At 41.4% G+C, this 576,716-nt stretch overlaps 14 protein-coding genes across 31 annotated transcripts in view; 9 read left to right on the top strand and 5 right to left on the bottom strand.

Moving 5' to 3' along the window:
• AMDHD1 (amidohydrolase domain containing 1) overlaps positions 1-4,944 on the bottom strand; it is a 12,230-nt gene extending 7,286 nt beyond the window's left edge. Inside the window, exons 1-4 of one of the 2 annotated variants that reach the window (XM_035126874.2) lie at positions 4,689-4,944; positions 4,070-4,176; positions 2,584-2,648; positions 1,164-1,441 (exon numbers count right to left, since the gene is read on the bottom strand). In XM_035126874.2, the coding sequence (XP_034982765.2) occupies positions 1,164-1,441; positions 2,584-2,648; positions 4,070-4,176; positions 4,689-4,825 (587 nt within the window). In that variant the 5' untranslated portion in view covers positions 4,826-4,944. Of the gene's footprint in view, positions 1-1,163; positions 1,442-2,583; positions 2,649-4,069; positions 4,660-4,688 lie in introns of those variants that run through there. The other variant, XM_035126875.2, reaches the window with a different exon arrangement.
• The window catches only part of CCDC38 (coiled-coil domain containing 38), a 24,265-nt gene extending 1,187 nt beyond the window's left edge, over positions 1-23,078 (top strand). The window contains exons 1-16 of one of the 6 annotated variants that reach the window (XM_035126872.2): positions 3,241-3,379; positions 7,360-7,426; positions 8,845-8,927; positions 10,316-10,484; positions 11,184-11,251; positions 11,680-11,843; positions 13,049-13,129; positions 13,850-14,064; positions 14,975-15,088; positions 16,739-16,826; positions 17,534-17,609; positions 18,175-18,326; positions 20,035-20,170; positions 21,639-21,853; positions 22,555-22,648; positions 22,880-23,078. In XM_035126872.2, the coding sequence (XP_034982763.2) occupies positions 7,381-7,426; positions 8,845-8,927; positions 10,316-10,484; positions 11,184-11,251; positions 11,680-11,843; positions 13,049-13,129; positions 13,850-14,064; positions 14,975-15,088; positions 16,739-16,826; positions 17,534-17,609; positions 18,175-18,326; positions 20,035-20,170; positions 21,639-21,853; positions 22,555-22,648; positions 22,880-22,987 (1,809 nt within the window). In that variant the 5' untranslated portion in view covers positions 3,241-3,379; positions 7,360-7,380 and the 3' untranslated portion in view covers positions 22,988-23,078. Of the gene's footprint in view, positions 1-3,240; positions 3,380-4,089; positions 4,222-6,017; positions 6,166-7,359; positions 7,427-8,844; positions 8,928-10,315; positions 10,485-10,839; positions 11,252-11,679; positions 11,844-13,048; positions 13,130-13,849; positions 14,065-14,974; positions 15,089-16,738; positions 16,827-17,533; positions 17,610-18,174; positions 18,327-20,022; positions 20,171-21,638; positions 21,854-22,554; positions 22,649-22,879 lie in introns of those variants that run through there. The other 5 variants (XM_035126865.2, XM_035126867.2, XM_035126869.2 and 2 more) reach the window with 5 other exon arrangements.
• A 66-nt stretch (positions 23,079-23,144) lies between these two features.
• Positions 23,145-28,847, bottom strand: SNRPF (small nuclear ribonucleoprotein polypeptide F). Its single transcript, XM_035126877.2, has 4 exons — positions 28,718-28,847; positions 28,289-28,414; positions 25,159-25,223; positions 23,145-23,389 (listed from the first exon to the last, which is right to left on the bottom strand). Exons 1-4 carry the CDS (start codon positions 28,718-28,720, stop codon positions 23,323-23,325), a joined length of 261 nt encoding a protein of 86 aa, XP_034982768.1. The 5' UTR covers positions 28,721-28,847; the 3' UTR covers positions 23,145-23,322.
• Positions 28,848-53,808: 24,961 nt separating this feature from the next.
• Positions 53,809-94,627, top strand: NTN4 (netrin 4). Of its 2 annotated transcripts, none has more exons than XM_035128088.2 (10): positions 53,809-54,229; positions 60,463-60,992; positions 75,860-76,138; positions 81,823-81,949; positions 82,574-82,762; positions 86,501-86,714; positions 87,873-87,985; positions 89,218-89,286; positions 90,475-90,645; positions 92,638-94,627. In XM_035128088.2, exons 1-10 carry the CDS (start codon positions 54,019-54,021, stop codon positions 92,769-92,771), a joined length of 2,037 nt encoding a protein of 678 aa, XP_034983979.2. In that variant the 5' UTR covers positions 53,809-54,018; the 3' UTR covers positions 92,772-94,627. The 2 variants fall into 2 exon arrangements, with proteins under 2 accessions (XP_034983979.2, XP_034983977.2); XM_035128086.2 differs by having other exon boundaries at positions 87,870-87,985.
• A 28,559-nt stretch (positions 94,628-123,186) lies between these two features.
• USP44 (ubiquitin specific peptidase 44) lies at positions 123,187-138,816 on the top strand. The gene is made up of 6 exons (XM_035127069.2): positions 123,187-123,310; positions 127,785-129,284; positions 132,063-132,261; positions 133,066-133,174; positions 134,276-134,481; positions 134,994-138,816. The coding sequence occupies exons 2-6, from the start codon at positions 127,860-127,862 to the stop codon at positions 135,191-135,193; spliced, it is 2,139 nt and encodes a 712-aa protein (XP_034982960.1). The 5' UTR covers positions 123,187-123,310; positions 127,785-127,859; the 3' UTR covers positions 135,194-138,816.
• Positions 138,817-139,545: 729 nt separating this feature from the next.
• On the bottom strand, positions 139,546-152,362 carry METAP2 (methionyl aminopeptidase 2). Its single transcript, XM_035127070.2, has 11 exons — positions 151,992-152,362; positions 150,955-151,056; positions 148,156-148,221; positions 147,128-147,230; positions 144,619-144,780; positions 143,980-144,161; positions 143,804-143,898; positions 143,607-143,703; positions 143,062-143,165; positions 141,461-141,576; positions 139,546-140,232 (listed from the first exon to the last, which is right to left on the bottom strand). Exons 1-11 carry the CDS (start codon positions 152,152-152,154, stop codon positions 139,980-139,982), a joined length of 1,443 nt encoding a protein of 480 aa, XP_034982961.1. The 5' UTR covers positions 152,155-152,362; the 3' UTR covers positions 139,546-139,979.
• A 2,844-nt stretch (positions 152,363-155,206) lies between these two features.
• On the top strand, positions 155,207-198,259 carry LOC118090829 (uncharacterized). 2 transcript variants are annotated; one of them, XM_060279707.1, is made up of 19 exons: positions 155,207-155,340; positions 159,045-159,111; positions 159,197-159,297; positions 159,798-160,363; positions 161,426-161,506; positions 162,174-162,273; positions 164,691-164,921; positions 167,163-167,312; positions 169,416-169,536; positions 171,192-171,323; positions 172,178-172,279; positions 173,518-173,653; positions 174,880-175,090; positions 176,286-176,384; positions 178,527-178,812; positions 179,839-179,955; positions 182,715-182,857; positions 195,654-195,746; positions 196,183-198,259. In XM_060279707.1, the coding sequence occupies exons 2-19, from the start codon at positions 159,067-159,069 to the stop codon at positions 196,259-196,261; spliced, it is 2,793 nt and encodes a 930-aa protein (XP_060135690.1). In that variant the 5' UTR covers positions 155,207-155,340; positions 159,045-159,066; the 3' UTR covers positions 196,262-198,259. The 2 variants fall into 2 exon arrangements, with proteins under 2 accessions (XP_060135690.1, XP_034982969.1); XM_035127078.2 differs by having other exon boundaries at positions 172,178-172,318.
• On the bottom strand, positions 197,111-233,088 carry VEZT (vezatin, adherens junctions transmembrane protein). Of its 2 annotated transcripts, none has more exons than XM_035127081.2 (12): positions 232,879-233,088; positions 221,520-221,654; positions 216,672-216,761; positions 212,363-212,538; positions 210,917-211,192; positions 208,007-208,144; positions 206,670-206,817; positions 205,239-205,570; positions 203,375-203,568; positions 202,725-202,825; positions 199,703-199,910; positions 197,111-198,790 (listed from the first exon to the last, which is right to left on the bottom strand). In XM_035127081.2, exons 1-12 carry the CDS (start codon positions 232,912-232,914, stop codon positions 198,222-198,224), a joined length of 2,403 nt encoding a protein of 800 aa, XP_034982972.1. In that variant the 5' UTR covers positions 232,915-233,088; the 3' UTR covers positions 197,111-198,221. The 2 variants fall into 2 exon arrangements, with proteins under 2 accessions (XP_034982972.1, XP_034982971.1); XM_035127080.2 differs by having other exon boundaries at positions 208,007-208,156; positions 232,879-233,087.
• A 97-nt stretch (positions 233,089-233,185) lies between these two features.
• FGD6 (FYVE, RhoGEF and PH domain containing 6) lies at positions 233,186-290,006 on the top strand. The gene is made up of 21 exons (XM_035128371.2): positions 233,186-233,472; positions 243,903-246,321; positions 253,923-254,079; positions 255,633-255,700; positions 255,799-255,829; positions 259,347-259,498; positions 260,549-260,705; positions 263,257-263,344; positions 267,116-267,166; positions 271,320-271,378; positions 272,221-272,292; positions 273,732-273,800; positions 274,930-275,013; positions 276,104-276,183; positions 276,817-276,919; positions 278,095-278,241; positions 279,054-279,156; positions 280,209-280,339; positions 283,498-283,626; positions 284,065-284,213; positions 284,780-290,006. The coding sequence occupies exons 1-21, from the start codon at positions 233,460-233,462 to the stop codon at positions 284,814-284,816; spliced, it is 4,299 nt and encodes a 1,432-aa protein (XP_034984262.1). The 5' UTR covers positions 233,186-233,459; the 3' UTR covers positions 284,817-290,006.
• A 1,514-nt stretch (positions 290,007-291,520) lies between these two features.
• On the top strand, positions 291,521-316,379 carry NR2C1 (nuclear receptor subfamily 2 group C member 1). Of its 5 annotated transcripts, none has more exons than XM_035128367.2 (16): positions 291,521-292,012; positions 296,875-296,930; positions 298,995-299,070; positions 299,896-300,003; positions 301,128-301,358; positions 302,388-302,469; positions 302,847-303,026; positions 305,366-305,531; positions 305,614-305,704; positions 306,893-307,077; positions 308,552-308,717; positions 309,417-309,538; positions 310,266-310,405; positions 310,674-310,811; positions 311,871-311,976; positions 312,535-316,379. In XM_035128367.2, exons 3-16 carry the CDS (start codon positions 299,017-299,019, stop codon positions 312,707-312,709), a joined length of 1,944 nt encoding a protein of 647 aa, XP_034984258.2. In that variant the 5' UTR covers positions 291,521-292,012; positions 296,875-296,930; positions 298,995-299,016; the 3' UTR covers positions 312,710-316,379. The 5 variants fall into 5 exon arrangements, with proteins under 5 accessions (XP_034984258.2, XP_034984261.2, XP_034984260.2 ...); XM_035128370.2 differs by having other exon boundaries at positions 291,523-292,012; positions 305,384-305,531; XM_035128369.2 differs by lacking the exon at positions 291,521-292,012 and adding an exon at positions 292,081-292,368.
• Positions 316,380-317,833: 1,454 nt separating this feature from the next.
• On the top strand, positions 317,834-325,958 carry NDUFA12 (NADH:ubiquinone oxidoreductase subunit A12). Its single transcript, XM_035128365.2, has 4 exons — positions 317,834-317,988; positions 319,888-319,970; positions 321,630-321,717; positions 325,685-325,958. The coding sequence occupies exons 1-4, from the start codon at positions 317,900-317,902 to the stop codon at positions 325,863-325,865; spliced, it is 441 nt and encodes a 146-aa protein (XP_034984256.1). The 5' UTR covers positions 317,834-317,899; the 3' UTR covers positions 325,866-325,958.
• A 12,703-nt stretch (positions 325,959-338,661) lies between these two features.
• Positions 338,662-427,541, top strand: TMCC3 (transmembrane and coiled-coil domain family 3). 4 transcript variants are annotated; one of them, XM_060279706.1, is made up of 4 exons: positions 338,662-339,117; positions 421,315-422,225; positions 422,878-423,013; positions 424,419-427,541. In XM_060279706.1, the coding sequence occupies exons 1-4, from the start codon at positions 338,908-338,910 to the stop codon at positions 424,719-424,721; spliced, it is 1,560 nt and encodes a 519-aa protein (XP_060135689.1). In that variant the 5' UTR covers positions 338,662-338,907; the 3' UTR covers positions 424,722-427,541. The 4 variants fall into 4 exon arrangements, with proteins under 4 accessions (XP_060135689.1, XP_060135688.1, XP_034982741.2 ...); XM_060279705.1 differs by having other exon boundaries at positions 338,665-339,117; positions 421,315-422,231; XM_035126850.2 differs by lacking the exon at positions 338,662-339,117 and adding an exon at positions 359,197-359,593 and having other exon boundaries at positions 421,315-422,231.
• Positions 427,542-430,534: 2,993 nt separating this feature from the next.
• CEP83 (centrosomal protein 83) lies at positions 430,535-481,619 on the top strand. 2 transcript variants are annotated; one of them, XM_060279703.1, is made up of 18 exons: positions 430,535-434,698; positions 436,775-437,033; positions 439,632-439,782; positions 440,991-441,083; positions 442,968-443,099; positions 443,845-444,096; positions 446,506-446,637; positions 453,640-453,754; positions 460,993-461,137; positions 461,551-461,700; positions 463,098-463,173; positions 464,178-464,335; positions 465,462-465,591; positions 466,688-466,791; positions 467,159-467,336; positions 467,926-469,418; positions 470,144-470,924; positions 477,955-481,619. In XM_060279703.1, exons 2-16 carry the CDS (start codon positions 436,885-436,887, stop codon positions 468,115-468,117), a joined length of 2,157 nt encoding a protein of 718 aa, XP_060135686.1. In that variant the 5' UTR covers positions 430,535-434,698; positions 436,775-436,884; the 3' UTR covers positions 468,118-469,418; positions 470,144-470,924; positions 477,955-481,619. The 2 variants fall into 2 exon arrangements, with proteins under 2 accessions (XP_060135686.1, XP_060135687.1); XM_060279704.1 differs by lacking the exons at positions 430,535-434,698; positions 477,955-481,619 and adding an exon at positions 434,748-434,815 and having other exon boundaries at positions 470,144-470,275.
• Positions 471,567-535,315, bottom strand: PLXNC1 (plexin C1). The gene is made up of 31 exons (XM_060279702.1): positions 533,850-535,315; positions 522,651-522,779; positions 519,953-520,087; positions 517,418-517,518; positions 515,310-515,424; positions 513,756-513,903; positions 511,786-511,861; positions 509,006-509,093; positions 508,831-508,893; positions 504,253-504,389; positions 503,550-503,729; positions 501,767-501,854; positions 499,234-499,434; positions 498,944-499,135; positions 497,461-497,560; positions 496,935-497,036; positions 490,078-490,181; positions 489,340-489,387; positions 487,623-487,747; positions 485,710-485,908; positions 484,854-485,000; positions 483,594-483,771; positions 482,874-482,977; positions 480,001-480,052; positions 478,718-478,761; positions 478,510-478,617; positions 477,900-478,063; positions 477,513-477,660; positions 475,755-475,895; positions 472,967-473,041; positions 471,567-471,701 (listed from the first exon to the last, which is right to left on the bottom strand). Exons 1-31 carry the CDS (start codon positions 534,840-534,842, stop codon positions 471,567-471,569), a joined length of 4,620 nt encoding a protein of 1,539 aa, XP_060135685.1. The 5' UTR covers positions 534,843-535,315.
• Between the last annotated feature and the right edge of the window lie 41,401 nt (positions 535,316-576,716).

Raw genomic sequence — 576,716 nt, 5'->3', positions numbered from 1 at the left:
CCTCTGCACTGGACCTCAGTGTCCGGGTAGAACAATGGGGGTGGAGACGCTCCTTCAGGTATACTGGACCGAGGCCATTTAATGCACTATTATTATGCTAAGAAAATGATGCAGGATACAACCACATAAAACACCAGTCTGGAGGTGGAGCAGACTCTGGCCCTTTTTGGATAACTTAGTTGTTTAAAGGGCCATCCCTCTGGCCTGAAATTTGGGGCTACTTTCTGGTGGACTCCCTACATGGCTGGGCTTGTGAGCCACCCTGGGAGGCATTTGGTTCCTCACATTCAGCAGAAGCTGCCCCTAAGGGTCCAGGCTTTGACTTCACAGGCCCTGATGCCATGGAAGGTTGTTCCACAGGTTCCTGCCTGCCAGATTCTACTTCCGAGATCTCACAATCTCCAGCAGCAGGCTGAGAGCCCTGAACCTGGTCTGGCCCCTCAGCAGAAAGCACTACTGCAGGTCTCCCCAAACTCGGCCCTCCAGATGTTTTGGGACTACAATTCCCATCATCCCTGACCACTGGTCCTGTTAACTAGGGATGATGGGAATTGTAGTCCCAAAAAATCTGGAGGGCCAAGTTTGGGGATACTACAGGCTCTGTGTCTGGTCACTGCTGGGCTCCAGGATCATGACAAGAGCCAATGCACTTGTATATCTGCTTCCTTCTCTTGTGAGTGTATGAGAGCTCTGCCACTTCCACAACTGTGAGAAATAGCTGGACTGGGGCAAGGATTTATTTCCCTCTTAACCAATATATTTCTCTTTTAAGTCAAATGATTCAGGATTCCCTTTTTATGTTCTGGCTGATTTTGAAAGAGGTTAGGGTAACATTCCAAACGCAAGTGGTGCCTTAAACTTCCTCTCGCTGTGTTCTCCTCCGTCACATCTGAATTAAATAATAATAATTCTTCTCCCTCGGATGCTTTACAGGAAATGTCAGGCACACCTCAGGCTTTCCACTCTCCCTCAGTCTTCATTGTGCTTGAATACTCTCTTGGGGCACTTCCACACATCACTCTAATAGTAGATGGCAAACAGAAACACTGCAAGAATTAGGTATGTTCTGTTTCGCAGAAGAGCTGTTCAATGCGTGACCCAATTAATCTTCGATTGTGTTCTAGCACAGCACTTAAAATGACAAGACAGAATAGGTACGTTACTTAGGAACAGAATGAGCTCCGCAGTAAGTAGAGGAAATGCCTATGTCCAACTCCCTCCGAGCCCGTTCAATCACTCTCAGCATCTTAACTTCCGTTTCCAGGTTTAACCCATATCCACTTTTGCATTCGACCAAAGTGGAGCCTGCTCTGAGCATGCGTAGCAGCCGGTGTCTGAAGCTGCTGAAGAGCTCATCTTCTAAGGCATTCCGAGTGTGCTCCACGGTGAAATGTATCCCTCCTCCTGCTTCATGAATATCCATATAGGAAGCTCCTGCCAACTTTAAAACAAAGTTATCTGTTAAACATGCGTTAATGGGCAAACTATACCCCTCATGCAATGAAATCCCAGTAGTCCAATAGCTCTCCAAAAGCACCCTGGTAGGGGAAGGATCACAGCTCAGTGGCAGAACACTTGCTTTGAATGCAGAAGTTTCCAGGTTCCCTAGCATCTCCCGGTAGAGACAGCCCTTTCTGAAACCATCAAGAACAAATGATGGTCACATTAGACACTAATGAGCTAAATGAGCCAATGATCTGGTTCTACGTAAGGCACATTCCTTCCTATGTTCTTATTAGAGATCGATTTGCATCAGAGAAGGGGCTGGAATGAAGGTATTTGTACTTTTCACAGAAGAAGAGACTTTACGGAAAGTTTAATCTACAGTAAAAGAAGGTAAAAGGAAAAGGTAAAGAGACCCCTGATAGTTAAGTCCAGTCGCGAACAACTGGGGTTGCGGCACTCATCTTGCTTTACTGGTTGAGGGAGCCGGCGTTTGTCCGCAGACAGCTTCCGGGTCATGTGTCCAGCATGACTAAGCCGCTTCTGGCAAAACCAGAGCAGCGCACAGAAACGCCGTTTACCTTCCCGCTTGGAGCGGTACCTATTTACTGGTATCTACTTGCACTTTGACGTGCTTTTGAACTGCTAGGTTGGCAGGAGCTGGGACCGAGCAACGGGAGCTCACCCCATTGCGGGGGGTTCGAACTGCCGACCTTTTGATTGGCAAGCCCTAGGTAAAGGTAAAGGGACCCCTGACCATTAGGTCCAGTCATGACCGACTCTGGGGTTGCGCGCTCATCTCGCATTATTGGCCGAGGGAGCCAGCGTACAGCTTCCAGGTCATGTGGCCAGCATGACAAAGCTGCTTCTGGCGAACCAGAGCAGCACATGGAAATGCTGTTTACCTTCCCGCTGTAGCGGTTCCTATTTATCTACTTGCATTTTGACGTGCTTTCGAACTGCTAGGTTGGCAGGAGCTGGGACCAAGCAACGGGAGCTCACCCCGTCACAGGGATTCGAACCGCTGACCTTCTGATCAGCAAGCCCTAGGCTCAGTGGTTTAACCCACAGCGCCACCTGGGTCCCCTAGTCCTAGGTAGACGCAGGTAAAAGAAAACCTTTCCAATTATGTAAGTTTACCTTCATCACAAACTCATGAACTCTGTCACCAGCCCATACAGGATGTGTGTGTGCATCTACCAGACCTGTTGTTGTTTTTTTAAAAAACAAATGCAAATCAAAAACAAAGACAGCAAACTGCACAATCTCAGACATATCCACTAGGAAACAAAATCAGGAAACATTAGCAGTTAATAGTTTTATCTGTGTGCCCTTGGAGGAACATTATCAAAAAGCATGATCCTTCAGCAATAGAATACGTCCTGGGAGACCAGGGTTCAAATTCCCAGTCAGACATAAAGCTCACTGGGCCGTTCACCATCCCTCTGGCTATCATACATCACAGAGTTGTTGTGATGATGAAAAGAAGAAGGGGAGAACCATGTATGCCATTTTCTGCTTTGCTGGCTGCTTCATCGTATTGGGCTGGCCACCGAGAGACCCAGACCTAGGCAAGATGAAACCTGAAATCAGATTCAGCAGGACTCTTCACAAACTCTTTCTCTCGGGATTTCCTGGAATTTTGACTGGAATGCTTCCAGATGGGAGCTTGGTCTTTTATTTTATGTCATTGACCCTGTGCCTTCAAAAGCTGCCTGAAATACAAACATTGAGCAACAGACATTTTCTCCACCCCTCACTTCCACCAGGGGAAGGGGGGGGGGGAAGCGCATCAGATGCTTAATTTCTGCGTGCTGTACTGCTGTTAACACGCACCAAAGCAGGACCAGGATCTGCTAAACTGCACCTTTCCTGCAAGAAACTCAGCAAAGCGTATGAAGCCCCTTCCCCTTTATCTTCACATCAACCCTGTGAGGTAGGTTAGGCTGGGAGAGACTGTGAGGCAGCAACTGAAAGATTTGTGGCTGTAATTGCAAAAAAGCGCCCCAAAACTTAATTGTTTGAGGGGAGGTGTTCCCCTAAAAATCTCAATAACTTTTACCCCCCCCCCCAGCTCACTTTTCACTTGGGGGATTATGGCAACCCTATGTAATAGGCACTAACTTGCACTGACTTTTTGATAAGATATGGTGACTGACAACCTTATTTCTAAACTGAGCTTTGTTTAAACTTCAGTGGCTAGTTGTACTGATTCAGCATACCCATTACTAGCAAATTATGTGGGGCTGTCCCATTGCCCATGCTAGATCAAACAGCACTTTGGACGGCAGTAGGGTCATAGATGTAAGTGTCTCAAAATCCAGGCTAATGGCTATGTACACACACCATATGTTTAAAGCACACACCTCCCACAAAGAATCATGGGAAGAATAGTTTACCACACACAGAGCTATAGTACACAGTCAATACTTATTTTCTTCAGAAGCTCCCCAGCTCCTTGTCCTCACTTGTGTGCTAAGGTAGCCCAAAGGGGGAGCCATCACATTTTATTCCAAAGAAAAAACATTCAGAGGATGTTTGACTATCTGAAGCTGACAATCTCTGCCTATGTAAATATTGCATCTTTCTGCTTGGTGTGCTGAACTCTGAAATATTAGACACCAACCTGGTAAGATGCATTTTCCTGAACAATCAATGACTTTTTCAAAAGATGCTCCTGAAAATTGCTTGCGAATGGCTCTTGAGTCGCCCGCAGCCTGTATACAACCGTCTCTGAAAATAAACCGACCAAAACGCTTACCATTACTTTCAAAGCAGGTGAGACAGAGTAACTTTTTATACCCCGATCTAAAACTTCTTTTCTGAAGCAAATGTGCTTAAAACTTAAAGCAATGTCTTCTTCAGTAAGTTATTTACTTACTTATTTACTTACATCTTTGTTGGATTCTTCAGTGTAGACAGGAAATTAAAATTCATTAACTGTCACATTGTTACTGGTCCAAAGTAACTACCTACTTAGTTCATCGGCTATAAGAAAGTTAATCTTTTTTTTTATTTCAAGAGCATACGTTTTGGTCAGCTGGTGACTGTCAGAAGAGAGACAGAAAATAATTTTGTTTTGTTTTTTTCTGTAAAAACTTCATTTATTTTCCTGTTGTTAGAGAAAGTCAGTACAAAAACAAACTACTGTAACAAAAACCTTCCCATTGGAGAGAGATTCTGCTGGACAGACTCCCCCTCCCCCAGCAAGCAACACACACCCCTCCCGGGAGATATTAACTTACTTGCCAATCACCACGCTGCCGTTTTCCAACACGGCCAGATGTTGCATGCCAGCTTCCAGGAGGTATTTCTCACCTTTGGTGCAGACAAGCACCAGCTGTTGGGCGCCTTCAAGCAGGAGCTTGTACTCACCAGCCATGTTGCTCTTTCCAGACAGGTACGAAAGAGCTTGGAAAGTCTGGGACTGGCCCAGACAGCCTCAACAGGGCAGGGAGAATGAATGCTCACGAGTTTTCCAGGGCAAGGTCTTTCTCTTTCCTGCTGGAAAGTTGGCAGTTTTCACCCGCAACAAGCAAACACACACACACACACACACGGGGTGGGGTGGGGGCTTGGACTGTACAGAATTCAAAATGAGGTGGTGCAGTCCTGAGGGGGGTTATACAGAATGGACCCTAACTATTTCAATTTGCAGGTAGGGGAATCTCATTTTTAATAATGCTCCCCAATAGTCCAAATGATGCTTTGGACTACAACTCCCATCAACTGCAGCCAGAATGGCAAATGACCAAGGATGATGACGCAACTATCAAAAAGATCCCAGCGGCGGCCGAGCATCAGTTGGGGGAGGTTGCAATAAGGCTCAGCTAGTGGGTCACATGTCAAGGTGTGAAGCGCGATTGACAAATTTGCATTGGGCAGTAAAACTAGGCTTGCCATTTTTCAGGAAAAGCTTAAAAACACTAATTTTGGGCTAGGGCTTTTTTGGGGGGGCAATGTGAGAGTAGATGGCAATTACTTTACCGCACAATAACATTCTGCACATGCTCAGAGGCACTTTTCATTATGTCCTGTTTTAGATGTAGCATCTAAAACAGACCCTGGGGACTGAGCTTTGGCTCCCGTTAAGCCTTCATAAGATTTAAAAAAACACAATTTTGGTGGTTTCCTTAAAAAAATAAAAAAGCCTTCATAAGATTTCTTTTAAAAAACAATTTTGGTGGTTTCCTTAAAAAATAAATCTCAACCCTTTTGAGGGTGTCAGGAAATATGGCAACCCTAAGTAAAACGGCAGTGCTATGCATGTTCGGGTGGAACATAGCTGCCAAGTTATCCCTTTTTTAAAGGGATTTTCCCTTATGCTGAATAGGCTTCCTCGCGAGAAAAGGGAAAACTTGGCAGCTATGGGGTGGAAGGAAGGAAGGAAGTTAGGAAGGAAGGAAGGAAGGAAGGAGGCAAATGTGGAATTCCTCACTCAAACATGTGCACAAGGTCGGTGCATTGGAGGAGGAAGCCACCTCTGCTTTCCTCCGAGCGGTGTTTGGGATACGGCAAGCTCCTTGCAAGCAGGCAAGGCGCGCGCGGACCCGTGCGGCGGTGGGAGGAGCTGCGCCGGCGCCGAGCGGCGTTTGCTTCCCGCCTCGCGCTCCTGGGGAGCCTCTTCTTCCCAACCGCCTTCACAGTCGGGGAGGCGCCGTTGTGCGGTGGCGCCTCTCGCATGTCTTTAGCTACCTCCTCCGACTGCCCGAGCGCTCTCCGGTAAGGAGGAAGTCAAACTTCTCGAAGAAAGGGCAGGGGTTGCATTTGGGAAGGAAGGTTTGGGAGGCAGCCGCTGTGCGGTGCATTGGTTCCTCTCTTCGCCCAGTTTTTGCAAACAGCAACAACCACCCCACACAGAAATAATAAAAAAATAAACAACAGGTACTACCAGCTTACCTGGAAGAAGTCATTTTCTCCTCCGGAAACCTGTAGACCTCATCTCAGAAGTGGAAACTAGCTCATAGCTGCCAAGTTTTCCCTTTTCTCGCGAGGAAGCCTATTCAGCATAAGGGAATTTCCCTTTAAAAAAAGGGAGAACTTGGCAGCTATGAACTAGCTGTGCATCACATCTAGCGCTCTGCACATGCATCAAGGCAGCTTCGCCTGTATTACATTCTGCGGATTGATTGCGGAATTTTATTCAGTGTACCCAAAATATTATAACTCTTTGAACCTGTTGCCCATAACCTTCTTCCAATCTAGCTATGAATAATAGGTTGAGAGAGATTTCAAAGAAGAGATGAAGGGTTGTACTGGTACGTGTATGATTTCCTCAGAGCAACCCCACTGAAATAAGTGGACTTAAGGCCATTGGTTTTAATGGGTCTGTTCTGACTAAAATGGGATATCATCCAAGGAAAACAGTGTACAGTAGGAGACATAGGTGTGAGCCCAAAGCTTGCTTTTTTATTTTCTCTCATAACGGAAGAAAAAGGTTATATCAGCAGAGTCTCATACTTGCACCCGATGAGTCTATTGTCATCTAGACGCATGTCTATGGCCTCCCATCCTGCCTCATTCAAAACAAAGCTAAGGAAATGTGACATTGGAAGTGGAGGGGGGGACATTGTCCAGCTTCCCCATTTATTTGTGGTGTAGTCGCTTCTCCCCCACCCCCATGGTAGTTTAGCATTACCTTGAAGGCAATAAATATTCGTTATAATACACAGGGAGATAAATGTAAAAATGTTTTATTGATCTAACTTCTCTGTCTAGCAAGCCTCACATTCATGCAATATATCTAAATTTATATGCTGTGTCTCTTGGTTTCATTCAATTACGTACTGCTGAATTTTGTCAGATTAAACAGTCATTTGCCTTTGTTCATGCTGTTGTTTATCCCTGTATTGAATTTTCAAACAGCTAAAAAGCAAATGTGATTTTAAACTTTCTTGCAATTATGTTTCTTTCTAGATCTCGGGAGGGTGTTAAAGTATGGAGATGGCTTCAACACAGTGTTTGGGATCAACAGTTAATATTGGTAATTGAAAATATCAAATAGCTTCAGAAACTGTAGGGGGCTCCAGAAAATCAACATCTGGAACAGGGGGGAAACAGTGGATTCTGTAATGGGCTCTGCGTGGTATCTGGGCATGCATTGGACCCAACTCTAATGAGGTATCCAGATGTAGTGGTGATGATCTTTATAATGCAAGCGATGGCAGACCAAGAAGTTCAGGATGGCCCTACCCATGCTTGGTGCATCTAGGACAGGCATCCCCAAACTGTGGCCCTCCAGATGTTTTGGCCTACAACTCCCATGATCCCTAGCTAACAGGACCAGTGGTCAGGGATGATGGGAATTGTAGTCCAAAACATCTGGAGGGCCGAAGTTTGGGGATGCCTGATCTAGGAGTTCCCATAAATAGGATGACCTTGGATACTTCTGCATTATACAAGAGTGAAGTGGCAACCTTCCGGCTGCAGGATTGCACTTTCCAGAATGTAGTGATGTTAGGAACCTCCAGGTTGGCAGTGACAGCCCCACAGGAGCACATGCACCTTCTAGGGGTAATGCTGCCAATCCAGAACTCCCTCCCCCCCCCATCTGACTATCACCACATCCCTATTCCTGGTCCAACTAGTGCAGCACCATCACTAGAAGAGCATCACTACCACTTTGTCCCTCGACATGCATCACTGCTACTGCGGGCAGTGGTTTGTGTTTCTTTTCTGCGGCTGCGTATAAGACGACCTGGCGTATAAGACGATCCCCAACTTTTGAGAAGATTTTCCTGGGTTTAAAAAGTAGTCTTATACACAGGAAAATTCAGTAAATTAAGCTCACAGAAGTTACTACCCCGCACACCTTTTTTTACTAACCTGCCAAAAGCCTAGTACACTGTGCTAGCTTCTATGCTGGCCACAGCAGAAAAAGCGTGGAAAGGCAGGCTAAGAAAAATATTTGCCTTCTTCCAAGGCAAGGAGGAAGACTGGGGTCTGTTCCTTCTCTGCCAGCCTGATGTGCTTCTTTGCTGGTTGTGGAGGAAGAGACTTTCCTTTCTCTGCCGGGAACATGGAAAACAAGCAGGTTGGCAGAAGAGAAGAGTCATCTGCTCATTGACTTTACTACTTGGAATTCCAGGCACTCACTGGCATGGAATTCCTAGATGCCTTTGACGGCTAGTATGGTACTTAAATATAAAGCAGCCATAAACTTCAGCACAAAGTGCTCCCAGAACAGATAATACATATCATTTTATGCTTTTTTCTTTCTTTTAAAGGGATGTGGGAAACTCACTGAAGTGATGAATGAAAATCAAAAACCATTCTCATTCCTGCTGGACAACTCTTTACCTTGAGTTGAGATGATCATGGGGGGGCAGGGAGTTGAATGCTAATATTCCTAAGTGGTATTAGAAAACAAACAGTATTTTCTTTCATATTTCATGTGGCAAGATGGCAAACCAAAGAGCCCTTTCAAAGCCATGGATGCGGAAATATATCTTTTTAGAGATATTGAGTGCACAGAAAAAGAAAAGGTATGTATTTCCAATTGTCAAATATATAATTGACTATAGTTGCCATTCTAATTGTTTTCATTAGTTGTTTATTTTTATTTTTCAAATTTCCATTAAATGAAAAATCAAGCATAAGTGAAAACATCACAGGAAACAGAAATATCAGAGCAGAGACACAAAAGTGGGCCAAAGGTATCAGTATACCTTCCAGACTTTTAGTATAATAGAAATTATAACAAGTCTAAAACATTTTTTAAAATTAACATGGATATCCCTTATTTTCCAAGGGTTTGTGAAGCTCTGCACAGATTCTTATTTTATTGTATCATCCACAGCCATTTATAGGCCGGGAGAGCAGTTTGATTTTATTGTTGTCATAGATAATGCAGAACACAACCAAACAGAAATTTACTTTTTTTGACCTCTAGAGGCTCTTAGTCTATAAGTCACTTTTTCTGGTAGGATCCCCATACTTTCATGTATTATTTATTATTTAAAACGTTTATTATTTATTATTTAAAACGTTAAGTTGGAAAAGTGGGGCAGAATGGTAGTTTTGTGTAGAGATATAGTACATACTTCTCCCAATACAGTGGTACCTTGGTTTAAGAACAGCTTAGTTTATGAACAACTTGAATTAAGAACGCTGCAAACCCGGAAGTAGGTGTTTTGGTTTGTGAACTTTGCCTTTGGAAGCAGAACATGTTCCGCTTCCTGTTGAGTGTAAATTGAGTCCCTCGCTGCTATGGGAAAGCACGCCTTGGTTTAAGAATGCTTTGGTTTAAGAACGGACTTCCGGAACGGATTAAGTTCGTAAACCAAGGTACCACTGTAATTCATATAATGGCAACAGTTGTAAAACAGTGTTATGAGACAAGCTCCTCTAAGCATGTAAATCTGTTAATTGGATGTGTATGGGTGGCTAATTTTTTATTTTGTTTTTTTGCATGAGGCTCACTCTTTTGGGTGAAATGCACCCACTCATGTGTACATGCATTCACTCAGAGTCCACACACACACATACACACACCCCTTAGCATCCTCAAAAATTGTTCAGAAGCTGCAACTTTGAGGGCTTGGAAGAAGAAAACATATTAAATCAAATTTTGACCTGTTGCATTGGCTGCCATTTAGCTTCTAGCATCATTCAAAGTTCACATTTGTTTGGATTTGCATAACTTAAGAGCCTTTTCAGTCAGCGAAATGATTTGTGGAGAAAAGTTCACACCCACCCACCCAGCACAGTGACTTTGATCCATTTTTTCCTCCCCCATGCCTGCTTTTATACATCACTCAGTAGATCCAATCATGGGTCTTGGGTGTCTCATCTAGTTCAGTTAAGTGTGAAGTTTAAATGAGAGAAGAGATTACATTTCTCAAAAGCTAGATAACATGGATTTCAATTACAGGTTAGAGCAGTTCAACACGATCTGAAGGTGCATGAAAAGAGCACATTTTCATCAAGAGCTAGGTGTCGAAAGGCTCTCAAAAAGCTGGAAGAAGCCATTGAAAGAGAAACAAAACAAGAAATAGAGAGAGAGACTTCTGCTCTGGACTGGACTCTTGCTTTTGCAAAGTGTGAGTAAAATGAGTTACAAAAATATAAATCTGAGTTTACCTGATCTTGTATTTACCAAGAATTTTCAACTATTCATATGTAGGATCTTGTGATTAACTGGTTTATAGATTAATTTATATACTACAGGACCTGTAGTACAGATCATAATTTAAGATATATATTTAAATTCAAAAGAAGGTCCACAACATGTGATAATATAGTACTGTATGTGTATTGTCCTTTTTTCTTTTATTCCATTATTAAATGATGTTTCAGTGACACATGTAAGTCCTCATGCCAAATCATGTTTGTGGCAACTGTGGTTTAGAACCCAAACCATCTGACAAATCACGTTTTGTCTGCTTTCATTTTCAGCACTTTTGTTTCTGGATTCCTGCACCTTAGAGCCAGAGCAGCAGCTATAGTTTGTCAATTCAAATATCATGGCAAACCTCTTTCTGATTCTAGTTTGCTGACTCATCAGAAACCATGGGTCATTGATTCAGGTATCACACCAAATCATAGCTTCGTTAAGCATGGTTTGGCATTGGGTCGAAATTGAGGTAGTATGCAGATCTAGCAAATCCAAGATATCCACATGTCTGGAGGGATGGTTATACTTCAAATATTGTTTATAATTGAGTACGCATTAAGTTTATTTAAACCTACAAATTGCAGAGGTTTGAAGATGGAATCTAACAATTCTAACTGTCTTAAAGGTATTCAGAGTGATAAGCAGTCTATAACAGATTACATCAGTGAACAGAAAGAGTTGTTTCTACTGGAGGTAACCATTTTGTTTCTTGTAGTTGGTGCACAATATTTACCATTTAGTGTCCTGACTAATTATATTGGTTAGTAAATAAGCCTGAGTATTCCAGTCTGACCCCATGCACAATTAACAGCATAATAAAGGGAAGACAGAAAAAAGTTTATGACTAAAAACCCAAGGATTCCATAAACCCCAATTTACCTTTAAGTTAATGAGAATATGGTTTCTCTGTAGCATGCACTCGCTGTCTGATAGGACTATTAAGTTTATTGCTGTTAGGATGAGAATGCTTGGTTGAAAAGCCTTCAGGATAGTAACCTGGAAGAGTTGCAACCAGGCCTTGCATAGCCCTTTTTGCTATTGGAATGGCATTTAGCTTTGCAAGGCGCTTGAATACGAAGATCCTTTTGTGCTTAACTTTTTGCAATGTTTCCCCTTCCCAGTATGCGGTTAAAACTAAACAACGCACCATATCCAAGCTGGAGGAAATGGTATCAGAGGAAGAGAGGAGGGCCAAACTCGCCGAAACAAAATTAGAAGAAGATGCAGTTGCATTTGATGAGTTTCTCAAAGAAAACGACAGACGTTCTGTTGAGGCTCTTAAAATGTTAGACACTTTGTTGCAATTTCTATTGTTAATAACAAGCTAGATCATGGGTAGGCAAACTAAGGCCCGGGTGCCGGATCCAGCCCAATCGCCTTCTAAATCCAGTCCGCGGATGGTCCAGGAATCAGAATGTGTCCTTTTATTTAAAATGCATCTCTGGGTTATTTGTGGGGCCTGCCTGGTGTTTTTACATGAGTAGAATGTGTGCTTTTATTTAAAATGCATCTGGGTTATTTGTGGGGCATAGGAATTTGTTCATCCCCCCCCCCTCAAAATATAGTCTGGCCCCCCACAAGGTCTGAGGGACAGTGGACCGCCCCCCTGCTGAAAAGGTTTGCTGACCCCTGAGCTAGATGGTTTGATTGCAGGGCCTGCACACGGAGAATTCTCACAGGGCTTGGTAGTCCTGTTTGTGCCCTCCTACCTTCCCACGCAAATGTGCTGACTCAGGCTCCCTCAGTAGCCATTGCAAAGAATAGGAAGGCCATGTGGGCCCGCTGTAGCAGACATTCTTCAAGCATGATGTGACCCAGCAATTGTTTTCTTTTCTTGCTAGTATGCTCACAAGTAAGAAACCTGGGGACTTTACATCCAAAAATAAGCTTTCGACCACCCCCACATCATTCTACCCTGCCACTAGAAGATTGCCCCCATCAGATCCCAGCACCATGTCTTCTGAGCAGAGATTACTTTTTGCTGATGTAGTAACCATCTGTGTGCAGGAGGAGGGCAAGATGAATGGGTGTCAGCAGGGAGGGTGTTACAAGTTTTGGTGGGAGAGAGCAAGGCCTCTACCTCAAGCATGGGCAGAATCTGGCTTTGATGAGATGGGTTGGCGGGTTGGTGTTTGCTTCATTCTCTAATGTTATTTCCTCTAGATATGTATCTGTTGACTTTTAAGAGGTGGGGGATTTCTGGTTGATTCTTATGGCTGCAAGTTTCCATACCTACATTGAGAGGTTTTTTAATGTGCTGTGCAAGGAGTGACTGTCATTGGCAGAATAATTTGTCAGTCTGGAAATGTTCATTGGTTTTGTAATGCATTGATTACTAAGGTAACAGTTTGAAACTGGTTTTCAGAGTAATTGCAGATTTGTGCTACTTGTGGACAAAAGCAAACCAGACTGTTCACCTATTTTCTGGGGGTTTCTATTTTAAAATCTGCCTATATGCACCCAGAATTACAACATCTATATTATTTTTAGTGCAACTCAGGAAGCAAAAGCTAAAATGGAGGTGACAATGGAAGTGAAGTCAGCAATGAATGAGCTGTTCTCTCTTAAAAGGTGAGTTCTTTATTTCATATATTTAGCAAAGCATAACCTAGGTTGCTGCCAGGTTTTTTGGGGAGGTGGTTATGCAGCAATGAGTGTTCATCCTGATTTGCTTGCAGGGTGTTTATACATCTGTGCGTATGTCATTCACTTACTCAACACTTCTTAGTGCAGTTCCTAATTTGTTTTCAAACTACAAGAAGTCAGATAAGGGATAACTTCTATAGCAGTTTTCATACTACAGCTTGCATAAGTGGGATACTAGTTATGCATTTAGTTCTTTTTTTTAATTGCTCAAGGCTTGCACATAATATGCCAAAGCCCTTCTCTGAATGGAAAATACCTCTTGTAGGCAGGATAGCTATGGATCCAATACTTTCAAAATAATAGAATTCAAACACTAACACACAATATTATTGCACGCTGCACCCACTCCGCACACAAACAGGAGGTATATATATATATATATATATATATATATATATATATATATATACACACACACACACACACACACACACACACACACACACATTAGAGTTAGCATTACAGCTCAAAATGTTAAGATGAAATAAACCTTAATGTGACTCCCATAACTGATAAAAACTCTTGTTCATTTGCTTTTGCATTGTTTATTACCATGTCAGTTTATTTTCTTTATAACATTTGGCTGTTGTACTTCACTAAAATATGACTGCTTGCTTATAAACTATCATCCTTTAATGTCTGCAGTGAAATTGTAAACAGTGAAGATGAACTGAGACTGTCTTTATCGTACGAAGCTTTTTTGTTGAGTGTATCTCCTAAAGAGTGGCAAGACCAACAGATTATAAAAAAGAAGCTATTGAAAAAGGATAAAAGAGACATTTCAAAGTCTTTGATGTCTTTTCCTTCTCGTGAGAAAAGCAAGATGGTGTCTACTTCTTTAATATTACGCCAAAAAATAAGTATGTCATTTTAGTATTGTCCACTAGAAACTTATATTGCACTGCACCCCTGCATGTTAGAAGTAACTCAGTTTCCCCTTTTTTTCAATTCTCCCAGAGTGGAAACTGAGAAACAATGTCTAAGGATCAATGTTGTTCCCATATCTGCCCCATTGATGCATAAAATGCACACCAGTGAAGCAGTATTCCAGTTTGCTGGATGATGCAAACTAGACATTCCCAACTGATGGGATGACAATCCTTGTCAGCCTTCTGCCTTCTCTTCCACCTCAGGGTCTGACCGGTTCTGCCTAGAGTCAGTGATGGTTGGGTGTGACTGGTTTTTTTAGGAGCCTTGGTTTTTCTCATCTTTTACCTTGTGTTAGAAAGATTTTTTTTTAAAAAAAAACAACAACACAAAACTTTCAAGCCTTTGTTTTGTGTCTATTGTACTGTTTCCCTCCAACTTTTACCTCACAGTGGTATCTCCGCTGTCTGTGAACCTTCCTTCTTCATTCCTTTTCCTAGTGGGGATGGGAGTGGGTGAGTTGTTCCAAATAGTCAAGGGAAATTTTCCTTCCTTTCCCTCCTTGCCCACCCCTCACCATCAGTTTGGCTCTGGCATTCTAAGGATGAGGCCTTATTATACCAAGTTAGACCATTTGTTCTATCTAGTTCAGTAGTTTATTAAATGCGCTGGTAGTTGTAACTCTGTCAGAGCTTGCTAACAGCTGTCATCACCCTTAAGAAATTAAAGTTCCTGGGATTTTTTGAGGGAAGCCATGACGGTTAAACAGGTATCCATATGAGTGCTTTAAATGTATGGTGTGGGCGTGACCCACTCTGGTTTGGATTTAGCAAGCTGGTGTGCATAGATAGTCCATCAGTTACTTACTACCAAATATTTCTGTGCTGTTTGAACCATCTTTAGACAAATGGTCACATGTCAAAGGGCAACAATATCCCAAGAAAACGCTACCTTCACAATCAACGTCAGTAGTTTTTTCTGAAACTGATGCGAAGAAAGACCATCAGAAAAGCCAAGGTAAGGAGAGGTGCCAATGGGTAGAAGGGCTTTCTTGTAGGAATATCATCTTTGCCTGCACCAGATATTCCAGGCAGGACTGTATTATGAATGGAGCAAGGGCTGCGAGAGCCACAGTGGTGTGTAGTGGCTAGAGCACGGGTCGGCAACGTGCTGCCCACGAAGACCGTTTTACTGGCCTACGAGCCGCCCGCTCGGTGAGTCCCCCCCCCACAGCGTGGCACAGGGACTAGCCGAGCAGTGCTGGGAATTAAGTCTGCGCATGGGCAGATATCGGAAATCACGTCTGCACAGGTGCGATTTTCGGTGTCTGGGCATGGGCAGAAGCGATTTCCAGCATCACGCTGCACCAGTCCAGCCAATCTCCGTGGGAGTGATCCGGCCCATGGCCGGTAAACCTTTCCAACCCCAGGGCTAGAGCATTGAACCAGGTCCAAATCTCCACTCAGCCATGAAACACCCACTCCCCATCTGGGCTTCTGGACAGTGTCATCCTCCCAGATCCCCAGGGGTACCCTGAGGTATTGCACTTGATCAAAGGCAGTGATTCATCATCTCCTGGGAACAGACTAAGGATTCAACCAAATGCCTTATCCACCATTGCCAGGGCAGTTAGAAATGGGGGGGGGGGGCAATGGAGCTTTCCCCTCTGCTAACTTCTGTATGCGAAGTTTTGATTCCCCATTCCCACTTCTGAAGTTGGCATAATGTTATGCCAGTGTTGGGGATGAGATCAGTCTCTCCCCCCCCCCTACATTTTGGCCACTCTGCCAGTATGGAGTAGTACTGGTATATCTCTGACGTTCTGCTGGCATACAGTATCATGATTGGGAAAGACCTATTTGGGCTTGTGATGGAATACCAGAGCTTCTCTAAATCATCCCACCCCCTGCCATCAAAGTATATTGAGTATTGGATTGTGTCCCAGCTGTATATGATCTAAGAGCCTTAAATTGTGTGCTGTGAATCATACGCCTCCCATTGCCCATCTTTACAGCAAGAGTTTGGGGGAATACATTGCTCTTTCCACCAGGGAAGCTTCTGCTCTGTAATTCAAGTGTTGACTGGAACTTGCATAGAGAGTAGCCGAAGGAAGGCGATAAGGAATTTCAGTCACTCACATTATGGCAAATGGGATCAGGGACTCCCTCTTATCTAAGCAAAACTTGGGAAGTGATATAGAAGAAATGATAGGACGAAAGAAGTTAAGGCAGACAAAATACCCCCACGCCCTCACCTTTTTTTTTCATGGTAAATGCTAGTGGTAAGGATGCCTTTCTAGTTCTGAATACGGGCAACAGTTCATTTGGGCAAAGTTTATCAGGCACTAGCTGCACAATGAATACCGTACTTGTATGCACGATCCTGATGTCTTTAAGGCAGTGCCTCTCTTGTGCAGCTCCACACCCTGTCTTTAATATAAGGCAAGGGTGTCTAAGCTGTGGCCCTACAGATGTTGCTGGACTCCAGTTCAGATCAGCCCCACCCAGCGTGGTCAATAGGAACAATTAGGAATTGTAACCCAGCGAAATCAGGATGGCCACAGGATAGGCACTCCAATATTAATGAAAATAACGCAAGATATGTAATATAGTTCTTATAACCCTGTTGCTGAATAAAGGTAATAATACAGACTGTCAATTTTTGAAGGAGGCGACTACAGGTTTTTTAAGAGGGCATCAAGAGTATCGCTGGGCAAAAGATTCTCAATGGAAGGGAGGAAAAAATCGGTAGCAAGGTACGCTACGAAATTTAACTGCTTTTAAAAGTTCCCTCCGTTTTGGGTTGTAGATGCAACATAAAGAGCTTCTCTTCAATAAAGAGAAGCGCTAATCCCTTTGAGGCACATGGAAGCAGTTGTACAATTCCGCTCTCGGGCGCCAGTTCTCCCATCTATCATCCCCCTGGCTACTGGCATATGAACTAGAGCAGGGGTAGGCAACCTAAGGCCCGGGGGCCAGATGTGGCCCAATCGCCTTCTCAATCCAGCCCGCGGATGTCCGGGAATCAGCATGTTTTTACAGGAGTAGAATGTGTCCTTTTATTTAAAATGCATTTTTGGGTTATTTGTGTGGCCTGCCTGGTGTTTTTACATGAGTAGAATGTGTGCTTTTATTTAAAATGCATCTCTGGGTTATTTGTGGGGCATAGGAATTCGTTCATTTTTTCTCCCAAAATATAGTCCGGCCCACCACATGGTCTGAGGGACAGTGGACTGGCCCACGGCTGAAAAAGTTTGCTGACCCCTGAACTAGAGTGTCAGCGGGGACTGCTGGGGGTTGGAATCATAACATTATTGGGAGCACTGCACGTTGGTTAGCCTGGGCTTACAAAGAACAAGGCCTCGATTTTATTGAACACAACGTTCCTTCCACCACTGAGCACTGACTTGGCAAACTTCAATGTATGAACACAAATCTGAATTAATTTTTCCTTTTATAACAGCTGTTCAAGTGAAAAAAGTATCGCCTCTTCAGACGCCTCTTCAGATTTTTCGCTTGAAGATCTAGACAGTGACGAGGTGATGAATTAATCTTTGTTAAATACAACAGCATCCTATAAAAATGGAACCTTTTGTTGCTTTTCATTCAATTGTACAACATCTTCACAACCTCTGGACCAAAACTGCTAGGAGGTAGCCACTGGCTGCAAGCATGGCTGTAAGATTCCTACATGTATAGATTCCATCCATATGTTGAAATGTAAAGTCTTCATACCTAAGGGAACTTTCTGTGTAGATTTCAGTGTTCTTGGCCCTCTAGATCAAGAAGTAGCATATTTGTATTCATACCTGCAAGTATGCTGTGGACCTGTATAAGGGAATCTGGCTTCAAGGCAGTATTGAGATTAACGTGCAGCAGAAAAAGAACTTGTGAATTGGTCTTCACTTCACTAATAATTTTTAACATTTTTTTTTAAAAAAAAAATTAGTAGCAAGGCAAATGCAATCCGTCATATCTAATGCAGCAGTGTTAAAAATCCCCCCTCCCATTTTTAACAATTTTTATTTTATCAAGAACTGTTTGCAACTGCATTGATATGACTCATTTTTCAGCAACTCGATAGTATTCCTTCTCCTGCATTAGGAACCAGAGATATATTTCAAAGATCCGGATGAGTTGCTTCAGCTGTACAGGCATCTTGAGGAACAAAATCTATCACTGTTTCAAAATATTCAAGATCTCAGTGGAACACTAGAAGACGCACGGCAGAGAGAACACGCCATTGTTCAGGAAATGTAAGTTATTTAAAAGTGAAATGTTTTGGAATACGCTGCTTCTGTTCCTCCTCAGGTACAAAGTGGGTCCCTTTCCCTTCTACCCAACACAACTACTACATATTTGTTTAGTGAAACCAATGTGTTTGCCACTATATAGAAAACTAACATGACAAGAGGACAGAACTTTGTAAAAATAGAAGTAGAGTTAATGTGTAGCAGAAATCTCATCAATTCAGGAAATGCTTTGCTGGGCTCTGAAAGAGAGTGAAGTGGCTTTGATGGAATGAGATGGGAATGTTCTGTTCCCCATCACAATTGAAGACCATGGATTAGATTAGGCTTGAGGTTGGTAGCAGCTGAAGCACCATAGCAAGGCATAGACAAAACAATTTATCATGCTGAAAGCCAGAGCAGAAAAGCAGCACAGACGGGAATAAAAGAAAACCACCAAGTTATTTAGCAGTAGCCTTTACACCAATTCCTTAAAACGGAGATAACCAATATGGTACTCTTCAGATACAGTTGCACAGACCTGGACTTTGGCCATGCTTGCTGGGACTGATGGAAGTTATAGCCCTAAACATCTGTAGGGCACTAGGGTTAACTATGCCTTAAACAGAACACCCATGGCTTCTTAATGGACCACTGTTTGAACAGCCAATCAGCAGTTCTAGGAGACTTCTGCCTGGACTAGTTCCAGTGAAGCATACAATATTGGCATTTAGAAATTAGCCAGGCACCAGGTGTTTTTGCAATTGGTGTGGGTCCAATTGCGACCATGTGGGGATCTGGCAACTGGGGAAAGCAAAGTGTCCCTTAGAGAAAGATTGGAAATAATTTCCCTTGAAGCTTCTTGAATTTGCTTTATTCTGGATTGTTTTATTTGATGTTTTAGTCTTGCAAACTGCTTTGAGATCTGTTCTTTAAAATATAAAGCAGCATAGAAATGAAATGAATAATATTAGATTTTATTGCAAAAAAGGCACCTAGACATTTCATTGTGGTGACTGTAACCTACTAGGTTTATGGTGCCATTTGGTGATTATACTGTAATAAGATTTTATAGCTGAGTTTCTGACACTAAATATTGGTGGAACATAGTGCAATTGATATTGAAAATATCGTTATTGGAAATGGGGTTCTTTTTTCAGTGCCTAGGAGGTGAATACTTCTGGGGACTGTAGGTGTTCAAGATGAGGGATAGAACGTTTCAGCTTTCAGTTTCTGGTTGAAAGCATCTGAACAATTTCAATGCCATCATCAGTCTTTTTACATCTTTAATTTAAGATGTTTATGTTTCCATGCTAAACGTTTTCTCCAATATCAACATCATTTGCACAAGTATGCCCCTGTTGTTTTACAGGTATCTTCAATTTTTTTTAAAAGGAAAAACAATGGTTTTTCTAGTCAAGGAGTGATTTTTAATGAGCGCACTCCCCTTGAACCTATTCTGTTTATACAAGTATGCCACTTATAAGCGTTAACCATCTTGTAGGAGCACCTGCACAAGCTCTGAGAGATCTTTGCCCATCGTCACTGAACTATGATTCTCAGAATTTCCTGGGGAGACAGAAATCCTATTAAAGCTGTTAAAGTCTGTAGAATAAAAATGCTGCTTGCTTTGCCTAAAACAGCCAGAATATGAGAGTTGGGTTATTGCACAGAAAAACTAATCTACAAAATAGTTATGAATAGTGGTTACAACTTTTCACAGCCTTTTTTATAGGGAAAAAGGGATAAATGAGATAGTAAATCAGAAAAAAGCCCTTATAGCTGCTCGCATCAAAGAAGAACAGAAAAGTGCTGAACTGGAATTAAAAATCAAAGTGTTTTCTTCCGGAGACTATAATCCAACATCCATGGTAATTTTGTATGTGTATACAATCTTTATAACATAGAATAGCTCTCAGTTCTAAAAACCTTGACCACAGCGCCAGTGGTATTCTGTGCTTCTCCTTAATTTCAAACAGTCTACTTTGAGTAAAACTCAGTTTAATACTATCCCTAGTGACTTGGGTAGAAGTATCAGTTTGTCTATGTGATACCACATTACCTATGTGTAGCAGTATGAACCAGGGCCAGTACAGCTAGGTGATACAGTACCAGGGAGCCCAACACTGGCAACCTACCTGGTGCCCAAAAAGTGGACACAGAAGTAGCGGTGTAGGCATATACAGTGGTGTCTGGCAAGACAAATTTAATTCGTTCCAGGAGTCAATTAGTCCTACGAAAAATTCGTCTTGCGAGTCGCGGTTTCCCATAGGAATGCATTGAAACTTAATCAATGCGTTCCTATGGGCTCCGGGGGACTGGCGGCGGCGCTTGCTCTCTTGGCTCGGGGAAGGCTGTTGCCACCTGCCTGCCTGCCTGCCTTCCCCGAGCCAAGAGAGCAAGCGCCGCCACCGATGCCAGCTGTGTGCGAGGCGGCGGGGAGAGAAGCGGAGAGTAAGGATCCTTATTCTCCACTTCGCTGCCACGCTGCGGACACCGGGAGCATCGGACGGGGCTTTGGAGAAGGCGCAGTGCCTTCTCCGAAGCCCCGTCCATGCCGGCTGTGTGCGAGGCAGCAGGGGAGAGAAGCGGAGAATAAGGATCCTTCGCAAGACGAAGCGGCGGCCATAGAAAACCTCGTCTTGCAAGTACCTCGCGCAACACAAAACTTTTGTCTTGCGAGTTTTTCGTTGCGTGAGGCATTCGGCTTGCGAGGTACCACTGTACTGGAAACAGGAATGTGCATAGGCTCCATGTGATTCAGGGGTTCTCCTAGTTCTGAGTTGCACCATTAATAAGATATCTCAAGGCATATCAGGGACTCCTGAGCTGCTGTGCCCTTGGTTGTCCAAAAATAAGCAGGTTTAGTTTCTAACTGCAGCAAGTTATTTCCCCAGGGTACTCCAATGACAATGATTTGGAGGAGGGATCTACAAGAATTATGTCCCTACAGTATTGTAAAAACACTTTTTCTCCTGGAGAGCCTCCAAAAGCTCAAAAACGCATTGAACTATTAGGTTTATTTGTGCCTTTATTAGATTTAATCCTACTTGACATTCAACTGTGCATTGACTTAACATTGCAGTCCATGTGCCTTAATCTGCCAATTCTCTTATGGTTTTGCCTTATGTGCTGAATAAGTGCCATCACATTTTCAGGACTGTTTCACTTTTTAGAATTGTAGAATGAATTGACTATATTATATTTAGAAAATGGTTATATCTTTTATATTGCTTGCGAATTCATCTTATTGTAAAGTTTCAGTGTAGACTTTTTTTTGTTTAGTATAACCTAAACATTTGCTGTGGTTTACATAACATTCCTTTCTTAAATCTTAAGGATAAAACGCTGAATACACTTAAGAAAAAAATAACAGAGGTGTATAGGGCTTGCTGTGGAACGATTGAAGTAGCCAGCATGACCTCCTTTCAAATGCTGAAAGCAATAGAAATCAGAGTTTCAGAACTGTGTGAGATGTTGGAAATACTTCCACCGGAATACCTTGAGACGGTTGAAGTTATGGAGAAACTCCGAGCAAAACAAAGACGGCAGAGGTAACGTTAATGCCAGTGTTTAAAGAAGTATGCCAGTTATGTATTCCCATCACTTAATCACATCTGAGTTTGCAATACTGTCTTCTGGACCAAACTTTTGAGACAATAGTCACCAGTTTTTAGCCTATAGGCATTAGTGTTTCACAAAGAAGTGAAAAAGATTTCTGTTTAGATGGACACCCCCACCCTAGTATTATAAGTATTTTATAAATGACTATTAGTTGTCCCACCTTCTTAGGGCCAGACTAGACATAACATCATTCACATAATTTAGCAATCACCTAGGATCTGGGTAAATAGCAGACATGGAGGTGCCAATCCAGCCGAGGCCCCTGGGGCCTGCTATTTCCAGCAATACAGTTACCGCCAGTGTTTTCCTCTTAATTCAAATAGCAGACACTAGTGCAACAATTCAGAATAAGGTTTGAGCAGCAGGGAAAGGATTGAAGTGGATCAGCCACTTTTAATCAATTCACCAATTGCTCACAGTGCAAAGTGTTGCAACTAGTTTATCCCTTAGAAATTCTGTGCAAAAAACTGTCTCTAGCTCCCTCATTTTTGTTACCACAGTAATGCTGAATTTTACAAGCGTGGACACAATTCAAGGCTACATCACTGGAGGGAGAAGATGTCCACACTTCCCTCTCACAATATACTAAAGTCTTCTAATTCCTAAAATCTCTCTCTCTGATTCTTAAAAGGGTTCGTGAAGATAAATTGAAAGAATTGAAGAGAATCCAGGAAGAACGGCTGAAGCATGCTCTGGAAAGAGCAATTGCAGTACCAAAGACAAGGGTTAGTAGGAGTGCTTAAAAATAATAATCGGCTGCAATCCTAAACTTAGGCTGCAAATCCTACTGAACTCAGTAGTTCCCAATATTGAGTAAAAATGGTTAGGGACATACTGCAACATGGTGATAGTGTGCATGTTAAAAAGAATCCAGAATCTGTAGTATAGAAAAATGTTTACAAAGAAAAACTGTCATGCTGATTTAACAAAGTAGGTTTATATTTTCTGTATTTTAGGTGGGAAGAAAACTGGTTTTCCGCTCCCAGCCTCCAGAAGCTAAACAAAAAGGAGTACAAGTTGAAGATTTAACTACAAAAAGTGAAGATGATTACTTTTTCAGTTGAATTCTTCTTGTTTCATGACATTTCTTTTTGGAATAGCACTAGATCTTGATTCTAGCTCTGTTCAGCAGAGTTATAGTAGGTAAACTGTGACAGATGTTTGATCCAGTTTGCTTTTAAAATACATATTTGTTTGACTACAATATAATTATCCATGAAGAACTGTCAGAAATAGTATGTTTATTTTTCTTCCATAGTGGTAATTTTTATTCAATGACAATGTTTATTTTGTTGGCCATAAAAAATGTTACTTGATGAAACCTTTAAAAAGCCAACAAACAAAAGGGGACAACTAAATTTCTTAGCACAGTTAAAAAAAACACCCCCCCCAAAAATAGTTATTCTCTCATTTCTCCATCTTCTTCTTCTTCTTCCACACCCCTTATATAAAGGACATTATTGCACCTGCAAATCAAACAAAAGTTACTTAGTTTGGAAGATTGTTTCCTAAAGCTCTATTTCATATACCAAGTAATTCAGAAGTATTCTATGATTGCTGCTATGTTCAATTAATTAGTAATAAATAAAAATTTACCTTTGTTCATTGCATACATCTTGTTACAATTTTTTTCCAATTGCTGTCATTGGTGTAGGCTTAAATACTAAACTTTATAGGTTTACTATTACACAAATGCTTCTCTTTCAGTTGCATAAGAAAGAAATAATAAAGCAACTCTACATACAGGTAGCATTCAGTACAGTGGTACCTTGATTTTATGAACTTAATCTGTTCCGGAAGTCCGTTCTTAAACCAAGGCGTGCTTTCCCATAGCAGCGGGGGACTCAATTTACAAATGGAACACACTCAACAGGAAGTGAAACATGTTCTGCTTCCAAGGCAAAGTTCACAAACCGAAACACTTACTTCTGGGTTTGCAGTGTTCTTAATCCAAGTTGTTCATAATCTAAGCTGTTCTTAAAACAAGGTACCACAAAATCGCGCTTCGCGCATGTGCAAAACGGACACTTTGACAGCCAAAGGATTTGACTTACGAAGAGTGCCGCGGAACGGATCGCCTTCGTAAGTCGAGGTACCACTGTACTGTCTTTCTACTGACAGAAGTAATCCATTGGTACAGGGAACTGAGACAATTTTCAGTGCTCTCACCACCTCACCCATCACTATTACACTGTCAGTGAGACAGGAAAACCCCTGCAACATACTGAGAGGAGGTGCAGCAATCCGTATACCATATTTTTTCGTGTATTGGACGCCCCCACGTAGAGAATGCCCCTATTTTAGGGGACTCCAAAATAAGAAAATGGGGGGAAATTGCCCTGACTTGTTGAAATTTTGGGGGGAGGATTGCCCAGAGGCTAACAGCCATGTGCACATGTAACATGCTGCCTATCAGCTGTTCCCTCGCCGGCAATCACTGAGCCGGGGGGGGGGGGGAGGCGCAGAGGGAAGAGATATCTTTGATCGTCGTGGCCAGCTTGAGCGGCAGTGCCTTTCCTGCGGAGCACTCTTAGTTTCTTGCCTCCTCCCACTCTGCTGTGGGGGGAGGCTGCGTACAATCCGTTTTTTCTGCGCGGCGTCTTCACATGGCTCCATTTGTGCACGGGCAGCACAACATTACACAAGAGGAGTGCAAAGCGCGATGCTTCGCTAATGTGAAAGGCTTCAATCGCTGCGCTCCTGTGCAATGTTGCGCCGCCTGCGCACAAATGGAGCCGCATGGCAAAAACGGACTGACTACAGCCTCCCAGCTGTAGGGCGGGCAGAGTGGGAGGAGGCAAGCAGAATATGGAGGCCCCACAGCTTGCCACTGCCAGGATCTGTGACTGCTACAGCAAGTCCCGTATGTATTTATGTATGTATGTATTTGCTTGCTATATTTAATGGATAAGACAACCCACATTTTCAAACCTTAAAAATTGGGTAAAACCCCTCGTCTTATAGACGGAAAAATACGGTAATTGCTAAAAATTGCCCCTCCCGTCTTCCACTGAGATTCCTTCCATCACCAGAAAGATGGCACAGATTTCAGAGAACACCTGAAATAATTTCTTCTCACCAAAGTTATTCTGCTTCAAGTTGCATTTTAAGTAGTATAAATTTCTCATATCAATATTTTAATATTCTAATTAATGCATTTTAACATGCACACTGCATGTAAATACTTTTAACACACACACTGCATGTAAATACTTTTAATTCTAATGTTAGTTACCTTATCAGAACTTCACCAAGGTGTCCAGATAATGCACCATCAATATATTCTTCTGTATTTGCAAGCTTTAAAAAAATTGACACAATTTTGTAAGGAAAAGAAGCTACAAAGGATAGCATATGTTCCTATTCCAATAGAGATTTTCCAGAAGACTTTCTTACATCTAATATAAATTCAAACATTAAATATTTGCTTCCACTGGATCAGAATCCCTTCAGCAAACGAAAAAGCATGCCTTAATCCTACTCAGTGTTAATAGTTCTCTTTAGTCATGAGCAGGCGCCCCCAAACTGCGGCCCTCCAGATGTTTTGGCCTACAACTCCCATGATCTCTAGATAACAGGACTAGTGGTCAGGGATGATGGGAATAGTAGTCCAAAACATCTGGAGGGCCAAAGTTTGGGGATGCCTGGTCATGAGTATAGCACTGTTGATGTTTTTATAATTTTAGATTAAAACAAAAAGAAAAACATTTCACAAGTTGTTCAACAATAATTCTAACATTTCAAGCCTTGACTTCCCTCCCCTTCTTTCTGCGGTTCCTTAAAGTTATTTTCATCTTTCCCTGCATATCCTAAATTATCTTGTCTTAATTCTTTTTAAATATAGCACTGTTTTAGGACAGCCTCTTGTTTTCACATAAACTTTGCATACTGACAGCTATAGAATCCAAATAATTGAGGTATGCTTCTGGTTACTTGCAAATCCAGCACTATATTTTTAAATATTTAAAGCATTTTTATCCCACTCTTCAACCAAAAAAAGGCTATGAAAGTGACTTACAGATAACTTAAATGAGGCAATCTGTATGCTCAAGCTTACAATCTCAAAATATCAGCACAAAAAGAAAACCGATTTGGAAGGAGGGGGAGATTAATAGTTACAAGTTATTGTGATGACCAGCTGAGTTGGAAAAGCTCAAGGAGAAGCACCAAAAGTCTAAATCTAAATGTGCAGAAAGATGTACAGCCAACTGCTTGCCCAGACAGAAATCATCTACTGTATTGTAAATAGCTAGAACTACACAGAACAGTTTGAGATGCAATAAAGTATCCATTCAAAGTCCATATTTATTGCTGCAATTAACACATTAGGTCTTCCCTTTGTTCCTCTGTTATTTGGGCAGCCCAGTCCTGTGTGGTTGCAATGTTTATCCGAAAGTAATCCCTTCTGAATTCAATATGACTTACTTCTGCATAAAATACATAGAACTGGGATACTAATCTGCTTTCCCTAGTACCCAATCAATGTGGGAGGCCATTCCCTCTTTTGACCAAGCAGTTATATATAAAGGCACAGAAATGAGAGGGGTGAGCTGAAGAACAGGTAAAACAAAGCTTCTAAATAAAGACTAGAATAATGACTTCTATAGAGGAGGAGAGTAGAGGTTACAGCAGTGTTAAATAAAAACATCTTAAAGGTAAACCAATTAAAGTTGTATGAAAGGACACTTTTTAAAAATGGCCTGTCTGCTTTTCAGTGAAACCCAAATTTAATACAAACATGACAAATTTGTACAATTAAATTCTAAAAAATATCACACAATGATTTAAAGTCAAAGGCTATGGGGAAAGTGTGGTTGGCGTCAAATGTAATAGCTATGAAACAACATAGGGAAAATTAGTTTTGTCTGCTTTACTTCCTTGAAGATAAGGCAGCAATCTAGTTTAGAGTTATAGTTATGGGCAAAATGGTCAGAGTTTTTAAAAATAAGTCTCCTAATACTGCAAAATCCTTGCACATGCATAGAAAACCAGATTTCAGAATTTGTCCTCTTTCATATACAAAACTATGTAATGCAAAGTAGTAAGATCTGCATGATTAGAAATATCAGATTATACTCCTAGGTAGAATAAAGGCTTGTTTATTAAAGTTTCAAATCTACCTCACCTTACCATCGGAGCTTTTGTTGATCCAGCCTAATATTATCTACATTGAACAGCTGTTTTTTCCCCATTAACTTCTACCCAAGACCCTTTTCACTGAAGATGCCAGGAACTGAACCCGAGACTTTCTACATGCCTAACAGAAGCTGTATGGCTGAGCAGTGGTCCCACCCCATTAACGTTCTATCAAACAATTAAGCTGCAATCCTTATACACACTTACCTAGGACTAAGCCCCATTGAACTTCAGAGTAGGTATGCATAGTATTGCACTGTTGGTATGTACTCTTTATTCAGATAACCAGCCTGATAAAACCATCTTTATTTCAAACCAATCCACCCTGAGTTAGCAGCAGACAAGTGAATAAAAATTCCTTGCTGACAATGACAGTAGAAGAAAACAGTGAGAAGGCTGGAAAATGGGGGAAGCAGTACATAGTTTTGAGTTTGACGTGAAACTGTGTACAAGAAATTCTCTTTCCTTTTAAGTAGGAATTTACACCTGCATTTTATACTGCTGTTTCTTTGTTAAAGGAGAATATACTGAAAAATTATACTACCAGTGAGCTAGAATCGTCAGGATGCCAGACTAGCGCCCTGGGTTCAAATCACCACTCGGCCATGAAGCTCACTGGGTAACCTTGGACCAGACACTCTCAGGCTTCAGTTAGATATAGCATTTTGCACTGGGTGACATGAAGAATAACACTGAACATCATGACTTACAACACCAAAGTTGAAAGTTCCTTCAATGTCATCAATATGACAATTTGTGTTTCCCACTGTGTTCTGCATTTCAAGACCACATATTCTACAATGTTGGGTTGTGGTTCTTTTTTTAATACACAGGCATGGCACATCAGTGAGTGTTTTCTCCCTGCTGCACCAGCTACTAAATACTGTACCTAAAAATGTCCAAAGCATATGCCTAATGGCACAGGGGCTGCAAAATAGCCTCCCCAGAAAGAGGCACACTGTTGATGGGATTTTATGTGCACACACCAAGAAGCTGTTAAACCGTTTTCCTGTAAACTTTTTATGCTGTAGGGGGTATGCTTTATGTCCGATGCTGTGAGGAAAAATTCTTTTTTTTAGCTGCCTTTGCTGTGAATCGTCACCTTGAATTACATTACTACAAGTTTTCAACCGTGTTCTAAAATGCTCAAAGAGCATCTAATTTAAAACAACAGTGCACGTTAATTAAAAAGCGGTCGTGCAAGCTCCCCGCTAGCCAACCTTGCTTACCTGCATGTTCATGTAGCCATCGACGGAGACGAGGTAGCCTTTGTATTCCATCCCCCACTTCAGCTTCACCATCACTGGTTTCCCAGTCAGCCCGTTTAGGAAGGGCTTTGGATTGAGAGGCAGACTCTGCGCGGAACAGGAAAAGGAGCATCATCGCGGGGGGCTTGCGATGTACAACCTGCTCGCCCACGCCCCACCCTCAGAAGCGGGGAAATGCCAAGGGCGACATGGCGACTTCTGAATGCCAAGCATGTGCCCCGTCCCGACGACCCTTCCCCCCTCCCAAGGAACGACCCTCCTCTAGTTCTCCCTCGCCTCCCGCCCGCAGACTTGCCTGGAACTCGCGAGCCGCCAACTTCCCCCACGTCGCGGCTCAGCTCACGCGCGACAGAGACACGTACCCCCCCCCCAAAAAAAACCTTAACTCACCATAGCAACCAGTCCAACCTAAGGGCGGCTGCGGCAACAAAAAAAATTACTCGCGGGCAGCACGTGTGCCCGCCAAAGCTCTAAATAGAAAAAGCACGGAAGTGACGAAGAACACTTCCGCTTCCGCTAGTCTGCGAGAGGCTCTTCCTGCTTACATTAATGGCGGGTCATCCGCCTATTGCCGCCCAACGGCTCATGGGTATTCGTTCCTATCTCTATGGTCCCGACCCAAGGCGCCGATGGGAAAACAAACTGCTTTCTGATTGGGGAGTTTCCCAAGGGAAAGGCGGGGACTAGAGCCGACAAGCCGAGTAGGAGAGATAGAAATGAAAGAGTGATATAGGCTCTACCGATGCAGAGCAGCGTCGCTCTAGGCTTCTGATATCTTCAAGGTGGAAACTCTATAGTACTTTTCCTTGGAATTCAGAGTGGGAAACCGGCTCAGTTTAATGCAAGGTTAGATAGCGATGGTGGGTAATTTTCTGTCTCTGTGGTTCAGGGTCATTCCGGCAGGATGGCTCCTCCTTCCTCGTTGTTTGCAGGTGTCTGTTGTGCGGAAAACAGAGCCGGCTGTAGTGTAAACCTCCTTGCTGCGCCCTTCGATCATTATTTTCAGTGCTGTTTATAAGTTCCAAAGGTTGCAGTCCTTTGTGAGCGCTTATTAGGAAGTAAGGCCTATTGAACTCAGTTGGGCTTACTCTCGAGTAAACACGCACAGGGCAGAGGTGTGCTGGTATTCTATGGAATACTTGGAATGCTGTGTCGCTTCACCTCAAAAAGGATTTTGCAGAGTCGTGTGGAACCCTATTGGATCCATCACGCCCCCTCTGCAGAGGAGAAAACTAGATCAATTCATGGAGGAGGCGGCGGCTATTAATGGCTGCTAGCCATGATGGATATGCTCTGTCTCCACACTGGGAGGCAGCAATGCTTCTGAATACCAGTTGCTCCCCTCTAGGATGGGGGAAGTGCTCTTGTGCTTGGGTCCTGCTTCCCAGTTTCCCAGGGGCATTTGGTTGAACGCTGTGAAAACAGAATGCTAGACTAAATGGGCCACTGGCCTGATCCATCAGCCTATTCGATTGTTGCATGAGAGCCTGTGCGGGCAGAAGGAAGAAGCCAATGGCTCTAAAAGGGGTTGGGGTGAGAACTGCCTTCCAAGCGCAACAATCCAGGCAATCTGTAGTAGCGATGGAGACAAAGGCTGAATCATTCCCCTTTGACTGGGTTTGTTTCCTTAATATACTACCTATTCTTTAAGGCTTTCATTATTATTTTTATAACGTGACATTTAATTAGGAGACTGAAGCAAGCTGCTGCTATCCTAAACACACTTAACCAAAGAATAAATACACTGAGTTCAGGCAGACTTACTTCTGAGTAATGCTTAAGGTATCACTATTAATCATACAAAAAGCTTAATAAGATTAAGGGTTCCATAATTTAGGTATAAACATAGGTGTCTTTTACAGTAACAAAAAGTGTGTTTTTACAGCCTGCTGTCTTGTAAGATAACAGCCAGGTATGAGATGTAGCAATAATGGAAGCAAATTCATTTGAACCCTCAATCTGCAGGCTACACTTGATTTTGTTTTTAAAATGCCAAATTATTTTGGCACAAATTACATCCTACTAGATTTAGTTCAGTTGGTTATATAGCAGTCAGAACCATTTTTAAGAATATAATTGCCACTGGATAATTTTTAGATGTTTGAAAATTATTTTATTTCCCATCAGGAAAAAGGTTTACTGTATGAATTTTTGGTTTTTTTTTACCACTAGGTGGCAGGAACTGGTTTATATCAGAATGTTGTAGTGCACAGTAGACTTCTCCAGTGAGGAAGTGCTATAAAGCAAACTTCTCAGCTCACTTTTATTCATAAAGAACAAAATACCCTATGCTGAATTCCCTGGGTCCATTTAAAAAAAAGAAAGAAAATCAAGTAGAAACTGAAGGTTGTCTGATATTTGCTGCAGCACAGACTGAATACCAAATGGGGTGCCATGAAATTGGAAACAGTGGAGAGGAACAATCCTCATAACTGGGGCACTATGAGGACAGTGCATCTGAGGACAGGCATCAGAGTATATATGAGTAAATGAGCTAGGCCTCTGATTTCCAGAGTCCAGTACATGGAAGAACTGACATTAGATCCCTGGGACGGGGAATATAAAGGGCTTTCTTTCTAAGGAATACTGTAGCGGGACATCTTATAGTAGCTTCACTCATGGACGAGAAGACTACTATATTCTTTGACTTGTGTAAATGCAAGCTTCTGACATCATGTGAAGCTCATAAATGTTTCAAGTCAGCCTACAAGAGATAATTCTTTCTTTATGAGAGTTTATATACATTCCGCTCCTGAACTGTTATGACTGGATAAAACAAGGAAACTACCACTGTTGCAGCAGCATTACAAGGAGTTCTGCTGACATTGCTATTCAAGAGAAACCTGTGCAGTACAGAATCCTACTATGCTACTGTAACACCACAGAGAGGTCAGGACAGGACAGGAGCCAATGAAAAACATTTACACTACAGCCGGGGGGGGGGGGGGGCTTGGCTACATTGGAAGGAGTACGTGGTTTTCCCCAATAAATCATAGGGTGGGGGTGCTTCTCCCCTCTAATTAAGGACTTCTCTGGGTTAGATCAGTAGTTTTGATATCAGTTTTTAGTGGTCATATTTTGTCTGTCCTAATTAATTGTAAGTTTGTGTTTCAAATTACTCATCTGTTTAGACAAAAAAAGTTTTAAAGGTAAAATCTATCTTTGTCCTAGTGTCATTGTTAAAGGTGATTTCCCCCCGATTTCATAAAAATATTTTCTGTACTAGAAAGTTTGACTTTATGGCAGCATAGTGTGAAACTGAAGTCATATATCTATTTTCAGCATACCAAGTAAAACAAGCAGCTCCAGATTTATCACACAGAGAATCTGTCTGACTTGGTAACTGCAGTGTGAAGTGTACCAATATTATGATTTTATTTTATTTGTAACTGCAGCTCTTCAGTGAAGCTAGACACCCCAAGGGCAAAACTTGTTATTGTGTTTTGTGTGGATGGAAAAGCATAATTTGCATATGGTAATAACAAGCACACCAATTTATGCAGCCATCCTAAAGGGAGGCTCTTAAAATATGCAGCTCTTAAAACACTGTAGATGATGGCAAGAAAAGAAACCCTTGACTTTCTTAACATTCAGCTGTCCTCTTTGGTCCTGACCAAAAGAAGAAAAAATCATTGCCTTCTATGTAATTGTTTCTTTCATATTTTTATGACATTAATGAACTGGAATTGAAAGTATGTGCTTAGAGAAAACAAAGCCATTTGTATTAGGAGTAACATGTTGCTGTTGCACTGTCAGAAAAGAAGAAGAACATTGCCACTATCATAAAGGAATTTGGAAGCTCCACTTTCACATCAATGTTTTCTCAACCGAAACTCATTGCTGGCTTTGAATCACAGAAATTGCTCAAAAGTCAAGTTGCTGCCAAGGGAGATTAGAGGAATGGATGCAAAAATAGTATTATTTAGGGAAGCCTTTTTAGGGCCAAACAGGGCCAATCCATTGGTGAAATAATATTTTTAGGCTATTGCTACACAGACATACCCCAAATTCCCAGTGGTGAGAACTTCAGGGGTACAATGTGCATCCAGATGTCTTTTTTACAGAGAGCAAATAACTGCCCCCTGAGTCCCTATGCCTCTTTCAGTATGTTCACCCTTGCACCCAAACTGCAGTCTCAGTTCACACAGAAACAGCTGGATGACATCATCCCCCACAGGGAGGCGAAATGAGGACATGTCCCCTTCTAGAAGGAATCTGTGGCCATTTCCTTAAGTTAGGCAAGGGCCAGTGATTCTGCCAACAAAAGCGAATCTTCCAGGTAACACTTGTCCAACTTGTCTGTCCCACTCTAACAGCCATATGTGTGTGGTTGTTAGAGACCCACAGCTGCTAGAGTGGTTTAAACTAGTTGGACAAGTATACACACACACAACCAGGATTCAGATCACCCTCCAACCCATAACTATAGTTTTTTAGGCCAGGCTGTCCGGATTACAATGCACAATCTGCACTGGGAATCACTAGAATTTTATTTTATTTTTTTAAAGAATCAATGTTGGTTAGCAAAAATAAAACTTCATTTTTCATTATTCCATCTAAGCAGAACTGTGTGATGGGAACGGTAGAGATGGTTCATGGTTACAGCAGTGTGTCTGGTCTGAAATGCAGAGCAGGCCTCTGGTCAGCACTCGGAGATTGAAGGTGGCCCCTATTTCCCTCTTCGAGCTCAAAGCATTGGTCTTTGTAAAAGAAAAATACCCAACTCCCTCTAGTAAGAAACAGACATCCACAGCATACATTGAAAGCACTCTTATACCGCTATAACAATCATGACTTCCTCCTCTAGCACAAATCATGGGAACTGTAATTTGTTAAGAGAGTTGAGAGTCATTAGGAAGACCCCTCACGGAGCTACAATTCCCAGCACCCTGCAGTTCCCAGAATTCTTTGGGGGAAGATGCCATGGGCAACATTCACACCATACCTTGAAAGCACTATTATACCACTTTAAACAGCCATGGCTTTCCCCAATGCAGTCTGGGATCTGTATGTTGTTAAAGGTGCTGAGAGTTGTTGGAAGACTCCTATTCCCCTCATTGAGCTAGAATTCTCAGAGTTCTCTGTGAAGAGAGTTTGAGTTCTGGAGATGGATAAACACTATAGCACCGAGAGGTTTCTTTCCATTTTATGTGTTATTTATAGGTTGTTCAGCACAAATCAGTGCATATTTACTTAGAAGTGTCCTGCTTTTATTTGTTGGGCCTAGTCAGTACAGTGTGTTTTGGATTGAAGCATTAGACTACAGTGCTATTTTTTTCTTGGCAGCAGATAATGGTTCTAAAGAAAATAGGCACAATCATTTACATTCTTCTCCCCACCTCATTTAATAATATTTCAGAAACCTTTGGGGATTCTCCCATTAATATCTTTAAAGTAAAAAATAAGAATCGCAGTACAGAATGTGGCCTTCCACACAATTCCAGTTTCTATGCATTTAATTATACATGTTGATGCTACTTTTCCGCTTTTAACAAATGTGCAGCCGTATACAAATTAAATATATTTCTTGCTTCAACAGTAGCTCCACAGTTTTACTTCAATTAAACAATTGTACTGGAATAGAATGGACCAACCTGTTCTAAAGAATGAGTCAAATCTGTGATCACCCTGCCTAAAGAGAACACTGACATGCTACCGGTAATTGCCTTACTATCTTGCCATTATAGGTAGGCGATTGTTCACCAAAATCAATGGAAGTTTTGCCCTTGGCATTTTATACTGGCATAGTGGATTGATATAGAAGTACATCATGAAAGCTGGGACATAAGCCATGATCAGTACTGATCCAAATGACAAGAAAGGGAACATTGCTATGAAGATTAAAATAGCTTTCTTGGGTGTGACTTCCTCTCTGGCATTTAGAGTAATGGGCTGCTGCCATGCTATGTGCTGAAGCCTGGTCCAAGTGAGTCCTGCTTGCACATGCCTGGGTATCACATCCTCCAGAGGATTTAGTGTCGAAACTTGTCTCCTTTCATATTGTCAGCCTTACCTTCGCTTGCTGGGTTAAGCAGCCAGTACTGCTTTGGTTGGTTGCCTCTCAGGTCACTTTCAACCTCTCCAGTGACATGGGTTTAAGCACAGTCTATTTCATTCTATGCTGGGTGGACATGAGGCAATGTCTTCTGGATAACTTGAAATGAATCCACACCCAGAAACAGGGCATTGCCTATACCACCAGATTATAGGTGTTATTCAACACTAGTCCTACTCAGAGTAGACCCATTACGAAATTTGTTTATTTCAGTGGGTCTCCCCTAAGTAGAATTTAGCTGAAAACCTTCACTTAGTCCAGTGCTGCTCAGTCTGATCGGCAGTTGTTCAACTGGAGATGTCAGGGATCGACCCTGATGCCTTTCACATGCAATGCATGTTCTCTGTCCTTGAGCTACAGCCTCTGTGACTATTAGTAGGTTCACATGTCGGACAGTCCAGATCACTTTGGGCTGCTGCTCTTGGTGTGTTGTTTGATCCTAAGACGGGAGCACCTCAGATTTTATGACCATTGAGAGGCAATTCCAATGTTAGATTAAACATAAGCCTTGTGAGAGTCCTTCAAAGCAATAAAGTTCACCTGAGATAAGATAGAAGCCATGTATGGAAGAAAAGTTAAATGGTTCAAGGAAAAGAAAAGGCGGGGGGGGGAGTAGTTCTGGATCTATTCTGCTCCTTTATTACATCCGTATCCTACCTATTCTCCAAGAAGCAATGTATGTGTATATTTTAAACTCATAACAATTCTGAAGTTACATTACAGTTAGTTGCAGAAGGCCACCTACTGAGCTGAACAAGTATTTGAACTTTGCTTTCTCACACTGAATCAAGAAAAGATAATGTTAATAAGACACACAGAAGAGCAGCTGATTAGCAGGAAGCACCTGTTTGCTCATTGGGCAATATAAGACATTTTATTTCCCATCTCCTTGTTGTCCCCAAAATTATATCCTCTTAGGTTACAGCTCTCTTTTCCTCTTTCTTCACCTATGTGGAGCTGCTGACAATTTTAAACCGTTATTACTTGGATTCCTCTCTGGCCAGAATTAACCCATTTCTGTTCTCCATGTATTTTATCTGATACAAGTAACAATCTTCTCTGGTCCCAAACTTGATTAGATCAGCCACCTCCCAATTCCTGATGGATGGTAGTTGCTGTTTATTTCTATAGGGTCATTTAATATAATGGTCACCAAACAGGAGGGCAATACCTAAAGTAACAGGGAGAGTTGGGTCTGATTTATATACCACCTTCCCTTCCAGGAGTATGGCACAACATCTTAGCCCCACAACAAATCTGTGAGGCAGGTTAGGTAAAGACACCATTGGATTGCTGAGCAAAGGTTTGAACCTTTGTTACCCACATCCAAGTCCAGCACTCCATATACCACATTGACTCCCACAGAAGCACTTTGTAGGTCACCATATTGCCAGTAGTACAAAAAGTAGGGTAGCGATAAGGGGATAGGTGTTTAATTCATTGTTATGCACTATTAATTTCCTGCAGAACTCAGAAATATCAAATTGAAATAACCTGTTATGAAACCTCAGGGCCTATGAAATGTGCTGTTTCCTGGTAGACAGTATGAATCTAGAAGTTCCTTTAGATTCATGAACCTTCCCAGAAAACCTGAATCCAATTTTAAACAAGCCTGGGCCAAATTATTGGTATTTGCTGGTTTCATTCTAGGTTCATTTCAACACGGCACAGCTGCAGGGGGCGAAACTCGCAGAGCATGCAAACCATTACATGCCAAAATGAACACAGCTCCAAGTGTGTTATTTTTAAAAGTTTTTGCAAATAAATACTTTCAGAGTGTTTATGGGTTTCCAGTGTGCTAACTGCTTGGCTTTGTACCAGCTCTGAATTAGAAAAGCCAATGGATTTATTTGCTAAAGACTGTAAAGTGAAACTCAAGATTTTGCAAGCAGAGTCTAATTCTGTTTATATAATGCTTGTCTGATCTAGTAATAATAGCAGTATACACCTTACAGCTAATTCCAGATATACGGTACATAGGAACAGAAATTACTAACGTGTTTGCAATAAACATTACAAGCTTGCCATTTTCAATATAATTATCAAATTAAACTCACAAATTATGATGCTCCTATAATGTTTAATAAAACTAGACAGAGCTGAAGCATATAAAAGTAATTTAGTTATTGATTTATTTAATTTTATATCATGTTAGTAGATCAAATGTGGCTTAGAAAAATTTAAATGACAACTTTATACAACGAAAGAACAATGGATTTGGTAAGATCCCGAAAGAGGAGTCCTGCATTGCCAAAGGATTGGAAAGTAACAGGCCATGTAGGAAAGTATGGGCCAGATGGCTCTGGGAAGGGGCCCCTCCTCCAGTTCAGAGGACAAAAATAAATTTTGAAGCAGAGAGTTTAGGGTGGGCTTTTTTTGTAGTCTGAAAAATAGTGGCAGTCTGTTAAACTCAGGGACAGAGGGCCATGGTTGATTTCTGCTGGCATCCAAAATTGTGGCCGTGTGAGAAGCAAGAACCTCTTGGAGTGTTAACACTGCGAGCCCCTCCATCTTAGGCTCAGGTTGTGTATACATGCAAATAAACCATATATCATAAAGGCACCACCGTCTCCACTGTCCTTCATTTCCAAAAGGAAACACAGACCCTGGATAAGCACAAGTGAAACTCCTGGAATTTTACACCGCTTGGAGATTGGGATAGTGTACCGCAAAAAATTGCTCAATCATTAAAACTTCTAAGCAGTTTACATAAAGCAAGAAAAAATATTTATTAAAAATACCAGCAATCTTACTAATAATTTGTTTCACTGATTACAAATGCATGGCCATTTGTGCTAGGGGGAAGGCAAAAGGATATGTTATCGCAAAAAGTTGGGAAATCGAACACAAAAGGAATAAATCTATTTTGCTATGAGATTGGGGTAGGAAAAGAATGAGATCATATTCAAACACGTGTTCTGCAGCCTTACAGCTTAGTGAGGGATCCCATTTGTCATAATCAAAAGCAAATCTGCATAATTTGTGGCCCAAAAGCAGATCACCAGCCACATATAGTAGGCTATTATTGCTCTGGGACTGCAAAAGCATGGTCTATCCAGCATCTTACAGGCCACACAACGTGACTTTGGGGATCAAATTTTTTGCAGACCTGGTTGCAATACAATAGAATAGTAAGAGACCTACATATAATTCCCTCCATCAGAGGCCTACAGACAGAGAACTTGAGTATGTCCTGCCAAAAATGGGATGCGGCAGAGTCCAGAAGAGAGGATGGAGGAAGGCAGCTGCCTGCACTGAATATTTGGAAAGCAGAAGGTATAGTGTGGATCCCTGAACCCATCTGTCTGTGTTTCTATGGAGCCAGGGTTGATGGAGGTGGAGAGGGCCCCTTCGGTGGGCAGATTCCCAGGACCTCCCTTCCTAAACACCAGGTGGATTGCCTTGCTCTTTGAATCTATAATGCACATTCCAAGTGTCCCATTTATAAATGTGTCAATCAGGATAACTTTCTTGGCTCAGCCAAATGTAGACACTTTCACATGGAAATAATGCCACAGCCATAATGTGTTATTTGTGCTCAAACTGGATTACACAAGCAGGGCACACTGCCTGGCCTGATATTATTATATCAATAGGACATTCCTTTTCCTTCCAAAGCTTAAGATCTGTCAAGAAGCCTAACAACAGAGTTGCCAGCAGGCAGTCTGAGTGAAACTCTGATGGGTTTCATTGGAAAGGGCTGCAAATTGTGATTGGCCTGTTATACTAAAGTATCAGAGGAGCCACTCGGCCAAAAAAAACCAACGCTCACAATCCAAAACAACCCTCCTCAGCCTCGGAGATTTATTGTTCCATATGCCACTGTTTAAAAACAGCATCACATGGCTAGCCATTCACATCAGACTCCCTCTGAAAACAGTATAAAGGCTTCTGCTGATTTCAGTGAGCTGTCAATTAAAAATGTAAATGGTCTTTCCAATGGTCTCTTTGAAGAGCAGCTGTTTAGATTTCCATTTAAAGCTGACACTTGGCACCACTGCTTTCAAGGAGTCTATTAGCTGCTAGCAGAACAACTGCAATAGCCAGGGATGAACTTGCGCTAGTCTTGTGGATCCCTCCTGCATATGTGGTTTATAGTCCCAGAGGTCAGGGGGGAAATCCAGAAGGTACTGAGGGAAAGAAACAACACACATACTAATCTGCTGAAGCAACTTACTCACTGGGCATGACATCTGGCTTTAATCATGGGATCATGGGGATGGGAGAAAAGCACCCCTAAGCAGTATGCAGCAAATTCCCAATATTCTGGCATTTCTTCTTCAAGTCAGTCAATCACAGTGCAGCCCTGTGGCATGTTTACCTTGATATAACTATATCCCATTTCTTACCGCTGCATTCAAAACAGTTCACACACAAAATTAATTCATCTATAATACACTATTATCCATAAATAAAACATCCCTGCAAAAGAGCATTCAAAACACATTCATGATAAATATCTAATAATTCTACATAAAAATAAAGAATTGATCATTCTTTGCTGACAGGGAAAGCAAAGGCACCCTCTGGCCTACAATGTGATAGCTTTTACACTGCTGCAAAAAGAGGCGGGTCCAGTCCTTAGTCCCATTTGGTCAGGGCCGTCTTACCCATAGGCGCTAGGGGTGTGGGGCACCTGGGCACTGGGCTCTTAGGGGCCCCAGGCTGAGAGTCTGGGGCCCGAGAGTTGAGTCCGGGGAAGAGTCTGCCAGTCGGTCGGAGCGCCACGGCAGGCTCTTCTGCTGCGGGCGGCTCTGTGCCACGAGTTTGGGGGCAACCGAGCCAGTAAGACGCTGAGGCGGCCAGCCGGCTCTGCCCTCCTGCGCGCCTGGAACTGGGCAACCTGGGGGGGGGGCGCACCGGTTGGATTTTTGCACCCCTGTGCCGCATATGCTTAAGACAGCCCTGCATTTAGTGCTGCAGGAAGACGGTGAGACAACCACTGGTCTAAATGTTAAATGGCAAAACCTCTGTGGTGATGGCCATGGTTTCTTTCCTGTGTGTGCCATTTAATGAGAAGTAAGATTTATCCTGTAACTGAGTCTGTATACATTTTGTTGTTGTTGTTGTTTAGTCGTTTAGTCGTACAAAGATGTAATTTTTCTCAGTCTGGAACTGTTCATGCTCCTTTAAACATGCTGCTTTCAATCTGGATTGATTCTAGATCTTGCTGTCCACAAAGGTGGCATGGCTACTTGCTCCAAGTTTGAAACCTCCCTTTGATTAGGCCACCCACACATTTTCCTCCCTGCACATGCGCCAAGTGAATGAAGAAGGAAATGATGCTTGCAATCTTGGCGTACACTCAACCGCAATGTCATTGGGCAGGTGTGGATACACACACACACACACACACACACACACACACACACAGCTAATTGCTGGGACTGCCTACTTGTTTTCAAATAGACACACTGTGCGGTAATGCAGAATTGATCTGCAGTGAGCTTTTATTTTGGGAATAAAACCAGTTTCTCAAGAAGCACTTTTCAGGGGCAAAATATATGTGCGGATTTATTGATGATAAGCAAACTATTGCTATGATTAAGTATCCAGAAACACCCACACTTTTGTTTGTCACTTGGGTGATACAGAAAGAATGTTAGTAAACAAAGGACTCCACAACCTGCTTCCATTGTCTTTTGAAGCTTACATTATACTATGGCAATCCCAGGGTGAAGACAGTGGTCCTGACTGATGGCTCATTCACACAAATGCTGCAAGACCAGCTCCTGATTCAGCATGTCACTGCAAACCCATCATTTTTCCTCTCCCTCTCTGCAATAGCATGCTGAATGAAAAGAAAAATTAGTAGTTTGCACACAAAAAGTGGAAAGGTCTTTGTAACATAAAAATTAGTCAAATTTAAGGCTGTAGCGTGCATTTACGCTGCCTATTAACTTGTGTATATCAGATATACAGAATGTAAGTTGGGATTTATTTATATTTACGAAAGCATAGAAAAGGCATGTGCAGTTGGGGGGAAGGAATCAGTTTAATTAATAAAGTACACTTTCCCGTTGTGAACATTCTGGCATAATTGACCAAGTGAATATACCGGTATGAATTTCAATCTTGATTAAAGAATATGCAATGAATAGAAGGATCAACAGGTGTTATTTCCATCTATTTTTGCTATATTCAAGATGGGATTGAACAATGACAGAGTTTTCTAGCAGAATAAGCAAAGGATGAAATATTTTCATTTGTAGAAGTGCTAAGAACATCACACTTAAATACCCATTTAAGAATGGATGTTGTCTCTTAACTTAAAAGACGTAAAACAGTCTCTAAATTATGGGATTAACTGGAATGATCCTCTGAGCTGTTTGTTCCACAACTATCTACTGTGGGAATCCTTATCCATTCCGCCCCCCCCCCCAGCCATTTGGTTTCATACTATATGCAGGTATAGGATATTATGTTAAATGAACAGCAGTATATGTCTTTAAAAAATATTCTTTGACTCGAAGAAATAAGGCCCTAGTAAGGAAGAAAACTTAAGACTGTGTTGTTGTTGTTTTTTTTAATGAATCATCTGGAATTTAAATAGGCTTTGAAAGGATTGTAATCTCGATTGTAAGCAAAATCCTTAAAAACATTATTAAGAGATGAGATCATGAAACATCTGGAGTTATATGAACTCAATACAGAATTGTCATCAGGATTTCAAATGGGATAAATTTAGCCTGAGAAAACTAGTGGAATAGTTAGGGTCAAGGCTTGGCATTTTGGGGGAAAAACCACATTAGGCCTGCTTCAGGCAGATTAGCTCTCCATTTGTATATCATGCCTATCTAGAAAAACATGTGCACCATAACATAGAACAAACACACGTGTGTTTTGCATTTTTACATGCATGGGGGCCACCTCCCAGTTTCTCAAAGTAAGTTCAAATGACATTCACGTTTAGCTCGATCATTGTGCAGTCTAAAAAGAATCTTGAGTGGTAAAAAAGGGGGTGCAACTCAGTGATGGCTTGTTTTGCTGCCCACTATTGCGCTGTCCTTCTCTGCTTTCTGTTTTGGAACAAGTCATACGGCATGGGTCCAAGGACTCAGCAATCAAATCCCAGGGCTTTTTGCACTTTAAGTGCTGTGGGTCGTGTGACTAGGACATTGCAAAAAATGAGCATGCATGAGTGGCACCAGTTTCACAATAGGATTATTCTGGAAATGCTCAAATAGGACAGATGCATATTCCTGCATTACAGGGGGTTGGACTAAATGATCCTCAGGGTCCCTTTCAACTCTTTGATTCTATGAAAGATGAAGAAGCACTTAGAACTGCAGAAGAGAATGTTGCATAGACCAGTGCTAATAAGATTAAGCCAGGCATGGCAATGAGAACTTTTGTCCTCAGACATGCTTTACAGAACTGGGTTTGTGAGTGAGGGCAAAATATGGAATACAATCATAAGTATCTCTAAGTACTACCCCTTCTGCCCTCTGATTGACCTTCTAACTATCACTGTGGCACGATTCACAAGAGCTGACTTTGGAATACATGAAAACACAGTATAATTGTTACACATTCCTACGTAGCTAAATTTATTTGACTCTTGGATTCATGCCTTAGAGCACGAAGTAAAACATGTAATAATTGCTCTAAAAAGAACGGTTTGACATGCTTTAGTGTCTGCCTTGTTATTTAATTGTTTTGTATTCATTTGAGATAATTTCTTCCACACAGTCTTTTTAACAGTTTGATGAAAGAGGAAAAAACCCAAAGAGCAGGAAGGGGTAAAGAGGGTGAGTCAGAAAAAAGCATACACTATATGCAGGCAAATGGGAAAAGAAGTAGGGTTCAGTGAAAAATGGGGCAAATGCAACCAAAATGCACTGGAAGTAAACAGAGTTGGGGAACAAGATATAAAAAAGGCAGGGCTAATTATGAGAGAATGGCTGAATTAGAGACACAGAAAATGAAGTTAATTAGAACTAAGCATTCTACGCGGGTGGCGCTGTGGGTTAAACCACAGAGCCTAGGGCTTGCTGATCAGGTTGGCGGTTCGAATCCCCATGACGGAGTGAGCTCCTGTTGCTTGGTCCCTGCTCCTGCCAACCTAGCAGTTCGAAAGCACGTCAAAGTGCAAGTAGAAAAATAGGTACCACTCCGGCGGGAAGGTAAACAGTGTTTCTGTGTGCTGCTCTGGTTCATAAGAAGTGACTTAGTCATGCTGGCCACATGACCTGGAAGCTGTAAAGCGAGATGAGCGCCGCAACCCCAGAGTCATCCACGACTGGACCTAACGGTCAAGGGTCCCTTTACCTTTAAACATTTACTGTGAACTACCTTTAAACATTTACTGTGAACTAAAGAAATCAAAAAGCATGGGGCTGCACCAACTAACACCTTCTCTGATGTCATAGGTACTGACTAGCTGTTCCCCCCTGGCTATACAGCACAAATGCCTGCAGGGTGGGGGCTCTGCAACTGAGCTTACCTTCCCGTTGAAGTATTTTACTGTCACTGTAAATAAAGCTTAGGGAATGCAAATGTGCTGAATAGGAAGATTATACTTTTGACAACCTTTTTCTAATAACTAAGTTCAAGAAATGTGGAAATAAATTAACACATAAAAGAGAGTAATTGTCAGACAAATCCTGAAAGCTCCATAAATCACTGTTGTTGTACCCCACCCCACCCCACCCCAATACTGAAGAATCAAAACCAAATCACTCCAGGGTAACTGTTCCAGTTGCCCCCTAGGTTATATCGTACTGTATCCTTACCCCACTAGCAAAATTGGCAAAGAACCAAGTAAGCTGCAGCCATAAGTGACAGCAAAGGAATTCTTAGCATTCTTCGCTTAAAGTGTACATGCCAATATAAATTCTTTGTTTTGAGGAACAGCTTAAAATTACCAAATGACTATTTTGGTTAGCAAACTATAGGCATTGGGTAATGAATAACAGAAGGTTTCTGTTAGGAGCAACAGTAGTAACATATTGTCTGCACATTTTAACCTAAAATGGCAGTACCAACTTGACATATCCCCCCCCAAAAAAATGATACATGTTTTCAAGCAAAAGTCCCTAATACATGTACCTATTATGTACCTATTCCAGTTATCACAAAGATCAACAATTGTTCAAAAAAGTAGTCTTTAAGTATAGAATAATGCAGTGTTCCAGGCTTTATGTAAATTTATAATTTTAATCAGTGTTTCGTTTGAATCCCTGCATTTTGTTTTTATTTATTTAACAAAATGTATATTTTATAGTGAGGTTGCTAAGTGGTTTATAAGAAATATTAAAATTATCAGTAAAAGCATTTTAAAACAATTCAATTTAACAGTACTGTAAAAGAGATTCAAACATATCAATGGGTCTGGATAGGCTCGCCTAAACAAAAATGTTTTAACCAAGCGAAAAGAGTACAGCAAAGGCCTGATGTCACTAGCAGGGGTGCCAATTTGAATAAAATAGTGTGGGGGCCCAGGTAAGTCCCTCCCCGCATAACTGAACACATGACACAGTGCGCACACTCCATTTTAATGGGAATGCCCATCGACTTTGTGGGGGCCTGGCCCCCTCAAATATTTTATTGAGGGATGGGAGCCGAAGCCCCCACAGCCCCTAGGAGTTGGCTCCTAGGGTCACTAGGTAGGGAGTTCCAAGATGTATTTTCTGCCATATTAAAAGATCAATTTCTTACAACAGCAGAACAAGTATGTAGTACTCATAATTGTGCTAGTTCCACAGATAAAAGTGATTGAGTTGGCCAATATGCTGTAAGGCACATATATTTTTAAGAGAATTGTTTAAGACCTGTGAAAAATTACAACTTAACAATATATGCTACCTGAAATCCTAAATGTTTCATGATTCACAACTCCCTGAAGATAAGAAAATACATATCACTTTCTTTCAGGATGCAACTCTAAAAGAAAAAGACTGTTCTATGTAATCTTATGTACCTAGGATTAACCCTATAGGAGTCAGTTCCATTGAACTCAGGGACTTCCTTCCAAGTAAACATGCGTAGGATCAGGCTACAGAACACTTAGTTTCCAGCTGGAGGCCACCCGTGAAGGATGGCAGCATGACCTGCCCCATGGTGTGCCCCGCTCCCACAATGCATTGCATGTGCCCTGGCACTAGGTGCTTTTTGAGACGGGGCTGTCCACCTTCTCTCACTACTTTATCAGAGCTCACCATAGCCCTGGGATCATAGCTGTCAAGTTCTCCCTTTTTTAAAGGGAAATTCCCTTATGCTGAATAGGCTTACTCGTGAGAAAAGAGAAACTTGACAGCTATGCCTGGGATATGTAATTACTCCCCCTAATTAATGCTATCCTAAATTTTGTGTATCTCATTTAGCTTAGAACTTCAGTGTAAAGTTTTGTAAGTCAGTGAGAGCTATTTTATGTATGTTACGGTCTTCTGTAGGTACCAACGCCATTGTACTGCAGTATAGTAAGCCTGCAACTTACACACATTTAACCTGTGCACATTGGCTTGGCCAATGAATGAATGAATGAAAAGTGGGTGGAAAGGGGGCAGACATCCAGGAAAAAAGACTTTGGCCATTCCGTTCACCAATTGAACCCTATGTGTTCTGACACAATTTTGGCTTTAGGTGCAATCCCCAGAATGTAACCCCCACATAAGTTGCGGGCTTACTGTACAGCATTAGTAAGGTACAACGGATGTGAATGAGATATAGTATACAAAATCAGCATATAATAGTTGTTCACAAAGTTTGGAGCAGAAGCACAATGGATTTAGACCTAGAATTTAGCTTATACGGTTTTGTTTTTTATTCTAAACATAGGATCTGAATTTTGACTTGTTCACACTGCAAACTGACACTAGATGTCACTTTCTCTCACTAATGGATACTGATAAACATTCCTGTAGTTTTCAGTTAAGTTTATACTGTACTGTCATTTGCCTTCACTTGTTACTTAACCAGTTCATTTTGGTTCATAGAGACAGCTCACTGTGGCAATGACAAGATACTGTAGCTTTTGTAGTTTTAAGAACAATAGTCACTGAATCTGCTTTCCCTTCTCACACTAAAGAGGAAGAGATGTGGATATATTTCCTAGCAGGAACCTGTGAAAAGACATGATTGTTGAGTTCTTTGCTTTTCCTTAAATTCCCAAAAGGTCTTCCTGATTATTCTCTAACTCCACATCTTACTCCACTAGTGAATCTTGTTCATTTCTCAGGGATATATAGTTTGTGTTATAATAATCATAAACCTTTTTGATCATGATTAGCAGTTATTCCAATTATTTTAAGTACAGTTCGAAATATCATGTTGTTGGACAATGGCACTACTCTGAGTATGACTAAAGTTGTGCATCACCTAGTTTAATTTTTCTTAACAGGACCCTTTGCAGTCTGTAAAAGCAACAACAAAAGCATTGATGCAAAAGGCTTGGTAAATTTCAGAGGAATGAAGTAACCGAATATAACACCATTCATGGACACTTAAATGAGAGGCGAGTACTACATATGACAAGAATGGCCCCCCTCCTTTTAACCATTTAGCAGGAAGACATGGCCCAAGGTGACTGCCTCATCCCACCCACCACCCACCGTGTGGCTAAAAAGTATCCCATCCTTGTTGCCAGTGAAAAATATTATGAAGAGGCTGTACAGAGGACATATAACAACACTTTTCAAAATCTAAAATAGTTTATGGAGGGAACAAACCATGCAGCTGTTTGCTGCTTGTAATGTGGAACTGAAAACTAAACTGACTCTGAGGTTGCTAGTATGGAAAGCCAAGAGGGACCTTGTGGTGAGTTCATTCCAGGGTAATTTGGGATCAGCCCCTTTCTCCTGTCCCCAAACAGTACAAGTCTAGAAGTCTCAAGCTGTGTAATATTACCTTCCAGTCTGACTGCAATTCAAACTGATATGATAATAGACACCTATCACCTGACTATTATACTAATCATCTTTACTGAAGCTGAAAATCTGTCCAATTGCAATCAAATGTCAAGTAAGGCATTTAGGGTCAGGGTGTTTTTAAATTCCCCCCATTATTACTTCTGTTAGAGTAATTTTGTATTATTTTTGCACTAGAAAGCAAGGCGTCCATTGTATAGCAGAACACTTAGTATCAGATTGAGTTTCAAGTTCAGAGAGAAAAATAATCACGACATTGGCAGAAACAAACTAAAAACACATGACACTACTTCAAGTAGCCAAAAGAATCTGAATAACTGAACCCTGTGCAAAGACATCTTGTTAAACAATAACAAGAATGCTGCATACCTATACAAATACCAATATATAAAAAGTGATCTTTGATCAGACTTGTAGTTAAAAAATAAACCTTATTGTTCCCATTTTTCAAATTCTTCTCAAAAATATGCTTACAATTCAAATCAACTTAAATGGGAAAGCAAATAAAGTATCATAGCCAAACAGTTGCTTCTAAAATTAGGGCAGGACCTAAGCACCACCAATTTCAATGGCAGAGCAGCCAGCCAGGCAATCCTATTGTTCCTCCACCAACGCAATACAGGTGGAATATGGTGCAACCTAGGCTCCACTTACCTGAGAATAAGTACCATTGAGTTAAATAGGACTTGTGAGTACACATGATTAGGATTACAGTGTTAGTCAGGATCTCCTACACTCATCCACACAAAAGCTGATGAGAAAACAAACACAGAACAAAAAAACAGAACCAAGCAACCCTGCCAGCCAGATCTCCAGCATGGCAACATCACCAATCACAGAATGGCATGCCAATGATATCTGCACATCAGCCTGGCACAGAAGGAGTCAGTCTACACATGATGAAAGGGAAAAGCTCTAATAATATCCATAATATCAACCTACCTGACCCCATCCCAACCACATGCATACAGAAACGTTCTACCTGTTCTACCAAGCAGGAGCCACTGGGATACCACCACCACCACCAACAACAACAACACCAACCACCACCACCATTAAGCATGCAATGCCATAAGAACACACTGCCATGCCTGTTCTGTGACATGAAATTGTGGTGAAGTAGCAGTACATCTTGCCATCACCACATCCTTGGTTAGTCATCCAGCAGTACCTTTCTGTGTGGTTCAGGGCCCGCTTCAGCTAAGAGCCTTCAGAAGAATACTGTGACATGGTTTGCAATAACGAAACGAGTGTTATAGAATCATAAATATGGAGGACACCAAGTGGCCGGCCTGACCAATTTTCTACTGTGATGTGGGACCAGTTCTCATTCAGGATTCTGATCCTAATGAATCCCAATTGCAGTGTTGCACCATTCGCAAATGGGTGCAGTAAGGGGCCTACTGACAAAGTTGTTCCAAATGATTCAAGCAAGCAAGCAAGCAAGCAAGCTGAATTGTACACTTTGGGGAAGAAATATATATAACAAAAGTAATTATTCTTAACAAAATAAATAAAAGTATGCAGAACTCATGGGAAAGCACACCATGGGTCAGCATTACAGTGCCCTAGATTTATTAATTTTTTATATTGTATGGTTATGTCAGAAACCTCAAACCACCTGATTTGAAGACTTTAAAATGACATTCAACAAATGCTGTAAAATAACCAGAGGACCAACAAGATCTAGCATAAAGCAAAAAGAATATTGCTTGCTAAAAGTTTTGTTTCTGAATGATGCTACTCTGGGTATATAGAATACTTTCATTAAGGTAAATAAGGATCCATATTATTAATAAATGTTGGAAATATGCCAATATTCACCCAAGCCCTCTTATCATATAGGTTTCCATGAATTATCTTTTGGACTGATAAAATATAAGGGTTAGATCCTTAGATCTTACTGAGAACAACAGAAAAACTTCAAGCAACTTCAGTCATGAAGTGCATTTCTCTGTAAGCAGTAAATAAATAGTGGAGAAAATATAGCCTGATTTATGGAGATGATGCACTTTCTGACCCTAGTTTTATTCTCTTAAATGAAAGCTTTATTAATACATGCAGTAAAAGATAGTTCTAATTTAGGCAATGGAGAAGGGACCAGTGATTATGGCTAATCTGTCAAATTATACACTGATTCAAGGTCAGTTTAAAATACTTCTCATTCTTTCCTGAATTAGTCAGCCTGAAGAATGAAGCATGTTTCTGAGAAGGCAAATACACAAGCAGAGCATGTTATTAGTTATTTGCATGGAAACTTGTGTGGGAAAGTGGAAAATTGACCCTTGGAAAGCAAGGGAGTCGAAGGTGTGCTAGAGGAAGATAAGGAGATTGCAGAGAAGCTGAGTTAATTCTTTGCATCTGTCTTTACAGTGGAAAACGTAGAGCAGATTGCTATGTCTGAACTAACTTTTGTAATAAGGGAGTCCGGGGAACTGTAGCAAATAGTGGTGATGAAAGATGAAGTTCTAAGTCCAGCAGACAAAACAAAAACTGACAAATCTCCCACTCCAGATGGCATCCATCGAACAGAAATTGCTGATCTTCTCACAAAAATATATAACTTGTCCCTAAGAGCAGCCTCCACACCTGAGGACTGGAAAGTGGCCAGTGTAAAACCAATTTTAAGACAGGGATCCAGGAAATTACAGTCTGGTTAAATTAATGTCTGTTCTGGGAAAACTGGTAGAAAATATGACTAAAGATAAAATAACCAAGCATAGAGAAGAACAAGCCTTGGCTTCTGTAAGGTTAAGTCCTGTCTCACTAACCTCTTCAAGTCCTTTTTGAGGGTCTTAGCAAACATATAGAGGTGACCCTGTTGATATTGGCTAGGAGTGCCTATTTCCAGCTATGACTGGTTTGCTAGTAACAACCCTTTTTAGCCACAGGACTCTATACTCTGGTAACTTGACAATTAGATTATTGCAACCCTACCCTAGAAGACAACTCAGAAATTTCAACTGGTCCACAATGCAGTGGCCAGAACTCAAATAGCCCTCTTCTAAAACAGCTGTATTGGTTGCCAGTTTGTTTCTGGGCCCAATTCAAGGTGCTCATTTAAAGCCCTGAACAATATAGGCTCCAAATATCTGAAAGACTGCCTCATTCCCTAAAGACTCTCCCAGGTGTTAACATCAGCAGAGAGGGGCCCTCTTGGCAGTTCTACCTCCCTCAGAAGTGGTCTGGGAGAGGGAATTCTCTGTGGCAGCACCTAAGTTGTGGAATTAACTCTCCATAAAGGTGCATCTGTCTTCTTCACAATACAGTATAGCTTTTGCCAAATGCTGGAGATGCACCTCTTTAACCTGGCCTTTGACACCTGAAATGTGGCCTATCTCACTGTGTACCTTCTGGGCTACCCTACACCTGTGATTGTAATTGCTTTCAATTTTAAATTTTAAACTGTTGTAAGCTGCCCTGGGGTCTGTTGCTGAAAGGAAAGTAATAAAACAACAACAACAACAACACAGTAAAACTACTTTGCACCTTACACCTTGAAACAAGTGCTAGAGCTCAAAACTGAAACACAGAAAGGTGATGTGTGTATGCACACCAACTTTCATTTCTAGATCTTGATGTTCAAGCTAAATTTCACATTTGGATGTAAAATAAAAAAATTCCTTCAGTAGCACCTTAAAGACCAACTAAGTTTTTATTTTGGTATGAGCTTTCGTGTGCATGCACACTTCTTCAGATACAGTGAAATAAAAACTTAGTTGGTCTTTAAGGTGCTACTGAAGGAATTTTTTTATTTTACTTCGATCCAGACCAACACGGCTACCTACCTGTAACCAGGACATTTGGATGTGTTTTGCATATTCTGCAAGCCGCCTGAAAAGAGGCCTAGAGGTCAGTGTGAGATTCAAACTAGAAATGTATGATAGTGCTGTGAGCATTCATGCTGATTTTCATTCTGCTGTCTTCAAGTCAGATATCACATTGTTGGTATGTTTCACATTTTTGCTGCCTCCTGTGAAAATGGTTGTGGGTTGATGTGGTATTTGAACTTAGAATACAGTATGTTCTGAAGTTGTGCCCTAAACTTCATTCTAATGTTCAATGGAGTTATCATATTCCAAACATCTTGGCAAATCAGGGCCAGCCCAGGAACAAGGCATGGGCAGGGGATGAAAAGAAAGATTGACATCAAGATCTGCTGCTCTGTGTGAACAATTTCCCCAAACTGAGCTGTGAAACTGGCTATGGGGAAAATGAAACTGGCTATGAGAAAAATAATCCTGGCTTTGTGAAAAATGGTCTAGAGGGAATTTGCATGGCAGGGGAAGTGCCCTTCTATCTTATCAGTTCTTCCCTCCATATCCCTCCTTCATATTATCACATGAGTTTAAGATTCCATGTAATTTTGCCCTCTCAGTGATGAACCATAAAAGCCAAATGCATTTTGTTTTCTTCCCCCACCCTCTGAATAAGCCTGGATGCAGGGACTAGAGGAAAATCTCTTAACTGTGGAATGAAAATTTGTTAAATATATCATTTATTCATTTAACAATTTAAATCTTGCCATGCCTGTGCTCATCATATAAACCACTGAAAGAATGGTATTTTATGACCATTTTTTCAAGCACTCCAAATATTAGCAAAATTAACAGTTGTTGTATTATTTTAGACATATGCCCCTGCCCATTGTGCCTATTAAGAGCTGACTTCATTAGCATGGGCCACTTTTTATATTTTGTCACTATTAAAATGCCTTCCAAAACCTAATCACTACGATAAAAAGCAACCACAGTCATATGCCCATAGCTTCCAAGTTATCCCTTTTTAAAAAGGGATTTTCCCTTATGCTGAATAGGCTTCCTCGCGAGAAAAGGGAAAACTTGGCAGCTATGCATATGCCTCTATCTCCTGTGAGAGCTATGCCCTCTCATAATAGTATCATCCATATATTTATAATAATTTAGCATTAGTTCTATCTTGTTTGATTATATTAAATTAACTAGAAAAACAGCTAAGATTATCATTTCTGCATATCTTATTTTCATTGCTCACTTTCATAATAAGAGAAAGTGTTTTTGCTTCTATCATTTTCTCTAAACATCCAGGCATGTCAATATGTGTCTATGTCTAGACAGGAACTTTCTGCCACAGAACCACATATCTAATCTCCTCCTCTTTGCTAGCTACTGTTTTTGACAGTCTCAGCTATGAATGGTTGCCTGTCACAACCTTAAGAAGCCTAGTTCTATCTATCACATGACCTGAGCAAACTGATGTTCCTAATAACCTCAATTTCAGCCTAATGTCAAGGTGAATGGCAGTCATTTGAGAGCTTTTATTTTAGCACTGTACAGTATGCGTCACAAGGTGTGAGAAGTGACTACTAGTGACACTATCATTTGGATTTCAATGTAGTACTTTTCAAAAGTACCTAGCAGTTCGAAAGCACATCAAAGTGCAAGTAGATAAATAGGTACCGCTCCAGTGGGAAGGTAAACGGCGTTTCCGTGCGCTGCTCTGGTTTCTCCAGAAGCGGCTTAGTCATGCTGGCCACATGACCTGGAAGCTGTCTGTGGACAAATGCTGGCTCCCTCGGCCTATAGAGCATGATGAGCAACGTAACCCCAGAGTCGCCCGCGACTGGACCTAATGGTCAGGGGTCCCTTTACCTTTATCTTTAATTGTTTAGTGGTAGGATGACTGACCAAAACAACAAATGAAGGCAGTAGACACATGTACAGTGGTACCTCGGGTTAAGAACTTAATTCGTTCCGGAGGTCTGTTCTTAACCTGAAACTGTTCTTAAACTGAGGTACCACTTTAGCTAATGGGGCCTCCCACTGCTGCTGCACCACCACCGCATGATTTCTGTTCTCATCCTGAAGCAAAATTCTTAACCCAAGGTACTATTTTTGGGTTAGCGGAGTCTGTAACCTGAAGCGTGTGTAACCTGAGGTATCACTGTATACATTTCACTTTATGCACTTGCAGCAGGTATGTGGGTTTTGTGGGCTGACCAGCCTCATATAACCAACATACTTAAGTCTAATTAATACACGAAGGGGTTAAGGCCACATAGTAGTAAGCTGCCCTAATAGGCTTAGCTTCCTCACTTTGGAAGGAAGGTAATCAAACCTATTATACCTCAGTCTACCAGAGAAGCTCTGATGGTGAAGAAGTTTTTAACTGGTTGCTGCAGCTAAGACCACATGGCTCTTTCAAGCCATTCTTCTGTTTCTATACCAATCATTTAGGAACTTTCACCACTAAGCAAAGTTTTACTGCCTGTGTTTTCTGACTGCTGTATGGAAAAGCACATGAACCTGACATTTGGAGAGTTTGCAAGTAACCATTTTTAACTTCACAGACATGTGATATTGTTCTATGCTGGGAGAAGAGGGGAACTTTGGAAGTCACAATGGCATATTTTTAGGGTACTTGCCCCAACCCTGAATCTTCGCACCCAGGAATTCTTTTTATATGCCTATTTTTTCCCTTGTCACCAACAGGTTTCTCAGCAGGCGAAATAAATGTATTCTAGCAGTTGTTACAGGGTAGATACCTTGGTACATGTTGTGTATCTTCAAATTCTGTGATTTCAGATATCAGAGATGAGCACAGTGCTTTTTTCTAGAAAAAATTGTTGTTGTTGTTTAGTCGTTTAGTCGTGTCCGACTCTTTGTAACCCCATGGACCAGAGCACGCCGGGCACTCCTGTCTTCTAGAAAAATAGGTCTGGTAATAACCATGAAGTTGTTAGAGTAAGTGCCACACTTTTCATCAACAACAAAAAGAGGTGCACTGGTACTGAGTACCCCCGAGTACCCCTGTGGAAGCACTGGAGATGAGAGAAGAGACGCTGGGACTGAGGGGGTGAAGTGGCCAAAGATAACAGTTGTGGCAGTTAATTGGATGGTTTTGAAATACTCTTGTAGCAGGATTGGGTGGTGGTGGGGGAGATATAGAGAGAGGTATAGTGGAAGGAGATGGGTCAACAGATCAGAGGAGTTTGTCAGGTGGACCATCTCTGGAACATGGATGAGCGGTGTGGTTCTCTGGCGTGTAGTTGGTATTGTCAGTATCTATGGCAAGGGGAAGTGTTATCAGGGACAGAATTTGGAAAGGGAGAGGGTCAGTCACCCCGGCTGGGGGTGTGGGGGAGCTGAAGCGGGAAGAGAATGCGGCGGGGGGGGGGCTGGGAAGCAGCGAGGCGGGAGACGGCCAGATCCTTCTTCTCTGGAGCTGTCTCCGTCTGTCAGGCTGAGGCACCTTCGCGTGGCGCGATGGAGCAGCGGTAAAAAGTCAATGGTTTTGAGGAATGCTGCGAGATGGGATGGCTGGCGGCGGGGGGGGGGGGCGCCGCCACCGCCGCCAGGTTGTTGCTCCTTTTCCCTCCCAAAGACTGAGGGAGACGAGGGTGGCTTGCCAGCTAGAGAGGGAGGTTGAAGGGCGGCGAGGTGGGGGGCACGACGAAGGGGCGGGCTCTGTTCCCCACCGCCGCCGCCTCTCCCTCAGGGGGGTGGGGAGGGGAGCAGCCCGGCCCTTCCTTCTGCCGCTGCAGTACTATGACCCGCCGCCGCCGCCACTCCCCTCGCAGGGCTGTCATCGGGGACAAGGAGACAAGCCGGGAGCGGCGGGAGAGCAGGGCCGGCGCCTCTTCCGAATGCACCTGGCCGCAGCTCCCGGGCTTGGCGGAGGAGGCGGAGGCGAGCGGCGGCGTTGAAAGAGACTCGGCAGCCCGGCTCCTCGGCGACGCCAAGGCGCGCAAGAGATGCCCGCGGCAGGACTCGCAGCTCGGCTCGGCTCCAATGGTCCTCCGGCTGCAGCAGCAGCAGCAGCACCGCGGGCGCTTGTGGCGATGGAGCCTCGCCGCTGCCCTTAGGGGCCAGGAGATGCAACAAGGCGCAGCGCCGGGCAGCCTTCGACCCTGGACTCCATGCGCGTCTTGGCCCGGGAGCTCCGCCATGGGGAGCCCGCTCTGGCACCTGGTGTTGCTAGGCGCCTCTGCCCTGGCTGCAGGTTGGTCTCTCGCGTTGTGCGCGCGCGATCGCTCGCGTGCATGTGAGTCCCTTTCGCCCGCATCAATTTTCTCTTCTCCAGTTATTAGGATTAGCAGGCCTGCAGGTGGTAGAATAGGATTTTCTCTGAAGAGCTGATCCCGACGACAAAAGTTAACGTGCAAGTTAAAGCCTGGAGTTGCTTCTCTCTCCCCCTCTCCCTCTCTCTCTCACACTCTCTTCGCTCGCCTCGAACAAAGCTGCAGGGTTGGGACGCCTGTCAGTAACCCAAGAAGCGCCTCTTGTAGCCTGCTAGAGAGAAAAAGGGGCTCCTAGTCTTAACTCGGATCAGGAGCGCTTGTCTCCTCCCCTCCCCTTTTAAATGCCTCCAAGGTAAATGAGATAACATTCGCTTTTCAAACAGTTGATGGCTCTTCCGTGACTTCAGAAGAAAGTGTTAAAAAGTCAAGCGCGGGGCAAGAGAGGCTGAAAACCAGACTGGTTCATCCCACGAGCCAATTAACACATATTGCAAATACACACACCAAATCCCGAACATTTTCAGCACTTGGCTCAGAAAGCATCATCTTGAGAAATGGAAATTTAAAAACACAAAACATAGAGCTATCCTTAAAAGCAATTAGAGGCTTTGTATTTTTCCTTCCAGATTAGAAAAAAAATGTAAACTCTGGTGCAATGGGCATTTGTCTCATACATCTAACACAAGTCAGTACAAGCTATAATAAATAATAATTGGTATCTATTATAAACTATTTCCCATTTTGTTTGGTAAATCAGCTGCTCAAGGTAACCAACTGAATTATATGGACTTTTTTAAAAAAAGCTAAGAAGTTAATCTATTTAAAAAAACATAGGAATAGGGAATTTGCTTTTCTCAAAGAGCATGTACTAAATAAAATGTTTAAGTAACAACAGGGCAGTTGAAGGCGAATGTAGGTAGCATGGTTTGCGGATGTGAACCTGTTCCCTGATGGTCTTGTGAATAAAAATGGTCCTGAATTCAAAGCATCCATGGGCGTAGCTGGTGGGTGGTGGTGGTGGGGCAGCTGCGCCCCTAAATCAAGTAAATAAAAAAACAAACTAAGTAACCAATTCTTTTGCAGATAACTTGGTTCTGCTCCCCCTAAAATAAAGCCTGTCCCCCTCCAAATAAATCCTGGCTACACCCATGAAAGCATCTATGAACAACTTGTGCTTTTGCAAGTCACAAAAGTTAAATGCCACTGGCTTGCCCCTAGAAATCATGTGAATTGTTTCTTAACAGTTTCAAGAATGACACAAAGTTAAGAAAGCAACTTTTGTGCAGCCACATTGCTTTGATCTATTTCCCCCCTATCAGAACTAAACAGGACAAGGACCAGATAACATGCCGCAGAGGAAAACTATGCACCAGCACTTCCACCTGCAGTTTATTTTACTATCATTTATCGGCATCCTACTCTGAGGGTAAAGCTGAACACATACATTCTTTCTGAACTGATTGCTACTGTTGTTTATGTAATGTGAAAAAAAGAGCTTACAGATCCTACAAAGAGATAAACACCTGGACTGGACTGATCCTCACAAATGCCATCCCATGGTGTCTGCATCATTGTCCTTTGACAAAAAATGGCACATTCCCTAATGTGAATGGGCCTAGAGCAAGGAGAAGATGAGATAAAAAGCAGAAAGGTAACATTCATTCACACTTCTATGGCAGGAATGGGTGTTGATTGGCCTTAGGATAACCTAGCCTGGTGTTAAATAGGTGGGACTGCTTTTTTCACTTTTTGAAGTTTTGTGGGGGGGGGGTTTACTTAAAACTATTAACCACCAAATAATCTAGTTTCAGCTATTAATGGAGAAAGAGAGTTCACTTCCAGTGACCAAGAGGATAGGGATAGTGTGCATTACATGATATTTCTATTATGTAGTAAAACATTCATAGAAGCCAGTGATGAGGAGATATGCCTATTTCATAGGTGTTTCTTTAGCCTGAAATGCCTGATTATGCATATTATTAAAGTAACATTTACAGTCAAGTATTTTATTTTTGAATTTGTTATATTTTAATATGAGTGTCATACCATCAATTTGTAAAATGGATAATGAGAAATAAAGGAGGCAAGTATATTTTGGCTGAAAAATGCTGCAACAGGAAACATTTGATTTAGCTCTGAATGTTTTACAGGTGAGTCATGCCGTACCGTGTATGCTCTTGTCCATTACTACAGATTTTTGTTCAGTGGCATGTGTACTAACATAGGCTGGAAGGTAGTGTGCAGTTAACTATAAATATTAAGAGAAAGAGAGGCAAAGAGCACAGGACAGAAAATGCCTTTAATGGTCTCATGGCTGACAGTGTAAAAATACTTACTTTCCAATATCTAAGCTTATTTTCATTTTGCAAAGTTCTAGTGACAGTATAGTGTACTTTACAGAAAAACATCACACAACATGAACTGAAGTTATCTATGTCTTTAATATTTTTTCTCTTTACTACTTTTTACAAAACCAATTTACATTGTAAATTTCATAGAAAATACTGTTAAGTTAGTCTTAAATTGCCTCCACATGCAGTTTTCTCATTGACTCCTCTGCAGTGAAACCCACCACCAATTAGGAAACTAAAAAACAAACAGAAATAAATGGGAATATATTTAGACTTGGAAAATACTATATTTTCCTGATAGTATGAGAAGATGATTCAGCATTTTTGTAAGATTTCATTATGTATAATTAAAGCAGAGCTGTCAGACTAATCCAGCACATTTTCAAACTGTAATTTGCCACTTCAGGAGCTAGATATTTGGCTCAGAAAGTTAAGTTGTATCCCAGATGCACAGTGTATAGTACCTGTTCAGACTCATGAATATGCATTAGTGTTGTTATTTTTGTTGTTTTAAAAAACAATCTCAAAGCACTTTTCTCACACCAGTAGTAGAAGCATAATGGAGAAAATTGCTGCAGTAAACATTCACCAGGTAACTTGACTACGTACATTGCATAATGAGACTGAAAAATCTTAGCAGCCAGCATGTAAATCAAGCCAATCTATCTTGGCCTAGGTGATAAGACACATTATAATAATACTTGCTTCCTTACTTCTCAGGGGAGCTGTGCAGATTAGTTAATGTTTGTACAGCACTTTGAAAAGGTCTCAGTGTTACTATGTGACTTTTACAGTTGTATTTATTTACTTTTGTTGGCAGAAGTGTGCATTATACATTTGAGCTTACCCTGCAGCCTAAAAATACTTTTTTATTATCCTGATCCTAAACATATTTACTTAGAAGTCTCATATATTTCAAATTAGCTTACTGCATACTGCAAAGGACAAGAGTCACAAGGTGAAAGCAACACATGAAGAGGGGACTAGAGAGAAAAGAACTCTGCAAATGTACAAATAGAGGAAATAGTTGATCCATCATAACGTCACAAGGAAGGGAATCCAAAGAAAAAGAACGTAAAGGGGAAAGGGAGTAAGACAAAAAAAAAAGCTTAGGTTTGTAGATCAAAAGAATAAATTGAAAAGGAACATCTGAAGAAGAGGGAACCTGTGGGATGAAGCAAATATTGGTGACGGTATGTATTAAAAAAAGAAAAGCTGAAAGATATACCAGAGCAGTAGAATGTAAACATTTGTAAACCAAAAGAAGCTCTAAATGAGTATGTTGAAGAAAATGAAGGCAATGGAGAGGCAAAAGAATAAGAGTGATATGATCAAAATGAAAAGCAGAATAAACAAGCAGAGCAGCAGACTCAAGAATTGAGGCTGCAGATAGAAACAAGAAAGAAGGACATATCAAGAGAAGGAAAAGTAAGGAATTAACCATAGTATAGCCTAGAGAATAAGCAGGTGAAATTACAGTACAAGAACTTAGTAGTGATGTGAATAATGGAAAAAAAGCACAGAGCAAGTGTGGCTGCTGGTCTCCAAGCAATGTTTTTTATGGCTCTCAAAGATACCACTGGATTTTGCAACAACAACAAAAAGGTTTTTGTAAAAAGTAGGCACAACATGGCAGTGGGCGGAGTTCAGAACTGTAATGAGGATGCAAATCATATCTTCCCTGGTCATCAGATTGATAATTTGATGAGCGGAGATGGCGTGATAACCTCATCAATGGATCTGCTCAGATGGAGGCGGCAGCTTTGTGCCTTTATGAGTGTGCAAGCATAGGAGCCAACTCCTAGGGGCTGATGTCCCTTCAGCTCCCCCCCCCCAATATTTGAGGGTGCTGGAACCAGGGGCGGAGCTAGGGGGTGGTCCGCCCTGGGTTCCACTATGGGGGGGTGACAGTCGGCGCCCCACCCAGGGACTCCCAAGGCGAGCCCCTCCAGCCTCCCGGTAAAAAGCCCGCTCGGCACGGTGCGGCACGTTGCGCCCAGTGGACTATCTACCTGGAGCCTGGACGCTCCGTTTAGAAGTGGGGGCGCACGATTCCCCTCTATGTAGCATGCATGTGCAGTGGAATGCTGCGCATGCGTACAACGTAGAGGGGATTGCACCCCCCATGACTTCAAAACAGAGCCTAAATGGAGCGTCCAGGCTCCAGGCAGATAGCCCACTGGTGTGGCGGGCGTGCTGTGCCAGTGGGCTATCTACCTGGAGCCTGGACCCTCCATCTAGGCTCCATTTAGAAGTCACGGGGCGTGCGGTCCCCCTCTACGTAGCACGCATGCGTCGTTACGTAGCAGCGGTGCCCCCCCCCCAGGTGCATGGCAATTTGCCACCCCAGGTGTCACGGAGGCTCGCTACGCCGCTGGCTGGAACCCCCACAAGTTGATGAGCATTGCCATTCAAATGGTGTCCATGCGCCATGTCATGTGATTAATTATGCCCCCCCCCATATTTTGTTCAAGTTGGCACCCCTGTGTGCAAGTGTGGAGTGGCCAAACTCACTTCACATGTGGGTCCCAATCCACCACTGGCATGTGGGTCCAAGAAGGTTGGTCACCTCTATATATCTGTATACCCAAGAAGAAGGATTGATTACTTCACAGCCTAGCAATAGAGAAAAAGATGAACAGCAGGAGGCATGGAAGAAGCTTAATTCAAGAAAGTGAACTTCAGTGGGGAAAACAGTTTGAAAAATTGAGGGAAAATATATGGAGTAGGAAGATATGCATTAAAATTATAGTCAATATTAAACTGATGGAGAAGGGCTAAAAAGTGACAAGTATCAAGAGCTGAACCAAGATCAAAGGAGGAAATAAAAGAACCAGAAAGAGAACCTGAAAAAGAGTGCCTTGAGAAACAGGAATGAAACCAAGACAGAACATTAGCATGAAATCTTAAATGATATAAAGAACCAATAAAACAAGACTAATACATAGCATCAAAACAAAAAAACCAAATCTAAAAGAAGGGGCATAAAAGAAATACCCTGAGATTTAGCATTCAGTGAATACTAAATAATAGTTCTCCTTAGTTCTATCCCACCTTCTTTTGCACTGGGTCTTGCATGTTCCACCAGAACATATTCCCTGGGGCTGTGTCTCAGGATTTTATTCTGCTGCTACCTGCCCCTTTATAAGAAACTGTTCTACTTCTGGGTAAGATCCACCTGTGAATATATCCCTGAGGGAAGTATGTCTTTGGCTGAGGCCTCTTACACCTCCATGATTTTTAAACTATTCAGAGTCTGAGTGTTTGGTGTAGGGTAGCACCTTGCTCCCAGTATATTTACTCACTTTTGTGTTTTTCCTTAAATGATCCATGCTTATTCAGTTACAAAATAACACCGTGCATCTACCGTATGAGCCTCTTTTGAAGACAAACAACTGCCTAAGGCATGGAGTGTTAAGGTCCTAGAACTAAATAAGTTATTGAGGAGCAGGGGGAAGGTGGACAATTGTTCAATATTTCTGTTTACAAAGAGCCGCTAAATAGTTACACCGAATAGTTTGGTCCAAGGCCTTTGTAGACACTCAATAGCACATTATATAGCACCTTTCAAGTGTCCAAAGTGTTTCACATAAAATAGCTCAGTAATCCTTAAAGCAGTGCTGTCAAATAGGCCAGTATCATTATCCCTATAATACAGATACAAGGTGTGCCTTTGCGTTGTCCTGAGGCTCAGAATATAAAAGCTTGCCTAAGGTATTATATCCTTTGTGGGTCCAGTAAAATTTTAACTGTGCCTTCTTGTTTTATTGCAAAGTCAGAATTTTAATTATGTGTTAGGTACAGTTGGTTGATAATAATTTATGCTAACTTGGTTTTTAATTATTACACTTTTTCCTACATAGGACTGAGCAGTGTTGTTGAAGCTGGATCCCACTGTGAGAAAGCGTGCAATCCTCGAATGGGAAATTTAGGATATGGGCGTAAGTTGTGGACAGATACAAAGTGTGGGGACAACTCCACAGAGTTTTACTGTTCCTACAGTGAGAATGCAGACTTCATATGCAAGCAGCCTAAGTGTAGCAAATGCAACTCCAAGCATGCCCATCTGGCTCACTCACCTTCTGCCATGGTTGACTCACCCTTTCGGCTGCCATACACATGGTGGCAATCAGCACAGGGGGTGAACAGGGAGAAGATCCAACTGAACTTGGAAACTGAGTTTTATTTCACTCACTTAATCATGGTGTTCAAGTCACCAAGACCGGCAGCCATGGTCTTGGAGCGATCTCAGGATTTTGGGAAAACATGGAAACCTTACAAATATTTTTCCACTAACTGCTCAGCAGCCTTTGGGCTGGATGATGATGTAACCAAGAAAGGAGCAATTTGCACTTCTAGATACTCCAGTCACTTCCCTTGCACTGGAGGAGAGGTGAGTTAATTAAGATATAAAAAACTACAAACTAGATTTATTTTGACTCTAGACTTTAGTTTTTTCATGATATTTGCATGCCACACTAAACCAGTGGCCCTCCAGATGCAGTTGGACTACAATTTGTATCATCCCTGCCCATTGGCTATGTTGGCTGGGGCTGGTGGGAGTTGAAGTCCAACAACATCTTGAGAACCACAAGTTCCTTATCCCAGCACTAAATCATGATTTAGTTTCAGCATGATGCGCACAAACCACAATTATCGTTGGACTTGTACACTCCCCTTTCTTGTGCAGCTGAGAGGAGGAGTTTGGAAGCTTTCACTCCTGCATTTTAGTTAACCACAGCATTCTGTGCCATCCAAAGTGGGAACTGTGGTTAACCATTAACTATGGTTTATTTCCCAAGTCAGTTTCAGAAACCACAGTTTCTTCACACAGTGCATAGTTAAACTACCATGAGATGTAGTGATGGCCATGGATGGCTTGAAAAGATTAGACAAATTCATTGAGGATAAGGCTACTAACTAATGAACACTGTGTACAACTTCGAAGATCAGAGGCAGCATGTTTCTGGATATCAATTGCTGAGGAACATGAGCAAGGAAGTACAACTAAACTCATGTCCTGCATATGGCTTCCCATTGGCATCTGGTTGGCCACGGTAGGAAAAAAGTGCTGGCCTAGATGGGTCTTTGGCCTCATTAAGGAGGGTTATTTTTATGTTTCTAATGCTGTCTACAGTTACTGTTTCTTCTTTGTGCAAGAATGGGCCATAAGTGTTTGGACAGCAGTGGATATAGATACAGATGGAGTATACTCAGTATAGTGTTATGTTTTCCAGTATATTTTTGGGATTGTGGCCAACAGAAGCCACCCTTTCTGAGAATGCAGCCTGCCCCTTGTGAGGGGAATACAGGTCTCACCTGCTAAGTGAGGATAGAGTTATTACACAAATGTACTGTTTCCCATCATCACAAGGGATGAGAGTGGGAAGCACTATATGGCTATAGGTGTTCTGAGTGCTAGACACACACACATCTTTTTCCTTGGTGCCATGAATGGGGGTGTAAAGGAACTACTTCGAAGCATGTTCTCCCTTCCTGATGAGCCACCTCCATTGCTTACCTTTGTCCTTGCAGCCCCAGTTGCATGTGTGGAGTTGAGGATCCTCTGGGTGATGGCATCTGGTGGGTGTTGATACAGTATCTGTACAATGGTGAGAAGTCGGGAATTAGACATATTATTTGTTTATAAATTTAGTCAATTGATTGCTTCTCCTTGGTTGTTCATGTTCATTGTTTGTGCAACTTCGGTGCAAAGTGCTCCCTTTGTGTAAAAATGCCCATCATAAAAATCCCAACTTCGGTATTCCTAGTTATGTGCTCATGGATATAGGAGATGGAATCCCGACTTGTACAGCTTGTTATCAAAAATATTGCTCACTTGCTGGGTCCTCTAGAATAACTGGCTCCAGACTTTGTTGAAATCCTTTCCTCCATTGTGACTGTGGAGGAAGAGGGGAAAGCCATGGGCAGTCATCTGGGGATCTCTGTTTGGAGTGTTATGCCACTCTCCTTTGCTGCACACCATTATGCCATTGTTACATGGTTGGGACTGACCCCTGCTCTGAGGGAACATAGGATTCTGACTAATTTCCACTCTTCCGTGACCACAGGTGTCTGTTCTGCCACTTCAAACTTGTGCCAGAGCAAGGGTATTGCTATGGTGACATAGTGTTGTGATCTGCCAGCATGAGAAAGTTTAAGACTAACCTCATCCTGCCTTATGCATAAACCAGGCCACAAACTGTTACAGAAAGATGTTCATTTAAGATGTCAACATTGTTTCAAGTTTTCAGGAAGTGTTGAGTGCAGGGGGCTTGGAGATCACACAGATTACATATTAAAGCACTCTGCATTTTAACACTATTTGTATTTATTTGCAAAGTAGTACCAGAAGCTTTTTGGTGACCAGATGGCAGGACTGCAGATTTCGCAAACATCACATTTAATTTATTACAGCCAGCTACATTCAAGCAATTACTTGTAACTGCCAATAGTAACATGTACCTCACATTAAACAACACAAGAGGTTATTGAGCTGTTTTGAGTTATGGAGGACGTACTTCTACTCATAGTAGTACCTAATTTCAGACATCTGGAAACAGTCATTCATTCCAGTTTAAAATGCACAGTTATCACGAACTGTCCAGCTAAAATGGTCTCATGCACTGGTATACTGTGTTCATTCCATGTCTAGCAAAGTGTTGGCAATATATAAGCATTAAATCACAGTTTCAATAATAATAATAATGACGACAACAACAACAACAACAACAACAACAATGATAATAATAAATCTTTAACGAATAACTAAGGTTGGTTTTAGGCAGTAACAGCAAAGCATGTATTTATGCTGCATATAAATCCAAATGCAGGACCCCTCCCCTGGTTACAGTTATATGGGTGTACACCTGTACAAAGTTGTAAGGTTCAGCAACATAGGCCATTAGGTATAAAAGTAATAAGAAAGAGAATCATAGCTAGGATATAGAGTAGCTGTTTATTATTTTTGCAATAAGTTAAAGGGGATTAGGGACCAAAGCATTAAACACATCCCGCATTAAAAGTTTGAGTGCTATTAGACTCCAAGCAATACAAAAATTAGAACCTTCATCTTTCCCATCGGTCAAAGGAAAATTAATAGCTAAATACATTTTCCTCATTCTGAAACATAGATAAAAAGAGAGTATAATTATTTAATCAACTTTTGCAAGTTCTATGAAAGTAAAGTTTTTGTGTGTGGAACTGACTGGAATGCAGGATAAAGTTCCTTATTGGATAACTATATTTTGGGGAAGGTTGATTGCTTGAATCATGTTGCTGCTGACATGGAAATTCAGAAGGCTCCAAAATATTTAGCTTGCCAAAGTTGCAGAAACTTGTAACATTCAAAATTATACTACTGAGATGTACAACAGCTTGCCTATTTTGGCATTTTTGCACAAGTTGGTAAAGCAACCCTGAATTGACTGGATCACACCAAGCTCTAAGTTGGGGGATCCTTATAACACAGAGATACAGAGGTGCATTCATATAATGGAAATCTGAACTTGCTTCACAGTCTATTTTTGAGGCATAAAGTATTTCTTAACCCTCCTTTTGTTTCCTGTCACATCAGAGCAGCAGGAATGGAAAATGCAGACATAATCTGAATGAATTAAACTACAGTAGTCACAGAGGCAGAACCAGATCTTTTGAAGGTATCTCCTATATTCTTGTGAAGTCATGAAGTGACACGAAAGAATCACTTTTGATTGTAGATCCCAGTCCTGAAAGAACCATTTTCCTGCTTGTGCCATTAAAAAGTTGAGTGGCCACAGCTCAAGGGGAAGATTATCTGGTTTTATGTTTTAGGCGCAGCAAATGAAAAAAAGCCAAAACCAGCTTTTCGTTCATGGAAAGGGTAGTTCAGGGGTCGGCAAAGTTTTTGTGGCTTGGGCCGGTTCATGGTCCTGCAGATGCCACAGTGGGCTGGAGTGTGCATGCACACGTGCACACGCTATTTCCGTCGCTCCTTCTAGTGCAGAGGAGGTGTGCGCGGCTTCCCATTGGCTGCAGGAGCTTCCTGCAGCCAATGGGAAGCCGGCCAGTTTAGCGCAGCACATGGGAGCCAACGGAGGGGTCCCCGAGTGGGTGGCAGGGGTCCATGGGCCAGGTAAATGACTCCCATGGGCCGCTTGTAGCCCATGGGCCTTAGGATGCTGACCCTGGGGTAGACCGAGCAAGAAGGAAAATCAAGAAGGAAGCCATGTCATCTTTTCCTTTGATAGTTGCAAAAAAATAAATAAATAGTAATGCATATCATGCTCTCCTTAACAGTACAATCCTAAATGAGTCTACTTTGAAGTAGTCATATTGAGTCAATGAGGCATACTCCCATACATAAAGGACTGCAGACTAAAAGGGCAATCCTATCCATGTCTATCCAGAAATAAGTCCCATTAAGTTCATTGTGGCCCAGTGCTCATAAATAGGTGTAGGGATGTAGCCTTAGGCACTTAGGTGTATGTACCAGCTATTTCACTATATGTATAGAGATCATTGCTTCATAATAGCAATTAGGTTGTTTGAGTGCAAGCTTGTCAGAGACCACATTTCAACAAATTTATTTCATTCCCTCCAGCAATTTTCTTTTAAAGTCTTTTGTTCTTGAGAAATAGAGGAAGAGGCTTTTATTTGGGAGGGAAGACAAATTGAGTTAAGTTAAGCCTTAGTTGTGTTTAGACAAGACCCACTTACATAAATAGAAAATCGTAATCAGTTAAGTTCCATTGATTTCACTGGGTCTACTCTTAGCTTCACAAAATATGGATCCAACCTATTGTTTATTTATATAGTATCACCAGTGTGCATAATGCCTTCCAGAGTACAAATTCCTACCCCAAGGAGCTTGCAACCAAAAATTAAACACAGGAAGTGAAAGCAGTAGTGTCAGTTGCACATGCATATACTTAGCTACAGGCTGATGCTGCAGTCCTATACACAGAAATGTGGAATCTTTTTCTACCCAAGAGCTGCATTCCATCATGGAGAAGCTAATGGAGGCCATATGCCAGAGAGAGGTGTGACCAGATGCAAAAGTAGGCACATCTGACTCTTACCTTGCACAGCAGGCTAGATTTCAGGTATGCTAAATTTCAGCCATGCCATAGATATAAGAGACTTAAGTATCATGAGTCAAAACATCCTTAGTCACTATGCCACATGAGATCTCTCAAATAATTTTGTTCTCCACAGTGGCCTTCCTTCCATGGGAGTCCAGGATGGTGAACATAAAAATACAGTCCATACAATTTTTTTAAACATCTTTAAAACATCTAAAACCAAGCATACACAAAACAATGCCAGCTGCTGGAATTCCCATTGACATCCATGTGTCAAAAGCCAAGGGGAACTTTCAGTGCATGGGATAGACACACCTCCACTGGAAGTGAGTTCCACACCTTGGGAAGCACCAAAGAGAAGGCCCAGCCATGAGTCATTGCCCTGCAAACGATACCCATCAGTGGTCTTACTAACAGGGTTTCCTCTGCAAACCTCAAAGCATGGGTTGGCATGTATGTGGTGAAGATGCTATTGTTGCATGTCTAGATTCTCTGGAATGCATTTACACCTGTAGTGAACAGATCATAGTCTTTTATTTTATCGACTAATTTATAGACTCCCACTTTACTGAAAGGCAGCCAATTTCAGACTATGATAGCAACATACAAATCTATAATGTTGCCGAATAGTTTACAAAAAAAAAAAAAGGCAAGAGAATAATGCCACCAAACAAGAGAAACTCAGGTAGGCAGAATTAAAATATCCAGACTGACTGGGATTTCAGCCAATGCTCAAGACACTGGGAATAATAGGTTTACTCTCGTGGAAAGTGCCTTGGAATGTTTGATGGCTGCAATATGTTAAACTCTTGGCTCAACATCTCATCACAAACATGTTGCTTGGGAACAAGTTCAATGCTCAGGAAAAGTATGTGATGCTTGTTGACCTGCAAACTGAAATTCCTGCAACACCTCATCTAGTTCTGAAAGGGTCTTTAACCTGATGTTGTGTTGTTGTTTAGTCGTTTAGTCGTGTCCGACTCTTCGTGACCCCATGGACCTTAGCACGCCAGGCACTCCTGTCTTGCACTGCCTCCCGCAGTTTGGTCAAACTCATGTTCGTAGCTTCGAGAACACTGTCCAACCATCTTGTCCTCTGACGTCCCCTTCTCCTAGTGCCCTCAATCTTTCCCAACATCAGGGTCTTTTCCAAGGATTCTTCTCTTCTCATGAGGTGGCCAAAGTATTGGAGCCTCAGCTTCACGATCTGTCCTTCCAGGGAGCACTCAGGGCTGATTTCCTTAAGAATGGATAGGTTTGATCTTCTTGCAGTCCATGGGACTCTCAAGAGTCTCCTCCAGCACCACAATTCAAAAGCATCAATTCTTCGGCGATCAGCCTTCGTTATGGTCCAGCTCTCTGATTTATTGCATCTTGTACAACCTGATGTTGTACAAGATGCAATAAAGTTCTAAATAGACTTGCTGTTTTAGCCCTGGGGCACAGAGCTGTTAGGATCTCTGCCCTCGCTGTTGATGAAGTTCCAATTGCAAGTTTCTGGATATGATGCAGACCTTCGGACTGGAATAGTGAGATATTTGAGAACCAACAGCTGTTCCTGGGGCATGTTGGGATCTTTGAAAGCTTTCAGACAGGTCTGCAAAACCAATGCTTAACTAGTATGGGCAATATTGATGCAACTTGCTGAGTAAAGGAGGTTATTTGACCAATTTACCTGAATTAATCTATTGACACATGGGTCATTCACTTCTGCTGGCTATAGTACTGCATGCTTCTGGTATGTGTGCCTTTTTCAAGTCTATTTACCTAGGCTCAACCTGAAGGGTTCTTACGGTATATGCATTTCTACTTTCCTATGGTTCTATATAGGGCCCCTACTGTCCTGAAATATAGGGGTGTGACCCCTGGGTATGATGCATTGCTGTCAATTCGCATATGAAAATAGGGACATTTGTGCATTTGTAACATCCACATTCTCACACTGATAATTACTGGAACCACCTAAGAACACACAGCTCTACTTTACACACTGTTGGAAATCTATTATCCCACTTAAATGCCCATTTTATTCCTTTACTCTCCAATTGCCTGCGTAGCACTGACTTTTAAACCAGGGTGTGCTATTAAATCAGCTCCTAGAGTTTCTTCACAGAATGTTTAATGTTGTATTTCTGCAAATAAAAAACTCTTGGAACAGTTACTACCCCAAGAGGTTATGGGCCATGTAGGTGTATGGAAGAGAAGCAGTGATTATTTGATATCCAAGTACATGACTAAGTAGATTATGTACCCATTCTCAACTCAAACATTCATCAAAAATCCAAGGAAAGGGCAAAATCTGAAGAATCCCAATACAAAACTGTGCACATAAATGGGGTTATAAAAAGGCAACTCAACCCCCTCCACAGCAACATCTTCCTAAAAATGAAAAACCATAATAATAAAGTGACAGTATTTTACAAGCAACAGAAACAAGGAAATAGGGGATGTGCCTACCTAGAATACCTGAAATAAAAGCAGTACTGTACAAAAACATTTAAACACTGTATAAGTGAACTTCTAGGTTATGAAAGGTCTTGCTGAAAAAACTCAGCTTTTAAGGTGCCACATTTGTTACTTTTGTTGCTAGCTACATGTCCGTTTTGCCAGCTTCTGCTGCTGTGTGCTATGCTCAGAGGTGTGGGGGATATTCTGGGGAGTCAGCCAGTTTTTCTAATGACTTTGCCTCTGAACAAGAAAGCAAAGCAGCTCACTCGCTCTCCTGCTCATTCACTCTTCGGCTTAGTTTTGGGACGAAGTTCAAGCTTTGTTGGTCTGACATATATCAACAAGTAGTGAAGGCATGCCAAATCCAAGGACATAAATCTTTGGGGAAGGGGGAAACTTGCCTGAGGGGAGAGTATTTAAATATCATCTTTCTTGCTGATGGACCAAAAGGCTTCTCCATAGTTCAGGGTAGAGTGTGTTTACTGCTATTCCCATGGAGCACAATTTCTTTGAAAAGAAAGGCACATGATTAAAGTGCTATTTGAAATGAAGATTTTGCTTTTAAATGTGGGTACCTTGTCTCTATCTACAAAGATTTGTGGCAAGGAAACACTTAACTGTATTTCTATATGCATCAATTAAGCATAGTAAGCATATGGAGACACTTTAAAATGCTTTTTATCATAATTAAAATATGGATAACCCAGTTAAGCCCTCTGGCAAGCATAGTTCAGCAGGTGCAGATTCCCCGTCACTGTGGCTTCATGCCAGGAAAGTCTGCCCTTGTGAATTTCTGCCTGTCACACAGCTGTTGAAAGGCATAAAGCCTCTCTCAGTAAAATTTAGCAACGCTAGATGTATCAAAACTCCTCATTTTTGTGTGGTGAATAAGAGCCATGTAATCTTAATTATATAAGCATGAAGCATATAGTTTTAAGAATGTAAAAAAAACTACCATTGGTGTGGAGCAAGTGTCACTATAATGTAGTTCCAATGAAAATCTCACAGTGAAGCTGCTTTTAGGGCTAGGAGGGAAGTTTCCATTGATGTGAGAGCCAGACTAGATGATCCTGAACTGATGGCAAACATATTAGTGTACTGTCCCCTCACCAACCATCATAAAACCTGCAACACACCACCTGTGTGATTCGTGAGAAGACCATAATATCATTTGTTATGACAGAGGCTAAGGAGTTCCATTTGTTTTCCAGTGTGCTTTGACCATTTGCCCACTTTCTTTCCTTTTTTTCATTCTTAATACCATAAAAAAAAATTATATAATTTGGCTACCTCTTGGTTCAAGATATAGGGGTATAGGATTGAGGCTGATAGAGAGAAGCAGGCTGTTCTGGTATCTTGGAGAGACAGAGAGCTGGGGACAGGCTCCATTCCCTGAGAAAACTGAGCAGGGTCCGGGTGAGAAGAAAGCAGAGTTCAGTCACATCCACACACCGAGCTTCTATTAAAAGCAGCACAATTAGATTTCTAGCCCTGGTGATGGGACCAAATTATGGGTTCAGAACAAAGTCAAAGTGCCTGGGGGGAAAATCCATTTACCTCTCATAGTATTTGCTTTATAAACATTACTAGAATGGGAAATGCAGTGTCAGCAAGACACAAGTGGCAGCTGTCTCAATGGTCCTTTTGTCATATTGATTGACTGCCATCATGGATATAAAATACGTAATTTCAGAGATTTTTTTTAAATGCATCTTCTGATTTGAAAGAAATTATTCACTGATTGATGTGACTGACTAAAAAGTGATTACCGGTATTTCTCTGTAGAAATTAGATGGGTTGCGTGATTTCTTATTTCTGTAGTTTCTGACCTCGCACAAAGTGGGGGCTGAAGTGCACAATATGACTATACAAAGGCAGATGGAATACCGTTAACGCTTTTCACTACAAAGACATTTGTCACTCAGAAGCCACTTGATCTGATAGCCAGACAAAGATACTGTACAGTGGAAGAGGACAATAAGCAATAGTGGTCGACTTAAAGCTGTATACACTTCCTGTGTCTTGTTAATTATTTGCAGCTTCTGCCATGAAATATATTTGTTCTACAGGCAGACTATATGTAGGCTTGTATTTTCATTTCATTTAAGATTTGAGAGAAAATGTGCCAAGCAAGTCAGATAAATCTTTGATAGTTGCAACAAGAAAAGGTTAATTAAGATGGATGGATTTCAAGTATCTTATTACTAATCATTTTACTTACGTTAGCAGAAATGTTTAGGGTAGATTTGTGATAAGACCATACATTTCAAATTGGAAAGGCCAAAGGAAAAAAATATAAATTTTAGCTGAAGGCTATGTAAATGTTTGAGAGTTTTGTTTGGAAGAAGCAACTGCACCTTATTATTATTTATTGAATTTCTTGCCTGCTCTTTACCATGAGGTCCCAGGGTGGGTTATGATATAAAAATACAATGTTAAAATCAGCACAAACAATTTGCTGCGGGGATAGGATTCCACAGCTTATCACAGAGAATGCCCTGTCTTGGGCTGACACCTGCAGAACTTCTGAGGGTGGCAGAACCACCAAGAGGACCCTTCTGCCAATCCAAGAGGATCTGTCTTGAACAAAGTAGTATTTCCAAAATTTAGTCAATTTCTTTCCAGAAGAGACTCACCTGGCACCTTTTACATATTTTACTTACTTAGAAAAGGTGTTTCTAATAATAGTTCTGTCTGGCATTTGGGAGGTTGTGGACATAGCATGTTAACAACTGACAAAATATTTAATGATTTTAGGTTAATTTTATGCTGGCACCTCTGTAAAGCACCTTGCATATTGATGGCGCTATGCAAATAAACAACAACAGCAATAATAAATTGAATGTACCAAGTGCTAAAGTTCTTCAAATAGAGGGACTGGGGAACGACCTAACATGGGAAGCTGCTTCCTACTCAAGTCACAAATATGAAATAATTTATTAGTGATGGGGGGAATCTACTTTACACATGCTCAAAGACACCCTGTTCTTTACTGCTGCTTCTTATGACGGTGGGTTTGATATCAGTATGGAAAATATATAACATTCAGCCTACCTGGCAAATGGACAGTCATACCTGGGTTTGCTTCCCTTCTTTTATAGTTACTGTGATTTGTGATTTTAGTCAATACTTTGAACTTCTCTGTCTTTCATAAAGTGTAAATATAGCATGGAATCTGTAGTGTCATGCATGGATGGTATGTGTGTGTGTGTGTGTGTGTGTGTGTGTGTGTGTGTGTGTGTGTGTTTCTACGGGATACTTGGAGTGGGTGTAAACAAACCCTTGCTAGCTATAAATCATAGCTGTGACTGTGTTCTTTGATCTCTTTGTGGATTCAGCGTAAAAGTGTAGAATATTAGCTAGCAGATTAATATTCTGTGAAACTGCATTCATTTAAAAAAGAGATATTGAACATGGTAGTTGAGCTTTCTTACAGCTAGTAAAGTTGCTATTAACTTGTGATCATTTCTTAGACACAGAAAACCACAACTTCAATGGGGAAACCATCTCTTCCTCCTGAGATGCTGAGACATCACTGTTGCTACTCCTTAGTGAGGAAAATACTGTATATTGTGTATGTTCTCAGTGTTTATTATTATTTCACACTGAAAGCCTGGCAGGTAACAGACAAGGCAGGTAACAGACTTAACCAGAATATATAATGTAGGATTGTTCCCTTGTCCAGGAAATTTATATGGTACAATCTAGTCAACTTGGTCTAACTGGATAGTCAACATCTTGAAGAAGTGCCCAAGTTATGCTGGCATTGCTGAATTTCTAGAATAAGAAGTATTGTCACTTCAACAAACCAGGAAGTCTATCCTGGAACCTTTTCTGTTGTGTCCTAAGTACATGTATAAGAGTTGATTCTGTTTTACTCAGTATTGTGAGAAAAGAACTCTACACATGCTCATGGCCACCATAATTACTTACCATGTACAGTACAGTTGTCTTGACTACAAGTTCTCTGGCTAAAGGTTGCTGGCTTGATGAGCAGAATGTTTTAGGATTTCCTAGGCTTCTGCTTCTATAGACATGAAGGACAGTATCTAGTTGTGTAGGTGCTGGAAGAGAAAATTAGAATAATTTACTACACTAAGACTTAACAAAGTGTGAGTAGAAATATATTGTTCTAGGCCTGTTATTTGTGCGCAGAGTTATAGTGGCAGAACACCCTTTGAAGTAGAAGTGCATAGCTTTGATAGGTCCCACATTTATTCACTTAACGTGAGATGTATATTTTACTTTTAAACATTTAACCAGTCTGGTTCTTAATACATATAATATATTTTTATTGCTACCAGTTCAGTTTCTTGGAAAAAAGTTGAAAGCATCAGCCACTGTTGCAGCTTTTACATTATGGAAATTCTCCCCTTGGGCACATATGTTTTACCCCCTACCCAATCACAATTTCTACAAATCAATGCAATTGCCAGCTGCAGATTTCCAAAACAGTTACTGGGAGGGTGATTGCTTTTAACTTTTACATCCCACTATAAACAGAACTTAGTTGGCCCAATAAAATCTCCCACTTGAGCTTTTCATATAAGAATAATAAAGGTTAAAAGCTCATCACCATTGTGGGTACTTTCTATAGGAAAACTGTGCAATTAATGGGTAGAGTTGGGTGCAGAGAAAAGAGGAATGTGTGTGGTTGTGGCAAGTAGGTGGTCTTTAAAGTATGTGTACTGTGAACTTTTTGCCCAGTTTTTGCTGGATCGTTCAAAGCTCCAACTGAGGTCAGAAGTAAACTATATTCTTTATCCATGTACAAAATTGAAACAAAGCCAGGAAACTAGAGTGGAAATAAGAATGAAGCAGTGTACTAGACCACGGCATGCATATCCACATGAGCCACAGACAGATTTGGAAGAGATGGATGCCCTAGTCCTAGTGGGACTTCTACTCTAGATAATTGGTTCCCAGACTTTGAACTAAAAGGACTTTATTATTGTTGTGGTCCCTCCTTTTGTCCACATTGCCTGACCTGAGCATTCCTAACTCTATAATCAGTTGTACTGTATTGTCCTCAAAAACCAATAAGGAACAGCCAAGGGCTTCATGAACATACCTGTACATATTTTAGATTCTATGGACTAGATAGAATATAAAACTTACAATTCCAGCCAATTTGTTTTACTAGTTTACTTCATTCTGCATATTTTTAGGTTTGAAAAGTGCTAGTTATTATTCAGCAAGTGCTGTTTGGCCTTTAAAAGTAAATGCACTATTTGTGTCAAGCATGATATAGTATATAATCTGCAGACAGGTCAACATTTAAAAAATGCACTGGTATGTTCAAAATGAATTATTTCATTTCTCAACATTCTCTTCCTTGAAAATTTGATCAATACCAGAAATAACAATAAGAAATCTAAGATACCATTTTAGTTTATCTTTAATCAAAGGAAGCTAGGGTGCCACTTTTTATTGCACTTTTCTCAGCCTGAATTTTCCATCATCCACTGAAAAGGAAATGAATGTCTAGAACTTGGATTGCATCCAAGCATTTTTTTTCTTTCATATCTGAAGGCATCTCATGTTCACAAACTGCTAAAAAGTCATTGTGGTCAGGGCTGTACGGCACTTAAATTTGAATAAATAGAAGAGCCTACAGATGTACACATGTTGTGGCGCTGGGATTCTTTGAGTTTGTGTTCATACCTGCCTGATACAGCCTTATTCCTGGATAAGTTTAAAAGGTTTGGCATGTTATAGAAAGGGAAACAAAAGCCTTTTGAAATGTGTTACTAATTATTTAGATCCTCCATCAAAAACTCAACACTTTTACTCATGGTAAACACAGCTCGTGTGCTCTGTTCTCTCACTGCCTTTCCCAGCCGAACTTTCCCCGTTTCAGTTTTAATGGTCCTTTAAAGGGAGGTTATTATACTGATGCGGGTGGCACTGTGGGTTAAACCACAGAGCATAGGGCTTGCCAATCAGAAGGTCAGCGGGTCGAATCCCCGTGACGGGGTGAGCTCCCGTTGCTCTGTCCCAGCACCTGCCCACCTAGCAGTTCGAAAGCACGTCAAAGTGCAAGTAGATAAATAGGTACTGTTCCAGTGGGAAGGTAAATGGCATTTCCATGTGCTGCTCTGGTTCGCCAAAAGTGGCTTTGTCATGCTGGCCACATGACCTGGAAGCTGTACGCCGGCTCCCTCAGCCAATAACGCGAGATGAGCGCCGCAACACCAGAGTCGGTCACGGCTGGACCTAATGGTCAGGGGTCCCTTTACCTTTACCTATTATACTGACAATCAGTGGAACGTGTATCCAATTTCATATACGTACAGATGGATACTTGATGGACAGAATACCACATAGTTATGCATCCAATGAGGATTTTTTATTTTGCTTGTTTTCTAATGCCCTGCTCACAGGCACCAAAACATCCAGTTGCAGTTGTCTCTGCCCCATTGGCTGCTGCGACTTTTGGCATGCTGACAAGGTTCACAAAGCAGACTGCTTCCATTCATTTCAGAAATGTAAATGCTCTAAATTCTAAAACCTTTTCTGCTCCTTTATAACTCCTCCCCAGCCTCCCAATCTCTAAGTGAAGTCAGGAAGTTCTAGAAGGCAGAAAGATCTTGGCCAGGAGAGAAGCTTGGATAAAAAGTACAGTGGGTTTAGACATGATGGTCCTGGAATCAATACCACAAATCAGTGGCAGCCAGAAGACGCAAAAATGACAGTCCAGTGAGGTGGTGGAATCAAATACTCAAATAACTAATGCTTCACCCTTAATAAAAGGAAAGGCTTTTGGCAAAAGATTATCAAAGCTCTGTACAAGTCACATCTCCTACTTTAAAAAGAGAGTATAAATGATTTTGACTTCCCCCTGCCCCAAATACGTTGGCTGTGCATAATGAAAATGAGAAGCAAATATATTTGCTGAATGCCTTTTTGCCACTTTTCCCCTTTGCTAAATTACCTCTGTGATTGTCACTTTCAGAACTGCTTTGGAGTGACCTTTTTAATACGCATGACATGAGCATTAAACATTTCCATGTTTCAAAAGCAAGATGTGTTGCAAAGTTTAATACAGAGAATATCTATATCCCGTTGGATGTGACATCTCACTGAAGCTTCACTGCCAGGTGTCAAATGAACTAGTATAGTTGGAACAAATTTTAAGTAACTAAAACCACCTCAAGACTCATCTGCACTGTACTGCTTAGTAGAACATTAAAATGGGTGACTGATTTATCTTTTTTCTGATCTACAGCCCTATGGTTTTATAATATGCCCAAAGAACAAGAAAATAACAAAAGGCAAATGTGTCAATATTGCACAGTGGAGTCATCACTAAAGAAACGTTTGCTCTGTGATGAAATTATACTCCACAGCGTCATAGACAGGATAGCATACAGCTGGAGTATGATGACAGTTTACTCCTTGTTTCATTCACAGGTGTTTCCACAACAGCACTAGCAGCCTTTCCTTGGGGGTAATCAGGTTCTAAAATCTTCACATTGCCAATTCCAGAGGTCAAGTCATATATTTTTCAGTCAATTAAATTCCAGGAAACTTTCCAGAGCTTGATGTAGTTTCATAGAATTGTAAAGTTGGAAGGGACCCTGAGGGTCATCAAGTCTAACCCCCAGCAACGCCGAAATCTCAACTAAAGCATCCATAACAGATGGCCACTTGATAAGTGATGCCAGCAGCCTTATGTACCCATTTTTTAAGACTCCAATTGGCACATCTCTTTATTATTCACTTACTCTGTCTTGTATATTATTTCCAGGTTATATACCGAGCTCTGTCACCACCCAATTCTGCTGATGATCCTTACAGTCATGAAGCTCAGGCACAGTTGAAGATCACTAACCTTCGCGTGCAGCTGCTTAAGCAACAATCCTGCCCTTGCCATAGCAATGACATGAATGCAAAACCTCCAGAACTAACCTACTATGCAATCTATGATTTTATTGTAAAAGGAAGCTGCTTTTGTAATGGTCATGCAGATCACTGTGTGCCCATCAAAGGATTTAAGCCTGTTAAGGCAGCAGGAGTCTTCCATGTGGTAAGTTTATGTTGGGATAAACCTTGCACAAAGTCTCAAGTATAGAGATCAATGTTCCGAAAATAAGGTGAATTGTTGAGCTTGGTGTCAGTTGCATGGAGAATTAGTCTCCTGAAAGTCAGAAAGAGAACAGAGTACAGACAATATATTATGACTTTCCCATACCTAAGGAATACTGTATCTAGAAGTTACCTAAATTAGACAAAAGTCTAGGCTACTTTAAAACTGTGAATATTTACATGATTTAAATTATAATGTTGGTTCACAATGTGAAAATAAGCTAATAGTATGTATATTTTGGCAGTCCAACGCAGCTCTGATACAAGCTTGCTTCTATGTATTGTCTTTATATAACCTGATTAGTGCATGCGCTGTATACCACCCATCTCACAAGTTTCGATTTCACAGGGATGTAGAACCTGAAATAGACTTTGAAAAGAAGCAATAAGTTGCAGGATTCAGCAGAGGTGAGGGAGAAACTGATATATGAGCTGTTTTCAAGGACAAGGCCTACATTATACCTGTATTGGTGAAATGATTTGGCACCCAATCTGATCTATGTTGGAAAACACCTAATCTGAGATCTGTTTATTTCCCAATGTAAAAAACAAACATATTACAACATGTATGCAAATGCACAAATATGAATGCTTGCATATCTAACAAAAGGCGAAACCATTAGTTTTCATATGATGTTTCCTTGGTGGAAAGTTTTTTCCAACTAGCTACAGAGACAAGATGGCAATCCCCAAGATTGCTGTGTATGTAACATAAATTGTCCTGGTTTATATTTCTCTTATGTACTTGTTCTGCAAGAGTTGTAGCAGAATGTTAACAAAGAAGGATAAACAAAAACATAGTTTGGCAAGACTTAACAAGCTAGCAAATCAAATCAAAAGCAAGGTCAGTGCATTACAATTTAAAACTACTGTTAGTACAGTGAATGTAGCCTGCATAGTGCTCAAGTAATACTAGTAGAACAGAGGGAGAAAAAGTGTAATGGCAGTTGTGTGTTATTTACAAGATATAATGATAAAATATTTCCATTTAGGCACCCACATTGATCATTTTAGCTTTTTGGTATTGCTGACAGGTACCTTGCAAAATTACCTTACCCCATATATGCCTAGTCAACCATTTCAATCAGTGGAACTGGCTCTGCTACAGGTGTCCCACTTGTTCTGCACTTTTAGCGTGGCAGCACCTATGCTTTAAAACTCTGCCTACTGATATCAGGCACTGATATCACTGTGCTGTATTCTTTTTGGTGCCTGCTTAAATCATCTTTGTTTAGGCAAGCCTATCCAGACATGTAGACACATAGATATTGCATGTCCTTTGGGAATTTTTTGACCTTTTTTCATCAATAATTTTTATGTTTAATTTCATTTCATTTCATTTTATTGTAAACTGCTTAGAAGTGGGGGTTTTCCCCTACAATCAAGTGCTATAGAATGTTTTTTTAAAAATAAAATTAAATAGATTAAACAAACAAAATATATAAAAAATTGTAGAGTAGGGTCAAAATGAAAATATATGAACATTAGTCAACATATATTTTACTAAAATCCAAAGCCACCTTTATTTTATATACTCTCCTTGTGGTAATTTTTTTTACCCGCAGCAGCATTTTGCTATTTATTTTGTTGGGAAAAAGCTAATATAACGACTATAATTTAAAAACCATTTTCTAAAGACCAATCCCTCTTTTATCCTTTCGATATTGTCCCTTGTGTGAAGCTTTACATTGTCTCAGTAAAAAAAAACCATAATATCTACCATAATAAGGCTGCAATAGTAGTGTAGAACTCAAATCATTATGCAATATAAACAATACTAATCAAAAGGGAAGTTTCAGGGGAGGGAGACAGGTCTTCTAGTGTACAAGAGCTGTTGTTAGTTGCTTCTTTCTCTGTATAGTACATTCAGGAACATAAGTCATGAAGTATTTTCTAAAAACCCAGACAATTTGAAAAGAAGTAATTGAATATATTAATTGAGGAACAAAAAGGCAATGGGAAGGCAATGGGAGGAAACATGCCCTAGCAACTGTCTTCATGTGTGAAAATCAGTCACTAATTTATCTTACACACATCAACTTTTGTAACACTGTTTGCCTTGCACAGTATAATGAGCGACATTACCAGAGAGCTGTCAAGCTAAGAAAGAAAGCAGTCTGGAAGTGGAGTAAAATGGAAAGGGCTAATGACAGAATGAAAAATAGCACGAAAAAAGAACTCTAGTTAAATGAACTCACTTGTGTCAATTCACAAAACAGTGAAACATCCTGGGAAATGTGTTATTTAGCTATGCCTCATAAAGATTCAAAATGGTAATGCCATAGCTGCCAAGTTATCCCTTTTTTAAAGGGATTTTCCCTGATGCTGAATAGGCTTCTTCGCGAGAAAAGGGAAAACTTGGCAGCTATGGGTAATGCTTGAATAGTATGGGGGTAAATGGAAATCGCTGGAGAATGTTTACATTCTGGTTTAGTCGTCACAAATGCATCATGGCTGGCTGAAAATCATGCATGCATATGAACATTCTAGTGCAGAATTATATACTTCATGGTGGTGGTGGCGGCAGCAGCAGCAGCAGCAGCAGCAGCAGCTGTTTCTTATTGATTTAACTCCCCAAACTTCTTTAGATCTTTCTTATTCTCAAAAGCTGCTTTCTCATTTTTCGTACATGACTGTGCAATCCTATATATGTCTACTCAGAAGTCATTCTGACTAAGTTCAGTGAGGCTAACTTTCAGGGAAATGGGTACAGGATGGCAACCTCAGTGACAGAAATATGGAATATATATACTGATTATCAAATTGAGACATACGGGAGCCAGAAAGGATGTGTTTGGTGTGTTGTTTTTTTACATAGCCAATGCCATGTGAGTGACGAGTTGCTGGCCCGCTTTTTACAACTAACTTTCTTGTGCTTAAAAAAATACATTTCAATTACAAATACCTGATTTACATACATACCATCCATAAGTATTTTTTTTTTCACCACCCTCCCTGGACCTCCAGTTCATACTTCATATCATGCTGGCTGCCCATTCATGCAATTCTTACAACCTACTATTAGGTTTGAAGCACCATGTGGCAATTTCTGACTGGAGAAATATTTCGTTCCTTTTACAAACCTGGACTTTTAAATTTCTATGATGAAGCTATACGACACTGGTCTCTTTCCCAAATAGCTTGTAGTATTACATGCAGCAGCCCTCATTAGTTGGCCTGCTACTAATAGGCAGACTTATGCAGGCTGTGGTAGATATTTTTTTCCATGGAGCTCTAAGCAAACCTGGCACCTACTTTAAGCATACAGTCCTTTTTCTTTTCTTTTTTCTTTTGCCTGTTATGAAGTTAGATAACAATTTCCAGAAAATTCTTCCTGGGTGGTCACTTTCCCCACTCTTCCATTGCCAGGAATGGATTGTTTTATTCAACGTGAATAGTTTTTTTCCTCTGGTTCATTCTTCATCAGCTTGAATATTTAGGCCTGTACCTGGAGCTATAACACTAATAACATTTTATCCTTCTGCAACCTTCTCAATCAGAGACTGTTATATTCTGAGTAGGATGAAAAGCAACACCAGTTCCCTCTTGACATTCCTTGCTCATCACTAGCTTTTCTACAGTGCCCGTTTATGACTCAGTCCATATTTTTATTTAAGAGGAGCCAAAACACTCCAGTTGTGATAATAGAATCATACAGCTAAGAAGGATCAAACAACTATCCATCTACCACTCCTCAAGGACCCTTTTATATAATAAATCTCAAGCAGAAAGAGGGTGTTGGCAGAACAAATAGCTTCAAGGAACATATCCAATTCAGATGCTGCAGGGGAAGTCAGAAATTACTAGGATTATTGCCCAGTTTGACCTGGGGAAATTCCTTCTGGATGCTAAATATGGTGTGCCATGAGACCCAAAACATTCCACATTATAAAGATCTTCACACCGTCTCTCACCAGCAACTTTGTCTGGACAAACAAGCTCAAAGAGTCTTTAAAATGCCTTGTAAATATAATGGGAGCAAAGTCATTCAGAAGGGTATTCTGAGCAGCAGCCTATTTGTAACTGTGGCAAAAATCTCTCTTTCTCTCTCTTATGAACTTTTTATGCCTTTTAGCTACCAATACTTTCATGATAAGAGCTGAATTTTCTGGATGTCAAGTACAGATTAAGAAGTTCAGTGCAGAGCCACTTAGATGTTTATATTTTTGCTATGTATGCCATAAAAGGTAAAGGGACCCCTGACCATTAGGTCCAGTCATGACCGACTCTGGGGTTGCGGCGCTCATCTTGCATTATTGGCCGAGGCAGCCAGCGTACAGCTTCCAGGTCATGTGGCCAGCATGACAAAGCCGCTTCTGGTGAACCAGAGCAGCACACGGAAACGCTGTTTACCTTCCCGCTGTAGTGGTCCCTATTTATCTACTTGCACTTTGGCGTGCTTTCGAACTGCTAGGTTGGCAGGAGCTGGGACCGAGCAACAGGAGCTCACCCCGTCGCAGGGATTCGAACCGCCGACCTTCTGATCAGCAAACCCTAGGCTCTGTGGTTTAACCCACAGCGCCACCTGATAAGCTATCTTGCCTACACTGTTTACTCTCCCTGAGTCACCCACATTCCAATAGGAAAATCTAATGGGTTAATTTACCACAATGAAATAACTCATTGTAAATAAAATTGAGTAAAAAGATGTGGAAGAAATTCTCTAACATTAATCCAAATTTTAAATCCAATTTTTGACATCAAAATGAAGGTGCTCACACTAGTGTCTAATCAAGAGAGGCCTACAGTAATAACCGTAAGCAATGGCATTTTAGTACAGCACAATAGCAACATATATGTGAGGATTGTTTATTTGGAGGAGAATTCTAAAGCTGTCATAAAACACAAAGAGGATATAGCAAGGGGTTCAGTACAATTTATAAAATAAATAATGGTGATAGAAGTACAGGTTATCCAATAACTAGGGGAAAGCATAATAGGTGCATACTGCTATTACCATGATTAATGGTTAGCACGTTTATAGCACATTTCAAATATTCAGAGTGCTTCATATACATCATCTCCATAAAACTTACAGCAGCCCTGGAAGGCAAACAAGTATCCTTGCATTGTGAATGCAGAGCTAAGGCTGAGAGATAGTTGGCTCCCGAGGAGGAGACTATACCGGTAGCTGCTTTGCTGTTCCTCAAACCCTCCTTAATATTTCCTTACAGTATTTGCCTCTAAAACAACTTCTTACCAATCTTAATGAGTGTTGATTATGTACATGAATCCTTGGGATTTGTTGCATAAACCTACAAGCATACAGCCATGAAAACTGGGACCCTGTCTCTGCACAAGGATGCTGTGTGTCGGCTTGATGCAGTGGGTCTCCCTCCTCACTCCATGCATTCAGTGTACCATTTCAAATATTCTGAACAGGACCCCTATTCAGTGCAGGTGTTGTGCTATTGCTGCAATGCTGGAATAATTCCATGTGAGCAAGCAATCAAATTCAACTGAAAAGAACAATTGAGCAGTTAACAAAAACAGTTAGCAAGTAGTTAGCGGGCAGACACATTTCCAAATTACCAGTGATTTCATAATGCCATAGGTGCACCTGCATATTATTTCTAGAAATGCCACTACAGCCATAGTTGTCACAGTTTGTTTCCCCTTTGTTAGGTCCATGGAAGGTGCATGTGCAAACACAATACTGCAGGAACGCATTGTCAGCATTGTGCTTCTCTCTACAATGACCAGCCATGGCAAGCGGCAAATGGCAGAACAGGAACTCCAAATGAATGCAGATGTAAGTAACAAGTTAATGGCAGTGCTACTGGGGTATCAGGATATGCAGAAATGGCCCTGGGTAAACAAATTAGAAAGCCAAAACCAATGCCACTATCCACAACATTTTAAAACATTGGTAACACCTTAGTTTACAAAGATGTTCATTCATTTACCAAGAAGGTGGCATTTGTTTGGCCTCCTTCAATTTTCCAATTTTGAGCTATTCAATTTTTCTCGGGGCACCTAAATAAATTATATATACTAGACACTGAAACACTAAATATTTTAATGTTTTAATTTACAATACAGTAGATACAGAGACAACAACAATTATACTGGATTTGCGTATCTGTCATAGGATAATCTGATCTGGTCTTCAAAATATTTGATTTGATATTTTCTTATTCTACCAAAAACATCATTATGGAAGGCTTGTGGTAAGTTGTAGCAGATTCACTCTAAATAGGCACATTAGAGTAACTAAACACTGATAATTTGCAGATATTGGAAACATCTTCAGGCTGACTTATACATTTCATTTTATTATTAATCAGCTCTCATAATGTGTAAGGGTTTTTTCTGCATTTTTTTTAAAAAAGAGCATCCTTAATTTGTCTTTTTGCTTATCTTGGCTGTGTTTCAGCCTGTAAGTGCAATGGACATTCTGACTCTTGTCACTTTGACATGGACACATGGCTGGCATCAAGAAACCAAAGTGGTGGGGTCTGTGATAACTGTCAACACAATACAGAAGGGCAGCACTGCCAGCGTTGCAAACCAGGCTACTACCGAGACCTCAGAAGACCCTTTTCTGCCCCAGATGCCTGTAAATGTAAGCTAATATGAATTTCTCAATATGAATATTTAAATACTAGATCATTCTGTTGCTCATTCTTATGCCAAGGTAAAAAAAAAAGTTTAGCATCTTCACATTTGTAAATGAAGGAACTACAATCCTCAAATATTTCATTGTGCAGTATATCTAACTAATGCCAGTTTACCAGTCAAGGAGCTTGCTGTGGAGTTCCACCAGTTACCATTCATTACTATATGTAAAGTACTATATGTACTTTAGAATAATGGTGATGGAGCTAAATGTAACTGTGATAGAAACAGTCAAGCAAGCTTCCAATATATGGGGATTTTTAAAAATGCCTGTGATAAGCCAGTGGTTTCTGTTGGTTGGTTGGTTTTATTCATGTACACCTGATGGGGAGGGTATAAATATTATTATTATTAGGTGGATTCTTGTCCCTGACAGTGATTAAAGAAGCATATTAATGGAGTATTCTCTTCTACAAAGTAGATGTATAATAATTACTAATAATATGAACAGCGACGACAAAACTTCACCTTTTGCTTTTGTTATAAAGGGAGTTTTGGAAGGTCCAGCTTGTACTGTGGAAATGAGAAAATCTACACCTGTTAAAACTCCTTCTTCTACATTTTGACTAAAAAAGACCATGTTCAAGATGGCTAACAATTGCTGTAGATGTTGTTAGTTTATATTCTGCATTTTGACCTTAAAAAAACCAAAGTGCTCAAGACTGGTAACAACAATATCTATAACAATTGTTAGCCATCTTGAACACAGTATTTTTTTTAAGTCGAAATGTAAAGAAGTTTCAGCAGAATATAAAAGTAGAATATAAACTATTTTATCAAATAAATTGTCCATACTCCTAGTGTACCTTTGCCATTTGATGACTCCTATTTCTGGCATTCAGTGAAATGCCAGTTGTGGCAACTGTAGTTGTAGATGCAGTGTTCAAATCATGGCAGAAGATATAGCAGGAAATCCTAAGCTGACCTTAAGCAGGAGGCTACAAGGTACAGTGGACACTTGAGTGAATACCAGGACTTAGTTTGCTATAGTTTGCTATAGTTTGCTCCTATAAAATCTAGAGTTCCTTTTATTTCCCTTGACCCTGACTACCCTCCTAGGTTCCACACCTTCCTGAAGATTGGAGGTGCTTAAAAGGGTAGTCCCCTGGCCCAGAGATAAGATTTTTGCCAATGAACAGTAGTACAGAGGAGAGGAATAGCATTGTCTAATATCTTTTCCTTTAAGCTAAATATGTAGAAATACACGATTGGAATTCTTCCCCCATTAGATCCACTAACACCACAGTCTCATTTTACTGAGTAAAATGTTGCCTACAGAGAATATTTTATTTGGATCGACAGTGATGACATTCAAATCCTACATGGACTGTCAGAATCACATTGGGGGGGGGAGAGACTATTTCAGGCCAGAAAAGACTGTTTTTCAAGGAACACAAATCTTCCCAGGCAAGTACTCTCTGGAAGAATATGTTGAGTATACTGGCTGGCAGCAGTTTTCCTTGATTGCAGCAGCTGGCACAAAATGTTGCTGTGAATGTGATTATGGAAGTTGCCAAAGAATGTTGGAACTATTTCTGTGTTTCTTTTTAAAATGTGCTTGTGGGAGCAGGTGGGGGATTGTTTTGTTTTTGTTCTTGTATTTATTATGTATTTTGTGTTTTTATCTCATATTTGAATGCTGTGAACCACCCTGAGATCTACAGATGAAGGGTGGTATAAAATGAATGAATGAATGAATGAATACATACATACATACATACATACATACATACATACATACATACATACTAATATAATAACAATAACAACTTCCTTCCAGTCTCAGCTGCATCTCTAAAATACAGGAAATAATAGGGTTTTGGGGAGGACGAATAAGTTTTTTAAGCATTTTGCATACAATCCATAGAAATGGTAAAAGCTTTCCCCGTAACAGCAATAGATCCTTCAAGTTTTCTTTTCTGACTTCCTCTTCCTGATCAGCTTACTTTTTTCTTTTCTTTATTTGCAAAATCTATTGATACAAAGCAAATTCCTCTCAGCTGTTGCCTCTAAGCCATGATGAGTTTCATTCCTGGGCAGCCATCCCAGTTTCATCTTCAGCTGCTATCATTTGTGCAAAGTCCATAACAATGGAGTCAGAGTGATACATGATAGAGCCAACAGAGGAGACAGATATTTCCTGCGTGAAATTGTTCAGTCACAGCTTTTCACTTGCTGTGTAAAGTGTGAGGAGTGTTTTGGATAGCTCCAGCTGAACAGAAAGCTTGTGCTTTGAGGGGATCAAGCAGAGATTACAATCTCGACAGAAAAAGGCCTTGTGTCTTGCATAGTTTGTGTTGATAAACGACATGTCTGATAACCTTATTCATATATAGTAGTAGACAATGGAATTCTGCAGATATTGCCAGCTCACTCACTGAGGAGCAACGAAAATGGAAAAGCTCCAAGGTCAAAGCAAATGAAGGAGCTGTTAAACCACAAATCCTTAAACTACACTAAGCAAAGTGAACAATGTGTAATATTTGTTCAGGAGTGTGTATGTAAGAGATAAAGCAGGGCATGCTCTTATTTAACACGGTAACTGTAGCAATCTTCTTGAAGGTTACATAGATTCTCCCACCTTCTATTTTTAACAACCTGTATGAATTTTAAAGACACTGCTACAATGTCAGTGGGGGTGATAAAAAGGTTAATAACTGATTACAGTCATTAAATTTAAAACACTTGTATTCCATACATAGATGCTTGTAATACTTGGATCTTGTTATCCAAGACTGAACTGAAAGTTCTAGTAATCAGAGCTTATTTGCTGCATTCTAAGTTTTGAGGCTGTTGTACAAAAGCAGTTGAAATTTGTTTATGGTTGAGAACCATACTCCAGGGCCATGGTTATATTGAATTTCAGATTCAGTTTTAAGTCAATTTATCCAATAAGCAAGAGATCATGTGTTTTTAGCACACCTTACTGCAAGTATCTTGCAACTAAAAAGAGAGCTAAAAAGGTGAAATTTTCCATTCAACACTTTTAAGGAACGGTATAGTGATTGGTATGGGAAACAATACAGGGCATTTTCACATGTGAGACTTCAATATGTCTGCCATGTATCTGTAAAATCCACAGTGGTAAAAACTGTATGGCACTATAATAACGTACTGCAGGGAGAAACCATACATTTACATTGTTTGCAGGGCCAAACTACAAACAGCAGTGGCAGATTCATGTATTTATACCTGGATTTGTCCCAGCTGCACAGAGGAAGCAAGTGTCAGATGTAAAAGGAAATAGATTGCATAGGAAAGAGTACAGCAACATCTTCAGCCTGAAGATTTTTCCTGAAATGCTGTTGTTCCAGCCCATCTTACTACCAGTACTGGAGCTAAGCTGAGAAGAAAAATGTTATAGGAGGCTGCAAGTGTGAGGTTTTAGCACTGCCCACCTTTGAATTCCATTTGCTTCTTAAATTGGATCATTGGAACAAATCTGAGTTTAAATACATAGAACTGCCACTATCACATTTACTTTAACCATAAAGGGAACATAATTTCAGGGAGAAAGTGGGGGGGGGAGGGAGTTGTTGTCTATGGAGAGAGATGTTTTCCATATTTATTGAACCCTTGAATGTAAAATGAGAATAATACTAAGGCTGGGTGATACCTTTAGGATATACGTACAGTAATCTCTCCCCATATACATTCATCTCATATGTATGTTTCAATATTGCAGTGTGCTCCTGCCACCCTGTTGGATCAGCTGTGCTTCCCTTTAGCAATAGCACCTTCTGTGATCCCATCAATGGTGACTGTCCCTGCAAACCTGGAGTGGCTGGTCCTCAGTGCGACAGGTGCATGGTAGGATACTGGGGCTTTGGAGATTATGGCTGTCGAGCATGTGATTGTGCAGGAAGCTGTGACCCATTAAAGGGAGACTGCATCAATAAGTGAGTGGACAAACATATTGCTAACTATAAATGGCTAGATAACATAAGGACGGGGAGTTTATCTACAATAAATACATGTTTGAAATAGAAGTAATAAAAATGTTAGCGATGTAGAAAAACCTCTTGAGCAGAGATGGGGGACCTGTGACCCTTGACATGTTTTTGAATAAGAACTCCCATCATTCCTGACCCCTGGCCATGCTGGTTGGGGCTGATGGGAGTTGGAAGTACAGCAACATCTAGAAGGCTGCATGTTCCTCATCTCTGCTCTAGAACAGAATGTTGTTGTTTTATTGTAACACCTCACATGAACCACACATTATAGTTGGACTGAAAGGATTAAGTGCTAAACTAATCTGACTTGGGGGAGGGGGGTATGCATCAGAAATAAGAAACAATCACTTTTCTAACTCTTACTTTGAAGATATTGAGACACAGCACTTCCCACAAAAGAAAGAAAGAATTGGAACAAGAAAAATATATTGTAAAGGCATAGGCATGACTCAGCTAGTTGCTCATAATGCTAAGGTTGCAGATGATCCTCAGGGTCTCTTCCAACTCTGTTTCTATAGTTCTATCATTCCATATTCCCCCTCACATGACTAGTTTAGAGGGGGGGGGACAGAACTTCCCTTCCTGCAAGAAATTAGCTATGGGTAACTATATCATAATCCTAAAAACTCTACCAGGTACTGCTAGAAATCTCTTCCAAGCTCTGAACTTGTGTGAGATCTATAAATGAATTGCAAATAAGTAAGTCCCTTTTCTGAGAACAGAAAAAATAAAAATAAAATAGAAAAATTCCTTCTAGTAGCACCTTAGAGACCAACTACGGTAAGTTTGTCATTGGTGTGAGCATGCACATGAAAGCTCATACGAATGACAAACATAGTTGGTCTCTAAGGTGCTACTGGAATGAATTTTTCTCTTTTATTTTTGTTTTGTTTTGACGGCAGACCAACACGGCTACCTACCTGTAACTAAAACAGAAAAAATGTTTGAAGCATGGACAATTAGCACAATAAATATTTTCTTTTAATTTTGCTTGAATACTTAAGCTTTGTCAAGGTTTTTTTGTGTGGAGGGTTGTTTACAAATAAACTTGAATTTAACTGAGTTTGTAAGAAACATATCACAGTGTTCCTTTAATTTCAGCAGTGCAAACATAGATTGGTACCATGAAAACCCTGGCTTTTATTCTCCGTATAACAAAAGTGAGCCAGCATGGGGGTGGGAGGATGAACAAGGATACTCTGCCCTTCGACATTCAGGTAAGAATATGAACTTTTGGGTTTTTTACTGAAAGATAGGAGCATGGGCGTACCCAGGATCAAAACTAGGGGGGGGGCAAGGGGAGGGGCCAAGGCACGGAAGGGGAGGGGCCACAAAGTGGGCGGGAACGGTGAACTCGCGCTCCGCCGGGCTGTGCCCCTCCCTAGAAGCAGGGCTGGTGGGCGGAGGCGGAGCCCAGCGGAGCGGAGCGGAGCGCGAGTTCAGCGTTCCCGCCCGCCGCGCCACGCTCTCTGGTTCCCCGCCGCGCTTGGCCTTGCCATAGGGCGCGACAGGGAGCTGGAGGGAGGGCGCAGCGTGGCGGGCAGGAATGGCGAACTCGCGCTCCGCCGGGCTGTGCCCCTCCCTAGAAGCAGGGCTGGTGGGCGGAGGCGGAGCCCAGCCCAGCGGAGCGCGAGTTCGACGTTCCCGCCCACCGCGCCGCGCTCCCTGGTTCCCCGCCGCGCTTGGCCTTGCCTGAGGGCGCGCCGGGGAGCTGGAGGGAGGGTGCGGCGCGGCGAACTCGCGCTCCGCCGGGCTGTGCTCCGCCTCTGCCCACCAGCCCTGCTTCTAGAGTAGGGCAGCTGCCCTAACTTGCCCCGTGGTGGGTACGCCCTTGGATAGGAGTCTCTTTCAGGTGTTAAACATATATGCGGATTACTTTTCCCATGCTATCAGGACCCCTGGGTTCCTGATCACAAGGAGGGAGCCCTCTGTGTATAAAGCTTTTTTGTGGTGGGGGGCTCCTTCAGTTTTTATAATGAACATGTGGAGGTCAGATATGTGTGGTCTCATTCTTCCTATGTGTTCATATAACATTTGAAATGAACTATAGATCAAGTGGAATTATTTATTATAATTGGTTAGGTTCACTGTTTGAATAACAGGTATGTAATCTCAGCTGATATTTTCCATCAAGCTAAAAATAAACCATACTGTGTACACACACACACACACACACACACACACACACACACCACACTCTATAGATATAAATATATCCAGGATCCAGTGAGCAGCTACAAAAATTCTTATCCATTCAGTACTTAAAATGTTTAGTAACTTTAGAAAAGTGCTGCCCTTCAAAACTATATCTGATAACATGAGCAGTCCCATTCACTCCCTGTTTAGTAGCTGAATCTAGACATTCTGGTGAATACAATATGAAATCGTGGTAACTAAAATATTTCATCAAATAGTGCTTAAAGAGAGAGGTATTTTTCTGTTTCTGTAGGAAAATGTGAATGTAAGGACCAAGTTTTAAGAAATTCCAAGATCTTCTGTAGCATGAAATATACATATGGTGAGTTAAAAATCAAATATATTATTCAAATTGCCTAGTGCTGTCAACAGTTTCATTTATCAGTGTGAATTGTCAATAGAGCTACTATGATGGGGAGATATTGTGGTACTTATATTAGGAAAACTAGAGGTTCATTTAAGTGGTGCACTAGATATAGTAGGGATGGGAATCCCACCCCCTTCCAGATTTTGTTGGTTTCAACATCAGCTCCAACTAGCATGGCCAATGGTCAGAGACAATGGATACAGAAGACCAACAATATCTGGAGTGTCACGGTTTCTGACCCCTGAGTTATCGACTTTTTTTTTTTTAAAGCAAATCTGGAACATTGCTTGCTTGGTAATACAACTTGTTTTGTGTTGCAAATTTATTTCTATTGGACCTGCATGGCTGCATGCATATTTTGTCTGCTATGTACAATTTCTCCAACATTTTTTATCTTCTAATAAATGGTCCATTTGCCTAGAAAATGTGTCCTGGGAGAAAACCAGCATTTGATATGTAGACAAACCTCTTTTTCTATAAATTATCACCAATATAAAGTCCTTTTTGAGATGCCAATTAGACTACTGCCATAGTTCTCAAAGGGAGACTCTAACAGTTTAAATTCATCCATGCATGGCTTATGGGGGATGGGGGGGGGAGAGAGAAACTCCCAGGCACTTTTTAATCTGTAAATTTCTAAGAACCAAACTATGTAGCTCTAAATGGCTAGATTATTTTAAACTGATTACTTCTCTTTGCCAAAATACATGTATTTTAAGCCTATAATGGGAACAGGCAGCCGGGCTACAGGAAACCATTGCTGTATTTTGTAGTTTTGTGAAAAAGTTTAAAATGATAGCTTAGCAGCAGTTCCAAGTAATTCCAATGGGAAGAAGCAGCTGTGTATGTGCTCAGTATTTCCTAAAAAATCAGGTCACTGAGCATCTCCCTGCACCCTGTCTTTGGCAAAGGCTGAACAGGCTGGATCTGGCACAGTATATTTTCGACTAAACCAAGAGCTTTTCTGCTTGCATCAGATGAAATATATAGAAACATCTCTATATCACACTAGCAGTAGCGACAATTACACCCACCCTGCAAGTACAAAGAGGCTCAGTTTGCAGTGCACACATTGATGGTGCCCAAGATTAATCTATGTACCAATGTACTAGAATGAAAACAGAAGTTATATTCTTTATTCAGTGCTGAAGGCAAAGATTTTATCTGCTCATGATAAAGGCTCCCATGCTGAGGTCAATGTGAAGATCCAAAAAGTACTGAAATCTACAAAGCTTAAGATTTTACGAGGGAAGCGGATTCTGTACCCAGAATCATGGACTAACAGAGGCTGCACTTGCCCGGTACTTAATCCTGGTAGGTATTTATTATGAAAAGCAGGTCTTTATCATCATCATCATTTATTTATTTTTACTATTTATGTCCATCAGAATCACTCTTATAGTCAGGACATATGCAATAAATTATCTTCCACATTCTTATGGTAGAAAAAAAAAATATTACTTCAGAAAACTAAAATGACAATCACTGTTCTTACTAATTAAAGCAATTTAATGTGATGCTAGAGACAATCCTTTCAATTTTAGATTCACTTTGGACCTGTTATATCACCCACTAATCATTACCAAAGCCCTGCCACAGCGTTTGTCAATTTGAATCTTCTCTCATAACTGCACACATGCAGAATTCATTCACCAACATCTTGAAAAATAATGCAGCTAGGGTTACCCTGTCTCCAAAGAATGTAAGATATTCCCATCACACCTGCATTGGTTGTGCTTGCAAATCAATGAAGATACACTCAATATACACAATCACTATATTAAACTGAAATTTGTTTCTTGAGCCAGTTCTAGTCATGCATAAAAATATTTCTATATATGACTAGCTGTGCTTTCCCACCCACATTCTCAATGTATATCTAAACACACATCTCATTTAAAATAATAAAGTACAGATAGACATTCTGTATTTGAATGGGCCTTTGCATGCACATCCGAATTAGATCCAGAGTTTCTGTTTCAGTAAATTATTAGCTCAAAGATACCTGCTTCTCTGGTCAATTATTTGAAAACAATAGACTGTGGATTCCAAAGTACCTATTCTCCTTTGGAGGTATTAAAATAATAGAATCATAGAATTGCAGAGTTGGAAGGGGACATGAGGGTCATCTAGTCAATGCACTGCAGTGCAGGAATTGTTTGCCCATTATGAGGCTCAAACCCATGACCCTGAGATTAAGAGTCTCATGCTCTACTGACTGAGCTATGTGGGTAGATTTACCACATAATATTTAGATAGTGAAGTACTCTCACCATTTAAAAAAAAACCTCAAAAGTTACTAGGGGAAAAAACCTCATTTGCAATAATTTCTCAGATGAAATCATTTCAGAGCTTGTGATACTGTAGCTCTGTCATCTACCAAAAAAAGTAGTAAAGTTTCACAAACCAAATGCAATTAAGCACAAAAGAGAGCCAGACTCTCTTTTGTGCTTAATTATTTATGTACCTCGGGTTAAGAACTTAATTCCTTCTGGAGGTCCATTCTTAATCTGAAACTGTTCTTAATCTGAGGTACCACTTTAGCTAATGGGTCCTCCCGCTGCCGCAGCGCGATTTCCGTTCTTATCCTGGGGCAAAGTTCTTAAACCGAGGTACTATTTCTGGGTTAGCGGAGTCTGTAACCCAGGCATCCCCAAACTACGGCCCTCCAGATGTTTTGGACTACAATTCCCATCATTCCTGACCACTGGTCCTGTTAGTTAGGGATCATGGGAGTTGCAGGCCAAAACATCTGGAGGGCCGCAGTTTGGGGATGCCTGCTGTAACCTGAAGCGTCTGTAACCCGAAGTACCACTGTACTGCATAAGAGTGTTGATCTTAACACTGTGCAACTTTTAGCACAGAATGACTTTTGATGGAATGGAAGCATATGCTAACTTGTGAGAAAAGGAGGTGATTGCCCCCACAGTTACCCCACAACTTCTACTCTCTTAGAGAGGGTCCCCCCCCCCAACTCTCTGGAACAGTTTATCAGAGGGCTGCATTGAGAAGGTGGAATGTGAACAAAATCGCCTCCTGTCCTCTTACATTAAATATACTTCTGGATTAAAAAGATATGCATTATACACATACATATGCATGTGCGCGCACACACATGTACATGCATACATGCACAAAACATATATATGCACACAGACAAGTATTTTATTTTATTTTGTATTAAATTTATATATTGCCCTTCATCTGAAGTGGTTTACAGTATAAAAAGTAAATTCCCTTTATGATTGCATACTATCCAATATGAAGTACCAGTCCAATAAATATCTGACTATTTTGTTTTCAAAGGTTTGAAATATCTTGTGGCTGGATATGAAGATGTTCAAGCAGGCAGACTGATAGTCAATATGAAAAGTTTTGTTCAGCAGTGGAAACCAGCTCTGGGGAAAAATGTATTGGAAATTTTAAAAGATTGTAGCTGAAAGTGCCAAACGGGGCATTTGTTTATGCACAAAAATGCAAATGCTATAGAAAGAAGACTCTCAAAATGAAAACTGGAATGGAAAGGAATAGTGCCAAGTATGTGTGGAGGTATTTAAAGTCATAGCCTTTCACTTTGATTCTTAAACACTTTGGTCCCAATTGCAACACTTACCGGTATGTATAAACAGTGTTTGTGGGTGAAATCCTCACAAGAGAAGCAGAGCCCCCACCCACTCAATAGCTTCAGCTGATTGTATAGGGGGGAGTAGAGGTCTTGTAATAAGTGAGTCCAACAAAAGCCTGTGCATGCATAGCTGCACTCCTGCAGTTCTCCTACCCATATCCACCTTTCCACCAATCATCTGTTTGGTGGAGTAAAAGGGTCTCCGTGGGCAGAACTGCATTCACAGACCTTGTCTGTATTGGACCAACCTGCCTGGGAATAAGTATCATTTATTCAGCAGAATATGGCTTATGTCACAGCCCTTAAATTAAATCTTTATAGACAATACTGCTTTAGGGTCCAGCTGTACAAGTGTTTTGTTTACCCCCCCCCCAATTAAAGTATGTGGGACTGGCACCAACTGAGGAATCTGAAAATTGGAACCCCATTCTCATGTTCTTTGGGAAGATACCGGTAAATATACAGTACACTAGAAATGGACAAAAGACTACCAATTTAGAGAGAAGCAATGGAATGTGGGGTTTTTTTTATACTGGTATATTAAAACTAAGAGGAAGGTTTTGATTAAATGTCTACTGCAAATCTCTAGACGTATTCATGTATGGAAATAACACTAATATCAGTGGGGAAACGCCATTGGAAAACATATAAAGTCAGTAATATGTAATAACTAATTAGGGCATGCATTTAACCAACAGGACTCTGTGGGACATCCTTAAAAAGGAATTAATAAGATTTTCATTTGGGGCACTTAAAAAGATTCTGGGTAAAATTTTCTAGTCTGTTAAACCAAGGGGAATATGTTGCAACCCCCAAGTTGGACTCTGCTTTGTATTTGAGCCAGCACAGATGAAAGTAGAACCTCTTCTTTCATCAAAATTTTGGTTTTAAGAAAAGACTGGTTCCATAAAGTATAAATGGGAACACTTCTATTTTATGAGGTATTAAACACATGTAAGCATTTGATTGTATAAAGCACTTTATTGCCTGCCCCCTTTCAGTGTGAAAATTCTAATATTGTTGGGGAACAGAGGTGGCACAGGAAAATGAATATTGGAACAGAAGCACTCCACGACTATAAAGGATAAAAGGAATAGTTTTCATTCATTTATGCCAATCGCCACTCAGTTCAAGGATATATTTTTTTGCAATTAATATATTTCAGATGAAGTCTTAACTTCAGACTAATGGGCTAATTCTATAAATATCAGCTATGATGAGACTGTATATACCATCAAAAGAGAAAACAAGGGTTGGGGGGGAATGCTTTTTGAAATGTCATGGACTTGTTCATAATTCATGCTGGCTTTGGCCTTTGTTTTATAATATTTAAACTTGAGCAGCAAGTTTCTTTCTTTCTGTTTCTACATAGAACTTTCAAAATAGTGTAAATTTATGGAATATCAATGCCATATTCATCACTAGATTCTATACTTCTCTGGTAAACAGACACAAAATATATCCCATTTATATACATTAAAAAATAAAGGAAGAGCTACTATACCATTGAAATAACAACACCACTGATCCATGGTTCATAGGTATGTTTTCTCTTGTGGTCCTGTGGATTCACAAAAATGTTACTGTTTTGAAATTTTGTTTTTATATTTTATGTATATAATAAATACACTATGATTCCAAATAATTTTTCTTATGGATTCATATTTTCTAGAACCCTGTCCATAATATTATAATGAAATATAGAATATTTTTTCACAAGAAAAATGGGTTTCTTCTCACACGATATTCACCACCACCACGCCTTCTACACACACACATATACACCATTCACACATTTATTCCTATTGTGGAATCTGATCACTCAAGTGTCATGGACCTCCATTTGATGGTTCCTATAACATTATGAGGAACAGTGACACAGTTCCCCACCCCCCAATGTAGGTACTATTTAATGATAATGCTTGAAGCTTTTGTACTCCCCTGTTGTATCACTTTAGTACAAGGAATATCCAGCTAGCTCCACTGTGAACAACAAAAGCTGCGGAATCCTCTACAGCAATCCTTTGTGCTGTGGAGTTTTCATTTAGAGGCTGTACACTTTCCCTCTTCTCTAACGGTGCTGCAGATGAGGTCTGTTGATTTCTATTGACTCTGAGATAAAGTCTTGCCAGGGATGATTCACATGAATGTCTACATGCATTAGCAGTGTAATGATGGCACTACATTCTCAAAAGACCATGTAGTTCTGAGAAAAGGGATTTCCACATTTTTGTGTCTCTTAATTAAAGAAATATAATGAGCTCTCAATTTCACATGCCAAGAGCAGCTTCCCATAGCATAAATGACCCTGAGAAACCTCATTCACAGTACTGCAAGTATCCCTGAAGATCAGGAAGTAAGTAAAACGTGCGTTTCCACGACAAATAGAAACATACATCTAGCTTTCATTTGGAAAATGGTATGAGAACTCTCCTGAAGGCAACACCGTGAACTATGGAGAGAGAGACATTCCTTCCTCTATATTCAGTATAGCATCACTGTCATTGTCACTGCAATATTATAGACCATGGGTGGTATTCAGCTAAGTTTTACTCAGAGTAAACCCATTGACTTTCAATTAATTTCAGTGGGTCTACTTTGAGAACTTAGTTGAAAAACAACCCATACTGTACTTCATTCATGATCCAGCATGAGTCCAATTCCAGGGGCCAGGAAGGAAGAGGGGACAAATACTCCAATATCCAATTAGGTTTTTCTACACTCCCCCCCCAAAAAAAAACATCAGCAAATGAATCTTTCACCTGGCGGAGAATTCTTTTTGTTACTGATCTGGAATTTTAATACATCCAGTAGGGAACTAGTTCCACATTATGTCACTTATGGACAGTGCAGAAGAGAAATTGCCTGTGTGCAATGGAAAATTACACAAAGATGGTATTTTAGTATAATTACGTCCATGGGCTAAATCTTCAGGGATATGTATATGATGCAGAAAATTATTAGAACATCTGGTACTACCAAAGTATCTAAATAGGGAGCTAGCATTGGCATAAATAAACAAAGCAAATTTGGAACAAATATGCACTCTCTATTTTTAGATACGATTACTTGGTACCATATCAATAGTGTTTTTTTAAAAAAAACAACACTCAACTTTCCTTAGCAGCCACTTCCTAGCACACTGAAGAGATAGCTTACTGATAAGTCGCCAAAGTTGCTGGTCCCCAAGGTTTCTGTACTTTCTTGTTGATTTTTTTTCAATGACAGTGAGTTCCGAAATCTAACCTTGCACGAAGGTCAAAGCAGCTCGTAGCTCCTTTCCCACAGTTCAGTAAGAAAAATATTTGCACATGTCCCTCACTAATCTGAGGGAGGACAGGGCCACAGGGAGAAAAACAAGCAGGGAAAAAATATTTATGGAAATATTCTATATATGGAAAAACTTCAAGGCATGTTGAAATATTAACATAACCCATTGCCTAGAACAAAAGATTGGGCATAAAAATACCCTCTGGTAGGCCCTAATTTTGGAGTTAAGCAAGCTGGTATCCTTGAAGAAATATTAACTCTCCACCTGCTAACATCCTAAGCCTGGCAGCTGTATCTTCCCCACCTAAGCTGATATTAAAAGTTTTGTGCCAAGTCCTCAAAAGGCTTCTTTAATTCAAGCACACCATACCTGGCTGGTATTTCTTCCATTTATGTTTCTGCTTCCTTAAGAGCTGCCAGCTGTGGCAGCCTCAGGCCCACATAGGGGGTGTAGATGCTCACCCATCCCTTACTTAATGCTTTCCCTGCCATATTTCTTTTTTGTCATTTCCCATCTGTGAGTTGGAAAATGAAGTGACAAGGGTGGTGGTGGACCTCTGTGGATTTCCAGTGGCCATTGACTCACTTGTCCTATTTATTTAGTTTATTTATAGAGTGCAAAGACATAAATGGATGTTCACAACTTAAATTAATAGCTTACAATTTAATAGACAAGATAAAAAAATGTCAAGGAGAGAAGAAGAACATAAATAAATTCAGGTCCCCAGAGCCACTGCGTAAGTCAGAAGGACACAAGCCATATGATGTGGGGGGGGGGACACCTGCCCTGATGGAGGCAACTCACTTTCACCTTGATGCAGCCAGCTGGAATGGATACAGATGAAGACAGATCCATGAGAGGAAATAATACTGAATGAAAGTTGGTACAATTTAGGCTAATGGGGTGGGGCCTCTGCTCCCCTCCCTGTACTGACAATAAGGCCCTTACATGGATCTCAAAACCTGACCAACTGGAGACTGACTGCTGCTGGGCCCCCACAGCTCCATACTGGTACATATAGTCATTCATTAAGAGTGACAGCTTGGAAGTCACAGCTGCTTAGAAAAGAAGTGATCTATTTTTGTACAGAGGACAAAAATTATCCCATGAAATCCTTAGTACATTCTAATGACAAAGAATGAGAATATCCTGTAAGAAGTAGTCAACATCACATTTTCTTCATATTTTATGCAGACATGTAATAGAAGCTACAAGTGGTAACCTCACCACCCGCTTGTATGGAAGAAAATCACTTGTCGCAGTCAGTGGCGGAGCTTAATGCTCCAGCACCAGGGGCAGAGAGCAGGCGGGGGTTGGGCTGGGGCGCGTCCAGGGGGCATGGTGTGCCGCCCGCAGGGGCATGGCACGCTGCCCACAGGGGCATGGCACGGCGCCTGCGGAGGCGTGGCGCCCAGCGCGGGTAGGGCAGGCAGCTGCGATGGCACCCCACTGGGATTGCGCTGCCAGGGGCAGTGCACTCCCCCTGCACCCCTCCTCCTCCACCAGTAGTCTCAGTATACCCATTGGTACTCAAGAAAAAACACCAGGAAGGCATTTTTTTTGAAGTGAAGGATTTGTAAGAACTGATATGCACCTATATCTTTCTGTACACACACAAAAACAGTAACACACACACATTTTATAGATACTACCAGTCGCAAAAGGTGTGGTGGGGCCATGCTGGTCACCTGACCCACTTCCAGGAGCAAGGCAGTGCAACAGTTGGTGTGGTGCAAGCACTGGCAGGAGCACCAGATTGGCTCTGCCAGCATGATTGCACCACACTGGCCTCACTACCAACTTGTCCCATTGGTATGCAGTAGCAACTCAGCCAGAGAGAGGTCAAGTGAGTGACGCAGCCCCACCACACAATCTGCTAGTTGATATTACATGTGCAGGCCTTTAAACTCCAATTTAACTCACCGGCTAGGGAATCACGGTAAGACTCAATTGATAGTGGACTCTTACCTACGGTACATGTTTCCCATGTCCTACTTTGTGTCTTTCCTGTTCAAAAGAAAAGTTCTCTCCATTTGATCAAGTCAACAAATATTTGAATGTATTTTGCTTGTGCAGTTTGCCACCCTCCTACAGACAATAGATTCTGCTAGCACTAGCTGTGATTCGTACTCAGGTGGTTACTGGTTTTGAAACCAAACACTGACCTGAAGTTTACTTTTCACAAGAATACCTCTTGTGTAAATACCATGAAGGGACATTGAAAATAAAAAAAAAAAATTCTGCTCTGGGAAATGAACTAGATCACTCCTAGAAGGAGAACATTGGTGCCAAGGAAATTATTTCCCCAACTGTAAACAAAGAAACAATTGTCAAGAATAAATACAGTATCTAGAAAAAGACATTTGTGTAAATATATGCCTTTTGTCAGTAGGTTTCTTGCAGTTACAGGTATGTTGCTTTTCACTAAATTAGAATTACTTTACATGTTAGATGTTCCTTTGTGTCAATGGGGGGAAATATACAACATGACAGATCTAGTATTAGTTAGCACCAATTTTCCTTAATGTCACCTTAGACATTAGATGTAGACCCAGAGCTTATTATGTTTTAAGACTGGGATGTGAACTTTACTGTTCCAGAGTGCGAAGATGCATACTATAAAAATACAAAGCAACTTCTGCTAAAAATTCCTGATCAAATTCAGCACTTAAAATGGAGTGCATATGCCAAATGGAACTGTAGTTCTCTCTTACCTTTTACTTTCAAAATTAGAAATTTTCTTGAATTTCTGGCTGCTTCTGGCAGCACAACAACAATAAAGAGCACAACTTTCTATTATTTACATTTGGTAAGATGCTTAAAAGGGATGGGCTCTACATAGGAATTGAACTTAAGGCCAAGCAAAAATCTCAGCTAATTCACACATTCAACTGTGAGCACATTCAAGTTTCCTGAAGTATATGTCCTGCATACCTAATAGCACAGTTGCATGTTGCATGGGGAAGGGTCTGCAATTATGAGAACCAGCAAATGGGTGGCCTGGTTTCAATGCTCCTTCCTCAGATGCTGTCAGGCAAGGCAGCAGAATCCTGAGGCTACCTGTTTTCTTACTGCCTCCTCATCTGAATTTGCTCTTCAAGGCAACACCAAAACTCCCAGGTGAACACATCTGATAAACTATTCCATTGAGTATGTAGAGTCCAATACGCAAAAAATAAAATGGGGGAAGGGAATAGAAAATGCAGCATGACTTAGGCTTTATAAGCTCTCTCTGATAGCACAATCCTATGCATGTCTACTCAAAAGTAAGTCCTATTGAGCTCAATGGAACTACTGTAATTCCTTTAAAATAGGAATGCACCTGTAGTGGGTTGCTAGCTCTGTCAATTGGTAAGGTATCTCACAGACTTCAATGGCATTCACAGGAACACAGAATCTAGTTGAATCAGACACACAGGGCTGTACAGTATTCAGCAGCGGCTTTGCACTTGTTGAAGTGCACCCCCTTGGACGAGATAGGACATCAGATTTTTCACTGATGCCTCCTACCCAATGCAACATTTCCATGCCCCCAAAGCCCCAAAAACTTCTCCTAAGGGTTCATGAACCCTCTGGAACAGTGTGGTATATGGCAGTGTTTCCCAACCTTGTGCCTCCAGATGTTTTGGGACTACAACTCCCATCATCCCTAGCTAGCAAGACCAGTGGTCAGGAATGATGGGAATTGTAGTCCGAAAACAGCTGGAGGCACAAGGTTGGGAAACACTGGTATATGGCACAGACCCAAGAGGGCTACAACTAGTAGGGCAGGAATGGTACAAATGGGGTGCCTCACCTTGCACTAGCCACAGAAGTGCTTCCAGTTAGCACACATCCACCACTGGATGGAACCCGTACCTAATATTCAATATGCATATTTGCCACCTAGGAACTGGAAACATTTCCACAGCATCCCTGGAGCCAAACAAGTCCTGGTCTTGGGCCAAAACACCATTGTAACCCGATAGGATCCTAATAGTGAACATTCTGAGGGACTCTGGGGATAAATTTGCATCTCTGCACAAGGAGAATTTGGCTTCTTGTACTCAGGACTATATTTTCGTTCTGGGAGGCTAATTGTAATTTTCCACCTAGTGCTCTGCAGGAGGTATGGAACGTGTCCACAGTGCCTAGGTATTTGCATTTAAAGAATTAATAAAAATTCCTGGCTGGTCAAAAAGCTTCCATGAACATTATGACCTTGACATTTTTATCACCTCCTAGCTTGTTTTCTCTTTCATTGACCAAACACAAATCTCTTTCCCAAAGTATGCAAGTATCCCTTCTCCCCTAGAACTATGCAGTCTCCCTGCCACAGAGCTTCAGAAGGGAGAAACAAAAAATAATAAAACAAAGGCAAGAATTCAACTCTCCACCCGCCATGCTTGGACACCCATCATAATGACTGCTATTTAAAGGAGGACTTTTCTATGTTAGCAAATAGTTGATAAAAATGGTGAAACATTCTGATTATATTTTTTTAAAGGTCAGTCAATATACTGAGTCTTACTGTGTGTTATTTAAAACATAATAAAAATTCCTTCCAGCAGCGCCTTAAAGACCAACTAAGTTTTTTATTTTGGTATGAGCTTTCATGTGCATGCACACTTCTTCAGTTGGTTAGTTCAATATCTCCCTCTCACGCCTTTGCATAGTATTGGGGTAGATAACTACAGTTTAAAAATAAAAACCAAACAACACATCCATTAAAAACAAAATACAGTACTTAGTAAAATTAATGTTGCTTTAAAACTGTTGAATCTGAATGCTTTTCCTCAAGGAGGGAAGTTCTTCAGAGGAGAGATCTGGTTGTGGGGAAGCTACTGACAACAGCTCCCTGCATGCACTTGTGTTGGAATGGATGGTAGTCAAGAAAGTGTTCTTGATAAATAGTAACTGGTTGTGAATTGTTGAGACAAGGTGGGCTCTGGGGAATTTAGAATTGAAGTTGCCAAGTGTTTTTTAGACCAACGCTCACACCCTGAAAGACTTTAGGGAGGGAGCCAGTGCAGATGTTAGGGTAGTTTATTGTGCTGTCTGCAATCCACCTCAGCAAGGTTTGCTCTATGTGAATCTGTCATCAAAGGCAACCCAAAATACAGAATTATTTTCCACAACAGCACCCAGAATTGCCCTGCATGGAAGGCCATCTGTCATGGGTGCATTAGCTGAGATTCCTGGATTGCAAGGGGTTGGACTACATGACCCTTGGGTCCCTTCCACCTCTATGATTCTATTAAGTGCAATTGCCGTGGCAGGGCCAGTCAACTTTCTGGCACTGAGTACCTGGGTACTGGTATTTGTATCCTATACCTTTGAAAATAAACAAATCATTGCCAGATACTTTTAATGTCTCCAGTTCTTTCTTATCTTTCTTATCTGCCAGTCAAAAGGCTGGCCCAATATACATTGATTTTTGTAGAAAAGGTCAAGCTGCCCACCACCCCATCACAACTAGAAAAGATGTTTGGAATGACAATAGAACCTTGCTTCATCACTGGTAATGGGACAGTGTCCTCCACCACAACTGTGAGCAGCAGACTAGGGTGCAGGGCACATACAGCTCCGAGCATTACACACAGCTCTGTCCTCCCACTCCTCACCACCACTGCCCATCCTACAGCATTTACCATCTGAAGCACCCAACACATGTAGCTCAGTGGGAGAGCATCTGCTTCATAGGCAGGAGGTCCCTGGTTTGGTCTTGGCATCCCCACGTCAGACTAGGAACGTCCCCTGTCTGAAACCCATGATAACCACTGCCAGTCACTGTAGCAGACAGTATTGAACTAGACAGACCAATGACATAAGGCAGCCTCCTATGTGCAGTCTCTGTCTAATGCTCACAAATGGAGAGTGAAAAACAATACTGCAATCAGGGTCAGATTTAGGTTTGATGAGGCCCTAAGCTACTGAAGGTAATGGGGCCCTTTATATGTCCAGCTGTCCTTTGTCAACAACAAATTGTCACTTTTTTGTGTTGAGTATATGCTATATGGTAATTTATGGACCTAATAGGTATCTAAAGCCATTTGCACATAACTAATAGGAGCCTACACAACACAAAACACTGTTGCTGTATGTAGGTTTTATTTAATTTTTTTATCTTATATTTTGGAAATGTACATCCAGGTGTTTTTTCCTTTAATTTTTTGGGGGGCCCCCAAGAGAATGGGGCCCTAAGCTATAGCTAGTTTAGCTTTTACGTAAATCCGGCACTGACTGCAATACTGGAAAGGACAGCATAGAGACCCTGAATTATATCTGCTACCCCGGTGCACTTTTCCGTGCTTCTTTGCACAATCTGGACAATTCTATTTCCAGATGTCAAGGTTGTAGAAGTATGCAAGCGAGCTAACAATGAGGAAGCAGAGAAAGTGCATGTAAAACAAATCCCACATTCAATATTTTTCTGGACTATCATGACATCTGCAAGAAGCAAGGGCCAACATTCTCAAGATGCTATCAAACAAAATACAAATTTGACTAGTTCATTATACATATTTTTATATAGCCCTTAGATCTAAAACAAAAAAGGCACAACTGCCTAGCTCTGCTATAACAAACATTCTATAGATTCCTTAAGCAAATGGAGATGCCTAGTATACTGTAACTTGCAAAATATTTAATACATATTGAAAGCAATGCCCTGGGAAGGTAAATACATTCAACAGTGTCTGCAGCCATTACTGCTTCAGAAACATTCCATTTTCAGAGGAATGAAAAGAATGGGGTCAGAAGGGATTTAGTGTAATTTTAATTGGAAGCCGTTTAAACTGCATACTTATACTGCAATTGTGAGGTATAATGAGATAGTGGTGCTGCTTCTTTCTACGGCTTTATGTAATGATCTAATATAATTGAAGCAAACTTGTTTTAACAACTGATTTTATCAGTAGATTTAATGTCTATTTTATATTGTATAAAGAAGCTTTTAAAATTAAGCAGCATATACATTTTATTAAATTAAAGAAAAACAAACTATACTTTGTCCCATTTTGCTGTTGTAAAAAAAAGGCAAATAGTTTTTAATTTAAGCAGCACTACTTGTCTCCTTCACATACATCTCAGGGCCAAAATAGATGTGACACCATACACACAGCGAGTAATTATGTGAATGGGTAAATATCAGGCAAAAGGGCCCCAAATCCAGATTGGGATTTTGGCAAGGACTAGAGGACTTTAACTCGTTGTGTCCTATTATTGTCTCAAATATTAATCAACTGATATTTGCATTGGAAAGAAAGCTCCCATTGGTGCATGCCATTTGCATTGGAAAGAAAGCTTCCATTGGCAAATGCAAGTTTTCTTTCCAACGCAAATGGCAAGCGCAAGAGGCCATATTTATAGACTGGGGAAACATGGGGGGGTGTTATTCCCCTACACCCCCCATCAGGATCCTAATCTAGGCTTCCTGTTCACTTTTTAAGAAAACCATTCAAACATTGTGAATGAAAGGGTGTGTGCATATGATATATATGTATTTTGTGTGTGTGTACGGTAGGTGTGTGTGTGGCATGGTGAATATGTGTGGGAGCTCTCTTACTTTGGCCAAACATACATTTAGTATGTAGAACACAGTCCTTCAGTTGAAAGATTTCATCCCACCTCGATCTACAGTGTGCCTATATTTTATCCATATGACAGTTATAGGAAATATTAGCATAACAGAAAGTAAACATCGCAGGAGCTAATGTAAAGGGTCCTACTGTTACATTTTTAAGGCAACATTATCTCAAAAGAGGGTGAGGTAAACAAATTCTTTTTTAAAAAGTGGATCAAATGAACAACATCATTATTAACAGCTGTTAATAAGCAGACAATCCCACGTCTGGATTTGCCCTTCTGCAATATTAAATCCAGTATGTATCTACTTTTAGACTTGCTTAAAAAGTGCTCTGTGGTGATATAATATTTCCTTTTCTTCTCTCAGCCTCCTTGGTGCTCTTGCACTCAAGAAGAGTGGAAATGGTATCCCCTTGTAGCAGTCTTAAAATTCCCCGAGGAGGAACCTGAAATGGCTCCAAATGTGTTGAGCATTCAAAGAGAGATTTTTATTCAAAACATTTGCACAACCACCTCTGGGATTTCCCCCTTTTGTTTCCCTAATAATAAGGGACACTTGAGAGGCGGCTGGAGCATGCTTCTGGCAAGTGGACAGGGTTCCAAATGCTCATATCCAGTTCCTCAAAGTTAAATCGGTGGAAGTTGAGGAAAAAGAAGAATTAACTGAAGGAAGTTGTTCATCCATGAACTATAAATACATTAGGTAGATCCTTGTTCCCTCGATCGTTTTCTTGTATTGCGCACTATGCTCCTCGTACCTTTTTCCAAATCCAGAATTCTCAACCTGGTTTGAGGTTGTAATATTTTGTGCAATATTACACAAGATTACAAGAAAAAGCAATGTAATTTAAAATGCCCTTCGCAATAAATAGCAGTCCATTGTCAGCAGTCTATATGCTGCAAGGAAACTTCCTATAAGATGATAGCGCTAAGCAGACCTCATCTACGCCATATTAACAGAAGCTGAAAGAGTACTGTCTCAGATTTCAACACTGATTGAAGTCCTCTAGGTTAGAATGTCAAAATCAACAGTTTAAAATTCTCCCTGACAAATTCAACAAAGTAGGTGTCCAAAATGAACTATTATAACTACTGTATTAAAACCATGAACCTAACTCATACCTCAGCTTAATATGGATTGTGAACCCCTCGTGCCTCTTTTACTTCCTCTTTGTCCATGGGGTGTTATCTTCCCCCGATCTGGAGATTCCCTACATTTTGAATATCAGTATAGGAAAGCAACAGGGTAGGAGAGTACAGTACTGTAAACTATTCTTACTCAGCAATTCACGGCCTCCTTGCCCCAGGCCCTCCACTGTGGATGGTTCAAATCCACTTCCTCCCAAGCCTCCCTTTGTTCCTATTTGCTGGCATTGCTCAGTTGGTTGCGGAATGAGTGGTTTGTACAGAGGTAGACTTGGAGACAGGCATAGCAGGAAACACTGATGTGTGAAAAAAGGAAACACCCATCAGGTGTTTGAAAACATGCCCGGATACAGGCTGCTTGGGTATGGACTGCTAGGGGGGAAAGCTATTAGGGAAAATGTGGATTTTGTAAGCATGTACCTAGTTTCCTGGAAGCAAGCCCCACTGAACTCAATGGGATGGTTCACGTTTCATGTCAAGGCAAACTTCGGAGTAAACAAGTGTAGAATTACACTGTTAAATAAGCTACGGTACCTTCAGCTTCCTGGTAGATTGCGGAAGCATGAAATGTGAACCATCCCATTGAGTTCAGTGGGGCTTGCTTCCAGGAAACTTGCTTCCAGGAAACTTGGTAGATTGAGGAAGCAATCTACTACACTACAGTAATTCCATCCCCTCCTGCCAATTCAGTGTCAATCATTTTAATATTTGTATATTTTGTCAATAATAATACCCTGTTTCTCATATTTTAAGACATACCCATAAAATAAGCCATAGCAGGATTTTTAAGCATTCAAGGAATATAAGCCATACCCCGAAAATAAGACATAGTGATAGGCGCAGCAGCAATGCCGGCCGCGGCAGGAGGAGGAGGAAAAAATTAAGACATCCCTCGAAAATAAGCCATAGTGTGTTTTTTTGAGGAAAAAATAAATATAAGACATGTCTTATAATATGAGAAACACGGTAATAATAATGCCTTTATTGTCAATGCACAACCTGTGTACAATGAAATTAACCGAGCCTCCCCCCCCCACAAACACTCAATCTCATTGTACTTTGTGTGCTTGTCGCACAACACACCAACCCTGAAAGTCAGTTGCACTATATCAATAAGCTATACTACAAAATACAACCTGAAAAATTGGCCTAACTCTGCCCTCTCTACATGAAAATAACTATATATGCTTTACCATATAAGGTATGTGGTTGTTTGCTAAGGCTATAATTTTATTTTTTATGACAAGAACATTTTTGCCTTTCATGAAACACAAGTACACCACTAAGCTTTTGTCAGTGGATTCCACCTTACAGAAAATGAGCTGGTTCTAAATAATTAGTCCAGTTTATCTAGATAGAATATTAAAATGGTAGGTTCTGAAAATTCTTTTTACTCCTGTGGGAATGCTTCACAGATTATCCTCCCATTCTCTGGGATTTACGCTACTGAAGGGGAAAAAAGTCAAAGGATAAAAGCTCCGTCCATCTAATTATACCAATCAGGAAGCTTTATCACATCAGCTGCAAGACTTCATGTTGTATGTCTGGGAAAGACCCTGCTGTTGTTGGGACATAACAGAGAGTCTAGTTTTAACACACCCAGAAAATAGAGCTCTTTCAGCAAGTTATTTATAGAATTTGTGTCAAGCAACTTAAGCAGCAGTAAGTGATAGGGTAAAAATGTGAAGGCTGAGTTTAGTTGATTTAGCAAAGATCTTTAAATTAAGACTCCGCAAAAAATAATAAGGGCGCCTTTTCTTTATTTATCTATTCAACCACAGGGCAGAAAGGGCAAAGAAGCTTAAAAGGCCTATTCATGCGAACTGAACTGGTGCTTTGAGTCAACTATTTACACATTGTAAATGTATTTCGTTCACATTAACACAACATTCACGGAGTAAAATGCATGCAAATTAAGCATCTCTATCTATACAGAAAATAAATTTTAAAAAGGAAACTGATCTTAATGTTCACTTATTTGGTCAGGTAGAAGGGTTAAATGGCATTTTCAAAATGCAAATAGTAAGCTGAAACATCATTACTATCACTTAGTAGAATCTTTTTCTTCTTCAGTGCATTGTTATTTTAACTGAATATAGTAATTTATCTCCTGGGTGAAGTCAATGGTTGAGGTTTTTTTTTTTTTTAGTTCAACTAAATACTACATACCTCAAATACTACATAGAAATTCAAAAGCAGAAGAAAACTCCTCATACCTGAATCTATACAATTATTTTACCAAACATTTGCATCTGATGTTTTGGAAATCCTGCTTACCGTTTGGCAGAGTGATACAGATGACTTAGTGATGCAGGATGTGATGCAATTATATCACTTTGTGGGGGAAAGCGATTTGACTTAGTTCTCCCTAAGGTGATAAACCTGCGTATAAACTGCTTTAGATTTCACTTGGGGCTGAAATGATCAGCAGCGTCTTCATCTGGCTCCCTTAACCTGGTTCCCAAACCCTTAAAATAGAAAATCACGGTAGGTTTCAGGGAGAAAAGTTCTAGCTGAGAAAACAATTATATCAGAGAAAAGCATGGCTTAAAGCACAGTTAACACACATTATTTCTCATGGGTGCTGTAGTTAACCTCTCAGAGAGTTACAATTCTCAGCAACTCTTAGCAAACTGCAGTGCCCATAATTATTTAATGGAAAGAATGTGCTTTACAGAGTGTGCACTGTCTAAACATGGGACGCTTCTTTCATGAGGTAGCATTCTAGTCCTATCAGCCCCTACCTGAAGCCTAAAGCCGTACAGCCAAGAAACAGGATTTACCATGGAAGTGTACTGGGACAATTTAAAACTTGGAGTTAACTTAGTAGTTTTATGCCGCTCCTTTAGATGGCATGACTTCATCAAATGGTCTTCTGGAAGCGGCACTCCTTTTATGGTAAGGTGCATTACTTTACTTCACTTTCTTCAAATTGCCTTGCATGGAGGGGAACCCCTTGGGTGGTACTGTGAATTACTTCAGTGATCCCAAAAAGCAATAAGTTGGCCAAGCTGCATCCTAGGCGCCTCTCTGTTCATTCTGCTGATCGGATCTCCATGTCTTTAAATTTGGGGAAATGGCAGCTGGAGGAGACCTGATATTTATCAGGATGTGTATGTGTGCTTCCTTTACTCTATGGCTTTTTTTTTTTGCCTGTGACCCCCACCCTACTCCTTTACCAATGCTTCTATTTGGTTCCCCAAATGTGGGTCTCCAGCTGTTTTTGGACTACAATTCCCATCATTCTTGACCACTGGTTCTGCTAGTTAGGGATGATGGGAGTCACAGTCGAAAAACAGACCAAAGTTTGGGAAACCCTGTATTAGAGAAAAATTATAGGTATAGGCTTTGTAAACACAAGATTTCCACAAAGGAAGCAAGCAGCAGCTTCAGGAGGGTGATTCTCATTGGAGGAATGATATGAGTTGAATTGATCCTTCTCTCCCTCAGGGCTCCAGTTCTGTTCTGCTCGCTTCACTGCTGTTATTACTCAGAGATATGAGATCTGTGCACAAATCATTGTTGCCCAGCTCAGCCCTCAAAACGAAACTTAGAAATGCTATAATTTCAGAAAATATTGATTGTGTCTTTACAGAATCTTTAAGTGTCAAATCAATATACTTATTTTCATTAAAATAAGTCCACGTAATTCTTACAGAATTTTATAAATATACTTACCCAATGCAATTGTTGAATTCTTCTTTCGCCCTGATCCTCTATGAACCCAGATGGGCAAACATCTTGTACAGTACATAGTGCATCAAACATTTTCATTGTATGTTAGCTATGTTAATATATTATGTATGCCAAGTGACTGGAATTTCTCCTTCAAGTGTGATGTCTTAAGGATATTTACATTTCATATACAATTGCAAGTAACAGCTTGCTTTAGTGGCAGAACATCTATTTAATGAAGTTATTTGTAGCTGCACCGTAGTAAATAAGCTCAAAAGTAATTTCACGAAAAATTAAAAGAAAATTATCTGAAAACTCTCACTGGAATTATATGCATTCAGTTAAGAAAGGATGCTTTCAAGGAAATGGATTCTCATTATTATTATTTTATTAATATTTTTATGATGCTCTCTTCCAAAGGATAACTTATTTCAAACATGGTAACTTATTTATAGCAATTCCATGAGTGAAAGGCCCATCCTCTATTTCATAAAACCCAGTAAATGACAGCTCATGCAGCAAGCACTATAACATATAATAATATAAGCATAAACATGGGCAAATACCCCCACAGCAAGTGACAGCAAAGCACCAACTTTTATGATACATTTTAATTTTTTATTAGTACTATTATTTATTAAAATCCTAATGTCACATTTCTTAGCAATGACCCAAGGCAACATACATAAATATTAAAATATAAAAGAAATATACAAAATTTTAAACCAAACTATAAACAATGAAGCCATATAATGCTAAAAACAGGCAACCCATAAAAATTAACAAAAATCCCTCTCCTGGCCTACTCAGGTGTCCCTGCCCTACTTATTTCAACCATGAGTGGCATGTTACTGGGTGAACCTGACCTAGCATCTAGTCTACCCATTGAGCTGCACCAATTGAAACTCAAACAACAGAAATGGACAAGACAGCTTGACCAGCATGTAAAACACCTTAAATTACTCAAAAAATCTCTGTTGAATAACATAAAGTGAGGTGGAGAAAAATAACTTCTTTGCTGCTTTCATTGCCACTGTGTGGGCTCAAACATGGGGAAATATAGCATCCACCAGTTACATTCATCTGGAGTTTTTCTCTACAGTACAGTATTTGTGTTCAAGCCATCTCTACAGTCAAACCTCGGTTCCCAAATGCCTTCGTTTTGGAACATTTCAGCTCCCAAACGTGGAAAACCCAGTTCCAGTTTTCAAATGTTTTTTGGAAGCCGAACATTTGATGTGGTTTCCGCTTGAGTGCAGGAAGCTCCTGCAGCCAATCGGAAGCCACGCCTCAGTTGTCGTACATTTCGGAAGCTGAACGGGCTTCCAGTACGGATGATGTTTGACAACCGAGGTTTGACTGTACTATGTGAGAGGGCACTCAAGAGGGCCACAGTAGTGAGACTAAGGGCTATGGGGAGAGCTTTTCTGTCTTGCAGTGTAAGGAAGGAAACCCTTTTCTCCCAGCACAGCACAGAAACCAGATCCCTGCCCCTGTTTTTTTTAGAAAGGAACCATGGGCGTAGCCAGGGAGGTCGGGGGTGGGGGTGGGGAGCTGCCCTCCAAATCAAGTAAATACATAGAAATACTTAACTAACTGATCAATTGTGTCACAGATAACTCGGTTCTGCCCCCTAGCATAATGCCTGCCCCACCCTAAAATAAATCCTGACTACGCCCATGAAAACAGCACAATCTGCCTCCTCCTTCTGCAGCTTCCTGTCCAGTCTCCGAAGTGTTGTGTTGGCCAAGTTCCTCTCTCTCAGAACAGAAATGCAGGAGCAGCAAACTGATTGTCCAAAAGCACCCAGAATGAATATTGATTGGTCCAAGGACACTAATCAGAGTAAAGATGGGGGAATGTCTTGAAGTGTTTGCAGTGGATTGGTTGTGTGCATAGGTCTGAAGTGAACCCCTTTATGCAAATTGCAACCCTGATTTGCAGTTTCTAATGTCAAGGAAAGAAGGCAACTTAGAGGATGTGTGGGTCTTGTCACTGACTGAATATCATTGCTTATCATTGCTTGAAAAAAGCTGTCTCCCTAGCAATGTAGACTCCAAGCAGGAAAACAGGCAGAGTGTTAGTGATTGTAACATAAAAGAAGCAAAGGTCCTGGGATTAAGAGTGGACTGCTCTTGGTAGCTCACTATTCCTTTTGGCCTTTAATTCCAATCATCCCTGAATTACAGCTGCAAATTAAATATGCATCAAAAAGCACATTGGAAAGTGCATCAAAATATGCACTTCGTTTCCACGTTCTCAGTGGGGTGAATATTTGAATATGGAACCTTAAGAGTAAGGTAAAGGTAAAGGGACCCCTGACAGTTAGGTCCAGTCGTGGACGACTCTGGGGTTCCGGTGCTCATCTCGCTTTACTAGCCGAGGGAGCCAGTGTACAGCTTCCGGGTCATGTGGCCAGCATGACAAAAGCTGCACGGAAACACTTCCCGCCAGAGTGGTACCTATTTATCTACTTGCACTTTGACGTGCTTTCGAACTGCTAGGTTGGCAGGAGCAGGGACCAAGCAACGGACGCTCACCCTATTGCAGTGATTCGAACCGCCGTCCTTCTGATCAGCAAGCCCTAGGCTCAGTGGTTTAACCCACAGCGCCACCCAACCTTAAGAGTATCTCTCCATAAAGGCTGTGTTGCCCAGCAAGAAAGGAAATCCTTTTCTCCCAACACAGCACATGGTTAGGTTCATGCAATGACTGCTGGGAGGAGTGGTAAACCTGCATCAGCACAAACAGAGGCCTTCATCTGCCCCAGCTGCAACAAAACATGTGTGAACATTCCCCCTAATTGGTCTCTTACAGCCACAACAGGCGCTCTAACTCTACAACAGTTTGCCTTCACCCCTCAAGCCAAACACCTCCATTGTCTCCTGAGACAGATGGATACCAAACAACCTGTCTACCCTGTTTCTCATATTTTAAGACATACCCATAAAATAAGCCATAGCAGGATTTTTAAGCATTCAAGGAATATAAGCCATACCCCAAAAATAAGACATAGTGATAGGCGCAGCAGCAATGCTGGCCGCGGCAGGAGGAGGAGGAGGAAAAAAATAAGACATCCCTTGAAAATAAGTCATAGTGGGTTTTTTTGAGGAAAAAATAAATATAAGACGTGTCTTATAATATGAGAAACACGGTACCTTCTGACCCAAATAATCACATATAAATATTGTTGGAAAATACTACTAAAGTTGGAAAGGGTCAATTATGCTTTGATTTAAGCAATTCTGTCATGTGAGAACAAAATTCATCAAAACTATTTGTGTCTTAGACTTTTAAATTACAAAATCACCACAGTTCCATCGCTAAGTAATTCCAAAGGATAAGACCCAAACCCAAACTTCCTATAGACGTTTGACGATATTCTGTGCCAGACCCAGCTGCTTAAGCCAATCCCTAAACTCCATACACCAAAAGCACACTGAGCTTAAAACAAATGCTGCTTATTCTACATCAGGCTTTGGTAACAATGGCAGCATTGTTAAGCAAAGACACAACACTATTTTTTTTTCAGTGCAGAAGAAACTATCTCTCACCAACAACAGCTGCTTCTAGATGGAGTGACTCATATCCTGAGAACAGGGCACACCTCAGCTTCTCGCTCTGGAGTAAATTCTTATTCTAAGTACTGTACTCAGCAGTGTACGAAAATTGTCTCATTTTGCCGCTGTTCACTTCAGGAAACTGAGAGTGAAGAGCCTTAAGTTCTATTCACATATCACAGGGAGATGACTTTCATATTGCTGAGGGTGTGTGTGAATGGGACCTGCTATTTGCCAATATAACAATTAACTTCAACTCCTGCAAGAAAGAATAAGGCAAGCATACCTTTTCCACCCCTGTTCTGCCCTGTTCTGGGTCCAAAACAACCCACAGATTGGTAGTTGTGTGTCAATTGAACACACACAAAATGGTCACCACTTGTATGAGACTGGAATAAAAATGTGAAAAATATTTTTTGAACAATAGCTAAATAATGGAATAATGCAAATTACAATTTAATATTTTCAGAAAATCACTAGTACCAAAACAATGTGAATAACTATTGTATGTAAATCAGAGCATATCCATTGCTTTTGAACTGCAGCCTACGGTATTTTACTAATGTATTAACATGTGACTTAATTGTATTTTTTTATTGTGATTTTATTGTATGTTGATTTCTTAATGGCTTTGTGGAGGCCTTCTTGTTGAATGAATATTTATTTATTTTAAATAAATAAAATACATGTTTTTTATTTATTTTGTGAGAATGCAAGACCTATTTAATCATTTTATACCAAGGTCCCAATACATTAAAATAAGAAATATTTTCAATATAATTAATATTTCATATTCAAGAACTGCCTGCAAATATTAATCAACTTGATCCATCTACAGGCAGGGAAACATGGAAGCTGTTGTCCTGGAGTGCCATCTCGTGGCCAAATGGAAGTAAGTAAAATCTTCTTGTGGAAATGTTTAATGTAAACTGCATACAGTGAGGAGGTATTCTGTATTTAGTGGTGAGCTTCCTAGCAGTCCCTACTGGTTGTTGCGATTCCTACAAAGAATTCCGGACTAGGTAAACCTTCGCCTGATCCAACAATGCACTTTGGATGTTCTTAAGGAAGTGCTCATATTCAAATCACTGAATAAATTATTAATTATGACTGTACTGCCAAGCATATCTGAGAATACATGCACTTTTTCTTTGTAAATTTAAAATAATTCAGTGGATCATGGGAATGCTAGATAGATGATAGATAGATAGATAGATAGATAGATAGATAGATAGATAGATAGATAGATAGATAGATAAGTAGCCACTGTGGTGTAGCAGTTAGAGTGTTGGACCTGAGGGACCAAGGTTTATATCCCTACTCAACTATGAAGCTCACTTAAGCCAGTCACTCACTCTTAAGAAGGTTATTGTGAGGGAGAACTTTGCATGCCACCTTGTTCCCCTTGGAGGAATATAAATGCAATAAATAAATAAATAAATAAATAATCCAGACCCTGTGGTATGGAGACACCCAAATATGTCATCTTATACTGTACATTAAATGCATTTCATAGCTTTCCTCACAAGCCACAGCACTGACAGTATGATCATTCTGACCCGAGATGCATATCTGCAGTGCACGGCAATAAATGTCCAACTGTACCCTGATACTTCCTGGAAACCCTGAGAAGTCATAAGTACAGTGATAAATATTTGTCAAACACAGACCAGAAAGCTAAAGTGACACCTCTGATAAATCATCTGCACTCGGTGTCCCCATGCTACTGGGACAGGTTCAAGGTTCTTGTATCAATATAGAAACAGAAATATCAAGACTATTGCCTAGACCAGTGGTCCCCATTTAGTACTGTTTTTCAAAAGCCAAGCCACGGAACCCTTATTTTTAAATAAATAAATATCAACGGTAGTTTTTGTTATGTGAATGGTGCCAGGGACCCCCTGGATGGATTATTTCTGACATCAGGAGTGGCCCAAGACATTTTGTTGCCTGATGTGAAGGACAATATGGTATATTCCCCAACCTGTACCAAAAATGTAAGTAGACTGGTAGCTGAATATTACTTCAGCATTGGTGATGGAACAGAGTCCTCCACCGCACCCTCAGGCAGCAAGCTAGCATAGAGGCTGCAGGGCAGACCATGTAACACACATTTCTAGCCACTTTCTGCTAGAATTTGTTTTGTGAAGCAGCTGTCTCACTCTGCCCCATGAAACAGCCGGCCCTGTCTGATATACCAGGCTCTGGTAGCATAAGGCATTTTTTAAAGAGGACCAAAACACGTCCTTCGGCCAGGAACAGAATAACCATTTAATTTAGCCTATTATGTGCTCATCCTCATATCTATTAACGTCCCTGGTAACAGAGCAAAGGTGATTGCAGCAGCTATCAAACCTAACACTATACCTGAGTATTGTTACATCTAAAGAGGCTATGAAAATGAAATCTTGTTCTCCTTTCAAGAAATGTAAAGTATTGTAATAATTTGCCCAGTAGAAAAATAATAATCTTTCACAGCTGGGGAAAACCTAAATTCACCTTCCTATTCCAACATCTCCCAATTATGATTCCTGAGGGTGCATTAAAACAATGGCAATATTTGTTAGAGAAATTTACTGTTGGTGGTAACATAATAATAATAAATAGTGCTATTGTATAGATGCAGGGGGGGAAAGAGATCTGGTTTATTAAACTTAAGTCTATTCTGAGGTGTTTCATCTTAAACTATTAGTACACTAGAATTAGAAATTATAAGGACATCGCTTAACTCATGACACAATGGAGATTTCATCAAACAGACTCTCAATGAGCATACTGCCTCTGACTCCAAGGTCGTTTGGGTCATTTCAGTAGGGCACTTCAATGGGATTGGGGCAAAAAATTACATTGTGTTTATGGGATGCCATTGGCTTCATCGTGTCCTCTATGCAGAGGCGGCCCACCAATGACACAGGATGAGGCCAATGCCTAAGAGAAGTGCCACTGGGGAGGAAGAGGAAGCTGCTGCCCTGCTGCTCCTTTACACAGTGGGATAGCCATAGCTTCTCTTCCTCTTCCTCTTTGTTGAGGTGCTGCCTCTCTCTGGGCAGCTGGCCTAGGTGAATAGGCTTGCTGCTTTCATAGCCTATGTATGACAGCAGCAAGCCTATTCGCTGAGCGTCCAAAGAACAGCAGGCCTATAGGAGAAGCAAGCTACTGCCCTGGGGCTGCCCTTGCTTTACACAGCAACTACAAGGACCCTACCTTGTAAAGCAGCAGTGGAGCAGCAGCTTCCTCTTCCGCTTTGACCCCTTGCCCACCCATTCCCTCTGCCCCCCACCCACCCGTTCCTTGATTTTTGCCTTGGTTGCCTTCTCTACTTTGACTTCATATTTCAAATGTTGCTGGACTGCAATTTATTTACTGCATTTATATTGAATGTGGGGTACATGGGTGCTCCCCCTCATCATTTAATCCAAACAATTTTGTGAGGTAGGTTTAGGCAGAGAGAGGCAGAGAGAAAATGGCCCAAGGCCACCCAATGAACTCCATGGCTGAGTGGGGGTTTGAACTCTGGTCTCCCAGGCCCTAGTCTGCCACTCGTAACGACTACACCACACTGGCTTTTGAGTGTCATGTCATCTCTGACCATAGGCGATTCCAGCTGAGGGGTGGTAAGTGCTTGGTGCTGTACATGGAAATATTTATTATAACTGCTACCAGGTACTCAGTGCTGTAGAAATTCAAAATCAACATCATCATCATCATTGCTGGTGAGTGCTTGGTGCTGTACAAAAGTGGAAAATGTCCTAGTAAGATTGCATGTCGGGGAGAGTACATTTTGTGGTTTGCACAGTAACAAAACAAAACAAAAACACACACACGTTTAAAAGACCAAAGGTTGATAATTAACCAAAGACTTGCGAGAAGATATGTAATGAAAGTGCCAGGTGAGCCTCCCTGGGGAGAGCATTCCACAAATGGGGGGGGCACATAAAAAGCCTGTTCTTGTGCTGCCACCCTCTGGACCTCTCATGGAAAAGGGCTCAGATTATGATCTCAGGGTCTGGGTTGGTTCATGTGAGGAGAGATGGTCCTTGAGTTGTTTCAGACTTTTTTGGTCAAAACCAGCACTTTGAATTGGGCCTGGAAACTGATTGGCACCCAGACTTGGGCCAGGATTGGTGTAATACGCTCAAACTGTCTTGCCCCAGTGAGCAACCTGGCTGCTGAATTCTGAACTCACTGAAGTTTCCAAACTATTCAGCATGGATGTTGAAATTCCCCAAAACCAGCAGTCTAGGAGTCCTGAATACCTCAGAGACCAGCTCTGTCAGCTCAGGTTGGAAGACTGTTGGGCAGTGAAGTGGATGGTAAACCAGAAAAATTCCTAATCCAACACCAGGAACAAACACTCTAGATCCCCATTTAACTGGACACAGAGCCAAGAGAGAGAGATGGAATATAATTAGACCTTTCTGACCCTCAGGTCTGCCCTGATGTTGCCCTGAGTACCTTGGGAGGCACAGCTGAGTGAGACCAACTCTGCTCTGCTCTCCCACCTACGTCTCAGTGATACATACCAGATCAGCCTCCTCATCCACAATCATATCATTGATAAGGGAGGTTTTATTGAGAATTGCCATGGCATTCAACAGCAGCAACCACAGACGCAAGATCTGGCTGATAAGACAACCACAATTCCCCAGGTTGGAGGTGACACAGTGGTGTTACAGTGTTTTTGTTTCATCTTCAATCAATCCTCAATGTTTTTCTTCTCTTCAGGCTTCCGTTTTGTTCAGAGTCTCTCAAGGCACAGCCATTTAAGCTTTGTATATGTTGCCAAGATTACAATGGATAGCTGCCCACCCTTAGAGAAAAGTACCAGAATTCCCAGCTGTCACTTCCAACTGCAGCCAAACTACTAGCTCAATTACTGACTGATATTCTGGGAAGAAGTTCATGATGTGATTAATCTCTGCTATAGACACACTCAACCTTTATGGATCTATAGGCTGCTATATTTCTGTGAGGTCAGAATAGAATCACTGAGGTGGGTGGCTAACATTTAACAAATTCAGCTGATTCATGCAAGTGCACAGTTCTACATTCTACTCAGACATATGTGGGCCATCAGTATAATTTTTTTCCTTAGGAGCAGGGGGCGGGGGGGGGGACTCCTTAGAGTCCTTCGGAAAATGAACAAATAAAAAGTAAAAATAGCAATAGAATAACGTAAGTAAATAACAATAAAATAAGCAAATAAATATTTACTTCAACTATTTATATTCTGCCTAGCACTGTTGTCTAGAAGGAGTATACAATACGTTTACAAAAGATACACTAAAGATAAAATCCGTCAAATTATCTACAAAATAAGAAAACTTTATTTAAAGTGCCTGCTGAAAGGGGGGAGGGAGATGACCAAGCACTGAAGTTCAACAGGAAGGAGGCCTATATGCTTTCTGCCAGGAAGGATTTCCACAGAACTGGGCCCAAGCAATCTTCTTCTTCTTTGGCAGTCACTCATAGCTAAGTAAGATTGTCTTCCATAAACATGGTTTTAACAATGAATCTGTAAGTGACCATGGAGGCCAATTCTGGATCCACACATCCCTCCACAGTGGGGACATTAGTTTCCAGGCGGGAGTTGAACGGGGTACTACTAACAAATACTCCCCTGAAGACCTAAGTAATTGGGCAGTGATATAAGGAATCAGGTGGTCCTTAAGGTATCCTTGTAAATCAATGGAAGAACTCTGAATCTGGCCCAGCATCATATGGTCCAGTATAAGCTTTTAAGCACTGGAGTTATATCCTGGCAGTAGTATATCCTCAAAAAAAGTCCAGCAACAGCATTTTGCACCAGTTGAAGCTTTCAGAAGGGACCCCAGGGTAGCTCCACAGAAAGGTTGGTGTAATAGCTATAGCTGATGAAAGGAACTATAACCACTGAGGCTACCGCAACCATGATGGACTCAGGAGCACTATGACCCTGTTCTTTCAGATGGAATCTAACCCCATCCAGAACAGGCAACCGACCAATCTCTAAGACATGGTAAACCTACCTACAGTGTCTCTTTTCCCCCAGGATTCAAACTTAGTTTAGATGCCCTCATCCAAGTCACTATGACACCAAGACAATGGTCTAGATATCTGGTTTCCAGTTAGCTAAGTACTGCTGCCCCCCTGTTTTTCAAAAGCCAAGCCATGGATCCCCCTACTTTTGAAAAGTCGATATCTCTATGGTAGTTTTTGTTACATGAATGGTGCCACAGACTCCCTGGGGTCCGCAGACCACCAACTGGGAAACACTAGATCATAAGCAGTTGTTTCTGACTCACATGTTATGGAGAAACAGAACAGAATACTGCTGATATTTTGCCCAAATTACTAGTGACCACTCCTGTTGGCTTCATATAGAAGTAGAACAGCATTGAAGACAAGATCACTCATGGCAGCACAGCATGCAAGGAACATGGGGCAAAAAACGCTTCCCAGCACTATTCACCTATAGGTACAGTAGTAGCCACTGTTAAGAATGTGTCCCCAATATCAATTCAGACAGAACAGGTCGAGGAGGATACTATGATTATTTGTATTGAAAGCTGCTGAGAGACTGAGAAGCAGAAACAGAGTTGCCTTCCTTCTGCCCAACTCTCCATAATCTGTATTGTGGGAAGTGAGATAGGATGTGACTGCCTATTTAAGGGCAGCAGGCATAACGCCAAGAAACTAAGAAGTTGATCACAGCATTGCATTGGTCTTATCTTCACAGATTTAGCCATCTGTAATGACTTTGTAAACTTCAATGACTTTGCTGGAGCAACAATTACTACACCAAGTTCCGTTTGTATGTTTGACATTAAATTGCAATAAGGTAATTCCTTTGTTTTTAAATAAGCCCTCAAATCACATTATACATATCCAAAGAACAATGGAAAAATCCGATGGATGCATTCCTATTGCATTAGAATCTGTCTCTGGCCTACTCCCCAGGGTTATAATTAATTTAATTTATATGACAGACTACAACTCGAATACAATAAAATAGCATAATCATGAACTCACAGAAGAAATAGGAATATATTCAAGTTTAAGCAAATAGCGCTTTAAATGCATAAAATCTCTAGATGAGTTTTCTTGAGAAGTAAAACCTCTTTCCTAAAGTGTCAAGGCAAAATCTTGTTAATCTGCTTTTGCTATTAACAATAAGTACAGTAAAGATAAAAGTAAATTCTCAAAGGGGTTGTTGGCAAAGAAAATCCCAAGTAAAAGAGAAGTAGTAAAAGAACTAAGAAGCTAAGTGAGGAGGGGCAGCTCCATTCAAATCAGCATAAGAATGAGCTGTAACATTTCCTTTTATTCTTAGATAGAAGAGGCAGGAAGATCTCTGAAAAATAGGGCAGCAATTCAATTACAGTGCTTAGTGGGACTTCAGTAAGCAATCTGAAGCAGTTCAATCATGTTATAAAATTTGTAGAATACTCAGACAGTGTAAGCTCCAGGTCCACTTAAAAGTAAGCCTCAATGAATTAAATGGGATCTACTCCCAGGTAAGTGCATAGCAATTATAGATTACCCATTTACCAGGAAGTAAATCCAACTGAAATAATTTAAACTTATTTCTCCATAGCAGTGTTAGGGTTATGCTTCTGAGATACTAACTTGAAGTATTAAAATCAGTATTTATTTATTTATTGCTAATGAATTAAATAGGAAAGCTGCATTCTTATTATGCAAACCTACACATATCTACTCAGATGTTCAGTGGGGCTTACTCCCAAGTTCCTATTACAGTATTATTAATTTCATTTCTATACCATTTTTAATACTATCAGAGTGGTTTACAACACATTAAAACATAAAATAAAACAATCCAGAATAAAGCATTACTGAAAACAGTCAAGTATAAAGTATACATTCAAAACAACTTAATTAACAGGACTAAAATATTATCATAAGCTCAGACCATACCTGCTGCTGTTGCTGTCAATCCTGCCAATGGTGGTTCATGGCGGGCAGTGGCTGTGGAAGCTCAGGCTTGATGACTTGGGTCTGTACTAGCTGCATAGCTGCCAAGTTTTCCCTTTTCTCGCGAGGAAGCCTATTCAGCATAAGGGAATTTCCCTTAAAAAAAGGGATAACTTGGCAGCTATGACTAGCTGGAGGGAGTCAGTCAGGGCCCTGCCCTTCCAGCCCAGGTGGAAAAGGGCAGGGAGCAGGTCATCTAGCATGGATGCTTTCCTCGAGATTCCTGCATTGTAGGGGATTGGATTAGGTGACCCTAGGGAAACCCAGCCAGGGGTATGAATAATTTATTATTATTATTATTATTATTATTATTATTATTATTATTATTATTATTGGGATACCTTCCAACTCTAAAATCTGATGGCTCACAGCAAAGATGGTCTGTATAGGATTGCAGATTTGGTAATACAGTAATCTGTATTTTACATTTTTTTTATATTTGTTTTCTGCTTAAAACAGAAAACATGTTTACTCCCACGGAACAGTCCGGCACATGTCTTAAAACTATCCCAGAATAATTTCGAAGTGTATTATTTTACATTTATTTTTCACATTTTTATTGTAAGCCACCTTATAGGGCCTTTCCCTAAAGCAGCGTTTCTCAACCGCTGTTCCGCGGCACACCAGTGTGCCGCGAGACGCTGGCTGGTGTGCCGCGACGAGAAGGGCGATTTGCATTGTCACGTCGCTGACCCGCCGGAAAGGAAGCCGTACGGGTCATGACGCGAGGTGAGCGCCCACGTCGTGACCCGGCCGGCTTCCTTTCCGGCGGGTCAGCGTTGTATATTGGCGGCCGCCAGGCACGTGACAATGCAAATTGCCCTTCTCGTCGCCGCACGTCGCGGCAAATTACAGGCTGAGGTCGCGCCAGCTTCCCTTGGGGTTTTCTTCCTCCCGTGTAAATGTGTCCTAAGATGTGCCGAATCCCAATTATTTGAGAAGAAACGTCCCAATGGCCTCCGCGGAACCGGCTTGCACACGCAAATCCGATTTAAACTGCAATCCGGTTGCAGCCACTAGCCAGGTAGCAAGCCCCACTAAAACTCAGCGGCGCTTCCTTCTGAGTAGAAATGCCTAGCTTTGCGTCGCCAGGTTGAATGCCGATGCTTGCTTGGGCGGCGGGGACTGAGGCCCACCGAACTGAGCGCGAGGTTTACTTGCGAGTAAATGTTGGACTAGGGACGGATTGTAACGTTTGTGGGTTTCAAGCAGCTTGGGAACTTCGGCTGGGTGGTGGATGGGGCCCGTTTGGGCAAAAAGCAGGGGCTATAGACAAATTAAACTAAATATAGGGCGGCACAGAGTTGGTGTGCCGTGTGATTTTTTTTCATAGAACATAGTGTGCCGTGGCCCAAAAAAGGTTGAGAAACACTGCCCTAAAGTAAGGGGTGGACAATATAGGTAGCCGCATGAGGCTCTACATATGGTAGCCGCATGAGGCTCCTCATGAGGTGTGAAGACTGCTCCCTGCAAGGCTTTTTCACCTGGCTTGGGGGGCAGGCCCACACTCACCAGCCCTACTGAAGAGGCTCCTCATGAGACCGGAGGAACCTCACAACGTTGTCATATCGACCAATAACACAGATGATAATGCAACCTAAAACCGAAAGGGATATTGCTTTGAACCACATACCTTTTACCAGTGATTCTTTCCTCTGCTAGTACTCCTGCACACTCCAGACTAAGTCTGGCTTTGTTTGCAGCCTGTTTTGTCCTCAAAATATCTGCAATGTTATAGGGCTGTGTTCTCCAGCCCAAGCTGACTCAACTGCAGTAAAATTTCCTATAGCTTACTGTTCAGAATACAGCTATGTCTGTTAAAGGAAGAATTCTTCCCACTACATCCATGTGCATAAGCTCTATCATGTTGCTAATGGGAGAGCTTTGTTCTCTGGTGTGAAAGCATATGAAACAAGACAATGACCCTGTCTTCCTGCATGGCAGGAGATGCAGTGTTTTTAAAGACATGCTTCTTCACACCTTAACAGGGGGCAGGAGTGGATCTAAACTGCTGCATAAGTGGTTCTTTCTTCTACATATGTTTTACAGCAGACCTGGCATGCCCACAAATTTCCATTCAGGCGGCTCACTGTGCATCTGCATTAAAGATTCATATTGATTTCTAATTGTAGGTAAAATTCTTCTTTTATTTCTGATATTCGATGGCACTCAGTTTTAAAACAAGAATGTAAATAATCTCCCTCTGCAAAGGAGGATGGGTTAGTTAGGCCAAGTGGGGCTGTCCAGGAACAGCAGAGGAGGAGGGCTGACCATTATTACAGAAGCAATCGGCGCCTCTACCCGCTCGCTCTTCTCTTTGGGCAGCTTGGCGGAGAAGGATAGATGTCCGGAAAGAGCACATAAGCAAATGAAGAGCAAGATCCGCCCCCACTCCTGCTGTAGCGCCCAAAGAGTCTCAGCAAGACGAGGCTTCTCGGTTGCGGGAGCCTCCACACACTCGTCCGCCTTCTGTGTTTCTCTACGTGGTGCCCTAAGAGCGTCCAGTCGCTCCTCTTCTCTCCCTGTCTTGGCACGCTGAGAGGAAGAAGAGCAGGGACCCAATCCAAGGCCACCTTATGCATTGAGTCAGGCGGCAGCTCCGCGGTGCAGCAGACGCTTTTTTGGCAACAGGGTCCCCACTTCCAGCTGAGGCACCACCCGGCAGGGGCCCCTGGGAAAGACCCTTGTCTCAAACTCCGAAGAGCCGCTGCCAGTCAGTGACCACCATGCTGAGCTTGAATGGGCCAATGGTCTGAATTCGGTGTCAGGCAGCTTCCTATGTCCCACCTTGGGTCAATAGTAACCCCCAAAGAGCAGAGGCGGAGGCAGCACATGGCGAAGGGCTCTTATTATGGCAGGTCGAGAGAGAGAGAGAGACGCTCGAGCGGGGCTCCGCCGCTGCGAGAACCACGAGGCAAGCGCCGCCCGCGGGATCCCCGCTGCGTGTGCGAGCGAGCGAGCGAGCCGCTCGAGGGAGGCGCGGCGCTGACGCGGCCGAGGGGGCGGTTGCTTGTGACACTGAAAAGCTGGAGGCGCGAGGAGCACAAGATGGCGGCGGCTACTGCTGGCGGGCGCTGGCGCCGGGGACGACGGCTGCGCGAGGGGCTGAGCGGCTGAGCGGGAGCGCTCCGCAAGCGGAGGGACATGGCTCGAGCCGGTCCGGTGAGAGTTGGCGGGCTCTGAAGGCGGAGCGGGTGGGGTGAGGTGGAGTGGGGGGTTCCGGTCGGGGGCAGCCGGGGGATGCCAAGCGCTCCGAGAGCGAGGAAGCAGCCCGTTACTTCTTCCAAGTAGTGTCCTCCGCTGCTCTTCCCGTCACCCGGGAAGCCCCCGCTCCGGTGCTGGGTTTTTGGCGCCTCTTCGAAGGAGAAACTTCTCTCCCTCGGCTTCTTCGCCATCCCGTCGAGAGTCTCCTTACCTTATCCTGGGACGAAAAACAGGGGGTTCGGAGGCGCCCCTGAGAGTGTTGGGAGTCTCGGGGGCGCTGGTCGGGGGTCACTGGATTAGCTGCACCTTTTAAATAATTGCGAGTGGGCTGGTTTCCCGATGTGTATTCACGGCGCGCTCACAAATGTTTTATAGGTAACTTGCTCTTGTGGAGACGGTCCCCATGTTATCGGCCTCCATAGGTTAAAGCCGGTTCTGGATGACTAGACGTTTTCGTTTTGAGATGGTGGGATAGGAAGGAAGTGTGTTAAAAACTTTTTATGCTGTGGAAATGGACGTCTAGCTTTTACTTCTGCCTTGATTTATTATTATTTTTTTGAAAGGGAACAGATTTCTGCGGACCTGTTGAGATGTTTACTTTCAGGGGTGTAACTCTTATCTTTCGAAGGAAGCACTTGTTGTACCTGGAATAGGTTTGTGATGGTTTTTGAAAGTCGAGGTTAATACACTCAGTATGTTGTCACCTCCTCTGAATTAATAAGTCTCATCTTACTTACATCCACCCTTCCTTACATATTTCTTGTATTTTGGAAGTTGGCACCTGCAACCTCATTGATCTGGAATACTTCCTGTTGGTAATTGCTGACATAGATTAGATGAAACATAAATTTAAGATAGGAGAAACTTGTCTATTTTTGTCACTTAACTATCCTGATTGAGATTACAAAGGACTACTAAATATATCTTAAGTGATCTTGAGTATGCACCTGAAGGCTGTGTCTGTAAACACAATTTCTTGGAGAACATCCACTGATAGGTATATCACAAGTGAGTGTGTTAAAAAAGAAGAAAAGCTAGTGACCAGAATGAGTAGAGGAAACATTTTCTTAATAAATCTTATGATTTATAATATTCTTAGAATAAGCATCCACACTTGGCCCCACACTTGAACTCTTCTGTTGTGTTGAGTAATTGACAATAAGACATACCTTTTGAATCTCTGTTACTTAGGGTTTGTGTGCATCAAACTCATTGAAAAAGTATCAGAAGATAATGGGAGGGGGAAATCTATGAAACAATGTGAACTAGTAGATTTGCTAATAGGTCAGCATGGAGCTGCATTTAAATGTAAATTGGAGTGAAACAAAACTCTATGCAAAAAAGCCAGTCTATTATTTCCAGAATTTTGGGTTAACAGTGATTATGTAGAAAGGGGTACTGCATGTAGTATATTTTACACAAAAGTTTGTGACTTTTAATGATGGCAAGTGATTATAATGCTAAAGGGTAGAGATTTGTTAAGTTTTTATGTACTTAAATTACTTTGGTAGTGCATGAACTTTTTTACATGACAAGGTCATGAAGATCCAGGTTTCAGTGTACAGTCTTAACTTCACATATCTGGGTGTAAGCCACTTTGAATTTAGTTCTGAGTAGACATAGTTAGGATTGCAGCCAAATAAACACTTTTCATTGTAAGAAGTTAATGATTGTTATAAGATGTTAATTCCCTCCCAGACCCCCACCTTTTCCCGCCTATCTGGGAGTAAACCCCATTGAATTCAATACAACTTCTGACTAGGCATAGTTAGGATTGTGATGTTAGGCTGTAAAATCCTATACAACCAGGGGTCAGCAACCTTTTTCAGCCATGGTCCACCGTCCCCCAGACCATGTGGTGGGCCAGACTATATTTTTTGGGGGGGGGGGGGAAATGAACGAATTCCTATGCCCCACAAGTAACCCAAAGATGCATTTTAAATAAAAGCACACATTCTATGCATGTAAAAACATGCTGATTCCCGGACTGTCCATGGGCCGGATTGAGAAGGCGATTGGGCCGCATCCGGCCCACGGGCCTTAGGTTGCCTATCCCTGCTATACAAACTTAACTGGGAGTAAGTTCATTGAATTCACTGGGGCTTACTCCTAATGTATAGGACTGTACTGCTAAGATGCAATTTTAAAGTACTAGACCAGATTTGTCATGTATTGGTTATTCGCACTATAACCATTTAATTTCTACTACACAGCACTTAACAATTGTAACTTACTTTCTGTGCTTGACATCTGGACTGCACCAGTTTGGGAACTGTTCCTTTAAATAATGTGATGCTTAATGGTGAAAATAATTTATGAGCCATGTGTGTAAATACTGATTTATGATAGTAGGAGTTCATATTTTCTGACTTGCACTGAGTGCCTATTTGTGTTAGTAAGAAGTTAAGCTACTGCATTTGTATTTAACAATTTACTTCATATTAAAAATTCATGTTCTGTGATTATTTCATGATGTGTAGAGGCTAAAGAAGGAATGATTACCGGTACTGCTTACTTTTACATTTTGTCAGTGAGGTAGGACAGCAGGTAGAAGGATTGTATTTAAAGTGAAATGATATACCGTATATTGAGGCTATTTGCTCAGTTATTTCAAAATTGTATTTAAGACATGAGCCAGAAAACCTTGATGTTGTTTTTGTTTGTTACTATGTTATACATATTTGTGTTTTTATATTGCAAACTTCCCTATGATCCTCGGATGAATGGCAGTATAGAAATTGATTAAATAATAATAATTTTATCAACTCCGACTGTTGACGGGAGCTGCTGTTGTCCCTGGACCAGGATAGTTTGAGCACAGTAGGCCAAGCATTGGTAAAGTCATGGTTGAATTATTACAGTGTGCTTTATTTGAGGCTTTCCTTGTGCTTGATCTGGAAACTACAGTTAGTGCAGAATGCTGCAGCGCAATTGCTGACAGGAGTAAGATCCTGTCAACATATAATACTTCTGCTCACAGAACTCTCCTGGCTTCTGGCTTGTTTCAATTAGTATATAAAACCGTCAACTCTTTTACTTGAAGTATTGCCACTCCATATGTGCCCACTTGACCTCTTCAAGCTGTGGTACTGGCAGTTTTACAAGTGCCATATAATATTCATTCTGCACTTGTGAGGAAAAATATTTTAGTATATGTCAGCATCTATGCTCTGGAACTCAATGCCTATCAATATCAGGCTTCATTGCACTGTTTTTTTTAATGCCTGCTAAAAACCTCCTTATTTCAGAAAGCCTACCCAGACATGTCATTTAATTATGTTTATTGTTCTTAAGATTCTGTTGATTTTTACCAGCATTTTAAAGTCTTATGGTTATTATTGGTATTTTTATTATAAATATTTTATACTAATTATGTACACTGCTTAGCTAATAAAAAGTGTTTCTAAACTGAGTTTTAAAAATGCTATGTTTATAAACCTGTAAAAAGTAGATAGGAATAGGTGCAACGCTGAACAGAATGATATGTGCTAATGAAACAATGGAAGTATCCAGTACCTATAAAGTTTGACTGCTTGTCAGGCTAAAGTTTCACAATATTCCATATGTACAAGGGCACATGGGGCTTGTTTGTCATGGGATACAGATGTAGTGACAAGTTTAGGTGCTGTGCCCCATCCTAATATTTGTCAGTGGACCACCTTGAGCCATGATTTATTAAATAGATCTGTCTTAAACTGATGCTTCATGCTGATTAGGGCAAATTTTCAGGTAGACGGAAAAGGTTATGCCATACTGCAGAATTTATTCCTATGGGGAAAGATTTTGACATTTGGTGTAAGGAGGAAGATGATAAAGGTGTGTGCAGTTATGCATTAAATGAAGCAGGTGAATAGAAATACCGTAAGTTTTTTCCTCGCCCTTTCATAGTATTAGAACCCAGGATCATGCAGTGAAGCTGAGTGTTGGAAGTTACAGGACAAAAAAAGGAAGTATTTCACACAGTCCATAGTTAAGACATAGAATTCACTATCATAAGATGGATTGTAGGCTACCAACTTGGAAAGCATTAAATTGGAAAATTTTTAAATTTTGTTTTGACTCAGACCAGCACGGCTACCTACCTGTAACCAGCATTAAATTGGGGTTAGGCAAATTCATAGAATCATAGTTGGGAGGGACCCAAAGGGTCATCTAGTCCAACATCATGCCATGGAATGGAGGAAAACTGCCATCAATGGTTACAAGGAATGATTGCTTCTGTATCTAAGTTGGTATGCCTCTGAGGCCAGTTGTTGAGGAGCATGAGTGAGGAGAGTGCTGCTATGTTCATGTCCTGCTTTCAGGTTTGCTGGAGGCATTTGGTTGGCCACTGTGAGAACAGGGCGCTAGACTAGGTGGGTCTTTGATCTGATTCAGCAGATTCTCCTTATGTCCTACAAAAGCTGAAGCTAACTTTTGTTTCTGCTTGCAGGTCAAAATGCAAAGGCTGAGAAACTCTTTGGAAGATGAATTTCTGTAGCATTTCATCGACGTTATAGTATTGAGAATGGATAAGTGTAAACATGTAGGAAGACTTCGGCTTGCCCAAGACCATTCCATTGTAAATCCTCACAAGTGGCATTGCATGGTATGCAATACTACAGAATCTGTATGGGCCTGCCTCAGCTGCTCACATGTTGCTTGTGGAAGATACATTGAAGAACATGCACTAAAGCACTTTCAGGAAAGCAGTCATCCAGTGGCATTAGAAGTGAATGAGCTATATGTTTTCTGCTACCTTTGTGATGACTATGTTCTTAATGATAATGCAACTGGTGATTTAAAGCTGTTGCGAAGTACATTAAATGCAATCAAGAGTCAAAATTATGACTGTACTACTCGCAGTGGCAGGATTTTGCGATCGATGGGCACAAGTGATTATCTTTCCCATAATAGTGCTCAAGCCTTGCTTCGTAATCAAGACCGTATGTTCACAGCTCTATGGCACAGGAGGCATGCATTAATGGGCAAAGTTTTTAGATCTTGGTTTGAACTGACACCAAGTGGAAAAAGGGTTTTAGAAGAAGAGAAGCTAAGGGAAGAAGCAGAAGAAAGAAGGATCAATGCTAAGAAGAAAAGAGAAGAGAGAAAGCGCCAGTTGAAAGAAGAAATGGAAAAAATGCCTCCAAGAAAGAGCTTTCGCTTGCAAAATCAAAATAAGGAATCCTCAAAAATATCACTCTATGCACTAAAAATGTCACAGAATTTGGACTCTGCTGTAGAACTGAAAGTAACAGCTACCTCAGATGATGTAAAATTAAAAAAAATTAATGACTCTCCAGTTAAACGAAGGCCTACTGTGACTCCCGGTGTAACAGGATTACGAAACTTGGGGAATACATGTTATATGAACTCTGTTCTTCAGGTACTGAGTCATTTGCTCATATTTCGGGAATGTTTTTTAAAACTTGATTTGAACCAAACTCAAGAGTTGTTAGCAGCTGCAGCCAATGGCAAAACAAGATCATCTTCTAAGAATTCTCCATCTGCCGGCTCGATATTTCATGTGAACAAAAGTCAATTTAAGGACAAGGAGTCTTCTGCAAGGCGATCTAGTGTTTCATCAGGCTTAAGTGGTGGAGCATCAAATAGTAGAAATATGGAACTTATTCAGCCTAAGGAGCCAAGCTCAAAGTACATTTCTCTTTGTCATGAGCTGCATACATTGTTTCAAGTCATGTGGTCTGGCAAGTGGGCACTGGTATCTCCATTTGCCATGCTCCATTCTGTGTGGAGACTCATCCCAGCCTTTCGTGGTTATGCCCAACAAGATGCTCAGGAATTTCTCTGTGAACTTTTGGATAAAGTACAGCAAGAATTGGAGACAGCTCGTACAAAATGCCCAGCCCTCATCCCTACTTCTCAAAGGAAACTCATTAAACAGGTTTTGAATGTGGTCAATACAATTTTTCATGGACAGCTTTTAAGCCAGGTATGTTGTGTTGCATTCACAAAGCTCTGCAGTGATTTTAAATGCAGTCATACCGCGGGTTACAGACACTTCAGGTTGTGCATTTTCGGATTGCACGGCACGCCGAACCAGGAAGTACCGGAACGGGTTACTTCCGGGTTTCGGCGCATGCGCAGAAGTGCCAAATTGCGACCGGCATGTGCGCAGATGCAGCGCTGCAGGTTGTGAATGCAGGTTGCGAACGTGCCTCCCACACAGATCATATTTGCAACCCGAGCGTCCACTGTATTAATGCAAATTAATGGGTCAAAATGAAGACTCATTTTACTGTTATCAGTGGACGGGTGTAGTCTCTTTTAATAAATCTTTTAAATAAATATATTGCCTTCATGGGTTGTGTAGATTAAGTGTCAGAAAATAACTTTTTAAAGAGTGCACAAGAAAAGATAGAATATTGTCAGATTCAGAAAGATACTGATTGTAGGTAGTTACAGCTATTGGTTTATTTCAAGTTTGCAAGAAAACATTAAGTTGGAGGCTAGAGGTATGGCTGTTGGAAGGGAGTATCTGCATTACTCTTCCGGAGAGCATAATGATCATTCATGGCATGACCATATCAGAGTGCTACTAAACCAACATCTAAACCAGCTTTCCTTTCTATTTTAATTATTTTCTTTAAGTGCTGATAAAATTAAACAGCATAATCTACTACTCCAGGAGAAAAAAATAGAGTAATTATTAGCCTCTTATAAATCAGACATCTTTGTATTTGTAGTAAAAACATGCAACTTGCTGCAGGTTGTTGTGATTTGAGACCCATACTAAGATAATTGAAATCTGGAACATGGGGCTTTCAGGTCAAAGCTGACTTAAATTTCCATCACTGAATTGGGGTGTTTGTATAATGCATGCCAGTAGAATAAGTGTCTGCAGCTGTTATAACTTTTCTACTTCATACGCAGTAAAAAACTAATGATTTAAATTCACATGTATTTGATACTTTGCCGTATATGAAAAAGTACTCATCTAAAAGAGTTAATCTAATCAGCCTTTTGTCAAGCTTGATTTTTATCTTTAAGGAACTGAGAGTAGTAGCATTTCAAGCAATTTTCTGCACAATTCACTGATCTCAGAGCATTGCCACTGATTTTTCAGGGACTGCTGTGGTCTGTTAATTGCAACTATAATAACTTATCAGAATGCCCTCTGTAGTCTTGATGTGCAGATTCCTAAATGGCATTAAAATACTACCGGGACCTTGTAAGTCGTTACTGCATTTTGTGGTAGTTCATGTACAGAAGCCTGCACCCAGGAGAACCTTGCTTGAGTCACTAACATTTCCATCATCCCTGACCACTGGTCCTGTTAGCTAGGGATCTGGAGGGCCAGGTTTGGGGGTGTCTGCCCTATGGAGTTGAACTGCTTGGGTTTGGAAACTTCATCTGGGCCCCCAGTTTCACAGTCAGCATAATAATGCAATTGCAGTATTGTTCTGTCCCTAGATTTCAGCAGTTTGATTAATCATTGAGGGGTATTTTACTTCTTGTTCCATTCCTCTCATTTGCTCTACCTTGCATTTGCTACGAGCTACTGTACTTCAGACTTGTTTCCTAGAAACAAATACAGTGAAATATTTGCACCATACCCATGAATGTCCACTTAATTTTTACCTTCAAGATACATTGTTTCATAACCTGTATATAAAAAATTATATCTTTTGCCCCCCCCCCCTGGAAATACTAAAATGACTATCAATATTAAGGCTCTTTACTAATGAAGCACATTAAACTGGTATTATATAAAATATTTATTGATCGAATAATAACAGCATTAATTATAGTGGAAAATAACAAAGAGCATCATATACAGTGGTGCCTCGCTAGACAAATTTAATTTGTTCCACGGCTCTTTTCTTATAATGAAAAATTCGTCTAGCGAATCCCATAGGAATGCATTGAATTTTTTTTGAATTTTTTTTTGCCCATAGGAACGCATTAATTGAATTTCAATGCATTCCTATGGGAAACCGCGATTCACTAGACGAATTTTCCATAAAACGAATTCGTCTAGCGAAGCAACCTCCACTAGAAAAAACCTTTCGTTAAGCGGAGATTTCGTTAAGCAGGGCATTCATTAAGCGAGGCACCACTGTATCTGGCTTTGTTTGCAGTGCACTGAAGGCTTTTCAGAATTGGGGCCCTAGTTGAAAAGCATTTTTCAATTAACTATGGAGAAAGAAAAATCACTATAAACAGCTCTCAGGATGGGTCATGTAAACTGAAATGAAGGGTCAAATGGAAGGACATCAACTGTCACTGAGCTGTAATTTTACATTTTTTTTAAAAAAAATCTAATCAATTTTAAGATGATGATGAGGCTTTCAAGAGCAACAAAGCAGCTAAGGCCACAGTCCCAATCCCCTGAATCCCAGCGACAGGGCTTCATGCAGGCAGCACTGCACCCATAGCCTCAGTGTTTGCACTGGCCAAGACAGAAAGGGGGCAAATGCCACTTCATTGCGTCAGTTCCCACCCTGGATTGGGCCCGTTGCTGTTGCTTGACTGCAGCAGATCTCATGCTGGTCTAGCCCATCCCCAAAATGCCCTTCTCCATCAGTGGAACTAACCAGAGCTGGGCAGGGGGACCCCTCTCACTCTGTCCAGACCCCCTCCAGTGTGAAGGATTGGGGTTTTGGATTGCTCCACGCCTCCTCTACACACCTGCAATATGTATGCACATTCACTTACAAAAGAAGGGAGGGCAAGAAAGTCAAATTAAGTATTTTTTTTGTCTCGACAGGTAACGTGTCTTGCGTGTGATAATAAGTCTAATACTATAGAACCCTTCTGGGATCTGTCACTGGAATTTCCTGAACGATACCACTGCAATGGAAAGGAGACAACCTGTCAGCATCCATGCTTGTTGACGGAAATGTTGGCAAAGTTTACAGAAACTGAAGCATTGGAAGGAAAGATATATGCCTGTGATCAGTGCAACAGTGAGTAAAGGCAGCATGTACTCGGGCACCTGACTTTCATGTAACATGTGGCCTAGCTTTGGTTAAGGGCATAGATACTGCCAGTACATTTTTAAACATCACAATCAGAAAAATTACCTCTTATTTGTGCAAAACAAGATGTGAACAGTCCCTTGAGCTCACAGTATAAGGTCATATGATACATAAAGGTAATCTCAAGGAACGAAACTATCAATCACATTTGTAACTTTTTTTTAGTATTTATACCATGCGCTCATCTCAGGATTGCATCAGCACATTGTCAATACTTCACTGGAGCTCCTTGCGTTGTATACCAACATACCTGTGATAAGGGTTTTCTGGAATTTTTTGAACTGAATTGCATTGAAATCTGCTATTTAGAAAATTTTCATTTCATAAAATTTTCTGATGGCCTAATTTGGTTTGTTTTATTTGCTTATAGTAAACAAGGCTAGATATTCTGAAAATGCCATGCTTTCCTAATTATTTGCAATTGGTATTAATTCAAAAACTTATGATAGTTTTTTTTCTGCAGAAAATCTTCAGCCCCCACATCACTGATATAAAGTTGTATATTGAATGTTCTTTATGTTCAAGTAATGTTTCCACAATATATCTCCAAAATGGATTCCTGCTAAACTGACTGTACACACAGAAATTCTTCTAAACCAATGCTTAGTTGAGAAGCTCTAGACAGAGGCAACCTATGTTTGGCATGTATTATCCCAAGTGCATCGATTTATTTTTCCTACAACTTGCATCTATTGTGAATATGAGTGGAGGATTTTCTTTTTCTTGTCATAGCAAAACGAAGGAAGTTTTCTTCTAAGCCCATTATACTCACAGAAGCACAGAAGCAACTTATGGTATGCCGACTACCTCAAGTTCTGCGGTTACACCTTAAGCGGTTCAGGTACTGTAGAGAACTACCTTTGCTATCGTATTAAGGAAAATGGGCTGGCAACCTTCTCTCAAGGTTGTTTTTTAATAAAAAAAACCCTGTATATTTAGTCAGATTATAAAGAATGCTTCTTTCTTCAGATTACAATAAAAATGTGCGCTTCACCCAGATCCCAAGGGATATGATGCCTGTTATCGATAGTGGTTTGCATTAAAGGAATTTGATGAAGCTTCTGACAATGATTTGAACTGCTGTGAATATTGAGGTGTTCCTGAACATTTCAGGTGCTCAAGGAATGAAGTTATTAGTATCCAAATGTTAGCAGCCTGTCTTCTGTGAGGCAAAGTTGTTTGACATAAATTAAGACCTTGTATATGCCTCAGGGACAAGAAGCACCACTGTGAAGCAAATCTTAAAGTGGGAAGAGACCTCAGGAAGCAGTCTATAGGAAAGACAGATGCTTTGTAAATGGCAAAGCAGGGAATAATTCTATCAGATTTTCTTGTTACTTCTAGGGAATGATTGGGGAAGGCACAGCTGGTGAAATTCTCCCTTCTATGAAACTCTTAAATGGCCCTCGCAGAGTCTGTGGCTGTAAATCCCTAAGGAACCAGTGGCATTAGAGAAAAACATTTTATTTGTCAATTGGGTTTGAACAAACCAGTCAAATTTGTCACAGTGGGAGTGGTTGTGAGGGAACCAACTTCTGAACTAGACATAAGAAACCAATTTTTCAGATACTTGGCGGAGTGTCTTGCAAATGAGGACTTTAGTGGGCATTAAATGACAGGATTAAGAGAAACTTTCAACAAAAAGTGTTCCACAATGAAACTGTAAGTGTGTTGGACTCTCTCTCACTTGAGGTTCCCAAGTAGCGACTGGAAAGACTATTATTGTGGATGCTGCTAACTGTGAATTTCCTTTGCAGACGGTAGGACTTAGCCTACGAGGTGCCCTATAATTATGTTTCTGTAACTGCTTCCACACTGTAAGAGATACACATACTTCCAGGTTTTAGCCCACAAATAGAGATTTTTAACTTCTAGTTATGTTGAAGGTACCCGACAGAAAAAGAAATAGAAAATAACCTTTTTATACTTTTCATCACCCAAGATGGTCAGGACGTAATCATCGTGAGAAGATTGGTGTGCACGTCAGCTTTGATCAGACGCTCAGCATGGAGCCCTATTGCTGCAGAGAATCTCTCAAGTCCCTTGTTCCGGATTGCTTTATCTATGACCTGTCTGCTGTTGTGATGCATCACGGGAAAGGTTTTGGCTCAGGACACTACACTGCCTATTGCTACAATTCAGAAGGAGGTACAAATAAATTTGAATCTGAAATCCAATTTAAGCTTGCCTTTTAGATACAGTAGCTGCACTGCCCCAACAGAAGGGTTATATTCAACATAATGTTAAGGAGAAGGTTCCATCAGGGAAAGGATTTGTCTTTGTGCAATTGAATGCCCCCCGCCCCACCATATTCCTTCTAAATCTTTTCTGGGGTTTCTCACAATCCCATAAAGTAGTTTTTTGGGTGGTGCATGGGGCAGTGTCACATTGGGCTAGTGCTAATCATTTTGCTAGCACAAATATTTCATTCCCTAAACTCAATAGGCTTTTAAGCAGAGGAATCTTATAAAATTGTAATGAATGCTGCACGAAGAGGCCAGCCTGTCATATGGACAGTTCTGCATATATCCTTTTGGTGGGAGGAGTACCGCTATTTCTGTGTAAAATGTAATACTGTATTCTTATATTGCAATACATAAAATCCTTTGATCTGTTACAAGAACCAGTGCTGCAATACTTTTATTGCTCTTGTCTTCTAGGATTCTGGGTTCATTGCAATGATTCCAAGCTCAACATGTGCACTATGGAAGAAGTATGCAAGGCCCAGGCCTACATCTTGTTTTATACTCAACGAATTACTCAGGCAAATGGACACTGTAAAGTTTCAGCTCTTGACTCACCATCTGGAAAACAGCCAAATACTGAGGTTAATTGTTCCAATGCAGATAGTAACAGCTAATCCAAAGCCAATGTGTACAGTACAAGTCTTGAGAGTTGTCACTTGTACATGTGTTGAGATGAGTAAGTGCAGTATTGTACAATGTATCTTCATACCCTTTTGTACTAGCTGAAAACCTGTTTTGAGAATTTTTATTTAGTATAAATACTTTTTATTGATGGTAGTTAACTTCCAAAATTACTAGGATATCTGTATAGCTATTTTTTTAAAAGAAAATTGCCATTTGAATCGTTAAATCTTACCTCAAGCTGTTTTTCAGCATTTTTATATTTTGATATTTTGCTGTAGAAAACATAGATAAGGAATTTTTGGTGAACAATTCGTGTAATTTTGGAATTTTTTTTATAAAAAACGTGCATTTTATACCATGTTTCCTGAAGTACCAGTCATTGTAGGCACATGTCTTGCTTCCACAGAATTAAAAAAAATAAGATGGTATCAAATGTAGAACTTTGCTTTCCCCTCTGAACTGAAAAGTCCTGGAGAGAGCAAAATACAACTCTGTTTCCTACCTCCATTTGGTAAACCATACTCTATTATCTACTCGGTCACTAAGTCCTGGGGAGAAGCAACAAGATATTTATTCGGTGTATGCAACTGCTCAGTGCTAGGGGCAGAATAACTGGCAAATTATTACCCCTCTGAGTCAACTATCAATAAAGCACCCCAAATCTGATAGTTCCCTCACAAAATCTTGTGTTGCTCTATTTGTCTTTTATCTGTTTTTTTAGGACCATAGGCTGTGTAAGAAGTGAAGCTGAGTAAGTGAAACTTGGGAGTACTGTGGGCTGTGATTTGTTTTGTATAAGCAAAGCAAAAGGGTTTTATTTTATTGGTAAGAGCTTAATTTTTTTAACTGCCTGCTGCTCTGCTTGGGGGAAAAAATCCTCCTGAATTCTTCAGCACTTCCGAACCAGCATGAGGGATAGCCTTACATTGTGATGCCTGTTGGAGGACATCTGCCTCCAACAAAGAAAGTGCTGAGAAAGCGAACTGGTTAATGTGAAGCTCCTATTTTTTTTTAAAAAAAATGCTCAGATAGCTGAGTGGTTTCTTTGAGCAAGAGACACAAACCCTTCCTCTCCTGCCCTCTGGAAATAGATTTGAGTTTGGGGTGACTTGCCCTAGTGTGAATTATGGAGGGAAGGTATTGCTTATACAAAAAGCTCCTTCGTCTTCTATCCTTCCAACTCTGAAGGACACAGAGAACTGTATAAAGTTTCCCCGTAGAGAGGGAATGCAAGCACTCCACCACCCCAAGAGAAAGGGCTGGGAGGTGGGAACTGAATACAGTGAAGTTGTCTGTGCAGACGTTCTCAAATGCCACAGAAAAATGCATGTCTCACGCTCACATAAAAATAAGTATTAAGTCCCTAATTCACTTTCTTCTCAAAGTTATCTGGGGTGACAGAAAAAATAGTTTTGTATACTCTAGTTTAACAGGCACTCTCTCTGCATGAAGAACCCAAATAATGATGGTTAGAGCCCTTTTTTCAGGACCTCTTAACACAGCAGGTCCCCTGATTATTTGCACACAAGGCAGAAACTTGAGCATGGACACTTGTCTTAATTACTGTAATCTTACTAGTCCTAGAACTCCACCTTGAACTGAGAGCCACCCAACATAAGTGAGATACCTAGATAAAAACTACATATTTTATTAAACACAAAACTCATTGCCTATGAATATTTGATGTTAAATAGCAAAATGTCTTCATTTGCAGCCTGTTTTCTACTGCTCAGGCTAGAAGGGTACTATATTTTCTGTTCCTTTGTTGGCCATCAGTACAGCAAACAGTTAACCTCCCTACTACAAGAAAACCATACCATCTTAAAAGAACCCAATATCCCAACTTAAAAAAACACCACGAAAGAGAATTAAGCAGGGGTTGCTCTGGATGGCCCTTGTGGTCTCTTCCAACTCTATGATTCTATGAACTAGTTAAGTTCTAAGAGCTTGAACCAGTTTGTCAAAAGTCTTCCTCTGAGCACGTGAGGTGCCTATTGTGTCATTGTGGGTGCAGGTGTCTGAAACCTGATTATTGGGCATGCTGGCTGGGGTTGATGGGAGTTGGACCCCAACAAAGGTTACCCACCCCACAGTTACAGGACAAAACCCACCTGTAACCCCACAGTTATAGGACAAGACCAATCTGTAAATGAAACATATTTGTGCAAAGGAAGCAGGAGGGGCAAAGAGAACATATGTAGAGAAAGAAGCAGAGACCAAGAACTAAAGGAAAAAACAGGGAAGGTCCCAACAAAAGCAGAGGAAAAAGGGGTAAAGATGAGCAAGAAAAAAGGCAATTCTAAGCTATTTCAGACGAACATGAGTTTGACCAAACTGCGGGAGGCAGTGCAAGACAGGAGTGCCTGGCGTGCTATGGTCCATGGGGTCACGAAGAGTCGGACACGACTAAACGACTAAACAACAACAACAAGCTATTTCAGATTTAAAAAGAATCACTTACATTTTGAATGGCCTACTGTGGCAAGTCTGATCTAGCTCTATCTTGGCCTGTACCCTGAGAGATAGTTCAGTTAAGAGGGTTTTATTGTTCCTGCTGCAGTTTCAGTGCCTTTAAAAAGCTACATAAACAGAAATCCAGCAAAGTGAAGCTTCTCCTCCTCTGCAAGTGGCTTGGGGGAAAAAGGACTTCCCTACCCTATTCAGTTTAGAAAATGTATCTTTTTAAAACAGCCCATCAGAAAAGTAGCTATTTGTTTTTCATTTAAACTTCCACAGTCGATACCTAAGCAAAACACCATTCTTTAAAGAACAAAAGCACTCAAGTAACTCCATGCCAAAAATTATACATACTAAATATTTATACTTCTGTAGTATAATTGATTCTGCAATGCAGGGACCTCTCTGCTTCTCAAAAGGCATTTTAAAAGTATTGATAAGGAGTTTGTCTGTGCCTATGCGGCACAGAATCTGAAGCCTTCCAGATAGGCAATGAAACATGTCAGTCCAGAGAAGCTCAGGACACATCTTCCAATGAGCACGGGCACCAATTTTCTGCTCAGCTCCTTTGACTCCTACAAAATTAGCATTGTTCAAAACTTTATTCTCATTACTGACAACTAGATGGTTTTCTTCCCTTTTGGCTTTTTGCTTTTCCTACAAGCTGCTTTGCTGCTTCAGTTTTCTTCAAGAAGCTTGCAGCCTATAGGGGGTTGATGGGCTGGATCTAATATATGGTTATAGCCTTACATTTGCCCTTCTATTCTCCCTCAATGTACAGTACGTTAGCTTTTCCCAACATAAAGCTCAATCCATTAGATGTTCCTTTATACTCATCTAGTGACTACTGCATAGAGGCTACCTAAAAATAAAATGAAACAACCCTTAGGTAGCTTTCTGGATAAAATGAATGATTTTCTAAAACCACCTTTCGTTTATGCAATAATTTAATAAAAACTAAGTAATCTCATGGACAAGGTAAATAGTACTTGATGGCAGTGGGGTCCAACTCAATTGCAATTGGGCAATGCTAGGTCATAAAATAAACAGCACTGCAAACAGGACAAATCCCAGAGTCAATCTAACAACAGTTTATACAGATAATACCTTATTGAGCATGAACTGTGTTTTCTATACCTTAACTCCAAAGCACATCCTAACAGTTTGCAAAAACCTACTGCATGAATGGTCAATTAAGCATACGGGTAAGCACCACTTAAGTTTGACTTTTTCTGTTGCTTCGTACAGAAGAAATATGCAACCTGCTAAAACCTTTTCTAGACTCAAACTAGAATATCGAACAATTCTGTAGAAAATATGCGGGAGTCCTGTTATACTTTGATTAGCCTCAACCCTACTGCCACTTACTTGGGTACAGAAGAATAGCATCTAATGTATCAAACTTTTATTAGCAGAGATTTCAAATGAAACTAGTTTTAACAAGTGTAATGGGAAAATAATATAATCCAGTTTCTGAACACAATGAAGAATATCCAGAGTTCTGATAAATGGAATATTTGCATTGTCATTTAAATAAGTGTCATAACTGAAGTATCAAATAATGTTTAAGCTGGAAAAAAATGAGCAGAATAAGACCAACTTCAATTGCCCATTCATAGAAATAACCTATCAAGCTATGCAATATAGGTCAGTGTACCACAGCTGAGGGCTGATAACATTCCTGAAAGTTCGTAACTTCATGACCTAAAGCAAGGGAAGACTCATGCTATATAAGACAAAACTTCAGAAAAGTAGACCATGCCTTGTGTTGATATCCAGTGTAAGTAGAGAAAGAATACATCTACAGGATTTAATAAGGCAGGTTTCCCCTCCCCAGAGCACTGCTGCCTAGCACTTTTAACCCTTTAAAAAACCATATTTGGTGTTAGATCCATAAATCTGTCTTTATTTTTTACAAAATGGATTCCAGGAAGTTAAAAGGCAATACCAGAGACGACTTAGGCGCAGAAATCAGGTGTAGTCATTCAAAGCATTCAAGTAGGGAATATGGTAATATAAATATTCGAAAAGCCTTCTCTCAAAAATATTAAAACAATATGTATAACTCATTCCAAACTAAAAATTGAGCTTTATAGCATATTTTCCCCAAAGAAAAATAGAAGTAACCTGAAATACTCTAGAGGCCTCAAAAGCTGTTTTTCCTTTTGTTAGATACATGAGAGAGCTTGCCTTTGATTAAATTCCTCTTTCCGAACATGGAAAGTTATCACATGGGTCCACTGTTAAAACAGACTGCAAATTTATTCTGGCATAATGTGTTCCAACAGAGTACATAGGTGAGGTAATGGCCTTGAAGTTTTAATAGTCATCTCCTCTACTGACAACTTCTTTGCATGTTGGACGCAATAATATGGTATGCTCAAACTGTGCTGTATATGAGCCTTTAATATCACATAGGGGAGGGTATGGATCCACTATACCCAAGTCACACAGGTTCTTCAGAGCCATTAGATATTTACTTTCTCCCAGACGATCTAGCCATCTGCGGCAGAAGGCAAGAGTGCCAAAGTTTTCATTGATAACATTCAGCAAGTGTTTTGCTCTTGGAAGCCTAGAAGAAAGAGTGCACTGAATGAGCAGGAGGAAATGCTGATCAGACAGATACTGCACAATCCTATGCATGTTTACTCATGAGTAAGTTGTGCTGTGTTCAGTAAAGAAGCAGTAAAAATATACTTTAAAATTACATGATGCATAGCACTAGTAGCCAACAGGACACGGTAAACAAAAAGAAGTGTTCAGCATGCACTAGAATCGCATCGCTGCTGCATACCTTGTTTCTGGCGAGACCATTCCAGAGTGGTCTTTGCTTTCATGTAACAATGAACACATAAAGCTGTGGTGGCGCCTGAGGGTTGCATTTATTGTTGGCTAAGGAGCATGGAAGGGATTTTTCTTCCAATTGCAGCACTGGAAAAAGCCTCTCCAGCACTGCTATGGGAAGGAAAATAACCCCCTTGCTCCTACCAGCCTAGTGTTGCCCTTTCATTGGAACAGATCAAAACACTCCTGTTTCTGGAGTGATCCAGCCTGCTATCAATGACGGTATTCAAGAAGACAGAGCTGCCTTGTTGAGTGTTGTTATTCCTGTCGTAGGTAATTTGAGTCAGGAGGCTGATAGGCTATGTCAGGCATCCCCAAACTTCGGCTCTCCAGATGTTTTGGACTACAATTCCCATCTTCCCCAACCACTGGTCCTGCTAGCTAGGGATCATGGGAGTTGTAGGCCAAAACATCTGGGGGGCCACAATTTGGGGATGCCTGGGCTATGTCAAAGACCATGATGGGCTGGATCTAGCCCATGGGCCACTTAATTTACCACTGCTGACCCCAAGAATATGATTCAAGGTATTTAAGATGCTAGGCATTTTTTGAAATCGCTATGATTAAACCACAGTAATTTAAAGCTGCTGCTCATATTGGCTGTATTTGGATGTCATGCTAAACCATTCTTCCCAAATCAGGTGTTCCCCAGCTGTTCTTAGACTCTGATTATCCCTGACTACTGACAATGCTGGCTAGGGCTGATAGTTGTTAGTTCAAAAACATCTGGAAGACTTTCAGCAGTGGTCAGTTACTGTCCACTAACACACAAGTAAAGCAAGTAACTTTAAGGACAAGTAGCCCTAAAAGTTGTTGTTTTTTGTCTCATTTGTGCACCTATAGTGTATAAGCAGTCTACTTACCATTCTTTTCAAGTTGTGAATTAGCAACGATATTTCTTTCAATAGTACAGACAAAGTGACATCTTTACCCACTGTAATAAAAGCAGGGCTAACCTTATTGGCACATGTCCAACATCAAAGTTCTTCATATAATGAGAACATTCCATATCATCATGAACAACACCTTTTCCTGTGCTGCCAAAGGTTTCTATAGCATATACTTCTCCCTCCTAAAATTAAACAGACACACATACTAGATAAGCATACTGGAGTCCATGCTGAGAATTAATCCAAGAACTTTTTTGCATTTGAAAACATGGGTTCTGGCACAATATTATTTTGCTACAGGAGACTAACAGAGTTCCCCCTCTGGAATTTCTCAGAACTATAAATGTAGGACAACACATAATACCCCACAGAGCAGATGTACAGGCAGCATGCCCATGAAATACAATCAATCTACTCACTTCCTGTAAATCAAAGATTTTCAAATACTGTCAGGGTGATACTTCCTTACTTAGACACTGCCCAATCAAGTTTAATGAATAACTTAATCCCCTGTACTAGGAATAGCTGTTCTGGAGTTATATTTCATAGACTCAGACTAAAGTAGAGTACTTAGAATGCCACAAACAAGTGGGAGAATGGCATTCCAGTAAGCTTACTCCTAGTGGATAAGAATAGGGAAAGTGGGACATTTCCAGAATAAATTTCTAAGACTTCTGAACTATTTCTGGAGTGGCATGTATTAGAATAAGAAAGAACAGTTTGCAAGATCTTCTGACCAGTTGTGATAACTATCAGAGAGTGCATGAATCCTGCTGCCCTTTGTCATCTTAACTAAACAGCCAGATTTCCCAGTACATTTCCTTAGCACAGTTAAAGCCCTAAATGGCCTCGGTCCAGTATACCTGAAGGAGAGTCTCCACCCCCATTGTTCTGCCCGGACACTGAGGTCCAGTACCGAGGGCCTTCTGGCGGTTCCCTCGTTGCGAGAAGCCAAACTGCAGGGAACCAGGCAGAGGGCCTTCTTGGTAGTGGCGCCCACCCTGTGGAACACCCTCCCATCAGATGTCAAAGAGAAAAACAGCTACCAGATTTTTAGAAGACATCTGAAGGCAACCCTGTTTAGGGAGGCTTTTAATGTTTAATAGATTATTTTATTTCATTTTTCTGGAGGCCGCCCAGAGTGGCTGGGGAAACCCAGCCAGATGGGCGGGGTATAAATAATAAATTTATTATTATTATTCCACTTTTCCCAATTAGGTAGTTCAACTCCACATGTTTTTTTTTTAATTTTTTAATGATACCTTCTTTTGCTTCTAAATACAAATTTTAATTGTGGGGATAGGGCATTTTGAATTACTTGCAAGAAAATACATTCTTATTACATTAGGCATACCATTCATTCTTCATTTTAATAAAACTAATGCCAACTGTTAAGTATTACACACTTATTTACAACATTCTGTTGTGAGCAGTAGCCATATGCTTCCTGGGTTTCAAGTAATTTAGTACTACAGACAAAAAAACATCTAAGTTGAGGGGGGTGGGAACAGAATTTCAAACAAGGGCCAGATGAAACTGGAAGTTCAACTGCAAATATTAACAGCCTAATACTGTGCATATTCTTTAGTGGCAGTAAAGGCCAATTGAGCTCTATACTTCTGTGTACAGAGGGTAAGGGTGTAAGAGTGTAAGAGTTATTTGCTTACTTCCATTCTTGTTGCTTCTCCTCCTTTCACAATGGGAACAGTTTTGCCTGCATGTATCCTATATGGTCCAATAGAGTGTCCATTCAGATTGCGAATTGGTTTCACTGTAACATAAAATATGAAACACTATAAAATCAATACATGTAGGTAACTACTAAAGTTAACTTTTCTAGAATAAGCAATTTCTTAAAAAAAGAAACCTATTCTCAATTTTTGGAATCCGAAAGACAACATGAAATTCCCGAAAACACAATAAATTGCAAAAATCAAAACCTTTTGAGAAGTTTAATAGATCTCAAAATGTTTTACTTGTGAGCAACAACAGTAATCAAGTCATATCATAGAATCATAGTTGGAAGAGACCACAAGGGCCATCCAGTCCAACCCCCTGCCAAGCAGGAAACACCATCAAAGCATTCCTGACAGATGGCTGTCAAGCCTCTGCTTAAATATAAATGCAATGCCTCTATTTAGTATCCACACATGTTCTCTCTCTCTTAGCGTTGAATCAAAACTATCACATGTACTAGATAAGGGAAATTTACCTTGATATGTTTTGCCATCAATTTCAACTTCATACGATTCCATAACTTCTTGAATAGCCTCACCAACATCACAAAGGCGAACGTCTATTCCAGCGCACTATACACACACACAAGACAGGTTGAAATTGAAGATAAAAATTCCCTCTCACAAAGTAGGCAGGTAAGAGATAAAGTTACACTTCCCCTTGCGAGTATACCTTTATTCCAGTATTAGTTGCATCTTTTACAGCTTGTAACAGCCTGTCATATTTTCGATTGAATGTGACAGTAAAAGCACAATCAATGATACGACCTGAAATTAGATACAAATTAGATAAAAGAATCTGCATTCAACTAAATGATCTAACTGCAGAGTAAGCAAGAGAAAACTCACCACTAACATGTGTTCCAAAATCTATCTTGCAGATATCATCATACTGCAGTACAGTTGGATCTCCAGCGTTAGGGGTATAGTGGGCTGCACAGTTATTCAGAGAACATCCCGTGGGAAATGCCAGCCCAGCATTTAAGCCATTCTCTTTTATCAACTTCCGTGAACAGTCTTCTAGTTTTTCGCTAGGGAAGCAAAGGTCTTTATTACATGAACAGATTTGTTTTCCAGCAGCTTTATTTAGTTGCTACATTAAAAAAAATTTCAAGCGATTCCCTTCCTTCCCTTTGCTACGCATATTACTGGGAATGCTCTTAGAATATGAGATATTTGTTGCCCCAAGAATATAAGAACTGAGGAAGTGCTGTATCTCCAGCTGTATCATACTCGTTGAACAACTTTGCAGCAACATTCTGTTAGCTGCTTGTCCCCCAGCCTCATAGTCCATAGAAACAGTTGTGAAAAAACAAAAACAAAAAACCAATATATACAATCATCACCGACTGTCACCAGAACTGATGGAGAACTAAGCTGATATACGGGAGCCCCACACCTAATCTCTATGTCCAGCACATTCAATTAAACTTATGGAGATGAACCCTTGTATAGTCCTCCCTTGATCCTATGATCTTTTATTCTCACCAGATTTCTATCATTGTCATTCCAGGTTTGATCCAGCTCATAACGTATTTTCTCACTTGTCTGTGTGCTTCAGCAGCCTCTCTGAAATCATTCCAGATCTCTTCACTTGCTTGATCTAGTGCTTTCTTTTCATCACTTGTTGTTCTCCAAGCAGCAGTTCGCCTTTAATATTGGGATAAAAGGATAGTCAGACTGGCCATTTTAGCGTGTAATCCAAACTAGATGACACAGGTATACTCAACAGGATTACTACTTTAATATAGCCACTTCCACCTTGCAAGGAGGTGGTGTTGTGGGCAGTCACGTGCCCTCCTCGTGCACAGCAGGAATCCTGGCCGCGTCATCAGCCAGGCCAGCCGGCTGGCCAATCCAGGCGTGGCCTGCTACATTTAAGCAGCCGCGTGGCCGGGGTTTCCTCAACTGCTTCCAGCTGCTCCAGTTTTATTAAATGTACTTTAATATACACATTTTAGATTAACAGAGGTATGCTTCAAATTACATATACCATCACTCAAGTTATTAAACTCTAGCTAGCCCACTCTGACCAAGTTCCAGAGTAGTTCAAAATCAATGTTTGTTGCCAATTCTACTGCCATCACAAAACACCAAAACATGGCATGTGCTCTAACTAGCAAGAAAGAACCAGATGCCACTCAAACGAATGAGCAGAAGAGAGTCCTTAAAATGGGCTTGGGTATACAGTGCTTTGTTTTCTCCATTCAATCACCACCTATCCTCCATCGATGACCATCAGGAAACCACGTAACTGACCACCTAAAGCCATGTTACTCACAAGTAGACCAAGCAGTGTCTGTAAATAACTAGGTCAGCATAGGTATATTTGATCTACAGAGCTTTGATTTTCAGTATTTGTCCATTTGCCTTTTCCTCTTCCGTTCTCAATAAAGCTTTCTATTATTTGACTGCTGGGGTCTGAAGGGTGTTTATGCCAAACTTTAGGATTCGGGTAATCTCCTACATGCTTAACACTGAACGTATATATGCTACTAGGGCAAAAGTGTGGATTTCATAGGGAATGTGCTGAATTCCATGATGAGAGAGACAGATAGATGCCAGCCCCATTGTCCTGAGTAAACAGAATGATGTGACTGAAAGGCAGAGGTAGCATTGACTCAGAATTCTAGATTTTTATTATTTCCTGGAACACCACAGAATTCCCTCCCACTGGAGGCTGGCATCCAACTGTAGAACTGCAAAAACTGAGTGATGGTGGCAGCAATTACTGGATAGTTTAGAGGACACTGCTGGTCTACTTTGCAAGGCAGCTGTGCAGAGTGTAGGCAGGCTCTCCTAACCTTCCCCCTTTCATTACAGTATTTTTTTTAAAAAAAAATTATTGTTTAAACAAACAATTACACTAATAGACTAATACAATTAGAGTACCACTAAGCACTTATCCAGCAGCACATCTAATGGTGTTTGATTTATCCATTGTCTCTAGACAAACACGTACACATCCAACATTCAAACATATTACTTAATGAAACCTCTCCACTGAGAATATTGAGTGGTTGGTGTAACAAGGTCTTGATTTTGGTCATTAACATAAAGGGGTCCACATTTCTTGGAAGGTATCTCTATTTGTTATGCCTTTAATTGCCCTCTTGTGTCTAGTGAAACACTCATATGCTAATCATGCTGCAGTCAGTAAGAAGCCTACAAGTTATCTGAAGTGCAGGGTGGAGCCTAAGTCTATGTCCAAAGATAGTAGGGCTAAGGCAGGATTTGAAGAAAGGCCTGTAATTATGGATAAAGTAGAGAATTCTCCATTCCAAAAGTTTTTAACATGGGGACATTCCCACCAAACATGAATAAATGAATCAAGCTTTTCCATCACAGTATTAACCTACTGCAGGCTTTAAGGATTGCAGTGCAGTTCTCTACAGAATTAAATAGGACATTGTTTTGAACTATAAAATACACAGGTACATTGTCACTTTTGAGTGACAAGCATTATTATTATAGTTATTACTATTATTAATACCTCCCCTTTTTCCCTAATGGGACTCAAGGCAACTTACAGATTTTAAAAAAAGGAATTACTAAAAACTTAGAACAAGAGAATTAAAACTATATGTATACATTTAATAGCATATACATAAGCACATGCCTTGTTGATTATGCCTACGTTCAAGTACTATATAGTTAGCTGGCAAAGTCACTGCTCCATGCATATCCCATTCATACATAAAAGTAGTCCCAAGTCATTAAGCATATCTACATCATCCCAAGATCAACCGCCAACAAAATATGCAGTTACAATCATTTACAGAGATCTACAGGTAGGAATGCTCTAAAATTCACTTACTTCCAATTAACACCTTCAATGTAGTGGATAATAGGAAAGTGAATATAATAACCTAGCTCTTGGGGCAGAGACTTATGAACAACAGGCAATTAGGTGAGCCTACAAAATAATTTTTCAATGTGCCACGCTGTCCATGTTAATTTTTTAAAACAAGATACATTTTTAAAACAAGATACATACCCATCTTGTGTTGGTGGATACTCACACTCTTCACCTTTTGGAAATATTCCACTGGTAAACAAATCACATATTGGAATAGATGGAGGATCTGTCTGGACTTTAGCTGTTGGGTGAAATGCAGAATTTGAATCTCTTACGATGCAGTGCATAGTTCTATCATTTTCAATACAAAAGCATTAAAAAAAATTTTTTTTTACATTGTACAATTTTTTTTACATTGTATTTTTTTTTACATTGCCTCTTACTTGGGCTCACATCTAAAACTGAAAACATGCCAAGATACCCTTAAATAACATTGCCAGTTCTGAGTGCCTTTTACAGTTGCAGCACTGAGTCACTTTTAGCCAAAAAAACCCTGGGTTGTGCATAGCAATCAATTTCTTTAAGAATTCAAATATCTGCATACACTTCAAACACCACTGTTTACCAATATAGGTGTTTACCAATACAGCACCTATATTCTGATACATGTCCTTGGTGAATCACTGAAATCACTATCCTGTCTTAAAAATATACCGGTAAGACTGTAAAAGTGTGCACATATGTACTAGAGTGTTTCATGTGTCTGTTCCTCTCCCAGGTCTCTATAAAATATATACATGAGGATGGTTGGTGTTTTGAGATTTAATCTTTTTTCCAACTATACCTTATAGCTGTATACCAACACCACTTCACTCCATGTACCTGCTAAAATGAAGGGAAAGTAATCTTCCCCCAGCACTGGCGTGGGATAACACATTTCCCACTTGGCCTATAAAGAGCAGGCAAAGAGCCTTATCTTTCCTTCACAGCACTGAACACCACAGCTTTGCAATTGGGAGATAAAGCTGTGGAGGCTCACTTGCTACAACTTGCCAAGCTGGGTGCCGACTGCAGGTCAAAGGCTACCTACCCCTGCAGTAGACGATACCGAGCAAGATAGACAAATGTTCTTGCTATGTATAAGGTAGCGCTATGTGTAAGCTCCATAAACATGACATAAGCAGAAACGAAGTTTGCACGATACAACCATAGTAACAAACACCTACGTCCTTTCTTCTTTTTCTTCTTTTTCTTTTTCTTCCCTGCTGCACCATCACCTTCACCTTCACCATCTACAGAAGACAAACATTTACAAATAAACAATAACTACAGATAATAGCTCTACTACCTAAGATTATTATTCTATAGTTGAGAGAGGAAAAAATTGAGTTGAGGCTTGGCTAAAGAGCTAGAGCAAAGCTACATATTAGAGCAGCGCGATTAGACTCTCCCAAACTGCATGCAACTTCACACCTGCACAGGACATGAAGATTTCTAAGAACAAGCAGGGGTAACTCCTGCTGAACCTCTATTTGGTTTGCTACACTACACTACACTACACTAAAGGCTCAGCGCCTGGTAAAGACCAGCTGAACCTCAGTGCCTCAGCACAAGTGATCAAAGTGGAGCATAAAGAATCAGGTGGTACTTCAGGCCCAAATTGTTTATGATTTTGTGAGCACAAGAACATTGAAACTGGCAGTAGGAAATCGGTAACCAATGAAGGTTTCTCAGCAGCTATCCCTTATGCACACATTCACGCACACACAACCATAGCTAACATCATTCAGTGAAATGAGTGGTGATGACCTGAGTACACTCCAGGAGAGAGATAACTTGTATGAAAAGATAGGACCGCTGCCTGGAAATAACCCTTTGTTTCTGTAGTTCTATGGAGAGGAAAGGTAAGAGGCAGCATAAAGAGAAAGAGAGTACCCTTCAGGCAGCCAGTTAGCCAGATAGCCACTAGTTTCCAGTAACTGACCTATGCACACTTTTTCATTTACAATTCTGAATTTTAGAACAACTTAAGTTTTAAAATAAGAAACTATCACTTTGATAGTGATCTGGATGACACACATTATGTTTTACATTAAATTAATTTTATTTTACTAAAAAGATATAGTTAGGGCATTAAAGACTGTAAATACTTTTTTAATATAAAAAACCTAGAACCCATTTTAAAGCATAATTTCAGTCTGTCACAGCACATTCTGAAACAAAGACAGTCGTTCTTTAAATAGTCAATGCTTTTTAACACTGCTACTCGTTTTAATGAAAACTGCATTAGATTCCTCTTGCCCTTGCTTAATCCATTTACACTACATCAGAAAAAAAGTTCTGGCATGCAGTTCATTCATCTACCAGTTTGGAATACTTTCCAGTTCCCTATGCTAACCACTGCAGATTCTGGCAATATTCAGTCCTGTAGTGGCTGCTGTTCACTTATTACAGGCTTCTTCTGCGGTACTGCTGGTAGATTTGCCAATCAGCAAGCCAAACTGTTTAGACTGCCATGTCCTTGAAGAGTGCTGCAATATTTCCATCCTTTTGTCAGAGTCACAACCACTGTCTCTAATCAAGGCTATAATCCTAGGAGTTGAATGGAAACTTAATTCCAAGTATTAGCTTCCACCATGAACAATTGATTCCTAATGCAAAACACCAGGTAGCAATGAAGATTCTGTCTGAAAGGTTCTTAATTTGGTCCGAGACATATTTTTGCTATTAGGTTTAAAAAAGCTTTGCCTATTTATTTATATTACTAGATTGCTAACACACCTTTCCCCACAGGACAATCAAGATGCCATACATGCCCCCCCCTTCCATTTTACCATCACAAAAACCATGTAAAGTAGATTAGACTAGGAGTGTGTGGCTGACCAAGGTCACCCAGTGAGTTATGGATGAATAGGGATTTGAAGCCTATAGTTAATCACCATCATTTAACAGTCTCTTAACATTTAGGATCTCTTCTGAATTATATGAAGCTCAGGTCACTAGCAATCCAGTTAATTAAAACTTAAGCTATTAAATGGGTGGGTGTGGGGCGCCCCAGACATCTATTCCAACACCCAACAGGAATAACACATTAACGGTTGTTCTTGTTCAAAACCAATGAATGTGAACAGGTACTGTATTGTGTTGCAAAAGAACTTGAACTGAAATGTTTTGTCTATTTTTAGATAAATAAACTCACTGCAAACTCTCTAGGAGAAAATCATCAAAGTGTATTGAAAACATTGTTAGCTTAACCACCACGTCTTATATACAACCCCCAACTCTTGGTCCAGAAAAAGCCCATTCCATGTAAAATGGGGCTTCTGGCTGTCATTCATATTTCATTCCTATCTTCTCCATCATATGGCTTTTCAAAATGTAGATATAATACATGGACAACAGTAATAAAGCCTGTTTTCTGTGGTTTAAATGACTTATAATTTATAGAATAATCTAGGTAAAATTGTCACTTTAAGAATTAAGCTGCATTTTATTTCATTTCTTTTAATGAACAGAAAGACTGGCATTTTGTTTAGAACAAAAGCTCATCAGAAATGGCTTCATAAATTGAATTCAATATCTGTTACTTTCAAGCATTATTGTACCAATAAAATTAGCCAAAGATCTATCAATATTCTCTATTACCATTCCCAACAGGAATTTCAATATATAACACAGTCACTGTGTTGCAGTGGAAAGCCTATTGTACCTGAACAAAGGAGATCTAGGTTAAAGTCAGTGCTCAGCCATCCCTTGGGATAGATCCTATCTCTCATCTTGAATTACCCTGATAAGAGTTGCTACTTCCAAGGTTATAATTACTTAGTATAATATGATCTCTTTTTAAAATCAATGAACAAAACATTTGATAATAGCCTTTTAATACAGCAGCGCTTTCAACCATCTACATAAAACTGCTTCATGAAATATATTTCCCAACTCCAGTAATCCCTTAACTAAAGCAAGCTACAAATATTTTACATTAATATTTTACATATATCATGGACAGGGTAAATTATACTTGCCTTCATCATCATCATCTTTCTCCTTTTCCTCCAGTGCTTGTTTATCTAATTGTTTTGTCACCTCATCAAGTGTTGTCTCAGATTCTCTCTCGGTTTCTTGTCCTGTTTGCAAATAAGCAGGTAGTTTAAACAATAACGCAAAACCCAGCTAACAAAGATTTTCAAAATTGTGTGTCTCTACTTTCTAAATTATACAAAACTGTTTCTATATTTAGGTAAAAAATAATTTTCTTCCAAGCAATTCCATAAATTGAAACCTCTCTCCCGAAACCTTAGGACAGGTACCATGTGCTAATGAAAGCATGTAAATCCATCCCCACCCCCGCCTTACGCAACTGCAACAGTCTCTAAGCCTTAACACACACCCTCAGTCCTGTAAGGAAATCATGCAGTTACAATCGCCCTCCTTCTATACCATACGTGTGAGTGTCCGATGGCAAATGCATCATGCCGAATACCCTATCTCTCATTACATGTGAATTTCGTGCATGCTCCCACCATAGAAGTTATCTTCCGACTGTTATGTTGATTAACTCCCCCCGCCCTCACTCTCTTCCCCAGGCACCCCGACAGCTGCATACCAGCACTCTCTTGCTTCCCAAGAAAACCCCGGTAGCATGTCACCACCCCGACACAGAAAATCTCACACGCGAGATCGCCTTGCCAAACACGACCCACGCCCTAGTTTAACGATTTCCAATCTTATATACCGCGGTGGGCTAGGATGATAAAAGGCTTGACGGCCTAACACCCAGATCCTCCCTATCGCTTCCCCCTAAACCCCTCAGACTCTGGGAACATTTCCCCACCACGGCGACCCACACGGCCCCACGGAACGACGAGACCGTCACGTCGTCTTTCTTTCCCCTCAAAAGGGACTCGTCCTCCCACCGACCCACCCCGCTCCCTTCAACCCCGGACGTCTCAGGGGCCAATGAGGCTTCGCTCCCGCTCCTCCTCCTCCTCCTCCGACGAAGTTGTCCCCATGGCGGCCTCCCCCCCCCCCACGCCATCGCCTTGCCCGGCCCAGTTCCTACCCGCGGCGGCTCCTTTGCTCTTCTTCTTCTTCTTGCGCTTTTTCTTCGCTCCTTCTTCAGCGCCAGGCCCCGCCGCGCCTTCTCTCTCCTCGGGATCCAAGAGCACCTCCCCGTTCAGGTGCTTCTCCTCCTCGGGGCTGCCCCTTTCCTCCACAGCCGCCATGTTGCAGCGCCGCCGCCGCCGCCTCCTCTCCCACGACTAGCCGCCGCCGACAGAACCAGCGAGCGAGAGCAAGAGAGCGAGGGTGGGGGCGGCCGCTCCAGCCCCGGCTACTCTATGGCTCAGCCCTGGGGCACGTCGGGAAAGATGGAGGGCTAAGAATCCCGGCGGGGGGAGGGAGGAGGAGCAGGACGAGCAGCGAGCACGTGCGCTGTGGAAGAGCGAGAGAGTTGTTGTCTGTGAGGCTGTCCGTGGGAGGTGCAGTTTAGGTCATGCTGGGCCTCCTCTCTCCACACCACGTGTTTGTTGGGTCCGTCCCCCCCAAACCAATTTCCCTGAGTAGGTTGCAGCAAAACATAACGTAGAGAGCTTCATGGCACCTTAAAAGACTTAACCGTGCCAACCTATGCTGCTTGTCCATTCAGAAGGAAGCCCAGTTGAGTTCAGCGAGTGAGTCTTCCCTTTACCTAAAACTGTGGCGGGATTGCAACCCAACACATTTTATTCTGGCATAAATTCTCTCTGGACCAGAGCCCATTTCCACTCGACAAGGCTGGATTTGTCTGCTTATTTCACTAATCTAAAGTGCTAATTTTGAAAAAAGTTGCTTCAGAGACTTAACTCCTGTTCTATATAGTATGTATTCACAGGCCCAACATGCACCTGAAAAATAACCCTGAAAAGTACTATAAGCTATACTCAGCTAAATAGAGTAGGAGCATACCTACCTGACAAGATGTTAACCACAGATTGTTTTTGTTTTTTATTTTAGTATGTTGTCAGTTCTCTATTGTTTTTTATTGTAATTACCTCATTCAGCAAGGGATACCCACAAATGCACATCTGCACCTGACAGTGCTCATTCTGAGAGTCTTGTCATTTAATGAATGATAACTAACATCTGTTGGATGTGAATGGGGATGTGTCTGCTATTAGAGCTGGATCAGAGGAACTACTTAAGTTATGAAATAACTTACCATAATTTTAATAAAATTAAAACATCGCAGCCAAATGCCTATCAAGCTGTTCTCAAGCCAAACAAATGCTATATGCCCACCAATGTGTTTTCATGCCAGAAAAAAATTAATGCCCATAGTTAACCTGCCAGAAAAATAATTGTAGGAGGTGGCGGTGCAGAACGCATCCATGGCCAACTGGAGCAAAACAACTGCTGTGGTTGATGAGGGAGAGACAGATCTGGCCTCTTTCATTGATCAATATAAAACAATGCAGGGAAAGTAAGCAGGGCTTTCCTTTATTGTAAATCTTCCCAGTTAATTTAAATGTATTGGCCCCAAAACTGGAAGACAGGAAAAGGGGATTAACTAAGGACAGTTTTTGTTTAGTCGTTTAGTCGTGTCCGACTCTTCGTGACCCCATGGACCATAGCACGCCAGGCACTCCTGTCTTGCACTGCCTCCCGCAGTTTGGTCAAACTCATGTTCGTAGCTTCGAGAACACTGTCCAACCATCTTGTCCTCTGTCGTCCCCTTCTCCTAGTGCCCTCAATCTTTCCCAACATCAGGGTCTTTTCCAAGGATTCTTCTCTTCTCATGAGGTGGCCAAAGTATTGGAGCCTCAGCTTCAGGATCTGTCCTTCCAGGGAGCACTCAGGGCTGATTTCCTTAAGAATGGATAGGTTTGATCTTCTTGCAGTCCATGGGACTCTCAAGAGTCTCCTCCAGCACCATAATTCAAAAGCATCAATTCTTCGGCGATCAGCCTTCTTTACGGTCCAGCTCTCACTTCCATACATCACTACTGGGAAAACCATAGCTTTAACTATACGGACCTTTGTCGGCAAGGTGATGTCTCTGCTTTTTAAGATGCTGTCTAGGTTTGTCATTGCTTTTCTCCCAAGAAGCAGGTGTCTTTTAATTTCGTGACTGCTGTCACCATCTGCAGTGATCAAGGAGCCCAAGAAGGTAAAATCTCTCACTGCCTCCATTTCTTCCCCTTCTATTTGCCAGGAGGTGATGGGACCAGTGGCCATGATCTTGGTTTTTTTGATGTTGAGCTTCAGACCATATTTTGCGCTCTCCTCTTTCACCCTCATTAAAAGTTTCTTTAATTCCTCCTCGCTTTCTGCGAGGACAGTTATAGCAGCTTATGTTTATTAATGAGGGGGCAGAATAAAAAGCCCTTCCCTGTATCCCTGTATGGTACTATATGGAAGTGCTGCCTCCCCCTTTCCCCACTTAATAGCCTTGATTCAGAGTTTCAATTGAATATTGCAGTTTGGGGGCAATGTGTTTTTCTTTAAAAAGCAGTATTGAACAATTGAATCGAAATGGGTAGTAGTCTGTCCTAGAGCTGACTGCCACTTCAGCTACATTCACTTAATTTGAGACGGAAGGTTTCCCAGTGTTTCCATTTTATTAAGATTACAGTACTTAATAAACTTGGTTGACTTTAAAAGAGCATTGGACAAATTTATGGAGGATAACACTATTAATATCTATATGATGGCTCTATTCTCTCTCCACTGTTCCTCTGAATACCCTCAAAGGCGCACTTCTCCTTTGTCTCCCGAGACAGACGGATGTCAACAACCAGTTGCTGGGAATCACAAGTGGCAATCAAGTCCTGCTTGCGGACTTCTCATAGGCATCTGGTTGGTCGTTGAGGGAACAGGATGCTGGACTACATGGGCCTTTGGCCTGATGTAGCAGGATCTTAATAAGTTCTTACTACAGCTTGTTAAAAGGGAGACATTTAAAGCAGCCCCAAGGAATCCTGGGAATGTTAGCGTACCCTCACGGAGTTACATTTCCCAGCACTGTTAACAAACATGCTTTCATGTTTCTTTTTTAGGGTAGGACATAAAATGATGGTAACAAAGCACTGAAGCTAAGCAAAAACTTCATTTTCAATGAAATAATATCAGCCACCATCTGGAGCTGTTAAGCATCCTAATAACCATTTACTTATGCTGGTGCGCAAATGAGTAGCTTTAATAGTAGCTAGGTTGCTGCTTAAAGCTTAGAAGTGGTTGCAGAAAGGAAGTATGGTTCGGTATAATCCACACCATGTGGTAACTAAGCAACAGGGCTTTTCAACAGTGTGTTGACTGACTGCGACCACAGAGAGGAAACTTTTATTCTGTTCAGTTTGAAAGAGACAGCTTTTAACTGTTACATTTTACATTACTGACAAGCAAGATCTGCTCTCTGTGGGAAGACTTCTAAGGTATGTTATATCTTTTATTGACTATATACAAACAGAATCATACAAGGGAGGTTTGAAAAGAGAGAGTACAACAAAGACAGCAAGGGATTATCCATATCTGTATTAAGGAAGAGTTTTAACAGGGAATTATTTGTTTGTTCAGTTTATCAGAAAAGTCCATAAATACCTGTAAATTTATGGCATTAATGATAACCATAAAATACTGATGGAAGACTGCTGGGGACCTGAAAAAGGTAGTAAGGCACACTAACCACATTTGATAAATATAACCAACATGATCACATAAAATGTCCTGCAAAGGTATTTTTTTGAATTTAACGAAACTCTTTTTACATCGTGTCTGAAGATGAAAAGTTTAAGTCTGGCTTTATTGCTAGCTTTCGTAAACTAGAGCAATCAATAAATTATTGCTGATACCGGTATTATTATTTATTAAATTTTGATCCCAACATTTTCTCCCAAAAGAGTCCAGAGCAGCAAAACCAAAGTGGTAAAACAATGCAATTAAAAATAGAAACATTCAAAAACATCTAAAAGCATTAACACATATAAAATGTTTATTTATTAAAAATCCAAAATCTGCAGAAGGAAAGTACCTCCAATTGCATCAGCCAAAATGTCATGAAATACATTCCCCAGAACTCTTAATCAGCCAAGATGTTAAGTAAAATATAGGAGGATTGATGTTGAATGCATGAAGCCAATGAAAATATTCAGAAATGGGGAGAAAGCCATTTGCTTCCTTGTCCCGAGGTGCAAAGCCCTAGGTGCAACCTGAAACCTGCATAGCACATAGTATGGCTTAGTTCGATTAAGGCTGCAATCTTATACACCAGGAGTGGAGAAGCTTTTTTCAGCCTATGGGCTGCATCACCCATGGACGGTGCTGGATTTATGTATAAGCTAAACAAGCTATAGCTTAGGGCCCCACTCTCTTGGGGGGGGGGGCAAAAAAATTTAAAGGGAAAAAACCTGGATGTACATTTCCAAAATATAATATAAGTTTAACCATTACTTTGATAAAATACATATTTTGTTATGTGCAAATGGTTTTAGATACCTATTAGGTCCATAAATTACCATATAGCATATACTCAACACAAAAAACAGCAACAATTTGTTGTTGACAAAGGACAGTTGGACATATAAAGGGCCCCATTACCTTCAGTAGTTTAGGGCCTCATCAAACCTAAATCCGGCCCTGCTCACGGACAACATCTTTAACAAACTAAAGCTTCCAGGATTCCTCAGGGGAAGTCATGTGCTTTAAATGTGCCTTGGATGTGCTTTAAATGTATGGTGTGGACCTGCCATCTGCAGTACACCCCAACTTAAAGACTGTGACTAAATGCCGACTTTGTGGCTTCAGCTTCAAGCTACCTTTCTCTCCCTGCCCCCCCCCCCCCCATTTAACAATATCCAGCCTGGAAAATTCAACAACGTAATATCCAGCATGTTCACTACTACAAAATGTCACAAAGGAGTTGCATGACTATGGAGTTTACATTGTTTTTAATGCATCAATATACATTTATATACTTTTTGTTTTATTTTTGAAGATGTGTTTGTCAGTGAAAGGGGTTGAGTTTGTAACCATTGCAATGCATTTGCATTGCCAAATGATGGGCTAATTATTTAAAGTCTAAAAATTATTTCAACTTTATTGAAATGGCAATATACAGTAATTTTAGTCTCATTCTTAACACCATTGGTTTGGCTCCAGAACAGTCACATTTAAAGCAAATAATCTGTTCAGTATTAGGTACAATAATGATTATGGCTTTGAAGCAATGATACAGCTGTAAAAGGTGAACATATATTACTGACCTAGTATGAGACAGATAGCTTGTCAGCCTGAATTCAGAATTGTATGTATTACAGTACAGTATATGTTTGTATCAGTCTGTATAATAATATGCCCTTAATATTATTTTGATGTTATAGAATCAAAGCCAATATTAATTAATGTGAAAATATGTATTAACTAGTCAAGCTACAAATAAATGCACTGGATACATAAACAAATTTTATTCAGAGGGTAGGAAACAATTTAATGTTTATTTTGGTTTCAACTGCAGGCAGTCCTTGGCATAACACTAGAAATGGCAGTTGTGCCATTGTATCCTCGGATCAGTTTGTATTTCATTTGACGCAACAGATTTGCAATATTAGTTTTGTCTTAATGTCCATATTTGAAAGCTAGTTGTTCTACCACAACTGTTCCTTTCTAGAACTCACACTGAAAATCACCTACAGGTGGTGCCTAACACCAAGAAAACTAGCGCTAATACACCTAGAAACCTCACTAAAATGCTGGAGAGGGTGTACCAACAGGCAGATATTTCCACATGTGGTGGGAGTGCCCCAAAATCCAACTATTCTAGACAACAACCATACGAGAAATAAGCAAAATCACGAAGCAAGCATTAGAAATGACCCCAGAATTGGCCTTACTAAACATCTTCCAAGACAATAATGCCCAATTACACCACAAAGAACTCATAACTCACTTACTCTCAGCAACTAGAAGCACCATAACCAGACACTGGAAAGACCTGTCAGGAGTAAGCATGGACCAATGGTACCAAATAGTATGGGAAACAGCCTTACTAGAAAAACTAACCAATAAGCTGAAACTGACAGGGGGACAAATAGAATAAGACAACATCACCCCGGTATGGCTCCCTTTTATCACATACATAGCCCAACAAGACAATGACAAAACCCCACCAACAGCATACAAATCAATATGGCTAACCTGACCCAAAACACACACACACCCCACTCACACACGAAACAAAGACCACCAAAGCCAGCCACGAATGAACAACCATACCCTAGGCCAACCCCAACATCTCTCACCACCAAAGGAACACAAGCGAACAGCAGAGAACCTGCACAAGCGACGCTGACAACCCCCCCTCCACATATATTAAGTAAAATAGAAACATCATCACCCAACCCCAACCCCACCCATCTCTCCCCCATCTACCTCTTTTCCCCTTTCTTCCCAATGTCTCAACAAATGAAACTAATTTGTAAAAATGTTACGAGAGACATTGCATATATCTTTGTAAATCAAGAAAATCTTTAATAAAAAAACTGTTCCTTTCTTCACCTGGTTCAAATATGTTTCAGATCTCACTTCTGCAAGGAGTTCATAAAATTAATACCCCATTGCAAAGAAGTCAAACTATTTCCAAACTGTCTGTCTGTCTGTCTGTCTGTCTGTCTGTCTGTCTCTCTCTCTCTCTCTCTCTCTCTCTCTGTGTGTGTGTGTGTGTGTGTGTGTTACACACAAACACACTATACCACATTAAACCAATTCAGGTGGCATTCATTAGCTACAAGTCTCACTCCACTGATATGAATGCAGAATGCAAAATACTTCTCCCATGAGAGCTCTATGTGCACAGTTGTACACTTGAGAAGGCCTGCTACATTTTCAATTTCTGTTAGATACTACTTTAGGAACACCAAATCTTTCTTGATTATAGATTCAGGTAGGTAGCTGTGTTGGTCTGACGCAGTCAAAATAAATTAAAAAATTGTCCAGTAGCACCTTAGAGACCAACTAAGTTTGTTCTGGGTATAAGTGTTCGTGTGCTTTTTTTTATTTGTCTTGGTTATAGTTCATTAAAAATGCAACCATTTGTATTCTTGTGTCCCATTTTTCTTGGTATATTCATATTTTATCTTTGTAGGCACAAAATCCTACTGATAGAAATGGCTGAAACCCTGGAACAAGAACCCATATATTTCTTTGACCAGGTACTTCCCATCTCATATTTGATACGTTATTATTGCTCTCTCCAAATCTATTAAGGGTTTAATAAAATCCTATATTTTATTTTAGCTCAAAACCAAACGCAAGCGAAATATGAAAATAGAACCAGGAGAACACTTTGTTGATGTAAATTTAATCAGCACAGATCCAGATCCTCATGAAATTCACAGGTAATAGTGGTGACGTACTTAAATTGCAATAATTGATTGAACGCATTAATGAATTGATATATTAACTATATATTAAAATGTAGTATTTTCCCCATTTTTGTTGGTTGGAAAGTTCAAATGGGGAAACTGTTAAGGGAAGATTGCAACTTGAAAATTGTTCTGATGTTATTTTTTTAAAGGATGAATAGGATGTAAATGGGCACTGTTCCAGCAGGAAACAAGTATGTCTTCTGTACTTCCTACTTACCGTACCTAAGTCCTGCTGTTCTCATAAGAATTTAAGCCTGAAAATATATATAAGTGTGTCTGAAGATTCCTGTACATAGTTATGTCTTCTTCACACCTATAGTATTTGGTCTATATCAGGGTAGTCCAACATGCAACATTTGATACCCCTCTCCCAGCCCAGTGGCAGACCTACAGTTTTTGAGGCCCGCTTGGTATGAAAAGTCTGTATTCTGGAATTAAAGGCATAATATACATTTACTGTCCACATGCAGGAACTCTGGAGGCATGGATGAACACAGGGAAAGAAATGATGCTTTAGTGAAAGACAGTATAGCAAAGAAAGAACCAGTTTCTACTAAAACAGATGGTCCTTCTATATCTGTAAACATTTGTGAGAATCCTCTGGCTCGCCTCTCCCTAAGACCTTCATTTCCACCTACAGAAGAAGACCTACGGTCAACTTCACTGGAAGAACATAAATGCATGGCTGCTAGCATATTATGTGAGCTGGAAGAAATGTTGAAGCATTTTACCAAGTTTAAGTTTATTTTACCACAAGGGGTTTTAAATATATTGAGCTCCAGTTGGAAAGATCTCGTTGAAGGTGTCTGGCAAAATAAAAAATATTTGCAGGAATTAGCATACAAAAACTTTAAATCAAGGAGAAGACAAGCATCAGAGGAGTCCAACAGATTGCCACCTACATTTGAATGTACTGACTGTGAGACGGCTAAAAATGTAAAAAGGAAAAGCAGGAAAAGTGTGGATTTTCCCACGGGTGCAACAAAAGGAACGGATAATCCTGGAATTCTGTCAAACCGACTCAATGGAAGCAAGAGTAAGGAATTTTACTGGTTTTCTCTTAATACTTAATATATATGTAGTATATTGGACAAGCGGTTCAGCTTGTCCAATATACTACAGGTGGCAACAATATAGCAAGTGTTTCTTTGGTGCGCAACTGCCGACATGCGTTTTCAGCCCTGGAAGGAGGCGGGGAGGTCTTACACTCGCCCCACCCACATGCAGGATGCCTGGGGCAACTTTTACATATAAGAATAGGAGCAAACTGATTGGTTTTTATGCTAATACCAAAACTCAGGGTTTACTATGACTACTTTACTATACATTTAGCTCCCAGTAGATAAAGGTCCCTGATTAGCATAAACAGGAGTAGCTCTCAGTGGGACTAATTTCAAAGTAAATCTTCAGGCTGCAAGATATAGTTTGTCTTAATACATGGTTCTATGCAGTGCTTTTTGTGGGGTTAAAAATTAGGTGCTGGTGCACATAAATAAAAGTATTGTGAGTGCCGGTGCACATTGGCTGCTATGGGCAGCAAAAAGAATGGTACTCTATACCGGTGAGTATGACCACACAAAAAACCAGTTAACTATCACTCATTTAGAATGATATTTATTCTAGACACTTCTAGGCTAGCGAGAAAATGCCAGCTCTAAAATTTGCTATCTTCATCCCAGACCACAATCACAAGTAGAAGTAAGAGATCTCCTGCGATTAATTGAGGAAAGTTGCTGAAGAATACTAGAAAATGGCCTTGCAGCTGAAGTTAGAGAGGTACAAGCACTTGGGGGTGTGGGTGGAACTGAAAATAAACTAGGCAATTTTTCAAACCATTTATTACAGAAGCTTCTCTTTCCCATTTCAAGGTGAGTGAAAAAGTAATCACAGTATTCAGCCAGGAGAGGCAATCTGTACCCAGAGCACTTCATTCAATAATGAAAAAAGTTAACAGCACATAAGCACTTATTCTGGCCATTACCTAGCTCTTTGCAAGTTTGTAATTATAAAACAGCAAACAGTTCTTAATAAATGTGATTATGTGCGCTTATGCTGCTGAGGACTCATGATCAATATGTTTCTTTTCTCTCCTATTTAGCTGCAGTCCCTCAGCAATATAGCAGTGATTCGCCTTTTGCAATCAGTTTCTCACTGTCATCAAAACTATGCAAGGAACGAGGTATTATGTGTGCACTCTCTCTCTCTCTTCATTCAGGTTAATGTTTAGATTAATGAACTACAGTTGGAGGGGAGTTAGCTTGTTCATTTACTGTATAAGATATCTTACCTGCCCTTCACCATACAGTCCCAGGGTGGGTTACAACATTATAGTGATGCAGTTACAAGGGTGAGATGGGGATGACTCAAGTGAAACAGCTTTAAAAAGAGAGAAAACAAGACAGATTAAACAAAAGAGGTGGGTCTCACAACACAAAATATCTTAACTGTCCAAGGGCAGGGTAAAGAGGTCCATCTTTAGCGTACAACAAAGATTATGCTAGGTGCCCTCACCCTCTCCTAGGCTGCCATTCCCCTTTCTTCTAGCAGGACTACCAAGAGATACTTGAGGAAACTATTTTTATTTTATTTTGAGGTTAATTGGTTCTGATGGATGACTGTAATAGGGAATGAAAAAGAAAATATTAAAGGTGGCCTTTACTTCTAACAATAACTAATATTTGTGTTTGTGTTAACAAACCGGCTTTCTTAACTTTTAAATGTATATTTTTTAATTGATCAAAAATGTACTGATTTCTTGGAATTCGACAGGCACTTAAAATTTATTTATTTATTTGCAGCATTTCAGTTAACTAATTGTGAGTTTTTTTTTTCATTTCTTCATAAAGGTTGGGTTTTTCAACATTCTGACTGTGACTCTAAAGACCTAGAATGGAAAGCACCATATGTCTGGGCAGTGGAAAGATTACGAATGGCAAAGATCGAAATGTAATATTGAAAATGGGATTTTCTATTATGGCTTTAAAAATATATTCTTGTTAAACTGAAAATTTTCTATTTTATTACAGGCTAAAATAACCAGAGATGGTTTAAGATGTGTTAAATTGCTAGCAAGATGCTCAGAGAGGCCCATGGGAGAGTAGGCAGGGCCTCTGGTGTTTTCTAACTGGAAAGGGGTAGCATGGAGGCCCTGGCAGTATGAACCAATGGCCTGAGTGGGTGCTTCCAGTTGGGACCCATATATGACAGCTGTTGCAGTTTGTCATAATCAAAGCATCTTCTTTTTTAGCCACTGTGACTGCACAAATCACACGGTGTGAAAAGTCCTCATGTGAAAGTGTTGCTTCATGCAGTTTGTGCCCTCATGCAATCACTGTTGGGCCCAAGAGCAATCCTGTATGATCATGTGAAGCAGGGCTGGCCATACCATTAGGCACAGGAGGGCTTTTGCCTCGGGCAGGAGGTGTTGGGAATTTGTGCACCAAGTGGTCTTCCCTATGTTTCCTGCTTCCCTCAGGTGCAGCACAGTTTTGATATAAGAACCTACTGCCAGTCCTGGCAGGTTTTGGACGTAGAATAGCGGGGCAGCATCCTCTGCTCTTTTCCCTCAGAAAGTAAAATGTCTTGGGCTAGCCTTGATGTGGAACATAAAACCATGTTATAAAACCACATTACAGAAACTCATTTCCTATTGGGGGGGAATTAAATAATTGAATATTTGGTATTTGACAGGAGTGGGAAATGAAGATACCTTTTTCTTAGGGACAACAACCTCAGAATCATGATGTCTGGTAATTTTTAAAAACGTCCCCAATGTAGTGAGGACTGAATTAATCCTAGCAAGTATTTTTTGAAAAACTATATCATTTTCAGAAGTCTTTTACTTTCTTGGGCCCTGTGTTTCCCTATACAGTTCTAAGTGAATGACTCGATTAATCTTGATCAAATGACTATCTTCTGTTAGCTTTAACTGTTTTTACACTTGTATGTTCTATATTATTACTGGAAGATTTATTTTCATCTGAGATATAATTATATAGACAAAAACTATGCAAACCAATCCATCCCTGAGGAGGAGAGTATGTTTTCTTTTTCAGTGTTTATCACCCCTATTGGCACATAGACCTGGCGCTGAAATCCTGATCCCCATTTTGGAAGGTACAGCGCTGACTGCTGCCAGGTTTCTGTGCCAATGCTGTTGAACTTGACTTAGTGTTATTGAATGCTTATTCCTAGCCTGGTCAGCAAAAAGGTGTCCTGAGTGCTATCTTGTTGCAGAATTTAAGGTGTAAGGAATGTTGGCTTCCAGTCAAGGATTCTCCTTAGATTTCCTCTAATATTTAGAATTACAAGCTACCGGAATGCTTTCCTGCTTAATTCCCGCCATCAGTTAAAGGTTTGGATATCTGACACTGTCAAAGTCAGCAATGTGTAATATATAGACTATGAGAAAATTCACAGTGACATTGAAATAAAGCTGCTTGAAGACGCATAAATATGCTGCCTACCAATGGAAAGGACAGTCCAGTCCAGTAGCTCTTCTTTGAATAAAGTACACATAGTAGCTTATGCAAGCGCAGGCCAAAATGATATAACGCTCACTCTCCTTCAGCACCAACAGTGAAGAAAGCTAGCTGCTCTGTTGCATTTTCCCTGTTTAACTAGTACTGTAGCTCAGTAACTGCTAGGATACTTAAGAGCTGCAGGTGATGTCCAGGTTTCTGTGTAAAAGGGAGATGGGGCAACTATTGACTTAGAAGTAAAGGTAAAGGTAAAGGGACCCCTGACCATTAGGTCCAGTCGTGACCGACTCTGGGGTTGCGCGCTCATCTCGCATTATCGGCCGAGGGAGCCGGCGTATAGCTTCCAGGTCATGTGGCCAGCATGACAAAGTCGCTTCTGGCAAACCAGAGCAGCACATGGACTTACTGCTAAATCTGGACTGGGGTTGAGCCGTGGCACTGGTTGGTGTTCCTTTATTAATGTGCTTATTCAGAATAACAGGCAAATAATTGGTCAAGATCTTTTGAAAATAAAACCAAAAATGTAAAATGAGGGTGAAACGTAGTCTAGATTAGGATTTCTGTGTTCAGAATCTGTATTAGGACTCTACCGAGTTGCCTGAGCAATAGGCAAGTGAATTTAGACTTGCATCTTACATTCTAAACTGTTTTTCTTTCTAAATATAAAGGGTATTTTCAAAGCTCTTACAGGGTTTGGATTGAATTAAACTGCTTTTTACTTGGATGAATAGAAGACTGGTGCCTGGAATATGCTGTACTACATTGCTTATTGAGATCATATAGAAAGCTGAACTTTTTCAGCCTAAAAGCTAGCTATGTTGAAGACCTTATTTAAGAGAATTTCTTAGTAAATAATTGATCAAAAAAATATATCCCAAACAGAACTGAGCAACTGTCTAAGCTGAAAGAATCAGGATTTGACAAGCCTATTATTCTTCGTCATTATGGTGATATCAAGAAGGAAACCTTTCCCCAAAACATCAAAGGGCTGCCCAGTAAGAAAGTCTCTTCTGAGAGCCTGTATGAAAAACCACAGTTGCCAGTGATCAAACAAGCTGAGCCAGCCTTAAAAAAACTGCACTATGGATTGGTTGATGGATCATCCTTCATTTAATATCCTTTGAAAGTGTAACATAAAAGAGAATTCCATCTATCAGGAATGGGAGGAAACATTTCTACAACAAAGAAAAAGCATGGATTTAAAATTACTTAATTCACTTGGCAGGCAGGAAGCAAATTTGTTTAGGATTTCTGAGTAAACGTCTTTAAGGATTGAACTGTACAGTGGTACCTCGGTTTATGAACACAATTGGTTCCAGAAGTCTGTTCATAAACTGAAGCGTTCATAAACTGAAAGGAACTTTCCCATTGAAAGTAATGGAAAGTGAATTAATCCGTTCCAAATGGGTCCGCGGTGTTCGTAAACCGAAAATTCATAAACTGAGGTGTTCATAAACCGAGGTTCCACTATAAAAGGTTCTAGAATCTAGATCACTTTACAGGAGCAAGACATTTTGAAAAATCTGTTTCCAAATAATGGTGTGCGGTTTTATGCAGGTTAAGTCTGGAATCAAAAACGTGATTTTTGTGTGTGTGGACTTGCTTTAGAACTTTTTATCCAAACTGAAAAGAAGGAAAGTAGTGAGTCATGACCCAAGCATTTTCGTTCCTACTCACTTGAATGTCAAAATTTTAGATTACCTGCTGCTGATTTGAGAAAACAGAGAAGGACCCCTTATCACTTGAAGTTACTAAACCTCAAACTGTCTAAAGTTTTATATAGAAACAGGTCTTTGCATTTCTCTATCTATCTATCATCTATCTATCTATCTATCTATCTATCTATCTATCATCTAGCCATCTGAGCAGACAAACAGCTGCCAACAGTGGTGATGTGGAAAGTCATTCATGATAGCATCCACTTTAGCACAGATAGGTACACTGCTGCGTACCACACTGCTTATAATTTTGAAGTTTGTAGATGGGTACTTGGTAAATCCTCTGAATAAGCACCGATCAAGTTTGAGCTGCTGTCAAACGTACGGTAGACAAGAAATAGAATGAGTAATTTACAGTTGCATCGCACAAGCCATTCATGATTGTACATCCCAATACTGAATCCTCAGTGCAATTTTTAGTTCAATTCTACATGTATTATGAGTGAAAAAAACAGGCACTAATATTAGAGTTGTTTCAGTCATGACTGCATGTCATTGTTGCAGGCACCTTTTTTAGTAGTTCACTGGGTGTATCTGGTGCTATCCGTCATACATACCCATCTCCCCATAGCTCTTTGGCAAGCTTTATTTTAAAATTATTTTTATAGCATTTTAAAGGTTCTTCATTATACCATAAATAGTAATGGCTTGAATGAGGACAATAAACTGAAGCTGAGTCCCGTCAAGGTAGAGGTGCTTGTGGTTTGGTAGCTTCTAGATCTGGGAAACAGAAAGATGACTGTGGTTGGACCTCCCTAAAAGATCAGGTCCATAGCTTTGGTGGAGGGCGGGGGGAATATGCCTGTATTCCACTTCCATGGAGTATCTTTTTCCAAGCATGGCTGGTTTAGCTTTCCTGGACATGGCTAGCGTGGCCATGATTATCCATATTCTTGTAATCTCCTGTTTGGACTATTGTAATTTGCACTACACAAGCCTGTCCCTGAAGATGCCTCAGAGATTGCAATTGGTGCAAAATGCAGCAGTCAGAGTTTAGATGGTGCTTTCAAGCTTGGGACCTTTTTACGTTGGTCCTCAGAAATCTGTATTGGCTTTGTTGTTGGTCACTGAACCCAATTCAATCTCTCTCTCCTGGTAGTTTGATGATCTGCTGCACATCTACGGTAGATTTCTCCCCTTTACCAGCAATAGTTGGTGCTAAGATACATTTCTGAGCACAATTCAAAGTGTTGGTGCTGACCTTTAGAACCCTAAATGGCCTCGGCCCAGTATACCTGAAGGAGCATCTCCTCCCTCCATGTTCAGCTGGACACTGAGATCTAGCTCTGAGCATCTTCTGGCAGTTCTTTTACTGTGAGAAGTGAAGCTACAGGGAACCCAGTAGAGGGCCTTCTCGGCAGTTACCGGTACACCCTCCCTGTGAAACACCCTCCCATCAGATGTCAAGGAGATAAGTAACCATACAACTTTTAGAAGACACTTGAAAGCAGCCTGTATAGGGAAACTTTTTAATGTGTAGTGTTTTGTTGATGTTTTTATATATATTGGAAGCCCACCAGATGGACGGGGTATAAATAAAATTTATTATTATTATTATTATTATTAAAGTGCATTATAATTAGACACCTGGAAATGCTATATCCATCTCAGACAAATTCCTTGACTCTTCATTTACCTACCCCTCTGGACATGTTGCAGTCTGTCAGAGTTACTCTGATCTTCCTTGTGGTGGCTTGTACACCAATATATTTAATGACTGTCCCGATCGTGCGTTACTTGGAACATTTACTCCTTCTGGACATGGCAGCGTTTGCTTCTCTAACAGGTAAGAAGAGACGTTCGAGAGGGCTTCCTAACATCAAATGTTAACTGCAGCAGGCACTGTGAGACAGTCCTTTGGCGGTACCTGCTGTACTGAATGTGTTGTTGTTGTTTAGTCGTTTAGTCGTGTCCGACTCTTCGTGACCCCATGGACCATAGCACGCCAGGCACTCCTGTCTTCCACTGTCTCCCGCAGTTTGGTCAAACTCATGTTCGTAGCTTCGAGAACACTGTCCAACCATCTTGTCCTCTGACGTCCCCTTCTCCTAGTGCCCTCAATCTTTCCCAACATCAGGGTCTTTTCCAAGGATTCTTCTCTTCTCATGAGGTGGCCAAAGTATTGGAGCCTCAGCTTCACGATCTGTCCTTCCAGGGAGCACTCAGGGCTGATTTCCTTAAGAATGGATAGGTTTGATCTTCTTGCAGTCCATGGGACTCTCAAGAGTCTCCTCCAGCACCATAATTCAAAAGCATCAATTCTTCGGCGATCAGCCTTCTTTATGGTCCAGCTCTCACTTCCATACATCACTACTGGGAAAACCATAGCTTTAACTATACGGACCTTTGTCGGCAAGGTGATGTCTCTGCTTTTTAAGATGCTGTCTAGGTTTGTCATTGCTTTTCTCCCAAGAAGCAGGCGTCTTTTAATTTCGTGACTGCTGTCACCATCTGCAGTGATCAAGGAGCCCAAGAAGGTAAAATCTCTCACTGCCTCCATTTCTTCCCCTTCTATTTGCCAGGAGGTGATGGGACCAGTGGCCATGATCTTGGTTTTTTTGATGTTGAGCTTCAGACCATATTTTGCACTCTCCTCTTTCACCCTCATTAAAAGGTTCTTTAATTCCTCCTCGCTTTCTGCCATCAAGGTTGTGTCATCTGCATATCTGAGGTTGTTGATATTTCTTCCGGCAATCTTAATTCCGGCTTGGGATTCATCTAGTCCAGCCTTTCGCATGATGAATTCTGCATATAAGTTAAATAAGCAGGGAGACAATATACAACCTTGTCGTACTCCTTTCCCAATTTTGAACCACTCAGTTGTTCCATATCCAGTTCTAACTGTAGCTTCTTGTCCCACATAGAGATTTCTCAGGAGACAGATGAGGTGATCAGGCACTCCCATTTCTTTAAGAACTTGCCATAGTTTGCTGTGGTCGACACAGTCAAAGGCTTTTGCATAGTCAATGAAGCAGAAGTAGACGTTTTTCTGGAATGTACTGAATGTAGGGCATAATTAAAAGGCTCCCACATTGTTTCAAGCATGACTCACTCCCTCGCAAACTAAAAGTGTGCTTCAAAAGCTTCCATTCACTCCACCCAGAACAGCGTAGACATCTTAAGGTAGCAGCTGGCACTGCTGCGCAGTGACAGCCACTGATCCATCAAGTTGGGCCTGGTGACCTGCCATTGGTTGGCTCAAAACACTTGACACAGCAGGTGGAGGTGCCTTGCTGGTGCAGCACTTCTTATACCCTTTCTTTAAAATCTTGTTTAATTTACACGGTAGTTTAGAGCTCAAGGTAGGCCATGTACCAACTTGCTGTGTAGAATCAGAGCCTTGTAGAGTTCAAGTATCCTCTCAACTTGTGGTGAGTTAAAAGCATTCCATTGACACAAATTTTTTATATGGAATAGAATGGGAAGGGAGAGCAAAGTCTTTCACACCTAGTTTAACCCTATCAGCCTAGGCTGTGCAGCATGCCTCTACTGATTTGTGGATCATAGCCTTAGCAGATGAAAGTGTGGGTTTTTTGCCTTGGATAATACCACAATGGGATATAATATATATGATAGGTCATTGATTCCTGTAAAGTATGCCTAGAATAAGAACCAGTGTTAACATGGGGTTTTCCAGGCACCTTCATGTTTTGCAGTTAAAAAGCAATGGCTATGTTACGAAATAATTTTGTGACTCTCTTAAGGCTGGATTCTTCATTCACAGCCACTGTGCACACCTGTGTTGAATGCTATATGAAAATATAGACGAAGCAATAAATATGCAAATTACTATGTTAATTAAAAGCACCAAGATCAAAGTAGACAGCTTGAGTTACCCATTATGTTTTACTAAATGGCACCGTGAAAAACTGGCTTTTGGTTTCTGCAGCAGCAGCATAGCAATGATATTTAATCAGGAAGGAGGCATGGTGACTAATAAAGATGGAGAAATACTACGCCAGTGGAAATGGCCTGGGGAAGGGAAGCTTGATGACCCAGTTATTATGCAGGTAGCATTTATTCTTTTTTTTATTCAATTCTTTTTTCTAATACTGTACTGCTTTCCTTCTGGGGGATGCTGTTATTTACAGTGTTGTAAATTATTCAGCTAACAGAAGTAGCTAACTACCTAAGCTACCTCACAGTAAAATTAATGAGGAATGAAGTTTAATGAAGAAAATGGTACTTTGAATTAATTTTCTTCTTCCCAAGATTAAGCAGCACAAACACTACAATGAAGATTGAGCCATCATGGTACAAAACAGGATCATATTCATATATGAAATCCATATTTTTATAAATTACATGTGCTTTTGTATGAATGAGTTATTATAATATATTTATGTTTTTAAGTGTGTTGTAAGTTGCCTGGGACGCAGGTGGCGCTGTGGGTTAAACCACAGAGCCTAGGGCTTGCTGATCAGGTCAGCGGTTCGAATCCCTGTGACGGGGTGAGCTCCCGTTGCTCGGTCCCAGCTCCTGCCAACCTAGCAGTTTGAAAGCACATCAAAGTGCAAGTAGATAAATAGGTACCACTCCAAGCGGGAAGGTAAAAGGCATTTCCGTGTGCTGCTCTGGTTTGCCAGGAGCGGCTTTGTTATGCTGATCCATATGACCTGGAAACTGTACGCCAGCTCCCTTGGCCAATAACGCGAGATGAGCGCCACAACCCCAGAGTTGGTCACGACTGGACCTAATGATCAGGGATACCTTTACCTAAGTTGCCTGGAGATATCTGTGTAACAACTGACTTAAGAAGCCTAATAATAATAAAACAGAAGAGAAGTGGGAAACTGCATTACTTTAAAACTGAACTGCTTTGCTCCTGTCCCTTCCTTTCCCCCTAAGGTAACATGCTTAACCTAGCACTTCTTAAACTGTCAAGAGTAGAAAAGTCATGTTTGCACTCGACCTTTCCTTGCTATGATGTAAGATTTGAAGTAGAGATAAAATTTTACCCCTTTATCTAGCAACCCAACCCTATGCAATCCTGGCAACTAGCTATGCTCTGTACTTGCTACAACTACCCCAGCAACCTACATCTGGCAAGAAGTACAGAAGCCTAATTATATCTTGCAATTATATGTGCCCAATTATATCTTGCAGACACTGGGTTTGTTTTTTTTAAAAGGAGTGTGGTAGAAAACTTGCTCTGCATTTGAAAGGTCCAAAGTAGACTTGGATGAGAACCCTGTCTGAAATCCTAGATAGTCATTGCCAATCAGTATTGACAGTAATGAAGTAGATAGACCAGTGGTTTTGATGATACAGTAGTTGACAGATTCCTGCATTCCCACAACAGTATTTCTGGGAAAGCACCATAGCTCATTTGTATCACACCTGCTCTGCATGCAGAAGGCCCTAGGTTCAATCCCTGGCACCTTCAGGTAATATGCCTGGGGAATTCTCCTGTCTGAAACCCCAAAGCCAGTCAAAGCAGAATAGACAATTCTGAGCTGAATGGACCAAACTGCTTTGGGGGAGGAATGGAACATCAGGCGGGAAGGGAGGTGGGATGGAGTATCCTGGAGAGGTGCACTGGAACACCATAAACAAGAGCTCTCTGGTTAGTGACAGATTTCCCTTGTGGCTTCCTATCTTCATTTTGGCAAATCTCCTAGCTGAACAATACTGTGAAGTACACATCTCTTATGTCTTACTCTAGGTTAACAAGTGCATCACTGTGAAGGTTGCAGGACGCTTTGCTGTTGGATTGCTTTACAAGTGGCGACATGAAAGCGTGCGTTTGTCTTTGTCACCGGTGCGAGGTGTGGCTGGTCCACAGTTAGAAAATCTGGTATGGTGCAATAGCTCATGAGGCAAAAAATCCCACACAACATGCCAGTCAGGCTAGAGCCTATAGGGAGGTTGCAGGGAGATAATAGCTCTCCGTGGTTGGTTGTGGGAGAATTTGGTTGCGAGAAGATGTGCAAGAAATAAAATATTTGTTGCACAGTAGTTTCAAAAGGAATAACATAGAAGAGGGCCGTTTCCAGCATACTGTTTCCATGCAAATGGACTTCTCCATTCAGTTCAAAATCAGGATTAGCTTGATATTTAAATTTATGGGAATAATATTGGAAGCCCTACACAAATGTTAGAGTCATAGTGGATTGCGTGTATCCAGGCAAGTGCAATAGTGAGACAAATGAATATAGAGAAGACACTACCACATTATTTTCTCCTACATCAGGGATAGGGACTCCCAATTCCCACCATCCCATAATATAACAAAGACACCACAGTCTCCAGTGACCTACAGTTTAAGGAAACCAACCCTGAGGTATGTGCTGACAGCACCCCTGAAATCTCTCACTGCTCGGAGATTGGGGTGCACATAGCAGTATTTTAAGCAGCTACCGCATCACAGCCAGGAGCCAAACAGAAGTATATTGCTGTTTGGTTACAGGTAATCTGATGTCAGTCACACAGAATTTAGCTTCCGCTATTTTCTGATGGGGTTATGTGCTTCATGGCTGGTAGCAATTCAACAGCAGATGCAGTTGCCAAACAAAAGGTTCACCTGTTTCGTTGCTTGTCATGTAGCTATGGGAAATTATAGGACAAGAAGGAAAGAAAAATGGGTAGAAACTCAATGGATTGCACATAATTAAAGCAAGTTCTGTTGTTTGTTCTCTCTTGGTTTTCTAGAGCAAGATATTCACAGAAGTTAATCTACCATCTACATCAGTAAAAGGCTTTTCTAAAACACATGGCAAAACAGAAGAGACAAAAAAATCTCTTAAAAAAGAAGTAATCAGCTGTCAGAAACTCAATATTAAAATAAGTACGGTAAATGTAATTTTATTTTCACACTGCTACAGCTTACTTTTTTCTAACATTTCCTCTGCCTTTGCCCACCCACTAGGATACTGTAACAGCAGCATATTTTGCTACAATTTTTGTTATGCTGATTTAACAGCAGCGTATTTTGCTACAATTTATTTTGTTATGCTGATTTAACACCATAAAACTTGTATGCAAAATGCCCCTTCAGCTAATGTAGCTTTGATTCCTTATTTCACAATAACGTAAGAATATGTCTTGACCAACCCAATAGAAATGAAAGGCAGATGTACAATATTTGCAGCTGTTTACTGGAAGCTTGGGTGACACAAAAAGATTCCACATACCTGCAAATGCAGAAAGGAGACTGAATAAATATAAATAAGAGGGCGGGGAGATAACTGAGGATGGAAAGAAGGAGAAAGGGCAGAAGCAAAGGGGGCCACAAGACAGAAGAAGCAGGGGCCAAGAGAAAGGAAATACAAGTTGAAGCCAGCCAAGATTGTTGCCTACTGGTCTACTGGTCATGTCTATGACTTTGTACATATTCCTCCCATTTGATGGGTTGTACTTTGATGAACTGAAAGGAGAAGGGAAGGAAGCAAGGGTTTGAGGTGAAGGGACAAAGGAAAGAATGAAGCAGGCAGATTAGGAGATAACATGTGGGAAAAGCAGAAGCTGAGGTGGGATCAAGTGGAGGCAATAGAATAGAACAGAAATATAGGCCAAGAGAATGGAAAGTGGAACAAAGCAGCTGAGAACAAGGAAGAGAATACCAGCCACATAAAGGATCACATGTTGACTTTTTGTTATGTATTTTATATGTGACATCATATTTATACCCTGCCTTTCCTCCATGGAGATAAAGGCGGTGTACATAATTCTCCCCACCCCCTCACCATATTATCATTGAAACTCCTCTGTAAGGTAGGTTAGGATGATAGACAGTGACTCCCAGCAAGCTTCATGGCTAAGTAGAGATTGGAACCCTGGTCTCCCAGGTCTGACTAACCACTATGGCACACTGTTCAGTTTTAGGTTCCAGGTTCAGACTGCTTTGCTAGAACCTTTATTTAGTTTTTATCTTCTGGGAATGTTTGTACCAGCCATTCTATTGTTATCAGGTCCCTTATTACTTTTATTGCTTTTTCTTTGTTGTGCTGCTCAGAATTTGATCTGATTTCTGATTTTAAAAATTACCACAGGAGAGAATACCTAGAATTCCAGAAGGGGATCTAAGCCATGTCAAAGACTACAACCCTACCAGAGAATTAAAAGTGCTGAGATGTAAAATCAAGAATGTCCTAGAAGACTGGATGGAATATTACCGGATAGCCTTAGGTCAGTCTTTAATTTAGTAGCATAAGTATTGAAAGAGGATGCTAACACTTCTAAATTCAGAGGAATGATGAAATAAGTAATGACAGGGTTTATATTTTTGGCATTGGGTATTTAAATATATTTTAAAATTATAATCAGTATGTATAGACTAAACATTACAGTTCATCTGCATTTGTATCTGTTAATGTGATATTAACCTAACAGCTGCATCTGCTTTGCAAAAAGGGAATATGAAATCACTTAATGAAATTATATACTGCTTTATCTTGTTTTACATTTTTAATCTGAAAGGTACACTTTCCTATAACCATTGATTTCACATTTCATTAGTTTGTTTGCAGGGTATGCTTTGAGATTGGACTTTTGGTACTAATTATTTTCATTTATGTATACATGAAAATACATACATCACATAGTCATGTGTGATTGATTAAAAATAACCCCACATGATATATGTATACATGTGTGAACTAAGCCAGTATTCTGTGTGTGATTTCATTTCCCTTAGTTCCACAGCCTATTGTATTGACAGGAGAAACAGGAATACCGGTATTTCCTTATCCTACATCTCCAGGGCACTCACCATATATAGCAGAAGAACACTTTGTGTTCTTAGCTTGAGTTTGAGCTGATCATTTGTCATGCTGCCTAGGGCTAATGGGAATTGGATCCAACAACACCTGGAAGGCAAAAGGTTCACCCTCACTAGGCTAGAAGATAAGAACTGGGACAATTTCTCTACACCAGAGCAAAGAGGTGAAGCGCTGGTGGAAGCTTGAGCCTAGGGGAAGCAGAGAAGCAGAGTGCAATGTGGTCTATGAACATTGTCTTTCCTTTGGCCAGCGTTTTATTGGAAGCAGATGTCTTGCTTGATCAAAATGTGATGTTAATTTTCGTAGCTATTTTCAAAGTTCTTCCTTTTCACAGTACAGAAACACTAAGCGTTATAAATAATAAAAATTAACATTTGGTTGCAATTATTTCTTAAGTGTATAAAAAGGTATTTTATACTCTTAACTTCTTAAAACAATATTTCCTGGAAGTTGTATGAATGGGAAGGACTCCACTTGAAGGGAACATTTTGCTTTGCACTTTCAGTTCTTGTGATGTGCAGTTGTGCTCACACAGTTAACTAAATTCCACATGCATCTAAGTCAGCTGTCTTATATGTGAGCTTAAGGCCTTTTTTAAGTTTGTTGCCTTGGTGGTGTATTGTTGCATTTCAGAAATCAGCTCACCACACACACACAGAACCTCAGCCTTCCCTCGGATTGCTGGCAGACGGTGCAAAACACAACATGCGGGTGCTTTCCTTGGCTTCCATACAGAGCAGGGAAAAGAGAATGACAGGGAGACCCCTACACCAGGCAACCATCCTCCTTTCCAGTCTGTTCCGTCTTGTGGCCCCACTAAAGGTGTGTCACCTGGTTCTTACAGGTAAAAGCACAAGAAGTCAAATGCCTACCAACTCCCTTTGCAATGGAGAGTAAATACTTCACCATTCTGTGAATATATTTAGGAATTTGATGTAGCACTATGACGACCCTTTCTTCAGTGCAAGCGTTTCAGTTTGCCAGATGGAACGATTCCCCCCTCTCCTCTGCCTGCAAGCTGCCAAGCCAATTTGGCTGGGGGCAGGCAGGGACCAAGGAAAAGCCTCATTGCACTAGTGGATAAATTTCCCAATTTGCTCAGAATATTACTTTTCTTTTATTAAAGTTAATTTTAAAACTTTGTGCTGGGTAAAGGAAAATAAATTGAGAAAATATTCCAAAGGGGCAGATGTAAAATGTTGAAATACTGTATTAATTCTTTTTTGAAGCGATGAGTTTAGTTTCCAAATCCTCTTAAGATAAAAAGGTAAAGGGACCCCTGACCATTAGGTCCAGTCGTGACTGACTCGGGTTGCGACGCTCATCTTGCGTTATTGGCCAAGGGAGCCGTGTACAGCTTCCAGGTCATGTGGCCAGCATGACAAAGCCGCTTCTGGTGAACCAGAGCAGCACACGGAAACACTGTTTACCTTCCCGCTTGGAGCGGTACCTATTTATCTACTTGCACTCTGACATGCTTTCAAACTGCTAGGTTGGCAGGAGCTGGGACCAAGCAACGGGAGCTCACCCCATCGCGGGGATTCGAACCGCCGACCTTCTGATCGGCAAGCTCTAGGCTCTGTGGTTTAACCCACAGTGCCACCCGCGTCCCTTAATTAAGATAGGTGCATGCTAAAAATTGGGTCATGAATTAACCACAGCACACATAAGCTCAACTGATAAATCACCAGAGAGGAGTGGAACAACTTCCTTTATACTGGGATCTTATACTGCTCTGATTAAGTGTTTTAGGAATTCTAACGTGCTGAATATGCAGCGTGTACCTACTAAAACGATACTGCAGAGGTGCGGAATCTGTTGCACCCTGTATGCTGAATTACAGCTTCCATTATCTTTTAATATTGACCATGTTGGCTGGGGATGATGGGACTTGGAATTCAACAACACCTGGAAGGCCAGAGGTTCCCCACATATGCTGCATTGTATGAAACAGTCATTAGAAATGGGTTTACATTGCATATCAGCATAGATCCCTTAGAATTGCAGAAAAACTGTTGTGTGTTTATTTTCTCTTGCAGAGACTCTCATTTATTGAGCAGCATTTTCAGAACAAATAAACCACTCACAGCTCACCTTGATGTAAACAATGACACACTCCAAACCTCTCACAAAGCAAAGTAAGTAAAACTAAATACCATTTACTATGTTCTTTGAAGACTTACTAAGATTCTTTAAATGTCATTTATATTATTTGGAGCATATGTTTTAAGAATGACTCAAATATATATTCAGATGATTTTATAGTATTTTTACTTTGGAGAAGTAAGGAAAATATGACAATTAGATCAATTTAGAATAGCTTTGCATTATGTATATTATATATTTATTATTCTATTTATTATGTTATATTTTCCACTTTTCCTCCAAGGAGTTCAGGAGAGCATACATGGTTCTGTACCCTCCAACAATATTTCATCTTTGTAAAATAGACTAAAATTGATCTGCTTGCAATCCAGTGGCCTACATTTTACTATGTTTACTTGGATTCTGAAGTTGCAATCTCAACTAGGAATGTGAAGAAAGCAGCGCTTTTCCTCTGCAGCAAGCGACCAATATTTCCTTACATTTGTAATGTTATCACTGTAACAGTGCTAGATTCAGTTCTGGTAGTCTTGGAAGCAAGTTGTTCTTGTTTTTCCACAGAAATAAGCATTTGTGTCTTACACACTTCAGGACCTTACCACTATTTATTCAGCGTCTTACCCAATTTTTGTTCGAAGCTGTCTTCAGAACTTGTTCAGCCAGTTTATCCACACAAAGAACATCTGCTAGGAGTTTTCTTTATACAGTACTAGTTTGGCTAGTTCTTCTGCTCTGAAGGATCAGAAAGAGCATCAAAGTGCTGTCGACACAGTTATACCTTTAGAAAACCATGGATTTCAGCTAAAGTCAGGACTCCGGGTTTATTTGTACAACAATGCAAGGAGAAAAGAAGTGTGGGCAAGGTGATTGAGCGGGTGGTTGCTGAACTACAGGCACGCCTGGAGGATGTGGACCATTTAGGTCCCTTCCAGTCGGGATTTAGGCCTCATCATGGGACTGAAACTACATTGGTCGTGCTGGTTGATGATCTCTGGCGGGCCAGGGACTGAGGTGAAAGCTGTATCCTTGTCCTGCTGGATCTCTCAGCGGCCTTTGACACCACTGATCATGACATCCTTCCGGACTGTCTAGAGGAGTTGGGGGCTGGGGGCACTGTTATACAGTGGTTTCACTCCTCCCTCTTGGGCAATGTCCAGAAAGTGGTGATGGGGGATGAGTGTTCAGACCCTGGACTCTCAATTGTGGGGTGCCTCAGGGCTACGTCCTCTCCCCCATGCTTTTTAACATATGAAGCCACTGGGAGAGATCATCAGGAGGTTTGGGCTGGGTGTTCACCAGTATGCAAATGATACCCAGCTCTACCTCTCCTTCAAATCTGAACCAGTGAAGGCAGTGAAGCGCCTGGGGTGAGTGTCTGAAGGTGGTTGGAGGATGGATGGCAGCTAACAGATTGAGGTTGAATCCTGACAATACAGTAGTACTGTTTTGGGGGTACATGGGGTGGGAAGGTGTGGGGGGACTCCCTGCTCCTGAATGAGGTAACTGTGCCCCTGAAGGACCAGGTGCACAGCTTGGGAATCATTTTGGAGGTCTCCCTTTTGAGCACAGTGGTAGGATTTGTTTTTTAAATAACTAGCAAGGAGGTTAAGGTTAAAGGATATAAAAAATAGTAATAGACATCATTACAAAGCAAAAATACTAAAAAGGCAATTTACCAAGAAATTTGTTTATAGGTATGTGTGTTCACGAAGAGTCAGACACAACTAAACAACAACAACAACGTGTTCAAAGATGTGAGGATGAGAAGGAGACAGACAGAATGTATATACAGTACACACATACTTAAGTTGGCTTCAGTGTCATTCAGTGTCTTCAGGGACCCTTGAAAACTATAGGGATCTAGAGCAAAATATTGTAAGCCCCTTTGCAATGTTAATTAAATGAATAACTAAACAGAAGAGCTACAGTTAGCGACAAAATGTTGGATAGCCCTCAAGGAAATAGCTGATCCCAAAAGGCACATTAAAAGTTGTAGAGAAAAAGCATAATGATGACAAAAACAATGATATGATTTTGCAGCAGCCTTTTGAATTACCTGGGAAACAGAGAGACTTTGTTAGGTAGATCAAGTAAGTGTAAGCTGGTTAAAGTTTTGTTACTTCAGTTCATTCGCACTCCAACTTATGCTCCTTTTTACCACTGCTTTCTCATGACAGTGAAAAGGCATGTACTGCATCACACAGTGCCTGCCCTGTAGTCCTTCGAAGAATGATGCTGGGAGATGAAGTGAGGATATGCAGATGCAGCAACCATCAGATTCCATATGTTACAGACCTGGAATACGACCACATTATTAACAACCAGGTGTCTTCCTCAGAGCAGATCACTGTGGTCTGTGTGACTACTTCAGTGAGAGCGGCAGATTATGACCCCAGCACAGATAAGCACCTAGAGCAGCTCTATGAGAGAAAGAACAAGAACAGGAGTATGCCATGTACACAGGTAGGGCTCTCGGGTGTTGGTGTCTTAATCGCATCAGTGACCCAGTTCACCTGTTGACACTCAGCCAAGCTATGGCGAAGCATGAACACACAAAAATTGCAGGTGCCTCATTGTCCTGCTGGCATGCTAGCCAGAGCTAAATTGTGGGTGGCTTAGTCTTACGTCCAAACCTAAGTTTATGGTTTGTCTTGCTCCACACAAACCATGAGCTGTAACCAACATTTGTTCTTGGTTTGTTCCCCAGACAAACCATGAGCCCAAGTTTGGATGTAAAGCTAAGTGAAACCATGGTTTAGGTCCAGGTAGCATGGCATTAACAGGAAATGGGGAGGGATATTTTCCTGTGAGTACCCACCTGCTTGCTTGTTCACACTTAGCCATGGTATAACTTAGTATTGCATTTGAACTGGGCCGATGACTGATGTAAAAGCAAGATGATTTTGAATAACATCTTGGTGTGAAAAAATTGCTTCATTTTATATTTTTGACTTCTTACAAGTACAGAGAAATTGGGTTGTTGGCATAGGAGTTTAATGCCACGAAACCTCCATTTACATTATTTGTGGATTGGGGTACAAGCCTAGGGTTGTCATATGACCTCTTTTTCATGGGTATGTAAAATGAGTCGTCCTAGCGATCCATAGTTAAAAGTAGAAGTTGGCAAATGTGTCCTCTTTTTTGCTCTTCAAAATATGACAGCCCTAAGATGGGTGAGTTTTTTCTGAGCATGAATGCTGCTGCTGTTTCCCTAGTACACACTAGATCTAAATTAACAGTAGTACCCCCCCTTTTTTTTTGGTAAGGTGGGAGTACATCAGAGGGACATTCTGACAATTAGGCTTGTCCATCACTAAGTTAAATGTACTTGGGCCACTTGCCAGGGTGAGCAGTAAATAGCTGAATAATTCAATTCCTTTAATGCTGACTTGTTCAATGGGAACATTGTGCTCTGACATCTGGTAGAATAAGATTTATTATTGCTATTGTTGACCTAGTCTTATAATGATGCTGTCTTTGTTTTTGTAGGGTCACCTAGACTCTTTTCGCCTACTCAAATACGATATTGGGTCTGCAGATGAGTTTACAGGCCACTGTGGATCACTACTAGTGAAAAGGCATAATATTGCTCCTGGCATGTTTTTGGTAGGTTATAACCTTCCTGTCGCACATCCAGGTCCTTTCAACTCATACTGAGCAAATGGCTTCCAGATCCTATGGCTGGACTCTACTTCTTATGTTCTTCGTTCAAGACCAGGGGTCCCCAAACTTATCTTGCCGAGGGTTGGTGCCGCCAGCGCCAATCGTGCTGCAGGCCGGAGCGCGCCCATACGTGTGCACACACACGATTTCTGGCGCACTTCTGGGTTGCCAGAACACCGGAAATAGCTTGTGCACATGCGCATGGGCCTCCTCTGGCCCAGAAGTGCGTCAGAAATAACGCTTGCGCATGCGCACAGGCTATTTCTGATGCTCCAGCAACCCGGAAGTGGGAAGCCGTGCCACACCGTGCTGGTGAGAGCGAGCGGCGGCAGCAGCAGGCGGCAGGAGTTGCCGGGGGCCGCATAAATGAGCCTCATAGTCCTTAGTTTGGGGAAGCCTGTTCAAGACAGTCCATTCCCCATTTTGTAGCAAATGGCGATGTAGCACAAAGACATTGCTGACATCTTCCTCTTGTCCATTGGGATCAGTGCCATCACAACAATTGGAACATAAGGATGAATGGTTTCGTTCTGCAGAATAGTGAAAGATATGGCACTGATTGGAAAAAGACATAAAATTCCAGTTTCTCCCTCAAAGGGGTCTGGTAAGAACAACTGCTCATGTTTCTGATCTGAGAACTAAGGCAAATATCTCTCTATTCTCTCACTATTTTAAATAGATAGGTAAAGGGGGAGAGATGGAAGCACTATAGTGAATCAGCCTAAAATTTGTTCTCAGCAAATGATATGAACTCTAGGAAGGTGACTCCTCCACCTTATTTTCTGAATGTGGATTGTGGAACCTAACGGAAGCAAGAACGAAATAGCTGGCATGATCCCTTCCCAATGCAAGGGACATGTTTGAAATACTCTGAAGTGGCAGGACAAATACTTCCCAGGACTGAGAGTAAGGTTTATTCTTACTGGGGCAACTGGACGTCTTCTCCATGGTTACTAATGAGCACTTATTCCATTGGGCATTGTATGCCTGTATCCAGTAAGCAGTGTATACCTGCTCTCCCAGAAGCAAATAAATAAATGAGTGCATTGGACTCACCTGAAGGGTATTTTTACATGCTAGCATATTGTATTCCTCTCCAAGAAACAAGCAAGCAAGCAAAATATCTCTCTGCAGTCACCTCTAAGCAACTGTAACTTCTAAGTTTGTCCAGCAGAGGGCCCCTGTCCACCTACATCCTAGATTTGTTAATCTATAAAACGAGATTTCCCTTCCATTTTAATCTGTTGCAGCTACTTCCTATTTGCAAATTACTTCAGTTTCTGAACCACTACAGTTGACTCCTCAATTTCAACTCGGTGAGGAAGTAGGTCTCGTAAAATATATGGTTTTCCAGGGTTATTATGAATGTTTGTGCAAACTGGGGAGCACGAGTTAAAAAAAGGAAAAGTTATGTGAAAACAATTGTCACAATATAGCTTAGTCTTTACAAACTGACAAATACCAAGTGTTTTATAATAATCGATTGTTGTGAATAAAATATGTGTCATGAAAGAGCAGAAATATAGTGTCATCTGTCTTCTGGTTTGTGCACAGTCTTTTCAAATTTGACTTACCTGAATCAATTACCTTAACTGATGAAAGGCCTTTTGCACTTGATTGCTTTTTCCCAATCAACTGTCAAAGTAGGCCAATTGTTTCTCTTGGTGTTAGTTGAGAATATAGGAAGCTGCCTTTTACAGAGTCAGGCCACTGATCCACCTGGCTCAGTATTCCGGCAGGAGCTCTCCAGGTTTCCAGACAGGGGTCTGTCCCAACCGAACTGAAGATACCAGGGACTGGCCCTTGGGCTTTTTGCCTGCAAAATATGCACTCAGCCATTGAGCTATGACCATTCTTCTAGAATGCAGGGCTGCCTCTTTTTATGCAGGTAAAGAAACATTCTCCCCAAACTGTGCTACATTAGGATAAAAGAAATCCTTGAAACTATCCCATGGAAGTGATCAACCCAAACATTATTCAAGATACCTGTTTCAGTTTCCTCAACTTTTACATTTCAATTAAAACTCTCTCTAGAGGACAACATCAAAAGCTTTCAGGACTCCTTTGTTTGAGAGGGTTTCCATAAATGCAGACCCGAATCTGCCCAGGCTGCCCCGCATTTGACAATCCTGTGCATATCTACTCATAAGCAAGCCACATCACCTGTACTCAAGATAAATGGGTTACCAACCTGAAGCAGAAGGTGTCTCTTTTTGCAAGCTGGCTGAGAAACTTGTGTAGCCTAGAGCATGAAACATACAATTGGCTAAAAACAGCAAATCTTAATGAGCTGGATTACTGGCCTGCCACTAAACAAAATTAACTACCCCAGGAGCAAGATGGCAAATGCCCAGCTGAAAACAGTTGATCTAAAAAGGTTAACAATGTATTGCAGGTGACAAACTAAACATTAGCTCATGCTACAATACAGAAGAATGCCAGTGATGGAGGCATCTTAGCCAAGGTTTATGAAGGTGCCGGGTCTCTCCAGTGCTGAGTAAAGCTGTGATATTGTATTTAGTTCTGGGCAGTCAGTTCAGCAGGTGAGCAGGATGACTCATGATGGTGTGATATGGCCTGCTGATGAATTTAAAATTTGTAATGTGGCTCCAGACAAAACTGAGTCCCATTCTCCTGTATGTCTCCTCAAAGGCAGCTTTTGCATTCTACTTACAGGCTGATGTTTTATGTATTTTTGGCAGATGTACATTCAAGGAAAGCTGCTCTTTGCCAACTACATTTTCAATGGATACAGCAAATCAGTGAAAGATCTTCAAAAGCAGATTGCCCTGACAAGGAACAATTACAACAGGGGCTACCACTTACCCCCTGATTATAGATTGAGGTATTTTACTCTGTGTAGACATGCCTGTGATACATAGCTTTAAATGTGGTTTGTTGCAGCCCATCATAATAGATAATTTGGTAGATCATATGATGACACTTTCACAGAGTGGTGGAAGTTTGAAGTTGTTTCAGTTTCTTTCTGGTGTTAGGATTCAAAGTTTTAATTAATAGTTTAAAATCCACAGTAGTTTAATTGGTGTGTGTGTGTGGAGCTAAAATACAGCACACCAATTAAAATTTAAGGGCACACGGTTTTAAAGGCTACTTTAGTTTTAATGTGCCATGTAATATTCTTGAGATCTTCTATGTGCTGTCAGGTGAGATGCTCCTAGTCAGGCAAGCTAACCCCCGAAATCATTGCCAACAAAGGGGTAAAACAGGGTTGCATCTTAGCCCTGTATTTATTCAACTTTTTCTTAAACGATCTTGCACCTTGCTTGCACAGTGTGGATGGCCATTGCCTGAAGCTCAGCTCCATCCATGTTCCCATCTAACCTTGTCTATGGGGCTAAACCAGCAAATTATTTGAAGAATTGTTGTGACAAAGCAACACAGCAGAGAGAGGGGATGAGGAGGGCAGTATAGCTTTTAATGAGAGAAAGGAGAAATTCAGAAAGTTATATAAAAGTACAGTTTATATAAGTCAAGCATCAGAAGAATTAATAGAGAAGTTCAGAAACAAGAAATAATGTTTTATTACATAAAGTACTTATTCAAAAGTTACAATCTCCTATGTACATTCTTGTTAGTTTAGGAAACAGGTATGATTCCTTACACAAGAAAGAATGACAATCCAGCTGGTAGTGTTGCTCTTTCTCATGAAATACTTGCATTTGCCTGTATACACTTTGATAGAGTATCAAACAAATATTCAAAACAAAGGCAGCATAAATCTGGAAAGGGCTTCTTTAGCAAACAAGCTTATCAGCATCAAATTAAGCTAATATAAATGATTAGAAGAACTTGAAAAAACAGACCTTTAGTTCTAGGAAACTTACGGTATATCACATAATCAAGCAACTGTCAATCTCCGCACAATATACCGTATATTCCGGTGTATAAGACGACTGGGCGTTTAAGGCCCCCAACTTTTCCAGTTAAAATATAGAATTTGGGATATACTCGCCGTATAAGAAATATGACCAGGTGTATAAGACAACCCCCGACTTTTGAGAAGATTTTACTGGGTTAAAAAGTAGTCTTCTACGCAGGAATATACAGTAAATTCACCTCCTGAAAACAGTTTGCCTCAGTTGCAGCATCTCTTTTCTGCTTTCTGGCTGAAAAACCAAGTTCCCTATCTGTATAAATGAATTCCATTCCAAAGCAGCAGCAGTGAGGTAGAGATGGGACATCACCTCATATATTGATGAGAAATCTCTCAGCTGAATGTACAGGCTTAACCTTAAGGTAAATTCGCAGAGGGAATTGACTTTCCCACTGTGATCATAGGCTACTACAATGGCAAGGAGAGAGTCTGAGGCTATGTACAGACAACTTTTCAGAAACTTGATGGCATTTTAAAGCTGCCATTATTCTGCAGAAGAGTACATAGCCTGCAATACAGAGCTTAGGAGAAAAGCTACCAACTTGGCCTCTCCTCTGCACTAACCTGTGGTCCTCCAAATGTTGTTGGACTACAACTCCCATTATCGCCATGGTCAGCAATATCTGAGGCCACACAACTACCCCCGTTTTAAAGGCATGCAAAGGGTGACTGGGATTTATCCAGACTGAAGCCATCCTTTATAGACCTTTTTGTGTCCAGTATTCTCTTTCAGCATCCTCAAGTGCTGCCTGCTTCCCTCTACTGATTAATCTCATATGGTCTCTGGCTAGCAACTTTTTAATTTGGTGTGACAAAAAGCTCTCTCTGCAGAGGTTGTGTGTTGGATTGGTGCAGAGTCATTAAGATCTTATCTGAATCAGTAAAAGTTTCCCTCAGAGCTACTGCATGAGGAAAAATAATACCGGTACATACTGTGCCTTCAGTCAGCAGGTATAAAGACAGGACCGACCCACATTCATTAGTGAAGTGCCTGAACAGTGAGCCAGCACTGTGCATTGCATAACTAGCTGTTGCCAATATCATTTAGCAAGAAATTCATCTTCAGTAGAAAATCAAGTTATAAACAACAAACAATAGACAAAAACTGCAGTGCTGATGAAGCAGATATTTGCCCCTCTCACCTTCTATTTTACTGCAAACTGGAGAAGTATGTATTTGCACAATGAAGAGTAGGGTTTTAAAAAAACCATAGACAATGAGTTTTGGATTCTAGACAAGAAGGAACAAATCTAAGTATGAACCATGATATGTCAAGTAATGGTTGTTTAAGAGCCGTAAAAGACACCAAAGATATGGAACAACATTCAAGAGAAAGTAAAAACCTTTGGGTTGCTTATCTTAAAATACCCTTTCTGGGCTTCACAGCCACACTGAATATTGCAAATGATTCAGTGAAAGTGTGAATTTAATTCAACTAATTTGATATCAGAAACAAAGGGTGAGATTCACCTACCACATCTCCTCCCCCTACACCCCCCCCCATAACTGGCTCTGGGGTGAGGTGGGAGTACCCTCTAAACAGCACATGAGGGGAGGGGCTATTGTTCCATCTGGAAAACTGCAATGCTTGCACAGATGGAATATTTGTAATAGGATGTTTAATTTCACTCAGTGTTCTAATACTTGTTTTGGTTATAGTAAACTTTAAAGCAAAACATAAGCACTTATAAAGTGGTTTGCACTAGTTCAAAAGTAAAACAAAATGTCAGCTCTGCATGTGGTTACCCCCCCCCCCCGCCCCAATCTATAATTCAAGTATAATTGCATGTCAGGAGCCAGAGTCAGGCATAGGTCAGCAATAAAAATCACAATGTTAGTGAAGTTAACTCTTTATTCAAAGAAACCAAAACAGCCTCTCTTCCCAGTAGGTCTTGCCCCCATTGAGGCAGCTGCAAGGACTGAAGGTCCCTGCCTTCCTACCGCTCTCTAAGGCTCCTCCTCTCCAGGATCTTTCCCAAACAGTTACAAACTGCGTCTGAATACAACCGATCTCTGCTCTGCTCTTTTCATTTCTCTTGAGTTTTCTTGGAGACAGGGGGGTGGGGTGGGGGGAGTTGGTCACAGCAGGATGGGGAGACCCCCTAGGTTCTTCAGCAGCCTGTCTTAACTCTGCCTCTTGGCCAACCTCCTCTCCAGCCTCAGAGTCTGAACTGCTCTCTGCCAAAGCCTCTTCCTGCTCACCCTGTTACCTCTTCTGCTTCTGACACCTCCTCCTCCCAGCCTGTTCCCTCTTCCCACTCATTGTCATCCCACCACCAGTCCCCTGGCTCTGAGTCTTCTTCCCCTGGGGGTTCCCTTGGGAATTACCTAGCTGGTGCCGCCTCCCACCACTCCTCTGCATCCAGCCAGACCGTGACATCACACAAGCCTTCTCTTCAGTGCTGTTGTAAAGATTTCTGAGATAATGTAAGTGAAGTGCTTTGAGTACTTAGTTAAGTATTTCAAACACCTTTTTTATTTCCATTAATTTAAAGCAGGGGCAGGCAACCTAAGGCCCGTGTGCCAGATGCGGCCCAATCGCCTTCTCTATCCGGCCTGCAGACGGTCCAGGAATCAGCGTGTTTTTACATGAGTAGAATGTGTGCTTTTATTTAAAATGCATTTATTTGTGGGGCATAGGAATTTGTTCATTTCCCCCCCAAAAAATATAGTCCGGCCCACCACATGGTCTGAGGGATAGACCGGCCCATGGCTGAAAAAGGTTGCTGACCCCTGATTTAAAGTATGTCTGTTGGTGGACAAGACTAAAATATGAGAGAAGCTAAAATGGTCAGTAAAATAAATTAATGACCAGGGCCCAAAAGCAAACCTACATTTATCTAATCTATCTATCTATCTATCTATCTATCTATCTATCTATCTATCTATCTATCTATCATTGAATTCAGGACTGTTGTTAAAAGGGAAACCAGAAAGTACTAGGAAGACCTTACTGAACTGAGCAACATGCACATACGGGATTGCACTGTTAACTCAGAAATAAGTCCTACACTCTGGGGGTGACACCTAGGTAAGAGCATGTAAGATTTCAGTGTGAAGGATCTAAAATATATGCTTAAAAAAACTTGAAAGAATAGCACTTGAATTTTCTGAACTTAAAATTGTGAGAGTCCTTAACGAGAACAGAGAGGGAGACAGGAATCCAAATTAAAAAATAGGTGATCTGATCTACTCACCTATGGGTTTGTTATAAAATCATATTGGGGGGGTTGCAGGACACCATTATTAATGAACAGAGAGGGGTAACCACAGCTTGACAGCTACGGCTACCCAGAGTCCTTCGCACCACCATTTCGCCGCCACAGCTTGGCTCTCCTTCCCTCCAGAGACCCGCACCCCCTCCGCAGGGATTAACATATTCAAACACCTCCTAAAATCCAACATAAACTCTGCATTTCCCCTTCGCCTAAGGACAAGCATATGCAACCCTCGCCTAGACAATTATCACAGACAATTATCATAAACTCCACCAAGTAACGCAGCCCATTTTTATACAGCCTTACCATTTTATACAAACCTTATACAAACTTGCTATGAACTTTTACCTTCTCGTAATTATATGCTTGCTTCTTGTGATTATATGTCTGCTGGCCTTATGTGCCTTAAATGTGAGAAACCCCTCATATCCCTTGAAAGGCGTCCCTCCCTATATGCCTAAGAACCTAACCACAACCTCAGTATTACTCTTGATTAATTAGACTAGTGTTCCTCTGTATTAGAAAATAGGTTTGTTAGTATCTCTTTGTATTAGAAAATCACTGTTTTATATTTTAGAACTGTATACGTCAGGATGTATTAGAAATGTTTTCCATACTTATTTTCTGTGCAACCCTTCTCTGACCCCAAGCCCCCCTGAAACCTCCCCATCACCGTCCCATACCCAACGAAGGAAGACACGGACAATAGAAAGATTAGCTTGACAACTTTATTCAAATTAAACATGCCATAGTCCATCTTTCCGCGGCCTCAAGGAAAACACCTGCCAAAATTACCTCATGGAAATCGTCAGGAAATCGCTCCACTCCTGCGCCCATCTCGAAGGATTGCCCACCTGTCAAAACAAAGGGGAGTACCATCAACGACAGGAGAAGAGAGATTGACATCTCTCCATCTGAAAGGAAAAGTCATCTCCGCACCCAGCTAATCCGATCTCCCACCCACCGCCCTTGTCTCCCCCTCCCTCGCAGTCCAGAGATTTCCATGCAGGAACAGGAGGGTATATAGGGGGTTCTTACCATTTCCCGGGGTTCCTTCCTTCTTTCCAGAGGCAGGGACCCTACAGCTGTAGCTTTGCATTCTGCAATAAAGGGATCAGTTTGTTTTTCCTGACAGCATCGTGTGGTCTCTGTCATTTTCCCGGCGGAGCTGAACTTAGTGCAAATTTTGGAGCTTCCGACCCGCGTCTGCCCTTCTTAAAAGGCAACGCATTTTGGGGTACATTTTTCATAACAATATGGCGAGCCAGCCAGGAGACTCCGTTTAGCCGTACTCTTGGGGCGCCGTGGTTGGGGAGCCCAAGCGCACCCAGCCATTTGCAGGGGGGATCCCCTTCCCCGACTGTCCCTGGAGTTCTGGCCTAACTGGGATCCTTAGCGGGACCACACAGGGAAAACAAACAGGATCCAGACGGCCGTGGGGGTTGTTTTCCAAGATTTTCTTCTCCTGTTGTCGCGAGGTGATCAAGCTTCAGGAAAAGAAGGCAGCGCGCTGCGACGTGAGTATCAATAGGGAAATTGGCTTTTCGGGGTGGGAATTGTCACAGCAATCAAACTCCTATTTTTCATAGCCAAAAAGCCCAAAGCCCGTCGGAGTCTGCCCAGGCTGGAGGTTTTGCGGCTGCCCTTTTCCTCCCCAAGGCTTGTTGTCCGTCGGAGTTTTGCCCAGATAGCGAGCCTTGGCAACTCTTCCTTCTCTCGCTTAGCTATCCCGGGTGAAGACGCCCCTCTGCCATGGCGACCTTTTGTTAGGTATGACCCATGACCAGAGATTGCAAGTGCGCCCGTTCCCTTTTCCTACTTTGCATTCCTCAGGTCCGATCTGGCATTGCGTAGGCAAGCGTTCAGTAGGACCTGAGTCTAGAGAGCAAGAGGCAGGGAGATTGCTGTGGCACTATTAAATTGTGGGTGGGAATAGGAGTCCTCCTCGGAGTGTGTCCACTTTCCTAGAACGTTTTCCTAAGGAGACTTTCCAAACCCCATTTTCCCTTAGAGAGCCCTTTAGCAAACCTTCCCAAGCCCACTTTCCTATCGGAGTCGGTCCACTTTCCTATCGGAGTCTGTCCACTTTCCTTAGACGTGCCCCAGGTTCCCAAGGAGTCCCCAGAACCCCGAGAGACCCCACAGCCCCGTCGGAGACTGCCCAGGGCTAGAACTTGTGCAAGTGCCCCTTCGGAGACTGACCAGGGCAAAAATGGGTGCACCCCTGTCCAAAGAGACAACTCTGCAGGCTTCAGGGGAGAAATAAGCCCAAGGAGAGCTTACTTCCCGTCTGAACTCTGATAGACGCCTCCAATTGTATTTAAGAAATGTTTCAGGGTCTAAAAAAAAAACAAAAGAAAAAACCAAAACAAAATGCAAGCTTGCTTAAATAATTTTTATGTAAGGGCTTGATCAACCCAAAAACATGGCAAATATTAAAAAGAGTGGAAGTAGTGTGTAAAGGTTTGTTTTAAAGAGGCTGTAGAAGGCCATTTTTTCCTCTCCAAAAGTAAAAAGAGGGGCAGGATGAAGGAAAATAAAGAGTTGTAACTTTGAAAATGCTTGCTCAATGCTTTGAAAATATTTCGAAACTTGAAAATGTTCACTTCATAAACTCCAGCTATAAGTGGATAAGAGATGTACTCAATGTTTAGAAATGTTATGGGGTTGTGTATAAATTGGCCACAACATCCATAGACTGCCTTCTTAAGTGTGCATAGTTAAAACTGCCAACTTGTTTTAAATTTCTAGTATAAAGAAACAATGTTGAACCAATCAATCTTAAACATGATAAATATGAGAATGAGGTGTGCAAATGTTGTTATTGAGAGAGGCTACAAAGGGGAGTCTTTCTCCAAGTGACTAGAGGAATATTGACTAAAGGAAAATTGAACAGCTATTCCTATAAAGGCGATTTGTTTGTCAAAAGTAGAGCTTCCATAGCCAGGAATTGTCTATCTGAGTCTAGTTTTAACTTTGATTGTGTTGGACAGAAGGGTTCTTGTTGGGCTCCTGATATCAGTCTCTTAAGGAAAAAACTCATCTGCTAAAGGGTTCTGTATAGGGTTAGTATTCTCAGTCAAATCTTCTGAATCCTGAATCTTAGAGGGTTAGACTAAATGACCTCAGGGTCCCTTCTAACTTCCATTTTAGAGCTATGTGAAAGGCAATGTGTCTGATGTGGTGATGGGTTGAAATTCAGCCCAGCTCTGCTTTCTGGCAAGGAAAGATTATTGGTTTTCAGAGTTAGAACAAGAGTGTCCTTGGTTTTTAAGGAGTGATTATATAAGTTTTTACCATTTTGTCTATTAAGGTTTAAAGTTTAAGCACATATGAAAGTCTTGACCATTTTCCCTTGTAAATAAATGGCAGAAAATATCTTATGAATTGTGACCCTGTAGCCATTTTCCCATATATGAGGGGCAGGGAATTTTAGTCTGCCCATGGCTGAAGTTATTTAAAAAAAACACAAACATTTGCAATTTATGAATTCTGACTGGTCATTTACCCGTACATAAGGGGGCGGGTCATTGTTCCGCTAATGACTAGAGGGAAAGCACACTAATAATAATAATCCACATTTGTGAAATATTTTGAATAAAAGTCTGCACCCCAAAAACCCTGTAGATAAAGGGGGCAAATCTAGATTTCTTTTGCCTGGGGTATGAGATGTTTATATAGTACAGTAAACATGGCTAATTAGTGCCATGACTTCATTAAGTAGTTTAATTTAACCAAACTTTTATTGCAGCTTTCTGGTGAAAAAATTGCGTTGTCTGGATATTGAAGTTTTATATATTTAAGGTTTAAGATTTATAAGCCTGCTTCCTAAGCAGCAAGGAACAGGAAGTAAGAGGTGTCAGAAATATCTCAGGACACAAAAGCTATAGAAATGGATTTAAACTGACCAAAAATAATTTAATTTGACCACTTTTTGTTGCTGGTTTGGTGGAAGTGTAAATTGTTGGGTTTCTGTGTAAAATCTAACCTATTCACCCTTCCCTTCCTCTATTCAAATGGTAATTTAGCCAACACCAGCAACACTTTCAAGTGGTACAATGGATTTCTGAATCATGAACTTTGTACATGCACAGAGGCTATGCCAGCTTGAAGAGAAAAATAGAGAGAAAAAGGAGGTTAAAAACAAAACAAAACAAAAACAGCAACCAAATGCTGAAGGGCCTGTGCCATGCAGGGGAAAATTTGTTTAAATTTCCTTATGTGTCTTTGACTCCAGGGGGTCACTTGAGAAAACAAAAGGGTCAAGTGTTGGACCATCATTCCAAATCTAATATGCAAAATTCTTTCCAGAGGTAAATATCTCAGCACTCCCACTTTGAGTTCATCGCTTGAGTACTTTCATCGCTTGAGTACTTTTTGTTGTTGTTTGTTTCCCCTTTCAACAGGATACTGATTGTGATTTTAGTCAAGGGCTTAGAAAAAACTCCAGACTATGCAAACCAAGGGTCTGCTCCCCCTTTCCAATGGGTATTCAGGAAGCACCTTCAGATACTTATCTATTTGCATTTCACCCCAAGCATTAACTCCTGCATAACCTCCCCCCTTGCAAAGTTCCAACCTAACATGCAAAAATTATTCTCACAGCTTTCCCAGGAAGAACATTTCTAAAGGATATGTGAACCTTTAAGAAGACTAAACTCCAGTAACAAGTGTTTATTTTTTCCTTTCTCCCACAGCAAAAAAAAAAGGGGGGGGAGTGAAGTGATACAAACAGTAATTTCCTTTTTCCTCTTTTATTATTTCTCTTTGGCTTTGACGCTTCTCTTTAGCTTACAAATAATCTGCTTCCATTTATTAAATCAGTTTTTCCATTATGTCTATTAAATTAATCTAACCATACTTGTACAACTTTAGATTGCTACTCTTTATTTTCATTTGAGATGCTCATTATTAGAAATTGTGTGTTTTAGCATTTATTTATTTATTTTGGTTCCTCATATGTCAGTGTTTTGTTTTGTTATATTTTGGGGCATGTCCATCAGTCCATCACGTGGAATGCCAATATTAACCTGTATGGTCTTTATAATGTCTTCATATTATTTGATAATAATTTTTTTTTAATCTGAGATTTTTGTGTCAAGTCCTTCTTAAAAAAAAAAAAATTGTTGTTTGAGTGGTAATCTAAATATCATTTTGTTTTTATTTATGCATTTTTTCTATTTCTACTTTTTCTTCCTGTACATACGAATGTAGCATCTAAGTCATTCTTTCCTGTAAATAATAATAGTAATAATAATCCCTTTCAAACAGGATACGCGAACCTCAAAGAGAATTCAGAACCACACATGGAAAATGTTAATAACTTATCAATTGTGTCCTAATTAACAAAATTGTTGTCCTCCACAGCCAAACTAGGTGAAGTAAATTAAACAGACTGAGTAGACAATAACAGCAGTAATTAAATATGAATGATAATAATAATATTTAAATGAATAAAATGCTTAACTATGATCACATATTATTTGCAGCTTCCCAAGAAGAACTTTATAGAATATTTTCCCCTTTATTATTATTATTATTTAACTAATTATATCTTCAGGCCCCAACCCCCCTACAGGCCTATTTTCAAAAGGATGTTTTACAGGAAATCAAATGCTAATACCATCCCCTCACCACCTTACCAACCTGCCAATGCATCACAGTGGCCACAACAATTTATTCCCATAAAAGACTTGAGAAACTAAGTAATTGAATTATGAAGGGCATTTTATCTCTTAGCTATAATGTTTCAGCAAGGTTTAGAAGTGCTGTTAACTTCCTCCCAGTGACTCAAAGGCAGACAAGAAAAGCCCTTGTGCCCAAGGTTGGAAATACATGCAAAAGCAGCAAGAATTATCTCAAGTTCACCCAATTGCCTCAAGATATACAAATGGTGTAGACTTAACAATGTGAAGGTTTTATGCATTATGTGTTATTATGTAGGAATGCTGAAATGTGTCAAATGGGACGGACAAGGGGGGGGAATGAGTTACAAGGATATTTCTTTTTTTATTTTAGACTGTGCCCTCAAGACTGTGCAACTGATATATAATTATGTTTTATGTTACGTGATATTCTGCAGAAACCTTGACCTATGTCTGACAAGTATATGTTATTTCCACAAAAGGGGGGGGCATTTTTGTGTGTAATTGCTTTCATGTTTTATGTATAGTTAGTTATTGTATAGTGTAACATTCCTTATGCACCCAATGGTGGTATTATTCCTTATACGCCCAATGGAGGACTCGCCCAATGGAGGACTCATGTTTTCTAAAAGATCAGGCTATTGCATAGTCCATTGTTGAGATTTAGATCAATTTATGACCACATTTCCTTATCTCACCTGGCACTTTGTAGTGTGCCAGCCTTCTTTTTACCAAGAAGCAGTTTCAGGATTCATGAAACCAGCAGATACAAGAAGGTGTATATGCCTTGATTTACCTGGAATGATTCCTTATAGAATTAAATTGACCAATTTGGACATGTGCCCTTTTCAGAATGGTTTTTATGGGGCTGTATAAATTATAATTGGGTCAGTTCTAATTGGGCAAGTGAATCCAAGGTGCAAGTAGCTTTCTCCCTTTAAGAGTAACTGAGCAACTCCCTACTACAGTGCAAGACCAGAGCCTATAATAAAAAATCCCATAGAAAGCCCAAGGCAAAGGCATCTCTCTCATGACATGTCCAAACCTGTGGCAGCTATGGTGAGTGCCAGGTGACATGGTCGATATGAAAGCCCTAAGGGGATTCACCAGGGATTGTTGCTGCTGTGCCATGATGGAGGTGTGAGACCAGAGGAGAGCTAGCTTTGACACCTGACAACCCACAAAAAGGTAAAAACAAACAAACAAACTACACTTTCCAGTCAATATTGGTGGATCTTCTGGTAAATGTAAAGCATAGACCACTTGTTTTTCCCATAAGTGCTAGAATACTGCTGCATACAGTGAAATGGAGAATACGTCACTGTCGATTATATGAGGCAATGATTGGTTGTTACACAACAATATTGCCTCAGAGAGGGGACACTGTTATAAAATCATATTGGGGGGGTTGCAGGACACCATTATTAATGAACAGAGAGGGGTAACCACAGCTTGACAGCTACGGCTACCCAGAGTCCTTCGCACCACCATTTCGCCGCCACAGCTTGGCTCTCCTTCCCTCCAGAGACCCGCACCCCCTCCGCAGGGATTAACATATTCAAACACCTCCTAAAATCCAACATAAACTCTGCATTTCCCCTTCGCCTAAGGACAAGCATATGCAACCCTCGCCTAGACAATTATCACAGACAATTATCATAAACTCCACCAAGTAACGCAGCCCATTTTTATACAGCCTTACCATTTTATACAAACCTTATACAAACTTGCTATGAACTTTTACCTTCTCGTAATTATATGCTTGCTTCTTGTGATTATATGTCTGCTGGCCTTATGTGCCTTAAATGTGAGAAACCCCTCATATCCCTTGAAAGGCGTCCCTCCCTATATGCCTAAGAACCTAACCACAACCTCAGTATTACTCTTGATTAATTAGACTAGTGTTCCTCTGTATTAGAAAATAGGTTTGTTAGTATCTCTTTGTATTAGAAAATCACTGTTTTATATTTTAGAACTGTATACGTCAGGATGTATTAGAAATGTTTTCCATACTTATTTTCTGTGCAACCCTTCTCTGACCCCAAGCCCCCCTGAAACCTCCCCATCACCGTCCCATACCCAACGAAGGAAGACACGGACAATAGAAAGATTAGCTTGACAACTTTATTCAAATTAAACATGCCATAGTCCATCTTTCCGCGGCCTCAAGGAAAACACCTGCCAAAATTACCTCATGGAAATCGTCAGGAAATCGCTCCACTCCTGCGCCCATCTCGAAGGATTGCCCACCTGTCAAAACAAAGGGGAGTACCATCAACGACAGGAGAAGAGAGATTGACATCTCTCCATCTGAAAGGAAAAGTCATCTCCGCACCCAGCTAATCCGATCTCCCACCCACCGCCCTTGTCTCCCCCTCCCTCGCAGTCCAGAGATTTCCATGCAGGAACAGGAGGGTATATAGGGGGTTCTTACCATTTCCCGGGGTTCCTTCCTTCTTTCCAGAGGCAGGGACCCTACAGCTGTAGCTTTGCATTCTGCAATAAAGGGATCAGTTTGTTTTTCCTGACAGCATCGTGTGGTCTCTGTCATTTTCCCGGCGGAGCTGAACTTAGTGCAAATTTTGGAGCTTCCGACCCGCGTCTGCCCTTCTTAAAAGGCAACGCATTTTGGGGTACATTTTTCATAACAGGTTTAACTTATACAACTAGGTTTTTTTAATTATATGACTAGGTTTTAAGTGAAGAATGAATATGCAATGGAAACGTTGTTGGACTAAGCTTGTGATTAAGTCTAGGAAAAAAATTAAAGTCCACTGTGTTCTAATAACCTAAAATTATAAAATACATAGTAATAAAGTATACTGAAGTGTACCCTGATTTCTCTTATAACTGCAGTACTTTAATTTGCTTTTTGTATTCCAGCTCTCTTGAAAACAGCCTGCAGAGTTACCCTGAACATACTCAAGCAAGGATTTTACACGATATTTCTAGTTGTATTTGCTATGCCACTGACAGGTATGGAAAAATAATTATTTTGTCTTGAACTTCACATGCTCTGGTGAAAAAATTATCAGTTTCAGTTCATGTCCACCATGAGCACCTTGGGGTTTGGATGTTTTGTCTTTTTGAGGTAACACAAATCACAGGAATTATGGAAGAGTTCAAGCTAATGATTTGCAAAGGAATGTCTTACATGAGAATCTTAAATAATGGCCTTTTTTTTTAGGCTGTTGTTTTGCCCCCACTAGAAAGAAAATCTTAAGCCAAGGATAGAGTTCATAGTGTTTTAAGTGTTTGGGGCCTTCAGGGCCATTTCTTTAAAGTTCTCAGAAAATTCCAGTGTGCGTATATACACATGCCATCTGGGTCACAGACTGTGTTTGAACTCTTTTATATATTGTTGTTGAATATTTACACATTTTGCTTGGTACTTTATTTTGAAATATACCAGGAGACCAAGTACCCATGATTTTGTGCTATTCGGCTTATACAAAGGAGCCACCAGCACTCAGGAACATCTCAACAAATGAAGCCAGATCCAAACTCAAATTATTATTTCCCCCTGCAAAATCACCATGAGCTGCAGAGGATCATTGTACAGAAGAAGAAAAACCCAAGAATGGACATGAAGTGGGAGAGGAAGAATCTTGGAAAAAGATGTGTGAGATGGATGGAGGTTGTTTTTTGCTTTTTTTCTTAAAGTCTGAAATGAAAAATGGGACTTTTGGGAGGAAACTGAATGTACTGTATTTCTGGTTTTTTGGGGTGATGAGTGAAATATTTTGTTAAAAAAATATTATGTTAAAATATTATAGTAAATTCAGGCTGCTGTAACTTTACTAGTCCCCAGACTAAAAAGAAATCATATTTGTGATAATAGCATTTTTACTTTTATTTGACTCCACTATTGAACAAAGCAATGCACTTTGGCCCAGATTCCACTAAAGCATTGCACTGGTGGAAGTCAGCAGAAATCATGCTAGTACAATACGGCTTCCTCCACTCTCATCCCGTGTCCCCCAATAGTTCTGGAGGATCAGGAGACTCCCTCTGGAACAGGGCATTAGGGGGAGGAGAGGGTAGATTGTTCCATGAGGCAAGCAGAACTGCTTGCGCTAACAAAGTGACCGTGATACCATGATGTTGAATTCCTTGCTTTATACTTGATGTTGCAAACGTACTTGTAAAATTTGCAGAATACAGAGCATTCTTAGGCTTTTGACCCAATATGGGAATCTGCTAAGCATATTGCTGCTACAACATAATAGGAAGGCATACCCTCCATCATTTCACATTGTTCTGTGAACCGCCCTGAGACCTCCAGGGTAGAGGGCCGTATATAAATTAAAATAATAATAATAATAATAATAATAATAATAATAATAATAATTACAGTTATTGAGGCTATATTCCATGTGTGAAAGTCAACAGCTGCTGCCACTACCTTCCACAGTAGGGAAAATCAGGTGAAGCAGTTACTCTAATGGTGGTGGAAGTGCTGAAGTGAAAGACATGAAAACACTTGTAGATCAGACTGAACATGAAACCAATAGAAGGAGAATCTGAGTTACCTTTGGATGGAGCATTTTCAGAGAATGTGACCCAATGGAAAACAAAGTAGAAACTGAAATCAAAGGACACCAAGTCTCAGTTAGTCTCTGCTGCAGAAGTAAAGTTGTTTTTACACAAGGTAACAGATGGAAAGAAACAGGGGAGAAGACCTGATCAGAATCTGTTTAATTTCCCTTATCTGCAAAAAAAAAAGGGGGGGGTCACATGTGACAACTTGGGAGTGTTTGCAATATGGAAAAAATCACTGAAAAAACATGAAACAGTCAAAATATTCTCCACAGTCCAGAAGTTAAAATACACAAGATTGTGCTGGGTTTTTGTTTTGCTTTGTAACCCTTTGCTAATAACTTCTTATTATTTTAGGTTAGCATCCCAGGATACACTAGCTATGGCTTTCATTAAACAAAGCAGTCCACATCTTAGGCTGTGAGCCTGATGAACCAACAGTTCAACAAATATGCAGGTCATTAAGTGATCTAATACAGAAAGGACAGGACGCAAAGTAGGCAGGAAAACCCACACGGTGTTAGGTTCTTGTTAAAGAACCATTTCAAGTAGTTGCATAATTAAGGTCAACATTACAATCAGCAATTAGGAAATGACAATTAGACCATTTGCTTTTTCATTTTTGGGGAAAAATGCCCAATAATATAAATAAATAAAGATAAAATATTAAAAGAAATGCCATTCATTCGTGGTACCTATTAGAACCACACTATACACTTGGAGTCTAGTTGATATTTGCACATGGATATATTTCAAAAGACTAGTAAAGTCCAATTAAAGTCATGATTTTTAATGGTTATCTTCTCTTCAACATCCAATATTATCAATGCTGGATCTTTGCATGTGCTGCTGCTGTTAATCCCACTAGCCTTCCATTGTGTTCAAATAGGCAAGGCAAAGTTTAGGTGGGCTCTATGATTCTTCATTTTTGCAGTCATTTACTTCACCTTTGTGTTTTTCAAAAAAGTCTTCCTTTTCCTGTATCTCCTCCTCTTCTTCTTCCTCCTCCTCATCGCCAAATGTTTGCTCTTCCATGGTTGTAAATGTCAGTGACCTGGCGGCAACCTGTGCTGCGAGTCCTGATGTGAAATTCAAATCTGCTGATATATGAAGCTCAGCCAGTCTTTGTTTGATGGAGGACTGTAACACCTCTCTCTCAGGTGGCTGCGACACATCAACTCTGTCCACACCAGCTGACTCAGATTCTTCACCTTCTCCATTGCATTGGTAACATGTTCTTTTTTCAACTTCTGGTGAGTCACCATTTGCAGCAATGTCATTTTTGTTCTTACCAGATCCATCAAAGAGGTACTCCACCCTATCTTTCTCACCGTCAGTAGCTTGTGTTTTGAAGTCAGAGACTGCTTCTTCCAAGCTGTCATCTCTGCTGCACACCTGCATGCCTGATTCTGAATTCTCCGGCAATCCCAAAATATTTATGGATTCCTCTTGCTCTGTACCAGGCAAGGGTTTCATCGCAGCTTGAAAGAGGGGGAAATATGGAGTGAGTACTCAAAATAACTTCACTGTAAGTTTTAAAGAATGTACTGCTCTCATATGAAATTCATATTTACTACAGAGGATGGTGAACGCATAAGGTAACAGATGTCCTCTCAAACATTAAGAGGTATAGAATAACTATAAAACAAAATGGAAAATTAAAAAAACAACTAGTAATTTCATCACCCATACATTGGAGCTGTTACATCGCTTCCCACTGGTTGCTACTGAATAAATGCAAAACATGCTTTGCCCATGTTTGCTTCTGGATGCACCCAGAAGGGAATGTGGCCCTCATACTGATAAATTCCCCACCTCTGATCTAGAAGGAAAATCTGAAAGGATCCTTCAAGAGAACATATTATGAATACTCTTGACAATTCTATGAATCTAGAGCAGGCATAGGCAACCTTGGCTCTCCAGATGTTTTGGAATCACAACTCCCATGATCCCTGAGCACTGGCCCTGTTAGCTAGGGATCATGGGAGTTGTAGTTCCAAAACATCTGGAGAGCCAAGGTTTCCTATGCCTAGTCTAGAGAAACTCTCACCCAATGCATCAAGCCTATCCTTGGATGATAGACAAGATCTTGTGAAACAGCATCCCAGAGCCCACACACTGAATGGGCCTTGCTCAATAATCAAGTCAGAGAGCTTAGAGGCTCTTTCCATACCAAGAAAACCTAATGCAAATAGAGCTTTTAAGGTCTCTGCCTTGCATGCATTTGTGCAATTTCAATGAGCAGCCTTCAACTGCACAAGGTTGAAATAGCTCGTTAAATACATATAAGTTGTGATTGTAATGTATAGTACTTTAGGACCTTGGGAGATGAACCAATTCAGAAAAGAGTTGCATAGAGATTTCCTTAAATTAACAACAAAAGTAACACTTACCATGATCACTAAACAGGAGTTGCTTCCACTTTTGTCTTTCTGCCTCTGAAGCTTTAAATCCCAGCACAGATTTTAATTCCTGCAGCACTCTCTTGGATTCCTCTCTTTCGCGTTTTTGCCTCTCTCTGTCTTCCAGGGAAAAGTAATAAAAGTCATCTCTTTTATACTCGCTGTCTATATCTGCATCATCAACATATGCTTCAAGTTCCTGAGGAAAAAGTTAACAAACATCTTGTTGCATCTAAAAATTACTCAAAAACTGCAAGACAGTGATGGTTCTTAACCATTTATTTAAACTACAAGATTTGGATCCCAAGTATGATTTATAGGCCAAAGGGAATTCTGAAATAACTCTACCAATATTTAAAGGAATGTTAATTAAGGTCAGTTATGGTATTTCAGATTTATACAATTCAGACACACAAAGACTGTCAACAGATTCTCTAGGGTGGCTGAAATTTTTAGTTGACAATATTTAAAATGATGCTTCACCACTAGTATCATAGCCTTACATAGCCTAGTATCATAGCCTTACATCCAAGGCGTCACATGTTAAGAAAATGCCAAGGATGGAGAAATCAGTGGCCTGGCATTAGTTATTGGACTACAGCTCCCATCATTCCTTTTCACTGGTCATGCTGATAAAGGTTGATGTGAAGGCTATAGGTTTTTCATTCCTGCTATATACAGTACCTAGCACTAAACTCTTATCCTATATAACAGCAGCAGAAATTTTCTTTGCCAGCACAAACATTGTAGCAAATAAAGATAGCAAGTAACAAGATGCAACTGACAACCATTTTCATCATGTTCAAGCTTCTCTATGAGAAGCGAATTATTTACAAATTTTTAATATATATATTTATTAGGTTTTCCAGAATAAGTAAATACATAAGCAGAGGACTTTATCTGTTGAATAAAGTATGCTGATACAACTGCAGAACACTATTATACTTCCCTCAATCAGCAAATAAACATATACATATTGACACATTTTGTGAATTTTCAGTCAATTCTAACCAGTGGTTGACAAAAGTAATCCTTTCCAACATATCCTTCAGTTGTCTTTATATTATATCATTGTAAAAAGCATACAGTACAGTCCTCCAAGATGTATGGTATATTTATGTATGTATTATCTTGCTTCAGCTCACTGTACACTGAAGGCTCCCTTTACAGGCTGTTCTATGCTAGACTCTTTCTTGGACAATTTCTATGCTGTTCTATCCTAGAAATTTCTATGTCATTCTATACTAGAATAAATTTCAGGCTGCTGTATGCTAGAATCTTCGTAGGACAATTTCTCAAAGGACCTCAATCCTCCGGAAACACTTCACAGGAAAGTGAAGAAACAGAATCGAGAACATTTTTCAAATAGTTTTCTCAAAAATGCTTAGAATATGTCAACATAAAAAAGGTATTTACTTGCACTAGTTTTAAATGATGTGACATGTCATTTATTCTCCGTCTACTTATAACTTTAGCAGAGTGCTTTATTTATTTTGACAAAATTGGGAAATCTGGGGCTCCCGCTATCACTCTGTGGGTGGATACTGGACTTTCTTTTAGATCGCTCCCAGAGGGTTCGGTTGGGCCCTTATATGTCTAATATGCTTAGGACTAACACAGGAACACCACAAGGATATGTGCTTAGTCCGCTCCTTTATACTCTTTATACGTATGATTGTGTCGCTGCCCACCCTAGAAATAGGGTTGTCAAATTTGCAGATGACACAACCGTGATTGGGCTCATCTCTGATAAGGAGGGTGAAACGGACTATAGAGATGAGGTGGAGCGGCTGACAGAGTGTTGCAGAGTTAATAACTTGCTCATAAATACAAAGAAAACAAAGGCGCTTGTGGTGAACTTTAGGAGACAGAGGAACAAGGTCCAGCCACTTTTGATTGACGGAATTTGTGTGGAGAGGGCAACAACGTTTAGATTTCTAGGCATTGAGTTACAGGAGGATCTGTACTAGAGTATTAATACAAGGGGGCTTGTGAAGAAGGCGCAGCAGAGACTGTATTTTTTGAGAATTTTAAGGAAAAACCATCTTCCACAAAAGCTGCTGCTTGCCTTCTATCACTGTGCCATACAGAGTGTGCTCACGTATGGTTTATGTGTGTGGTACTTCTCAGGATAGAGCAGGGCTGTGCAGAATTATTAAAACAGCAGAGAGCATTATTGGCTGCTCACTCTCCACCTTAGAACAAATCTACACCACCAGGTGCCATAGAAAAGCACTAGACATATCAAGAGATCCAACGCACCCTAGTCACCATTTCTTTGAGCTCCTGCCATTGGGACGGAGATATAGAACAATGCAGGCAAGAACGAGCCGTCTCAGGAACAGTTTCTTCTCTAGAGCGATTTTGGCCTTAAATGGAAAGTCTGGACTTTGAAGTCATCTTATTTTACTTGTTATTTTGTATTATATTTACTGTTTTTAATTAGGTTTTGTAATTTTGGATTATGCGGAATGCTTTATCTGAGTGGATGTAGCAACCAAGTAATTTCGTTGTTCCCGCAAGGGGACAATGACAATAAAGATATCTTATCTTATCTTATTTTTAAATGGAAGTCTTTGCTTGAACCCTGAATTTGATCAACAATTCAATCCAATGTAGTCTACTCAAAAGCTTCGTTCGGAGCAGTGGGACTTATTCCAATATAGGACTGTAGCCCAAGTTAGGCATACTGTATTTTGTAGTTCTATTGATTGTATTATTTAAGAGGCAGTTAAATTAGACTGGGAGCTCTGCTATGTGGTACAATGCAAGTACTATAGCATCTATCAAAAATATCACTTATTCCACATAATTTCAAATCTATTCAGAAAGGCCTTACTTGACAGATTCTTAAGATAATATTTGATAAGCAGTATTATATACCACTTAGAAGTCTGTTTTGTTCTATTCTAGTAAATGGTATAGAAATTCTGTTAAATAAATAATGAAGAGTTTTTAAAAAATAAACCTATGGATTATCATTTCTAGGCTCTACAGACTATAATATTTGTACCTGTTCTTCAGGGATTGGGTCTTTATCCTCTATATGCACAGATGGTTGCAGCAAAGGTACCATGGTGCATTGCTTGTTCTCACATGATGGTTCAGGATTGCCTGGAGGTAGTAGAGAAGCAGCAGAGAAAGTAGGAGTCAGCAGAATTGGTTTTTTAAAATTATTTTTAATGTCATCCCATTTGAGTGTCATCCCATTGGGCTCTTGTCAGCCAATTTTCCCTGCCCTACCTAAATCTGCCCCAAAGGGGCAGGTAGACACTGTCCTAAGTTTTAAAAACAAACATAATAAACAACAACTTAAGGACATCAGTTGATATTATTTAGGAGTCATGAATCACAGCTGAAAGTACACAGTGGATCCCATGAATTTATGGCAAGCTCAGATCTACTGCTATGAACAATCAAGATAGTATCTCCTTCCAGATTTACGCCCAAAGTCTGAGTTCATGTAGCCCTTCACTTATGTAAATCAGAAAGGGATGTGCAATCCACATTATCCTTTTGATGCATTTTAAAAACCTACTTACAAACCCAGGCATTTTGCTATTGCAATACTGGAGTTACTATTTATTGCATATACGACTGCCTACTGAAGATTTTATTTTACTGTGATTGGAATTTCTCAATGCTTTTGTGAAGACAATTTACCTTTTTTCTCTGGATTTCTTCGAACCATTTTTTCCACCTGAGAAATGGCCTCTTCCCAGCAGCTGTTGCTTGCTTGCATGTGAGGTTGAACAAGTCTTAGTTTTGTTTCTACAACTTGGTAGGCCTCCAAAGTTAGTTCTTGGCTTTCCTTGGAACTAATAAACTTCTCAAGTTCATCCTCAAGAATTATTACTCTGGACAAAAAACAACAACAAACAATTTAATTAGGACCCAAATCAAATATTTTATGGACCTGCTGTGGGCAGTGAGTTGATGTGACTGCAGTTATAAGTCTCCAGATTTTATATCCTCCTTTTTTATTCTTACAGTCTATCAGTTTTACCTATGTAGGCAGAGCCCATATGTATGATATCAAGGTGCCAGAAGCAACGGGTCAAGGCTAAAAGGGTGAACTTAGTTTTAGACAAGTAATCCAAGCCTTTGAAACAGCAGTAAAAGACCACAACCACTGCACAGTGACTAGCAGCTATGTTCTAATGAAGGCTAGAGAGAAATCCATAAATTCATAAGAATAACTTCACTTGTGACATACACTTTGCATGTAGAAGGTCCTGTGTTCAATTCCCTACATCTCCATCTAAAAAGACATTCAGAAAGATCCTGGATCCTGAATCCTGGAATAAGTCCCACTAAACTCAGTGAGAATTAGTTCTATGTAGACATGCATAAGTTTACATTGTAAACCTTTGGGCAAGTGAATGGAGAGTTTATTAGGGAACTAGTAAACGTTTCTGCTTCAAACAGCATGTCTGAAGGATCAATATGAATAGAGGGACACATATCAGCAAAGAAGGTATTGTTTAGGGAAACACATCCATGTTTTCTTTTTTTAGTTTAACCCTAGCCTAAACAACAAGTAGGCATAGTACCAAAATGGAATCAGTTTTCTGTTCCCTCTCATTAAAAAATTATTAGTACAGTACAATCATTTCCTTTAGGGGTAATCTCAGTAAAACAAATAAGTCATTAATGTACACTTGCTCACAGAGTTAAGCCCACTGATTTTCATGAAACATATTAAAATAGATTGGCTTCAGCAAACATAAAACTCGTGTTAGGTTGTGGTCTCTTGCTTTTTGTATGTATTATTCAACAATCTGACTCCTCTGCAGTTCTCATATAGCCAGTGCCAAATATCAGCCCTGTAATAAACTCTCAATGTTGTTTTAATAGTATTGTATATAATTACATATACAGTTGTGTACAGCTAGTACAAGAAACACACCTCTTTACTGAACGTAACTTAGATTGTTTGATTAAATAAGAGCTAGAATAACAAGGCAAAGAAGTTACAGCAATATCTGCCTCCATAAATCTTATCAGTAGTTTCCGATTGCAACATTACATATTACCTTCTTGTCTTAAAAAAACAACTTGAACTACAACTGGAATTAAACTACAGGTACCAGTATCGGAACACAATGCATTCCCAGGCAATCGTTCATTAAGAGAGCAGTTGCATAACAAGCTGATGATTTCCATTATTTCCTATGGGAACATTTCTAATCCATGGGTTCTCCCTCCATGCTTTCTGCCCAAAACTGCTGCAGCCGATCAGCAAAAGCCAAACAAAGGAAAAACTGATTTGCCTGATCTCTCCTGCTCCCTGATCTCTCTCTCTCCCCCCCCCATGGTTTCTGCCCCAAAAGGCTTCAGCTAATCTGTAAAACGGAAACAAGTAAGGAAGAGGGCAAACTCTGGCTGTTCCAATATCTAAATCAGCTGTTTGTGTAGCAAGGTTTGGGTATACTTTTTGTGTTCAGATAACTGAGATTTCAGATAATAAGCATTCTGACAAGCGGACCTGTGTGTAGTGACAAATCACTCCCAAAGAACAACTTACTCATTAAGCAAGGCCTTCAGATGGAGTTGTAAACTGCGCACTGCTGTGTGGAGACGATTTAGTTCTCTTGACTTTTGTTCGGTTTTGACTGAACGTTCCAAACCAGATTGATGTTGTGTTTCAAAGTACCGATAAAATTCATAGCTCCGTTTAAGCTCTTCTAAACAGGCAGCATGTGCATGATGAAGACCCTGAGTCACATCAGTAAAGGTAGAAAGTGGCAAATGTTCTGGCCTAATCAGGGTCTTGATGGATGCATTGGAGGGGGACAGCAGAAGAATTAGCCGCCTGAAGAATTCAGAACTTTGTCCAACCCAAAGTTGAAATAAAACCTACAAATACAGAAGAGTTACTACAGTCCTAATTATTACAGAAGAAAACAATGACATTTTGTTTTTCCTGCTTTCCCATTCATTTTAAGCGATTCAACAATAATATGATTACCAAACCACAAACTTTTTTTTTTAACGTTTATAATGCACCGTTCATGAATATCAATATCAGGGCAGGGTACAAGAAAATATACATTGCACATAAACAACAAAACTAAAACAATATTTTAAAAAATACTACAAATAGAATTTAAGGTAGCTAAAAACAACTGGGTAGGCTACACAGTCACTCACTTAAAAACCTTTAGCCAACAAGTAGGCTTTAACTAGGTGCTAAAATGCCAAGTTGGCACCTGCAAGGGGAGGACATTCCACAAAGTGAGTGCCGCCACAGAGACCAGAAATGTTTTAAATAAACAACTTATTCAGTTATGTAAGAGCTACAGTCGTATCTTGGATCCCGAACGCCCTGGAACTCGGGTGTTTTGGCTCACGAACGGCGCAAACCCGGAAGTGATTGTTCCGGTTTGCAAACGTTCTTTGGAACTTGAACGTCCAACTGTGCTTCTGCGGCTTCCTGCGGCCAATCAAAAGCCGCAATTTTGTTTTTGAACCTTTTGGAAATCGAACGGACTTCCAGAACGGATTCCGTTTGACTTCCAAAGAATGACTGTATTTCTATTAAAACCTCCAACAAGAGAGACAGAGAGAGATTGGTTGTCTGACTCTTTTGATCCACCTCAATGGCCTGTAACTGCTGGAACTCATCCAGTGCCCTCTTTTTAAACAATTATATTAAAAAGTAGGAAAAAACAGATGTAAATCAGGGGTTTCCCAATGTTATATACTATAGCAATTTATTCTGAAAATTAAATATCCTTTCAAGAGTCTACAACTAACGCTTATGAAAGGTAACATACAAGTCCAGCCCAAAGATGTAAGTTAACTTAATATATTCCAGGCAGCTGAGTTGAACCTTGGATTGGGTGGTTTGTTTTTAAAAAAAGTTAGCTAACAGGCTCAGTCAGGTTTTCCTGTTTAATTGCTACAAGTGGAAAGTAGTTACAAAATAGGCCAATGTTAAACCTGGCTGGATTACCTTTAGTGCTGGCAGGCTGAAGCCATCTGTGAGATTGTGTGCTTCTTCCGCAGACACCTGCTCTTCACTGAGTCCAAGGCCCAATTCTTTGAAAGGCACCACACAGATGTAGTTTGTCACATTGTCGCTCTCAGAATTCAATGGGTAAGTTTAGTTAGTGTTAAGGCAGTTAAAGAAGCTTTTGTATGACATGCAACTTGGGCAAACATGAAGTAAAAAAGAGACCAGAAGCTTTTCAAAGAAGTTAAAGATTCTATAAAGTGCTCTTATGTATAGATAAGAAACAACTATTTCTCCACTTCTAACAAGCTTCAGAATAAAGACATATTCATTCACAAAAAACCTCAAGTGATTTGTTTTTTTTCTATTTAGCAACAAATCATAACTGTTAATAAAATTGAAACTGACAAGAGTCATCTCAAGTGTTTATCCATCTTTATTGAATGCAAAAATTTATCTACATTAAAAAGAATACTAATCAACACCACATATAGTATCATTAAAACAATGAGCTTTATGAAAAGTATAAATTATTCAAAGAGGGGCATTCCATTGCCCCACACTTCAACATATGGCTAAATAGTGCAGTCGGTTGGAACATGAGACTCTTAATCCCAGGGCTGTGGGTTTGCACGATATGTTGGGCAAAAGATTCCTGCATTACAGGGGGCTGAACTAGATTATCCTTGGGGTCTCTTCCAACGCTGCAATTCTGTGATCTCTACTCCAAAGACGGGAGGAGGAATTCCAGTTGAGCCATGTACATACCATTTTACCTCTGTACAGTAGGCTAGTTGACACACACACACACTCTCACACACTCCTCTCTTCTTTATCCAGGAAAGGAAGAAACATTATCAGAATGTTCAAGCCAGGCAAAAACATTCAAGGAGAGTGCAAAGTAGCACAAGGGAGGAATGTGGCCTGGTGAAAGTCATGAAAGCCAGACAGGGAGTCCTGGAAGACTACCTTTGGCTGCTGGGCCTGAGGGTCCCCATCCCAGGGTTAGAGTGCTGGACTGACACTAAGGAAACCAGATTCAAATCTCCACTCAGCCATGAAGTGGGTCAGTCCTTAACCTGTCTGACAGGGTTCTTGCAAGCATAAAGTGACGCATGTGCTGCATGGTAGGTTGAAAAAACTGTTATGAAGGAAACCAAACAATGGAGTTAGTGAATATTATGGATATTAAGGCCATGGACAAGAAACACAAGGTTGTGTTATGTTCTTTGAGACAAAATGAACAACACAAACATAAAAGGAGGTCCAGCAATCTTTTATTCTGCATTACATCTATTTAGCCTTTTCCAGTATGTCCTATTTCAAAAAAAGGATATTGTTTCAGCATATACAAGGTAGCAAGCCTTGACGCTCTGAAGTTGGCTCGAACTGACCGATAAACTGCTTTCCGAAGACCAATGAGATGCTGACAAGGATGCTGTCCGGCTTTATTATATGGCCAAGCAGCACTGACCCTGTCAAGCAAACTTGAAAAGTAAAATGTGATACAACTGTACAGATGTCCTAAGTAATTATAAAAATACAAAATAAATCAATATTATCATCTTACATGTTTTCATTTTATGTAATATACCTTCATGCATATTGAGAAATTGAATGATTATTTCATTATTATACAAATTAAAGAAGCCCACACATTGCTAGTAGCAATGTATAAAGTCATTTAAACTTTAATCCCCTGTCTTTCCCAGTCTTCAGAATCCTATAAGATCTGTAGGCACCAATTTCATCTATATATATAAAAAATGTAGGCATTGCATGCGCAGAGGTCACAGCCTTTCTCCGTAACCGCTGAACTGTAATGTAACAAATTTGGCCACAACGTTCCATGCCCATCAGTGAGGGATCTGGTATAATCCCCCCCCAAAAAATCAAACCTTTCATACCTAAAATAATGATTTAACACAAAAAAGTGGCGCCCAAATTAGACGTCACCAGCAGAAGATCTGAAGACTCCAGCAGCATCCAATAGAAAGGCAGATCACCCACTGCTGCCTCCAAAGCAGCACCACCAGATGACATCACAAAATTCCACAGCAACCAACTGAAAACAGGCCTTTTGCAGCAACAAGGCCCAACCAACTGAAAACAGGCCTTTTGCAGCAACAAGGCCCAACATTGCCAAGTGGAGGTAGGGGCCTGCCGGGGGGGGGGGAATGGGATGGTCGAATAGGGGGCAGGAATAGGTAATGGGTCAGAACAGGGTGGGGGAAGACACGGGGATGAAACCTGCCCTCTCCACAGTATCTCGCCTCGGCTTTGCAGACTAGGCTGAGTGGATTTAGGGGCCTGCCTGGGTGGGGGATGGGGGGCGAATAGGCCGCAGCATAGAATCAACTGAATATGGGCCTTTGGGTAGAATAAATGTTATTTATAATATAATAATAATTTATTATTTATACCCCGCCCATCTGGCCGGGTTCCCCCAGCCACTCTGGGCGGCTTCCAACAAAATATTAAAATACAGAAATCCATCAAACATTAAAAGCTTCCCTAAACAGGGCTGCCTTGAGATGCCTTCTAAAGGTCTGGTAATTGTTATTCTCTTTGACCTCTGGTGGGAGGGCATTCCACAGGGTGGGCGCCACTACCAAGAAGGCCCTCTGCCTGGTATTTCACATAACATGTGGGTAGGGGAGTCAGGGTTGGGACAGAGCAAAATTTTAGAGAACACGCGCATTGGGGGAATGATTGTGTGCAAAATGAACGGGTCACAGGGATAACCCGGGTAGGGGGGTTGGATGGAGGAGAGGAGGGAAATCACAGGGGTAAGTGGGGGGTTAGGGGGAGGAGAGGGGGGGAAATCACAGGGATAAGCCGGGGGTGGCGGAAAGAGGGGGCATAATAGGTCATGGATCAGGACAGAGTTGGGGGGATTCACAGGGATGAGGGAGGGGGGAATCACAGGGATAAGCCGGGAGGTGAGGTGAGGAGTGGGGGAATCACAGGGATGCGTCATGGGTCGGCACAGGGTAGGGGAAATCACACAAAAAACCCACAACAACGCGTGGCAGGGCCAGCTAATGTTTTTATAAAGAAATATACTTATGCCAGGCTTTCAGGCTGAAGAAGCTAAGTGACAAATGGCATGACCCACAAGTTTATTGTGGTCTTCCAAATGCTCAATAGTAAGCATGTGGCAGCTACCCATTGCAGCTGCTTCTGGCACACCATATCATTAAGAGGCTTCCTTGCTCCATACCCTGAAAAACTGCTCCTGCAGATCATGAGGCAATGGATGAAATGAGAGATTCAGAAATGGAAGTGTCTTTTGCTAATGCTCTCTCTGAACTGGATCCTAGCCACTAACTTTTTATTTTTTAAAAGCTGGATAACTAGACTATTTTCTTCACATGGTCCATCTGCAAAAATAAAATATAAGTATTTTGCCCAGACTGCAGCTAACACTTAGCTCTTTTGAAGTACCGTTTTAACTATAGTATTAACTATTCTTAATTGTATGCTACCTTGCCAAGAATAAGCTTGGATTGTCTTACCACATGCCTAAACATTCCACAAGATAATCTTTTGGGGGGGGGCAGTAAAGCTCAATTCAGACGAATTCTCTGCATTTGGAAACTTCGCTTACTGTAAGATGGCTACACTTTTAGTTTTACATGTAGCTGCTTGCATTTGCAAACCACACAGCAGATCTAGTATTAGAAGCACATGCTCTGTAAATAGAGATTAAAATGTTATATACACATGAGAATGTTTAAGCAACAAACTCTGGATAGTATTGCTGTTTCTTGTTCTTTATGAAGTATGTTAGAGAAAGAAGTAATCTTTGAAGCCAATAGACATCTAGAAGAATTTTGACTCTTATAACTCAGTGTAGCCATTAATCTAAAAGCAGAATAGGAAACAAATAATCTCCTAAACACATGATGTTAAATTATGTTGCATTTAAAGGTTCTGAAGTGTCATGGGGTGGAAGAGGGCTTTCCATAACCTGTATAATGTTCTATATGTTTAAAACATCTCTCTAAAACTATTCTTAAGCAAATTACATATCAAAACCCACTTCATTCCCATTCATGCCCTTGTTATCTCCTTCCACAAATCAGTTTGATTTTGGTACCAGTGACTCGAGCTTCATGACAAATATGTTGTGTGAATAAGTGAAACATCTTAGATTTATACATTTTAAAGGAAAAGTTTATTCACTCCTGGTTAAAGAGGGATGACTGAACCAATTAATAAAATAACCTAAAAATCAGACTCACAGAGTAAATCCTCTGGAAATGACTTCAGTTTCTTGAATGAGCCGTAGAGATTTTCTCACAAGGTTAGTGAAGGCTCGACAATTAGTCACCATATCTTCTAGCTGGAGTTGGCATTTTCTTAGAGACATTTGCAGCTTGGCTGTGTTCAGTGTGTCCAAACCTCGCAAGCACATGTAAACCAACAAGCCTACTCCCCACACCAATCCAAGAGATCCATTCCATGAAGAAGGAAGAATAATCAGCGTGCTGATGAAGGCAAATAATAATGAGATATCCCTGCAAAACAAAATAGCCAGTATAAGCCACATCTTGTTTTTTTGCAGCTTGCCCAGATTCTGGGCATGCCAGCTGTTGCCCACCTTTCATTTAATCTGACCATCACAGTCCAAAAGTGCACGCCTGGTTTCCTTTAAAGCAGAATATGAAAGACCTTTTCGTGGCATCATTTCAAATGGTTTGCTCATTATTTTTCTTAAAACCATATATGCTCAACAGCAAAGCTTCTCTCACTTGTTTTTGTCACATTTGCAGAATTGTTACAAAATTGTTGCAAAATACAAGTCTCTGCAGGGGCACTAAAACATTCAACATGAATAAGTCTAGTTCCTTTCTTGCACATTATAAACTGTGACAAATTTGCATTTTCTTATCAAATGCTACTTCTTGAAACATTGGTCATTACAATATTATTATGTGTGCAAGCCATGTAATCTAAAGAATGGACCAGAAGAACCAACAGAATTGCCTAAAATGAACCAGAGACATTATATATATATATATATATATATATATATATATATATATATATATATATATATATATATATATATATATTTTCTACATCCAGGCTTGTATAACGAGCCTCTCCCAAGACAATGATAAAAAAAGATTTTAATCAAATGATGCAAAATCCAAAGAAACCTGAATTTGTATGAAACGACACACTCTTTCCATTAGCCTCAAATAAACATATCGGGGAGGTGTATGTGGGGAGGGAGAGTATGTTAAAGTACCCCAGAACACAGACCCACAAAATAGAAAGCTCACTAAGAAAAATGGGCTTATCAATTGCCAGAGCATTAAAAATCAATACAAGAGATAGGGTAATAAACTGTTAAGAAGGGACTATCACATGCACACTTGTGGATAACCATCTTCAAAATTTCACACCTAATAAAATATGCTCCTGCTGTACACTGCCCAAATTAATGCAAAGCAAAGAATACACAAAGGTGAAGTCAGTTCTAAATCCATGGGATAGAAGGTTGAATAATAAGGACCAGAAAGAAAGAAAGAAAGAAAGAAAGAAAGAAAGAAAGAAAGAAAGAAAGAAAGAAAGAAAGAGAAAGAAAAACAATTCCTGTTCTCTAAGAGGTTATATATGTGAAGAGCAAGATACTTCCTCCAACAGAGCTTGTAATCTATGCAGATAGCTCAAGGCAATACCAAATATTAGGAGTTGCTAGGGAGCGTAGCGTTGGAAGATGTCCATGTTCCTGTTGCTTGGGCTGCCCTGCAGACAGGATACTGGGGTCAAGTAGCTCAATCAGTTCAACATCCTCCTGCAGCAGAACTTCCTGTTGCAGGATAGTGCAGAGAGCCTCCGAGCGAAAACCAACATCCTTAATTTGAGAAAAAACAGCACTTTCACATACACAAGCATTTGTCAAATAAAATATCCCGCCCCCCAATCACTATGCAATATATAACAAGGATGGCCAATTCCTACTTTAGGAGTCCGAACCACCACCTCCCCGGCAGATTTTTCTGCCTCCCCTAAGACCCCACTGATTTTGGTTACAGAGTGAGGCAAAAGGTAGGCAGGGGACAGGGTTCAACTAGACACAGAGCTGAGGTGGATAGAGCCCAGTGCCCCTGATAAGGAAGCAAGCCACCCCTCTGCAGTCATCCATTGATCATTTGATTGGACCTATGTGCATGCATCAGTTGAGGTGAAGGAAATTTGTGCCTGTGATAGCATGTGTCTATGAGATGGCCATATCCATCACTGGCTTGCAGCCCCTGGAAGATGTACCAAGAGGAATGTGGCCCTCAGGACAAAAAAGGGGCTGCCAATGCTGATGTAAAACATTATGTGGTTGCTGTTGTTATTGCTAATACAGATATAGCACCATAAGTCTGCATGGTTCTTTACTGAACAGAAGACAGATCCCTGCTATAAAGATCTTAACATTCAACATGGGAAAAGACAGAAGGAGAAGAGGAATGGAGGCAAGGCTAATGGGAAAGCAATATATGGTTGTTTCAGTTGCACATGCTTTGGCTTAGTTTCAGGTTGTGTCAGATTAACAACAACAGCATTTGTACCCTGCCCATCTGACTGGGATGCCCATTAGGGTATGGCAACTAAGGAGGATCATGCCAAAGACTTCTAAGTTCTATGGAAAGTCTCAATAATGGTCATGTGACTGCTTATTAGTGACTGCTTATTACTGCCAAGATCACTTCTGCTATATGAATAGTTTTCTGAAATGAACACATCCTATATAATAAAGTCCAAGTTGTCCCTGCGTCCAGTCCCTGTGTCCCATTTTCGCGCTAATGCGCATGTGTCCCGGGGACACAGGGATTGGACGCAGAGACTGGACCGTTTCCCTAACCGTTTCCCTGCGGCCGCCAACCGCCAATTTTTTTTTTGCCTCATGCGTGCGGTGGGTCGCGTTCCTCTTCCCGCCGAACTCACATGGACGTAGAGCGCGGCGGCCGCCTCCGCTTCCTGAGCGGGAGGCTGAGGGCGGAGGCGCCTCCGAAGAGCCTCTCTGGCGGCTGAACTGCCCGCAGGCCAGCCAGGAGCGCCGCCCTGAGCTTGCCAAGGGCGCCCATGCCGCTCCGCGCTGCTTTCAGGTCCTGGAGATCTCTTCCAGTGCCTGACGGGCGGAGGCGACGAGGAGTCCGCCCATAGCGACGGGGAGGGCAGGGGGCGGGAGAGGCTGGGCTCGACTGGAGCTTCTCTGGCCCACGTTGCTTTTCACACGAGCACGGTGGTCTGAGGGCGGGAGGGGAAAACCGGCTGCTTGCCTCCCTCGGCCCCCGGACAGCTCGGAAACCTTCCTCAGGCCTCATTCTGCCCCCTTTGGAGGCCGGCTGGGGAAATGCCTCGACGACGAGCGGGGCTCACGGCTTCCCCTCAGCCCCCTCTTCCCTTTGTCTCGCCTCCCTACCCCCTTTTCCCAGCGGCGGGAGCGGTGCTCGCTCCGGAACTCATTGTCGGGCAGCAACACCTCTGAGCATGTGCAGAGTGCCCACACTTTTCTAGCGCCCATTTTCTAAATGGGCTGAATGACACTAGTACAACCATAAATTGAGATGCTGTGAAATACAAAGCACATAGTAACAAAGCACAGTCAACAATAAGCCCTGAAGTTAGGTGGATTTGTACATTAAACTTTGCCGTGCAGGCGAACAACAATACAGGTCAGAAGCCACTAACAGAGACAGAACCTTTCAAAAGCAATTCTCAGATTAAAGGAGATCTAGAACTCTTGCTTAAAGCACTCTAAGGCTGAAAACAGTATTTTTAAATTACAAAGTTTGTGAACAAAATCACAAAACAAGATATTGACGGAGTAGGTAATTTTAACCAGGTTTTGGAAGAAAGAGGCGTGTGCTTCTACCAGGCTACAGAAATGATCAAGCAATCTCTATATATAAAAATGTAAAAAATGGTGAAAGTGTGGGCTCCACTTTTCTCCGTAACCGCTTGACCAATCATCCTGAAATTTGGACACAACGATCCATGCCAGTCCCCGAGTGTTTGCAGGGGGGGAAATCCCTCAAATCTTACACCTGCGCAGGTAGAAACCTGCTTTTCCACCAAGTAAAACAGCGCCCTCAAGTGGAATTCCTCCCACAGTACACCCCTCCCTTCCTGTGAAATCTACACCACACCCACAAACCAAATAATGACATCACCAACCAAGCAACTGAAACCACCAAGGGGCCATTACCAGACCACTAGGCCCTGCCAAGCTGCTAGGCCCCCACTAGGCCTGGGGGGGAGGGGGGAGTGCCCGGATCGCAGGCCGCAGCACGGCCTTTGTTTTATGTAGCCCCCTGCCAGGCTGCCAGGCCCCCACTAGGCCTCCCCCACCAAATAACCACAAGACAAAAATAAATACCATCCTTCAGAACGTCATGAGATAAACCGGTCATGGAGGGGGGGGGACACAAACAGAATAGATCATGGATCAGGACACGGTGGGGGCAGCCACAAGGATTAGCCACAACAACGCGCCACACCCACAAACCCCGCCTCCGCCATGAGATCCTGTAAAACAGGGGGACTCTGAGGCTCAGGGGGATCTGAAGGGGGGCTATTACCCTCCATTTGACAGAGTAACACACAGCAATGCTGCAGGTCGCAGCATGGCCTTTGTTTTATGTAGGCCCCTGCCAGGCCTCCAGGCCCCCAATAGGCCCGGGGGTGTGTGTGTGCCCGGATCACAGGACACAGCACGGCCTTTGTTTTATGTAGCCCACTGCCAGGCCCCCACTAGGCCCAGGGGGGGAATAACCCACAGCAACGCACGGCAAGGGGTTTTTACTTTAAAATTTAGCGGGCGTTGTGTCACATGTGAGGCTCCGGTGGCCATTTTAAGTAAGAGCACTAATGCCCCTTTTAACCTACGCTTTATACTATGACTGATTGCAAGCCCCTGTGTCTTTAAAAAACAACAACCATGCACTTTCCCTCCCCAGTTTAAGTCCTCGGATATTTGCAGTGGCCACCCCCCCCCATTTACAATCTCCTACCTTCCCCTTGCCATTTCCTGGGTTTTTAATGGAACCAAACAGCTCGGGTGCTTCGGAACTCGCCTTCTGTTGCTACGGGGCTGTGGGTCTTCGCTATTTGACCCCCCCCCCAGTCGGGATTATTAAAGTAGTTCTCTAGGTTCTCTGGGTCACCTACTCCAAAATTAGAAAATCCAAATAAAACACACACACACAACAACACCCAAATCATACAATACCCACCAAAATAAATGACAACCCCCAAAATAAAATTAAACAATAACTTCTCCTTCTCATGTTCTTATTTCAAATTTTTTAAATCTAAATATATAAAAATGTTCACGATGCGTGCACAGGGGCCAATGTATGGCGATACCCTGTTTCTCATATTTTAAGACATACCCATAAAATAAGCCATAGCAGGATTTTTAAGCATTCAACGAATATAAGCCATACCCTGAAAATAAGACATAGTGATAGGCGCAGCAGCAATGCCGGCCGCGGCAGGAGGAGGAGGAAAAAAATAAGACATCCCTTGAAAATAAGCCATAGTGTGTTTTTTTGAGGAAAAAATAAATATAAGACATGTCTTATAATATGAGAAACACGGTACAGGGGGGAGGGCACAACACTCCCTGGGGAAAACAGAGGGAAGGGTGTCCTACCGAAACACAGGGATGAACAAGGGGGTTGGAGGGAGGAGGGGTGGAATACGTCATGGATCGGGACAGGGTGGGGGGAATCACAGGGATGACCCACAGCAATGCGTGGCCGGGCCAGCTAGTAATTCATAAAACATCAGAACATATGCAAAGCTTGAGTTTTGATCCCCTCCTCTTTTACACAGATTTGAACATTAAACAATTTGCCATACTTTGCTATGTCATGTAGAGAACAAGCTGTGACCTATTGGTTTAGCAAAAAAAAAAAAGGTAGAAGAAATTTATTTATTTATTTGGGAATTAAATAAGGCTTGAGGGGAAATTGCAGAGTTGCAGCTTACCAACTGGTGAAGTAGTTCATCTTTTTTCTTATATGGTAAAAAAGAAAGCCAGCTTTTAAATTTCTCAGCTAAGTTTGATAGGACGTCTTTCTATAAAAAAAAAATCAACACAGTAGTACATAAATATAATAATTATCATAAAAACTGCCTTCATTTATTCCACTGGTCTAGTTACATGTGAAGATGATGTCTGTTAAGTAGCTTAAGCCTACAAATAACACAAGTCATTGCACCAAGAGTCAAATACACCAGCACACCAATGTTTATAATGTTCTGACCAAAATCACAATTACGAGTGCAAAGGACACTTTAGGCACCAAAAAAGGACAAGGAATAGAGAATATGATGGGGAACTGTTTCATGTTGAAATAACTGTGTACACAAATGTATTGAGGGCAGCAAAAACCATTTTTTAAAAAATGCATAAATTATTTGACACAATTGCTCCTTAGCAAGAGGCAAGCTATAAATGTGTGCTTTGGTAGATGCGTATTGAGAATCTCCAGCTTTCCTGCAAACATCATCACAATATTCATTACAACAAAAATCCTACACAATTCATTTAAACAAAAAACAAAAGATCTTTTGATATAAAAGTTTTCAAAAGTTGCCTAATGAAATGGCCTATTAAGGTTCTATTATCTAAGTATTTGTATATATGGTTAGGTACTTTTGGAAGAAGAGATTGGAATATTCACTTTGTTTTTTGGCCAAGTGAATTTTCATTAAAGAGGATTTTTGCTTTCATTGAGTATCACACTGTTCATTACTAAACACGGAATCATTTTAATCAGCAACACTTGAGATGAAAATGATTATTACAAAATATGATTTTTTTGTAATAAGCTATTTTTAGTATATGTAGTGTAGCCATCAGCAATACTAGAGGATGAAAAGGAAGTAGCCTGCTGAGTTTCCTGGTAAATATAGGAACTACTGTTCACTTCTAATTTTAGTGTTTCTAGGCCTCTAATTCATAGCTAAATATATATTTAGAATATGCGAAATATATATTTCATTTCTATCCATTATAAAAGAAAGGTCTAAAATGATGATTTTGAATTGCAAAATGTAGGAAATATAAAATCATAGAATCTTAGAGTTGGAAGGGACCCAAGTGTCATCTAGTCCAACCCCCTGCAATGCAGGAATCTCAGCTAAAGCATCCATGAAAGAGTAGTCATCCCACCTCTACTTAAACACCTCCAAGGAAGGAGAGTCCACCACCTCTTGTGGGAGTCTGTTCCACTGCCAAACAGCTCTTACTGTCAGAATTTTTTTTTTGAATGTTTAGTTGGAATCTCCTTTCTTGTAACTTGAAGCCATTGCCTTGAGTCCTACCCTCCAGAGCAGTAGAAAACAAGCATGCTCCCTCTTCCATGTGACAGCCCTTAAGATATTTGAAGATGCCTATCATATATTCTCTCAGTCTCCTCTTTTCCAGGCTAAACACACCCAGCTCCTTCAAGCGCTCCTTGTAAGGCTTAGTTTCCAGATGCTTGGTCATCTTGGTTGCCCTCCTCTATTTGAAAGGTTTCTCTCGGATTTAAAACCACAAGATACAATTCTGCCAAAAAATGGTGCCAGAACTGCAATTATCATCTATAGATGTGGGTGGTGTGATGGGTTTCTTCTTGTTGTTTTTATTATGTATTTTGCATTTTTATCTTGAATTTTTATGCTGTGAATTGCCCTGAGATCTACAGATGAAGGGTAATAATAATAATAATAATAATAGAAGTGGTTATATTGAACAGTGAAGTTTAAACCAAGCCATTTTCCACAATCACATGCAAATGAGGGCAGAAAATAAAGAATTCAAGTTCCTCAATTCCAGCAGAGGTCTCCAATTACAAAGGTGTTCTCTTTATGCAAGCACTAGGTATTTATATAAGCAAGACACAAGTTTCCAAAATACATGCCTGCAAGGTTCGGGAATTTGCAGGTGAGGACTGACAGAAGAAACAGTATACAACCTTCTGACTGCCAATTCTCCGTCCACATGACTCCCCCAGGTCATCTCCTCCTCACTTTCGCAGAGACAAACAAGACTTCTAGTCTCTGAGCCCAGCTGGGAAGGGGTGGGGAAACAGTTTAAAAACTGGCCATGATGCATTTGTAGGGTGAAATTAGATCTGGATGAAGAGTTGAACAACCCACCAAGGACTTCTGCATTAGCATATTGGAGGAAACATGGGACAGGGAACATAATGTATAGTTCTGCCCTTAGTAAAATGCTGACAATGAATCAGTGTTCTTCAGCAGATTTACTGCAGTGATAGAAAAATCTCAGAAGCAGAAGTAAAAGAACTAAAATAGACACTAAGAACAACTTTTATTTTTGGTCTCATTGTGGACTCATTATGTTGGACTCATTGACCTGGTTTGCAAGACATGTTAAACCACTGTTAAAGTAAATGATGGATTAATGCAGCCCTCCAGATCTTGCTGGACCACTTCCATCATCTCTGACCACTAAGTTTACTGGCTGGGGCTGATGGAAGTCCAGCAACACCTGGAGGGCCACAGGTTCCCTATCTCTGGCTTAGTGTGAAGGAGCTGCATGTCGATGCATGCTGTTGAAATTGCAAGTGCTTCAGCCTTAGTCCTGCTGCAGCTACACCTAGGAGGTTTGCTACGATTTACTGTTTGGGGGGGAAACAAACCACCAGCCTGACTTAGGACTTAATGGCAAACTATGGCTCATTTCCTACATAGCATGGCAGCAGCATGGGAGGAGCAAAGCACCTGCAATTTCATGCTGCTCAATCCCATTGAACTATTTTTAACAATTTTAATTATGGTTTATGTGAACGAGGCCATTGGCTATTAACAATTCTATTGCATCATGCCATGACCATAGCTGAGTAAAAACACCATGTTTTTCAGAATATGATCATCAAATTTTTCCAACTGGTTTTTCATATCCTTCCCCTTTGGGACAATAGAAAGGCCTCTGGCCTGCAGAGTCATAGCAAAGGGAGTCTGCAGAAAAGTCCCCTCTCCCATGATTCCATTTAGCATATAGATGGATAATGGCCATTGAAGGAACTCGCCATTACCAAGAAGAGAGACAGGCAGAAAAAACTGGGCCAAGCATGCTCTAGCTAGGTGCTAAAGATGAAGAGATGACATAAAAATGGATGCGTTTCCAGCATGTGACCAGTGCTATCCTTATACAAGTTCACTGTGCTTAGCATATATTGCTAGCAAACAATTCATTACACTGCATTTTTGAAACAAAATGAGCAGCAGCATGCAGGTGTTCTCTTCCCTAGCGGGGTTTATTGTCAAAGTACAGGAGGAACTGCTTGAAAAATGAACACCGATTGCACAGGAAGAACCTTGCACTAAGAAGATACCTGAATGCTCTGGATGGGGCAGCGCCTGCTAGCTCCATCTTTATGCAAATCGTCAATATGGAGGAGCAATGAGACACAGTGTGAGCTCAGCAGATGATATAGATGAATTGCAATATGCAGTTCCTCTCTTCCTGTACCCCAAGCCCCTACAAATGAGGCTCCAGCTGACATGGGAAAAAAACCCTAAACTTCAGGTTCCATTTTCCATTGATTTCACCACCACCACCACCACACACACATTTTTCCTTTCCCTTACAATGTCATGCAAGCTACTGGTTACTAGTTTTAGAAGTTCTGCCGATATTTTTATTTAACTTTAGCAATCTTAACTAAAGCTGCAATTGTACACACACATACCTAGAATTAAGTCCCATTGGACTCAAACTTACTTCTGAGCAGATATACATAGGGTTGCATTGTTTGGGAGTCAGGAAACTTAAGATCCTCTGAAATCTATGATATTTTAGACACTCAAAATAATCTTCATTAAAACACTCACTTCTGAGCAGTCTAGGGTGGATTCCAGGCTTTGATATACCACGTTAAGATTGGTGTGTTTTCTTCTGCACAAAAGCATGCATGACCATATGCATACTCTACATGCTACTGTGGAAGTGACTGGTCATTGGAAAATGAGTCCTAGCATGTTCCTTAATACCCCAGTTAATCAGGAAAAAAGATGCTTCTTTGCCTGCTATAGTGAAACTGGTCAGTGTTCAGCTTTCATTATTATAATTGGATTCTGAGCCAGATCAGAATGAGACATGTTTCTGGTGGGGGAAAGTACAAATTGAACAAATTCAACAGGATTTAGGAGATTTATTCAATTAAAAACCTGTAAAATTTGAGTGGTACACTTATTATATGAAGTCTAATGCAAACTAAAGAAAAGTGAAAATAATGATTTACCATGCTGGGTTAAAGTAAGTTCATCTTGCTTTTTTTGTCTTCAATATGCAGCAGACATTAAGCTATTAACTATAATCCACATGCATTATATCATCCCCCTCTCCTCTAGGCTGCATTATGTAAAAGAGCAGTGGGTTAAGGGGAAAAAATTGGCAACAGAACACAGTGAATGAATCTGGTCTGCTTTTAGGGAACTCAAACTATTTGTATTACAACATTAAATAAGTAGTTAGGACAAAAATAAAGTGATACCATGACTACAGAGTGGGGAGAGCGAGTGTAGGATCTTACTGCTGTATGTAAGGGGAGGCGGGGAGAAAACCCTGACCATTACCTGACTTCAGCTGCCCCTTAAAAACAACATCTGGACAACTTGCACAAGGGATCCAAAGGCAGGACTAGCTCTCCACAATAATAAACTGTTAATAATAAACAGTGCACAATAATGCACAGTATTCAGTACCACTGAAAAGCAGGCAAAGGATACACATTATGATGGGAATTCATTTTTAAATAGAGGCTGGGATTTTCATTTGAGAGATTATGTAGCAGTTGAATAGCCAAATTGAGTACTTACGGTCTGAATTGCAACTGTATCCATGTCTTTTTGCCCCTCTTCGAATGTACATTCTTCCGGTTTTTGTAGCAATGGTGAGCATACTTCAAAATCAGTATGTCCTACGTCCTGTAAGTACTGATAAAGTGGTGAATTCTAAAATAAAAAATTAAAGGTATAATTAATTGATTTGTTTATATGAAGTATTCTGAGTTCAACAAGCATTCATTATTTTTATTTATAGCCCACCCTTCACTGAATAGTCTCAGGGCAGATGTTAAAAATACCACAATTTAAACAATCAAGGTAACTACAAATTCTACTGAAATAAGACAATTAAACCACAAAACTAATCAATAACAAAATTAACAAAGGCATTCCAAAGATGTTTGGAAGGGTATGAGCTTTTGCCCAGTTGCTCCCACTTTAGTATTCTTGTTTTCCTCCAGCCAAAGTCCAACCAAACTTCTTCATGACATGAAAAAACTTAATTAACCTGTTCCGGACCAATTATAAACAGTCCATTCTACATTATAGTATGTTAAGGGATTTACTGCTAAGCTTCTAGCTGAGGAGTGATATCGTGGAATGTTCACAAACATTTAAACTACTCAAGGAATGAAGTTGTCAACAGAATACTGGTAGTCGAGTTTCTGCAAGGAAAGAGAAAAGTGTCACATAAGAGCTACTAAAGAGGAGTTATGGGAGGCAGTCTCATAACAAAAAAGGTGAATAGGAAGAAATCCTGGAAAACTGGACAGCTCAGAATCAGGTAAGTCTGACACTGGAGAAGGAGGTTGTTGAAAAAAGGGGTGGAAATAGGCTGAGGAACAGAAACTTTAGCAACAGTAGCTGGTGAAAACAGATGCCCAAGGAAAATACAAGAGGACAAGATAGGGCATAAACACTTTAAAGTGACTGGATGCTTTTAGGCAGGAAGAAGAAACGGGAGAGATGAACAGGCTGGGAACCTAGCCAAGAATCATGAGAGGTGAAGGAAGTGAGAGCAAACAATAGGCTGAAAAACCCAAGGGAAAAATAGGTGGTGAAGGCATAGAGCGCTTTAAGAGGCAACTTATGGGAACAGGAATGGGAGGGAGCAAAACTACACATATGGCTTCAGGACAGGAGATTTCATAGGTTCTGTGCAGTAAGAAACAAATAAGCAAAGGAGATGTGAGCACCGTTGGTCATCAGATCTAGGAGACAAAGGATTGTTAGGTTTAGAGAACAAGATGAGAGCTGAATTTAATATAAGAATTTGAACTAAATAGCCAATTATTTGGCTACAATATTCTAGTTAGAAATTAAAACAATGTTTATATTACCACCAAATAGTTGTGTTTCCAACTACTAAAATGAATCAGACAAATGCTGCTTAGTATTAGTAAGCTTTCACTTTACTATTGGTTACTGTAGTAAGCAAGTACGGTAGCTTAAGGTCCTAAGGGAACAGCAAAGGGCCCAACTCCTTTACATATAAGTACAACAGTAGGAGAAACAGCTAGGAGGAATCAACTGAACCCAATCTCCTCCCTGCTGAAGCTGTAGTTCAAAGCTCCAACAGCTGAAAGGTCAACTCCTCTAGCCATACCCTACAAGAATGGAAAAAGTCGTATACTATAGCAGTGGGAAACTGGTGGCCTTAAATGTGGTTGATCTACAAGCCCATTTCCCCTTACTATTGTGGCTGAAGGGAGCTGGAGTCAGCATCATCTGGAGGGACACAGGTTTCCCACTCCTAAGCTAAAAAGTTTCTTCTCAGCCACAGTTCCTCCACACACCCAGTGATTGCTTTTGAACTCAAGCAATGGCAATCTGGTAAGATGAAGTCTCCTCAAAATGAAATATTCTTCTCCTTTCCAGGCTGTGTCCTGATTGGAAGGAGGGGGGTTTCCCTCAGAAAGCGCCAATTGCTCAATATGATGAAGTACAACTTGAAGCTTTTATCTCTACAGCTCTCAGGTACATGCCTAGCATATATGTCTAAAGAACCCTGGAACTAGTCCCTATCTTTCTGCTGAACCTGCCTGTACATGGATAGTGTAGTGGTAAGTGAAGTATTAATAAATACATGCTGTAAAGCAGTGTTTCCCAACCAGTGTGCCTCCAGATGTTTTGGGACTACAACTCCCATCATTCCTGACCACTGGTCTTGCTAGTTAGGGATGATGGGAGTTGTAGTCCCAAAACATCTGGAGGCACACTGGTTGGGAAACACTGCTGTAAAGAATCTAATTAATAATAATGCATGCCCCAGACCCCTAGCAACTAGCTGGCTAATTTTACTTAAAAGATGTAAGGTATTTTTACTGAACTGGATACCACAAAGATTAAAAAAATTCAGGACAACAAATAGCAAACAGAGAAGTTTCTGAAAGATTTTAACTTATTGTTCAACCCTTGTCATACTATGCATAGCTACCATTGTTTACCTGTTTTAATGAGTGAAATTGAAACTAAGACACAAATTTGAGTAATCCTCCAATTCATTACAGTATTTCTAAAATCAAAACCACACCTCTGTAATTTCTGCTGATGCATTATAAAGGAAATGACTAAGACTTTCTCCATTAGTATCTCTCAGGTTTCCTCCCTCTCCCACCCTATGGTATCTCCTGTGGATCTAACCTTTTATTAACTCTTAACCACATTAACAATGGAACTTAAAAACCTCCTTTAGATTAACAGACAATAATATTCTTGCTTTAAACCACAGCAAATCTAGTATATAATGAACTAGAATAAAAACAACAGATAACACTCCCAACAACATTTTGAAACTTCTTTCTCTCTCAAATTTTATCCCTCACAACTACTAAATTTTATGCCTAAACAACTACTAAACTCTGCTAATGCCTAAAACAAAAGTCAGTCAAGTTTATTCTGAGGTGCAGTGATTAGAAGAATAAAAGACTTACAGGCAGTGCATTCCTTGTCTCCTGGAAAATATGATTCCACCTCTTTCTCAGATACACTTGCAGTGCATCGGAGAGAATTTCCTCCACCTCCCCATTTCTTTCTACTTGCCTCTCCAGGATGACTGGAGCAGAAAATGAGGAGCATCGGTCAGAAAAACTGCACCTGTGCTCTCACACAAGCGCATTTTCCTAGCATCATCAGAAGCAGCCAGAAGCAACTCACTAAGACTCTGCAATTTCTTCTGTTACTGTATGATAGGAGGAACCGACAATCAGTTGATGGATTTTAAAAGGCTTTTAGGAAGCTACTGCTTAAAAGAAATAATGCACATCAATATTATATAAAATCCCTTGCAAAGACTTGCCAAGCTACTGAATTTAAATGTCTTACTCATAGTCCCTTGGCTCATAATCATCTTGGCCTGCTTATCATCTTGCCAATTACTCATAAATTGCATCTTGAATGAGTACAAGACAGGGATTCTAGAAAGGTACATTATTTATAAATATAAAAACTATTTCCCCCTATGTAAAGGTTGTGCTCCTGCTCCCTTGATTCTCACATTTTTTCAAATGAAAACCTTCTGTCTTCCAAAATTGCCTCACAGCCAGACTCAATGCTATCAAATTAAAGACAAGGCTTTAAGATCATTTAATTTGATGGATTCCAATTTCTTTCTTGATTTTACTCCATATTTGATGACGTACAGTACATGATTCCTTTAGTATTCCAAGAGAATAGTCATTCTAATATTTATACTTTAACCTTTATATTTGTATTTTCATGTCTAATTGTACACACTGGTTTTAGTTTTGGTTACTGACATTCAGAAGGCTGATATCAAACTGGAACAAGTATTTGCAAAGAAAAGGGCAATTTGTAAAATAAATTGAAAAAATGTACGTATATGCTTCCTTTTGGTTAAGTCTATTTAGCCTACTAAAAAGATTTCTGAGCACTGATAGGATTATGTTTCACACTTTAACAGCATTAATCTTTCCCTTGTCCTATACTATTTCAGTTGTGTATGGTTTGATACAGCATAAGAGTGTATCACACGATTTTCATCCTGTTGTTATGAAAAATGTACCCCAAAATGCGTTGCCTTTTAAGAAGGACAGACGCGGGTCGGAAGCTCCAAAATTTGCACTAAGTTCAGCTCCGCCGGGAAAATGACAGAGACCACACGATGCTGTCAGGAAAAACAAACTGATCCCTTTATTGCAGAATGCAAAGCTACAGCTGTAGGGTCCCTGCCTCTGGAAAGAAGGAAGGAACCCCGGGAAATGGTGAAGTCCCCCTATATACCCTCCTGTTCATGCATGGAAATCTCTGGACTAGGAGGGAGGGGGAGACAAGGGCGACGGGTGGGAGATCGGATTAGCTGGGTGCGGAGATGACTTCTCCTTTCAGATGGAGAGATGTCAATCTCTCTTCTCCTGTCGTTGATGGTGCTCCCTGTTGTTTGGCAGGAAGGGCAATCAGTCGAGATGGGTGCAGAGGTGGGGCAGTTCCTGGCGATTTCCATGGGGTGGAAGTCCGCCCGGCAGGTGTTTTCCTCCAGGCCATGGAAGGGTGGGCTACGTTGAGGATGGCAATTTATTTGAATAAAGTTGTTCCAGCTAATCCCTCTATTGTCCGTGTGTCCTTGAATGGGTATAGGGTGGTAGTAGGGCAAGGTTCAGGTGGGTTGGGATCATACAGGGTTCATACAGAAAATATACCTGGAAAACATACCTAATGCAGGGATTTCTAATTAAAAGGTAGCAGTCCTGACATATACAGTTCTAAGATATAAAACAGCAATTCTAATACAGAGGCAGCGGATAGAGATTTCATGGTAAGAGAACATATAATAGGCTGTATTATTAACTTGAGTAGAAAAGTTTAACTTTGGATTTGGGCGGTTTCCCCCCCCCCTTCTTCTGGAAACATTGTTTTGTTCTGGGCGGAGGGGAGGTGGAGAGGGGAAATGTGTGAGTTTATGCTAACTGTTGTGCATATGCAGATCCTTAAGCCTTCCTTCAGGCAGGGTCGAGTCCTAGCTGGAGGGGTGGGGAGACAGGGAAGATGGCATTGAACAGGATTCTGGGTATTGCAGCTGTCAAATTCTGTCACCCCTCTCTGTTCATTAATAATGGTGTCCTGCAAACCCCCCCCCCATATGATTTTATAACACTGTGGATCTATGAAAATGGCTACTTTAACTTTACAACAATTAGTTTATAATAAAAATGTTTTATTGATCCAGTTAAGATAGAAAAGAGTTTACCTTATTGTATGTCATTCAGACATTTGCTAGCCACTATAATATGTCAAATAATTAAATTAAGTCTCAAAAATTTCCCTGTATTAAAAACAACAACTGCCAAGCTACTCAGAAATTCTGGACTAACCAGTTCACTCCAATTTTGACTACTACTACTACTACTACTACTACTACTACTACTAATTTATATGCTGCCCATCTGACTGAGTTGTCCCAACCACTCTGGGCAGCTTCCAACAAATGAAAGCATCAAACACAGTAAAACATCAAATACCTAAAACTTCAATTAAATGCCATTAGACCACAATAATTTTTTTTACAGGCAGTAGAAAAGATATGAAGGGGGGTTGGGGACGTGTCCAATTCCTTCAAAATCAAACTAAGGAGAAAGCAAGAGGCTTTCATTAAAACTTAAAATAGTTTTCATAGCAGGATAAGGAAAAGTTACAGCTAAGTTATTTAAACGGCTTTGTCCTCTAACTTTCATATCAAGCTTTAGTATTTCAGAGTAACTTAAATATTAGCTTTTTCTTAATGGAAGCTAACAGTTACTAAGTAAATGTGAAGGCATTTTAAATTATGTCATTAATATGATCAACAACAAAACACACACACACACACACACAGGAAAATGACTAGGTATCAAAGTTCACACAAAAGAAGTATAAGGATAATATAAAGTGTTTTGCCAACCATGTTTCGTTCTGGTGCCTCAAGCATCTCAGTTCCATACTGAATGCTCCCTATCTCCAACAAGTATACAATGAATAACATGAAGGAAAATACAACTGAATGTTCATCAACAGTGCTTCTAGTAACAGCACAGGCTTCATGAATAAATTACAAAAAAGATGTGGTTACAGTAAGGAAACCCTTTAAAGCTAATGAGAACATTTCATAAAAGAACTGCACCAGATCATTAAGACTGCCATTTTTTCATTCCACTTGCCAGTTTGCTTTTGCAATGGATAGATATGTATTTCAAACTTGAATATGAAACAGCATGAAGTCAACTGCTTGAGGCTACAATCGTGTGAATATATGGGAATAAGTCACATTTAAAACAGAATATTATTAGATATTGAATTCACTTCACAGTTTGTAATATTTTTTCAATAACTGCAGTTTGCACTTGCATTTCATCAATAGTTTGGGGGCCAGCATTTAGGATCTTACACCAAGGGCTCAATTCAGACATTACAGCCCATCTCCATGGGCTGGAGACTGGGAATATGCTACAAGCATATGCAACTTCTTTCCTCATACATGCCAATTTCATTCTCCACTTCCTGGTAACTATGGGTTGCTTCTACACTAGGAATTCAGTGTGAATCACCCTCTTGTTCATTCACATTTTACTGGGAGAAAAGGGAAGAGGTCTACATATTATCATCCACTTATAATTCTGTGATGGTTGTTTTTTTTTAGAGTTTTCCATTTTTCTTACACAGAAAGTCTGACTTTTTTGAGATAGTTGAAAAAGTATTTTGCTTCTTCGCCTTTTGGCGAAGATAAAGTGTGGGGTATGTGTGGAATATAACAATCTCCACAGGTGTAGCATTACACTTCTGTACATTTAAGAGTCATGGTTTTGGCAGTGACATATCAGAGCTGAATACATCACACATATTTACTATAACCTTTGCAGTTGGTACCATTTTCTAAACAATTTTTAATTGATATTTTAATTAGCACTAAAATGGTTCTCCAGGTATATATTTTTAAAATATTAGAAAATAGTGCTGAAATGAAAGAGTTTTATGGTGAAATTACAAAATAAAACTAATTTAAAAATCTAGGAAAAATCCCATTCTGGTTTCTTCTATTTTAGCATCTGCCATCACCCCCCAATTAATACTTCCAATCCAAAAACAAAACAAAACACATTAAAATATTTTGGTTTTTGGCATTGCATAACTAGCATTGGGCAACTGTGCTTAAATGAATAGGTGCTTCATGGTAATTAATTTATTTTTATGTATTTATTTTTTAAAGGATTGTTTGGTTTCAGTTTTCCAACTTGACATTCCTTGGACTTTCTACTTTTCCACCACAGGCAGTTATGTTATGCCCACTGGTGTAGTTGAAACAGAGGAATGACCATCCAGAAAAAAGCCCAAAACAATAGAACGTCAACAGCAATTCCACCAGTAGCAGTGATTTATTAGTGCAACAAACCACACATCTTGAAACTGCCACAGTTACACCTAATTAAATAGATACACATAAAACTTTCCAGAAAATCTGAAGCTAAACCAAATTATCTGGAAGGAAGCCTTATGGAAGTCAGCGAGACTTGCAAATTAATGGATCAGATATCTATATCTATATCTATCTAATATATATATATAAGGGTCTGGTTGCTTCTGTTTCAAGTGTATCTGAAGAAGTGTGCATGCACACGAAAGCTCATACCAAAATAAAAACTTAGTTGGTCTTTAAGGTGCTACTGAAGGAATTTTTTTATCTAATATATATAACATTTGGGTGTTACTCTCAATTTAAAGAGTGTTTTTAAAACTTTTGAAAACAAGCCTGCACCTCATTGAATTACATTAAAAGTTTTTTTTTTACTTCTGTGTTGTGCACAGTACATTAGGTCTTTCCCACAAACCACTATCAACCAATGTCTGGACTTAAAAAGCAACTTAGCAGCCTAGAACTGCTTGTAGTTTGCACTAGTACAGCATGAAAGTCAACTCTCTGCATCAGGTCATGCAACTTAATTGTGCAATGTATGCACGACTCCCAAAATAATAGAGGGAATAGGCATACCATAATACATGAGGGGCAAATAAATAAATTACATACATACTACAGCAAAGATAGAATATGAATTATTATTTTGCATTTAAATACTGGTATATTGTATAAAGATATCAAACACACTAATACAAAAGGATCATGTACTGAGAAAGGACAGCATAGAATAACAACTACCGTAGCTTGCATGGATACATGGGCATAGCCAAGGGGGGGGGTCAGGGGAGGCAGCTCCCCCCCCCCCCATCAAGTAAAGCAATAGAAATTCTTAACTAACTGACCAATCATGTTGGTTCTGCTCCCCACTAACAAAAATCCTGGCTACACTCATGCATGGATGCAAGTAAGAATGTAGCAGGAACCATCTTAGTGAGAACATAGGATTGGGCAGTAAGGTTCATTGCAAAACTTTCACCAATATGAATCAATAGTTGAAGGCAAGCCATGGTGGTTTCCCAAATGTTAAGTTCCACCCCCCTTCCATTATCCTCATCTAATATTCTTCTGGAAATGATTACACTTAGTAAACACTTTAATTTAATTATGACTGCAAAAAATGAACTAACTGAAAGAGAAGAAATTAACATGGCTTATTATAATAAGCATAATAGGACCGTTACCAGTATCTTTGAACATGTAAGAGAACGTCGTTTCAGGATTTTGTAGGGACTACTAGCTCCTGGACATCTGCCATTTGTCTGGGAAGGGGGTCAAGGAAGCAGTTTGATGGAACACAGTTAAAAGACAAAATAGTGAAGAGTTTTTGTAGATACTGTACCCTGTTTCTCCAAAAAATAAGACATAGCCATAAAATAAGCCATAGCAGGATTTTTAAGTATTCAAGGAATATAAGACATCCCCTGAAAATAAGCCATAGTGTGGTTTTTTTTAAGGAAAAATAAATAAGACGGTGTCTTATTTTCGGAGAAACACGGTAGCTAGCAAGAAAGAGGAAAACCTCAAGACCATTGGGTGAATGGATGTTTGGCTGATCCCCAAGCTCACCATGTATGTTTCTAAGTAAACAGTTTCTCAAGTTCATATTGGGCAATACCTTTATTGGGCCAACTAAAATATAGCAGAAAAACCCAAACAGCACAAAATTACACACACACACACACACACTTTTAGTGGTCTCCCCTTTTAAGGGAGATGTCCAATTCAAAGCCTACTCTATAAACTTCTTGTTCAGTGCAGCTTCAAGGGGTAATTACTATTTATCATTACAATTCAACCACAAGAATTTCTAATGGAAGAAACCTCATACACGAAAAACACATGCTACACTATACGCCTATGATGCTAAAGAAAGTGCTTTCTTTCATACATTTCAAGAGGCTGGATTCATTTTTTTTATTTACTAATCTAACCAATATTATTGAAATAGACAACAGCATTTGCATTGTGCCAGGTCTGCCACAAAAAGGGGAATTAGATCCTACGGGCGCTGTGGGTTAAACCACTGAGCCTAGGGCTTGCTGATCAGAAGGTCAGCGGTTCGAATCCCTGTGACGGGGTGAGCTCCCGTTGCTCGGTCCCAGCTCCTGCCAACCTAGCAGTTCGAAAGCACCTCAAAATGCAAGTAGATAAATAGGAACCGCTACAGCGGGAAGGTAAACGCCGTTTCTGTGTGCTGCTCTGGTTCGCCAGAAGTGGCTTTGTCATGCTGGCCACATGACCTGGAAGCTATACGCCGGCTCCCTCGGCCAATAATGTGAGATGAGCGCGCAACCCCAGAGTCGGTCACGACTGGACCTAATGGTCAGGGGTCCCTTTACCTTTACCTTTTTACCATAGAACGACTGTAAATATATAAATAAGTTGGCAGTGGTGGGGGAAACAAAGATTATTTACAGAAAGAGAGATGTATGATCTTTGGGTGGGGTGTTTTTTTCTTTCAAAAAAGCTCTTATACTTTAATACATTGTCTTTAATCAGAAAGAGTACATCTGCACTAGGAGTTTGTGTTAACAAATGGAGGGTCAGTGGTCAGAATTCACTCTGCTATGCCCTTTCCCTCACTGATAGTTCTTGCCTTTATTAAAGGTATCCTCTATTCCTTTGACTGGTAGAGGGGGTCACCACCCTGAATTATATTCTCAAATATTACTGGTGCTCTTTGGCAGGCCATCTTAATTGCCCCCCCCCAATTGCTGCAGAGGCTTTGAGATCCAGCAAGGTTAAGCCCCACAAGGTGGTGATATAACCATGTGAAGAGAACTAAAGGAAGTGCCTCCACTCTAAGTCACCACCCAATTCAATGCAAAAAACCAAGTCCAGAGTGTGTCCTGCAGCATGGGTAGGAGTCAGAAGTTACTTGGGACAGACTCAAAAGTTGGCATGGCAGACATGAAATCCTGATCCACTACTGACAGTGAAGCCTCAGCATGAATGCCAACCTTCCCTGCTAGTTCAGAAAAGGAGACGGTTGAGCATCAGGGTGGGCACTACTTCAGCAGAATCCCTATTCTGCCCTAGCCATCTATCTTCAGATATGTATACTTGAACCCAGTGGGCTGCTGAAGAGGATATCTGGTCAGGAAGATGCAATCAGGACAGACTCCTCCCCTAGATCTTGCCTGCTGCTGTACACAGGTTTAAGGTGCCAATTGGCCATTACGTTACTGTATATATCTGAGTTTCTAACATTGGCTGTACAGAGAAACCCGGTGGGGCAAAGCTGAGAGAAATTAACCCCACTCCCAGCTTCATCCAGCCAGGTCTCTGCAATAAAAACCAGGTCAACATGTGCATCTAGGATCAAGTGTCCTGGAGAGCTGTCATTTGAACCATTCCCCAGCTTGGCATTGATCAGCAGCATTTTCAACCCGGAGAGTGGGGTGGGGTGGGGTGAGTTGCCAAAACTAACCAGGCTATTTGAATAGGGGGCAACTATGGGGGCAACTAGCCCCCTGTTGTGGCGCCCCTTCCATATTGCCCACATCTGCCTCGGCAACTCTGAGGCTACTGAGCTTAAATGGCAAAGAGAACCACGGTTTGGGGGAAGAAGGTGCCTTTATCCTCCCACAAAAGCAGGTTTTAATCTTATGCACCCTCACCTGGGAGCAAGTGCCATTGAACTCTACTGGAACTGGCTCCAGTCTGGCAGGCACGGATGGGATCGTGGCGAGATGGCCAGCCCCTTTTGTCTGAGCCGCTGCCCTCACTAGGGCTTAATAAAGGCGACTCTTCCTCCCTCTCAGGGGGGCGGTTTCAAAGACCAGCACCCCCTCAGAACCTCCTGCCCCTCTGTGGCAGCCCCCGCTCCCAGCAGAAGGCCCCGCGAGATACCCCTATCCCCAACGTCCACGCACGGGGCCGCCCCACCCCGTTCCGCCGCCTGAGGCTCTGAAGGACCCGCGGCGCCGGCTCCTCCGCCTGCGGCCTCCGCAGAAACACCCCCCAGATAGGCCGCGCTATCGCTACCTCAAACACCACTTCGTCGTCAAAGTCCGGTGTCATCCTTCTCCGCCATCCGTGCTTCTACCCTCCAGGCACGATGGGAAACCGAGTCCGCCGAGCCCGGGCGGTATATAATCTCCCCGTACGGCCCAACAGCCGCCGTAAGAAAACTACAACTCCCAGCAGCCACCGCGAAGGACAGAGGGGGCGGGGTTGAGAAAGGCAGACCAGGTAGCGCTCCGCTGATTGGAAGCTTATCTTGGAACAGAGGCTTTTTTTTTTGGTTCTGCTTTTTAAGCCTGTACTGGCGGCTCTCGGCCTCTAGGGGGCTTTCGTGTTGTAGCTGTGGAAGAATCCTATACGGAGAGTCGGTCGCTGTTGGGGCTCGTTTCGGTGCTAGTCGCTCTCTCGCTCTCCTCGACGGGGATGTTCCGCGGGAGCCGGAGGAACGAGCCGCATTTTTCTGCAGCCGCCGAGACAGAGCAGAGGCCTGTTTTTCTCTCAGCAGACTCCAGAGGAGCTGCTATGGCTTAAAAACAACAACAAGGACGCCGGGTTAAGGGGCAGGCAAGCAGCGGCAGAGAGGCGCGTGGGAAGGAGGCACCATGAGTTCAGCCGGTGAGTTTCTCGACGGGATGAGCGAAGAAAAGTTGCGAAGTTTCTCTTCATCCGGCCGGGCATCACCTAAGCCAGCTGCGACCGGTCAAGGTGCAGGAAAGACAAGCGGAGAAACACACACACACAGTAGACACATCGGGGCTATTCAGCCAGACACGGCTGGATACAGACAATGCAAGGAAACTCCCCCCCCCCCGCCTCCACTCATTCTCTGCTTCCATTTAAAGGCTTGGTCGGGGTCGTCTTCTGGCAAACTTCCTCTAAGCTGGAAGTCGAGCTGTCCTTGTTCACAGCCCCCACCCCACCCCGCTGTCCCGTTGTCTTTCGTGTCATGTCCCTTCCCCCCTTAGCTGGAGTGGGAGAAGAGCACTTACTGGGAAGGTTTAATCTATACCTCTACTTGAGCCCCCCCCCGTTACTCCCAAGCCCCTCATCAGATTTTGGGGCTCCCCCCCCCTTCACGCAACAACGGAGTCCCTTCGGAGAGCTTTCCATTCCGAAATACTCGTCTTGAGGTTTGTACCCTGAGAGAAGTGCATGATCTGGTGCTCTTACTTTTTGGGATTATAACTGCTTTTCCGGTAGTGTCCTGTGAAGTCCGTCTTTGTTTTCTCGTGATTCTAACTACTGGAAGGAAATTAAAAAGAACCAGTTTCCTGCTTGGTATGGTTGGACTCTATCCTCCTCCTTATTTTGTGCCTGCAGAAACTCAAGGAAATGATTAATCTTCATTTTCTCTCCCACCCATCTCTCTTTTTTGGGTGGGTGGGTGTCTTTGTTAGAACCACGAGGTAATACCCAAAAGAGAAAGATATTCAGTAGAAAACTTATTTTTCCGAAGGACACTTACTGGTTTGATGGGGAAAGGAGGCGTCATCTTCTAATGCTTGTACTTTTCTACTCCTAGAAACTCTGCTAGGTGTAGTTGGCCATTTTGTGAGGTACACAGACAGGTCAGATGACTTTTATTGTGTTGAATGAGCATGTGGCAAACTTTCAAGTTAAATAGAACTCATAATAACCCATAACTTGTTGAGTGCATTTCTGATACTCTGTGTCGTCTTGTGGTTTTAAATTGATTCAGTTACTAACATTGTGGAGAAACGATCTGTATGGCTTCAGGCCTAGAGCTCCCACTTTATAAACAAATAGTCCTAGGAAGATAGTCTTTAGTAAACTTTCTTTCAGTTTTTGCTGTGGAACAAAAAAGTTGACCCTAGCTACCCCTTCATGATTCAGAAAACAAAGGCATATTTTATTTTATGCCATGACCCCAATTAAGGAAAACAAAGTCAGCTTTGTTTAAAATCATAAAACTGTGGGGAGCTCATGTTTGAATGGTTTGCAGTGCATGCATTGGTACTGTGTTTTAAAACTGGTAAATATGCAATGTATCTGTTTCTCCCTTACTCCACCCATTCCCTACTCTTGACACACCCCTTTTTCCTAGTGTAACTTGGGCTGTCTTAACTTGCACCGGCAGTAAGCAGGCCTTTCCTCAGTTGGAGTAGATAACTCCTAGATAAATAATTTACTTAAGATTCACCACATCCTAGCCGCTCCCAGTAGGAATGGGGGTAGGATTGCACCTGGGTTTAGGAGTGCATGATTACTCACTTAATTGTGTATAGGATTGCAGCCTTCAAGTGTAATCATATATAGGCTTACTTGGAAATAAATCTAATTGACCTCAATAGAGCTTGTGTCTGAGAAGCCATGTGTGCGCAAAGGCAACAGATAAACTCCAGGAATGACGTGGAAACAACTGCAGGGCTTGCAGCAGCCATGATACTCTGTATGACATGATACTCTGTATGACATGGAAAGTGACCAAGGTGTACAGGTGCTTGGTTTGTGAATCTTTCTTCAGATCCAGTGCTGAATTTTCATTGACCTATAATGGCTTGCTACTAGGTCTCTACAGCAGCGGAGCATACATGACTAGGTATTCTTATCTGTTGCCCTTTCCGTGACACACAGTTTTATTATCTGGGTGAGGTCTGGACTTTGTAGACTGTCATTGGGGTTTTCTAATGCACAGCAAAATTATTGTGTTTCAGGGGTAGAGTGAGCTGTAGGAAAGTAGAATTTTAAGCTTAAGTCTTTGGAGAATTGTCCTCTTGTGTGAAAATAAATCTTAAATACACATGTTTTACTATAACACTCAATATTTATAAGAGCATTATTTTGTTGCTTTATGTGGCATTACCAGAATTATTGATGCTAATTCCACTGATATTTATTTCCTTTTGAAGAGCATACTCCCATCTTAATCAAGATCATACAAGTTTAGTCACATATGTTAATCATGGAAGGCATTAATTAGGCTTTTATTTGAACTGATCAACATCACGGAAGGCATTAATTAGGCTTTTATTTGAACTGATCAACATCAGTGCTTGGCATTCCCTAACCATTTTTCACCTTTAAATGAGATGTTGTATTTCTGGGTATTTTTAAGGGAAGGGTGAGTACATTGTCTATGTTTTTGTTTGCCCATTCTCTAGGTTAATAGCTGCTTTATGCCTTCATGAGCAGCATAAATAAGAAAACTTCATTGAATGGAAAGCAGCAGATAAATCATCCTTATCACCTCCTTTCATGGAAGTATCAAAAAAACAGATATAAGGCAGAATGGATACTTAAGAAGAAGATGATGATGATGAAGAAGAGTTTGGATTTGATATCCTGCTTTATCACTACCTTAAGGAGTCTCAAAGCGGCTAACAATCTCCTTTCCCCTCCTCCCCCACAACAGACACCCTGTGAGGTGGGTGGGGCTAAGAGACTTCAGAGAAGTGTGACTAGCCCAAGGTCACCCAGCAGCTGCATGTGGAGGAGCGGAGACGCGAACCCGGCTCCCCAGATTACGAGTCTACTTCTCTTAACCACTACACCACACTGGCTTCCTTAATGGGAAGGATTCCATTAGTGATTGCGGTCTATGGTCAAATGTAGACATATCTCAGCTTGTCCCATAGTTGCTCCTCAGATGTCTGTGGAAGCATTTTGGAGTAGTGCCTTAAATCCATTAAGTCTCTGCACTACCTAGCTTTCTTTCCAAAATTATTTCTTTGCATAATTATTTTAATGAGAACATTTTTAGAGGCCCCTTAAAATCAAGTAATACAACAAGAGGCATTCGTGCACATGTGTCGTTGTTACCAGTTGGGAGGGAATTTGTGTGGAAACTGAGGTTTTCCCAATAGTTCTCCAATAAATATTGTAAATGCCAACAGGTTCCAAATTGAATTGAAGGGAGTTTCCTATTACTGTACCAGAAACAACTTGGGAATGAAAGGCAACAGTGTTGCCCGATTACAAAATTGCACTTAATGAAGTGGATGGTGAAATAAGTGCTCAGCAAAATGTATTGCACTCCACATTTTGTGGTAGTGTTACAAAGTTGGTAAAAACATCTCAATAACCTAGCACAGAAATGCTGGTGATATCTTTACCACAAAGAGAGAGGAATGGGCTCTCCATCCCTCACCTACATTAACTACCAGCCCAGCCCTTTCATTCCCCCTACACTCGTAACCATGGTGTGGCTGTTGCATCTGCACAAACAAATGTTAACCAGGATTTGCAGAGCTAAACTGGGTTACAGCTAACTAGATGTAACATTGCACCATGAATAACTGGCATTGCAAGAGAAGGAACATGTGAAACTGGGGCCTGCTCCTTAAAATTAAAACGAATTGATCCTCAGTGTTATGTTTCCATTGATCTGTTTTGGAAACCTTCTAAAGCCTGTCTATTGGAATCAGAGACAGAAGCTTTGGTAATGCTTGAGAGAAGGTTAAAAGGGTTCCACAGTGTAAAAAAGCCAGCTAATCCTTGCATGTACATGTTAACTCTGTAGGTACCTAAGACTTTGATAATTCTGAGTTACCAGCTTCTTTTCAGAGCAGTGTTAGGATGATGTGGACTATTGTTAGCTTTGGGTTTAGTTTAACAATGCATTTTCCAGGATTTGTGATGGTTGGTTTGGGGAGCTGCTCAAACAAGTTTTTTCCTTGCAACAGGATTTGTTTGCATTTTGGAGGTGGCAAAGAGTAGCTTTAACAGTGGAGTACTCTGAAAGAGCCAGTGGAGTTTTCCTAGCAGCTAGACCACTCTGGTAAATGTCTGCTCTTGAATGAGAGAATTTAAATCATGAAGAAGGTCATAAAATAGATCTCATAAGTAACATGCACATTATTGGCAAACACTCAGTAGGCTTTCATCTCCTGCATTTCCCCCACTTAATATGTCAAGAGTCCTAGAGTGTGTAGTGGACGTGGTTACATAGAAGCTAAATTTGGCTACATGACTGAATATTTGTTCAGGTACCTTTAGTGAAGGTTGAAGTCGAGGTATGAATTAATATAATCCCATTTATAAACTTGAGTTAGGATGGTTTAGGGTTGGAGCTAAGGTAGAATATTGAATGTTGGCAGGGCATCTTCCCACTATGTCAGCTTTGCAGCAGAACCAGTTGAACATTTTGTAACAGTGTGACAGTGTAGCTACCCCCCCTGCATATCTGATAGCTGACATAGCAAGTCTAGAAATTGGGCTTTGTGCTTGCTCAATTAATTTGCCAGATTTAGGGATTTGGGATGAGCACAATGACAAAAAATGTTGGAAGGCTTGTTTGTTTCTTTGGTTGATGAAAATGTATCAGGAGGAGGATGCACACACACCCCCAAAGCATATTCAGCAAATATCAGATTATTATGCATTTTTGCTGTGAAATATATGCTCATGTGGCCTTGTGTTCTGTGAGTGTAAATGTTCAGGTGCAGGTCCATAAAAAGTGGTGAAATCATTTTAAAAGCTACATCCATCTCTGATCTTGTGTATGTTTTCTTGTACCAGTAATTAACTCCCACTAAACTCAAGGGACTTACTCTCAAGTATGTGCGCATAGGATTGCAGCCTTAGGCACATTTGCAAGTGACGTCTACTGAACTTAATCTTCTATGTAAACATGCATAGGATTTGACTGTACATCTATTGTACTAAATTGAAGAGTCCACCAAGTAAACATCTTTATGATCAGGCTGGAAGTTGGAGACTATGCCTTGGAAGAAATATAGTTGTGGTGATGCAGTTGCAGAACAAAGTCCTAATTTTGAGCTCTTAATCTGAATGCACTAAACTGCAGTTTTTATTCTGTTTTCGAAAACCAGGAACTCTTAGTAGTACCACAGATGAGGGCAATACGCAACGAAAAGGAAGTCAACTAGATGAACTCTCTTTCAATGTTTTTATTTGAAATGCTAAAAAATTAGATTAGCAGGGTAAGGTGTCCTTTTGAACCTTTAAAAAGCCCACTATTTGTTCAGGTACAGCTGCACCATCCGGATTAAGGAAGTTGTTTGTTCATCTCTTCTGTATTCATTTTAAAGCTATTCTCAATTTTCCTGTTTTCCTTCATCATGGTTTAAAGCAAGTTAATGTTTTCCTTTTGGACTTGGGATGCATTTATGTCAGTTACAATCACAGTTTTAGAAAATATATCTTTCCCAATCCCATGTTTTGAAAGATTGCCTATCTTCCGGGATGTTGTGAGTCATTTCCTTTTGTGTTTATGTTGAACACTCGTGCACCTGAAGGAAGGAAAAAAATCACAGACACTGAGCAAACAGAATAGGTCAGGGGTCCCCAAACTACGGCCCCCGGGCCGGATGCGGCCCAATCGGCCTTCCAATCCGGCCCGCGACGACTCCCGCCGCCCGCTGCCGCCGCCCGCTCTCACGGCGCGCGGCGCAGCGACGATCTAAAAAATCGGCAAAAAATCGCCGAAAATCCTTTGTGCGCATGCGTATGGGCCTCTCCCGACCCGGAAGAGGTCATTTCTGGTGCACTTCCGGGTCGGGGGAGGCCCATACGCATGCGCACAAGCAATTTTTGGCGATTTTTTCCCCGCCCGTGTGCGTGTGCGCATGCGCACGGGCGCGCACTCCCCCGCCCTCCGGCCCGCTGCGCGCGCACTCCCCTGCCCTCCGGCCCACCGCGCGGTCGGCGCGGCGGGCACCGGCCCGCCGCGCAGAAAGTCTGGGGACCCCTGGAATAGGTGGAAAAGGTTTGCAGTGTAAGACTGAGAAGGTGGAACTGCTGTATTCACTTTTACACATTGCCTGGTACTCTTTAGATTCAAAACCATAACCTTTATAATGAGGGAATTTTTAAAAATATATATATGAGTTTAAGTAAGAAAAAAGTCAATGATAGGGAAAGGAGACAGAATATCTGTTTGGCATTGCATAACAAAAGAAAAGACATATAGTTGGTCTGAGAAGTGCAGAGGTTCAGGGCATGGCAGAAGGCCATTGAGACAGGCATTCATGAAATTCCTCTTTGTGTCCACGAAGAGCTGCTCTTATTCAGAAAACTTAGATTCTGCATTTGTGAGGAACGACTGGAAGAGAATTTGAATATCCTGTTTAAAGGAGACTGGAGCGCCTTGGTGAGCAGATGGGCTGTGCCTATTAAACCCAGCTGAGTATGATTCATGCTTCACATGTGTGGGAAATGCACCTCATGATATAAATAAAGGAAAAGGCAAGTTTCAACCTGACTTAAATTGAATTGTCTGAGACGGGTTGATTAACGTCTGAGGCTGCTGAAAAATTATGAAGGGGTTTTCTATGAAAAGGTGATGTTCTGTGATATCATAGGTGACTATTCCATTTAATTGCTACAAAACCAAGATGGGGAGATGCTTGGTTGCTGATAGCCACAAAGTGAACTTTTGTTTGAGGATAATGCTTGAGAAATTAATATCTGTCCAGAGTGCTACTTGAGACAACTTGAGGATGAAAGCTTTTGGTGTAGGGGGATTTTTTAGTCTTTGGATTGAAATAAACATAGTTATTTTAGAATAGGTAGAATAGGCATTAAGTTTTAAAGACCATAAATTAATAGATACATTATGATGAACCAATAGTACATTGATATATGGTGGCCACTGAAGTTCAACGCTATACACACAAGTGTAAGTGGATTTTTATACTGACTTGAGATGATGTTATCCGTATGAGCACAATGTGTAATTATCTTAGTGAGAGGGTTTCATTTTTATGTACAGCCATAAAGGGAAAGACACAGTTAGGATTTGAATCCGTAGTCTTTCTGGAACTAGTGTGCTGATGTGCCATCACTTGGTTTGGGTTGAAGGAAGGAGCTACAGGGGAACAAGTCCAGGAAGTTTCTGGGTGTAGAAGTTTCTGAGCTGAGCTTCCTCTTCTGCCCTGAGCATTGAGAAACATGTTCTTACAAGCTACACACATCTTCATATTGTTCCTTGTCTGCTTCTGTTCCCACCATAGCTGCCAAGTTATCCCTTTTTTAAAGGGATTTTCCCTTATGCTGAATAGGCTTCCTCACGAGAAAAGGGAAAACTTGGCAGCTATGGTTCCCACCCACCACCTCAGAGCTGTTCAGGAACAGGGGCAGAGGAAGGGGGTGGACTGCCCTGGGTGTCTTCACTGAGGGGGGGTGACATTTGGTGTGCCACCTGACCGCGACTCCCAAGCATAACCTGAGCTGTCGGGGGAAGGGGGGAGCTGCAGCGCTTTGCCGGCAGCATGCCCCCCTTCATTTTGACAGCTCGAGGGAGGCTTGGGGGTTGCGGCCGGGCTGCACATCAATTGTCCGCCATCGGCGCCTCGCTCTGCCCTCGGTTGCAGGGCGTGCTGCTCCGTGCACCCAAGCGGCTATCCTGCGCCTGGGAGGGCAATCTCCACCCCCCCCCCTGGGAGTGCATCCACCCTGGGCAGCGCACGCATATGCTCCGCAGTTGTTCAGGAGTGGGGGGGGCATAGGTTTATAGTGTATTTTATATGAATTGTTTTCCAGACTGCCATAGGCTGTGCAATTTATGTAGCTGTTCTATGACTGAAAAATAGTAGGACTGGAAGATGAATGTTCTCTCAAGAGATGGATGAGGGATCACCATGTCTGCACTTGTTTGCCCTGTACATTACAGAAATCACTGAGCATTAAGTTGGCAAGTTAGCTGAAAGAGCCTGCTGATGTTAAAAATACATTCTAAGTTTGGGGTGGTGGTGGTTGGTGATTGGTGATAAGCTTAAAATTAACAGATGAGTTGTGGATGACTTTGACATGGAGCAGGAGAAATATTTTAGGGATGAACTGGAATGGAGACATTCGTCATAAAAAGTACATTGTACAGGTCATACTGAATTTCTTGCATGCCAAAGGAGGAAACTTGTAACTTCTACAACTAATAGAGAGAAAGTAACTGCTAAAATTTGTGGGACGAAACTGTGGGGGTTGGAGGACTCACAACCTCTTAGAAATGATTGAAAATATATTAAAGTGATTCTAAATTGGCCTAAGTGTTGCAAGTGGAAGGGTACACACAATGGTCTTCCTCTTACAGTGGGTAAAGCTGTAGATTGTTTCCCCCCACAAAAGGCATGTGAGAATAGCTTGTAATAAAATAAATTGCTAGATTAAATGGTATGGGACTTTATTTATGCAGCGCCTACAGATAAGTTTATCACAGTGAATATAGAGACCGCAAATCCATTAATTAAAGATAAAATATATGGCAGGGTTAGTTGCTTAGATGTGGAAATAATTCAGACCACTGAGGGTGGATCACATCCAACAAAATTGTCTTCGAAGCTCAGACTTTTAGGAAAACATCTACCAGACTATATTTTGAAGCAATGTCATTGTTTGGATGACATAAATGAAACTTTAGTAAATCCACCCTTGTGTTTAGGACAAGGAACACTTCATGGCATTGCCTTTCATTGTCTGTGCTTGACCTTTTTATTAGACTCCTCAACAGAAAGTACTCAGAATGTTAATTAGAAATAAGCTAAAAGATTTTAGTCTGTATTTTGTCACCATCTGCTATAATTGAATATTTCCCTAATGAAACAGCAGTGCTTGCAGTTGCTGCTGAGAAAATAAGTGGTTGAAGCTTTTTGCTTTGCTTTGGAGACCACCTACTTTAAGACATCCCTCCCTACTGTCAGAGTATTCAGGGCAGATTCCAACATTAAAAAAATACCACAAAACTTCCAAAAATATAATACCTTGCATGGAGAACTTTACATCCATCACATTGCACATGAAGTCCCATCACACACATGCTGAACACATGGGTGATGGGGTGGGTACATGACCACTGGATGTAGTTGTGCCAGGGAGTAAGGTCTCCTTGACCCATGGAGTATGGCTGGCCTGAGATCACTTGTGAAACTGTCAGTGAATGGGATTTGAACCTGCTTATTCACAGTCCCAACTGGATGTTCTTGTCTGGCAGTATAGCTGCCAAATCTCCCGTTTTTCGTGGGAAACCCCCAGATTTTAATCCGTTTCCTGCTGTTCTCCCGAATGGAAAAAAATCCCGGAAATCCCCTGGATTTCCTACCTGCCAGAGGCTCCATTTTGGGTGCTGGCGCTGCCCGATTTCCAGTGCCCAGACATGGGTAGCGCGGCACCAGAAGTCGCTTCTACGCATGTCCGGACGTGTAGAAGCGACTTCCGGTGCTGTGCCGCTGCTGATCCCACATTTTTCAGCGGGAGACTTGGCAGCTATGCATTGTCTGGTGAGCTACAAATTATTCAAGTTGTGCATGGTAATTTATGACAGCCTTGTAATTGGCTTGGTCGCTCAGAGTGAGCAAAAAAATCTGTTAAGATGCCAGGTAGGAAAATTTAATTTGATTTATTGATTTTCATTAGATTGTCTTGTCCTTCTCTGGCTGCAGGCTCCTCACTTCCTTCTACATATGATGGCAGAAAAGAAGGAACCAGATGTGCTGACTAATGATGGCATCTGGATGTTCTGATAGTTTTTCTTTCTTTCAGGATACAGATGACTAATATACTTACGTGTAGGATAGCAGATAGATGAAAATGTTTATTGGCTAGTGGCTATAGTTTTGTGGAATTTTTGCAAAGTTGACTTAAGCATTTTGGGGAGAAATGAGTAAAAAGAGGTGCAGTCAAACTACAAAGTGTGATTGTAATGTGATATAAGATTTTTAAAAAATGTTTTCTGCAATTTATATTTTATATCTAATGCTTGGTATAAATTATTATTGTTACCATTGGTTGTCATGCTTTCATGGCTAGTGTGGAAAGCATTTAAAGGACATGGTAACCACAGTCTTCCTTCCCACTGCTATATAATTTGTTGATTATGAACAATCAGATAAATCAAATTCTTCAAGTTGTCTCATGCTTGAACCAGAATGTATATTACAAATTGTGATCGATGCTTTTTTGTTGTTGTTGTTTAGTCGTTCAGTTGTGTCCGACTCTTCATGACCCCAAATACCGGTAGCAGTAGTACAGTTGGCTTTTAAAAGTTTCACCCTATATTTATTTGATCAGTATTGTTAATTAGAATCAATTAGACCAACCTAATATTTCTTTTCTTTCTTCTCCCCTTCTAGAAATTAAGAAGCCACCAGTGGCCCCAAAACCAAAATTTGTGGTGGGACATAAAGTAGTGCCACCTCCTGTGGCACCTAAACCAGATGTTGTCCTTGCAGATGTTTTACAACCCACAAAGAAAACGAAACCAGCAATAGCACCAAAACCAAAGGTTCTCAAATGTTCGTCTGTTCCTGAGATTAAAACTGTGCCATCACCTTTAAGGAAAAATTCCAAAAGTTTAGAAGAATGCAAAATAGACTCTTCTGAGTACTTGGTTCATTTGAATTACAAAAATGGAGCCCCAAGAGAAAATGCTGCTTATATTATATCTGTGTGTTCATGCAGTTTTGAATGCATGCATAAATTTGGGAATGGGGAGAATACTTGCAAAAATCGAACCATTTTTGAACAGCTGGAAAACTTAGAGAACATTGATAGAGCTGAACAACCACCATCATCTCTGAAATCTAGAACAAGACTTGATAGCCATAATGGTAAAAGTATACATAAAAATAGGGTAATTTTAAAGGCTAATTTTTTAGATGAAAAGCTCAAAGACGTACTAACACAAAGTGTATCCCCCAATAACAGCTGTTTGAAGCAAACACCTTTGAACAAATTTGAAAAAGATAACATGAGTAGTTATAAAAGGGACATTGAAATTGAGTTTACAGACCTGGTTTCGCCATCATCCAGGTTTGAGGAAATGATGGGCAATTCAAGTGACCATGCAGAAATACCTAGGATCGAGTCTGAAATGTCAGAAAATCCTCTTTTGACTGAAAATATCAACAGTTCCTGTTGCTCACTTGACACAGCACCTTTGGAAAAAGTTGATATTAGTGATTTGCACACAGGCATCTCCACAAAAGGGACTGATGAATCTTTATCTTCATTAAGAGCAGGCTCTGCACCATCCCCTAAATCTGCCCCAGTTCCAAAACCAAGAAAACTGCGTGCTGCTCCATGTCTAATCCGGCAAGATGGCATAGATATCTCAGGAGAAGGAACAAAAGAACTACTTGCTTCAGACTGCAGTTCTGCTGGGCTTTCCGAGCGTGCTGTTAGAAAAACCACAAACATTAATGTTCTTTTTCAAAGCGTTTCCTACAACAACCAAGAACTTATACATGCATTTGATAAATCAGAGAGTCCTTCATGTGTTGCTGGAGAAATGATTCAGGAGGCAGAATCTGCTGAATCTGAAGAAATGATCCAACAAAATGTCTTGCCTGAGGTTCTACATGAAAGCCCTCACCACGTAGGAAATGTTGAGCAGTCTTTAGACCTTAACTCAGTAAATCCTGCTGACATACAAATGGAACATAACTGCACGTTGGCTGCTAATGACAAAAAACCTGGATTTATAAGGTGTAGTAATCTTTCCATGAGTTTGCCTAAGCAAGTGAAATTATCGTGCAACCAGCATATGCCTGCCTTTGAGAGCCTAGATGATTTTGCACAAGAGAAGGAACATAAAGGTGCTGAATATAAAGATGAAAGTTCACCAAGAGTTGTTCCTAAGAAGCCTCAAAGGCATATCATCCCTGCAGCTGGACTACTGAAAAAAGCCGCATCAGAGGAACTGATAGAGAAAAGTGCCTACCATACTAGTGAACAGAGAGATTTAGATCCTCCCTTGGAGCGACCTCGTATCAGGCATTTGTCAGCCAAAGAACAAAGCACATTGCAATCCTGTGATACTCCAAAGTTGTCATTGGAGAGACCTGTCTGGAAATTACCTCATCCCATTCTTCCATTTTCTGGCAATCCGGAAGCCTTAAAAAACACTAAGAATGCAAAAAACACTCAACTTGCAAGTGCTGTGACAAAACCTCGAGCCAAATCCTTGTCTTCTGTAGATATGGACAGAATACACAAGCCCCCAAAAGAGCCTCAAAAGAAATATTCACTAAAGAAATTCCTAAATATGAAGCTGTCTGTTTGCTTAATGAAAAGTGACTTCCAGAAATTTTTGAGCAAGGGTAGCCAATCGGCGGATAGTGGCACTGTTACTTTTTCCAATGATGAAGCGCATGGCAAAACTCGGAATGTAGCTAGTGCAACAAATGGAAGGAAAACTAAACCCTCAAAGGCACATTCTGCAGAAATAGGCAGCCTATCCTCACAAAAGGGAAAGCAGAGGTCCAGGGGTCAGGATGAATCAACAAATAGCCAGAGATCACAGTCCTTAGATGAACAGAGTTTCTTATCGCAAGGACATGTGACTTCTCTTACTCATGACTATGTACCAGAATATGAAAATGTGAGCCATTATGAAGAAATCCCAGAGTATGAAAATTTACCTTTTGTGCCAACTGATAAAAATCCACCTTTTGAGTGGCACAAGTCTAGCAGTGCTGAAGACCACGATGCTGATGTGTATGAGGTACAAGAACTGTATGATGCAACAAGGAGCTGTTCAGAGTTTAGCAGGTAGGATACTGGAGTTGGGAGCAAATCATACACATTTTGGTGTCCATCTACACAAACGGTTGGTTAAACTCTTTCTGCAGACTGTCACAATGCAATCCTGTGTGTGTCCTAGTGTTCCATCTGACACACTCCCGATTATATCCTCAAGGACTGGGAAGTCATATTTAATGAATTACGCTGGCCTTATCACTCCATATTTTTGCATCCATACATGATCAGTAGAGATGTTGAATAACTTGTCATTTTGGAAAGTGTTATTTCTTAAACCTTGACACATCTCTAGTTAGACACTTAATGTTGATTTAATGCTGACTTCTTGAGACAGTGACCAAATAATGTCTGTAACCTAATTCTTCATTATAGCCCAGTTTTGCAATCTTTTAATTCTCCCTAATATTTCCCCCATGTGATTATTAGGAGTGACTGAGAAGACAAAGCCTGTCTTTTATGCATAAACTGGATAAATGATTCTCCATGGAAATTGCCATCTCTTACTGCAACATTTTAATCAGTGTTATTTAAATCTTTACCTGAATCAAGTGGAAAGGCAGATATGGTTCCTTACATTAATTCCCCATATAGTAATGTTGTTCATCCCTGCCCTCTTACCTGCTGTGCAGAGGAGGCCTCCAGGTGCTTTTTCTCCTGTTGCAGCTGGATTTGTACACCTGGTGTATGTGTGCACAGGCATGTCCAAGGAAGAGTTGGACATAAATTGACTACAGGGAACCTTTTTAAAGCTATACAATATATGTCTTAAATTGTTTGTACCGTATACAGCCCAGGGACTGTTAGGCATATACATGAAGTTTTGAGTAATTTCCACAGGATAATTCTACCAATTCATATATTTCTCAAAGAGGAAGGAAGAGCTCACCCCAGTGCCCAGATCACCCCACCATAATGTGCATGTAAGGAATAAGCACCCTATTTTGTTTTGTTTTAAAATAGCACCACAAACTTTAGCAGAGTAAAACTTTTTATTAGAAGTATAAAGTTGCTCAAGTATTCTTAAAATGTACACCGTGAATAAACCTTTCAGCAAACTTTTTCCGCAGGGGTCAGTCCACTGTCCCTCAGACCTTGTGGAGGGCTGGACTATATTTTTTTTGGGGGGGGGAATCCCCCTTGACTCTCCCCTCCCTTCTCCACAGCACCAGATGAGCCCCGGTGGCTGCTTACCTGTGCCTTGTGAGCGGCAGGGGCTGGCGGTGGTGGCCGAGGGATGATGAGTGTCGTGAAAGGGCTGGCTCCGGAGAGGGGATGCTTAAAATGGTGCTCAGCCAACCGCGGCTCAACAAAGCGCAGCCTCCTTCCTCCTCTAGGCAGGGTGGGAAGAAATCAGGAGGAGGGAGGGAGGAGGCGCTGCTGCAGTGTGTGTGTGTGGGGGGGGAAATGGCGCAGCCGGAATGATCAGAATCCCCACACCAATCTATGTGATTTTTAGACCATCCGCAGGCAGGATCTAGAAGGCAGTTGGGCCGGATCTGACCCCCCGGGCCTTAGTTTGCTGACCCATGTCCTAGGATATTCATTTGAACCCTGTCACATTTCATATTGGACCACAAAATTTTAATATCAGTCAACAGCTTTCACCAGTAATTTGCTGTGCAAATAACACAAAAATAACAAAAAATATTACCTCTACCCCTTTTATAATTAGTAGCAGCATTCTTCTTAAACCATAAATTAGTTTGCTTTTTAAGCAGAACATCCTTTTATATAATTCTGTTCCAACGGCAGCTTCTCTCCTGGATTGAGTAGCAGCTTAGTGAGAGGAGGATTGCCAAACACCCCCCCCCCCTTGAAAAAGACATGATCTTCCTGTAAGAGCAATGTACTACGACACAATCACAGAAGACACTTGTAACTTAAAAGAGAAGCGGAAAGTTTAACAAAATCAGAATGGATGAAAGGCCTCTTTGTACAACTGGACAACAGCCTTTTCCTGTATGTTATTTTCAGCATCAGCTAGCTCAGGAAATACAAATTAGTATTGGATTCCGTCTGCCCCTCCCCCTTCATGGTGACATTCTAATCCCTGTTTTAGAACCCCTGATTCTTGTTATTGTTTATAGTAAATCAGATTGTAGAAAAGGATTTCCTATGCCTCTTGGATAAGGAAAGGATTCCACCCCCTTCAATACGGAAAGCCCATGGGAGGTCGTGTAATTTAACAGCAAGAGTAAACGGGTTCAAATGTTACCAGGCTGCCAAAAACTGGTGCAAGCCAGGAGCTTTCTAGATGAGCAGATAATCATATGGCAAAACTGTTTCAAGCTGCAGGTGGTGAACTGCAGCAATGACTCTTTCACTTTACTAAAAACCAAAACACAAAATTCCATGCACATGGAAAACAAGAGCTAGTCTTGTCTTCTCCTTAACATGCTAGTTTAATGTTTGTATAATTTGGAGTAGGGCTATTCTTATTATTAGTGCCATTTTTCTAAATACCTTCTTTATGGAATTGAGGGCCATTGTTAACTATGTTGGGGCCACGGTCCAGGTGTTTAACTAAACTGTACCCGTCATCAGATTGTGGCTCAGTAATTTTGAATATTAAGTTCCCAGGGAGATCAGAATGAGTTACAGCTGTATACTTAACTGGTAGGGATGGGTGCCAAGTAAGGTGCACATCAAAGCAGGAATAGCATGACACTAGTAGCACATAAAAAGACCCAAAGCAATGCCAATATACTGAAAGCTGACAAAAGCCCTGTGGTGTTCAGACCTGTTTCCCTTATTGCTTTTACAGCTTCCACTAATGTGAACAATGTGGTAACTTAGGAATTATTTAGACATGTCTGCACATGAGTTCTTTCTTTATTCTCTGTGTGCATAAAAATGTGGAGTGCTGATACTTATGCTTTGTTTGATAAGGAGCTAATAAAATATTAGGGCAGTGGGTTGCTATGACATTTTTCATGCTATGCACAGCCAATAGATTCTGTATAGCACTTCCATATTGTTTTTCTGGCTATTTGGATAGCTACAAGGGGATCAGAAAATATGCTAGCAGGAAATATAGGTCCATCATCATTCATACTGTGAATGTTGTCATATAACTATTGCATAGACAAATGAAGATGGTGTTAAGAAGAACTGGGATTAGATTATATGCACAACACATCAAACACACTCCAAACTATAGTTTTAAAGATCCTAGTTAGTAAACTGGCATTAAACCACACTTAGCTAGTTCCCAGTTATGTCTGAAAGACCTAACTAGACAAGGATTGAGGTGCTGGCCTGGGGTTCTTTGAGGGGCAGGGTATGAATTTAATAAATAAATAAATTATAAAGGAAGGAAAGGAGATTGTGGTCCCTGTGCTTATTTTCAGATGCTAAATTATGGTTTAGCTTGTTGGTGAAGGTAAATCTGAACTGGCCCAATACGTACCTGCATGTTTTGCTGCTTTCCTGTAGCAACTATCCATAATATTTATAAGTGGACACATTTTTAATCACAACCTACAGCATGACACCTAATTAACAGACCACATTTGTATTTTGTTTCTTCTCTCCTTAAAAGGGGTGTGTGTGTAAAATTAGGATGGCTTCACTTACAGTGGGTTGTGTTGGGGTTCAGTTGAGGATCACAAGCCGCCAGGAGATCCTTTATTGTTACAATAAAATTTTATAGAAGATTGAGTAGCACAGCCCAAGCTATTTTGAGAAGCCAGGTGAGATTTGAAAGGTACACACCCTGTAACAGTTGATGTTGCGATTTTGGAGCATGCTGGGTGCAACATGTTACTGCACACAATCTCTGCTACACTGCTGTTGATCAAGACTGCATTTTGTTTCATTGATGGGGCACCTTTTTCAGTTAAGTGACCACTAGGGTTGACTGTGCAGCCATGAAGATTTATTTATAGGAATCAGGTGTGGTATCTTGGTGTGCCTTTCTTTCGTACTGTTAAGTGTAGAAGTGTTGTTGTTTTTACTCTTGCTAAACTGCCTTAATATGTTTAGGAAGTCTTCATTTGTATTATGTGAACTTGACTATTCTTGTAATAATGTATGTGGACTTGCATGCATCTGAAGGTGGCACAAGGTAAAACTGTGTGCAATTGAAAGGCTTTTGACACACTTGAGAGAGTATCCAATTAAATGAGACTTCCAATGAGTATTTACTGTATACTGATAAACTAGCTGCTGGTTGTGCTGTTAAGCTGAAAATAAGTATCAACTCCCCAGAATTGAAGCATTAGATTTGATATTCCTGTGTGTAGATGTTGTTATTTATTTTCGAAATAAAAGGTGATATATAAATAACAACAAGAACCATTTTTGTACCATAAAATTATTTGTACACACACTCCCAACCATCCTTCCATCCAAGCAAGCAACATTTATCACAGTTCAGGAACACATTCCAGGCAGGTAAAAACACTCAAGGGGGGTGCAAAGCAGAACCAGTGGCCTGAGGAGAAATGCTGTGCTGGAGGAGGGTATAGTGTGTGCCTTGGGAGCCAGAAAGAGAAGGTCACCTTTGGTTCCAAGGCTGTGGTTCTCCACTTCTGGACTACTACTGTGACAGAAATGCCCTCTGTTATTCCCAGTAATCCTGCATCGTAATCATTGTAAAAAGAAATCTTCAGTTTTTGGGTTTAGCAAGATACCGTAAATATGCCAATGAGAGTGACCTTTCCAAAATGTCTGGTAGCAGTCTCATTTTCTGATGAAATTATGCTGAGAGTTGTAGTTGGAAATATTTTATTCTAAGTACATAAATGTGTTTTCCCGGGTTTGCTTTTTTTGATACCTGCTCTGAACTTAAAGTTAATAAGGCAGTGCAATATTCTTGCATTGTGATTGAGCTGATACTTTTCAAGAAGTGCAAATTCTCTAAGTTCAGCAAAAGAGACTCTAGCTGTGGGGTGTGTGTGTGTGTGTGTGTGTGTGTGTGTGTGTGGTGTATTTGAAAGGCAGCTGGCTCACATGATACAACAGGGCATTCTTACTCAAAGACTAGTGCAGTGATTTAATGGTGACTTGTTTCACATGACTGCTAATGCAGAAGTTTCTCTTCCAAAAAAAGCTTATATGCGGCAATCCTTGACATAGAAAATGTGGGAGATTAATATTTCAAAGGAAGTTGGCACATTGTACGTTTCATTCATTTTGTAAACTTATTCAGAGATAATGTGTAAAGTTGAAAATTTGATGACAAACTGGTAGGTCAGGGGTTCAAATAAAAAAAAGGAGTATTGGGCAGATGTTTAAAAGATATTCTATCAAATTAATAAGAAATCCAAGGGGAGAAGATAAACGTGGTTTCATGTGTACATTATTCTGTTGCTTTTAGGATTGCTGCACCTCTGTCACTTGCACAGTAATATTGTGGACAGATGTAAGCCATGAGTTTTTCTGCTAGGTCATTGTTCTCAGATAAGACTAAGGTGTTGGGTCCTCTCCCTGGGCAAGGCCCTTAGTGCCTTCTCACAGTGGCCAGGACTGTGCTGCTTCACACGTCATTGTGTCTTTATGTGGATCCTCAAGTAGTTTGTCCTGAGATCAAGATTTCAGAACTTGGTTGTTCCTATGATTGGGAATAACCTTTCCTGGAGGTCAGAATGGGGCTTAGCACCAGATGAGCCTCAGGGGTTTCCTTCCAACTCTATGATTCAAGTTTCTGCCTGGCCGAAATGTGTCCTTGAGCTAATAATAATACCTACTCCTGAACTTTGTTTTTTTCTTTTATAATTCACTAATAGCAGACTTGCAGGACCAGGCATCGGACTTCCCATGCCCCAACCTGTATAATGAGAGACCAAAGAGACTTGTTTTGGGTCAAAACAGGCCACAACTTTATTGAATACAGATGAAAGAGGTTTGGCTTGGGCATGGGGCAATCTAAATACTTCTGGCCCGCCGGCCGGAAGTGAAGTGTGGTCAATCCAGGTGGGGGTTCCTAAGATTTACATCCAATAGAGTGACCCCTGCAGGGCCTGGAGGAGTGCCTTTGGCCCTGGCCCCACCTGGGCATGTGGACATGGCCACTCCCCCCAGATCCCTTTAATGGGATACCCAGCATTTGGAGGGGCAGGCGGAGACTACAACCTCCCCTCCACCCAAAACAAAGGATTGCCCCAATGCCCAACCAGTTGTGATGATTGCTGTCAGGTAGTGCCAATTAGCCCGGTGGGCAAATTCCTACCCGGCCCCTTCGAAGGACAGCGACCACCATAGCCACAGCAATGTCATTGACTATCTGCTTAAACCGAGGGTGGGTGCCTGGAGAAAACATGGCCCAGGAAGAAACCGGCTGAGCCCAGGGTGCTGGGTGCTTAAATGAGTGAGGGGCAGATCCAAGGGAAGCCCACTACTAGCTCCATTGGCTCCACCCCCCACACAGCCCAAATCCCAGCCTGCATCCCCATTTGCCATAGCCGGGTGCAGGCATAGGATCTGATTCCTGATAGGCAGAGGGGGCTTATGTCCCCTCTGCCCATCAGGAAGGGCGCAGCCAGGTTGAACTCCCCCATCGGGGGCCCAGTGAAGCCTCCTCTGTCCCGCAATGCCACCACACACAAAAGGGTGAGCGGGCTTGCTGCACACTTTATACCACTTCATTCTTTGCCAATTATTTCTAGCCAATTCATTTTGAAGGCAAAAGTACCGTAGTTTGAAAGAACTGTGCTCCCTGCTCCTCCAAAATATTTGATAAATTTCTTACTAAGCAACATACTTAAAAAAAATAATTTGATTATATGCTAGCATTAGAGGAACAAGCACCTTCATGATGTCAGGGTGTCCTGCCTCTCTGAGTTGCTATAAGAAGATGGATGTATCTAATGAAAAGTGACAGCATCTTGGGTCCTAGCAGTATGGAGCCCCCAGATGTCACTTAAAAATTTATTGTGACAGGTGTCAGAATAATATTATAAAGCATTTTTGTTTGCAGACTTGAGCTGACTTCTATAATAACTAGTGTGTGTGTAAATTTATAATATACTTTATCAGTGCAATCCTATACATGCCTGCTCAGAGTGCCCTAGGGAGAGGGATTGATTGGTAAGCCACAATTTCTAAATTGTAGCTCAGTTATGGGGAATAGGGGTATCCTAATAACTCTCAACACTCTTAAAATATGGCTCCCATAATTCCTTGGAGGAAGGCATGACTGTATAAAGTGGTATCATATGTGTAGTGTGAATTTGGCCACAGTCTTCTAGCACCAGTGTGCATTGTTTTGTAAAAAAATATGTTCTTGAATCCATAAGAAACTAAATAAAGGAGGACGACAACTTTCATGGTTGTGTCACAGAAAATAAACGAAATCATGCATATAGAGAGATCCTGAGCTTGGTCCCAAACGTTGACAAAGATAGATTTTTGGCATCTGTCTGGGAAATTTTTAACGCATTCACCAGGATGTTTAGTTTGTAAGGGACTTGGAAGCCATTATAGTACTGTAACTGTGAAACAGTCTTAGTAGCAGACCTTAAGTGGATTGCTGGCTCATTTCTTTGGGTTATGCTAAAGAATTTAGGTTTGTATTAGCAATGAAGTAGCTTTATTTAATGAACAGTGACTATGCCTCAGCAAAAGCATTATAATACAGTGTTTTATATTGTAAAACAATTGTTTTATAGGTCCTCAGTAGAAGTACTTGATGGCTCTGATTTGGTGTTGGAAGATGAACATTCAGATGATGAGATGATACAGAGAGATGTTGATAGCTCTGATGACGATGATGACACAAATTCAGACTCTAGCAAAGGAGAGCCTGATACACAGGAAAATAAGCAGGTAGATATTGTGACTTGGAGCTTAGCTAACTTTCTAAACGGAGAGAATTTGGATCCTCTGTGAACAACTCCTGGAGTATAGGAGCAGAGCAACATTTTTCACCATTCTCCCCTTTCTCAATCACTGCCTCTCAACCAGTGCTCCCATCCTCCAGAGTAGATTTTTGAGGCATGGCGACCAAGGGAAAAACACTGCCATCAGGTGGGAGTGGCCTGTTAGTACTTCTATCAGTGGCACATTAATTAGGATCAAAGCAAATGTGTTCCTCTAGCATTCTAATGTTAATTTACTGCCTCCATTTCTGTACCACCTCTTAGTATAAATACAAGCAATTTGTTACTCATGACAGCACATAAAATGCACCATTTTCAGCACCAAAAGAGGGTGAGGTACAACGGGGAATCCCCACTTGCACACATTCTGGGGATGTGAGCAGCGGCCAGGAACAGAACGCTCGCGTAAGTGGTGGTTCCCCTGTATCCTCAGCTCAGAACAATAAGAAAAGTACAGTAGAAAGCAAACAATAATAACATTATAATAATTAAAGTTAAAACACTGAATGGAATTGGTTGGAGTAAAATCATCACAGTATTGACTGGGTAAAATAACACTTCCGTTAGAAGGATGATTTTTTTTTTGTCTCCATCCATCCCTGGGCCCAGTCCTGCCAGGTCTTCTGGTCCTCAACTTCCAAAGTTTATCCAAATTACTGCACTTGGCTGTTGCTGTTAGCAAAGCCTGTTGCCAGAACTTTGTGAGGCACAGATATAGTTTAAAATCTAATGATGTGCATGGAACATCCCTGGAAAGTCATGCTGGACAATTCCATCTTCATTGGAAAGCTTCTTGTGTTTCACAGGACATGTATTAGTATACATGGAACTTAAGACTTAATTGGCAAATATCATCTTCTTTCTCAAGCTTGCCTACCAAACATTGAATCTTGCAGTTGAGGATCAAATTTCCTTCCTTCCTTCCTTGACCATTGCAAAACATTCTGCAGCTGCAGAGAAAATTAAAAGCATGTATAAATTGTTAGCCAAACAAATATATATCTCTTGGCCTTTGCCAAGCTCTGATTAAAAAAAATAACTGTTTGAAAGTGAAGACAATCAACTTTTTTAAAACCAGAGGCTGTGTGTTCTCATTGGTAGACCATAATTGGAGAACTTTCAGTTTCCAGTTATGCCTCAATAACCTCATCCTGACTCAAATTTCTTTCAACAGATAAGAGGTGCCATTTTTAAGAGAGACTCCTAAGTAGGTAGTAGTGGCAGCAACTAGCAATTAACTGAACATTACCATTTTTATGGCACCTAAACATGAATTCACTCGTATCCTGAATACTTGAAAGCGGAGATGAGTGCCACACCCCATAGTCAAATTTGACTGGACTTAACTGTCCAGGGGTCCTTTACCTTTTTTACCTTGAATATAGAGTACAGAGCAATAGGCCAATAAAGTTGTAGCAGAAAAAAAACTAAGATTTAGGGCTGTTGCATTTTTTAAAAAATAGCATGTCTGCATTCTACAAAGTTTAATTTTATTTGCAGATTAAAGCAGCTGGGAAGAAAACAAAAGTTTATCATATTGCTAAAGAAATAATGAGCTCAGAGAAAGTGTAAGTATTGGTGTAAAATTTAATAAGTTATGCATGGAGGTATGTATGTTTTTCCTTTGTGGTTGAGATAATATTTACTGTTCTTGTTTTTGTATTAGGTTTGTAGATGTTCTGAAGCTTTTGCACATTGTAAGTACTGTATTTATTTCACTTCATAAGCATGTTTGCTACAAAGTTAATTATTTATGAAGTTATTTTCAGAAAATGTATTCAACTGAGTTTCTTAAATGTTCATTCTTTTTTTTAAAAAATAGCCTAATGAAACAGCAATTAAATATCAATGCCCAAACTCCTGGAATGCTTCCTAATGAATAGAAGGAATAGAATGTTTGGGGTGCGGTAATTTTTCTGTTGAAGTGCTGCAGAAAGTTTGAATGTTACAAATGTGCTTAGAACGTGTACTAGAATATTTCTAGGCCTGCAGATGGAAAGGTGGAAGGTCTAGCTGTCAGAAATTCTGGTGACTTCCCAGTTTGGTCAGAAATGCAGTAGAGCAGGAGAAGGGTGCTCTTTTGTTATTTGTTTTTGCTTCTGAACTTCGAAAGCTCTTGTTTGTGTGCACACAGGTGAACTTTTGCACACTAAAGAATAGTGTGCACCCAGGTTTAATTCGTTTTTGAGTTGCCAAGTAGTCTTTTGTGCTGGGAAAGAAAATAGCATACTCTTGCCAGCTCTGTGAACCACTGAGGGGGACAAGGGCAGACTCACCCTTTTAATGCCTTCAGATTTATTGCTTCCTGTTGCCATATGCCAGTGAACAAGGTTGTCACAGCCCTATCTTGCTGTCATTTTACTTGCATTGCCTTCTCTTAGAATGTGTAGGCTTGGTTGTATATACATTGAAGAACATCCAAACTGGAAGAAATACTGAAAAGTGATACTTGTAGTAGGGTGTGTTCGGGCTTAGCTAGGCATTAAAGGAAAATAGTTTTTCTACAGATTGTTTTCAAGTATTGCAAGGAGCCTGACTTACTAGGCAGCCAGGTTTGAACCTGACTGTTCAGGTTTTGCTGATTCTTGGGCAATCAAAGTTCAGAGGCTGAGGACTGCTTGCTAGGTCAGGGCTTTTTAAATTTCACAGTGAGTCTTCCATTAAGTAAAAAGAGCTGTTTGAATCTCTCCAGATGGAAAGCAAAGATCCCCATAGTCTGTTTTTTCTTATTAATTTTAGGAGTAATTGGGGATTGTGGAGTCTGGTGCAGCTTTTTTAATTGTCAGTAGGAGCAAAGTATAGTTTGATGATTCAGATGTAAATGAAAGCAACTGATTACAGCAGTGTGCAAAATGGAAGGAAGGAGCATAGGTGCATATGGATCTTTCATGACAATTGAGACTTTGACTTCACCGGGATCTCTCTTTGGTAAATGTGCTGGGTTTATAACCTCACTGCCCCAGTTAACAAAAAAGGATTTTAAGGTGATAGGATGTGTATATATGTGGATTACATGACATCAGGCATAATGAAATGCAATTTTTATATAGTAGTAAGTTTTTTTTTAATTAAAAAAAAGATGAAAGGCAGTATTCGATTACACCACTGCTCCAACATTTCTTGCAAGACGATGCAGAAGTTGTTGGGGGTTTTTTTTGCTTTAAATTGGCAGTATATGAAACTGAACTTTACTAGTCTGTAATTCAAGACTGCAGCACCTGCAACCCATTAAAATTTATTAGAGTAATTGAGCCCTTCCTGGGACTCACCTAGGAGCCACATAGGCATGTTAGAATCTGCATATAGAACCTGAAGTGACTAGGCAGTGGCTCCCGGAGATGGACAGATGTACTTTTTATGTTAAAGAATTAAGAGGGAAACGTCTTCAGTGCAAAGTATTGCACTGCTGCCTGTAACGAATTTTGCTTGGATACTTTGTAAGCAGCTGCTTGTAAAAGCTGAGAAAAATTCAGTGTGTGGCTTTCCTCAGCAAGGCAATGCAATGGTGGAGTAATCTGTTTCTGTTGATTTGCTGCCTGTCTTGCAGCTCTAAAAAGCACCAGACCTCTCTGTTAAGAAAGAAAGGCAGTAAGGTGCAGTATGTGCGTCAGAAATGTGGTGAATAATTTTCTTGTCTCTGGTACAGCACAAACAATCGAATTTTCTGCCTTGCCTGCTCCTGTTACAAGATAGTTTTACTCTATCCTTTTGTGGGAGAAATATCGCATTATGTGCCGCACTAGGCTCAAGAGTTTTGGATCACTGGACCTGCAGTTGCTCATGCAGAACGTTTTGCTTTTCCACATAGCATGAAGCATACATCTGTTCTTGTTTTCTTTTGTGGGTGGAATGTATCAGATCAATAGGGAGGAGAAGGAATAATTAGTTGCAAGTCTTAAGCCAAAAAGAGCTAGACCTCCAATTATTAGCCTTTGACTGTCCTGGATTCATGAATAAATGCATTCAAGATTGGGTCGCAACACAGGTCTGGGCTGTGCAAGTTAAGTGTGTACACATTCCCAGCATATTTTTCCTCTTATGTTTTAAAAAGTGTTCCCTTTTAAATGTTATGCATCTTGCTCTTTGCTTAAAGTTCTCTGGAGCTCCTGTGTTCCATCTGGGTTCGATTAGCTATAGTAATTCCTCAACTTATTTATCTGTGTGAAGGCAGTGTTTGAAGGTCACCCCCCCCCCCCCGGGATGTAAAAAGGCTAGTTAAGTTTTGTGTTGCCAGTTGGCTTACAACATACAAAAACACAGCATTTCCATATGAATGAGGCCATCTGTTTCCACTGAAATCTTGTGCAGCTGAGTCTCCAATACCAAACCATACCTCTGTTCCTTTCTGCTTCAAGTCCTCTAATCTTAAAAGAGATTGTAAGGAAAGGAAAGTGCTGACCAGTGTTCACCCACCCCCACACACGTTGCAAAACAGCTGTGCGTGCATTTACATAATTGCTTTGCCCTGTTTAGATTTGTACATTTCTCCTTATTACACTGTTTACATAAAGTATTGCTTGGCTGGCAAAGATGAACTGAACCCACTCAGTGGGTGGGTTAAGTATGTAAGGAGATGGCGTGTTTGATCTTCCCCTTACCCCACAAAATAAAAGACAGAGAAATTCAGAAAAGAGCACATTTTTGAGTATTTGGCTCCATATGCAGCCACTTCGAACTGTAATGTCTTCCGCTTCCCATAAAGTGTCCTGGGAGCTATAATTTAAGGAGTTCAGAGTTGTTAAGAGACAGCCATTCCCCTCAGACAGACACAATTGCCAGTGACTTAACAATCAATTCCACTTCCTGGGAAACTCTGGGAATTGTAGCTATTTGAGGAGAATAAGGGTCTCCTAAGAACTTTCAGCACCTTTGACAAAATGCAGTCAAACAGCTTTCCATTCTATTAGATCAGAAAGAGAAATGGATTGTGGCTAGGTATGGTATTTTCCAGGCAAATTTTCCCCAGAAGTTGTACCTATTTTCTCCAGTAAGCTTAAGCGTAGGATCAGATCAGCTGTGCCTGAACTTCCCTTCTTTTCCAAAGCACAGAAGTGAGAGTGTCTGACCTTGGGCTGCATATCTGGTCCTGGGGAATGTGGCTGAATGGGCCTTCTGCATGTATACAAGGGAAATAACATGACCTATATTACCGGTAGTTGCTTGGAGGCCAGTTTTTCAGAGGCTCTTTGTGTGCCTGTGTTTGTACTCTAACAGGATTTCCGGGATTCAGTAGCACATGCTTCCAGGCAACTTGGAAAGCCAGTCATTGAAGACAGGATCCTAAATCAGATCCTGTACTACCTACCTCAACTGTATGAGCTTAATCGGGACCTCTTGAGAGAACTTGAAGAGCGGCTGTCCCACTGGTAACTACACATTGAGAGCATAGATTCCTGCTTACTTATTGGGATTACTTATTTGAGATATTCAGGCTTCTAGTACTGTGTGCTGTTTTTATACCACAAAGTTGAATTACAAATATATTGATGCAGCTATTTTTGAACCGAGGTTTTCCCTGGATGTGTGTGTGTGTGTTTATGTACTCACATATATTAGTAGTTTGCAGCTAGATTGGCTATTGGGGTCAAAGGCACCAAGTTCCTTCCCCTCTTCATCTTTACTTTCTATGACCAAATCACTCCTGACTAAATGAGCCTTTCTAAAATGTCATTTGACCCTGCTTGGCTGTGTTTGCTATTTTTACCATAGGCTATTTGGGTGATTGGGGCTGAGCCAGGTCAGGACCATGACATGGGAGGAGGAAGGCTTTAACTATTTGTTCCACCATACTCCTGATCAAGCCTCCTGTTGCCATTTGGCTGCTAATTGCAGTGGGAGGATAGCATCCATTGGTACCAATGGGTGCTTTCCTCCCACTTTGAATAGCAGGCACCTCCCCCCTACATCTGGACCACGGCTGTGGCAGAAAGGTTTAAAGCTCCACCTATCCCAAATGTCTATATGTAAAAACTAATTAATTAATATTGCCAAGCAACATTGATAGCATCATGTCTTGTTAGGGGCTGAGTTCTGCTAGGCAGTGTAGCAAGGATGGAAAAGGAGATGGAAGAAAATCTGAATTTTTGCCATACCTTTTGTCCTTATGAAGCCAAGTCAGAAAAATATTGACCAGGCTTACAAGGGCCCCTCTTTTTACCTTGAAGGGTATATATGAAGAAGTGAGGCTTGTCCAATGGCCAGGTTTAGCTCAAAGGCTACCAGCTTGCCCCCCTTCTGATTTAGATGCTCGTTTCAATAGCAGTCCTTGCAAACACTTTCATTCTTAACACATGAAAGGGACTGAGCAGGGGGTCGCAGAGGAGGCCTGGGGGTGGGCACTGTTCTCCCAGGATATGTTCCCTCCATCATGCATTCTTCAGGTTTAAGTTCTAATTGTCCACGGTGTTAAATTCTAGGATTGACCACCAGCGAATTGCTGATATATTTGTGAAGAAAGGACCATACCTAAAGATGTATTCAACGTACATCAAAGAATTTGATAGGAATGTAGCTCTTCTAGATGAGCAATGCAAGAAGAACCCTGGGTTTGCTGCTGTTGTTCGAGACTTTGAGGTAATGGAGCCTTTTATCAATGGTGTCAGATGATACAGTCCATCTTTTGACTTTAGTTTTCTCTAAGGGCTGGTTTGCACAATGCCAGAATACAAAATGCACGCACGTGTCTCTTGTCAGATACAGTGTGCATATTTTTTTCACTTTTGGTCCCTTTTTAAAATGCGTGTGAGCAGAGATGCTACACATCCCCCATAGTAGCTTGGATCTTTTTTAAAGGATCAAGAAGCAAGCGATAAGAATAACATCTGGTAAGCAACACATGCACATCGTATTTGAGCATAATATGAAAGTGGAAATAGTAAACATTCTCTTTACGATTACTGTATAACCGAAGTTCTGCAGGGGAAGTACAGCAGAGCAACATAGCTGCCAAGTCTCCCGTATTCCCTGGGAAATCCCCGTTTTTCCAGCTGTTCCGAGCTGGAAAAATGGATTTTTTTGTTTTCCCCCAGGTTATTCTGCCACGGTGGCCATTTTGGAACTGGGCGGAGCATGCTCAGAAGCGACTTTTGATGCTGCTCTGCCCAGTTCCAAAATGGCTGCAGTGCGACTTCTGGCGTGGCGGCCATTTTGGAACTGGGCAAAGCAGCATCAAAAGTCACTTCTGAGCATGCTCCGCCCTGTTCCAAAATGGCGGCAGCACTACTTCCAGTCTGCTACTTCCAGCCGGTCCGTTATTTCTCCGACAGCAACTTGGCAGGTATGCAGAGCAAACGACTGGAAATTTAAAACACCCAATTCAGAATTCTAACTGAAACATTCATTCTTAAAAGCACTGATTCTTCAAAGATACAATATCATGAAAAGTGTCTTGGAATCTCTTTGTGATCAAAAGATTTTGTCTGCCATATTGTCGTTTACAAAATGTATCTAGTTCTGTTGACAGATTTATAAAACCTATACATTTAATATTTTCATTTTAAATAACCTTTTGTTAATTTTGGCATCACCATTGAAATTTTCTTCAATAAAGTGTATGCAACCCTTGTACACAAAATTGATTACTGTCTCATAGGCTTCCTCTGAAAACTGATGCAGTAAGAGTCTAATCCACCAATATGATATAGAATAGGCACCGTAGAAGATTGGCTGGAGTGTTTTGATTTCCTTGAAACAACTCATTTTTAATGAATTGGCAAAACCTGATATGGAAAGCAACAATCAAAACTAATATACCGTATATATTTTTTAAAGAAGTTTGGTGACCGTGGACTTACAGCTAGCAAGGAGGTTTGCATCAGATGCAATTTGGCAGCAGCATTCTTTGTTCTTTCATCTAGTGAAATGTATAACTGAGGTTAAGAAAATAAATGTAAGCAAGAAAGGAAGTAATATTTCCTCTATTAATGAGTCTCTCGTCAGCCCTGTACAAGTCTTCTGTCCACAATAAATGACTTTTTCAGGCCATTTGAACTGAATGGAATTTTAGAAGCCGGTCAAGTCTCTTGGCTGAGTCCCTTTCCATTTGAGATTCAGTTTTCTGCCAAAATGCAAATCCAAGGCTTCGTGCTGCCATGATTCCTTAATTATTGCTTGTTGAGTCTATACCATTTGTTGATCTGAGGACAAATTTAGATGGACGCATGGTGCCTCAGATTTGTTAAGTCAGAAAATCCTTATTTTCTATCACGCTTTGCAGCTGCCTGTCTGCTTTGTATGTGGCACTAAAGTAGACACAATTATACTTTGCTCACTTGGGGGTGAGGAGGAAATGATCAGAATGGTGAAGCTGTTGGTGTCATAGCATGCTGACATGTTGGCTAAATCCTACATCTATATAAATCTGAGCCAGCCTAAAGTCATCTTTAGATTGCTTGTAGGGTGAGCATTTGGGGCTTTTTAGTTTAGAGAAAAGGCAAATAAAAGGAGACACGATAGAAGTGTGTAAAAGTATGCATGGTATTGAGAAACTGAGTAGAGAAACATTTTTCTCCCTCATAATCAGGGCTCCAGATTAAGACCTTTGGAGACCCTAAGCACTTAAAAGATTTTGGTGCCCCCATATAGTTCTAATTCAAAATATTGTTTCATTTAATGGCTAATTCAGCCCTGCTCTTAATACTAGAACTCAGGGACATCTAATTAAACTTAAATGCTGGAAGATTCAGTACAGACAAAAGGAAATACTTATGTTGCCCCTTCCAACTCTACAATTCTATGATTCTGGGATTCACAAAGCACATCATGAAACCATGGAATTAACTCCCACAAGAGGCAGTGATGTCCACCAACTTGGATGGCTTTAAAAGAGAATTGGACAAATTCCTGGAGGATCAAGCTATCAGTGGCTACCAGATAACTATACTCTACCTCCACTGTATGCTTCTGAATACCAGTTGCTGGACTAGATGAGCCACTGGCTTCATCAGAACTTCTTTCTGCAAAGGCAAAGCCACAATTGAATAACAGCCCATTTAAAAAAAAGAAAGAGAAAAAAACAACCAATAGAGCTTGCAGACAGTAGCAAGAGTAAACTATTTGGTCTGGTTCAGGCAAGTTGTTTTAAAAGAATGTTAAGTTTCAAAATACTGGGTGTTTTCTTTTTCAGATGAGCTCCCGCTGTGCTAACTTGGCACTGAAGCACTATTTGCTCAAGCCAGTTCAGAGGATCCCCCAGTACAGGCTGCTTTTGACAGGTAAGAGCTAAAAGTCAATGCTCTACACTACAGGTAGCAAACCTCAACTTGCTAAGAATATTTTCACCTGAATTCAGATGCACGGAAAAATTGTACAGAGAAATTCTTCTGCAGTGAATAAAAATGCAAAGGAATAACACATCTGATTCTTTTTCGTCTTCTGCTGAATAAATGTTGATGATGATAAGCATCAGGGCTATGATGTTATGCTATGTTTCCACAGCTGTTCATTCTGGTTCTGCTGTTCAGGGTAGAACAGTATTGATTTCAAAAGGAAAAGGGAAGCTCTGAAAACTGATATAATATAAATATTTTTCTTATACCAAGTGCTGATCCATGCATATTCTTATTTTGGTCATGTTGTTATAGTTTTAGCTATAGTTAAAAAAATAAATCCATACTCTACTACTCCTTTGTAAAATTGACTTTCCTTTCCCCCCCTATTGCCATAAAGCAATAATAGAGCATGGTAGGACTTCTGTGTAAACATGCATATGATGACACTGTAACAGAATCCCTGCTCTTTGATGTTGAGAGTAGTCCAAGGATACTGCATAGTCCCACCTTCCCATCTAGGCTCCCTTCTGCTGTTTCCTTACCAGTGTGTGGGAACTTCAGCCATCTATGGACCTCTAACATGTCTCACTGGTAATGCCCTGAACATATAATCCCTTTACTATGAATCTACACAAAAAGTTGAAATTTCCTGGATTGATGGTCACTGTCATGCAGTTCCCAAAAATAAAAAAGTTCATGGGTTGTAGTACAGTACAGGCAACTCCTGTGTTTGAATCACAGGTGTTTGAATCACAACGCCACCGTACACATGAGCGTTGCCACGAACCCGGAAGTGGCATGAAAAGCAGCAAATATGGCCCTAAAAGAGCGTGAAAACAGCAAACATGTTCAAAAACAGTGTAGCAATCCCATGAACCTTTGCACCAACCTTTGAGGCATGTGGAGAGTTTGAGCAAGGAAGTTTGGAGGCAGTGATTGTGGTGGGGTTTCATGGACTTTCGGTTTTTTAAAGGGTTTCCAGAGTTTTAGAGGGTGTCTGCAGGCGCTTTCAATGGTGTTCCCAATATACACGATTTCACTAAAACACGAGGTGCCTCAGAATGTAACCCCCACGTAATTGAGGGGTTGCCTGTACTGTCAATGACTAATAGTCATGCAAGTAGTAGTGGACTAATTAAATCAGGGATCTGGAAACTTATGACGCTCTTGATGTTGTTGGATTAAAACTCCCATCAGCCCTACTCAGCATGGCTTAATGCCCAGGGATAATGGGAATTATGGCCCAGAGACTTCTGAAGGGCCACGGGTTCCCCATCCTTGATTTAAAAAGACAGGAAATGTATCTTCTAGTAAGAGAAAATGAAAGAAGCAGCATTGAAACAGCAAACTGTTGATCTCTTTTGCAAACTGTTGAAGAGGAGGGATGAGGTCTCTACACCAGGCTAAGTTTATGCTGCAATCTCCTCTTATTCTTTCAGTTCCTGCTTTGCTGCTCCCATGAAATTGTATTCATAATGAATAGTGAAAGAGCTGCTCTACTAGTAGTACTCCAATCTGTTGTTGGTCATAGGCAACATTTGGCTCTCTGAATCTGACGTCTTTTTATTTATTGCTTTATTCTGCCGGATTTTTGCAGAAATGTCAGGTTTTTGTAAAGATGCAGAGAACATGATTTATGCTGAGTTAGTGAATTTCACATTATTCAAACTTCCTCACTCTATTTTCTTTTTCTTGTGTAGTGTATGTACTTTGGGAAATCAGGAGCTGTAAATGTTGGGTTTGACATTGTTGCTCTTAGGCTTTGAGAAAGACCGTAGAACAAAATGAAGAAGAAAATAATTTCACAACCTGTCTTCTACAGTTCTTCTGAGCATCATTTCTGTTAAGTAGCTCTTCAGCTGAATCCTCAAATATATGACTCAATGAATAGTCAAGTGTGCTAATTACTCTGATATAGGAAAGGGATGTGCACACCAATTTGCAATACGGTACATAATATAGCTTGTTACATAAAATATACTTTCTCTAAAACACTTCTATACATATTGAGTTAGAGTCATTGCCCTCCCACAAAGGAAAGGACCCCTTTATTTATGAGATACAGGAGAAACACTCTCCGGAAGAAGCAGTTTTTGATGATTCCCAGTTTCCCTGCAGCTTATAGCACTATTTCCCATAGTCTTCTGGAGGGTCCACTAACCCTCTGGAACAGATTTTCTGGAGCACAGGAGACTACAAGTGAGAAGGAGAAATAAACAAACATCACCTTTTCACCCCCACTTCCTGCAGCTGGTAGCATAGATCTATTCCAGGCATCCCCAAACTTCAGCCCTCCAGATGTTTTGGACTACAATTCCCATCTTCCCCGCCCACTGGTCCTGTTAGCTAGGGATCATGGGAGTTGTAGGCCAAAACATCTGGAGGGCCGCAGTTTGGGGATGCCTGATCTAACCCATAAGCAGCATAATATACATAAAACCTTGGACTGCTCTGGGATGCCCTAGCTTAACTTAATTCCTGACTGACTGAATTCCAGGAGCAAAACACAGCAAAATGAGTAGGCCTTCCTCTGACTCAAGAGTGTAGTCATTTCTTTCCCTTCTGTTTATTCATATCCATTAGGCCTTCTTCACCTTTATCCTACAAACTATTATTATTTGTCGCATCCTTCTCTAGGGCTTGTCTGCATGCCAGAAAAATATCCGCTACTTTGATTTTCTCAGCTGCTGTATAAATAGTAAGATTTCTTTCACTGCTGCTTATGACTCTGCAAAAATGCTGCGTTTGCCTAGAAAGTAGTACTGTGTGGAATTTTGTCCCCCCATGTTGTCATTGTGGAAAAAAATCCAAGTCTGTAACGTAAACTTATAGTTGGTGCTTGAGGTTGAAGAAGAGCGGTGCTAATTACTGTACTGTAAACTCAGAAAACCACTGGGAAATAATAACCACTTCTGTGTGAGAGATCTGCATGAACACGCAGTCAGGAAGATCATCCAGACTGCTGCTGTTAATCATCCCCAACTGGCAGAGAAGTTATGGAAGGGGTGTGTGTGTGGCTAGAGTACAGCATGCTCACTCTCAGATGATGGTCTGAGGGCACAGGATGCAGCCACCTTGCAAAAAAAGCTAAGTTCAGTCCGACCCGGCTGCCCAATTCTTTCTTACCAAGATGCTTGCTGCCTTCTGGCTGGGAGAAGAGAGCAAGTGCCGTATTCATGCTGCCTTTATGTTTAAAAATTCATAAACCATATAACAAAAAATAGATTAGGGGGCACTTATACATATGCATTTTAAACCTACAAATTTAACATGAAACCTAAGCAACAATGCAATGGAACTAAGGGGAATAAAATTATTCAATCATCTCAAACACCGTAATTTAAAATGCCTGGCATATAAAAAGATTCTAACCTAGCACCAGAAATAATACAAAGTCGCTGCTCGGAATGCCTTCCTTGGGAGGGCATTTCAAAGTTGCAAGGAGCACCAGGGAGAAGATCCTCTCCTTAATATATGCATAAGGCACTTCTAGAAATGCCATGGACCAGTGCTTAAACCCTGTGCATTCAGAGTGCATTTCAGCTACATTAAACGTGTTTAATTCCCTTTGAAATCAGTGAGTGTGAGGACTCTTTGTAAATATGCAAACCTTTTCGGAGACATAATGATCTTATGGCTCAACTGGGCCACCTAGAGGTTCATTGTAATAACTTCATCCTGTTCTCTTCCTTAATAACATTTCTCTTTCCACAGATTATTTAAAGAACCTCTTAGAAGATTCTGCTGACTTCAGAGATACTCAGGGTAATTGCTTTTATAGTATTTAGTCCATAGTTTAATGAAAAGCATACATCTTCTTGAATTTATGGGCCCGGGGGGGTGTTGTTTCATTGGTGGCACAGCCACAAGGCTGGATCCAGACTTTCAGGTTTCTTGGGTTACACTTCTCTTGCAGTGGCCTGCATGTTTGCTCTTAGGGTTGGGGCGCATCCTCTGAACAACAGAAAAGGTGGCATAGGAAGCTCCCAGAGGGAGGGAATTGCCAGAGATCACCTTGCTTCACGTCCAGTCATGTTTGTTTGTTTGTTTGTTTGTTTGTTTAATTAATTAATTAATTATACCCTGCCCATCTGGCTGGGTTGCCCCAGCCACTCTGGGCGGCTTCCAACATGTATAAAAAGCATTTAAAAAACCCCTGATGTAAGCACCACTGGTTTAGGAATCCCTGAAGATCAGAAAAAACTTCTACAAGGCCAGTGCTAATGCTCTGTGTTATAGTTGTTGTTGTTTAGTCATTTAGTCGTGTCCGACTCTTCGTGACCCCATGGACGATAGCACACCAGGCACTCCTGTCTTGCACTGCCTCCCGCAGTTTGGTCAAACTCCTGTTCGTAGCTTCGAGAACACTGTCCAACCATCTCGTCCTCTGTCGTCCCCTTCTCCTAGTGCCCTCAATCTTTCCCAACATCAGGGTCTTTTCCAAGGATTCTTCTCTTCTCATGAGGTGGCCAAAGTATTGGAGCCTCAGCTTCACGATCTGTCCTTCCAGGGAGCACTCAGAGCTGATTTCCTTAAGAATGGATAGGTTTGATCTTCTAGCAGTCCATGGGACTCTCAAGAGTCTCCTCCAGCACCATAATTCAAAAGCATCAATTTTTCGGCGATCAGCCTTCTTTATGGTCCAGCTATGGGAAAACCATAGCTTTAACTATACGGACCTTTGTCGGCAAGGTGATGTCTCTGCTTTTTACGATGCTGTCTAGGTTTGTCTTTGCTTTTCTCCCAAGAAGCAGGCGTCTTTTAATTTCGTGACTGCTGTCACCATCTGCAGTGATCAAGGAGCCCAAGAAAGTAAAATCTCTCACTGCCTCCATTTCTTCCCCTTCTATTTGCCAGGAGCTGATGGGACCAGTGGCCATGATCTTGGTTTTTTTTGATATTGAGCTTCAGACCATATTTTGCGCTCTCCTCTTTCACCCTCATTAAAAGGTTCTTTAATTCCTCCTCGCTTTCTGCCATCAAGGTTGTGTCATCTGCATATCTGAGGTTGTTGATATTTCTTCCGGCAATCTTAATTCCGTCTTGGGATTCATCTAGTCCAGCCTTTCGCATGATGAATTCTGCATATAAGTTAAATAAGCAGGGAGACAATATACAACCTTGTCGTACTCCTTTCCCAATTTTGAACCAATCAGTTGTTCCATATCCAGTTCTAACTGTAGCTTCTTGTCCCACATAGAGATTTCTCAGGAGACAGATGAGGTGATCAGGCACTCCCATTGCTTTAAGAACTTGCCATAGTTTGCTGTGGTCGACACAGTCAAAGGCTTTTGCATCGTCAATGAAGCAGAAGTAGACGTTTTTCTGGAACTCTCTAGCTTTCTCCATAATCCAGCGCATGTTTGCTATTTGGTCTCTGGTTCCTCTGCCCTTTCGAAATCCAGCTTGCACTTCTTGGAGTTCTCGGTCCACATACTGCCTAAGCCTGCCTTGTAGAATTTTAAGCATAACCTTGCTAGCGTGTGAAATGAGCGCAATTGTGCGGTAGTTGGAGCATTCTTTGGCACTGCCCTTCTTTGGAATTGGGATGTAGACTGATCTTCTCCAATCCTCTGGCCATTGCTGAGTTTTCCAAACTTGCTGGCATATTGGGTGTAGCACCTTAACAGCATCATCTTTTAAAATTTTAAATAGTTCAGCTGGAATATCATCACTTCCACTGACCTTGTTATTAGCAGTGCTTTCTAAGGCCCATTTGACTTCACTCTCCAAGATGTCTGGCTCAAGGTCAGCAACCACACTACCTGGGGTGTACGAGACCTCCATATCTTTCTGGTATAATTCCTCTGTGTATTCCTGCCACCTCTTCTTGATGTCTTCTGCTTCTGTTAGGTCCTTACCACTTTTGTCCTTGATTATGGTAATCTTTGTACGAAATGTTCCTTTCATATCTCCAATTTTCTTGAACAGATCTCTGGTTTTCCCCATTCTATTGTTTTCCTCTATTTCTTTGCATTGCTCATTTAAGAAGACCCTCTTGTCTCTCCTTGCTGTTTTTTGGAAATCTGCATTCAGTTTCCTGTATCTTTCCCTATCTCCCTTGCATTTTGCTTGCCTCCTCTCCTCCGCTATTTGTAAGGCCTCGTTGGACAGCCATTTTGCTTTCTTGCATTTCCTTTTCCTTGGGATGGTTTTCGTTGCTGCCTCCTGTATAATGTTACGAGCCTCCATCCATAGTTCTTCAGGCACTCTGTCCACCAAATCTAAATCCTTAAACCTGTTCCTCACTTCCACTGTGTATTCATAAGGGATTTGATTCAGATTGTATCTTACTGGCCCAGTGGTTTTTCCTACTTTCTTCAGTTTAAGCTGGAATTTTGCTATAAGAAGCTGATGATTTGAACCACAGTCAACTCCAGGTCTTGTTTTTGCTGACTGTATAGAGCTTCTCCATCTTTGGCTGCAGAGAATATAATCAATCTGATTTCGATGCTGCCCATTTGGTGATATCCATGTGTAGAGTCGTCTCTTGTGTTGTTGGAAGAGAGTGTTTGTGATGACCAGCTTGTTCTCTTGACAGAACTCTGTTAGCCTTTGCCCTGCTTCATTTTGAACTCCAAGGCCAAACTTGCCAGTTGTTCCTTTTATCTCTTGATTCCCTACTTTAGCATTCCAATCCCCTGTAATGAGAAGAACATCCTTCTTTGGTGTCATTTCTAGAAGGTGTTGTAGGTCTTCATAGGATTGGTCAATTTCACTTTCTTCAGCACCGGTAGTTGGTGCATAAACTTGGATTACTGTGATGTTAAAAGGTCTGCCTTGGATTCGTATCGAGATCATTCTGTCATTTTTGAGATTGCATCCCATTACAGCTTTTGCCACTCTTTTGTTGACTATGAGGGCCACTCCATTTCTTCTACAGGATTCTTGCCCACAGTAGTAGATATGATAGTCACCCGAACTGAATTCGCCCATTGCCTTCCATTTTAGTTCACTGATGCCCAGGATGTCGATATTTATTCTTGTCATCTCATTTTTGACCACATCCAGCTTACCTCCATTCATGGTTCTTACATTCCAGGTTCCTATGCAATATTTTTCTTTACAGCATCGGACTTTCCTTTCGCTTCCAGGCATATCCGCAACTGAGCGTCCTTTCGGCTTTGGCCCAGCCGCTTCATCAGCTCTGAATCTACTTGTACTTGTCCTCCGCTCTTCCTCAGTAGCATGTTGGATGCCTTCCGACCTGAGGGGCTCATCTTCCAGCGTCATAACGCTGTTATAGTTATAGTTATAGTTATAGTGTTATAGTTGCTGGCTATCTTAAGGCTACAGAGGTTCCTGATACAAAAACTCTGAGGGATCAAGGGGTGTGAACTCTTCTGTGTCAGGGGGCAAAGGCCATATTATGTTTGACTGCAGACCTTCCTCAGGCCTAATGTAGCCTGATAGATTTTAGTTGCCTCTGTTGAGAATATAAGCTTCTTACTCCCACAGTTGGAAGGTTTAAAATCTCATGCATTCTTGCCTATTTTCCTGATGTTTGTTGATGCTGAGCTACTGTTTTAAGATTTATTCCACAGTGTCCTTGCCTTTTCAGGAATCGTTTTCAGATATAACAACTTTAGAAAACATACCCCAAAAATTACCTTCCCCCACCCTCCCTGTTGAGCACAGTGGTGTCATTTATTATTATACAGATGTTTCCAAATTAAATTAAGGTGTCTTGCCATGTCCCCATGAGTCATGAGAGGTTGATAATCATCTTTCTTTGTTAATGCATATGAAATAAATCGAAACCATATTGCATAAAAAATTTCTGATCTTGTATTTTTCCCTTGATCTTGAACTTTGTTGGTCAACTTTTCCATTAAGTTGTGAAATACAATGTCCTTTCCATTAATACTGGCTCACATACTGTAGTCAATGCTGAAATACATTTTGTTTTGTTTTCAAGATGCTCTTGCTGTTGTGATAGAAGTGGCTAACCATGCTAATGACATCATGAAACAGGGAGTAAGTATCTCAGTTGTGGAATAATGTTGGTGATAATAATTATGATTATAAATATTATTTATCTATTAATCTCTTCCCATGAGGCATCCTGAAGTAATTTATGATATAATATGAACATATATAAAAGCCACATATATAAGAAAAGTCGAAGGAATAACATATAATTTTAAGCATATATATATCATCCATTTAAAAGAATAGCCCATATGAAAAATCTGTTCAAATCCTATAAAGACAAAAATTGGGGTACAGACTTCCATTTTGAAGGCTTGATGAAATAACATTTTAATATGGTTTTCAGCAGCTTTGTGGGGTTTTGTCTGTCTGTATTTTGCCATTTTACTTTAGCTGTATACTAGAAAGCCCAACTTTGTGGATCTCAGTTTGAACCATGACACATTTGAGTTGCCTGGAAAGCTCATAGATCTCTAGATAAGAGATATGATTATACATGACTTTAAATGGGTCACTTGAAGCAACTTCATTCTCTTTACGAATGAGAAACAAGGGAGAGAACATTGAGCTTTTTACTATTACGGGCAGTGTGTGTTAAATTGTGGAGGCCTGTGTGTAGAGCTAACTCTACAGTTTTAAGCTCTAAGGCTTAAATCTCCTGTGCTCAGCTCCTTTAATTCAGCAAATATCCCTTTTCTGATTTGTGTGGGTTTTTCCCCATACTGGTACACACCATAGAATGTGGAAGTGTGTTTGACTTCAACACTTCTGGAGCCAATTAGAGTGAACAACTAATGTGGCTCCCTGGTGTTCGCAGAGGATTCTTCCGCCATGGAACTTTTCATCAGTTTGTTTACAAGAACTTTATTTATGCTTCCACCCTCTAGGACAACTTTCAGAAACTTATGCAAATACAGTACAGTTTAAACGGTCATCATGAGATTGTACAGCCAGGAAGGGTAAGTTCACCAACAAGCAAAAAGCAGGTTGCAAAAAGCAAACAAACCTTAGTGTGTGAAAACCACTTTTATGGCCCATTTATGGGTTTTAGCTCTAAAAGGGAAAAGGAAGCTCTGGGGTTCCTTTTTCTTTGTTTCATCAGCCACCTCCATCTGTGATAGTAACTATTGCTTCTGCAAAGGCAAAGGTGCTAATTCCTGTGATGGGAATAAGACAAACAAAGGCTGGTGCCACTACTGTAGCCCATTAGTCTAGTGTGTAGTGCACTGTGGGGGTCTGTTTAGAGCCTTAGACCAACTTGGCCCTCCAGCTGTTTTGGGACTACAATTCCTGTGATCCCTGACCACTGGTCCTGTTAGCTAGGGATGATGGGAGTTGTAGTCCCAAGCTGGAGGGCCAAGTTTGGCCATCACTGGCTTAGTCCAACCTTGCTCAACCTGGTGCTGTGCAGATATTTTGAACTACCAACTCCTATTGTGTTGGCTGACTGATGGGAATTATATTTCCATATGTCAGGAGGAAACTAGGCTGGAAAAGTCTAGCTTAGGCCAACCAACCAAATATTTGTCCATAAGAGCAAACTCCTAGGGGCTGAGGTCCCTTTGGCTCCCCCCCCCAAAAAAACACACATTGATGGGTATTGCCATACAAATGGTGTGGTGTGTGCATCAAGTCATGTAATCGATTAGGTGGGGTGGAACTTACCTTCTCCCCACCCCCAAATATTTTATTCAAGTTGGCACCCCTGTATTTGCCCATCCCACATTGCCATACTGCCTCTGGGCAGAACAAGTAGGTCCCATTCCCACTTGACTTGCAAAAGCAGCATCCTGGCCTTACAAACTACTTCTAGTACTAGGAGTAGCTGTTCCTCTCCTAGCAATCCCACCACCTCTCTTTTAGCAGTGCCCTTTCCTGTCTCTACAGTATTGCTCTGTTGTCTTATTGGGCTCTTGGCTAGTACAGGTGAAACTCGGAAAATTAGAATATAATCGAAAAGTGCATTTATTTCAGCAATGCAACTTATTATTATTATTATTATTATTTCTTTTAACTTTTACAAATGCTTTCTTTTGGAAATTCCACAGTAATAAAACAAATAGTTACAATAATACAAAAATAAACATCGCTATTACATTTCATTAATTACATTCCATTTATAATTGACCCGCCTAACGACAAATAATTACAGTTACAACAAATAAAGGCTTAACATATCTTGCTTTGCATGTCATGCATCTATCTCATATATTGGTTTCACCTTTTAAGTTGCATTACTGAAATAAACGCACTTTTCGACGATATTCTAATTTTCCAAGTTTCACCTGTATGTACTTAATACTATGTTTGAAAATGGAACTGCTCTTGCTCTCTCTCCTTGGGAGAGTTTTATACTCCTAGCAACTGACTACATTTATTTGCTTGCTTGAATGCCCAGGTCTTTTTGAAAGAAGGAACATTGATGAAACTGTCCAGGAAGGTTATGCAGCCGCGAATGTTTTTTTTGGTAAGATGCCATGGATGTTTTTACATACCTAATGCTAGAGTGATTTCATAATGGTACAGTCAGTCCCCACTGCAATTTCAAAATCTTAGCAACTCCAGTTAATGGTTTTGAATAATTTATATTTCAGTTTATGCTATCATTGTCTCCTTTTCACAGTGGTTTTGTGAATAAAGCATCTTTTCTCTCCTGCTGGGGTTTTTTTTAATGTAGATTTATTTTTGAAAAATGTTCTGCTCAAAGTCCAAGGTTCTTTTTCAGATGCATCAGGGTCTTTGATCAAATGCTATCAAGGCAACTATTTAGCATTTAGCTATACTTGCAATGTTTTATTTTAATCTATCCTAAATAATGTTATTAAAAAATGATTCTTTGCTTATCAAGGAAACAAGGACACACTGCAAAAGCAAGTTTTAATATTTAAATGGCCAGATCTGAATTTGATTAAGCTTCATGCATTCAACATCACTTGGGTGAACTTTGCAAGAAAAAATAATAATGGTTGTTGTTGTTAATATTAATGATGATGATAACTGGAAGCAGCAGGGTGATTTTAACTCCATAATCTTGACTGGTGCAAGTGAATTTTGGCCACAGCATGGCTTCTGCATGGAACTTAATGACCTCTGCATGGCCTCTGCATGGAACTTAATGAAATCCTTGTGCTGAGTAGCCTACACATGGGGACCTGAGGAGAAAAAGGTCACAGGATGTTCCTAACAGAGAGAACAAGCTTGGGTTGCCTTGCCTGGCTACAGAATATTGTTATGGGCCCAGCATAGCCTGGGGACACGGACAGCCTGTCCTGTTTCACCACCTAAGGTGGAAGGGGAATGGACCTTCCCTCAATCCCACCACTTTTGCCATCATCAAAATGCACCCACCCACCCACCCACTGAAACTCACTGAGAGGGGGACATTCTGCAAGGCCTTGCTGCTTGTCTTTTCTGCCCCAGGGGGAACAAAGAAGGAACAAAGAAGGAACAATGGGGGAACAAAGAAGATAGAAAGAGGGCAGAGATGGTCTTCTGCACCTTGCCCTGTGTTGGTGGAAGTTGTTATGTGAAACGTACAAAATTCCCTATACGTTACATGTAATTTCAGTTACATTTTAAAAATATTTATATTGCAGTTTAATGATACTCTGCTGTATACAACTCCCGTACAGTCTGGAATGTATAAACTCAACAACATGCTGTCACTGGCTGGAATGAAAGTGAGTAGATAAAATTTCTTCTGCAACATGTTTTTGTCACTCACAGCTTGAATGCCTGCCCAGACATTTAATGTGTGCTAAGACATACTATAATGCTGATAAAGAATACAGTCTTTCATTTACTGATAGCCTTTTGTGCTTCTAACATGCTTGTTATGTGCGTCTTTCCCTGCTTCACTAATAGTCCCGGGGTACATTCATAGATAAAACGATGTAACATCAAGTTGAAAATATGCAATCTCATAAAACTGTATTAGTTTGTGATCAAAACAATTTAAAACAGTATTCAGTTGAAGGAAGGTATCTTATCTTTGTACAATACAGTCCACCACAATCCCCCGTCCTTCCCCCAAAGCTGTGCCAACAAAAGACATACTGTGCAAGATCTGTCTTTGAGGAAAGAGCACTCCACAACCTGGGAAGGGGAGCACTGCAGAATAGGCCCCCCTCTCATGCTACTGCTCTCTGAGAGAAAAAATGGCCTGGTTTACATGTTACATTAAGTCAAGCCATGTCTTAGCATAGCACAGACTCCCAGGGAGGAGATCATGGCCACTTTGCCTCTCTGCTGTAATTTTGCTGCTGTGCCATGCTGAATTTAGCCATGGCTTGGCATGTTGTTTGAACGCAGGCTTGTGGTTGAAATCCCTCCAGACTAACCATGAGCAATAGCCAAGGATTGTTGTTGGTTTATGGTTACTCTGGAGAGACCAGAACTATGAGCCCAGATATGGATGACATGCTAAACCAAACTGAAGGACTGAGGAGGAGTGAATCTGCCACTATCTCTTCCCTGGGAGTTGGTACCTTCACTCTTAGGCAGGTTTCAGCTTACCGTGATGTGCGAACCAGGCCAAATATTTTCATCGTTCCAATATCTGGGTTTCCCAGATTAAAAGTTTTTTTTCTCTCCTGCAAATGTTACTCCTTTTGTGTGTGTGTTGAAATTGTCTTCTGCTTCTAATTTCTGAAACTACTGTACTGGTCTGTTATGCCTTTTTCCTTTGCTAAGCCTTTTGAGATGGCAGGTTGACAGAACATTTGTTTTTCTTGTTTTACAACTGGATTATTCATTCTTTTTCCTTCCTAGGTTAGAAAGCCAACCCATGAAGCTTACCAGAATGAACTGAACATAGAAAGTGTAGAGCGATCTTTCATTCTGTCAGCAAGGTATGCCTTGGGCACAACATTATGTGTATTTTGATAACAAAGTATTGCTTAGTGCTTCCTCCTCAATAATTATTGGCTAGTTAAATGTTGTGATAAAAGGACAAAGCTGCTTAGTTATGTTGGGTGTGAGAAAGTTGCTTTACAATCAGCTGCTAGACCATGTTCAATGTCTTGTTGTTAACATATAAAGCCCTAAACAACTTGGGACCTGGTTACCTGAAAGACCACCTGCCCTTAAAGAGATGTGTAAGATCACATAGATCAACTGGTAAAATTTTACTTTACAGCACCCTACAGAATGTCATAGGGTGGTGACCTGAAAAAGGGCATTTTCTGCTGTTTCCCTGTACTATGGAATGTCGTTCTCTCTGCCATACATGAAGTAGCAACCATCAAAACTTTTTGCCCAGGCTTTCCCTGTCCCAAGAGATTGGACCCTGCTTTATGTGTTTGAATCTCCTGTATTTTGTTTGATTCACTTTTATATGTTTCTCTGTTTATATTGCTGTTTTACTGGTTTTAGATTATGTTTTTGTTTTAATAATACATTACTTGGTTGTTAGACTGTAACACTAAGTGGTATAGAAATGCTTTTAAATAAACAAATTGTTGTATGTGTTTTACCCCCAACAGTTCTGCCACAGAAAGAGATGAATGGTTAGAAGCCATCTCCAGGTCAATCGAAGAATATACAAAGAAAAGAATCACTTTTAACCCCAGTAAAAGTATTGAAGAGGTATGTCCAAATTGTTCTGGTCCAGATTGTTGCTTGTACACACCGTATGGCATAGATGGTGATTTGGGTCCATAGACCTGTTACGCATGCCAAAGGCACAAGGGTTTAATGCCAGGAGAAAAGACCGGTTGTTTGTCCTGTGTTGATAACCGTTACATAGCTATTGTGTTACTGGTGAGTGATTTTTCAGTAGTACATTAGGGGAAACATCTTAACAGTAAGAACAGTTCAACTGTGGAATCAATTACCTAGTAGAGTGATCTTCTGTTGAAGGCCTTGTAGGCCATCAGAGTCCAACTTGATACTTGACCCAGGAAATCCAGAGCTAGGGCATAGCCAACAGATAACCTCCAGCATGAAGACCTCCAGTGAGGGAGAGACCATTACTCTACTAGGTACTTGGTCCCAGGTACTTCTTACTGTAAGAAGTTTTAAGAAAAATAATAGCAGGGGAGGGGAACCTCTGACCTGCAAGCCTAGTAAGGCCCAGCAAGGGTTGTGATTTGGCATGCAGGCCATTTTCTTCAAATTGCACTCACCTGTAATGTCAGGTGTGGGGCAGGTAAGGATGTAGCTACAAAAGAACAGTCAGGAGCTTAAAATGAGCTCCTGATTGTTCCTTTGCATGTGTGGCTCACTGATGGCTCCAGTCATCTGGATGGCACTGACTGTGAGCCCCATTGGGACCAACTGCATGAAGGAGTTCTCTGTTAGGAACTCCCTTGTGCAGCATAAAGGGCTTGCTGTCAGCAAAACCCACTTTGCCCATTTGCTGGTGTGATTTGGATTCAGCCTGCACCTGCAAATGGCCTTCCCCCCCCTCTGTTCTGCCTCGCTGGTAGGTTTCAGTTCCCCACCAGATGCTTGATAGTAAAGTAACAAATGCTGCTAAAACATGCTCCTCTTTGGGGAGTTTTCCTGCAGTTGAATCTCAAATATATGCAAGAGGCCCAAATGATCTCCTCCCCCTATGCCTCCCTGATGAAAGCTTTGTGTTCCCTTCCCTCCCCACACCCCCAAATTCACACTGACGTCTGCTAAAAACAATTCAGTTTAATTTCATCAACTGGTGAAGAGTTGTAATATGTACCGCACTAGTTAGAAAACTAGAACATTGTGGTGGTTGTTTCTTTAAATCTGTGATCATGTGAGATCTTCTTTCCTCTCTCCCTTAGGCAGACCCAGAAAAAGAGACCGAAGATAGTCCTATAGGGTCAAAGGCGCCAATCTGGATTCCTGATACTAGAGCTACCATGTGTATGATCTGTACTAGTGAGTTCACACTCACATGGAGAAGACACCATTGCAGAGCATGTGGGAAGGTGTGAAACATTTCACAGCCATATTGTAGCTATTAATCAAAATATTCTGTGGTTGGACTTGACTGCAGCCTGTTAAAGAAATGTTGCAGTTTTGATAAGATCACACTGCAGTGCATTCAATGAGCTGGGGCAACTTCCCTATGAATCAAGCCACAATTTTGGCTTGTAGGTCTAGCGGGGAAAGCAAGTAAGGGGGAGGGGGGGACGGGGACAGGGTAGAGATGTCCAAAATGATGTATTATGCGGGGAAAGTGGACACAGGAATGTTTTTCTCCCTCTTTCATAATACTAGAACCTGGATGAAGCTGAATGTTAGAACCTTCTAAAGAAGTGATATGTTAAAAGATTCAGGACAGAGGATATATATATATATATATATATATATATATATATATATATATATATATATATATATAAACTTTCTCCATACAATGCATGGGAATTTGCTTCCCCAAGATGTAATGGTGTTCAGAAACTTTGACGGCTTTAAAACAGGATTAGAAAGAAATCAAAGAGGATAAGTGCTATGACTGTCTGCTTGTCAGGATGGCTATATGTTGCTTCCTATATTGAAGATGGCATGCCTTTGAATACCAGCTGCTGGGGAGCCCGAGTGAGAATAGTGCTATTGTATAGGCATCTGCTTGACCACTGTGGATAAAGGGTGCTGGACTAGATGGGTCACTGGCCTGATCCAGCAGGACTCTAATAGGAAAGCTATCTGATTGTTTTGAACCACATATCTTAATCATATTAAAATGTAAACTAGAGATGTGTGGTGTGTGTACTTCATGTTTCTTTTCCTTTTCCAGATAATCTGCCAAGCTTGTTCATCAAATAAGCATGGGCTAGACTATATGAAACATCACTCTGCAAGAGTATGTGACTATTGCTTTAATGAGTTACAAAAACAGGGTAAGGTAAAAACTTTGTCTAAAGCTAAACCAGTTTTTCAATTTTTGATGCTTCTATTTTTGCTACAAACATGTTTTCAGGGCATGTGAACCCCCTAAATTGGAGCAGTCTTCATTTTAGCATGCCTTGTAGTGGCACAATTTTTTGAGGATTAAATAGAACAGAATCAAATTCCCAAAAGACAATAATAATGCAATATTGTTTTAGTTTTAAACAGTGTGGTTCTCCAGATGAAAATATACCGCTCAGATTAATATCCTTTCCTGCTTTACTCATGTTTTACATAACATGGATTAACTCGCATTGCATTTTACAGTTGATTTAATATGGATAGCAGTAAAAGCTTACATCTGTTATGCAGCAGTTTTGCAAGAGAATATTGTTTTAACCATCACCCCCAAATACTTGTCCACCATCCTGCTGTGTTCAGAAGGCAGGCTTATTCACTGAAAATGGGACCATAGGTTTAAGCACATTCAAAACTGCAATATAATTGCTCTCATATGTACAAACAGTGGCAGAGTTTCATGCTCTGGCACTGGGGGCGGAGAGCAGGTGTGGCTGGGCGTGTCCTGGGGACATAGTGCGCTGCCTGCAGGGGCGTGGCATGCACCTGCGGAGGCGTGGCACCCAGTGCGGGCGGGGGGGGCACACCTCTTCCTCTGCCAGTGTGTACAAATAGTATGTGAGAAACTAGAATGGTGGTGGCGCCCGCCCTGTGGAACACCCTCCCATCAGATGTCAAAGAGAAAAACAGCTACCAGATTTTTAGAAGACATCTGAAGGCAGCCCTGTTTAGGGAGGCTTTTAATGTTTAATAGATTATTTTATTTCATTTTTCTGTTGGAAGCCGCCCAGAGTGGCTGGGGAAACCCAGCCAGATGGGCGGGGTATAAATAATAAATAATAAATAATAATAATTATTATTATTAGAATGACAATCTCCAGGTGGGCAGATGGTGTGCACTTAAAACTTGCAATTCGTGAAGAAATTCACTCTAAATTGATGTTTCCATTTGTATGAAGTACAAAAGTAACTGTTTCCATTTCAGATAAGCTGAACACACCTCCTAAAAATGGTTCCCCAGTAAATCACAGAACTCCGTCTAGCACCTTATCCACAGTGTTGCACAGTATCCCATCTGGAAGAAAGCAGAAAAAGATCCCAGCTGCTCTTAAGGAAGTATGTGTTACATAGTCTTAAGTATTAAACTATCTGTTTTTATTAACGGCGTCATTGCTAATCTTTAGTAAACTGCTTTTAGAAGGGATATCTTTTCAAGTGTAGCATCTTATTTTTTTTTAGTATAGACTTATAATAGGACAGATAGTTGAAATATATTTATTCAGGTGTGGTTGAAGATTAATTAGCACTGTGCTGCTCCCTTGGTGCAACCGCTGCCACTATCAATCCTCCTTCTCTGCCCCAGATATTATACAGTATTGCCCTGTGTTACCTGTCTCCAATTCCTTCCATGGCTAGGGAATTTGAATTGTGGGAAGCATGGTGGAATGAAACTTTCCTCTTATTATGGGACCAAGTACATGACTAGTTCGATTCAAGCCAGGTACAAACCAGGGATCCCAACGCTAAACTTGAGTCCTTTCAGAGTTAAACTAAACTTTGCAAAAATCCTCCTGGGCACATAGACGGAAGAGATAACTATGTGAGGTCCTTTGGTTTAGTATGTAGAAACCTGACCATTATAATTCTTGTGCTTCTTGCAATTGGTGAAATACCAGTGATTTGCACACACATTTCTATTTTGGTCACCAGGTAAAAGAGTGGGAAGGGCTGTCCTCCTTAACTTCCTCACTACTTGCTTCAACATTCTTGGGCAAAGTACTTGTGCTCCAGTAGGCCACAGATGTTGTTGCAGGCTTCCATTTATACAGTTGTACCAATATTATACTGCACCACGTGGGAAGTGAATTGTTACAATGCAGCATTCCCAAAGTGAAAGAGAGAAATAGAGTCTTTTAGATGGAGGAGACTGCTCAGGAGACCCATAGGAGAGTTATAGAGAGTGATGACAGAGAGGGGGGGGGGCTTCTACAATGCTGGGTATGATTTTTGTGAATGTATGTTCATGTTCACTGTTCTAAATTTAAAAATGACTGGGTAATTATTCGTTAAGCATGCAAAAAGGAACATATATTTATGCATATGAATTGCTATCTTGGGGACTGTTGAATATTTACGGTGCTCACATTTAGTATGGTAGTAAGGTAAAGGGACCCCTGACCATTAGGTCCAGTCGTGACCGACTCTGGGGTTGTGGTGCTCATCTCGCATTATTGGCCGAGGGAGCCGGCGTACAGCTTCCAGGTCATGTGGCCAGCATGTCAAAGCCGCTTCTGGTGAACCAGAGCAGCACATGGAAACGCCATTTACCTTCCTGCTGTAGTGGTACCTGTTTATCTACTTGCACTTTGATGTGCTTTCGAACTGCTAGGTTGGCAGGAGCAGGCAGGGCCGTCTCAAGCATGTCGGGTGGTGCGGAGATCGCTCCGGCGCCCCCGCCCTGGTGGGCGGGCACAACACACAGCACAGCTTTGCCGCGCTGCGCTCCCCTGCAGGCCCGGCGCCCTGGCGCCCCACGCCACCCAGCCTACCCCTAGAGCCGGCCCTGGGAGCAGGGACCGAACAACGGGAGCTCACCCCGTCATGGGATTCGCACCGCCGACCTTCTGATCAGCAAGCCCTAGGCTCTGTGGTTTAACCCACAGCGCCACCCGCGTCCCTAGCATAGTAGTACTGTATGCTATTTCTTTGCATATACTGATACAGAGCATTCGTAGAATCTCAATTAGGCAACCTTTCCCCCCTTGTCTGCTTCCCATCATACAGCCTGAGGAATTTCATGAAACAAATTATTTATGTAGCTTGATTGTGTTCATATACCAGCTGTTGCTGTAGGAAACCTTTTAGCACCCTGGTGTTTGGAGTTACTTTAATTCTTGATGTATTCTCTCTGTGTATTGCACATGCACATTCCCCGGAAAAGATGTTACGATCAGTACCTTCAATATGCTGCCTTGATAGATTGTTGACGCACAAAAGTTCAGCGTGCAGTTTGGCCCATCTCTCTCTCTCTAGGGATGCTGTCTTACTGCCAAATAATTTTTCATGCTGAAGGCATCTCTTTCTGGAAAAGTGGTGAATTTATTTAAATACCTTTTAGCTTTATTACCCTTTATAGCTATGTCCTGTTGAAAATAGTCTTGGGTGCTTTCATCCGTACTGTTCACATTGAACTGTACTTAAAGCTGCAGTTAGGAATTTTAAAAGGTGTGTTTAAATCCTCTCTCTACAGTTTGCATTAAAATTACCATTATAGGGCAAAATGTAGGAAGATGCATCTAATGGAAAATATTAATTAGAACAATAACTTTCTTTTATAGCACTTTCTGTCAGGGAATATACCTGGCATGCATTGCAGTCACTTTCATTGTTCTGATTTGAGACTAACATGTCCCAACTACTCATTCTAATCTAACCCAGTCATCCTTGCCTTTTAATAGTCCCTGGAATCATCTCATGGTAGCCTTAGGTTACTAAAATTATTACTCATCTTTCTGAAGAGCAGTGAAAATGAAAAATTGAGACAATTTCATGGTTTGGAATCCCCCTTGGGACGTAACAGACACCTATTGTAGGAAAGCCACTCCCACATTTTGGAGAGAATATCTGTGGTCTGCATTGTGGGAGTAGAAGAATATCTGCAATATGTTTCACGTTGCTTCACCTTAGCATGTGCTCAGCACACATGCATACATATGGAACATACAGCATGCTCAGAGAACATTGTATACCACCTTCCATTTCAAAGAAATGTCTCCTCTTCTTCCAGCTCTTTCATTAACTAACTCCTGGTTTGTACTGAGATTCTAGATTATATTTATTGCCATATTTCAATGAGAAATGAGTTCAAGGTTGTATCCAATGCTAGCCCTGCTCAGACTAGGCCCAATGAAGTTGATTTACATGACTAAATTAGGTTCATTAATTTCAATAGATCTATTTTGAGTAGAACTTCAATTCTTCTTTGAAATGAGTGCCAAAAGGATTACTGTATAACCAGTCCTGGAAAACACAGCATGAGTTACCATTGCCTAGCAACTTACTGTGAGAGCTCAGGTTTTCTCAGCTGGAAATTGTGGCATATCCTTAGCCTCATGTATAATGTTGTGTTATTTCAGGCCTTTTTAGCAGGATTATAATAAAGATATTGATACCAACATTTCCGGTTAGATGAAGAATGTTGGTACTGTATAATCAAAACATTATCTGTTCAATCTTATGCACTCTTACGAGTACCATGTTTGTTCTAATTTCAGGTATCTGCAAATACAGAAGATTCTTCAATGAGTGGCTACTTATACAGATCAAAGGGCAGCAAAAAACCATGGAAACACCTGTGGTTTGTGATAAAAAATAAGGTGCTCTACACATATGCTGCTAGTGAGGTGAGAAATCGGATCCCACAAGTTAATGTAGAACATTGCATGGTTGAATGAGTGGGATGATGGGAATGGAGTCTAAAGGCCTGCTCAGACCTTTAGGGGGCTTTCAGGAAATCACGGACAATAGTGGCTGGTGTGATGGGGCAGAGCTGCCCTCCCAACACTGGTGACGCTATAGCTTGCTTGGGTGGAGGCAGAGTCGAGATTCTGTAGACACACTGGTCAGAGCACTGGATTGGTTCTGCTGCTGTATCCACTGCCTGCTCCTGCTCTCTGATTAAATAGACAAAATGAGATACAAATGGTGTTGAAATCCCATAGGGAAACCTTAATCCCATGGATCTGGTGCTGCCCTGATACTGCACGAAACACTTTTCTGAATGCTATTGACACCTTTGATTATTTTGCAAATGGTTACAGTAGTTTTCTTTGTAAAATTAGGATGTGGCTGCATTGGAGAGCCAACCTTTATTGGGATTTACAGTTGCTGAAGTCCAAGATGAACACTCGGAATCTAAACTTTTCCATTTGCTGCACAAGAATACTTTATTTTATATATTCAAAGCGGATGATCCCCATTCAACACAAAAGTAAGTGAGCATTTAAAAAAATAATGCTAATTAAAAAGTCTCATGATTATTTTCAAAGTTTTATTAGGGGATTTATAACTATACAGTTTTGTAGAAGTATATACTGTACAGGTATGATTGGCCTGTTAATTTCAGTCAGAAGAGGTTCCTCAAGTTCACTTACAAAGCCTCTGTCCTCCTTCTCACAAACTGCAGAAAATTAGGGAAAGGATTAAAATGTCCCGTCCTTGCACTAGGCTTTTGTAGAAAGAACAAGCAGAAACATGCTGCTTCTGCAAAGTGCAAAAGAATGGGAGCGAAAACTACATATTTCTCCCTATACATTGGATATCAGCAAGCTGTATGCTGGTTCGACTGCATACGCTCAAAATATACTTTCATTCTAATCTCATGGTCCTTTGCAGTTTTTATTCATGATTTTGAAAGCTGTTCAATAGTGTCTGGATATACCAGTACAGTACTTTATAAATATTGTGACAAATGGAGTTGAAAGTTTTCAATTATACAAGCTCTGAAAACCATTCTGTTTGCTCAAAATATATTAAATGCTTTTCCTTTTCAAACAGGTGGATAGAAGCTTTTCAAGAAGCCACAATATTGTAGCATGCTTGCTTTGTTACTTAAAGGAAAGAAAGTCCGATGACAAGGTCGATACTATGGTTCTGTTTATTGAAGAGTCATCAGATTTTACAAACATCAACCTAAGCAAAGCGGGATTGTTCACTGGCATAACATCTTTGTTCAGGAATAATAATTTTTAAAGAAATGTGTATACTTGTCTTTTTGTCATACAAAAAGTGTTATTTATTAAAAACTTTGTCACTGTTTTACTTAATGGTCAGAATCATTTCTGAGATTCACATTGAATTCCAAAGTGTCCTTGACCTTAGGGGATTTTGTTTGTTGAAAAGTTGTAGCAGGCGGTTGCTCCTTGGTTTGTCATGGGCACAATTTCAGGCTTCCTGTTCATTTTGCTTTTGGAAAGTTTAAGGAGCAAGGCCTTTCAGCAGGCTCTCAGGCCTCTCCTTATGCTTATTTTTTATCTGTGATAATTTGACTAAAATGCTGTCCAATCTTTCTCAGTGCAAGGTAGATTAATAGTTTCTGAGCCCTTTTTAAGTATACATATAGAAAGATTCATGAACATGTAAACACTTCCATATGTGCACTTGAACTAAATTACTTCCATTGATCATATACTGTTCTCGGCTGACTCCAGAATAGCATAATGAAACGATGAGTCTGTGTATTCAATTTCACTTCAAAGAGGACCTGTTAATATCCACTTGCAAAAGTCGCCTGTAAATTCCCCCTGCCCTTGTTTTTAAAAGAAAGCTGAAAGGATTATTATTCTAACTGCCCGTGTAACATTACACCACAGATGGTATCAAATCATAAATAGCGAAGTGATTTTAAAATTAATGTTCATAATCATTGTATTTTCCTGAAGCGTGAATCAGATCATTCAAGCAGGATAAAGTTTGTTTTCAGCATAATAACGTTTCCCTGATACACGATTCCCCACAGAAACAAAAGAAGGTCACATACATACTGTAGAATATGATAGCTAAGGGCTTAACAGGGGATTTTTAAATTTTCTGTACTATTTTAACACAAGCTGAAACTGGAATTCTAGTATCAAGAATGCACAATATTTTTGGGGAATAACATTGACAAGGGATGTCATTCTCGTTTTCAATCACAATTTGATCTGCTGGACACGTCAAAAATTCTTTCTATTGTATTTTTCTATTGTATTTTTCTATTAGCAAACTGTTACTTAAAATGAAAGCACTCAATTAGTAGTTGTATATTTATTTAATATTTTGAAAATGTGTGTATATAATAATTGAAACTAGTACTACTACAATGTAGGACAAGTCAGGGAAATAGTATTTAGAACGTTAGGAAGGTGGGTAATTATGCAGTTCTTGTATCTACGCTGAAAATATCCTGGTGAACATTTCAGAATAGGATACTTTGGTGTTCACCAAATTGCTTGTTCACATCATTGTTCTTAATTATTTTTACAATGTGGAAGAAGAAGAAAAATATCTGTTGAGTTTTTTGTTTGCTTCTAGTACAAGGGTGGTTGTATCAAAAGCATCACTAACAGAAAAATTGCCTTGCTGCCAAAGATGAGCATATGGTCCCAAAGATTTTGCTTTATCTTAGGGAATGTGCATTTTTAATTTTTGAATACATTGGCTGGCCTATGTGGGAGAAAAAAAGCAACTCATTTCATGTTAGTAGGTATCTGTTTTCAATGGGAAGATTCAAATCCCTTAGAACTGAGGAGCTATTCTGTATGGTTCAGCTTTCCCCAGGTGGTGCCTTTGAGCTGTTGGACTAGAGTCCATGATCCTTGGCCATGCAGGCTAAGACTAATGGAAATTGGAGTCTAGCAACATCTGGAGTGCACTGGTTGAAGAAGGCTGGTACACTCTGCTCCCGCCTCACAGTCCCACTTTGTCTTGGACCATGTACAGAGTGTGCTACACACAACATTTTTTACCCAACAGTGAACCCCAAGGTGATTGCGTAAGAGTTCTTAATAAGCAGGAAGAATGATAGCAAAATACCAATGAGCTTGCTAGTATAGTAGTTTTGCCTAAAGCAGAAGTGGGAAGCCACTTTCAGCTCAAGGGATGGAATCCCAAATTGGCCAACTTTCTGCAGGTCATATTGACCCACATGCCAATACCTGGCATATCACATCAGTTGATATGAAATATTGAAAGCACACTTTAAAGTAATATTCTTCAAACTTGGGCCCCCAGATGTTGTTGAACTACAATACCCATAACCTCTGACCATTGGCTAAGCTTGCTGGTGAGGATGGGAGTTGTAGTCCAACAGCACCAAGGTTGAATAATACTGCTCTAAAGCTTGTGTCCTCCCAGTTCCTCCTTCACAGCCATGCCTTCAATTTTGAGCCCTTTTTTCTGAAAAAGGCACTGTGTTCAAAAAGCACTGAAGTCAAGTGTGACTACAAAGGAAGAATTGGGAGCACACTCGGAGACTTGAGGCTGATATGAGTTGTAGCCCCAAAACAGCTGCTGGACAGCACTAGGTTGGCAGAGGCTGCTCCTGAGTATTTGAAAAGAAATGTAAGACGGCAAATAACACTACCATTATGAACCAAGTAACAAACACTGCAGTCACAATCTAGGCAGCCCTTTTAGGCTTGCGTGAGGGTGCTGGGCCTTTTCACTCTACCCCTGCTCTTGGTGCTGAATCTGGAAACATTTTGAAGCATAGTTCAGAGATGGCTTGGTCAGTAGAGCTGCCATTAGCAGGAAGGGAGAAATGAATCAAAAGATGTGCTGTGCACAATGATGTTGCAAGATGACCTCCTGGGTTCTGATTTATTTAATTACCGCTGCTGTGGTCTGGTTTAGAGGGAGTTGATATAGTTATAGTGATTTACTCCTTGTCAAGTAGATGCTGTAGAAAAGAGCAACCAATATTGTTTCCAATTAAGTGTCTGCAAAAAAGGAATGTGGTATGTTTATGTAATCCCTTAACAATTTAAGAAATACGCTTAACAGGCTTCAGTGATCTCAAGTGTAGAAGTGTCACAGAATGTAAGAGGCACTGACAGTTTTGTTTCAGCTACTGTTCTATATTTTTTCAAGTGCTCTTATAGATTGTACTGTCTGACAATAACGGTATGAACAGAACCTTTAATGTTGCAAATTAAAATAACTGAAAGTAATCAGAAATACGTAGTTATGTTTTTATCAAAATAAATTTGAAGTGTCTCCCCCGCCCAGTGGCAAATGAGTAAAAGCAGATTCTCCTGAATATAATAAACACTTTGTGTGTATTGATAAAATATTACTTACCTGCTTGCCCAAAATATTCTCTGCCACTGTTAGATTTACCTAATACAAAATTTGGATTTGACAGCCATATGGCTGACAACCTGTCTCTGCCCCCTGTGCACTTCTTTCCAAAGAAACCTAGCTTGGGTCCTGTAATGAGATGCCTGCAAATCAGTCACAGTTATGGAGTTTGTGTGTTTCAAAATAAAAGTGCTAGACGTTATACCTGGACATATTTCTGGGAGTTTCTACTGCACTGTCAGCCCCCCCCCCTCCCCGGGATGCTTGCTGCTGCTCTTTTTAGCAGCCATTCACTTAGAGGAGCCTTGTAAAATAAGTAATTTATAAATAAAATGTTGTAATTTTTGTTGCATATTGATTTTAAATACTGTACACTTGTCTTCATTATTTGTTTTGTAAGCCACCAAGGAAGTATTTATTGATGGGTGGCTATATAAATTTAATAAAGAAATAAACTAAGACCATACTAGTTACAAAATGTTTTATTAGTCTTCCAGGGCCAGGCAAAAGGGGGACAGAGTTTTGCATTTCTATGTTGGCCATGGAGGGGTTGTCCCTCTTTTGGCAACCCACTTGGTTGTTCAGTTGGACATACATAGAGGGACAAAGCAATCCATCCCTCCTCAATCAGCCTGACACTCACACACCTCAATGCAATTCCTTGTCTATCACTTAAATACAAGGCTACGCTACAGCGTATACCACTACATAGGGACACAGGTGGTGCTGTGGTCTAAACCACCATGTCTCTTGGGTTTGCTGATTGGAAGGTCTGCTGTTTGAATCCACAGGACAGGGTGAGCTTGCGTTGTTGTCCCAGCTTCTGCCAACCTAGCAGTTCAAAAGCATACCAGCACAAGTACCGTAGATAAATAGTTATCACTGCGTTGGGAAGCTAAATGGTGTTTCCGTGCAGTCTGGCACTTGTCACTGTGTCTCATTGCACCAGAAGTGGTTTAGTCATGCTGGCCACATGACCCAGAAAGCTGTCTGTGGACAAACGCTGGCTCCCTTGGCCTGAAACGGGATGGAGCCAAGTGACTTGTACTCAATTGGTTCACACTCAGGGCTTTTTCCCCCAGCTGGAACTCAGTGTGGGTGCCATTGACATTATAAGTGAACAAGGGAGGCATTCATGATGAGTTCCGGCACGTCTTTTCTAGAAAAATATCACTGTGCACACCTAGACAGACTACTGACTGAGACAAGTGACCTGCTCAAGTTCATAAGCAGGTCAACAGAGCTGGAGCCAGATGAATTTTTCAATTAAAACATGAATGACAATGGCCAAGTCTATCTTCTGAAGGAAAGGGGGCATTTTTTTTACTCCCAGATAACTGTGTACTGTACAAGATTGCAGTCTTGCTCACAATCACCTAAGCTTCCCAAAGCAGCAGCAGCACTGAAGCGGAGGAGGTGAAGGAATACATCTACATCAAAGGTAAACTGCACGCCCATCCTTGGCTCACCTGCTTCCCAAGCAACAGTACTACGGTACTTATTCACTCACATCTAGATCTCTGGAGGTCCCAAGCAGATTCAGTTTTTACAGTGACTCATTAAGGGGCAAGATACTGTTACAATAATTCTAAGGTCTCAAATATAAATTAAATGTTCATAAATGTACAAGGCAAAACACATACGTAAGTATACAAACCATGTGTCTGAAATGGTACAGGACAGCAATCCTGAAGCCATTTTGACACTCCCAATGACCTCAGATATTCCTCTGCAGAAAGGGAGGCAAATGAGGAAAGCCTTCTCATTGTCTTTTTGCTTGCAAATCCTGTCTTAAGGCCGCATTTGTGTATGAATAGGGTGAGCCTGTGACCTGGATTCAGGAACTAAAGTATTAGCCATCACAAAAGAATGGCCAGACTGCCCAGGTAATGAAATCAGTGACCATTATCAGGTATCTTGGCAAACAGGATTTCTGCTGTAAACCGCCTCCTTCTGTGATGTATGTATGATGTTTCAGGGGGGTGGTCTTGGGCTACAGGGTAGGCAATTTCAAAAGTATAAGGACTTGCGCACCATTGTTCAGGGTTCTCCTTCCTCCTGCGTGTGGTGAGTGGGGACCCTGTTGCAAGAATTTATTGCCGCTTTGCTTCTCAATATATTCTGGTTGGTCTCTATTACTTTCTCCTACTGATAGGGAACCTTAGGAGGACTCTACGTGCTCTGGAATACCCCATAAGGGGAAAGGAGCAGGTTTTTTTTTCTTATAACAGTACCCATGTCACAAGTGTGTATTTTTTCATTATATTGCACGTTAAAATGGTGTCGTATTTGTTTAGTTGCAACTTGCTTTGAGCAAGGTAACATAACAAGAATATCATCATATCTCTTGAAATTAGGCCTAAGTACATGTAATGGTAGGGACGCAGGTGGCACTGTGGGTCAAACCACAGAGCTTAGGGCTTGCCGATCAGGTCAGCGGTTTGAATCCCCGTGACGGGGTGAGCTCGTTGCTCTGTCTCAGCTCCTGCCAACCTAGCAGTTCGAAAGCACGTCAAAGTGCAAGGAGATAAATAGGTACTGCTCCAAGTGGGAAGGTAAACGGCGTTTCCATGTGCTGCTCTGGAGCGCCCCAACCCCAGAGTTGGTTACAACTGGACCTAATGGTCAGGGGTCCCTTTACCTTTACATGTAATGGTACTGAATGTCCCTGCTTACTCAATGACTTCTATCCTTATTGTGGCGCTGTAGAGGGGGCGGGTGGCGCTGTGGATTGAACCACAGAGCCTAGGGCTTGCCGACCCCACGATAGGGTGAGCTCCTGTTGTTCGGTCCCAGCTCCTGCCCACCTAGCAGTTTGAAAGCATGTCAAAGTGCAAGTAGATAAATAGGTACCGCTATAGCAGGAAGGTAAACGGTGGTCAGGGGTCCCTTTACCTTTATAGAACATTTTGTTTATAATAAATATGTTAATATTCTAAATATTTTTATTGTTTTTTGTCTGTGCACCCTTTTACAAGGGTGGCTGGCTTTTGGCCCTTCAGATGCTGTTGGACTACAACTCCCATCATTCCTGTCCGTTGGCCTTGCTGGCTGGGGCTGACTGGAGCTGGAGTCCAAAAGCAACAAATAATAATATTATAATAATAATTTATTATTTATACCCCACCCATCTGCCTGAGTCTCCCCAACCACTCTGGGCAGCTCCCAATTGATTATTAAAACAATACTGCTTTAAATATTAAAAGCTGCCTTCAGGTGTCTTTTAAAATTAGGATAGCTGCTTATTTCCTTGACATCTGATGGAAGGGCATTCCACAGGGCGGGTGCTCCTACGGAGAAGGCCCTCTGTCTGGTTCCCTGTAACCTCACTTCTAGCAATGAGGGAACCGCCAGAAGGCCCTCGGCGCTGGATCTGTGTCCGGGCTGAACGGTGGGGGTGGAGACGCTCCTTCAGGTATACAGTACAGGACTTGCGGGCCAGAGGTCCCTCATGATTGAATGGCCAACAGCCAGGGTTCTTGATGAGCTCCTGCTGCTTCTCCAATTAAGCAACCCGACCTGTCGCTTGCCAAAAAAAGACCTTCCGCGAGCATGCGCAGACAACTTCTAAGCTAACTCCGGTTACAGATTCGGAAGGGCTGTTCTAGCTGCCGACCCCGCCCGTCACAGCATTGCTTCAGGGTGTGTGTATGGGGGGGTTTCTTCTCTCCCTCTTCTCCTCCCCCCACTCTCTCCCCGCCGGCACGGTGACACTCGCCCCGCCTCCGCCATGGGCTCGCTTTGCGCAAGCGCAGCCGTGCTGATGCTGGTGGCGGCGGCAGCTGCGGCGGCGGCGGTTGGGGGAGGGGAAGGCAGAACGGCGTTACGCCACGCGAGAGACGGGGCTGGACCGAACGCGGGGAGCGGGGTCACGAACTCTGACCTCCCAGATCCGGACCCGCCACCGACAAATTAAACCCCAAGGAGCTGCTGCTGCGCCGCGGCTGTCAGGTATGACGCGGAGAGGGCAGGGGGGAGGAGAAGGAGGGGCTCCGGTGGCACTGCCCGAGGCCTTCCCGGTGCGCCTGGGCCTCGGCTGGCGCTGGCGCCTCAGGGAGCCTCCTCGTCGGCGCTTGCTCCGTGCCCGGCGGCGGCGGCGGGAGGGCGCCGTTCCCCATGTGGCGGCGGTAGCAGCAGCAGCAGCTCCTCCTGCTGCCGCCGCCGCCCCTCTGACCTTTCACCCACAGGAAAGGCTTGCGTCTCCCCTCCCCGGATCCTAGCCGCGCCCCGGGACCCGCTCCTCTCCGCAGGCCCAGGGCTCTGTTGCGCCGAGGCTGATGGAGCACGCAGCCCGGCCGCCGCGCGAGGTGGGAGCGGGTGGCGGCGGCGGAGGTGGAGGTGCTCAGTCTGGCCCCGCAGCAGCCATTTTGTGCGAGCGAGTGACAGCGGGCTGGGCCCTCATCGCGCTGCCCCGGTCGCTCCGGCAACAGCTCCCGCCCGCCTGCCTTCCTCCCTCTGGCCTGGCTCTGGTCCTTGGCTGGAACCTGAGGCCTTGTAGCCTCAAACGGCAGGTGAAGGCGGCGCGAGGAGCTTGGGCGTGTGACGTAGGAAGCAGCTGCCTTACCTCGAGTAGTCACACCCCAGGCCCTTTCTAGCTCTGTATTGTCTACACTGGCCGGCAGCGGCCTTCCAGGGTCTTCAGCGCAGGGGGCATTTCCTCCTTTTGAGATGCCGGGGCGTGGGGGTTGTACCAATGGACCTTGTGCACGCGAGGCAGATACCGCGGCACTTCCTCGTCTTTCACAGTATGCTGTACTAAAGTTACAGGTGGAAGAAACACACCTGGTTGAAGGATCCTCCATACAAAAGCGACGACAGAAGCTCCCGCACGTGGGTGTTCAGTGTTCGCTGGGCGGGGGGAGGCTCTGCCCTCGCCTCGTCTCTTGTGTGCCAGCTTTCAGTGTACTTTTCGCAGGGGAGTGTTCAAATATTTATAGCGCCTGTAGTCTAGAGTCGGGCTTACCACTTACAAAAATGCTGCTTATGAAAATACAGCCCAAGTGGTAGCCACTAGTCATCCTTTGTTCCATATTTTTGGATGATTAACCAATAATGGAAAGATAGATCATTATTTTCCTCCTTGCCCCTTTCCTATACATCTGTTTGTGTGTGCAATGGTGGCTCCTTTGAATAGGGAGTGATAGCTTTATTTGGCATCGGGTCATTCTGGTCTGTGCCCTTCAGTTATTATTTTCCTGTTTGACATACTGGAGATGCTTGTGGCCCTGGGTGCGGTATTTTTGGTACAGTGAAAAGGAAGGGCATACCTTTTGCCATGAGAGAAAATGACACTTAACCACTTTCCCTGTCTTTCAATTTACCCTTCTTAACGTGTCTGTCAGATGATGTGACTAAGTGGCTGGAAAACTGAATTTTATTTGTAACTTGTAATTAAAGATACTTAATATTGAACATATTCCTTTGATAGGAATCATGATCTAGATTAGAAGATGATAGCTGATTTGTTTCCCCCCCCCCAGTTGGAGACAGTATGCCCCTGAATGCCTGTTGAAATGCTCAGCCGGCTGTTTTGATGTGTACATATGTGTATAAGATCTAAAGTAAAATGTAATCAGAACTGAAATAATTTACAAGAGTTGTACCTTATAGATTGCTTCTGTATCCATGAGTTGCACATGCTTTATTTAAAATATTTTTAGGCTGTCAATCAAAGCAGATTCCAGTGGACATGAACAAAACTATTCATACCAGATACAAATACAGCATATCAACATTCATAATGGAAATGGCTTAATGGCAAAAAGAATCAGCAGTAAAACTTGCTTGTTATGTGAATCCTTTACATCCACCAAGTCTTTCAGCCAGTGACCTACTACTGCATGCTGTACTGTAAACCACTCATTGCTTGAAGCATAAAATTAAAAGTGTCTGGAAACAAAAATGATCTTAATTTTTCTCTACTTGTTAAGGCTTTGAATTTAATAGTTCAGTTATAAAATATATTGTATAAAATTGTAGCAGTACAGTAATCGAATGACTGTTACAGTTAAGCACTGCACTAGAATCATAGAATCATAAAGTTGGAAGGGACCACAAGGGCCATCCAGTCCAACCCCCTGCCAAGCAGGAAACACCATCAAAGCATTCTTGACATATGCCTGTCAAGCCTCTGCTTAAAGACCAAAGGAGGAGACTCCACCACACTCCTTGGGAGCAAATTCCACTGCCGAACAGCTCTTACTGTCAGGAAGTTCTTCCTAATGTTTAGGTGGAATCTTCTTTCGTGTAGTTTGAATCCATTGCTCTGTGTCCGCTTCTCTGGAGCAGCAGAAAACAATCTTTCTCCCTCCTCCATATGACATCCTTTTATATATTTGAACATGGCTATCATATCACCCCTTAACCTTCTCTTCTCCAGGCTAAACTACAGCAACTCAACCCAACTGAGTTTAAAACTTCTACTATTTTTAACTCATAATGTGGGGAAAATATATTAAGCTAGGGTTGCCATACGTCAAAATTTCCTGGACACACACAGTACTGCTTTCGGAAGCAGTGTCCGAGCAAGAAAATGTCTGGGAAAATCCGGAGATATGGTAACACATGACAACAACGTTTGGTGAAGTACTTGGCCAAAAGCCTTTTGTAAGTCTTAAGTACACAGTGTCAGTTGGATCACCTCTCTCAGTACTGTACACTTATCATTCATTCTCAAACATGATGAACCAATTTTAAGCAAGAGCAGCACTCCAAGATTACCGGTAGTTTCCCTATATTAATTGATGGTACATCTTCGCTTTCACTGTTGAGCTATTCAACCTATTGTTAGCATTAGATAAGTATTAGTTCAAGTTTCTTTATGCCACATTCTTGAAAGTACAGTAACTCATAACTAGAAACCAGCTGGACTGGAAATCTAATTATATTCTCAGTTTTCCCAATTTGAGTTTTTAGTTCTTGCCAATTTTTCAAAACATCTGCTTCTATAAACATTGTCATTAGACCTCACTTAAATAAGAGCACATCACCAGCCTGATAAATCAACATTAACATACTGCGTCAGAAGTTATTTGCATTCATGTTGTCTCTTAAGTTTGAGAGACAATTTCTGCATTGCAGGGAGTTGGACTAGATGATCCATGGGGTCCCAGTCCAACTCTTATCATTCTATCATTCAGTGTATCAAACTGATGTATTAACAACAATCACAACAACAAAGTGCAAACAAAAGTGTGTGGGTGTGTATGTGGGTGTATAGCTCTCTAACATCACAGCCTAGATGGAAAAAAGTACAAAGATACAGCACAGCTCCAAAGGAATAATAAAATATTAACCCACACAATGATTCCCTTTACACGTAATAAAGGTTTATAAAAAGTATTTTCCACCTGTGAGTTCCATTATTAATGAGAATAAAGGTTTTATATAGTGAGCAGTTTTTACAAGATGCACACACTGAAACAAAATCTGAGCTTGGTGAATTTTTAACATACTGTAGTACTAAGAAACAAAATATTTCCTCATATCTATTTCAACTACAGTATGTCTATCTTTTATTACTGTATATAAAACATTTGAAGACAGTCCCCACTCCCTGTATACTAAACAGGTATTTCACATGTACAAGAGTCTTCCTAGAAACCTAAGATAACTGATGAATTGAGATCCACTGTTGCTGGGTACAGTAAAAGCCAAGAGTTCAACAAATGTACAAAGAAAAGGAAATAAAATTTAGTACCTATGTTAATGAACATTAGCCAGCTGTGGCAACACAATACAGCTTCCAAGACTCCGCTTTCCCTTTACCTTCCAAGGCGTAAAGGGAGAAACTCAGTACAGATTTATAAACTGAAGAATCTAGCTTTTGCCAGCTAGATCAGTGATGGGCAACCTTTTGAGCTTGGTGTGTCAAAATTCGCCAAAAAAACATAATTTTGCGATATTTATAGTTTAAATAACAAAAATGTATAATTGTAATATATAACTGTATTTAATAAACCAAAAACTAATAATTTAACCAAACCAAACCAAAAACCCCTTATTTATCACAAAGGGCCCAGAGTTGGTGAGCTTTTTGGGGGGAGCTGCTGACCAAAGTTTTGGAGGTTTTTTGGGAGGGTGCAAAAGTTGCTTTGCTTTTTTGGGGGGATGCCCCAAAGCTGCCGCACTTTTTTGGGGGGAAAGAGAACAGAAATAAATGACGAATAATACCTTCGCTGGAACTAACACGCAGCACCGACATAGTCTGCCAAAGCGCCAAAAAAAAAGCACAGATTAAAAAACCAATCTCTGGCTACCAGCAACAATAACAACAAAAAAGGATCCGGGTTTTAACAGCAGAGACAAGCTCTAGCGGAGACGAGCTGTAGGAGGAGCGGGAGAACAAATGGGGGGGGGACAACAACAACAGTGTGAATGGGCCGATGGGGCGCATGCCAGCAGTGAGGGCTCAGCGTGTCACATCTGGCACGCGTGTCATAGGTTCGCCATCACTGAGCTAGATAATGTCTAGACTGCACCATTATGAACTTGATGGAACAGTGCACATCTCACAAATCTATTAGGTTTTCTTAAATATTTAGAGAGCTGTTGCTTGTACAGTTAAGCTCTTTATTTTCTGCAGATAAATGCCTTATAAGTTGATTCATTTATTTATGAAGTAATAATGCTATTGAATAGTTTTAAGTAATTGCTGATAAAATCTTAAATCATATAATTAAATGCTCTATAAATCTGTATAGATGGTACTTTAATAATTATTTGTGGAACATAAAATTATAAATTATTTTCATTCTGTAAACAATTCCATAAGATAGTTAAAACTAAAATGATCTCTTTTTATTTAATTATAGGAGTCTCTAGAAATTGATTATGTACACCAGAAGTGGCGTATAACATTGGTATATAGGTAAGCAGAATGCTAATTTGTACATATCTTTGATTCCATTTAAAATGCAAAACTATGAGTCATAAAGTGTAGGATTTGGTCCACTGTACATTTCATGTACTGTATTTTGGTTAATAAGGCAGTTGGTCAAGGGTCCACAAACCTAGTTGCCCCTTCCCTTTCTTGCTTATGCAGAAAAATTCCCCTCTTGTGAGTTCTCTGTAGAGAACAAGAGGTTTATCAGTGTAGCAGGCTGAGGATCAGTCCTGCTTCCTTCTTGAATTTTGACAGAGGTGAACATATTGCCACAGAAGACACATTTTGATTGTGTATTTACAAGTGCATGAAATGTGATCTATGAATGAATGGTGGGATATAAATGTAACTAATAAATAAAATAAGTAAAAAAAAATTAATGACAACTACAACACACATGTTTGCAAGTGCTCCAGCTTTCTAAAACATGAATTGATTACCCTTTTCACAGAGCGCTTGAAGATTATAGCAGTGAAGCAACAATTAAATATTAATTATACTGTAATTGTAATCTTGTGGCTTTCCTGCAAAAATAATTAGTCATAACCTTTGTCTCAGACAGTTATGATGATTATTTAAGAGAAGTCTGTAGAAAATGTGCAAAAAGGTTATCCAGAGGGAGATTTATGAAAATAAATTATAAGCGAAAATGTTTCACTTGTAATTGACAAAAAAATTGGCAGATGGTTTTCTGTTCAGCTGGAGAATGTTTGCACATGATCCTTCATGGATAAGGTCTCTAGTAAGCAACTAGTTTTAGTGTGTGTGTTTTGGAAGATATTTGGGGAGGTAGGAGAGAATGAAGGCACCTGGCCACAACTGCTGCTACTTCTGTGTACTTCTCTCACTTGCTGATTAAGTCAAATCTAGTGCCCCATTTGATTATGTTGAAAGCAACTAGGGGTATTTGTGGATCTGCATGGGAGAGTGTTTGCTTACTGATATTTTGATGATTGGTTTGTTTGTTCACTTTATGTAGCAATGACAGTGTCTCATCTGTGCAATTAGTCAATATGAAATATTTTGGATGAAGAGCAAGAGGGATGTTTTGTCAGAGGAACTATTTACCCTGCCAAAGGAAAGCAAACAAAAAGCACTTAAGATCTGGCATGTTATGAATGGTTTAAAATGTATGATGTCAGGAGAACCCAAGTGGCAGGACATAGTATTTATTTATATCTCATCTTTCTGACCATAGTATCCAAGACAGTTATTTGTTTTTCCATTGAGGTGGTTGTTAAATAAAGACAGTACTGTAAAAGTATTTTCTAGAATGAAAATATTTCTGTCTACAGTGGTACCTCGGGTTACAAACACCTCAGGTTACAAACTCTTCAGGTTACAGACTCCGCTAACCCGGAAGTAGAACCTCAGGTTAAGAACTTTATCTCAGGATGAGAACAGAAATCGCGTGCTGGCGGTGCGGCAGCAGTGGGAGGCCCCATTAGCCAAAGTGGTACCTCAGGTTAAGTATGGCTTCAGGTTAAGAATGGACCTCCGGAACTAAGTTTGTAACCAGAGGTACCACTGTACTCAAAACTGAGGTACCACTCACAAGTAACTATAGCAGAATTGTAAATAAGCCCATGTATGTTACTGACTTGCAGCTTATTCTTAAACTTATCTGCTGTTTCCCTGCTGGCCATGCAGGAGGTCCCCTCTTCAGCATCTAGCATGGAAATGCAGGCTTTGAGTCTTTTGACCTGCTAATTTAAAAAGTTCTCTTCTACCATGAAGGAATCTTGCTTTTCTCCACAGCTAGCGCAGAAACCAAACTTGCAGGGGAGGAAAAGAAGAAATAGTTTGTTGTCCACTAGCACACTCGCCTCATCAACATGGAATTCCTTGTTAAACATAAGACTTAGCTATAGACACATCACTAGCTTAGCAGTAGTGTGGTGTAATTTGCAAATAAGATTGCTGTGTATTTTAAGAGTTGACAAGCATTGCTGCTTTTCAGAGCACTGATGCTGATGTGCCATCAATAAAATCTTGACAACCATTGCTTGCTTTTTTCCTGGTTTTCTCTTAAAAACCTCTGTTTTACAGGAAACACTAGTGACTCAAGATCATGGCAACTATTGAGGAATTGGCCCATCAAATTATTGAGCAGCAGATAGGGGAGGTACATGTACATTTTTACACAAGCTCTATACTGAATCAAGTTGCTATATAAAAATGTCCTTAGTAATTGTCCATTGCTCTGTAATATATTGCTTTTTTTGATTTATGTTAAAGATGCTAAGTTGCATTCCAGAAAATTCTAGCTGATGGTGATTTTGTTTGATAATTCAGCTAAGTCTTACAGTTTGGAGAAATAACAGCTGTCCTCCTTTGGAGAAGGTCATGTTTACTTATTACAAAGAACTGCTTCCACTAGTTACTCCTGTGTCTGAATACCCACCTAGCTTGATTATCTACAGCAGATACATTCCAAGTGGCTTATAAGTAAGCCAGGTGTGTGTATGTAATGGTTATTCAGATACAGGAATCTCTTGGGGTCAGGTGCGAGTAACTAGGAATTGTGCTTAAAGTGGATCTTAAACAAGTAGCCAATTTTTAAGCACAGCTGTCAGTCAGTGATTCTGTTCTGTGGTTCAGGGAATACAAATGTGTAGAAGGATTGCTGTAGCACAGTCTTTAACTAACACTTATTGGAAAAATCCACTTCTGTGAAGCATATTATTTGATACTCAGCTATCAACATTGATTTCTGAATTAGCTTTTTGTGTGCTGCTGCAGTGAAAGAGCAATTTGCTGTGCCTGCCAAACTTTGCTCATGTAACAGGTAGGTAGCCGTGTTGGTCTGGCGTAGTCCAAACAAAATAAAAAAATAAAAAATAAAGAAATTCCTTCCAGTAGCACCTTAGAGACCAACTAAGTTTGTCATTGGTATGAACTTTCGTGTGCATGCACACTTGTAGTTAGTGTGCCTTGTTTTTTGTTCTAGATAGCACATTCCCAAGGATCTGTCACACAAACACTAATGGATGGGACGGCACAAAGAATTCAGATTGTTCCTGCTGATACAGGTCTCTCCTTACCCCAGCGCATACAGGTACAGCCGGTCTAAAATACTTAACTAGTTGAAAAATGTGTCCTGAGCACCATATAACAATAGATTTCTGAAACAATTGAACAATAAATGGAGACTCTGTGAAACTTACCCCATTGTGCAGTTCTCCCACAACCAAAGCGTGGTGTTATAAGCACTGGATTTAACCCAAATATGATGTTCCTCTGTGTGAGTGTGACCAATGTCATGCCCACCACCAGCATGTGATCCTTGGAGAGGTGGCAGGCCATAAATATGGCTCCTGAGCCAAAAGATATTGCCCTCCCATCCCTTTTTAGAACATTACATTGTTTTCCTAGAGAACCTTGGGAAGGAAACTGAAACCCTGAAACTTCAGGTCAAATCTGTGAAACCTGGCAACTCTTAAGTTTGGGGTTATATTGTGAATGCACACAATACATGCTTTAACACGCTTTACTAAATTAATCTTAATTTGTGCACTGCAGATTGGTTTTTCACCATTGTGGTATCCGTGTTCCCATAGTTCCTGGAAACAAAGGGTTATATATAATCAAGTCAAGCTCAGAGTTGACCTATTGAAATAAAAGGACTTGAGGTTCTTTTATTAACGTCTATTCCATGTGTGACTAATATCACTGAATATCACTCAAAATGTATGAATTTAGGAGAGATTATATTGTGATCTTCTACAACTGAGTGCTTTACAAATGAAAATGTATATTGTAAAAAGCTAAAGTGTCAGAATTCTCCTGCCATAGTGGACCTCATATCACAGGCTCCAATCCTGTGCATACTTACCTAGGAGTAACCCTCCTTGAAAACAGAGAATCGTTCTTCACAAATGTTATGTTAGAATGAATTAGGAAGAATTCAGCATCTAATTTCCAAGCTGGACGGTTGTGAAGTTTTTGTCTTTTTGCAAATTAAATGTGGATGTGCCTTACAGTATGGAGCACTCCTAATTCTTGAGTTATCATAACACTAGGTGAAGGAGCTAGGATGCTGATTCATGTAATATATGCTGCAGCTATTGAAAACAGTTAATATAGTTCCATTTTCTTTAATCACGCTTGACTACACCATAATTCTGCTAGACACAACTTTTAATCATAAGCTACCATAACTTGAAATAAATGTGTCACCAGATTGTCACAGATCAGCAGACGGGGCAGAAGATTCAGATTGTTACAGCACTTGATCAGACTGCAACAGGCAAGCAGTTCATATTAACAAATCATGATGGTTCTACCCCAAGCAAAGTGATCCTTGCAAGACAAGATGCCACTCCAGGAAAGGTTTTCCTAACAACTCCAGATGCTGCAGGAGTCAACCAACTGTTTTTTGCATCCCCAGATATATCTGCACAACATTTTCAGGTATGGTGTCTCATACTTGTACGACTTATCAAATTACTTTGAGACCTAGACTTTCCACTTCATGCTCATGCTAGTCCTGCTTTATAAGCTGCAGTGCAATATCCTGTATATCAGGCACGTCCAACAGGTAGATCGTGATCTACTGGTAGATCACTGGAAGTCTGTGGTAGATCACTGGTTCCCCCCAAAGAAGCTCAACAACATTGCCCCCCCAAAAGCTCAGCATTTTTGCCCTGCACCCCTTAAAATGGGCTTTTCTCCTCCCTAAACATAGCTCAACAACTTGAACCTCCCAAAAGGGGGTAGATCACTGGCAGTTTTTAACTTGTGAGTAGATCGCAGTGTCTTGGGAGTTGGCCACCCCTGCTGTATATGTTTTGTGGATTGATAGTCCTCTTATGCATAAGAAAGTAGCTTATTTGCTGTCTTGTAAACTAATAATATTGCAGGACATGTGTGCTTTCTTACTGGAAAAGGAAGCAATATTGAGAGGAAAATGTTTTAATTTTTTTAAGGTTCACAAAATGCTGGTTTATTGCTTTGAAAGGCAGCCAGTTTTATTTATTTATCATTATCTCACTCACTCTCCAAGCAGCTCAGATTGTCATCTGAGTGCCCAGCAATTTGGCACACTTTGTCCTTCTATAGAGTGACATGATTGGTCCTGTGTCTCATTAGTGCTGTGGTTCACTTTTTCCTACTTAGTATTAGATTCATTTAATGCAAGGGAGAGAAATTGGTGGCTTTCCACATGTTCAAATCAGACCTAGTTAGTATGGCCTGCCTGTAGCCCTACAAAGGCTATAGTCCAATGAATTTTGGAGGCCCACAGGTTCCCCATCTCTGGTTTAATTTTTTCCAATATATTTATTGCCAAAAGTATCTTCTGGATCTTGGCTATAGTTTAGTGTAAAAGTGCTATTTCATGTTCCTGCATTTCACAGGATCAGGCATTTAATTTATAGCTAATAATTTAAGCCAAGAAGTTGGAGGAATTGAGAAGTCATTTATTTGTTTGATTGTTTTCAGATTTTAACAGACAATTCTTCCATAGAACAGACCCTAAATAAAGTATTTGATCTCTGTGTTGTTTGTGGAGACAAGGCATCAGGTAAGTCACTATGTAGTTCTACTTTGCAAAAATTTAATTGGAATTTCCCCCTGTAACTACACTGTTTTTATGTGTTTCAAACAAGCCTTTTGTACTAGGACAGCAAGCATAGTTCTGATGTCTTACAAGTTCTTTTGAATATTAATAGGCCATCATTTGTTCAACACAACTAATTAAGTCTTTCCTAGTATAGTAATTCTTGTTTTTAGTATCTGATTTCATTATTAATTTTAATGTAGATAGCATATGTAAACTGAGAAGTTTCAATGGTTAAGCAGTACTGTATATAAAATTCTATTAAATGAATACAAATTTACGCAATTAAACAAAACTTAAGAATAATATTTCATAATTAATGCATTATATTATGTATTCAGGACGCCATTATGGAGCAGTGACATGTGAAGGATGCAAAGGATTCTTTAAAAGAAGCATACGAAAGAATTTAGTGTATTCGTGCCGTGGGACAAGAGACTGTGTGATTAACAAACATCACAGAAACAGATGTCAGTACTGTAGACTTCAGAGATGTATTGCATTTGGAATGAAACAAGATTGTAAGTATGAGTGTTTATAGGTTTATTGTGGGGAGGGTGATAATTGGAGGATTTAATTGCTGCTATTTGTTCTTACCCAGTCTTCACTCATTACATTCAAATTAGGAGTTGGGAATTAATTGAATTTTTAGTGGCAATATGCTACTGATGCTACGAAGACTTAAATGATAGGATTGTCACTTTTTGCTCTGAAGTCCTGTACATGAGTCTTCAAGTGTCAAGAGCATATTGGCCTTTCCCTAACATTTTTGCTTACAGTTGAAGATAAAAAGCCTTTCACTATTTCTGGAAGACACTCAGACTTGGGATTTGACAAGATCTTCCCCACCATCTCATAAAATGCTCTATATTGAAACATATTAAGCAGAGGCTTGACAGGCATATGTCAAGAATGCTTTGATGGTGTTTCCTGCTCGGCAGGGGGTTGGACTGGATGGCCCTTGTGGTCTCTTCCAACTCTACGATTCTATGATTCTATATTTCAATATACAGGCAACTCCCTGTTTATGCAGGGGTTATATTCTGGGTCATTGCAATGCTTGTGTAAGCTCATTTCGCCCCTGTCCCCTTCTGCTCCCACCCGCTTCTGGGGCCAAAAGCAGTGTGTGTGTCAGTGATCGCATGTGCTTTGGTCACATGCAAAACCGTTGTTTCCTGTATATTGTGGTTGGTCATATGAGGTGCAGTGGTTGTGCAGTTGAGAGAGACTTCTTTTGATTTTCAGTACTAAAATAAGACAAAATCAAAAGTAAAAATTTCTCAAAGCGGTGGTTTTCTAACTGCCTTCCATGTTCTTAAATGATCAGTAATTTTGAACAAGCCTCTGCAAAAGATAGTTTACTCACCAGTATCATTCCTCTGTCACCCAACCAGTGGGGTGATTGGGTAGTATTAAAATACAGATGGGGAATCCCTTTAGTTTTATGGACCAGATTCATATCAAGTTTGGCCTCACAGCCAAATTTGACAGTTGGGTGGGACTGTCCACTTACATGAAGTCATTATTAGCTCATGGGGCTTGTCCACACACCTATCAAAATCCCTTGTGCAGAGTTCCGAAGTGTCGTGACAGCCAGCCGATGTTCTATGCTAGCAAAAGGCATGTGCAGCCAAACTCAGCAGAATTTAACCTCCTCTCATTAGCTGTTGAGGGGACGCGGGTGGCGCTGTGGGTTAAACCACAGAGCCTAGGGCTTGCTGATCAGAAGGTCGGTGGTTCGAATCCCTGCTACGGGGTGAGCTCCCGTTGCTCGGTCCCAGCTCCTGCCAACCTAGCAGTTCGAAAGCATGTCAAAGTGCAAGTAGATAAATAGCTACAGCTCCGGCGGGAAGATAAACAGCGTTTCTGTGTGCTGCTCTGGTTCGCCAGAAGCGGCTTTGTCATGCTGGCCACATGACCTGGAAACTGTACGCTGGCTCCCTTGGCCAATAATGCGAGATGAGCGCACAACCCCAGAGTCGGTCACAACTGGACCTAATGGTCAGGGGTCCCTTTACCTTTACCTTAGCTGTTGGGGGTTGAATCTTGCTGTGTTGACTCACACGAACAGCCAAAGAAAGCCTATAAAAGAGTTATGTCAGTTGCTGGGCATGGTTTGGGGGGAATGACCTTGCGGTTAAATTGGATCTCCTGGCAGGCCAGATGTCCCCCATCCCTATGTTTTAGAGAGTGCATTCAGTTTATCTACGAAGACATGAGGCCCAACGGGCCAAGCTATACCCCACAGGGACTAAGTCCTTAATCTCAAACTCCTGCAAATTTAAACTGTTGATTGGCAACTGTGAATAGGATTTCCTTGAAGGTGGAAAATTTAAAAGCACCTGCTGGAGAGACACTTAAGCAAATAATAGTATTCCTGTCAAACGTACTGCTTTGTTCAAATGATGGTAAATGTATAAACAGGCATAGCCCTTCAATGTTTTTGAGTATCCATGAGTTAACAGACAACATTGCCAGTTCTAAGAGACTGGAAAGTATTTAGATATGAGCTGTGGGGTTATGAATTTCTGCCTGAAGCCCTTTTCTTCTCATGCATGAATTCCTTCCAGTGAACTTAACCATAGTTGTATCAAGCCTAAAGTAAACGTACTAGATTTTAGTTATGTTTAAAGGCTAGTGGAGTTAATACACAGGAGGGAAAGAACTGAAGGGATGGGAGGTTCTGTCCTTTGTCTTAAATCTCTGATCATAGTAAGGAGATTGCAATAAGTGTTTTCAGTGAACAGAAAACAAATTTGTTAGGATTAGTTTATTTAAACTACAAAGTTGACAATAGAAACTGAAAAGAAACTTGTTTTTAACAGCTAATTGTGTGTGAATTTTGGATTGTTACTGATAGCTCCACACCCTTTTGTAGCTGTTCAGTGTGAGAGGAAACCTGTTGAAGTATCACGGGAAAAGTCTTCAAATTGTGCAGCTTCTACAGAAAAGATTTATATCCGAAAAGATTTGCGGAGCCCACTTACAGCCACTCCAACTTTTGTAACAGACAGTGAAACAGCTAGGTATGCATATATGGCTCTAGATTAAATAGTTTTGTGGCAGTTTTTTTGGTCATAAGCAAACATTTTCGCCTTTTTATTTTAGATCAACAGGAATGTTGGAGTCCGGAATGTTTGTGAACATTCATCAGTCTGGTATAAAAAATGAGCCTGCAGTGTTGATGACTCAGGATAAGGTATATGATATAGTAACACATTAATGAAATAAACTTTAGTGGATTCACTTGTCCAAATATTTTGTAGTAATCACATTTGTTTGGCATGCTAAGGAATCAATGTTTCTTCTGTCCGTCCATCCCCCCTGCTGTGTGGTCCTGTTTTATAAAACAGCAACATTGAGGTATGCACAGGAAAATGTCTGCAGGTCCTTATGGCAGGGAGCAGGGCAGAGGCAGGAAGCAACCTCTCTTTCCTTGTGTCTCCCTTCCTTCCTTCTTTCTTCCTACCTGCCTTTATTCATTTAAGGATAGAGCTAGCAAATCAAATTGCTTCGAACTGTGTTCTTCTGAGCCCAATACAAACTTGGGGGGTCACTGTGCCATGGATGCTTCAGTTAAACATCTTCCTAACTAACACCCTCAACTCCAGCAAATGCTACTATCCACCCTTGAAGTGTACACCCTGAAATGACATCAACCATGTTTCATCTGCTTCTATAAGAAGCCTGCCAATCTTTCACCTCCACTCACCAGAGTTCACGAATGGGGTGGGGTAGTTGCTAAAATACAAAGTTTGGCTCAGTGAGATTGTCTATATTCGCCCCCAAAGACAAACAAGGGGGGGGTCGTTGTGAACTTAGGAGACAAACTTGACACTCTTCCATTGAACTTAAGATCTGGCAAGCACAGGGTTTTTTGCTGTCTTTTACTACCATGGTCATTGCCAGTTTGAATCTTCTTTCTACATTTTCTTAAAGACATACTGAAATCTTCTGTCAAATCCCTCCTTCAGCTGTCTTTCTTATCACTGGTATTCAATAACAAGAAAGAGGGATTTAAAAGTGGTGGCACCCTGGAATATCCTCAGTCAAGTGTTGCAATCTTTTTGGCACAAGGCAAAACTGTTGTTGTTTCCCCAGGCATTTTAATCTGCTGGAAGTTACTGCTTTACAGTATTACTCTTCTGCTACAGTCATTGATGATACACTTCCCTGAAGTTGGGGGAAGCTGTTTTAACATATATTAACCAATGTTATCTGAAAGTATTTATGAATAAGAGCTTGTCTTTTTAGTGATTACCAATTCTGCCACAGATATACTTGCAACTGAGATCTCTTATCTAATAATTTAGTATAGGTTCCACTGTAAGATTAATTGTTGTGGTAAAAAAAATTAACTCTTCACTTCCTCTCCCCTCCTTCTTAGGTTGAAACATGTCAAGGAGATTTAAGTACTTTAGCAAATGTGGTCACATCATTAGCAAGTCTAAACAAGTCCAAAGACATGCCTCAAAGTAGTCCTGAGCTGTCCATGATAGAAAGCTTAAGCAATGGAGACACATCATTGTCTGAACTTCAGCAAGATGAACATGCAAATACTGATATTACAAGGTAAAAGAATGGTTGCATATGAAAGTAGTAAATGGTCTGACAAAAAACATAGGAACAATAGTACGCACTTTAGCCTCCAATAGTACATTCCTGCGTATAAGACTACTTTTTAACCCAGGAAAATCTTCTCAAAAGTCAGGGGTCGTCTTATACGCTGGGTTGTATTTCTTATACAGTGAGTATATCCCAAACTCTATATTTTAACTGGAAACGTTGGGGGTTGTCTTATACGCCCAGTCGTTTTATATGCCGGAATATACGGGTAAGTGTAATAATAGCATAATGAACATGTTAAGTGATCAGCTATTTACAGGCATGTTCAGATGCTTTAATCAGCCTAAATGTATGGTGTCTAACACAAGAATCTGGTTCAGACCCACATATTGTTAGACAGAGATATGCAAAAGCTTTGTGCCCATGCATTAAGAGTTAAGAAGAGAGCAGAAAGAATTGCAGCAGATCCTTTACATCCCGGTCATCATCTGCTAGATTTACTCCCATCCGGACGTCGCTACAGGTCTTCATATACAAAATCGGCCAGGCACAGGAACAGTTTTTTCCCTTGTGCCATTAAATTGATAAATTTGTAGATGTGTAGCTGAAGGGGAGGTCAATTATGGGTGGGTTTCTTTGCTTATTTGTATTGTGAGTGGAACAGTGTGTGTATGTTTACATTGCAATGTAGCCGAAACAAATTCCAAGTATGTTGGAAAATGTACTTTGCCAATAATAAATTATTATTATTATTATTATTATTATTATTATTATTATTATTATTAATGTCCTCTCAGGATCCCTTCCCTCTTTTCTTGTTACACTGTGATTCCAGACTTACTGGATTAATTAACCATATTTTTCAATTACACCTGAATTGAGAAACTGTCGTTACCAGAACAAGCCAAGACTGTAAATCACTCTTTGAAATTGGTTTAAGATTCTGACTTGTTCTGATATGGTAACCATAGTTTCCGTGTCTTATGGCTTGGAAGAAATACTTCCAACTTCTTAAAATACAGTATTAATTTGTAATTATACAAATCGCTTTTTATAAAGCTGGCTGTGGAGAAATAGTGCTGGTTATATGCCACTGTTCTTATTTCTGCCAATGATGCCCCAGAAGGGACTGGTGCGATAGGAAAGAATGATTTTAATAATGTGAATTATCAGTATCCTGGTGGTGCCTGTTCACCCAGGCACCAACACTTTGTGATATCCCCACTTAAGAAAGCCAAAAGAAGCCACATCAAAAGCCATTCACTTAGTGGCCATGCCTTGGGAACCATACAAGTGTGCAGCATTACTCATGCTTCAGGACTGAAGACTCCTGGGAACCACAGGCATGTCAATACTGCCCTCATTCCTACTTTAATTTGGTTTAATGTGTGTTTTCTGGGCCTAAAATGGTTTTGTTTTGTTTTGTTTTGCTATCCTATCCAACTTGACTGCTCTTACGTTTTCCATATATTATTTATAGGGCATTTGATACTCTTGCAAAAGCACTAAATCCAGGAGAGAGCACCTCGTGTCAGAGTTCTGCAGAAAGTATGGAAGCCAGCGCACGTTTGGTTGGTGAAGAAGCCAGCATGAATATTGTTGAAATAGAAGGCCCACTTCTGAGTGATGCTCATGTAGCTTTCAGGGTACATAATATATTATTCATAACCCCAGGCTATTTAACTTTTGTAGAGACAAATTCAAACCTGTTAGGTGACCTTTTGAAAGAATAACATTTGAAGAACATATTTTGGTGGTCAGTTGACACTTGTTTCAGATAATATGAGATTGTCAACTACTCTGGTTGTGCAATATTGTTACATACAAGGGATAGAAGGCTCCTGGGGGAAGCATCTGTGTACAGAAACTCCTGTTTACTTGGAGAAAGAACTTTTTCATGTGTTTAGGGTGAGGAAGGTCAGCAAGAGAGCAGAGAGTTCAAGGAAAGGTTTCTGGGTGAAGCAAATACTTAGAGGAATAGGAATGTGTCTGAAGAGAAGCTCTTGGACATACTTGGGGTGAACGGGGCCATTGAGAGAAAAAATCCTGCCTGTTTTAACACTAGATTTGTTATGTTATCAATTCTATCAAAGATAAGCCTGCTTGTAGTTTATTTTCAAAAGGGCTGCACTGAAACATTTGCTGCTTTTACGTCTGAAAGTCATTCATTTATCTAGGGTAAATTGTAGAGCACATTGATGTATCATGAAGTTTTCCAGTCCTGCATTTTTAATATTATAATAAGCATTTTTCATTTTCTTTGAATTTTTCTGCTATATTACTATATTTGTATTCTTTGAGACACGACAAGTCATTAATTGTTTTAAACTATACTTTTGTGACAGCTCACCATGCCTTCCCCTATGCCTGAGTACCTGAATGTTCATTATATTTGTGAATCGGCTTCCAGGTTGCTCTTCTTATCTATGCACTGGGCACGTTCTATTCCTTCCTTCCAAGCTCTGGGGTGAGTATTGAAAAAAATCACTTAATGTAACCAAGGTTTCAAAACAGAATTCCTCTTGGCATGGATGTAAACTTCATTTTGCAAAAAGTTTGCCATTTTATCTTTAAAAATATTAGATGGAGTCCAGTTGGCATTCTTACACTCGTGGAAGGACTGTAAATTCACAGACACCTCTTCTAACTCAAGAGGTGGGGAGTTTTTGCTGACTCTCGGTGCCCCCTGAAAATCAGCTCCAGAGGGTTGGGAGACCTTGAGGAACAGAATGGAAGGTGGTGTGGCTTGATTCCTGTGTTGGTCAAATATTCAGTGCTCAAAGTCTTCAATACAAATATCACCAGGGTCATGAGTGGCAACGCAACTAAATAAATATTTATATGATTCAAAGCCCTGCCTATACATTTCATTCTTTTCTGTAGTTAGGAAACCTGAGTGTGATCAGAGTTTTCATGTCAGGTATGCCAGGAAATTCAGTTTCATAGTGAGAGAGGTCTTGTCTGCCTGTTGTTTGTGTTGAATATTGTGACTACGTGCACTATGGCCTGGTTCACACGTTACACTGAGCCAAACCATGGGTTTGCATGAATGTGGGCTTTTGGTGAGGAGCTTGCTGCTTTGCTGTGCTGAGCTAAGCTAAGCCAGTTTAGTTGTGTGACATGTGAACCAGGCTTGTATTGAACTGAACCAAACCAAACAGTTCCATTAATATAGTTCTACTTCTTTTCAATAGGCAGGATAACAGCATATCATTAGTGAAAGCCTGCTGGAATGAACTTTTTACACTTGGTCTTGCACAGTGTTCACAAGTAATGAACGTAGCAACTATATTAACGGCATTTGTTAATCACCTTCATAGTAGTTTACAACAAGGTAAGATACATTGTTACAAGTCTCAGAATTGGTATGGATGGGAACATTGACTTGCTTGGTCATTGATTGATCGCTACTGAAATAATTGCATTTGCTCATATTCATTTTGTGCCTTTTCCTTTACTTGTGGAAACAGCTCTAGCCTTCAAGGTGCTTTTACACCACTATCAACCCTCTCACAGAGGGTTAACAGATATAACTTAACAAATTCACATAACTAAGACAGTAAGAGCCCCTATTAAATTTGCAATGTTTTGTATTCACTTAGATAAACTGTCAGCAGATAGAGGAAAGCTAGTGATGGAGCATATCTTCAAACTGCAGGAGTTCTGTAACAGTATGGTGAAGCTTTGCCTTGATGGTTATGAATACGCTTATTTGAAAGCAATCGTCCTCTTCAGCCCTGGTATGTAAAACAAGAAACTAAAACCTTTGGCCTTGTTCATTCAGTCTCTTGCTGGGTTTACCAGCTTGCTCTTGGAGCAGATATGCTTAGCTACTTTACTTTGAATTGTACCATCTAAGTAGACCAGGCTGGGTTATTTGTGCTAAAGCTAAGTGCTTCTGGACTTTTTTGTTTGATTTCACGTTGGGTGTGATTTTTATGGCTATAGCTTAGCCCCTTTGGGGACATTTCATTTAGTGTCGCCGGTTAACATTTCTACATAAATCCACTGTGTGAGACTATCATAGTTTGGGTGGGGGCATGTCACAAGTATGCAGATGATACCTAGTTCTACATCTTATTAACTTAAGCACCCATGAACAACTATACCTGTTTTACATCAATGTCTGGAGTATGTGGATATGGTTAAACAAACTTAAATGAATCCCCCCCAAAATAGATAGGTTTCATGCTGTTAGGTAATTGTAGTGGTCTAGATGGCGTGGTTATCAGCCCATCTGTGGTCTGTGATGGTTGGGATGGCAATCAGCCCATCTCAACAGGTGTCTACTGCAAGCATCCACCTATACCATCTGAAAAGCTTGGGATATTCCCTTCAGCAGTAGTGCATGAGAGCATTCTCAATGAAAGAGAACTTTGTCTCTTCCTGTTTGAACAGAAGCATTTTTTGCTTAACTTACGATGGGTGGGTTTAATCTAATGTTCTAGCTTTTTTTTTTTGGATGGGCACAAGAAAAACAGGTGCTAAATAATATTTTATTATTGCAATAAAGTTGGTTGTTTATTTACAGCTTTTATTTATTTTTACCATTTTATACACTAATACAATCATAAAGACAATTCAGGAAAAGAGAAGAAACAAAATAGACCAAGTGCCCATTGTTTGATTCTAATAAAGTTGCTTTGCAGTTCATAGTTTCAGCTTTCAGCAGATACTGGGCAATTTAAGTAGCAAAATTTGTTTCCATTTTGGGTCGTAAGAGAATATCTGCCGTTATGTGTCCTTTGCTGCCTTTTATGTCTGATTTGCAGTCGATTTAACAACATACTTTATTTTAGATCACCCTGGCTTAGAAAACATTTTACAGATCGAAAAATTTCAAGAAAAAGCATATATGGAATTTCAGGATTATGTAACAAAAGTATATCCAGATGATACTTACAGGTATATATATACACACATATCTGATTTTTTAAATGTTTCCTTTCTGAGTTGTATTAATTCGGGAAACGTCTGGGAACTAGTTTTGTGTTTGAAGTGTGAGAATATATTTTCTTTAATGATAGGTTGTAATTTCTCTAGATAATGCTATTCCTTCATACTTTGCATGTATGAAATAAATACGTAGCTGTAAGCTTTCATTTCTAGTTAAAGTTCCATTATTGTGTTTGCTTCAAAGTGGCAGGTCCTGAAGTTGCAAACTTAACGAAAAGGGTTAGTTCATTCTTCTGGTTATACGTAGTCTGATTAAAATCAGTAGGGTTTCCTAGAAGTCAAGCCTGTTGTCTGGTTTTATAAGCCACTTCAGAGGCAAATGTTTAAAGGACAGAGCACTAGGCTCATTTTGGCAGGAGGGAACAAATGATGCCCTTCCATGAGTGCATGGATCAGCCCCATGTGCATATATTTCTTAACAAACCATATATTTTGCTTACTAATACAGCTGAAGATTGTTTTTTGAATGTAAAGTTGTGTTACCCTTTTGTCAAATATGTCTTCCAGGCTGTCTAGGCTGCTTCTCAGATTGCCTGCTCTGAGACTGATGAGTGCTGCTATAACGGAAGAACTGTTTTTCGCAGGACTAATTGGAAATGTTCAGATTGACAGCATCATACCATATATTCTAAGAATGGAGACTGCAGACTATAATTCTCAAATAATTGGTCATGCTGTATAAAAGTTAAAACCACGGATTCTATACCATGGCAATCATGGTAATTGTAAATGTACACTATCTCCAAGAGATAACAAGTTTTTCTGTGCAATTTTAACAAGAAAAATACAAGAAGGTGCAGCTTCCTCATTACCAACACATTCTGGAAACACAGTAGACTATCTTGACTGGTGCAGGATGATTTACCTTTTATCTGGTTTTCAAGAACTTTGTATATTGCTTTAGAATCTAATGAAAATCAAGAAGAGTAGTTCATCTTATTTTTGTAGTTTAGCTATACGTGGAACATGACTATAACGAATTCTAAAAAATGTAGAAAAACAAGCCTTTGATAATGGAAAAACTTCATCGAGGCATTTCTATGTGATACTTTAGAAACAAAAAATAAACATTCTTCCCAATGCTGTATTTTCAGTATCTTGTTTCTACAAATTCATTCTTGTCCGTTTGATGTAAGTCTGAAATCCTGAACAAGGCAACTTATTTCTGATGTGACTGAGGGTTGCATCCCATGTTAGTCATACTCGGAGTAGATCCGCTGAAATGAATGGACATGACTAACTTCAATTTATTAATTTCAGAGGGTATATTCTGAGTAGCCTAGGTGGATAGTAAACCCTGGACTACAAAGCTTTGGATATATTTCCAGTAGCTTTGGATGGAACTTAAAACATTTTTATTAGCCAACTAGAATTTATTTAAATTGAAAATTAATTACAGAAAAGCTGGAAAACTGGCTTGAAAGCCTTTTAGTGCCCCAAAGCAATGATTATATTTAGTTTAACTTGAGTCACAAATAGTTGTTATGTTCAGAGTTCTATCCGCTGCTAATATGATTTAGAAGTAAAAAAAATTCTAGATACCTTAAATGTATCAGATAAGTATTGTGTGTTATTTCCTGAGTCCTGTTATATTATTTACATATGCAAATCAGTTCACCAGTGCCAACTGGGTATTTTTAGTAATATTTGTGCTCGTACATCTAGCTAGGAAATTGGTTGATTATAAGCATTAAGGTGCACATGAGCATATGAGCCATCTCGCACAAACTTACCATTCATATTAGAATTGGATTTCCTTTAGCAATCCTGTCTTTTCCTGAAGGTTGAAACAAGTTTCAAGTTCTCATATTAAATTCAAATAAGACTAGAAAGAGTTCCTTAAATGTTCATAAGGAGAGAAATAAACCTTGATGGAAAGTATGTGTTACGGAATAGTATTCTGTTTTTCCTACCCTGTAGTGATCACAGAATCCTCATCATTGCAGATTTTGTGTTTTCATATTGTGTTTGCTACTGAGTATCTTCAGCCTTTGAAAACTTTTCCAGATGCACTTTGTGATTCATTAAAGGCTACTCCTTTTTTAATTACGGTATAGAATAGTTAATCTAGCATAAACACAAAATATTCATTTACTGTGTCAAGGATTGTCCGTGTAACTTTTTTTTTTTGTAAATCTTGTTTTCACCCTTATTTCATGTGTTATGTATTGATCATACTGAATAATTAGAGACAGCTGCCTCTTCTTGTCAAACTGTGGTATTTACCAACAAATGAAATGGGCCTTCTGTAATCTGGACAGCGTTATTTTTATCAAGGTTTAAAAAAAATGATTTAATAAAAAGAGGTACCTTTTTATATACTTCAGAATGAGTCAACCAACAATAATGTAGTGAACAGTTTAATTTCTCTCCTAAAAGATAAGCATGCTTATGCACTTGGGCACAGGCAGGCTTGTATCATACAGTTGTAATAAATGATGTATTCCTAGGTACATCTTGTAGTTAAACAATTCATTGTTTTAAGTCTGTACAGGTAAACTATATTACACATTTTCTGAATGCTTTGAATAAATTTGTTACAGCTAGTTCTTCTCCACTGTCACTGGAAATTGTTTCTGCATTTCATTCCACTTTTGTGTACATAATTTTTTGTGGTTCAGTTTTTGTGTATGCATCAGAATGTCCCAATTACTATATTGTTGCTATATAATAACTACTGTAAATGTCTTGAAACCTGAAGAAGTGTAAATTCTATTTTGGCTGTATTTTTAAAAATAAATTGTAACTTTTATCATAGAATGCTGTTATCTCTTTAATCTTCTTTTCAATTAAAGCTCACATGAACTAGGTTTTTTATGTACATAGATGCACTGTTATCTACTATCCTTATTTTTTTAACATTTTACAGCATTGTGATAGAGTGAATTAAGTATTATTTTGGCTCAGATGCATTCACTTTGCTATTTTTAGTTAAGCTTTCCAGCCATTGTGTATCACTGGTACTTTAATATCTGTGCTTTAATTAGTTTTTCTCTTGGTCCATGTATGTACAAAAATTCAGGAATTTATTTTTAAAATTTGAAAATTACTACTGCATGTTCAGTATAGCAGAATTGAGTAACTTTGTTTACTGTACCAACATACTTTGGTAGTACTAAAAAAATTGCAACAGATAAACCTTTTTTGTCAGGAGATATATCTGGCTTTCAAGAAGTTCAATTCAGATGATTAAAAGACTGCTAGATGAGGATGAGTAGATTGCAGAGGTGTTGCAACTTGTCTTCTAGTGAGCTATTGTCTCTTGCCTTGTAAAGACCTGTCATGTTCAAACCGTATGGGCTTCTCAGAAGCATCTGATGGGCCCCTGTGAGAAACAGGGTGCTCTTCCCTCAAACCACGGAAGCAGAGGATAGCCTTCAGCACGATGAATTTGTCTAATTCTCTTAATCCTCCCACAATAAGTTAGACACCATCCCTACTGAGTTTCAGATGGCTGGTCAAAACTCCCTTATTTTAGGGGGCCTTTGCACCCTGAATACTTCTCATGTTTTCCTTTCGTTTGTTTGTTAATTTGAGAATTTAAATTTTTGGGGTTTCAATTTCTAAAGGTTTAATTTATGTTTTTGCATTCTGAAGGAAATCAGCCCTGAGTGCTCACTGGAAGGACAGATCCTGAAGCTGAGGCTCCAATACTTTGGCCACCTCATGAGAAGACTCCTTGGAAAAGACCCTGATGTTGGGAAAGATGGAGGGCACTAGGAGAAGGGGACGACAGAGGGCAAGATGGTTGGATGCTGTTCTCGAGGCTACGAACATGGGTTTGGCCGGGCTGCAGGAGGTGGTGGAGGACAGGAGTGCCTGGCGTGCTATGGTCCATGGGGTCACGAAGAGTCAGACACGACTGAACAACTAAACAACAACAACAACAATTTATGTTTTAAAATTTCTGTGATGTCTATTTTATTGTTGTAAACTGCTTTGAAACCTAAATGGTGAAAAGTGGGATATAATTTTTAAAAATAAAGCAAGCCATCCAGGTTGGTCACCATCAATGCTTCCTGTGGGGAGTGCATTCCGTACTTTATGTGCTGGGCAAAGTACTTTATTTTATCAGTCCTGACTGTTCTATGTTGAATGTTAGTGAGTTCTTTACACACTCCTCTCATGTCACTTAAAGAGCAGGTCTTCCACCCTCCAATGACATGAGAGTCCCATGAATTTGTCTTAGGCTTCCTTGTACCCCTTCAGCATGTCTGTGTAGCATCTCCCCACCACCACTTGCAACAATCTCAACCCCTTTTCTCTTCTGTTAGGCCATCTGTTGACACTCTAACAGAAATAAAATGTTGAGTATCCTTAATGTAGGATGGATGTTCCATTGCATCTGTTGACACTGACATCAAAATACAGTGCCTCCCCCCAATCTTCTAAATCCTTGGTTCCCAATGTGGGGCACACACTCCACAGCGGGGCAATTTGATTTTTAAGGGTGGGCAATTTGAGAATGAGTTATTAACAGTTAATGACCTTTTAGTCTTCCTCCACGTGAATAGGAGTTCACTTTTTGAATAATATGAATTATATGTCACCGGGGGGATTAGGATTTTAGAGTTGCTTAGGTGGGGCATTTCCAAAAAATGTTAGGAACCAATGCTCTAAATAGTTATATTTGAACAGAAAGGCAAGGTTTAAATTCATTCGTGCCAGAAATTCATTCTTGGAAAGTGTGAACGCAGTCTATGTTGTTGAAGTTAACAGTATTTCATCCCCCCCCCTTTAAAGCTTTCTTGGTTTACGAAAGTATGTGCAATGTCTCTTTTTTTCAAGTTACACTTTCTACAGATCATTTTCATTTGTTGAGACATTAGTGTTACATTAAGAAGAAAGAGGGGAAAGAGGAGGGGGGCATGGAGAGTGGGGGTGGGGTCGGGTGGCAGTGCTTCTACTTAATGTACCTGTGGGGTTTTGTGGTTTTGAATACAGTCTGCAACCCAGCCGAACGCATGTTTCCTTAGAAGGGAGTTATTTGTGTGTCTCTGTGTATGTATGTATATATATATATATATATATATATATATATATATATATATATATATATATATATATATATATATATATATACTGTAAACACAGTGCTTTTTTCTTTAAAAAAATGTTTAGGGGTACTTTCATTATCCTACTCATATTGAAATACTGCCCCACAATGAGGCCAAACTTAGATTCACAAAATGTTTAGCGGTATGTGTCCCCCTGCGTCCCCCCACCCCCAGACAAAAAGCAGTCATACACACACACACACTTACCTGGGTGCAGGGCCGGATTTAGGTTTGATGAGGTCCTAAGCTACTGAAGGTAATGAGGCCCTTTATATTTCCAGCTGTCCTTTGTCAACAAAAAATGTCGCTTTTTTGTGTTGAATATATATGGTAATTTATGGACCTAAAGCCATTTGCACATAACAAAATATGTATTTTATCAAAGTTATTGCTGAACTGAAATACAATTAAAAAGAAGTATATTAACTTTGACCAAACTGCGGGAGGCAGTGCAAAACAGGAGTGCCTGGCGTGCTATGGTCCATGGGGTCACGAAGAGTCGGACACGACTAAACGACTAAACAACAACAAATATTAACAGTGAAATAATTATTAATAGTGATATTATTAATAGTGAATGATATTAATAGTGAAATAATTATTAAGCTGTAATGATTTTTTTTATATAAGAAACGGCCGCCTCCTTGCCACCTGCGGGGCCCCAGGGCAGGCCGCAGCCCGCCTCTCCCTTCGCTAGTTGCCTCCGCTTCCCTGGAACTGGAGTCGGAGGAGGAGGAGCCTCCTGCCGCGGCTGCGCAGACGCCGTCCTGCGGCTGAGGGAAGGAGGCGCCGGGCCGCTCTGGGCCTCCGGGAAGATGGCGGAGTACCTGCAGGTGATGAGGAGGGCGCTGCAGCAGCTCGGGGGTCACGGCGGCATTCGCGGGGCCGTGTTTCAGCTGCTGAGGTAAAGGATGGCTCGGCCCCTCCGCCGTGTTCGTCGGCTTGTGACGGCAGGCTGGGAGAGGAGCGGCTGCTTGCGCTCGAGGGTCACCTTGGTCATGGGCAGGAGGAGGTCGCTGTCTGGTTGGCGTGGAAATGGGTCTCCTCCGCTTCTCTAGACCTTCCCGGAACCCCAGAGACGAGCAGGCACCCAAGACTCCGTCGAGGGGATCAAGGTGGACCAGTTGGGGGACCTTTTCTGAAGCGGGGTCATTTCAAGGCTTGCGCCTCCCGGTCATTTCGGCAAAGGGAAAGGGTTGGAAAAAGCTTGTTATTTGCTAGATAACAAAGCGGACTTCCTTTCTCTGGGCTGTTTTGACATACGAGTTCATATGGTTGTCTTTAGTATTCCTAGCAGTAAGTCCTCCTGAACTCGGCAGAGCTGTTTTGTTTGTTTTTCCACTAAACCAATGAACTGGTCCTTGGTGTGGAAAATGCCCTGCATCCAGTTGGTGAACTTGTTTCCGTGGAAGGAAATTCTCTTGCTAGGCAGTTTTCAAGCCGAAAAGTTGGGGATACAGTACTGTATTTGTTTATCTTGCTCTGTTTCCCCCTTCCCTACCACCACTACGCTGTGAGGCAGAACATCTTAGCTCTCTCTTTCTATCATAGGCTTTAATTTTTAAATAAAGTTAAAAATCCAGGCAATTTTTTTAAAAAAACTGCATGCATAACAATACAGGAATAAAGGAACTGGCTGGTTATAATTTTAAGTCTATCGTGCTTGTGGGGACAGCAAGAGTGAAACAGCCAATGAAAAGTTCAATTATACAAGTTATTTATACATACATAGTCAGAAAAAGCTTGTAGGATTCCATACATAACTTTTTATAATTAGTTTTCTTAATTTTGAATATATTGGTACAAGGGTCTTACAGCATTCGCTTTCTCAGATTACAGTCTGTCAGGTGCATTTTATGAAGCGGACTGTAGTCCATGGGTGTAGCCAAGGAGGGGACAGCTGCCCCCCTAAATAAATAAAAATAAATAAAAATACATCGCTAACTGAGGTCCTCCGCCCCCCCCCCCAAAAAAACCAAAAATCCTGGCTAAGCCCATGCTGTAATTCATGAATGCTTATACCATAATACCGGTATATTTGTTCATTTTCAAGGTTCCACAAAATTCTTTGATTTTTTGCTGCAACAGATTAACACTGCTGCCTTTCTGGAAATTATAACACCATTTGCCTGAAAAGGTGATTAGTGATTGGGGCGAGCGGGGAAGCATGCATACAAGTCTTACATTCAGAGCTCTGCAAAGTTAGTAATAAAGCTTGAAAAGGGGTTTTAATGACTTTTGGTTGATCACACATAGAAACTCTTCCAGTGAGTGGGAACCTTAGATTATCAGGGTTTCCAATTGTGGGGAGCATTTCTAAGGGCATTCAAGTACACACACTTCAAAACCCTGATCTGAAGACCAGCCCAGGGACATTGGGTTTGGGTTTGCATGCATCCTCATGTCCCCATCCCGTTTTACTTATTCTGTACTCCTGGGGAATTTCTAACACTAGCCATATACAATTGTTCAAGAAGCACGTTATGCAATAATTCATGCTCATTAGGTGCAAAATGGCTGTCTTTTCAGTTTTAGTAATTAGAGTCGAAGCTGAGATTGCTTCTGGTCCCTTGACTTCTAGGACCACTGACAACCGAACAGAATTTCTAAAGTTACCTTCCACAAAGAGACCATTGGGCTATCTAGCTCAGTGTTACATCCCAACCCTACCTGGCAATGGCAAGGGTTGAATGTGTGATCTTCTGCATTCAAAGTGCTCCACCATGGAGCAACAACAGCTCCTCATATTTAAATTTGTTCAGTATCGGGTAATTTTACTACTTCTGTTTTTCGAAACCTGCAGGGTCAGTGACCTGAAGACTGGCGCACTAGTAGGTGTTGATAAATATGGAAACAAATACTATGAAGACAAAAGATATTTTTTTGGTAAGTGGATATACTTCAGTAATTTGAATTTAATCTTCTGAAAAAGCTAGGCTAATTTACACTTCTTCAGTGTGATTACAATTTAGTCAGCTCTAAGTAATTGTTGGTGTCAAGTAGGAGGATATAACAGTAAGAAGTCCTAGTGAGGTGTTGTCACAACAGGAACTTGGATTTATGTGCATGCTTGTAAATATAGCATCTTTTTGCACTGGTACACAGATGTGAAGAAACAGAGAAACCAGATGGTGTTCAGGGAGTAGTAGTGAGGTACCACTATCTTTGCAGTCTCATTACTTTGAATATTAAGATCCCTTTTCCAGTCTCAACACTTGGATTGCTAAAATTCACCCGAATTGCAGGGAAGAGAGGCTGCAGCACTATTGGGTTACATGGGCTAATATAGTATTTTGAGGGTTTTTGTTAAACACTACATTAATGGAAATTAATGTGCACTCTCCTACATCTGCTGCTTGTCTCTCTGAGGTCCCTTCATGTGTGACTTTTTTCCTTCACAAAAATAATTTTGATGTGGGAAATAACGCAGTAACTTGTTAGATGCAAATATATTAGTTACATTCAGACCATATACTCGTCACCTTTCTGGTCTACGTTTGTAGTAAACCACCATATGTTTCGCTTCATAAGACGCACTTTTTTCCTCCTAAAAAGTAAGAGGAAATTCTGTGCGTCTTATGGAGTGAATGCATGGTCCCTGGAGCCAGTTGCCCAGGGGCAAAAAGCAGATCGTGCTTTTTTCTTTTTTTTTAGAAAGAGCTAAAGGCTAACAAGAGGGAAAGAGAACCCCGCTCAGCAGCTGATTGCAAGAGATCGGGAGGGAGATAAGAGAAGCTAGCCACCCCCTTGCCCAGGCCTCCATTGTTGTGTTTCCCCAGCGACATGTGACTGGTTGATTAGATTATCTGTCTGGAAACTGTAGAAATGGCTCCCTTTCTTTTCCTTTCCTTTCCTAAAGAAGCTGCAGAACTGTGAGTTGAATTCCATAAAAACAGGATTTCCCCCCCTTTGCAAGGTACTGCACAACTTTGAGATGATGCTAAAAAAAATGGAGCTTTCCCCCTTTGCAAAAAAACTGCACAACTGTGAGCTGATCCCCCCCCCCCAAAAAATGGGGCTTTTCTCATTTGCAAAAGAAGCTGCACAACTTTGAGCTGATGCTCAAAAAATGGAGCTTTCTCCCTTTGCAAAAAAGCTGCACAGGGCTTTCCTCCTCTAAAAATTAGGTGTGTCTTTTGGTCAGGTGCGTCTTATGGAGCGAAAAATACGGTGAGCTCTTCGCAAGTGGCCACATAAACACTTCACCGTCCTACATTCTGTAGGGAAAAAACATGTATGTGAGGTGGTCCCAACGTGGATTCTTATCAACGAAGCCTTACACTGCCTCGGTTTACTCCTTCCATGCCTTCTGCAAAACCAGTCCTTTCCCAAAAGTGGTATTTGTTGAATGCGAGAATCTTGCAGGCACAATAATTAAATGTGAGCACAGAATTTTAACTTCACAAAATTTGAATTGTGTGTGGGGTGGTGGTGGTGGTGGTAAGTACAGCCTTTTTATAGCTAATAAAATGTAATAAATCTATGCTTCACTTCTTGGTTCAGTTGAATATAATTTGTAAATGTTTACTTATCTTCCTATTTAAGGTCGCCATAGGTGGGTTATATATACTAATGAAATGAATGGCAAGAACACATTCTGGGAAATGGATGGAAGCATGGTGCCCCCTGAATGGTAAACCAGCTAGTTTACTGCATGCATTTCTGTGATTATATGTTGTATTAACCTTGTGAAACAGTTAACCTCAAAACGAACCAACTTATCTGAGGCTGACACGCAAAAGCAAGGAAATGAAAATTTAATCCTCTTAACAGTACATCATCCCCTAATCTTCTGCCAGCAAAAGTACTTCACCAGTTCCAGGATAGAGCATGGATCAGGCACCACTCTTCTGTTTGAAAGGGACATTATGGTAGATGCATGCTTTCTGCCTGAAAACTGAAGATGTGCTTAGGTGAGGGGTGGCTAATGTGTAGTTGCTTTTGGAGTCTAAACTCTCATCAGCCTCAGCCAGCCTGTCTGTAGCCAGGGAAAATGGCAGACTACAGGTTGGTCATCACTAGTCTCTAGGTCACCCCTTTTGCAGTACTACCTAATTTAATGATATACATTATGTTTCACTGTGGTGTTGCTCAATAATTGTATGACCAAAGCCCTACTAGGCATAGACTGTTGGTCATGGCAGTTTTTGAATTGTGCCTGTTAGTATCAGTCTCCATACCACTTTCTCTGGAACAGTCTTACTGGAATAAGTAGGAGAGTTGTGAAGTGACATTTAGAAGACATTTGATTTTTAGAAAAAACAATCTTACTGAAAGTACCATATTGGCCCGAATATAAGCCACACTTTCCCCCCCCAAATTCCAACCATGAAAAGTTAAAGTGCAGCTTAAATTCACAGCCTTACAAAAATAGGCTTTTATAATATTGCTGCTGAAGCAGACATACGGTAAAACGGAACCAAAAAATGTTTTACAGTATTGCCAATTTGCGAGCTTGAGTCTGTTCATTTGCCATTTACGCGTGTGAGTGCCTGTGGAATTGTAGCAATTGAATAACAATTGGCGATTTTAGCGATTGTACGGTAACTTTTGTGGGCTTGCAATATCAAAGGCTTAAATTGGCTCGGAGTTACAATTCTACCAACCACAGTGATTTTCAGCCTATAACCCAATTTAAAGGGAGCGGCTTATAGTCTGGTATTGTCTTCCCCCCCCCCCCCCGAATTTTAAATGTGCAGCTTATTTGCGGGTGCAGCTTATATTCGAGCCAATACGGTATTTTCTGTGTATAGCTGTGAAGTTGGATGTTCACATTCCAAATGAATTATCTTTGATTTGCATTGAGGGTGGGGAAGAGGGCTCAGTCCATATGTAGAGATCTAGTATGGTCACAAGTAACCTTGTCAAGATTGTTGAACGGTGAGAAACAAACATACTGTAGCTTTCCTGGTTTTAGTAACAGGTCAGTTTCTCTGTCATTTCCACCCCAATTAACACAATTGTAAGCTTACTGAAAATGTGTTTTCAGGAAATTGCATTTTTTAACTTGTCAGATAATTGCAGCACTAAAAACAATTGACCTAAATATTATTTTTGTGACTACTTGAATTAGTTGCCCAGTGCCCACAACATTCTCACAGTATGCACTAATCTTGCTATACTTGTTACTGTTGGGTCACTTAATATGGGAAAAAGTCATTTATTGAACAGATGGGTCCAGCCTTACAATTATTTCACTCTGTGTACTCTATGAGGATGTATGGGGAAATATGAAGCTTGCTTCTAGAGGTGTCAGTGAATGGTAAGGAGGTTGTGTGCATAGTGATAGTGTACTCCTGAGTTACAGGTAGCCAAATAATAATAATGTAAAATGTACATGAGAAATTATATGCAGCCTTTTATAGCTCTTGGAAACTGTTGGATCATTTTTAATGGTTTATTTCTTCATATAGGATTTACATGAAAATTATTCTTATTCTTGTTATTCTCATTCTTATGTTATTATTATTATAAACAGGTGAACTTCACCTGAAGTACATGGGATGAGTTGCAGTATAAAACCATAAAATACATAACATAATAGAAACAAAGCAAGAAAACAATTCCCCAGTACATTTTAATGCTTGTTTAATCAGCCAAAGGCAGGGGACAAGAGGAATGTTTTGCTTGGTGCCTAAAGATATGTAACGAAGGCAAAAAAAAAGCCTCCCTGGGGAGAACATTCCACAAGCAGGGATCTACCGCAGAAAAGGCCCGTTCTCGTGATGCTGCCCTCCGGATCCCTTGTGTGGGAAGGCACACGAAGAAGTGTCTCAGATGATGATCACAGGATCTGGGATGGTTTGTGTGGGTAGAGGCATTCCTTGAGGTATTGCGGTCCTGAGCCATTTGCCCTGGTGAGCAACCTGGCTGCTGAATTCTGCAGTCACTGTAGTTTCTCACCAAATTGCATTCAGATTTAGCCCCACGGTACCCCTGGCTACAGACAGGCTGGCTAAGCCCCAAGGTAGTAATCTAACCTGGAGGTTGCCAGAGCATAGGCAACAGAAGTTAGGCTGTCCGGATAGGAGCACAGCTAGGCTAACAGCCAAACCTGATGGAAGGTACTCCATGCCACTGAGGCCACCTGAGCCTCAAGCAACAGCAGTGGATTCAGAAGTAGCCCACAAGCTGCATACCTGTTCCTTCAGTGGTAGTATAATAACATCAAGAGCAGGCCAGCCACTATCCATCTGGTCTAGGGAACTACCCACTTATACTGTAGTGCCTCAGTCATCTCAGTCAGCTTTAGTTTATTGCCTCTCATTTTTGTCCATTATTGAGGCAAGACATCAGTCCAGCATATCCACTGCCCCACCTGCAGATGTAAAGGGGAAGAAGAGCTGGATGTCATCAGCATATTGCTTACACTGTACTCAGATAATTCACTCAGTGCTTTCATGTAGATGTTAAACAGTGAACCCTGAGGAACCTTAAGTGAAGGCTCCATGGGGTCAAATGAAACTCCCCCAGCATCACCCTTTGAAAATGACCAGAACTACCAGAAAGCAGTGCCACCCACCCACAACTCGGACAGCCATTCCAAAAGGCTACCATGTTCAATGGTATCAAAAGCCACTGAGAGCTCAAGGAGAAATAACAGGGATACATTACCCTCCCCACCCTCTCTCCCTCCTCCCCAACAAAGGGCATCATACAGTGTGATCAAAGCAGTTTCTGTGCCAAAACCAGATCTAAACCCCAGTTGAAATGAATCTAGAAAAATGATTGCCTTCAAGAGAGCCTGTTGAAAATGAGTGGCTGGGGGAACCCGGCCAGATGGGCGGGGTATAAATAATAAATTATTATTATTATTATTATTATTATTATTATTATTATTATTATACATTATTGCAAGTAATGCTGTGTAAGGAAGTACTCACAGAGAGTCCTATTGTAACTTCATTGCATTCAGTAGGATGCATAATGCTGCCAGCTTTTGATAGTACCCATACACTGTTTGGACAGGGAGGTAGTGAGAGCTTGGCTTCAGATACCACCACCAGCAGCAGCAGCAGCAGCACCAACGATTACCCAATTATAGTTGATAAGTAGTATCTTTTGGGTACTACTTGTATAGTCCAACAAGAAGGACCACCTACATAGTCATAGGAGCACCTCCTGGATCACCCTTTTGTGTGCCCATGACACAAATGGATTGCACCTGCCTTTGTTCTGTTGGGGCAACACTCTTGCAAAACCTTTTTTGCAACACCTACTTGTCTGTAGTAGAATACTAATTTTCTGGTGCTAAATATATCATTTTCTGGCATATTTATTTATAAAATTTATGTTCCACTCTTCTTCCCAAAGGAATCAAGGACAGCAAACACATCAGTGATAAAATAACACAATTAAAAATAAAAGAAACATCTTAAAAACAGTTAGGAAACATGCTTCTGCAATCAATAAATTGAACAGAACCTGCATAATTAAACTTATTGAAATGTAGCTGTTCAAAATGGTTCATACAGTGTAACTTGTCCATCAAACCTGGCTTGCTTTTGAAACTCTCTGCATATATGCTTCAGGGGCTATTAGGACAACATATTTATCAGTTTTGTGTGTGTGTGTGTGTGTGTGTTTTCCCCCCATTTAAGGCATCGTTGGCTTCACTGTATGACAGAAGACCCTCCAACTACACACCCTCCAGTGCCTCGTAAATTCATTTGGGAGAATCATAAAATGAATTTAAGTGGTACTCCTGGACAGTATGTACCATTTTCTACCACACGTAAGAAGATACAAGAGTGGGTCCCACCTTCTACACCTAGCAAGTGAAAAGAAAGGAATATGATGATCTGCAAAGCATTAGACCTACAATGTGAACTGTAGCTTTCTTCAGTTTTCAAAATAAAAGTCTTTGATCAGAAACCTTCTGAAATCAGAAATATTGATGAGAAGAGAACTAGTGAGTAGCAAATGGCAGAATATGCAATAATCTGTCAGACAGCAGTTGTGCATGAAGTATCTTTTTGTAGAAGCAAGAGTCTTTTGGCATCTTAAAGACCAGAAAATGTACTATGGCATAAGCTTTTGTTGATAAAAGTCCACTTCAACAGATGCAACAACTTATGCCCTAATTTGATGACCTTTAACGTCTACATATTAACACAGCTAGCACTCTGATTATGTTCTGCAGAAGTTTATTAAACCATACACAGTCCCCCACCCCCACCCCCACATTATTTTGTCTAACTTACGTTAGTATGGATAGTAATGATCCATGATTATCCTCTCATTATTTGGAACCTACAAGTTTTATTTATGAATAACAGTACTCTCTAGAGTGAAAAAAGCTGTTACTATGGATTCTTACCATATATCATTGATAGGATGATCTTAGGAGCATATGGATGTTTCATACTGTGGTAAAAATGCAGTGCAGAGTATTGAGAACTGCAAATTATTAATGTCCTTTGAGAGTCAAAAAAGAAGAAACTGCCAAATTTATGAGCAATCAGCTTTTCTTATGCATATGTTAGTGAAGCTGGTAAGTTTTTGGCATGTGCTACTGTCATAGCCCACTTACAACCTGGGGTAGTTTTTGCATCAAAATTGACCAGTGTAATGATTGGCCTTTGCCAGGGTGTACCATAGTGACTAATAAACTAAGCTAAAAATCAGATGTGCCTTGAATCTTACCTTACATGAGCTCCCATATCTGTAGGCTCATATGAGAACAAGCTGTCCTTCCTAGAGCCCTATCATGTGCTATTTAGGCCTTTAAAATTAAATTCAATAATAAATAAACTTTTGGACTCAAAAAAGTATACTCAGCCCTACATCCATCGTGTTCAGTTTTCAGTGCCATGCTCCACAGCTTCTCTCTATTTAGGTGTGTGCATGCTAACAATTATCCCTGCACTTAGTTCAGGTCTATTTAAATCTTTCCTGCTACAAATTACTCTCTGGAGTATTTTGAACTGCTCCTACTGTAATTTAAGGTGCTGGTGATCTCACACAGCTAGTATGAAGGTTTCATTGGAAAACCCAAGGATTCTACTGCTAAATGATAGGAACATTTCAACACAAACTCGTCATCCAGGTGAAAAAATAGACTGAAAGTGGTTCTAGGAGACAAGGAACACATTTCAAAATGCAGGAAAATATGGAATGGTGGCGGCTATACTGGCCTTACCAAACAGCTGCACTACCTTGGGATTTCAAAGGCAAGTTGTGCATCAGCAACTGATGAAAAATATGTTGTGATTCCAGTGCACAGGCAATTCTTGGCTATAATCACATTTCTCCACTGCAGGGGAGGTCTTTATCCCATGAAGAGAGAACACCACATAAGAGAGAATATCTCATAAAGTGAGAGCAGATGTGCAGCTTTCCTCCAAACTGAAGAAAAAAATGTCTGGACATCTTTGTAACTGAACCAGCATAAAAAGTAAATGAAAAAATACATTCCTTTTTTATAGGGCTGGATCCAAATGTGCTTCATCTGTGAATAGAAGGGTTTGGAATCTAGCAGAGGATCCCTGCAGGAAGAAGGGGAGGGTTTTGCCCATTCCTCCTGCCTTGAGTCCCTATAACCACTTCCCATGATATGCCCAAAACATTCTACAGAAGCTTTACAGGGGAGGGAGAAACGGGTGAAAAAGACCTCCCTTTCTCCACTCTCAAAAGAACTCTGCTCATTACAAATCTGGATCCAACCAATAATGATTTTCTAGCACTCTTGGGATATTATTATACCTTATCTCAGTAATCCTTGGCACTTTCATGTCAACCAGGACATTACTATCCTGATACTGCAGCGGACTTGCCTAAGGCCCTCGATGGAATTCATAAGCGGGTTTTCCTGCTTATTTCTCACACCTCGCTACTATGGTGCATTTCTAATGCGATGATGGTGTAAAGTTGCCTTATAGGCTCAAAACCTTATAAAAGTTCAGCAGTGCTCATGTCCCCCCCCCCATGGAAGCTACCAAAAGCAGGTCTCTGGATGTCATAATTAATATTTAAAATATTAAGTATGCTATTTCTTTCCACACATCTAAGAAATGATATCTTTTTCTGCAAATAGTGTCAAGAATGGCAGCAGATGAGAAAGAGGTGGGAGGCATGCAGGGAACAGTAGAAAGGCATGAAATCAGGGGTGAGGGAGACAGCATTTAAAGTCATTTAAAAGCCTTGTATCTTTTCCCACTAAGCCTCATGAGTCATCTAATGGGAACTCAAAACTGTTTTGCACATCTAATTCTCATGTGTCCAATCCACAGTGATCTGTAATGACTGAAATGCTCCTGATATGTTTGCAGCTTTTTCTCCAGACTTTGACTTGCCTTCTGTGTACTACCAATTCTCTAGTTGGACAATTACCGGTATGCCCAAATGCATGCATGCATTCCCAATTGTTCACTTAAATACATTTTTTTAAAAATTCTATTTTTTTGTGTTGCCCTATAACTTACATTCTTTGGAGCCCAAGTGATTTTCCACACTAGGCTTAAGAGTTCCAGTAATCCATCCTTTTTATGGGCTGTTCTACAGTTTAAGCTTTTACCATTTTTCTGTGCATCTGTACTGACACTGCAGTACTGAACAACAGTTTATTTTTCCTCTGTCCAAATGTTCCTTTATTTATTGCACACAGTTTGCCTTTAATTACACTGTATAATTAAGCGCCACAAACCAGGTAGGAATGATTCTGCATCTGTTTGCCCAGAACAGCAGAATACTTAAGAGGCAATAGAACAGAACAGAAACAGAAGCAGCTTTGTCATGCTGGCCGCATGACCTGGAAGCTGTACGCTGGCTCCCTTGGCCAATAACGTGAGATGAGTGCCGCAACCCCAGAGTCGGTCACGACTGGACCTAATGGTCAGGGGTCCCTTTACCTTTAAGGTGCTACTGGACTATTTTCTAATTTTTTATTTCGACTGCGTCTGACCAACATGGCTACCTACCTGAATCTTCAGCTACCTACCTGAATCTAGTTAGGATTGCACTGTAAGCTGTGTTTTGATCTTTCAAATTCATAGTCATCACAGCACCAATGGCCCCTACTGACTCTCAAAATGCAAAGGTGTTCACTATAGTATGCTCAGCCTGGAGAGCAATCATGTCATAAATATAAATACAGAGCAAATGAATTAGACCTTGGTTAAAGGAATACTGAATCATCATCTAGCTAGCTGGAGCTAAGTAGAGCACAAGGAAATCACCATCTATTTTGAGTTAATGATGCTTAATTTCTTTTTGACTCGTTGAATTTTAAGGATGATTACCTTCAGACAAATGAAGGCTCTGCCACATGGAATTTTAGCTGTCATATGCTGTCAAATTCAGCTGTCATATGCCGTAGATCACTGTTCAAAAGAGTTTCCGAACAAAGGCAATGAATGGATTCAGGGATAGTTTGGTTCCTAGAACATTGGTCTACAAATGGTTTGTTGAGACCCATTACTGAGTTGAAAGCTGACCTAAAGTGTATCTACAGCAGCATTACCATTCTGCAAATGCATAAAAAAATGAATGAGGTGTCGCCCCAAGTGCATTTTTGGGCTAAAAGTGGGTCCCAGGTCTGAAAAGGTTGAAAACTTGTTCTAGAAAATAAAAATGATAATCCAAGCAGTACGAGCTCAGTGCAAAGGTGAGTAAACTGAAAGGCAGATACAGCAAAACCTAACCACATGATTTATCTGAACTGGAGTACATGTAATACTCATGAGTAAATATAGTTTTAATACCATTCATTTGGGTGTCCTCCTATGCACAGTCAAGCCCAGAGGAGGCAAGTTCTCCATTTTGCATAACAGAACAGTAGGGCTGTATCAGTGGCATTTTGTTGTCACTGAGATTCACTACTCTGCCAGCCAGCTGTCCTCCTGACCTCATGTATGGTGCTAGCAGTAAATGACAGAGAGCATCTGATAGAAGGGGGAAGGTAGACTGAAAGGTAAATCATCATAAATGTGGGGAAGTGGTTGCACATGCCTTAATATCAGTTCTGCATTATTTAATCACATGCGGTAAATGTGGGGAAGTGGTTGCACATGCCTTAATATCAGTTCTGCATTATTTAATCACATGCTCATAGATAGAGTGTGTTCTAAAAACAAAGGGGCACAATGGCTGCTATTAAAGATTACTGCACACTTTCCTCTCCTGGTTATCATTTAAGGAATGTGTCAAGAACTGGGGGAAATAATACATATGGAAAGGAAACTTGCAAATTGGCTTCCTCCTGTTGCTGTGTTCTCCCCAAATGTGTTGAGTTTGGCAAACACTGTGAATCTTCTTAGCCAAAGGTGTGATTGGTATAGCATACTGGACTCCATAGGTCTAGCTGCAGAGCCTAGAATCAGCATCTGTTAAACTGCCTGGAATCTATTAAACTTTCCACAAATTTCAGTGAGGCCCAATCCTATGCACGAAACCTACAGATTAATTGAGGTGCCCTAGCTCTGTATGAGATCGACCTGTTAACAGTTGCAGTTGTCCTGGTCCTGGTTGTCTCTGATTCTAGCAATATAATTAAGCAACAGCCCAGTATAGTCACTTCCTCCAGTGCTGAAGTCAGCTTCAGTGCTGTTAGTGACCTGTGACTTGCAAGCCAGACCATCCTTACTTTGAGTAAGGATGAGTTCCAGAATTTAACTCCTATCTTCCCTTGCCTGCTACTTGTCCTGTTCAAACAGGGGTGGCTAACCTGTGGTCCTCCAAAAGTTGCTGGTCAATGTCCCCATCGTTCCTGACCATTGGCCAAGCTGGCTGGGCTGAGGGGAGTTGGTGTCCACACCTTGTATCTTCACATTTCACCACCTAAAATAGAGAAAGGGGATTATCTTCAATTTCTGCATGCTATTGTTTGCTATTCTATTCTGTATATGGTATTTTTGCTTTGAGGTGTGTGTGTTTCTAGCCAAAGTTTAGTAAGAGAATTCAATTTTATTTAGTACTGTTGGATCAATCTAACAAGTCCTTCACTGCATTACGATGGCTTCTTCTATAGCTTCCATAAATATAGCAGTATGGTCTAATTAGTTACTGGTGTGACTTGCACATTGTATGGCAACAGTTGCTATACAATTTTACTGCCGAAAGACCTTTTACCATTTCTTTGATTCCAAGCTTTGTAGTGAATCCCTGTGTTCCATCCCTCATCTTTGTGTATCTTCTTTTTTTCCCATTGGTGAAATTTCTAAATGTCCCTGGAATATGCAATATGATAGGTTTGTATTGCTGTCATATTTTCTGTCTGGTTGTAACTTCCCAGCTGATTTGAACTTAGATAGTTTTGTGCATGGAAATAAAATGGAAGCTATTAGCACACTTTGTAAAGTTTTCAAGGTAAAAGTAGACCTATTAACCAATCTGTTAATGGAGGCAACATGTCTGGGAATACAAGTTGCTGCGAATCGCAGGTGTGAAGAGAGAACTGTTGCTCTCAGGTCCTGTTTTCAGGGCTTCCCACAGACATCAGTTTTGCCTGATCCAGCAGGCTCTTTTAATGTTCGGGAGAAGGAGGAAACATATAGTCCTCAGATGTACCACAGGGATAAGAGAGTCTTCTTCTGAATGAGTTAATACACAGTGTTCCAGATATCATCTTGGGCATTTCATAGACCGTGTTAGTCAATTTGGTGCCCTTGATGACCATTAGCCATGATAGCTGGGGCTGATGGGAACTGATGGGACCTGGAGGCCAACTGCATCCACAGGGTGCCATTCTGGCTACCGCCATCATAGACTCTAAAATTGATAATACACTGGAAAACAAAAAGAAAACTCCTGGTAGTGGTTGATTTATAACGTAGAACACAACTACTTTATGATATTATCATGGGGCATCCAAAAAGTATAAAACGATGCATAAGAACATCTATACTATACTACAATGAAATGTTTAAACGTTTATTTGATTGTCCTTGAATCTTCTCGCCACACTCTTTGAGAACCACTGCTCTATGACATGAAAGTTTATAGTTCTGCATTTAACAGCTTATTGTGCAGAATAAATTAACCTGACCTGTTTTGTTTTGTTTTTTTTGCAACCAGGGACAGAGAGGGAGACTAAACCACTTGAATTCCTCCTTCAGTTGGTAACCCAATTTCTGTAGAAGCCTGCTTTCCTAAACCTGATAACTTTCTGATGGATTAGATTACAGCTTCCTTCATCCCTAATGGCTGGGCATGCTGCCTGGGGCTAAGGAGAGCTGCAGCCCTTAATATCTAGGAGGCACCTAGGTTGGAGAAAGATGCTCCAAGCTGGCCTTACATCTGTCACCTTTGATTACAAGTTCAGTATAATGAATTTATACAGACCTTATAAATATAAACAGTATTTTAAAAGTGTATATACATATTATTATTATTATTATTATTATTATTAATATTAATATTTATTAGTGACTTTTCTCATGGAAGTGACATAATGTAACTTACAGATGCAATAAAAATACTTAAACAAATTACGTTAAATGCCATAAATAAATAAAAACTAAAAACAAACACAGACATCTATGCAAATAAAAACCAGGTCTTTTAGACTTTGCTCCTCTGAAAGAGGTCACAAATACTTCAACACTGTTCAAATTAAGGGCCAAAAACCCAGGTAAAAGGGGAGGTTTTGCCCCGGGCCCTAAAAATATATACACAGACACACTGTCAAAGATAACTCACAGTTACTCAGCTCTACCAAACTGGCTTAGGGAAAGTTCTAGCTAAAGGCTTTGCAGGCTGTGGCTTCAATCACTAAAGCAGCAGAGTAAAACAACTTCCGACACTTCCTACAGAGCAATTTTCTGTTACGTAGTTGGCTTAAAATCATCACAGGTCCATCTTCAGACAAATATGAAACCAATTCATTAAATACTAATTTGATATGTGTGCTATTGTAATGATTTGAGATAGTGAAGGAGCTATGCTTGCGTACATAGCCCCTGATGTGAATAAGCCCTGTTTAATTTTCTGTTTAAGCTTCTGTGATTGGAAACTGCAGGCAAATGTTGTGTTGTCATCCGTACGAAAGCCTGGAGACACAAAGAACAGCATCGCAGCTAACGATGCCACTGCACTGCTTGCTAACATCACAGTTGCTATGCTACAGCAATTTCCTTGCTCCCTTTCAGACAATGAACTTGAGCGAGAAAAATGTATAAAACACCAAATTACTTCCCACCTTTTTCTTCAATTTCATTAGCAGCTTTATGGCTAACCTTTTATACTGATAAGTACTCTTCAGCTTATCTATTGACAACAAAGAAGAAGATCTAACATAATCAGTTGGGGAGCATTTCAATTTACGTAGATCAGGATTGTAGTGTCTCTGTGGCCCTCCAGATGTTATTGAACTAAAACTCCCATCATTCCTGACATTTGGTGATGTTGGCTGGGCTGATGGGATTGGAGTCCAGCAATGCCTGGAAGACTACAGGTTAGTCACCACTGACCTAGATATTCTGTAACAGTAACAGATGTAAAAATGGCTATGGTTCCACAAGAAGGTTTAAAAGGGAGATTTCCCCACAAAGGTGCCAAACTGGAATTCATTTGCAATTTTGACAATATTGCACTTGGGCTCAGTAGAGTTGGGAAGGGGGTAGCTCGCAACAGAAAGTGATTCTCCATCTTGCTTTGCAAGCGGGTACTAGCTAGCTGTTAGAGGTGGGTCGCACTCACTGAGCCTGACTGGATTTTCTAATGATGTGACTGTGGACTTGGCTACATTAGTCAAGAAACAATGTTTTGAATGTGTTATAAAGATGCAACGCTAGATGGAGCCAGAGAGCAAAAAAATCTAAGCGATTTCCCATAGGATTTTTTTTCTTATAACAGTTTAATTTCTGGCGTATTTATAGCATGTTTTTCCCTTGTGTGTAGATCCACCCTGTATCTCATTTTCATTCATGCTCTTTGTAGCAGGGCCTCTTGCACTGGCCTCACTTTTATTTAAAACAACACCCTCTTTCTTTGTGTTTTCCAGTTTTGTAAAACACATATTTCCCAATGCTCCTGCCATCTGACAAAGGGAGCTCTGGCTCACAAATGTGTGTGCTGGTTTGCTAGTTTTGACTGAAGGTGCCACCAGACTTCTTTCATTTCTGCATCAAACCAAAAGGACTATTCTTCTGGAACGTGAGACTGTATTGGTCATAATGTTTTAAATTTTCCAGCTTTGAATTCTGCTATCCATTTGTAGTGGTGTTCCCCAAACCCCATTTTGTAGTCAGCTTAAGGCATATATGTTTTTCTGGTCTGTAGCATTGATAAGAATAATCTGCCCACCCACCCCTTTTTCATGCTGCTCATTCCTATCTGGATGAAGACAGGCAAGCACTGCTAACTGGGGTTGAAGAAGTGGATTGAATACTGTACACTCACTGCCTTCATCACAAATGCCTCTATGCACCCCTTCTACCACCCTTTAGAATGCCTGTGTCTGCCATTCTGCTTTACCAGTTATCCATCAGCTCTAAATGTCCTGCAAATGCTTTGAGGGTTTTCTTGATTGTGATTAAGTATAATCTGTGGGGTGGTGTCTAGTAGCCTCTATCTCCTTCCTGATTCTGTTATGTCATTCATTAAGAGTGCTTAGTGCAAATGTACCCTTCATTAGCATGCACAGCAAAACACATTCCCATATGTTCCCCTTGCAGGCTTTTCACATTCCTGAAGATATCTATTGGTTGATGTCACTTGCCGGGTGGACCCAGTCTGCTCAGTCTTCTCTTCCAATCCCCTGGGGAGTTCAGTTTTCTCTCCCTCTCTTTTCCAGATGCCAGATATAGATAGATAGATAGATAGATAGATAGATAGATAGATAGATAGATAGATAGATAGATAGATAGATAGATAGACAGATAGATAGACAGATGATAGATAGATACATAGATACATAGATACATAGATACATAGATAGATAGATAGATAGATAGATAGATAGATAGATAGATAGATAGATAGTGACTAGGATAGTTAAATGATGTTAAGCATTTAACTGCATAGATTTGTTGGCATAAAAATGTCTTTAAGAGATGCCTAAAAGTCAAAAGTGAGGATGCCTGCTGAATCTCTGCGGGAAGAGTGTCCCACAGCATGGAGCTGGTGACCAAAGTACAGTATGTGGATAACTCTACTTATTGATATTGGGTGTCTCCCTACCTCCCAGGTGCAAACTGTGAATAAAACTGTGTTGGTGCTTTAAACTTTTTATTTACCTAACAAAATGTGGAAAAACCAAAATCCCTGTTAGTGTCATACCTTCTTAATTTTTAGAATTTCATTATTCATTTCACCTTAGAACATTAAACTTTATGTTAATTTTATATATTTATACCTTTAACCACCAAGGTATTTTAGGATATTAAGGCTACAAACATGTCACACTTACCTGACAATAAGCCCCATCGAACATTACAACACTTGAACACTCTATTATCACACTGTAAGAGTGCATCTATTTTTGGCATATTGACTTTCCATAAATAAATGTGAATAAAACTCAATATATTTTCTCCGTAAGTGCCCCGAGCACAGAGATATTTCTTATTATGTTATCTCCAGCCAAGCTTCATGTGGCTTTTAAAAGTACACTTCAAACCACTCTCCTTCCTGCAAGCGTCAATATAACAACATTGTCATGGCAACAAGGCCCCTTTGCTCCAATCAAATCAATTCAGAAAATAAAGCATGGTGATGACATCACAATATGTACTGACATCACACAATGTTGGGTGGTAGGGGAGAGGATGGGGTGACAGTGGTTCTACTAGAAAAATAAAATGACATTGTCAGTATAAGTGTAGCAAAATAAAAAAATTCCTTCAGTAGCACCTTAAAGACCAACTAAGTTTTTATTTTGGTATGAGCTTTGGTGTGCATGCACACTTCGTCAGATACCACTTCGTCAGATACCACTTCTGACGACGTGTGCATGCACACGAAAGCTCATACCAAAATAAAAACTTAGTTGGTCTTTAAGGTGCTACTGAAGGAATTTTTTTATTTTGCTTCGACTCAGACCAACACGGCTACCTACCTGTAACTAGTATAAGTGTAGATTAGACATTATAGCTTAATGTACCTTTAAGCTCATATAGCTGTGATTACAACGCATTTGATTTCTCTTAGGAACAGGAAATAAATGATCATATGAAAATAAATAATTGACCTCAAACCAAATGAATTTAGTTAGTTACATGTTGCATTTATAGAACACCCTTCGTCACATCTGAGGTGATCCCAGGCTGGTTACCAACGCATAAAAACACAAAACTAAAATAGAGTGAATAAAAGTGAAAATAAAAGCTAAGTGGTTACTGCAACAGCATAGAGATCCAGTAACAAGAGGCAACTGAAACTGGGTAACTGGGTGGGGAAACTTCTAAGGGCCACGTATCAGTGGTGGGTGGAGTTGGAGGCAAGAAAGTGGGCGAAGCAACAAATGCAAATTTGGCCTTTGTACAGTAGTTTCTTTCTACATACATTCTCACACCATTCTCTATCACTGCCATTCCATGCCCTTACAACTGCTCCTACACTCCTGAAGTAGGAGTATGCACAGGTTTGTTTGCCAGGCATGAGAGAGGAGTGGTGGTGGAATACTCTGAGCATGTGCCCATTTCACAGTTTAAATTCACTTAAATCGTAGTACTGTCAGGAATGCCACTACAGGAATAAAAAGGAGTTTCCTTCTGCTGCCCTGATGTTAACGAAACATATTTACTTGGGAAAAGGCACAATTTTGTTGTAGAAATGGCTAATACACGTTTTAAGGAAAACTTAACAAAACGGTTATGTAACTACTCACACACACAGCTGCTCCAATGAGTTTTTTAAAGGGAAAAAAGTGGGGAGGAGATGAGGAAGGATGCAGTGATGACCAGCCTCACTCCCACACCAGCCCAAGAACTGTTGTTGTTTAGTTGTGTCCGACTCTTCGTGACCCCATGGACCAGAGCACGCCAGGCACTCCTGTCTTCCACTGCCTCCCGCAGTTTGGTCAGACTCATGTTAGTAGCTTCGAGAACACTGCCCAACCATCTCATCCTCTGTCGTCCCCTTCTCCCTGTGCCCTCAATCTTTCCCAACACCAGGGTCTTTTCCAGGGAGTCTTCTCTTCTCATGAGGTGGCCAAAGTATTGGAGCCTCAGCTTCAGGATCTGTCCTTCCAGTGAGCACTCAGGGCTGATTTCCTTAAGAATGGATAGGTTTGATCTTCTTGCAGTCCATGGGACTCTCAAAAGGTCAGCAACCTTTTTCAGCCATGGGCCAGTCCACCATCCCTCAGACCATGGGCCGGTCCACCATCCCTCAGACCATCTGGTGGGCCGGACTATATTTATTTTTTTGGGTGTGTGTGAACGAATTCCTATGCCCCACAAATAACCCAGAGATACATTTTCAATAAAAGCACACATTCTACTCATGTAAAAACACACTGATTCCTGGACTGTCCGTGGGCCGGATTGAGAAGGTGATTGGGCCGCATCCGGCCCACAGGCCTTAGGTTGCCTACCCCTGCTCAAGAGTCTCCTCCAGCACCATAATTCAAAAGCATCAATAACTACTGCCACTTTTTACATCTATTGCCCTCTAGGCATTCCTTCAACATATGTGGTATAGTGGTTAGAGTGTCAGATCAGGACCTGGGAGACCAGGGTTCAAGTCCCACTCCCCATGGAGCTCATTGGGTGACCTGCTGAGGCCATCTACTGCTGCTCATCCTGACCTATCCCACAGGGTTGTTGGAATTAAACGAGGAGGAGAACCATGTACTTCCCCTTGAGCTTTTTGGAGGAAAAGGTGGGATATAAATGCAATAAGATAAATAAGGCCTAGCCTCCACTGCACCGAGGCCAACATTCGTTTTGCCCTTCTAACAACCAAAGTGACACTCCAGTTTGGGGAAAAAGCTCACAGAGCATCACCAGAATTTGTCAGACGTGTCATTGAACGCTTGCAGGAGCTTTCCTTGGGGGGGACGGGGACTGCACTTAAAAAAGAAAAGAAAAGACTCCAGTAAGGTGCAATAAACAAAATCTGCCCTTATTCCCTTATGGGGTATACAAGAGCCCTTGTAGAGTCCTTTGTAGGTTCTCCATTGGTAGGAGAAAATAACAGAGGCCAACCAGAGAATATTGAGAAGCAAAGCAGCTAGTAAGCCTGATCTTTATTGAACTGTTGTAACAGGGTGCTCAAGCCGTGCATTTAATGCTCCAGCCAAAGGACGTCAAACAGCAGAGCAGGAGTGGAAAATACGGGGCCAGGAAGACCACTCAGGGCTAGCCAGGTTTATCTGCCTCGCTACGAGACAGCTTCACACGCTGCTGAGTCTGACCCTGTTAGAAATGGCTGGATAAATGGTTTCTTTTGGGGGGGGGGCGTATGAGCGTGTGAGCCCTGAGAGGTCCCCACAGCTAAGGACCTCCCCTGCCTCGCGTTCTGTAAAGCGGCTTGCTCCTGCAGCGCCTGGTCACTCCAGTCTTCTCAGCCGGTGGCGTCGGAGCGCGCACGAGCGAGCGTCCTTTGCGCACCTCCGAGTGCGCCTTTCCGAGCGCGCGGAAGAGCTCGCGCGCTGAGTGAGGCTAAGGGCAGGAGGGGGCGGCGGAGGGAGCGGGAGCGCGAGGTAGTTCCCCCCCCGCCGCCCGCTTCCCTCCTCGGCTTTGCTGAGGCCGGCAAGAAGCAGTAACAGCAGCAGCAGCAGCAGCAGCTGCAGCCCCTGCCGCCTGGTTGGCTTGCTGTCGCGCCGCGTACTCGAGCTGGAGGCTGCTTTGCGAGCGCCCTGCCGCACGCTCCAGCCAAAGTAGCCGGCGCTGGGCTCGCAGCAGCCGAGGCAGCCCTGGCTCTCGGGGGAGCGACCCTGTGCATGCTGCCACACGCATGTGCGAGGGGCGAAGACTCCGGGATCGGAGCCGCTGCCTCGGCGGGCATGAAATGTGCGCTCCTCGGGCTGGCGAAATCGCCCAGCAAGAAAGGCGCCGCTGAATGGCCGAGGGGGGAACGGGAGGAAGAAGGCGAGGAAGAGCCGGCCGGAGCCAGGAGCCCCAGCCGCTGCTTGACCAGCATGCTGAGGAAGGTAAGCGATGGATGCGGCGCTCCTCTCTCCACAGCCGCGAAGGGTCGCCAAGGCTGAGAGGAATCCCCGGGCAGCAGCTGTGCCTCTTCCTCCCTCTCGGCGCCGGCGAGGCTTCGCGTTCGGAATTGGCGCGCTTCGGGGCAGCGACATATGGGAGCCTCGTTTGGTTGAGACCCAGGGAAGGAAAGGAGGGCCGCCGCCACCTCTCCGTGCGGTTGCCCCAAGGCAAATAAAATGGGGAGGTTGTCACACGTTACTGACAGGGAGGAAACACCGGAGAGGGTACATTGCAGAGGGGGCTTTTCCGTCGGCTCTTCGGTGTCTTGCCGGCTAGTGGTGTCTCTCTATTTCAAAGGACAGTGTGTCCCCAAGCCTTGCGAGCAGCTCTGTGGGTCATACGAAAGCTGTGTCTGTGTGAGCGAGTGACCCGGCGCCCTTTTACCATTTATTACGGGCACGAGACGGATCTGCTCTGCTCTCCTAGGCGTTTTTGCGGGATCTGGCCGTTAGAGCGCGCTGTTTCCCCAAAATCTCTCCCAGTTCCTTACAGTGAGGAATCTTAGGGTTTTTTGGGGGGGGGGGTGTTTCCCAGTAATTTGGCCTCAAGTGGTACCTTTCTCTAGGCAGATGTTTATCTTCAAATATGTGCCTTTCTTGTCGTGAGGGGGTTGTTGGTAAGGCAGTTAGCGAAAGGTCTTCTTTCGGAGCCATCTGACCTGACTGCTTCACCTCATTTTGGATGTTGGCTGTGTTTTCGCTCAGGGCTGAAACAAAACCTCAGGCAAATCAATGGGCAAGGCCCAACAGCCCATATATGGTGTGGAACTGGAGCCCTACCCACCTGTGCATACCACTGCTTGAGAGAAGCATCCTGGGGTGTGGGATGTGCATGGTTCACTTGCCCTGTTTCAGGCGTGAACATGGGCAGTTGTGTGTACCAGAGGAAGCACCCTGTGAATGTTGTGCAGAAGCAGTTCATATGCTATATGTGGAAGTGGCGGAAGTACTTTTTGGCCAGCTCCTGCTGTGACTCATGAAGTGGGACTTCCAGACCTTGTTCATGATTTTTCTCATTTGTAATATTCAAATAGGACCTGCAGTATTCCATTTGTAGCAGGGTTTATGGTGCCAGTGAGCAGCCACCCTCATTTCCTCCAGCAGACTCCATTCCACCTCTCTTGGTTTTCTGGGTTTTCCCCTCCGCAGCAGACACTGAGCACTTTCTGGTCACTCAGCATCTGGGTATGTGGGTTTTTGTTTTTGTTTTGCATTTGCTTTTTACTTCCCTTAAGTATTTTTTGTACTTCCGTAGACCGTAGGTTTCGCCTGAGCATGCTTGTTTTCCACTTGCCCCAGTACAATCCTACCTGCACTCAGCAACCGAGTTTGCTATTAGAAGGGGTGATAAACCAACTCATTCAGAAATAGTTCTCCAGTATTAAACTTTTAGCAAAATGATGGTGTTAAGGGTGTCCAGAGAAGCATTTTGCATGTAAAAGAAAAAACACTGCTCTGCAGTTGAGTTTTGAGGTGTGCCCTGAAGCCATATGCCCCGCAGAGCTGAAAAATTCAACAAATATAGGACCTGTGATGCTTGGATGTCTTGAGGTAAGGAAATGTCTCAAATGACACCTGGCAGTCCTAGTAATTGTAAACACTTCTGGAAACAATTGCTAACTTCCTGCAAGGAATTAATGTGCTTGGGTATGATTCTTAGCACAGCTATTGCCCAGGTGTGTGGTAAGGTCAATGCAGTTCCCTGTTATTCCTATCATGACTCTGATGTCATCACTGTGATCAGCATTGTGCCAACCTCCTTTGTCTTTCAGTTGTGTACAATCATTCTCAGTTGTTTCTAGTTAAAGAGCACTCAGATGTGAATCTAACAAGTGCAGTGATTCACAGAACTGGAAAGTGTCATGGGACCTGGTAGGCAGGATGGTCAGATGTAAAAGCTGGGGCTGAAATTCCCTCTTCTACATCACTACTGAAGGCGCGCAGGTCGGAGCTACCCTTGGCCACTCTTACTGGGAGGTTATCTAGTCCAGGTCTGCTCAGTCCAAACTTAAAGCCTCTGATCTGATATGTGCACCCAGCAGTTTCCTTAAAACCATCTAAGAAAAAAAAATTCTGAATCATGGGATGAGAGCCACTAGTATGCCATAAGTGTGTCACCAGGATGCCAGGAGTCAGTTTTGGGTGGAAAAATTGATAAACACTAGGTCCTGCTAGTAAAAGATGAAGTAAAAAATGTGGGGGAACCTAAGAGGAGTTCGGGTTTATCGAACAGGATTCTGAATTAGAAGTTGAATTGCAGCATCACCTGAAGGCGTTTTTAAAAACACCTTGACTCTTGTAATCTTACGTAATATTGTATAGCATTGCAATGTAGATTTGTGCATGCTACTTTTATTATGGACCTCCTAGTTCACCATGTTTGCTGTAATCAATCCCATGCATAGCAGGGAGACAAGATTGACTGAATGCCACCATTACACTTTTTATTTGTGGCAACTGCACTTGCTCACCTATAGGACTGTGTGTTTGAAAAAAATCCACTGTGCTGCTTGAAATGGTTAACGCGATATACAGTACAACTAAACCTGTGTCGATCTTGCAGCTCCTACATCACACAGGAGCTAGTCAGAGGGAAATTGCAGAGGTTTGCATTGGATTATTCAACATAAGCACTTTTTGAAGTCAGTAAGAAGAGCACAACTGTATGTAGCTACTCTTTTGGCTTGAATCATGATTGATTAAAGTTGCCTGAGATTGTTTGGTGTTGGGGTTCAACAAAGCCTTCCATCTGACCACCCCCTCATTTCTGCATTTGCCTGATAGTAAATCCTGTTGGTGTTGAATCAGATTGCTCCCCAGTAAATACCTATTTAAGCTTGGAGCTGTTGGGTAGCGAAACTTTCCCATCTACAGCAGAAGCCTCTCCTCACTACAGTATGTGCTTTTAGTTGCCATGGAATCCTGTACTTAAACGTAATGTTAGCTGCAGCCTCTGAGTCAACTTCATAGCACATGCTATTGTTTATGGCTCTTGCAAAGCTTAAATAAATGAAAGTGTTATATTTCTAGGACTTCAAGTAGGCTAAGAAGAATCCCTTTCTACATTGCACTTAAACACAGAAGAGGCACTGACAGCAGCTACTTGATACAGGGGTTGCATTGATGAAAGCAACTTGCCCTTGCCTTTGCTGAGCCAAAGAATAAGAGCTGAGAAACAGCCGTGAGCTATCTTTAGGGATTGTTGGTGTGTGGCAGTTCTGCCTGCATCTGTTGTTGGTTGTGTGGCCATGAATTATTTCACTGGCAAAACATCTCAGGCAGGAAGATACCGTAGTTTATTAGATGACACAACTTTTCAGTGCTCGTTTCGTGTAAAGCTTGTCGTAATAATAGTTTTAAGTAGAGAAGATCTTAATGTTCATTAAAACTGGCAAGCAGAAATGTGAAGAAACACCTGTTAAGATGAGTAACAGGCAGGTTGGAATCTTCATCCACAATGACATTTTTTTGTACAGAGAATGGTGGCATAGTAGCACCCAAGTTTTATTAAATTTAGTGGTGTTCCCACAGTTGGCAGAGATGGAAGCTGAAGTGGATCAACTACCCATTTTCCTGTTGTGGTTACGTGTGGATAATCCTTATATGCACAGGCTAACACATGATTTAGGGCAGATTATTTAATTATTTGGTTAATGCAGCCTTCACCAAAATCTGGTACCATCTAGGTGTTTTGGAGCTGCAGCTCTGTGCTAGCTACTTTTTGGAAATTATTATTATTAATCATTACATTTATAGATCACTTTTATCTCCTAAAGATCTCAAAGTGGTGTACATGGTTCTCTTTCCTCCCATTTCATCCTCACAACAACCCTGTGAGGTAGGTTAGGCTAAGAGACATGGTGATTGGCCCAAGGTTCACCCAGTGAGCTTCTTGGCTGAGTGGGGATTCAAACCTTGCTTCCCCAGGTCCTAGTCCAACCCTCTAACCATTATACCACCCTGATATCTCAGTGGTAGTTTTTGTTGTGTGAATGGTGCCAGGGATCCCTTGGGCGGCTTATGTTGACCCCCTGAGGTCCATGGTCCACCAGTTGGGAACCACTGGTTTAAAGAAAGAGTTCCAAGGAAGAAACATTTCTTTCTCTCTAACTACTACTACTACTACTACTACAGTGAAAAATTGTCAGCAGTGTATTCCAAAGTATCATGTCACACAACCTGGCATTGGATTAGAAAGGCTGTAACCTTTGCTTCCCGTTGTGAAAAGTGGGCCAAGTTTCTGTGTGGTTCTCAGCAGTATTTTGAATTTTGAATTAAATGTTAGCAGGCATAATAGTACTTTGACTACGGGGATAACTGCTTTTTCTTTGCCTCCAAAAGACATTTTGACAAGCTGAATGAAAAGTGTAATATAAAGACTCTGTATTGCATGATGGACTATTATGCAGTAAAATAGAATCCCATAGTTATAATGTTCTCATTTTTCTTACACTAATTCATGCAAACATGTGAAGTCACATGTGCTATACAGTAGTTTTCCATGTTTCTCCCCCCCCCCCTGTGTGCCATTATTTGTGTTTTGCTGGATGTAGCAATTATTTGAAAGGCTTAGTAGCTTATAGCAGCTCACAGGGATGAGAAGGCTCTGTTTTTCACAGTTATTCTCACAGAGTTAATTGCATCACTTTGTAAATGCATTCAGTGAGCTCAGGCTGAAATGTGACATTTTGTATTAGACAGTTCTAGTCTGGTGTCTCAGCAGGCACACGGGCCCTGCTGCTCTGAGGGAATTATAGGTTTGTCTCTCTTGGCAAATGTGTTTGGGTTTGCTGCAGTGTTAGTAATTCCATCCCTTTGAGGACTGAAGTATGATTGGGCTGGCTTGCTTGCTTTGGTAGGAGGAGGAAGAAAGAGGTTGTGGGTAGTGCGAGCAGCAATAAACATTAAACAAAATATGTTTTCATTGTGGGCATTGTACAAACGGATGTTTATTTCAGATTGGGGGGGGAAGTATTTTTGTAGTTCTGAAACTATTACTATGCAATGTGAAAAATTTTTTGCTATTGGAATTTTTTAAAAAAATCATATAATATTTATTCTGTTTAGTTGCAGGTAGGTAGCTGTGTTGGTCTGCCGTAGTTGAAACAAAATAAAAAAATTCCTTCCAGTAGCACCTTAGAGACCAGTTTGCACACGAAAGCTCATACCAATAACAAACTGGTCTCTAGGGTGCTACTGGAAGGAATATGCATTATAACACAGTGGCACCAGATGGCGTTGTGGAGTTCGAATTTGCCAACCTGATTTCTCATACAGTACAGAGTTTACAACGTGTTTAACTAAAATGCTTCTTTGATGTGTCTAGATCCAGCCAGGGTGAATTACATACAACTCAGAGGCTATATACCCCTATCCAGCTGAATGCCAGTAACCCATACTCCAGTTGCTTTTATTTTTCCTTCCCAAATTTTTCTACCCACTCTTCTGGCTAGCTGTACCTGCAGCCAGTCAGAGTCTCCAGTCTAGCACTCTGCAAGCTACACCACTCTTTTGCACTGGGATTCTCTTTACATTCTTCCTGGCCCCCTTGAAAATAGGTGTCAGGGTCAAATTGGTGTTTGAATTATGACATGTAGAATTGTGACCTGGATTTTAAATATGGTTTGTTACGAACAAACCTGTTGCCCGAATTATCAGGGGTATTAATCAAAAGATTTTCCCCATTGGTGATTTGACTTTCCTTTCGATCAGTGACTGATTGGGAGATCTGAAGCACCTCTTACATGACTCATAGGGTACAACTCTACAAAAATTGCATTGCAAATCAGAAACATTTTGAAGGAATTTTCATTTGCATTTGTTAACCTTTTGGCCACGCTTAGACTGAATATAGTTTGCCAAAGTACTGATGAACCTGGAAGAACAGAATGAATGGCTCAAATGATCACATAAAAATAAAATGCCAAAAACCCACATTTGGATTTGGTTCAGACTTTAATGGCCAACAGGTTCCAAAGAGGAAGCACTTAAGAGTATTGATAACACTTAGGGGAACCTAAGGTTTTCATGGCTGCTTTTTATAATTAAAAAGCTGTTTTAACAATTTAATATGTGACGAGAATAGTAACTTTGAATAGATGACTATACTAGGCTGGACCCTGCATACCTTGAATATGATCTACTACCCTTTGCCCCAACATAATCTATTACAACATAGTATCCCCATCCAACTTCCATCCTCTCTCATCACTAGCCATGCTGGCTTGGACTGATGAGAATTGTAGTCCAGCAACTTGTTGAGGGCACCACACTGGTTACACGTGATCTATTAGGCCCACTGCTAGCCCATTTGCAAAGCTAAGCAGGGTCCAGTATGATTTCAAATTGGATAAGGAGCAAAGTGCTGAGATTCCTGTGTTACAGGTGGTTGGACTCTCAGAGTTCCTCCCAACTCTACAATTCTATGATACACTCAATTATTCTGTTTGTATGCTTAGTTCATACAGGAAGGGTACATACAGCCATTTACACTGGCTTCTAAAGCTATAAAATTTCTGGAGATTCAGCAAATCATGGCTGGTCCTCCATCATCAACAACAACAACAACAACAACAACAACAACAACAACAACAACATCTTAGTGGCATCAGTGCACTTGGTATTTTACAGCAAGTGTGGGGACCTTTTGGCCCTCCAGATATTGCTGAATTACAACTCCCATCCTCTTGGCCAATAACCATGTTTTCTGGAGCTAATGGGAGTGGTAGCTCAACATCCAAAGAGATAAAGTTTCACCACACCTGTTTTACAGGATAAGTAAAAATGCCATACAGATTTGGAAGGAAGAGGACAGAAGGAGAGAAGGGACAAGACTAACAAGGGATAAATTGGAGCAAATCTACTTTAATGTACTTGGCCTTCTATGCCGTTGAGTAAGAAATGGACAATGGGATAGATAGGAAATTGCTCCTTTTGAAGTGTTTGAAATGCCTTTTTGGTTCCTAAGACAAATATTGATTTGGAATTCAGCATTAGCATGTGCTTCTCTTATTTAATTTCCTAGTCCTTGATATAAACTTGGTTATAACTAAATCACAAATACATTTTCATTAATTCACTTATGGCATGTGATTTAGGTATTGTTGTGATACAGCTCTGGCTTATGGAATAAGTATGTTAAATTTGTAATGCAAAATGATGTCTTTGCCACAGCCAATATATGTAATTTAAGGGTAGGAAGATAAACCCGTTTGCTTTTAAAAAGTAGATGGGAACATTTTCTGTTCTCACCCTAGAATACCAAAATAAGCCAACTATGCAGAAACCATTATACTGTGTGCTTATTTTCCCACAGCCTGTTGTTTATGCAAGCCATACCCATAATTGCCTCAAGACTTTGTGAATTGTTCATGACAATTTCTCATTGCTAAGCGATCACTTAATATGGTTAAACTGCTAAGCTGAAGATAAATGACTTAAATTATTACAGAATAATAGCACATCTGCTAAGACCCTTCTAGTACTGCAGCAACAATAGACTTGCAATTGAAGAGGAATTCTTCATCTACAAGAAACATTTTGTTAAGCTGTAGTATGTGATTTTAGATATAGATGATTAACAACAAAATCTCCCTTACAAGATAAAATATGTTTCAGTTCTGGTTTATTTAATGAATCCCTTATAAACAGGGCTGAGGGAGGAGAGGTGCCAAGGAAAAGGTCTATTGCATGACATTCTAAGATCCCGAAGGAAATTAGGCTCCAGCCTCATGTCTTGTTTGAGTGTGTCCCACCTCCAAATACAGTACAATATGTAGTGGAAGTTTTGATGCAGAGATTTCCCCTCCCTCCCCCAAAGAGTGAGTGTGTGTGTGTGTGTGTGTGTGTGTGTGTGTGTGTTTCAGTGGTACAGTACAGTTCTATAAGTAGAATGTATCATGTGAATACTTGCATACAGTACTTAAATCGTTCTGGGTGGTGAAAGTCTTGAGCTGCCTGAATCATTACCATGATTTTGCCACTTTAAAATGTGGGAGGGATCAAGGATATCTCCCTGCAAATATGGGTGGCGTAATGAACTAGTGTATCACCCAATATGCTGTGACTAGGCCTTGTCCAGGAGCCAATGGGCTGCAGCCTGCAACAGGCTGTTTTAGTGGGCAGGTCCTGGGGGGGGGGGGAGTCAGACCTGAAAGAGAACCTTTTCCTTCTGAACCACTCCTAAACAGAAGCTTTAGCTTTGCTTATTGCCCACATACTAACCCACATTATAGAATCCTTTACCTTACTCTAGACAAAGGTTATGTTATGTACGTACTAAGCTTGGATCTTAGAACAATAAGCAAGTAGGATCCTAGAATGCAACAACTGATTGGCTTGCAGGAGAAGACCAATCAGGCTCCAGGAGGAAGTTAATCAGCCTATTAGGCTGGTAGGATCGTAGAATGCAACAACTGATTGGCCTGCAGGAAAAGACCAATCAGGCCCCAGGAGGGAAGCAGAATCAGCCAATCAGACGGGACTCATTGTGTAAATAATGTACTGTATATAAAAGCCTGAGGTTTGGGGGGCATTCGATTCACTGTTTTACAAGCTGCAATAAAAAGCATGAAGTCACTACAGGACAAGTATATTTTAGGTTAGTTGCTGGCCTCTGCAGTGTAAGACTTTCTACATTCCTCATAGCAATACGTGTGGCTTATCATTTAATTCCAGTGTTCCATATTTCTGTCACAACTTTTTCATTGCAGACACTTTAAAGCACTTGGCTGGATCAACAGGAGAGGTAAGCAGGGGATCCTTTCATGGATATTAGGGTGTCCCTTCAAGGCCCCAGCCCATTTTGGGGACTAGCACGTTTGCCATACAGTCAGGTAACAGGACAGGCTCACAGTCATGGTTCTTATGGTTGTGGGCCTGAAATTCCTTCAACACTCCACTCCCCAACATGCATTTGGCATGCAGGCTGGGCCATGGTACTAGTTTGTAGTAAGACTGTCCCGTGACTGGATCCTCAGCTTTTGCTACACCAAACTCTGCTAGCATTCTGGTCAATGAAAGCTGTGGCTATTTTTAAAGCCACTGTAGGCAGTCTGTTCTTACTTACATTCTCCATGCCATGCTGCGGGCACAACCATTGCTTTTGTAACAGAAGCTAAAGAACGTGTATAGAGTGAGGCCAGGTGACCATCCATTCATAGCCACAGGGTACAGAAAGAATTTGTTCTAACTCAGGGGCAGGTAGCTTGTGGCTAAACTGTTGTTGTTGTTTAGTCGTTTAGTCGTGTCCGACTCTTCGTGACCCCATGGACCATAGCACGCCAGGCACTCCTGTCTTCCACTGCCTCCCGCAGTTTGGTCAAACTCATGTTCGTAGCTTCAAGAACACTGTCCAACCATCTTGTCCTCTGTCGTCCCCTTCTCCTAGTGCCCTCAATCTTTCCCAACATCAGGGTCTTTTCCAAGGATTCTTCTCTTCTCATGAGGTGGCCAAAGTATTGGAGCCTCAGCTTCACGATCTGTCCTTCCAGGGAGCACTCAGGGCTGATTTCCTTAAGAATGGATAGGTTTGATCTTCTAGCAGTCCATGGGACTCTCAAGAGTCTCCTCCAGCACCATAATTCAAAAGCCCCTTCATGGATCAATGCCTTGTCGTGGCGAAGGGGCTTGAATAACTCGGAGAAGCTATGAGCTATGCCATGCAGGGCCACCCAAGATGGACAGGTCATAGTGGAGAGTTTTGACTAAACGTGATCCACCTGGAGAAGGAACTGGCAAGCCACTCCAGTATTCCTGCCAAGAAAACTCCATGGACAAAGTGGCTAAACTACAGTTCCCTTAATCCCTTACTAAGTTTGCTAACTAGAGTTTCCATAATCCCTGACCATTGGCCGTGCTGGTCATTATCTAATATTTCAGCAAATGTGCCTGCAGGAGTTGTGAGATGCATGCAAACATAAGTTTGTTACAGTTTATAAGAAAGTACCCTGTTTCTCATATTTTAAGACATACCCATAAAATAAGCCATAGCAGGATTTTTAAGCATTCAAGGAATATAAGACATACCCCGAAAATAAGACATAGTGATAGGTGCAGCAGCAATGCCGGCCGCGGCAGGAGGAGAAGGGAAAAAATAAGACATCCCTTGAAAATAAGCCATAGTGTTTTTTTTTGAGGAAAAAATAAATATAAGACATGTCTTATAATATGAGAAACATGGTACCGGTATCCATCCCCCCCCCTGTAAATAGTCCTTTTACTAAAGTGGTTGAACTTGCTAAATCAAACGGCTCAAATAAAAAAAGCAAAAAGAAAGGAACTTGGTAGTTAGCTTGAGCTTTAATTGCTTGTGGAGTTTGTACTTCCTTACACATTAATGTTTTATTATCCCACCTGAGGAAGCGTAGCATTGAGCTGAGTGCAGAGCTTATAAAATTAAAGTTTTGAAATCTGCATACAGAGCTTTGTGCCTCCACCGGCGGTTCATTTTTAGCATCAGAGTAAGAGTTCTCATTAGAACATATCATTCAGTATGTTCTACCAGCAGAGGGAACTGAGAGTAGGCAGGTCCTTTCCATTAGTTCTGTTACTTTTCTTATAAATCCTGATATTAAAAGTGCTCTAGGGATTTACAGTGGAATAAAGCCTCGCACCAGCAAAATTTCAGCATGCTCATGAGCTTCCTGAAAATGTGGCCTTGGTACAATAATACTTGAATAGTGCTTGCTAGATAAAGCAGTTCTATGGGCTGGATGAGGGCCAATAAACTGACTGAATCCTGGCAAGATGGAGGCACTGTGGGTTGTTGCCTGCTTTGGATGGGGTCGTACTCCCCCTAAAAGAGCAGGTTTGTAGTCTGGGGGGTGATCCTTGATTCACCTTTGTTGCTTGAGGCCTAGGTGACCCCAATGGCTAAGGGTGCCTTCTACCAATTTCTGCCAGTAAGACAACTGAAACTGTTCTGGACTGGGATAGCCTGACCTCTGTTGTTTATGTGCTGGTAGCCTCCAGGCTATGAATCCCAAATCGGAATTAAGATTGCCGGAAGAAATATCAACAACCTCAGATATGCAGATGGCACAACTTCGATGGCAGATAGTGAGGAGGAACTAAAGAACCTATTAAGGAGGGTGAAAGAGGAGAGTGCAAAATACGGTCTGAAGCTAAACATAAAAAAACTAAGATCACGGCCACTGCTCCCATCACCTCCTGGCAACTCGAAGGGGAAGAAATGGAAGCAGTGAGAGATTTTACTTTCTTGGGCTCCATGATCACTGCAGATGGTGATGCTTGCTTCAGACTTCCAGTTCGTTGTGGAGGGAATGGCAGCGTGCTCCGTGTCGTCCGAGTACTGTAAAGGATGACATGGTTCTGGCTGTCAGGGCTCCGGGGGAGGGTGCACCAGGGCTAGGCACCCCCCCCCCGAAAACCCCCCACGGTTGAGTGGGGACCCCAGGGGTCCAACGGAGTGTCGGGGAACTCACCAACCCCGACCTCCTCGCCGCTGTCATTGCGAGGAAGAAAGGAAAGAGGCTTGAGCCCGCTCACGGCTTCATTGCACCCTACAGCCGAAGCCACATGCTGTCACTGTAAGCAGCAAATTTTCCAATTAGAGGTAAAGACCAAATAAAGCTTTAAAGAAGAAATTGGATTTAAATTAATTGATTTGGCAAAACAGGAAGTCAGCTTTTGTTTTCTGCGGACAGGCTCTGCAAGTGGACTTTTTGTGAAAAGCAATGACAAACCTAGACAGCATCTTAAAAAGCAGAGACATCACCTTGCCGACAAAGGTCCGTATAGTTAAAGCTATAGTTTTCCCAGTAGTTATGTATGGAAGCGAGAGCTGGACCATAAAGAAGGCTGATCACCAAACAATTGTTGCTTTTGAATTATGGTGCTGGAGGAGACTCTTGAGAGTCTCATGGACTGCAAGAAACCTATCATTTCAGGGTACTCCAGAATATGCCTCCAGCTGGGAACACTATGGTTTTCATACAAATGCATTTGTACAAACTCATGGGTTTTAATAGTTCCCACATGGCCAATTTTGTACATATTGTTCTTCATTGCTAAGCTCCCTACTCTATTATCACCTGGCTACTGTAACATTGATCCACATTCCTGTACAAAAAAGAACCCCCTCTGATGAAAATCTATTAATACTTCCAAAACAACTTGAGATCACCCACAGATGATCTTTGTGTAAGCTACAACAACTATAATGTGGATTCAGATTACAGCAATTACCTGAGAGCAATAGAGGGTTTTCTTTCTGTGTACTGTACTTCTAATTATGAAGTGCTTGATTACTCTTGCTATGCCAGGAAGGCTTTTTAGAAAGACTGTTCTCAAGAACTGACTCAATTTGCCTTTTTTAACAAAGTGGTTATCATTTTTTTTTGTTCTTTTTTACTGTGTTGAACCCAAGGCCAACAAGTGATTAACCTGTAAAGTGCAAAGATAAAGTGTCTTGTGATGGGCTAATATATGTAAACTATCTCATTTGCCTTTGGAGGAGAAACCACATTTCTTCTAATTAGATCATATTATAATAACATACCGTATTATCTAAAAATAAAACTTCAATTCTTTATTATTCTTTTAAGTTGGCTACCATGCAAATAATCCAGTCAACTAGGTCCTCAAATGCAATATTGTAGAACCACAGCATAACATTATACAGGAAGGCAGCTGAATCAGGAATACCATGGTTTTCTCCTAGCAGAGAGTGGGAGAGGCAAACGTAAGTTCACTTGCAGGCTGCCGTCTTTTCCTGCAGTATTATTTGATGTCAGGACAGACTTTTCAAAGCACGTGGTTCAGCCTGTCACTTGAAATAGCAGACTGATGCATTGTTTTGCAAGGAAATATATGTGTGAGAAGGTTTTTAGCCTCCTGCTTTACTTAGCATGGCTGTAGTACTTACCTGTAATTGGTGACAGTGAGTAAATCCACTTGCAACAAGGTGCCCCAGCCTACCCTTTCATAGGCCAAGCTGGAGTATCTCCTGCATGAGGAAATACTAATTTTGAGAAAGCATCTCAGCCCAGCACTTGGAATGTTGAGGTGTTCTTTATGCATAAATCATCAATGTACAAAGGCCAGCACAGTACAGTATTGGGTCAACTAATGAAGGGCACACTGAACACTGGCAAGGAGATTGGACTTAATATAGCTTCTGGTTATCTTATCAATCTCTCTATCAAGAAAACTGTATCACCCATCCAATTTTAATTTGCTGAAAATACTGTGTCTGATAAGTGTGTGTGTGTGTGTTCTGTAGCTTGTGCTATTAAAATTTTGTGGGAAATACTTCAAAATTTGGCAGGTCTCAGAGAAATTGCTTCATGTAGCAGCAAAAATTGACAGTTATGGGATATCAGCAGTCACTATTGCAGTCTAGCAAAACATGATACCAGCAGAACCAAGCAATTCACTGATCACAGCACAACCTCTAAATATCTATGGGTACAGCCATAGAACATAATTATGTGCTTAATTCACATAACTCATAAAACGCTGCTGTTGTCGTTGTCGTATAAGTAGGTTGCTCTACCAGAACTACTGCAGAGTATAAAATTGTGCTGCACAACTATTAGCTACTATACTGGGCCAACAGAATGAGTAAAGTATGTTATAGTGAGAAACAATGGTTACAGTTTTCAAACTAGCTTTCAAAAATAAAAAACCCAACTTTTAAAAGTTAACCCTAGTGGTCCTTAAGATCTAGTTTTGGTTCAGGGCTGAAATGTGGAACCAGTGGGCCTCCAACTGGACAACCATTCCCAGCGTCACTGACCATTGACAATGTTGTGAAGGCTATCTGTATGGTGCACTCAAAGTAGTTTGCACCTCTATAAAATGTCCCATGATTATGCATTACAGCTCTGGATTTTAATATCATAATAATTGTGGTAGACATGACAAGTTAATAATTTTACAAGGCATATTTCAAGGGCATTATTCAGGGAAAAGGAGCCAAGATGTAAACAGAGTAGTGTTAATTTCAAAAATTCAAGGTGTATCAGTGTACTAAGAGATTTTCAGTATGGCTAAGATCTGCAAATTCCAATCGATTCTACTGCTGTTTGAGGAAGATCTTTGTTGTCAGCGTAACAGTTTTTCTTTGCATTGGCTCTTCCAGCACCTGCTGAGCTATTTGTATTAACTGACTGTTGGGGCTTCAGACAAATGGATTATATACCTGTGGATATTGTGCTTCTGTAGAGCAAACTCCCACAGTGGCTGTTCAGTGGATGGATTAAAGCATGTACTGGCAAAATTACATGTAAGCTAAAATAGCGGGCTTGGAACTTTCAAAGAGTGGTATCTCTTTATTCAAGGCACTCTCTACTATGCATTTAAAGCAGATTCAAAGCACATTATTTTCCTCAAAGAATTCTGGGCACTGTATTTTATTAAGGGTTAACTTTGTGAGGGGTAAGCTACAATGCCCAAAATTCATAGAGGGGAAGGATGGGTTTCAAAGGTGCTTTAAAGCATAGTGTGTATACGATTTCAGTCTACTTCCCAGGTAATTTGCAGTTACTAAATGTGTGATCCTCCGCTACTAAAATCTGTAGTTCATTAACAGTGCACCTAAAAGATATGCTTTTTATTCCACTACCACATTAAATAGTCTCGTTGAGATTCTCCAGAAATTATGGCATTAAAAAAAACAACACTCAGAACTGATGCCATGTGACGATAGATAGCTGCTCTGTGATAAGAATTCACACCTACAATACATTTTAGATTTCATTGTGAATTGTCAATTCACTCCTTCAGTGTGTCTCAGGCTGTCTACATTACCAAGTAGATGGTTCTTTTTCTCAATTTGGATCAAAGCTGGTTTAGGGAAAAACTAATCCAAACACAGTATTTCATACGGAACAACAGGATAGATATGAAATGTGGTTATCATTTCGTGTCCTTCACTTCCCAAATCAGTGATGGGAATGCTTTGAATAAGGAGCATTATAACAAGAAGCCTTTGCTTCTGATGTAAGCTATACACATTGTGTCACTGGCTAACCTAATGTGCAGATAAGCTAAATTAAGCAGAATCAAACCTTGGTCTGAATGCTGCTTGACAAGCTTTAATAACAACTGATGAAACAGTATGTTTTTTTACTAACAACTTAAAGATGTGCATTTTGGCTGTGATCCTAAGCACATTAATCAGCAAGATGTGTCCTCTTCAAGTCAATGTGTCTTTGCTCCAGGATGCTGTTATCTAGATCAAGATGGCTCATCTAAGATGGCATGGTGTCACACAACACATTTGATCCTGACAAGTACATACTGTAAAATCGATAAATCTGCTTTTGGTTCTTAGTTATAACCCACACAGTATTGCAGTTGCCTGTCAGAACAAGTATTACAGCATTGCCATTGTGTTCCTCTGATTTTGTCTCTATTCTGGGATTTGATATTGCTCATAGCGCAACTTATAACTTCAAGAAGAGGAAGAAGATAAAATAATGATCTCAATGTTAGTATTGTGTAACTGTAGAGGTGCTAAGTCGATTGCCTGTGTGGTGATCAATAATATGGGGAGTTTTTATTTCATCGTATCTTCTATCCCGAACTGAAGGTGTTATGATGATAATGTGTATTATTTGTATAGACCAGGGGTCGGCAATCTCTGGCCTGTAGGCCAATGTTAGCCCACCAAGATTTCTGATTTGGCCTACAAGGTCTTTCCCCCCAGAAGCACGCTTGCCTGTTAACCATTGAGTGTGTGACATCGGCTGATGGGCAGGGTTCAATTCTGCATTTGCTGTGCATGCCAGTTTCCCACAGGGAATATTTGCAATTCACTTCTAATGGAGACCTGGGATTTATAATACATAGGTATCACAGACTGCCAAGGACAGCTAGGTTGATACAAAGGCTGACTACAGTATGTGCCTTGTCAGGGTTTGTTTTTGTTTTTGTTATTGTTATGCCAGTTTGCATTAGAGATCACCTTAAATGGGATAATGGTCCTTGATTAAAAACCAGTGAAATCTTTTGATAGGTAAAAGGGTTCTGAATGTGTAAAATAAAAAGGAATTCATAGTCTGAGTGGCAGAGCTTCTGAAGGGCTCATGTGAGAGTCTGTATCTGGGAGCTGAAGCAGCAGTATCTGCCTGTGGAAGAAGCAGAAGCCAGAGTAGAACTGAGAGGTCCCAGTGGCAGCAGGCAGTGGCTGTGCAAAGAAGAAGATCAGGAAGCTGAAATCACAGAAGGCTGAAACTGAGGAGGTCTACAGGGAGAACAAGACTCCAGCAGCAGCCCTCCAGAACAGTAGGAGTCAAATTGTCAGCTGTTGGCAGTTGTTCAGAAGAAGCAGTAAGTTGTACTGCTAGACAGAAGGCAGTATAAACCTGTGAGTTGGCTGGGGAGGAAAAGATAAGAGGAGTTGGCTATTGACTTAGACTAGGAAAAATATCTAGGTAGGTTTACAGAAAGTGTCATTTAAAAATCTAACCTGCAAATATATTATGATATTTTGTATGTTTTAATAAATAATGTATTTGTTTGGCTTTTAAACTTAAGTCTTATATTCACCCCTCTCCTATTTAATAAGTGTTTAACTTTAAAGCTTTGCTTTTTTAAAAAATGGATTTTATTAGCATGCTGGGGGACAGATTCATTGAATAGTCATATGCTGATGCTGTCTTGGCCAGAGGTGAGGCTACTAACCATGTTCACATTTCCAAGCCCTGACTTTTTGAAAGCAAATATTTGAGCACAGTGTCAAAACGTCAAGACATAACAAGCAGCTGTCTTGTAAGCAATGTTTGGCCCATTGCCACTGCCTTGAGTCCCTCATCAGATTCCTTTCGATTTTCAGTGGCTAGGGAGAAGCAAAATGGATGAGAGAAAAAGTGAAAAAGGAGTTGGTCAGGGCTCCCTTGAGTATCATCCCCCTCTGCCTCTAGCTCCGACAATTAATCCCTGCTTTCCTACTGCAGGAATCTGAATTATAAATATATTGTAGAAGAAAGCATGGGAAAATAATATCACTAGTAAAAAACAACAGTTTAAGGGCTTTGGAATATGATACAATTCTTTGCTAAAATTAAAGGCTACTTGCCTTCTTAAACAATGAAGCTGTCAGACAAGTCAGAGTAGAAATATATTTCACACTGATTTTCCTAGATATATTTTCTCCTGCAGCTTCTTTTTCTGTAACAAATGAAGAGAGAATCCAGTCCTAAATAACTGCTTCAAGATAAGAACAGATTACCTTCAGTTTGGGAATACTTCTACAAGTACTGTATTTATCTTGCCAGGAAAAGATGTTAAAGCCCGTTGGTGATTTTGTTAATCCATAGAGAAAAATGGAGGCTAGTTGTCAGTAAGGATGAAAGTGTATTACATATATATGTAAGAAACTGGGCTTGCAGCAGTACATCTCCATTAGCTGCTTTTTTGTTTGAATTTATAACATCATCATCATCATCGTCATCACTAAAATTTATATACTGCCCTAGACCCGGGGGTCTCAGGGCGGTTCACAGAATAAAATCAAAATATAAAACCATAAAATACATAATCAAAATAAAAACAACCCAACAATCCCCCCCACTATGAAAAAACACATTTTAAAAGGGCATAGGATGTCAATCAAATCAACCAAAGGCCTGGTTAAAAAGGAACATTTTTGCCTGGCTCCTAAAGGTATATAATGAAGGCACAAGGCGAACTTCGCTGGGGAAACCATTCCACAGATGGGGAGCCACTGCAGAGAAGGCCACTTCTTGTGTTGCCAACAAGACTCCTACCCTGGGCCTCAGATGAGCTCTGCACGGGCCTTTGTTGGATGCCTTTAATTGAGGTTCCTCATTGCAGAGGGTTAGACTAGATGACCTGCAGGGTCTCTTCCAACTCTACAATTTTGCATGTTCAGACCCAGATACCTCCCCCCTAAATACAGTCATGGTGGCTACTTTGGAATCTGCTGGATTGATTGCTTCTGTCAACAGGTGTCTTTTGTACACGAGCTGGGATCACAGGTAAGACCTCTCCCTTACAGCAGGTGCTTCTAATCTCAGATCGTTACATACAGTGCAGATACCAGGTAGCCTGACATCTGGCTGGTTGATAGGGGATCAAATACTCATTATAATGCACATCAATCTCTGACTTTTGTCTTCTGGGTTTCTGGGGTTTTTCCTGTTGTTATTCTGTCTCTCGCAGCTACAATAAACCTACCATTAAAATTACGGACTGGTCATTTCTTTGTCAGAGGGCAAATGGACAAATTTAGCAGGGGATCAAATACTTCCCCCCCTCACTGTAAACACACATTTGACTCAAATTTTAGTTTTGGTTTTTGGCAGAATTTAGGCCACAACTTTATTGATTACAGAAAAGAGAGTGGTTGCATAGGCTCTGGTTCGACTAGCTCCCTGCACCCTTGCAAGTAGCGCTGACCCAGAGCTCCATCATAGGTCACCCAAGGGTGAACACCTGAGGTAGGTGAAAAGCCCGGGAACAGACTCTGTTAATTCCCCAGATGCTCCCCTGGACTCAGGCACGGGCACAACCCTCTTTCAGGGGTTGACCAAACCAAGTTGAGTCCCTGGATTCCTTTAACGGAATACCCTTAACATAGGGATGGCGAGACTGTTCTCCCATCCCTATCACCTGAAGCAGTGCCTATCCACAACCTTACAAGTTGTGACGATTTGGTATGCAGCAGGTGAAACCGAAAGCCAATCAGCCAAGTGGGGAAAATTCCTGCCGTGCCCTTGTCCTAATGACAGACGACACACAACACACGAAGGCATAGCAAGGTCAGTCGCAAAATGCCCTAAAAGTAGGGAGAGGTGGGCGGGTGTTCCGATGCACGAGCCGAAAGAGGAAGCTCTGGGTCATGTGCATAGGGTAGGTATAGGTCCCTCGATCCGTTTCAACTGCACCCCATTGGCCAGATTATACACCCAGCAATGAGGGACCTACCTATCAGGTGTTGTGGCTATCCAATATACCCACCCACAACCAGGAGGTCAGTCTCCAGGTCTCGCCGCAACACATGCCCTCTTTTAGGAAGGACATGATATATGATGCTATGAGTCTGTCTAAGCAGTATGCGTGCTGATTTCGCCCAGTGTTTCTGTCAGCCACAATTGCACTTGACAACTTTTCCCCCCTTTGATTGCCTTTCTCTGAAATCTATGAGACAGCATAAGGTCAACCCATTTGCTACCCTGTCTTACTAACAAATGTACCTACATGTTGAAATAAGCACTGCAGCCGTGATGAAAGATGTCTGCTTCTAATAGGTATCAGTTTGTTAGTGTAGCAAAGTGTAGGCACCAGTCTGACAATTTGAAGGCTAATGTTGCAGAAGAGTCATGCATACACCTCTTAGTGGTGTCTAGGAAACAGCATTACCCAATGTTTGACCATTCTCATACACCTACAAGAATAGGGCTCCTCCCAAAATCATTCTTGTATACAGGCAGATAGGAATTTAGAGTTGCAGTGAATTAGAAACCCTTGTTTTGCCTACCATGAGGGTGAATTCTGTTCTGGTACGGTTGTTGTTCCAAGCAGCAGATCCAAGGAAATTTCTGGTGATAAAAGCTGGTTATTATAATATTATTCTGTAAGAGAGCTAATGGGGAGAAGAGAGCAAAGGGGTGAGAAACCTTTCCCATTAATTTATGTAAAGAGTGTGGAGCAACCTGGTGTAAGTAGACACTGGAGGTTTGTCGCTACAGAGGGGTAGAAAGAGATGGATGTTAGAGACTGGGTTTTTTTTTTTTTTGTTTCTCACCTCTGAACAAGAGTTTGGAACAATATCTGAAAATGTAGAAACTCCTAGACGAGGGTTATAAATTGGTAATCTGGCGCACTGCCAGAGCTATTTTAAGATTGCTATCTGTGTTGTAATGGCCAAAGTCCTCTGGGGTTGTTTGTATATTTTAACAAACGAATGTGGTTCCACCTCTTCTTACCTAGGTAATAAATTTTCCTGGGAAGCTTGAAAGCACCCCCAGAAGAACAGGTAAATATTAAGTCAAGTCTTTTATGTTCGTCCTGGTTCTATAATCAGCATGATTCAGGGCTGGTCTAGTGGTTGCCACACCTTTGTATTGCATAGTTACATACTGTCTGGAAGTCACATGACTGGACTGAATTGAATTTAATTGGTATCGCAGTCACTTGCAGCAGCTCAACCTATCTGGCCATCAACTGCAAATGCCACCTATGAACTTTGCCTCCTTAGGAAAGCAGACTTCGTTTTTGTGTTACAGGTTTCAACTGGTATTACCTGCCGCGTTGTGCTGTTTGTTGTAGGTACTAGTGCTAGTATAAGTCATGGTCACAAGCTGGTGTGCCTTGTGAAGGCAAACCCAGGACCCTGAAATAATTCTTTTTGACCAACCAAATGGCAGACCCAGACTGTGATTCAGACGAAGGCTTGAAATTTAAGCAGAAGACTTGTGCAGATCTGCTGGTAAGGAGTTAAGAAATTATGGTGGTGGTCCAATGTCTTTAAGACACCGAGGATTCTCAAATTCTGTCAGAATCATGAATTTGATCTTTTGGTCTCTGGTAAACAAATTGTGCATTTTATTAACCTGCCGTTTTGTTTGTTTTAATGCAAAGGAGTGTGTGGTTTTGTGGGGTGGGATGAAAAAAAATCCCAAAAAAGATTTTATAATGTCTTTTGTTATTTTTAAGGTTCCCTCTCTCTCTCCCTCTCTCCCTCTCTCTCTCTGTGTGTTTGTGTGTATAAACATAAACACACGATTTAAATATTCAATTTAATTTTCAAAAATATATATTTGCCATATAGATGTAGTGCCCTCTATTGTAGATTCAAAAGCACATGTCCATATATGAACCATGCAGTCAGAACACATTTGCATATTACCTTGAAATAATTGAGGATACTCAAATCACTAATACATGTTTGCCTGAAGCGGGAAAAATGCATTGCTATGAATTGATCACCAGGGCAGTTTTACTTTTTTTTCATGCTCCAGTTGTATGTTACCTTATACCTTATACCAAGACTTGAAGAGACAGTCAAAATCAAATTACAAATAGGAAGATTATCTCATAAAAAGTACTGTCGTGGTTTACAAGCCTCAGTTCTGCTTATAATGGCCTGATAATATCTTGAGACCTTGGGGTGTTAAATGGATAGATGTTAAAATGAAGTGATCCTATATAATAATGTCCAAGTTGTCCCTGCGTCCAGTTGTCCCGTGTGTCCCTGGGGTACTGCGCATGGGCCCCAGGGACACAGGGATTGGACGGAGAGACAACAGCCAACTGCCGCTCCGAAGCCCAGTCTCATGCTGGAGGCGGCGGGGGAAAGAAGCGCTCCCCCGGCAGCCTTGCCGCGCACCGCCGGCATGGGATGGCGCTTCCTCGGCGAACACAAGCAGGCAGACAGCCCGCCTGCTTGCTTCCCCAAGGAAGCCGAAGCGGCAGCGGGCGCTGAGGGAAGCCGGCTTTGGCTTGGCGGCGGGAAGAAGGGGAGGAATTCCTCCCCTTTTTCCCGCCGCCGCCAAGCCAGTCCCCGAGCCGAAGTGCGGCGCGGTGGGGGCTTTTCGCCGTTTGCCTTCCCGGAGCGAAGGGGGAGGCAAACAGCGAAAAGCACCCGCCGCGCCGCACTTCGGCTCGGGGACTGGCTTGGCGTGCGCGGCGAGGTGGCGGGGGGGGAGGAGAAGCGCTCCCCCCCGCCGCTTTGGCACGCAGCGCCGACATGGGACGGGGCTTCGGAGACCTTCTCCGAAGCCCCGTCTCATGCGGGAGGTGCGCTGTGAGGCGGCGGGGGGGAGAAGCGCTCCTCCCCCCCGCCGCCTCACCACGCAGCGCCGACATTGGACGGGGCTTCGGAGACCTTCTCCGAAGCCCCGTCTCATGCGGGAGGTGCCCGGCGAGGCGGGGGGGGAGAGAAGCGCTCCTCCCCCCCCCACCGCCTCGGCACGCAGCGCCGGCATGGAACGGAGTTTCGGAGAAGGTCTCCGAAGCCCCGTCTCATGCGGGAGGTGCGCGGCGGGGGGGGGCGGGAGAAGTGCTTCTCTCCCCCCCGCCGCCTCGCCGCGCACCTCCGGCATGAGACGGGGCTTCGGAGACCTCCGAAGCTCCGTCCCATGCCGGCGCTGCACGACAGCAGCGTTCTAGCGCCCGTTTTTAAACGGGCTGAATTCCACTAGTTGTCTATAAAATATAACTGCAGTGATCAGACAGGATGGCTGGATATCCCATGCCTTGTTGTGTCCTGAATTACTTAACTACTGTAAGTGAGCATGTGCAAATATTGGTATCTTTTGATTAAACTGAAATGTTTGTATGTGCATGCTCATGTTATGGGAAAAGATAAATGACCCTTTAAACATTTTCATATGAGACACTTGGCATGATGACTAAAATGTAAGGAAAATGCTACTGAAATGTATCTGAAAGTATAATTTTTAGGATGCCTACTATAAGAACATAACATATTATTGTGCAGCAACTACAGTAGTCTGTTATTAATGAGCTTTCAAAGCTCTCCAAATTATTCTCTCTCTCTCCCTGAGGTAAAGAAAGAACATGTAAAACAGCAAGAAAACCAGAGAGAAACAGTGCCATTACAAATTGTGCATAATTTTTCATTTAGGGTCTTGATTTTGCTGGGTACTGAATACTCATCACATTGACTTGTGTGGTTTGACCTCATAGGATTAGAAAATGTGGGAAAGAATATAATAAAGGTAATCTATGCTTTTGCATGTACTTTGTTTCTAGTAGCAATGTGAAGGATACTTTTGGTGACTTTGCATCTTTATGGAGCAATAGGTTCCATGGGGTCTATGGATTCTTAAGCACTAAAACCTTGCTGATTTAGATGAAACATCTAAGGACCCATTTGCAAAAGGAAATGTTTGTTTTCCCTTAGGTACTAGAGCATGTTGTGCAGGGCTGCATGTGACATTTTCTTTTCATCCACATCCAAGTTGAATCTCATGCACAAATTACTTTTCTGTTTACATCTTCTGTGCTGCTGATAATGCCAAGGCTGGAGGTTCCGATCCCCGTATGGGACGGCTGCATATTCCTGTATTGCAGAGGGTTGGATTAGATGGTCCTCAGGATCCCATCCACCTCTATGATCTATACATGTAATTTCTAATTCTGTAATGCCCGAGTTGGCTTACAATATTTATTTACTTAGGTGATTTAGAACCAACTCATTAAAACCAACTCCAGAGCAGGATGCAACATAAACATATATTGTTACACGACACCCCAATCTCCATGAGCTGGATATTCCAGTGGTTTCTGTCACTTACCTGTTTCCTTTTGGGAATAAGGCACAGCAGAGATTATGGTATCTTTATAATATATGGTTTATTTGCACATATATACAACCTGAACCTAAATGAAGGGATTTCAGAGCATTCACATCCCAAGAGGGTCCAGCCTCCTCCATACACTGCCTCCTTGGATTCAAAGGACAGCAAAAAGCCATCCTCTGTGTCTCTTTCTCATCCTGTCATCCCCAGCTCACTTTAAGTTCTGTCCTGCCTTCTTTTCGCTGCTACCCAGTTCCAAGCCTACGTCATTCAAAGTTGAAACCCTAAACCTGGCCTTTGCCTCTGTCCACTAGCACCCAGCAAAAAAAGCCCCCCTACTTTACATTGCCCTCTGATGATTCACTTGATGAGCCATCATTGGGCTTTGCCCTCTGCTGAGCTGGCTTATCTTGTCAGCATAAATGAATCCAGGGGTTTTCCGTGTTGGGCAACTTTAATCAAACCTTGATTAAGTCTAACTTTTACTAAATTCACAACACATTTAGGTGGATTTTAGCTCCTCCCCCCTCCCAACCTAGCAACTCATAACATTTTGATATAATGAAACAATATTTTTTAAAAATTGAACCACCACAACAATAGATATGTATTTACTGATTTTGAAATTTACTAATGCTCTGGTGCGGGATTTGATCATTGAAAACAGTCCTTTTTTGTCAGTCGCAATTATGGGATTCACAATTATGTTCATGGGATATATAGCCTTTCAAGGAAAAGGCTAAAGATACCTTTGCATAGGGCTGACACCACCAGGAGGCTGAGTGAGGCAACCCCCTTAGGCAGGAGGTGCTGGGGAACAGTGAGGTGTTGAAAGGAAGAGCTGTATGTGTCCTGCCCTGTGCCTTCACCCCTCTAAGATAGCCTGGCGCTCTGAGGTGAGGGCACAGGGCACTGTCTTATCACCACTGTTGAAGTAAATTCCAGCCCCTGACTTGGTTAGTTTTTGCACATGGAATCATAGAATGATGAGATACATGTGTGTTCATGTGCATCTGAAGCCCACAGAGCACAATCTCTCATCCACGATAGAAAGGTACAAATTCCCTTTTCAGATTCACACGAACGTGTTTCAGAAAAACAAAGCTTTTCACTGTACAGTATTGTTGTTGTTGTTTAGTCGTTTAGTCGTGTCCGACTCTTCGTGACCCCATGGACCATAGCACGCCAGGCACTCCTGTCTTCCACTGCCTCCCGCAGTTTGGTCAAACTCATGTTCGTAGCTTCGAGAACACTGTCCAACCATCTCGTCCTCTGTCGTCCCCTTCTCCTAGTGCCCTCCATCTTTCCCAACATCAAGGTCTTTTCCAAAGATTCTTCTCTTCTCATGAGGTGGCCAAAGTATTGGAGCCTCAGCTTCACGATCTATCCTTCCAGTGAGCACTCAGGGCTGATTTCCTTAAGAATGGATAGGTTTGATCTTCTTGCAGTCCATGGGACTCTCAAGAGTCTCCTCCAGCACCATAATTCAAAAGCATCAATTCTTCGGCGATCAGCCTTCTTTATGGTCCAGCTCTCACTTCCATACATCACTAGTGGGAAAACCATAGCTTTAACTATACGGACCTTTGTAGGCAAGGTGATGTCTCTGCTTTTTAAGATGCTGTCTAGGTTTGTCATTGCTCTTCTCCCAAGAAGCAGGCGTCTTTTAATTTCGTGACTGCTGTCACCATCTGCAGTGATCAAGGAGCCCAAGAAAGTAAAATCTCTCATTGCCTCCATTTCTTCCCCTTCTATTTGCCAGGAGGTGATGGGACCAGTGGCCATGATCTTGGTTTTTTTGATGTTGAGCTTCAGACCATATTTTGCGCTCTCCTCTTTCACCCTCATTAAAAGGTTCTTTAATTCCTCCTCACTTTCTGCCATCAAGGTTGTGTCATCTGCATATCTGAGGTTGTTGATATTTCTTCCGGCAATCTTAATTCCGTCTTGGGATTCATCTAGTCCAGCCTTTCGCATGATGAATTCTGCATATAAGTTAAATAAGCAGGGAGACAATATACAACCTTGTCGTACTCCTTTCCCAATTTTGAACCAATCAGTTGTTCCATATCCAGTTCTAACTGTAGCTTCTTGTCCCACATAGAGATTTCTCAGGAGACAGGTGAGGTGATCAGGCACTCCCATTTCTTTAAGAACTTGCCATAGTTTGCTGTGGTCGACACAGTCAAAGGCTTTTGCATAGTCAATGAAGCAGAAGTAGGCGTTTTTCTGGAACTCTCTAGCTTTCTCCATAATCCAGCGCATGTTTGCTATTTGGTCTCTGGTTCCTCTGCCCCTTCGAAATCCAGCTTGCACTTCTGGGAGTTCTCGGTCCACATACTGCCTAAGCCTGCCTTGTAGAATTTTAAGCATAACCTTGCTAGCGTGTGAAATGAGCGCAATTGTGCGGTAGTTGGAGCATTCTTTGGCACTGCCCTTCTTTGGAATTGGGATGTAGACTGATCTTCTCCAATCCTCTGGCCATTGCTGAGTTTTCTAAACTTGCTGGCATATTGGGTGTAGCACCTTAACAACTGTACAGTATAAAAAATAGCAAATCCATTCTTATGAAATAATAATAATTTATGTAGGAGAATATTGGATATGGAGAACTAAAGGAAATCAGATGGTAAGATTGTTGTTGCCAATGAGATTGAGAGAAAATGAAACTAACCCTAGTAACTATATGATTCTACCCAGTGGTCTCTGTATAATATAGTTTTAACATCGCTATAAATTTGGTTTTATTTCCCCACTTTCCATCTCAATAAAGAATACAATGTTCATTTTACATGTCATAGGAGAAATATAAAAATGTTGATTGCCCGAACACCACCTGTTGTCAAAACATTTTGTTTTAAATCTCTCTCCACATTTTTATTTTATTTTCTGACACATTTGTTCCCACTCATTTACTTTCAATTATAGTGATTATTAATTCAGCATTTCATTAGGGAAGTTCTATAATTTAAATGTCTTTATGTAACTCGGTCTCTGTTGGATTCGCAGGACATTATTGCAATACAATAAGAGTAATCCTATACTGTATTAATAACTGTTTTAAAATGGTGTGTTCCACATACAAGGAGGAGCTGCAGGTAGGTCGCAAATTTCATAGCACATTGATTCTTTCACTTAAAAAGCAATTGTATTTTAAGTCTACATTTAAAAATCCTTATTGAGCTTTAATATAAAAACATTTTAAAATGTGTTTGTGGAAGGGGGGTTATTGGTTTGTTTTTGGTTTTTGTTAGGTATTTTTGTTTTCTCATTTTGTATTTTTTCTATTGTGAACCTCTCTGGGATCTTCTAGTGAAGGGTGGTATACAAATTTAATAAATAATAGTAAAATAACAATAAATCTTCCCATAATTTAGTTCTCTGAGTGGTGTACAAGGAATTTAAAACAAGCACATATATATTAAAACCCAAAAGCAGTACAGAGCATAAATGTTAACAGCCACAATCAAATTACCCAGTCACAATAAATAAAGACAAAAGTGTTAATAATAAATAGTCTATAATAATGTTAACTAAAATGGGATGTTTTTTCCTGGTACAGGTAGGCCTCTTTAGAGAAAGCATTCCTCAGACAGAGAGGGACACTGCTGAGAAGGTTTTGCTTTTAATATGGTAGTCCCTGAGATATAAATGAATGCATGCACACAGAGTCTTGAAAAACTAGATGCCTGAAAAACTAGAATATGAAGAATGACAGATATTCACATGTCTCACTTGAAGTGCTCTTGCACTTCTCTCTTGTGGTCAGAGTACATGAGTGCAAGAAAGAAACTAGGTGTTAAATTTGTTTGTAATATGGTTTTAAAATTTATTGATGGCCATGCAAGACTCTGGACTTTGAATAGCATTTCAATGTTCCTTTCATCAACTGTGAACAGATATATTCTCTATAATGTGCATTTTTGTCCTCTATGCATCAGGGTTTTCCCCTGTAGAACTGTATATATTTAGGCTTTTCACATTTCAGTCTCTTGAAAATGAATCTTCAACTGAATGGAAGTTCTGTAGAACCAGGGTTTGATGGACTGCATCATTCAATAGCAGTATTTTAATTTGAAATCCATATTAAGAAGATATTCCTGCAGGCATCTGACTTGATAAAATGGAGAGCATTCTTAACATGTTTTTGAAAGCACATTGAATGCCTTTTAAGAGCAAACAATCCTGTTCCTTCTTGCCTTGTAGCTATGCAGAGAGAACATATTTTTGCTCAAGAACAGGGTTTGAAAGCAAGAAAGCATAATATTTAGTTTTAAGCTTCAGCCATTGAAACAGCTTCTACGTTTGAAAGAGTCATGCAATGTTAAAGTTAACATACAAATAAAACAAATTGTAAACATCAACTGTAAACATGATATCATTATGGGCATTGGTGTCTGTGGTGCAATGGGTCAGTGTGTCTGGCTCTTAACCATAAGGTTGTTGTTGGATTGAGCCCACCCAGGGACAGCTGGGTGAATCTGTCAGTTTTTGTTTCATTCAGTTTCCCATTTTTCCAACTTTAAGATCACCACACCAGTTTGTGATTTTAAAAAAGAAAATGAAATAAGCCCTGATGAAAATTCACCCACATTTTTGGTGAATATCTCCTCTAATATACACATTTGTATACAATTCTGCCTAAAATACAAAAAACACACACAACAACAACAACTGCAAATCAGTTTCCTCTGATTTTGTACTTTGTTTTCACTAATTTATGTATTTTTGTGCACACTTTACCACAGTGTATGCATTTTTGTACACAGTATTTGTGTACAGCTGCATTTAATTGCATTGCAAAAATCAGAAAACCGTGTTGCAAAATTTGAAGAGGTGCAAATTTTGAAGGATGAGCTGTGCAGTTCTCATATTGTTTCAGAAAGTGTGGATTAGGTAGGTTCATCTTAAAGTATGACCTGAATTGTTTGTCTCCCCCATTCCTACATGTGGGCTGAATCCCTTTCACCTGTGCACAATATTGTGATATCGTGTTTCCCACATTTGCTGTTTTGATTATCAGGGTAAGTTATGAAAGAAAAGGTGAATGGGAGCACAATGTATAGGAAGTGCAAAGAACAAGGTTTTCAAGACCACTGAGTTCATGGCTTCTTTGCGGGCTCTCTGTTTAGCAATAAATCACTGGAGTGGACACAGCTCATCAAACTGTTAATAATATATTGTAGAAGGCTTTTGGCTAGTTCTGTGTTTTTTTCCTTTTAATCAAATGGGAAAAGGTAGCTGGGGAATGGAGAGTGTGGAATGGTGTAGGAAAAATCCAGCTTCTTTGCTATCAGCCTTTGCTTCCTTTTGGACATTATCCTCCCACTCTGACAACCACAGGCTAAGAACCATGAATGCAGGCCTGCAATGCAGCCTCCTGAAAGTTTTTGCTATTTGGGAATTCATCCGCAGTACTCAAAATTAGAGGCTATTGCTAAAAATATGGGTCTTGGGTAGGTCTTCTTTATCAGCAAACAGGTTCTATATCAGTCTAATAGTACATGCTTATTTGCCTCACAGGAACACTGCGAAAGATAGTTATTACTGTAGGCCACTTTGCGGACTGTTGAATGCTATTTCTGGGCTAATGTCGTTAATTCTCCCATTATCTCCCTACCGCTATGAAAGTCCTATTGTCCAAAATGGACAGAAGCTGCTTTCATCCTAATGAACACAAAGAAAACAATTCTTTCCAACTGAGATTATGCCTTGCCTTGCTTACTGCTTCTGACCCACTTTAGAAAGGACCAACTCACTTTTATCTGCACAAGTAGAAAGAGCCTCAAAAAGCCGGCATAGTGCATTACAGCTATGATAAGAAAACACACTGGAGTAAGTCCCTCGTCCCACTGAAGTGTGTAGGATTAACAAGAACGTGCTATTTGAAGGCATAAAATGTCAGGATTCAGAATAGTTGTTTTCTTTTTCTTTTTTAAAAAAATCATTTTTATTAGTTTTTCCAATACAGACAGCCAATTAAAATAAAAAAAGAAGAGAGCCAAATTGTAGTCCAAATTATTAATCCCCCCCGGGCTTCCCATAGTCTGGACCTCCTGAAGAGCCTTCTCATGTCTCGTTCCTGATTCTTGTTCTATTTTCCACATTCTGATTTTACCACTTTAAAATTCTCCGTCCCTGGCTGTGCGATTCTCGATCATGTCAAAAGTTATATATCCTTACATCCATCGAGTACAGCTTTATTTGTAAGTGTGTATTTTTCCAACTGTCTATCTACCAGCGCAACCCCTCCCAATCTCATTCCACTTCCAATCCAGGCTGTTGTCCAAGACCTCGTTTAAAATTTAATGGTGCAGCAACTCCCGTGTTATTAAGTTGTTAAATTGCTCCCATCCGGGCTGTTACTGAAGTCTGTCGCTTAATGAAAGGCATGCTGTTTGCATTTTGTACTATAAGTAAACTGTATTCCACAGATGTAAATCATTTGATGATCAATCAGCTTTCAGAGCCCACACATTCCCCCTCCTGGCCCTAGGAGGGGGGCTGCTAGACATCCATTTAGCCTTCTCTCGCGCACTTAATGAAGAAATTCTGCAAACAGCTGCTATGCATGTTATCCCACATTATTGTTTCAAATCACTACAAAGTCAGCCAACAAGCATCTCTACTTCCCTCAAAACAGGGCGGAACTTACATTTTTTCTGTGCTGCGTCATTAACGAGCACCATCTTGTTCCTTCCTTTTTTTATCAAGTCTTTCAAACCAAATAAGGTTACGCAGTTGAATATCCAATTATAAATAGTCCGTCTATACTCCTCAAAATAAATTAGATTTCTTAATGAGGCTTGACAGAGCAGCCAATTGTAAGTATTGTGAAGAAAAAAAGATCATATGATACCTCCTTAATCCAAACACCATGAAGAGAATCTCTTTGAAGTTTGAGCCTTCAAGTCCTAGCCAGGGACTGTACAAATCTACAGGTTTTTTCTCAGTCTTCTTCGGTCCAGGCTATGTCTGTTTATTGTCCAAATCTGATTATTTTATCGAATAGATATTCCCACCTATGGGAGTGGCATCAGAGAGTGCCAGCTGTGTCGTGCTCTGTGACCCAGTGTCCTGCCTCTTGCACAATGCAAGCTAGCAATCTCGGAAAATCTGTGGGTCTTCAAGACAGTCCTCCGCTACCCTCATATCATATGATACCCCCATATCAGCCCTGAATTACTGGCACAGCTGAGATCCGATCGTATGGGAGTCAGCCATTTCTCACCACCGGAAATAGGAAGCCCAGAATAGTTGTTTTCTAAAAGATGTTGTTTTGCATTTGTTCACACACTTAGGTGAAATGAGTGTGGGTGTGTGGTGTGTACACATGGTGTCTTCATAGTCTGGTATTGTAGTAAAAGTGGGCATTTCACATGTCAATATGTATGCTAAAAATCCTGCCTACATGGAATTTGAAAAGATTCTGATAAACTTTGTCCTTTGGAATCAGAAACTCACTTCATACCATGGTTTCAGGCATTTGAACCCCACCAGAGGAATGGAAGAAAATTCCCCTAGCATGTAGCTCAGTGGTAGAACATGTAGTCTGCATGGCAAAGGTGGTAAGTTCAATCGCTTGCATCTGCAAATAGGGGTGGGAAAGATTTTTGGCTGAAACTTTGGAGACTGGCTACCAGTTGGTCCAGAGTAGACAGCGCCAAGCTTGATGGACCAATGGTTTGATTCAGCATTGTTGTTGTTGTTGTGTCCGACTCTTCGTGACCCCATGAAATATGAAGTGCCTTATGCCTAATTCAGCATAAGGCAAATCATATTTGAATCTTGCCATCCGCTCCCTTGTACGACATAAGGATCACATAGGTAGTAATGTGCAATGGGAACAAAGGGGCTTTTAAAGTATAGTGTCCAGGCAGCAATTATGTGCTCTTTATGATCATTATTTTCCAGTTATAGGGTGAATATGCTAAGATTGCTAAGCTGTAGACTTCATTGGTGATCAGTCAGCACCTGTTCTGCAATTATGCTGCTTTATGCAAATATGCAAATAGATGGGCCTCTCAAATCATGGCATGTTTTTAAATTAGAAACAGACAATAGGTTGATGTCATAGTCAACCACCTACTCTTCCTGCATGGCAAACAGTCCATCAACTATACAAAAGAAAATAAATCTAATTTGTCTCCCTGCTAAGCAAAATTTCCTTTGTCTTCCAGTTAATGAGCGTTTGATCTGATTTTGCTCTAAATTAGGAGCAGCTATCATATGAATGGAACCGTCACTGTAAACTGAGCAGCCTGGTGACAAAGTCATGTCTACCCTATATTAAATGATCAAGTCTTTGTTCCAGAAGTCAAATGTTCTCTAGATGTTTTCACAGCCATATGGGAACCACATCACTTACCCTGACTGGGACAATATTTTTAAACAACCCAACTACATAGGTGGGGCTTTCCCGTTGAATCCTGTTCAGGCACAATGACAATTCTTTAGGAAAGGCCTGTGCATGCAGTCCCCAGTCATGCGGTTGGGCCATTTAAACTTTCTCCCAGATAGGTGGCTGGGAGAATCTGCAAATGACAATGGACTCAGTGAACAATCTGCAGCCAGTACCGTGTTTCTCCTTTTTTAAGACGTAGGCATAATATAAGACATAGCAGGATTTCTAAGCAATTGTGCGATATAAGCCATAACCCGAAAATAAGACATAGTGATAGACCCTTCCCCCCTCCCGCCAGCAAACTCCCCCCCCTAAAAATCTCTCCCCATTTTGCTGTCGCTCCAAAGACACGTATTTCTTTTAAAAGCTTGTAAAAATGCACCGAAGAGCCATAGCTGCTGGTTGCTGCAGACTCGTGATTTCCCCTCCCGTTCGATTTTTTTTTTTTTAGCTAGGCTGTGTGAGTGAAGAGGAGAAAAGTGGCATTTGCGGTGGGGAGGAGATGAAACAGGAGGAAGAAAAGAGGGGCGATTGAAGACGCTGCCTTCCCCTTTAGGGAGAGACTCTGTGTGCGCGTCTCTCTCTCTCTCTCTCTCCCCTGCGTGTCTCTCTCTCTCTCTCTCTCTCTCTCTCTCTCTCTCACACACACACACACACACACAGAGCCCACCTCTCGCTTCCCCCCACCTTCCCCCCTTTTAAAAACCTTTTAAAAAGTGAGGATTCTTTTTCTTTCTATTGCTTGTCTGTAGAGCTGCCCCTTTAAGGATTTTTACTGGTACCGGGATCGCTGCCGGTGGCTTCTCGCTGTTTAGGAGCTACTAAAAGTTAACATTTTGTGGGTAAGAGAAGCAGTTAGGACCAGCAGATTATCTCACCCCGCTTTCCTGCTGGCTCAATTGCTACAATTGCTACCATTTACCATTTTAATTGCTGCTCAACTGCCTTGTTTTCTACAGTATCTCTTATCAGCCGGTAGCCTCTTTGCTATCAGTGCTACAAAGTGCTACATTGTTGGAACTTTCGCTCTTAAGTCTTGGGCTGGCTGGTAGAGATCCTTATTTGCTATACGTACTGCATCACACAGATAGATTCCATTATACTGTACTGGTTTAAATTTAAGAAGCTCCAGTGTAGCAGATTGCTATTAAGTGAGTCCCCACCTGGGAGGAGAGAGAGAGAGAGAGCAGCCCTTCGGAGGAGCTCCCTCCCTCCCTCCCTCACGAACATCCCAGGGCCGGGGAGAGAGGGCTGGGCCAGGGACGCACACACTTCCCTTCCCTCAGACTCCCTCTCACGGAGTTTGGTGGTGGCTGTTGCCCGTCCTTTTCTTTCAGTCAAGAATCCTGCCCCGCAGGGAGCCAGGGAGCAAGAGGGGCACTGCTCCTGACGTAATAAAAACAAGACATTCCCTGAAAATAAGCCACCCAGTGTTTTTTTGAGGGAAAAAAGTTATAAGACGGTGTCTTAAAATGTGAGAAACACGGTAGGTAAGACAGAGGTTTGGACTGGTTTATGCGTCTTGCCACATCATAGAAAGGAAAGAAGATGTGCTCTACCTAGATGGTAATACAAAATCCCTTTGAATGGACCTTCACTGAAGCATTATTAGTACTATTATTATTATTATTATTATTATTATTATTATTATTAAATTAGATTTCTTACCTGCCCATGGTCCCTGATCACCCACTTAATGTGTGCTGTCTGTATTGACTTGGCTAAAGGAGAAAACTACGTTGTGTGTAAATGAGTGCAAAATGCCCCTAGAAATAGTTGGCCGAGGCAACTGAATAAATGTGTGATGCATGAATCAGAGATAAGTCAGACTGACTGCCTAGAAGGTGTGCCAATTCTGTGGCCCACTTTTCTCATTTCAGTATCAGCTCATTGAGTAAAAATCAACATTCCTTCATTTCCAGTTGGTTGGGTGATGATTGTAAGGGAAGTAACACCAAGCTACAGTGACTGGCTTAGATTGGTTCAGATTGGCACATTTAGCTGGCATGGGCAACCGTGTATTTGTGTGTGACTCAGTGAAACCTGACCAGGCTTGCTGCAGTGAAATTGGCAGCCAGGTGAATGTGTCTTCAGTTTGAGATGCCTGGTGTTATCTTGCTGTTTTTGTTTCAGAACTTCCTGCTTTGCAGCTCACAAACTTTGCCACAGCTTTGTGTACTAGAGATATATATTCACATTTACTTATGCTATTTATAAAACCATAAATATGGCAATCAGTTCTGAACATAGGAATGATTCTGATGGCAATCTTCTATTATGCTCCACCACAGAAGTAGGTTTGTTTAAACCTGGTTGGCACATAGGGTAGGGTTCCCAGATTTCAAACAGTGAAAATCCGGACAGAAAAGTTGTTTTTTGGCAAAGTTGTCCGCCTAGACACTGCAAGAGACAGCAGTATTCCAGATATGTCCAGGAAATTCCAGAAGTATGGCAACCTTCACCATATCCTGGCACTACCTTGAAAGAGGTATATGATGAGATGCAGCGCACATGGGGCAACTTTCTACAAGCAAACACAGCATTTGCTTGTCCTCCCCTGTATAAACTCTACCAGCCCATACATAAAAAAAACCCCATGCCCTTGGTTTTTTCATGTTCATTTATATAAATAATTTCCAACTGGAGTTTCTTCTCCCAAAGGAGCAACAAATTTTAAAAAAACAAATACTTATCCAGTCATGTATGAGACACTTGTGGATCAGCTGATCCATCTGAGATAAACAACGGCCAGCAGCAACTTTCCAGGGTTTCAGGTAAGGGACATTTCCACATCCATCTGGAAATGCCTGAGTTGAACCTGGGAACTTTTGCATGCAAAGCAGATGCTCTACAACTGAAGAAGAAGAATAGTTTGGATTTGATATCCCGCTTTATCACTACCCGAAGGAGTCTCAAAGCGGCTAACAATCTCCTTTCCCCCTCCTCCCCCACAACAGACACTCTGTGAGGTGGGTGGGGCTGAGAGACTTCAAAGAAGTGTGACTAGCCCAAGGTCACCCAGCAGCTGCATGTGGAGGAGCGGAGACGCGAACCCGCTTCCCCAGATTACGAGTCTACCGCTCTTAACCACTACACCACACTGGCTCTCTGAGCTATGGTCCTTTCCTGTCATCATGACAGAACAGACAATATGGTGTAATGCAGCTTCCAAATATAGCAGCACACCCCAGCCAGTATGTACAGGTGCCCACAGGTAGACTATAGCTCAGAAGATACGGTAGGTCATGCAACTCAAGGCTCTCTGCCTGGTTCCATGTTGTGAGCACTTAATGCTCACAAGGGGGAGCTCTGAGACTCCCGCTTCCCAGCTCTGGTTGGACAGGGGACATTAAAATACTGCAAATGATTTTTAGTTGAATGTATTTAGTTTTTTAAGTACTGCTTTATAGTAGATATACTCTGGTGGCCTGATTTAAACTAATTTGGAACTTTTCTGAAGTTCAAAACAGAAAAGTGAAAATCAAAGCTTTTACTTGGAAGAAAATTCTTGTCTAAATCAAATGGGGTTGATTATATTTCAGTGTAAATGTGTTTCAGGCAGAAATATAATGAGTATGTTTCTGAAATCATCTGCTGAATCAGACATGTGATGTTACATAGGATAATAACTAGCAAGAAACTTTAATCAACAGCAATTCATGACAGTTTCCTCGACAATGGTTTTATCTCTGCTACTACAGAATATGTAATCTAATATTGTTTTGCATTTCATATGCTTGTCCCCAAGATGTCGTAATCTGACCACTGTTGATAGCTGACTCGTGTCATATTTATATGATGACTGTAGAAGAACAAATGTAGTTTAATATCTGAGAGAGGGAACACAATTCTTTGGATGGTTAAGATTTACAAGAGAGAATCTGCAAGTGGTCTGTCTTGTAAGAAAACTAAGCTTTATGTCTTGTGTCATTCTGATTTTCTTGCTTGACTGAATTTTGCTATTAATTTATCACATGTATAGCGCTTGGTCTCCAATGCATGACATAACTAACATCATTCTCATTTCAAAGAGATATCTCTGTGTGTATGTGTGAAAGAGAGAGAGAAATGTTGATGAGCTCATTGGTTAGGATTTGAAACTACACTCTCTATGGAAAGTCTTGTTCTTCATATACTAAAAACATTTGGCTTACACAGATTTCTATTATTGAAAGGAAAATAATGGGAACATCAATTATTGCTGTCAGTCTTTTGTACTCTGCTAAATACTAACATCTATAGTCTGAAAATTGCACAACTGAGTGCAGGATTGCAACACGAGGTGTGTTGCCAAGTGTCTGTATGTTGACACATTCTCAAATTTATCAATAGATGTGCATCTTTGTTCCTCTACAAATCATCTACAGCAGGCATCCCCAGACTTCGGCCCTCTAGATGTTTTGGACTACAATTCCCATCTTCCCTGACCACTGGTTCTGTTAGCTAGGGATCATGGGAGTTGTAGGCCAAAACATCTGGAGGGCCACAGGTTGGGGATGCCTGATCTACAGGATGACTTTATCGCTCAGAAAATGTTTGTAAGTAAAATATTACAGATGGAATATCTGGGATTTTCAGTATTTAATCACTGCAATACAGGTACTTCTTTTCGGGAATTATTATCATAATTATAACTATAATTCAGTTTTTCATCATGTAGCAACTCATATTTTATGAGTGACAGAAAAACCGTTGCCCTTTGCATGCTAAAACAACATATTGGCTCCCCCCTCCCCTAAATATTGGTTCCATGCAATAAATACACACCCTCAGACAGGAAAAATGAATTTATTGTATTTTAAGTTATAAAAGCTGGGGCAGGCAAAGTTTCTAAATCCAGCTGTCATAGATGCTATATCTATGGGAAGTATGGATATGATAAAATTATTCCCAACACAGTTTACAAGAACCAAGTCTAAACAGGTGGCAGAGCGCAAGACACGTAAATTTCATTTACATTCTAGTAGTGTATAGTCAGTTTTAAGACATTTTTAAACCTAAAATATTATGTTAATGAAACAAACTCTGCCAGTGTGCTGTAGTGGTTAAGAGCGGTATAGACTTGTAATCTGGTGAACTGGGTTCGCGACTCCGCTCCTCCACATGCAGCTGCTGGGTGACCTTGGGCTAGTCACACTTCTCTGAAGTCTCTCAGCCTCACTCACCTCACAGAGTGTTTGTTGTGGGAGGGAGGAAGGAAAAGGAGATTGTTAGCTGCTTTGAGACTCCTTAGGGTAGTGATAAAGCGGGATATCAAATCCAAACTCCTCCTCCTCCTCCTCCTCCTCTTCTTGTAAAAACAATGCATTTCTCAAAGAGTCAAGACTGCTTGAAGGGAAAGTGGCTATGAGGTCAATAAGATTAAATTAGCAGGAATCTTCAGATTCCTTTCAAGGGCTAGGCAGACGTTCCTGTTTCTAGAATATTGAGATGTCTGCTTAGGTACTGTGAAAAACTGAGAAATGTCCTTGCATAAAAGAATCAAAACATAATTGGCCTATTAATTAATTGGTCTATTGGTTATTCCATTCAGCTGATCCCAGCGATAAAACAGCAAACATTTTTAGAAAATGAAGAGGTCCTGAATATTTCTATTGCCAATTTCAGTTGATGCTGGAGCATTTTAAAAGGGCATTGGCATAAATGCAGCAGTGTTGGGTATTGTAGACACTAAAGACGTGCAATTTATTAGTTAATAGCCGTTTAAATATGTTTTGAACTTGATGTTTTTGGTAAGTTGTTCCTGAAATTGCTAACACTTTGTCTCTCTACAATTCAGCAATTCAACTGTGCAATATGAACATTTTTTTAAAAGCATATGATATTGGTTATAGAAATGTAGAATTGCAGCAGTTTCATCTGACATGAAAAGCTCATTTAGACCTCTGCAGGCGAAGTCGATAACTCCCTCGGCAGTAATTGTAAAATGGGACATGGACTTTGCATTTCTGAGAATCAGTAGCTGGCCTCAGTTCATTTAAACTCTAAATGTATGTAGCATGAAATAGATTATCTGCTGTTTTCTATTTACTGTAAGTGTTCATTGAATGTTTGGGCCACAAAATAAACTGTGATTGGAAACTAAACCCTTATTAAATGCAGTGAACACACGTTCATAATTTCTATGTTAGGAGATTTAGAGAGACACCTCCAAGACACCTTTGGGCTTTAGCTGTTTAAGAGCTTTAAGTAATGTACAGCATGCAGATATTTCCTCTATGGCTATTCCTTTTTAAATGGGCTATTACACAAGACTACTTAATGCATTATTACCCATTCTATTACCCTGTTACATAGGTTACATAGTTACAGAACTCTGATTTTCTAATTTCAAAAAATTTCTAATTTCAAAAGAGGATTTGCATAATGTGGGGCAAGCCAGGGAAAACCACTTGCAGAAAAATGCACATATTATCTAAAGGTCATGATTTTATCTAATTTTGACTAATGGTTTTAACATGCTAAACGGCTGGTTTTAGGACTTATCACAAGGTTGAAAATTAGGTAAAATAAATGTGTGGTGGTACTAGGAGAACACACCTGCATGTACACACACATAGGAGACACCAATTCCCTTCACAGAGCTACAATTCGCAGAGTGGTTTAACAGTCAATCCCTCTTCACAGGGAATGGTAGCTCTGTAAGAAGTGTAGGAGTCTCTGAACAACTCTCATCACCCTTAGCAAACTACAACTCCCAGAGTTCTTTGGGGGAAAGTCACAACTGTTTAAAGTAGTTTCATAGAGCTTTTAAATGTATGGTGTGAATGTGGCCTAAGTCAAAGCAGATGCAACTGAAAGAATCATATACTGGTGCCCTGTTTACCCCAGCCTCTACTTTCCTGCCATGGGCAAGTTTAAAATTGAATCCTCTTCTAGGCAGAGACCCGTCCTCATGTGCACACTATAAATAATATAAATAATGTATTTTGTGTATTTTTATGTTGTGAAACACCCTCAGATCTAATGGGTATAGGGCGGTATACAAATCTAAACAACAACAAACATATGAACCCAAACTTGAAGAACTTCTTTTATTCTCTGCCTAGCTTTTACTTTCTATACATAGGTGAGAAAAGTAAATCCAGATTCATAAATATAATGCAAGCCACTTGCTTTCAGCTTATAATTAAAGGTAAAGGGACCCCTGACCATTTGGTCCAGTTGTGGACAAATCTGGGGTTGTGGCGCTCACCTCGCTTTACTGGCAGGGGGAGCCAGTGTACAGCTTCCGGGTCATGTGGCCAGCATGACTAAGCTGCTTCTGGCAAAACCAGAGCAGCGCATGCAAACACCGTTTACCTTCCCGTCGGAGCGGTACCTATTTATCTACTTGCACATGTCAATGCTTTCGAACTGCTAGGTTGGCAGGAGAAGGGACCGAACAACGGGAGCTCACCCTGTCACGGGGATTCGAACCGCAGACCTTCTGATCGGCAAGCCCTAGGCTCAGGGGTTTAACCCACAGCGCCACCCGCCTCGGTTATTAGGGGAAATGACAAATGGAATCAACTACCTGAGTAAGTTTATGTAGTATACCACAACAGTTTGTGTGGTTTCGTGTCCGTTGCATTAGACTGAGAGATGCACATGCCGTAGCAGTTGGAATACCTCATTTAATGAGATTGTGAAAGGATGACAGTTACTTGGAGTGTTCATTGATAGTGTTCTTGTGAAATACAGCATGTCCTGTGTCACACAGCCATGCCGCTCATTCCTTGGCTGATACAGAACTGGCACTGATAGTTGCTGCAGCTTATTGCTATTTACATGGCAGGCCAAATAGCATTTGGTTGACAGTTACTTTCCTTGTGATCATAGCATACTGGAAAATGAGAAAAGCATGGACAATAAAACCTTTGTGATTTCCTGCATAGTGGCTATTATCTGTCATACAAGGTCAAACAGATAAGGCCTGAAATGCTTTTTCTGTCAACAACAGAGAGAGCTCATACAATAATAAGAACCCTTAGTTGTGATGCAGTGCTTCATAGCCAGAGCTCTTCCTGCTCACTAAACCCTGTTACCTCGTCAACTTCCAACACCTCCTGCTCCCAATCTGCTCCCTCTGACCACTCAGCTATCAGACAGCTATTATTGTTGTCCCACCACCAATCCCCTGGCTCTGAGCCTTCCTCCCCTGGCAGTTCCCCAGCTTGTGCCCTGCACCACTCCTCTACATCCAGCCAGTCCATGACACCAGACAGGGTGCAGCTGCTCCACCAGCTGAAGCTGATGGAAGACCATGTCACCAAGGCTACCTGAGCCTCAAGTGACAGCAGTGGATCCAGAAGTACCTTCTAGCTGCATACTTGCTTCTTCAGAGGGAGTGTAACTCCACCAAGTCCCATCCATCTGGTCTAAGGAACCACACACTAACAGTGTCTCAGTCTTATCTGGATTGAGCTTTGGTTTATTGGCTCTCATCCAGTCCATTGCCAAGGCAAGACAACGGTCCAGTACATCCACTGCCACACTTGCAGATGTAAAGGAAAAGTAGAGCTGCATGCTATCAGCATGCTGCTGCTAAAGTACTCAAAAACTCCCAATGACCCCACTCAGTGGTTTCATGTAGATCAGGCATCCCCAAACTTCCCATCTTCCCCGACCACTGGTCCTGTTAGCTAGGGATCGTGGGTGTTGTAGGCCAAAACATCTGGAGGGCCGCAGTTTGGGGATGCCTGATGTAGATATTAAACAGTGTGGGGGATAACATAGAACCCTGAGGAACCCCACATTAAAGGTTCCATGGAACTGAAGAGCACTCCCAAGCATCACTCTCTGGAAACAAGAACACGTCGCCCCCCCCCCCCGTGACAGAAGGCATCACACAGGGTGACCAAAGCAGTTTCTGTGCTAATACCCAGCTTAAACCCTGATTGAAATGAATCTAGAAAACCATTTTCCTCCAAGAGCACCTGGGTCTAGTCTGCAACCACCCACTCAAGAACCTTGGCCAAGAAAGGGATATTGGTAACTGGCCAATATAATTACTTAGATTTTCTGGATCCAGAAAGGGTTTTACCATTGCCTGCTTGAAGCAGGCAGGGACCACTCCCTCTCACAAGGAGGCATTACGGTAATCATCTCCCTGGCCCAGCCACCTGCCCCCTCCCAGCTAGTTTTTATCAGTCAAGGGGGCAAGTTGCTGCCCTGACCAATTCAAGCACCTTGTCTGCATCCTCAAGCCTTACTAACTGAAACTCACCCAACATAACAGGACTAGACAGCTAGTTTTGTGCAAAGTGCATACTTTTGGCAGCTTCTGATCAAGTTCATATGCCATCCTTCATTGGTAGCGCACTAAGGCTTGCTTCTTCCAAAAAAAGCAGATAAGGTAGTGCAGTGTTTCTCAACCTTTTTTGGGCCACGGCACACTTGTTCCGTGAAAAAAATCACGAGGCACACCACCATTAAAAAAGTTAAAAAAATTAACTCTGTGCCGCCCTATATTATAATTATGACTGTAAGAAACACTTGCCAAATATTGCTTTCTGGCAGGTCAGCGTTGTGTATTGGCGGCCGCCAGGCTCGTTTGCACTGAGCTTTGGGAAAGAGGAGGAGAAATATTGCTTTCCGGCGGGTTAGTGCTGGTTATTGGCGGCCGCCAGGCACGTGACAATGCAAATCGCCCTTCTCGCCGCCGCACGTCGCGGCACACCAGCCAGCGTCTCGCGGCACACTAGTGTGCCGCGGAACAGCGGTTGAGAAACGCTGAGGTAGTGAACCTCTGTCTGAACTGTACTACCTCAGACTGCAGATGGGAGTACATGATTAAATGATCCTTCATAAAAAAAATCCCTGTGGATTTAATGTAAATTGGGGAAGGAGCATTCAGTCATGTGAGTTCCTGCCTGCACAGTCTGGACCTAGGTTTACCACCTCAACAGCTGTTTGTGGAACTAGGCCTAAAGTTTCTATAAACTAGGTTGCACTCATTATAGAGGGTAATTCTGCTATCTATTCACAAGCAAATGCACTGAAATGGTAATAATTTTCTGAAAGAAGAAGACAATTGATATTATATACGCAGTTATACATACGGTAGAGATGGAAAACTGCAGTGTGAGCTACCTTTCTTCTTTATGCTATCAGTGTTTCCATGCAGCTTATTTGATATTTTAATTCTGCACAATTAACTGCTGACTGTGGTATTTCCTATGCATAGAATGGTTAGTAAACCATGCAAGCAATTATGGGAATATTTGAAAATCTGAATTAAACCCCTTGGGTATCTGCAGGTGCAATGTATATGCATGTCTCATGGGTGCTGTTACTTGAAGCTTGCAAACAAAGTTGTATAGGGCACCTTGTTTGCTTCTGCTTACAATTTGAACATGCTGCAGCCTTGATCATACCAGCTAGTTTGTAAAGGGTACTTAATGTGGATAACACAGTTGCATTTACAGAGGATTGAACCAAATGTCCTTCAGATTATTATTAGACAATTCTGTGCAGGTGTCCAGTGTGCATGCATCGCAATAACTGTTATGAGTAGACAGGATTCAGATTGTGTTTGTAAATTTGAACTCCTGATCTCCACATTTCTGGTCCACCCACGAACATAAGAGTCTTACAAGATCTGAACAAATGCCCATCTAGTTCTCATAGTAGCCAACCAGATGCCTGTGGGAGGCCTGCAAGCAGGACATGAGCACAACAGGGCTCTCCTGCTCCTGTTGCCCAGCAACTGGCATTCAGACTTCAGCAGTGTACCACCTCTGATACTAGATGTAGTATCTTGGCATCATGACTATATAGACATCGATCCGTCTAATCCCCTTTTCATAGAACCATAGAGTTGGAAGGTACCCCGAGGGTCATCTAGTCTAACTCCCTGCAATGCAGGAAACTCAACACGCGGTCTCCCATCCAATTTGAAACCATACCAGACCCTGCTTAGCTTTGCACATGTGCTAGTAGTTTTGCTTTTGCACCACTTAAAGCTACTCAAGTAAGTTAGCCTCCATTACTACTACATCTTGTGGGTGGTGACTTCCATAGTTAAACTCAGTGCTATGTGAAGACGTACTTCTTTTTGTTTGTTCTGAATCTTCCAATAGTCAGCTTAACTGGATGAGCCTGGTTCTGCTATTATGAGAGGGGGAGGAAAGCTCTAATTTCCTTTCACCACTCAGTGCATAATTTTATGTCTCACTAGTACGTTACTCCTTCCTTACTTAAGTCTTTTATAAATGAAAAAGCCCCAAATGTTGCAAATATGTCCTCATTGAGGAGTTGCTCCAGCCCCATTTAGGCACTGCTACTCAAAGGCAACACCATCACACCCAGGTTGGATGGTGCACTTCAGGGACCAGACATGAAACAAGTCTTTGGCATATAGTGTGTTGGTGGTGGGGGGTTTGCTGGTCCACCATCTCAGATAGCTTGAGAAGCACTTATTCAAGCCACCCTTGTTCCAGTTGTACAGTATCCTGTTTGAGGTGTAGAGACCAGTTCCTGTGATAAACAGATTATAAGTTATATGTTGCAGTCAGCTTCTTGCCCTGTCATAGTTCGAAGGGACCATGAATGTCATCTAAACCAACCCCTGCCCAATGTAAGGCTTGAACCCACAACCCTGAGATTAAGAGTCTCATGCTCAACCAACTGAGCTATCCTAACTTCATGGTCTACTTGTTGTTGTTTCAATGTGAACAGACTGCCACTCTGGAATCATCTCCATCCCTGGCAAGGAAGATTTCTTAGGAACCAAAGAAAGCATTCTTCTCAGTCCCATTCATGCTCCTTGAGTAGGCCGCATGATAAGAGGAAAGGAAAGGGAGATAAGTGAGCTTCTCTGCATGTCAGTCTCTGTGTAATAGTCCCAATAAACATTTATAGAGCGGGTAGTTTAGAGAGTAAGGTGCCACCCATCTTTTGAACCATTAGAAATTACATCCTATTATTATACATTTTCCTAGAATCTCAGATAGTGAAGTAAAGCTATAAGTAGGGTTTCTTGAAAATTGCTTTTGCTTTCATGTTATCTTATACTACCACAACGGCATCAGAAAATCACTGCATGGCCCTCTTTTCAAAATGCAAAATGACTGAAATAACACCTGGGGAGCACAGATAGAGTTTGAAGAGAAGGAGATGAAAAAGTGAGGATAGGAGGGCATTGCTGCCCAGCACAATGCCTTTCCATTTCAAGAACACTAATTGAGCCACATGGTCTGGCAATTTTGAGAAAAACAGGAAAGCTGTCTTGTATTAGACTTTTGTACTAGATGGAAGAAATGGGGGGGGGGAGAATAAAATAAAAGCACAAACTTAGATTGCTCAGCTTGACCTCCTGAGTGGTTTTCTTTTACTCATCAATCAACTTAGACAGCTGTTGCTCATGATTTATGAAATATTCACTGCACCAGAGAGAATATTGTAGGATAAATCCTTAAAACATCTGCTTTTTGTTTAGCTTATATAAAAGAATTGAGTCTCAGTTTCTTTGTAGCATGTATGTAATTAGCTTAGGAAATTCAGTACCATTAACTTTTATAAAGGATTGGACAGATTCCCAGGAATGAATGCAACTATCCATAGCTCTCTGCTGTGATAGCTAGTGGCCATTACCAGGTCTTATGGTAAGGGGTCCCATACAGTAATTGTGTTTTTTGATGAAGAATCACTCTCTTTTGTCGTTGTTCTTCTGGGTCAGTGGTTCCCAACAGGTGGTCCGGGGACCCCCAGGGGTCCGCGAGCTATGCCAGAGGGGTCCTCAAGATCCTATTAGAATAAAAAATATATTAAATATATTTCGTATGATAACAGATTTTTTGTTTTGGCCGCTTCCTGCATGAGCAGAGTCTAGCGCAAAACTAGAATTAGATAGAGGCAGTAGTTCTGCTGTATGCCGCAAGGACTACAAGAAACTTGGAGATAAGGCAATGAAAAATATCCTTTCATTTGCAACCACATATCGGTGTGAGCAAGCATTTTCTTCCATGTGTTTCATGAAAAACAAATATAGGAATCGGCTCGACATGCGGTCGGATTTCAGAGTGAAAGTTTCAAGTTTGGAACCTAATATTTCAGAAATAATGGACTCAAAGGACAGATTTAACTCATCTCATTAAGAACTGAAAATTAAAACTAACTGTATACTGATGGAGTACTCTATTGTAACTGTAAAAAACGTATAAATATAAAATATAAAAAGACTCTTAATTTGGCTCTCACTTTTTAATTTTAGGATTAGGAATTAATGGGGGTCCTTGTCACAATAGCGGCTCGATGAGGGGTCCTCGAGAAAATTTTGTTGGGAACCCCTGTTCTGGGTTGCTTTGAATCCTAATGTTAGGAGGGAGTTGGTGGTGTAAATCTATTCACTTTCTCTCCACCATGCCTCAACCTAAATATTAATACAGCTCAGGTGTCAGTCCTTAGTTCAATAAAGTATTAGCTGGAATTGGACTCCACAGTCACTTATGGACACACTGCTAAAACCATATTAATGGAAGACAATCTTACTTGGCTATGAGTGATCGCTAAAGAAGAAGAGCAGGTAGGGGGGAGGAACCCAAAGATTTGTAGTACTTTTTTAAAGGGGGAAAACCTCTAAATGAACCCAGGGTGCTGCCCGTCAGTGTAGACAACAAACACACAAGATGTAACCGGCTATGCTCTTACATAAATAAAATATATTATTCACTGTATCATATCAAATAACTTATAGAGTTCAACGGAAATAACTCATGAAGTTCAATGGAGTAAGCAGAAGACCCAGTAGATCAGTTCATTCACAGATCAGTTCATTCACGAGGTCCATACATGTACTAGTGTCTATTCCACCTGTGTGTCTATGTATGTTCATAAAGTCCAAACAATCCACATGGGAGCTTGTGCAGTTCCACAGAATCCTTTCACAGAGTCTAGACAAGGATTTCCGGAATGTTGGCCTCATTGGGCTTCATCAGTTGTACAAGTTCATATGTGATGTAATAAGATTGTGGATCTTATGGCATAGTAGTAGTTGCAAACTACAGGATGGTGAAACAAGGCCAATATTTCAGAAATCCTTGTCTAGACTCTGTGAAAGGATTCTGTGGAACTGTACAAGCTCCCATGTGAACATACAGTCAAACTTCGGTTTATGCCTACCTCGGCGAGCGACCGCTTCGGCGAGCGACCGCTGCTGACCCAGAAGTGTTTAAATCCGGGTTCCGCGGCGGCGGATGCACAGACGCGATCTGCGCAGCTCGCGCACGCGCAGAAGCGATTTGCGCGGCTCGCGCATGCGCAGAAGTGCTCTATCGGCGCTTTGCGCACGCGCCGAAGCATGCCTTCGGCGAACAATCATTTCAGCGAGCAACCGCCTCCGTGGAATGGATTGCGGTCGCAAACCGAGGTACCACTGTACAAAGACACAGGTGGAATAGACACTAGTACAGTGGTACCTCAGGTTAAGAACTTAATTCGTTCTGGAGGTCCGTTCTTAACCTGAAACTGTTCTTAACCTGAGGTACCACTTTAGCTAAAGGGGCCTCCCGCTACCCCCGCGCAATTTCTGCTCTCATCCTGAAGCAAAGATCTTAACGTGAGGTACTATTTCTGGGTTTGCGGAGTCTGTAACCTGAAGCGTCTGTAACCCGAGGTACCACTGTACATGTATGGACCTCGTGAATGAACTGATCTGTGAATGAACTGATCTATTGGGTCTTCTGCTTACTCCATTGAACTTTGTGAGTTATTTCCGTTGAACTCTATAAGTTATTTGATATGATACAGTGAATAATATATTTTATTTATGTAAGAGCACAGTCAGTTATGTCTTGTGTGTTTGTTGAGTGTATTTTACGTAACCACAGGTTTGATGTTGTTTTGCAAGCGTCAGTATAGACCAGGCACCCCCAAACTTCGGCCCTCCAGATGTTTTGGACTACAATTCCCATCTTCCCCAACCACTGGTCCTGTTAGCTAGGGATCATGGGAGTTGTAGGCCAAAACATCTGGAGGGCCGCAGTTTGGGGATGCCTGGTGTAGACAGTCTTAGATGAATCAAAGGACCTTACTCAGTATGGCAGCTGCCTATGTTCCTAATGTGTTCTGTGCATGCTCCATGATCATGGGATGCTGGCAGACAGATATAGCAGAAATGGGGTGGCAGGAAAGCTTTTAAAATGAGCACTGCATACTACAATATCTTAGTTGTGATTTCATAAATATCAGACTCCCTCACCCTAGTTACCTCCCCATCCCAATTTAGAAAGTCCCAAACATTTAGCCTCTCCTTATAAAGAAGACACGGGTGGTGTTGTGGGTTAAACCACAGAGCCTAGGGCTTGCAGATCAGAAGGTCGGCGGGTCGAATCCCCGCAACAGGGTGAGCTCCTGTTGTTTGGTCCCAGCTCTGCCAACCTAGCAGTTCGAAAGCGCGTCAAAGTGCAAGTAGATAAATAGGTATCGCTACAGCAGGAAGGTAAACGGCGTTTCCATGTGCTGCTCTGGTTCGCCGGAAGCGACTTTGTCATGCTGGCCACATGACCTGGAAGCTGTACGCTGGCTCCCTCGGCCAATAATACGAGATGAGCGCCGCAACCCCAGAGTTGGTCACGACTAGACATTAATGGTCTGGGGTCCCTTTACCTTTACCTTTACAAAGAAGAGGTGTTCCAGTCCCACTGATCAGTTTGGCCTACTCCTCTCTGCCGTTTCTCCAACTATCCTTTTTTTGTGTTTTAAATTAAAACAGGGCAGCTGGACCTGTGGCCCCCACTCCCACTGAATTAACTGGGCAGTTTCCACTCACACTTTTCAAGCAGCCCTGCTCAAATCACATTTGATTACCGATTCATATCCGTATATGGTATCAAGGAAATGAGTTTTCCCATTTGGATCCTGAAGAGTCCCGCGTTTCCATTACAGCACTTTGCCTTACTGTACTGATAACTGTTGCTAGCAAAGCGTTAGATTTCCTGTTATTTTTGTGCGCGCGCGCACGTTTCCTTTGGCTTGATTGGCAAACTAAGAGGTTCCACGCATTTTTAAAATTTATTTTACTGGTGGTCTCTTGGGATGCGCGGGTGGGACTGGAGCAGCAACATGTGTTTCGAGCCCAGGGTGGCGGCGCGGTTTGGGGGGTGGGGGTTTCGGTTTAGCCCACAGCCCCCCAAGCAGCCCCCTGCCTTTCACTTTCGGAGGGCGGTCGCTTCTGTCTCTGGCGAGGTTCTTTTTCTTTGGCATAGACGCCGCTCGTTTCCTCCTGAGCGCTTTTCAGGAAGGCGCGCCGCGAGACGGCGGAAGGCTGGAGGGCGTCAGTCGAGCTCGGCGAGCCTCTGGTGGGCGTGCCTCGTCCAAGCTTCACCGCTCCAGCCGCCCGCCCCCCCCCCTCGCACACACGCCCAGGAGGCGGCGAAAGCCAGGCAGCCTAGTGCTGTGCCTGGCCAGGCAGGGGGACTCCGACAACCTCGCTACTCGGCTACGGAGGTTTAGGGCGCTGGCTGGGTGTCGAGGGCGCAGGAAAGAACGTGGCCACCATGCCTGGCAGCGACACCGCCCTGGCCGTGGACAGGACCTACTCGGACCCGGAGAGGCACCGGCGCTTCAAGACTCGGGTAATCTTTCTGCCCCCTCGATTCCCTCCTCCTGCAGCAGGGCTGAGGGTTCCCTCGCTTGCAAGGCTGGGTCTTGTTTGAAAGCGCCCGGCGCTGCTTTTCTCATCGGCACTTGCTCGAACTGAGCCATCGCTGCAAAACCTCGTTGCTGTTTAGTTTGATTCAGTATACCCGCTGGCGTCCCTCTTGCCCCTGCACTCTTTGGGACGGTTCAAGGCTGAAGCTCGCTCTATGTTTACTTCTGGGGACGCGCCTTTCGTCGCCTCTGGGTGTTGTCGGAGGCAGGTGTCATGTCCCTAAAACAGGCTCCAGTTCAGCAGCGTGCCTTTGCGATGTGTCAAATGTCAGGTTTCAACTTGCCTTGCTGCCCGGAGGAGCAGTCGCTGGTGGCTGGGCATCCGGCCCCCGCTTGCATTTATGCCTCTGTTGTTTAGTAACAGTTATCCGGACTTGGGACATTGTGGGCGCCTGAGTTGGGAGAGCTGCTAAAAATTAATAGGACAAGAGTCTCTGAAGGGCTTTCCCCCTTTCTCTGAAGATATTCCATGCAAGGATTTTGCACAGGCGAAAACGCTCTGATTATTAAAAGCTAGGATTAACCACTCCCTAACTATTTGAATGTAGTTTAGCAGACGTTTGGAACCAAGTGTTTGGCACCCTGAACTCAGTCAGTATGTGGCTGTTTGCTGTGTTGAAACAGGTGGGCAGTGTCCTTGGAACTCGGGGCCAGTCAAAACAGTCAGGAACCAGGAGCTCAATATGCTGAACCAAATATGAAATATTCTGGAAGGCCTACAAATGCCATCTTCGTAGTCAGGATAACCCCCAAACTAATTGGTAGTTGTGGCAAGAATGAGCTCATACCTATGTTTATATTCACTTGTTTTGATATATCCTAATTGGCTTGCTTTGATGCTATGCTTATCTGTGGACCTTGGGATGATGGGCTCTAGGCCCAGAGAGGGGAGAACCTATACCAGGTGCCACCTATCCCAGGTGTGATGGGAGATTCTGGGCAAACTGACGTATGCTGCTTTTTGCATAAAGGATGTATACGTTTGCTTGAGTGCAGACAAGTCATGACAACCTCGCATTGTTGCAGTGTCTGTCCTGTGTCTGTAAAGGCAGCAATGTTCTGCATGCAGTGTTGTAAAGTTTGCACTCTTAATTAATAAAACACTAGAGCTGGCCATTCTGTCATTTCTACAGCCTTTTTTTTGTATCCCTGCATCAAACTACTTGCCTAGGAGCTCCTTTGGGCCTGCGGTTCTGAACACTCAACATTTGCTCTTTTGACCTTATGGCTAGGTACATATTAGCGATTTAAAATGCAGTGAGGTTGCGGTGTCTGTCTGTTGCATTTCAGGTTGCATTCCCATGGTGCTGTACACACCAGAGAGGGATGGGGCTGGGATGCCTTCACCTGATCCACATTACTTTTTTGGTTTTCTCATTCCTGCAACCCACCCAGCAACCCATTCATGGGGCATGGGGCTGTCATCTGTGCATATGCTGTCGTCTGCGCATGTGCAATGGCTGCCTCAAATTTACACACCTCCGTATAACTGCAGAGTGAATGTGGCTTATGCTTTCAAACTGAATGGAAGCTGGTTTAAGTGGCTGGGTGGGGGAAATGTCAAATAGCAATATTTGTCAAGGAACTCTAGATATGGATTATAGCTAATGTCATGTGTACGCAGCTTCAAACACCAGTGGTGGGAGCGCACTGGAGCCAGAGTAAATGGTAATGTGTGCACAGCTTAAAGCTGCCAGGACCTGCTCAGACGCGATCAGGGTAGTGGCATTGAGGATGGGGGTTATACCCATGACACGTTTTTGTGATATAAATTGTTGCTGTGGAGTTATTAGTCCCACCGGGGTGAAATCTGGGCTAATAGTATCTTAGATAATAATAGATCAGGGAAATGGCACAGGGGAAAGGGTTAACTCTCCCAGTTTGACCAGTTTTGATGATCTAATAAAAAGTAGAGCATGCTAGGGCTGGTTTCAAAGTAAAGTTGGGAGATCCCACTGACATCACAGGCAGTATCTGCCAGTGCCAAAGATTCTACTGCTGCCAGCTTCTGCTCAGCAACAATTGTGCTGTTTGGGGTGCGGGGCAGGAACCAGCAACTTATTATTTCATAACTGGAGTGTTGCATTGAGATTATTATAAGATCTGGGTTTTGGTTTTGGTTTTAGAAGAAAGATATTCATAAGTACCTTCATTTTAAACCAAGTCTATTTTGCTTTCCGTTTAAGTGGTAAAACGTGTTGACATTTGTACAAGGCCAAAATTGCAAAGATGGAGCTTGAATAAAGTTAAGTACAGTAAATGAGAAGACCACATGCAAAAATCTAAAGAGTGAAAAGCAAGTCAGGTGTTAATTACTGGAGTGTCTAAAGCAGGGATGGGGTATGGCATAGGTCTGCCCTCTCCCCAGGCACTTTAAGATTGCCCCATGCCTCTTATCCTGAATTCTGTCTAGGCAGAGGGGTTAAGTCATTCCTGCCAAGATCTCAATAGACGGTGTGTGGAGAGGTTTCTGTCTGCCACTTTCACAGCTCCACCTCCTTGTCATTGCCACGTTGCCTGCTTCATCCTCTAGCCCAGGGGTCCCCAAACTAAGGCCCGGGGGCCGGATGTGGCCCAATCGCCTTCTAAATCCGGCCCGCTGACAGTCCGGGAATCAGCATGTTTTTACATGAGTAGAATGTGTCCTTTTATTTAAAATGCACCTCTGGGCTATTTGTGGGACCTGCCTGGTGTTTTTACATGAGTAGAATGTGTCCTTTTATTTCAAATGCATCACTGGGTTATTTGTGGGGCATAGGAATTCATTCATTTTTATTTTTTTCAATAGTCCAGCCCCCCACAAGGTCTGAGGGACAGTTGACCAGCCCCCTGCTGAAAAAGTTTGCTGACCCCTGCTCTAGCCCCTGGTGATTTTCCTCTCTTTGTGACATTTGTGTTCCATTGGTTGGGTCCAGGGTCCTTTAAACAGGACTGTTGTCAACATCTTTGCCCCCTTGACTGCACCCACCTGCAACTGATGCCAGGAGCTGCCAGATATGACCACTGAAACAAAGTTTTGCTGTTGGTTTGGCCCTGTATAGGAACTATTCATTGGCATCTGTTTGCCTTAGAAGACAATGGGAAAGTGTACCTTTCGGGGCGAATAAAACCATTGGAGAGTTATAGCGCCTGCTGTGGCTGTACAGATTGATGCAGGAGAGTTCCTGGTTGGCTTGTTGAATGATACTCTAACCTCAAAGCTCCCATTGAAGCAGGCTGACAATGCTGGGTCAGTACTTTATGTATCGGGAGCTGCTCAACTTAAGGCGTGTAGTAGCTGACCAGTGAGACATGATGATTACCCTACCGATTAAGGCAACCCATAGCACTTCTATCTTACAACAATCAGGCGGAGCTTATAAATCATAACTGCTGCCTCCCGTGTGGTTTTTGCTGTGTTAACAGCACCAAAGCGAACTCTCTGGGGCACAAGCCAGGGCAGTGTGTGTGGAGGTCCTGGGCTGCCCAGACAAAACGGCTCCCCTCTCAGCCTTGCTGATGTGGTCATGTTCTCATGAAGGAGTGACTCCCAGGGTGTGACTGCTATCAGCTTCTAGGAGCCAGAGGTGAGAGCTGAGTGCATGGAGGGGACAAAATGTGGATGAACTACTCCAGAAGGAGCACAACATGTCCTCGACCAGAAATACCCCATACCCCCTGTATATTGAGCAGACAAGCCCCATTCTTGACCACTGAACCTGCTGTTGGCCTTGTCTGCTCAATATGCAGGTTCAATGGTCAAGAAGATGGTTTCTGTGTGTGCTGTTGAGGGCAGATGGGGCTTGTTGACCTGGGAAGGTAGTTCATCTAAGAAATATTTCTTAATATTAAAATGTCACACAGGGAGCTGTTCTTAGTTGGGAGATTGGATAAGTGTTGTATGCAGTGTTGATAAACCTAGATGACTGTTCTGCACCGAGTTTGCTTCCCAAATGATTACAGTAGTTCAAAGAATTGTCTATTTTGCACACATTTTAGCCAGTCAGCTATGAGTAAGTAAAGTAATATCTGTCTAGTAAAAACAAAGCAAGTGGGTCTTGATTATTTACATTATAATTTGGCCTTGCTGGTTTTGGCTCTGGAGCTGAGAAGTCTGCTCTTCTAGGATGAGATCTTTAGTGCTCCAAAAGAAACAAACTTCACAGCTTGAAGCAGTTGGATTATTTATCTGTGTAGGAAAGGAAGTAGTCTTCCTGAACAGAATGTTAGGCTCTCTTTCAGCTCCTCTCGTCACATTAAGGGACATTACTAAACATTAAGGGACATTGCTAAACAGAGGGTGTGCTTCAGATTGTTTCTGCATAATTAAACATTTTAAAATAAATAAGGTCATTTGCTGGCTTTGATTGTCATCATTGTACAAATTTCTGCTTAACTCAAGTGCTATTTCTCTACAAGGCAGTAGAGGAAACAGTGAACTTTTTGTTCACTTTATTTAGTATGACTACTGGGCAGGGTGGTAAGTGGTGGAGACCCAAAATATTTTTGTGCGTTTTGATGGATGATTCTTGGTGTCTCAAACTCATGAAGTCCATCGAACTGAAGACAGATAAAAACCAAATGAAGCTCGGGTGATAACTTCAACAACAGCCCTTTCTTTTGAATTGTCTCCCTATTGGAAAAAAAAAAATCCTGATCCATTTATTTATTTTTAAGATTTCTTACCCAGTCTTTACTATAAGGTCCAAAGCGGGTTACAACAATATAATATAACCGTTACAAGTATAAAACAATGAAAACGTACAGTATATGTTCTTTTTAAAAGCAGCTTTCCTCCTGACCTCCTTGTTTACAGTCTCCTTCCTGAAAACTCTTTCTCCCCCCCCCCACTCTGGAGGTGGGGTTTTTTTTTGGGGGGGGAGGGAACCGCTGTTATAAATATAAGTATTGCTTTGTGCATCTGATGCAATGGACAGCTTATGCAATCATGGGCATAGTGTGGGTTGCCTGCGCCCATGGTGGGGTGTGTTGTGCCCCCCTGGTGAACTGGGCATTTCCTTCGCCTGCCAGCATCTAATCAAGGGAGTCTGTCCTTGCAAACTAGGCCCAACCTAGAAACAGAGATGAGGCAGAGAAATGCAAAGCCAGGAGGGCCGCTATGTCACCCTCCTGTCCTTGCAGCAAGGCACTTTAGGCAATGCATGTGGCTCCGGCAATGCTTTCCTGACTTCCTCTTCCTCCCTTCCTTCTCGGTGGGCATCTGCAGCACCCTCACCCTCCTCCTCTCTCTGCTGGCCCAGGGTCAGGGCGCATACCAGTGTCCCTTCGCTGGGTATGAGGAGGAGGCGCAACCCCAGCCCTGAAGGCCCAGCTGGGTGTGGTTTGCCTCCTTGCACCTCTGGCCTCGATGAGGGAGCCTGTTGTGGGGATGCCTGGTTGCACCCCCTCATAAATTTGTGCCAGAAATCATGCCACTCCCACTCCCAACACTACGCCACGGTATGCAATAATAAATTTGTTACTTCTTCTTCTTGTTGTTGTTCTTGTTATTATCTTTTGTTAGTCTTCAAGATGCCACAATACTCTTTGTTGGAGTAACAGGGGTCCAAATTACACTGACATTCTTATCAAATTGAGATACAGCTCTAAGATGCCTCTGTTCATATTCTGGCAGAGATCTGCTGCGATTTGTAAAGTACAGTATATGTCTTTCAAAGCCCGTGTCCGATGGTAACATTCTAGAAGTAGAGTGTGAGTTAATAGGGAACTGCTCTTCCTAGAGGATCATGTTTAAATAGTTGTGTGAGTAACTTGGGAGTAACTGAAGTTTTTACATATTTTAAATCACACCATATTACTCTGGAGGTTTCCCCTCTGAAACAGCCAGCCAGGTTCATTTTTCTCCTGAAAGCCACTTTGCTGAATCATTCAGGGCTCCTATGAAGTTTCAGTAATGCCATTGCTTTTAATTATGCTTTATAACGAATATGACAAAATGATATTGATCCTAAGCCACATACAGTAATAATAATAATAATTTATTATTTATACCCCGCCCATCTGGCTGGGTTTCCCCAGCCACTCTGGGCAGCTTCCAACAGAAAAATAAAACACAGTAATCTATTAAACATTAAAAGCCTCCCTGAACAGGGCTGCCTTCAGATGTCTTCTAAAAGTCTGGTAGTTGTTTTCCTCTTTGACATCTGTTGGGAGGGCGTTCCACAGGGTGGGCGCCATCACCGAGAAGGCGGTACTCCATCGGGCACATTTATGTTCCCCCACCATGTAAGAACTGTTTCAACCACATACAGCAATCTAAACCTTGGGCTAGTGTATCATTTTGAACCTTTTCTTTGCAGATACAGAGAACAGAAGACTGTTTTACTTAAAGTAGTCAGAAGCTTAATGATGGGATTATCTGTTGTCAAAATCTGGATAATCCATCAGCCTCACTGGTCTGGTTCACTGCTTCTTCTCCCAGATTCTCCAAAGTTGTTTGTTCCAAATTAGTTTCAAACAAGAGGAAGCAGGACCAGAGTGGGTGGAAAATTTGAAGATACTGAGAGAGAAATCCTCTGTTTTATTTTATATTTTGAATGGCCTTAGCCCAGTATACCTGATGGAGCGTCTCCATCCCTATCGTTCAACCCAGACACTGAGCTCCAGCGCCAAGGGCCTTCTGGCAGTTCTCTCACTGCGAGAAGTGAGGTTACAGGGAACCAGGCAGAGGGCTTTCTCGGTGGTGGCACCCGCCCCGTGGAACGCCCTCCCATCAGATGTCAAGGAAATAAACAACTATCTGACTTTTAGAAGACATCTGAAGACTTCCTTGTTTAGGGAAGTTTTTAATGTTTGATGTTTTATTGTGTTTTTAATATCCTGCAGGAAGCCGCCCAGGGTGGCTGCAGAAACCTAGCCAGATGAGCGGGGTATAAATAATAAATTCTTCTTCTTCTTCTTCTTCTTCTTCTTCTTCTTCTTCTTCTTCTTCTTCTTCTTCTTCTTCTTCTACTTCTACTTCTACTTCTTCTTCTTCTTCTTCTTCTTCTTCTTCTTCTTCTTCTTCTTCTTCTTCTTCTTCTTCTTCTTCTTCTTCTTCTTCTTCATGGGAATTTTGTGAAAAACCAAAATATTCATTGTAATTATATTCTTATCAAACCAAACTCAGCTTACCATGTACTCAGGATATGCAATGCCATTGGCATAAACCTGGGAGTAAGCCCTATTGAAAACAGGGTGACTTACTTCTGAATAAAACACATGACCCTCCAGATGATGTTTGATTACAGCTCCAACTATCCCTGGACATAATGGCTGCGGCTGATGGGAGCTGCAAGCTAATAACATCTGGAGGGTGAAAGGTTCCTTGTCCCTGGCCTAAATTTCTAAAGCATTTTAGTTGCTGTTTGAGTCGGAGAGTGAGATGTTTGTTACGTGACTGTGTGACCAACTGGGATTGAAGGCAGCAATATATTGAAACCTGTGCATACCTTTCTTTTTCTTAACATTTCTGTTGAGAAACCATAGATCATGCTTCTGGAAAACTTTGAAGGACGTGTAATTGTCCTTCTGTCAGCTTGGCATTTCCTTGGTGGGACACAGACAACTAAGGAGTTCCACTTGTCATTGCTGCTGTCTCTGTGCAAAATGTTCAGATGCAATGCCAGCTGGCACCATGTCTGTGCACTCCAGAGGCTGTCAGTTTCACTTCTTGAAGTTAGACTTTGATTTGTTACTCAATACTACAGTTTAGTCAGAAGTCCCCCTGGCATTGTGAGATGGCCAGTTACAGTTTCTTGGCCCAATTAAACCAATAGGACCATTTTCTGAGCTTGCTCTTTACACAGGGACCTTAGAAACAGAGCTTCTAGCCAGTCCTAGGGCCTTTTGAACTAAACCATGCATTTAGGTGGTTTTTAAAAATATGTTTTTTTTAAAAAAAAACACTGAGTGGTAGAAATTATTATCTTCCCATGGAAGATTGCAGAGCGTATAATGCATGATTCCTGCATTGCACAGGGTTGGACTAGATGACCCTTCCAACTCTAGGATTCTAGGATTCTATAAAATCACATAAAACAAAATGTAACCCTTAAGTTATGTGATCTGTAGCTTAAAATGAACAAGCCAGTCAATTAGTAAAAAGTCATGATCAATAGCTACTATTAATGAATTAAAAGGGAAAATATTTATACTCCACTATTGCAAATAGTGTGTCCTAAGCAGTATACTATAATCACAATAAAAAATTAAAAAGAATAGAATTAATGATACTTAATGACATAATGAAAAAGAATAAATTTCTTTTACTGTTTCAAGTTTTTACTACCAGAAAGAAGAAGCTAAAATAAAGAAACTATGATTTATCAAAGTGTAAATGCCAGCCCAAGACATGTTGCTGTGTAGGTCCATAAGCAAATGGCTTCTTTCTTTCTAAGTCTAAGTGCGTGGTACTGAAGGCCAGTTTTGGCACCTGAGACAAAAAAATAAATCTCACAAGCACCATCTCTCCCCTTCCTTGAAAATAGCGATAACTTAAATAGCAATTTGGTGCCCTTTCATAATAAGGAAAATCAGTTGCCTGAGGCAGCTGCCTCATTCTGTCTAATGGTAGGGCTGGTCTGCATTGGGTAGTTCTTTGCTTGGAACCTAAACGCTTACGGAAGGGGGTTCCATAGGCATGCCAGCCCAGTGGCGAAGACATTTTTAGTTATTACTCGGGTCATCTTGGAGGGGGAACCTAGGAAAGGTCATCCAAAGCATATGGGCTGGATTGTACATGAGGAAGAAATCTTTAGATACTCTAGTCCCAAGCTATTTAGAGCTATATAGACAAAGTCCAACAGTTTGAATTGCACTTGGTAACACTCCAGAAGTTGATGTAGATTTTGCAGGCTAGGTTAACGAGTCCATTGTGGGATAACGCAATCAGAAATCTTGCTGTTACATTTTTGGCCCAACTGAAGTTTATGAATGGTTATCAAAGGCAGGCCCACATAAAACACATTACAGTAATCTTTATGTGACCAAAGCATGGATATCTCCTATGGGAGGGTCATTCCTGTTCAAGAACTACTGCAGCTGATGTATCATTTGGAGCTGATAAGAGGTGCTTCAAGTAAACATGGATTCCACTTGGACTCCAAAGGCAAGATCTGAAGAACATTCCAAGCAGCTACAGCCCTGACGTTTTAAGCAAAATGTGACTCTATCCAGCATAGCCAAAGAACCAGCCCTTGGGTAGATAAGTTCTCCCCACATGTACAATACCCCTATCTTATCACTCATTCCATAATCCTGACACATATTTGTTTGACTCAGTTAAAAAAGTAGAAGTAGAGTTGGATTATCATCATATTGGTGCCACCTGACCCTGGACAACTCAGGAAGTGGTTCAATTCATGTAGATATTAAATAGCCTGGGGAGTAAATAGTTGGAATGCAACTTTATTCTCAGTACTGTATTTATTTTAGACAGCTGTGAGCTAGAACAGCAGCTGACAAGCCAACCCATATACATTGGCTGAAGCAAACATGCCAAGACGTGCTCTGTTAGTTTGTGTCTTCAAATTCGGACCACTGGAGCTCACCTATACATTTCTAAGAGATTTAGGACTTGGCTAGTGTTTTTAAAGAGTGCTCTCTTCTCTTGGGTGTTTTATTGAGAATTAGTCAGAGTGTTTAAAGGGAACATCACACCCAAGTATGGTTCCTAGATTTAAACAACTATTGGTTGCTTACCTAGTCAATCTCACAGAAAGAAGAATCCAGAATATTCCTGAATAATTTGTTTGCTTCAGATTTACCTAACATTTCTATACACTCTTAATTAGTTTTGCAGAAGTTTGAATTTAATGTTTATTTTTCCTTCTCCTCTTCTTTTTACTGTGTTTGGCTTTTGCTTCTGATGTGAAATTGCCTCATATGCATTTATTACCCTTAACTTTTTCTAATTACTTTGTGCTTTTGCCTTCAACAATTAAGGCATTTTTAAACTGCTCCCATGTTTGTAATATAGTTGAGAGTCAAATTCTTAATTTGCTGAAAATCTGCTCTCCTACTGACCTTCCCTAAACCTCTAACAACCACTTGTCATAACCACTAGTATGAATGCACAGCTTGCTTTCTGCTCTTCAATAAATATGGGAAAGATAATTTCAGACTCACAATATAAGCTAAACTTATCATTGTGCAACACATTTTGTTTAGCCTCTAGTTTTGTAATTAAAGTTAGAAACAACCTTTCTGGCTGACAAGAATAATCAAACCACGCAGTAAAGTCTGTCCTTCGTAGTCTTCCTAAGACTGATTCAGTTCCTTCCTGATGCTGAAACTCTGTGACTTGGCACATTGGATTTTACGCAGAAAACAAACAAGGCTACTTTTTTTTTTTACACTTGCAAACTGTATGCTAAAAAACCTGAATCCTTATGCAATCATTTTGCAAAATTACAGAAGAACAAATGGTATCTTTGAGAACTTGTGTACTCTGTGCCCTGTTGAACAAGAGTACAATCTGTGATGCCTAATACAAATAACGAAGTTCTATTCTAGGAAGCGCCTGAGAGGAAGAAAGGCAGTCTCAACATGAATATCATTTGACCAGCCTGTGTAGCAGTATCCTATCTGAATCTAGAGCAGCCCTTGATTTCTAGGTATAGTAGTCCTGGGGCTCAAGCCTACCTGTGAGTTATAGCTTTTGCCAAACACAAAGATACCAGTTGGTTTTGAAGAATTCTTTACCAAGGTTGTTGAAACTGCTTGAAATGTCTTTTCATGCTGCAGCATTCCAAAGCAGACTTTCACTTGATAAAGAGTTCTTTGAATCATTTTGGGAATCATACCAATTTTCTTCAGCTATCTATGTTTGCCAGCATTTCTGCTACTGTAATTAATCCTGTGGTTTTGACCCATAGCAGTTGCCCTATACAGCCCTGCTTCTTAACCATCATGGTCTGGCAACAGGCTGTGTGCTTTCTTTGTGGTGAGGAAAAGCATTCTGTGCATGTTTAGAGACACTGTTTTTTCTGTTATTATTATTTCACAAGCTACAGGACTTGACCATATTACTGGAAATCATATTCCCCAAAAACGAATCCTTGTCTAGTGAGTACAGTACTGCTTTTAGAAAGAAGAGAGGTACAGCAGGTTTTGTGTACAAATTGGTCTGTGTTTTATTCTGGATGGACTGCTTCAGTATTTTTGTTTTTCTTCGTCAGTGAATATAGGGTGCAGTTACTGTCACCAAGGCCAGCAGCTTGCCAGTTCTCAGATACATTTCATGCATGCAAGCTTTCCATAGGCATTTGTCTGGCCACACAGAGAACAGGATGCTGGACTGTATGGGCCATTGGCCTGATCCAGAAGGGCACATCTTGTGTTCTTATCTGCTTCCTTTCATATTGCTGTTCTACTCCCACCTCTGTGCCTTCTGCCATGCTGCTCTCTATGTTTGGAACACCCTCTATTTCATAGTTATTGTGCTCTGTTTTCTGAGCCATCCTACTACCGTGTTTCCCCCTTTTTAATACGTAGTCAAAAAGTAAGGCATGGCAGGGTTTTTAATCGTTTGAGAAATGTAAGTCATACCCCGAAAATAAGCCATACTTCCGCGACGTGCAGAGCAAGACCACCGAGCGCCCCAGCCAACTAGCGGGACCCAGCACGGCGGCCGCAACAGGAGGAGGAAGCCTGCCAGGTTGTGTCGGTGCCCGGAAGCGGCGGCGGCTGCTGCAGCGCCAATAAAGCGTGCAGCAGTGCCGCACGGAGCGCCGAGGGCACAAGCCAGCAGGACCCAGCTCCTGCAATGCCGGCCGTGGCAGGAGGAGGAAGCCTGTCAGGTCGGGTTGGCGCTCGGAAGCGGCGGCGGCTGCAGCGCTGACAAAGCGCGAAGCAGCACCGCTCTCCCTCTCTGTGTGGGTGTCAGTCTCTATCTGTGTGCGCGCGCGCGTCTCTCTCTCTCCCCCCCTCGTGCGTCTTTCTCTCTCCCCCCCCCCGTGTGCGCGTCTGTCTGTCTCTGTCTCTCTCTGTTTGTGATCGCGTCTCCCCCCCCCCCACAGAGAAAAGGTGCCGCGCAGGTTCCTCTTCGGCTCGTCATTCAGCTGACGCCGCTCCTTTCCCCCCTCCCTTCCCTTCCTTTGTGCCAGAGGCGCACGCCCAAGCCTCGTCCCCCTCGCGCTTCCCTCACTAGCGTCTCGGAGCGGGACAGGTCCCGGCCTCCCTCCTCATTCCCCGGCCAGCGTGAGAGAGCCCGGGGAGCAGCCTCTATTCCTCCGCGCGCACACACACACCCGGCCGCCGCTGCCTTTGAAGCCATGGCGGCGAGCGCCAAGCCGAAGCAGGAGGAGAAGCACCTAAAGCTGCTGAGGGAGATGAGCAGCCTCCCAGTGCTCCCACCCAACCGCGAGTGCTTCGACTGCGACCAGCGCAGTCCCACCTACACCGACATGACGGTGGGGAGGAGGGGAAATGGAGAGAATAGAAGAGGCAGAAAATGCACGCGGAAGAGAGCGCCAAGCGTCCTGAGCCAGTGGGACCCAGTTGTACTGGCACTTTTTTTTAAAAAAAAGACACCCCCTGAAAATAAGCCACCGTGTGTTTTTTTGAGGAAAAAAAGTTGTAAGACGGTGTCTTAAAAAAGGGGAAACACGGTATCCTCACATCCCACATTCTTACTTAGTACACTGCTACTGCCACCTAGTTCTCTATTAACACATACTTGCCCTTTTATCCAATCTTCCAGGAAGAGGACCCATTCTTGCATATATGAGCTCTCTGACCTGACTCTTGCCCCAAACATGAGCTGTTACTTGCGAGTAGGAAGGAGGTCTTTATTCAGGCAAGTGACAATGCAGGCTAGGCAGCTAGGGCCAACCTAGGCAAGGTGAAGCAACCGCCTCAGACAGGCAGCAAATCCCAAAGTTGTTCCTCCTTTGTTCCTGATGTAGATCTTCACTCACTCCCTTCTTCCCTGGCAGAGGAGGCGCCATTTTGGGATTTTGCCTCAGGTAACAAAATGTCTTTGGCCAGCCCTGTGAAGAGTAGACCATAGGCCTTAAGGCTCACAGTGCTCACAGTGCAGGAGTTCTGGAGCACAGAAAGAGGTTCAGAACCAGATGGAAGCAAAGAGAGTCTCCCACAGAGTTTCCCTATCAAAATGCAAGCACCTGCTCCAATCTGTAACGGCAGTGCCTGGTTCTAGGTGACAAGACTGGAGCCTCCTGTCCAGGTTGTTGTTCAGACCCAGATGTTTTGTGCTCAGCTTCCTGCCTCAGCTGATCAAAGCCCTCCCCTGAGGCACTCTGCCTTGCAGAAAGGTTGGAGGGGAGAACCAGCATCCCTTGTCCTGCTTCCAAAGCTACTAATGTGCCCCCTTCTTGAACCCAGGTTCCCACAATTCAACCCCCTCCTCTGTTTCTTCTTCCTCTTCCTGTGCCAGAGTCTGCCAATCTAAGCCTGTGCTTGACATTGCTGCAGGGCTCATGACACTCTCCGCATGTATGTGCAGGTAACTGATGAACGTCAAACAGATGTTTGTTGGTGTGTGGCAGTGTGTGTGCCAGTGGGGGTTGGCAGGGCTCCTCCACTTGTCCCCCAAACCACCTCCATGCATTCATTCAGTGTGTGATCATGTGTATACTCCTCTTGCCTTGTGCCCCTGAAGTAGATTATAAGTTCTCTAGGCTGTGAGCCGAATTAGTTTCTACATTCCATGTAGCTTCTTGCATGCTTAGTCACAAAATGAAAGTTAAGTTGCTGTGACAAGTGTCTTCTTCAAAGGCCTCTCTTAAGGTAGGCAGAGGTTATGAGACAAGGACAGTGCTGCATTTCTAAATATATGCTATTCTGGAGCATCTGCAAATCAAATATTGAACAAACGCTGTGACAACCTAAAAGTAACAGGTGAGCTGGAGGGTGGTGGTCTGAGGAAATAGCAGGTCCCTTGCCTGCTGCAGGGGTGGGAACCTCAGGCCTTGGGAATGAATGTAATCCTCCAGGTCTCTCTGTCTGGCAGTTTGGGTTTTCCTTAAGCCATGCCCTCTCTCCAGACTATGCCTGTCCCTGTACCCGCTCTGCAGTCTCCTTGAATGCTTTTACTGGGGTGGGGTGTGTTCTTAAACTATAGTAACAACTCTTGCTTGCCTGCTTGAAGGACGGAGAAATGTGTGCATGTCTAGAAACTGCAAACATTTCCTTATTGGAAGGTAAAGGTAAAGGGACCCCTGACCATTAGGTTCAGTCGCGAATGACTCTGGGGTTGCGGCGCTCATCTTGCTTTACTGGCCGAGGGAGCCGGTGTACAGCTTCCAGGTCATGTGGCCAGCATGACCAAGCCACTTCTGGCGAACCAAAGCAGCACACGGAAATGCTGTTTACCTTCCCACCAGAGAAGGTATGCATGCACTTTGACATGCTTTCAAACTGCTAGGTGGACAGGAGCTGGGACCAAGTAACAGAAGCTCACCCCGTCACGGGGATTCGAACCACTGACCTTCTGATCGGCAAGCCCTAGGCTCAGTGGTTTAGACCACAGCGCCACCCATGTCCGTATTGCGCCACCCGCGTCCATACATTCCATATTGGAATGTAGCCTACTGTATAAAGTGGCCCCTCCCAGTTTTGCTAGTCTTCCTAAAAAGAAAGTTACTGTATAGGACAAAATGTGCAGGTACTTTCTAAGCAATTCGCCCAGTACTCTCTCAAAATTTGAAACATAGGAAACAAGAAAGTGTTACTTAAAAAATAAATAAATAGGAAGAACCTTAATCCTATGTGGCTAAACAAATTAAGGCAGTTGTAGCTTTTCAGAATACAAAGGTAGGCAAAGTGTCTTCTGATTCACAAGGGTCCAAATGACAGCTTGCAAATGTTTTCAGACTCATCTTTCTGAATCCTTTTATATAGTGACAAATGTTTTTTTCATGACTGATGACTAATAGGCTGGCCAGACAGATAAATATATACTCCGTGACTCAATTTGTTTAAGGTAGTCAAGTGTTTTGAGGTAGTTTAAGGTAAGGTGTCACTTAACCTTCTTGACATATCTGAACAAAATGAATCATTGTATCAATTATAGTTTCATGCGCATAATTAAAGTTACTATTTTATGTTTATGGTGAGGTTTTTTTAAAGAAAACAACAGCTCAGGCCTCTAACGTTATCTTATGAGTAGGTGTGTAATTTTGCTATCGTCTGAGAAGTGGGAATAACAAAATTTGTGGCAGTTCTTGTTAATTATGGAAGAGAATGTTAAACTTTTAAAAGAATCTAAACCTTCAAGTCTTTTGGGACAAACCCTTGAACACTATGTGTTGTCTGTGATCATCTTAACTCAAACGTTTGTATACTTTATGTATATTTCTGTTAAAATAAGCTGTTGCACTGTCACTTAAAAAAAGATAATACAATATAGCAAAGCAGTGTATCCATTAAAACATTAAACAACATTAAATACCAATAGATGTTTCTGTATATTGTTGTTGTTGTTTAGTTGTTAAGTCATGTCCGACTCTTCGTGACCCGATGGACCAGAGCACGCCAGGCACTCCTGTCTTCCACTGTCCCCCGCAGTCTGGTCAGACTCATGTTGGTGGCTTCGAGAACACTATCCAACCATCTTGTCCTCTGTCGTCCCCTTCTCCTTGTGCCCTCCATCTTTCCCAGCATCAGGGTCTTTTCCAGGGAGTCTTCTCTTCTCATGAGGTGGCCAAAGTATTGGAGCCTCAGCTTCACGATCTGTCCTTCCAGGGAGCACTCAGGGCTGATTTCCTTCAGAATGGATAGGTTTGATCTTCTTGTAGTCCATGAGACTCGCAAGAGTCTCCTCCAGCACCATAATTCAAAAGCATCAATTTTTCGGCGATCAGCCTTCTTTATGGTCCAGCTCTCACTTCCATACATCACTACTGGGAAAACCATAGCTTTAACTATACGGACCTTTGTAGGCAAGGTGATGTCTCTGCTTTTTAAGATGCTGTCTAGGTTTGTCATTGCTTTTCTCCCAAGAAGCAGGCGTCTTTTAATTTCATGACTGCTGTCACCATCTGCAGTGATCATGGAACCCAAGAAAGTAAAATCTCTCACTGCCTCCATTTCTTCCCCTTCTATTTGCCAGGAGGTGATGGGACCAGTGGCCATTATCTTAGTTTTTTTGATGTTCAGCTTCAGACTATATTTTACGCTCTCCTCTTTCACCCTCATTAAAAGGTTCTTTAATTCCTCCTCACTTTCTGCCATCAACATTGTGTCATCAGCATATCTGAGGTTGTTGATATTTCTTCCGGCAATCTTAATTCCGGCTTGGGATTCATCCAGTCCAGCCTTCCTCATGATGAATTCTGCATATAAGTTAAATAAGCAGGGAGACAATATTTGTCGTACTCCTTTCCCAATTTTGAACCAATCTGTATATGCAGCCTCTTTCTGCAAACCTGAATTACTGTATCTTCATGATCTTTGCTTAGCATTTTCCTTTTGAAAACTCTGAAGGACAATGGTCTGCTGATACAAGATAGAATTTTAGAAGGCGTACAGAAATGAATTGGATCCACTGTATCGTCTTGATAGTAAAATAGGGGGGGGATCATACCATTTAGAAAGGCAAATTTGTTGTAACTAATGTCAAGTACTGTATACAGCAGGCATGTCCAAAGTCCGTTTAGAGGGCCTACCTGGTAATTTGACCCGCCGGTCAGTTTAATCCAGCCCCTGTGGCAGTTTATTTCCTGGGGTAAAAACAACTTCAACCTAAAGAAAGCTCAACAACTGCCTAATCCACTTACCCTATGTTGCTTTTGAAGGATATGTGCTTCAGAGAGCAACGTATTTTCCCTTGTACCCCTCTCATCACAAAATCTTTTAAATATTTTCTGTGCAGCTTGCAGACTAACAATGTGACTGTGCCTTATAAGCTTCTGAAGTGATTTATTTAAATAGTGGCACAAATGCACCCTGGAAGTTTTGGTTTTGCTAGTTATGTTAGAAGACAGTCACAAGCATTTTCACTGGCGAATTTGAAAAAAAGAAAGCAATGGAGCTCAGACGTTAGGATGCACCGTAAGACAAAGACCCAGACAGAGTATAGAAAAACGTTTGCTTGGAGGAGGGTTGGGGGTATGACTTCTGAATAGGAAAGCATCTGCAAAGTTTGTAGGGGGAGGAACAGGAATCAATGACACAGAATTTAATTGTTCCAGGGACCTGATTGCCCTTTTAAGCAGTATTTAGATAGCTGATGCTGTTTTCACTGTTCATCCTGTGCTTTGAAAAATGATCCACTTACCCTATGAATTTACAAATAGAATCTTTGTATATAGAAATGGATAGCACAGTTATTTAGAAATTAACACCACAGCTAACTATTTCTATATGTTATCTAGAAATGCAAATTCCTTATTGCTTCCTCTTCCTTCAGTGTATTTGATAATTTTGAAGGTTGCTTTTGTATAGCATTCTGTGGCTGCAATTCTAAGCAGTCTTAGTGGAGTTCAGGCCTAATAGCCCAATCCTCACCATGAAAGTCCAATCGAATTCCGTGAGACTTATTCCCAGCTATGATTGTACTGCAAGTACAGAAATCAGTACAGTGTGAGTACTAAAAGCCATAATTAATCAGTATGATCCCATTTCATAGTCACTTATCAAGCTTTGGATTGTTTGGCAAAGTTTGCCTAAATTCAATAATTTTTTGTTTCTTAAAAAAACCAACCCATTAATACTGAGAAATAATTAGAATTCTTTCTATAGAGAATTTTGTCAACCCTCAAATGAGTCTTACTTCAAGTCCTTGTGTTTTGCAAATAGATATTTGGCTGGAGAAACATTGTTAGCCTTGGAGGGTGAGGAAGTACAAACTGTTCCTCTGGAGGAAGTTGTATATTAGGGAGATGTGTGCATTATTGATACTGGCCAAATTAAGCCCCATGCTTTGTGTTTGTGTGTGAGAGAGAAAGAGAGATGATGATGGATCACAACTCATTAGGCTAAGGGAGTTCTCAGTCTTGCGAGAGTCAGCATATTGCAGGGGTAGGTTTTCTATTTGAAATGTACTGAAACTAGTACAGCTTGATTTCTATTTTAAAGTACAGATTCCCCTGTCCCAACAGACAGAAATTTCCATCATTGACTTTTCCAGGTCTAACTTTTATACTTATGTGTGAGAGAAAAATAAAAAAGTTTTATATAATCCTAGGTTTCATGACACTAGATTGTGAGATCGTTGTCACAAAGGACAAGATATTATTTCAGCGGAAAATCTGGGGTCATAAAAAGAGAGAGCTTTATTTGTTAATGAGTATATATTTCAGAACTGCAAAGATTGTGGGTGATTAATCTCATATTGAGGGCATTCTGCTTTTCTCTGCACACAATATCTTAATCTCCTTCATTTATAATTTAGCTGGTATTGTTTGAAAACATTATCAACTGATATGAGAAGCAGCAACGGATTAACAATGGGCAGTGGGGAGGACTTTAGCTCATAGAGCCTTAGCTTTTTGGACTATGGGTTTATTTTACTGAGTTGACAGAAATATGCAATTTATGGTGTTTCCAGACACCTGTAGCTGTGATTCCAGGGGAAACTGGTGAAACTGACAAGGCTTTCACCAGGGTTTTCTACACTCAGTTCATGCATAAAGAAATATAGTGCAGTTGTTGTCCTGAAAATGTAATAATTTTTCTTAGCCTGTGAACAAAAATGGAATGAGAAGGGGAATGCAAGGAGATGCAAAAACCTTTTTTTTTTAATGAATGTTTTCTGCATTCTCAGAACTAAATAAGCAAATGGGGTAAAACCTGAACAAAACTGCTAGTAAGAAAGGAGCTGTAGTAGTTGGTCCTAATGTTTTGTTTTGTTTTGCCATGTATTGTTAGTATTGCAGAGCAGTTATTTCTACTGTATTTGCACTGGGTAACTGTTAAGCCACCCTTTGTAGAAAGCACGTTATGGTGTATCAGTTTACTATTCTAACAGTTAGGCAAGTTTCATAGCCTATTTAAATGTCAGCTCAGATTTCAGGGGAAACAAACAACTGGTTTCATTCTCGCTTCTATACTGTATTTCACAATGACACTGAAATTGCACTGCGATGACACACACAAATTAAGAGTTACATTTTCTTGGTGGGTGGTTGTAAATCATTCTGTGTTGCAGTGATACCTGGTCATGTGACAGTATGAAATAGATACAGTACTCTACCAGACTTTGAATAACAGCAAAAGGAAACTCTCAGAGATGACAACACCAATCTATATTATGATGAAATTTTCTGTAGTCCATGAAATCTTATGCAATAATAATTGTTGGTTTTTGAGGTGCGACAAATGATTTTTCTGTTTTTGGTCTTCTGGAAATGTTATGCTATAGTACCGTAATTCTACTTTTGATTTCTAGAAGCTATTGTTCTATAATGTAATTATATTATTATTAATTTGATGCTGATTCTGAGATTATTTCTTTTTATTTCCTTTAGATATTCTTCCAGAATATCATACTGACATTACTTGCATGGAACTTTATACTTGTGATCTTGAGATATTGGGCAACAAAACCACTACGTATTCCCCTTTCTGCATTTGTATATGCAATCTTTTCAGATGTGCATAGGCAAACTATGCAATTTGTACATCATCTTTATCACTCATTGCTTGTTTATTTAGTACATGATAACTTAACACTGCCAATGTAAATCACGGTAGTCAATGTTGTGCCCTCCTGATGTGGTTAGACTTCAATTCCCATAAGCCCAAGACAGCATGGCTAACAGTCAGGGATTATGGAGGCTGTAGTAGTCCAACAACATCTGTCCATCAGCCTGTTAGCTACCCCTTCTATAAACTACCTCTTTTGAAAAGCATTTTGTTTGTTCCATCTGTGGTCCATCTCACTATTTGTGCTGCACTCATAGCGAAAGTCTTGATGGTACTCTGGCACAAATGCCAAGGTTCAAAGCCCTTACCTTTTGTCAAGAACAATTTCAGCTAACAAAGATCTGGACTAGCTACAGCATTTTTTTATATATTAAAAAAGTATGTTCAGAATACATTAAGGTTAGAAGTTCAAGCAAATGTCTTCTTGATTTACCAGTAGTTAGGTTACGAAGATGAGATTAAGGAAGGATTGTTCGTAATAGCTATGTTAAGATAGAGAGCACTGCATTTTGTAGGTTTTCAGGGCTATGTGGTTTGCTTTGTTCAGCATGTTACAAAGGCAGGTGATATAGGCCTGATTATTCATTTTCTGTATTTCTTTAGTTCTGAATAAAATAGCACGTAGCAAAGATTGAAATTAGCAAGTGCAAAACATCAATGAAGCAACATAGCAACGATGTAGTAGCAGGGTTTAAATGCAAACGTGTCTGCTCAGAAGTAAGTCTTACTTGGACTTGCATCCTAGTATGTTTATCCTAAATGTACATAAGAACACAAGAAGAGCCCTACAGGATCAGGCCAAGCAAGTCTAGCCTTCTTTTCTCTGCAGTGACCAACAGATGCGTATGGGAAGACTGCAAGCAGGATCTGAACAGAACAGTTCTGTTCAGATCCTGCTTGCATCAAGACTTGTGGTTCCCAGCAGTTGTTGTTCCCAGCAGATACTGCCCCTGACCTGACATTGGAGGTAAAACCTAGCCAATGTGGCTAGTAGCCATTGATAGCCTTATTCTCTGTGGGAGCAAAAAGATGATTTTCGCGGTAACGAAATCAGGAAAGTGACTTCCTTCCTTTAATCAACTATTAGTTGAGCTTCAAGATAATCTGGTTCTTTAATCCTTCTTTTCCCTGTCTTGCATAAATTGCAAACACCATTTACATTAGTTGACCTCATTTTCAGCCCTTGGCTTCAAGTTGTTGCTGGGTTTTTTGGGGTGTGTGTGTGTTATATTTATAATTTCAAACAATACTGTGACATGAAACAGAAACACTGAACTATAAAAAAGAAAAATGTTAGAAGTAATTTTAAAAAAAATTATTGGGAAGCACAGCGTGGCATGGATAAAGCATAATGTTACAGATCTGGGGTAACAGAGTTTGGGGTGTGTGTGCAAGGGCGCCCATAACTGCTAGATTTAGTGAATGTTAGAAATTAATAAATAGTAGAATTTATATACTATTTGGAGTTTTGTAGGGAAGATGCCAGGCCAGTGAAAGATACAGGCTAAGCTTCTTTTCCAGCTCAGGGCCTCACCTGGTATAGTTGTTGTTAAGATGCTGGAAGCAAATAATTACATTGGCTCCCAGTACGTTTCCGAGCACAATTCAAAGTGTTGGTGCTGACCTTTAAAGCCCTAGACGACCTCGGTCCAGTATACCTGAAGGAGCGTCTCCACCCCCATCGTTCTGCCCGGACACTGAGGTCCAGCGCCGAGGGCCTTCTGGTGGTTCCCTCGCTACGAGAAGCCAAGTTACAGGGAACCAGGCAGAGGGCCTTCTCGGTAGTGGCACCCTCCCTGTGGAATGCCCTCCCACCAGAGGTCAAAGGGAGCAACAATTACCAGACCTTTAGAAAGCATCTCAAGGCAGCCCTGTTTAGGGAAGCTTTTAATGTTTGATGGATTTCTGTATTTTAATATTTTGTTGGAAGCCGCCCAGAGTGGCTGGGGGAACCCAGTCAGATGGGCAGGGTATAAATAATAAGTTGTTGTTATTATTATTATTATTATTATTATTATTATTATTATTATTATTATTATTATTTATCTCATCAATGGAGGCTCTGTCAGTGAGGAGAGGAGGTTGCCAAGGTGGCAGGGTGTGTGTTTTGTGTCACACAGGAAAAATGTTGCCCTTTTGAAAAACAGAGTTCTGGGAAAGGGGGGTGGGCGAGCAGAGAGATGGGGAAGAGTTGTTTTCTGCAAAGGTGTGTTGGGCAGAAGAAGTGGGCAGAACTCCATGAGCTGGTGTCAAGGCCAGAACCACCTTGGGAGGGTGGGACAAAGGCACGGAAATGGCATGCAGGATGCCTTGGACTCCAGTGCTACACTGCTGGGAGGAATAAGTGCCTTGTGAGATGAACTCTCTGCAAAGTAGACCTAGGTGTAAATATGTGATACAATAAACCATATTTCTTAAAGACACAACAGTCTCTGCCATACCTTGATTCACAGTGGAAACACAGCCTTGGGTAAGCTTCTGGAACCCCCTGGAATCTTGCTACCCTTTGGCAGAGACTGGAGGTGGTGCAACCTTTGTAGAAATAGTTTCATAACCCAAAGTGCTGCTTTCAGGCATTTGCTGTTGCTTGAATTGTAAATAATGTGGTCACCATCCAGGTGATTAAACTTGAGTTTACTGTATAGCCTTCTTTCTGAGTATTACTCTTCACAAATACAGTAGCATGTTTCAGTTTCAGCTAGTGTTATTCATGCTCTTTGGCTGGACTTCCTGGGATATTATGGGACAGCTCCAGGGGTGTGGGGGGAATTGCTAATGGGACACTAAAATTAAACTGCTACTAGTGGTAGCAGTGACTTGGCATTGCTTCCTTCATGAACTGTTTGATCTCTGACACCAGTTGCCAAAAGCAACTTAGAGAAGTTATTCCATTCCTGTCCTTTGGCCAAGGCCTAGTACAGCCAAGAGGCCCTAGTATCCAAGTCCCATAATTCAACCCTCCCCCCAGGCCAACCCACCAACCATTTCAGGTGAGTGGGCAGTGCTGTTATCTCTTCAGTCATCATTTTCAGTCTGTGCCAGACCAATTCCCTTATTCCTTGTGTAGCCACTTAAACTGCATGATTATAAATCCACTCCCTGACTCACCAGTCACTCACCAGCAACTACTGGAATACCCAAAGGTATTTTTTATGCAACAGTGGGCACAAGACAACATTTTTTATTAAAGATTTCTTGATTTACAAAAGTATGTGCAATGTCTCTCTCTCGTATTTTTTCCATGTATCATTTTTACAAATCAGTTTCATTTGTTGAGACATTGGGAAGAAAAAAGGGGGAAAGAGGCGGACAGGGAGGGAAGGCACAAGACAACATTTGAATCACATTCCCCACTTGAAGGTAGAATCCATTGAGTATAATTAGTAGGTATAATTAATTCCTAAGGCTTGCTTCACACACACACACACACTCCCTCCCCCTCTCTCTTCCAGTGAGGAACATTCTGCATAGGTTATCAACTTACTGTGTTAAACTGTAATAGGTCTAAACTGTCATTCAGATCACTGCACAGAAGCCATATTTTTAAATGATGTTTTAATAGGAAACGTAAAATTTCATCTGCCTGCTGAGAGCTGAACAGAAGACTTAGGTATCTTACTTTCTTCATGTTAGATCATTGCAAATATTGTAATATGTCAAAGAATCAATTTTCTAAACTTGTTAGTAGTTTTTCTTGTGGAAGTCTAGTGAGGTTTTTAGATTTAGATGGTTTCTATATACATTCAATTTATTCTGTGCTAGAAACAGCAGCTTGATGCTAATCAATGTCTACCTGCTCACACACATGACTTCTGTTAATGGATTTGTGGTTGTACGGTGGACTGGGGATGAAGTGGTACGTGTGCCTCTTGTTAGAGCCAGGAGAGACATTTTTTAAATTAATAAGTCTTTTGGGAAAGGAAGGCTGCAGTACCTTTTAAGGTCTGTGTCGAGTAGGAGTTCTGGCAAGCAGAGCTTTTTTAATCCCTATACAACAGGTTGTACCTTGCCTCTATATCAGGCATCCCCAAACTTCGGCCCTCCAGATGTTTTGGACTACAATTCCCATCATCCCCGACCACTCGTCCTGTTAGCTAGGGATCATGGGAGTTGTAGGCCAAAACATCTGGAGGGCCACAGTTTGGGGATGCCTGCTCTATATTGAGGTACAGAAAGCAGGTCTGTCTGTATAGTTGCCCACTGAAAGGTTTCTGAAATCAGAGTCCACATAAAACTTGATCAGAACAGGGTTGTTGTTTTTCAGATCTTCAGAAAGTAAGGAATAGTATTCTAGATCTTGTCAAAAGCCAATCTGATCCAGCAGCCTGCACCTGTCAATAGCCCAGAGTCCACATGTCACATTAAACCCTAGTTAAAAACAATGGCTTAATGTGAATGCGTATCATGCTGCTCTTCCTTTTCCGCTCTTCCTCGGCTCTGGCTGCACCAGTTTGTTTATCCCCAAGCACCACAAGTAAGCCAAAAAGAAAGCTTGATTCCCATTTGATGGTTTGGAGCACTCTCCAAACACACTGCTTCAGATGCAAGAGGTTTGGATGTCACAGCCAAGCAACACACTGGCTTGTTCCTTGGCAGGGGAGAGGAGCAGGAGTTGGGGATAGAGTAGAGTGGTACGTTTTTGGCATCGTGCACTAGCTCACTGCGAATTCACAGTAGATCATAGTTTGCTTTTAAGTACTGTATAGTGTAATGTTACATGTGAACCACAACACTGAGAAGCTCACAAGTAGGGCAAGGTGGAGACAGTCAGAGGTAATTACTGTATGCACTGGATGAAGAAATACTTCCTTTTGAATCTGTGTCACTGGATGACTGAGGACCAGACTACATGTTTGCTTAAATACGGTACATAGCAGGCAGCTATGTACTTGGTTTTTTCCTAACTAATTACAGGGGTAGAAGATTCCCCCTCTAAGGTTCCTAGCCATGCCAGGGAGCAGGGGATGATCTCACGCAAACTGCAGTGTGGGAGTGATGAAGCTTAACCTTCCTTCTCACCCCTAGGTTCTGTAACTCCTGTGGAAAACAACATTCTTAGGTATTTAAATGCATGTCTTGTTTGGCCCTTTTAGGGTTTGGGAGGACGGAAAGTAAATTATCTATGGAAGTCTAAATAAAGTGATGCTGCTCGTTGAAAACAAACAATTTTAGTACTTTCCATCCTATGCATGGTGTATCTACCGGTCACCAGACAATGATTGGTTTCAAACAGCCCTGCATGTTTGGTCCATACTTGGTTTTTGCTCCATGTTCCTTCATGGTAAGTAGTATTACAAGCACGTGAGAAGCCATCTCCTTTTGAATAACTGGCCATGGGATGCAGTTCCTCTTCCTGCAGATTAATTCAATTCTCAGAACCTATGTAGGGGGAGAAAAACCAAATATTGTTTTTGCCAGAGAGATAATGGGCAGAGGTTATTCTGATTGATGGGTTGTTGTTGTTGTTTAGTCGTGTCCGACTCTTCGTGACCCCATGGACCAGAGCACGCCAGGCACTCCTGTCTTGCACTGCCTCCCGCAGTTTGGTCAAACTCGTGTTCGTAGCTTCGAGAACACTGTCCAACCATCTCGTCCTCTGTCGTCCCCTTCTCCTAGTGCCCTCAATCTTTCCCAACATCAGGGTCTTTTCCAAGGATTCTTCTCTTCTCATGAGGTGGCCAAAGTATTGGAGCCTCAGCTTCACGATCTGTCCTTCCAGTGAGCACTCAGGGCTGATTTCCTTCAGAATTGATAGGTTTGATCTTCTTGCAGTCCATGGGATTGATGGGTACAATCTACAAATATATCAAACTTTGTTTTTTTAATGGTCTTTGGCTTTCCTGGGCCTCCCTTCTATTTTGGCCTGCCTGCCTCCAGATGAGGGAACATGAGTTGGTCTTTAAGGTGCTACTGAAGGAATTTTTTATTTTGGCTCTAAGCTGTTTGTCTTTCCTTTGTTAATACTGAGATTGCAGCTGCCAAATGAGGTTTTCACGGCTTTGGAAGGCTAATTATGATAATATTTGAGAACGCTGTTAACAAATAGTGTTGAGGGTATTAAAAGCGATGTCTGTAGCTGAATTGGTTGTCCTCTGTAGTATAGGAATCTTTGAATCTTTTGGTCAAATGAGATACTTAATGAGTTTTTCGGTCACAGCACATTACTAAATTAGATGTTATGTAATAAAACAAAAGTACTTGCATACCATATGGACTTTTTATTTTGGAACCTGGAACAGACGATTTCATTTTTAATTAATTTAATGGAAAATGAATAGTGAAACACAGTGGGTGATAGCCAATTTCCTGTCATTTTTAGGGTAGATAAATGGAAAACTATTAACTTAAGTTGGTCCTGACAAGTTTTGATTTTAACAGGACTACTCTGGCTATATAATTGTTAATGATATTATCTGGGATATTACACCTCTTAGCAGTTTTGACATTCTGATAATGAATTGACTTTTGAAAATGATAAAATGGCATACAAGCTAGGGCTTCTGATATTACTTTACCCTAATCTACTGCTTTTATATCCTAATGCAATCTTAGAGAATATGATATTTTGGCAAGGACTATATGTTCTGTCAAATGATTAAAATGCATTTTTGTAGAAAAATGTTGCCGGTAATACATGTTTTTTTCTTTAAAAAAACCCCACTTTTATAACATTTCTTTATACATATATGAGAAGTTATATTTCACTTCCTGATAATATTTTATGTATAGCATACAGACCTAAGCCCTATTTAGATAATAATTTGCCCTACTAATTTTAGCTTCTGTTTCTAAGAACATGAACAAAAGGGATCTCAACAAAGTAACTCTTTCTCTAAGAATAAAAACAAAACAAAACAAAGATAAATAATAAGACAGCACTGTACATATTTTCATGGGGACATGAGTGGAAATCCAATGCCACAGAGAGAAAGGAAATTAAGGACTAGGGTGGTGTCCACATTGATGCTTTCATTTTATCTGTTTGCACAATTTCCTGTTAACAGTCAATGCTCTCTGTGTTTTGATCTTCTTGTACAAAACAATGCACAAGGATTAGAATTACAAGCATTGGCATGACTGATGTGGAATTAACTTTTGTTGACCCTTTCTGTTGCCACACTACTAGCCTAGTTTCTTCAATGTTGGGACTTCTATTATTTATTATTATTTTATTATTAAAATAAATATTGGGGTGGAATGTGCACCCCTGTACCCGATAATGCCATTTGCCAGGTTGCCTACAATCTGATAAATAGGATTTATTATAAATGTAATAATAAATAAAATATTCCCTCTGAGGAGCTCAAGGTGGAATAAACCATTCACCTGCTTCCTCGTTTTATGTTCACAACAACTCTGCAAAATAGGTTAGGCTGGCGGACTGTGACTGACCCAAAGTCATAGAATCATAGAGTTGGAAGAGACCACAAGGGCCATCCAGTCCAACCCCCTGCCAAGCAGGAAACACCATCAAAGCATTCTTGACATATGCCTGTCAACCAGTGAGTTTCACTTCATTTCACTTCAGTGGTCTTACGAATCTGTGGATGAGTTGAAAAGATACGTTTAAAAAATAAATAAATTAAAAGACCACCAAGTAGCCTGAGAACGAGACCAAGAAGAAAAACATAACTATCACAATCTTGATCACAGTATCCAGAGAGGAGGCCGTATTATTCCATCCAGCACTCAGGTTTGCTGTTCCTCTCAATATAGTTGATTAAAAGCAGCAGCTCCATCTGCTGGCACTTGACAGTCACTATGCACAGAGTGCATTTTAATGCCTCCCAAATTCTACGTTCTTGCACACTTGGTATAGTTAAGGTGAATATATAATCTTAATGATACCAAGTGGCATTCATATTTGTATAAAATTGGTCTCTGAATGAGAAAATGCTTGATGCAAACCATGCATTTCAACTGTAGGGGTTTTTAAAGGGTGCTGGGAATTGTAGCTCTGGGAGGGGTAACCTACAGTTCCCATGATTCTTGGAGTATATCTGGGTGCCTTAAATATATGATTGTGTAGGCAGCCCCAGTTGCAAATACTGGGAGCTTCCAGGCAAAAGCTCCTTCAGGAGCACAAAAAGTACACCAGGCAACATCTCAGAAGTACATCCTACCCAGAAATGCTATGCGATGTTAGTTGAGTGATAGTAGTACCTGTGCTTATTCTGCTGGTCAACAGGCAGCAATCAGAACAATCCCCCATGCTTGTAGGTGTTAAGCATTGTGAATTGCACTGCTGGGCATTTGCAAATACCCTCTCTAGACGTGCCCATGCAGAATCCCAGGCTGTCTTACAGTCTTATCCTTACAGTCACGGACACAGGAAAAAGTAATGCTTGAATATGTTTTTCCAAATAATGATTACATCTTACATTTCCAGCGATGCAAATACTAGGAACAGACTGTGTGTTGATGAAGCTGTTAGGGCACATCTGGAGCTGCCTCTTATCCTTCAATCTAATTTGCTAACAGTTGACTCAGGACACAGACTGCCAAAGCTGCTCCCCTGGGCAGCTCTTGGAAGCTGCATGAACCTCACAGCAAGGATTAGCACAGGTTTTTTGTTTTTGTTTTTTTTTGTTTTTTGGTGACCTGGCTTGATCCTCTGCTACATTGTAAAGGGGATATTCTGTGTGGGTCACTGGAACATACATTATGAGCACTGTTCATGGCATGGACACATTGCACGTTCTAGGGTGTGCACATTTCACGTTTGTTGATTTTGACAGTCCAGATGTGAAGCTGCTCTTGCATAATGCTTGTATATTCGTCTTAGAGTTTAATGAGTGTAATCTGGATAAAGCTATATGCTCTTTGGTTCGTTGGAAACAACAAAAGATTTCAATGAGACTACTTTGTCAAAATTTCGTTCAGCTGCATCGTTATTTTCATTATCCCCATTAATGTTTTCTCCCCTCATAGTAAACAAAAGGTTGTTGTTCTGTCATTTAGTCGTGTCCGACTCTTCGTGACCCCATGGACCAGAGCACGCCAGGCACTCCTGTCTTCCACTGCCTCCCGCAGTTTGGTCAAACTCATGTTGGTGGCTTTGAGAACACTGTCCAACCATCTTGTCCTCTGTCGTCCCCTTCTCCTTGTGCCCTCCATCTTTCCCAACATCAGGGTCTTTTCCAGGGAGTCTTCTCTTCTCATGAAGTGGCCAAAATATTGGAGCCTCAGCTTCAGGATCTGTCCTTCCAGTGAGCACTCTGGGTTGATTTCCTTAAGAATGGAGAGGTTTGATCTTCTTGCAGTCAATGGGAGTCTCCTCCAACACCATAATTCAAAAGCATCAATTCTTTGGTGATCAGCCTTCTTTATGGTCCAGCTCTCACTTCCATACATCACTACTGGGATGATACAGATAGTTAAGGTACAGATAGGTAATTAAATCTACAACAAATCTACATTTGCAAGCAAAATGTGAACAAAGAATTAGTCTTCACTGTAGAATACTTGGAAAAGAAATGTTAAGGTGTCCTTCTGCTGATAACTCTTTTCAGAGTTGGGCAGATTTTAATAAGTTCAATATTCAGTGTTGCTGTTTCATCACTTCTCTTTTACAATATACATCTACAGCCTCTTCTACAGTCAAAATCTGCATATGAAGGGTTTCTTACTCTCAGTATACAGGAAAATGGGAAGGGTTGGATAACAATAAGCAAATGACTCACTTGTGTACTGTCTGCATGATGGAATAATTTATAGAGTCGTGAAATGCTGTAGACATATATTCTTTCAAACTAAGTGTGATTATGTGTTAAGGAAGCTACAGCTGAGCAATGGCATTTGGGGAAGTTCCACATGACTATGTTAAGTTTATTTTCTCACTGCATAGTGCTTTCCTTCCACACAGTGGGGTATATATGGAGAAGTATATGTGTGTAAATGATAGATCACAACCATTTCAGCTTTTAGAGGTATGTTACCAAAATTAGCTGCTGTGCATTACTTCTTAGCACATCTTTCTGTCCTGGAGAGTAGCATACAAAAAAGGAGAAGCTAAAACCACACAATGATGCGCTTCTGTTGAAAAAAAGGAGAGCATGTTAGGTAGCTATCCAGGTACAAAGGGGAATTGCTGGAATATTAACAAGATATCATTAAAAATAACCAACTGCTGGAATTTGAAGGAGAGGAAAGGATAATGGTCAAATTTTGACAAAGTAGTTGAACCTGACTCCTATTGATTTCAGTGTGTACTAAGTTCACCTAACTTAGCCCTGGATCCACCCCAGATAAGTGTGGCACACCTTTTACTTATTCATGTGCACATACCTACAATGAATGGGAGATAGTTAACATTGTGCTCTGGTGAGTTGCTTTCTGACCAGCACCTCGGAAAAAAATGATTATGTTAAGCATTTTAAAGCAACTGACAATGAAACAACAACAGAAAATATGAAACAACAAGCAGCCAGCAATTTTAAAAACAGCAGTTCACCAAAACTTTAAATTCAGTATACAGCAGCAAAAGCAAAAACCTGTGTTTTTAAAATGTAGTAGATTTCACCTTATGATGATATAGGCACTTCACAGATCTGCCCAGAAAAGCTATTTCAAAGGTGAGAGGCTACCACTGAAGAAGCTAATTCCCCAGTTGCCATTCACCTTATCTCCTGACTATTGGGTTACCTGTAGACCAGTCTCAGAAGCAGATCTTTAAGATAGTGAAGATTTCTATTGAAGAAGGCAGTCCTTTAAAAATCTTGCTAACAAGCCATTTGGGGCTTTAAAGGTCAAGAACATCCCTTTCAGTTGTGCCTGAAAACAGACTGGTAGCCTCTATAGACCTTTTAGCACAGGCAAGATGTGCTGAATCTGGTGCATCTCAGCCTAACAATTTAGCTTCCATTTTCTCGTCTGCTTTATCCGCCAGAGCCTTTCTTTGCATGCAGGGAATGTCCTTAACTCACTGATGGTTTAAGGCCAGTCGAAGCCGTTCCCAGGATGTGGTCCTGTCACATGCTAATAGTTTCTAGGAGCCACAGGTGAGAGCTGAGTGCAGAGTGGGGACCAAAGGTGGGAAAACTACCCCAGAAAGAGCACAATGTGTCCCCCACCATAGGTACTATCCCTCCTCTAACACCCCATGGCTTTAGTAGGTGATGTGATTCTGTATGTATGATGTTTTCCTCCAGCTAACACTATGTACACAGTACTAGCTTAACATACAATTGGTTCTTTTTCTCAGTTTGGATTGAAGCTGCGGTGCATCAAAACACAGTATTTAATTTCTAAAAATGACAGGGTAGATATGAATTACAACTAATGTTATGTGTACACTGCTTCTCAGACCAGCAGTGGTAGTGCACTGGAAGCAGAGCAAATGGGGTAGGTTCACAGCCTTAGATGAACTCTTCCCTGTTCTGCAGTTGCCTTTTGTCCAGTTCTATGGCATGTCATAGGAAATCACAGGGGAGCGATTTACCTCTGTGAGGAAGAGAGATTCCATCTTTAAAGTAGGGAGGAAGAGGGTCAGAACAGCAGCTGTTCGGGCTCATGTCTTGTTATATGCAAAATATTTTTAGAATACTTTTGTACTAAAGGAAATAAACATTAATGTAAGGTTGTGAGCAGATCCACCCGGCCTTGGAAGTATGTACGCTTTGTCCTGGGTAACATTGCTGATTAGATTTTGTATAAACATGTTAGCTGACAATGTTAGTCTGAGTTTGCAATGAGTCGAGAGGGCTGAATTGCTTTAGGAAATGAGTGGCTCAGTGTTAACGTACAAGAGTTAAAATCATGAAGGTCTGAGGACATTTCTGCTTTTGGTGCTGAATTGCTGTGTGGCGTATTGCATGTAATCACTCTGTGATCTAACTCCCAGAATTCTTAAAATCCCTGTGGCAATACGTCAGACTATCGATTATACATTTGCAGTGTGTTGTACGCCTATTGAGTAACAGTTATAAAGTGTGACGGATGAACATGCAGATAAATTCAGAGTTGAGATTACTTTTTTTACCGCTTTCAAAAAGCAAACCACATTGGATATTAGGTCATTATTATGGAATAAATGCTGCTTTTACAAATATTATGCCCACATTTATTATAGGAGCATCTTATAATTCATAATTCTTGTCAGTTGTTTAGTGTTAGATCTGAGATAATATTGAAATGTTTCTGCTTAATTTGGATTGAATTTTGTTCAGCCGATGCATTTGTCATTTCATTAGCATGGCAGACCATTAATCTCATTCATCAAAACTGTCCTATACTGTGAACTGAGCGAGCAATAACACGTTCGGCTACTGCCTTCATTTTATTGCATGGATTGTTAAATTTCGTTGCAAGCTGTCTTGAGAATGAAGGCTGGGAGGTAGAATATAAATATTTGAAATAAACTAATAAATCTGTACTAAAATACAGTACCAACAGTGTGATATTCTTCCTTCCTGTTTGGAACATGGCCAGTCTTTAAGAAAATAGTTTCTTCTTAAAATCTGTTACCAAGGAATTCAGCCTCACTGTCATTTTAAGTATGCCTCTAGGCCAGGGTGGTCCAACACATGGCCCCTCAAGGCCCTTTTTGGTGCACGCACACACACACAAAATGTCCCTCACGCTGCTTTCCCAAAGCTGAGTAAGCGAGATGCTGGGCTTTGTGATTATGGTGTGTGTGTATGTATATAGTCAACCCCTTTGCTCTCTCTCATCTGCAGAGACTTCTGATTTAGTCTGGTTATTATGTGTGGTAAAAAATCATTCGTGTTTAATTAAAAACAGCTACCATAATTTGAATGTTAAGGCTGATGGTGCACGTATCTTTTGTGATGAGCATGTTACATCTCACCTGCACTGCATATTACATCCTAGTTAGAATAATGTTGTCATGCATGCGCAAACACTACATAAGAAGTGTTGTATAAGGGAACATATTCATTTCTATGGGATTTGTTGTTTTTTCTAGGCAGTCTTGAACAATTAAAATTATGTTTTGCTGCAATTAAGAATCAGGATAAGGATAATAATAATGATTAGTGTATCTCCTTTATTGCATCGTGTGACCATGCTTATCAGGTCCAATGTGCAAAGTATCCAGTAGGTTATAACTTAAGATACAGTATTGCTGCCTTGTACATTCTCTTCTCCTTAAAGAAGAATTTGCATTTTCAAAGGCATTTCACAAAGCTGACATTTAGAAGCGCAATTAAACTTAGTGATGCTCAACCAGGAATTTTGGATACCTTCAAGAATTTTGGAAGTGGTAGTATTTGCTTTTTGTGTGAAGATTGCACTACAAACCTGGTTCTCTTACCATCTTAGCACTTTTCCACTTCATGACTGGATAGCTTTTCAGACTTAGGGTACAATTGAAGGTATATTACTTGCACTCAGGCTATGTACACACTATAAAGCACATTCAAAGCATATTATTCCTTCCTCAAAGAATTCTAGGCCCTGTCATTGCTGAGAATTGTAACTCAATGAGGGGTGAATTGCGGTGCCCAACGTTATTTGATTGAGAGTATGTGCTTAAAGTGTGCTTTAAATGTATAGCAGGTGTGCTGTCTCAGGAAGCATACTTACTATGTATTTGTCAGATGTACATAATATTCATGAGTTGTGAGAAACTAGCTTTGCTCATTTGCAGGGGAGAGAAATAATGTAGTATTGGATCAAATTGCTAGGGGTACCAGTTGAGCTACAGAATAAGAGGTCAAATAAGAAAGCAATGTGTTGCATTGGCTACTAAGTTGATAAAAAGAACTGAAGTATTTGGTTGGTCTGAAAACCAGAAACGGTTGCTCAGCAAAATTAATTTAGAGAGTATAGTTAGGAAAATGGAGGATGATTTATTTGTGCATCAAACAAAGAACCTTATGGATTTTTTTAAATCTGGAAGACATTTTGTGCCAAGTATGGTATTAACTTTATCGTTTGATGCCAGTTTTGAGTAATATGGCACTGTTTTGGCATGAGCAGCATAGTCTACTCAGAAGAAATTCTGTTATATTCAGTTGTGCTTACCCCCAGGCAAGCGTGTATAGAACTACAGCATTAGATTCCTAGTATTTACTATTTTAGGGGATTGTGTGGTGCTAACTGGATGTTTATACTAGTATTCTGCATGGCTGAATGAGCAGAACACTTATTTCCCCATTGGCCCAAGTTCCTGCATTGCAATAATGTTCCCACATCACAAATAATGTCATGCTTTGTGATCTTATATTAATTTCTTCTTAGAATTATTTATGAATTATTTCATAGAAAACTAAGGTTGAATTTTAATCTCTTTTATAGGTGGAAAGACATGATATGAATACCCTCAGCCTGCCTCTTAATATTCGCCGGGGAGGTTCGGACACCAACCTCAACTTTGACGTACCTGATGGTGTGTTCGAGTTTCACAAAGTAAAACTCAATGCAGACAGTTTGAAGCAAAAGATTCTGAAAGTTACGGAGCAGATCAAAATAGAACAAACAGCTCGGGATGGGAATGTGGCAGAGTATTTGAAGCTCGTGAACAGTGCGGACAAGCAACAAGCGGGGCGAATTAAACAAGTATTTGAAAAGAAGAATCAAAAGTCTGCCCATTCCATAGCCCAGTTGCAGAAGAAATTGGAGCAGTATCACAGAAAACTCAAAGAGATAGAACAAAATGGTTCCTCCAAAAGTACCAAGGATACTTCCAAAGACAGCCTGAAGGAAATCCAACATGCTCTGAAAGATGCTCATGGTAAATCTCGTACTACTGGCCAGAGCAATGAGAGCAGCAAAACAGGTGTTCCAGGGGTCTCCTTGACACCACCAGTGTTTGTTTTCAGCAAATCCAGAGAATTTGCAAACCTGATCCGGAATAAATTTGGTAGTGCTGACAATATTGCTCACTTAAAGAGCAGCCTGGATGATTTTAGGCCAGAAACTACTTCCAGGGCCTATGGTGGAAGTGCTACTATAGTGGCCAAGCCAAAATACACCAGTGATGATGAGTGCTCAAGTGCAACATCTGGCTCTGCGGACAGCAATGGAAACCAGTCCTTTGGCCATGGTGGGACAAATGTTCTGGAAAGCCATGGGAAACTATCAATTCTCTTTGAGGGACTGCGGGAAATAAAGGAAGCACAATCCCAGTTGGCAGATGACATTGAGAATTTAAAAGTACAATTCAAAAGAGAGTATGGCTTTATTTCTCAAACGCTGCAGGAGGAAAGGTACAGGTACGTTATTATGTTGGCCAGTTGAAATTGATGTGCACAGGTAGATGAGAATGAGGTGGTGTCAAAGCAATGCAACAAAGAGAAGAGTGAACTAGGTACCCTTGAACTCCACCCATGACAATGATCAGCTGCATGTACTACATAGGCCAGGCATAGGCAACCTTAGCTCTCCAGATGTTTTGGAACTACAACTCCCATGATCCCTAGCTAACAGGGTCAGTGGTCAGGGATCATGGGAGTTGTAGTTCCAAAACATCTGGAGGGCCGAGTTTGCCTATGCTTGACATAGGCACATGTCAACGCTTCCCCATCATATATTCACTTGAAGAGGCAACCACATTTGCTGTTAGGGTAATGTGTGAAGTGTATTCTCAGAGTTCTCAGCAGGTTTATCAGGTGAGCACTCATGGGGGGTGGGGACCTCTTGTCATGTTAGTTTCTATAATAACAAGGTCACTTTTTTAAAGGTTTACAGTGTTCATCTTGTATTCAAGGTAGTATACTTTTCTAAAGCCAGCAGCGTTTCAGCTCAGGAAAACAAAAAGTGACCCTGATAAAGAATGGTGATGATGCAACCTACAAATAAGGAGAGGTGCACTTTCATTAGATTTCACATAAAAGCCAAGTAAATTTTGTTTCTGTTAAGGTATGAGCGATTAGAAGACCAGCTGAATGATCTAACGGACCTCCACCAGCACGAGACAGCCAACTTGAAGCAAGAACTTGCTAGTATTGAAGAAAAGGTGGCCTATCAGGCCTATGAACGGTCGCGAGATGTTCAGGTACCAACTTTTGAAATTAAATAACATACTATTTTCTTGTTTCCAAAGAATTGGTCACTGTGGTCCAGTGATGAAAGCACAGGGTATTTTAGACTGGAAGATCTGAGTTCCAATTTAAGACTAGTTTGGGGCCTTTGGAGATGGAGAAGGAAATCACTCATGCTTCCTATTCTTTGGTTTCTCTAATGACCAAGCTGCGGGAGGCAGTGGAAGACAGGAGTGCCTGGCATGCTCTGGTCCAGTGTTTCTCAACCTTTTTTGGGCCACGGCACACTTGTTCCGTGAAAAAAATCACGAGGCACATCACCATTAAAAAAGTTAAAAAATTTAACTCTGTGCCGCCCTATATTGACTATAATTATGACTGTAAGAAACACTTGCCAATTGCTGTGTTGGTTGCAATCTCCTGTAATAAGGCTTCACAAGCCGTCCGGCGGGTTAGTGCTGTATATTGGCGGCCGCCAGGCTCGTTTGCACTGAGCTTTGGGAAAGAGGAGGAGAAATATTGCTTTCCGGCGGGTTAGCGCTGTTTATTGGCGGCTGCCAGGCACGTGACAATGCAAATCGCCCTTCTCGTCGCCGCACGTTGCGGCACACCAGCCAGCGTCTCGCGGCACACTAGTGTGCCACGGAACAGCGGTTGAGAAACGCTGCTCTGGTCCATGGGGTCACCAAGAGTCGGACACGACTAAACAACAACAATGTGTCTTTAAAAAGAACTTTTGCATCTCACCCTCAAAGAAATACTGCAAATCCAATCCAGCTTTATTCAGGTGACTAAGTCCCCACTGCATTCAATGAACCTTATTCCCTTTCATGTTTAGGATTGCAGCCATAAACTCATAGCCAGAGCTTTCACATCTAACCACTAATTTTTCACAATTATCTCTGATGGAACTATAGCGTGGAAATGACACTGCTCCTGCAAGATAGGAACAACTGCAGTTGTCCATGGGAAAAATTATAACCTCCCTCACTAGGAGGTTGAACTGAACATGAACACTGGCCCTTGCACAGTTCTCCTTCAAGGGGGAAAAAGACACCTACAATTCTATGGTTCTGTGTACATTTATGTATGGCTGGAGACAAGCAGGGGAAGAGTGTTCTTGTGTTCAAATCTGGTTGTCCAGCGTGAGAACAGGATGCTGGACAAGATGGGCCAGGGCCACTGGCCTGATCCAGCTGCCTGTTCTAATGTTTTGTGTTAATACATTTTCAACTTTGAGGTGCATAGAATTATAGAGTTCGCGATTCAAGAGTTGTAAATTGTTTTGCTAATTGATTTGTGCACAGATGGGGTGTGATGTCCTTAACTGATCAGGTAGAATGAAAATGTATTTTATGTATAAAAGTGATGGTTCCTTAACTTTTCTTTCCCTCCCTCCTTCCTATTTTATACCGACAGGAAGCTTTGGAATCTTGCCAAACACGGGTATCTAAGCTGGAGATTCATCAACAAGAACAGCAGGCCCTGCAGTCAGAAACCGTTAATGCCAAAGTCTTGCTGGGGAAATGTATAAACGTAGTCCTGGCCTTCATGACCGTAATCCTAGTGTGCGTCTCCACCATAGCAAAGTTCATAGCTCCTATGATGAGAAGCCGTTTCCATATCATTTGCACCTTCTTCGCAGTAACTCTTCTTGCAATTTTATGCAAAAACTGGGATCACATTGTCTGTGCCATAGAAAAGATGATCATACCAAGATGAATCCACAATGCCCAGAGCATTTTTGTTTTTAAAAGAAGAAATACATCTAAACAAACTACCAAATCTTTAATTTTGCAGTTTACCTGTGCAGACTAGATGAAGACTTTTCTATTGGGTATTAAAATGTGATAGTGATAATTCCTGGCAGTGTATTTCACCTCGTCAGCCACCTTATATGAAATGAGGTGAATCTGTTATCAACTAATTACTTGTGTAAATCTTTCTGCCTTAATCCAATCTACTTTTTCTACGCTGCAGAAATCCTAAATGGTCAAGTCTTGAATACATGATCTTAACTAGACTGGGGTTTAGGAGAAGTATAATAGAAATAAAAAACAGCAATCCTAGTTGGGAGGTTCCATTTTCATGAACAGTCACCTGCATCATTCCACTTTACATAGTACAGTAGCTACTGTTCCCTATGCATAGTACAGTAGCTACTGTTCCCTATCCCTATGCAAACAGTAAGCTGAGATTTACACACCTTGGAGAAATGCTGGTCATATTTTCAGCATCTCCTGAAGACAGATATTTATAAGGTAGAAACTGTGATGGAGTTTATTATCTCTATTGCCTGCTGCTGACATTGGCCCAATAATCAGATAATTCTTACTTAAACCTGCCCCAAAATTGTTTTGCCTTACAGATTAGTTTATATTAAATATTATATTCCATTCCACTTTTGTTTCATGATCTTAAAAACGTATACTGTCCCAACTGTTGAATAAATGACGACCTGCCAATCATGTGGTCCAAACATGGATATTTATCTCTTTTCGAGAAATCTATGTTGTCTAATGGGAACTACTTTTTGGCTGAAATGCAGTAATAGGAGTTACATCCCTTTAGGAACCTGCAGCTGTCTAGTGACTGATGTTGTCATGGGTAAATAAGAACAACAGCATGCAGTCCAAACAGCCAAATCTTTTTGGCTTTTGTTTTCATTTTTCCTGTCCAGTTTTTTTAAAAAACTTTTAAACATTAAAATACATTGATGTATTTCTCTGGTGATAATTTGTGATGCTCTCCCAACATCTAGCTATAGCAGAGCAGTATTCTCAAATCATTGTCTTTAGCCTAAAATAATACCGCAATCACTGTGAGGTTTGTATTGAAATAAAACTTCATGTATGACAATACTTGTATAAAATATGTGAATAAATATGGTTAGGATGTGAAAAGGTGAGAAATACATTAGTGGTGCTTTTTTTTGTTTTAAAAAATGATGAAAAGGCACCTGCCAATTTAATTATCAGCACTGGTTGCAGAAGAATGTTGTAACAGTAATTTGTTTGAATTGTAATGAATTACCCTGTCACACATCTCCCATTAATTTTAATGGGGTTCACACTAGAGAATGATGAAACTGTTAGTTTCAGTTTCTCATGAGTTTCACATTTTTATAATTTTAAGTTTAGTTTACCACATTTCTGCATCCATTTGCTATTTTATGTTTTGGCTATGCATTTTACAGTGATGCACATTTTCCCCTAATATATGCATTTTTGTACACATCTTTGGGTTGGAGAACTGCGTCGTGAAAATAACAGAACTGTGAATTTTGAAAGCTACCTGTATTTAAATTCACGTACATTGTTTCAGGAAGTGTGAATAAGGTATGTTCACATTGGGCTCATCCAGACTGTAGTTTAATGGGAACAGTAAGTTTTCCTGCACTTTCATTAATTTTCCATTGTCCATATGATGTTCTCCTCCAAATCACTGACCTCCCTCAGTTTGGATTCTTTCATACCAGGGATGCTCCAGAAGGAGAGGGCATGAGAAAATCTGGAGGAGGATAGACTGTGACTTGGAGGAGAATGCTATGTGGACAAAGGAAAATGAATGGAGGTACAGGTAGGTTGAGATTAAACAAGGGCATGGATACGTCCATTAAGATGTGAACCAAACCGGATTTCTCCCTCATCTCTACCTCACACAGGAGAAAATGTGCTCCAAGGGCACTTCCAGCTGGAGGCATCTGCCTATGAATGTAATTGTGCAGAAGCCTAGCACTGTGCTGTTGCCAGCCTGCTATAGTAAGAACCCTGCCCGTCATGGAAGGATCAGGGCTAGTGTTTACTTAGCAGTTTTAGTGCTAGGAAAGCAATAGTGGCAGCACTTGCGAGAATTATATTTTGCTGAAAAGTGAAGGCTTAGTAAAGGCTGTGCAGTTCTCCTGAGAAAAGCCCAGAGTTTGGAAAGCCCCCTTGAGGCTTGGCATAATTTCAGGAGCTAATTTGCTAACGATGTAAATACTGGTAAAGTTTGCACTTTAAAAATGGTTTTAAAAATCAGTATGTGCAATGTTTTATTTTCGCTTTTTAAAAAAACAAAAAACAAATCTGGAACTGAACTTGCTGATGACAAAGACTAAGACATCGTCTATATATACAGCAGTGCTAACTATATCAGTAATCCAGAAGACAATGGAGACAACAGGCATATATTATTTTAAAAAGTCCTCCATTTTACTATTTATTCCCCAATATTCCATTATCGTTGCATTAAAATCTCTAATTTGAGGAAGGATGAATGTGGATAAGTGTACTGGGTCTGTCCCCCTCCAGTGTCAGAGCCTGTGGAGGCATTGACCCCCATGCAACTGTGGGAAGAACTTCTCAAGTGAAGAGTCTGGTTTTACACACATAAGCTCCCTGCATGGGATGTTGATGGTTCCCACAAGGAGCTTCACCTAGTAGAAGAGGTCCCTCCTGCAGATGTTTGCCTTCCCAATACAGTGGTGCCTCGTAAGACGAATTTAATTTGTTCTGCGAGTCAATTCGTTTTGTGAAAAATTTGTCCTGCGAATCGTGGTTTCCCATAGGAATGCATTGAAATTTCTTTTTTGGCCCATAGGAACACATTAATTAAATTTCAATGCATTCCTATGGGAAACCGCAATTCGCAAGATGAATTTTTCGCAAAATGAATTTGTCTTGCGAGTCACCATGTCTTGCGAAAAATTCACCTTGCAGGGCATTCGTCTTGCGAGATACCACTGTACATGGAAACAATGTTGGAAGTGCAATTTATGGAATAGGGCCAACAAGCTTGCTTCCCTTCTCCCCCTCATACAATTCAAGTATGAGACAGAATACCCCAATAAACTGAATTATTTGCAAAATATCCCAAAGTACCCCTAATTTTTTTAGGGGGGAGACTAAACTGAGTGCCTTAATCTATATCATATCCTCTAAATTTTTCAAGATAATAGTTTGTTCCTTTTAGGTTCTTTCCCCCAAACCTCCTTTGGTCACATTTGGCTATTTTCTTCACCAGATATGTTAAAGGCCAGATTCAGTGACTCTGATAGGGTTGGTTGCCATACGTCCGGAATTTCCCAGACATAGCTGCCATTTGGCCCTCGTAAGCAGCGTCTGGGCAGAAATCACTTAATTGTCTGGGGAAATCTGGATGTATGGCAGTCCATGTTGGAAGTGTAGATTTCAGTGAATTTTGCCCCCTTCCCCAACCTCAACAACTCAAATTCATGAGTGGACTTTCAAATTTCAATGGCACCCTGTCTGAGGCCAAAATTCGGCATGCACCCTCCCCCTCATCTCTCAACTTCCATTCTGCTCAGTTCACTATGTCATAGTTGTGATGCCCTGCTGTGTCCCCTAGTCTCAGTGCCCAGTGCTGCGGAACCAGTCATGCTGCCCTAAATTCTCCTCTGGTTCCACTAGTGGAAGCCAGTGAAAGGAGTCACACTAGCATAAAAGGGCTTTCCTCCCTCAAATCCACTCTGGAGAGCTGGGAGGAACCCCCAAACAGCCTGCAGAGAGAAGATCATTCCTTGCCTGGCGAAATGATCTCTTTAGCGTTATGTGGAATTCCACCATAGGAGTTTATCTGCTACGTCCTCTTAATCATGAGTTGTTGCATCTTGCTTATGTATTTTGACCATGGCTAAATTTGTTCCCAAAGCACCTTGCCTGAACAACAATTAGTATTTGCAGTAGCATATGTGCTGTTGTTTTAAAGCTAATGTGCCAACTGAGTTTAATTTCCCCACCCTCCCCAGCTCTGGCCCCGGGCGTTTCTTCTGGGTAATGGCATTTACGGTATTTTTCTTGGGACTTTGTCCTGAGATTACTTCCCTTCTGTTCAGGAGGATTTCCCTTGTTTTGATTACCAGCCCTTGTGACGCAGCTGTGGAACATCTTGCTTTTCCTTTGGTTCAACAGTGCTTTCCCGTCTTTATTCATATGAATAGAACTGTAAGCATTGACAATAGGGATGTTCCAGGCCGTGAACTAGACACTATGCTCCAAATTCAAAAAGTTTTCTCTGTTATACATCTGTTTCCATAAGGCAATTTTAAAAACTGTTTCTCCCCACCCCCAAACTACTAAGGATTCTCTTATATACTATTTAATTCTGACTCTAGTTTAGTATCTTTTCCTCTTTTTTACCCCCCTCAGGTGCAACTGTCATTTTTTCTTAATGTATCACCCATTGCTGCAAATGAGTATTATCTTGTTTACACTCTCCTACTTTACATGTATAGTACTGCAAGCTGGCCTATTGAGGTGATATGTAAAATATTGGGATACTTTACGTTTCACAAAATGTGGGATTCACTTGTTAGTAGCTTTACTATTTTGAAGAAGAAACAAAAAAGATCAAACTTTATACTGTTTCCTGTTTCTTACTAATTTATGGTGCAGTCTTCTAGGTACAGTAATGATATAAACCACCATTCATCTCAGTGGAGCTTATGTAAGCCCCTTTGAAATTAATGGAGCTTGTGCAATGCTTGAATCTACACAGAAGACACACTCTAGTGGGAATTTTCCCCATTTACATAGGAATTGGGGTAATTCCAAAGGCTATCCAAGTGGATGGCACATGTTATGTCCAAACAGTCTCTTTGTTTACTTGAAACTTTCTTTAGACTAACTGACATGTCTGCGTTTTCTGTTCCTGGTCTTATCTTAGTTCCATACCAAATAGCTAAGATAAACCCAACATTTAACAGCTCACATTATTTTAGATTTTGATGCCCCCGAAATACCTTCCAAACTGCAGAACAGAATTATATTCCAAAAATCTTTTATGTGGCCCAGAATAAATTAATCTTCAACATTTATCCAAATACGCTGTCATTATTTCTGTGTCAGATGTAGCTTGCTCTATTTATATTGCTGCTGTAATTAGCTAGCATCTAAATGATAAAGCAGAAGCGTTTAGCAGTGCTGAACAGCAGCAGCATGTATATTCAGGTTTGTAAGGAACAAAACCATCACTGTTAATTCACTCGGTGTATAATAATGATCTTGCCAGGTTTGTACACAGCACTTAACTGAGATTGCACAGACTTGGTCCAGGGATTAAATGTAGCTGCACAAGGGCGTACCCACCATGCGGCAAGTTAGGGCAGCTGCCCTACTCTAGAAGCAGGGCTGGTGGGCAGAGGCGGAGCACAGCCCGGCGGAGCGCGAGTTCGCCATTCCCGCCGCACCACGCCGCACCCTCCCTCCAGCTCCCCGGCGCGTCCTCAGGCAAGGCCAAGCGCGGCGGGGAACCAGGGAGCGCGGCGCGGTGGGCGGGAACGCCGAACTCGCGCTGGGCTGGGCTGGGCTGGGCTCCGCCTCCACCCACCAGCCCTGCTGCTAGGGAGGGGCACAGCCCGGCGGAGCGCGAGTTCGCCGTTCCCGCCCGCCGCGCTGCGCCCTCCCTCCAGCTCCCCGTCGCGCCCTCTGGCAAGGCCAAGCGCGGCGGGGAACCAGAGAGCGCGGCGCGGCGGGCAGGAACGCTGAACTCGCGCTCCGCTGGGCTGGGCTCCGCCTCCGCCCACCAGCCCTGCTGCTAGGGAGGGGCACAGCCCGGCGGAGCGCGAGTTCGCTGTTCCCGCCCACTTTGTGGCCCCTCCCCTTCCGTGCCTTGGCCCCTCCCCTTGCCCCCCCCTAGTTTTGATCCTGGGTACGCCCATGTAGCTGCATAAAAATATCAGGTCACAACTTACCAGCACAGTTCACAGAACCCTAAAGTCCCATTGTAAAATTAACAAAGCACTTGCAGACCTGGCGTTAATTTATTGCAGTAAGGACATGCCTAATTGAAACCAATGTGATCGTTCCAAATGTAAGAACAGAGGACTCCTGAGTCAGAGGTAAGCCACTGTAGGAAGGGGGTATAGATAATACATGCATGACAGTTGCTGGGTACCTGAAGAAATCCATTACTGTACCAGGTTTCTTCTAGACAACAACTTGGATGATGGAAAAAAGTGAGAAGTGGAAATCCAATAGAATTCATGCCCAGATACAGATTGTAAGCAGAAATTGGGAGCCATTGTAGCCAATACTGGCTTGGCTAAGGGGAAGGTGGATTGCAATCTGAAGAGGGAGAGAGCAGAACACTTTTAAGGCATTAATATCTTAAAAAGGAGAAATACCTATTGCCCTTTGGCTGGTTTTTTTTAAAAAATAGAATCTTCAGTTACTTTAAGCATGCTAACGAAAGGCACAGATGAATAAGGTGGTCGTAAAATTCAAATTGTTAGAGGGATGCAATGCAGAATTTGAAATTCTGCTGTGTGCAGACCTTTCAGTGAATCCTCCTTAAGCCAAAATAATAGTATATAAATCATTTTGTTTCAATTGACTGAAATGGGAATCACTTGATTTTTAATGGAGTGCTTGGATTTAGACCTGATTTTAAGTATATTTATTTTGAAGAAAGTTCTAGTGATGTCAATAGCAAACCATTCCTCTTACAAACACAATCTATGCTGATTTGTTAATCAGATTTTTACTTAAACAAATGAACAAACCAACAAACCTGGAAGTTACTTTTCCGAAATATTAAAATTTGATCGTACCACCATCAAATAATTAATCTACTATATTAGTAATTTGTTTGGTGGTATTGCAGTAACCATAGCTGGCACAAAACCCGGTTGGTTCTAATCAAGTTTGTAAACAATGATCTCTCTTAGAATGTCAGGTCCAACATTTTAGGATTACTTCATAACAAAGCTGTGTTTGTCTACTCAGCAAGCCATTTTAGCCAAACTCAACTTCTTTGTGGGTGTACTAGCCAGAGGTTCACAGAAACATCCAAGGAACCAAAGTGAATTAAGAGTATACTCTCTTGGAACTGCCTTTTGTATTCACTTTGTGACTTCTTGTTATCTTTATAAGACCTGTGTCTGCAAACATGCATGTGTTTGCACTCATATCCTGTTTATGTGTATGTGTAAAACTGTAATGTGTGATGCAGATCTGAGTCAAAAGATTTAACTGCTACAATTTCCCCCCACAACAGAATCATGAATTCTCATTTACCTTATCATCACCATCATTATTTTGGCCTTGTATAGTAGTGTCTTCTTCATGGAACACAAAGGTGCTTTTATTTTGTCAAATTCTCTATTATACTAGGTCTTGCTACTTCACTACTGAATATATATATATAATTTTAAACATCAAAAATCCATACTTTATGTTCTAAATATAAGTCACCAATGTATTTTATAAGACTGTTTAGCTTCTTAGAAAGAATTTAATGCTAAGAGTTATATATTGCACTGTGTCAGTGTCTGCCTGGTTTGGTTATAAATGAAATGATGTGACTATAGAATAAGGATGTGCAAAGTAGAACTAAGCAGATAGCATGTTTACATGTAAGCTAATTCTGCATTAAAAAAATAATTATAGATTTCAGGCAGAACCTTTCAGGTTCCTGAAATACTCCTGGAACCTTTCATGTCTCGAGTTATTGTACAAATCTAGGTTTAGAATCTTTGTTCTCAGTATGAATTAAAACACTGTACATACTGTTTGCATGGTGACTGGTTGAGCTGTCATGTAATATTTTAATTTATTGCATATGTTTAGTGATTTAAGTTGTTCCTCAGGCTTTTCCTTCCTCTTGTTTTGTAAGTAATGCCAATTAGGCACTGTGGGGAAAGTCTACTTAAAAGTCTTCTGAACAATCCATTTTCACTGAATGACAATTTTGTCTCCGTGTATGTAACATACAGTGTAACCATACCACTTACATTTTGTGTGGCCGCACTGTGTAAATATAAATGTATTTTCATTCTTTATTGTGTTCTGTAGATTTCATAAGGCGATAATGTCTGCCCCAAGGAGCCACCTTTTAAAAAAACAAAATAAAAGTTTTTAAATTTAGTTGTTATTATGCTGAGTTTATTTAAAATACTGTATGTCCAGTATTTTCAGAATGGCAATAACTGCCAATAAGAGAGGAAAATATACATAGTGGGGTTGGGAGGAGACACAAACATACTGTAATAGCAGAGAAGGAATTAAAGTACAGTAATGGAGTTGGCTGGGATGGCTCAAGGCATTTTGTTTCCCGAGATGAAGGAAAAGATGGTGACTCCCATACAAGAGTCAACCAGACCGGCAGCTGAAACCAAGGAAGGCTGTGTTCACACTTTCATTTACTGTACACTCACTATCTTTCTAGCACTCATTTCACATGACACTTTCACAAATATCATGTGAACATCCACATTCACATGACATTTTCTAAAATGCCTATGTATCCTATACTTTGTTATTAAACACTACTGTTTGAATGCTGTTTCTCAAGCTAGTTTCACACCGCTTGGAGTCCTTAAGCCATTTCTAACTCATTTCTAGCAAAAGTGTTAACACCTTTGCATAGGGTGTTATGCCTTGTCACATGCCCCCAGGTGTATAAACAAACGGAAACTATTTGAAGCCAGTGCTGATGTGAACAGTTGGGGGGGGGGCAGCTGTGGTCCCTTGTACATGGATGGCATACTTTATCTGGCCACCACGGCTACTGGCATATCTCAATGCACGTTTTCCTCCAAAATATAGGGTGTTTTCTATATGGGCAGAAGAAACTCAGAAGAAACAGCCAGGTCTGAGCGTCTCATATTTTATGCAGGTTGAGATCAGGAGCCAAGGTGGGGCAGGGAAGGGCAGCTGCCCCTCTAGATCAAGTAAAGCAATAGAAATACTTAACTAACCAATCAAGAAGGTTCTGCCCCCACCTAACAAAAGTCATGCCATCACTAACAAAAATCCTGGCTACGCCCATTATCAGGAGTAGGTTATCTTCACTCAACTAGATTTTTAAAAAACCCAAACACACCCTCGAATTCTTACAATTGCTCTCAAAATGGCTAGTTCCAGCGATCCACTGGCGTTTCTGAGAAGCAGTACCCTCCATGCACCCGCTCAATGAAGTGCTTGGTCCCTACTAACATTGTATGGAAACATTGCAGTACACTGTACAGTACTGTATAACTACTGTACATACATTCAAAAATGACATTTTCCATATCTGTGGCTATAGTACCCTCTAGGGGGGCTAATGCTAACTACAAATCTGTATCTGATTAGTACAAAACAGGTGAATGGCGTGCGTTCTTCTTTTCATGAGATCAGAAAACAAGAGTTACATTGCAGGATGAAACATGTACAGCTGCTCTTTGGTTTTTCCTGACCACTTAAAACTTAGGAAGGCGCTACCAAACGGGAACGAACAGCTTTGTTTCAAGCATCATCGCGCTTTACAGCTTCCTCTCAATTTGTGAGATGTTTCTGTGCCTGCTGGGAAGGAGCTCCTATTTCATTCCATGGGGCTGACGCTGACTCTTAGGAAAGCAGGGTCAGTCAGGACTCAGGACTGTACCCTAAAACTCGTCCCCCGCCCCGCCCCGCCCCGCCCCGCCCCGCAATATTGGTTCCCTCTTATCAAAGGTTACTGCACTTCGCTTTTAAAGAACGCACGAAATGGCTCCTCCGATTAGACCGGTCTCTACCTGGGGCGTACTGTAATCATGCAACGTTCATGGGAAACCGACAAGCTAAGGGTTAACACAATTGGCCCCGCCTACTTTTGCATTCGCGCGCCGCCTCCCGCCTCTTGCATCCATTGCACCGCGGCAACCACGCTTCCGCATTCCCGTGATGCCCCGGGATTGGCGAAGACATTGTCCGGTGGGTTCCAGGCAAAATGGAAAGGTAGGCGAGCATACGGGTCCCGGGAGGGCTCAGCGGAAAATGAGAGGGGCGGGGCGAGCGGAGCCGAAGCGCCATTTTTAAACAGCCGAGGCAACCGATGCCCGCCTGAGGTGGCGGGTAAGCGAGGAAGGGAAGGAGGCAGGGAGGGCCGGCGGGGCAGGGCTGCTCCCGAGGCGGTTGGCGCTGCCCGTTTGCTTCGCGGTTCTCGTTCTTTCGACGTGGGTCGGTCAGCCGCTTTCCTTCGTGGGGGCTGGGGGAGGGGGCTGGAGGCTTCCCTTCGCCGCCCGCCCTTCGCCTTCACGACGGTCCTCTGAGGTAGGCCGGTGAAGGAAGACCGGCGCCTCCCCCCCCCCCCAAAAAAAACCCCAGTCCGGCGAAACACGGAATATTGCCATCCAGGGCTTTTTGTTTTCTTCCACCCCCACAGCAGGGACTTTGATCCCGCACCTCTCAGGTGGGCAAAATTGCCATTATAAGGGAGCAAGGGAGGCGTTCCCGGTGAGTTCCGGTACCTCTTTTTCTACAAAAAAGAAAGCACTAATGCCACCGAGATAATTTCACCGTTCAAAGGGATTTATTTTATTTTTTTAAAATACCGCCAAGATGCTCCTAAGGTAATGCTGGCTAACCGCTCTAGTTCTGCTGCTCTAAAAAGTTGCCTGCAATTTAGCTGCACTGATTTAAGTACAGTAACTCTGGAGAAATAACCGCTCACAGAGTTTTATAAGCATTTGGAAATTTAACCACAAGGGGTCAATATAATCCAAATTGATTACTGTCTTCTGTCTTCCACAATGTGCATCTACAGTATCCTAATATCTTTTGTCATGGCTGTAAATAATAATAATTAATAAACAAATCATAAAACATATGGTTTTAAAAACGAATCTTTTAAAAACTGGGTGAGATCCAATGAGGAGACTTAGTCTCTCCCCCCCCCCTCCTGCTCATCTGTAAGTATTAAAAATTGTATTGCAAATCCTTCGGCCTTTTAATTGCAAGACAGTATCTGGCAACCTAGCTCTCCAAATTTTATTTAGTAGTGGGCATGCTTAAAGCTCTGGTGTAAAGTGCCATTGACTAGTTTAATGTTTGTGCTTACTTTTGATTTATAGCCTATCCTGTGCCAAAGCCTGAAGGCTTGTATTTTTAATATTTTTTCTTTCTCAATGAGTTTAGGCATCATATGTCAAATAAACCAAATATTAATTGTTTTACAAAATAATACTGTATTAGCCATATTGCTCAGCTAATACCATTGGTAGGTCAACAACAACAACAATAATAATTTATTATTTGTACCTCGCCCATCTGGCTGGGTTTCCCCAGCCACTCTGGGCGGCTTTCAACAGAAGTATTAAAATACAATAATCTATTAAACATTAAAAGCTTCCCTAAACAGGGCTGCCTTCAGATGTCCTCTAAAAGTCTGGTAGTTGTTTTTCTCTTTGACATCTGGTGGGAGGGCGTTCCACAGGGCAGGTGCTACTACCGAGAAGGCCCTCTGCCTGGTTCCCTGTAACTTGGCTTCTTGCAGCGAGGGAACCGCCAAAAGGCCCTCTGCACTGGACCTCAGTGTCCGGGAAGAACAATGGGGGGAGGGAGACGCTCCTTCAGGTATACTGGACTGTTTAGTGCTTACCGTAGCAATGGCAGGGAACATTTTAGCAAGGCGTTCAATTCAGGCAAAGTGTTGAATATTATACTGGTTGCAACTTGCATCTCTCAATAAGTGGGATGCATTATCCTCAGAGGATATTGCACAGTTTGGCTGACTTCTGTATAATCCTTCAGAGTAAACAGTCCTGCAGGAACAGAACCTTTGCACCCAAAGGGACCCTTCAACACTGTAGAAAAGAAAAATGGTTTAGGTAATGGGGAAGTTTATGCAGTAATTTCATAAATTAAATTTGTTTACTGTGATAGATTTGAGAATGAAATTAGATTACACAATTAAATTTTTTCATAGATAGCATTGTCAGAGAAACCATGAAGCTTTTGAACATGTATTCAAAGCAGAACCTTTTAAACTATGAATCCACTGACAACTAATTGGGTGCTTTTCTGTTTGTACAGGTAATTTGGCCTCGGGGGATGCCCTCAGGAGAGAAAGAGGTCTCTATGACGGTGGCAGGCTTGTGCTGACAGCCTTATTAACATTGTCATCTCATTAACATTCAGTCAGAATGGACACTTTTCCGCATATCCTTTCATCAGTGGGTGGAAGTGGAGATCTTAGCTCACAAGCAGAAGTACAAAAACTGTTAAATGATGAAAGAATGCGGTGTGAACACCATAAAAACAATTACCAAACTCTTAAAGCAGAACATGCAAGGTATAGTATGCTTTCTTGCTTTCTATTTAATGTTGAGCTATTTAATGAAATATTTTGATCATGAAAATAAAACATAGGTTTTCTATAGCTAAACTAGTTGCAGTACTAATCAGATGTTAGATGAATAGTATTCAAGTTTAGCACACAGCTACAAACTTTTCTGGGGAGTGGGGGCCAGTTTGCAGGTGGATTTGCATAGTTAAGTCACAGCCACCAGGGATGGGTAGACATTTTTTAGCTGGTATTCCCTCCTCAATGTGGAAAAGGCACCATTACCCAAAGATACATAATGCACCTTCACACAGTGACGTCCTTTTCTGCACCCTGGTCTTTCCTGAGGGAACATACTGTGTGGGCATGTGTGCTGTTGGGCGTTGCCTTCAGGCAGTGGCAACCAGCTCTTCCATCTGCCCAACATTACTTCTTTGGCCAGTATGGGCAGCGTACTGTTGAAGCTTGGCAAAAGCACACAAACAATTTGCCAAATGGAGCAGCCTCCATGCAATTCTGTTTCACTTTGCCATTGTATTGCTTCTGGTTTCTGTTTAACTGGTCCTCAGATTCTTGGGATGTTGAGATTTCAGTTATTTAGGGCAGTGTTTCTCAACCTTTTTTGGGCCAAGGCACACTTGTTCCATGAAAAAAATCACGAGGCACACCACCATTAAAAAAGTTAAAAAATTTAACTCTGTGCCGCCCTATATTGACTATATAATTATGACTGTAAGAAACACTTGCCAATTGCTGTGTTGGTTGCAATCTCCTGTAATAAGGCTTCACAAGCCGCTGATTTCTCTGCCAGCACAATCCTTTGCTCAGCAAGTTTCATGTTGAGCTCATCCAGCCAGCTTCTTTAAGTTTGTCTAAATTTTAGTTTAGTTTGTCTAAATTTTGCCGCGACGTGCGGCGACGAGAAGGGCGATTTGCACTGTCACGTGCCTGGCGGCTGCCAATAAACAACATTAACCTGCCGGAAAGGAAGCTGGCCGGGTCACGACGCGGGCGCTCGCCCCGCGTTGTGACCCGGCCGGCTTCCTCTCCGGCGGGTCAGTGCCCAATATTGGCGGCCGCCAGGCACGTGACAGTGCAAATCGCCCTTCTTGTTGCCGCATGTCGCGGCACACCAGCCAGCGTCTCGCGGCACACTAGTGTGCCGCGGAACAGTGGTTGAGAAATGCTGATTTAGGGAACAATTCTATCTCTTCTCTGCTTGGTGGTTCTTTATGGAGTAGCAGGGTGGCAGATACAGCTCTCCCACACAGAAGGTGGAGAATTGGCAGGTTACTGTGCCAACCTTGAAGTGACCATCATGTTACTTTAGTAGGGCCTGCTTAGGATTCAACATATCCCAGGCCAGTTTAGCCCTGCCCCTGGAGAGTTCTGTTTTGGAGATTTCTACTGGTTGCTTCCAGTGGGAATCTTGCTAGTTGCACTTCCACATTTTTGGCAGGGGGGAGGGGAATTCTCTGCCAGATACAGACTGCCAGGCCTAGGTAGAGGGATACTTGCACCCAATCAACTTCCTCCCAGCCCACCACAAAGTGGGGGTTGTATTGTTGTGCTAGTGTATTTAAAAATATGTACAATCTTGATTTTTAAAAATGTGTATTGGCATTTTCAGTATTAAAAAAACAGGAAGCAAACATCAAAGCTGCCACCCAGAACACCTCCGTGTTCTTACTGCTCTTCCTTCTTTCAAATCTCTCCTTTTCTGTGCAGTCTTTTGGCACAACTCCCTGTGTCATATTAGCTGTAATTAAGCCTAAGTATGTGTAACTGATGCGGGTGGCCCTGTGGGTTAAACCACAGAGCCTAGGGCTTACCGATCAGAAGATCGGTGGTTCAAATCCCTGCGACGGGGTGAGCTCCTGTTGCTTGGTCCCAGCTCCTGCCAACCTAGCAGTTTGAAAGCACGTCAAAGTGCAAGTGGATAAATAGGTACCGCCCCTGCAGGAAGGTAAATGGTGTTTCCGTGTGCTGCTCTGGTTTGCCAGAAGCAGCTTTGTCATGCTGGCCACATGACCTGGAAGCTATACCCCGGCTCCCTCGTCCAATAACGCGAGATGAGCACTGCAACCCCAGAGTCGGTCACGACTGGACCTAATGGCCAGGGGTACCTTTACCTTTATGTAACTGAAATACAGTGGTACCTCGGTTTAAGTACACAATTGTATCCGGAAGTCTGTACTTTACGTGAAGCGTACTGAAGCAAACTTTCCCATTGAAGTAATGGAAAGTGGATTAATCTGTTCCAGACGGGTCCACGGAGTACTCAACCTAAAGCGTACTTAACCCGAAGTATGAGTGTAATTGGTTCTGGAAGTCCGTACTTAACCTGAAGCATACTTAACCTGAAGTGAACTTTCCCATTGAGAGTAATGGAAAGTGGATCAATCCGTTCCAGACGGGTCCGTGGAGTACTTAAACTGAAAGTACTCAAACCGAAGTGTACTTAAACCGAGGTATGACTGTAAACTGATAAGCTTCCCCTGTTTATCCTGCTTCCCGTTTCCTCTCCTTTCTCCGTTATCTTCAATGTGCCAAGATATAGATCAATAAACTAAAAAGCAGATACATTGTAAAATGATTTCTTTTCAGGCTTCAGAATGAATATACAAAATCACAAAATGAGCTCAAACAGTTGTTACGTGAAAAGCAAACTGTTCATGATAAATTTCAGTGTCTGCTCAGTGAATTCCGAGATGAATTGTTGGATAAATCAAGAGAAGTAGAGGAGTTAAAGAAGCAGGTGAGGCCACAATTCTTTAAGTTACATATTCATTCATATGTTATACAGTACTGTATCTTAATCCACATTGCTAATTATGTCTGATGTTCTTGTTAAACTGTGACTGGTATCTAAAGAACTGCATTTGGAGACATAGTTCTTACTTTTTTTTCACCACATATTTGTATTGTGGTAGTACAGCCATGACCTGGTAGTGAGTCCCAGCCCACCAGTTGAAGACCAGTGGCTTAGATCATGTAGGAATACTTTGTGACTTTCCCCCCTCTTCATGCAGAATATCTCCATGCCATACTCTGCTCAGTTTCAAAAATAAATTTGGCCTGAGGAATGGGAGGTGCCATTTCAAAATAAGTTTAAAGACCCCTTTGACTCGTGTAGTTTATTTACCAGTTGTCTGGAACATGACATGCACTTTTACTGTAGTCATACCTTGGAAGCGAACACCTTGGCACTCGTATATTTTGGCTCCCAAATGCCGCAAACCTGGAAGTGAGTGTTCCAGTTTGCAAACGTTCTTTGGAAGCTGAACCTCCGGCATGGCTTCCTATGGCAGCTATGGAGTTTAATTAATTTTTACACCTCTCTATATTTCATAGAAATCTCTTGTGGTTTCTCTCCCCACCCCAACCCCCAGCATTTATCTTAATAATACCCATATGACTTACAGTAGGTTGAGAGACAAGTGCCCAAGGTCATCCAGTCAGTTTCATGACTTGAGTGGGAATTTGTACCTGAGTCTACATAGTCCTAGTCATTCATACTGTCTCTCAACACTGAACTTTTATTAGTTAGGCAGACTGTATACTATAACAAATATGCATGTACCTTTGATCTGTGTTAGGAATTGTGCAGTGCCATTTTATACATGTCTATTCACAAGCCAGCTGCATTGAGCTGAACAGACCTTACTTCTAGGTATGTTAAGGACAGTAGATTTAGTTTGTATTTTCCTTTGGTTGAGTCATTTTGGCAGTTGCCCAGTGATGAAAACCTTGTTGTAATAGCAGTGTTCAAACAGATCCTATACCTTTTTATTGTTGCCAGGTCCAGTACCTTAGGAATATATGCAGCATAACAGGATAATAGTGGAGTATTTCCATCCTGAGGTGGGGGAACTCCAGATCTTTTAAGTGGCGGCATAATCTTCATAGAAACAAATGATGAAACTGTTGGTTAATTTCTTTTTATATGTTTCTTCGGACATGTAGGTAATTACTCCACAGAAGTTGGAGTTGCTTAAAACAGACATAAGAGACAACATAGAAGCACCTCTGAAAGAGAACCTTCGGAAGCTAGATAAAGTAAGTAGAAACAAAGTTTTCTATGAAATGAAAGTTTTATATCCAGCCTTTTCTTCAAAGTACAAAAATATTCTTAGGCAGCTCCATAATTAGGTACAATTTTTCTAACCAAAATATATTTTCCTATCTACTGTTACTTATATTTGATGGACTGGAGAGGTCAGTGTTTATCTTCTAAGTGAGCTTAAAGACCCATGGATCGAAGGTATCTTGCCATGAAACGTAACAGTTTGTTTTAATTCAGCTTCCCTGGCTGAACACAACAGCAAGCAAGTGTCTGTAAAACTGAATTTAAATTCTGATAAAGTCCTTTCCCTGGCTACATGGGAGAGGAAAGTGAGTAGTGTGTAAGCCTAATGTTTTGCTCAGGCACATTTTGGCTCACCTATGTCATGCTAAACTGGGTTAGTGTTCCATGCTATGCAACCATGCAGTGCCTCCTGTTTTGTGATTAAGGAGGCTGGAGATAGGATCTTACCCGCTGCACTATTAAGCTTTTGGGGACATGAGAGTCACAGAGGCTGGTACAACCCTTCAGTGACTAAAGGTAACGTTAAGAGAAAGAACAGGATTCTCTTGACAGTGGCTCAAGGCTATCTCAACTAGGGCTGGGCGATATCTTGTTTTCAACATAACGATATATTACCAGTTTAAACATTGTGATACAGTGGTACCTCGGTTTATGAATGTAATCCATTCCAGAACTCCGTTCTTAAACCGAAAGCGTTCTTAAACTGAGGTGCGCTTTCTCCAATGAGGCGTCCCACTGCCAGTGCCCTTTCACCATTCGGATTCCATTCTTAGACCAAGGTAAAGTTCGCAAACCCGGGGCACTACTTCTGGTTTTGTGGAGTTCGTAAACTAAATCGTTCATAAACAGGACTGTTCTTAAACTGAGGTAGCACTGTATTTTGATATATCACAATATGTGAAATAAGGCTGGAGCTATGTAGAGATGAACATGGCAGTGTCTTGGCAACTGCTACTAGGTATGGGTCTAACTCTAAAACTGATAAATATTTACTTAACATATTGTTACTACTGTACCAATATTAACACAGTAAAATTAAAGTTGTAGAAGTAATTAGTAGTATAGATATCAAAGGTTCCCTAAAAATTGCTTCTCCTGCAGGAGAGAGGAAAGGTTGACTGAAGCTTTGTTTGGCGATATCTGCTGGGCGATATTTGAGTCAGCCTGCTGTAGTGATTTTTAGCTATTTCTTGTTGCTGCAGGAGGCAGCAAAGAGCTGAGTGAGGTGGAGTTAGCGAGCGCTGCACACACAGGAAGAAGCATACAGTGGTACCTCGGTTTATGAACACAATTGGTTCCGGAAGTTTGTTCATAAACTGAAGCGTTCATAAACTGAAGCGAACTTTCCCATTGAAAGTAATGGAAAGTGAATTAATCCGTTTCAGACGGGTCCGCAGCGCTCGTAAACCGAAAATTCGTAAACCGAGGTGTTCGTAAACCGAGGTTCCACTGTATTGTGATTTTTTTAATACCATACACACAATATGTGATAAATTGCAAAGTCATTAAAAAAAACTGTTATCATGATTTGATCTAAAACCTGATATATTGATTTCTAGCACAGCCCTAATCTCAACTGTTTCCACTTCCTGGCAATATGACTCCACTGCCGCAACGGTGACTGGAAAGGAGCATTCTCTGTTACTTCTGAAGCTTAAGCCAACCAATAGTATTACTGTACAGTATTTCTTTTGATGCAACTGTAAATGTAGCCATCAAAAAAATTAACAATTGTTGACCTGTTTTAAGTTTACACCTGATACTTGCTAAGCATCTTGTGTGCTCATTTTTTCCTGCATGGGTTTGTATTTTTTATTCACTTTGATATAGTCACATATGTTCTTCTTAATTAGGAAGCAGAAAAATGGAGAACAGAATATAACAAACTTCGCTATGAACATACCTTCCTTAAATCAGAGTTTGAGCATCAGAAAGAAGAGCATGCCCATATTTTAGAAGAGAACAAATTAAAATATGAATCTGAGGTAAGGAATAATATTTTAATATAAGAAAAACCATAACATTTGAATATGAATTTAAAGTTTTAAATGTAATCAACCATAATAAATTTGAACCCTGCCTAAAGCTTAATTAGGCCTTCTGCTTCATGAATGTCTTAAGAAAAAGGAGGAAATATGCAGTTTGCCATATATTAACTTTAAGTCTTGCTGCATTCAGTCAGCTTACTCCCAAGTAAATGTGTGTAGGACTGCAGCCTTACAGTTGTGATAATGAACTAATTGCATATTTCATTGTTCTGCTGTTCTTAATCAAGTGAAATTTTTTTAGAAAATGTGTTGATATTTTTCCTGACTAAAATGACCGCAAGTGTATTATTGGTTCCAATTTTATGGGGGACACATTTCTGCAACTTTAATTTTTCTGTGAGAAAAGGGCCTATAAAACATAGTTCTAGTTTTACCAATGTATTGCTTATTTTGAATGAAATCAAAATGTATTTTCATTTTAGAACAAATATATTTACTCTTATGTGCTTTTCTAATACTTCTGGGCTTATCAACATAATGTTACCGTATATATAAATACACTTTGACCAATTCCAAGCACAGGAACATGGTTTGTGTGCAGTGGGTTCTCATTCCCTCCCTCCCGTCTTCATACATGGTTGTGTGTACATCTGGTGCAAATAATTATTGAATCTTATGGGTTTTCTGAAGTCACACTCAGACTGGAGTGGGCCCATAGTGTTGTCTGTTCAATTACTCATAGATAACGAGACTTGGCAAAGATAAAGAAGAATTGCACAATCAGCTGCTTAATATTGATCCTACAAGAGATGGCAAGCGTGTGGAAGCACTATTAAGAGAAAAGGCTCAACTAGTTCAGAAATTAAAGGGCTTTGAAGCAGAAGTAGCAGAACTAAGAGCTCAGAGGGAGAACTCTGGTATGCAAGCGGAAAATGTGCAGAGAATACAGGTGCGACAGTTAACTGAGATGCAAGCTACAACACGATCCTTGGAGGTAGGAGATTCTGATTGTCTCCTTACAAGACATAGTAAAGGTGTACACTGTGTGTTAACTTAAACAATGAGAAACTCACATCAGGCTATCAATGAGCTTGATTCTTCCTAATCAGACTCCCATTTTCCTATTAGTAATAAGATTACTATTTTGCAAAATAGTTCTGAAAATTATGACAGATTTATCTACAAGGTGGTTTGAATCATAATATTTGGAATAATCATTGCGGAGTCTACAGGTTTGAACTTTTTACATGAGATTGAAAGCGGAAGGATATTTTACTCTGGTAAACAAATTTGTCTCTAGAAACAATAAATAAATATATAAGCTGAATAATATACTAAGGTACAAAACATTCAATAAGCAAATTCTACAAATAGGTCCAGCAACAATAAACAGCTGTTTAAACTTACTAGAAGACTAAGGGCTGTGAGGGGGAGTTTCAGAAGACTTGTATAGTGCAGGAAGTTAAGGGTTTTTTTTTAAAGAAACACACCTCCCTATTCTAATCACCCCTCGCCAGGTTACTTTCTATAAGCTGCTTGCAGCTTGAGTAGACCAATTTCCTCTTCCCCCACCTTCAGTTTCCTATTTTCTTTTTCTTCAAAGGATCCCCTAGCATTGTGTGTGTCCAGGAGGTTCACAGGTTATTGTCAGGCTTTAAATGCAACTTGCATATTCTGTGAAGCTGGGGAGATGTCTGGGTAAATAGAAACCACTTATTTTTATAACCCTGTTTTGCTTGCCAGCTGATAGCAATTTTATTTGAATTAGTGCCAATTAGAGAGAATAAATGGGGTCTGTAGGGCAAGAACAGTTCCCTGATAAGGGCTTCAGACAGGACCACAATGCCTCAAGAACTGCATCTCATATGAACTGAAATCATTATCTGAGGTCCTTCTTTGGGTGCCTCCCCCACATAAGGTCTGGAGGGTGGCCACACAGGAACAGGCCTTTTCTGTGGTGGCTCCTTGTTTGTGGAATGTTTTCCCCAAGAAGCCTCACCTAGCACCTTCATTACATATCTTTAGGCGCTAGGTGAAAATGTTTCTCTTCAACCAGGCATTTGGCTGATTAACATTCTATGCCCTTTTAAATGTCTTTGTGGGAGGTGATCATTGGTTTGTTTTTGTTTTTAATTATGCATTTTGTGTTTTCAGTTTGTATTTTTGTGTTGTAAACCACCCTATGATCTTCAGATGAAGGGCAGTATACAAATTTAAACATAAAATAGGTGCATGAACTTTATATTCCTGTTCAGGTCTGAGAGGGCGAGAGGCTGTTGTGTGGCAATACCCCGACGCCTCCCCGAGAAATAAAGAGACACAACACATTGTATAAGGTTAATGGGCATAAAAGGCCACAACTTTATTGATTACGGATGTAGAGAGGTATTGGCCTAGGCATTGAATCTAACCGACTATATCCGACTCCAGCCCGCTCTGCTGGCAGTCTGTGAAAGGTTAACCACCGTTGAATGAGTCCTGCGATGCACATCAAGTAGGACTCATCCTGGGGCCACCGCTAGGGTGCGTGCTCTCTGGCCCTCACCTACCACGGCTTCGGACTTTGCAACGCCCCCGGACTCCTTAAGGGAGTACCTTTCCAAATCTTGGGGGAGGTGATACCAGCAACCTCCCCCCCACACCTGTACCTTCTTGAGATAATCCAATGCCTACCGCCAAAACCAAGTTGTGACAAACTGCCACGAGGTAGGCGAAAACCACCTGGCCTGAGCCAATTTGCCAGGTGGGAAAATTCCTACCCAGCCTCAATAGGCGACTGACCGTAGTCCGTAGCGAAGTCACGGAATAACCCTGCCTAAAAGGGGGAGGTGGGCGGGAGAAACTTCGGAGCTAGGTCAAAGAAGCGAGGTCGTTTCCCCGCCGCACGCCCGCTTAAATAACCGGGCCACGCCCCCACAGCACACCCGGATTGGGTGCGCTGCGGGTGTGCCGCGGCAGGGAACGGGCCAATGGGCTGGGGGGAGTGCTAACCATTCCCCCCCCCCCTACGTGAAGGCCTCGTGGTGCCCACAACATCTCCTCCCCCGAGGTGGGGAAGAGACTTTTTAGGAGGGGAGAAGGGATTATTGTGATGTAGTTCTGGTGCTTGAACTAGCCCTAGCTTCCTAGGGAAGCTATTTAACTTCAGAGCAAATAAGCTAACCATCTAAAATATGTTAATGTAAAATGACCCAGAGATCCCAAAAAGATTTGAGACCTCAAATGCTTACTTACTAGAAGTAATGGCACTGATTCTATTGGCCTCTTGAAACCAGCACATCAGTCCCAGCCAGGTAATGAGGTTTTGGGTGAAGGAATCTTACTTTTGTGCAAATAGGTTTAGAACTCTGTTTCAGGATTCATTTCTGTGAAGCAATTTAAGATTTCATTTCTTAATTTTAAGGCAGAAAAACAATCCCTTAAGCTGCAGCTTGAACGCATTGAAAAGGATCTGCAGCTGAGCAGTGAGCAGAATACACTCTTAAGAAGCAAGCTACATAAAGCTGAACGAGAGATCAGTGCCTTGACAACTAAAGTAAGTATTTTGATGCTGTCAAGACAGATTTTTCAGAGATGTTACCAGAACCATTAGCTATGAACATACCTTCCAACCAACCATTTGGAGACAAATTGTCTCTATTACATGGCTTTATTTCTCTCCTTTTTCATAATTCAGTGTTTGAAAAGCCAGGTTCTTATTCTCTTTGTATTTTTCTGTTGGCATGAAAACATAGCTAGCATTTTGTTTTTGGCACTGTTCCCTGAAGCAGTAATGACATCTACAAATCACATTTAATACCACTTACTATTGTGAATATAGGAGGTTGTCTTATGCCACATCAGACTGTTGGTTGGTCTAGCCTAGCGCTAGTCAACTCTGAGAACTACCGGTAGTTACTTGAGGTAGCAAACTGTTTCTAGCCTGCACCTCTTCAGCCAGTAGGTGGAGACTTGTATGATAGAGAGAATGCTCTTTCGCACATAATGTTTCTCCATACAAAAATTAGAAGTTGGAGAGAGAACTTCTAGCCTAATCTTTTCCTTGATATGTTTGTTCTCTGTGTGAAGGATAAATGTGCTGCATTCCACTTGCATGAGTGGAAGTTCCTTGCATGTGGAAGTGGGAGCAGTGACTTTTTAAAAAATCCACCTTGGTTATTAAGATGTAAGGCATGCCTTCTCAATAGTTATATAAACAAGAAATTGCTGCATCAAGTTAATCTAAATAGCCAGTACTTTCACTTGCGATCTCAAGATTCTCACTCTTTAAATGTTAGTGGGCTTTTATTTCTCAGATGGGGAGAATTGTACTTTCATGTTTTCAGCCTGAAGCTTGTGCCAGATCTTACCTGTGATAACAGCCTATTTCTTAGAAAGCACCTTCCCCCTCCATCTCAATTCTGTTTGGGAAAGGGGGGAAAATAAGACTCCTTGCAGCAAGTCTAAGCTGCCTAAAGAGAAGGGTTGGGGATGGGATCCAGATTAAGATAGTTGTGCTTAAGTCACAATGTGACTTGATTTTAGTGGGAACTAATTTGGGGGACGTGGGTGGCGCTGTGGGTTAAACCACAGAGCCTAGGGCTTGCCGATCAGAAGGTCAGCGGTTCGAATCCCCGTGACGGGGTGAGCTCCCATTGCTCGGTCCCAGCTCCTGCCAATCTAGCAGTTCGAAAGCACATCAAAGTGCAAGTAGAGAAATAGGTACCGCCCCTGCAGGAAGGTAAACAGCGTTTCTGTGTGCTGCTCTGGTTCGTTCTGGTTAGTTTAGAGAAATTATTCCTCATATTATTCTGTTTTCTTCCTTCCATGAGGGCAAAATAGAAACTATGTTTTAAAGCACAGAAACACAAAAACAGAAACTGGGTAACCACAAGATGACTGTTGGAGATTGTAGAAATGATAAACTGTGATCTTTCATCTTAACGGCCTTCTATGTACGCTGATACCTGCAGCAGTAGCTATTATTAAAGAAGCCAGGCATCCATATGATAGAGAATGGAGCTGCAACTGCTTCAGTGTGGAATAATTCTCATTGTGAGAATTAACATTTAAGTATAAAGGAAGTATATTAAGGAAGCCCACTTCTCTACTGATCAAGTCCCCCCCCCCAGTCTCACGCACAGTGGCCATTTTACCTCTTTCTCCTGGAGGAAGAGGCAGGCCACCCACATGCCCCACCTGTGCCAAGGTGGGCACTGGAGGAGGCGGCGGCTTTGGAACAGGCAGAAGCTGCACACAGTGATGCTAATTGTCTCCATGGCTGGCAGTTGCCTTCTTCCTCCCCACCTCTTTTCCGACATCGTAATATGCTGCCATATCGTGACGTTTAAATGTGATACAACACAGGCAGAACACGAAGGCACAGAAAAAACCAAAGTCTTAATGTATTAACAGGAAATAAGGTAAACGCAAAGTACAGGCGATACAGGGTGGATCAGCAACGACGCAACAGATAGGTTGCCGGCGTTTAAGACCTGTTTTGCCCAATATTGGGCTTCTTCAGTGGTATCTTCTTCTTTCTGTTCTTGTAATACATTCAAGTTAAGTTCGTTAATATTTAAACAAAATATCTGAATTGGTGTTTGGACAAACGAATTTGTACAAGCAATACTTACAGTGAAAGTACAGTTTCTTATTTAGGCTTAGGCCACAGAGTTTTCTTGTTAATTTTTCAAATTCACTAACAACAAAAATAGAATACTGATTTCAGTTATACACATTATTAAGAACAGATATCTAAACCAAGCATATCAGAAATTAAAGCTTACACATTTTATATTCTTTGTATTCTTAGTTAGAATGTGTTATTTTAATATTATATTCTTTGTTAGAATTGAATAAGGTGGCCTAAGCAAGATTGCTCTGTTTGAGTCACACATACACAGGAAACTCCTTCCCGGGAGATAAGCAATTAGGGAGGGAGAGGCAGAATTCAAGTACTGAAAAGACCGAGTTGGTGTATGATTAAATGAATACTGAAAGATCAAGCTCTGAATTGAGGCCATGCGGTTGTAACGTCTTAAGCATGAAAATCAATTTGGTTTCTTGTTGCCTGAGAATCTTTAAAATATCCTGTTTATGGTATTTTTCGTGTCCATGGGGTCACGAAGAGTCGGACGCGACTAAACGACTAAACAACAAATGGTATTTTTTAGGGGTATACTGCCAGATGCAAAAAAACATGAAGTCCGAATCACTATGCTTCTTTTGTAGGAAGTGAGATGTGAGGGGGGCTTCCATGACTTGGTTACGGAAGCACAATATCTATGTTCCCCTATGCAAACCTTAAGGGGTCGCGTAGTGCTTCCTATGTACAGTTTGTTACAGGGACACCTTATGCAGTATACAACATTCTTAGAATTGCAGGTTGTCATCGAATTAATCTTAAAGGTGAACCAAGTGTGTTCACTCCTGATCTCCTTAATTGGCAAACTGTAAGGACACAAATTGCAGGAGCCGCACCTATAGTGGCCTTTGGTAATAATAGATGACGGTTCTAGGCAATCTGCTTTCACCAATTGATTGCGTAGGGTCCCTTTCTTTCTAAACCCTAAGAGCGGGGGATCTTTACAGCCAGGAATGTCTTCCACAATGTGCCTGTGTTTGTATATTATGTTTCTGATATGATGGGCTAGGGGAGTGAAATCCATCCCCATAACTAAACAGGAGGATTTTCTGTTGGTGTTGTCAGGTGGTGTTGCAAGTAACTCTTCCCTGTTGCGACTGTCGATGCGTTTGTATGCGTCTTATATAATGTAATCAGGGTAGCCCCGATTAGTAAGGGCTTCTCCTAGCTTGTGAGCTGCATTTTGGTAGTCTTTCTCGACAGTAGCATTCCTTTTGAGCCTGATTAATTGTCCGTACGGTAGATTCCTTCTCAAATGTGATGGGTGGCTGGAAGAATAATGGAGTAGGGAGTAGCGATCTGTTGGCTTTTTGTAGGGTTTAAATTCCAGGGAGTTTTTGTCGGAAATGTAAACAATTACGTCCAAAAAAGGAATTTCTTCGTCATGATGGTGGCAAGTAAATTTTAAATGGGGATCCAGAGTATTAACCCATTCTAGAAATGCTGTGCACGTTCCTTCAGATTTAAAAATTATAAACAAATCATCTTTTGATCAAAATAATATCCTGTAAGTAAGGGTTAGATCCAGAATAGAAATATTTGTTTTCAAAATCAAACATATGAATATTGGCCACCGAAGGGGCCAGAGCCGCTCCCATAGCGACACCCTGAGTTTGGAGATAAAAGTCATTTTTATACCGGAAGAAATTATTTTCAAGAACAATGTCCAATAATTGGATTAAGAAATGATATGGTGGATTTTGTTCTTGTCTGGAACGTAATAAATTCTCAATGGTTCCTCTTATACCATAGTTACAAGTGGAATGTTGGTATACAGGGAACCTACATCTAGGGTTGCTAAAATAGCACCTCTAGGGATGGGAACATTTTCTAGTTTAGCTATGAGATCTTTGGTGTCACGGATATATGTGGTGGTTGCAGTGGAGTGTTCAAATAGAAATGAGTCTAGGTACTTGGATAGTGGTTCAGTAAGTGAACCAAACCGCTGAGACAATAGGGCGGCCAGGCGGAGGTAAAATATTTTTATGGATCTTGGGGAGAGTATAAAAGATTGGGACCCGTGGATTTTTGCAGAGTAAGAACTCGGCAGTCTGTATAGAAATATAATCTAATGCTAATGCTTCATTCACTGTGGTTCGGATCAGGGTAAAGACTTTAGGGGTGGGATCATTGTTGAGGGGTGAATAATATTTTTTTATCGGACAATTGCCTGATAATTTCCTGTTCATAAATGTCTGTGTCCATTAACACGATTGCCCCTCCCTTGTCCGCAGGTTTGATTGTAATCGAGCGGTCACTTGCCCATTTCTGAATTAATTCTTGTTGTTCTTTAGTAATATTATGTCTAATGGGAATATGCCGTTTTTCCAATTTGTCTAAGTCTTTTATAATTTCATGGTGGAAAGCTTCTATCCTGAAATCCTGATTATGGGGGATAAATGTGGATTTGACTCTGAAGGGAGTGCTCTCATCCAAGCTGTGGCATTTAGCTGGTGGTGTATTGAGATATGGAAAGCAGATATTGCACAGCCCTACAGGTAACCACTGAAAAGGATCTCCAAGATGGTTTGGAGGGCAATAGCTTTGTATGCATCTCCAGGTAGGGTGCAAGAGAGCCCTCTCTGTAATCTTGAAATGTCACTGCCAATTACTGTGGACAGTTCTGAGCTAAATGTAGCAGTGGTCTGACTTGGTTTAAGGCAGCTTCGTATGTTCCTGATCAGCAGTGATACAAAAACCAACATTTTTAACTAGAATAACCATTGATGACAGGTAGACCATGAAGGGATGTGGTCAAACCTTGTGATGTGTAAATGACAAATGGAGCTTCCTTTTTTCCTTTAAGAAAATCAGTGTCTTAACTATAGTTGCTTAATCAAATACTAATTCTTAAAACATTTGTAGCTTCTACACAGTAGCGGATTGTGATTACATTTGACATTGAAAAGAGCTTTCTCCTACTGCTTAATTTTTAACAGCCCTATAATTACTGTACTAGGAAAGTTTAAACTAGAATTTCAGTTCATTTCAGACAATAATTGTCTTCAATGTTTTGATTTTTCTATTGAAAAAACAGTGTTACTTATGTGGCAGGAAGACAGCTGCTTCGGTTTTACATTGTGTTGGGTTTGTGACGAAGCACGTTGAAATTTCTTTTCCAAGGTTAGCTGTGTGACATATAAGAGATAGATGATCTGCCATAATACTGAGCCAATTATACCAGGTCAGTGATTTTAATGGCATAGTTAAGACTAGCACTTCTCTAGCATGAAAGCTTATGTTGTCGAGTGACAGATTGCCTCGCAGAACATTGAACTCAGTAAAAACAGCAAGTTGCCAAATTGTGTGCTTCCTCTGTGTCTATTTTAAAATCTCTTAAAACACTGTAGAAGTTTTAGACATTTGAATGCTGGCCTTTAAGGATGCTCTTTTATGTTATCACCTTTGATTACCCAGTTTAGTAGTACAGGTAGGTCCCAGCTTCTGAACAAAATGTGTCCCCAGGAAATCACTTGTTAGAAAGCGATCGCATAACAAGCTGACAATTTCCATTCTTTGCTATGGGAATATTTCTAATCTGTGGTCTCTCTTCCCCTTCTGCAATGGTTACTTCCTAAAATGGCTACTGCCAACTACCGGTAGCAGAAGAGAGACAAAGGAAAAACTGAGTTGCCCAGTCTCTCTTGCTCTCTGATTTGTCCACTCCCCTCCTTGCACCACCACCATTGTTTCTACCTGAAAATGGCTGCTGCCGACCAGCAAAGCACAAACTAAGGAAGTGGGCAAACTGCCTGTTTGGATATCTGAATCGGTCGTTCACACAGTGAATTTTGAGCATAATTATGTTCAGATAACTGAATTTTGGATAACAAGTGTTCTGATAGCAGTACCTACAAGTATTGTATCCTAACTGATCAGCACAGCTTGGAATGGATTGAGTGCATTTCTCAGCAGTGCTCATTAAAAAAAATAGTATTCCCACATGGGTGTATAGTATTTTTATTTGAAATGAGGTTGACAGTTTCATTTAAACATTGACCTGAATGCTTAAGCCACTTGGAGCCAATTTGCATGGCTCCAGGAAATAGGTTTTTCATGTGAAATTGGTTTGCATGTGTCTATGTGCACAAGTATGTGCATGCAAGCAAGCCCTGGTTCAGACAAAAAGTTTTCATGTGAGAGGCGCCTTGTTACAGGTTGCATATATGTATCAGGTGTACATGTGTATCAGTTATTACCTAGTCACAGTTCTTATTAATATCTGTTGCAAGTTAAATAATAGCAGATTGGGGTATTCATTAATAATTGTTTGAAATTTTATCTTAAGAATTTCCAAATAATATTTGTGTGTGCAAAAGAGAGGTGGAGACCCAGCTCCTGTTAAATTGGGTATAAGGAAGGTGCTGATCACTGAATGCAGTCTGTTACAGATACATGGCACTAGATTCCCCTATTTAGTCAGACATTGATGAACATAACCTGAAAGCTTTTATGGTCTACAGTATTTTTAATTTTTTTTCTGTAATTCCCTACTTTGGGAATTAATTTATTATCTTTAATATACTACCTTTCTACCAAGGCACCCAAGATGCCTGAAAGAATATAGTGTTGGGGTCTGACAGACCTCTAGGTATGGTGTTCCATTGTGTGAGTGCCACTGTTGGAAAGGCTCTGCTCCTAGTGGTTGCCCTGCCACCTCTCATTTGGCAATGACACCCAGAGCAGGCTGTATTTTAAATGGTTACCATTTTAAAAATATTTTTCATAAATCATTTCAGCTACCATATTTCTAGCTTGGGGAACTCCTATGGAAGTAGGAGAAAACCTCAGAATCTTTCATCCAGAAGAAGATAGGAGGGGTTCTTGCATGATTTTATCCTCCTTAAGCAGAAAGAGGCGAAAAACTGTTCTGATCAAAACTGGAAATTGATAAAACATTATCTTCTATAGGTTGAAGAACTTAAGCATTCACACAAGTTAGAAATAACAAACATCAAGCTGGAAGCGGCAAGAGCTAGGACTGAGATAGAAAGAGAAAGAAACAAGATTCAAAGTGAAATAGATGGTAAAACTTTATTACTTCAGTGATTTGTTATTGCCACCAATTATAGATACAGAATTTTGTCTTTGAGAAAAGTTTAGAACAGTCCAGTAAGTACTGTCGTGCAGCCATATACCTTTCACTGGGATACTTTCATTTTAATGTGTCACTTTCAATAAGCTGCCATGGTTTTTGTCTAACATGTAGCCCCACTGCACCCAGCTATGTGCTCATATACCAGTAAGCTGACATAACAGAAGTAATCATGGATATAATTAGTGTAATTCTTAAATTCAGTAGGGACTTTTCGCCATAACTGTCATAGCATTGTGAATATTTAATTTTTACATTTTTAATGTCTTTTTCTGGGGTTGGAGGGATATTGTGGCATTTTTATGATAAAGTAAAACATGAATATATTCTTTTTTTTTTTAAATTTTAACCTTTATTTCGTATTTTATAATTACAAACGAGATCATAAAACATATACCATAAATCATAAATTATATATCAAAGTTACATAACAAAATCGTAGAGCATAAATCAATGAGGTAGAAAAAGAAGTAGAAGAGAAAAAAAAGGAAAAAAAGAAAAAAAGGAAAAAAAAAGAAGAAGAAGAAAAAAAGGAGTATAGCATATATATATACTCCCATGCATATGTAATATGTGTGCATACACATATACATATACATACCAGATAAAAAACAACACTTACATAAACATAGAAATATAATACAGATTAAAAAAGAAAAAGAAAAAAAAAGGGGGGGGGGAAAACATATTTCCTATTGTTTGAACATTGCTTCCCTTTATCAGTTCTACTTTGTCCTGCTTTATCTCTATCCCCGCATTATCTACCAAATTAACATTTCCTCCATTAATTACCCATTTGTTATTCATCCTATATGTATTTTACTCAAAGCATATCACCAAACTTGTGTTTATTTTCTCCTTTTTAAAATACTCTTCAACATATTTCCATTCTGCTTTACTTTTCTGTATCGGGATATCTCTAATTGCTGCTGTCATCTTTGCTAAGTTCATGAATTCCACTAATTTTACTTGCCATTCACCAATTGTTGGTACTTTCTCTCCTTTCCAGTTCTTTGCTATAAGAAGGCGAGCTGCAGCACATGCATATAATAATATATTTTTCCTATCGTTAGGGAAATTATCTGGCACCATACTCAATAACATTATCTCTGGTTTTTTCTCAAATGTAAACTTAAGCATCTTTTTTAATTTTTCATACACATTGTTCCAAAATTCATGTATTTTATCACACAGCCACCAGCAATGGTAATAATTTCCTAATTTCTTTTTGCATTTCCAACATTCTTTCGAATTAGTTTTATAAATTTTTGCTATCTTTTCCGGTGTGAGATGCCACCTGTATATTATCTTCATCATGTTCTCTTTTATATTTGAACAAGCTGTAAATTTCATGCCTTCCCTCCACAAATTATCCCATTGCTTTCTGAATATCGGTCTTCCTAAATCTTGTGCCCACCTTATCATTGTACATTTGACTTCTTCGTCTTTCAATTCCCACTCTAACAAGTGGCTGTATAATTTTGCTAATAGTTTACTTTCATTATCTAACAAGATCTCCTGTAATTTAGATTTGTTATCTATAAAACCAATTTCCCTGTGCTTGTTTAAAAGACTCTGCATCTGATGGTATTGCAGCCAGCTCGAACACTTATCCTTGATCTCATAATACGGTTTCAATATTAATTTCCCATTTTCCTTAATCAATAATTCTTGATAAGTTAGCCATCTTTTATCATAAGTTCTACTACCGTGTTTCCCCTTTTTTAAGACGTAGTCATTATATAAGCCATAGCAGGATTTCTAAGCAATTGCGCGATACAAGCCATACCCCGAAAATAAGACATACTGATAGACCCTTCACCCAGTAGCAATAACCCCCCTCCCGCCAGCCAACCCCCCCTTAAAAATATCTCCATTTTGCTGTCGCTCCACAGACACGTATTTCCTTTAAAAGCTTGTAAAAATGCACTGAAGAGCCGTAGCTGCTGGCTGCCGAAGCCTCGTGACCTCCGTGAGCGCGTCTGTCTCTCTCTCTCCCCCCGCCCCCTGCATCTCTCTCTCTCTCTCTCTCTCTCTCTCTCACACACACACACACACACACAGAGAGAGAGAGAGCACCCACCTCTCGCTTCCCCCCACCTTTCCCTTCCATTCTATGCGCCCACCCCTGAGTTGCCTGTTGATTTCCTCTTGACGGGAGAGGGGCGATTGAATGCAAAGGCTGTTTTCCCTTTAAGGGAGAGATCTCCGTGTGCGCGTCTGTGTCCTCTGTCTCTCTGTCTCTCTCTCTCTCTCTCTCACACACACACAGAACCCACCTCTCGCTTCCCTCCACCTTTCCCTTCCATTCTATGCGTCCACCCATGAGTTGCCTGTTGATTTCCTCTTGACGGGAGAGGAGCGATTGAATGCAAAGGCTGTTTTCCCTTTAAGGGAGAGATCTCCGTGTGCGCGTCTGTGTCTCTCTGTCTCTCTGTCTCTCTCTCTCACACACACACAGAACCCACCTCTCGCTTCCCTCCACCTTTCCCTTCCATTCTATGCGTCCACCCATGAGTTGCCTGTTGATTTCCTCTTGACGGCAGTCTCCTGTGTCTGATTGTTGTCTCCTTGCAGCCTTCCTTTCTACCTTATGCTTGCTTGTCTGTGGAGCTGCCCCTTTAAGGATTTGTAAGTAGTCTGGATCGCAGTCCTTGCCTTGGGGACTTTTTTAAAAAAATTAAGGACTTTTTCCTTCTTGCTGTTTGTGAGCACAAAAGTTAAACTGCCGGTCCTAGCTTCCTTTACCCACAAAATTTTACCTTGCTAGCTCAATTGCTTCTTAATTGCTACCATTTACCAAGTCAGCAATCTTAATTGCTGTTTAGCTGGCTTCTTTGTTCTCAGCAGGTAGCTTCTTTGCTATCAGTGATAGCACTACAAAGTTCTGGTTACAGGTAGGTAGCCGTGTTGGTCTGGGTCGAAGTAAAATAAAAAAATTCCTTCAGTAGCACCTTAAAGACTCATACCAAAATAAAACTTAGTTGGTCTTTAAGGTGCTACTGAAGGATTTTTTTTATTTTAGCACTACAAAGTGTTACATTGTTGGAACTTAAGTCTTGGGCAGCTGGCTAGTAGAGATCCTTATTTGCTTTACTATAGGCTACTGCTAGGACTGTATCACACAGATAGATTCCATTATACTGGTTTAGATTTAAGAAGCTCCAGTGTAGCAGATTGCTATTAAGTGAGTCCCCACATCAGAGGAGAGAGAGAGCAGCCCTTTGCGAACATCCCAGGGCTGGGGAGAGAGGGCTGGGCCAGGGACGCACACCTCCCTTCCCTCAGACTCATAATAAAAATACGAGTAAGACATCCCACCAAAAATAAGCCACCCTGTGGTTTTTTGAGAAAAAAAAGTAATAAGACGGTGTCTTAAAAAAGGGGAAACACGGTACATACGGCCGTCATCTCTAAAGGTGATGTCCACCAAGGCGTTTTCGGTTCCAACAGGTGTTTATAGTCCATCCAGATCTTTAATAATGCTTTTTTGAAAACGTGATCTGAGAATTCTTTTGGGTTTCCTCTCTTTTCATTTAATAAATATATGTGCCAGCCTGCTAAATTTCTAAACCCTTCCAAATCCAAAATTTCTTTATCTTCCAATTTTATCCAATCCTTGACCCAGCACAAGCCTGCCGCGGCATAATAGATCTTTAAGTCTGGGACTCCCCACCCCCCTCTTTCCTCAATGTCAGTAAGTAACCTAAATTGAATCCTAGCTTTTTCCCCCTCCCATATAAATTTACTTAAATCCCTTCTCCAATTCTCGAAAACCTCTTTTTTATCTATAATAGGAAGCATTTGAAAAAGAAATAACATTTTGGGTAAGACTGACATTTTGATTGCCGCAATTTTGGCTGAGAATGATAATTTCAAATTTCCCCATCTTTCTAAATCTTTTTTAATGGATTTCCAAATTTTTGCATAATTATTTTCGAATAAATTAATATTATTTGTTGTTATTTCAATTCCTAGATACTTTACTTTCTTCACGATTTCCCACTCTGTTATTGCTTTTATCTCCTCTTCATCTTGTCCTCTTATATTTTTGACCAATATTTTAGTTTTTTTCCAATTTATCCTTAATCCTGCCACCTCTCCATATTTTTGTAGCGCCAATTCAAGATTTTTTATTGAATCCTTTGGATCTTCTACCATTATTACTACATCATCAGCGAATGCTTTAATTTTAAACACATTGTTTTTCACTTTGATCCCTTTAATGTTCTCATCCTCCTTTATTATTTTCAACAGGCATTCTATTGTTAGCACAAACAGGAGAGGAGACAGTGGACACCCCTGGCGTGTCCCCCTTGACACTTCGAATTCATCTGATAATTCCCCGTTGATAATTAATTTCGCTACTTGCCTTTTATATATTGCGTTTATACCTTGGAAGAATTTCCCCTCTATTCCTACTTTCACCATCATTTTTTTCATATAATTCCAATTTACATGATCAAAAGCTTTCTCTGCGTCCAGGAATATAAACGCTACTTTTTTCCCAGGGTTCCAATCCAGAAACTCTATAAGATCTAATACAATTCTCACATTTCTGCTCATCTTCCTTTTTGGTAGGAAACCCTGCTGATCTGCTCCTATAATTCTACTAAGAATCCCTTTCAAGCGATTTGCTAAAATTCCGGCGAAAATTTTATAATCTGAATTCAGTAGGGAGATGGGCCTAAAATTTTCCACCTGATCATTACTTTTATCTCCTTTAGGTATTAACGTTATAAACGCCTCTTGCCAGGTTTTGGGGGTGACGCCATCCTCCAATATTTTATTTACTAATTTTTGATACATCCCTTCTAATTCTGATCTGAATACTTTATAATGTAAATTTGAAAGACCATCAGGTCCCGGTGATTTTCCTATTTTGAGTTTACCTATGTTTTCATGAATCTCTTGTATTGTTATTGGGTTATTTAAGATTCTCTTTTCTTCTTCACTTATTTGTGGTACTTTACAATTTTTTAAATATTCTTCTATTTTCGCCTCCTCTACCTTCCTCCCTGTATATAATTTCTTGTAATATTTCACAAAGCATTTTTGTATGTCTTCTCTTTTAATCCAATTTTCTCCCCCGTTTCTAATATTTGTAATTGTTTGCCCGTTTTGTTGTTTCCTTAACCTCCATGCCAATAACTTCCCAATTTCCCCCCCGGCTTCAAATGTTCTCTGTTTTGCCCATTTAATTTTCTTTTCTAACTCATAACCCATTAATGCTGATAACTCATTTTGCCAGATTTTAACTTGAATTGCTGCTTTCTCATTTTTAGGGTTTTTAGCTAATTCTTTTTCTCCTTCCTCTATTTTCCCCTTAATTATATTTAATTTTTTTTCCCTTTCTTTTTTTATTTTGCTTCTCTGCTGTATATACATACCTCTTATAAATGCTTTACCTGCATCCCAGACTGTTTCTAAGCTCATACCTTCTGTTTCATTAGTTTGGAAAAATTCTTTTATTTCTTTCTTCATTTTGTTTACAAAATTCTCATCATTTAGAACACTCTCATCTAGACGCCATCTGGTAAATTTCTTATAATTATCTTTTATTTTCAACATCACCGGGTTGTGGTCTGACAAAGATTTTGTCATTATTTCAGTTTTCACTACTTTGGAAAGTAAATTTTTAGATACCCACATGATGTCAATTCTCGACGCTGATTTTTTAGACTCTGAATAGAAGGTGTATCTTCTCTCTCTTTCATTTCTTAGTCTCCAACAATCTACTAAATCAAAATTTTCCACGATATTGAAAAACACACCTGGTAGTCTCCCTTTATTCTTTTTCTGGTTGCTTGATTTGTCTATATCCGGTCTCACTATCCCATTAAAATCTCCTACTAGGATTATTTCTTCATCATTCGCAAATTCTCCTATCCAGTCATTTAACTCCTTAAAGAAATTTATTTTCCCCCCATTTGGCGCATAGACATTTATTACCATGACATTACCATTGGGGAGATAGAGTCTCGTTCCGACCACTCTCCCTTCCTTGTCTTGAAATATTTTTTCTGTTTTTATTTTATGTTTAATATATGTTACTACCCCTCTTTTCTTTTTTGGGTCTAGCGAAACAAATTCTTCCCCCAATTTTTTATTTTTCAAAACTCTTTCATGTTTTCTTGCAATATGAACTTCTTGTAGGCATATCACATCCCATTGGCTTTTTTTCAAAACATGCTCTATCTTATTCCGTTTAAGTTTATTATTTAAACCGTTCACATTCCAGGAAATAATATTGAGATTCATTCCTTTATTAATATTATAACACTTTCCCAATCACTAAAATAAATTTCACGAACTTGCAAAGAGTTTTAAACACCAAGGAGATATCAATTTTCCCTCAAACTTCTGCCTTATCTGCTTAGTTCCTCCTATTTCCTCCCTCAAATCTAAATAGGTCTTAATAATTGTTTATGTTTAACTAAAATTTAAATTCAATTATCTAAACACGCTATCAAGCAGAAAAATACAAAAAAAGGTAAAAAAAAAAATAAGATAAAGTAAACAACACTATAAAAACCCTTCACTACATTTAAACCTTCAGTTATCCCTCGATTTGACCCTCTTCTTCGTTGTTCTCCTCCTCCTCCTTTATTTAAGTATAAATAATCATGAATGGATGACAATTCTCATTTAAGAGAGGGTTCACACAATTATTGCAATATGAGAATATATTCATGTTTTACTTTATCATAAAAATGCCACAATATCCCTCCATTAATGCTCCCATTAATGCCAGTAGAAATAGTGTCTAATTTTAATTCTGTAAATGCATATGAAATGCATTACTGGTGAAGTTTGAACACATTTAATTGTCATTGATTTTCCCACAGGTGAAAGTTAAACAGAAACTTAACCTTCCTTCTGAAACTTGTGGGACATAGGCTGCAATCCTGTGTGCGTGTACCTGGGAGTAAACTTCACTGAACCCAGTGGGATTTACTTCTGAGTAAATATTCATTGAAGGTTCTTAGCCTAATTCTATAATACTTCCCTAAAGCTACACTGATTTAAGTAGTGGGAAAGTTGTAGGCAAAGTTGTACTTGAATGTAAGAAAAAGGGTAGCTTACGTGAGTGAGCAACAGATTCAGTTTTATCAGCTTCTGTGTAATGATTTTCAGAGCTTTCAAATACTGCAAATGTTTAAAAACAGGTTTACACTCAGATAATGAAATACGTAAGAAAACACTTGAGCAGCACAAGATGCTTTTAATAGAAAAGGATCGTGAATTGGTACGCAAAGTACAAGCTGCAGAAGAAGAAGGCTTCCAAAAACTTGCAGCATTACAGGAGGAAAAGTAAGTATGTTCTTGTATGTTTTCTTCTCTTGCTCAAAAAGAGTTTAAAATTGTAGCAACTTCCCTGCCTATGAATATAGTCATTGTGCATTATGTTCCAGCTGTAAAATTGCTGCTGCTAGTTGCTATTGCTACAGTGGACAGGGTGTTTTAAACGCATCTCACATTGCTTCAGTATCCTGAAATCACTCTTGCCCTGTCCAAGGAAGCTGCTGAATTAGTTGTGCCTGGCTATGAAATCTGAGGAAAGGAGCTTGTGCTGTTTCTGCACTAGTCATGGAACACTGAAGCTATACCAGCCAAGTAGAAGTGTTCTCTCTCATATATATATGTTTATATATGTGTTTTTGTGATACGATTTAAAAAACAAAAATCTGTTTTTCACAGCTCTTAAACACTCCATAATGTTTCAGGTTAGAACTTGAAGCCAGATTATCTGAACTGGAGAAAATCAAAGTGGAGCAAGATACTCAGAGGCAGTTGGAAAAGGATGAGTACAAAGAGAAGTTATCTGCTCTGCAGGTGGCAGAAGAATCCAGCAGAAGGGAAATAAAGGATCTTAGGTAATTTGTAGAGGTTTTAATTCTATTTAGGAATTGGAGTTTTTAACACTTTATCAGAAAGTGTTATTGCCTGCTGAACAAAGCCCTTGACACTTCACTGCTTGTGTCTAAGCTGGGCAGATGTTTTTGTTTCTCTAGAAATGGGTTTCTAGAAATAGGTATTTAATTGGAAGACCCTTGTTTTGCACCATTTTCTTTGCCAGCTCAAGCATGCTGTTGCCTAAAGTTATTCTTGAAACTTCTACATTTTTCACAATTACACAATATGTGTAGCTGTACATATATTGTATTGTACGCTATAAAATACAGTGAAGAAACTGATAACCATTGTATTAGATTTTCTTTTTATATCTTATACACACATATATTGCTAAAAGTTGTTTGGAACCAGTCCTCAATACATGCATTGTCACTCCCATTCATTTCCTCAACATTCTTTCTCTCCTGCCCTTCAAGTTTGTCTTTCCAGTTTCAATATTCTCTAAACATTCTATCTGTTAAGAATTTTGGTTCGTCTTGTGAACTTTTTATATATTCAACCATGAATTCATACCCATTTACACTCTGATGCACACAACACAGTGAAAATCAAATGAGTCAAAGAGAAGGTCACAAGGAAAAGAAAAGGAGAGATTAAAAGAAAAGTGGGGAATTCAAGTCAAGCATAGCAGCAGGTGGTCTTCAGTTTTGTTTCCTTTTAAATTCTTTATCTGTCAAAAACATCTGTACCTCTTCTTTGTATAGTCAAATCCACTTAACTCTTCATGACCAGGTGTCAATGTATGTTTTTATACTATATTTCCAATATGCAATAATAGCCTTAATTTAAATGCCAATTTTGCCGTTCTAATCTTAAGCATTTTGTTCCTTCTCTAAGTTTGAAAAAGCTGGGATGTTTCCTAATATCAACACTCCATAAGACCACTTTCCACATTTTCCTAGGACCGACTTAGTATGCTTAGCCACTTCTCAAAATTCAGCAGTTACTGGACCTTTTCATTATATATGTTTCAAAATGTTTCCCTGTCCCCAACACTTCCAACAGGTATTAATATTAACCCACCATTTATTAAAACATTCCATTGGATGCTCAGTGCATTCTGTGCAGAATATTCTGCCGAATTAGTCTTAAGTATATATCCAAGCCTGAGAGAGGGACAATCTTATCACATTCATAAGCTATTCTGGTAACCTCTTTTGACTGAAGAGCAGGATAAAAATCATTTCAGTGATAAATATAAAGGTAATGCTGTGGAGTCTCTTTCCAATATGCTGGAAATTAGTTTTTCATTTAATTCCATAATTCCACTCTTGTGTCAGATTTTGTTTAATTTAAAAATGCCAATCTAGTGTAGACTTTTTAAAAATCACAAATCCTACTTTGTATTCATTTATAGGCTAAAGATTCAACAGCAAACTATTCATTCTGAGGAGCTTGAAAAAGAGAGAAGTGAAAATGCTAATCTAAAGGGGGTAAGATCCAACATCATACTCTGTCATCTTCTCAAAATAGATCACATGACTTTCCTGGTTTAATTGTAGCCGCTTGTATTGAAACCAGCATATGATAACAGGTGTGCTTGTCAGTAGTATCTGGCATGCAGATGTGCATTGCCTCTGAACAGGCTTGTTTCGTTATCATGGCAAGTAGCTGTTGTCTTATTCTCCATCACTCTCTCCTGTTCCTTTTTAAAGTGACTATCATCACATCTTATGGCAGTGAATTTTGGAAGTTAGTTATGTGCTGTGTGAAGAAGTGCTTTCTTTGTCCCAACAAGTCTGCCAAACATTTAACACTGGGTGACTAGAGTTGTTTTCCTGTGGGACCAATTTGTATAGGTGACTCCTCCTACTTGCTCCAGGAAGCAGGGCCATGCTAGATTGTCTTTAATGCACCTTCTGTGGAAGGCACTAACGTACCTCCAGTTCTTTATCATGCTCTGAGAAAACAACCCCCACAGCTTATTTAATATACGAGCTTGCAGCTGTATGCATATCACTGAAAAATAATACTTTTAAAAGATGCAAAAATGGCACACGGGAAAAATAAGAAAATGGCACAAACATGGCATGTGCAGGGAGGGCTGCAGGAGAGCAGGAAAAAAATGGCCAGCAGCCTTAATGAGAGTGTTTGGGTACAGAAGAGGCGGTTGGAGAGGGTGATCAGAGGAGGCCAGAGAGACTTGTGGAGAGGGTTGGAGAAACAATGGAGGCTTTTCAAGTGGTGTTCAGGGTGGCTTTTTAAACCGACTGCAAGTAGGCACTCATTTGCAGATGTCTGCAGTAAATGCACAGGTGTTGAGGGAGTAGGATCTATGGCACATTGGGTTGGGTCCTGTAGTGTGGCTCCACTTCCTATTGTTCACATGTAACTGCTACAGTTGAGTGATGTGTACATAGGGCTTATATGCTGTTTGGTGGGACTTCTAGAGCTTTGATAAATTATTTCATCTATCATTTTTATGTTTCTTTTGCAGCGCATCCAAGATTTGCAACTCCAAGTGGCTTCTCTGTCACAGTCAGAGAATAATTTTCTAGTTTCCAATCAGAAACTGAAGGAAATGATGGAAAGATTAAAACATGAATGTCAGAATGCGAGAAGTCAAGCAGAAAGGGCTCAGTTAGATTCAGAGAAGTATGATTTCATTTTTAATATTTTGCTACTGTTGTCTCAAGAAAGTAAAGTTCTGTGGAGAGTAAATGGCCCCAGATGTTTATCTTGGGTTCAGTTGCCTGTCTTATGAATTTTATCTATTATGATAGATTTGAAATGTGAATTAATTATTTCTTGGTTTACCTACTTATTTGATCGAAACAAAAAAGAAAAAAAAATTCCTTCCAGCTACTGGAAGGAATTAAAACTTTTTTTAAAAAATGTTTAATTTTTGTTTCGACCATGTCAGACCAACACGGCTACCTACCTGTACTTATTTGATAGCACTGATAACCTGAATGCAATCCCATGTACACTAATGTGGAAATAAGCCTTATTAAGCACAACATGCATAGGAATGTGCTGCACATTAAGACGATATACGTAATGTTGCCATAAAAACACATAGATTCTCTAGGTAGAATTGTGACATAAGGATTTATTAACTAATTATGTCTTTTCTGTAGCAGGAAAGTAATTTACCTTGTTCCATTAAGTGTGAATGTAGCCTGTACATATAGCCATGTACTTAGTTATCTCTTAATCTATCGTCTGCCTCTCACAGGAACTCACAATAAAAACAAAATACAGTATGATCACATCTTGCACACAATTAACTTGCACAATTTTATTCTTGCATGGTTGAAAGTTGGCTGGTTGAAACTGCTTTTGTATTGTACTTTCCTGGTGCAGAAAGAGCTTTTAAAATCTCTGGATGCTTGCTGGGCTCTTGGATGCTCTTGCAAGATCTCAGGAACTCAGGTGGCTCTGTGAGATCTCAGGAGAGCATCCAGAGCCTGGCAATCTAAAAGTTCTCCGCCTTGCTTGGAAGGTAAGGTTGGTCAGTTTTCTCTCTGGATGGATATTTGAACTCACAGGAGCCTTTACTTACTTCTACTAATTCATTTATAAGGCCATATAGAAGTGCCCCAACGTACAGTTTTGTAAGGGCTGATTTAGCACTTGACATCCTGCAAGTTTCAGATCACCTTTCCCATAGGTATGTCTGGGTTTCATTTAGCCATGTGCGATATACTCAGCACATTCATGAATGAGGTGATTAACTGTGGATTTGATATGCAGGGCAACCATTTTTTTCCCCCTCCAGAAATTTGGAAGACAAACATGTCGAATGGCTAGAAGAAAAACATAAACTTATTCAGCGTATTACAGAGGTAGAACAGAAGTATGACCAAATGAAAGAAAAATTGCACCGGGCAGCAGTTGCTCAGAAAAAGGCATGTCACTTACAGCATATATCTGAGGGAAACTTTTTCATTCTGGGTTAGCTAAAATTATGCTTCTATAACACGATTCTAATTGTAGCCAACATAATATTTGTAATTTGTAAAACAAAATATTGACCTCTATTGCTGAAAGCTTTTGTTTTAAATGGCAAAAAGAAGCTGTGATAGCACCGAGAAATACCCCTAGTTGTGACATCTAATTTTTGTTTGTGGATAGATATTAACAGCTACACACCAAAGGTAATTAGATTTTGAAAATATGTAGCTTTTTTTTCTCCCTCTGTGGAAAAATGCAAAAGTGTTGCAGAAATGTTTTCACAGCTTTGCAGAGTACCAGTGACCTTTCTTTCCTTCTCTCCCACACACCAAATAAATTAACAGAAAAATTCAGTGACAGAGGAGAGAAAGAAGCACAAGGCTTTGTCCCACTACTTGATGCCCTAGTAGGATGTGTTGTTCTTTCTGTTCCTCTTTTCAGTCAAGGTCTCTGTTTGCATCATTCCTGCTAGCCTTTCCCACTTTACAAATGATGCTTGTAATAAAATGACAATAATTTTGTCTCTCTTTTGGCAATCAAAGTAACTCCAAATGGATATGTCCCCGCCCCCAATAAATACACCAATTTTTCAAATGCTTCCTCTTCCATACTTGATTTTTTCCCTTATTGTAAGCATGTTGATGTGCTCAGTATTAAGTACCTCCTTCCCAATGAATATATGTAACTAATTTGATAATTTGGGGATAATACCCTGTTTCTCATATTTTAAGACATACCCATAAAATAAGCCATAGTAGGATTTTTAAGCATTCAAGGAATAGAAGCCATACCCCGAAAATAAGACATAGTGATAGGCGCAGCAGCAATGCCGGCCACGGCAGGAGGAGGAAAAAAATAAGACATCCCTTGAAAATAAGCCATAGTGTGTTTTTTTGAGGAAAAAATAAATATAAGACATGTCTTATAATATGAGAAACACGGTACTCCAATTGGAGGATGTGGGTTAGAAAATGGAATGCTGCATTGGAGGTCAACAATCAAATGAATGTTTGTTTCTCTAACTATACATAGTATTTGCCCTATTTGCAGAGGAAGACACTTAATGACAAAAAGCAAAAGAGGTTACTGGAGAAGATAGAGCTGTTGGAAGCCAAGAGAGAAGAACTGGAAACGGAAAACCAGGTGTTAAATAGGTACATTGAGATCTTGCTTGCTCTTGAATTTTGCTGTGTTTTAGAGACAGAATTACTGTCATCATTAAGGTTTAACATTGCTTTCGACATACAGTAGTACCTCCGGTTACGTAACCCTCTGGTTACATAAACTTCAGGATGCAAAAGTGGCAAACCCGGAAGTATTTGACTGGGTTTTGCTGCATGCACAGAAGCAGTCCTCAGGTTGCAAAAACCTCAGGATCCGACCGGATCTCCAGAACGGATCCTGTCCGCAACCAGAGGTGCCACTGTCAATTCTTTGCTGCATCACTTGAGATGGCGTTGGTGGTAAAGTTTGCATGTTTGAAGACAGTGTCCTGTTTGTTTCACGTCTTGATTATTTTAGGCAGAATGTTCCTTTTGAAGAACATATTCGCCTTCAGAAAAGACTAAAGGATTTGCAGAGGAGACATAACGAATTCCGCAGGTTAATTCTGTTTCCCAACATCCCAGTGCTGAATCAAGTAGGCTTATTGTCTTCAACTCCGATACCTGGAGCAGAGGCATCCTTCCCTTTCTTGCCGGTAGGTGATAACTTACATGGCCGTTCTCAAAGAGATGGTTTAAGGTGGTGATAACAAGAAAATGAGCTTGTAACACAGGAAGAAGTGTTGAAAGATTAAAATTCGAAGCAGGTTTCTGAAAGTTTTGGAGACAGTATGAGAAAATATATAAAACAGCCCCAAGGTAGTCTGTGGTGGACTAGACCCAGAATTCAAAGAATTACCTTAAGCAAAGCCAGTAAGAGTTTTTACTTCATTGCTTTAAACATCAGAGTTCTGTGTTCTTTTTATAAAAAAATGCTTTGGGAAGACTTTTGCTTTCAAAAGTTGTTCACCATATTACATGGATATCTGCTGTTTAGAGAAACAGAATCCCAACACCCTCTCATTTGGATTATGGACTATTTTATATACAGGTTATATATATATAGGTTTCATATTTAATTTTTTTTAAAAAAAACAACAACATTGACTTAGTGAGGCGTACAAAAATATCTAAAAAGTAAACAGAAGCTGGAAAGGCCCAAGCACAACATCAGATTGCGATGAAAGTGTTAGTCATAGAATATCTCTAAATGTTAAACATAATGGGTTGCTTCTTAATTTCAAGGAGGAACAACATCAAAAAGAGCTTTCCCTGCTTCGCAAGCGCTTGGAAGAACTAGAAACCACCCAGAGGAAACAGCTGCAAGAGCTTGAGGCCTCTACTGAACGAGCTCGGTCAGTAATAAGCACGGACTCGAACTCTGATAGACATAAGCTTGTTGAAGAGTATGGTCTACCAGCTGGGGATGCCAAATAAACACTTGACTCTAAAGCATCATATACTTTTTGTCCTTTGCCAAAAACACACGCAGAAGTGCCTTGAAGTAGAGGATAGACTGCATCATTTTCTATATTTTTAATTGATTGTTTTTTAAAAGTTACAACAGCAGTAGAATTCAAGAAAAGAATGAGGGGTGTGTGTGTGTGTGTGTGAGCTCTTCGAGTTTAGATTATAAGAGGAGATCCATTATGTTGTACTAAACCTTTTTTTTCTAACGACTTTTCTCAAGTCACTTAGGGAGTGTAGTAGCTGTGTGGAAAAATCCCCCTTTCCAGTTTGATCATGAAGTTCTCCATAGTACTGTGAGCTTGAGGCTGGCATCATGCAATTAAAAATACTGAAACAACCCAGAACATTATTAGTTGAACCCTAACAACTAAAGGCAGGTAAAATTCTGGGAATTTGATCTCTGCCTTTATAAAGTACTTTATTTTCTGCACTTTAATATGATTATAAAGGATATCAGAAGTAACAATATTTTAAAATGATTATGAATTATGAATATATGCTTTTTACCTTTATAGAGAGATGTGTGTGGTGCAAAACAATTTTTGTTTGTTAACAAAAAAGTGAACAAATCTATTTATTATAATATATTTTTGTAAAATCGACTTCCTTGTTGTGTGTTATTTAATTGCAGCAGTGGTGTAAGAGCACTGATTTTCTTATTTTAATACAGTCTAGGGGTTTTTTGTTCCTAAAAAGTGCCCTTGATTACCATGCAAATAATTTAAAATGCATCTGGTTCCTTTTCTTTGTGTAACAGTGAAAATACAGCTTTTGTGATGGCATATGTGTTGGAAGTTGCTCAGAGTTTCATGCTATTCACCTAATGTCATCCAGTTTTGGGTTCTAATGGGGAACAAGCCATGCAGGGGAACAATCATTTTTCTGGTGGTTCTAGATATTATTTCAGATATGAAATAACTTCCTCCTACAGTTTTGGAGACAGACTCAAAACTGATTGTAGATGAACTATGGTGGCTCTGCCCCTCCCTGCTCTAATCTATACAACTCTTGTCAAGCAGTCCTGCATGACAATTCATTAAATTAGTTTTCACAAGCGGTTTGGTTAATCTTAAAACTATCAGGTAATCACAGAGAATCCAAAAGCTATAGTTATTGTTTTTGGCTGTGGTGAATTTATGCTAGTATGTCTTGAGTAATTGGGTCTAGGGAAGAAGTGGAAGATTTCCTCAACAAACTGATGTCTAGTGGATGAAGAGATCACCTCAATTCCTGAGTCATCGATTAACAAGTAAAAGGAATATTCACAGGTAATCTCTGATTCCTTCACATGCTGTCTGTAACTTGAATATCAAAGTGCCATGTATGTTGAAGTGCAAATATTAGAAGGCGGCAATAAGGTCTAGAACGTATTCTAGGCATACTTTATGCACCAGGATATATGATTTTAGAACAGCTGTGTCACGATACTTGTTTAGCTCTGAATAAGGCTGGGCCTTCTTAGGTTATGCATATAAATAGGGAGTTATTTCCCAACTGGAATCTTAAGTCAGACCATTGCTTTGTATAGAATACCAGCCAGATTCCAGAAATTCCAAAATTGTGATACGAACCTCCAGCTGAGAGACCAGAGAAGAATGGAGAAATGGTCATTTCATGCCACTCTAGCTTTCCTTTTGTAAAGCAGGGATTTTGCAATAAAAGTCTGACATGTGTTCTAACTTTGAGTTGCTTTGAAAAGTTGAAGTGTATATATAATTAAAACTACAAGTTAAACAAAAAGACAAGTTAGCAAAGTAAACAACAAATACTTTGTATTTGAAATAAACATCTCATGTAAATATCATGTATTTTCCATCAATGCATTTTTATACAAATGTCTCATTTTCATAGGAGTTATTAAGATGTATCATGATCAGATGAAATATTTACCTGCAGACATCTGAAAAATAAGTTTTGATTGTTTTACGCAGTTTACAATAAGTGTTATGCTTTCAGCTGTAGATTGTCACAAATATTTCATTTCACTATTTAGTTCCTCTGACTGATGCAAGATATTACCGTACAGTTATCAAGCCAATCAAAGGTCCTACAAGCAACAACACAGCTTGACACCTACATTAGTTTCATAAGTTACAGTTGAGGTTAATATCAGATGAGCACTTTACAAAGCAGTTCTGCCATGAAAAAATACCTGCAATGTTCCTGGTAAGACAACTATCCTATAGTGTTGACCACTGTTTGTGACTCTTCCCACTCATTTGTATTGCCTGGAGAAGTGACCTGCAAATTTGCTTCCCAATGCCAAGATAGTTGTATTAATTTCATTAATTGTAATGTTTTGTGAATGTAATGCTTTTTACATACACTTAAGCTTTATTGTGATTGTCACAGTCTGCACTTCTAGCATTTCTAACCTGCCAACTTAGCATAACACTTCATGCTTCTGCTGAAATGGATGGTGGGCCATGAAAGCCAAAGACTACTGTAGCTACCCCAGCTGGAAAACACGCATGTACTTGCAAAGCTACGTAGAATTTATTTTGGTAATCCTTCCATTTATCTAGAATTTTAAAAAATATGAACAACTGCAGGTACAAAATAAATCAGAGCACCCTTTTCTGCCTCAGAAAAAGGGTCAATTAAAAATACCTTAATACTTAGTGGTCCCTGAGTTTGTTTTGAAACTTATCTGTTGTCTATGCAGGGGGAAGAAATGCTTAGAACATAGATAATGCTGGACACAGCTATAGCAATTGAAAATTTCAGTGGGATGTGAGCCAGCCAATCCATTCTGCATGCTTCTCCACAAGAAGGTATGTAAAGTGTCCCATATCATTCCACGTAGGTTCCAAACTGTTTTCTTGGAATGCTGCAAATGACCTCAGTAGGCCGGGCCTCCTAGATCCAGTGGTTATGCTTCTTTAGGCTGCAGCACCCAAGTATCTGGAACATACTGCATGTTTGTGCTCATGTGGAACTTAGAGAAGGAGGTTGTCTCAGTTCAATGAGGTAAGGAAATTATTTTGGCAAAGTAGGCCTTTGGAGCACTATGCTGAAAATGAAATTCAAGCAGGTTGGTTTTATAGATTTGTGGCTCAGGGCCTTTTTTAAAAAACCAACAACAAAACCCACATCAAAAGTGCTTAAAACACTGCCAAAATTACTTAATGTAAGATGCTCCCTGATGCATCAGTCTGAAGGTCTCTATCAAGTGCAGCATCTTGCTTCCCACAGGCAAGGGAAATCTGCACATGGCAGCAAGCTTCCAGTCCTATGTGCCTGGCTGCATATTTACATCAACAATGTAATGTTTATCCAGGCTGCTCTGAGATGCGTCTTCGGTGCAGCTAGGGATGCTCATTCCCATCTGGACTTACTGTTGCATACTATTAATGCTTGAGGAGAACTTGATGCTTTGAATGTTCCACTGACAGTAGCAGTTTTTAAAGTTCATACTAGCTTAGTAAGGGAGCAGTTGATTCATCTGAAATCCACTTGCATTTTTTCTTTTCGTCAACTAAGGATTTTATATACAGCAGCTGCTTCTGTGCTTCTTCCAGCCCTCGTTCTTTCTCCAATTTATTCAGTATCTATGGAAACAAAAGAAATGTGTGCAGCCTTATTTTAACACATTTTTTCAATGTCACAGTAGCTCTGCTTGAGCAAACCACATTTCCTTCTAATGCCAGCCTATGCATCTTGTTATCCTGTGAGTGACAATAAACTTATAAAACACTTCCTCTGACAAGAGCTACCTAAATTAAAAACCACAAACATTAGTAAATGTAAGCCCAAATTTATGTAATGGTAGCAGCACAATATGAAGTAAGCATATCAATGTGCAACAGTCATGAGGAAAGACACAGCCAATATGGGAAAGCTGTCCCGTCCCCCAGTGGCATAACAAGGGCAAAGCAGAAATTTGTATCAATAAAATGACCACATCCTTTATTCCAAAGCCACAGACTGAAACATTTTCAACAGTTGTAAGAATAGGGTGTGATTTGAAGGGGCATGTTTAGACTAAGATGATTAATCAGTCACACTTTGGAAGCTATGAAATGGGGAGAGGAGTGGCCCAGTTTTAGGTTCCACTAAAGGGGAATTATATGTGGCATCAAAAGTGTTTAGAATTTGGATGAGTAAACAGGTATTTATGACAATAAACTTTAGTGAAACTTGGTCACTGCTTTTTAATCATATTGCTTAATCTCATAACTTGGTAAAGGTTCCTGTTTCAGGTCCTACCAGGTATCCCCTTCCTCTGTTCTCATCAGACTAATCCTTAGTTAACTTTCTGTTCAACTCTAACCAGCCTGACACCACTCATTAAGCCACTACCCCTGACATGCGGGATAGTTTGTGCATTATTAAAATTGCCATAAATAAGTTTTATTTTACCTTACAGAATTTGACAGTAGATCAACAGTGATATGCCTATATATATATATGCAAATAGAGCACATTATAATAAATGGATTTAAATATAATACAAGCTGAACTGTTCTACAATTAAAACATTGAAGTAACCTTTAAATATAAAAAGACATGCAGTGGCAGTCCTTGGGGTTTCAAATTTCAGCAGCAACCTGTGCAATGCCAAAAGTTGGCACGCTCAACCACCTCCTGCGTTCCATTTTGTACGTGAACCAAGCTGTATATTTAGGTTCTGATCAAAAGGTACATGTGCACTGTACATTACTCATGGAATAATAGTGGTCTGAATGTTTACAGACTTCCTCAGTCAACCACTCAGAAGTTTTGCAGCCCCAGGCACAGTGTAGTATAGATAAATGGCATACTACTAAACATTTTGGTAACTAGAGAAAGAGAGGGAGTGAAAAGAGGAACTTACATCATCATAATATCTTGCTATGTAGTGGTAAATTTTAGTCAAGGCTGCAGACTCATTAAATTCATTTTCATGTTTCTGCGGGGGGAGAAAGGGAAACTGGTGAAACAAGACTAATAGCATATGAAATAGTTAATAATGACATGGCTTGCAGACAACATTGAGCCAAACCATAGCTGAGTGCAAGCAAGCAGATGTACAGTGGTGCCTCGCTAGACGAAATTAATTCGTTCCACGGGTCAATTCGTGTAACGAATTTTTCGTCTAGCGAGTCCCGGTTTACCATAGGAATGCATTGAAACTTAATCAATGCGTTCTTATGGGCTCCGGGGGACTGGCAGCGGGGAAGGCAGGCAGGCGCTTGCTCTCTTGCCTGCCGGCCTTCCCCACTGCCTGTCACACAAAGATCGGAGGGCGTTGCTTGCCGGGGCTTGTCAACCCCGGCAAACAGCGCCCACCGATCTTCGGATCTGTGTTGTGTGACAGGCGGGGGTGGGGGGAAAGCGGAAGATCGTTCCTCTGTCTTTCCCCCGCCCCGCCTGTCACACAAAGATTGACGGGCGCTAATTGCGGGGCTTGTCAACCCCGGCAAACAGCGCACGCCGAGCTTCGGCTCTGTCCCCCGATGCACTACGGCTCGGGGAAGCAGGCAGGGAGACGGCAACAGTCCGCAGCAGTTCCCGGGCTGTTGCCATCTCCCTGCCTGCTGCCCTGAGCCGAAGCACCCGGGGTACGGAGCCGAATTGGAGCACTGCGAGGGGGAGGCGAATGGCGAAAAGCCCCCTCCCGCGCCGCAATTCGGCTCGGGGACTGGCTTGGCGGTGGCAGGAAGAAGGGGAGGAATTCCTCCCCTTCTTCCCGCTGCCGCCAAGCCAGTCCCTGAGCCGAAGTGCAGCGTGGGAGGGGGCTTTTCGCCATTTGCCTCCCCCTTAGCTCGGGGAAGGTAAACGGCAAAAGCCCCCCCCCCGGGCGCTTCAGCTCGTGGAAGCAGGCAGGGAGATGGCAACAGCCCCGGAGCTTCCACGGGCTGTTGCCACCTGCCCGCCTGCCTTCCCCAAGCAGCGCCCGCCGATCCTCCGCTTCCCCCCGCATCCCGCCTGCCACACAGCGGGGATCGTAGGGGGCTTGAGAAGCCCCCTACGATCCCCGATGTGTCGGGTAGGATGGGGGGAAGCGGAGAAAAGATCCTCCGCTTCCCCTTCCATCCCGCCTGCGCTTAGGCTTCCTTGGCAAAGGCAAGCGGGGGACACCTAGCCCGCCTGCTTGCCTTCGCCGAGAAGGCGCCGTTGCCGCCTAATGCCGGCTCTGTCGGGCGGGGGGGGGGGAGAAGCGGACTCCGCTTTCCCCTCACCCCGCCCGACACAGCGGGGATCGGACAAAGCTGTCGGTGGCAGGGGGAGAGGAACGAAATCGCTTGCCTTCGCCGAGAAGGCGCCGTTGCCGCCTAATGCCGGCTCTGTCGGGCGGGGGGGGGGAGAAGCGGACTCCGCTTTCCCCTCACCCCGCCCGACACAGCGGGGATCGGACAAAGCTGTCGGTGGCAGGGGGAGAGGAACGAAATCGCTTGCCTTCGCCGAGAAGGCGCCGTTGCCGCCTAATGCCGGCTCTGTCGGGCGGGGGGGGGGAGAAGCGGACTCCGCTTTCCCCTCACCCCGCCCGACACAGCGGGGATCGGACAAAGCTGTCGGTGGCAGGGGGAGAGGAACGAAATCGCTTGCCTTCGCCGAGAAGGCGCCGTTGCCGCCTAATGCCGGCTCTGTCGGGCGGGGGGGGGGAGAAGCGGACTCCGCTTTCCCCTCACCCCGCCCGACACAGCGGGGATCGGATAAAGCTGTCGGTGGCAGGGGGAGAGGAACGAAATCGTTCCTCTCCTCCTGCTGCTGAGCCTGCACAGATCCCGGGGTTTGGGGAAGCACTTGCAGCTTGTCCAAACCCCGGGATTTGTCCTTTCTGTCGGCGGCGGGGGGGAGAGGAAGGAAGGAAGAGAAAGGGCTGCTTTCCCTTCCTTCGTTCCTCTTCCCCCCCCCCTCCGCTTCTCCCCCGCTAGTTCCTCTTTGTGTTCTGCTGGTCTCTGCCAGGGCAGAGACCAACGGAACACAAAGGAGAACCAGCTGCAGCAAAGGGAAGAAGGCAAAGGAAGATCAGCTGAGAGGCGCTGACAGCTGTCAGGACCTCTCAGCTGATCTTCCTTTGCCTTATTCCCTTGCTACAGCTGGTTCCCCTTTCGCTAGATGAATGTCCTGATTTTCTGATCAGAGGTTTTTATGGCCACGCTTCGCACAATGAAGCGGTGGCCATAGAAAAGCTTGTCGTATAGTGAGGCAACCTCCGGTCAGAAAATCCTTTCGTTAAGCGGAATTTTCATCTAGCAGGGCATTCGTCTAGCGAGGCACCACTGTATGGCTTTCTGGAGTGAAGATCACAGCCGCCGTTATACTCTACTGGGCCTGCTACTGCTCTACTATACATGGACGTTATGTCCCAACAAAGGCTCATGGTATTATCTACAGGTTTGGACATAAACACTATGCCAAACTATGGCTTAATGCCTCAGCAGCACTGTGGGAGAAACACAGTGGCCACAATCTTTGCTCTAGGAACTCACGTGTTTGGCTTAGGACTTGGTGTGAACTGGGTTAATAAATATGCAAGGTGAGGGAGAAACATTACTAGTGTTTGCAGGGCACCATTGGGATGTTTCTCATTCAAGAGGCCAGTTCTTACTTTATGGCCAAGGCACAGCATACCGCCATACCATCTGCATAGGTGGGCAGAAACAATGAAATGATACCTTAGATTCCCGAGTTAAAAATTCTTCTAGCTCCGAAGTGGTCAATGAAGGCAAATCCCTAATTGCTTTATAGAAAGCTTTAACCTCTTCTTTATAAAGTGGAATATCCTTAGCATAGAGAAGTTTGTTTGTTGGTGCTTCCTTTAAAAAAGAAAACAAAGGACAACTAATGTTACAAATGGTCACAGCTATGCTGCAATTCTTTTTTTGGATTCCTGTGAAAATTCAGTTAATTTCTATACACTATATTTCAATATAAATAATGTCAGGCTGACTTACAGTGCCAAACAATTAAAGCACAGAATAAAATGGCAGGTTTACAGCATTAAAACTGTACGGCAGTTCAGATTTTAAAGGCCCTTTTTGGTAGTGAGAGTTGGAATTAGTTTGTTATTATCATTTTTCTAACAAAAATGGATACTGAATGCTGCAATGGATTGTGATAGTTTGTTTTAGTTACATTTTTGGTGGTGTACCTTTTTATTACAGTATGATTTGGTGATGGCCCCTTGGCTAAGCAAGACGGATATTAAAGGCCAGGGAGAATAAAAAGGTAATTGTCTGGCACTGAAAAGACAACCATCTGTAGGGTCAACATCAAGAAGGGCAACTTCCCAATCATCACCAGCTTCACATCAGACAGCTGGGTCCCTTGAAGGAAGGTTAACCACACCCGTTCCTTACAAGTCAATAAGGGAAGCCTCTTGGTAGCTTTGAAGTTTCAATCACAGCCACTTGCTCAGATGCAAAGGGAATTGCATCTTTGGCTCAAATTTTAAACTTTAAACAGGGTTAAGCATTAAATATAACAGAGCGCAGCAGTTGCTTTTTCATGAGCAGTGTGGTGGAAGCCTGAAAGATAAATCTAGCACTTCTGAAATTTCCTTTATTATTTCCATTCTGACTTTTTTGTGCACTAACATTAAAAACTTTAAAATAGGAAATATGTTTCCTGTATGCAAATCAGACAATTGGTGTCATTATCTTAGTGGGGCACAGAAAGAGTGTGTGTGTTAAATGTAAACTACTTGATCTCCCACAGCCTCGTCTATTAAGTGAACCTGATGCAGCAAGGATTGTAATATGCACAACTCCAGATGCCAGATAGAGCTTATTAACTATGTAACTCCCTTTATGGATCTAATCCCACAAAGCACTCTGAATGTGGAAACCTGCACACTTAAGTTCTTGCAAGTTCAGGGCATGCATGTGAAGCGGAGTGAATGCTGAATTACAGAAGAATGGTCTGGAGTAAAATGATTGCCTTCAACAGAGACAGTACTGTAGAAAAATTGGTTTGCAAGGTATAGCCCATAGGTCGGCAACTTCCAGCCCATGGGCCGGATGCGGCCCATGACATCTGTGCCCACGAGCAGCCCGGTCACCGAGCCGCCCGCTCGGCAAGTCCCCCGTGCGCTGCGCTAAACCGGTGCAACGTGGCGCGGGGACTCGCCGAGTGGTGCTGGAAATCACTTCTGTGCATGCCCAGACGCAATTTTCAGCTTCTGGACATGCGCAGAAGCGATTTCCATCGCCGTGCTGCCCATGTCCGGGGCTCCGGAAATCGCGTCTGGGCATGCGCAGAAGCGATTTCCGGAGCTCTGGACATGGGCAGCACGGCGATGGAAATCGCTTCTGCACATGTCCGGCCCATGGAAGATCGTCTGTGGGAATGATCCAGCCCACGGCCGGAAAACGTTGCCAACGCCTGGTATAGCCTAAGGAAAGGGTGTGTAAAACATGAAATCGAGATACTACCTTTCCCAGTTGTTGCTCTGATAGAGAAAAAGCATCCATAAACGCTTGTGCAATTACTGACAAACAGCCATCAAGATGTGGAGTCTTTTTAATATCAAAGACAAATTGAGGGTTCTTCAGTATATTCACCCAGAAGCGAAGAGGAAGACTGGCAAGAGAAAAGGCAAACTTCAAATTAATAATGTTCCAGGAAAAGTTTATTAATCCCACTAAAAGTAATTTAACATCAGTGCTTCATGCAAGTTAGCAGCCTAATAAATAATCATGTCCTCAGTTGATAGTATATTTCTAATGTGCCCTTCACTACTGAACATACTACCAGTTCTTGCATTATTATGTTTGAGTTTTACATGAAGCACATTCATTCATATATATATATATATATACCTGTTAGTTTTCCATATATGGACCACATCAGGATCTGTAAATTTCTTATTTTCAGCCTGAGCATCCAAGAAGTCAAAAAAATATTTCACAGCAACTGGGGCTTTATTGTTTGGTAAAGTCCAAATGCTCCTAAACAGCTCTTCAACAACTGAGTGAATTGCAACCTTTGAAAGAAAGAAAAAGGCGATGCTTTTATTGCTTAGACAAAAGAGTTTCTGAGATGTAAATTAACAAAACAACGAGCTCCATCTATCAAGGACAATTTGTGCAACAAGAATGGAGCTGAACATTCTTCAGTCACCCATTCAAGACTGGCACTATCACAATGTATAAAAGCCATTTCTCAGTGTTTTCTTATACTTCAGATCCATCTCAATGGAAGGGGCAGCTCTGTATGCATCTGTACACAATAATTCCCTTTTCATGTAAATGAATGGGGAAGCCCAGTTGAGCTGCATGTGCCAAGAAGGAAAAACAGATGTAGGTGGTTACTATAGATTCTACAATCTCATTCTGTGTTTTTAAGTCACATCAGTTAATTGCTGCCCCTTTGTGAAGCTTCTTAATCTTATCTTTTCTGGCCTAGCCTGAAATAAAGTTCAGCACTTACCTTTGTAGAAAGGAGTTTAGTAAGATACATTTCCTTCACTTTGAATTTTTGTTTTCCTTTGTGTTTTGCACCCTGTGTATCTTTGGCTGCTTCAGAATCTGGTAATATCTGTAAGAAAGGTTTACATAAATGTGTATGCAGTTTCAGTGCTTAAGGGGGGTAATAATATATAACAAAAACATCTAGTTGTCCGATATTGCTGACTTACCAGATGGCAATAGTCGTTCGGGTATTCCCCATCTGAGAAACATGCTTAAAGGGGAAGAGAGAGAATGAATGAAATGCACACAGTGAAAGGGATTGTGCAGTTGCCAAGAAAGGACATCCAGGTAATCCATGTTTAATTATATTCCTGTGCAGGACCTTGAGGTTGCGTAATTGCCACCCTGTGCTCCTTTGGGAGGAAGGGCGGGATATAAATGTAATAAATACACAACGTAATTCCCACCACTCTGTGCAGTAAGAAGACAGGCCAAATAAATTATCTGTATCATTGGCTTTACTGCTCCCTTTTGCCAGCTGCTGTCACAAAATATCATCCCAGCCCTCTGGGAGCAGGAAGAAAAGCAGAATGAAACATCTGCTGTAGCATTCTGTTGCATTCGTGAAACCAACCCTGCATCAATCTGATGTGTAAAATTACAAATTTCTCTTGTGCCTTGTCTACTTTGGCCTTAAATGGAACCTCTATATTCTCTGCAAACATACAAGAAAGGGTAATATTATCTTTATGACCTACATAAGCTTCCCTGAAGCATCTGGCTGTATGCTTAATGATCTTTTAGACTAATCGGAGCTTATTCCAAAATGGGGAGCCTGTGGCCCTCCTGATGTTACTTGAAATCAGTCCCAGCCAGTATGGCTAATGGTTCAAGATGGGGGGAGTTGTAGCCCAACATCTGGAGGGCCACGGGTTCCCCATCCTTGTGAGTTTCTTCAACTTATTCTTTTTATAGATCATAAAACTGGGCCCTTCGCATAAACCAGGGGTCGGTAAGGTTTACCTCGCCTGGGCTGGTTAACTCCAGCAGAGATCCCTCTATGGGCCGGATTGTGCATGCGGCTGTGATTTCCAGCGTCGGTGTCTGAGCATGCGCAGACATGACTTCCGGCACTGCAGAAGCGAGTCCCCGCACTGCGCTGTGCCAGTTTAGCGCAGTGTGTGAGGACTTGCCAAGCGGGCAGCTTGGTTCGGGGGTAGCTCGTGGGCTGGTTAAACGACCCCCATGGGCCTTAGGTTGTCTACCCCTGGCATAAACTGCTGCTTAAGAACTATGGCTCAAATGATCTGCTATATACTCATAGCTCTATAAAACCCATTACAGTGGGGGCAGGAAACTGTTCATATGTAGCTGGACTACAACTTCTGCTATCCCTGACCATTGGCCTCTCTGGCTGTAGCTGGTGGGCATTGCAGTCCAACAACCTATGGAAGGATCCCCCATCCTGCCATCACAATTATATAAATCAGGCTTGCATTGCTTTCAGTACCTGATAGATCTGTTTTTTTCTTAAAGATTTTAATAGTTTCTCCATCTGAAATCTGAAAAGGAAATAAAACAGCTTTTGTAATATGTATTTTTTCTGCAACTACATGGTTCCTCAAAGTTCACATGATCTACTGTATGTGACTTGTTACTTCATTCCCAGCCAGCACAGGCCCATACACAGCACAGATCAAAGAATGCTTTATGTTCTGTGTTCATTTCCCCACTCTGAGGCTTCCTAAGTGCAAAGTTTCTATTCTGATGCAGCCAGCCAGCCATGCAATGAAGGCTGACATTCCTTTTTTAAAATCATTTTTATTAATTTTCCAATAAAAACAGCCAATTAACATATCCATAATCATAATCCAATTAAAAACAATAAATTTAAAAAACCAAATTACAGTCCTAATTATTAATTTTTCCAGGCTCCCCATAGTCTGGACCTCTTGAAGTATATCTCCTATATCTTCATTCCTGCCTTCTTCTTGTTATTCTCATATTTTCCACATTCCAATCTTAACGCTTTAAAGTTCTCCGTCCCTGGCTATGCAATTCTCAATCATGTCAGAAATCATATATCCTTGATGCAGCTTGACAATCTCGGACTATCTGCAGGTCTAGGAGACAGTCCTCCCCCACCCTGGGGAGTCTGCCAGGGCTAATTACCCGCATATCAACCCTGAATCATCGGCATACAATTATCCGATTGTATGGGAGTCAGCCATTTCTCACCGCCGGAAACAGGAAGCCGAAGGCTGACGTTCCTAAAGGGCCTTATATTTTGGGATGTGTGCAATACTTTTTTAAAAATGTAATGTGATGTACTTATTTGAAAGCACATGTATCATAATGACTGCTTAGGCATAAACTGGTCACATTCCACTGCATGAGGTATGTGCTGAAGCATGCAGTCCAGGTTTTCCCATTAATCAAGTGGGACAACAAACCTTGGAATGGCTGGATTAAGAGTTCCAACCAAAACAGTGCTCATAGGCTGTTAAAACCATAAACATTCTGATGAGCCAGGCTGTTATCCATATAATGGGTCCAAAAGTAATCCAGCTGATAGCTGCAGTGCTCAGCAGTTGAATGCTGTGTGTTTGAAAACACAGTGCTTCCATATTGCTACTCAGTTACTGAAATGACTTGCACAGAATAGGATGCCTTCCAAAAATGGGGAAAAGTGAATCACAGTGCAGCAGCTGGCCCAGTGTAAAGCTTATACTTTGCCAATAGAATCCTGCAGTTACACCAAAATTTACGAAGTGCATGAAAAATAGATTTTGCTCAACTGATGAAGTGTTTTATGACCTGAAACAGGAAATTTACAAAAACTGAAATACGAAGAACATAAAAAACTGCATTTGTTTTTCTCTTTTACTATCGGACTATCCATCCAGCAAAATATTACCAAGGCCAAATGGCAGTGTCTCTCCCAAATCACAGGCAGCTGTTACTGAAATCTTTAAGTAGAGATGGCAGTGATTAAAACTGGAACCTTATGCATGCACAGCTTAATCTTTACTACTGAGCTATAGGGCTTTCCCCAAATACAAATAAAAGAACATGAAGCACAGCCAAGCAGAGGCAAAATGAAGATAGCAAAAACAAAGTAAAGATAGCTCCTAATAAAATCTAATCTCTCAAGGGGCACAGGGCTAACAAAAGGGTAAATAAACATTTAAGTACAAGAAAATACGTGTATTTTGTGGGTGAGTACTCAAGATGAATTCAACCGGATTTATGGGGAAAGAGCATTGCAACAAATTTCACTTCCCTCTGTGATGAAGTGCTAAACATCATTGACAAAAATGGAAAAGGGAATATAATATTCCAGAACCTTTGTAAGTCTTTGAAAACATCTCAGATTACACAATCATAAAAAAATTAAAGGGAACATAAGAGAGATTTTGTCGTTTTGTGTACTTGACTAGATACCTGGAAAGGCAATGAGTAGGTGTAAATCATAGGAAGCAGACCAGTGGTCCATCTAGCTCAGTATTGTCTACACAGATTGGTAGTGGCTTTCCAGAGTTTCAGGCAGGGAAGTCTCCCAACCCTATCTTGGTAATTCAGGGACTGAACTTGGTACCTTCTGCATGCTAAGCAGATGCTCCAGCACTGATCTCCTTCCCCAAACCACAGTAGGAAAGAACACGGTAACACAAAGTTCTGCCTTATACCCAGTTAATTCTAGTGACCCCAATCCAACTAAGAGCAGCTATAACTAAGAATTTTGAACTTGGTGGGACTTGTGCTGCACATACAATTGAAACCATTTCAGTAACTTGGTTGTGACCAATTAAGTCCCTTTGATTACGCTGGAAACGGTTTAGGAACAAACTTTAAAAAGCTTAACTTTTGACTGGTCAATGACATTTATGTTTGGCATGAAAAAGGTTTCATTTTTCTCTCTATGAATTTACTGTTTATAAACACTCAGAACTAATGCTTTTTCAACCAAATGTGCATGGAAATGTAGTTTGGCTAACAGTGCGATCCTGTGTCTCACAAGTACTATGAGATTTACTCCCAGGAAAGAATGTACAGGACTGCAGCTTAAGTGACTTCTTGTAGACCCACATCAAGCAAGTGATAGCATTAGCAAGAGAATCCTGGTCCAGTCTTTCAGCTGGACCATATGACAACTATTAGATACAGTATTTGAGAAGATCATGGAAGTTCATAGAATCTTACAGTTAGAAGGGACAACAAGGGTTATCTAATCCAATTCCCTGCAATGCGGGAATCTTTTGTCCAACATGGGTCTTGAACCCATGACCCTGAGATCAAGAGCTCATGCCCTACCGACTGGACTATCCCAGATTGTCCTTACAAAAGAGAGATCTTCAAATTATTAAGGATTTTTGTTCTTACCGCATAATGTCGTATGGTGTTCAGCTTGGTAATTCCATTTTCCAGAATCTCAGAGGAACTATCTATGTCCAAAAGTTCGGTTGTTTGTGCACCTGACTGAAGAGCTGCCAAACAATTAAAACAGTTGCAATTCAAACATATTCTGTGCTTAGATTTTAAGATGCTACTAGTGGCTTGCGAGGCAACCCTATCATATTTTGCCATTCTGTTAAAATTCTCATAAGAGGTCAAGATGCTAAAAGTACTTGCATTGATGAGGCTGGGTTTGTGCACCATTTGAAACCATATTCCATTCCTTCATGGCCACATCAGCTTCTGTATCACAATAGGGTTTTGAGAACAGCTATTGAGGTGGATCACTACTACCAGTGCTGTACTGGTTATTCCCAATGGATCATTCTGCTTCGGCTAATACTGCAACAACACAGACTGAGATACTGTGCTTGCCAAGCATTTAATTTGCCCGGTCCTCAGTAGGTTGCTACATATTACATAAGCTAACTGTAATCCACAAATGACAGAATTTGTTTAGTTAAAACAGATTGGTTTTAATGAATTCATAGTACAGTAATTTGTGGGTCTCATCTGTTAAGAGCAGAGAAATCGTCATTTGTGGTTTTTCAAAAACCCATTATTAAATTATGCTCTAAGAGTAAACAAAGGAAAATAAATGCCTGATTATAAAGTTATATCAAATATAGGGCAGTGGCAATGCCTTACCCAAGGCCATTTCATTGAGCTGAAGACCATATAGAGAGCCATTCTTGTTCAGAAAGACTTGCAAGATCTTCTCTTTGGCTTGCCCTATGGTGTCACAATCCAGGACATTAACTTGAATTGTCTGAAAAGCGCCTTCACACTCACTTTGTGGGATATTTTCAAAGACAACATTTAATTCCTGAAAGAGAACAAATGTTTAAACACACTATAATTTACAACCCAGATTTAAAGCACATAAAAACCCTTGGTGAATAAAAAGATAACCACCTGCCACTGAAAAGACCTTATAGCTGGTGCCAAGGAAGTCTTTCTGGAGAGCCTATTTCATAGCCGAAGTGCCACCACTGAAAAATCTCTCTCCTTGACAGCCACCTGACTCACTTCGCTTGGAGCAGGGCCTCCAAAGATTATCTTAATGTTCAAGCAGTCATATGTAAATCACTTGTATGCAAATCATTATAATCTGTGTTAGCAAATCTTGTATTATGTCAGAGGAAATTAATATAGACCTTTCAAAAACTTGTTTTCACACTTCACAGTTACTCAGTCCCAACTGAGCTAGTGTGCTAAGTTTGGACCACAGACAGCAAAGTTCAGTTTCATACCCAAAAGCATGCTGAGTGGACTTGGGCAAGTCAGTAACCTGATCTATTCATAATAAAGCATAATTTTCATGTATGAAATAACCACCTCTTATCTCCTCTTCTGATGCAGGCATGAAATTGTAAATATCTGCTTCCAGATAAATAAATTAGTTTTTTATTTATTTGAACTGGTGTTTTTAGCTATGGCCTATCCAAATAAGCTAGGATCAGAAATCACCATTTTATCCTTGGTTTGGACAAACAATAGATTAAGCTACAATTTGCCATGGTTCACATAATAAGATAAACTATGGATACTTGGAAACAGAAGCGGGTGCTTCTGATCTTGCAACCACACTGGGAAAGGCGAGGTGAGAGTGTATTAGCTTAACTGCACCCAGTATCTCTCAACCTCAAGATCATCCATCTCTAAAAACTAAGTGACCTATCTCACAAATTATAGACTGTATGGAGAAAGCAATCTGGCATTTTTTCTCTCCCTCATAACACTAGAATCTGTTATGAATGTCAGTCTATGAAGAACCACAATTCGACCGTAGGCTACATATGTGAGACCACTTCTTGATCTAGAATTCCACCCCTGTTTAGTCATATAGTTCCTACCATACAAGACTTGTTGGTTTCATTTCCTGAACACACAATTAACAAGACATACCACTGTATTGAATTCAGTTACTTGCCACAGTAACCAGTCTTCATTTAGTGTGTTCAAGGCCTTGCAGGTTATTACGTCCACAGGGCCCCTGTTTATCCTTTGATTTAGGGTTGTCACAAGCATATAGAATAGATCCCCAAATGTCTCCTAAGAAACATAATGACACACAATGTTATTTAACTTATACCCTCTTTCTTTGCATTCCTGTGCATTACAATTTATCTGTTAAACAGGGGAAACAACTGGAAAAACTGTGATCTAATTTGCCCATATTTAATCACTTCCCCTGCTTAAAGTCTGCTGCAAATAATATGTATTTCCATGCAAGGAAAGATATGAACCCCACATATAGATTGCATGCTCATCTATTTCTTCACATCTACATATCATGTATGTGTAATGGGAAGCAGCAGCTAGCTGCATGATACAGTTATGCATACATTTAGTGGAAGAGACACATGTGCAATTGTCACAAAATATGTTCTACCTCTATGTTTCACGTTTCTGCCTATGCATGTGGCGTCTCTAAAAAAATATGAAGCAATGTTTGAAATGGTAGATGCCACAGATGAACCTGGAAAGGCTGCTTCTTTCTCAGTCTAAACAGCTCATTTTCCTACTCATCTTTTACCCCAAATATTTATGGGTGCTCAAATGTGGGGTTCCCATTTAATGATTCAAAATAAAACCTGTTCATGCAAACGTATTCCACTGAACTGAAGGGGACTCTTCGAGTGCATGCATGTTACTAAGTACTGAACAAACTGCTAGGCAAGAAAGCTGCTGTACATGCACATCACAAGTGGTTCCTTCTGCATGAAAACAAGCAAGTATAATGAAAAGATACAATACTTGCCCGAAGAAAACCAGAGAGGCAAACAGACATCCAGTTTGTCAGCAGTTTTTCTACCACCGACTCTGTACGCCTTAGCATTAGCTTTGGTTGTATATTGCTAGACTGTTCCATCAAATCCCTTGTCAAGACCTCTAGAATATGGGTTAAGTAGACTAGGTTTGTTTGTAGTGCGATCGTCAAGAAAGATGCAAACAAGCATCTGTTTATAAAGAGAATAATAAATTTAATGACAAAAAGAGGAAGAACTTGAATATAAGCTAATACAGTGGTGCCTCGCTGGACGAATATAATTCGTTCCACGGGTCTTATAACAAAAAATTCGTCTAGCGAATCCCATGGGAATGCATTGAATTTTATTTTTTTTCCCATAGGAACGCATTAATTGAATTTCAATGCATTCCTATGGGAAACCGCGATTCACTAGACAAATTTTTCATAAAACGAATTCGTCTAGCGAGGCAACCTCCGCTCGAAAAAACCTTTCGTTACGCGGAAATTTCGTTAAGCAGGGCATTCGTTAAGCGAGGCACCACTGTATGTAATTCTACCGACATCATTACCTAAGTAATAGAAATACTACCTCGATTTATATGCTGCCACACTCATCCTGGCAGCTGCCACATAAAGTTGAATGAAATACCAGCACTTCCAGAATAAAATAAAATAAAATAGGAGAACTACTAAGAAAACCTGGAGAACAATAAAATGGAGGATACAAATGCATGATTGCTTGTTGACTTAAGGCAGTGAGTACAAACAGTCCACATGACAAAGCTCCAGAAGTAGGTCTCAAATTAAACCAAGACTTGTACTGTCCATAGACCTAAGAACCAAAATGCCAGAGTTTTAAACTCTGTCCATCACTCTACAGGTAACCAAAGAAAAGGACACATGGCAGGAACACTGTAGTTATTTTCTAGACCAGCCTTTCCCAACCTTGGGTCTGCAGATATTGTTGGACTACAACTCCCATCATCCCTGATCACTGGTCCTGCTAGCTAGGGATGATGGGAGTTGTATTTCAACAATATCTGCAGACCCAAGGTTGGGAAAGGCTCATCTAGACCATTAAACACTGTGCTGCAAACTTTTTGTATTATTTCAAGTGAAGGAAAATGATTGTTGGAAGCTCCTATGAGATAAATGTAATAATTTACATTACATACTTGTGTAAATTATGCAGCTAAAAAAAGCAACCTCCAGCTATCTTCAATACCTGGAATTTCACTTCAGTGGAGATGAATCCTTAACTTGGCCTGTCACTTCAACTCTCAGAACACCCCAAGCCCACAAATGCAAGGGTTGGAGAGAAGTGAGTTAATTATCTTACTGGGTGTCCCTTTGTATTAGCATTGTTCTAACCTTCCCCAGTTTTGGTTTCTAGCTATTCCATCCAGTCAATCTTCCAAGTCGTTTAATCCAATAAAGCCCAGAATGTTATTAGTATTCGCAAAACAGAATAACTAACACCAATGAATATGTTAATTTCATTCCACAGAACAGTGCCTTATCTTACTGCAATTTGGTCTGCATATTCTGTATCAATATTCTAAGTTACTGAACTCTTATTAAGATTCCAATATGTTTCTTTCTATTTCAAAGTAATTATACAGACCCAACAGTGAAAGTACCTCTGTAAGGATCAGATACAGGTTGTATTCAACCAAGTTTTATTCAGAGTAGATTCACTGAACTTAATGAACATGACTAAGGCAGCTCCATTAATTTCAATAAGTACTCTGAACCAAAACTTCATTGCTTACCACCTACATTTTCTTTCTAGAAGTTTGACTAATGAGATTTTTTTTTGGAGCAGTGTGAGGGATCAAAGTCAACAGAAACAACATTTCTATATGTGCAGGTTGTTCTTTCAGTGTTTCTACAACTTGAAGAATCGAAGTTCTGTAGCATACCTGTCTTTTACAGAGAAGGTTTTCTGTTTTTCAAGCGTGTGAATCAGAGTAACAAGAAAATGCTTGTTACAAATTAAGGCGTACAATGCTGTAATGCTTTCATCCTTCTGCTCAGGATTTCTGCTCTGAAATACATGAATTGTATGTCTGTTTCTTTGCTTTTAATATGTTGTTAGTTTTATTTTAAATTATAGCTGCAAGCATCAAATACAAAAAAAAGTTGAATACAAAAAAGATGTTGAGGCAGGCAAGGTAATATTGTTTTAACCAACCACTGCTGGGAACTGCTAGGTCAGGGATGGGTTGTCTCTCTCCAAAGGATGTTGGATGCCAACTCCCATCAGCTCCAACGGGCATGATCAGTGCTCAGGGAGATGGAATTTGTAGTCCAACAACATCTGGAGGGCCACAGCTTCACCATCCCTGTTAGCAGGTTTTTAAGATTCACTGTATTTTTGGTTCTCTGAAAAAGAAGAGCGTGAGGATTTCAAACTTCATTAACTCCCCGTATAGCAAGGATTTATAAGTATTCCTATCAATAACAGCTCAGAGCCATCAGCAGCCATTAACAGCCATCTACAGGTTTACCACTCCCATCAGCCCATCACCCATTCCCACCCACCCCCACCACCCTCTGTATATATATAGGGTCTGACACTTCTGTTTCTAGTGTATCTGAAGAAGTGTGCATGCACACGAAAGCTCATACCAAAATATAAACTTAGTTGGTCTTTAAGGTGCTACTGAAGGAAATTTTTTTTTATTTAGCTCAGAGCAGGTAGCCTACTACGAAGGCTGTGCAGGGGATTCGGTTTTGTCCCGAGGCAAATTGGGCCTATTTGGAAGGACCTGAGCATCAACTCGAGTTCAGACAGTCATGGATCACTATTAGTTGGGTGGCTCAGAGTGATCCAATCTATGGCTGTCAGGGGACAGGCAGGTAAGAAGTGTGGGAAAAACCTTCCTTTCAACCTGGCTGCCCCCTGAGAGTGCAGTCCTGGGGGAAAGGCACTCCTGGTCTTGGTAGGAGGAAAGAGGCACAAGGATAACTTCCTCCACCCCTCTCCTTGATACATGTTTAATTAGTGGTTTAAAACCCTAATTAAACATTAGTTCTGCCTGTGAACGTATTTGAGAATGGATCTGGGGAGGGGTAGCGTTCCTCATGTTGACAGATTCTTACAATTCCCAAGCAATGTTGGGCACAAGGCTGCCAGTAAAATATAGCTTGCCACCTGCCATGCTTATGAAAATAATACACACATCCTGTGAATTGTGCACATCTCTGTATGGAAATTAGTTACAGCATTAGATTTGTTGTTCTTATTTATAAAAGTTATCTGTTGCATTATCTGTATAGGAATTCAAAGCAAGATACAGCAAAAAATGAGAAAAGACATGCACTAGAAACAGTAAAAGAATCTTACCACAGTGGTACCTCAACTTACGAAGACGATCCGTTCCGCAGCTGTCTTCGTAAGTTGAGGTTTTCGGATGTCAAAGTGCCGCTTTGGCGCATGCCGCTTTGGCGCAGGCACAGGACGCGCACGCCAGGCGCGTGGGGAGAAAATACTTCCGGGGGTTGTCGACTTCGGAAGTCGGAACCTTCGGAAATCGAAGCGTTCGGTTGTCGAGGTATGACTGTACTCAGTTTTCATTTCTGTTAAACCAGTTGCCTCTTTTGTAAGAGAACTAAAATTATATGTAAAACACTTACAAGGGGTTCACTGGAGTCTTCAATCAAGATAAACGATGTGCCTCCGGCCTAAAATAACAGATTGGCGACTATGATGTTGACAGAAGATTGCAAAACAAAAGATTGCAAAACAGATAAAGCATTCAAAAAGCAGTGGTTTGGATTGGCCCATATGGTGAAGCTTCATGTACACAATAACCAAATGATTTTTCACAGGAAAACCTTTGCATAAACTGCCCCATATTTTTATAAGCAAGCTGGATTCACGGAATAGTTTTCTGGGTTGAAGTCAACTTTGGTGAACTTTTTAGTAGAATGTCACAGCACCTGAGGTAACCTGGCAGCAAAACAACATTCCCTGAAAATACTTTGATGAATGGCATCTGCCCTCTCTTCCCTGCTCCTGTGTACTGTTCTGGGGTTCTCCTAACCCTTCAGAGTGGATTTTGGGAAGGTGTGGGGGCACATGGGGAGATGAGAGGAAAGTCCCATTGCACTAGTGCAAGTCTTTGTGCTGGCCTCCACTAGCACACCGAGTTAGCTGAGTTCAACCCAAAAAATCCCACAAAAGCTCAACAGCAACAAAAACATAACCAAACCACAAGTCTTAAAATCAGCAAGGTTTATTCTGTCTAAGCACTGCCCTTTTATTATAAAGGTCATTTAACTGTATGCAAAGCCATGACACATTTACAACTTGGGTGATTTCAATTACTGCAAAAGGTTTATAACAAATATATACCGTAAGCAGTCGTTTACCTCTGGGAAGGAAGTTCGAATAAGAAAGTGTTTGTAGTCAAGGAAGGGGATTGTTCCAAAACTATCAACCACATCCAATTTTTCCATCTGCAGCTCTACGAAGCCTGCAAGAAACAAAGATCCCCTGGAGTGCTGGTTTTTGTAATATAACATTATCTTAATTACAGCTTTCAAAACGATACTGGAAAGTAGCTATCATGAGACAGTTTTCACAGTATACATTTATCTCTGTACTTATTTTTAATGCAATGGGAAATGTTGATTGCATATTGTGAGGGACAGGGGATATCGCGAAGTCCCTCCCCTCCTGAGTTCAAGCCCGTCCCCGAGCAAAGGGGAAAGCAGGGAGAGTTCCGATTCCAGTGGGGAAGCAGGAAGTCGTGTCCGAGGCTCAGGCAAGGTAGAGGAGCCAGGGTCCCAGGTGGGACAGGAAGGGGCAAGTAAGGGGGGAAGACCCATCCCCCCAACTCCAGAATTACGCAGGAAGAGGAGGGGCAAGAGGATGGGTCTGCCAAAGCTTTTGTGTTGGAGAAAGACGCGCCAAAAGCCATTAGGAGGTTCTGAAACCGACTGACAACATCGCTCCGTGTAAATAGCAATGACTTGAGCACTGTAAATACGCAGCACCAATAAAAGAATAAAATGCAGAGCTGTGTAGCGTCGTTACTCTGAAGTAGTCCACTCCGGCCACTGTGACAGCAACCTCCTAATCATTTTTGGGCTACTTTGGAGTTGCCGGGATGAGCGTGTCAGAGGCGGAGAAGTGGCGGCAGATCGCTGAGCAAGCCCAGCTAGAACTGCAACAGCTGTCGCTGCAGGCGCAGGGAGAATTGAAGGCAGCTAAAGAGGAGACTAAGAAGCTCCAGGACGACCGGCTACAACTTGCGGAACAGGTGAGAGAGCTCCAGGAAAAAGAGCAGCATTTAAGGGCGGTGGCGGTAGACCTCCAAAACAAGCTGGATGCAGAGAAAAACAAGGCGGGAGGGGCACCCCAAGTCCAAGTGCTGCCAGGAAGGAGAGCCGGGACCCTAGTAAGCAAGTTCAATGGAGACCCGAAGGAGTTTCAGGGCTTTGAGACTGAGATTGTGTATGCTCTTGAGCTGCACCACGATGAGTTCCCTGATGATGAGCACAGAGTAGCGTTTATTGTGGAGCACCTTACAGGGGCGGCCAGGGAGTGGCTAAGACCGTTAATTGCAACAAGGAATCCTTGCATGAAGAATGTCAAACTATTTCTAGAAGGTTTGAAAACGATGTATTCGTCCGATAGTCATATGGACCAGACTAAGGAGGAACTTCATAATTTACGCCAAGGAAATATGACAGTTCGCGCGTATTGGGCGAAATTCACCATGCTGGTGCACAGATTGGGGTGGGATCTGGAGTCTGCCCCAATGCAAGCGGCGTTTTACTTGGGGTTGCATGAGGAGGTGAAGGATGAGCTCTCGAGAGGTCCAAAGCCCAGTAATATGGATCAACTGAGCAAAGCGGCTCTGGCGGTGGGGGTGAGGCAGGAATCCAGATGGAGCGACAAGCAAGCAACGCGCGCAAAGCGGGCTTGGTTCCCACGGTCGCAGGAGAAGCCACTCCCTCAACAACCCTTTCAAGCCACGCCTGGGGCCAGTCAGGACCAGGAACCCATGCAGATTGATAGCGCGCGCGCGCGGGCTTTTCAAACCCCAGCGGCGCCAAGACGCAAGGAGGGAAGGGGTGGGAATTGCTTTCTCTGCAACTCCCCCCAGCATCTCGTCAGAGACTGCCCACATCGCAGGGAGTGGCAAGGAAAGGCGGGAACGGTTGTGCCCTCCCCCACTGACGCAGCACCACAGCAGGGAAACGGGAAAGCCTGGCTGCAGGAGACAAGGGGCGGCAGCCAGGCACAGTCAGCAGACAACAGCCCCAGCCCACCCACCCGCACAGAGAGGAGCAGAGCCAGCCCACCCCTCCCAGAGCAGGAGTGGTTCTAGAAGTGACGCTCACGCTCCCAAATGGCTATCCATTGACGGTCCTCGCCCTAATTGACAGTGGTGCCTCAGCCAACTTCTTCTCGAGAAACTTTGCAGAAGAGCACCAGATCCAGCTTCTGCAGCTGGATTTTCCTCTGCACGTGGCAACCATTGACGGCAGAGAGCTGCTGGGAGGGGCCATCACTCATCAAACCCCCCCCATGAGAATGACGGTTGGAAGGCACTCAGAGACACTGGCATTCAACGTCACCACCATCTCAGACCCCCCAATCGTTTTGGGCATGAGCTGGCTGGCGCGCCACGACCCCTCCATAAGTTGGCATCAGAGATGCATCACTTTTGGATCGGACTTTTGCCTGGAACATTGCATGCAGCACCAACCAGGGGAGGGGCCTCCGATAGCCACGGTGGCCACCATGCACGTCAAAGGGGGTGAGGCGATACCCAAACCATACTGGGACCTGCAGGAGGTCTTCAGTGAAGCGGAGTCCGACCACCTGCCCCCACACAGGCCTTTTGACTGCCAGATCAACCTGGTGCCTGGGGCAACTATACCCCCAGCCAAGCTGTACGCCATGTCAGACCAGGAACTGGAGGATCTGCGCGCTTTTATCGACAAGAACCTCAAGCGGGGGTTCATCAGAGAAAGCAAGGCAGCAGGGGGCAGCCCGGTCTTCTGGGTGGACAAGAAAGACACGCAACAGCGCCGTCTTGTGGTGGATTTTAGACGGCTGAATTCGGTGACAGAGCCAGTGGCTTTCCCCATGCCCAGAGTGGATGATCTCCTGACAGCGGCACGCAGAGGCAAGATTTTCACCAAGCTAGACCTGAGGGGGGCGTACAACTTGATCAGGATCCGGGAAGGCGATGAGTGGAAAACCACGATGTTCACGCCTCTGGGCTCTTTTGAATATCTGGTGATGCCCTTCGGGTTGCAAGGGGGCTCAGCATGCTTCCAGGCCTTCATGCACCACGTCCTGGGGTCCCTACTCTTCAGGAAATGCTTGGTCTTTCTGGATGACATCCTTATTTACTCCAACGACCCAGTGCAGCACGTGCAGGACGTCAGGGAGGTGTTACAGCGCCTGAAGGAGAACCACCTGTATGTGAAGCTGGAGAAGTGCAAGTTTCACACCAAGGAGGTGGACTTCCTGGGCTACAAGCTGTCAGACAAGGGGCTGGCAATGGACAAGGACAAGGTGCAGACCATCCTGGACTGGCACAGCCCCAGGACGCGCAAAGATGCCCAACGCCTACTAGGCTTTGCCAACTTCTACAGGAAGTTCATCAAGAACTTCTCTCGAGTTACGGCTCCCATCACTGACTGCCTGAGAGGCAAGCAGAAGTTCAGGTGGACACCAGAGGCGCAAGCAGCGTTCGAAAGCCTCAAGAGGGTGTTCGCCTCAGACCAGAACCTGTTCCACGTGGTTCAGGACGCGCCCCTACGCATTGAAACAGATGCTTCTGATAAGGCTGTGGGCGCCATTTTGTTGCAACTGGACGCCAACAGAGAGTGGAGACCCTGTGCCTTCTTCTCCAGGAAGTTGACCCAGCCCGAGCGAAACTACACAGTTTTTGATCGGGAACTTCTTGCGATCCACGCGGCGTTCCAGCACTGGAGACACTTCCTGGTGGGCGCCAAGCACCCCATCCAGGTGTGCACAGACCACAAGAACCTGGAGTTCTGGAGAACTGCCAGGGTGCTCAACCAGCGGCAGATACGGTGGGCGGAGTTCTTCTCGAACTTCAACTTCTCCATACACTACATCCCAGGAGAGCAGAATGTCAGGGCGGATGCCCTCTCCCGCAAGCCAGAGTACATGGAGGAGGAGGCGCCACCAGCCCCAAGGCACATTTTCCCCCCGTCGGCATGGTCCTGCGGAGCAGCAGTGGTGAGCGAGGCAGAACTCACAGCACTGACGGCAGCGGATGAATTTGCCAACCGCATCTTCAGAGAACTGAGAGGGGGGAGGGAGCAGGCAAAAGACTTTGCAGAACGCAGAGGGCTGCTTTTCTACAAGGGTGCGCTGTACCTACCCACCACCCAGCTTCGACGTACGGTCCTCAAGCAGATGCACGACAACCCTACAGCGGGGCATTTTGGAAGGGACAAGACCACTCACCTAGTCATGAGACACTTCTGGTGGCCAGGGGTGAGGGAAGATGTTCGAGACTATGTAAGGGGCTGTACCACCTGCCAGCGGGCGAAGGTGGTCAGAGCAGCGCCACCAGGGTTGCTGGAGCCCTTAGCCACACCACACAGGCCGTGGGAAGTGGTGTCCATGGACTTCATCACAGATCTGCCTTCGTCCAGGGGTAAGACTGCAGTGTTGGTGGTGGTGGACCTCATGTCCAAAATGTGTCACTTTATACCGTGTGCCAGGGCAGTCTCGGCAGAAGAGACAGCCAAACTGTTTGTTGATCACATTTTCAGACTGCATGGATTACCTTTAAGGGTTATTTCGGATCGTGGCCGCCAATTTGTTTCCAGGTTCTGGCGGCGGCTCATGAACCTCCTGCAGGTGGAGGTCAGCTTGTCGACGGCTAGACACCCGCAGACCAACGGACAAGCGGAGAGGGTCAACGCCATTCTGCAGCAGTACCTGAGATGCTACGTCAGCCAGCGGCAAACGGACTGGGTGGATCGCTTGCCACTAGCAGAATTTGCCTACAACAATGCAGTGCACGTCTCCACAGGGGTGTCGCCCTTTAAGGCCAATTACGGGCGCGACCTCAGATCTTTCCCAGAGAGGGAGAGGGAGGAGGAGGAGGAGGGCCCACAGGCTGAGGATTGGGCAGAGGAACTGGAGACGGTGCACCAGCAGCTCAGAGAACACTTGGAGAGGGCCAAGGAAGCGTACAAAAAGGGGGCAGATCGCCACAGGCGACAAGGGGAGGTCATCAGGGTGGGGGACAAGGTGTGGTTGTCCTCGGAGGGCCTTCCCACCAGAGGGAGGTGCAAAAAGCTGGCACCCAAATGGCTGGGCCCCTTCACGGTCACGCAACAGGTCAACCCGGTGGCCTACAGGCTGGCACTGCCAGAGGACATGAGGGTGCATCCAGTGTTTCATAGATCGCTGCTGTCGCCGTACAGGGAAAGCAGCAGGCTCAGAGACAGCGAACAAACCCCCGAGGGAGGGGGGGAGAGGGAAAGCAGGGAGCAACTCAATGAGGCCACGGCCATCCTGGATTCAAGGTGGGGGGTGGGGGGCCTGGAGTACCTCATGGCATGGGAGGATGCTCCACCGTCCCAGAATGAATGGGTTCCCGCCACTCAGATACAGGAGGAATTCTTGGTGGAAGAATTTCACGCCCTCTTTCCCCACAGACCCAAGCCCTGGCACATGGAAAGGGAGGGGGAGGAGGAGGAGGCACGGGAGAACAGCTCACCATGGCGCTGGGAAGCGGAGTTTGAGGAACCAGAGGATGAGGTATGGGTGTCGCCAAGATCCACCCAGTCAGAGGAAGGAGCAGATTGGCAAAACATTTTTACCCCCACCAGCTCTGACGCCACGGACTTTTTGGGATTCCCGTCCTCCCAGGCGGAAGGGGGGGGCTCGCAGGACTGGGGGGAGGTGTTCACACCAACGGGCTCGGAGAGCACCGAGTTTTTAGGCTTCCAGTCGTCACCGACACATGGGGGGGGCCTGGGGAGGGGTGAAGGAGAGCTTGGGAGGGGGGTGGATGTGAGGGACAGGGGATATCGCGAAGTCCCTCCCCTCCTGAGTTCAAGCCCGTCCCCGAGCAAAGGGGAAAGCAGGGAGAGTTCCGATTCCAGTGGGGAAGCAGGAAGTCGTGTCCGAGGCTCAGGCAAGGTAGAGGAGCCAGGGTCCCAGGTGGGACAGGAAGGGGCAAGTAAGGGGGGAAGACCCATCCCCCCAACTCCAGAATTACGCAGGAAGAGGAGGGGCAAGAGGATGGGTCTGCCAAAGCTTTTGTGTTGGAGAAAGACGCGCCAAAAGCCATTAGGAGGTTCTGAAACCGACTGACAACATCGCTCCGTGTAAATAGCAATGACTTGAGCACTGTAAATACGCAGCACCAATAAAAGAATAAAATGCAGAGCTGCGTAGCGTCGTTACTCTGAAGTAGTCCACTCCGGCCACTGTGACACATATGATTTTTAATAGTTATTTATTCATAAAAATAAAGCAGTTTACAACAATTAAATGTAAAATCATACAGCAAAAGTCATATGAGAATGTTAAAACAAGGACTCATCTAACTCATGGAAATATGTATTCTTAGCTGCTTGCATAAACCTGATGGAATCGGAAAGTTTTCAGAGTTGGAACAAAAGGTGCCTATTGAATTTATTGGCAGAGCATTCCACAATAGTGGGCAAATGGGACTAAAGGCACTTAAATAAATATCCCATTTACACTGTTGAACACAATGTAGCAGTACAAAGAAGGTGGACTAGCAGCAGAAAATGGCAGCTGCACCGAGGTCAAATTGGGGCCTAGATCCTTACCAGGGGCAGTTGTGGGGCAGCAGTGGAGGGAGAGACAAAACACTCTTAGTTATGCCAGTTTGTGCCCATACTAGGTGCCACTGGCTAATCAATAACTGCACACATGGTGCTGACCCAGCTACTTTCTGCTTCCAACAGCACTGCATTATAGTCCACTCGAAAGCAGCTGATCTCTCTTCGCCTTGGCTTCTAGAGAATGATGGCAGCCAATTACTACCATCTGCCGCACCACACAGGCCATCCCTGATATAACCTTATGCTATCACAGAACTGCTAATACTGACATGAAGAAGGAATTGTGTGTGTTATGACTATGGGAAATCACAGAATGGTGATCTACTTGAAGGAATACATGCACTTGATAGACCAGGAGGCGGCTCATCCACAAAAGAGCTTCCAAAAATTAAAACCCACACCTTCACGTATTTCTTTGCGGAGTTCACATTCCAAAAGCTCCAGGTGTTCACTCAGTTTACGGTTCAACTGCTTGGATTTTCTTTGGGTCACAAAAATTGCAACTGGGGAAAAAAAGTCGATACTCAATTAAAAAAAAACATGAATAAGAACCATTCTTTTTATCAAAAAGAGGAATTTGCAGTACTTTGAAAACAGCTGTGTCTCAGAATAGTCACCAAAAGGTAGTAGTGACCGCCACCTTACAACACATTGTTACAAAGAAGTTGGTTGCCCCAGTGTACTGGTTGCTGATGTTATTAGGGAATGACCAGCTATGCAAGAACTGTAAACTTGCATGTGTGGGCTACTAAACCCCCCTCCATCCTCCACCACCACAAAACAAAGGCAGAAAGTCTCATCCACCACAGATTGCTGTGCCATGGCTGCTGGTTCTTTCACTTAACAAACCACCCCACTGACCACCATTGCACATGCTTACTGGTTTTTAACAGATGGAAAACTGGACACATGAATAGTGCTACTTACCAGCAATGACTATGACTACGGGGATTAACGAAAGAAGGTACAAATATGAATAGTTGCGTGCTTCATCTGGAACTTCTTGCTTAAAGTTTCCGACCTTGACCTAGTGGATTGGGGAGGGGAAAATGAATATGTAAGAAAGGCCTATATTGAAATGTAGTTCTTGACCCTCCTCGGTGGGTTGTTATCCTTCTTCTGTGGCTGGAAAAAACAGCACACTGCAGCTGAGCTAATACTATGTGTTGAAATCAATAGACGAAACCATACACTGTTACCTCTCCTTCTAGCACTCCATTTGCACAGGGAGCTGCAGCTCCACGCATGACTGAAATAACAATGACTGAGCTGCTATATATAGAAGCGATGCAGGAAAGAAGGAAACTCAACAGTGCTATCTAGCCCAAGATTAAATCAATTGTACAACACAAGATCTGAGTTTACACCCCTGAGGGAAAACTGGAGGACACCAAAATAATGCTCAACATTACCAATCTACTCCCCACAAAAGACTCAGGGAAAACTAAGATGCATAAATTTGCCCCATATTAATTTTGGAGCTATATCTTTGGGATTTTTTTAAATGTAAAATTAAATCATATGCTTTTCTACCAGCACTTCCGTTTCTAAATTAGAATTACTGTAAGATCATGCTGAAGGAGTATAACACATCAGTATTTGTGCATGGCTTCTGGTTACCTATATTTTGCACTGCATATTTATCATACAAGTATTAATATAGGAAGATATAATGCCCAAGCATACCTGTTTTCATACAGTTTTGATCCCCTTTGTTCTCAATTTAATTGATTTTATATTTGATTCTCAAAAACTGGGCATTTCTGCCTTCGGTGAGCTGTGTGCATGTCCACACACCCCCTTGATATAGCAGGGTGGGGGGACTCTACCCCCAAATGCATTCCCTCATGGGGGAACTTTTGGAGGTCGCGTCCCCCAACCCTGTTAGTTTAAGTCTCAGCTTGGATTGATGAATCCTTAAGAAATAAATGTTGGTGTCACAAATGTTACCAAAGTAAGAGAATCAAAGCAAACTAATTACTTATTGGGAAGCATATTCTGAAGAGAGGGAAAATGTATGCAACACAGGGCTCAGACATTAGAAGCAAGTGCTGGGAGAGAATGTACCTCTTCCAATGCAGTGATAGTTGACCTTCAGCCCATGGATATATAATGGAACTTATTGCTAGTGCACACTCATAGTTTTGTGCTGATACTCTCTTAATTAAGCAAGAAATGAATTTAAGGTATTGTCCTTATCATTGCTAGCTGCTATTTGGTAACTGTGAATGTCACACTGAGAGTAATATATTAATTAAAGAACTGAAAATTTTGGTTAAGACTATAAAGCACTTATGTTTCTTTGTTCATTAATCCAATGGCAGTATTTTCTTCTTTGTTTTATGTTAGATTAAATAGTATATTCACATGTAATAAGAAAAAAATATATAGCCCATAAGCTTTTACTCACATAAACCTTCACACTGGATGTATCGATCTTGTCACTGGATGTCTGTTGGGCTCTGCAGTAGATAGTGCTGCGAGTTTCAGTTTGTGAAATATTTTGGACAGTGAAAGTTATGTTTAGCAATTTCTCAGCAGCCGTGCAGGACATAAAAACGTCAATCTCACGTTTTGAAATATTTAACTCATCATTTTTTTTCTGGAAAGAGATGAGAAAATACTATGAAGTGTGAAATATGCACCAAATTCAAAGAAGATTTGTGTTTTCTCTTTATAAAACCCAAACCAGCATCTTACATGTATTTTTAACTCCAAGACAGGATGCATATCAGTTGTCAGTTCATAGTGAATAAATTCAGGGTCAGGTTCATATTGAAATTCAATGCAAGGCATATTTTTCATTTCAACTTTTAGAACAACTTTTACATTGCTTTTCTCAGTATTAACAGCTGGTGTTGTGAAATTGCACTCAGATCTGTCACTGCGGCATGTAAATTTCTAGAAAAAGAAAAAGGGGGAAGGGGGAAATGAGAAAACTATAAAGCACTGCCAAATTTTATATAGCAGACACTGTTAAATTGTAGCCAATATGTTGGCTGCAATTCTATGCACAGTTATGATGCTTACATCACAGAATTCCATGGAATTTAACTTAATACTTTCATATACACAATATTCCTTAAGTAGGGTTGCTATATTTTGTTGAGCTTTTTGGGGGAAACCTCCCCCCCCAAAAGGTGATTTTAAGCTTTTGGAGCTGTTTACACTGATTTTTTTTTCATTGCAATGCCATACAGCCGGGTTTTCCCCTGAAATTTTGCCAATTCGGCAAAATTCCCTCCTGACACCAAAAACCTGGACCTGTCTAGAATTTGTCTGACATATGGCAAGCCAACATTAAGACACTTTGTGCTGGACTCAAGGGGGCAACTGAGATCCAATGGAGCCTCTCCACTGGAACATAGGTCAGCTGCTTTCACCAATTCCCACCCCCACCCCCTGCTGTCCTTCCCCATTTCTCATGCTGCTCTGGACAGCCACCCAACACTCTGCAGATGGTTTTCAGAACTGGGGCAGGGAGGAGGAACTGGCTTCCTCCAGCATGACTGGAACTCCACTAAGCGAAAGTCTGAATTCAAACCTTAAGGTGGAGTACAGTCCGTAAAATGCTTACTCCTACAATAAGCTCATTTATTTCTGCAGAGTAAGCAGTCTAAAGGCTGCAGCTTACTTGCATTTAAAGCTATAAATACCAATCACATCACAATCCACTGTTTTTTTTTAGCTTTTACACATGTGCAGGCGTGGGTCCCCAAATAAACTTTCTCTGTCCTGTGAATATGGATCCCTTCTTTATTGTTTCATGCCATGCCATGGACCCTCCGCTGAGAACGTAAGAACAGCCCTGCTGGATCAAAGGCTCATCTAGTCCAGCATCCTGTTCTCACAGCAGCCAACCACAAGTCCATGGGAAGCCAGCAAGGAGGACGTGAGAGCAACAGTAGCCTCCCCACTTAAGATACTCAACAACTGGAATTCAAAACCACACTGCCTCTGACAATGGAGGTGAAACATAACCATTGTGACTAGTAGCTTTTGATAGCCTTATTCTCCATGAATCTGTCTAATCCAGGGGTCCACAAACTAAGGCCCGGGGGCCGGATGTGGCCCAATCGCCTTCTCAATCTGGCCCACGGACAGTCCGGGAATCAGTTTGTTTTTACATGAGTAGAATGTGTCATTTTATTTAAAATGCATCTATGGGTTATTTGTGGGGCCTGCCTGGTGTTTTTACATGAGTAGAATGTGTCCTTTTATTTAAAATGCATCTCAGGGCTATTTGTGGGGCATAGGAATTCGTTCATTCCCCACCCCCCACCCCAAAATATATAGTCCGGCTCTGGCCCACCACATGGTCCGAGGGATGGTGGACCGGCCCACGGCTGAAAAAGGTTCCTGACCCCTGGTCTAATCCTCTTTTAAAAGCACCCAGGTTAATGGCCATCACTACCTCTTGTGGTAGCGAATTCCATAGTTTATACACAGTGCGAAGAAGTACTTTATTTTATCTATTCTGAATTTTCCCAACACTCAGCTTTGTTTCACGTCCATGAGTTCTCGTGTTATGAGAGGGAGAAAAACTTTTCTCCAGCCACTTTCTTTGTGCCAGGCATAATACACACCTCTATCATTGCCCCACTTTACACTAAAGAGACCCAGATGCTGCTCAGCCTGCTTAAACATAAATCTATCATCACACAGCCAATTGCCAATAATAATTAATACAACCAGATTTTGCACAGGTTAAGTTCAGAATAAAGCATTCTAGCTAACCAACCATTTGAACAATTGAATTCCTTTCTGCAGAACTTGGATATTTGATACAGATTATATACAGCCTTGCAAGGAATCCTAGGCTTCATTAATGAGGCAAGCCTGTAATGTTACACAGGGGTAGACATATTGTACTTTGTTTGTTTGTAAGCAGCCCAGGAAATATTTATTGATCAGCAAGCTATATAAGTTCAAATGATAATAGCAGCCAAAAAAAAAAGGTAATCAAATTGGCAAAAACCCCAAGACTCTCCAAAACAAGAGAGCCTTTATCCTTCACTGGAAGACCCAAAAGGGGGGGGAGAGGGAAAGAGAAGCAAGTTCCAGCAATAATATCTACTGAAAAAGAGTACTAATGATACAGGACCCAAACATCATGACACTTTCCAGGAGGGCACTCATTTGCCTTTTATGGCAGTTTGCAGAATTGTGGCATTTATAATTAATGTAAATATAGCCAACATTTTTGGGGGGGAGGGGAGTTCACAACACTTACTGCCAAGTTTTGTCCCCCTCCATCTAAAACAGAAACCATTTCTGTGACATTTAGATGTCTCCCACGTATAGTCATGTTGCGACCTCCACTGCAAAAAAAGGGAAAGGAAATAAGCTTGGAACTTGGGTCTACTTCAAATTAAAACAAAAACAAACAAGTTTGCAGCTCAGAAAACATTTTAACTCGCAGTAAATAAAAAACTACAATTTTGGGGTCTCCTTCAAAAAAATAATAATCAAGTTTGCAGCTCAGAAGACATTTTGTTGTTGTTGTTTAGTTGTTTAGTCGTGTCCGACTCCATGGACCAGAGCATGCCAGGCACTCCTGCCTTCCACTGCCTCCCGCAGTTACCCCACAGCAAATAAAAAACTACTACATATTCTCAGTGTATGACTGCAAAGCAAATTTATTCACAAACACAAATGTCAATCTCAAGCCTGGCTTAAGGAACGAGTATTTGTGTGTCATGCGTAAGACAGTAAGATCCTACAGTACACTGTCTTCTTTTGACAAAATTCCTATCCATACTGATTGTGACTGTTCACCTCTTTTAGGAGTTTTAATTGATCCGAGTCTGCCTAGCATGATATGTAAGCAACAGAATCTCCAGTAGGATCTAACGACTACCAGCTGTCTTCCCTTTCCCTAGAGCAGTGTTTCCCAACCAGTGTGCCTCCAGATGTTTTGGGACTACAACTCCCATCATCCCTAGCTAGCAAGACCAGTGGTCAGGAATGATGGGAGTTGTAGTCCCAAAACATCTGGAGGCACACTGGTTGGGAAACACTGCCCTAGAGGACTGACTTCTTCAGCAGTGGTTCTGAAATGGTATGGGAGTCACTCATGGGAGTGGTGATGGCTGGGATGGATGAATTAACTAATCTTTATTTGCATCAGCCACTAGCCATAGCAATAAAACAAAATGCATTATACAGAAGATAAAGGTAAACAGTTAATTACATAAAATACATTTCGGGGGTCAAATAACGGATCTTATTCTAATTGCCCCGGTTAAAAACCTTGTAACTTTTGCTGTCACCTGTTTATCTTGATCTGCCAAGAAAATGGACACTACCAGTGGTTGTGCAACCCAGAATGGACAATAAAAGAGGGGTGATGGCTGGAAGCTGCGGTCCTTGAGGTATTGCGGTCCTGAGCCATTTAAGGGCTTTATAGTACCAGCACTTTGAATTGGGCCCAGAAACTAATTGGTAGCCAGTGCAATCGGACCAGGATTGATGTAACGTGCTCAAACTGTCTTGCCTCAGTGAGTAACCTAGCTGCTGAATTCTGTACTAGCTGAATTTTCTACAGAGGCAGCCCTACCTATAATGCATTGCATTAATCTAATTTAGAGGTTAACAGAGAAGTTAGGCCATCCCTGTCCAGATAAGGGTGCAGCTGGGCCCTTTAACTTGGCCTTTGGCTGGCTGACATCTAATACCTTTTTAAAATGTGTTGTGGAAGAGGGAGGATTTGTTTTTGTTTTATGTTTTTGTTTTATGTATTTTCTGTTTTTTAAATTGTAATTTTATGTTGTGAACCACCCTGAGATCTACGAGTACAGGGCGGTACACAAATGTAAATGAATGAATGAATGAATGCTGAGCTGATGGATGTGTTGGTATGACACCATGAACAGCTGAACTCAATGCGCAGCCACACCCTTTAAAACTGAAGGATCTACAAGTGACAATAAGGTCTGTTATGATACTAAGTTAACTATTTCACATTCATATTCAATGCACTACTTTTTATAAGAAGTAAAAGAATTTAAGATTACCTCTTCCAGGTGACATTTGGAAATATTCCAGTACATGCGGGGAGAGAGACATAATACAGCGTCACAGGGAGTGAACACGGAAAGCCAGTTTTCTTTATACATATGCTCTTGGCTTCTTTGCGACTTGGAGGTAAACAGAATTTCATGTGTGTGCGATTTAACACTTTGGTGACAAATATTCTGAAAAGAAGAACAACATCACTCAAATTCTCCCCAAACCCAAATGCTATTTAATTTTAAAGCAGTTTGACAGCCCACTCTCATTGGAACTCAAAATTAACAACATGCGGAGCCCAAGGATTCAATCAAAATTCATAGTGTAATGTGATTTAGAAGAGGAAGAAAGCATCTTAAGAATGAACGTTGCTTTTAATTCCATTCGCAGATGTGGAAAATTGAAAAATAAGAATAGAAGTAATCTAGTGGGGGGAAATAGAGATTAGACTATCTACCAAGGAATAGGAGGACAACCTAAAACAACTGGGATTATTACAGTGATTACTAAAGTTTCACTTTTGGAACTAATGTGACAAAAGAGCACATAAGCGCAGTATGAATAAGCAAGTCTAAATCACACAGTTAAAAGGCTCCATCTTGATTATATAGTTTAATCATCAGTCCAAACATTTCCAGGATAAATATCTATGCGGCACAGGTGCGTGTTAGTTTCAAATATAAAATAATTGATTGTATTTTTACTCACTCCTCTGATTTGCAGCTAGTGGTTCCAGTCATTTCCAACAAAACATCTTCATTTGAAAAGTTTTCTCCTCTGACTAGTACTTCACTGCTGCCTAATGTAGATATCCACATCGGTTCAATGGAAGTAATGTGCATGGGCTGTTGGAAACAAAGTATAACAAGATTTCAATATCCAGCCATGCACTTTAAGCATGTTTAACTTGTACCTTTCTTGTTAATGGGTAGATACTAAGTGTTGTTCCATGCTCCATAATTTCCATTGGTTTTCATATTCTTCAGGATGGAATATAAAAAAAAAAGATAGAAGAGCATAACCAAATCCACAAGCGTCTGGCTGGTGGAGACACAAGTCTGTATTGCCCCAGATGAGAAATAGGGAGGAATGGATGAAATGATGGGTACAAGACGACTATTGGGTAATTGCACATATGGGGGATATATGTTTACATTAGTTTTGGGCAGTGTGAATGTGTAGGTTAAATGATTTTCGGTGATTGTATTATGTGCTTTTTATAATATTATTAGAGATCTTTTAATGATGATATGTCATTATGCTGCATTTGGTTGTTTTGTATATGTTTTGCTTTTGTGGTTCTTATTTATGTTTACATTTAATTATGCTAATTAAAATGTGGAATTGTTTTTATGGTATTAGTAGTATTGTTTTGAATATGGAATTTGTATTTTTTATATTTATTGCTTTCGGTTGGAATTTGTAAACTGCTTAAGATATTTTTTGTGTGAAATATAAACTGGTGTATAAAAGGTAAAAGGACCCCTGACCATTAGGTCCAGTAGTGACCGACTCTGGGGTTGTGGCGCTCATCTCACGTTATTGGCCGAGGGAGCTGGTGTACAGCTTCATGTGGCCAGCATGACAAAGCCGCTTCTGGCGAACCAGAGCAGCACACGGAAATGCTATTTACCTTCCCGCTTGGAGCAGTACCTATTTATCTACTTGCACTTTGATGTGCTTTCAAACTGCTAGGTTGGCAGGAGCAGGGACTGAACAACAGCAGCTCACCCCGTCGCGGGGATTTGAACCACCGACCTGCTGATCAGCAAGCCCTAGGCTCTGTGGTTTAACCCACAGCACCACCTGCATCCCTGCAAAAAAACTGGTGTATAGCTAAAATAAATTATTGCACCTACAAACTGTGGTCAATGAGCTAGCCTTTATAAGGTTTAGTGTCACATATGCACCATAGTTAATGCCAACCACAGTTCCCATGAACCTGAATAACCCGGATAGTGACAATGAAGGTGTAATGATAAAACACAGCTAAGGCAAGCAAAAGAATTTATTCCAGAGAGAAGAAGAGGACCGTGTATGACTGGCAAGCTTTGGGTTTCATATAGCTAGCATTACTTATGTGCCGGTGCTAAAAATCCAAAGCACAACAATAATTTGGAAATGTTTATTAAAACACATTCCACATCTATATCTCTCTGTGAACATACATTCCACAGAGTTTCAAAAGTACTGCCATTCACCCAGAGCATATGCACATACACTAAAAAAAAACACCAAGAAATTAAAGTGAGACTCTAATCCCTCCATTAAACAGAGTGGGGAAACCTAAGACAGAGATTTCCATGAGAACACAAAAACACTCATACCCACAAAATAGCATTGGAATAAAGTCACAATGAGAATAATATAGGCACTGCATAAATCATAGCACAAATTTAATGGTATACTTGGATACAATGTAACAATCCTTCATAGCAATATCTATAATTAATGTTTCTAAGTTGCATGAGCCCTCTTTTGAATGACACAAAAAGTTTATAAATTATTAGTTTGGTTCTTCCTTCATGAGTCTTTTAATCCAAATATTTCATCTATATTTCAAAAGGACTCAGCAACAACTAACCTTGATGTTAGCTGCTGAATTGGTTTCCTGCTGAAAAGCTAAAGCTACAACAGGAAGTCCAATCTGATATGTGTCTATCAATATGCATCTCTCTCTCTCTCTCTCTCTCTCTCACACACACACACACACAAAACACACATTAAAATTACCGTATATGTTGGGTTTTCGTAAGAATTAGCAAAACAGCAAACTAAATCTTACAATATTCTTTTGTAAGCTCATCTAGGCAGGGAACTATACTCATATATGAACACTGACGGCTTTGGACTTCTGTTTCCTGAACTGCAAGTCCCACCCAATTCCACAAAACAATTTAGGTTTGAAACTGAGAAGACTTTAAAATGCACAGTGCTCTAAACAGCAGAGGGGAGAAAAGTGTTATCTGAAGTTTTAAAAAGTAAACAATTTTACTGGGAATGCACAGGCCTATGGGAAAACTTCAGGAAGTTCTTTGGATACTAATAATGTGATAACGTTAAGCAAAAAATGTTATTTATGGATTAAGATTAGATACATTTTCGTTGACCTCATTGTTATTTTGGTATAAAAGAGAACTAAAGATGCTGAATTATACTTAAAATGAAGTAGGAGGGTAGTAAATGGCTGCTCGGCCCTTTCCCAGGTCTCAGTAAGTGTCAGCTGCAGCCCCTCGCCCTCTGCCACCATCCCCAGCAACCAGATCACAGGTGCTTGCCAGCCATTTGGGAATTCCCCTGGGCAGCAGGATCATAGGGTGGGACTTCCCTCCAGAAAGCTAGCTTCAAATGGGCCAATCAGAGGCCCCCACCTGATGAGCAGTGCCTTGCTGGCTGGCTGCTGCCATGCCTGGTCAGGCAGCAACACTTAGAAAAACGGGCTACATTTGTCACCGTATTCACTAGAAACCTGAAGTAATATGGGGGTACCAAGGGGGGTGAGGCAAGCAGTTGATGATAAGTCTTCTGCCAGCAAAATAGGGAGGGAAACCATTTTCAGTGAGTCTCCCATACCCAACAGCCTCCCTTTTCTTGTTCCTGTGGTGGAAATCTTACCATCCAGCTTAGAGACTAGTTCGATTAAACCTCCAGTTCCCCCCATTTTTTTAAAACAATCAGATCAGTTTTAATTCACTCCACCCAACACAACATTTGCTTCTACAGTTTCAGCACCATCTAATGCGTAATGGCTTATCAGTCTAACACAGGGAAGAAATTTGATTTGGTGGTGGGAAGGAGAGAACAAGGAAATAAACACTTTCAATAATAACATGTTTAAATCAGATTGAAACTATGGTGATTTACAGAGTTCGATTGCCTAAAAATACACAAACCAAGAATTGCAAAACTTAATTTATACTATCCAGTACTAATAATACAGTCAACTCACTAGCATATTGCAACGCAGTTCTTCCCTCAAACAACAGTGTGCTCTTTGGACAACATCTGTGCTATCCAATAAATATTAATGGAAAACACAGTTAAAGTTACACAGGAAATCAAAACTACATTTTGACTGTTTTTTGTTCTTAAGTATATATCCCGTTGCTTGGTCCCAGCTCCTGCCAACCTAGCAGTTCAAAAGCATGTCAAAATGCAAGTAGATAAATAGGAACCGCTACAGCGGGAAGGTAAACGGTGTTTCCTTGTGCTGCTCTGGTTTGCCAGAAGCGGCTTTGTCATGCTGGCCACATGACCTGGAAGCTATACGCCGGCTCCCTCGGCCAATAATGCGAGATGAGCGCGCAACCCCAGAGTCGGTCACAACTGGACCTAATGGTCAGGGGTCCCTTTACCTTTACCTTATATATCCCAAATAACTGAAGACGAAAACACATACAGCAGATAATTGCAGCAGTATGTATGTATTCAGTTCTGTATTGTTGTTTTGTAAGCTTGATCAAGCCATTTGCTAGCTAGATTTGGAGAAATGTGATCCAACAGGATTAGAATTCAACCCAGAGGATAACTCTGTGAAATGAAATCCTTCCACTAATTATATTAAATGACAACTACTGATTTCTTATAGTGTCATGGTATCTGACCCAAACATAGTATTGTTATTCATTATAGCACAAATTCCCATAAATACAAAGGGTAAAAGCAGAAAATGTGACACACACACACACACACACACACAGAGAGAGAGAGAGAGAGAGAGAGAGAGAGAGAGAGAGAGAGGGAGAGGGAGAGAGGGAGAGAGAGAGAGAGAGAGAGAGAGAGAGAGAGAGAGAGAGAGAGAGAGAGAGAGAGAGAGAGATCAACTATCTACCTATTTCAGCAGTGGAAAATGAAGGCAACACTAACATCCCATGGTATTTTACTAGCATTGTTGATACTGCTACTAGTCTTATGATTTATGCAAAGCATTTCATACCATAAGCAAGAGAGACTAGAAAAGCCAGTGGAATTCTCCTGAGCTTGGACTTGGGAAAGGTCTACAGAAGCTCAAAAAGGTCCTGTATTGAAGGGGGAATTAGTGTGTCCAATTGCCAACCATCACCCTGCAATGCTTCCCCTTATTTTCCACCATGTCCTTTTAGTATTCTGCCTCCTTCACACTTGGTAGTAGTGCAAGAGGTATTGCCATCAGTGAAAACAGCATATGATTGACAGTGAGCTGGATACATTATAGGAAGAGGGGGAGATAGTGTTAGCACATGGGTGAAACCCCCCCCCCCATGATCAATTGTGCTATAACTTATCAGTTTCAGAATATCTGCTGACCTCTGGCCTCTGTGAAATATATTTCCCATCTGAAGCACTGGTAGGAATTGAATCACAGTCAACCTGAAAAAAATTGAAAGTATTTCCTTAGAATATTTTTTTTTAAAAAAACCCACTATTCATCAAATAAAAAGCTTTCCATATAGTGATTTAAATTCAATACAAGAAAAATTACCTTTTGTGTACAAGTCATGGTAGAGGAGAAACATTCGTTCTCTCTAGTAGACCAGGTGCAACCAGCACGAGACAAACATTCTGAACATCTAGGAATACAAAATAATAGTTACAGAACTGCAGGGATTGGTGAGATCCAGCAGAGGTGGTGTGTCAGTATATAATTCTAGGTCTTACCCAGGGTGCTTACATGTCATAAATATTTATTTAGCTCTACTCAAGCTAAGGCTTTTCATATAGTGGCCTCAGTAATTCAGAACACTGGTCCTCTTGAAATCAGACAGGCATCTACAATTCAGATCTTTCACTGCCTGCTGAAAACTTGGAAATTTAATGGTAACATGTAAAGTCAATTTGGATCAGCAGGAGAACTTCAAGGGCACCTCTGTCGTATTAGGCATGGGAAAGCAATGCTCCCTGCTGGATTAGATGAAAAGACCATTGCATTCTGCCTCCCAAAGTGACCAACCAAATGCCCTTGGGAAGTCCAAAATCCATCACATGGAGACAACAGTCCTCCTTTGCTGTTGATTTTGAGTGACTGAATCCAGTGCCCTGCTGCCTCTGAACATGGCAAGTGAAGTGGTTCATTTCTATAGTGTTGCTTCAACTGCTGGCAAAAATAGATGGCTCATACCATCTGACTTAAAGGTTATATGCTAAGAAGGTGGTGCAAAAAATCACACTATCCATTCCTCCTTGCTATTTAAACTTCCATCATCCCTATAATCTCACTTAAAACTGTAAATCCATTGAAAGAGTTTTGCCTTGGGAGTAGAGCAGGCTTCCTCAACGTCGGCCCTCCAGATGTTTTGAGACTACAATTCCCATCATCCCTGACCACTGGACCTGCTAGCTAGGGATCATGGGAGTTGTAGGCCAAAAACATCTGGAGGGCTGAGGTTGAGGAAGCCTGGGCTAGAGGTTGTGGAGCTGTTCCAACAACCCTTTGGTTAACACAAAAGGAGTCTTGAGTGGCAAGTCTTATTGCACTAATTAATTAGGAAAGCAAGCCTTCATGTTGGATCTTCCTTGCCCCCTACTCACCAACTTCTCAATTCTGGAAAATATGCTTCTGTGTGAAGCACACAGTAGCTTGGATAGAGTTAATGCACAACAGAATCCACAGTGGCTCTTTTTCATCACTATCTGGAGGTTGGCTCCTAGTGCTATGAGTGCAGGGAAACAGAGCTGAGATCTAAAGTGATGCTTCAGCAAAAGAATGTATCATGGGCCAAGTACGGTTATAAATCTATGTGCTAATAATAGCTCCAAGCAAAACAACAAGCCTACCCATAAGGCTTATTAATTGCTAAGGTTGCTTCCAGACTGACAAGTGTTATATAGAGATTGCACTTCCTCCACCCTACATGCAGAATAGCAAAACTCTTCAGATAGTCTCACACTTTACAAAAAAAAAATGTACATCCTGTTATACATCATCCATACTTGTGTGTGTCATATACAGCTATGTAGGTGGCATACCCTTTTAGCACGATGTTTATTTTCAAAACATACACACACTGGGGGGGGGGTTTCCATGTTTACCAAAAATCGCTTCCCCTTCCTTAACTGCTACTGTGCTAATAATTTTTAAGCTAACTGAAATGGCACCAACCAGAAAAACAGTGTTTTATCTATTTAACATTTTGCACTATATAGCTTTTTCATGTAAGTGTAATTATACAAATATAGATTTAAAATATGGGTGAAGGTGTTATTTTGACTTTAAAAAAAATAACATTACTAAAAATGTACGTGTCACAGTGGCCGGAGCAGGCTACTTCAGAGTAACGACGCTACGCAGCTCTGCATTTTATTCTTTTATTGGTGCTGCGTATTTACAGTGCTGAAATCATTGCTATTTACACGGATCGATGTGGTCATTCGGTTTCAGAACCTCCGAATGGCTTTTGGCGCGTCTTTCTCCAACACAAAAGCTTTGGCAGACCCATCCTCTTTCCCCTCCTCTTTCTGCGTAATTCCGGAGTTGGGGGGATGGGTCTCCCCCCCTTATTCGCCCCTTCCTGTCCCACCTGGGACCCTGGCTCCGCTACCTTGCCTGAGCCTCGGACACGACTTCCTGCTTCCCCACTGGAATCGGAGCTCCCTCTGCTTTCCCCTGTGCTCGGGGATGGGCTTGAACTCAGGAGGGGAGGGACTTCGCGATATCCCTTGTCCCTCACAGTACGGAAGAGTAGAGACCTGGGAATAGTCTCAGATGCCTGAATGATCAACAGCATTGTCTGCACCAGTCTTCTCCAGTCTGGTGCTGTGCAGATGTTCAGCTCCAGCTGCCATCAGGCCCACTCAATATGGCCTGTGGTCATCACACAAAACATCTAGCAGGGAAGGTTGGTCCTACACTGATTGGCAATGGTTTTCCAGGGTTCCAAAAAGGATTTTCCCCAGCCCTACCTAGAGATATAAGGGACTGAAGCTGAGACGTTCTGCATGCAATGGGTGTTTTCTATATAACTGATCTACAATTATTTTTCTTCAAAAAGACAGAAGCGTATTTCAACTTAGCACTGCATCTGCTGATATTGCACTATGTTCTGTTCCTTCAAAAAAAGAGAGATTATCCCCAAAAACAGTTTCAAAAGAGGTGAAAGTACCATGGGGAGAATACAAGATAACACATTTATGATGACACTGTGTAGATGTCCTGTAACAGTACAGAGAACAAAGAGTGACAATTCAAGAGGAAACATCTAATGTGGAAGCACCCTAAAGAAGCTGTTCCACAACCCACAAAAAAGATATGTAAACATCTCTTACGTTTTCTCTAATGAGCAGTCGTATTTAAATATTTCCGATAAAGTCTGTGAATTAGAGATGAGTAATACTTGAGCAACTGAAAAGGAAAAAGGAAACATTTTTATATATTGGGCACAAGCATATATATATAATGAGTTATTGAGATACAATTGATTTAAAAGTGGATACAAGGGAGTCCCCAGGAATTTTTCCAAGGAGGGAAAGGAAAATACTCCAAATAAATAGACAAACATAACTAGCATCAGAGAACAGGTCAAAATATCTGGCAGCACTGATGACTCTGCAATGGAAAGGCCTAGTTAGATTTGGTCCCTGAGCAACCTGTATGTCAGATCCACCCATCTGTTGTTTCTCAATGAGTAAACATCCAGGGAACATCCTTCCACTCACTGCTGAAAGTCTTAGTTCTTTGCCTAGCTGCCTTCACTTCCTCTAGCTCTTAATTGTACTCCTCCTACAATCAATTTCAAAGTCCTCTCACAACTTAAAAAAGACAGCCTCCTCCCTCCTTTCAGCAAAATGGGTGTAACAAATCTGGGCTACTTTGTAGGGCTGGCGTACCCCATACTATCTCAGCCATAGTCCTGCCCCCTGCAATATAGCTATTAACACTGATTGACTTTATCTGCGCTGGCACTAGCAGAGTAATTTTTAAAATATTTACAAACTCATTTCATATAAAAGGTTATTTTATTACTACATCTGTGATAGAAAAATCATGAACTCCTTCTTTGCTGTTATCTTTTGTTCTTGGACTGGCACACTTGTCCCAAATCACAGCTACCTTAAAATCTTGTATAATCAAATTGTTTTCTATGGAGCAGCAATCACTTATTTGCCAGGGAAGACCAACAGAAGAAGCTTAACAATAAATCAATACTTTTGATTAAGGGTGTTTTACTCTTGCCTTCTCTTGGACTAATTGGTTAGGTCTCCTTTATTAAATTTCATTGGCTAGTATTTCTTTTTTCTTCTTTGTAAAGTTTATTATTATTATTTCATTTTATAATGTGTATAAAATAGAAAGAACAACTATAACACCAGATGAAAATTAAAAGATGAAAAACTAAACTATAAAATAGGCATGTGGAATGAGTTAAAATAACAAAGTCCAAGTAAAGGCTATCAACTTCATTAGATCATCAAATATAGTTCCAGATTTGCCATGCTAGTGACAAGGGACATCTTGAAAATATTTTTTTTCTGCTGAATATGTCATAAAGGAATGCCAAATCATATAAAAAGTGTCTGCAGAAGCAAATGAGAAGAATAGTGCCGGCACAGTCTAACTCATCCGTCAAATTATAAAATGCCAGAAACTTACTACGTTTTTACTTTTAAAAAATGAAAGCCAGGAATATGTTGATTAAGGCTCATTGGGTGAAGAGGCTATCCCATTTATCTTCCTGCAGATACCCATGCATAGAGCAGACATAAATGAAGAGGGTATGCCACAGATAATTGTATTACTTAATTATTTGTTCTGTTTATGCTGCTCTTTTAAGTGAAGATGAATTTCCAAAGAGCTGATAACATGGGTCACGTTTCTCTTGCATGACAATTAGTCTTCAGTCTTCTATAGCAACTTTTTCCTAATGTAGTTTAAATAGTCTTTATCTTGTCAACACAAGATTTGGGATTCAGGGCTGGTTTCAGGAACTGGCATTCATCTTGGTGCCAGACATCTTCCCCAATCTTGCACACACAAGAAAAGACTGACAAGTGTGACATGATAAAATAGTAGCCAGGCGTATACCAACCACAAACATCGGCCAACCTCTCTTCCAACATCCAACCACAGCAATCCATAACACACTTTCAAAGCTTCCTCTTTCAGAACCAACATGGCTTTATCCTCCCCCCACCCGCCTCAAGCACAGTAATTAAAAAACAGGCCAAATATAGATCCCCACACATTCCATACAACAAAACATTCCAGTTGTTGTAGGTAAAATATGAAGAAAACTTGCCTTTTCCGACTACATCAGCTGCCTTAAGGTGGCAAGAACAGTTCATGATGACTTCCTTCACATTCTCACAAAGAATTTTTTTGGTATTCACATCTATCACTTTGCAAGTGAATGGCCCTTCAGAATTTCCAACTGCAGTTACAGAAATCTAAAGGAATGAGAAATTGATAAGATTTCTTCACCTCTTAGATGATAATCTGGAGGAACTTCCAAGAGAATCAGAGTTAAACTCTCAGGGCAAATGTTGATAGGCTACTTAAAGATTAGATAAAAAGTAAATGGCAAGAAACAATTGAAAACATACCACCAACTTTTAATTGGCTGAATAGTAGGAGCTGCTGCAATCTGCCCAACTCCATTCATCACACCCAATGATTCCTACTGGGAAGTCATGAGATTTATACAGAATGATTCTCCCACTTCCTTCTCTCCCTAGAATGACGATGATTCTACACATCATGTAGACCATGTTTTATGCAAACCAGAATTCATACCAACCAGTGTTTGTAAATCTGCTTCAAACCTTGGCTTCAATATATGGTCAGGAAGATTCCTGGTTTGCATTAACCATGAACTATATCAGTATGTCTAAATGATGACTAACAACAGGAAGAGAAGAGAGAAATAGTTTCAGAGGCAGGAGGTCAAACAGCATCATGCTCAAGGCTGGCGCACAATTTGTCATCCACAAGGATGCTGAAGAGCCAACGTTATGGGAGAATAATACTACCAACAGAAGTCAGAATAGCGTGTGTTTCTTTTTTGTCCCACTGGGTGAACCCGGCTTCGCTCTACTTTCCCTACACTCTGCAGTGATCAATGATTCAGGCAGACAGTCCACCCGGACATGTGAGTGTACTTTAAGAGATTAACAAATCCTGTTTTAAAGTATGTCCGTGTTCTTTCCACATCAGTGCCACCCCTCGGAGGTAGAGTATGGTTATAGGAATCCATATCCAGCATGAGGGAACCATTAACCGTTTCACATTATAGCAACATGATCTAAAACCATTCCAAGCAGAAAGCAGGGAGCATCAGAATACATCACGATTGCTCTAACAAGGATTCACCTGCACCTTCACAGCTTGGGCTTTCCTTTTGTGCAAGGCACCAAACAACTGGAGCCACCCAAGGAAGTTCGGTTAGGGGTCCCAATCCTGCTGTGTGTGTGCAAACTGACACAGTGTGATCCGCAAGTATGGGAGGCTGGGATTCTGCCAGTATGCCATATATATTGGATTTATCAAGTAGGATGAACTACTTGTCTACAAGATGGTTTGAAGAGGATGCCAAATATGGAAGCTTGGGGCAGATACATGCTTTTGTGTACATAAAAATAAATAGGGTTTTGTTTACCCAGGTTCACCCACAAAGAACCCCATTGTTACACCAGGAGAAAGGTGTAAGCAGCATAGGATTGGACTATTATGTTTCAGTCAGACCAGAGTACTGAGAGAGCTCAACACTGCCAGGTAAAATTCTCTCATTTGTAAAAATAATGTATTAAGTAGTGCAGTTATACTATAAATGAAATGAAAATGATGTTTAACATACCTCACCTCTGTAATGCTTAGATGTGTAGATTTTCAAGCATTTATCTGTTCCATATGGAATGCTTGTCCAGTTCATTATGTTATTTGAAACTGGGCATTCCCCTTTTAAAGTGCAGCTGAAAAAAACCCCAAATATATGCATGAGAGAAATAGAGAAATCACTTAATAAAATAATAATAATATATTATTTATACCCCACCCATCTGGTGGGGTTTCCCCAGCCACTCTGGGCAGCTTCCAACAGAAATATTTAAATACAATAATTTATTAAACATTAAAAGCTTCCCTAAACAGGGCTGCCTTCAGATGTCCTCTAAAAGTCTGGTAGTTGTTTTTCTCTTTGACATCTGGTGGGAGGGCATTCTACAGGGCGGAGGCCACTACCGAGAAGGCCCTAGGCACTGGACCTCAGTGTCCGGGCAGAACGATGGAGGTGGAGATGCTCCTTCAGATATAATGGACTGAGGCCGTTTAGGGCTTTAAAGGTCAGCACCAACACTTTCAGCACCAACACTTTTAATTATATATGTCTGCATTATTTGTATCTCCTAGCCAAACTGTGGCCACCTTGACTGAACATTTCTAAAGTGCCTTCTCAGCTCTTAATAAGCTGAGAAATCGTGTTCCAGATATTTAGCTTTGAAAAAGATAGGTACATCAAACAATGAACATCTATTCCATCATTTCCTTTCAAGCCAACCCTGTTGGCCAGCTATGCAAATTTGTGGGAGATAGAACTGATTAACCCAATCAAAATTTATTGCTTTATTGTTGCTGCATTTCTGTCTTTAAAACCATAAAAAACCAGTTACACCCATTGATTCTTTCTCATGGCTTGTGATGCCATTGTCCCTCGAAGCCACGGACCCAAGAGTAGATATAAGTTTTGGAAAGTCAGTGTTGAAGAAAATTTATTTACATTATTTTCCTTGGGACCACTCTATGACTTTTTCAGTCTTATGAGAATATATCATTATGGTCTTTCTCAAATTTCAAATTAAAAATAGGGTATGAGAACTTAATGCAACTATCCAAATATCTCCTTCCTGCTAACCACAATTATAGGTGTCCTTTTAAGAAGCGTCTTACTGCATGCTAGTAAAACACTAAATTCTTATTTACTGCTCGGCTACTGGCTTGTCACTATTGTGTCTTATCGCTCGTTTTTGCTCAAACTTTGTAAAAAAATAATTTTAAAGCAAATAAATGTTATGGTCTTCTTGTTGTTTTAGAATTTCAAAGTTATTTGGCCCCAGGATTCTGTCTTAGCCCAATTAGAATACTAACACAAATATCCTGGGAAGGTTAAGAGAGAAGCTTGAGTTGCCTTTACATTAATATTATTAGCTAGTGTCATCATGGGAAGAGTCACTGCAGACTTAAACTGATCCAAGATGGCTTTGTAAAAACAACTGCGGATACAGCCTCAAGGTATCAAGAATGACATTAAAAATTTTGGGAAATGATATACAGTGAATTGGAAAAAAATGTTTAAAATGAATTTTGTTAAAACACCCTGAAGCCTTTTTTGTTAGGTATCTCAAATCAAGAGCTACCAAAAGAAAAATGGACATTATTTATGTAGGCTACAACAGCGGCAAGAATCTTGATTGCACAATATTAGATGATGGAAGAAATAGCATCATAGGAACAATGGCAAGAAAATCTGATCAACTATGCAGAATTGGCTTAGCTAACGGACAAATTATTAGAGAAGGACAAAAAGGACTTCAAAAGAGTCTGGGAACCATTCACAGTTTATTTGCAGAAACAACAGAATGGACTGGATTCACTGGCAGGATTTGAATGAACTTTCACAATTTCATTTGAGTAACATATTTCAGAGAAATGATAAGGGATTTTATTTTTGTGTAGGAAAAGCAGGATACAATAAATAAAACTAAAAACCTCAACAGAGGGGGAGTTGAGGGAAGTCCAGAGGAGAGGAGGGGAGGGAGAATAATTGTAAATAACATGAATTAGATTTGTACCATTATTTGTTATAAAATTCAATATTATTATTTTTTTAAAAAAAGGCATCAAGAATGAAAAAAAATACCAATAATGAAGCATTTATTCATATGGGCCTATAAAGCAGAAAATACATACTTGTTATATGAATAACACCATCCACAGTGAGGGTCCATGGCAGTTAAACATTCTTTACAGGAAATATACTTGCTACAATTGGCAACCTTTGTTCTCCAGATCTAAAATGGAAAGGGGAAAAAATCACTCTTGCATGTTTCTAGTAAACATTTTCAAAAATGTAAAATAATTTTCATAAACCCAGGAAATAGGAAGAAAAACAAATCAGTAACATTAAAAAAGGAATTCAATGTAGTTTCTTACAATATTGCAACAACCTTGTAAGGCAGGCATCCCCAAACTGCAGCCCTCCAGATGTTTTGGCCTACAACTCCCATGAACCCTAGCTAACAGGACCAGTGGTCAGGGAAGATGGGAATTGTAGTCCAAAACATCTGGAGGGCCGAAGTTTGGGGATGCCTGTTCTAAGGTATGCTGTTCATGTCACTTCAAGTTAGCCTTGTCTGGATCCATCATACCATCAGCAGGAGATCATTTGCAAATTGGACTTGTGACAAGGCCTTTGCCAGCTGTGCTCACTTGTACTTAAATTCAGAGCCAACAGGGTGGCATAGGACTTCAAAAATAATTTGCATGCAGATTCCCTGCCTGTTACAGCCTTTGTCTCTAAACTTCTGTTTCTAGGAAAGGCTGCTGAATGTGTGGTTGCCCTTCAGTACTTAAAAACCACCAACTTTCTGCACACCTGCTAATGTGGCTTTTGGTCTGGAAGGAGTGTGTGGTCTCTCATAACCATTTCTGCCTGGCTGGCGATTGCTACGAGCAACTGAACTCCACTATTAATCCTATTAAATCCTGCTGCAAGTCTTTGACACTAAAGTGTGTTATTGGCAATGCCACTGTGGGCTCTTCCACTCTGGAGTTTAATGTGGATTTGAAGCTGCATTTCTCTCTCTCACTTTTGCAGTGTACATACAGCATCCTCCTCATCCAAGTGGCAGCCTGCACCTCCCCTTGCTAAATTAAGTTTGTTTTCTGACTTGTTCTAGCTGGGTCCCAGGCTGCAAGTAGCCTTCCAGATAACCATGGCTATTGCAGACGGAGAGCTGCAAATTCCATGGCCAATCCAAGGTCCAATTCCAGACAAGCAGTGATTTTAACAGAGTTGAGGGGCAACCCTAGGTCCAGGTAAACAGATGGTCGGGATCAGGTACAAGAAACGGTGTTGGTTAGCAAGCCATTGTTCCAGCAGTTCTCTCAGCCTTGCACTGAGGCTCTTAAACCAGAGGCACCAGAATCCCACCCTAGGCCCAGCTGCAGCCTCTCAAGAAATCTCTACAGAGTCCTGTCTATAATTCTAGACAGTCCTTTGCTCATGAAGAAACCTTCTCTACAACCAATCACTCTTCTTGACTATGAGGAGACAGCTGGTGGTGACATAATCTTTGCCAATCTGTGGATAATCCAATAGGAAAAGAAAATGCAATACAAAAATGTGGATCCTCTGAAGCTCATTATGTGGGAAGCGTCATTGCTTTTAACATGTGTGATGACATTTCACTGGATGGTTTCTATTGCCACGTTTACTTCTTCCATTTTGTTCCCCATCAGCCCCAAAGACATGTTCATGGAATTTTAATTTTTAACCCAGCTGTTTTTCACAGAGCAGCTATGTTAAAATATATAAATTGCCCTTGCATGTGGATGGCAAAGGAAAAGGTAGGAAAGGAAGTAGGAGTCTTTCATATGAAGGATTCCTAATCTTATCTGGCTTGGAGTATTACACTCTATTTAAAAATTACTGTACTTTTGTGCAATTCTGAAAAAACTTACCGGTATATTCCAGATTTGTACTTTTTTAAAAAAGTGCATACACAGGCAAGGAAATAACTGCACACATATCCACAATGGACCTCAGGGAAATAATAATATTTGAGGGAAGGAGACAACACTACATAGTGCAGTAACATGCATCCTATCAAGTACCACCCACTAATGTGCACAAGAAAGGAGGAGATAGTTTTTGGAGCCGTAAGATTGAAAGCATCTGTGTGGATAAAGGTGCCTGAACATGCACATGCAACAGTGAGCGATGTATGCATTAATTCCCTAATCTGAGTAGAGACTGAAAGGAGTTCTCTTGTGTGGTGATTACTCATCATCCATCCAAACATTTCTCACAAGGGCTTCCTGGTGCTTCCTGAATTCAATAGATAAATGGATAAATGATAGATGCTGAGAGAGAGATCATATTAAGGTCATCAAGCTGATGACATCCAAGTTTTCTCTTGTTTCCATCAACTCAGTTCTTAAAAGTCTCTGTACTCACTTAAGACAATGTAAGTCAGTTACGCAACTGCAAACACTAAGAAAATGATGTGATAGCTAATCTCTAAAGTTACACAGAACTAATCAAGTCAGTTGCATAGTTTTGAATCTCTGTTGACTAGAAACCACACCTACTCATATTCAGGGTCCTGTTCTACAGCCCAAAAGTAAAGCAGGTTCCTGGACTTCAGTTAACAAGGACTTTGCCAGATGACTGAAAGCCAACTTCAGAAGTACTATTTGTGCTGACTGCTGCTCTTAGCTCACCTTGTTACCAGATGGTAGATAGATGTAATCTTTATTCACAGGGTCAAGTTCAAGTTTGTGAAAAATTGGTGTTTCTTCTTCAATTTCATACAAAATGTCTGGGCAATTTGGTTTCATGTTTTCATCAAGAATAACCTAAAAGCACAGGAAACAAAAAGAATCACTATCATGTTAAAATGGGCCAATTTATCTGCCCTATTTGAATACACTATGGTTCCTCTATTCCTCACCATCATCAGCAATTTGGAACAGATTTTTTTGGGGGGGGACATGTTTGGGGGGAGAAGGGGGAAGCAGAAGTCCCACTGTGCAAGCAGACCCTCAAATGAACAGATAAGAAGCAAACTGCATGGATAAACTAACAAATACTTTTACCTGGAAAGAGAACATGTTCTTTTACTATTATCTCAAGAAAGATACAAGGACCTATTTTGAATGCATATTCAGTGACTAATGATCAGCATTTGTATGTTTTCGATTTGGTCAGCTATTCAAAGTGCTTACAATAAAAGTGTAAGATGACAGCAATAAAAGCTTTTCAAAAAGCTAGATAAACTAAACAGCCTAAAACCTTATTTTGAAATTACATTATTTAAGTTATTTCACTGAAAACCGATCCAAGGAAATGTTGAATAAAGGCCAACAAATATTTTTATTGGGGAGAAGGCATTGTTTAATTATGTACAGTCAGTGAGGGGAAAAAGAATTTGATCACCTGCTAAATTTGCCCGTTTGCCCTCAGATGAAGAAATGACCAGTCCATAATTTTAATGGTAGGTTTATTGTAGCTGTGAGAGACAGTATAACAACAGGAAAAACCCCAGAAACCCAGTAGACAAAAGTCAGAGATTGATGTGCATTATAATAAGAGAAACAAGTATTTGATCCCCATCAACCAGCCAGATGGCAGGCTACCTGGTATCTGCACTGTATGTAATGAGCTGAGATTAGAAGCACCTACTGTAAGGGAGAGGTTTTACCTGTAATCCCAGCTCGTTACAGTACCTGTACAAAAGACACCTGTCGACAGAAGCAATCCAGCAGATTCCAAAGTAGCCACCATGACCAAGAGCAAAGAGCTGTCCAATGAAGTCAGGGACATGATTGTAGACCTGCACAAGGCTGGACTGGGCTAAAGACTATTGCCAAGCAGCTTGGTGAGAAGGTGACAACAGTTGGTGCAATAATTTGCAAATGGAAGAAACACAAAATAACTGTCAACCTCCCTCGGTCTGGGGCTCCATGAAAGATCTCATCTCATGGAGTTGCAATGATCAGGAGAACGATGATGAAGCAGCCCAGAACTACACGGGGGGAACTTGTCAATGATCTCAGGACAGCTGGAACCATAGTCACCATGAAAACAGTTGGTAACACACTATGCCGTGAAGGACTGACATCTTGCAGAGACCACAAGGTCCCCTTGCTCAAGACAGCACATGTACAGGCCCGTCTGCAGTTTGCCAATGCACATCTGAATGACCCAGAGGAGAACTGGGTGAAAGTGTTGTGGTCAGATGAGACCAAAAACGAGCTCTTTGGCATCAACTCAACTCGCCGTGTTTGGAGGAGGGGGAATGCTGCCTACGACCCCAAGAACACAATCCCCACCGTCAAACATGGAGGGGGACATATGCTTTGGGGCTGTTTTTCTGCTAAGGGGACAGGACACCTTCACCACATCGAAGGGATGATGGACGGGACCATGTATCATCAAATCTTGGGGTAGCACCTCCTTTCCTCAGCCAGGGCATTGAAAATGGGTTGAGGATGGGTATTCCAGCATGACAATGACAAAAACAAAAAACAAAAACGGCCAAGGTCACAAAGGAGTGGCTCAAGAAGAATCACATTCTAGCCAGTCTCCAGACCTTCATCCCATCTAAAATCTGTGGAGGGAGCTGAAGGTTCGAGTAGCTACACATCAGCCTCAAAATCTTACTGACTTGGGAGAGGATCTGCAAAGAGGAGAGGGACAAAATACCTCCTGAGATGTTTGCAAACCTGGTGGCCACCTACAAGAAACGTCTGACCCCTGTAATTGCCAACAAGGGTTTAGCCACCAAGTACTAAGTCATCTTTTGTAAAGGGATCAAATACTTATTTCACTCATTACAATGCAAATCAATCTCTGACTTTTGTCTTCTTGGTTTCTGGGAGTTTTCCTGTTGTTATTCTGTCTCTCACAGCTACAATAAATCTACCACTAAAATTATGGACTGGGGGTCATTTCTTCGTCAGGGGGCAAACAGGCAAATTTAGCAGGGGATCAAATACTTTTCCTCCTCACTGTAGAATGCCACTGGACTCGGGGGGGAAAGGAGCCATCTTTCAAATATTATACAAGAAGAGAAGTTACAGTCGTACCTTGGAAGCCAAACAGAATCTGTTCCAGAAGTCTGTTCGACTTCCAAAACATTCGAAAACCAAAGCAGCGCTTCCGATTGGCTACAGGAAGCTCCTGGATGTTCGGCTTCCAAAAATAGTTTGCAAACCGAAACAGTCACTTCCGGGTTTGCAATGTTCGGGAGTCAAAATGTTCGAGAACTAAGTTGTTCAAAAACCAAGGTACGACTGTATTTGCCAATATAGCAACTATCTAGCACTTTTACATGCAAAATTCCAAGCAGCTTCTATCAACTAATGCAACCACAATGCGTCATCAAATAAACCATGAAACAAACCATAAGCCACATACTTTCAGCAACTGTCCATTTCTTGTTCCCAAAAACAAAACAATCTTGTTCAGAACCACAGTGGCATAAACTGACACCAAATCAGAGTGGCTCAGCAAAGTTGCATTGTTGATTGGCCAAGCTATCTTGTTCTGAAAAATCAAATACAGAAGCAAAATATGAGTATACATCATTTTATCAAATATGCAACTTATTATTTTCAAGCTCCCTTAACTATAACTTGCTGCTGAAAGCTTCTTTATGGGAGGTAGCGCTACACTTCAAGCAGGACTCCACACAGTATTATTGCAAAACTTTGGCAACTTATGGGTCAGTTTAGATACAATGCTAGACCATAGTTTAGTATTATGAGAATGACCCTAGCCTTCTCCTGAACTCACATGACCACCCCACCCCAATACGGCCCTAAGGTGAAGTTTGGATGCTTCCAATTTTCTCCTATCAGGGTGAGAAATAATAATATCTTAGGTGTAAATGCCATGTTTTAAAGCAGAGTATGAATCAGAAGACCGGAGAAAAATCTGTAAACAAACTGCATGTATTACTTGAACACTGGAAGCATTCATACAGAAAACATTTATGCCTTCTGGCAAACTTCTCATCAGTCATGAGTTTAGCTGTTCCTAACTGTAGAACTACAGCAACATGTTCTTTAGTCCATATTTACTGTGAACTTAGCTAAAGATTACATGTTGGAAGCTACAGGAAAGAGTGTAACACAATGAGGAATAAATTTGTTTGTTTGTTTGTTTATACCCTGCCCATGTGGCTGGGTTTCCCCAGCTACTCTGGGCGGTTTCCAACAAAATATTTAAAATACATTAAAACATCAGTCATTAACAACTTCCCTAAACAGGGCTGCCTTCAGATGTACCATATTCTGAAAGTCAGATAGTTGTTTATTTCCTTGACATCTGATGGGAGGGTGTTCCACAACGTAGGCACCACTACCGAGAAAGCCCTCTGCCTAGTTCCCTGTAACTTGGCTTCTCGCAATGAGGGAACCACCAGAAGGTCCTTGGCGCTAGACCTCAGTATCCAGGCTGAACGATGGGGGTGGAGACCAGTTTAATTAGATCAGTTAATAATTGCAAACACAAATAAACAATTAGGTGGGGAACTGAACTATAAATTCAGGGAAATGTAAAGGCCAAAAACCAAAGAAATGAAAAACTGTGCTGCATTTCGATATCATTTTAAAAAGGAGATAAAAACTTGCAGCAATAAGCAATTTGACTGGGCGTGATGGGTCCCATTCAGATATCATGATTTTGGCTTTAGAAGCCAGGATATGCATGAACTTAATACTCTCCCATTTCACTCAACCTTTAACACCAGCTGGTAAACAACCCAGGAAGTCACAGTTAATCATAGCTTCCTTTTATGTCTAAACTGATAGCTATGATTAACAGCTTTCAAACAAGCCAGGATTTGGAAGCAAACATTGGGAGCCATTAACCACAGTTCCCTGGTTCAAAATGAATGTAACAAGAAGCTGTGGTTAACTAGGCTTGCAGGCTTGTGTCCCTGCTCATGTGAAAGGAAGAGCAAAGGAACCTACAATTTTTAACCATCTGAAGACAGTCAAATCTTCAATCCAAGGGAGTTTATGCAAAGCAACAGGGGACTGCATGTTTTTCAAAGGGGACCCTTTAGGAAAAAAGTGCTGTTTAACAATTATTTATTAATTAAATTTCAATCACATTCCTTCTTCCCAAAGGAACCAAAGTGCATCATACAGCAAAACAATAGAAAACATTCAGAAACGATCAAATATCCTCACAGGTAAATAATTTCAAGGTTGTCAGGAACAATATATTTCAGCAATCAAATGCCGAACAGAAATGTTTTTAAATTCCACCTAACAGTAAAGAGGGAGTACAGGAAATTGAATCCAGCCAACTTTCCCCTCCATCATATTCTCAATTTCATTTAAAGTGGCTCAACTCAAAACAACACAAACACAAAACCCTAATAATATATCAAATTATGCTATACTATACACACAAACATGATGATCCATTTATACAACATTTACAAAAAGATGTATGGTAGATTATCATGTTTTTGAGTACATATAACACCATTTTATATATTAGGTTCATGGGTATGTTTGTGTTTTGGATGCTGAAGAAAAAACTCTCGTACACAGATTTAACACAAAATATAATTTGGTGTTTTGCCACTCAATCTCCCATATTATTGAAGCTCCAGGCATTAATTACACGTGTGCATGAAGTTGTGGCTGTACTTCAAGAAAATGTGTGCTGCTCCCGTAGCATCTGCCAATGCTGTTTGTGGTCTAAAGTGTTAAGGGCATGGAATGCTGAGCGATCAACATACGCGGTTTGTCAGCTCTCACCCCTGTACAAAGTTTCACAACCACTTTTAAACAAGACAGGAAAACAACTTTGTAACACCAAGAAAGAAATAATTTTTCCCCTCTTCTCCACACAATGTAGTCTATTAAATAAGGCATGTCTACAAAAGAGAGGAGGGGAAAGAAAAGTGTGACTACACCATCAGCAACACTTGAAAATTTTGACAGAAATTAACTTCCAAGCAACCTAAGCATCTACGGCCTAAACTACACATAGTGATGGCAGAGTTGACACTGGTGAGATAATTTGGCTCTGCACAGCTGTCTTTTATTTATCCAGTCATCCCAACTGCATGCTTTTTTGGACTGTGTTTCCCATCAGCCCCAGCCACCACAGCCATGGAGAGGGGTTCTTATTTTAATAAGGATTTTTTGATCACCTTTAATGTGGCATCCCAAGGTGGTGTACAAGAGATATAACACGCTAACCAATTTATATTATTAATACATTAAAGTTAAAATACAGAAACAATCCAGGGCAGAACTTTAATTCCTTGTCCTCACTACAACCCCAGTTGGGACTGGAGGGGTGTGTGTGTTGCAGTAAGAAGAAAAGTCCCACTGGTGTCAATGGGACTAAACTGCATGACAAATGTCACACTTAGTTAAAAGAGGTATGCTTTAAAGAAGTGTTTTCTTCAACCTAATCCCCAGATGTGGTTGGACTAAAATTCTCACCACCCACAGCCAGCTTAATACAATTACTGCTGTGTATTATTGTAATTTATTTGACTTATCACTCACTTACTATACAGTATAGACAATTTACAAAGAATAAATCCACAAAACAATGTGTTCAATAAAACCATTTCAATAACCCATACAAAAAAAAAACAGAAAAGAACACACCCTCCTAACCCCCTTCAGAGGGGAAAACAGGAGAAGGGCCTCAAAGGAAGATTGAATGGTGTAGAGACACTCCCACAAAGGTATTTATAGATGGAAACCAGCACTTTGAATAGATTACTGTAGCCAAATTATCCCTGTCATCATTGGGCCACCAGCTGAAGCTGCTAGAAGGCATTCAGTGGGGATGATCTTCACCCCAAATGAGTAACCGACATGAGGCTCTCCAAATGTTGTTCTTCTACGACTCCCATCATCACTAACCATCAGTCATGCCAGCAAGGATGCAGGATAGAGGGAACGAGTCCAAACTCTTCTGGAACGAACAGGGCTGGGGAAGTTCCATAGCTGTTCTCTGCTAATGTTGTCCAATTGAAGTTATGCAGGAATGTAGTAGGATGGCATCCTATGCACAATTAACCCGAGCAATTTCAACCTTACTCAATTGAAAGCTGAATGTCTGAAATCTTGCAGATCAATGGCACGCAAGGCGGAGAGCTTAAAAATTCCTTCTGCTGGTACCAGGCTCTGGGATGCTCTCAGAGGGAAGTTTTTAATCTGTGATATTTTAATGTATTTTGGTATTTATTGGAAGCCGCCCAGAGTGGCGGGGGAAACCCAGCCAGATGGGTGGGGTATGTATAAATAAATAAATAAATAACTAAATAATATCTTATGGAAACTTGGATGGCCCTGTGAGATCTCACAAGAGCATCCCAGACCTTAGTATGCAGGTCTTGAGAGCTTAAAAGTTCTCTGCCTTTCTTGTAAAATAAGGATGGTTGGGGGGGGGGGTGTTTCCAAAGGGGCTGTTTAGGTATATGTGTTTTTGTTTATATGCATCATCCCCAGAACGTAACCCCTGTGCAAGTTGCAATCGTACTGTAGTCCTCCCCCTGAAGCCCTTCCACAGTGTGCAAACTTATTCCTTCTTTATAAAATGTGTATTTGTTTTAGCTAGCACTTATTCCACTGAAGCTAACAGACAAGTTGTGCAAGTATTAAATGGCACAAAAAGATGCAACAGGATACTCCAAGCCTATAGCATACCATTTAAGGCATCTGAAGATTTGGCACAGATCTGATTTGGTCTTGCAATACTACTACTAATACTATTACAGTAATTCAATTGATATACTGCCCTTTATCAAAAGATCCCAGGGTGGTGTACTACATTAAAAACACATTACAGAACATAGGCCATGTGATGATGGTGCCAGGTAAGCCTCTCTGGGGAGAGTATTCCACAATCGGGGAGCCACCACAGAAAAGGCCTGTTCTCTTGTTGCCACCTTCCAAACCTCTCTGGGAGTAGGGACATAGAAAAGAGCCTCTGATGACAAGTGTAGGGTCCAGGTCGCTTTGTATGGGGGAAAGGCGTTCCTTAAGGTATTGAAGTCCGGAGCCATGTAAGGCTTTATAGTACTTTGAATTGGGCCACACAGAATTCATGAGAAACGTGTTGATGGGAATGTGTTAACTGTAACACAACTCTGTCATAAAACCAGATTGTGATAGAGAGATCATCCCTCCTTCCAGCATCATTCACTGAATTGCCTCTCTTTCTGTAGCCAAATCTCTCTCTCATTCTCTGAATGTATACACAAAACACCTGGCCAGGCCAGATGGCTCACCATGCTAATCTTTCATCAGACTTATTTATCTGAAGGCTTATAGGACTTCTGTGATTTAATTCCTATTTAAAAGAAAGCTATGCTTAAAATGCACCCCATTTTGAAAACAGCTAGACCTGACACATGGTATGTTAAAAAGAAATTCATTAACTTTAAGCTAACATTCTTGTCAGATTACAAGCATACCCTTTTATATTCATGTGGTCTGCATACGGCAGTCCAAGAAATTATTCTTGAGGGGTATATTACTGTGTTTTATTCTTTTCACATAACTCTTGACTAAACAACAACAACAACAACAACTAAATTTGCCGCCCACAAGATAAAAGCTGGTTTTGCTTTCTTTTATGGGTAATATATAAGGTGTAGAACAATGGGATACAATTTATGGAGTTTTCCCCCAAAGGAGAATCAGTGCAAGAGACTTCTGCTTTCTACAAATGCCATGCTGGAAAAGAAACAAAACTCACCTCCCATATGGCATTTGTAGAAAGCAGAAGTCTCTAGCACCTGCAGATGATTTGTGGAAGAAGGAGGTGTTGTTTTACCTCATGTGGGCTTTAGGAGAAAACAAGATATGGTGCAAGTTCCTCTCTTAGGTTTTCCTTCTCCACCATGTTGCTTCTTGCCTTCATGGATGTGAAACAAAGGCCCCTCAGCATCCCCAAGTCCAATGCAAATGTGAACTAGACTACTAGGGGCAAAGAGTTATTGTTTAATTTCTAATTGGACTTTTGTAGAACTTCCTTGCGCAACTTCTATTTTTGGCAGAACCCTTTCCCCTTTTCCCAGTTTACAGAGAAGCCAGGAAAGGTATGCTCACCACATAATGAGGAACACTCCTCAGTGGCAAGAGTGTGAGAGGAGGACAATTGTGGAGCTCTACGTCACAGTTACCATGGCAACTTGAATAGCTGTAGCAATAAGTGCTAAAATACCAGAAGCAGACATGTTTTTAATTTCCTTTTGCTTTCAAGCTTGTTTTCAACTCTTTATTATTTTATTGTTTCATTTTATGTCTGTTTATTGTTGTAAACTGCTGTGATATATTCTTTATGATTTAATGGTATATAAAAATAAATAAAAAATAAAGTATTTTAAAAAAACAACCAGTGTGGCAATCTAAGTTTCTGAATAGTTGTACAGGTCCTTTAACTGGGGGTTAGAAGTACAGTTGTAGGTTGAATCTCGAACGCCTTGCGAGTCGAACGTTTTGGGTCCCGAACGCAGCAAACCCGGAAGTGAGTGTTCTGGTTTGTGAACTTTCTTTGGAATCCTAACGTACGATATGGCTTCCGCGGCTTCCCATTGGTTGTAGGAGCTTCCTGCAGCCAATTGGAAGCCGTGCCTTGGTTTCCAAACGTTTGGGAAGTCAAACAGACTTCCAGAATGGATTCTGTTCGGCTTCTGAGGTACCACTGGAATTGAAAACAAAAATATCTAGACAAGGCACAAAATATCCACCAAGTGTGATTTCCTATTCTACAACATTCAGTCTCATGTTACATATCCAAGGCAGCAATCCCAAATACATTTACTGGAAGGACGCCCATTGAAATACTTCTGAGAAAGCCTGCAGACCAGAGGTGCTCATCTTTAGAAGGGCTCTCTGTAGAAGAGGCTTTACTTTTCTAAACATCTCATGCAGCCTGAACATTTTCCATTTGCAGCAAACACTGCTCCCATTCCTTTCAAGTTCCCAACCTCTTGGGGCAAAAGGGCACCAATCTAAGGGACGGTCTTGGGAGCTACAAAATATGCAACCAGCCCACAACCAAAAAACAAAACCACACCTCAATTTAAAATAAAAATTGGGAGGTGCAGGGGGCCTTGGTGGGAACCAAGCAGGGTTCACAAGGGCACCATGTTGGGGGGCCCCATCTCTAGGTTACAACGACCAGACTAGTAAAGGCCTGAGGGACTCTTCCTTACACTTTAAAATAATGATGATGATTTTATTTACTTTTCATGATACAGAAGACACATTTTGAGAAGAAAATTGTTACAACGGTAAAAAACAAATAACTTGTTTCCCTGTTTATTAAAACAGTTTTATAGCCAGGGTGGCTGGTTGGGTTACAGATGCTCATTTTATTATCTTTACTTTAAATATGTGTTATATTTTCTGGAACACGTGTGGAAGGGGATTCACTGCAGGGAATTCCATCATGCACCCTACAGCAAGCTTTGACTCTAACACCCATCAGCTGCTGAGTGGTAGAGCCAAAGACTACCGGGCTGGCTATGCAAGGTGTTTTCAAGTCCTAACTATGTGATGTCCTGCCCACCTGCCAAATAAGATCCACATAGCCAAAAATGTTCCACAACACTGGTTTAAAATGTGATACTGTGCATACTCAGTGTATTTCTATTTTTTTACTAGGTTGGCAACCTATTTTCATCTTGCTTTTCATAATAATGTATCCAGAATGCTGAACCAGCAACATCTAGACTCGTCACAGGTTCTCAATCCATAAATCAGGGTTTCCCAAACTTGGTTCTCCAGCTGGTTTTGGACTACAATTCCCATCATCCCTGACCACTGGCCCTGCTAGCTAGGGCTGATGGGAATTGTAGTCCAAGTTTGGGAAACCCTCATCCCAATGATAAATTTTCACCATTGTGTATCCTGATTTATGGTCTTCCCATAGGCATCTGGTGAGTCTGGTGAGAACAGGGTCGGACTAGATAGGCCATTGGCCTGATCCAGCAGACTCTTCTTATTTCCTTATGATACCAGCACCAACAAAATGCCGTTCTGCCTTACAAGCTGTTTTAGATAATGGACAACACTACAACAGCAAACTGTTGTTTTTTTCCCCAGGAGTGGTTGCAGAGATTTATAAGTCAATGCTTAATAAAGGATGCACTTAATGTACAAGAAGCTTTTTTAAAAAAATTGGTCACATGCATGTGGTGAGCTGACTTGCCATTTCAAATAGAAATGCCTTTCTTTGGAAAACTGTTGAGTAACTGTGTCTTGCCACTGCGAACCCAACGTTCTGCTTCCTATGTTGAGCAACATTATGAGATCTTCATTTATATATGTCCAGATAGCAGGACATCGGTCTTTTTGCCAACTCATCCAACAGTAAGTGCGCTGGTTGCCGTGGGAAAGTGAAACATCTCTCTGAAAGCAAAGGGGGCTTGACAGTAATTCATGTTGACTGAACTTCTTCTATAGAGTTACGGTACATCTGCTCTACGGTACATCTGCTCTACGGTACATCTGAGGGCACTAGGAAAGATTGAGGGCACTAGGAGAAGGGGACGACAGAGGACGAGATGGTTGGACAGTGTTCTCGAAGCTACGAACATGAGTTTGACCAAACTGCGGGAGGCAGTGCAAGACAGGAGTGCCTGGCGTTCTATGGTCCATGGGGTCATGAAGAGTCGGACACGACTAAACGACTAAACAACAACAACAACATCTGCACAGCCTTTCAGCACTTGAGGTGATTACTTTGTTTTTAACTGTACAGTGGTACCTCACAAGACGAATGCCTCGTGCAATGAAAAACTCGCAAGATGAAAGCGTTTTGCGATGTTTTTGGTGACTCGCAAGACAAAGTTTTCTATGGCTGCGTTTCGCAAGACAAAGATTTTCGGCGGGTTTTTTTGTTTTTTTGCAGCGGCAAACCGCGCTTCGCAAGACAAAGCGACTCACAGAACGAATTACTTTCGTCTTGTGAGGCACCACTGTACTTGCTGTTGTTTTAACCTTCCCTAGGACCTTACAGTGAAGAGCAATTGTTGTTGTTGCTGGGTTCAACATATCCAGAGAAAAGCATCCCCTGTCATAGGTCTCCCCCAAAACCCTCATGCAGTAAGTTCACCAGGCTTCCAAAGATAAAGGTACCCCTGACCGTTAGGTCCAGTCACGGACGACTCTGGGGTTGCGGCACTCATCTCGCTCTATAGGCCGAGGGAGCCGGTGTTTGTCCGCAGACAGCTTCTGGGTCATGTGGCCAGCATGACTAAGCCGCTTCTGACGAACCAGAGCAGCAGACGGAAACGCCGTTTACCTTCCCGCTGGAGCGGTACCCATTTATCTACTTGCACTTTGGCATGCTTTCAAACTGCTAGGTTGGCAGGAGCTGGGACCAAACAACGGGAGCTCACCCCATCACAGGGATTCAAACCGCCAACCTTCTGATTGGCAAGCCCTAGGCCAGTGTTTCTCAACCTTTTTTGGGCCACGGCACACTTGTTCCGTGAAAAAAATCACGAGGCACACCACCATTAAAAAATTTAAAAAATTTAACTCTGTGCCGCCCTATATTTACTATAATTATGACTGTAAGAAACACTTGCCAATTGCTGTGTTGGTTGCAATCTCCTGTAATAAGGCTTCACAAGCCATCCGGCGGGTCAGTGTTGTGCATTGGTGGCCGCCAGGCTCGTTTGCACTGAACTTTGGGAAAGAGGAGGAGAAATATTGCTTTCCGGTGGGTCAGCGGTGTTTATTGGCGGCCGCCAGGCACGTGACAATGCAAATCGCCCTTCTCATCGCCACACGTCGCGGCACACCAGCCAGCGTCTCGCGGCACACTAGTGTGCCGCGGAACAGCGGTTGAGAAACGCTGCCCTAGGCTCAGTGGTTTAGAGTAGACCATAGCACCACCCGCATCCTTCCTTAGGTTAGCTACCCATTATCAGTTGCGAGACTGTCTTCCACCAATAAGTAAACTTTTGTGTAGTATTCCCTGTGAAAGTTCCTTCTAAATTTGAGCCTGCTGGATCCCACCAATGGCCCATCTAGTCCAGAATCCTGTTCTCACAATGGCCAACCAGATGCCTGTGGGAAGCCCAAAAGTAGGATCTAAGTGCGAGAGTAGTCTCCCCTTGTACAACCTTCAACATGGAGGTGCAGAATAGCCATCATGGTCAGTAGCTTTTGCTTTACTTTCTTTAATTTGTCTAACTCTTTTAAAAAGCTCTCCAAATATTGGAATTTCTGGGTGCTTGGTATAATCTTTTTCTTTTTCTACCAATCTTTATATTGCAGCGCAACTTGACGACAGCTGTTTCACATCATACAACTTTCGGCAAATGTGGAAAATTCACCTGTTCACCCTGACTTTTGACATGTGTAATGTATATTTTTAGCACCTAACTTGTTTTAGTAATTTTAAGTTGTTGAAAAACAATTTTATATTGTGTTTTAATATTAATGTTGTATTTTAATTGTTGCAACCTGCCCTTGAACCTTAGGGTGAAGGGCAGATAATAAATTGGAACAACAACAGCAGCAGCAGCATTCATTAATATGGACAACTTCAAACTTATGGTTAAACCTACCGTGTTTCTCATATTATAAGACATGTCTTATATTTATTTTTTCCTCAAAAAAACACACTATGGCTTATTTTCAAGGGATGTCTTATTTTTTTCCTCTTCCTTCTGCCGCGGCCGGCATTGCTGCTGCGCCTATCACTATGTCTTATTTTCGGGGTATGGCTTATATTCCTTGAATGCTTAAAAATCCTGCTATGGCTTATTTTATGGGTATGTCTTAAAATATGAGAAACAGGGTACACAGAAAGCTTATACTCTTTCACCATCCTGTTCTGCCCTTTACTATTTAGTATTTTTTCTATGCACCTTGAGCTATAAATATTGACAGTGAAGACAGGAATATTCTCAAGAGTCACAGGGTACATGCAAGATATTTTTTTTTTACTGCTCCTTCCATATCTAGATTAGGGGATAGGAGAGAGAGTAACTGAACAGAAAATGTAGGTGTTTATATGGTAGTACTTCCAAGATGAGTAGGGTATTTTATTGTGGGATCAGTGCAGTGGACTTTTGCATTTTGGCATAGCTGCCAAGTTTTCCCTTTTCTCGCGAGGAAGCCTATTCAGCATAATGGAAAATCCCTTAAAAAAAGGGATAACTTGGCAGCTATGCATTTTGGTGGTTTCCTTGAAAAAGGTCAGTTAATGCAGATTTGCCTTTTGGGTGGGGAGATAATTTGATAAGAAAAACGAAAGCGAAATCCTGTTGCGGACTGCCTCTTTGTGACATTAAGCCACTGTAAGAAAAAGAAAAGAATAGTTAGGAACCCAGGGGAATAATGCCGCCAATGTGTTTTACTATTCACCTAGAAAACTCACTGTGTCTCAGCTGCTATTAACTCACTGAGTGGGCTAGAAAGCGCGACGTATCTTATAGGGTTGTTGCAAGCACAAAGGAAACCGCAAAGTTATTTCACATCTTTAAAACGGTCTACCTTGAGCATCAGACCAGCCAGCAACAACCACGGTGCGCTGTTAGAGCCGGCCCTCTAGTCTCCGATCCCGCAGGGCAACAACGCTCAATCTATAACCAAAACTACTCACGCAGGTCTCCGCAGACTCGTCTGGGCAGATCGTGTTCGAATCGACAAGGACGCATCTCTCCGAAACGCTCGACACCTGGCTGAGGTTGAAGATGCAAAGGGCCGTGGAGGTCGGAGTGGCCGGACCCTCGGCCGAGCCGAAGACGCCGACCCAGAGCCCGCGCTCCTGTACGTAGTTGGAAGAGAGGATCCTCCGGGTGAAGCCGCCGCCGCAGCGCAAGATCGCCTGGCCGTGGCCGAAGAACTGGTCTGCCGGCATCTGATTGGCGACGAGCATCTTGGGCTCCAGGCTGAGGCTTTGGTGATAATAAGGAAAGAATAATTTCCCGCTCCACAGGAACGCGTCCGCGTAGTGCAAATAGCAGCCGTAGCCCACCAGCAGCCGGTGGTCCTCCGAGACCCCCTTCTGGCGTTCTTGGAGAGCGACGGCCACTTTGGAGTCGCTCTCTGCAATGAGGCACTCCGGATCCAAGTCACTGGACTCGTCCAGTCGGCGAGACGTGGCCACCACCAGCTGCCACTCGGAGTCCTGGGCATAGATCCACCCCGCGGCGGAGCCATTCCGCAAGCAGGTCACCACCTCTTTCCCGAAAAAGGTGGCGCTGGCGGTGGCGTTGGGGCCGAGGCGTTCCTCGTAGCAGGAGCCCTGCGGCTGGGTCCAACAGGTGAGCAGGCGGTCGTCGCCGAAGGGCAGCAGGAGCTTGTTGACCGTCACCGTCACCAAGTCGAGCGCCGGGTTGCTGCGGTGCTCCTTCGCCCAGGACAACGAGGGCTCCACTTCGTACCATCGATTGCCGCTGGCCACCAGCAAGCGCCGCGCGCTCACCGCCAGGTTGGTGAGCGGCTGAGGGAAGGTCTGCGCGCGCGCCGCCGCCTCCTCGGCCGCCCAGGCCAGCGCCGAGGCAGAAAGCAGCAGGAGCAGGCAGTAGCGGGCGAGGCCGCCGCCCAGGCGCCCCCTCAGCCTTCGCCACCAGCCGGCCATGGCCACACACATGCACGCACGCCGCGCTCCGGCTACCTAAGGAGGCTCTGCAGTCAGCATGCCGACAGCTGCCCCATGGCTGCGCGCTGAGGGCGGGAACCTCCCTCTCTCCTTTTCCTCCCACCCTCTCTCTCTGTGGTTTCCTCTGTGCCACCCAGAAGACTTGCGCGCAGAAGTTCCTTTTTCCACGTCGCTGGGAAGCACCACTTGGCTCTCGCGCGCGAGCTTTACCGCCTACCCTCGGCAATTTCTCGCCCCGCCCCCTGAAGACGCGTGCGGCTGGGGCACTGCACGTGTTGGCAACTGGCCGGCCCGCTTCTTCTCGCCCGTCCCCAGTCTCCCCACCCCACAAACGCTCAACTGAACGGGCTCCCCCCCACGCCTTGTTTAGACGTTGGTGGGGTCCATAGGCGCTTGAGGGGGGTGGCTTAGCTCTATGGCCGGTTCCAAATTATTGCGGGGAGGGTTGCTTGGGCAACACGAGGGTTTTCGTGCACCACGCCCTCTTCCTTGCGCCCTCCGCCAGCTGGTTGTCCTGGTCTAATCGCTCTCCCACCACGAGACCCTGTTCGCAGAGAGCGAGAGAGCGTGCGCAAACGACAAGAGGGAGGGGGTCGTAGGGAGGATTGGGCCCAGTTGCGAGAGAAGAATTGGCTTCCTCCCTATGACCCTATCCCAGAGCCTGTTTTGACCACACCCTCTAGACCACGCCCCCATCTGTTGGCCACGCCCCTTGCCGGTCTTGCTTCATGCCTTCATTGAGTGCACTTGCCTGGCTGGAATAAGTCCTTGAGCCGTGATCATGCTTTGCATGTGTGTGTGTGTATGTGAATTGCATAAAGATAGAGTTAACAAAAATTGTTCTTCATGGACTCTACACGCCACTGTGGTGGTCCCCCATAAGGTTGCCTAGGAGCATATAGAGAGAGTTCCTGGGTGGGGGGAGGAGTTGCTTGCCCTATAACACTTATTTGCCTTCTCTTCCTTAGCAACACAGTGGGCCCAATCTTAATAGCTGCACTACTCCAAGGGAGACCACAAGTGAGCAACGGGAGAAGCAGCCTCCCTCTGACCACACACTAGCTGGCACAGCAGCGGGAATCAGCCCCTCCATGCGGCAACATTCAGAGGGAGAAAGAAAGCATGAGAAGGTAGCATTTCATGTCCTCTCTCTGTGTTGGCCAATCCTCTCCCCTGCACCACCCAAAGATGGAGGGAAGCAGGCAGGAGCAACTTCCTCTTATTTGCCACTGGCCTGCGCTTCCTCTTTGGGTGGCACATCTTCCACATCTCCCAGGGGAGAGGCGACTTGAGCAATCTGAGGCAGCAGAGGGGACTGTCCCTGGCAACCACCACTCACTTGTTCTTGCAGTTGAGCAACAGGCAGCTGCCCAGGACTGTGCTGTCTCTGGGCCAACAAGATGCCAAGGGGAGGTTATTCTCCCCTTCAAGTAAACTGTAGTTCCAGAAGAGTGGTTTTTCTTACGATCACAGCAGGGGCAGGAAGAAGGTTAAATTTCACTTTTATGCCAACTCTGGTCCTGATCATTGCTATTTATTAAATGTGTACTGGTATGCTGTCCTTCAACCAAAGATCACAGGGTGGTTCACAACATACAAAAACAAAATGAGAAGCACAAAATACATAATTAGAAACAAAAACAAACTAATAACCCCCCTCCCACAAACACACTTAAGAGGACATAGAATGTTAATTAGCCAAAGGTCTGGTTGAAGAGAAACATTTTCACATACAGTAATGCCTAAAGAGGGCCAGTGTGGTGCAGTGGTTAAGAGCGATAGACTCGTAATATGGTGAACTGGGTTCGTGTCTCTGCTCCTCCACATGCAGCTGCTGGGTGACCTTGGGCTAGTCACACTTCTCTGAAGTCTCTCAGCCCCACTCACCTCACAGAGTGTTTGTTGTGGGAGAGGAAGGGAAAGGAGAATGTTAGCCGCTTTGAGACTCCTTCGGGTAGTGATAAAGCGGGATATCAAATCCAAACTCTTCCTCCTCCTCTTCTTCTTCTTCTTCTTCTTCTTCTTCTTCTTCTTCTTCTTCTTCTTCTTCTTCTTCTTCTTCTTCTTCTGATATGTAATGAAGGCACCAGGCCAGCCTCCTTAATTACCAGCTTCCCTGCCACCTGATGCCATTTTCATTCCGTTTTTAAAACTTGCATGATGCTCGTTTAACATTGTGCATGGTCAGAGGAGAAAGGTGTCTGTGTGTGGCAAGGTAAACCTCTCAGGGGAGCCAATGGAGTCTCTCCAGGCTCTGGGGCCTCTGCAGCTACTACATTTCTTCTCCCTTTCTGGGTGACATCTGTTAAATTCATGACATGCAAAGCATTTGTGGTGAATCTATTAAGACACTATATTTTCCTGACACAAATGCATGGCTGCGGTTTTTTAAACGGTTCTTGGGAATTGTTATGAAAAATGTACCCCAAAATGCGTTGCCTTTTAAGAAGGACAGACGCGGGTCGGAAGCTCCAAAATTTGCACTAAGTTCAGCTCCGCCGGGAAAATGACAGAGACCACACGATGCTGTCAGGAAAAACAAACTGATCCCTTTATTGCAGAATGCAAAGCTACAGCTGTAGGGTCCCTGCCTCTGGAAAGAAGGAAGAAACCCCGGGAAATGGTGAAGTCCCCCTATATACCCTCCTGTTCATGCATGGAAATCTCTGGACTAGGAGGGAGGGGGAGACAAGGGCGACGGGGTGCAGAGATGACTCTTCCTTTCAGATGGAGAGATGTCAATCTCTCTTCTCCTGTCGTTGATGGTGCTCCCTGTTGTTTGGCAGGAAGGGCAATCAGTCAAGATGGGTGCAGAGGTGGGGCAGTTCCTGGCGATTTCCATGGGGTGGAAGTCCGCCCGGCAGTGTTTTCCTCCAGGCCATGGAAGGGTGGGCTACGTTGAGGATGGCAATTTATTTGAATAAAGTTGTCAAGCTAATCTTTCTATTGTCCGTGTCTTCCTTCGTTGGGTATGGGACGGTGATGGGGAGGTTTCAGGGGGGCTTGGGGTCAGAGAAGGGTTGCACAGAAAATAAGTATGGAAAACATTTCTAATACATCCTGACGTATACAGTTCTAAAATATAAAACAGTGGTTTTCTAATACAAAGAGATACTAACAAACCTATTTTCTAATACAGAGGAACACTAGTCTAATTAATCAAGAGTAATACTGAGGTTGTGGTTAGGTTCTTAGGCATATAGGGAGGGACGCCTTTCAAGGGATATAAGGGGTTTCTCACATTTAAGGCACATAAGGCCAGCAGACATATAATCACAAGAAGCAAGCATATAATCACGAGAAGGTAAAAGTTCATAGCAAGTTTGTATAAGGTTTGTATAAAATGGTAAGGCTGTATAAAAATGGGCTGCGTTACTTGGTGGAGTTTATGATAATTGTCTGTGATAATTGTCTAGGCGAGGGTTGCATATGCTTGTCCTTAGGCGAAGGGGAAATGCAGATGTCTAGGCAAGGGTTGCATATGCTTGTCCTTAGGCGAAGGGGAAATGCAGAGTTTATGTTGGATTTTAGGAGGTGTTTGAATATGTTAATCCCTGCGGAGGGGGTGCGGGTCTGTGGAGGGAAGGAGAGCCAAGCTGTGGCGGCGAAATGGTGGTGCGAAGGACTCTGGGTAGCCGTAGCTGTCAAGCTGTGGTTACCCCTCTCTGTTCATTAATAATGGTGTCCTGCAACCCCCCCAATATGATTTTATAACAGTGTCCCCTCTCTGAGGCAATATTGTTGTGTAACAACCAATTATTGCCTCATATAATCGACAGTGACGCATTCTCCATTTCACTGTATGCAGCAGTATTCTAGCACTTATGGGAAAAACAAGTGGTCTATGCTTTACATTTACCAGAAGATCCACCAATATTGACTGGAAAGCGTAGTTTGTTTGTTTGTTTTTACCTTTTTGTGTGTTGTCAGGTGTCAAAGCTAGCTCTCCTCTGGTCTCACACCTCCATCATGGCACAGCAGCAACAATCCCTGGTGAATCCCCTTAGGGCTTTCATATCGACCATGTCACCTGGCACTCACCATAGCTGCCACAGGTTTGGACATGTCATGAGAGAGATGCCTTTGCCTTGGGCTTTCTATGGGATTTTTTTATTATAGGCTCTGGTCTTGCACTGTAGTAGGGAGTTGCTCAGTTACTCTTAAAGGGAGAAAGCTACTTGCACCTTGGATTCACTTGCCCAATTAGAACTGACCCAATTATAATTTATACAGCCCCATAAAAACCATTCTGAAAAGGGCACATGTCCAAATTGGTCAATTTAATTCTATAAGGAATCATTCCAGGTAAATCAAGGCATATACACCTTCTTGTATCTGCTGGTTTCATGAATCCTGAAACTGCTTCTTGGTAAAAAGAAGGCTGGCACACTACAAAGTGCCAGGTGAGATAAGGAAATGTGGTCATAAATTGATCTAAATCTCAACAATGGACTATGCAATCGCCTGATCTTTTAGAAAACATGAGTCCTCCATTGGGCGAGTCCTCCATTGGGCGTATAAGGAATAATACCACCATTGGGTGCATAAGGAATGTTACACTATACAATAACTAACTATACATAAAACATGAAAGCAATTACACACAAAAATGCCCCCCCCCTTTTGTGGAAATAACATATACTTGTCAGACATAGGTCAAGGTTTCTGCAGAATATCACGTAACATAAAACATAATTATATATCAGTTGCACAATCTTGAGGGCACAGTCTAAAATAAAAAAAGAAATATCCTTGTAACTCATTCCCCCCCCCTTGTCCGTCCCATTTGACACATTTCAGCATTCCTACATAATAACACATAATGCATAAAACCTTCACATTGTTAAGTCTACACCATTTGTATATCTTGAGGCAATTGGGTGAACTTGAGATAATTCTTGCTGCTTTTGCATGTATTTCCAACCTTGGGCACAAGGGCTTTTCTTGTCTGCCTTTGAGTCACTGGGAGGAAGTTAACAGCACTTCTAAACCTTGCTGAAACATTATAGCTAAGAGATAAAATGCCCTTCATAATTCAATTACTTAGTTTCTCAAGTCTTTTATGGGAATAAATTGTTGCGGCCACTGTGATGCATTGGCAGGTTGGTAAGGTGGTGAGGGGATGGTATTAGCATTTGATTTCCTGTAAAACATCCTTTTGAAAATAGGCCTGTAGGGGGTTGGGGCCTGAAGATATAATTAGTTAAATAATAATAATAATAAAGGGGAAAATATTCTATAGCAATCTAAAGTTGTACAAGTATGGTTAGATTAATTTCATAGACATAATGGAAAAACTGATTTAATAAATGGAAGCAGATTATTTGTAAGCTAAAGAGAAGCGTCAAAGCCAAAGAGAAATAATAAAAGAGGAAAAAGGAAATTACTGTTTGTATCACTTCACTCCCCCCCCTTTTTTTTTTGCTGTGGGAGAAAGGAAAAAATAAACACTTGTTACTGGAGTTTAGTCTTCTTAAAGGTTCACATATCCTTTAGAAATGTTCTTCCTGGGAAAGCTGTGAGAATAATTTTTGCATGTTAGGTTGGAACTTTGCAAGGGGGGAGGTTATGCAGGAGTTAATGCTTGGGGTGAAATGCAAATGCGAGATAAGTATCTGAAGGTGCTTCCTGAATACCCATTGGAAAGGGGGAGCAGACCCTTGGTTTGCATAGTCTGGAGTTTTTTTTCTAAGCCCTTGACTAAAATCACAATCAGTATCCTGTTGAAAGGGGAAACAAACAACAACAAAAAGTACTCAAGCGATGAAAGTACTCAAGCGATGAACTCAAAGTGGGAGTGCTGAGATATTTACCTCTGGAAAGAATTTTGCATATTAGATTTGGAATGATGGTCCAACACTTGACCCTTTTGTTTTCTCAAGTGACCCCCTGGAGTCAAAGACACATAAGGAAATTTAAACAAATTTTCCCCTGCATGGCACAGGCCCTTCAGCATTTGGTTGCTGTTTTTGTTTTGTTTTGTTTTTAACCTCCTTTTTCTCTCTATTTTTCTCTTCAAGCTGGCATAGCCTCTGTGCATGTACAAAGTTCATGATTCAGAAATCCATTGTACCACTTGAAAGTGTTGCTGGTGTTGGCTAAATTACCATTTGAATAGAGGAAGGGAAGGGTGAATAGGTTAGATTTTACACAGAAACCCAACAATTTACACTTCCACCAAACCAGCAACAAAAAGTGGTCAAATTAAATTATTTTTGGTCAGTTTAAATCCATTTCTATAGCTTTTGTGTCCTGAGATATTTCTGACACCTCTTACTTCCTGTTCCTTGCTGCTTAGGAAGCAGGCTTATAAATCTTAAACTTTAAATATATAAAACTTCAACATCCAGACAACCCAATGTTTTCACAGACAACCCAACCCAATACTTTCACAAGAAAGCTGCAATAAAAGTTTGGTCAAATTAAACTCCTTAATGAAGTCATGGCACTAATTAGCCATGTTTACTGTACTATATAAACATCTCATACCCCAGGCAAAATAAATCTTGATTTGCCCCCTTTATCTACAGGGTTCGGGGTGAATTCGTAATTGCAAATGTTTTCGTTTGTTTTTAATTAATTTATTACAGCCATGGCAGACTAAATTCTCTGCCCCCTTATCTATGGGTGATATGGCCAGAGCAGACTTAATGATATTCAACATTCTCACTCATCTCAGCCTCACCATCTTCCAGACTAATTCTTCTGGCCTTTATGTACAGGGATGGTCAAGGCTCATTCTGCTTGATTATGAATTTGTATGTGCTTGAACTGTTGGGTGGAGTTTTGCAGTTAAAAAATAGCTGACAATATGGTGGGGGGGGGGAAACACCAGACATTCATTTCCAATGTATGATATACCATCTCTACCTCTTTCTAAGTGGCACCTCAAACTCTTCATGCCAAACTTTAAAAATCTGTCTTTCCATCCTTCTCCACCAAAGAGTAAAGCTTGACTGAATTCAGGCCATTTCACTAAGCCACCAGAGTTTAAACTCACTTTTCAGTGCTTGAGTAATCTAGTCCACCCCTTCTGAAATATGGGGATCTCAACACTATCACCGCCCTTAGGATACACATACATTTGAGTACAGATGCCTGACTGGGAAGGAAACACGGGCTATGCCCTATCACGGAAGCACACGTGTGTACTAAGGGAAAGATAAGGAAGGGGAAGATTAAAAGTACCAACGTTATATAGAAGCCTTTAGCAAATCTTAAGATTGGATAAAGATTGGGAAATGTTCAAGACTTTCATATGTGCTTAAACTTTAAACCTTAATAGAGAAAGTGATAAAAACTTATATAATCACTCCATAACAACAATGACACTCTTGTTCCAACTCTGAAAACCAATAATCTTTCCTTGCCAGAAAGCAGAGCTGGGCTGAATTTCAACCCATCACCACATCAGACACATTGCCTTTCACATAGCTCTAAAATGGAAGTTAGAAGGGACCCTGAGGTCATTTAGTCTAACCCTCTAAGATACAGGATTCACAAGATTTGAATGAAAATACCAACTTTATACAGAACCCTTTAGCAGATGAGTTTTTTTCCTTAAGAGACTGATATCAGGAGCCCGACAATAACCCTTCTGTCCAACACAATCAAAGTTAAAACTAGACTCAGATAGACAATTCCTGGCTATGGAAGCTCTACTTTTGACAAACAAATCACCTTTATAGGAATAGCTGTTCAATTTTCCTTTAGTCAATATTCCTCTAGTCACTTGGAGAAAGACTCCCCTTTGTAGCCTCTCTCAATAACAACATTTGCACACCTCATTCTCATATTTATCATGTTTAAGATTGATTGGTTCAACATTGTTTCTTTATACTAGAAATTTAAAACAAGTTGGCAGTTTTAACTATGCACACTTAAGAAGGCAGTCTATGGATGTTGTGGCCAATCTAAACACAACCCCACAATATTTCTAAACATTGAGTACATCTCTTATCCACTTATAGCTGGAGTTTATGAAGTGAATATTTTCAAGTTTCGAAATTTTTTCAAAGCATTGAGCAAGCATTTTCAAAGTTACAACTCTTTATTTTCCTTCATCCTGCCCCTCTTTTCTGTTGAAAAATGGGTAGGTACACACACACACACCTCTTTATACTTTTGGAGAGAGAAAAAAAAACCTTCTACAGCCTCTTTAAAACAAACCTTTACACACTACTTCCACTCTTTTTAATATTTGCCATGTTTTTGGGTTGATCAAGCCCTTACATAAAAATTATTTAAGCAAGCTTGCATTTTGTTTTGGTTTTTTTCTTGTTTTAGACCCTGAAACATTTCTTAAATACAATTGGAGGCGTTTATCAGAGTTCAGACGGGAAGTAAGCTCTCCTTGGGCTTATTTCTCCCCTGAAGCCTGCAGAGTTGTCTCTTTGGACAGGGGTGCACCCATTTTTTTTTATTTTTATTTTTTGCCCTGGTCAGTCTCCGAAGGGGCACTTGCGCAAGTTCTAGCCCTGGGCGGTCTCCGACGGGGCCTTGGGGTCTCTCGGGGTTCACGGGACTCCTGGGGAACCTGGGGCACGTCTAAGGAAAGTGGACTGACTCCGATAGGAAAGTGGACCGACTCCGATAGGAAAGTGGGTTTGGGAAGGTTTGCTAAAGGGCTCTCTAAGGGAAAATGGGGTTTGGAAAGTCTCCTTAGGAAAACGTTCTAGGAAAGTGGACACACTCCGAGGAGGACTCCTTATTCCCACCCACAATTTAATAGTGCCACAGCAATCTCCCTGCCTCTTGCTCTCTAGACTCAGGTCCTACTGAACGCTTGCCTACGCAATGCCAGATCGGACCTGAGGAAATGCAAAGTAGGAAGAGGGAACGGGCGCACTTGCAATCTCTGGTCATGGGTCATACCTAACAAAAGGTCGCCATGGCAGAGGGGCGTCTTCACCCGGGATAGCTAAGCGAGAGAAGGGAGAGTTGCCAAGGCTCGCTATCTGGGCAAAACTCCGACGGACAACAAGCCTTGGGGAGGAAAAGGGCAGCCGCAAAACCTTCCAGCCTGGGCAGACTCCGACGGGCTTTGGGTTTTTTGGCTATGAAAAATAGGAAAGAGTTTGATTGCTGTGACAATTCCCACCCCGAAAAGCCAATTTCCCTATTGATACTCACGTCGCAGCGCGCTGCCTTCTTTTCCTGAAGCTTGGTCACCTCGCAACAATCAGGAGAAGAAAAATCTTGTAAAATCAACCCCCACGGCCGTCTGGATCCTGTTTGTTTTCCCTGTGTGGTCCCGCTAAGGATCCCAGTTAGGCCAGAACTCCAGGGACAGTCGGGGAAGGGGATCCCCCCTGCAAATGGCTGGGTGCGCTTGGGCTCCCCAACCACGGCGCCCCAAGAGTACGGCTAAACGGAGTCTCCTGCCCTGGCTCGCCATATTGTTATGAAAAATGTACCCCAAAATGCGTTGCCTTTTAAGAAGGACAGACGCGGGTCGGAAGCTCCAAAATTTGCACTAAGTTCAGCTCCGCCGGGAAAATGACAGAGACCACACGATGCTGTCAGGAAAAACAAACTGATCCCTTTATTGCAGAATGCAAAGCTACAGCTGTAGGGTCCCTGCCTCTGGAAAGAAGGAAGAAACCCCGGGAAATGGTGAAGTCCCCCTATATACCCTCCTGTTCATGCATGGAAATCTCTGGACTAGGAGGGAGGGGGAGACAAGGGCGACGGGGTGCAGAGATGACTCTTCCTTTCAGATGGAGAGATGTCAATCTCTCTTCTCCTGTCGTTGATGGTGCTCCCTGTTGTTTGGCAGGAAGGGCAATCAGTCAAGATGGGTGCAGAGGTGGGGCAGTTCCTGGCGATTTCCATGGGGTGGAAGTCCGCCCGGCAGTGTTTTCCTCCAGGCCATGGAAGGGTGGGCTACGTTGAGGATGGCAATTTATTTGAATAAAGTTGTCAAGCTAATCTTTCTATTGTCCGTGTCTTCCTTCGTTGGGTATGGGACGGTGATGGGGAGGTTTCAGGGGGGCTTGGGGTCAGAGAAGGGTTGCACAGAAAATAAGTATGGAAAACATTTCTAATACATCCTGACGTATACAGTTCTAAAATATAAAACAGTGGTTTTCTAATACAAAGAGATACTAACAAACCTATTTTCTAATACAGAGGAACACTAGTCTAATTAATCAAGAGTAATACTGAGGTTGTGGTTAGGTTCTTAGGCATATAGGGAGGGACGCCTTTCAAGGGATATAAGGGGTTTCTCACATTTAAGGCACATAAGGCCAGCAGACATATAATCACAAGAAGCAAGCATATAATCACGAGAAGGTAAAAGTTCATAGCAAGTTTGTATAAGGTTTGTATAAAATGGTAAGGCTGTATAAAAATGGGCTGCGTTACTTGGTGGAGTTTATGATAATTGTCTGTGATAATTGTCTAGGCGAGGGTTGCATATGCTTGTCCTTAGGCGAAGGGGAAATGCAGATGTCTAGGCAAGGGTTGCATATGCTTGTCCTTAGGCGAAGGGGAAATGCAGAGTTTATGTTGGATTTTAGGAGGTGTTTGAATATGTTAATCCCTGCGGAGGGGGTGCGGGTCTGTGGAGGGAAGGAGAGCCAAGCTGTGGCGGCGAAATGGTGGTGCGAAGGACTCTGGGTAGCCGTAGCTGTCAAGCTGTGGTTACCCCTCTCTGTTCATTAATAATGGTGTCCTGCAACCCCCCCAATATGATTTTATAACAGAATCTTGAGATCTCTGTTTGAAATGTGAACTAGCCCCAAATGGTTAGCACTGTCAGCTTTGACAGCATCAAATACCTCCAGGGGGCGGGGTTTAATCTAGATGCCCTTTTCGTCCAAGGAAGTGTGATCATCACTTGTCAGAGCAGAAGGTATTTATTTTCTAAATGCTGCCAGCTGGTTAATTTGCAACACACACAACAATTGGATTATAGCTGATATCCTCTAGCATCATTCTAATTTTAAAATAATAATGCTAGCACATACCCTGCCCTTTCTTCAAAGAGATCAATGTGGAATGTGATTGGGCAGGGAGGCATTGATCAAATTCCTAAACCAACTGTTTGCATTCTGTACAGTAAAAAGTGTCACCGCTATATTCTACTGTACGTAAAAAATATAGGATGGAAGCAGTATTGCCCACCCATAACTATGGTTTACTTTGAAGTAAGCCCCATAAAACTTCTTTCATGCAGGCTGGGGCTGATGGGCGTTGTAGTAAGGTTGCCAGATTTTTTTAATTGAATCCGGGGACACTTTTAAAAGAGAGAGAGAGAGAGAGAGAGAGAGAGAGAGAGAGAGAGAGAGAGAGAGAGAGAGGTTATTAAAAATAAAAATAAGTAATATATTCTCTTCTGTGGTCTCTTCTGCCACACGACCTTCCTCTGGGTCCCAGCCTGCTCCCTTGGAGCACTAGCCACAGTGGAGGGAGGCTGAGGTCGGGCCTGGGCTCAGCCATGTATCCTTGCCCTCCCGGTACTCTCCTATCTCTCCTCAGCAGCAGCAGCAGCGGTGGCGTGGCAAGGTCGGGGCTTCTTTCTTTCTTTCTTTCTTTCTTTCTTTCTTTCTTTCTTTCTTTCTTTCTTTCTTTCTTTCTTTCTTTCTTCTTTCTCTCTCCTCCTTCTCCTTCTCCTTCTCCTCTCCCCTTTCCTTTTGTGTTGGCTCCAGGGTTTTCCTGGCCCCAGAGCACCGCTGGGAGTCAGCTGGGTGGCTGGGTGCTCTCGCTCCCAGCTTGATTTGGGTCATGGGGTGGGGGTCAGTGGCTCCTCCGGTTGATGCGCCAGGCACCCCTGTTTCCATAGCTGCCAAGTTATCCCTTTTTTTAAGGGAAATTCCCTTATGCTGAATAGGCTTCCTCGTGAGAAAAGGGAAAACTTGGCAGCTATGCCTGTTTCCCCTTCAGTAGTGGTGGCGGCCGTGGGAGACTCAGCAGCTCGGAGCCAGCCTGGTAACTTCAGGAGCTGCTCGCTGCCGTGGCGCTCGCCATGTTGCCTCGCCAGAAGTCCCCATATGATGTGTCTTGTGCCATTGAACCAATCACGCAACATTCATTCCCTACTAATAAATCTACAACACTTAAAATATAAATCCGGGAACATTAAATGAAATCCTGGGACATTCCGGGGATGGATTTTGTCAGGGGACAGATTTGTAAATCTGGGACCTGTCCCTGGGGAACTTGGACGTCTGGTAACCATAAGTTGTAGTCTATAACATCTGGACGGCACCAGATTGGCAAAGGCAGGATATATGCCTGTGAATTAATTATACAGTATTGAATTCAGCGGATCTTATTTCAATGTGCATAGGAGAGCAGTGTAAATAATCAGAGAGAGAAATAAATTTCCCCAATTTATCTCACCTTTCTGCAGAATAAAAGTAGCATGCATCCCTCTTCCTCAAAACGAAAATTTATATATTGCATCTCACTTAAAATAGAGATATTTGCTAGACTGCTTTAAATATGGTACATGGTAGTTCTCTTTCCTGTAAGCAAGCAGCAAAGTAGAACAAAATGCTGCAAGCTCAGCAAGAAGAGTAAAATTCTCCACTTAGCAGAAAATGAAAGAGCAACTAAGCTGCATGAAATATTTTCCTGGAGCAGATCCGTATCTTCCGATGGAGGTGAACTTGGATAATGACCATATGTAATGCAACATTGTTAGCAAGGCATTCCATCTGCAAGCAACAATGTGTCAAATAGCAAATGAGGACACAACCCACCAAGAGGTTCTTCTGCAGAAATTCTGTGGCTCATGGAGAAATTCTCAGTGGCTTGGGCCCCGTAGTATAAATTTCAACACTTGGCCTATTCAAACAGAAAAAATGTTAATTTTCTCAATCATATTCCTACATTGCAGGGGTTGGACTAGATGACCCTCAGGGTATCTTTCAGCTCTGTAATTCTATGATCCACTGCCCTGACTGCTTCCTCTTCTCCCCTCCATCAGGCACCTGAGCAACTATTTTAGTTTTATGGCTTCAGAAGATTTTTGCCAGCACTTTTCTGCTCACAGCCATGGGAATTTCATTGTTATATCCCATTCTGCAAATGAGATGGCTCATCTTCATATTGCTTGCCAAACACTTATTCACAAAAAAGTATGTACAGTGGAGCATTGCATGGATTGTAATTTTGGAAACACATTATTTGTTGTTCTTTCATGCCAGAAACGTTGGCAAAGGGGTCTTTTTTTTTTTTTAAGACAAGGGCATGCTACTTGAAATTGTGGATAGCTGGGTACAATACTGTGCTCTTAATGATTCTTTTTTTACATTTATTGCACTTTTAAACAAATCTTCATTTGTTAAGATCCCAAGGCAATTTACAAAAATAGATAAAATACAACACACAATATTGATGAGTATAAGTCACAGGCATAAGGTCCAACCCAAGACATTTTGCTGCCTGGGAACATGGTGGTGCCCAATATAAAATGGAGGGGGTGACCTTTGCTCAGCCCATGTTTTAGTGCATAATACCCAGGACCAGACACATCATTTTCTCACCAAAGTTAGAAAATCCAACAAATACTTCGACCTGGCAGGAAAAACCCACAGCAACTGTGTTAAATTGCCATTTGCTGGCCTTTCATGACAACCCAGAATCAGCTGCCAGGCAACTGCCTAACTTGGTAGAACTGACTAGTGGAAACTTAAACAACAAACAAAAAGTTTTTTTCAGTGTCAGCAGTTTCTGTTCCTGGTTGTTTACTGCACACTTTGCAAATCCACAGAATGAGAGTATAATCAGACCAATATTCAATTCAGTTCTGTGTCTGTAGATATGGAACATGGTGCTTTGAAAGTCACTCTCTTCAGATGCCTACAAATGAACTATATTATTATACCATTTTCATTCATACTGTTGGACAAACTGAACTGGTGAAGCAAGGCACCACAGCTTCCACACTCACAGCGTAGTAGAGCAATCTTAATCATATTGATCCTGCAGCAAATGCCACTAAGTTCAAAGAACCTTACTTCCAAGTCAGTGTACGTATGATTGCAGCAGCTGAGGCATGCATGTATGGGCATATCTTACTTTCAGTGAGCTAAGAAACATGAGATTGGGGGGGGGAAAGAGATTTATGGGGGTGAGATAAGATAATCTCAGAACTTGAGCCACCCTCGGGGGAATACCAGATACACTTCCTGACTTTGTGTATTTCTGTTGCAGCACTAAGAAAAAAGGGGTTGTAGAAAACTAAAAGAGAAAGAAAGATAGAGGTAAAAATAGCATAAACGTTGTCCTCCAGGCAACTGCTTAACTGAGTTCTGGTGCCTTTTGAGTACACCATTTCTCTTCGGTTTGCTCAAATCAGATAGCAAGTCAAAGCATACTTGTTGTTGTTTAAAGGTAAAGGTAAAGGTAAAGGGACCCCTGACCATTAGGTCCAGTCGTGACCGACTCTGGGGTTGCGCACTCATCTCGCATTATTGGCCGAGGGAGCCGGCGTATAGCTTCCAGGTCATGTGGCCAGCATGTCAAAGCCACTTCTGGAAAACCAGAGCAGCACATGGAAACGCCGTTTACCTTCCCGCTGTAGCGGTTCCTATTTATCTACTTGCATTTTGACGTGCTTTCGAACTGCTAGGTTGGCAGGAGCTGGGACCAAGCAACGGGAGCTCACCCCGTCACAGGGATTCGAACCGCCGACCTTCTGATCAGCAAGCCCAAGGCTCAGTGGTTTAACCACAGCGCCACCTGGGTCCCTGTTGTTGTTTAGTCGAGTTGTTGTTTAGTCGAGTCCAACTCTTTGTGACCCCATGGACCAGAGCATACTACAAAGCATACTACCTCTATGAAATAAATCACGGTCACTTACAGTGGACAAGTTTCATTCTTCATAACTGTCAGCTGATAACTTTGATTAACTGGTAACTGTGTAGCACTCATTCCCCTTTGTTCTAAGTCATTGTAAAGTATAACAGTTGTTATTAGTATTTTAGAAAAATTGATTCCCCACCCCCTACCATTTGTGTGTTTGGAAGGAATGTTTTATTTGGAAAACCTTTAATTAATTAATTAATAAATTGCTGCCTCCCTCGCCCCTCCTCTCACGTGTGGTAGGAAATAAAATAAAATAAAAATGTCAACAAATGAGGTACCCAACTTTGCTACCCAGGTAGTCAGTGAGCTGGACATCTAAAAAAAACACAACCCTGATTTTTTTTGGGGGGGGGGAATCGAATGTAAAATAGAGTCCAGTTGTTTCTTCAAGATCAGGATGGTGTAGATGGGGTTAATCCAATTTATCTTGACAATGCCCCCATAAAGTAGAAGGCTAAAAGATGCTTGCTGCTCCAAGGCCATTCACTGAGTTCCATAAATCCAGAACTTCCCAGTCAAAGTTGAACATTGTGTCTCCTACACCACACTTGATCTGAAGGTTCGGATTGTTGTGTCTATAAGCACAGTTATGCAAAGGAAGACTTGTCTGAATTTCCTCTCCAGAAATGCAAGTCTTACCTAATTATTTTGTGCTAATCAAATCAGTTCAAGCTACTCACTTATCGAGTGAGAGATAAAACAAGAGTGTTGCCTTCGCTGCATTCTCACAATGCTATGAGAAATGTTTGTCCTTCTGAGCCTCTCCACTGAGCTTTTATTGAGCTAATGTAATGCTATCCAAATCCAATAGCATACACTTCATATAATGGACAATGCGCCTACAGCAAATATTCTCTTGGGACCCATAGTTCTGGATTATACATCGGAATATCTGCCGCTGTTCTTGGTGAAAACTATCCGTTAAGCTAATGATAAAAGAAAGTCAGATCACATTTCACTCAGCTTCCCAGCTTCAAGGATTTTATTTTTCTTCTTTATAACCAAAAAAAAAAGTTGCTCTCCGTCTAATGTCAATCACTCACAAACTCCAGTGATGTCACAATGGTAAGCATTATATCTAATGGATTGAACACAGGGTAATATTTTCTTCCTGAAATCAATGAGCATTCCAAATACTTGAGGGATTGGAATGTCAAGCCAGCTCAGGTTTCTTTAGAAGCCACTTTTCTGCCACCCACAAAGTGGTTCACAAGAAACAGAAATGTTAGCATGAGTATCACGTCTAACAATATATTCATATCAATCAAGATCTGCCCTGAATGTATGCACAATCTGGTAAATCTCGGGTAGTTTGCCAAAGAATAAACTGCAGTAAAGATTTCTTCTGGCTTATTATAATATGCATTTGGGAACTGACTGCTTTTAAGCAAAGGGCTTTTAATAGTGTTTTCCTCTTTTCCTACCCATAATTATATAATTTGTTTTTATATAATTTTAATTTTATTATAATTTTATTGCTTTTAAACTGTTATCTTCTATATGTTTTTTTAAAGCTTTCTGTGTTTTATTCATGTTTGTTTTAATTTTTGTGAGCTGCCTTGAGTCCAAGTTCTGGGAGAAAGGTGGAATATATATATATATATATATATATATATATATATATATATATATATATACAGAACTATACTTGTTTCCATTTATTCTTTCCCCTGGCTTTCTCTTGATCCATTCTACCCGTCTCTTTAATTCAAGCAGGAGGGGAATGAGATCTATAAGGCATGAATCTTCATCTGCAAATCCCAACTTTGACCACTGGGTGCCACTAATTACTCAGTTTTTGGAAATGTGGTTTCTTTACTGCAGCCTCACAATACGTATTCTTGAATTGTGATCTTAAACACATTTACTTAAAATAAAGACCTTTTAAATGTGAATTTTAAGTATTGTGGTAATGTACAAATTATTAATTAAAGCAAGTGATTTTTTTAAAGATAAAATGAAATGCATTTTTGAATTAGCATACATCGGATTTCAGTTTTACTGTAAATCAGGGAAGGCTTCCTAGGGTTTAGAAAGCCTTTTTCATATTAACAACCTTAAGGCTAAGGCTGCAGTCCAATGTACAGTTATCTCAGGTAAGCGTCACTGAATATAACGGGACTCACAACACAATTCTAGGCATGTCTACTGTAAGTTCCATTGAGTTTACTAGACGTTTCTCTCAAAGGTGTAGGTTTAGGGTTGCCACCTCACTGCTTAGTAAACATAGGCAGGATGGCAGCACTTGGCTGAAATCCTAAACACACTTACAAGGAAGTAAGTATCATTAAACCAACTTGGACTTAAGTCTGAGTAAACCCATTTAGGATTGACCCACAAGTCACAATTGCTTAATTATTTTTCAACCCCACTATACATGCCCATGGACAATTGATTCCTTTTTCCTTAACTGCATCCCAGGTTAAGGTAATAATTCAGAGATGGGGAACCTATTGCATTTCATAGGTTGTTGTTCTACAAATCTCATGGTCCCATGCTGACTGGAGCTGATAGCCCTCCAAATGTTGATGGGTTCCAGAAGTAAATTGTAGTTTGTTAAGGATGCTGGGAATCGCAGCTCTGTAGTGGTTTAAAAAAAAAACAGTTCCCAGGATTCTTTGGGGGAAGCCAAAAACCTTAAATCAGGTATAAACTCAGTCCTCCAGATGTTTTTGGGACTACAACTCCCATCATCCCTGACCACTGGTCCTGTTAGCTAGGGATGATGGGAGTTGTACTCCCAAAACACCCGGAGGGCCGAGTTTGCCTATGCCTGCCTTAAATGTATGGGTTGTATGCAGCCCATGTCACATTGAATATAGTAAGATTCACTTCTGTATAGGATTACACTGCAAGTGTAGTGGAACCTTAGCTGTGTTTGATCATGTATGTAATTTAGCAAAATCACAGTTCATAAGTTTGGGAGAATGACTTTATAAACATTTGTTTATCCAAGAAGAAACAGGAGCATGAATTAAGCTCTGACATCTCCTATAACAATGTAAAATAGAGGCTGAATACACACTCTTATTTACTCTGAATCTACTGCACTCTCACAACTGGTTTGGAAATGCTCCTATACATACATACATACATACATACATACATACATACATACATACAAACACAACCATAACCACCAGCACCACCCTGCAGGGTTTTTTTTAACTCTCATATATCATTGAGAAGGTTTTTTAGCTCAGCTTGCATTTTGACACAAGGGAGAATGCAAAAATACTAGAAATAATTAAATACCAATATGCTACCTAATGTGGTACAATCCATTCTATCAAGTCAGAACTTTTCCACTCAATGCTTACCTAGTGTCTCACCCGGCTAAATGTGTAAGGGCATTAGTCTGCAGTGTTTTAACCAGGATGAACTTCTGTGACTCATCTTTTTTGTAAACTGCCTGAAGACAAAACTCACTGGTAGGTTCCTGCAAGAAGGGATTACTGTTCACCCCAGACAAAAGTTCAGCAGCTCTTAGTTAGGCTATGAACTTACTGTTTGTTAATGCAAAGTGTCTCACTCGCGAATTGAGGAAATACATCTGTCTATCTATGAAGTCAAAGAAACTGCAAGACATTAACCAGTTCTGATGCTACAAAAAAGAGGAGGCGTCTATCTCCTCCTCTCCCTCCTGGAGCCTCTAGAGCAGCGATGACTATTCAGATATTGCTGGACTCTAATTCCCATCATCCCAGGCCATTGGCCATGCAGGCTGGGGCTGATGGGAGCTGGAGTCCATCAACATCTGGGGAGCCACAGTTTCTTTGTCCATGCTCTAATCTAGGGATATTCAGTACAGTATATGATGTGACATCATCACTCTGTGAGGTCCATATTCTTCCCCTCACTGGCTGCCAAGTGTGGAGGCAGGGAATCTTAACAGGAGCTGAATATTATGTCATGTGTTGAGTATTCCTAGATGTTATCAGAGAGCAGGAGATTTGAAGCTGCTGTTTTTCAAGGCAGCCAATGCATCTGCTGTACGAACAACAACTTCTTTTACAGCCTAATTTCTCCTATTAAAAATCTACACATTTTCAAGCACACAAATGTCATTCCATGATGAGCGTGCTGAGCATAATTAATCCCGCACTGTTGGCCAGAGGGAGAGACTCACAAACATTAATTGAAGGTCACAGAGTTTGGGGACTTTAGAAAAGTCTTGGCATACATGTATGCATGCTGCACAAGGGCCATAAAAGCAGTGGAGGTGGCATAAAAAGGAGAGATAGAGGGATGAGGAAATACTTGCTAGCCTAATTCACAGAGCTGGTTGTTCCCTGTAAACTTCTAAATGGCTTGGGACCAGGTTGTGTTCTGAGTAAAAATAAGTTACCTGAACCAGCAGGGGAGAGGGGTAGGCAGAAAGGCAACATGTTCTTTTCCATCTTTTACCAAACTCCAACAATCTGAAGAACCATCTGCACCCATATGAGCCTGCCTGGCCCTTAATATCAGTTCTGGGCATCCTCTAGTATGGTCCATCAGGCTGGTGGGTATCTTAAAAAGCATCAGAAACTCAAGTGCATCTGAACCAGAACTGCATCAAATGATGGTAAATGGCCTCTTTTATTTTTATTTTTTTTTAAGAGAAAGAGAAAGATAAATGAAGACCATCCTTATCCAGACTGGTAGATGTTTTAAAATGAAGTAGCATTATGGTTATAAGGGACCCAGGTGGCTCTGTGGGTTAAACCACTGAGCCTAGGGCTTGCTGATCAGAAGGTCAGCGGTTCGAATCCCTGTGGCGGGGTGAGCTCCCGTTGCTCGGTCCCAGCTTCTGCCAACCTAGCAGTTCGAAAGCACATCAAAATGCAAGTAGATAAATAGGAACTGCTATAGCAGGAAGGTAAACGGCGTTTCCGTGTGCTGCTCTGGTTCGCCAGAAGTGGCTTTGTCATGCTGGCCACATGATCTGGAAACTATACGCCGGCTCCCTCGGCCAATAATGCGAGATGAGCGCGCAACCCCAGAGTTGGTCACGACTGGACCTAATGGTCAGGGGTCCCTTTACCTTTACCTTAGCATTATGGTTTTAGAGTCTATTGGTTGCTTTCCCTGTTACGGAAGCATACTTTTCACACAATGTGGATGTTGTTGTTTAGTCGTTTAGTCGTGTCCGACTCTTCGTGACCCCATGGACCATAGCACGCCAGGCACTCCTGTCTTGCACTGCCTCCCGTAGTTTGGTCAAACTCATGTTCGTAGCTTCGAGAACACTGTCCAACCATCTTGTCCTCTGTCGTCCCCTTCTCCTAGTGCCCTCAATCTTTCCCAACATCAGAGTCTTTTCCAAGGATTCTTCTCTTCTCATAAGGTGGCCAAAGTATTGGAGCCTCAGCTTCACGATCTGTCCTTCCAGGGAGCACTCAGGGCTGATTTCCTTAAGAATTGATAGGTTTGATCTTCTAGCAGTCCATGGGACTCTCAAGAGTCTCCTCCAGCACCATAATTCAAAAGCATCAATTCTTCGGCGATCAGCCTTCTTTATGGTCCAGCTCTCACTTCCATACATCACTACTGGGAAAACCATAGCTTTAACTATACGGACCTTTGTCGGCAAGGTGATGTCTCTGCTTTTTAAGATGCTGTCTAGGTTTGTCATTGCTTTTCTCCCAAGAAGCAGGCGTCTTTTAATTTCGTGACTGCTGTCACCATCTGCAGTGATCAAGGAGCCCAAGAAAGTAAAATCTCTCACTGCCTCCATTTTTCCCCCTTCTATTTGCCAGGAGGTGATGGGACCAGTGGCCATGATCTTGGTTTTTTTGATGTTGAGCTTCAGACCATATTTTGCGCTCTCCTCTTTCACCCTCATTAAAAGGTTCTTTAATTCCTCCTCGCTTTCTGCCATCAAGGTTGTGTCATCTGCATATCTGAGGTTGTTGATATTTCTTCCGGCAATCTTAATTCCTGCTTGGGATTCATCTAGTCCAGCCTTTCGCATGATGAATTCTGCATATAAGTTAAATAAGCAGGGAGACAATATACAACCTTGTCGTACTCCTTTCCCAATTTTGAACCAATCAGTTGTTCCATATCCAGTTCTAACTGTAGCTTCTTGTCCCACATAGAGATTTCTCAGGAGACAGATGAGGTGATCAGGCACTCCCATTTCTTTAAGAACTTGCCATAGTTTGCTGTGGTCAACACAGTCAAAGGCTTTTGCATAGTCAATGAAGCAGAAGTAGACGTTTTTCTGGAACTCTCTAGCTTTCTCCATAATCCAGCGCATGTTTGCTATTTGGTCTCTGGTTCCTCTGCCCTTTCGAAATCCAGCTTGCACTTCTGGGAGTTCTCGGTCCACATACTGCCTAAGCCTGCCTTGTAGAATTTTAAGCATAACCTTGCTAGCGTGTGAAATGAGCGCAATTGTGCGGTAGTTGGAGCATTCTTTGGCACTGCCCTTCTTTGGAATTGGGATGTAGACTGATGTGGATATGAATGTGGATACTACTTGAATAAAGGATTTTGAGAACGTTGGTTGAAAACTGATTTATGCCTCCATAGAAGATTGTCTTAAATCAAACTGCATGTGTATTACAGGAATACATCTCTCTGAGGTACATATTAGCTTGAGGCTTTCTGCTCTTCTTTGTGCATTTTCCCTCTGTGTGGTGAATAGATAACATGACTCACTCGCCACAAGCAGATGTTGCCACTTTTCCACACCACACCCACATTTAAGGTGGTGTGTGGCTGTATGCAAAGCTAGCCTGGTCTGCATGTGGTTGTGAATGAATCCTACATTGTCTTAGGGCAAAGAACAGGGCAGGTGCTCTTCAAAATTGGCAGATGCATAAACTAGCCAGTTCCCTTTTTCCATTATATATAACCAAGAAAACATATTTGCATCTTGTTCTTAAACTCAAATTCAAAAAAGCATGACTGAGTCAGTTTATGATTTAAAATTGTATTATTTTTCAATTTTTGTGCTTGCCTTCAGACGCTTAAATATTATTTCAGGTTAACATAATATTCTTTTTCAAAAAAAACAAAAAAAAACCTGAAGCCACTAGATTCCAGTGAATGTCCTCTCTTTTCAGTTCTAAGAAGTCTATGAAATAGCTGGACCTGCTCAAAATAATGAGATTTGGCAACTGTAAGCTAGTAGAAAGCCAGACAAAGGTATACAAATTTGGGAATGCATCCATCTCACAAAGTGCTGTTCAAATGAGCAAAGCAAGAACACTTTAAAGCTCTGTCTCGTCAGATGATTACAAGGTCCTAAAATATGTACAATGTGGTTTTGCTGTTTCTAAAATATTCTGAAAAGAGGTTCACAGACAAGCGCTTATTTAAAATGGTCTGCATAGTTTTTCCTCCTCTCCTTCCTGCTCAAAGTTTAAGCTTCCCTTTCTGTCTTACCTGGAAGACCCTGTTTTCGCACTTTTAACCAAGTAAAATATAGACACGGCTCGTCTGTTCCCTTGGGAAAATAGATTTGTTCCAGGTTTTGTCTTTCCAAGCCCCAAAATCAGGGCTGGCCAGTGTGATGCCCTCCAGATGTTGGATTACAGCTTCCACCATCTCTGACCATTGGCCATGCTGGTTGAGGCAGATGTGAGATGGAGTTCAACAGCTAGAGGGCACCATATTGACTACTATGAAACCACAAACCTTAAGTGCTATCTGTGCCAGAGCTATATTGTTACCCATAGTTAGATTTCAGTTCTATCCAGGACCAGCACTTTGCCAGGATTTTATTTGCAGCCAATGAGCACCTGCTGCAAGATGCACTTCAAAAATATCTGGAACACAATTGAGAGAGGCAGAAGAGGTAGGTCTGGGAGAGAGGTAGAGAGAAAGAAAGGCTGGCACCTAGAGCCAAGACTTCCTCAAAACACTTGTATGCCTAATTAAGATTTCTGATCTTTCATCTTCTGTTATGCACACATTTGGCGTGACAAGCATATAAAACATGTTTTCTGGACTGCGAAAAGCATATCGGTGAGATCTCATTATAGCAGTCCTCCTAGGTGTGAAATTCTAGACAGAGCACCAATGTTAATACTCCAGACTTCATTTATAATGTATAATGTAATGGAAATTCACGACGAACTCTTCCTTTATAACCAGATTTCATCCTTCTTCCCATGGAGAACCCCAAACTCTGCATATCCATTAGAACTACAAGATACATTTGTACCTCAAGAGAGTTGCCAGAGGCAAGACATTGTGACCTTTCCCACCTGCAGTGTATCAAACCTCCCATTGCCAAAGAAGCCAATAAATACTATTAGGCCAAGTGAATTAGCTTTCATGAAATGGCAGCAAATTGTTCATCTATCTAATTTATTATTAATCTTTAGTGCCAGGGAGGAGGAGAGGCCTGTGTAGGTTTTTTTTTTTTTTTTTGCTTCAGGTAAGAAACAAAACCCCTTTGATTAGCCTTGAGGAGCTATGGACCTTAACTTTGAGAAATGAGAGGAAGGGTGTGCAGTGGCCAAAAGAATGCCGGCCACAGCCGATGGTTGGTGTAAATGCCTTATGGTCATGTATATATTTGGGCATGAACCTCATGTTACCGGTATATCTTAACACTAAGTGGAAGCACTGTTTTAGCTGTTTCTGGCACTGAAACTTTAAAACCAGAATCAGAGTTCTGGTTAGAACTCTCAAAATACCTAGAAATGATCAACATACAATTTGAACAGTATTGTGTATTCAGTCACAGATGCCAAAGAAGTTGGTAGGCTTGGCAGCCATCTCCCTTTGCTCAAATAACTATTGTACAAAGCTTTTCATCTCAAATTCAAAGCAATTTCATTGCATGTTGATACTGTGTTTAGAGCCTGTGTTTTAGCTTCAAAATATAATTCAAATCAATAAAAACAAAATATTCCACCGTAGGCACTAATGCAGTCAAACAACCTACAAGTAGCTTTTGCTACAGAGAGACCAATTAAAGTGTGCAAGTTTTTCAGCTCTGGCCCAAATAAATGGTTAGTATTTCACATAAATCATATCATGGAAAGAAGCAATTTATGATGCCTTCTGCAGTTTATCTAGAGAGTAACGCCTATTACAGAAAATGAAAGATGTTACAAATTATCAGGCCTATTTTTGTGAAGCAACACAAATACTGTCTCTATAGAAACATGAAACCCCACAGCAAAATTCCTGGAAACTGAAGATCTGACTGCATCTTAGCTTCTGGACTCAAGCTGGTGTTACACAAAATAATACGTATACTGTACTGTTCATTAATTGTACATGGTGCTTTTGCCAAGAGGGCAGTGAGAAACTGTCTGTGCCAACATGCAGTTGTTTAGTAAAATAAGTATTTTAATTACCAAATCTATGCTTCCTCATAGTTTTGAAGCTAATGACCTTGGATTTCTGCACAAGGACCTACTTAAGCAATTGTATACAGCACAAATAATTGAAAGTACTCAAAGCAGCCACATAAACAACAGTGGATTAATCAAATTTGAGTGACTACAATTACGTTGGAAAAAGGAAAAAGGAAATTAAGAATCAAATTCAACCAGCAAAGAATCCTCATTTTAAATATATATTATGGCACCATGGTTTGAACTAATTTTCTGTATGGAAGCCACTCAAGCTATTAAAGTTTTCATACCATGACAACTTCAGGCAGACATGTGCCTACCTCAGATTTATTTATTTTCCTATATTAATACAAAGGCAGATAAATAAGTGGGACCTGCAACAAAATCTTGCAGTATGGAGTGCTACTGTTCAGGATACTAGTCACCCCATTCCATTCCCCCTCAACCCACCCCAGTTTTCTGTCATCTCCAGTCTCTGCACAACATACAGTTAGTATTCTGTGGACACAGCAGTCTGTTGACATATTCAGTCCTCTTAGGGCTACTTTGGGAGGAGGTCCTTCCCTAAAGGTCACCCTCCCCACTTGCAGAATTTGTACTTCTGCAAACTTTAAGGTTCCCTTGATGCCTTCCTATTACAACTGGATTATGTTATTCCAGCTATGTAAGGACCATTCACTTTTTTTGGTATAGAGGGAATGGCTTGGTTGTTGTTTTTAATAGACTGATTTTTTTGTAGTTTAGCCAATGAACTATTTTATAGCTGGATAATACATTCAAACACACACACACTGATTTACAAAGCAATTTCAATTTTGAATTCAGTTTTGATATTGCATATTTTATGCTGAGTTTTGCTTTGAAGAGTAGTATTGGCCTGAACATTGCAGGACAATTCGCGCGCGCGCGTGTGTGTGTGTGTGTGTGTGTGTGTAGCGCAACAAAATCCTCATTGCACAGAGGCAGCAGACAATAACTTATAGCCCATATTTAAAAGCCTCAGTGTATAAAAGGGTATTCCCTTGACACTGGTAATCTGGTTGTGTATTCTGATCTGAATTCATTCTCCCGTCCCCAAAGCAAGAGGAGCCCCATAGAAATCAGTAATAAAATTTTCCACATGGAGACAAAAGTGGACTCTGGAACAATTCAGAGAGGCTGTTGAAGGGGCAATTACATGCTAACCCTCCAGCCCCGATCAACAGGAAGCTATAAAAATGGGCTGGAACTATAAAGAGGAAGTGTTTAATATAAAGCACCCTGAAAGCCTTAATACAGCTTTCTCACTCCAGCCTGCATAGTGCATTTTATTCCAAAAACATTTGCCACATAGCAGGTCTGGGAATACACAGGAGGGGGGGGAGCACCAAGCAGCCAGTGCCATCTGGGTGCTCTGTAAAAGGGAAACAAACAATCATAGAGTTGCAAGAAGTCCAGCAGGCCACCTAGTCCAACCTTCTGCTCGGTGCATGAAATCTATAGCTAGAGCAAACCCCAACATTGGCCTGTCTGGTCCCAGCTTGGAATGAACAAAAGATGACAATTCCAGAAAAAAATATACTGTATATAACATAGAAGCAATCCCAGATGGCCAGCAGTGTCCTGGACATTGGACTCAGAGAGAGCCAGTCAACTCAAGTAGGCTAGTAGCACATAGTGAAGAGGTGCTGAATCAGGGCACTGTCAAGGTTCTGAAGCCCAGCAAGCAGGGAATGCTAGAGCCTTTGAACCACAGAGCTGTAAGCCAGAATCCCCAGACACTGCAGTCCTGAAGCTGGAAACTATCAGGATGCAGGGGTGGGGTCCTCACTCCCAGCGTTCTCACACTCCGCTGAGCCTGCTTGCTACTACAGGGAGGGTGTCCAGTAAAAGTCAGCGCTGCAATATGGAGTACCATATTACAGGCAATGGCCCTGTAAGCCATTCCATATCGCAGCAAGGAGGCGGAGTCTGCAAGGGGTAATTAGGCCCAAATGAGAACTTAACATTATGCACTTGGTGGAACAAGCTGCCTGATCCCTGGGACCTGTCCAGGGTTCTGAAGAACCTGTCTCTGAGCAACTTTGTTTCTTGATTTCATGGGGGTCCCCAAACCAAGGCCCGGGGGCCAGATACGACCCAATCGCCTTCTAAATCCGGCCCGTGGATGGTCCAGGAATCAGCATGTTTTTACATGAGTAGAATGTGTCCTTTTATTAAAATGCATCTCTGGGTTATTTGTGGGGCATAGGAATTTGTTCATATTTTCCCCCAAAATATAGTCCAGCCCCCCCCCCAAGGTCTGAGGGACAGTGGACCGGCCCCCTGCTGAAAAAGTTTGCTGACCCCTAAGACTTGCCCCTTGAAGGACTCAACCTTCCCAACACTGGACAGAGTGCTTTTGAGCATGTATAGAATGCCCTCTCTCTCCGCGGAGGGTTGTCATTCCAAATTGTCCAAACTGACCCATCCCAATTCATATGGACATAAGAAAAGCCTGCTGGATCAGGCCAGTGACCCATCTAGTCTCATATCCTGTTCTCACTGTGGCCAACAAGATGCCTGTGGGATTCTTAAGCCATTGTATTCAGCCACCAATCCCATATCATTTAATGCATGAAAAAGGTAAAGGAGCCCTGGACGGTTAAGTCCAGTCAAAGGCGACTATGGGGTTGTGGTGCTCATCTTGCTTTCAGGCCAAGGGAGTTGGCGTTTGTCCACAGACAGCTTTCCAGGTCAGGTGGCCAGCATGACTAAACCGCTTCTGGCACAATGGAACACCATGACGGAAACCAGAGCGCACAGAAACACTGTTTACCTTTCCGCTGCAGCGGTACCTATTAATCTACTTGCACTGGCGTGCTTTCAAACTGGTAGGTTGGCAGGAGCTGGGACAGAGCAACAGGAGCTCACCCCGTTGTGGGGATTCGAACTGATGACATTCCAATCGGCAAGCCCAAGAGGCTCAGTGCTTTAGACCACAGCGCCACCTGCATGATTAACCGATGGGCAATGAATATGCAGGCTCATGGGAACAGAGGAACCTGTCTTCTTTGTTGAGCCAGGTCATTTGCTCATCTAGTTCAGTATTGTCTACAATGACTGGCAACAGCTCTTCAGGGTTTCTGATGGGGATGTTTCCCAGCTCTACCTGAACCTGAAAGAGATTGAATTTAGGACCTTCTGTATAGCATGTGTTCTGCTGCTGAGCTATAGCCCCTCATCAGTGAAATGTTTTCAAATCTATGTGAGGTTTTATCAAATGCAAGCCATGCAGTGAATTTGGATACATTATCGCTACTAAAGATCCTACTGATCCGTGTAATTAGAGATTTTTGCATCTTTTGCATTTAACTGGAATGGAGCCCTCTTGGAGAGCATCCATGCCAATTGGATGAAAAAGCTTTTCATCCCAAAGAGCAGCAAATTGATTGAATTTGCTCCAAATAACACAATTTGGGAAGCCTCTCAGAATTACAAGACTCCTGTTTCAGCCAGTAGCTAATTGTGCCAAATTATATCTTTATAGTAATTGGCATAGATACTGTTTTAGGAGAAACAGACAGGGAAGGAAGGAAGGAAGGAAGGAAGGAAGGAAGGAAGGAAGGAAGGAAGGAAGAAGATAAGTGGCCTTTGCTATACAAACTAAGGCTGTGCATTGGATTTGACCAAGTCCTGAGCAAAATGGGGTATATTTGGAGGGCCTTGGGTGAGATGGGTATACACAACCATGGATTGCTGCAAGTCAAGTTGGATTGGCCCAGGGCAATCTGTACTTTCAGGAGGCAGCACATCAGGGAGGAGGATCTAAAAACCTGGATAAGTACCTCCCCACGGAGAACATTCCACAGCAAGTTTTTGAACCTTCTTCAAAGGCGACTCGGTATTTATTGCACCACAGTATTCTAATATGGTGGTTTCCAGGGCATGGATCCTTGAAGCCAAGCAATCTCTGTCCAGGTAGAATCATCATTGGTGTGCCAGCCTAAGCTGGTAGAAGGTGCACCATGCCATGGAGAGGTGTTGCAAAGGTGGATTACTGAGCATTCTCAGACTGCAAACTTGTTTTTTCAGGGGAGTCCAGCTCCATCCAGAACTGGGTGAACCCCACTCATCTGAACAACGTAACCACCCACCAATAGAACCTCCATCTTGTCTTGACTGAACTTCAGTTTACTGGCAAATTTTCAGATCACACAGCATTGTACACAAGATATCAGAAAGCTCACATTTGACAAAAGCAGTAAACACGTGTTCATCTATACGACTGAATGTGAATTTTCATAACTGAAATGTATTCCTTTCAAAGCCTAATGCACAGAGATGGTCTGTTTTGTCTATAGGAAGGAGCAATTCAAAGAATAAACAGAAATGATTAAATGTTTCAAAATTGCCCAAATACTTTAGTGTTATACCACATGAGTTTTCACTCGTATTAAAAGAAATATAAGTCCACACATGACAGCCTTTGTTTTGCTTTCTTCCTTGTCTAAGAAACACACAAGGTAACGTCTAGCTGACATGTTGAACACAAAGAGTTATTTTTGGACATTCCTCTCTGTACTTACGCATCCAGCAGAGGCAGTTTGAAGAATATTTGGGAAGCCAAGCAAAAGATTAAAATGTAAACTCTGATTGCTTTCCTTTTGTGTATTCAATTCTTTTCACATCATGCTGACAAGACTTTCAAAGAAGTAACTCTCTATGCCATCCAGCAAGCACTGTGCATTATTCCCCCTTTGCACTAAGGGCTCCTTCAATGACCTATTTATTCAGTCTTGGTTCTGATTTGCTTGCACAAAGCTTAGGTGGAGGTTAGATTTTATGTCTGGTCTTTATTGAGCATTTGTTCTGCTTGCAGAGAAGTTACACAACAACAAGCATTCAACCCAGTTTGCTTGTGGAGTGTTCATAGTCTTCCCAACAGTCATTTGTTCCTCCCATACTTTTCAATGCGTCTCACCAAACATGTGTTGCTGCTAGTTAGACCTGTTAAACAACAGTTGGCAGCAGTATTATAGTTTCACAGTGCAAACCCACACATGTCCCTTCAGATGTAAGTCCCAGTGCCTTCAGCAGGGCTTACTCCTAGGGAAGTGGGCACAGCCTTGGAGGCTAAGCCTTGTAATTTTTACCACCTGAGGACATTGGAGTTTGCAACTAAATTAATTCAGGATATGTAGGCCAAATATAATGCTGCTAGTCTTTTGCTTATGAAGCCATAATAGCAGCCATCTGGTAAAATACCAATAAAGAAATAATTACAGCTAAATTTATTTTATCCTTAGGGCTTTTCTAATTATAAAATATGCTAGAAACTCAATTAAAAAACATAGCTGGCTCCTGTGGCCTGGCCTTGTGTTCTAGTACAAGGTTCTTTACCATTTGCATTATAAGTCCTCTGTGGCATAGAAATTTCCCATCAGATCTGGCTTTTGCAAGTTTGTGCAGCCCATGAGCTTAGGCAAAGAAGTTCTTCTTTTCCGAAAATAGAAACCATATTAAGTCACATCCACAATCCATTCTCAGGTTGGATATATGTGAATATATATATATATATATATATATATATATAAGGTCTCCACTGACCTTTGTTCCAAGGAAACTGAACTCTGGACTAGCACTGGAACTCCTGAAATCTCCTGCTGGTCAGAGATTGGAGTGGCATGTATCAGGGTCACACACACACACACACACACACACACACACACTGATAGGGAAGAATCAGAACTGCAGTACAGAGTGTCTCTTCTTTCCCGGTATAGTATGACTCAATTGAGTGGTGTATTTAGGGTAGAACGTTAGGGCAGAATGAGCAGGTTCTCCCTCACCAAATGCAGCAAGGCTGGCTACCATGTTTTGAAGTAAGTCATACACATAACCATCTAAAGACACCCACACACACACACCGCCCCCGTCCATGATCTCCAGAAAATTATATCTAACGGCGCTACTGGCTACACTTGCTCTTTAAAGACAAAGACAGCAAACTAAGTACAGTAGTGGAAGGGAAGTTCTGTTGAAAGCTTGTCTAAAAATACACGGTTTTAAATTCCAGCAGTGGAACATGCCTAGAAGCACTATTGCTGTAAATAGCACAAATAATTCACTTACTGTGTGCCAACTGAAAACTGTTTTTTAAGAGATTTGATCTAACTCAGAACTAATGCCTACTATTCTTTTTCAGATCAATAAGATCATTTATTATTATGTTTATTATTAATACATTAAAACATGGGCATTATACACACACACACACAGAGAGAGAGAGAGAGAGAGAGATTTGCAAAGCAAACTGTTCACACACAAAAATGCCAGCAACATACTTGTGATACTTCTATTTCAAAAGGAACCAGAGTTCCTAAAGCAAAGCAATGATGTGGATATTGTTATATTGCTCAAAACAACGTGGAAGTTCCAGGTGAGCAGCGCTCTACTAGGTTTCGTTTCCTTTGGAATAAGTCACTGGAGACTAATGGTGTTTAATAATATTTGATTTAGCTATAAATATACGAGTTGAACAAACATAAGTGGAAAGCCAGCTTAAACACTCCTCCAGACAACCAAATCCATTGTCCCACATCAAATTCTGAGAATATTGTTCTCCTACATGGCAGGGAGGTGAAGAGGGAGAAGCCCCACCCATTTTCCTATGGCATGGAGCATAGTCGTGTGTGTGAGCCGCCTACACACATTTATGAACAAGTGGAACTGCCTTATAATGTGTCAGGCTATTTGGCAAGTGGAGAGAGTATAACAATCAGGGCAGGCCTTTGGGTCAGAAGTCCAGGGTCCCATGCAGAAGGAGGAGGAGACCCCAAACGCAGCAGGACTGGCGTAACATTTTTTGGAAGAAGTGAAGTACACATACACATTACAGGCAACACTTAGGCCATTTGAAGTGATACATTATTCCACCCTCCCCTCCCCAAGAGTCTAAATTTACTAAGTGCACTTCTGGTAACAACATTTTATCATGAATATATAATAGGAACTTGAATCAAGCGAGAGCCAAGGACAGAGATGGCTGCAATGTTATGATCAGGAGAGCCATTTGCACAGCACTGTCAATAAGAAACTGCCCCAGGGTCAAATGTACTAGGTATTATTTGATTTGGGCTGCCAGTTACATGTGAAAAGCAAGATGGGATAAAGAGGGAAAGGGGCAAAAAAGATTCAAAGAGAAGGAGTGTTATGTGTCTTGGCTCTATTTCTGGCTCCAAATCCAAACTTGTATGAGGCACTAAAGAGTTACAATATTTGACAAAAATAAAGTACCCTGTTTCTCATATTTTAAGACATACCCATAAAATAAGCCATAGCAGAATTTTTAAGCATTCAAGGAATATAAGCCATACCCCGAAAATAAGACATAGTGATAGGCACAGCAGCAATGCCGGCCGCAGCAGGAGGAGGAGGAAAAAAATAAGACATCCCTTGAAAATAAGCCATAGTGTGTTTTTTTGAGGAAAAAATAAATATAAGACATGTCTTATAATATGAGAAACACGGTAATTCTGAAGCCTGAAGTGTTTTGCCTATTTGGTTGTTCAACATCCTGCTCTTCTGTTCACAATCTGAAAACCACCACTTTTATCACTCATCCAGGCAGCTGCTTGTGAAATATTTCAAAGATTGTGTATGATCATAGAGTTGGAAGGGGCCGTGAGGGTCATCTAGTCCAACCCCCTGCAATGCAGGAATCTCAACTAGAGCATCCATAACAGATGGCCATCCATGATGGTATAATTGTTCTGGAAGTCAGTGTAGTTTTTATTTAAAACTCATATTATGACTTTTAAAAAAGTCAAATGAAAAATTCAGCTGTAGAAAATGAATAATTGCTATAACAAACTCCTATCCAGTTATCATTTGTCTGTAACAGGAGCCAGATTTTCTATCAAAAGACCACTGTTAAAAAAATACTCACCAGCTCCATATTGTCTGTTGTCTGTCGGTGTAAAATTATTTTGATGAATGAAATCTGAAACGCTCAATGATAAGACTCTGGGAAATGGAAAGCTCACAACCCTACCCTTCTCAGGAACTATTCAAATGTTCTGCTTTCCAAATATCTGAGCATCTTCCCCCAACTTTGGAATGCTTACCGGGAAGTAATATTATATGAAAAACATGTCTACATGATTTTTCAATTATTCAGTTAAGACTGGAATAAGTCTTTGTTGGAGATTGCAAATCTTGTGAGATCATGGGCTTGCATCCCTTGCTAAGGGTAAGAGCCAGCGAACAAATAATTTTTATTAAATGTGCCTTTAGTTCATTCATTCACTGAATTAAGTCCAACAAAGTTCCCCCCCCTTTTCCCCCCGGCTTACCCTTATCCAGGTGGTGGTGCCCAACCAGAGCTGCAGGGTTTATGCTGTAGCCTGTAGATGCCACCCATCTAAGCAGACATCCTAAGAACCTGCAGCAGAAAAGCTAGGAGTCAACAAAAGGTGTCAAACCCTTAGTTCAAATCTGATCATATTGACATATCTATTAAGTTCTTTTTTGCGTGCATTATATCAGTCTTCAGATTCCCAGGTAGTGATTTTTTTATTATTTAAAAGCGCACATGAAAAACCCCACAAGGACTTTCCTGTTTATGTCAGCTGAATATGTTTGTAAAGCTGCCATCTTCTCCAAAGTCTACAAAACCCACAAGCACATCAAAGCACCCACCAAATCTGCAGGTGTCTACATTTACCCACTACATTATTTTTCTGAAGAGAAACCAAATCAATAAAATATCAAAATGGGTGGAGTAGGAAGATGATAGTGAACTGAGGAGGAGCTGGTAGTGAACTGCAGCCTAGGGACAATCATCTGCCATCTACTGCCAAATAAATGTCTGCTGTCCAATGCCAGCAATTAATTGGTTTCTAATTACTTCCACCAAGTTTAGCTTCCCCAGGGGGTTAGGTTGTGCATTTGGTCTCAGCCCAGACCACACAATGACATCAACCGTGGTACTAAATCATGGTGAGGAGTTTAACAGAACCTGATGTTTGTATCCAATGCATTGATCATTTCCAATCCTGCTGACGGAACCTCTCATAACATCTCATATTTAAAATTCTGTTTTTAAGCGACTGAGTTATTGTGAGGGTGCATTATTGCATTTGCAAGTACTGTATGTGAATGTGCACATTTGGGGATGATGCAGCCACCTGTTTAGCAAGTTTTCTGTTTAATGTTTAGTGTTCTGCTTGATTTCTATATTGTGTGTATGTGGTGTTCTGCTCTAAGCAGCTCTAAGAATTCCACTGAAAGGCAGCCTAGACTCAGTTACCTTGAAATCATTTGCATTGAACTCAGCTGAATAGACATGTATCAGATTGCACTGCAAAAATAGTTTAACTTAAATCTACTACCTTTTCTATATATAAGCAAATGCTAAAATACACTGCTTCTCTAAATTCATTTAGAATGAGAGAGCAGCACCCTCGTCCTCCAGAGCTTGGTAAAGGATACGTTCTTTCTTTTGTCCTATCTCCATGACAAAAAAAACACCCCTCCATAATAAACAATAAACAAATAATTGCAGCAAATATACATGGAAGCATGAAAGTTCTGAATCCTGAAACAGCAGCTGTGAAAGGCAGACTTCTCTCCATCTAAGTATAGTGCGCGATCCAGTCCAGGATTTCTGTACATCTCTGTTGGCCTGAAGCCATTTTTCTTGAGTGCATTGCCAAGAAAGCAGTTGAGAAGCTTGGCAGGGCTATTCCTGGAAATGTTCAATAGGTCATCTTCTGGAAAAGAGTGTTGACTGATAGAGCTGAGCAGATCTTGTTCCTTGTTCTGCACAATATGCACAACCTCCAGTACAGCTCATTTCCTTAGTTCTTGCCACATCACAACCTCAAACAAATGACGACCAGCAGAATTTGACCTGTGCCAATCAGCATTTCTTAAGTCCTGTTTCCCTTCTGGCAGCAGAACTACAACTGCATTGCTGCCATCAATACCCAGACATTTAGGTGAGCAATACCTCACAGAGCAGATCATAAACACATCCATCTGCAATTAGGTTCTATCAACAATGTTAAGGTTAGTTGCTAGAGTGTAAATTACTGTGAAGAAAGAAAGAAAGAAAGAAAGAAAGAAAGAAAGAAAGAAAGAAAGAAAGAAAGAAAGAAAGAAAGAAAGAAAACCGCAAGCACTCATAAACAATAATACTTCAGAGCAACAATGATGATTCAGTTTATCAACCAGTGGCAGGTTCTCTGTTCCTTCGCATGTGGAATGGATGTGTCACTGTCTCCTTTGCTCCCAAAGGACTGTAAATGTTATGTTCGAGCATATACTTCTGACATTCTTCACACTGACTCTGAAGGAGATAGATAGATAATGTAGATCAGGCATCCCCAAACTTCGGCCCTCCAGATGTTTTGGACTACAATTTCCATCATCCCTGACCACTGGTCCTGTTAGCTAGGGACCATGGGAGTTGTAGGCCAAAACATCTGGATGCCTGCTGTAGATGATAGATAGATAGATAGATAGATAGATAGATAGATAGATAGATAGATAGATAGATAGATAGATGATAGATATGCCATTTCTCAGAAACCTTGAGAGGGTTTTGTCTGCCATTAAAGGCAACAGCTTGTATATCAGAATGAATAAGTAAACAAATAAGCTTTGTATCTTACTCGGTCACATCTGTGAGACAGATTACTTTTCATGCATAGGATTGCACTCTGAATGATGGCTTGCATTTCCACAACAGTAACATCATCATTATTTTAACATTTGCATAGCACCTTCAAGTATTCAGAGTGTTTCACGTAAATTATCTTCATGTTTTCCTTACAACAACCAGCATTATTTTAAGTCAGCATTATTATATCCTGTGTTACATACAGAAGGAATGTCTCTTATGCAACACTAAATGACATGGGATTTATCAAAGAGCTGAATAAACAAAACGGCCTTCCATGCTCTTTCTGCATTCAGATTTACAGGAGAAATGCCTTCTGCAGAAATGCACTCTCCATGCACACCAAATAATACTATTGACTAAATGTTTTGATTTTACAAGAGTCTTCTAAAGAGTGAAGATAAAAAAAGTACTAGTGATTAAAAAATAAACAGTGGCATCAGTTGCAGCTGATGCTTGTTGGAACTGGTGGGGTGGAAGTCAGGGAGACCAACAGAAGGTGGAGCCAGAGCCAACTAATTCTAGTTTCCCTCTGCTGAGTTCTACCAGGGCAACACAAGGAGGCAGCTGACAGCAGCTCAACCCCCTGCACTGGTGAAAAGTAGGCATCTACTCTAATGGACCTACCGCCACTGAGTGAGGTTGATCAAGCCTGGATAGCTCATTTGGTTACAGCATGGTGCTGATGATGCCAAGGTTGCAGGTTTGATCCCCGTAAAGGACAACTGCATATTCCTGCATTGCAGGGGTTTGGACTAGATCCTCAGGGTCCCTTCCAATTCTATGATAGAACACATCAATTATAGATTTTAAAAATGGTACCTTAGGGGTTACATGGTTAAAACTCTGTATTTGTTAGCATGGGTCAAGAGTATCCTGCTTACTAAGACCTATGTGTGGTTTTATGATCAATTCTATGATTCTATGATAGAACATATTAGTTATAGATTTTAAAAATGGTACCCTAGGGGTTACATGGGTAAAACTCTGTATTTGTTAGCATGGGTCAAGAGTATCCTGCTTACTAAGACCTATGTGTGGTTTTATGATGTGAGCTCAATAGGAATTTAGGGGGGATTGATGGGGGAAATGTGGCATGGAGGAAAGGGCAAACTCCCCCTCCCTGTGGGTTGTGGTACTGATCCTCCATGGCTGTTATTATTACAGGTATGGGGGAGAGGCATGTTAAATGCATTCATGTATTAAACAGCACATGTTCTGCTCCTAAGAGACTCAACTGGCTCTTTGTTAAGTTAGGTGTATTTATAACTCACCCTTCATTTCAACAGATTCCAAGGCACGAGGACTTCAGGTATGGGGGCAGGTAGGCATGGTTCAGAGAAAACAGCCTCATGGGCCAAACTGAGACTAGTGCAGGAGCAAAGCTGCATGGACTGGAGGTTCTCCACCCTTTTAAATCAAGGTCTGATTTAAAGCCCAAGTATTTGCAATGGTATTCCCAGTAGTGATGTATGGAAGTGAGAGCTGCACCATAAAGAAGGCTGGTCGCTGAAGAATTGATGCTTTTGAATTTTGGTGCTGGAGGAGACTCTTGAGAGTCCCATGGACTGCAGGAAGATCAAACCTATCCATTCTTAAGGAAATCAGCCCCAAGTGCTCACTGGAAGGACAGATCCTGAAGCTGAGGCTCCAATACTTTGCCCCCCTCATGAGAAGGGAAGACTCCCTGGAAAAGACCCTGATGTTGGGAAAGATGGAGGACACAAGGAAAAGGGGATGACAGAGGACAAGATGGTTGGACAGTGTTTGTGAAGCTACCAACATGAGTTTGACCAAACTGGGGGAGGCAGTGGAAGACAGGAGTGCCTGGCGTGCTCTGGTTCACGCCACCACTTGCAATGGCTTTGTTCATCTTTTCTCCTTTTGTTGTCCCTTTACTGACAAAATGTAGACTGTAAGCACCTTAGGTCAAGGATCTGTATTGTTGCTTACATTAAAAGTATTATTTAGACTGGGAGAATAACAAACAGCAAGGAGAAAATTTCCAGCAGACACTAACACCGTTGCTACTACCAGCATTGATGTGGTTGGGTATATGCTGGATGTGACTTGTGAAAATTTGTTGCTGTTTTGCAGTTGACCAGAATACAGCTGAATATACAAGGCTGGGTCAATAATTCCTTGAATATTTCCTCCCTTTCCTACACCAGTATGGTGTAGTGGTTAAGAGCGGTAGACTCGTAATCTGGGGAACCGGGTTCGTGTCTCCGCTCCTCCACATGCAGCTGCTGGGTGACCTTGGGCTAGTCACACTTCTCTGAAGTCTCTCAGCCCCACCCACCTCACAGGGTGTCTGTTTTGGGGGAGGAAGGGAAAGGAGAATGTTAGCCGCTTTGAGACTCCTTCGGGTAGTGATAAAGCGGGATATCAAATCCAAACTACTCTTCTTCTTCTTCTTCTTCTTCTTCTTCTTCTTCTTCTTCTTCTTCTTCTTCTTCTTCTTCTTCTTCTTCTTCTTCTTCTTCTTCTTCTTCTTCTTCTTCTTCTTCTTCTGTCTTAGCATCACCTGATGTTTAACCACCAGTGTTGGTGCATTGCATACTGCAGCAGCTGGCATCTTGAAGCAGTTTGGAAAGAGCCTTCTTATTTAGGCTTTATCTGCATCTCCGTTTGGTTTGTGCAGCTGGTGGGTGAGATTCCAGTGCTTGCTGCATGCAGTGCCCAAAGAAACAAACACTGACGCACACAGTGCACCAAAATATTCACGCAATGGCCTGACATTCTAAGAATACAAACAAGAGGGAACAGATGCCTGACACTGCCAGCACAGTTGCTTCCCTGTTACATGCAACGACATTTTATGAGGAAGTTATCAAAACAGTACTGAGAAAATGAAAAGCTAATGTTAATTTAAGAGAAGACTTGTTTAAATTCTTTCGGCGTTCTGCTGTGCATGATTTGGGTTCTGCATGATAGTGAGACTATTTGTGTTTCCTCCCACATGGGACCATTCCTGGTTCACACACTGGAATTACAAATCCCAGTATCACTGTCAGGGTCTCGACCCACCTTCAACATGTGTCCTGGGGCCTGGGGCACTGGCTTTGGAAAGGTAGCGATGGTTGGGCAGGGGCAGTTCCAGGGTGGTTCTAACTATATGCAATTTTGACTTTACACACAATCCCTGGAAAGTAAACTTCCCACAAGCTGCAGGTTATTTGTGCTGTGTATTTTGGAAAGTGGTTTGTCCGTCTGTCCATCTGCTTGTACTCTATAGACTTGGCCACCTCTTGAGATATTGTCGCCAAACTTGGCCCAAGGATTCCGGAGGTGGGCAGTAGTGGCTTTCGTCAATGTTGCTTCAGAGACCATATTGCTGATAGCCCCTAACTTACAGCTCAGTTGGTAGAGCATGAGACCCTTAATCTTAGGATCATGGGTTTGGGGGCTTGACTAGATGGTCGTTGTGGTCCCTTCCAGCTCTATGATTCTATTATTCTACCCTGGCAGTGTAAAAAAAGGAAAGGAGGTTATATGTTACCATAATAAAGACGCATAGCGTCAGCCATATATTTGTTTATTGAAATATTTATATTCCTCACTTTGTACCACCAATGGGATCTCCAAGGCAGTAACCGGCAGTCAAAAGTCCCAACAGGCAGAAAATCCCAACACAGAGAAAAACCATGTTGAATCAGCATGACAAATTATGTTTGAAACAGGTTTACAGGTAGAGAGAAAACGAAAGAGCTACACTCATCGTTTCTGTAACTTTCAGTCACTAAGGCTGGTTTGCCACAAAAAGAAGAAATAATTATGCTATACTTTATCTTGAAAGGGAGGGAAAATAACCAGAAATGTAACAGATATGCTGTGGTAACATTACGCAACCCGGAGATGAACCCACTGTGTTTCCTGTGCTTCCCCTCATTTAAGAACAAAAGCCTAAAAGCAATGTTTAAAAGGATTTTTGAAATGCTTTATCGTGGTATGGGAGAGATAGAGCATTATATAAAGGGTGTTGTGCAATTTGACACCTCTACAAAGCTATTAAACGTAAAGAGGAAAGACAAGTTGCTTGGTCATACATAAAGTCTTGGTAAACTTTGAGATGCAAAGAGAAGCATTTTTAGGGTTTAGACAAATGCACCTTACCATGGAGGACATTCCATAAGTGTAGGAATGTTACCAAGAAGGTCCTGTTATGTGTGAACCAGTTCACTGTGAAGAATACACATCTATATTTTTGCACACCTACCAGTACTCTACCTGAGCAAGTTTTTTGTTTGCTGTTTGAACTGGTGCTGCCCTCTTGGCTTGTGAGTACGTAAGTGTGCAATTCTATGCATGTCTATCCAGAAGTGAGCCCACCAAATTCCATGAGACTTACTCTCAGGATTGTATGACCCGATTCACCTTTTAAAATTAGACTATCTAGGAATGTCTTAGTGAGTCTAATTTTAACTGAAAATGTCTCTCAAAGTTCTAACCTTCCTCCCCCAACAATTCTTCCAAGAGTGACTAGTCTTGTGCTTCAAGAAACCAGGTAATAATGGACCCATGGGTACAAAACCTGACTCTGCTCAAGCGTAATTAACATGCAAAGCATGAAAGCAGTGTGCTTTAGCAACTGTTGCTAGAGTTACAGAGTTTGCTGCATCGATAACGATAACGTCCTGGTTTCCTTTTAGCATAATCCTTTCAACTGTGATGAGAGAGCAGTAGCAGTAGAATGCTGTAAAGCCTGAGAGCAATTATATATAGGGTTCTCTAAACAGGTTGTGAGTCCGTTAAATCCTGGGCAAGGGAGGGTGTCAAACCTGCATGCCCGTCAGAATTGCAAATCATGTTATTGTTTGTACCTTTTGTTGTTGTTGTTGTTGTTGTTGTTGTTGTTGTTGTTGTTGTTGTTGTTGTTGTTGTTGTAAAAGCTTCTGTTCCTCTTCTTCCATGCCAGAAGAAAACTATGTTTCCAATGATCCAGAAATCCTCTGACTGTGTTCAAAGCCCATGTGAATTTTCTATACTGTATAACATATTTTTTAAAAAGATTTCTTGGTTTATAAATGTGTAATGTCTCTTTTTTCAAGTTACATTTTCTACAGATCAGTTTCATTTGTTGAGACATTAGTGTTAACATTAGGAAGAAAAGGGGAAAAGAGCTGGAGGGGGCATGGAGAGTGGGGGTGGGGTCAGATGGCAATGCTTCTATTCAACTTAGTGTATGTTTGGGGTTTTGTGTCAGCGTCGCTTGTGTGGGTTCTCTTTACTATTTGCTTGTGTTCCTTTGGTGGTGAGAGAGGTTGGGGTTGGCCCTAGGGTGCGGTTGCTTTGTGATTGGCTGTGGTGAACTTTGTTTTCGTGTGTGAGTTGGGTGTGTGTGTGTTTTTGATTCAGGTTAGCCATATTGATTTGTATGCTGCTGGTGGATTCTCGTCATTGTCTTGTTGGGCTGTGATGTGATAAAGGGGAGCCATAGCGGGGTGAAGGCGTCTTCTTCTATTTGTCCCCATGTCAGTTTCACTTTATTGGTTAGTTTTTCTAATAAGGCTGTTTCCCATACTATTTGATACCATTGTTCCATGCTTACTCCTGACAGGTCTCTCCAGTGTCTGGCTGCTGAGATAGGTGGGTTATGAGCTCTTTATGATGTGAGTGGGAATTATTAAAAGATGTTTAGTAGGGCCAGTTCTGGGGTGACTTCTAATACTTGCTTAGCTATTTTGCATATTTCTTGTATGATTGTTGTCCAGAAAAGTTGGATTTGGGGGCATTCCCACCACATGTGGAAGTATGTGCCTGTGGAGGTGCATCCTCTCTAGCACTTTGGTGAGGTTCCTGGGCATATTAGTGCTAGTTTCCTGTGAATTTAACTGTGAAAACCCTCAGTGTAGTAGTTAATGCAAGCTGTTTCTACTACTGCTAAGGATAATCGCTTAGAGGGATGGCTGAGCTGTGGCCTCCCCAGATGTTGTTGGCCAGCTCCCACCAACCCCAGCCACCTTATGGCCAATGGCGAGAGAGAATGGGAATTGGGGACCAGCAATATCTGGAGGGCCACAGGTTAGCCACCCCAGTTTAGAATAGTGTTGTAAGGAAGGCTGGAGAAACTTTTTTGTATGAAGCTGACCCACACAGGGTCAATTGAGGGGCCACAGCCAATGGTGGATGGGGCCAGATCAGAGGGTAGGCAAATATTTTTTTGTGCCACCCCAGCCCTGCCCTCTCTGTCCTGCACACATATATATGAAGTGGAAATGCTTTCCAAAAGGTTAGTCCAGTACACTGGTCTCAGTCCCCAGTTGTAAGGTAAGCTATTATTTTCTTCATAGTACCAATAAGGGGAAGAGCCCAGGCTGAGAGATAGTGGCTTGACAAGGCCATTCTAGAGCTCAGCTGAGATTCAAATTCCACTGGTAATTCATACTTCTTTACCACTATACTGCATAATTTCTTTGGTACTTACAGAACAGCACCCCTAACAGATTACACTTAATTTGTTGACAGCTCAAATATACATTCCCATGGTGTTCAAACAAGATTGACAGATGAGAAACAAGACCCCAAGGCCAAACTGGCTTACTGATTACATATTTGGGAAGCAGATACTCTTACATAATTATCACCAGGATAAAATTAAAAATTTGACTGGAGCAGAAATTACTTCAAGTGGTGCAGCACTGCTTTATAGTGAATCAAAAATAAATACTTGATGGTGTGTTTCTTGGAACTGCAGGCAGGAAATTGGGCTGACAGGCATAACCCACACAGAGTCAACTGCATGGCTGCAAAATATTTCTGATTGAAAATATTTAGTCAAACTTTTTTGCAGCATTTTTTTTTAATCTACAGAAATTGCCTAGGCATTACTATAGAAATCTAACATCTCCAATCTAAAATATACAGTATATATTTTTATTGCTGGATTTATTTATCACAATAGAAAGCCTGTGGTGGAGGGGAAGAACACTTTCCAGTGCTTTAGTTTTTCACAGAAAACTTTCCATTTCTTAAGTTTATTAGCAACACTGAATGGCAACCAACTGCAAATAAAGTATTAGACAAGCTTAGCAGTTTCTGTATAGTAGAGACAGACAAAGCAAGCATGCAAAATTTGATCACACCCTAGGAGAG

The sequence above is a fragment of the Zootoca vivipara genome, chromosome 10 (genome assembly GCF_963506605.1).
Source record: "Zootoca vivipara chromosome 10, rZooViv1.1, whole genome shotgun sequence".
NCBI lineage: Eukaryota > Metazoa > Chordata > Lepidosauria > Squamata > Lacertidae > Zootoca > Zootoca vivipara.
This window is presented reverse-complemented; position numbering and strand designations above follow the sequence as displayed.

Coding starts and splice junctions, on each gene's coding strand:
- SNRPF (XM_035126877.2), bottom strand. Junction 25,224..28,288: donor ATGGCTACATGAACATGCAG/GTAAGCAAGGTT, acceptor ATTTTTTTAAAG/CTTGCAAATACAGAAGAATA. Junction 23,390..25,158: donor CTTGGTGAAGTTCTGATAAG/GTAACTAACATT, acceptor TTTGATTTGCAG/GTGCAATAATGTCCTTTATA.
- NTN4 (XM_035128086.2), top strand. CDS start 54,019: ATGGTCCTCCGGCTGCAGCAGCAGCAGCAGCACCGCGGGCGCTTGTGG. Junction 82,763..86,500: donor TGCCCCAGATGCCTGTAAAT/GTAAGCTAATAT, acceptor TCAATATTGCAG/TGTGCTCCTGCCACCCTGTT. Junction 89,287..90,474: donor TAGCATGAAATATACATATG/GTGAGTTAAAAA, acceptor TTCTTTATTCAG/TGCTGAAGGCAAAGATTTTA.
- USP44 (XM_035127069.2), top strand. CDS start 127,860: ATGGATAAGTGTAAACATGTAGGAAGACTTCGGCTTGCCCAAGACCAT. Junction 129,285..132,062: donor ATGGACAGCTTTTAAGCCAG/GTATGTTGTGTT, acceptor TTGTCTCGACAG/GTAACGTGTCTTGCGTGTGA. Junction 132,262..133,065: donor TGCCTGTGATCAGTGCAACA/GTGAGTAAAGGC, acceptor TTCTTGTCATAG/CAAAACGAAGGAAGTTTTCT.
- METAP2 (XM_035127070.2), bottom strand. CDS start 152,154: ATGGCGGCTGTGGAGGAAAGGGGCAGCCCCGAGGAGGAGAAGCACCTG. Junction 151,057..151,991: donor GAGCAAAGGAGCCGCCGCGG/GTAGGAACTGGG, acceptor ATTTGCAAACAG/GACAAGAAACCGAGAGAGAA. Junction 143,166..143,606: donor TGATGGCAAAACATATCAAG/GTAAATTTCCCT, acceptor TTTATGTTACAG/TGAAACCAATTCGCAATCTG.
- LOC118090829 (XM_035127078.2), top strand. CDS start 159,067: ATGGCTGAAACCCTGGAACAAGAACCCATATATTTCTTTGACCAG. Junction 159,298..159,797: donor GATCCTCATGAAATTCACAG/GTAATAGTGGTG, acceptor GTCCACATGCAG/GAACTCTGGAGGCATGGATG. Junction 195,747..196,182: donor ATTTGCTATGCCACTGACAG/GTATGGAAAAAT, acceptor GAAATATACCAG/GAGACCAAGTACCCATGATT.
- VEZT (XM_035127080.2), bottom strand. CDS start 232,914: ATGACACCGGACTTTGACGACGAAGTGGTGTTTGAG. Junction 199,911..202,724: donor ACCCAATCCCTGAAGAACAG/GTACAAATATTA, acceptor CTTTTTCCTCAG/GAACTTGAAGCATATGTTGA. Junction 198,791..199,702: donor ACTCCTGTTTAGTGATCATG/GTAAGTGTTACT, acceptor CCCTCTTTCAAG/CTGCGATGAAACCCTTGCCT.
- FGD6 (XM_035128371.2), top strand. Junction 259,499..260,548: donor GAAGAGCGGCTGTCCCACTG/GTAACTACACAT, acceptor GTTAAATTCTAG/GATTGACCACCAGCGAATTG. Junction 263,345..267,115: donor GTACAGGCTGCTTTTGACAG/GTAAGAGCTAAA, acceptor CTCTTTCCACAG/ATTATTTAAAGAACCTCTTA.
- NR2C1 (XM_035128367.2), top strand. CDS start 299,017: ATGGCAACTATTGAGGAATTGGCCCATCAAATTATTGAGCAGCAGATA. Junction 303,027..305,365: donor ATTTGGAATGAAACAAGATT/GTAAGTATGAGT, acceptor TGTTACTGATAG/CTCCACACCCTTTTGTAGCT. Junction 305,532..305,613: donor ACAGACAGTGAAACAGCTAG/GTATGCATATAT, acceptor TTTTTATTTTAG/ATCAACAGGAATGTTGGAGT.
- NDUFA12 (XM_035128365.2), top strand. CDS start 317,900: ATGGCGGAGTACCTGCAGGTGATGAGGAGGGCGCTGCAGCAGCTCGGG. Junction 317,989..319,887: donor GCCGTGTTTCAGCTGCTGAG/GTAAAGGATGGC, acceptor CGAAACCTGCAG/GGTCAGTGACCTGAAGACTG. Junction 319,971..321,629: donor AGACAAAAGATATTTTTTTG/GTAAGTGGATAT, acceptor TTCCTATTTAAG/GTCGCCATAGGTGGGTTATA.
- TMCC3 (XM_060279705.1), top strand. CDS start 338,908: ATGCTGCCACACGCATGTGCGAGGGGCGAAGACTCCGGGATCGGAGCC. Junction 422,232..422,877: donor CTGCAGGAGGAAAGGTACAG/GTACGTTATTAT, acceptor GTTTCTGTTAAG/GTATGAGCGATTAGAAGACC. Junction 423,014..424,418: donor AACGGTCGCGAGATGTTCAG/GTACCAACTTTT, acceptor TTATACCGACAG/GAAGCTTTGGAATCTTGCCA.
- CEP83 (XM_060279703.1), top strand. CDS start 436,885: ATGGACACTTTTCCGCATATCCTTTCATCAGTGGGTGGAAGTGGAGAT. Junction 464,336..465,461: donor GCTCAGTTAGATTCAGAGAA/GTATGATTTCAT, acceptor TTCCCCCTCCAG/AAATTTGGAAGACAAACATG. Junction 466,792..467,158: donor GAAAACCAGGTGTTAAATAG/GTACATTGAGAT, acceptor TGATTATTTTAG/GCAGAATGTTCCTTTTGAAG.
- PLXNC1 (XM_060279702.1), bottom strand. CDS start 534,842: ATGTGTGTGGCCATGGCCGGCTGGTGGCGAAGGCTGAGGGGGCGCCTG. Junction 509,094..511,785: donor GACTGCTCATTAGAGAAAAC/GTAAGAGATGTT, acceptor TTGTATTCCTAG/ATGTTCAGAATGTTTGTCTC. Junction 487,748..489,339: donor AAGACTCCAGTGAACCCCTT/GTAAGTGTTTTA, acceptor CATGTATTTCAG/AGCAGAAATCCTGAGCAGAA.